This window comes from Zootoca vivipara, chromosome 2, assembly GCF_965207765.1.
Source record: "Zootoca vivipara chromosome 2, rZooViv2.hap1.1, whole genome shotgun sequence".
Taxonomy (NCBI): Eukaryota; Metazoa; Chordata; class Lepidosauria; order Squamata; family Lacertidae; genus Zootoca; species Zootoca vivipara.
In genome coordinates, this window is record NC_142584.1 from 49,672,235 (window position 1) to 50,221,715 (window position 549,481).

A 549,481-nucleotide genomic window follows, 5' to 3' on the forward strand; every position below is an offset into this window, starting at 1 on the left:
GCTGGATTACTTGAATATGAGCTGCAGGTCCTCAGATGGCTCTGAGGTTGATGATTTGATGCAGGGGTAGTTAGAGCCAGGCATGCCAACTTGAATAAAACATTTGGGGGCCACGTAAGCCCTGTCCCACATATTCGATCACAAGATGCGGCACACACAAACCATTTGTGTCCCATCAACAATGCCCATCAACTCGGGGGGGGGGCCCTCAAATATTTTATGAGGGTGGGCAAAGGGACCACAGTCCCTAGGAGTTGGCTCCTATGGTTAGAACCAAACAGAGTTCTTATTTACTTGTGCAGTGAGCAGTTATCTTTCAGAGATTCTAGGATTCCTAGCAGATCTTCTGACCCTGAGAGGGGTGGGTCTCTCCTGGCTTTTCATCAGGTCCACCACCACACCTGCAACACTTAGGGAAAGAAGAATGAGTCTACTTCTAATCTGTGTCACTGTCTCCAGATTCACAAGTAAATTATATCCCTTTTCTGCAGTAATCTGCATTTCTTAAAAAAAAAAAACACCTGTATGAAAATGCAAATTTAAATATGTAGTTAAGTATGTAATTTTTTGGTCTGAAGTTACTGTCTGTATTCAGCTTGTGTTAGCAAAATACTTTATACCTGCTTATTATTTGTGTATTTTTAAATTATTTCCCTGTAGTATGAGGGCTAACAGCAGGACAACAAAAATGGATTTAATGAGCCCTTATGGTCGCTAAGAGACTTCTGCTTTGAGTCTGTAAAGATAAATACTCACCATCTATTATACAATGGCTTGGAGGCCTTAATGTCCTTGCTATGTTTGAATGTACTTTATAGAAACATACTTAGAAGAATGAGCTAGGTATTGTTTGGATACCTATTAAGATATTTGAATGGTGTATATCGATCTGTGTTTGTAAACTGGGATGGATGCGTTGATGTTTATTGTAGTGTGAACAGGAGCTGACAATATTGTTTTTGTTCTGTTGTGTTCCCCATACTTTGTGTGTCTATGTTTCTTTTGTTTTTTTCTTTAATAAATTTACAATTTAAAAGATCAATAACAAGTATGTATTTTTGAACATACAGTCATATCTCGGAAGTAGAATGGAATCTGTTCCGGAAGTTCATTCAACTTCCAAAATGTTTGGAAACCAAGGTGCAGCTTCCGATTGGCTGCAGGAAGCTCCTGCAGCCAATCAGAAGCCCCGTCGGACGTTTGGGTTCCAAAGAACATTTGCAAACTGGAACACTCACTTCCGGGTTTGTGGCGTTTGGGAGCCAAATTGTTCGACTCCCAAGGCGTTCGGCTTCCAAGGTATGGCTGTATTTAACTCAAAATATGCACCTGTAAGGTTGCAAGCCATCTGTCTCATTCAGTGCACTACTGGGCTCTCATCAGCAGCACAGAATGGACCCACTATAAGCCATGGGAGGAAAATATACTACACCAGCCTGTCAAGGTACTGGGAAGGCCTGGAATCTTTCAGAGTTGCATGTGGCATCTTCATTATACAGTCATACCTCGTGTTACGTTTGCTTCATGTTGTGGCTTTTCAGGTTATTAACGTGTTAAACCTGGAAGGGTTTACTTCCAGGTTCACCATGCACACACGTGCAGAAGTGCTCTATCGTGCTTTGTGCACATGCAGTAGTGGTGCTCTACTTACGGACTTTTCAGGGTGTGAACGGCACCCCGAAACGGATTGCGTTCGTAAGTAGAGGTACCACTGTACAGCTTTCCATGAATGCTGAAGACACACCTGTTCACCCTGGCTTTTGACACTTGAGATGTATATTGTAAGTGCCTACCTTATTTTTGTAAGTAGCTTTAAACTGTTTTTACATTGTGTTTTAATACAAGTTAATCACAATTTGCATGCGTTCAACTTGTGTGCATTCAGCTTTACGCACCTGGCAAAAAGATTTGTTAACATTAAAAGGGGGGTGGGAGTCCAGCTTGGGCAAGCCTACCCATCATTGCACCCATTGTGTTTTGACTACTGTATTCATGCTTTTGGCTTTACACACTACCCCCAGAATGTAACTCTCGTGTAAGTTGAGAGTGACCTGTATTAATGTGCCTTGATTGTTGTAACCTACCCTTAGGGTGAAGAATGGGTAATAAATTGTAATAATAAGAATAACTGTAGTAAATAATAGGCAGGCAGGCCATTGGCTTGATCTAGCAGAGTTCTTCTTAAGCTCTCCAACTCAGAAACATAACCTTTCATTCCATTAAGAATCTAAACCAGGCCACATTCATTTTCAGGACATCTGTTGGATATCCATGTGAAGACTTTCCAAAAGCTGGTTGGAAAACAACTCCAGGGATTGGCCTTTAATGGCTAAATTTGTAGATATGTTCAGAAAGAAATATCTGAATCTCACCAACAGTGTTGGAATAGTTATCTTGTTTCCACCTATTTGATTTATTTCACGTCACTGAGGTGCTTTGTTATAAGCCAGATGGATGGAGACAGAATTATACTCTGAGAGCTCTGAAAAATGCTGTGTAATAAAAGGAATGGCTGTGCTTGAAAGTTTAAGTTCATTGTTAATGCTGCCTCAGAAAGAATAATGCTATATTTGCTCTGAGCTTCTGAACAACAAATCTCATTTTGGATGCCCTGGGATGTGGAATGTGTGGGGTTTTTTTATGTATGGTAACAGAAAGTTTCAATTTTTCTGCTTGGCTTCCCTGGAAACATTAAAGGCTTGAACTTTGTGCAAAGAACCCAAGAGATCCTCCCCATTGTTGCTTTTGATTCTGTCCTGCCCATTCTGTTTATTAAATCAGTGCATTCCAAACATTTATCTTTGAGACACACTTTCCATAATTCTTAGCTTTGCTTCTCCATAACACCTGAATCAGCGGAGGCTGTGAAAACTCTGGACCAGTGTCTGAATACAGTGGTGGACTGGACGAGGCCAGATAAACTGTGCTTGAATGCTGGGGAGATGGGGGCTCTTTGAGTGGGTGGTTCCCCTGTTCTGGAAACTAGCTTCATTAGCTATGAACCCCAAAATCTGGGATCCCCTCAAAACTGGTGCCAAAGTTCTGTAATTATTTCGAAGCACTTTGTAGCAAACCCCACATTTTCTAGCACCCCACAGATTAATTGATTCATCAAACTCGGGGTCCTAGTTAACAAACAAAAACCCAACGTTGTCTGATCCCCTTGAAACAGGTGTGGAAGTTTTGTACAGTAATCATTTTATAGCATTTTGTAGCGAAACCCCCACAATTTGTAGCATCCCACAAATGGAGCAATATAAAATATTTATTTGCTAAAAATTATTTTTTTAAAAAAAATTTCCTTCACAAAATGTGAATTTTGATCACTAAAACTGTATTTTTTTAATCAGCTTTAAACATTTCAAACGTATGTGGGGTGCTACAAAATGCGGGGTTTTCACTAGAAAGCACTACAAAATGATTACAAAACTTTGGCACCGGTTTTGAGGAGATCGGACAATGTTGGGTTTTGAGGTGACCCTGTGACTCTCAGGTTTGAGTGTCTATTGCTCCGTTTGTGAGGTGCTACAAATCCTGGGTTTTTTGTTACAAAATGCTACAAAATGATTAAAATTTTTCGCACCGGTTTTGAAGGGATCAGACAAAGAGGTTTTCACTACAAAATGTTACAAAATGTTTACAAAAGTTGGCACCAGTTGGAAACTGGCATGTTACCTGTTCTCTCCCAAAAGGATACTCCTGGGTGCATCTTTGCCCAAGTGTCCTCTTGTGCCTTTTATGGGTCTTTAGTGAAATTCATTCTGACTTGTTTGCAGGGAGGTTATATAACAAAGAGCATATGGCACATCCTAATTTGCTTGTGCAGTGCTTATACATGCTCCCATTAATCATTTGTTCATTCCACACTTTCCAATGCATTTCGCCATCACTTTCCTAACCGCAAAAATCCCATTTTAAAAAACTAAAGTGGAATTGTTGCATTAGGCCTTCAATCCATTTTAACCTAAATTTCCTGTATGCACATGAACACCTCTTGTAGAATACTGAGAATATTCAAGCGGAATGAAGGATTTGCTGCAATCCTGAGGTGGCCAGGATCTAAGATATATAAATAAGCTCTGTAAATTATTTATTTTTAACAGTTTTCCTGAAAATGTTCATATTGAAAAAATAACCATGCAATAACCATCCTCCTCCACGCCCCTCTCGTACTGTTTCTGTGTTAAGGCACTTAATAATGCCCCTGCGTTGTTGGGAATGAATTAGAGAGATTTAATTGATTTTAAAACTGGTGCTGGCAGGGAGAAGAATGGATGAAGCAACATGGTTACTGCTAAGTGCAGCATAAATGGTTTGTTTGTTTTTTGCCACGAGTGCATGTCAAAAAATCCTTCCCCACCTTCTCTCGCAGTGGCTGTTTAAATCATCTGTGTGCTTGGGACACTTGCCTTTCAAAGCCCTGAGATAATAAAAACCCTCTATCATGCTCCATCGCCAGGCCAAATTATCCAATGTCCTATAGTTATATTTAGCTATCTCTGGTGTTGCAGAACAAAGGGCAGACAAACATGTAGTTTTTTAAAATCTGGCACCGCTCTGCAAAAAGCACATGATGCATCTTTTATATTTAGCTCCTTTGGTTGTTTGAAGTGCAGACGGGCAGTCCCCTTTCAATGTGACATTTAAAACAGCCCTAGGAAAATGGAAAAGGAGGATATTCCCTGCCCCCTGCCCCTGAAAGCCAAATGATACAGCTGGAAAATATGCATCGGCTTACTTGAGCTGACACATATCAGAAAAGGGGTCTGAAACTGGTTACACAGAAGAATGTAGAGGCTACAACTCTTTCAGAAAAGGCAAAATGAAGTATTTTTCAGTTCATACACCCACAAAGTCTTGCTCATGAGCAAGAAGCAGATTGCAAGACTTGTTCTGACATCCTCCAGTTAAAGGGGCGGCTTTACTCCAACAAAAATATCACTCTACCTTTCTCCCTCCTAGGAGTGCCAGCTTGGTCCTGCGACTGTGGGTGCCTGAGGCCGTGGGTGCCATGCAGCATACATGGCCCTGGCACTGAAATTTTTGGGTGCCCAGCCCCTTCATGGGGAATTCTGTGGGTGTTTTGGCACCCAAAGTCCCAGGGAATTAGTACTTATGCTCCCTCTCTTCCCTCTTCTTCTCTGTTAATTGTGGTAACTCTATTTATAACTTTGAAGTGTGATCTTTAGAGCTGTGCACCAGATTCGGCAGAGGCCCTAGGCCTGAACTGCATTAAACTGACTTGGAGGAATATGGCTGTCAGTTGGGTGAGGTTGAAGTAGCCCTGGATCCTAGTGGGCTGTGTGGCCCAGAGTGATCCAGGAATGTCAGGCGGTGTGCTAGGAAAAAGGGCCTACCCAGCAGCTGAGTCTTCATGGAGGGGGGTGGTTGACTCCCCCCCCCCGATCTCTTCTTTAGCCTTGCCCTCAAATTGTTTTGAGGACAAATCTCAGGCAGGTGGTCCTCAGGGCAGCCCAGATCAGAGTGGCCTGATCAGTGGACCACAGAATGGATGGGGAGTGGACGATCATTTGACTGATCAGCAACGTGACTGTGGTTCATTTGAATCCTTGACCTCAAATCTGACCAGCTGGAGGGTTGGGCAGTGTACAATAGAAAACTGAGCTTAATTGAGCTTTGAAGAGGTGCCTGATATTGAGTCAAACTAATAGGAGCTCTAGTGTTGTCCTCTTAGCCCTGATAGGCAGCAGCACTCCTGCATCAGACATCATTTGACACTCCTACTACCTGAGAGCCTTTTAACTACTATGAGATCCTCATGCATGCTAAGCAAGTGTTCTGGGCCAAATACACATTCTACTTACTGTGTAGCCAGTAGCAGCCAGTGGAGCATCAAGGATGGGGCTTGTTGCTGACCTGACCCCCAACACCAACCTGCCAACTCATGCTACTGTACCTTCACTAGGCCAACTTCCTCATTGCCTCCCTCTCTCTATTATAGTAGGCAGCCGCAAGGTACTGCGTTGGGAAGCCAAGCCAGCAACACAGCCCTGCCGCCCGCTACCCTATGCAGCATGTTGCTGTTTTCCATTTCTGTTCACTATTGGCCTGACCAAGCAGAGCTTTTCTTGTGCCCCTTTGGAGCTTGTTGTGTTGATAGGGTGGCAATATGTTCCGTACATTGCACAGGACTGCCCTCATATTTGAAGGTGTCCTCTATTTGAAAGGCTGTCCAAGCACAGTCCTCCAACTGAAGGGTTCATAGAATTGTAGAGTTGGAAGGGAACACGAGGGCCATCTAGTCCAACCCCCTGCAATGCAGGAATCTTTTTGCCCAATGTGGGGCTCAAACCCATGACCCTGAGATTAAGAGTCTTGTGCCCTGTCGAATCCAAGGCTGGTTTACAGATAAACAACCATCCGAAGGGTAAGCACGGGATTGGTCACCAAAACTTTGCTCCTGGACAGTAGACAGAACAGGCGCAAAGTTCACCTGGTCATAATCTTCCCCACTATGGTGAGATGTGGCTTAATTTACATTGATGTTGGCAATCTTGAGTGGCCAGCCTGCCTGTTAGGTTCACATATAAACTTGCCCCTTGACTCAACAATATCATGTAAGCAACTGGATTGTGTCAATGAATTGTGCTGGCTAATCAAGGAGTGCCCTCCAGATGTTCTCCTCTTGTGCCATGCCAGATTAGCTGCTCTGTACTGTATATGTGTATTGGGACCCAGGTGGCGCTGTGGGCTAAAACCACTGAGCCTAGGGCTTGCTGATCAGAAGGTCGGCGGTTCGAATCCCTGTGACGGGGTGAGCTCCCGTTGCTTGGTCCCAGCTCCTGCCAACCTAGCAGTTCGAAAGCACATCAAAATGCAAGTAGATAAATAGGAACCGCTATAGCGGGAAGGTAAACGGTGTTTCCATGTGCTGCTCTGGTTTGCCAGAAGCGGCTTTGTCATGCTGGCCACATGACCTGGAAGCTATACGCCGGCTCCCTCAGCCAATAATGTGAGATGAGTGCGCAACCCCAGAGTCGGTCACGACTGGACCTAATGGTCAGGGGTCCCTTTACCTTTACCTTTACTGTATATGTGTAGGTTGAACTGGGTCTCTCTGGAAATCCCTGGTGCCTTGAACAAGAGAGAGAGACGGGACGAGTGGAAGATGTGGGGGAAGCTGGTAGCATGTTTTTCGAGAGCTAATGCCTGGTTTTCTTTGACTCTTTTGTGCGCTATCTGTAATTGCCTGCTGTACAGACAGCAACGCTTGGCATCTCAGGGATCTGCTGTAGAAATACCATCTAGCGGCAGAGAGCTTCGCTCATGCGCTCTAGGAAGGCTATAGAGCCCCTCAGGAATTACGACCTCCTGTCCAGCTAGGTGTATGTAACTCTATATTATTTATACACTCACACATACTTACACATAACCTAGAATGAGTTTGCTTCAAGGGCTCATGGTTCACAGAGAAGTGCAATCTCCTGAGGATTTTTTTCTCCCTTTTCTTTCATTAAATATTCTTTGTCCAGAACCATTGGCAAACCTCGTAAATCGCCTGGCAGTTAAGCACCCCAGCTAAAAAAAGAAGGTGCAGTTGATGATGAAGCAATGATTTATAGGACACGGGGAAGCAGGTTCAAACAGGCAACAAACCAATCAATCGCTAGGAAATACTTACAGCCTTATCAGCTCTCAGAAGGAAAAATACCTACACTTGAAAGGCTTAGAAATCAATGCCTTTGGGTGCATTTTTCCTGTTAGAAACTTTAGTCTTTCCTTCCTAGGCCTGAGCATACAATGTCGCATATACAGTGGTACCTCGGGTTACAGATGCTTCAGGTTACAGACACTTCAGGTTACAGACTCCGCTAACCCAGAAATAGTAACTCTGGTTAAGAACTTTGCTTCAGGATGAGAACAGAAATCATGCGGCAGCGACACAGCAGCAGCAGTAGGCCCCCATTAGCTAAAGTGGTACCTCAGGTTAAGAACAGTTTCAGGTTAAAAACGAACCTCCAGAATGAATTAAGTTCTTAACCCAAGGTACCACTGTATACACACATATTTTTTTTCTTTTTATGCCACTTTTCCACAGTTCAAACCATGCTCAAGGCAGCTTACAACTTAAAAAGAATACATAATTACAACATGAAAAAACCACATGACTACAACATAACAAAAGTAGCCCTAAACAATCACAAAAACATTAAAAATACACAAACGGAACAGTGGGTTGCAATTTGTACATGGGTATTATTCTATTTATCCTGTCTGTGGGGCTTTTAAAGGGGGGTGCCTACCCCTGGCATGCACCCCTGTCGCTCAAATAGCCCGGTAACGGTCGTCCTTTAGGCAGACGATCCGCTCCACACCACCATTTCCCTCCGCAGGCAAACCAGAAGCCCCTATCTATCATCGTTGCTGCTGTAGTTGTTGTTGTTTAGTCGTTTAATCGTGTCCGACTCTTCATGACCCCATGGACCAGAGCACGCCAGGCACTCCTGTCTGCCACTGCTTCCCGCAGTCATCTCTCTCTCTCTCTCTCTCTCTCTCCCCCTCCCTCTCTCTCTCTCTCTCTCTCTCTCTCTCTCTCTCTCTCTCTATTGATGCAGCTCTGAACTGGGAATGGAGGAAACTATCACACATAGATGTCCATGAGGTTATTACATGGCCATAGGACTATGAACTGTTCAGCTGGAAGCTCAGGGAGTTGTTCATGATGATCCCACCTTTCACCTGAATCTCTGTTATGGAAACTGGCATGTGTGGCGAGAGATTTGAGCCAGCCTGTTTGCTATGCAGTTTTAGGCACAGATTTGCAATGATTTGGGGGTCTTCTGTAAAACAGAGAAAGGTTAAAACCCTGACATCTTCCTCGCACTTGAGGCAAAATGGTAAGTTGCCCAGTTTAGCTCAGAAGTTGTCTATATTTGGATGTGTGTGCATTTGGACTATGTTAATTAGCACCACCTGCAGAAATAATGTTGCAACCTAACGAGAGGTTGAGACTTTACATCTGATGTCAGTACCTTCCCCCCCCCCCGCCCACCGGAACACCTATCCTGAGCTTGTCACAGAAGCTTCCGCCAGGGAGGGTTGCACCTAACGTGCAAAACTGTTAAGAGGCTTCTAAAAACCATTCCACTGAATATGAGCTCCCAAATTATTCGAGATCCACCATGAATAAAGCAAGAGGCAGGCCAAAATTGCCACTGTGCAGTGCTGAGCTCTGCCTGCACAAAGGTCTTTGAGAGATTGGAAGTGTAGCCTATGCAAATACTTCCTGAATTCCCAGTTCTGCAATATAGCACTAAGAGGACGTGCACCTAAGGCGAAGAAGCACAGAAATGAGAGGTGGGATAATTCTACTTTGTCACGATGGGAGGACATGCTACTGTTGAGTGCATCCTCCAGAGAAATCACAAGAAGGAAGGACTTCCTTGCCTACTCGGCAAGCAAGCCCTACTCAGTGGGGCTACTGAAGGTAAGTAGGGATAGGAAGGCATAATTAATTCCTTTCAGGACAAGAATCACGTTGTTAGCACTGAGAGACTGTTGGATTCTCCCTCCTCCACCTCCCTCTTTCCCTCCTAGAACTAAAATTTATATCCTTGAAGAGCAGGAAAACATTTTTCGGAAGGAGAATAGGAAGCAGAGAAAAAGAGCTAAATATCAAATATGTCTCCATTGCCCCCTTGTGGAATATCTTATAAATAGCAGCCTCATAATGGGAACACATGGAGTTCGGTTTGAAAGCTCATCATGCATGCCAAATTGAAAGGATTTCATGAAAATGCTAGCCAACTAGCCACCTGTGGATCTACAGTCAGGATGACCAGTTCACTTTCCCTATGATTCTTCCATCCTTTGTCCCACGCCACTTGGTTGCCCTCCTCCAATGTCTGCTACTGACAAACAAAGCAAGATGCTTGTCTGTGGATGGCATGACCTGAGCCAAAATATCTGGCAATTTCCATTGCCCTCTGGGTGCACAGCCTCCATCCCCCAGAAAGTCCAGCAATGGCTAATGGGCAGGGGGAGAGGAATAAACAGGAAAAGATCAGGGGTATGCTGGGCTATCACCACAGTTCACAGTAGACAGGACTCGGGAGGCATCTAAGGACACAAACACCCCAGTAGTCTCACTTGGAGATTAATAGGGGCAGGGTAGGAAAATTGCTGTGTTAGGTGTTTTATATATATGAGACAGTCCTCTTTGAATTCTATGGATTCTTTGGCTATGGGTAGGCTAGAGGGATTTTGATCAGTGTTGAGCATTTGCAAGCCAGCAGCTGCATGGAGAAGGTTGAATGCTGAGAGTCGGTGTTGTGTACCCTGGTAGCTGATTCCCTGGGGTCTCAGGCAGAGATATTTCTACATCCTGATCCCTGGGATCTTTTTAATCGGCAACATCAGGAATTAAATCTGGGACTTCCTCATTACAGAGCACATGCTCTTCTACAGTGCTACGGCCCCTTCCCACATTCCCCACCCCCTTTTCTTTTTAAATATCACATATTTCACCTCTGAATCTTTCCTGGCTCTGAAAATTCTGTCCCAAGGCTGAGTCCTGAAAAGCGCTAGATATCAGTGAAAAGGTGAATCAGAATCTGCCAATGTAATTATTTTAACATGGTAGGCATTTCTTTTCCCCAAAGGCACAGTCCAATCTTTATTGAAATTACATTTGCATATTTTGTATTCTCCCCTTCCCTGACGAAAGATCTTTTCTTTTTTTTCTTTTTTTGTGATATAATGCTTTTCCTCCTCTGGGTTTTCAAAAGACCAACAATACTGGTGCACATTCAACGAGGGTGACCCCCAAATACCTGGCATCTGCTTCTTCTTTGTGATAAAAACAGAGAGGCGCTTGCTCATTTCGCAGATAGGATATCTTTTCTTTTAGGCGCAGGATGTCAGAGAAAAGGATGAGCTCTGGGGATTACAATGCAGGTTTTTTTCCCCCTGAGGGGGATAATAGAATGCTCTTCCCATTGCATATGCTTCCTGACGATCCCCACATAAATTTAACAATAGCGTCCTCTGGTGGAGTTAAGATGAGTCTCCCAATCAGTCATAATCATTGCATGTTTTTCTTCATGAAAGCTGTCGGAATTTAACTGAAGAGAAGTAAGTAGGGATTGGAGGAGGGCTTAGATTCTGAAGTGGACTCATGATCAGTTCATGGTTCGCTTCAGATTCCACAGTCCTGCAGAACTCTTTTTAAGGTGTCTGAGGGCTGTAGAACTGACTCTGTCTGGTAGCATTCTGCCCACCCCCTGCCCCCACCTTGTAAGGAGCTCCAAAACAGGTCATCCAGCCACCCAAAGCTAGGAGTGGCGAGGGCTCCCGAATACGGCACAGCAAGTCTTCCTGGGGTGGGCGGGTCTTGGTGACATTGCATCACTGAGAGGGAATTGTACTAAAAAAAATGCCTGCCCCATGTAAAAGGGGGAGGGCAGGTGACCTCAAAAGTGGTACTAGCTCAAAAAGGAAAAATATGCCCCCTTACTTTATACTAATGGTTTTGCAATCTACTTCTCTCTCGTGAAGGCATGGCCCTTTGTAGCAGTGATGTAGCTTTGGTTTGAGTTTTCTGCTCTAGTGGAAATACAGCCTTTATATTGGTTCATAGTTAATGAGTGCGTATCACTGAACAAGGAAATTCTGTATAGTAATTGTATCTTTGCATACAGGACCAACGTTGCATCAGTCAACAACATACAGCTCAAATGGGCCCAAATTGTTTTGACTAATCTGACCAAAGTACAAATAACTGCATTGTGGCTGGTTGCTGGTTGCCATCAACTAAGTGTCTCCCTATCAAATTGGCCAAACCAACCATAGCCTCCAACAAGTTGTGTGATAGGTAGACAAATCCTATCAGAGAAAAACAAAGAGATGCCTCCACTGGTTTTATCTGCATTTCAGCATTCACTCTTGCTCCTGAGCCCTGGAAAGCCTACCTTGGCTCAAAAGGCTGGATTTCATTGGAATCACTCATTTTGTCTGCGGTGACAGTTTGGGAGCTATGCTGTTGGCCATAAAGGCATTTCTACGAGAGCAGAGCTTACTCACAACAATGTACCTGTGCAGGCCACTGTCATGTTTTTACCTCCCAGGGCCTTCTCTCTGCTTGACGGGGGCCGTGTGAAATGCTCCCCTGGTCTCAACACACCAATGCCAACATGGGTGTGTGGTTCATGCATCTGCATGCAGACCTGTGAACAATTGCACCAGTAAATGCCATCGTTTCCCATCAGGATATATTGTCCAGGTCCTGCACCAGCTCACTTGTGGCAACAGAAGATTGCAACTCAAGGACATGCACAGGGAGAAAAGGCCTCTTATAGATGTAAGGGAGATCATCTTACTGTCGCTACAATGTAGGACAATTGTACAGCATATGATTTAGATGCAGGGAAACCCATGTTCAATCTGTGGCTTCTCCAGTTACAAGGATCTCTGGTAGGAGGACTAGCAGAGGCCCCTAACTAATATCTTGTAGTCCATAGCATCTGGAGAGCACTACGCTGGCTGCCCTTGAGCAGCCAAGAGCTAGATTAGATAAACCAATGGTCTGATTCAGTATTGAGCAGCCAAGAGCTAGATTAGATAAACCAATGGTCTGATTCAGTATAAGACAGCTTCACGTGCTAATCATTAACTGTGAGGATATCTGGTTGTTTTAGATGGTTTTAGTATGTTTTTATATTAGTTTAAATGGTATCAATTTACTACTGATGGGTTTGCCACCTTGAGTGTCTTTGGGAAGAAGGGTGGGCTATGCATTCAATTACATCCACCCATATCTAGCTCACATAATGATCTGCTCACATGTTTATTAATGTTTTTAAAAAGATTGATCAGAACTGACCATAGGGCAAAATGAAATGTCACTGAATTTGACTTCATTACAAGTATATCTTTGATTCCACCCAAGCTGCGGTTTTGCAGCCACCCACTTTGCAAGTGCCAATCATGAGATTTGACTGGCACCTCGTTCAGATTGGACCAGCACCTTCTAATAAATTCTACAGCATATCGCTTTGGCCCATCTCCCAGACAGCTGAGGATGGAAATTATGTGAGCACCAAATAGGTACCTGTTAGGATTCAAGGACAGGCCAGAATTAAATTTCTAGACATGTAGCACTGACCACTGCAAATGCTATTTGGAACTGACAGCTCCATCTGCTTGTGTAGGCATCTCATGTGGCCCCCATCCCTCACCCCTCATGTTCATTCACTCATTGTTGCTTTCACACAATGGAACAGTCCAAAGAAAAGCTGGGAAGGCAGGTGATTCTATCTATATCTATCTATCTATCATCTATCTATCTATCTATCTATCTATCTATCTATCTATCTATCTACCATCTAAGATTACTTCAGAGCCGACACCAGCTAAGACAGAGCTACTGTAACTAATATTTAGTATCTATTGAGTCATTTATTTATATCATACCGCACCTTTTCCCCTGGTAGGTGGCTTACATATAAAAACAAGAATTGCTAAAAACATAGAAAAAAACAATAACTAAAAAGCAATGAAACATTGATAGAATGCAAACTATCTATATATCTGTTTAAATCATGCCAATATTTCCTTATGTGCATAAAGTCTTCATATTAATTATCTTGCAACAGTCCTATAAGGCAGGAATAATTACCTGTGGCTCTTCAGATGTTGGATTTCCATCAGCTCCAGATAGCATAGCCCATTATCAAGGATGATGGGAGTTAGGCTCCATCTGCACTATATAAAACATCATCATGCATGGGTATGGTTGTTCATTAAGGGTGCTGAGAATTTTTATGAGACCCTCATTCCCCTCACAGAGCTACAGTTCCCAGAGTTCCCTAGAAAAATAGCTTGACTGTTAAACTCTGGGTTTAAAGTAGCATGATGATGCTTTAAACATGTAGTGAAGATGTGGCCTTGGAATGCCAACCACATCTGGAGGGCCACAGGTTCCCCATCTCTGCTGTAAGGTAAGCCAACACAGCATTTTTCAGCCCTGAATTTATTCACGACCACCATTGCCTTTTGCTCTGGATCAATCCAAGACCTGGTGTAAGTTTCCTTTCCCCCTCTCTGACTCCTCAGCAGATTTCATTTGCTATCACCCCCCAGTAGTACAAGCGGTATCTTGCCATAGCTGTTAAATCTCCTGCTGTAGCCTCATCTGCATAACAAAGAGTGTTGTAGTGCCTCGGAAGCTAATAAATTGATTACGGCATCAGTGCATAGCTGCCAAGTTCTCCCTTCTTTTAAGGGAAATTCCCTTATGCTGAATAGGCTTCCTCGCGAGAAAAGGGAAAACTTGGCATCTATGCATCAGTGACCAGAGTTTACTTCATTGAAATGTTAGAGGGAAAGGACCCACAGTTCCCTGGGTGCTTGGTCGAAGCACAGCTGAATTTCTGCTTCTGAGATGAGAGGCAGGCAGTTGCTAGGCAACCTTTTGATCAGCAGCATGGAATGCTAGCATCTGCTTGACATTCCCGGGTTTTGTAAGGATGTTAACAGGTACATAAGGAGGCAGCAGGTGAGAGGATGGGCATGAGATCCTAGATATTAGGCTGCTGAAGCAGCCGCCAGGGCAAAGTTTTAAGGTGGACTTTAGTGGCCAAGGGAGCCAGCTGTTTTACACAGGGCCCAGTTCTCAGCATTTTGTCTCTGATATACACCACATTCCTTCCTTCCCCCGCCCTGTTCTTCCAGTCTTAGTATATTGTTTTACCTTTCTGTCAGAGAAATTTATGGAGGGACGGACACCAAGAGAAGCATCATAACACATCTGTTTGGGTACACTTGGGAAAGAAGGCAATAAGTCTGCTGTGGTGATCAGCTAGAAGGAGAGGGGTTGAGAAGAGGGTGACCCCCCACACATTGAAAAGAATGCATTTTCACATCAACATGTGGAGAGGTTTTTTGTTTAAGTCCTCATGAAAATTCATCAGCATTGAATGTGAATTTCTCCCAATATACACATTTTATATGTAATTTCACCAGTATACATTTCTGCAAAAATAATTTCCCCTAATATAATGTATTTTTGCATGCCCCTCACTAATATTTATGCACACCTTATACATCCAGTTTTATGCACATTACTTGGCTGGAGAATTACAAAATTCAGAAATGTGTGAATTTCAAAGGATGGGTGTGTTTTAGTTCACATTTTGCATCAGAAAGTGTGGATTAGATAGGCTTGCCCTTAAATATGAACTGAATCAAATTTCAAACGCTAAGGTAATGTGGACGAACAAATGACCCTTGTAGGTTAATCAAAATCTTCTTGCTGTTAATATCGCAAATCTTTGGGGCCAGACAGGAAGAAGAAAACATAAAGTGAATGCCAAAGTACATTCTTCTACAACTAAGTAGAATAACTTATAGCTAAAATTCTTTAAAGAAAATTCATAGGGACAAATTTTCATGTACCTGAATGTCAGCAAGAAAGCAAGCCAAAAGCAATTCATATATTGTGTCCTTAAATCTAGCTTCTCAATTGCAAATTCTTCTATCATCTACTGACCCTCTGTCTCCATTTTCAGTTAGCAAAAGGGAAGATGCTCAAACTTTCAGTATACTATGGATTTGCCAAGTCATTCATGACTATAAACAGAAGACAGGAAATCTTCCCACTTTCACCCCTTTTATAGGTGATCAGTTTCAACATCAAAGACCAAAGTTATGAAAGTGTCCATCATTTCACAAGCACAGCAGTTGCGGAAAATGCATCCAGGTTTGGGAGAATTGCTTGTACCTCATTAACTATGTGGCGCTACTTGAAGAATGTTAAAAAGATATGGCATTTCCTATCTTATAATCCATTATTCATCAAAGAGCCATGTAGTGAAAATGGAAGTACAAAACATCTGTTTTCAAGTAGACCTTTTTTGGGAGCTCTAATTCTTCCAAAGAAATCCACAAGCCAAATCTCATAAATAGTCAAACAACTGATGTTAGAAGAGACGAACACACTTTCCTCATTAATCTTTTGGTATTTGGGGTCATGTGTCACCATTTGAATTTTCAGGCTTGAACAATGTCATACAGTAGCAATTCCAAACAGGCTGGGCAGAACCTATACACGGTTTACCAAGAGCATTCTGCATGCCAGCAGCGAATAATGGGGGGATACAGCTTACGTGTATAACTTCCAGATCACTGGAGGGCTAAGTGATACTTCCCAAACAAAAGCTATGGGAATCTGAAACCTCAGATTGCATCTTTGGTGAGCTCCTGGATTCAGCTCTCAGCCTAGATGCCCAGGGAATCAGCTGTGCCCATTCCTGGAGATGTCTGACCTGGCCACATTAATAGATGCCTCAGTTGCCACCTGTTTGGATTACTGCTACATGCTCTGTTTTTGGAAAGTGTTCAGAAACTTCAGCAGGTCCAAAATGCAGCAGAGCTGGTTACAGGAACATCAGGATGGCCTTTCTGACAGTAGCAGCAGTTCCACAGTGGAACAGTCTCCCTTGGGAAGTTATGGGCTCTCCTTCATTGGAGGTTTTCAAGCAGAGGTTGAGTGGCCCTCTGTCTTTTTTTAAAAAAATGATTTTTTTAAAATTAATTTTCAGTTTAAACATATATACATTGTTATTATCCACATTACTTCTTTTGGCTCTTTAGAGCCTGTCAACTTCCTTTCCTCCCACCTATTGGCTTTCAAAAGTAACCTTTACATCACAGCATTATAGATATATTCCATTTCTAATATAACTCATTACAAAATACCTCAACATTTAAATAAATATAGAAAGATAAAAAATTTCTCATTACAGGTCTTCGGGTAACCCTGCTAGTGTTGTTAATTGGTTACAATGCTCTTTCAAATATTGTATAAATTTACTCCAGTACTTAATATATATATATATATATATATAATATTATTTTATTAACATATAAAACGCATACATTTACATTTACACAATACATATACACAACACACTACCTTATTTTCATAGCATAAAATATACCTACATTACTCTATATTATATACCTACCTATATTATACCACCCTATACTCTACATCAGGCATCCCCAAACTGCGGCCCTCCAGATGTTTTGGCCTACAACTCCCATGATCCCTAGCTAACAGGACCAGTGGTCAGGGATGATGGGGATTGTAGTCCAAAACATCTGGAGGACCGAAGTTTGGGGATGTCTGCTCTACATATCAACATACCTACACACCTACCCCACACGGACACCCACCAAGTGACTTGACTTCCAGCCGTTCTTGCTACGCTACTTTATTTTTCCAATTAGCTTAAATGCATTTCGCTATTTCTTTAATCTCTTCTTCTATCTTTATTTTACTCTGCCTTCACTCTAATACTTTTGTGGATTCACTCAATATCTGTCAAAAGTTCTACTTTTTCCACATAGATTTTGATGTATTCCTTAAAGATAGCCCACTCCTTATTCACTTTTTGTACCGTATCTCCTCTTATCCTCCCTGTTAATTTGGCAATATGGAAGTATACCGTCATTTTAGATAGCCAGTCAGTTTTAGTTGGGACGCTGCTGCTTTTCCAATTTTTGGCAATTAATAACCTTGCCACCACAGTTGCATACATAAATATTGGTCTGACCGTTCTTTTTATTTTATACAATGATTTCCTTATAATATGGTCCATAAAACTCTTGTGGACTCTCACCTTTTAATCTACAGTGGAACCTCAGGTTGCGTACATATTCCATGATGGAGGCACGTCCACAACCTGCAACGTTCGTATCCTGCAGCGCTGCATCTACGCACACGCATGACACAATTTGGTGCTTCTGTGCATGCACAAGTGGTGAAACACAGAAGTAACCCTTTCCAGTACTTTCGGGTTTCCCGCGGTACACAACCTGAAAACGCGTAACCTGAAGCATCTGTAACCCGAGGTACCACTGTATTAGGTATGCATGCCATCCAAATCGAGTATCTACTGCCTCCAGATCTAACACATCAGTATTCTTTAACGTAATCCATTCCCTTAACCAGGTCAGACCTGCTGCAGCATGGTAATTCCAGGTCAGGTAGGTCAAATCTGCCTCTCTTTCGCCAATCAATAAGTAATTTATATTTTATTCTAGGTTTCCCCCCATTCCATACAAACCTGGATAGATCTCTTTTCCACTTCTTAAAACAATCCATGCCACCTAGAATCGACATGGTTCGGATTAGAAATATCATTCTAGGCAATAGAATGAGTGGCTGGGGAAACCCAGCCAGATAGGCGGGGTATAAATAATACATTAGGGACCCAGGTGGCGCTGTGGGTTAAACCACTGAGCCTAGGGCTTGCTGATCAGAAGGTCTGTGGTTTGAATCCCTGCAACGGGGTGAGCTCCCGTTGCTTGGTCCCAGCTCCTGCCCACCTAGCAGTTCGAAAGCACATCAAAGTGCAAGTAGATAAATAAGGACCGCTCCGGCAGGAAGGTAAACGGCGTTTCCGTGCACTGCTCTGGTTCGCCAGAAGCAGCTTTGTCATGCTGGCCACATGACCCGGAAGCTGTCTGCGGACAAACGCTGGCTCCCTTGGCCTATAGAGTGAAATGAGTGCCGCAACTACAGAGAGAGACACAACTGGACCTGATGGTCAGGGGCCCCTTTACCTTTACCTTTAAATAATACATTATTATTATTATTATTATTATTATTATTATTATTATTATTATTATTTCCTCTTTACTGTTGGGATACGGCCCCAAAACGATAGATAGCCTATTTCAAGTTTCTAAATTTCTCCTTATCTCCTTCCATACTTTAACGTAGTTTTCTTGAAATAGGTCTATATTTTTTGTTGTCATCCATATGCCGAGATATTTCATCTTTTTTAAAAATCTCCAACCCTGAGATTTTTTTGTAGCTTACTTTTATCTTGATTCCCCATATTTTTTAACTAATAGATTCATTTTTTAAAATAGTTTATCTTAAAGCCAGCTAGGTGTTCTAATTCATTTATACACTCTATTGCTCTTGGGATACATTCTATCGGATTTTCATTAATGATGATCAAGTCGTCCGCAAAGGCTCTTACTTTATACTTCCCCCCCCCATCACAATCCCTTTTATATTCTCATCTTTTGGAATACTTGATCTCGCTGGTTTCGTAGTTTTCCCATCAGCTTCTCCAATTCCACAAAGTCCATCATTTTCATCTGCCACTCTTCTTTCGGAGTGGCCCTCTGTCATGGATGCTTTCGTTGAGATTCCTGCATTGCAGAAGGTTGGACTAGGTGACCCTCCGGTCATAGAACTCTACAATTCTATGATTCCTTGTTAGAATAGCTCGACTAGCTATGTTCATAACAAGTACAAAATACTTAATGCAGTAATATTTTTAATTACCTCATAGGAAAAGCTTGAGGGAATAGATAAGTTTTTAAGCATGGACCTAAAGGTCAGTATTGTATGTACCTGATGTTAATTGAAAATGCCTTTCAAAGTACAAGCACATCTCCACTAATGGCCCTGTTCTTAGTGGACATAAGCCAAACCTTGGGAGGAGACAATTAATAAAAGCTTCTCTTCCGTGGATCAAAGCGACAAGGCAGATAATGTTATTCAAGGTAAGGCAACCCCTGGTCCCACATTATTCAGATCTTTCTGTGGAGAGAGAGAGAGAGAGAGAGAGAGAGAGAGAGAAAGAGAGAGCTTTCCATGGTATTATATGATGTTTATGTTGTCATTTAGTCATTTAGTCGTGTCCGACTCTTCATGACCCCATGGACCAGAGCACGCCAGGCACTCCTGTCTTCCACTGCCTCCCGCAGTTTGGTCAAATTCATGCTAGTAGCTTCGAGAGCACTGTCCAACCATCTCATCCTCTGTCGTCCCCTTCTCCTTGTGCCCTCAATCTTTCCTAACATTGATTGATGTTTATACTGCTCTTCAAACATACAGGGTGGTCTATAGATGTTGTATGAGGCTGGATAATAATACAGTATTAAAATTCCAAAACTACATGAGAAGAAAAACCCTGATTTGAGAAACACTACAAAATTCATAATTTCCTTTCGTTGTTTTTTTTTTAAACCACTTTCCTCAGTAGAGGGCGTCTCAGTCTGCAGCAATGAACTTCATAGATGTCGACTGTTATGTCTGCCCTGGCACTGTCTGTCATCATTTCAAATTCAAACATTTCAGATCAGGTTTCATTGCTTCAGATATTAGTATCTCAGCAGGGGAAGAAATGGTGATACTTAGGGAGCTCTGTGTATACAATAAGAGCATGTGAAGCATTCAGAATGAGAACGAAAACCTGCCAATTTCTTTTGATGATCTCAAAAGCTGGAGTTGGGGCATGTATTGGGCAGGGGGGCGATTGTCAGCAATATCCATTTGGAAACATCGAGAAAGGGATGAAGGCAGTCTTCCTCCCTCTCATAATGAAGTCAGGGACTGAGAGTGACAGGACTGGAACTAAAGTGGGGAACCAACAGGAGAGAGGTATATTAACATGCTTGGGGGAACCAGGAGGTTAGAAGACTGAGGGCTGTAGAAGTAAAAAACAAAAAATCTAGTAGGGAAATAAACCACAAAATAATGTATATTCAGTAGGCATGGAATGTGGAACTGGAAAAATAGCAAGCAAAGAGAGATCCATAAGTCAGCGGGGCAAGAGCCAAAGTGGGTTTGCAGCCTTGCAAGTTGGCATCTTTATTTATTTCACAAGATTCGTATACTTCAGTGGTTTACAAAAAGGATGAAACAATACAATTATCAGTAAAAAATAGTTTAAAACAACTTCAGTGGTTAAAATGATTAAAATCAACAATAAGCAAAAAATCAGGTTAAAACAACTGCCAACATGTGTTTTAATCTGGTTTTAGCTTGTTTAGGCATTTTACATACTGCCTCATGTTTATTTTTGTTATGAATTTATTAACCCCCTTCCCCAGAAGTCTCAAGGGAAACTCCCTCCCTACGGAGGCTAGACTGGCTGCCCTCCTTATTGTCCTTCCACTGGCAGGAGAAGACCATTTTATTCCAGTGGGCTTTTGGGAACTGTTTAATTTGAGGGGCGGGGGGCTTTTAACAGTGCTGTGCTGTTTTTATTAGATTTGTTTGCTAGATTTTATAGATTTGTTTTTATATTGTTTTAAACTATGGCATTGTATATGTTTTAGCATAATAATAATAATAATAATAATAATAATAATAATAATAAATTATTTATACCCCACCCATCTGGCTGGGTTTCCCCAGCCACTCTGGGCGGCTTCCAACAGAATATTAAAATACAATAATCTATTAAACATTAAACAGCTTTCTGTGTTACATCCATGTTCGTTTCCACTTTTGTGGCTGCCTTGAGTCCTGGTTCTGGGATATAAAGCTGGGAAACCAAGAAATAAAATAATTGACCATTAACTACAGTGGTACCTCGCTTTGCGAACGCAATCCATTCCACAGAGGCGTTCGCTCGCCGAGGCATTCGCTTGCCGAAGGCACGTTTCTGCGTGTGCACGAAGCACCGATAGAGCGCTTCTGCGCATGCGCGAGCTGGGCAGATCGTGTCTGCGCATCCGATGCCGCGGAACCCAGATGTAAACACTTTATTGTCCGCCGCGTTCATAAATGGAGGTTTACATAAATGGAGGTAGTCGTAAACCGAGGTTCCACTGTATTCTATTATTCTATTCTATTCTATTCTTATGCAATATAAATGCATCATGCCATCCAAGGTAGTCATAGTTTCAGGCCCTGATCAGACCCACACCTGCTTAGCTTCAAGAAGCGGGTTGGCCTCATATGCCTTCAAACCATTCCCTGCTGCCCCATAGCATGGACTTGTGATGGTGCTGGACTGTGTGAATGTGTGAGAGAGTTTGTTTTGTGAACATTTGTGAAGCTGTCCTTTTCTCTTTCTAAACCAGGCATCCCCAAACTGCGGCCCTCCAGATGTTTTGGGCTACAACTCCCATGATCCCTAACTAACAGGACCAGTGGTCTGGGAAGATGGGAATTGTAGTCCAAAACATCTGGAGGGCCAAAGTTTGGGGATGCCTGTTCTAAACTAACAGGATAGTGCTTCAACCCTTTTTCCAACCAACTCTTTTTGGCCAAGCGAACACTTATAACCAGTCAGCACTGTTTGTTCTTGCCTACAATATGATCTTGCTTAGCAGGAACGACTTCACAGAAGCATGGTAATCAAACAATGGTTGCAGCATTTCATGTTTGAAATCAATTGCAACATGAAATTATGAGTTCTCTGCTCAAATAGAACATCACAGCACATTCCAGTGCTTTTCGGTGGCGTGTGTTCCCACATTTAGCTGTGGGCTGCAAGTAAACAGGTGATAAGAAATGAAGTGGTGTGTTAACTATAATTGCAAGTGTGAAGCAGTCTTGAGAAGTCAGATGAGGTTCCCATAAAGCAGGTGCGAGGAACCTTTGGCCCTCCAGATGTTGAACTACAACTCTCATCAGCCCTAGCACGCATGGTTAATGGGCAAGGGTGATGGGAGTTGTAATTCAGCAACATTTCTGCCATTTCTAGATGGCATGTCTCACAGCTGTATACAGCACAGATATGTTGTGAACATATAGATGGGAAGCAGTAATTAAGACGTCTTAACACATTGTAAAACTGGGCTGGGGCAACCCTGAAACAAAACAGTGTGATGATGCTGTGAAATCTGTATTCTCAAGGCAAGGTGGTTATAGAGCAGGTGGTAAGCAACTTTCCCTGGCTTTGGGAAGAGAATGATAACCATAAAGTCATTATCTGGTTTCCATCTCTTATGTTCCCTGACATCACAAACCATGAAACTTACCCTTGGGTGTCTTCAAGTTGCACCAGTATTGTGCTGGCTTTGCAACACATGAAAATAATGTACATTGAATTTCAATGTTTGTTTTATTTATAATTACATCTGTATATTGCTAATTAGAAAAGAATTCAAAGTGGTTTAGAACACACACACACACACACACACACACACACACACACACTGACACACATAAAATAAATGCTATGTAAAAATAATTTAAACTCATAGATCAGTTAACTATTACGCAAAGTTATTTCTTAATTGCCTGCATATTTATGTTCCCATGTTATATTGAGAATCTAATGTTCTTTGGGAGTTTTAAAACTTGGAAGAGCAACTCTGTTTCATTTACTGTCAAATTATAGTTCACTTTCTCCCTGCCCACACATTTTCACATCTATATTTGTGGTTTCCACTCAGATCAAAGGAACTGATGCATGCTCAGTACTAAAGAACATCAGGCCAATTACTCATGTACCTTGTAAAGTGTTGTGTTCCCAAGCCTCCACCCTAAAATGTCAAAGCAACATTGTTTTCTTTATTAACTATGCATTATAAAAAAAACCCCTTTAATTCACTAGAGCCTTACCTCTGAGTAAACATGATTAGGTTCTGTTCTAAGCCTTGTAAAATGTTCAGGCTAACCCAAAACAGGTATGTGTGTCTAGGTTGGAGAGGAGTGCTTTTGGCTATTTTTCTCTCTGTGTGCAGAAAGTTCTCCCGTCTTCAGCGATTTGGGGAGGCAAGCAAACATGCCAAGCTCAGGATTAAATATGAGCTTCGAGGGTTTGCAAAGCTCACCTCAAAGGAGAGTTTTACAAGCCCCCAAGTTATTCAACTCAGATTAAAATGCAAGCTAGAAAATAATGTCTGACTTTCCTTCCCCCTCCCCAATGCCCAACCCATCCCCATCACAAACACCAGCAAACAGGCACAAACAGGTAATCTTTCAAAGGTCTTTCTTAAAACAATTTGGATCTTTCGAGGGTGCTTCCAGACTATCACTGTTTCAGGCGGGTTTCAGTTACATACTGGAAAATGCAGGTAGCCAAATTCAAGATAATATGCTGTTCTTGAGCTTAAGCCCTCTTCCCCTTCCCAGAATAGGACCTTTTATAGTAATATTTGTGACAGAAAGATGCACTGGAAAGTGTGGGGAAACAATTGCTTGAAGTAACATCATCTAACCTCCCTGCCAACAAATGTGAATCAATGCTCAATAAATTGTTGTTATTGTTTAGTCGTTTAGTTGTGTCCAACTCTTCGTGACCCCATGGACCAGAGCATGCCAGGCACTCCTGTCTTCCACTGCCTCCCGCAGTTTGGTCAGACTCATGTTGGTAGCTTTGAGCACTGTCCAACCATCTCGTCTTCTGTCGTCCCCTTCTCCTTGTGCCCTCAATCTTTCTGCAAACATTACACAAACAAATCAGGATGATAGCTCAGTAGACAGGTTATCTGGAAGCAACCTTAGAGTCTCTGTTTCTCAGGCAAATATGGAGAACATTCAAATGAGTTAAACTAAATGAGTGTCATATTTACTAACAATTCCAATATTTGGTAGAATCAAACACTTGTAAGTTTGTTTATATATCTCACATTATAGAAATCTTTGCTTTCGATGCCCAACTTAGGCAATCCCTCCAGTTATAACATAAAGCATATGTGCTGAGTCAAGAATTATCCTAGTGCTGTGCTTGGAAATTACATATTTTTCAGGGGCAAAAGGAGGTTATCTTCTGCATCAAAATTTATGGATTAAGTTCTAATCCAAGGTGAACACTGTTGATATGGCAACAACTGCCAATTTGAGGTATGTTAAATAAATCCCAACCTGCAAAATAACCCATGGGTGTGTGTCCATTCATGGATCAATCTGTCATTTTCAGGGATGAGGTGGACCAAGGATGAGATGGATCATCATTTGGATGGGGTATTGTGATTGCAGGAGTGTCTTACATAGAGGGAAATCCATACTTCAGTGCAGCATAGTTCAGTGGACTAGGAGCCACAAGATAGATGACCAATGTGAGATGTGACTATGAAGATCACTTGGGCAGGAGACTTCTTACAATTCCCCATTTCTCATAGAAACAGGTAATATTGTGGAGTGTGGAGAAAAGAAGAACTAGAGAGGGTTCTGTCTAAGGAAAGGGCTTTGAAGAAGAGACCTGAAAATTAATATAGTATATATGGTAAACTGGGAGAGATTGTTTGTTTTGAACATGTTAACATTCACAATTTTATATCCAACGGTGCATATATACAGATTGTAAATATGTGAAATATGTTTCCACCCTAGGGCTAAAATAGCAAACTGGCAGTGCGGAATTAATGTTTAAATGTTGATTAATCTCTCTTTCTTTCTCACATGATACCCACACCAGCAGCAACATTTATGTTATTTAGGAAAAATAAATAATAATAAATGAAATAAAATAGATGTATGCCACAATTTCATAAGAAAATATCAAAGCAGTTTACAACAGATATATATTTCTAGATAGACAGATCTGCAATAAAAACCACATAAATATTTAAAATTGCAGCTCATCAGCTAACTGCTACAGAAAAGGTTGTTTTATTATTTAGGATGTCCTGAGTTTGGCAAAAGACTGGCAATTGTGTGCCTGTGGTCTTGTAGCATACAAAGCATTGTATCTAACTTTGTGGTCAAGTTCCACTTCACAAATCCTGTTGGAGAACAGAGGAGTCAGGTATAGTTTCCATATGCTTAGTATAACACTTTTTTGTTTAAAGCTGAGATGGGTAACAATGTTTGAATGAGGAACTTCCTGCCTCACAGCTCGTGCTCTTAACCACTGTGGTACACCAGCATCTTCTTATCAGATCCCTCACCCTTCAACCGCTACCTGGCAGTCCACAGGGCAACTGCAAAGTATGTAAATGAACACAGCCGCATGCCTTATACCAAGTCAGACCTTGGGTTTATCTAGCGCTGTATAATCTACACCAGGGGTTGGTAAATCTACACCAGGGGTCGGCTGGATCACTCCCACAGAGATCATCTGTGGGCTGGACTGGTGCAGAGTGATGCCGGAAATTGTTTCTGCGCATGCCCAGACGCTGAAAATCACGCCTGTGCAGAAGAGATTTTCAGCGTCTGGACATGCGCAGATGTGGTTTCTGGTATCTGCGTGTACACAGACATGATTTCTGGCACCGCTTGGTGAGTCCCCGCAACGCACTGTGCCCATTTAGCATAGCCCACAGGGGACTCGCCGAGTGGGCCAGTAAAACAGTCTTCGTGGGCCACATCTGGCCCATGGGCTGCACGTTGCCGACCCCTGATCTACACTGACTGGAGTCTTTCTTTCCCAGCTTTAACCAGAGATGCCGAGAGCTGAACTTGGGACCTTCTGACTGCAAAGCAGGTGATCTACCACTAAGCCATGGTCTTTCCCCAGTGATTCAAGAATCAAGCCAATTCTCCTTCCCTAGCCTCGATTTCTCAGCCAGCTGGACTCAGGTGTTTGCTGTTATGGCTGCTGAAAAAAGAAAATCTACGCAGGAACTGGGGAAGGAGATAATGAGTGCTGGACTATGCAGGGAGCTGATATCATTCAGGGCAATTTTTTCAATGAGGTTTTTTTTTCCTTATGAAAAGTCAAATCATAAGGGAGCTCAAGAAGAAAAAACTTTCCAAGTTGCAACCCTTTCGAATTTACAGGCACCAGAAAGGTTTATTCATATTTGAGAGAGGAAGAAAGTTCTTTAAAACGTGGGTCCCCAAAAAAGCATCTGAGGAGAAGGGAGGGGATGCTACCACCAGCACTTCCATGTGTGGCGACATGAAACCTCCTCAACTCAGCCTCAGGAGCTCCTACTGAGAAGCAAGAGCATTGTCTTAGTTGCCTTCCTCCCTACAAAATACACCAATGTAAACCTCTTTGGGGTTTCTTCTTTTCTTTTTAGACTGCAATTCTATCCACTCACCTGGGAGCATGTCCCATTGAACTGACTGGGGGCTTACTTCTGAACAGACGTGCATGGGATTGCAGTTAAAAACACCTTTTTATTGACACCCCAGCAATGCTCTTGACTCGAAATAGATGTGCCTGAGAATCCCTCCATCAAAAGGGGGACATCTCCAGAGTGTTTATTCCCCTGTCTAGCTCAAAAGGGCCCCCACCGTCATCTGCCTGTGCTTTATATATCTACTGCTCTGATGCGTAGGGAAGGGTGGGAGAGGATTGGGGTGGGGGCTGTGGGTTCTTTCGTTTATGTGAGTCTCACAGCCATAGGGGGTATTTAACTTTCTGCCCTGGTTGCTGTAATTCTCTCTCCAGTGGATATACAGTTCAGATCAGGTTCCTATTGCTGTGATGACAGGCATTCAGCAGGCACTATAATTGCAGAGTTAAAACAGCTCATTTTCTTACTGGCAAGCTGTAGTTAAAGAGGTGCTAGGAGGCAGCCTGGCTGTCTGCATAGAAACTGATCAAAGCACTGAAAGGCATCTGGGTTGCCTCTGTTTTCTTTCACCACTCTCCCCCCTCCCCTTTTGCTTAAAAAGGGGGGGATGGGGAAGGGAGGGGGGAGGAAGAAAAATTGGTTTTAAAAGTAATTTAAGAAGATGAATACCTATCCCTTTCCTGGGGCTAAAAGGTGGCCACTTATTAGAGATATTAAACCTACGCAGAGTGGGCTTTCTTGCGCCTTAGACATTTTCTAATAAGAGAATTTGGGCTGGTGCGCTAGGCTACCTAGACGTCTATTTCCATTAAGTCCTGCTGTGCAAAATTTCCAAGCTATTGGATTGGACTTTTCACACTTGAACTTATTTCCTGGAGGAGATGAAATTTTCCCCACCTCTTTACTGATCTGAAGCTGTCCCGCCTGACTTTCCCTCACTGCCCCCTCCCCATCGACAGTATCTGAGCCCTCCTGTGAAAAATGACGGTGATACCTCTTCATATTGAGTGACTAGATGGACCACAGCTCCTGTTTTGCTGTCTTAAATCTTTGCATGATCCCCTGCCCCACCTCTTCGAATTCCTTTTTCTACAGAAAGGAATGCTTGGAGATCCGTTCTAGGTATTCATATATTTGGGGAAAAGATACACATGCTTAAAGACGTGGGGCCCAGGGGACACGCCCTAAGATGAGTTGTCATTTAGCCTTCTCGTGTCTTCGCTAGACTTGGAGAACCTCATTTTCAAAGGGAGGTGTGAGAGCTACAGAATGGTGCATGAACTGTAGGTAGGAACTACTTACTCATTTACACTGGAAGTTAGGGGAGTGATAACCAGGACAAGGGCTTTTTTGTTGTTGTGGCAGCTGGCCTGAAGCATGTCCTCTGAAGAGATGCTCACCTGGCATCTACTTTGTCATTTTTGCATAGCTAGGGAATCTCACTCTTGAGGGCTCCATGTTGACCTCCGAGATTCTCTATGTGGGCCTAATGATTCTCCTTAAACTATGACCCTCAGCAGCCCTGATCTGTGCCTGGGAACATGTTTGCCTGGTTGATAGGTGTCCTTGAACAGTCATAAGGGATCTTCCTTGCCTTCATGGGTTGCCATGGACTGGTTGGATGCAGAGGAAGGGTGGTAGGAAATGGAAGTTGGGGCACCACCTCTCTCGGTATACTCTGTGGCAGGGCAGGAGAATTTATCTGACAGTTTCTTGGCAGTGGCACTTCCCACCAGCCTCATGATGTCTTCCTTCTCCTCTCCCCAAAGTCTCCCCCTGGCCACTGTTGCAAACAGCAGCAAGTGCACCAGCAAGCACCATTTTGCATGGTCGGCAATGATCCAGACCTAGCAATATTTGGTGGTGTGGTGGAGGCAACTGCCACAAAACCATGGCAAAGACTTTTTTGCAAAATTGTCAGCCATGCCCCCACCACCCCTATTGGCTGGCTGGCAATGACGTGGCCAGGATGCCCCCAGGAGGCCCCTGAGGGGAGGGGGCCGTTTCCAGCCATTGCCGAGCCACCTGCGCTTGTGCTTCTGCCTCGCCCGCTCCTTTACTGGCAGCGGTGACTAAAACGAGGCAGCAGCAGCGAAGCTGCCTCCGTCGAGAGAAACCTGGACCTGGGCCTGTGCTGCCCCACAATGCTCCACGGCACCTCATTTGCATACATGTGCTCGCTGTGAATTGAAGTAGTGTGGGCTCAAGTTAGTCCAGGTCCAGGTCCAGGTTTCCCTGACGGAGGCAGCTTTGCTGCCGCCGTTTCGCTTCAGCCCAGCAGGCTGAGGCGGAGCACAGCTTGCAGCGTCCCTTCCTGTCATGCTGTGCTCTCCCTTTTTTGCTTGGGGGGGGGGGGCAGCTGCCCCCCTGCCCAGTGCTGGGTACGCCCATGGTGGGGCAGGGGGATAATGCAAGCATTGTAAAATATATCCGTGAAAGTAGATTCTCTGTTGTGCTGGTTTAGATCATGGGTAGCCAAAATGTTGCCCCTCCTACATTGTTGGACACAAGATCCTATAATCCCATTGATCATGCTAGCTGGGGCTAATGAGAACTGCATGAAAGTGTATTGCTCATGATTCTTACATTGTTGTTCAATATATGCTGGAGAGTTGCTCAACGGCAAAGCTTGGAAAACGTTGTCCCATTTGATTTCCCTTGCCCTGTCTGCATATTGACCATGGAAAGGCCCTCTGTTCTCTCTCTTCCTTTCTCTCTTTCTGTGGTGATGTTGTCACCTTTTTGGAAGCAAAAAGAAAGAGGGGGTGCTACCGGTATTTCTTTTAAAGGAGATCAGACTGTTGTTACCTTGCTCCCAGGAGCCTACACATGGTTGGCTACAAATTGAGACTGAAAGGGGTCCTATGCTTTGACTTTGTCTCCTCTGCTCCTTTGTTTCTTATTAGCATAATTTATTAATATATTGGAGCCTTGCACGGGAATGCACGGTATCGGTTCTGAGTGTTCCCCGAGGCTGTTCTGTGAAACTTCCCCCCACTGTTTTAATGACACATTGAATAAAGAAACTGGCTTCAGATATCATTTAAATTATAGCTTTCCACTCGGTCTCTGAATGCTCATTTCCTTTAAACAAGGTTAATTTCCTTCAATAACGAAAATCCCTCAATTTCAGGTTACTGTTCATTAGGGCCTCTCATTCATATGCAGCAAAGTGCCACAAACCCATATTTAAAAGGGGGAGAGGGTGAAAAAGATTTCAAATGAGCCCCCTCCCCCTTAGAGAAGTGTGTGATCTTTGTTTTCTTTCTTTCTGGAAATCACATGCTGCCAAGTTTAATAAAATATTTCAAGCATAACCATTCTGGGGAGTTTTTTTCCCCCCATCCCAGGGCAGACTACTGTTGTAATGCCTTCCTATGAATCCGCCCTAAACTCTTTGCTATGAGCAAGAACTAACAGGTGTTAGATGAAGATGAGCTGCATAAGTATAGCTTATCGCCAGGGCTCTGGCAACCTCTTGCTTGTAATTAATAGTTGAGGGCCGATCAGAATTGGGTACTTTGAATCCAGGCAGAGTCCAGCAGGGTAGAAAAACAGGTGTCAGTGTTTGCAGACTGAAATTTGCGGACCACTTTTCTGATTATAATGATTGACAGCCTGAAGAGTATATGCACCTTCTGAATTTGTTTGCAGTAAATCTTTGCTGTTGTTGATGCTAACCCTCCCCATTTATATCTGGCTGTTCATTCTTGTCTGATAATTAACATTCAAAAGAACTGGGAAAGACAACTAGGTCCCAACTGCACTTCATGGGCAAGCGTGCAGGGAAAGCAATTGTGTTTTATTTTATTCATCATTTTAATAGGAACATAGGAAATGAATCAGAACAGTGGTCCATCTCGCTATGTATTGTCTATGGCTCTGACTGGTAGGAGCAACTCAAGATTTCAGGTGCAGAGAGACCTTTCTCAGTCCTACCTAGAGATGCCACTGATGAAGCTGTGACCTCCTGGCATGCAAAGGAGATGCTGAGATATAAAAAGGGTACAAGAGGGATACAGAATAAAATCAGTTAGCTGGTTGGTATCCGTCTGTCTCGGGAAACAATGGAAGAGTGCGGCTTCGAGGGTGAAGTCAAACTGTTGGGGAGTTTCAGGGCTTGCTGTGGATGTAGAGACCAATTCAGGAGAGACATGCTTTGTTGCAGCTGGGGCAGATGAAGGCATCCGGTTGTGCTGATGCAGGTGTACCATTGCGTTTCTTATTTCTGCACTCCTCCCAGTGGTCATTCCCCCTCTGGTCACTACTGTAGAGAGAGGGAAATACTTTGGTGATGCTTTTCTATGTGTATCTCATTCTGCATCACCTTTAGCATCCGCACTGCATTTCCCAGAAACAATTCAAAGGATGCTGATTAGTGTAACAGGTCCCCAGCTTATCCCAGGGAGCTGCAGCACAAGAGTCCAGTCTGTATCTTTGAACCACAAATATTTAAAATACAGAGATAACTTTTTAGCATTATGAGCTGAACGTCGAAAGCAGTAGTAAATCTGTGGTTTTTAATATTTGCCCTCTTGCTTTCGAGTCTTTTAGATAGAATGCCATCATTCTTTCAACTTGGCCTCCATAATCAGGAGCACTAGAAAAGGATGTGAAAAATGAGAAGCAAGATTTTTAAAGGGAATTTAAAGAGAGTGTATGTGGGCAGAAAAAGCTGCCTTCTCCCAGGCTATTCAATAGAGTTGGGCAATAAAGAGCTCATGTACCCTAAAATCAGCCAGTTCCCTTCCCCAACCCACAGAGATTTATGGTAGGATTAGTCCTATACATCTTTTGCTCACCCAGATGAGTCAAATTAAATGTTTTGGGGGCTTTTTGTTCTTTTCATAGTTCCTCATAAACCATCCTTTGAACAGTTTATAATTTCCCCAGCTCTTGTTCTAATTTGTCTGCATCCCTCTGGTAGCAGGTTTCTAGGTGTGGCTCTAATATATCCGTAGATGCGGAAACTGAAGTAAATCTGTTTGAAGAGACAATTAAATTGTACTCTCAAAGGGGGCAGACACATCCTCTGTTGTCACTAACAAACACCACTCTCTTCATTTCTCCAAACAAAACACATTCAATATTCCATGTCAGTTTACTGTAACACATTTGACATGAATGCTACATCTGCAACAGGGTTATTTCTGTGCTTTAAAGTGTTGTTGTTTTTTAGCCGTGCTATGCACTTCTTGATAAAATCCTAACAGAGGCAGTTAACTTGTTTAAACCTATGCTTGCCTATAAATATAAAAATGTGAAACGATCAGCAAAATACATTGCAGCATATACAAACGTACCTTGGATCCTGAATGCCTTGCATTCAGGATCAAACGTTTTGGCTCCCAAACACCACAAACCCAGAAGTGAGTGTTCCGGTTTGCAAAGCCAACCAGAAACTGTGCCTTGGTTTCCAAACGTTTCGGAAGTCGAACAGAGTCCAGGATAGATTCCGTTCGACTTCCGAGGTACAACAGTATATTTAAAATATGTCTGTTGTAGATCAGCATAGAGACATGAACCTGTAAGTTGGGGTACAACTAATAACATCAATTGTTTTCATCAGACTATCAGAACATGTCTCACAGTGGCCAACCAGATGCCTGTGGGAAACCCACAAACAAGATTCGAGCCCCAGAGCACACTCCCCTTTTGTGGTTTCCAGAAGCTTGCATTCAGAAGCATTGTTGCCTCCAACTGTAGAGGCAGAGCACAGCCAGTCATGGCTAGTAGCCATCGACAGCCCTCTCCTCCATGAATTTGTCTACCAGTGTGGTCACATTCCACCAGTGGGCTGTCTGCGAAGATTATCCTGCATTATCACTGAATTTAAGGTTCTTACAGATTGGGTGGGCCACCAACGTGAATCTGACCAAACTGCAGGAGGCAGTGGAAGACAGGAGGAGTGCCTGGCGTGCTCTGGTCCATGGGGTCACGAAGAGTCAGACACGACTGAACGACTAAACAACAACAGTTTTTCAGGTGGGTTGCCCAGAAATTGCATGGGCCATAAACAACCATGCTAGCCACATGAGCCGGAAGCTGTACGCTGGCTCCCTCGGCCTGTAAAGCGAGATGAGCGCCGCAACCCCAGAGTCGTTTGCGACTGGACTTAACTGTCAGGGGTCCTTTATCTTTTTTTAAGGTTATGCAAATCTACACCACTTTTAGTGCTCTTTTTTGGTGATGCATTCCCTTTTGGGGGTGGGGGGCAATGCATAAGTGGCCCCTCTATCAGTGAACCTTCCCATGCTGCCTGCAGCAACTCTTTTCACCAAATCCTTTTTGCTTCCTTCTTTGCTTCCTTTGCCTCACCTGCCCTAGTCTTTCCTCTGTTGCCTCTCCCAAAATGTGGTTTGTAATCTCCTGGGGACAAGAGTCCATGCTGTAGCTTGTGAAGCTGAGCCTGCACAATGCATATACTGTACAGAATGTTAAAAAAAAAGTTATCTGAGTAAAAATGTCTGTCTCTCTCTCCTCTCAGCCCCACCACACCATCCCTTTAACTCTGGTATATAGACAGCCTGCCTGCAAGATCTCTAAGGCCTTGATAATTGCTCCCACACAATAGTTTAAGAGTCTCACCATTTACATGGAGCAAACGTTTTTCCAAAGGGTCAAAGTGCAAGGAGATCTTGTAAGCAGATTAAGAAACTGGTAGAAAGGCCAAAGGCACCCTAAGACTTTACATTCCCAAAGTGTTGTGTTAAGTGGTAGCCCAAGGATGTACTTAACTCTGGAGGTCAAATGAACTTGCAGCATTTCAACCATAATCAGTCTGGAAATACAGTTGTTTACAAAGTACATTAAAGGGGCATCCAAATAACAAAATGCCATTTCTTCAAATACGTCTAGCCCATACCAGACCGCTGCTGAAACAAAAGAAATATTCTGTTTTCACTTACTTTAACTCTTAATGTAAGTTCATGCCTAAATTGGATACATGTTCTACATTTCTTTGAAAATTTTGAGACTTTATTTTCAGTAATTCTATTGCATCAGCAGCACTGGAGGACTGCAAGCCTAATCTCCCATTTAAGGACCCCTGACCATTAGGTCCAGTCGTGACCAACTCTGGGGTTGCAGTGCTCATCTCGCGTTATTGGCCGAGGGAGCCGGCGTACAGCTTCCAGGTCATGTGGCCAGCATGACAAAGCCGCTTCTGGCGAACCAGAGCAGCACACGGAAACGCCGTTTACCTTCCCGCTGTAGCAGTACCTATTTATCTACTTGCACTTGATGTGCTTTCAAACTGCTAGGTTGGCAGGAGCTAGGACCGAGCAACGGGAGCTCACCCCATCGCGGGGATTTGAACTGCTGACCTTCTGAATGGCAAGCCCTAGGCTCTGTGGTTTAACCCACAGTGCCACCCATGTCCCAAGTTAAATCTACCACTTCCCTGGGAGTAAATTCAATAGGACTTACTTCTGAGTAGAAATAGTTAGAATTGTGCTGTTAGTCTTGTAATATCTAATTGTCCAGTATGAGATTCAGGTAGGTAGCCGTGTTCGTCTGACACAGTCGATACACACACACACATGCCTATTATCTCAAATGGTTGGTCTTTAGTACTATCCTTGTTCATTGAATCTATATTGAATCTATAAAACAGAGGGCAGCCAATATAGTACTTCCATTGCATGGCAACTGGCCATGATGGCTACGCTCTGCTTCCATGATCAGTGGCATAAATGTTTTTGAGTACCAGTTGCTGGAAACTGCAGACGGGGAGAGTGGTCTTCTGCTTAGGTCTTGCTCAGGGGCATACCTAGGGGGTTGGTTAAGATATGGTTCCCATATTTCAAAAAGTAAATACCAGGACACCCTGGAAGTTGTCAAGCATTCTTTAAGAAGACCCCAAAATTATTCAGCGTTCCCCACCTCCGTCAGTTCCTCCACACGCTCCCTGGGCTGCTCCTCCATTGTTCTGAGAGGGCAGGAAGGCAGGACGGCAGGCAGGCAGACTGCCTGCCTGACGAAGGAGAAGGAGAGATGGAGCAGAGCAGCCCCGACCCATGGTCGCAGAGTAAGTAACTGGTGAAGTGAGAAAGGCGATGAAAAGCAAGCTTTTTGAGTTTCTAGTCCATGGACTCTTCCAGCTTTGGTGGTGCTTATACCTTGCCAGGGATGCAAAGGACAGGGCTACTGATCTATCTCCTTGCCAAGGGCGCAAGGGAGCGTAGGTATTCCTCTGGTCCTGCTTGTGGGTTTTCCACAGGCATCTGGTTGGTTCCTGTAAGAACAAGATGCTGGACCAGATGGGCTGCTGGCCTGATCCAGTAGGCTCTTCTTGTGTTCTTATGTTGCTGGACTACAAGGCCCATCACCCCTAACCTTTGACCATTCTAGCTGGCACTGATGAGTGCTGTAGTCCGAAACCATCTGGAGGGCACCAAATTGGCTTTCCTTGCTATAAAAAGTTTACTTAATGTATTTTGGAACATCTCCAAACACACATACACTCCCATGGCACTGAATTTGATTAAATGCCACACATTCTTGCTCTTTGCCTACATCGAACATAGAATGTAAGCATTTGCTCGACCCTTTGTATTACAAGCATGATAGTGATGATGAAAAAGAAATTGGCAGAGCTCCCCTTTCCCTTACAACCCTTACCAACCATCTCAGCAGAGCTTAGTCCTCTAGTTTTACATAAAATAAAGAATAGAGACATCTGGTGGCTGAGCTGCATAATAGCAAATAACTAACCAGCCATCCCAATTGTTGGCATCTCTCTGGCAGGGTCAACAGAAGCAGAGACGAAGAATCAATGAGATGGTATTATCTTCCCTCTGAAAATAGAGAAAGAAGTAGCTCATACTTAAAGCAAGGAAACTTTCAATAAGAAGAAGCGATTCACTGAAATAAAATGATGGAAAATTCCACAGAGACTAGGAGCTGGGAGGGGGGCTGTGGTGGTGGTGGTGTGTATTTGGCCATTGCTTCTTCCTATCATCTACCATTGCAAAGCTTGCTGTGCTGGCCCAAAATCTAGTCAGCTTTACAAGTAGATTAATGCCTTTCCTCCATTGTGTTGCATGGGCATCCTTCCAGCTCTACAGTGTGAGAACCAGAAAGACGTCAACACTTTTGGCCATGGAGAGAGCTAATTAAGCAGTTATTCCTGCTCTTTGTCTAAACCAAACTGAGCATGTAAGTGCTTTCACTCCACCTTTTGTACTATGAACATTGAGGTTTTTTTGTCTGAAGAAGCAGTCTATGGAGCCTGAAAGCTCACATAATGTCCTTAAACTACTGGTTGGTCCAAGCATCCCATTGATTCTATGCCTGGCTTGTTTGTCTTTGGCAGGAGGCAAATTGCTACTTACACAAAGTGTCCTTATTATTTACATAGCACCATCAATGTCCATGATACTTCACAGAGTACAAGAAGACACACTATCCTTTTTTTGGAGTTTAGGGCTTTTTTTTTACACTATTGTCCAAGGAGAGGCAAGGGCATAAGAAAGAGTTATGCTCTCTACTTCATTCTTCTTCCAAGAAAATAGCCACCCTTGAATCTGTTTTATTAGCAGGCAATTTTTATAAATCATCCAAAGTGTTACAACAATGTTTGGGGGATTTGCAACAGCAAATTTTGTATGTATTATGCCATATGAAAGCAAAATGACAAAAATATAATGGGTTTGGCACATGACATATTCATTTTTCTTTTAAAAACTCCTTTTCACAATTGAGTATTGGGTGTCTCTATGTCACAGAACCAGTTTTTTTTCTTCCAAATTTTAGATTGTATTTTTATTGCTTCTTTTGTTTCTTTTATTGCATTTTATTGCATTATAACTTGAATTTTATGGAATGCAAATTGTAATGCAATACAATAAAATAAAAGAAACAATTAAAATACAATTAAAAACCATATAGCAGCTTACAATTCCCACAATGGGCAATAAATAAATGAATCATTACATGGTCTGCCAAGACCATCAGGAATTTTCAAGGGATCAGGGGTTGGGGGGTTGGGAACCACTGATTTAGAGAAATGTTCACTAAAATGTTGATGAATTTTCATGAGGACTTTAAAATAAGAAAATAAACATGCTGATGTGGAATGGAAATGTGATAAACTGAACCTAACAATGGGGAAATGAGGGAATCTGAAATTGACAGGTTCACACATTCCTAATTAATTTCCCCTTTTGTCAAAACACCCAAGCATAATCTTGTCAAAGTCAAGGACTTCTATTAGCACTTGCCTTTTAAAATCAGTGAGAATTAATTCCAACTTATTGAACCTTTTAATGCTACATTAAGGAACTTCCTCTTGGCTGCACATTCATGGCACCCGAATCTGTGTCTGGAGATGGCTGCCTTGTTCTTCCCAATGGCCTTTGTGACCTAAGCACAAATATTGGATGTTGTTAAGTTGCTTCCCCAAGCTGAAAATAGATGCCAGAGAGACATTCAGTAACGTCTGAGCAAGAAGCACTTTTCATTTTGCAGACACCTTCTTATTTTTACATGTTGCGCGATAGGTTTCTGAGAAGGCACACAGACTTGTGAGCTGCGCGCTCTGCGTCCTTTAAGGAGGGCCAAGTGAGCTGGCCAGTTAAACGTGAAGTGATGACTGCCGTCTTGACTTTGCAAAGTCCCCTTTGGTCTGTTTTTAGAAGGCTATTAAAGATAAGATATTAGCGAGTTGATTTCAAACGATGCTGGCTTCAGAGGGATAATGCAACCGTGAAAGGGCAAGAAGGGAAACATCTTCCTCAGATAGACAATCTTCTTCATAGCTGTTGTAGCCCAAGCCAGTGTTTCTCAACCTTTTTTGGGCCAAGGCACACTTGTTCCATGAAAAAAATCAAGAGGCACACCACCATTAAAAAAGTTAAAAAATTTAACTCTGTGCTGCCCTATATTGACTATATAATTATGACTGTAAGAAACACTTGCCAATTGCTGTGTTGGTTGCAATCTCCTGTAATAAGGCTTCACAAGCCGCTGATTTCTCTGCCAGCACAATCCTTTGCTCAGCAAGTTTCAGGTTGAGCTCATCCAGCCAGCTTCTTTAAGTTTGTCTAAAACCACCCTCCCGTGGTGGTGGCTGTTGAGAGCTGCGCTCGCCCCACGTCGTGACCCGGCCGGCTTCCTTTCCGGCGGGTTAGCGTCGGTTATTGGCGGCCGCCAGGCATGTGACAATGTCAATCGCCCTTCTCGTCGCCGCACGTCGCGGCACACCAGCCAGCGTCTCGCGGCACACTAGTGTGCCGTGGAACAGCGGTTGAGAAATGCTGGCCCAAGCTATGAGCTCAGAACTTCCAGCAGCATTAGAGTCATGCAGGAGTGACTTATTGTCTTATAAAACAATCATAACAGGCATTAATAATGTTGGTGGCCTACCAGTGATGTTCTAATTACTGGCAATTCTATGCAACATTAATGGACAACCTTCATTTGCATGGGCCAAGCTAAGACATTGCAGACATTCCCCGAAAGTTTCACTACAAGTCTCTTTGGCTTAGCCGGCATTGCTGCAACAGCTGCTTGTGGTTGACGGCAGCAGTGTATCCTCCACCCTCACTCCTCGTTGTGTTCATGACCTCTAGGAACCTGCTAGTTTACAGCAAATCATTCACAACTCCCCCCGAAAAATAATTTGATCAAGTCAGGCACAAGCTAGCATCGTGAAGAGAGCTTGTCTGCAGACACCTTTGGGGGCTGCCTCTTCGACTTCCTGAGCATTAGAATCCTTCATTTCAGATTCCAAGCATGTCGCTGTCTCTGGGTGACTGCCATGACCTCATTTACAAATGTGTGCAGCTACATTGATTCCACTCCAGGAAACGGGGACTCATTTGCTGGGTCCATCTAGCGATATAAGAGCAGTGGTTGGCTCCGCAATATGAAAAAAACACACACACCTCATCAGATATGTTCAGCTTCGGCAAAGGTTTGTTTTTCTTTTCAAATATTCTAAGCAGCACTTTTTGTTGTTGTTAACGCTACTACATAATAATATGTGGAGTGTAACGTTGTTGTAATTATAGCTGCTGATAATTCTATTTCTTTGTTCTGTTGACTTTGAGGGAATACAGTGATTAAAAAAACAACAACACATGGCTTGAGCTCAATTGTGTTGTGGATTGTGTGAATTAGGGCCAGGTTCTTTGGCAGTGAACTGTCAACTTTTGTGGGAAGGTAACATATCGACACCTGCAGGGCTGGCCTATGATATTTTTGCTGCCTGGAAATATGGAGCCTGCTTCCGTTCTGTGCACAAGACAAGACCCATAAGGACTGTGAGGGAACTCTCACTTCAGCATCCTACATTGTGCCCAAGGAAAGTGCACAAGCTGATGCTAAGGCAGGCCATACAGAGCTCTGTCCAACAACTTTCCGCCAGTCCTCACCTCCTGGCATCTGCCACTTGGTGGGTTGCCTTGGGAAGGACTTTTGAAACAATTTGCTCCTGTTTTCTTTCTGGGTTGTGATCTGGACACAGAACACTTTGCAGCTATTTATGACAAAGCATACTTCCCTTTTTATCAGAAAAGATGTTCTTGAGCTTCCTAATGATCCAGCAATATTCTTTTTGCTGGTCATTCATCCCCCCTTGTGTTGGCTATTCACATCAACCTCACCTTGAGTTTGCACTCAACTTTTGATACAATAAGTGAATGGTAGACCTTGGATAAATTCTGCTGCAACAACTGTAGGTTCACCCACTTTTACTTTGGGCAAAGGTAAATTTGGATACAGCAGAGCACACCAAATATGGAAATTGTTAACGGCAAAGTTGTTGTGACTTGATTTCATTCATAGCTTGCAATTTGCGTTCTGTTACATTCTAACATATCCCCACCCTTTCTCTCCCTTTGTTTATCTATGCGCGTAACATTCCTTTAGGGGTTGAATTTGGATAGAAAAACATCCACTTGGGATGGATGCCTAATTTATCATGTTTCTTTTCTTCTGTGTTTTATGAGACACTTGAAACATAGCTGGCTTTGGATGGCGGTGGCGGCGGCGGCAGCAAAATGCCCTATACCCTCTTTACACTAGGTAATTTCAGGGCATTGACACTCTGTGATGGGTGTGTGCAAAGCAAACTGAGAACACCACGAAAATGGAAAAGATGTTCTTGGCATCTGCTTTCTAAACAGAGCTTAGATTTATTTGAACTGCCTTTGATGTTTTAATTACAATATTGATTCATTCTCAGAGTAGTAGGTCTAGTTTATCTTGCTCATAATTCATGTACATTGTTTTCCCTGTTCTTTGGCACCCCCAATCTAGACTATACTTAGGTAAATGTCCTTTTTGGACAAAATCAAGCAAGGTGAACAGGGCATGATACTTCCTTGAAGCAGAAGGCATAGCATATTATTATGAAGGGGCCTGTGTGACTGGGGATGCCTCCAGACATCTCCCCAAACGGAATATGCACCAAATTCTGGGGTTCCAGTTAGAGAGGATTTGCTCCCCGGGTCTGAACATGTACTCAGATCTTGTGGGTGGGTAAATATGCAGTCCCCGTTCAGAGGCTCCACTGGGCCTTTTAACAAATGTGTGAGTACAGGGAAAGCACTGTATTCGTGTAGTGTCATGATATCACCATGTCCCTCTGGAGCAGGGATGCAAAAAGAGTGCAACGAGGTCATAAACAGAAAAGCTGGAAGTCTATGGATTTGCCTATTGCACCACGGAATATACATTTCCTACTTATCAATAAGATGTCTGCAAACCTAACATGAAGGCTGGCATCATTAACCTTGCCATGTGGGAAACCTTGCAGATGAGCACAATGCCTGGAGACAGACAGTCAGGTATCTACAGCAGTGACCAGAGGAGGAATGACCACTGGGAGGAGAGAAGAAATTCCATGGTGCACAGTGCAATTTTTCTAGAAAAAGAGGTGCTGGAACTCACCATGACCACCTCCCTTGTTCTCTTACAATAGAAATAGCGCCTGCCTGAGAGGTGCCAGAACTGAGTTCCAGCGAGTTCCAGCTTGAAAAAAAGTCCTGATGGTGCACCTGTAGCAGCAAAACCAGGTGCCTTCATCTGCCCCACCTGAAATAAAACATGTCTCTCCCATATTGGTCTCTACAGCCTCAGCAGGTGCTGTAAGTCTCCAATGGTTTGACTTCACCCCCGATGGCTAATTCTTCCATCGTCTCCCGAGGCAGATGAGTGTCAACATGTGGCATTTAAGAAAAATATGAATCAATAATCTAGGTTTGAATTGGAGCTAAATCTCATTCAGAAAGTGCCAGATTTTGTCACTTTTAGCAACACACAAGTCATTATTAGTTGCTACATTACTTTTCACTTGGAGTTTTCATTATTAAGAAGCATTCATAGTATATCAATGTGATTATTTCATGATCCTAAAAAGTAACATCAGTTGATTTCTGACTTATCCCTTTGTTTACGTTGCAAGTCAACTTGGTGGGACACCATTCATACTGGTTATTCACACTTAAATGTGTTCCACAATGTTCTGCAAATTTCAGTGTTCTCTCTCTCTGTAGATGTGCTTGACAATATACAATATTATGTGCATTTCTGTTTTAGAGCACTTTTTTCTTTTTTCTAAAACCAAACAAGAGAAGGAAAGTGGAGTGCCACATCTTTGTATTTTTGTACTGTAACACTTTATGGCTCACATTTTTGATTTTTTGTTTTCTTTCTTTTTGGGTTGTTGGGGGTTTTTTTGCAACTTTTTTTGTTAATAAATAAAAAAGTATTTTGGCTAAAAGCAATTAAACTAAGAAGGAAAGATTGATCATAGCATGGTCATGCTCATCGCATCAGTCCATTCTCATTCACATTTCTTGGAATGGCCCACTTGGGTTACCATTGTTAAATTTAAGATTATTTTGTGCTCTCGGTTAGTTTCACATGCCTCATCACAAATGCCAGCTTTAAATTCTGCGTGGGTGAACTTGTCACCTTTTGACTTGGAAGTGATCTTAGCTGTTCCCCAAAAAACTGCAAATAATTGTTTTCTAAGCCCATATGATCTTAACAAACCACCTACCTCAGCCCGCTTCCCTCTCAAAACAATTAACCCACCTGGGAAGTGGTGGCAGTTTATATACCTCAACAAGAGTAGAAATAGGGCAGTGTGTGTGTATTTATTTCCCATGTAAAGGCAAATTTTCGTATTTTGCACTTTCCAAAACATCACAAGAACCAAAGCAAAGCTATCTTTCAAAATCCACACTTATCTGAATTTTGTAGTTCTCTAGCCACGCAATGTGTGCAAAACAAACAAACAAACAAACAAACGCATATATTAGTGAAAATGCATACATATTAGAACAAATTCACACCTAAAATGCTGGTGAGTTTTCACAAGGACTTCTTTAAGAATCATCAAACTTTTGTGGAAACATGGACAACTAAAATAAAGGTACAGTGGTGCCTCGCTAGACGAATTTAATTCGATCCACGGGTCTTTTCTTATAATGAAAAATTCGTCTAGCGAATCCCATAGGAATGCATTGAATTTTTTTTGAATTTTTTTTTGCCCATAGGAACACATTCATTGAATTTCAATGCATTCCTATGGGAAACCGCGATTCGCTAGATGAATTTTTCATAAAACGAATTCGTCTAGCGAGGCAACCTCCGCTCGAAAAATCCTTTCGTTAAGCGGAAATTTCGTTAAGCAGGGCATTCGTTAAGTGAGGCACCACTGTAGAAACAATGAGAAACTGAAACTTACAGAATCACCCATCTCCAAGCAAGCAGGAACAAGGACAATCTCCTCTCTCTTTCTTCCCCTTCCCTTACCTCTCGGATGTGCTTCTTACAAGTGCCAGGAGGAAAAGTCCTGCTTCACACTTGGGAGATGTATTCGCAGCCACTGTACATTTGTACATGTGGGCTTAGTTTGTATTTCAGTCTGTGGTATTATGTCACTGCACTTCTCACTTTCTCTGAAAGCCAACAAGTAACATTTGAAGACACTGCTGCTCTTAGTTACAAGTTACAACATCATACTCCGGAAATATGCTAAGGCTGCATTCACTCAAATAAAGTATCAACAAACAGGAGAATTCGTTAAATGAGGCCAGCTTCCTATCTTCCCATTATTTAAATGCATTTCACCTTAAAAAACCTCAGAGAACTGACACACAAAGCAAACACACCCAGATATTTTAACATCTGGAACTCTTGAGTAATTTTTTCCAAGACTTATTCTTTAGACAAGGTTTTGGCATAATCCTTTATGATTCACACAGATAGTGACCTGGAGGCCCTTGTGGTATTGTCCTCATTCTGCCAAGTCTGTTAAGGGGATACAGAGACAACTTGCGGCATTATGGAATTGAATTACACGGCCGTTGTTTTTGTAGGATCCAATGGATCGCTTGCTCTCGGGCTGCTTTCTCAACGTACTGTGAAAGCATGACTTTCCAAAACAAAAGCTGTTCCCATCCTGCCGCCTTCACTGTTGGACGGGGAGAGAAGGCCTGAGCCAACACAGTAGTGTTTGATTCGAGGAGAAACAGGATGTTAAAGCAGAGCTAAGCCTAATACTGTGTTCAGAAGAAAAGGTAGATATGCCGAAACTGTAGAAATTTCCCTGGGAAAATTCATTCTCAGATGGGCAAAGGCAGCTTATTTATTCAAGGAAGCCGATTTTGGACTCCAAAGCCACAGCTTTATTATTATTATTATTATTATTATTATTATTATTATTATTATGACCTCAGGGACATTGTTTGACTCCATTACCATCAAGCTTATCTGGAGACACTCTTTTCTCCCAGGAGATCTATTGAGGAGGCGAAGGAATGCATCCAGGGGAATTGTTGCAAATATCGCCTGGGAGATTATCAAATAACCTTGCTGAATAACCTTCCTTTGGTACCTCAGAGCATTGGAGGCGGCTGTGGAAATGTTCACTGTGAAGATGAATTGACAAAGAAACATCTACAAAGACTGAGACTGAGTACTTGGGGCCAGTTTTCCAACCAGGCAAGTTTAGGAAGAAGGAGCTGCAAGCAATTCCTGGATATCTTTCTGAGGAGAAAATAAGGAAGTGTGTGGAGATTTTTCTTCCTCCTTTGCAGGTAACTTGTTCATTTCCACCTTAATGCCAAATGTTATTATTATTATTACAACTCTATCCTACCTTTCCTCCAAGGAGCTCAACGTACCATACATGGTTTTCTGCCTCCTCATTTTATCCTCACAATAATTCTGTGAGGTTTGCTAGGCTGAGGGGAAAGTTCTGGCTCAAGGTCACCCATTGAGTGTCATAGCTGAGTGGAGATTAGAACCCTGGTCTCCCAGGTCCTAGTCCAACACTCTAACCACTACACTGAACAGGCTCTTATTCTACATCCAGCAGAAATTGGCCTACGTTGAGTCAGTCCATGGGTCTGTTGGTCTCAGTATGTAGGTGCTCCGGCTGACAAGGCATCAGGAAGTCATAGCTGCTAGTCTTACTACCCGAGACTCTTTTAAACTGAAAATAAAAATTAAACCCAGGACCTTCTGCATGCAACACGTTTGTTCCCCCACTGAGCTATAGCCCCTCCCCTTACTCCCAACCATCAGCTCCCCCTTATCACAGCAGAAGGATTTGAACCGATGCCCTCGAGGGCACATCACGCAAGCATGACTCTGAAAACACCGAGGCACAATATCTTGCCATTTATTAAACATGCGGGAGGGAGAAGCAGTTTTGGAACAAATGAGTACATCCATATTTCATCCCCAAAGATTCTTACGCTTTCAAAATTAGGATTTGTTTTAAAAACGTCCTCCAGATGATTCTCCTCCACCAAGAACGTTGTAAAAATAAACTTTTTAGATATATAAATTGTTGCCACATTTCAGGGAAGCGGGTGACTCTGTTTCACACACACACACCCAGCCGGGTGTTTTGACCTTTTTTCATTTGAACAGCAGCAGCAGCTTGCTCCCCCCCCAAGCCCCACCACCACCACCCCGCGGATAGCAAAGCCCTTTGAAAAATATTAGGAGTGTTCAAACAAAAAACAAAAAACCCGGTATGAAATATGGAATAGCGGAGGTCAAATGCAACTTAAGGGTTATTTTTTATTAGACACTTGGAGCCCTCTGTACTGTAAAGAGGGTTACATTTATCTGAATAAAATAACATAGAAAAGAGCAGACGTCGTATTTGGTATGTGCAGCCCTTTGGATCTGCTCAAAGAATGTGTCTGGATTGCAACCCTTCTCAATTACTTCAAGTTTGCCTCGTTCACAGCAGGCGCTAGAAAGCTGCTCATTGATCCCCAGGGCTTGCCGTTTCAAAGCTGCTGATGAAGGGACAGCAGGTAGCTGCCTGGCTTTTGCCGTTTTCTAGGGGCGTCAGGAGGGCAGAGTGATCGCTGACTGCTTGATGAAGAACCAGCCCCCCTGAGGCTGCTGAAGAGCAGCAAAGCAGACCAGGTTAATTAATGGAAGAGCAACAGGCACACTTTGTGAAGTCGCTTTGACCAGCTTAGTTAGGCAGAAGGCAAGGAATGCATGTATTAAACACCTACCTTGCTGATTGAATAGGTGCTTCCTTGCTTTGCAGCATGCGCTATAAAAGTATATGAAATATGTTATTTGGTTTAATAAAAAAAAGCACATCAACGTAGGCACCATCTACGAAGCAGCTCTGTGACTTGTAAAGTTATAATAATACTTAACATGTGTATAGTGCAGGCATCCCCAAACTTCGGCCCTCCAGATGTTTTGGACTACAATTCCCATCATCCCTGACCACTGGTCCTGTTAGCTAGGGATCATGGGAGTTGTAGGCCAAAACATCTGGAGGGCCGCAGTTTGGGGATGCCTGGTATAGTGCTTTCAAGTGTCCAAAGGGCTTCCCCTGCATTATTTACCTGTAATCCTTACAATAACATACCCTGGGATGTCCCAGAAAAACCGAGGCATCCCATTTTTTCCTATGCGAGCATGGAAGCCATTTGGGTGCTGTGGTATCGCATACCCTCCAACATTTCTCAAATGAAAATACGGATGTCACATTCCATGATGATTATTTTACTGTTTATACCCCACACATCTTACTGGGTTGTCCCAGCGTTTCTGGGCAGCTTTCAACATACCCTGTTTCTCCGAAAATAAGATGTAGTCATAAAATAAGCCATAGCAGGATTTTTAAGCATTCAAGGAATATAAGCCATACCCCCAAAATAAGACATGGTGATAGGCGCAGCAGAAATGCCAGCCACGGCAGGAGGAGGCGGAAAAAATAAGACATCCCCTGAAAATAAGCCATAGTGTGTTTTTGGAGGAAAAATAAATATAAGACGGTGTCTTATTTTCGGAGAAACACGGTATATAAAAACATAATAAAACATTAAACAATTTTTAATAACTTCCTTATGCAGGATTGTTTTCAGATGGCTCAGGAGTTGGATAACTCCATAACCGCCAGTGAAAATGAGGGACATCCTACCATACCCCGCAACATTTCTCTAATGAAAATAGGGATGTCCTAAGGAAAAGCGGGACATTCCAGGATCAAATAAGAAACCGGGATGGCTTCTCTAAAGCAGGGACGTCCCTGGAAAACAGGGAGACTTGGAGAGTCTGATATTGTGTAATTCTGCACTGAGATCTCACCCCGAAAAGCACTTTTTCTGGAGCTGCGATCTCACATGGATCCCCAAATTGTGCATTTGGGGGCACTATGAGAGCATGGCCCAGAAAAAAATATCTCTTTTAGGGTCTGTGATCTCACGCAGGTCACATGACTCACACAAGAGCACAGACAGGAAGACGCACATCCCAGTTTTAGGACTCAACATGTTGGAGCAATGCTATGAAGTAAGTTAGTATTGCTGTTCCCCATATTGCAGATGGGGAGACGGGCTGAGAGAGAATGGCTTTCTGATGGCCTCCTTGAGAGTGCATGGCAGAGGCAAGATTTACCCTAGGGGCTTCCTGATTCATAGATGGTGATGATGGTGATGATGATGATGATTTTACACCCCACCCCTCCCTATACAAAGCCCAGACATAAGAAAACCCAGCATAGCAAAGTGAAATTAAAGCCATTTTTTGCAATAAAATAGCAGTAGCATATGACAATCAATGATGCACTTAGATAAATAGGGTCACTCCTGTTAGACTCTGGAGGCCTGTGAAAACAAATTAGTATTAAGCTGATGCCTGAAGAAATATAAAATGGAGTACATCGAGATCTGCATTGGGAGTTGCATAAACATGGTGCCACCACTGAGAAATCCCTGCCCTCTTAGCCACTGCACTTTATTTCCAGATCTCAGTTTCACCACTACTCATGCTTGTGAATTGGATACACCCAAAGCCGCTGCCTCACTTTAATGTTAAAGGAACTGATTGACGAGGTTTGGAGCTGGGCTGACTAGATTGCCATAGAAGCTAATGTATCAAAACAGCTCTGAGTGACTTTGCCAAAAATTGCATTTTGCATTATGCCAGTGTAATTCTAAAATGAAAATTTAGAGTTGGATTGGATTGGATTGGATACAGACTGGGCGGAATTCAGGATAGCACTATGGCAAGTTTTTTCCACTTGCCAGATGGAGCTCCTCCCCCCCAGCACACTGTTCTGGGGGTTCTCTCATGCCCCCCCTCCCCAAGGCAATTTCAGATCCCACAAGCAGAGGAGGCGAGGAAAACCCTTTTGCACTAGCAGAAGTCCATGCACAGAAGTCCACCAGAGAGACTCCTGCCCTAAGACTGCAATCGTATACCTGGGGAAATAGACCTAGAAAAGACCTCACTGGAGTCAATACAACTTATTCTGTGCTCTAAGTCAGTTGCTCATGAATCCCATTGAAAAGTCAGTCATCACTTAAGCCCCCATGGAGTTCAATGGGAACTAGATGCAACTAGATCCAACTCCTAGGCCTTAGGTCCTAACTTTCCTTCTGCAAATGGAATCAAATCAAATTCAAGGATATAGCAGGGGTGTTTCTCCCTCCCCTTTCCCCTAGCAGCCCCTTTTAACCATCAAAAGCCTAGTCCTGGGGGTTGGGCGATCCTTGAGAATGGTGTGGGGAGTTGGGAAAAATTATGCCCCCTCCTTTTTTGACCAGAGGATCAACTTATGAACCAGGCCTGGATCACCCTAAAGGTAGTTATTACTACTGAAATGTTTAACAAAATGCCATTGAAGTCTCTGCAGTTAGGGAGACATGATGCTTTCATGTTTCTTTTATTGTGAACAGTAAAAATAATTAAGCAATAATAAGCATCAAGATACCCAGTAAAAGAGAGAGAGAGAGAGAGAGAGAGAGAGAGAGAGAGAGAGAGAAGAAAAGTTTCTGGGGGGAAAGAAACAAATATTAATGTTTGCGGTCAATTCCCAACAAATGCCCTCTTCAAAGTGAACCAATTGCATTTTTAACTGAAATATATGACAGATAGCTGCGGCACTAATGTTTTTCACTGTTAATAAGGTCGATATGGAACAGAGCTCCTTTAGAATATATATGGCAAAATGGAAATGCATGCTTTGATGACTGCTATAAAGCAGGCCAAAGATATGTCATGTCCAATTAATGTCAATAAGGAACATCTGTATTTAGGCACCCAAGTTACTTAATGCAAACATTTCATAATTATATACTATAGCACACATGGAGCATTATGAGATGTGGTGTCCCAGTGTGAAAAATATTCACATTTTTCAGATCAGTCAGCAGTCTTGGTCTGGCTTTGGCTCAGCTTGCCGTCTCCCCATAAGAGTATTTCTTTATAATATTGAATTAAGTACAATCCACATTTTTTCTCTTATCTGTGAAATCTTGTGGTTGCAGCTTGACTGTTTTCATAAAATGAAAGGTCCATGTGCACAGAACGTTGGGAAGGTTTTCCACCCCACCCCTTTCTTTTTAGTGAGACACATCTGTTTCTCTCCCCACCCCCACCCCAAGCTAGGAAGCAACGGCTGAAGCATGAAGAATGCAATCTGCAAGACTCAAAACTTGCACTGTTGTGGGTTTTGTTTTTTTACTCTATGGAACAATGTGATTGTATATAGAAGAACATTGTGTGCCCGGTCCAGTCCCTCCCCTGCATATGCCACTCTTGTGATTGTAGCTATTTGCACACGAATGGGTTGTAGGTGGCGAAAGGAAGTTGGTGGTAAAAATAGATCTTCATGCATAATGGCAGCATCAATGCATGTATATAAGCTATATATATATATATATATATATGAAGGGTCCATCAGAGATTTAACACAGCAGGCAGAACATTCATGCCATGGCAGGTGCAAAGATTTTCAGCGGAGCCAAATCACACGTTCTGCTACCGGTACCACCAGGAGTAAAGTATAGAAGAATCAAGGGTGTACATGCATGTGTGAAATAGTTCTCAAAGGTATCCTATCCTATCTGTCATCATTTGCTCTATTCTTATTGCTCAGCCTGTTAGTGCTAATGTAATCAAAATGGTGCCATAATGTAGCCATAGTGGCACGATAATGTAGTCAAAATGGCACCTTAAGAAATATCAGCAGGCTTGGGGGAAAACCCTAATTTTTGCCCAGACATGACACATGAGGTGGGGTACTGCTGAAGCACCACTCCTCCAGATGTGGTGGTGCTGCTGCTTGCTCAGACCAGGATGGGGTAGGGCGAAGGAAGGCAGCTGACTGCTCTGGATTTGCTGCAGATTTTTTTTTTTAAAAAAACAACCCTAAAGGCAGTGGGAACCTCAAAAACTTCCCAAAGGGTTCTAACCATGCTCGGTGCCCATGGAATACTGACTGTAGGTAGGGTTGCCAGGTCTGCTTCCAAAAAATAGCGGACAAGCCTGGGGGGTTAAATTATATTATATTATATATTTTCTTATTTGCTGCTGCTCCTGCGCGTCAGGAACAGGAAGAGGCGTCTTTTTCTTTCGCACCTCTCCCTTTTGTTCTCCCCACGAGTCAGGAACAGGCGGGGCAGAACTCCAGCAAGAGGCGCCTCCCCCCCCACTCCATTTTTTAAATGTCTTGTGAAACAATTGAGTATGATTAATTATTTTTTCAGAAAATCGAGTTCAATGGATATTCGATCTTTGTCTCATTCTTACTTATGAAAAAAAGACAAAATGTGATTCTCCTATCCTTATTCTCTTAGACTGTACAGCTTTAGATTACGTACCATTTCATCATAAAGCTTTTGAATAAGAAAAATGCCCACTATTTTGTGGGGAAAAATAGTGAACGTAATGTGAAAAACGTGGACTGTCTGCTCAAATAGTGGACACCTGGCAACCTTAAGCAGGGATGAGAGTGATTGGAATCCTGAACAACACTTGAAGCTGCAACGTTTTGTTGCAGGTGCCACATATTCTGTTCTGTACCAGGAGGGACCATAGCTCAGTGGCAGAGCATGCCAACAACAGACATCTGGGAGAAAATAAGATGGGACATATTGAGAGCAAATGAAACCACAAGATACAAACAGTTTGGTGAGACAAGGATACAACCAACAAGAGATTTTTCGATGAGGCGAGACGAAGGCCATTCCTTTTGCAATGGAATCAATATAAACATAAATGAAGCTGTAACTACTGGTCCTGGTATGATTAATTGTCTATATTTTAAGCATGATATAATTAATTGTAAATCTTTGCTTTTCTATACTTAAGAATTACACGTGTGTGGGATGTGAAAACTGACATCAAAGAAATAAATAGAGAATAGCCTTGCGCTGCACAATTAAGACCCCTCCTATCTCACTCTTTGGCTGCGTTTAACTTAAGACGAGTGATTGTTCTCTACATGAGAACACTTAGCTAGAAGAACACATGGTTAGTCTTCTTTGGGAGGACTTTGTTTCAATCCCTATTTGAGCTGCATGTGAAGAAGGGCAAAAAATTAATAATGTTCACCTCCTTTCAATGGCAACGGTTGGCGCCGCTTGGGAGGAGACAGTCAGCCCCAATATGTATGGCACATTTCTCCCACCGCTTCTTTTGCCAGCAGCCAGTTTGAGGAGGCACTCTGCAGCAGCATGCAGATTGGAAAGCTCACCATCTTTTGAAAGTTTTCAAGAGAAGGGGTGTATTGCACTGCAGCAAGCCGCTTTGAAGGGGGCATTCACAATTTGATGCACAACATGACCCCTCCCTTAACAAGCACTTTGCCAATATGTGCTGGCAGCCGAAGGCGGCAGGGGGAACAGATTGAAATCTCACTGTGAAAAGTGTTGGACTTCCCCCACCAAAGGGAGCACTATTCTTTTTTTTGGGGGGGGGGGACATAACCCTATTCTTATTTGCTTTGAACAACAGCCCTTAAAAAAAGAGAGTTCTCTGTTCAGTGACAGATCCTTGAGAGGCATGGGTTTACTTTAATTACTAACCTTCCTTTTGTCTGGGATCTCACTTGTTTGATGACTTTGAGGTGTGTTTGTCAAATGTTTAATGAACTTCTTGTGGGGCGCAATCACCCTCCACTTATCTATGGTGGTTGATTCAGTGCTTTGAAGTAATATCCAAGAGATCCTGTTGGAATTTGTCTTATATAGGAAATGGGTTTTGACACCTACATTGTTAACTGCATTTTAGCTCCTGAGAAATTTTATTTTATTTCACACCTAGCCATTGAAATGGGGTCAGAATTGGCACATGAAGGCAAACATTTTTAGGTCATCTACCATTCCCAAGCTCTATGGTGAGGAATAGCCAAATGAAGCTTGGAGGAGGAAGTTCATGTCTTTTGGCTGTCTTTGCTGAGGCAGACATTTGGTTTCAAGATGTTGACTTGGGATTCACAGGTCAGAGATGATTTTTGGTGTGAATCTTGAAGCTACACATAACTTTTGCTAACAGATAACTGTTGAAATAATGAATTGATCTGCACATTTTTAGTTGTTCTCCATTCTGAAATGCCATGTAAATATGTGTGTGGATTTCAAAAATTATTTTTTCTCTGAAATACTGCTTGCCAGAAGAGTGTTCTTTAAATGGATGTTAGTTTGCCCCACATCTCCAAGTTTTCATGTACACCATCCAGGTGCGGTTTATTTCAGGTCTGGCTTCTTTCTTGGTGAAATCGAAAGTGATGGCAACTCCACTGGAAGTTGAAAGCGATTGTGAGAAACTCTTCATACTAGTTTTGGAGTTGACTTTGTAGCCCAACACATCCACTTGCTGAATCTGAACAGGAGGGTATACATTGCCAATATTGCTACCCCAGTTTATTACAGACCTTGCCCATTTACACTTGACCAGTGCTAAATTTACGTATAAGCTAAACAAGCTATAGCTTAGGGCCCCACTCTCTTGGCGGCCCCAAAAAAACTTAAAGGAAAAAAATAGGATGTACATTTCCAAAATATAAGATAAAAAACAAATTACTTTGATAAAATACATATTTTGTTATGTTCAAATGGCTTTAGATACCTATTAGGTCCATAAATTACCATATAGCATATATGCAGCATGAAAAACAGCAACAATTTGTTGTTGGCAAAGGATAGCTGGACATATAAAGGGCATCATTACCTTCAGTAGCTTAGGGCCTCATCAAACCTAAATCCAGCCCTGCACTTGACAACATATCATCTGAACACAGAAATGCTGTGAATGAGGCCCATCACATGGATCTCTCCCAACTAGTTGTCACTCGTGCAGAAAGAAGTTTTTGAACATTAGCTGTTTAGAGCTTTTAAGCTACAGCAGAAAGGATACGGCAAGCAAAACAGAGCACATTTAAACTTTGAAAATGCTTTTGGAGTCCTGAGTTGTTGAGGAGGGAGGAAAGAAGGAAGAAAACCACAGGCAATTTATGTCTCTAATTATATTTATATCCAGAAAGAATAAGTTATCAAGACAAAATCAGAGAAAAATCAGATAATTATGCATTTTTTCTTTTATAATGAAGTATCACACTTTAACAGCCTTTTTGGCTTCAACATCATCTCTAAATAGAAGAGGCAGTAATTTTAACAGTTAATTTTAACAGTTAATTTTGCATCAGCCATATTTCCTTGTTTGCTGAGCAGACATTCTGGTGCAATGCAATGAAAGAACTACACGTACATTGCCTTGGCTTCCTTGAAAGCAAAATATAAGTGTAGATATAGATATAGATATAGATATAGATATAGATATAGATATAGATATAGATATAGATACTGCACTAGCAGTGTGGTTACAAATGTTTCATTCTGAAATGGTAGGAAGCATTAGGTCAGACAGCTGAGCTGAATAGCCAGTTGAAGTTTTGTGCACACTTTGTTGAGAATAAGCTCCATTGAATTCAGTGCGATTTCCTTTTGAGTAAACTAGCACAGGGTTGCATTGCATATCAGTCAAATGAATCAAATGTCCTATTACCAATAAACAAGGAAGAAAAAGAGGAAGAGAAGGATAGGTATTCTTAAAGAGGCTGAATTAGAATCCAAACTTTGAACAATTTCGTAAAATTTATGTGTACAGTATGTGTTAAGGTCCAAGGTCCACTGCTACCAGCAGTAAAATGCAAAATAACCAAAGCTTAAGAACAAGACAGGCAAAACAAACAAATAAAACCAACAACCATTTAACCGACAGCAACATAGCTACAATAGCTATAAAAAGACAAAAGGTCTGTCTGAATAAAAAATAAATTTGCTTTCTGGCAGAAGATCATTGGAAATACGGAAAGCCAGACCTCTCTCAGAGAAGAGTTCCCGAGACCTAGGTCAGTCACTGAGCAGGACCTAAGTACTTACTAAATGTGATAGTGAGACAGAAAGAAGGGTCTCGATCATGATCATTTTTTATTAAAATGGGACCTCTGTTACTATAGCAAAAAAGGAAGCAGGTCCACCCCTGCTTGTGTACACCAAGATATGCACCTATTTAGTCCATTTATTATACCCTGTTGTTCTTCCATCATGGAGCCCAGGGCAACATCCATGAGGTTTCTGAGGCTGTCTTCCATCTAGCACCAACTAGGCCCAGACCTGCTTAGCTTCTGCAGGGTGTCGGCATCATGTCATATGTCCTCAGACCAAGTTTACCCCAAACAATGTAATAGTGAATGTGGAAGAGAAGAGAAGAGAAGAGAAGAGAAAGAAGAGAAGAGAAGAAGCGCTCAGGATGTCTGTGCATTTGAGTCATGAGCAAGGGGGAAATGCATAAGTAATACCTAATAAATCTGCTCTCGAGTCTTATTAACGACTAATGGGTTTTCTGTCTCTTCTACAACCACCTCCCATGAAACGCTTTGAACATTTAAAACTACAGAATTTGTTTGATTCCCACCCACCCACTGTTCCTTCCACCACTCCAATAAAACTCTGGAAATTAAACTTCAGTGTATGTGTAAGTTCTAATTATAACATGACAGAAGAACATTGCACATTAAGCCTGGCTTGCTTCCAGGGAATAGAGCTGTATTTTTCAAACGATTAAAAAGTCCCTTATTGTACAGTCATTTCCACCCCCACCCCACATCTTTGAGTGCCAGCATGATTTCATAAATATTGCAAGCGGGGGATTTCTACGAGGAAATGGTAGATAAGTAGATCTGGGCTGATGTCAAGAAAAGTTGTGTTGTCAACAGACACATTTTGAAAAATGCAGCTACTGATAAAGATCATTAGCACACCAACCCTGCGCACACTTACATGATAAGAATAAGTCATATTGAACTTAATGGGAATTAACTTCGAGTAGACATGCAAAGGCAGTAGAGGTCACCGGTTACTTCAAACAATAAAGGGAGTTATTAAACAAACAAACAAAAACAGCAACCGTTCCCTTGATATATAAAATTAGTACATTGAAATAATCACAGCTGATACAAGGGAAAAAGGATGCATGATACAATAGTACTGAAAAATAAATGAAATGAGTTAAACCCAACCAACTTTGGGTTGGGTTTAACCCAAATATTTTCAAATTAGAATGCACTTGACACACCTGACTGCCTTGGGTAAAATTTAGTGTTCAGTTGGGGAAATATTGTTAAATAATAATAAACATATTCTTTCCAAAACCTATACATTGCTTTTAGAATATGGCTCCAAAATGGAGCAAGTAAACTATAAAAGGGTTTGATGGGCTCAAGGCATAGTAGATAACATTCCCATGCCAGCTGGGAGAGTTTGTGCGACAATGGATTGCGTCTAACTTCGTTTTACTCAAAGTAGACCCACTGAAATGAATAAACCTAAGTTAATAATGTTTATTAAGGTCAATAAGTCTGATCTGGGTAGGACTACCATTGGCTACAACCCAATGTACACAACTTTTCTTTGAATATGATTGTTATACTACATTTTTACCCCTTCTCATATATTGTGGGATTGCCCACTGTCTAAAACGTTTTGGGGGAGAAATTAGAAGAGTATTGGTGAAGATCTTGAGGTCTTATATTCATTCCACTACAGCTACTATTCTTCTTTCTGACACATAAATGGAAAAAGCCAACAAAACGACAGAATGTCTCTATAGGAAGCAATTGACTGGTTTAGATCAATACTGGTGTCGTAAAAGCACCTTTTTGAGGCACATGATGCTGGCATGTCCTGTGGTGTCATCTTTCAGGCAATAAATTATTGTTCATATTAAACTTTGTTTAGACAAATCCTTGATATGTGCTGATGTCCATGCACTCATAAATTATATTCCTGTGGTGTGATGACTAATGGATGGAAGGCAAACGTGGTCTTTGCAAGCTCTTGTGATGGGTAACAGACTCCTATTACAAGGTTGGAAGGATACCCACCCACCAACCACTACTCTGGTTTGAAGATCTCATTGTCATTTCTGTTTATAGTTGTCAATCTCAAATAGATACCTATTTGAATTTATGGTCTGCCTCTATTAATCTATATATATTCAAATTAGGACTGATGAAATATTTTTATTTCCAATGCCTGCTGGCAATAGTTTTTTTCTTTTCTTTTTAGTTATATTTACAAATAATTCCTTTTAAGAAATAACAGAGAATTAACATCCTATATGGTCACAGATGCTAGGGTTCTTCATGTAAAATGCTGGAGGCTTCCATAATACCACCTGGAAGGGAATGACTAGGAAAAAATGTGGAATCATGGCACACTCATAGCAAAATGGGTAAAACATATATGCAAAGATGGGAGGAAGAGAAAAAATAGAATATGTTTTGAAGATACTGGACACCTTTGATTACCTTCTGAGATATTGTTTCCTTGCAAATGTATTAATTTTTTTTCAGTGCTGTGTAGTCAATCTTCTTACTTTTTTGTACTGATATCTTTTTAACAAATCTTAATTGTTTCGATCAATCACTGTTGGGGATTTCTTCTTCCTTTTAATCTTTTCCTTCTCCCGAGCCACAGCTCCTTATTTTTGATAGATGATAGATCAATCGATCGATCGATCGATCTATAGATAGACAGACAGACATTGGTGATGTGTTTTCTCTCCCCCCCCCCCTAAGTTTTCTATGTTGAGAAAGTACAGTATTTTGTAATGTGGGGAAACATTTAAAAAATTACCTTTCTCAACTTCAGGTTGAAACGGTCAAATCCCAAAAGAAGCCTTTGACATGATTTTGCTGAACATGTAGAACAGAAAACACTGTATGTAGTGGAACAGAAAACAAAGATGCTGGTGGAACGTAGGGGAACAAAGAGAGAATGAGACAGAATCTTATGCCAAGACAAGGGAGACAACACATGCAGGGCTATCATCAAGAGTCAGCAGGATGGGGCATCTGTTGAGGGCCCCAACCTCAGAAAGGGCCCCAATGACAAGACTCCCCTTGCACTGTTGAATCACAAAGGGTCTGAAACGATAAAAATATTTTTTTAGGGGGTGGGGGAGAACAAGACGGGGAAAAAAAACTTTTGAGACTTCCTACATGGAGTTGGAGAACCCTATATACCGAACCCCTACTGGGAGAGGCTTCTCAGCAGAAGAACAATAGTTGTTGTTCTATGTCCTTGTGAGACTGATTTAATGACACATACTAGCTCCCAAGGGGGTGTTGCTAATCAGAATTAATTAAAATGTCCTGGGGAAATTCTTACCAGCATGAAAGCTAGAACTGGGGGGGAGAAAGGGATCTTCCAAATGTGTCAAAGCTTTCCCATCAACATGTGAGCTGCTGACATATTAATTCACTTCTACAAGCACCCGTTTTAAGATTTCTTGCCAGTACTGTTGCTTTTTTAAAAAGTCAAAACACCAGATGCTTTTAAACGTATCTCTCTGGAGATCTACCCTCCCTTCAGATTCATTCATCAGATTCTATAAAAAGGAGACAAATGCTTGTTTTATGTTTCCAAGATGACACAACATCAAAGGACTTGCATATTAAAAACTTTAATTACAGATGATTGGTTGATTTTTATATGTTATATATATATAAAAATCCCTTCTGAATTTGATTAAACATGAATTGCTACTATATTCCTTGGGATACAGTCTGTAGCAATCAGTGCAGCCCTGAATATCAAATTATTACTTTTGGCATTCAAGGTTAACACTTTTCTCACTTATATAATTACAATGTACAACTTCAAATTGCTAGTTTCAAGACCAGTAGCCCCATAACTGCTCTGAAATTATGCCTCACGTCAATAACTTTAGCACCAACTCTTTTTTATTTCAGCAGTTGTAGTGGTCGTGGATGGAACATACATTTTGGAATAATAACAACAACAACAACAACAACACCTTTGCTTTATGGAGGATACAGCTATCATTGGCTGCTAGTGAGGATGGCTATAGGATCAGAAGCACTGCCAGGATCAGAGGCATCCTACCTCTGAACACAAGTTGCTGGAGAACAGGGCTATTGCGCTCATGTCCTATTTGTGGGTTTCCTGAAGGTGTCTGGTTAACCACTGTAGGAAGAAGAATGATGACCCAGATAGACCTTTGGTGCCTTTCAGCAGGGTCCTTCTTATGTTCTCTTGTTTTTAATTAAAAAAATCCTTCAGTAGCACCTTAAAGACCAACTAAGTTTTTATTTTGGTATGAGCTTTCGTGTGCATACACACTTCTTCAGATACACTTGAAACAGAAGTCAGACCCTTATGTATATACAGAGGGTGGGGGGTGGGGGTGGGAATGGGTGATGGGCTGATGGGAGTGGTAAACCTGTAGATGGCTGTTAACGACTGTTGGTGACTGCAATTGATGACTACAACATCCAACATACCATCTCAGGACTATTTAATTGCTCATCTTCTAACATTGTGTATGCCATCAAATGCCAACAGTGCCCTTCAGCTCTCTATATTGGACAAACAGGCCAAACCCTACGCCAAAGGATAAATGGACATAAATCTGACATCAGGAACCACAAGACAGAGAAACCAGTAGGAGAACACTTCAATCTCCCAGGACATTCTATACAAGATCTCAAAGCAGCTGTTTTATTACAGAAAAAAATTCAGGAACAGACTGGAAAGAGAAGTTTCTGAATTGGAACTCATTACCAAGCTTAAAACCATGGAGCTTAAAACCATGGAGACATTGGATTCTTATCTCATTATGCATGATCAAGCTTTCTTTAGCGCCTCGCCTCAGCCATTGCTTTTCCCCCGCAGGACCAATTGCAGTCATCAACAGTCATTAACAGCCACCTACAGGTTTACCACTCCCATCAGCCCATCACCCATTCCCACCCACCACCCACCCTCTGTATATACATACGGGTCTGACTCTTCTGTTTCAAGTGTATCTGAAGAAATGTGCATGCACACGAAAGCTCATACCAAAATAAAAACTTAGTTGGTCTTTAAGGTGCTACTGAAGGAATTTTTTTATTTTGCTTTGACTCAGAACAACACAGCTACCTATCTTGTTTTTAATATTATGCTCCATAGATTGCAACCTACTTGGCATTCTGCAGAATCAATGAAGCTATCCTCAAGGTTCATATAGACAGGCATTAGGTTGGACCTGGATGCAGTACTGGTTGGTCAATCAAAACCCTATATCGTATGGAAACAAGTAGAGTGAACAGGAGCATACAGTTTGAGATATAGCTTATGTTGTCCTTCAAGGAGAACTTTACTGGATAATCAAGAACACCTGATCCACCTACTGGGGAAAGAGAACATGAAAGAGAACAACTGTAGAATAGCTATTGGTGTCAATTTCCTAGCTGTGGCATGGCCAGATAAAAGAGGGGAAAGAAAATAAGATTTAACAGGAAAAGAAAAGGGAAGGAAGGGGGAGACAACAGAAAGGGGGGAAGCCAGGACATTTGGAGAAATGAAAGAACAAGAAGAAAGAGGTGGCTTGGGGGAATAAAGGAGGACTAGGGGGTGCCCCCAATTATTTGGAGGACTAAATTATCTTTCTTCCTTGACCTATAGTGGGGTACTGAGACTCTCTTTCCCCACAAATCCCCTCCAACCTCAAAACAAAGGAAATTTTAACATGATCAGCATACTGTGAGAGGACTATGGCACATCTGTGCAATATTTTATTTGTTTTATAGTGGTGTGTAATGGCTGCATACCTACACAAACTATTTAAATGGAGTTCAATATGAGTCAATAAATGCCTTTGACTAGTCAAGTAGTCCAATAATATACTATTAATCTGTGTTATGAGTATTTGAAAGGAACCAGTATTCATCTTCATTTTCTATTTATTTTGATCTTTCCTCATGTATTTCTTGTTCTTTTTAAGGAACTACCTAACTCCTTTTTATATCCCATGTGCACAAAAACTTATTACACTGCACAGTCTTTTGACACTGTGCAAAATGTGTGCGCTGTGCATGTTCCAATGAATTTTAATGACAGTGGCTCTCTGGGATCCCCTGCAGTGGTCTTTCACATCACCTGCTACCTAATCCTTTAACTGGAGAGGCAAGGGATTGAGCATGCCATCTTCTGCAATGCAGAGCATGTGGTCTACCACTGAGTTATGGCTTCTCCTCAACCCTTCTCTTTGTCGGAGGAATCCAGACTATAAGTAGGATACTGTTGGCCAGAGTGGTTGTCCTGTGCTACTCAGATGCAACACCACAGACTGTCATTATGGTCTTGTACACATTATATTAGAATGAGTTGTGCATCTCATTCTGAGCTATTGGCACACAAGTATGAATCATGTCACCGTATCATCTGAATGAAGAAACGTTTTAAGGCTCGGAAAAATCCACCTAATTCTTCCCATCTTGATTTTGGCTGAAACCATAGGCAGAAAAGCCATCCTATTAAATGCCAAGATCTTCTTGTGATGTTTCCAACCATAGATGGAACAAGAAAATTGTTGACTATTCCACAAAAGAGTCTGTTCTCAGCCTGATAAATGTTTGGTAAAGCATTTCAAATGGGGGAAAAAACCCTTTTGATGTTGATCCATTACAGCCTCATATCAAATGTTAAAGCTGTCCTGGAGCTTCATTCTGTTTCCTGATTCTTCCTTCTGAACCTTAGAAGCAGAAGTAGTCCAGCCAGAAAACAATTATGAAAAATAACTTGCTTTGAACTTGCCAGTGATGAGGTCTGACTAATTTTAACCACATATGATGATAATTATTACCTAGAGCATTTAGCACTGAACTCAGGAATTACTGATGTTTATACAAAGAAGACAAGTTCAGAGTACCAATTTGATTTGGGGGCTTAACATGAAAGTGTAATTAGTAGCTAGCTGTTCAATACATGATTTCTGCTCCCTTTCAATCCTCAACAATGTTTGGGAGGATAATTAATCTGCAGGATCCAGTCCTCGGATACAGCAGCAGTTTGGGGTTCAATGCTTTGCTACGATGTATGTAGGATGGCTGATGATTGTGCAAGAAATCAGATAACTCTGGTAACTTAGAGCACAATCTAATGCAAGTTTACTTTGTGTTTTAGGTGCTGGAATGAAATTTCATCTTTGAGCCACTTACCTTGGAATAACACCCATTGAAATGGGTAGGACTTATTTCTCGATAGACATAGGATTGCACTATTAAAGTGAAGTCACTTCCACAGTCTCTCTCTCTCTCTCTCTCTCTCTCTCTCTCTCTCTCTCTCTCTCTCTCTCTCTCTCTCTCTCTCTCTCTCTCTCTCTCTCTCTCTCTCTCCCTCCTATATATTGTGTGGACTGTGCATTATAGAAGCAACATAGCCCTTTTTAGTTATGTGACTATTGCTTCCATACAACTGAATAGCAAACTGTGTTTAAATAGAACAGGGCATCTTCCACTTGTTGCTGGACTATAATTCCTGATAGAAGTTGTAGACTTCTAGCAGCAAATGGAGGACACCATGTTGGCTGCTCCTGAAATTTGCCTTTAAAACTCTCATTCAGAGGCCCTTCGGTTATCTAAGCAAGCATTCTGCTTTGGAGGAACCTCTAGTACAGGCATCCCCAAACTGCGGCCCTCCAGGTGTTTTGGCCTACAACTCCCATGATCCCTAGCTAACAGGACCAGTGGTCAGGGATGATGGGAATTGTAGTTCAAAACATCTGGAGGGCTGAAGTTTGGGGGTGCCTGCTCTAGTACATGGGTAGGCAAAATAAAGCCCAGGGGCCAGATCTGGCCCAATTGCCTTCTAAATCCGGCCCACAGACAGTTCAGGGATCAGCATGTTTTTACATGAATATAATGTGTGCATTTATTTAAAATGCATCTCTGGGTTGTTTGTGGGGCATAGGAATTCATTCTTTTTTTCCATTCAAAATATAATCCGGCCCCCCCACAAGGTCTGAGGGACAGTGAATCGGCCCATTGCTGAAAAAGTTGGCTGAGCCCTGCTCTAGAATAATAACAGCATCCTATGACATAAATTAAGGTGTGGGTGGCGCTGTGTCTAAACCACAGACCTAGAGCTTGTTGATCAGAAGGTTGGCGGTTCGAATCCCCACAACGGGGTGAGCTCCTGTTGTTCGGTCCCTGCTCCTGCCGACCTAGCCGTTTGAAAGCACGTCAAAGTGCAAGTAGATAAATAGGTAGATAAATTTGATAATAATGTCTGTTTTCCTTTTTCTAATTTTTTTTTTAAAAAAAGAGATGTTTTCTTATTTTTTTGCACAATGCCCAGCTGTGCTGCAGTGATCAAGTACACCAGCAGGCCTTTAGATTTAACGCTGACACTATTACATTCAAACATATTCAGAAAGAGCAGTTGAGGAGTACAATCCACCCAACATGTCAAGATTGTTGACATTTCCCTTGTCACTGCAGACCTGTGTCCCCTTACTCTCACAATTTAGCCAGCAGTTCTGGAATCCTCCTGCAATCATGTGGGGCAACTGTACTGTGATTCTGAACTGCTACTGTATAGTTTTTCCAGAGGTATGCTGAAGTTGGTTTCCGTGGCATGGAATCCCAGATTTCACCCCACTTAATGTTCACCTAAAACGATCCCCTTCTGCATTCAAAAACATCCAGTGTCCCCCGCAAAACATTGATTAACTTGCCATATACATTGCACACGATATCCCTATGATTGCATTCAAAATTTAGGATTAATTGTTTCCAAACTGTCAAAGGATGAGTGGTCTGAAGCTGAGGGTTGTTAAAGTGCAATACATGAAACAATTGCTGCTCTTGCAACCGTACTCCAATTTTTGTAATACCCTTAGCTTTTATGACAGTTTACATATCAACATTTCATAAATATTTGTGCATATTAACACAGAGACCAAACAGTTCCATTAACCAGAACATCTTTGAAATTAATAATTTATAATTGCTATTATACAGTGGAATGTTAACTATGATATAGTGCTCCCCATAAAGTTGTTGTTCTACAAAAGACTTTTTTACAGAAGACATTTTCACACTCTTGATGAAGGCCAGCTAGTTGTTTATCACTGTCAAACCACCGGTAACGATAATCTAAGCACTGAAAATCCTGGTGCATCTTAATTACATATTTTATTTTTTTTGGTAGATTTGGCTTCTACATTATGTATCACTCGTTTATTTCCCATATTTTGTTAGATGTGTACATTGTTTAATGTTTATATTTATGTAGGTAAGGTTCTGATATGGTTTACCTTGCCTCATTGATGGTTGCACATCAAGTTCAACTAATATAATTTATATGTTGTTGATTGCTTTCTGGGCATGTGCCTGTTTTGCCTGTTGCACACATAATATCATAGATCATTCCAAAATCATAATCACAGTGTTTTGGCTATTCAGGGCCATTAAAATACATGTAGTACTGCTCATTAGCAATATATGGTTATTGGGCATTATATTTATGCATTTATAGTATAACGTGTCGTATAATAACATAAACCGTGGGGTTTAATCCAGAGAAAATTAGGTGTGCTGAAGTCTCATGGAAATAACTGGAATTAAACTGCATAGTTAAAATGTTTTCATGCCGTTGATTTCAACAGAATTTCAGCATGGCTAACTTTCATTAGATTGCAGCCACAGTCTTTGCCTTGAGGCACAAATGATCTAATTTCCAGAAATGACACAATAAATAAAGGCATGCTTCATGCACTGGAGATGCAGGGAGACGTAGAAAAAAGCCAAGAGCAGCCTGATCACAACAGCAACCTTTCTATGTAAGAAACATTCAAATGAAGTTTATTCTTGGCTGTTTCTTGCAATGTTGAGCGATCTTATTGCGATGCAATCCACCTGGCTGTGCTGTTGGCTTGGAAGCCTCAACTTGCCTGCTTCTCAGGCAAAGAAGAAGTGACTAATGCTTTTGCAATCTCCTGTGATTCAGCACATTCACAACATCCTGGCAGTTAATGTGAACCCCCCCCCCTCCCCGGCTTTAAGTAGCCCAAATGGATGTTGTGAATTGAGAGGTGATGAACAGATTATGGCCATATTCTCCTGCTGATCATAATAGTAAAAGTTGAGGACACTGAGCAAGAAGTATAGGCAGGTGTTCCCTAAATCTGTGCCACCCATCCCACCCCCAGAAAGAGCAGCACATCAGAGCAGATCTCCCCACACCACATTGCTCATATCAAGGAAGGCGCCTTAGCAGTAGTTGCTTGCTTAACTGTATGTTTATGTTTGACAAACAATCAATTATAGCTAAGCTGCAATTCAACATTTTCCATGACATTCACGATGTATGAGTAAAAGAAAAGCCGTGCTAGATCAGAACAAAGGTTCATCTGAGGAGGGTCCTGTTTCCCACAATGGCCAAGCAGATGTCTCTGAGATGCCCACAAGCAGGGCACAAAGTCTCCAGCCATTGGTTCTGGTCACTCTCCAGCAAATCATATTCACATACAAGCTGCCTCTGAATCTGAGGGTTTCATGCAGCCGTCATGACATGAGGTTCAACCCACTGGATAGATTCCAATCCTTATTTTAATTTGTTTGAAGGGTGGCAACATGGGAGGGGGGGATATTTGGGTCACTTTTTCAGAGAGGGTTGGGATTCAGGAATGCTGGAAGCTGCATTTTAACAATAACTGGAGCACCGCAGATTTCCCATCATTGCGCTAAGTCATCACATAGCATCAAAACCGGGTTTGGGAAGGAAAGGGAATGGCAGCCTCATTTAGGAAAAATTCACACAAATGCTGGTGAATTTTCACGAGGACGTTAAAAAATGCAAACTGATGAGGAAATCTGAAGAACTGAACTTCATATAGGAAAAAAATAGAAACTGGGAGAAACCAAGCATACAGTTGTACCTTGGAAGTTGAACGGAATCCATTCTGGAAGTCCTTTCGACTTCCAAAACGTTCAGAAGCACAATTGGACGTTCGGCTTCCAAAAATAGTTTGCAAACTGGAACACTCACTTTTGGGTCTGTGGCGTTCGGGAGCCAAAACATTCAAGAACTAAGCTGTTCGAAAAACAAGGCACAACGGTATTAATCAGGATTCAATCTCAATTTATTGTCCCTCATTCAAGGAGGCCGGCAAATACTTTCAAATAGGGGTGGGGAATAGGAATTAGATACTGCCACATCCACAAATGAATCATCACAGTCCTGAATCAATTGATTAGACCAAAGTATTTCCTGATTTTGGGGGTTGTGGCAGTGAGACAGCTCCACTGAACCCAAGTCAATTCAATTGAAGCCTTTGGGTATTTTACCTTATTTCCTTTCTTCACCTATTCATTTTTAAGCTGTGTAGGCCGTCACACCTCATGACCTCACATGCAGGTTTTTCACAATGTGCCCATGTGATACACCCATGCTGGTGAGCTCTGTTCACACAATCCTTTTTGACATGACAAAATGTACTGTGCCCACAGTGTGCGTTGAATTAGCAATGAGTCATTCGCCTGGCCATGTCATCACGAGGAGAGCTTGTGAATCGCCACCCCACAGTGAGAATGCTGAAAGTGCTTCAGAGTGAGGGCATGCTGACCCACAATCTATATTTGCATCAGACCTGGCTCCTGCTGAGTTTGCAAGATTTACTGTAGCACAAAGGACCAAGGAGTAGGTGAGGGAGAGGTGAGGTATCCAAAACAAGGTAAAGCACTTTACCTACACACACACACACACACACACCCTTCTCAAAAGTGATGCTGCTGTTTAAGCTTAAAGATAATAATTGTTGGGGGGGGGTTAACAAAAATTGTTTGCATTGCACTATGAGTGGGGGTTGTTGGTGTTTTCTTATCTTACTAAGTCTAGTTTATTCTTCAGCAGAGCAGCTTGTACAATTCTGAAGGGTGAAAAAATATATGCTGTGGACCATGCGAATGAATTCTGAATTGAACAGTGAATTGAACCGAAATTGAATTAGTTCCTTTTGGGTGGCAGAAATCTGGAACTGGAACCAATTCCATTTTTGGAGGGTGTGAACAGGAATGAATTACTTTTTAAAAAAATAACTTTTCAAGTACTACTTAGGACACATGTGTATGTACTGATATTTCATAATGACTTGCAACCAAACCAAGGAGTCCAGTCCTTGAAAGTCACAGCTAGATTGAGAGCAAGTACCAGCTGACAAGGACTCATATGACTGGCTTGTTCTCATGGCTGTGAGCCTTGAAATGGTACAAAAATACTGTGAAATGAACCCACATAAAAGAAGCTCGCAGACTGCTCTCATAATGTGCAAAGCAGGGATGGGGAATCTGTGGCTCTCCAGATTGCTTTGGACTCCCAACACCCATTGGTCTCAGCCAGCATAGCCAATAGTCAGAGATTATGGGAGCTGTAGTGTGACGTTTGGAGGGCCACAGGATCCCCATCCCTGGTGTAAAGAATACCTGTGCATAGGGAGCCCCCATGGGAGAAATTTAATACAAGCATACGGGCATATGATTGTGTCAGTCCTCTCAGCCAAACTCAGAACATTTTAATACATGAAGCTTAAATCACTTCTGAGCATCTTCAATGCTATTATGTGGACGCCTAATTCCCGTTATTGAGGAAAAGAGGATATTTGTATGCTAATGGGCACCCTGGCCAATGGTTGCAAACCACTTGAGGCAACAGCAACTTTAAGCTTCTTTGGACTCTGAAATCCTTTTGCAGATCTTCAATATTCCAGACTCTGAGGTTATCACCAACAATGTGAAAAGTGCCACAGGAACGTTAATGACTCTGTTGGGCCAGGAGCCCTGTTTTACATCTCATTTGGAAAATTGCATTCTAAAATTCCAAGGGATAAACAAATATATGTGGTAAAAGTAAATGAGATGTTTGCATCCCCCCCCCTGGTTTTTATGGTCTCTAGATTTATTTATCCATGCGATTTGTTACCTTGAAAATGTTCAATCTCAAACGTCATACTTGCTGTTTAAAAAAGTCACGGGGAGAGAATACTTTTCCACAGACGAGTATGAAGTTAGCAACCATAATATGAGGGCGGAGGGAACTCAAAGGGGTTCTTGCTAAGAGTCTTGTAGTGCTTTATGACAACTATGACTAGAACATTGAAGTAGGGATTAGAGGAGTCTGATGGGCTGACTCTACACTTATGATTTTAGCAGCTATGCAATAACTGCTTCCATCCCCCAGCAGGCTACAGAGCAGCTATGAGAAATCACAGGATCACTGTGAGCAACACAGTCTCCACACAGAAGGAAAAATGAGAAATATGATACCCTGTTTCTGCTCTTGGAAAGTTTGGAGGACGACTCTTTTTTCCATTTGGTTGTCTGCAGACATACGCCCATCCCCCTTCTGGAATCATAGGAATGTGCCTTACACCAGTCCAGGCTATTTGTCTATCTAGTATTGTCTGTTTGACTGGTCTTGGCTCTTTGGAGTCCCAGGAAAACATCTCTCATAGCATTTGCTACCTGATCCTGTTAACTGAAGATTGTCAGGGATTGAACCTGAGAACTCCTACATACAAATGTGTGCTCTACCATTGAACCTCCCCTTTTCTGGGGACTCCACCTTCCAGGAGGTCATCACTGTGGGCTTCCAAAGCTTCTGGGGGGATCATTAATGTTATATGCCACATATGGGTAGACATCTTGTGCATCAAAATGGCTTAAGAACATAACCAGACCATTGGTCCACCTAGCTCAAAATGGTTTGCCATGACTGGCAGCAGTTCATCAGGATTTCAGACATGGGAAATTCCTAGCCAGACTTCCGGAAATGATGGAGACTGAGCCTGGGACATTCTGTAGCAAAGCAAATGCTCTACCATTGACCTACGGACTTACCCCCAAAGGACAGGATGATGGGATGAAATAGTAGAATACTGCTTGTGTGATGTAGCCTATAATGCCAGAGAAGCCTTTCATACATTAAGTGGAGCCTGTCATGTTTCAGCAAGCCCAGGGTTTAGTCTGGTTTTATTCCTCTATGGCTGGAGTCCCAAATCTCCTACTAATATTGTTTTAAGTGCATCCTTAAGGGCAGGGGCTCAGGGCGGCTAACATCAATAAAGTTACAATAAAACGTAAAAGAAAGAAAAACAATTGATTAAAATGCAGATTAAAACACAATTTAGATTTTTATTTTTATTTTTTTTAAAAAAATGCAGCCTCATTTTAAAATGGCCCAAATCAAAACCCAAAGGCCAGGCGGAACAGCTCCGTCTTGCAGGCCCTGCGGAAGGATGTCAAATCCCGCAGGGCCCTAGTCTCCTGTGAGAGAGCGTTCCAACAAGTCGGGGCCAATACTGAAAAGGCCCTGGCCCTAGCTGAGGCCAATCTAGCCACCTTATGGCTTGGGATGTCCAAAATATTGTTATTTGTGGACCTTAAGGTCCTCTGCGGGGCATACCAGGAGAGGCGGTCCCGTAGGTACGAGGGTCCCAAGCCGCATAGGGCTTTAAAGGCCAAAACCAGCACCTTAAATCTGATCCTGTACTCCACTGGGAGCCAGTGCAGCTGGTAAAGCACTGGATGAATGTTAGCATTTCCAACTATGTATTTTCCTCATATGACAAATGTGGAGTTAGGGAAAGCATTTGTGAGTCGAGGACCCGCCCCCAGCTTGAGGAAATCAAGACACAAGGACACAATGTATTTATGTTAATGGGCGAAAAAGGCCACAACTTTATTGGTTACAACAGCACGTGAGTGGTATTGGCTTAGGCAATGGATCAAACAAGCTATACATGACTCCACCCCGCTCGGCGGGGAGTCATTCAAGGGTTAACAACCAGAAGGTGGAGCCTGTTGATGCAAATACAACTGAAAGCTCCCCTGATGCTACCGAGGTCGTGACATGGCCCTCGCCACCAGCAGGGCGTTGGACAGGATCCACGACCGCCGGATTCCTTTAACGGAATGCCCAAAAGATGGAGGGGTAGGCGATGGCCCAAACTTTGCCTTCCGATACACCACACATACCGCGGCTGCTTAAGTGCAGCTAACCCCCCCCCCCGAGCCAGCCCTATTGGCTGGCTGCAGGGGGCGTGCGACGCGGCAGCTGGAACAGCTAAGGCAAGGGGCTGGAACGCCCCCTTGCTGGCACGGGAGCCGGCTTCCGCTCACAACTCCTCAGGAAGGAGGAGAGGGTTTGCAAGAAAGAATCAATGGGTGGAAGATAGATGATGAACCTATTGATTCTCTGCAAATATTACCCCCTCAGTCATTTTTGCTAGAAGTAAGCAAAGTTCAGTGGGAAATACGGAGCAGCCAAGATTCTCCCCTTTAGCTTCAGGTTCCTATTGTATCTGCAGTGCTGTGTCACTGAGGGACTAATGCCAGATACTGAGCAGAGGTTGATTTTGGGCATTACGACTAGTTCCACCGCACTGGGTGCCGAGCCTAGAAGGCACAGCAGGACATAGCAACTATGAAGCAGTGAATTGAGCAGAGCAGAGAGTGAGAGGTGGGGGCACCAATTTTTGGCCTCACAACAAGGTGTCGCTGACATTTGAAAGACCAAAGTCTGCCTCTACACTGAGGGAGGAAAGATCCTTCCCATCTCACTTCTTCCAGACCAAGTAAGTGGGTGGGAATGAGAGAAGGAAAGAAGGTTTGGTTTTGGAGGGCGACTGGAGGTTGAGACAATGGAAGATTTAAACATATCTCTGTTCTATGTTAAAATCTAAGCTAGAGAAGAATTGGAAGGGGTCATAATGCTCACTGTGTATTTGAGGGCAACACTACAAGTACCCAGAATAAGTCTCTCCAAGCTATGAAATATGAGTCTCCATGATTACTTCCTTCTCTCTGCCACAATTCACATTTTGTTTCCTTTGCATTGAAATGAATGGTGTGGAATAACATACAGTAATGATTTGCTTTACTTACTTACTTACTTACTTACTTACTTACTTACTTACTTACTTACTTACATGTTATACCTCCCTTTATCCAAGGATCACAGAGCAGATTACAGTATAAAAACACAAAATAAATAACCTAATAATAAACAAAACAATAATTCCCCAGAGCAGACAATTGAGACAACTAATGTAGTTTTTCTTGGAAGCTGAACTGCAATGGAAATGAAACTGCATGCATTAGATAAGGGGTGGAACAAGAATCAATGCATTTTTACATCCCTAGCCATAGCATTCAGTTTGTAGCTTGGGAAACATGGTCAAAGAAGTAATGCAGAACTGAAAAGAAGATGCTTGATCTGGCTTGAGTATCTTTTGATTACAAATGGGAGGAGATATTTTGCCCAAGATTTACAGCTGGAGTTCCAGCATAGAGGACTGCATTGTAGCAGAATATTACATTATTTTGAGGGTCTTTCACAGGAACGGTAAACCTTTGCTGATATGGTTACCCTCATCATATCATTATTGATTCCATCTTAGGTCTCAACTGTGATGTGAAGATGCTTGTTTATTCATATTATTCATATTTATTCTTTAACTATGTATTCATTCTGCCCATCTCCCCATTTTAAAAGCATCTACCATAAGTGCATAAGTTTCAGGTTGTAGAGTTCACAGCAATTGCTGGCTTCTGTTTGCAATTGTGTCACTCATTGTTATGTGATCTTTGATAAGAGACTCTCTCTTTTTGTACCTCAGTCTATCCAGTCTGTGAAATGGAGATGTAAGCTTCTGCCCCCCACCTTTTCTTCCTCCCGCCAATCATTTTTATGAGAGACTCAATGTATGATTTAATACATGGCAATAGCAAAGTATTTATAATGCTAATTAAGTCACGCCTAGCATTGCACTCTCTCGCTGGAGCCAGAAACTCAACAGCACATGGTGTTTGCACAGTATTTCATCTGTTTAACTAATTACCTGTAGAAGACACCATAGAATCAACTGATCTCTTCAATGACCAATGTGTAAATGGAGTGCATATAAGTGCACAATTCATCTTATGCTCCTAATCATAAATTGTTATGAGTTCGTGGGGAGGAGGGGTAGGCTGTATGCTGAGACCCTTCTAATTCTTAGAATAGCCAAGCTATCGTCCTGGTGAGATAACGGGTCATTAAGGAAACAAAGGTAGTAGCTTTGTGCCAGAAGACAAAGGGGTCCCTCCCTCGGTTGTCTGGTAGTTAAAAAGACAAAAGTGAGAGTTGAGATAGCTGGAAGCAAAGCTGCATGCTGGGAAGCCAGAGAGAGAGCCATGCCTTATTTCTGTTTAACTCCAAGTCTGCTGTTATGGGGAAAGCAAAACCCTCTTGGGGTGTTAATGCTGCAAGCCTCTCCGTTGAAGGTTCAGGTTGTATATATGTGTAAATAAACCATAAAGAAGCCACAGCCTCCACTTTCCCTCATTCCAAAGGAAACACAAACCCTAGGCAAGCGCCTGGAAACCCTAGAATCCTTCACCGCTCAGAGATTGGGGTGGCATGCAACAATATAACACATGCTCGCACTCTGAGATATAATACATGATGCCTGCATTCTTCCTAGAAATACAAGGAAGTATTTGTGCAAGCTAACTAGATTCCTCGAAAAATGCCAGATACATAGTTTCCCACCATTCTTCTACTCTGGTTCTCCCCACCCCCTTTGTCCCTTATTAATTTGTGCAGCAGCTAATTATGATCCCTGCAGGCTAAATAACTGTGCAGTTAAAGATATACTAGATGAGTGGGTATGGTACTGCAATAAGAGAGGCTTTTTTCTGTTTGCTTATTACATGTATTGTTTTAGGTAATTAACATCCACTTTGTAGTGGCAACAGAGACGCCTTGCTGTCTGTACAGCTTCTTGGCTCGCAGCCTTTAAAATGCTGCTGGTACACTCCTTGCAAAACCATGTTATATAATTCCCCAGGTTGAAAGGAATTGTGCCCATCGAGGTTCAACTGGAGTGTGTGCGCGCTGGCATGTTTACATGTGTTTATATGTACACACGCATAGACCCACACATTTTAGAATATTTTTACTTCAAGTTTACACCATGTTCCTAGAGTCCTGCAGGCTATGTATGGTATTCAAGCACATTCCCTGCTACCACACCTACCTGCAGAGCAAACGTTGTGAATCCCAGGCAGGTGCCACAGACCACACACAAAACAGAGGGCAATGTTGTCATTAAGAAGCCCTGCTTCTTATCAGAGAACTTTAGAAGCACAGGATCCCAGTAGAACTCTTAGTCCAACTCCCCATATCTGAATGTGGGATATATTATATTTACCATATTACCATATCCTAGTACCTTTGCTGAAGTTCATGACATGGCTAAGGGCATGGTCCTTAGTGAGTTCTGAGACGTGCCTTAACTGTGAACAACCTCTGAGCTCTTCTCCAGCTTAAATTTTAATTAAACCCTATGGTATGTAGGAGAGACGGAGATCTTCCTGTCCCCATTTTCTCCTTCTTTTTCTTATCTCAGATTCCCAACAGCACCTGGAATATTATGAGGGTAGCATTCTGGGTTCCTGTAGCTCATGGTTCCTAAAATTGGTATGGACATCAAAGGCAAGAGAAGAATACATTTGCTAGAACTCCTGGATTCTGGGATGTTACAATAACAGTATTTCAGACAAGAGAAAGAGAAGCCATGATATCCCAGTGTCAAGCGTGGAGTATAGTATCCTCTCCTCCCCCAGTAGCCTCTGAGGCAAGAAGAACAAACAGTTTGTATTGTATGGCTCCCCCCCCCCCCGGCATCTGGTTGCAAGACAAAAAAATCCATGTCTCCACACATAGGAGACGTTGGCTACTCTGAGTCCCGCCTCTTCCATCGCCCACAACATGGTGGAAACCTACAGGAAGTCACAGGAGTCACATCCTTCCGCATACTCTGTTCTTGAATGCAGAGGGACCGGTGAGCCCTTGGACTAGGAGGGTCACCCAGACCCTCCAGGGAGGTCTCTGCTGTCTGCTGTCTAACTTCTCCCTCCTCCTCCTCCACTACCTCATAATTAAGCATTTCCTCATTCAGCTCTACACCATCCCTGTCTCCCTCTCCTCCTGAAACTGCTGAAGATGGAGGAGGGGAAACTTCCCACGTCCCCTCCTCTTCTGAGAGGAGCCGATCACACTGAGGGCACATTTCCTATTCCTCCTGTTCAGTGCAGGAGGCCACACCCAGTGGCCTCAGCAGATGGAAGATCATGGAGAAAGAAGGGTAGAGAGATCCCTCTTCCACCACCGTCATCAGTGTCCAGTATGGGAGTTGGGATCATAGGAGGGTAGCCTGGGAGTTCAAAGGAAGGCAGCAAGTGTGGGTGAATTTAGAACACTTCCCCAGCCTCCTTTACTTTCTTTTTCAATTGCCCGTCTCATTCCAAATGAGGGAAGTCCACAAAGCACTACTAAGGAAGTCCTCACTAGTTGCCACCATACTGGATACCAGTATTTGTTGGGTAAGGTTCTCAAATGTGTAGTGTACATCTGCAGGATACACACAGAGCCCATGCATGACAATGTCATGCCTTCTTTCTTTAATGACTACGTCCTATACTTCTAATTTGTCATCCGTACATGGGCGTACCCAGGATCAAAACTAGGGGGGGCAAGGGGAGGGGCCAAGGCACGGAAGGGGAGGGGCCACAAAGTGGGCGGGAACGGCGAACTCGCGCTCCGCCGGGCTGTGCCCCTCCCTAGAAGCAGGGCTGGTGGGCGGAGGCGGAGCCCAGCCCAGTGGAGCGTGAGTTCAGCGTTCCCGCCCGCCGCGCCGCGCTCTCTGGTTCCCCGCCGCGCTTGGCCTTGCCAGAGGGCGCGACGGGGAGCTGGAGGGAGGGCGCAGCACGGCGGGCGGGAACGGCGAACTCGCGCTCCGCCAGGCTATGCCCCTCCCTAGAAGCAGGGCTGGTGGGCGGGGGCGGAGCCCAGCCCAGCGGAGCGCGAGTTCAGCGTTCCCGCCCGCCGCGCCGCACTCTCTGGTTCCCCGCCACGCTTGGCCTTGCCAGAGGGCGCAACGGGGAGCTGGAGGGAGGGCGCAGCGCGGCGGGCGGGAACGGCGAACTTGCGCTCCGCCGGGCTGTGCCCCTCCCTAGAAGCAGGGCTGCTGGGCGGAGGCGGAGCCCAGCCCAGCGGAGCGCGAGTTCGAGGTTCCCGCCCACCGCGCCGCACTCCCTGGTTCCCCGCCGCGCTTGGCCTTGCCTGAGAGCGCGCCGGGGAGCTGGAGGGAGGGTGCGGCGCGGCGCGGCGGGAATGGCGAACTCGCGCTCCGCCGGGCTGTGCTCCACCTCTGCCCACCAGCCCTGCTTCTAGAGTAGGGCAGCTGCCCTAACTTGCCCCGTGGTGGGTACGCCCTTGCATCCGTATAGGGGTGTGTATGAAGGAGATTGCTAATTAAGCCACAAGAACACAGACGTTTCCTTCTTTTAGCCCAATGCAACAACCTTGTTCAGATAATTTACAAAAGCAGGAATTGGGAGCATAGGAACCTTGCCATGTGGATGAGAGATCCAAAAAACTGAAGCATGTTGAACTGGGTGCAAATTAGAACATTTGGCACCAGTTTCCACTTTAGTTTGGCCTTGAGAAATAAGCTCGTGCCTAGCTCTTGACACTGCATTCCTATAACTCTTTCTTTAATTGGACCCATCAATTTGCCACCTCAGCCTACATGAGAAATGAAGGAGGAAATGAATGTCCCCTTCGCTGCTAGTATTAGATCAGGAACTCATCTGCTATCTGAGAGTAAATGCAGTTGTAAATCATCTTGCAGTGTCTTTGGTTTGCCGCCAGCATAAATCTAAACATAAGAAAACTGAACAAAAGCAATGCAAGTATGATAGAAACATAAAGCAGGGAATAGAGACCACGTGCCTATGTCCAAATTCTCCCATGATCCCATATAGAAAAACCGGGACAACCATCTTCTTGGGCTCTGCACAAGTCATATGACGCATGCAAGATCGCGGGCATCTTTTGCCCTTTCAAAGCTAAGATTATTGTGTTTCGAAGCCTCATTTGGGTCAATTTGGTTCCCATCCATGATTTCAATGTCTCTTATCACCTTGGTCAAAACTTTGCATCTCAAATGAATATCCACATCAAGTTTGGTTTGGGTTTTTCTTAAAATGGCCACCACCACCAGGGCTGGATTTAAGTTTGATGAGGCCCTAAGCTACTGAAGGTAATGGGGCCCTTTATATGTCCAGCTGTCCTTTGTCAACAACAAATTGTCACTCTTTTTTGTGCTGAATATATGCTCTATGCAGGGCCCATTACTTACATCACAGGACCCTGCACAACACAAAACACTGTTGCTGTATGTAGGTTTTATTTTATTTGTTTTTATATCTTATATTTTGGAAATGTACATCCAGGTGTTTTTTTTTTCCTTTGCTTTTTTTGCGGGGGGCCTATAGCTTGTTTAGGTTATACGTAAATCCGGCACTACCGCAACACACTGGTCAATCCTGTGTAAACTGGCCATTAGGAATAATGTCCTCATTGTATCTTTTTCTAACCAGTACTGATCCTACCATTTGTCAGACTATCTCAGGCAGCAGATTGCAGGGGGTTGGACTAGATGACCCTCATGGTCCCTTCCAACCCTACAATTATATAATCCTATGATTCTTCCACACTCCCAGTACCATTAAAAGGCAGCAAGTTGCCAATTATTTGGAGCATCATTATATTTGATTTTATGTCACCATGGGGAATGCCATTTCACGTCTGGGCACCCAAACATCTCGGTCTGTCTCCGAATTTAACAGAGGTATTCCCTGTTTTCAGCAAATATTTCCTGCTTCAGCATACCACAGCTCAATGGATGGAGCATCTCTTTCATTCCTTCTCCCTGTGCCACTCCACAGAACTTCATAAAATACAAATATATCCTCATTGCCCCTTGTTTCTGCAATGGAATGTTGGCAGTCTTCACAAAGGCTGAGTAATTTGACTGCGAGGTTTTTTAAAACTGGAAATGGCAGATCCGAGGGTGAGAAGCAGTACAGAAGGGTCACATCAGCACAGCATTGCTCTGACAAAACCATAGCAAAAAGCTTTGTGCTGAAGATGGGGTGTAGTAATTGCTCCAGAAAGTGTGGCAGAAACTTCTTGTACATTCTAGGAATGGCACTAGCCAAGGAAAGCCACAAAATGATACAGGTTTTTCAGCTTTTAAGAACTATGAGAAGATTAAAGCACCCGACAACTTTACGGAACTAAAAGTTGTATTGGATTTGGAACATGGTCATTTCAAAGAATGCTGAATAGTCTCAATGGCAACCTTATAAAAGGATCAGACATGTGTTCAGTGGGCTGGCGGACCCTTGTAATCTATTGCTGTTGTAGAAACTGCACAATCATCACAGACCATGCAATATGCACACTTGCAAATCAGTCAGGCATGATAATAATAATAATAATAATAATAATAATAATAATAATAATAATAATTTATTTATACCCCACCCACTCTGGGCAGCTCCCAATCAAATATTAAAAACACAATACAGCATTAAACAATAAAAAAAACTTCCCTAAACAGGGCTGCCTGTAGGATAGTTGCTTATTTCTTTGACATCTGGTGGGAGGGCGTTCCACAGGGCGTTCCACTACCAAGAAGGCCCTCTGCCTGGTTCCCTGTAACCTCACTTCTCGCAGTGAGGGAACCGCCAGAAGGCCCTCGGCGCTGGATCTCAGTGTCTGGGCTGAACGATGGGGGTGAAGACGCTCCTTCAGGTATACAGGATCGAGGCCGCCTTTGTTTTCCTTCCTTCCTTCCTTCCTTCCTTCCTTCCTTCCTTCCTTCCTTCCTTCCTTCCTTCCTTCCTTCCTTCCTTCTGCCTGCTTCATCTCACTAACAACACATCTGATAAAGTACGGAAAGTGTTCGGATGACAGCATGTGAAGCTGTCAAGTGGACGTATCCAAAAACCAGGACAACACGGAACAGAAAGGTGAAAGATTAGTAGCAGAGAGGATATCTGGGCCTCAGATTTGTGGGGCCAGGTTTGCTCAACTTGTGACCGATCAATCTGAGCAGCCCCCACCCTCACTCACTAGGTATGTAAGGTAAAGGGGAGGCAGGTGGCGTTGTGGTCTAAACCACTGAGCCTCTTGGGCTTGCCGATCAGAAGGTCATTCGTTCAAATCTGTGTGGCGGGATGAGCTCTCCTTGCTCTGCTCTAGCTCCTGCCAACCTATCTCGAAAGCATACCAGTGCAAGTCATGGTGTCCCATTGCACCAGAAGTGGTTTAGTCGTGCTGGCTACATGACCCAGAAAGCTGGCTGTGGACAAATGCTGGCTCCCTTGGCTGCAACCACATAGTTGCCTTTGACTGGACTGTCCAGGGGGGATTTACCCAGTGGCAGAGCTTCAAGCTCCGGCACAGGGGGGCGGAGAGCAGGCGAGGCGGGGCTGGCGTGTGTCCTGGGGGCATGGCGCGTCGCCTGCGGGGGCGTGCTGCCCAGCATCGGGGGGGGGGGGCAGCCGCAATGGCACCCCACTGAGATCGTGCTGCTGGGAGCGGTGAGCTCCCCCCGCACTCCTCTTCCTCCGCCAGTGCATTTACCTTTACCTTAATGGCTACATTTGCACTGTAAACCATGGTTTAGCGCTATGTGCATGAGCAGAAGGGAGCTGCCACAAACTTTAGACTCAGGCACTCCCTTCCCTTCTCCTCTTCTCCTTCTCTGCAGCCAATGATACTTCAGCAAAATGAAGTTTCACTTTCTAAACCTGGCTTGTTATTCCATACCAACCAGAGACATGCAGTAATGGTTAATTTCTAAACAGGCCATCTTCAAACCATAAGTTGTGAAGTTGGCTTATCTAAACTAACCAGAATTTGTTTTAAACTACACATTCTGGTTCAAATGCAAAACTAGAAGCCAGGTTTGGTGGAAAGTGAATCTAAACTCTGCCAAGGTCCTTTTCTAAGTGGTAGGGAAGGAATAGGGGAAAGGCGGAAAACCTTTCCTTGGGCTCACTCCATCTTGTGCATGTGGTGCTCATTCACGATTTAGCATTACATGTGGTCCATAGGAACCTGCTTTTTCTGTCTACCTGGAACTCTTTAAATAAGGGGGTTGCGAAGCACCAGGCAGGGCAAAAACTTGGTTGTAAGTTGATTTGGGTTGCATTGGGCAAGATAAAGTGACTAACAAATTTAATCAATCAATCAATTAATTCTTAAAATAATAATTGATGAACTGCTGTTGGTTTGCAAGGTCACAACCCGAGATGGGCAGTGAACATATTTGACAAGTTAGACTGGGTTGTAACACCAAATGGCTTTAAAACAGAGTGTTGTAAGCTTTCAAGTCGGATATTGATCAGTATAAACTTTTATTTGTGGCAAGGTAACCTTTTTAAAAAATCATTTCTTTATTAAGCATGCCCCCTTCTGTCCTTTAAGAACTCAGCATGATCTCCCACCCAGACAACATAATTCTATTTACCTCTACTCAGACGCATCTGTCCCTTTCAGTTTCTATCAGTTTCTCATTCCCATTGGAATTTCTGTTTGCCACATTTCTGAATCAGTTTTTTTAAATAAAAAAAATATTCATGGAAAATCATAATATTATATTAATATATCCTCTAATAAAACACATTTAAAAATAGATTGCTTTCATTAAAATATACATTTTTATGCATTGGCTGGAGATTATTGTTTTGGGCAGTGTGAATTAGGTAAGCTGCATTAAAACCGAACAATTTCTCCCCTACCCATGCTCAGAAAGCAATCCCATTTACTTACTCTCAAATCGTAGGACTACAGCCAAAAAATACCCAGCATGGCTCTTGACTTCGTGCCTGATTGGCCAATGCTTTTATGATTTCCTCACATTTACAAGCCTCAAATTGATGAACAAATTATAGTAAAAATCATCCTCATCTGTTTTCATGCTTTTAGGCCAAAATAACAATGTAAAGCATTCAGTAAAATGGGGAAAAAAGACTTTCATTTACTTTCACTAGCTTTCAACTTTCAATTCGTTTCATGTGTTTCCATTTCTTTTCTTCTTCTTTTTAATCCTACAGAGTATTTATTTTCAGGACTACAATGGATAGACTAAATTTATTTCCTTGATGAAAATTATTGTCAGGATTTAGAAAACCTTTCACTCCGTTTATGAACCTCCTTGTGGCTTTGGCCCGTTTCCTGGAAGCACTGCAATGAGAACCATGCACCACCTAGGAGAGGGTGGTGGGTATGATTTAAAACATCTTTCCAGGGGGGGAAAGAGTAACAGAATGAGGAACAGGAACCTTTGGCCAGCCACATTGCTGCTGCTGCTGCTTACGGGGAATTAGAGGCGGTGGGGAGATGGGCATGGTGCAAACACACCCCCAGGAGTGTTTGATTGGTTCTGTCCGCGTGTTTGCACTGTGCTGGCCTACCGCTTTATCCCTCCACCACTGCAAGCAGCAGTGAGGCAAAGGGGTGGTTATCTGCTACTATCACATGCATCAAAAGATGGAAAAGCAGAAGCATAACTGTGTTTCTTCCTCTTCTTCTGACTAGTGGCAGGAGTACATGACTTCCAAACCAGGGGTGGGAATGTGCTGGACACAGAGTAAACAGAAGCATGGACACAACTAAAGCTAAAGTGGAGTCCGGAGAAGTATAGCTGAAGTGTTTTTTTTCCAATAGTCCAAAAAACACTTCCTTTTCCTTTTTGCTGATGGGGTCTTTTAATTTCGCCCTTGCTCACAACTAAACCTTCTTCTTTACTGGTCAATGACAGGTCACAGCATAAACACCCACAGGAACAGGTTTTCCATTGTCTTAGGGAGTGACGTGATTCCAATTCTTATCAGGGCACAGGGAGTCTCATGAAGGTCACTTGGAGCCGCTAACAAGTCTTGTATCTTCTTCATCCTGGTACATGATCTCAGCTTGACTAAAGTCTTGCCAAGCTTTCTGTTTCTTACGTTCCGGCAAGGTCTAGACAGACAGAGACGTTTCTACCCTTAAAGCAACAGGGAATGGCTCTTCCTTTTCCTTTTCAGTGGTAGATGGCACTAGTAGCAGGTGTTTTCTCCTGTTCTACCTCACCAGACCCCTCAGGTGTAATAAATTAAAGTTGAGGTGGCTTCAGCTTAGCAGTCACTTCCACAGATGACAGCTTTCATATTAAAGGTATAGAAAAGGTGGAGCCGAAAGCAGTTTGCTGGGTCGGGTGGAGCCACTAAAATCTGTTCACAGCAGGTGCATGACTGTAGCCTACTGGGGCAAGGCAGTGGGGAGCTTGATGTGCAATTGCACCGGGCAAGATTCACCTAGTGAGTTCTGTCAGTGGAAGCCTTGCGGAAGGACTTCCATTTTTAAAATGGAGCTTCCCCCTCTCCTCCCTCCATGCACCTTCAAGGTACTGGCTCCAAGTGGGTGGGTGAGGAAACTCCCCAGAAGACTGTGCAAGGGGGAGGAGAGAAGGGATTGCAACAGCTGAAATGCTTGCGCTGACAGAAAGATTGCCTTTGTGTGACTTTGAATTCCTCCCAGTGAATGAGGATCCTTCCTGCTGGTGCGTCTGCACCGTGCTGACCTCCCCGATGCCTCCACCCTTCCAATAAGAAACAGGGATCCACCTGCCAGAAAGCTAGCATTAGCAGTTCTGCCCCACCTGGCGAGTATCTTCTGGTTGAAGCCAAAACGGGGCTTGCTTTTTGTGAACAATTTTGCCCCCTGCAAACATCAATCACCTTTGGACAATGCCTTAGATTGGTGAGGTCTAATGAACATTAATGCCCTGGGATATCCCGCAGAAAGGCAATGTTATGAAGGATGCTCTGTTTTCTCTAACTGTGGCACTGGCATCTTTTGAGTCTTCTATCAAACACCCATAAACTTTCCGGCTTGGAATAGTTGTAATCCAGGAAAAATCCCCACAATTTAAGATTTAGCTCTGGCAGAACCTAATTTTAGATAAAGGGGTTGGGGAGGGAGGACCCTGATAAAACACTGTATGGATGGCAAGCATTCAACACCCTTCTGAAAGCATCTTACAACACAGTCTATTAAGAACAGAAAGAGTCTGCTGAACAAGAATACCTTTTATCTCCCCTTTGTGGGCCAAAGACAGCTGCCAAACACAAATTAATGTGTAATTATTTTTCTTCCCTGAATCATTTTCTTTCATGTGCCATAACATGCAGGCTAAATAGCACCACACCTTTGACTTTAATTGTGGTAATCTGATCTGTCAACCACAAGAAAGCATTTTCTAATGCTTTCTTTAAAATGGACTTTCAAGTCAAAGCAACAACAGGGACTACGATTGTTCCCACCTTTTCGTTTTTGTCCGGGTTGGAATGAGAATGTTGAAAACACAACCAAATCTTGGCCCACACAGCAAACAGCAGTGCCTTAAAAGATACAAATGGCTATGTGTTTGACAGGTGACTTAAGGTGATGATAGGAATCCTTTTTTCCCTATGTTTGGTGACTAATTATTTGCCTGGTAAATGTAAGACTACCTGGCTTTGCGTTAATACTATAATGGGAAACAGACTGTATTATTTATCTACTTCAATTGTTTAAACATTTGGAAGAAAATACATAAAGAGGAGCAGGTGGCTTGATCACTTTGGATCTTTTGCATGATAGAGATTGCCAAAACAAATAGGATTGCTCTTGATGGGGCTTTGCTGGTGATTATCTTAGAGATTGGGAGTTTATTTACTAATGTGAATGTGATCAAAAGGCTAGGATCAAGATACATATTGATTTTATGAGATTATTTTAATTAAATATTAAAATTGCCCTTGTTCAGTCAGGAATGAAGATTTATTGCTGTGATAAATCAATTTCATGGGAAAGGCAGGATCCATCAGGAGTTTCATCTGCATAATCCATTAGTAAAACTCAGGCTGCATTCTCTGACAGCAGTTTATTCTGTCTTCTCAACATTTCCCTACCTGTTAATTGTTGTGCTTGATGTCATCTTCCACATGATGCAGAAGTCACTTCTGGAAATTTAGTGGAATCTAGCAGAAATTTAGCATCTGTTTCAGTGCATTTTTAATTTAATATTATTTTATTTATAGTTATTTTCAACCCCAATAACTTTTGTATAGCAATTTCTCCCAGGCAGTATCATGGTAAACAGTTCTTCCCTGCTGTTTAAAATTTAGTGCAGTATCAGTCAAAAAGCCAGAGTTCCATAAGGCAAAAGGCACTGCAGTGTAAAAGGAACAGTTGAAACCAGTACAGAAGCACTAGCATCATAAGCAGCAAAGGTAATGCAATAAAACCTCCATTTGAATGCAGCCTTTAACACTTTTCCAGTTCTCATTTCAGCGGGTTTAAACATAGGAGATACCCCTTTAAATATATAGAGCAGAAGGGGCCATAGCTAGTTTGTTACGATTGCCATTTATTGGAACATAATACTAAGGGTGTAATCCAAATGTTTGCCAGGTGGCAGGGCTTCTGTTTGGGGCTTACCTTACCATTGAAATGTGGTCAAGAGTGGAGCATCTGTTTCCTTCCAGTAAATGTTTCTCCTGAATTTTGTAGACTCCCTGACTACTCATGCTTCCTCATCAGAAAAGGGGAAAAAAAACAACCCATTGGAGGAGTTTGCTTCAGTCAGTCAGTCAGTTATTTATTTATTTATAAAAGTATTTATATAACACCCTCTCATAAACTATCAGGGTGGTGTACAGCAGTGTAAAAACATTTCTTTAAAAATTAAAAGCTGTACAGAACAATCATTAAAATGACTGGCTACTGAAGAACAAATTAAACCACCACGTACACCTGTCAGCAGGGCCATCTCAAGCATGTCGGGCACCCTGGCGCGGCTGGTGGGCGGGCGCAGGGCGCAGCACGGTGCCCCCCTGCCGGGCCGGTGCGCTGGCGCCCCGCACCACCCAGCCTACACCTAGAGCCGGCCCTGCCTGTCAGTGGGATGCGGGTGGCACTGTGGGTTAAACCACAGAGCCTAGGGCTTGCCGATCAGAAGGTCGGCGGTTTGAATCCCCACGACGGGGTGAGCTCCCGTTGCTCGGTCCCTGCTCCTGCCAACCTAGCAGTTCGAAAGCATGACCTGGAAGCTGTACGCCGCTCCCTCGGCCAATAACGTGAGATGAGTGCCGCAACCCCAGAGTCGGTCACGACTGGACCTAATGGTCAGGGGTCCCTTTACCTTTACACCTGTCAGTGGGGGGGGGGAAATATTCAAGAGATGCATGGAAGTCAAAAGCAGGGTTGCCTGACGAATCTTTGCTGAAAGAATGCTCCACAGTATGAGACTGGCAATGCTAAATGTCTGCCTTTCTGAAACACATGAATCTCTTTAACTTGGGGGAAGGTGGTGTCTTACTCTGGGCTTCAATTGAAGAGTTGGCATCCTGGAAGACTGCAGAGTGAAAAGCACTGCGGAGATTATTTTCAGAATGAAAGGATGGGCCCTCTTACAGTCTTATCCCCTGCACCCACCCATGAGAATTTATCTGAATTTTCCTTTCCTTTCGCAACTTTTGAACGCAGTTTCTTGCCTTGTGAACTGATGCAGAGCAGGGGTAGTGGTGTTAGACTTTTCGGCACAGCACTCTGCCGAGGTTTAGCTCGTGAATTCCTCCACCACCCTGCTTGGCGCTGCAGGCACGGATTCAGTTTTAGTCATCTGCGATAATTAATTGTTAATGAATCCATTGACATATGCAGATTACTTGCATCATTTGCCCCCAGCGCTTCTTTACATAGTTCCTAGAAATATTGCGTTCCTGACTCTAATCAGCCGAATGAACCAGATTGGATTACTGCAATGCATTAGATGCAGGCTACTTGGAAATCGCAGTCCAGGCTGCTAAGTGGGACAGGCTTCTGGGAATGCATTTCTCTAGTGTTGAAACAGCATCGCTGGCTGCCACTTCGCTTTGAAGTGCTGGTGTCTGCAGCCCTCAAGAGATTGTCTTTCCCCACATGTGCTTACTTATGCACTGCAATCTTTCTCTAGGTGTCCTCACTTTCTGAGGCAGAGGCAGGCTGGGAGAGGACGTTTTCTCTCTTTGAAACACCCTCCCAGGGATGCACCCTTGTCTTGTCTTTGGGGCACCAGAAAAAGCTCTGCTCAGGCTGCAATCACATGCCCTTACCTGCAAGTAAGCACCAATGAGTTCAATGGGTCTTCTGAGTCATGCATAGGATTGTGCTGTTAATTTCCCAGGCCTTAAAAAAAGAAAAAGCACTCCACAAAATTGGGTTTTATTCTCTTCCTGTATGGATGCTTTTGCTCCTGTTGTTTTGATTAGGTCATTGTTTTCACAATAGTGTCATTTTATTGTTTTTATTGTTTTCTATCTTTCGTCAATCACCCAGTGAACACCCTGCCAAAGGGAGCAGTGAAAACAATGCATTATGAAATCCACTCAGGTCAGACAGTTGTATCAAAATAAATTCTACTCAGAGTAGACCCACTGGAAATGAAGAGACCTAAGTTATTCACACCCATAAATTTTTAATTGGCTGAGTATGACAAATGTTGGATACAACCCAGAGATTTCACCATCTAACTTGACAGTATTACGATTTTGTTGATAGTGGTATGTGAGCTTCTGGAGTCAATAAACACTCCTTTACGAGGGAATGGGCACAGCTCAGTGCTAGAATATATGCTTTGTGTGCAGAAAGAATCAAGCTCAAGTCCTGACATCTCCAGGTAGGACTGGGGATGTCCCCTGCCTGAAAACCTGGAGAGTTACCATCAATCATTGTAGACCATACAACTAAGTGGACCAATGATCTGACTCATCATAAAGGCAGTTTCCTATGCACTTTGACCAACCACAAACAAAAACATACATATCAGAGAAATGTTCCTCTCTCCTTTAGACATCACCTCTAGAGACTAGTCATGATCAGATTTCTGAAGTTTAAACTTTGCTTTAAAGTTTTATTTTTCAATTACGGTAGGTTTTCAGGCCAATTCTCAGCCTGCTTACTGCTTCTGTTTTTATTTATAATCTGATATAAACATTTTGCTCTAGGATCACTCTTGCACATCAGATTTTGAATATATAGCTCACTAAAGGTCAAAGGATGTCAATCCAACCAGTTCCTGGTTCAAAGGGGAAAGAGGCATCACTGCTTCTGTCAATAGTAGTGCTCTGGGTATTGTCATTTATTAAACTGACAAACCAGATGAAATGCACTCATCATCATCCATGCGAACTATATTTGTGGCTTGATCTGGCTCATATGGTTTAAAGTCTCCCCCTTGTTTTTCCAATGAATAAAACTGGAGGTTTTTTGAGGGGTGGAGTGTCAGGAATAAGTATGATATAGTAATACAACACATATGAATGATCATGCTATATCAGTCCATTTAGTCCAACATTCAATGCTGTTGGTCCCCACCCCACCGCAGCATTTCAGAGGTATACTTGCTTCTGGAAATTGAGGTTCCATTTAGCTTTCATGATTAATGGCTACTGATAGACCCAGCCTCCAAAAATTTGTAGAAATTTCATCTAAAGCCAGTTCCCCATCAGATGACCATCAGCACATCTCATGGCAATGAGGATTCCATAAGTTCATTAGATAACTAGGTGAAGTTATTAGGACTGGGCAGTGTATGGCTGAGCCTGCCATTCTTTGAATAAAGGCTTTACTGTTCCCACTGTCTGGACCATGCTAGAAGCATCGTTAATAAAAGCAGCCTTGGTATTTTAATATTTTTACACTTATCCAGATCACATTTCCAAATGTGTTGTAAGCAAAGACATGGGAGAGCTTTATATCACCATATCTGAAGGCAAATAATCAGGTGTTGTTAGACTCCCAGTCAAGGGGTGAAGAGACTTAATGTCCAGCAACAGCTGGAGGGCCACAGCTTCACCACCTCTGGTTTAGCACAATCTATTTTCAGACAGAGATCCCTTTCTAAATCAGGTTCTCCCTGCAAGAGAGGGCACGCGTTGCGGTGGGGCCCGATAATCAGGCCTAGGTGTTGGGGCAGGGACAATTGGAGCAGCCACAACACCCTGTTGGTGGTCCCTCTGACAGGTAGCAATTGGGCTAAGGGCATGTCAGTCAAAGGTCAGAGGGACCACTAATTAGTTGCTGCACGTAACCCTAGAGATCTTCTTTTCGGGTCACAGTGCACCAGAACACCCGCCCACTTCTCCCTAATTTAGGGCTTGCGCTTGACCTTGCTATGCCATCGTGTGTCGATTGTTTTGGAGCAAGGGCACGGTAGGAATTTTCCCACTTGGCTGATTGCCTGTTGCCACTTGAGCACTACCTGCCACGTAGCAAATCATCACAACTCATAAGGTTGGCGGATAGGCTCTGGTTCATGCTGATAGGGGTGGCAGGATTCCTAACCAACCCTATCCACGGGTATTCCTGTAAAATGAATCCTAGAACTCATTGGTTGGTCTTCCCCAAGTGGGGTTGTGCCCTGATCCAGAGTTTAGGGCACATTTGGGGGAACCAGGGCCGGGCGCTAGTCATGGCTCCTGTCCCAGGTGTTGACCTGGCTGACTCATGGTGCCGCCCAGAGTCAGTGCTACCCTAGGTAGCTTTGGGAACCAGAGCCTATGCAACCACTCATTTGATTTGTATTCAATAAAGCTGTGGCCTAAATTCTGCCAAAAACCAAACCTAAAATTTGAGCCCTGTCTGAATTTATTTCTAGGCCGGGTTAAAGGGTCTCCACACACAAAAATGTTTACAAGGTGCAGATTATCTGTCATCTGCTCCACCCTTTCCACGCTGCCCTGGGCAAGCTGCCCCCAACCTCTAACATTGCCTGCTAGATCTCTACTCAGCACTGCTCTTGATTCATCACTGCACTTGAGCTGCAGCTTGCCTCTCTGCAGCTTCACTCAGCCCATAAGAGCCCCACCTTGTCCCACAGACTTTGACCAGGCAAGATGAGCTGTTTGGTATGCTATGGTGCATCCCAGTACATTGAAATTCTTTCTTACTTATTTAGTTATGAAAGTGTTTATATACTGCCATGTCATAAAACATGAAGGTGGTGTGCAATGATAAAACATGAAACACCATTAAGAACAGTACAAAACAATAATTAAAGTGATTGGCTCATCCAGAATGTTTGATACAGCTTCCTAGGCCTGTCACCATAAAAAGTCTTCAAGAGACACCTGAAAGTCAAAAGCGAAGGTGCCTGCCAAATCTTTGCCGGAAGAGTCTCCCATGGCAAGGGACCAGTGACACTAAATGCCCAGTTTCTAGTTGAGGCTAGTCAGGCCTCTGTGATATGGGGGCAACTAACTGCAGTGGGTGGTGCTGTGGGTTAAACCACAGAGCCTAGGGCTTGCCGATCAGAAGGTCGGCGGTTCGAATCCCCGCGACGGGGTGAGCTCCCGTTGCTCGGTCCCTGCTCCTGCCAACCTAGCAGTTCGAAAGCACGTCAGAGTGCAAGTAGATAAATAGGTACCGCTACAGCGGGAAGGTAAACGGCGTTTCCGTGCGCTGCTCTGGTTCGCCAGAAGCAGCTTTGTCATGCTGGCCACATGACCTGGAAGCTGTACGCCAGCTCCCTCGGCCAATAACGCGAGATGTGCGCCGCAACCCCAGAGTCGGGCACGACTGGACCTAATGGTCAGGGGTCCCTTTACCTTTAACTGCAGTCATCTGGATGATCTCTGTAGATCCTGCTCACCTCGTTTTAAGTAGGAAACCTCAGTGAGGAAACCACTTTGGTAGAAGCATTTTAAATGAAAACTAAGTGAAACTAAGCAGCACACAGCAGAGTTGGGGGAGGGGATAATAGAGAAACAGATCAGGCTTACCTACAGACAAAAGAGAATTGACAGGTCCAGGCAGTAGCAAATGTCTTCATCCTGTTCCACTCCCCAAAACATTCCAAAGATGATGTCACACAATCATGTTTTTCTTTTCACATGGAGATTGCAAGTGTGATACGATAGCCCAAAGGCAACAATGCTTTTTGAGAAAGATCTGGAAGTTAAACGGATTTGCAAATTGAACATAAGACAACAGCGTGGCGCTGTATGTACCACATATAACCAACATCATTTATTTTAGACTACCTGATGTGGAGTGTGGTTTCCATGACTCTGAAAGCAATGGTGCCACTCTGCTGAGCACTACAAAAAACAACAACTGTAGCCTACCTCAATTTGGCCTCCACAATTGATTCTAGATGGCAAAACCAGTGAGATGGTGCAAAGCACGTGGGTGCAGGGCCGTCTCTAGGCCCGGGTCTGGTGGCATGGGGCACCAGCTCCCTTGTGTGCTGAGGTATAAGCCTATGAAAAGGTGTTTGGGCAGCAAGTTGGAAGATGAGGATGCACCTCCTGTGAAAAGCAACTCTTTGCAAAACAAGACCATGATAGTGTTGGAAACAAAAGTTATCCTCCAACAAAGGTGTGTATTGTTTTCCTTGTGGTGAGGCAATCATAATCGTACCATGCAACTTGGAGGTTTGCATTTATTTTTCAGAGAAATACTCCACACAGCACAAAGATGAATGCATGAAGAGATGAATGTGATTGTCTGAATGATCATACTGGCAGTTATGGAATACACCTACAGCACATTTCTGTTCAATAAATGTGAGGGGTGTATTATTGACGTGGGGGGGACGGGACAGGGTTTGCATTCTTGTGTGCATTGTGTGATGAATAAATACTTATGCCAAAAATCCGATTACGTAAACCCTTTCATAACTATTGTGAAGGATGTAATAATAAACCAGTCCGATCTGTAACTCACACCTTTCAGTATTATTGGGGAGTGTAGATATGGAGCAAAATCCATCAGAATAACATATGATGGAGTAAGAGACAGTTGAAATAAAAACGGATACTCATTGGCAGCACCCTTTCTTGGTAATTCTCACAGGCCCGAGCAGCTGCAGGAAAAGCTGCTTTCTTCTTCTTATTTTAAGTACTGCGCCATGCAGTTTATGTGAGATATAGGGTAGTGCCAATAAGCATTTTTCAAAAACCAGCTCAGAAACTTGTTTGAGGCTGTGCACATCTCGTTGAAGTTGCATAATCTGGGGACCATCATGGAAATGGCCTTATCTCTCATGCCCATGAAAAGAATCAGCCTTCCAGGAGGGTCTAAAGGCAAGTCCTCTGAAGCAGATATTAATGCCAGGGGAAAGTTCAGGTGCATGTACGCTGACCTTCAGATAACCTGATCCCAACCTGTTTAAGGTTCTGAAGGTCCAGTCCAGAACTGGGTCTGGAAATGCACTGTGAACCAGTGCAGACCTGATGTCACGTGTTCTGACCCCAGGCAACATCTGGGCGGCCACATTCTGCACCAGTTAAAGCTTCTAATCTTCAAAGGCAAGCCAATATATAGTGCATTATATCAGCAGGGCTGGGTGGGATAATTAAGGTTCTCCTCCCATGCATTGATTGGAACGTGATTGGGCTGTGTTGAATATTCTTCTTTTTCAATTTTCTGGCCTACACTGGCAATTTGGGTGGAGTAGGAATTGCTCCTGGGAAATATTTAGACATTGAATACCAAATGTTCACCTTTTCCAAATCCTGCTCAGTGCCCCCCCCCCAGCTATTCCTTCTATGACATCATTCTCTCTTGGACTACAGTTTATGATGATGGATTATGATTCCCCCTCCCATCCAGCTTAGACACATGAGCAATCTATGAAGCTAGATATTATCATTAGCTAACCAGGCTGGCTTGATCTTACCTAAACACTAAACTCCCCTTGATCCTGTTCATGGGCGTACCCAGGATCAAAACTAGGGGGGGGCATGCCAGCCACGCCCCCCACCCCCAGCCACCCGATTGGCTGGCTGGCAATGACGTGGCCGTGATCCCCCCAGGAGGCGTGGTCAATGTCCACGCCCCCCAGAGGGGAGGGGGCCGTTTCCAGCAGTTGCCGAGGTGGCACACGGAGCCACCAGCGCTTGCGCTTCTGCCTCGCCCACTCCTTTACTGGCAGTGGTGACTAAAACGAGGCAGCAGCAGTGAAGCTGCCTCTGTCGAGGGAAACCTGGACCTGGACCAGGGCTAACTTCAGCCCACACTCCTTCAAGTCACAGCGAGCACAGCACAGAAAGTGCTGCCCCACAATGCTCCGCGGCACCTCATTTGCATACATGCAAATGAAGTGTCGCAGAGCATTGGGGGGCTGCACTTTCCCTCGATGGAGGCAGCTTCGCCGCCGCTGCTGCCATTTCACTTCAGCCGAGCAGGCCGAGGCGGAGCACAGCTGGCAGCATCCCTGCCTGCCATGCCGTGCTTTCCAGCTGCCCGCCGTGCCTGGCCCTGGACCATGGCGGCTGGTATAGTTAAGACGGCTGTGCCCGCTGCGGGAAGATCATGTACCCAACTGAGAAGGTGAACTGCCTTGACAACAGCGCGCGCCGCGAGCTGTTTTATACTATTTTTCCCCCTTTTTTGCTTATGGGGGGCAGCTGCCCCCCCTGCCCCGTGCTGCCCATGATCCTGTTCTCAAATAACCTATTTGATTGTATGCAATATGTCACTTTATGTTGAAGGAGGACTTCTGTTTAATGCAGATGTCAGGTATATATCTTTTTACAACAGGCTTATAATAAAGTTTTCTGAGAACGGACTGGGGGCAGGGTAGGTGGTTAAAGAAAGACTCGCAGTCACTTATTCCATCACACATTCCCACCCAGTCAAAGATCCTAAAGTGAATTTGAGGGCACCATGACACAACAAATCAAATTTGGCCTGTGTTACCAAGGGGACGGGAAAACAATTGACAGTGAAGTAATTTAAACAAACAAATTTGTGAACAATGGCACCTGGTCTGTACTGTTGCAAATATTGATGAAATAAGTGTCAGTGGCTTCATTTGAGCCCCCTCAATTAAAATATCTCTGCTATGTTGATTACTAATAGGGATATGAGCACATGTATTTCATGAGTAATTCAATTATGAGAATGAGTGCTCTGAATTAATGGATCTTAAATGGGGGCTTTCCCATGAATTCCTTTCAGAAACAATACGTAGCCCAAATCCAAAGCCCCTGGGGTGCAAAATCCCACTTCTGCCTGGAAAAGGAATTGTGTAACACATCTGAGGTTTGTTTGATCCCATATAGTTTCAGAGTTCCAGATTTGGCTTTTTTCCACCTGTACGTTTTAGATCTCTTTGTCAACACTGGTTTGTGCCACTATTGTGGAGCAGGCATTAAATTGTGTTTAAAATTAGGCATAAATCTTTCCGATTCTTGTCATTACTCCCATAAAGAAACACAAGAATTAGCATACCAAGGCATAGTGTGACTGTGTGTGTGTGTGTGTGTTAGGTACATTCTCTCTCACTCTCCCTCCTCTGTTTTATAGCAGAGAGAGAGAATTACATTTTGCCTTGGGCCAGACTGATTGGTAAGACTTTCAGACACTTTAAGTAGGCGCCACAAATTGTGTAAGCTCTGACCTGCTGGCTCACAGCCTAGTTCACATGACAGAGCTATCTTATGGCTTTGCCAAGTCGAAGCAATGTAAAAAGGTGCCAAGGAACTGAAAGGAATGTAGAAGATAACCTAGAGATTTTTGAAAGAAGCAAATGTGTCCTGGGATCATCTTTTTTTCATCATCTTCTTTTTCTTCCCACCCACCCCCCTCATGTTTTTGATGAGGTTCATTGGTCCAAGACTGGGCTTAGCACAAACTAAGTGCTCATCAATATGATAGGGACAAGCCAAGAGATGAGAGAGCAAAGGTGGAAGAGATGGCAAAGAGACACACACTCAATGCCGGATTTATGTATAGGCTAAGTAGGCTGAAGCCTAGGGCCTCTAAATCTAGGGGGCCTCACCAGCCCGCCCACTCCCCAGCAGGCAACCTCCCCTCTCCCAAAATTGAAAACCCATGCGAAGGCAGGGCAACTCGGACGTCTAAATCTAGGGGGCCTCACCAACCTGCTCCCTCCCCAGTGCCACAGTCTCCCCTCTCCCAAAATTGCAAACCCAAGACTTCATGCAAGAGCAGGGCAACTCAGGCCCAGCAACTATGAGACTCAGGGCTAGCCAGTGGGGCCCAATTTGAAGCAGTGGGGCGCAACTTGAATTATTATTTTTTTGTAGGGCCCCAGTTCACAGCCAAAGTCTGCAAAATCTTATAGATATAAATAAAACCCATCTAGATTGCCCTAGTGTGGGGACCCCCTTAGGAGTGGCCCACGGGGCCCAATTTGGCCAAATTGCTCCAGTTGCCTTAAGGTCAGCCCTGATGAGACTGCAGGGGTTGGACTGACAAGCCCTGCACCTTCTAGGTCTCTGGTGTCACTATTAAGAGCACAGACTCAAGGACTTGTTATGGAAATAAAGGGGGGCACTTATTGGAAATCAGTTTTGTCACCTCTCACTCCCCCCTAACCCTGGGACAATGAGCCCAGCCACCTTTTATTCACAGTCGCATAAGCACTACACTACAACATGGCCATAAACCTGTACGTTCAACCACTGAAATACACACCCAATATGTAGCAATGGAGATTTATGTTACTGCTTCATGAATGAACACTGTGTTTTATGAATGGACTCTGTATTTTGTGAATTACCTAAGAGCCACCAATAGGGAGTTCTAGAATCTGACAGCTAACCAATTGGGTACTACCAAACAGCAACTCCTATTGCTAAAAGCAGGTAACCAGCAGGGAACACTTCAGCTCAGCCTTTGCACTGTTGACTGAACACCCCCTGCTGTGCAGATAATGGAGAAAGCTTGTAAATTGTATCCCTTCTGGCATCCTGCCCATCTATTACACTGGTGTAAACCCTGGTGCACCAGAACCCAAAATCGCAGCAAATAAAATCCACTCATATGTCAGCGACTGATTAGACTTGTCAACCAGTTCTTCCAAAGTCTTCCTAAATTATAAAGCTCCAAAATACAGGCCAAAAGAGAATAGGTCTGGGAAGAGTGAGGCAGCCAATGGGCACCACCAGTGAATAGGCCCTGCTCCATGTACCTCCTGCCTCTCATTTGATAGGGTGCCCACTTGTCCTCCCTCTTGACATGAAATGCTCTCTATTGGAGTCTCCAGGTCCAATACAAAGACCATAAGAAGGGATAGCAGGGACCTTGAAGTTCCCAACAGCTGTTAATCAAGCAAGCAAGCACACAGGTCACCTTTTTTTACAGTCAGGACGCCTATGTCCTGGCCAGGCCTGCACCCAATCTTGCTTTTGTCCAATCATATTTGTTCCCAGTAACCCAAATTATATTATCAACATATACAGTACAAGCAGAAAAGTTGTTTTCCTTCATTTGCAAGAAATTGTACAAAACAAAGTGGCACTAATAAAGAAAAGTTCCAGAGTGGCAACAGAAAGCAAACTAAAAATGCTTTTGCAGTTCATCAAAACTATCCAGCAATATCAAGTTATAGGAAAACTGGTGCTATTAACAGTAATCTTTCTAGTTGGTTAATTGGATCGGCAACTTCCATGCACATGATGTGTGATGCTAATTATTTCCCCAAAGAGTTAAATGATAACTAATCAGAGGCAGCCACAGTTGCAAATGGCAACAAAATATCTGTGAAAGGAAGAGGAGCAAGTTTGTTCAAGTGTGTTGCAGGTAGAAATACTGTTTGTAGTGAAGTGAGAGCAGTAGTTTACTTGCTCGAATTAACAAATAAGAAAGTCTTGATCATTTAAATTCTAGATTAAAATTGATTACTTAATTGAGAAGGGGATTGTAAGAAAAACACTGGGACCTAATGTGAGTAGTAGAGTGCCTGGTATCTGATGGGCAATCTTCTCCTTTATTTCCACACTGTGGCTGCAGACCAAATCACCTGTTAGGAGAGTTATGAGATTCAGGTGAGGGTCAGATGCCTTGTCAATCCCATCATGCCTTCCCCTGGCCAGACCTTTGCCCTGGCCAGGCCTCCTTTGTGGGGTATTTTAAGAATAACATTACAACTTCATTTTCCTAAAAAATAATGCTTATTCCACAAAAGGTTTACATCACCATCCTTGGCTTCACTCAATTTTGTTTATAACACTATTCCATTTTCTTATAGTTGTGAGGGTGGGGGGTGGGGAGGGGCCTCACAAGTGAAGTAGCCTAGGACCTCTCTTCATCTAAATCTGGCCCTGCACACGCTAGTTGTTTAGAAGTTTGCCACTTGTTGAAATGGGCATCTATAGCTTCTGATCATGCAGGTTCTTGCCTTCTTAGAGATTATGCAGTTTAAACTCAATGCATTCAATAAATACATACCATGCTTTACCTTGTATAATACACCCCCATGTATAAGACGCCCCCTATTTGGGGGGACTCGAATTTAAGAAAATGGGGGGAGATGGCTCAGAGTTGTTGAGCTTTTTTGAGGGGGGATTCCACAGGGTTGTTGAGCTTTATTGGGGCGGGGATTGCCAAAAATTGCTCATCCACACCAGCCCTTGACGCAGCAACCAATAACACGCCAAATAGCCGCTGACAGCCAAGGCAACAACCAATCAAACATCCACCCTATGCACTATCTATGTATAATACGACCCCCACTTTTTAGCATAATTTTTAAAGAAAAATCCTAGTCTTATACATGGAAAAGTGTGGTAAGTAGGGAATAGAATCATACCCACTCGATGCACACGCACCCCAGCAACAATGTATTCTCCTACACATTCAGCTTCAGTGTGAGTGGGGCATATGCACAGCATTATGCACAAAAGGCGCTTTCACATTATCAGAAACCCTGATAGGCCAGGCTTCCCGCATGTGTCAGTGACACAGCCAGCATGCTGTGTCAGGCCACAGTACTCCTTGTGAACTGAGTGTTTCTCCTAGTATAGATACCCCAGAATCATGCTCAATATGCAAGAATTCCATGTAGACGTGCAGATAAGTCCATGTGGAAAGTGTTCCCTCAAGGTAGAAGGTTTCAAGACTACTGATATAGGAACCAAAATGCCAATAACAGGTTCTGAGCAGCTGTTGTCTAATCAGAGGGTGTGTGTATGTGTGTATTCCCTTGACTCAGGGCAAACACATATCTTCAGAGACACTTGGGTCTCTATTGTGATAATACATGTGTTTTTGTGTTGTCTGCCTTCTCCCTGTGCATGGAGTGGGTAAAGTGAAAGATCACATAGGCAAGTTGTGTCCTTTGTGATGTCAATTTGTTGGCCAGTAGAATGTCACCAGTGATGAATTAGGCTCCATTTCTTGCTGCTGTTGACCTAGCAGTCCACAACTGCAGAAATGCAAACATTTAACTTTTCAAAAGCCCAGATTCGATATATCACTTTGTATGAAAACTAGATTAGAGTCCTCAAGCATGACTTCAGGCACTGTTGAATTTTGATTCTATACAAGGGATAAAAGATGTCTTTTTGGCCTGGACCATTTTGGTTTTGCAAAGTGTAAGCAATTTGCTCTTTTGGTGTTCTGCATCCTGCAGGCCAGCTTCTATTTCTGTTTTCGTTTTACTATTTATTTATTGCTGAAGCAGCATTCAGAGCTGGAAAATGCTTGGAGGCTTGAACCTTTCTCTCTCCACCTGCTTTTCTACTTCAGCTTAATAGCTGAAATAGAAATGACAAAGAGCTCCATAGGTCACATTTAGGGTTGCCAGACTCAATAGAGGACAGGACTTCTGTGCCTTTAATTGCCCTGCTCTCTTTTGAGTCTGGAAACCTTAAAGAGAAACCAGCAAACCCTTTGCTTGGAAATTAAACAAAGGGTCTGCTGGTTTCTCTTTAAGGTTTCCAGACTCAAAAGAGAGCAGGGCAATTAAAGGCACAGAAGTCCTGTCCTCTATTGAGTCTGGCAACCCTAGTCACATTTGCACCACCCAATCATGGCACATTTAAAGCACATGGTTTGTGCCAAAATATATTGGGTACTGTAGCTGGTTAAGGGGGCTGGGAATTGTAGCTCTATGAGGGGTAAACAATAGTTCCCAAGATTCTTCAGGGCGAGTTGTGTGCTTTATGGTGTGGAGGCGACCACTGTTTGAGCCTACACCTTCATTTGCCCACTTTCCACCTACATTTTCTCCCACATTTTAGAAATTCCATAGCCAGGGATCACAGCATTTTCAAGTCTGTTCCTTTGTCCATTTTGACTGAGCAGGCCTACCTCAATCTTCTCAGTGCTCTTCAAGTCGCCCTCCTTCACCAACATTCTCCATCCTCCTCTTGTTTTGTTGTTTCTCTGGGACTTTCCATTCCTCCCAGTCTCATTCCCTGGGTGGTTCTGCTCTTTGCTAGGTAACTTGTCAAGCAATCAGCTTAGCATTCAGTTGCCACCAGAATATAAAAGGCAGCAACGCTATTAAGGATCAGGGTACCAGGGAGGCAGCAGATTTATTTGCTGAGTGATTTATTAATGAATAATTTTATACTAATGTTCTGACATAGACTGAGGTCATACTATTCACAAGTGGTTCAGACTCAACTTGAAAAGGAGCTTTGCCCTAATTACATTTGTATAGACACACACACACACTCACTCACTCTACAATTTATGTGTACTGGGATCTCTGCCATACATTTCACTTGACCTTTTCAACCACAAGCGCCTGGTTTCTTTGCTGTCTTTGCAAGTTTATATTAATTTAACTTCTTTCCGAGCTCAGATGAAAATCTCTCTGGGTACAATACAAAATCCTTCTTAAAAGCACACGCATGCACAGCAACAATCCTCTTACAGAACTTCCAATGTGGTCACGTCTGGAGCTCTTAGCTGAGATGAGAGAAATCTCATTTGTGGCAGTATTATGCAGCTTCCGCTGCCAGGGTTGGGTCAATCCTGAGGTGAAGGATGTCATGGCACTTTCCCAATTTCATGTATGGAAGCCCAGTGAAATGGCAGTTGAATTGAACTTCAAGACTAGCGACCAGATTCTCTCATCCACTGCACCTGAGGGTTCTGCTCTTATCATTTCAATTCTCTCCTGGTTCTGGTAGACAGTGGTGCAGGACAGGGTGGAGAAGCACCCAACCCTTCACTTGCCTGACCTGCCTCTTCTTCCTCTCCTTCCGACTCATCCTGTGCTCCACCCTTCAGCTCCAAAGCTTCCCCTGCTTTTGACTCTTCCCACTTGGTTGGTACAGGTCCCCACAAATCACTGCCCCTCTCTCCCAAGTCAAATTCCAGGTCCTCAGCATCCTTCCAGCCCTTGACATTTAGTATGTTGATGGAATTGTTTTATTGTGTTTTAATTACGTGCAGCTTTAAGCTTTATAATCAGTTTTCTTCTGGTACCAGATGTTACTCTAGTCCTGCTTTCTTACGATTCTGGACATGGGTACTCATGTCAACACAATATAGTTATACTGTGTATGTGTATACTTATCATAGCTGCCAAGTTATCCCTTTTTAAAAGGGATTTTCCCTTATGCTGAATAGGCTTCCTCGCGAGAAAAGGGAAAACTTGGCAGCTATGATACTTATGCCCAGATGCCATATCATAAGGAAATATGATGACCGAGATTGGGAAACTTAAGGTCACTTTTTTTGTAAATACATTTTATTGGTTTCACAATTTCAACGTCAACAATTATTTTCCATCAAGTAAAATTAAAGATACAAACTATCCAACATAAAAAATAAAACGTGAAATAAAAGTAAAGAGAAGCAAAGTAAGAGAAAGAAGAGAAGAAAGAGAAAGAAAAAGAAAAAAAGAAAAGATTTTTTTGGAGGTTCTCTTTAACCTCCTGAGTTCCCTCCATTTCCTTTTCCTGGTTAGTTGTATATATATATTTTCTGCATAATTTACTCAAACTTCTTTTTCTTATCCTTATTGTTTTATCCTAATTGCATGTAATCAAAATTTGCTATTTCAATTCAAATTTCCTTCCATAGATTTTATCTCAATTTAACTACTTGTAAAAGTTTAGTCAAAGCTTGCTAGTGTTTCTACTTGTTTACAATATTTTTCTACATATACAATAAATGCTTCCCATTCTTTTTAAATTTCTCAATGTCATTGTCTCTGAGCTTTTCCATACGTTTTGCCATTTCTCCATAGTCCGTCATTTTCAGTTGCCCTTCTTCGATTGTTGGTATCTTGTCTTCCTTCCACCTTTGAGCTAGTAGGGTCTGGTCTGCTGTTGTTGCATACATAAACAGCTTCTTCTTTTCCTTCGGGATTTGGCTTCCTGCAATAATAATAATAATAATAATAATAATAATAATAATAATAATAATAATAATTTATTATTTATACCCCGCCCATCTGGCCGGGTTTCCCCAGCCACTCTGGGCGGCTTCCAACAGAAACATTAAAATACACAGATCCAAGAACAGATCCTCACAAACACACCAGCGGAACCTCGGCCAGGAACTTTCTATCTTCTACCCAAAATACACAAACCAGGAAACCCAGGACGCCCCATCATCTCAGGTATTGGCACCATTACAGTGGGTGTTTCCGGCTATATGGACTCTGTTCTGAAACCATATGCTATCAGTGCTCCCAGCTACGTACGTGACACCACAGATTTTCTGAGGAAAATACAATATTTGAACAATCTTCCTAACAATACTATACTAGCCACTATGGATGTGGAATCTCTATATACCAACATCCCACACAATGATGGTTTACAAGCCATAAGGAACACCATTTCAGATAAAACCACAGCGGACTTTGCTACCAAACTCTGCCACTTTGTCCTTACCCACAACCACTTCAAATTTGGTGATGACCTGTTCCTCCAGATCAGCGGCACAGCCATGGGCACCCGCATGGCCCCACAGTATGCCAACATCTTCATGGCAGATTTAGAACAACGTTTCCTTAACTCCTACCCACTCAAACCTCTCCTGTACCTGCGATACATTGACGATATTTTTATTATCTGGACACATGGACAACAGACCCTGGAAACCTTCCACCAGACATTCAATGACTTTCACCCCACCATCAACCTAACAATGAACCAATCTATGCAAGAAATACATTTTTTGGACACTACTATAAAAATACAGGATGGACGTATAGACACCACCTTATACAGAAAACCAACTGACCGACAAACATATCTACATGCTTCTAGCTACCATCCCAAACATACCAAACAATCCATCGTATACAGCCAGGCCTTACGTTACAACCGCATCTGTTCCAACTCTACAGACAGAGAATCTCACCTAAGAGATCTACAGCAAACCTTTTTAGAACTAAAATATCCACCTGATGAAGTTAAACAACAGATCAACAGAGCCAGACAGATACCTAGAGAGAACCTGCTGCAAGACAGACCCAAAAAAGAAAATAACAGAACACCACTAGTCATCACATACAGCTCCCAAGCTAAAACAGTACAACGCATCATCAGAGATCTACAGCCTCTCCTGGACAATGACCGCTCCCTTTCTCAAGCTCTGGGAGGAAGACCTTTCATTGCCTACAGACAGCCACCCAATCTTAAACAACTCCTCACCCACAATAATACAACCACCAGACTTAACATGGACACTGGTACCAGAGCCTGCAATAAACCCAGATGCCAACTTTGCTGCCACATACACCCGGACAACACCATCACTGGCCCCAACAACATCCAACATACCATCTCAGGACTATTTAATTGCTCATCCTCTAACATTGTGTATGCCATCAAATGCCAACAGTGCCCTTCAGCTCTCTATATTGGACAAACAGGCCAAACCCTACGCCAAAGGATAAATGGACATAAATCTGACATCAGGAACCAGAAGACAGAAAAACCAGTAGGAGAACACTTCAATCTCCCAGGACATTCTATACAAGATCTCAAAGTAGCTGTCTTACTACAAAAGAATTTCAGAAATAGACTGGAAAGAGAAGTTGCTGAATTGCAACTTATCACCAAGCTCAAAACCATGGAGGGACCTGGTTTGAACAGAGATATCGGGTTCTTATCTCATTATACATGATAAGCGATCTTCAGCCATCTCAACCCTTGCTTTTTCATGCAAAACCATTTGCAGTCGTTTGCGGTCATCAACAGCTATCAGTCAGTCAATCACCCATTTCCACCACCCTTCTGAGTGATCCCCCCTCCCCATCCCCACCCCTCCCCACCCCTTCTCTACATAAGTGCCTGGAAACTTCCATTTCACTGTATCTGAAGAAGTGTGCATGCACACGAAAGCTCATACCAAAATAAAAACTTAGTTGGTCTTTAAGGTGCTACTGAAGGAATTTTTTTATTTTATTAAAATACACTAATTTGTTAAACATTAAAAGCCTCCCTAAACTATTCCTAGTAGAAACGCTTCAGGGTTTTTTTAAATGAAGCTCATTTTAAACATTTTCTTCAGTTCATTATATATCATTTCCCAGTCATTTTAAACCATTTTACACTCCCACCACATATGATAAAGAGTACCCTCTTTTTCATTATATTTCCAACACTTATTAGAACGTCTTCTATACATTTTTGCCAGTTTTACTGGTGTTGTGTACCAACGGTACATCATTTTCATGTAGTTCTCTTTCAGTGTTGTACATGCAGTAAATTTCAAATCCACCTTCCAAAGTTTTTCCCAGTCAGTCATCTGAATATTATGTCCCGGATCTCTCGCCACACATTTGACTTCTTCATCTTTTGTTTCCCATTCTAGCAAAAAACTATACATTTTCTTCAATAGTTTGGCATTGTCATCTACAATTTCTCTTTGAAATCTAGTTACAGGTAGGTAGCCGTGTTGGTCTGAGTCAAAGCAAAATAAAAAATTCCTTCAGTAGCACCTTAAAGACCAACTAAGTTTATATTTTGGTATGAGCTTTCGTGTGCATGCACACTTCTTCAGATCTAGATATTGTATAGCTAAATCCCATTCTTCTATCTTCTTTAAAGATCTCATTTACTTGAAAATATTGTAATCACTCACTTTAAAACAGGCCAAACAGTAAGGGCAGGAACACGATTTTAGGTTTCAGTAGGAGATGTGGCAAAGATGTTTCAGGGAGGAAATGAATTGTAGGGGCAGAAGGTTTGCTCCTAGACATATGCGTGATTATTAATTTGGAAAAGAAACAGTCCTTTTTTGTTATGTTAAAATTACCCCACCACCACCACCATTACATCCACTAATAGGATGCCCAAGGCTAATAAACAACCAAATATAAGAACAGGACAATTAAAAATAAATGTAAACAGTTTCCAGACAAACCAAATATTCAATAATTGCCTATGCTCTGTGCATGCCAGAATGAGCCCATTTTTACTTGGTATTTGAATGCCAGCTGTTTCCCCACTTCTGGAGAGGTTCAGTACATACAAACCTGACAGCAAATAAGCTCTACAGATGCTTAGCAGAGAGCCCCAATGGAGCTGTAGCTCAGATGGAGAGCTGGACGTGCCGCCCCTTCCTGGCTTTCAGGCCCTGATTCAGTGAAGGCAGGTGCCTACAAGAGTTTTTCCCTCCTTCCGAGTAGGGATAGATGAATCAGTGAATTTCCAGTCCATGTCCATTTTGCAAGTCTATTCATAAACCTGTTCCATCTCATCTCTACATCAATCTGCTTTAAAGAATGAAATCCATTTAAAGCTGAGTCCATTTTAAGAGCATTGTTGTGGTTAATAATAATAATAATAATAATAATTTATTATTTATACCCCGCCCATCTGGCCGGGTTCCCCCAGCCACTCTGGGCGGCTTCCAAAAAAACAGAAATTCTAAAATACAGAAATCCATCAAACATTAAAATACAGCAATCCATCAAACATTAAAAGCTTCCCTAAACAGGGCTGCCTTGAGATGCCTTCTAAAGGTCTGGTAATTGTTGTTCTCTTTGACCTCTAGTGGGAGGGCATTCCACAGGGTGGGTGCCACTACCGAGAAGGCCCTCTGCCTGGTTCCCTGTAACTTGGCTTCTCGTAGTGAGGGAACCGCCAGAAGGCCCTCGGAGCTGGACCTCAGTGTCCGGGCAGAATGATGGAGGGTGGAGACGCTCCTTCAGGTATACCGGACCGAGGCCGTTTAGGGCTTTAAAGGTCAACACCAACACTTTGAATTGTGCTCGGAAACGTACTGGGAGCCAATGTAGGTCTTTCAGGACCGGTGTTATGTGGTCTCGGCGGCCGCTCCCAGTCACCAGTCTAGCTGCCGCATTCTGCATTAGTTGTAGTTTCCGGGTCACCTTCAAAGGTAGCCCCACGTAGAGCGCATTGCAGTAGTCCAAGCGAGAGATAACTAGAGCATGCACCACTCTGGAGAGACAGTCAGCGGGCAGGTAGGGACTCAGCCTGCGTACCAGATGGAGCTGATAAACAGCTGCCCTGGACACGGAGTTGACCTGTGCCTCCATGGACAGCTGTGAGTCTAAAATGACTCCCAGGCTGCGCACCTGGTCTTTCAGGGGCACAGTTACCCCATTCAGGACCAGGGAGTCCTCCACACCCGCCCGCCTCCTGTCCCCCACAAACAGTACTTCTGTCTTGTCAGGATTCAATCTCAATCTGTTAGCCGCCATCCATCCTCCAACCGCCTCCAAGCACTCACACAGGACCTTCACCGCCTTCACTGGTTCTGATTTAAAAGAGAGGTAGAGCTGGGTATCATCAGCATACTGATGGACACCCAGCCCAAACCCCCTGATGATCTCTCCCAGCGGCTGCATATAGATGTTAAAAAGCATGGGGGAGAGGACAGAACCCTGAGGCACCCCACAAGTGAGAGCTCAGAGGTCTGAACACTCATCCCCCACTCATGATAGCTAATAATGCAAGTATTCGTGCTGAATAAGTGGTCTGAAGCACATTGCAGGAGTCGCTTCAGTCAAAATTCAGAGAAGTGTGACTTTCAAAGGACAGGTGTTTTTTGGTTGTCATATTATTTCAAAAAGTGCAAATTTGATACAGCTGGCTTTAAAAGGTGAAGGGGCCCCTGACCATCAGGTCCAGTCGTGTGACTCTGGGGTTGCGGCGCTCATCTCGCTCTATAGGCCGAGGGAGCTGGTGTTTGTCCGCAGACAGCTCCCCGTGGCCAGCATGACAAAGCTGCTTCTGGCGAACCAGAGCAGTGCACGGAAATGCCGGAGCGGTCCCTATTTATCTACTTGCACTTTGATGTGCTTTCGAACTGCTAGGTGGGCAGGAGCTGGGACCGAGCAATGGGAGCTCACCCTGTTGCAGGGATTCAAACCGCTGACCTTCTGATCAGCAAGCCCAAGACTCTGTGGTTTAACCCACAGCGCCACCTGGGTCCCAGCTGGCTTTACATGTGAACTGAATCAAATTTCTCCCCCATCATACTATATACTGCACAACGGAATGAAATGGCAGTCAAGGCAACAAATGCAAACAATGTTTATTAAGAAGCTAAATTTGAAATTTCCCAACACATTTCAGACATTTGGTGTTTTTCCCCAAAGGAAATTCCTCAATGTACAAATTGAATTCAGCCAAAAAGTTTGTTCCAGAGGAAGTGGACAATGGGATTCCTAGATGTGGAGAGAGCTGGTTCACTGCACTCAAGAAACCTGAATGGAAATTTCCAGATAAACAACATCACTTATTGAGTAGACGTGTAATTGGGTATTTACTCCAGGAACAACAGGGGAGGAGAGAGAGGAGAGAGAGACAGAGACAGAGAGATTAAGAACACTGATATTTGAGCCCACTGAGAAATTTGGCAGCTAGGTTCTTTAGCAATCTGTACTGCATGCTGTGCTTTTGCCACCTCTTCATTCTACAAGACTAACAGACTGCTTCTAATCTTGTTTATTCCAACTGTGCAGTCCAATCCTATGCACATTTGCTCAAGAGTAAGTCATCTGAATGCAATAGGGCTTATGCTTGAGCAAGCAATTGGCGAGTGCCTTAGTAATCTTATACCTGCTTATTAGAAGCCTTGTTGTGCTCCATGGAGCTCACTCCCAACCAGGGGCTCATCTACTATGAAACTAATGAAGCTTAAACTTCAAGGCCCCTAATCCCAGAGGGGCCCCAAAAGCAACTTTAGTCCAGCTAGGTTCTTTATCAATCTGTCCTGCATGCTGTGCTTTTGACACCTCTTCATTCTACAAGACTAACAGCCTGCTTCTAAACTTGTTTATTCCAGCTGTAGTTTATCCCAACTTTAGTTCACATTGCTTAAAACAATTGGGTCTAGTCTAATTTGAGTCACATTGATTTGAGTCAAATTGATCGTTTTGTTGTTGTACAAGGTGAGTCCTTTAAAAGAGGCCCCATGGATACAGAGTACACATGTTCCATGGGGCCTCTTTTAAAAGACTCACCCTGTATATCTTTCAAGAACCTCAAAGTTTGAAAGTCAGTAGCACAGATGTTGTAAAGGTGTGGTGATCGGTAGTGGAACACCCCAACTGAAAAAGATAACAGTGGTTACCCAGACCTTGTTGCTGATTTTGGAAGGGGGGCCCCATGACAGTTCAAGCTTCAGGGCCCCAAAATGCAGGTCCGCCACTGCTCCCAACGGGCATAGGATTGCACCCTTGGAGACAGAAACATGCAATTTCCTTTGAACGCATTGGGCACAGCTGGGATAGGGAACCGTTTTCAGCCATAGCTTCTGAGCAGCCCTGTGATGACTGGGTCCAGAGGCCAAAGTGGGTGGAGCCATGAATTTAACATTTATCTTTCTACAGTTCCTACACAGCCCTCTGTATCCTCCATTCAGGCAACCAAGAGATATGATCAGATTTCAATGGCACATTACGGCCATGCAAAAATATAGAGGATGTGAGGCAAGGCTGGTGAAGTTGTGTGACCTCAGGAGAGTCCTAGTGGTCAGATAGAGAGGACTGGAGGGCCTCATTTACACCCTGGGCTGTTGATTCCCCACCCCTAAAGTCTAGGATTGCAGCCTCAATGATCCAACAGTTGAAAATGAGATTTTGTTTATTTGTTTGTTTCTCACCCTTCTGGAGTTACACTTTTTCAAACTACCTCTATGACCATGAGGGCAAGAAGGCCACTTTTGTTTTCTTACAGTGCAATGGTACACATATCTTCTCAGATGTATAAGATCCACTGGCTTCTGTGGGACTTACTCCCAGATAAATATGTGCATTGTTCCAACTTTATATGGAAATTTAAGATTCCCAGGATTGCATTATGCGTTCCTGGACCACAATGACATAAAGTTTGTCTAAAATAGGAGCTCATGCAGGTTTCTGTTGCTATTGAGCAGCATGCCTAATTTCTTCCACGTCATGACTCTTTTTTAACAATTCCAGGTAATGATAATTTCCCTACTTATGTGCTTAAACAGAAATCCTTGGATTGTGCAACTGATCTTCTCAGGAATTGCATGCCTGATACAACAGGTCTTATTTGAGGTTTTTCTCGAAGGATTACATAGTAACATGGCAAAACATCAGCGGTCTTGAGGACGGTGAAGATGATTATTATTTGGTGAGTTGCCACAACTATATTTGGTACTGTACAGGGAGAAAGCACATGTCCCCAGAACCATCATAGACACATGACCTTGAACCAGATTTTGTTTCTCCAGACTCTGAGAGCAGAGTCAGCCTTTGGCAGTTGCACAATCAGGCATGCATGGTATATAATGTGCTTCAGAAAACAGCCTAAAAGTATTACAAGGCAGTGATTTTTTTTAATTGTTAAATATATTATTTGTTAAACAATATATTACAATATTGATTGGGCCTTCTGCACTTTGAACATCTTTATGTTCAGAATAGGGCTGATGTTATGAGGAGTGAATTGAAGGCACTCTCCCGGGAACTCCATCTTGGAGTGGTTCCCAAACATTTGATTCTGAGTCTGCTGGAGGACTGCCACAGGCCGTTATTGTAAAACAAACTTCTCTTGCTAAGCAAAATCTAGGCAAAATGGACCTGTGACCTTCTGAGAGGTCCATGAGACCTGAGCTGATGTAAAACTAGAAACTGGATTCAGAGAAAGTTTCACATCCAGAATTTGCACAGTGGGAGTGATTAGCAGTTCATTGCTTTCAGTTGCCATGTCAATGAACAATAACCTATTTATGAATTCATTTTTTTCCAACATTTATATCTTACTTTGTAATCTCTTTGGGGCCTTCAAGACAGCTCATGAAACAAAATTAAAATGAATCACGATATCTTAAACAAAACACCCTAATATACCATGCATCATTGCTTAGAGAGAAACAGCTACAATCAAATGCAGCCGCCACACACACCTCAAATAACTTTTTAGTTATAAAAAGAAGAAGTAGTGATCAGTTGCCTAAAGCTAGAGAGGAATCCACCTTTTGAAGAAAAGAATTCTCAGTGGGAACACTCAGCCCTGTAGCCAGGGTGAGACAAATGGCTGCACTACCCCTCTTACAACTGTGTCATGCACCCATTTTTTTGGGGGGGGGGTTGTCTTTTTAATTTGTGACATGATGGACAATGACAGCCTCCATTTAAAGTAGAACAGAAGCAATTAATAGGAGTCTCTGAAAAATTCAGTGAATACGTCAGGGCAAATGCACTGCAAAAAACACCTCATTTTCTATCAGCTTAGTACATACGTAACTGTCAACCGTCACTAGTCTTCACAAAGTTTGTTAAGCTTCACCATATATATGTTCAGTTTTCTATAATTATTTGTGAACATACTCTTCCCCCTATGAGTGTGTATGTACAATGATAGCATTCTCAAAACATAATTTGTCAAGTAAAACACATGCTGCAGTTATAGTATACCATTTTACACTGAAACAGCGATCATATGAATATTTTATTGGGGGCCCACTTTTCACCATAGACGTTAGTTACTGAAGCTACAAGTTGAACTCTGGCTACCAAATCAGGATAGGTTACACTTTTACTACTCCTTTTTATAGTCCTGCATGGTGATAGGGTAGGAGGGATGCTATGGATCTTGTTGCCAATCCAAAAACTCAAACTCTTTTCCTAATTCTATACCAACTTTCTTAGGATCAATTTTAAAAAATATTATTTTTACTCCTTCAATTATAGACAATGTCTGCTTACACAAACATTGTATTGTGTCAATGCAAAACCCAGGGTCTTCCAGCTGTTTTTATTTTTCAAAGTCATTTTTGACATCACAAAAGCTGCTGTAGCTATGATTCACAAACCTTTGGCTCAAAAGTATATTGCTTACATGAGAAGAAGACTTCCAAGAGTGAACAAAGCAGCAAACAGTAAAAATGGAATAACCCCTCAAGACTGTTTCCCACATATCCTAATGCCATCTATTCTGTAAACCGCCCTGAGAAATCATCATCATCATCAACAACAACAACATTCGTCAACAGGTTTACCACTCCTATCAGCCAATCACCCATTCCCACCACCCTTCTGAGTAATAGTCCTCCCCACCCTCTGACTATACATAAGGGTCTGGTGACTTCTGTTTCAGTGTATCTGAAGAAGTGTGCATGCACACAAAAGCTCATACCTATGACAAACTTAGTTGGTCTCTAAGGTGCTATCAGAAGGAATTTGTTTCTTTGTTTGTTTTGATCATCATTATCATCATCTTTACTCAGACACAGATCTTTGAACACAAAATAGTGCTGACTTACATTAGCTGAATAGTACACACACACACTCAGAACACCAATTTTTTCAGCAAAATACGTGGAAATAGCTGCTTGAGGACAGAGTGGTTTAAAAACATGGGAGCTATTCCCAGAAGATACAAGCAATGCGAATTTTGTACTTAGAAATCTTGCTTTGGTAGAAAGTGGTTTGCAGCGGTTAGAAGGCAGAGTATGTTCCATGCTCATGGCCATTGCCGTCCATGTGCTATTAACCTCAAGTATGGATCGCTGCGATGCACTTGATGTGGGGCTGGCCTTGATCACTGCACCACCTCATCAGGAGGTCTGTTCTGTACAATTTAAGAATAGGGCTTTAAGCATGGCAGCATCTACCCTTAGGAACTCTTGTTACATATCAGACTGGTGCCACGTCTACTATCTTTTTGGCACCTATTGAAGATCTTTATTTTCCAACAAGGCTTCAAGGTGAAGATTGTTATTTCAGTTGGTATCTATATTGAAGTTGAAATAGATTTTGTATATGATGTAGTAGCAGCAGCATTTTTTATGTTTGGTCATAAATCATAACAAAATCATTCAGAGCTGAGCCATGAATTTGGATCTTAATTTCCAGGCTGCCAACACAAATAGAGAAACACAATTTTCCCTAATTGTCTCCTATTTTTTCTAACAACAAAAAGCATGCAAATAAACTTGGTTTGACACTCGGTGGGCCTTTAGAGAATGCTATATATACAGTTTGGGACCAGGGACTAAAATATAATCTCACCCCAGATATACCCAATTGTTTGTTTGTTTTTAATATATTTATTGATTTTACAAAATGAAACATACAACACACAAAAAAACACATAAGGTATACATTAACACATACAAACACTACATTAAACAAAAATCAAAAACATTCTTCTATCAAAAAATTATATCTTTGTCGACTTCCTCCAATCCCTCCCCTATCTTGATTCCATTCTTCTTAATAATTATCTAAACAAATTATATCACTTATTAACTTATAACTGATTAAATTATAATCACTTATAATTATCTCAAAATACAATTCTATTCTTATTAAATCTTAAAACTCAATACAATAACAACACTTAACTAAATCTTAATATATAATAATAACTCAACTAATACTCTTCCACAACCTCTTTATACTTCCAAATCTTTTAATAAAAACTACTAATCTTACAATTCTTTTCTAAATAAACTTTAAATTTCTTCCAAACTTCTTCCACTGATTCTTCCCCCTGGTCCCGGAGTCTCCCAGTCAGCTCGGACAGTTCCATAAATTCTATTAGCTTCATCTGCCAATCGTCCACCATAGATACATCTTCAGTTTTCCAATTATTTGCTAATACTATTCTTGCTGCTGTTGTGGCATACAGAAAAAACGTAGTATCTTTCTTAGGTAATTCCTCTCTAATTATCCCAAGTAAAAAAGGTTCTGGTTTCTTAACAAATGTGTTTTTCAACACTTTCTTCAATTCATTATAAATCTTATCCCAGAAGCTCTTTACTTGGGGGCAAGTCCACCACATATGGTAAAAGGTTCCTTCCACCTTCTTACATTTCCAACATTTATTATCTTGTTTATGATCAGATATACCCAATTGATCCCTGCTCTCTGCAGGAGAGGTCATCCTTCAGATCTCATCTCATCACAAGGAAGTCTATTCTGTACAATGTAGAAATTGGCCTTTTGGTGTGCCTACACAAGGAAATCAATCTGTAATTGACTGTGAACACTCAGTTGAAACTGAAATAACCCACTACCTATGGAACTCCCTTTCATTACATATCTAGCAGGTGTCATCTTTATTTCCTTTTTGGTTCTTGTTGCATACTTTTTCTTTTTAAACACACCTTTGTGTGGAGAGCTTTATCCCAGTCTTTTATCTGTATTAGTGTAGACATTGTATTTAAATATGTTTTGTTGTTAATGATTTTTATGGTTAAATCACTTTGTCATGTTTCATGGGGAGTGATTTATAAATGAAATGAAACAAACAAAGGAGATATATCCCTGCCCCAAGCAGCTTACAAACAGGACCTTAGGGTGCCATTTTGTGGGGGGAAAGCCACATAATTAGCATCACTAGGCCGGTAGTTCTAGGTCTTTAAAATTTACAGGAGTTCCATGGAATAAAATTCATAGAAAACTTTTTGGAATGTTTAAAGGAGATCTTAGTTAGCTTGGAACTTAAGTAGCTTCTTCTTCATTTATCATTAACCGCAAAGAGCCCAAGCAAATACAACTACAATCCAGAAACAAAAGAGCATAAAAAGACAAAACAATCTGGTGAAGCCGGAGGGCAACATGGTTTAAGATACCGGTGACATCTCAAGCATATGATGAGACATCTCAAAGAGCAGTGTATTTCAACAACAAAGTGCTTGCTGTTTATTGTACATTTGACCTGCCTGGCCAGAAGTAATTCATATTGACAGACTTAAATCTTTTGTTTTGATAATTCACTTGCCTAAAATGACAGAAGAAGCAAAAAAGGTTCCTCGCCTCCTTTCTTTGGCCAAGGGCCCACATCAGCTAATAAAAATATTGCTAATTGCTGAGGCAGTGCTTACAAGTCAAAGCTTTTAGAATATATATTTTGATAGTGGATGATATTTCAGATCATTTGCTGAGGACTAGGAGGAGAAGGCAATTTGGCATGTTGTACAGGAAGAAATGCCTGCTTGACAAAGCATCGTATTAATGAGGTAAACGACTACTTCAGCACAGTGGGAGAGATCAGGATGTAAATATCAGGGCGTAACCCTGCAGAGGAAAATCCTCTAAAGACTTGTTGAAAGATGTGGTATCAAATGAATTGCTTGCTTCTTAGAAACTGCTTTGATATTTATTGGTTCAAATTGCTCCAGTGACTCACCCCTTGCATAAGCTTTCATGGCCCATTTTAATCTTGACATTTCGGGAAGCCAGTCTGATGCAGGATAATGACTAGGTTTTCAAAGGATCAAAATGAAAAAGGAGAAGCTGGGCTGTAATAATTATAGTCTGGCAACATATAGTTTCACATAATCTGAGTTGAGTAAAGTGATAATATAATAATGAGCAGAGCTATAATACCAAGAAAGATTACAGAAAATGGAGCTCTCACTTTGGCTAAATTGGGCAAAATTGTATTTTGATATGTGTGTCTGTCTATGTTGAAAGCAAAGTAAATATTGCTTGCCTTGTTTGTGTGTATGTTTTGAAAGCTAGGTCATCATCTTATTATACTAAGAAGTTGGTCCATACAAGGAAGTTCTACAGGTTTGTGTGATCTGAAGTCTCCTTGCTTAGGATGGCAGCCAAGGAAGGCTAACCACCTGACACTCCTTTTCTATGTATGAAGATGCAGAGAGAGAATTGTGCCACCATAGCTACAGCCTGAAGTGGGATAAACCCATTGTGTTGTATTGTCTGCCAGGAGCAGTCCTGTATCTGGTACCTCCATTGTACACATCTCAAGGTCCACATTTTCACCTAGACCAACCTCAGTCCAAAGTGCTCTGGAGGCAGCCAATTTAGCTCAGGGTCCAAGGCCAAGACTACTTCAGAAAAAGACAGTTCTCGTTCTACCCATCCATATTCAGCATTGGGATTTGTTTTGTTTTAAAGCTATAACTTTTTCATCTTGACAAAAATAGGTGAAATTTGCAGGCATAGTAGTCCCTCTGAAGTGTATATAACTGGCCAAAAAATAAGGCAAATAGGCTAAGGTGTTTTTGTTTGTTTGTTTTTTGGTCCCATGCACCTTTAAAGGTTTATTTACTTAATATTTTATATTAAAAACAAAATAAAACAGGAAATGTCTATAACTTGGAGGAAGTTGAGAAGGAGCAGTCTTCACTTTAACTTTGGGAAATGTAGGATTGCCTTCGAATAAACAAATATCCTCCTGGTTATTATGGAAGGAGGAATAAGAAAACCCCAACACTTCCCAGAGTTCATGTCTTCAGAAGCAACTTGGAATACAGGAGTATGTATATTAGAACCAGGTTTCAGCTTTAGCCTTAACTGCTGCTTCCCCTTGCCCCCCTCAGAATTGGTTAAGAATGAGTGAAAAAAAGCGTGACGGAAAATGGCAAAATTGTGAGTTGGTGTTGAGCACTGTAGGCCAAGGTGAAACTCAGAGGGGAGAGGTTTGGCTCAGCTTCTAATGTCTAGTGGATTACATCCTTACTGAAAAAGCAAACGACGAGTCTATGGCAGCATTTCTTCCTCGTTTAGATCCAACACTTCACCAGATTGAGCCAGGAAGCTTAGTTTATTTCTGACACAGTTCAAAACCTTCCTGAGGCAAGATCTTCTCCCTCAGTCAGTCAAAGATGTCTGGCCAAACCATTAGTGGCCCCACTTATCAAGACTGAGACAGACAGTTTGGCTCCCACAGATGTCAGAATCTGGATTTTATATATATATTCAAGCATGGAGACCATTTACTCTACTGCTTTTGGGACCTATTTCAAACCTGGGTTGCCCCCCTTCCCCCAGAATAAACTGAGTATGTGCATGGCAACCTGATGAATTGGTGAACTGGCCCTTATGCCAACAAATCCCCAATGTACACATCATGATTTGCCTGAGAAAATTGACATAGGTTCATTTAGCTAGTGCTAGTGACACATGCTAGTGGTGGCTGATCTACACTGCCAGTTTATCATGATAGACCCAAATCTGAGCATCTATCATTAGGCAGTGATCTTCAAACCCTCACCATCGAAAAGTCTCCCATATCGAAGAACGTTCTGTGAAGTAAACGGCATAGCTTTCATAGTTCAAAAATGTAGCCCAGGAAGCCAAAAATTACCGTAAGGCTATCTCAGATAGCGATCTATCTAGAGAAACAGCAAATATCTCTTTGCATAAAACCACAAGTGTGGATGTGGCCAAAATTAAACCGAGGGTGCTGGCTTTAAGTACTCACTGGAGACACCAGTAATAATGTTTTATTGGGTGCACCCTCCACATCATAATGGACTTTGATGAAATAATGAAGTACTTGTGGTGCCTGTGAAGCTAAGCAGGCAGCGTTGCCAGCGACAGACCTCCCATGAATAAAATCGCCTTGGTAGCAACACTCTGCTTAGAGAGTCAGCAAACCAGAAATGCTGGCAACCAACCCACTTCCTATGTGACTTACCCCCGCCCCTCACACTTCTATTTCTTGAGCCTTGAAAACAACCATCATTTGTCTTTTTCAGTCTGTGGTTAATAGATATGTCTAGAGGATTTCATTTTTTAAAAAAAGAAAAATTGACTGAGTTTGCTGAGCACAGCAACCAAAATGAGTGACAAATCTGTATCTGGCACTGGTACCAAGTAAAGGCTCAGTCTAACCAAATGAACTTAGAAATCCCATTGATGTAAGTGGGAGACACAGAGTTAAGCTCCTGCTTTAACCCTGCCACTGCAACTAGCAGGTCTAGAAAGTTCAATTTTGGTGGATAACAGGGGGAAATATTTCACACAGAATTATGAATTAAGAAGTTTGAACAGACCAGTGGTTGTTAACATAAATGAAAATTAAGTGAAGGATCAACATCGGAATGGTTTGTTGACTAATTAAGAAATGCAATTTGGTATTACTGTAGATTATGAGTGCACCGCGAAATTCAGAACATGGGAAGCCACCCAAACATATATAATATGGAATTTATATTTGGCTTTTTATTGTAAAGTAGTACCTCAGTTTACAAACACAATTGGTTCCGGAAGTCTGTACTTAACCTGAAGCGTACTTAACCTGAAGCGAACTTTCCCACTGAAAGTAATGGAAAGTGGATTAATCTGTTCCAGACGGGTCTGCGGAGTACACAACCTGAAGCGTACTTAACCCGAGGTATGAGTGTAATTGGTTCCGGAAGTCCGTACTTAACCTGAAGCGTACTTAACCTGAAGCGAACTTTCTTATTGAAAGTAATGGAAAGTGTATTAATCCGTTCCAGACAGTTCCACGGAGTACTTAAACTGAAAATACTCAAACTGAGGCGTACTTAAACCAAGGTATGACTGTATTGTAATTTGGAATGTTTTAATGTGGTTCTTATTGGATCATTAAAATGGAAAACTTAATAAATATTATAATAAAAAAGAAAGTTCATTTTTGGTAGGACAGCTTTTTCCTATGCATGTGTCTGAGGAAACAAAGGAGCGTAAGCACTCAACCAAAAATACTCTCACTTAAGTTTCCATTTCACCATCCAATTTGGGGGGCATTTTACACATTACATTTTTAGGTAATCCCTGCTGAGTTTATATATGGTTGCAAACCTAAGTTTGCTTCTGTGTAATGTGTGAAAAGGGCTAGACTGTGAGAGTACAAAAAGAGGAAGTCATTATAGTTGGTATATTCACTCTGTTCTTTACATACATTTTTGTTCACACTTTAGAACATGGTATAAACATCTGCTAATTGAACTAATTAGATTCCTTTCTCTCCCAGTTGTCCCAAGAGCTAATTGGTGCAGTTTATGTCATTTGTACTGACATCAAATAAATAAAACACACTATGGCGATTAAAAGAGCTCTGCTTCCAACAAATAAGGGATGAAATAAAAATTATGAGTAAGCCTGATTCACAAATCTGACAACACCCTTTAGATTTTGGAGTGGCAGAGGTCCAAATGCTAATCCTGATGAATTAATAAATGCTTGTGGATTGTGAGATGAATCCTGAATGAGATGCACTTTCTAGTAACAGATCTAATTAAGATGAAATCCATAATTGTGGCAACTGCCATGAAGTCAAATTGTTACAAGACATCTTTTCTGTTTAGCAGCCAAATTCTTAAAAGAACTGCATGGCATCTTGTTAAATAAAATCCAAGCCTTGCTGTGGAACTATGGCCAGTGAAGACCATAGTTCCATAGCATTTCTCAGGCAAACAGCTTTGTGTGTTCAGAGCCAGAGACCTCCCCCCTAAATAAAAACACATTTGACTCAAATTTTAGTTTGGTTTTTGGCAGAATTTATTGATTACAGAAAGTGAGTGGTTGCATAGGCTCTGGTTCGACGAGCTCCCTGCACTCTTGCAGGTAGTGCTGACCCAGAGCTCTATCGTAGGTCAGCCAAGGGTGAACACCTGAGGTAGGTAGAAAGCCCAGGGACAGCCTCTGTTCACTCCTCAGATGCTCCCCTGGACTCAGGCACGGGCACAACCCCCTTGGGGGTTGACCAAGCCAAGTTGAGTCCCTGGATTCCTTTAAAGAGATGACGAGACCGTTCTCCCATCCCTATCACCTGAACCAGTGCCTATCCGCAACCTTACAACATGTGGCAATTTGCTATGCAGCAGGCGAAACCCAAATGGCAAGAACCAATCAGCCAAGTGGGGGAAATTCCTGCCATGCCCCTGTCCCAATGACAGACGACACACGACGGCATAGCAAGGTCAATTGCAAAATGCCCTAAATATAGGGAGAGGTGGGCGGGTGTTCCGATGCAAAAGAGGAAGCTCTGAGTCACATGCATAGGTATATATAGGTCACTTGATCCATTTAGACAGTACCCCATTGGCCAGATTAAACCCAGCAATGAGGGACCTACCAATCAGGTGTTGTTGCTGTCCAATATACCCACCGACAGCACGAGGGTCGGTCTCCAGGTCTCACCGCAACATGTGCCCTCTTTTAGGGAGGACACACTTTATGAACAGGTGTCCGCAAGTAGTTTCCCCTAGACATCCATGCTTCTTATTTGTGTTGCCTGACTGATCACATTAAATCAAATCTGCTTCAGGAGATTTTTTTATTTTTTTATTGGGGGGGGGTGTTATGCACCTCTTGCAAATACATTCTTATACATACTGTTATTGAGCTGAGAAGCAAAGAGGTAAGTAGTAAGCTCTCTAGCTGTTCCTTACCAAGCTTGTTAACAAGGAACAGCTCTCTAATGTTTCTTTTACCTGGAAAAGGTTAAGACACACTCTGCCATCTTAATCTACCTACACAGAAGAACAAAAGCAGACAAATAAGAGGCCCAATTATCTCTCCTGGAGATCTGAGCCTACTCCATACTGTAGTTCTTGTGCCTGCTTAATTAGCCAATACCATTGCACCTAGTGAAGAGTGAGAAGCCAAGCACAGATAAGAATATTGCCTCACGCTTTTTGCTATGTTGTTACATCACCCATGCAGCTATTATCATCAATTAACAGAATGTTTAAGCTGCAATGGATGTTTAAGCTGCAAGGTTAGACAAGGAATGAAACTGGGTGGAGTTAAGAGAGATTGATGCCAGGTCTCTAAAAAACAGAGCAGAAGAATCACTTCCTGAAACATGAAAAAAAAAGAGAGAAAATGGGAGTGATCCATGTCCTCTTGAACTTTGTGTAAATTTCTCATATATTAAAATCTTTATAAATTGTACAATACATCCATAGGCAACAGTCACTCTATACTTGACTGTTGTTGTTTTTTACATCTGGGCTCAGTTTGAAAACATTTGTGGATCCTAATATACTATTGTACTGCACCTTGTGTATAGTTAACTTTTTCTTTTCTTTCTTTTGCCACAGTGACATTTAAAATAGAATCAATCCTGTCTGAGTGCCCAAGAAAAAGCATTGAGAGGTTGACTCTAAAATGTCCACAGACACAAGTTTTCCTCCACACTGTTATTTATCGAATTCTCTTATCGAATTTCTACCCACTTTTCTCTAGATGCATAGGCATCAAGTCCTATGGGCTGAGGTATCTTCACTCCACTCTAAATTGTTTAACAGGGAGCTCACACATACCCTGTATTGAAGGTGGAAAGGAGGCCAAGCGCTGAACGTAGCAGTGCCCGCACCACCCTGCTGCCCGTGCCACTGCCTCCACTTCCTCCTCTTCCCATCACTGCTGCAGGGCTCTTGGCAGAAGTGGCTGCGGTGATGACAGCTTGGGCACTTCCACAAGCAGCCAGCCCTCCTGCAGCCAGGCAGCCCTGCTACAGCACTGCCTTGCCACTGCCGTCTATCCCGCCACTACCACTGACTGGCTGCTGTGGGTGACGAAGCAGTGGCTCCCACTCCAGTTGTGCCAGCCTCAGCCAGGCCACAACCTGGCTGGCAAGAATCTCACCTGGTCTGCCACCAGGCTTGATTGGCTGGGCTGGGCGCTTGGCCTCCTCCTGGTTTTACATGCACCTGTGGTGTGCAGTGTGTGATGTCACAGGTGTGACCTGGCACTGAGCCCCCTCAATGTTGGGCCCAAGGCTGTGCCTCTGTCTAGATGTCATTCTTCAACCTATCATTCTTTCTGCTGCCTGAACAGTAGCCTTCCTCATCCAGGGATAGGGAACCTCCCGCAAAACCTCTCTACCCACCCAGCTTTCGAGACTCTCCCTAGGCTGCATTTCCTCCTCAGCTACTCCCTCGCCAACCATACTTTGCTTCCTCCTTGAGTGTTTTTGCAGGGCTGGAATGTTTCCTTTAACTCTGATAATAACTCTTACTTACCTGGGTGGAGGATAGAGAGGGGTATGTATGAATAGAAACTATCCTACTGTGCAAAGGCTAAATTTACATTTGTTTCCCCCCCCCCCCACTTTTGCCTTTGGCTCTACCCACCATTAGCATGTGCCCACTGGAAGATTGGCCAGACAGGAATGTGGCCCTCCATCAAAAAATAGATTCCCTACCCCTGCCCTAATCCCTCTCAGGTCTGAGGAACCTTGTGCATCCTTTTTTGTTTCCAGGGAGTGTGATATCAAACGCCACAACCATCCTAAGATAGTTCATTCCACTGCTCAGTTCCTAGGAATTTGCCTTTAACTTCTTGTTTCTTGTCCCTTTCTCTATATGGCATGGGAGAGTTATTCTCCACCTTCTATATGCCAACCTTCTAAGTCTTGAGCTGGGGCCTCCACTGGCCAGACTTTGCTACATCACTTCCTGTACCATGTGGGAATTCAACAAGCCAGCTAGACCAGGCTCCGTAGGACAAGGGCATCCCCTAGGCTGCAGTACCAGCCTGAGTTCTGTCCGCAGACACCAATAATTGAATGTGGTCAGTTGACCTTGCAGCCCAGTCAAGAGACACCAGGCCCTTTGAAGCCCTTCCTGCTGTGCTGATGTTCTGAGCCACTTGCCCCATCTAGAAACACAAAGTGGCACTTGCCTCATCTTGCACCTACCCTACTTCTCCTCATCCTGGGAATTCTCAGAAATCTCCAAATCAGTGGAGTTTTGAAAGTTTCGGTCCAACCTCTTGATTCAAAATAGTGTCCAGTTGTGTCCAAACATAGATGAAAACTTTCTCTTATGAACCATCATTCAAAATTTGGTTAAAAGATTTTGACTGATGGATGGCAGCTGACAGATTGAGGTTGAATCCTGACAAGACAGAAGTACTGTTTGTGGGGGACAGGAGGCGGGCAGGTGTGGAGGACTCCCTGGTCCTGAATGGGGTAACTGTGCCCCTGAAGGACCAGGTGCGCAGCCTGGGAGTCATTTTGGACTCACAGTTGTCCATGGAGGCTCAGGTCAATTCTGTGTCCATGGCAGCTGTCTATCAGCTCCATCTGGTACGCAAGCTGAGACCCTACCTCCACGTGGACTGTCTTGCCAGAGTGGTGCATACTCTAGTTATCTCTCGCTTGGACTACTGCAATGCAGTCTATGTGGGGCTACCTTTGAAGGTGACCCGGAAACTACAACTAATCCAGAAAGCGGCAGCTAGACTGGTGACTGGGAGCAGCCGCCGAGACCATATAACACTGGTCTTGAAAGACCTACATTGGCTCCCAGTACATTTCCGAGCACAATTCAAAGTGTTGGTGCTGACCTTTAAAGCCCTAAACGGCCTCGGTCCAATTTCAGCTGCCTGTAGTGCAGATAGTTGGGAAACAAACAGCGCTGTAGTAGAGCAGAGATAGGCAAGGACAGAGCACCACCACTTATTTCACAGCATCTTCTGATGTACTGTAAGCCAAATGCATAAGTTTTTCTCATAGAGAAAAACATCCAATAATCTAAGCAGTGGGAAAGGTAGGTTATATTATTTTGAGACAAAAAAGAAGAAAGTCACTGACTCACAGTTCTATTAGATTCTAGTTCTATTTAGAAAAAATACCTCACAAATTTATTTTAAGTAGGCTCCTCCCTTCATATGGATTTGAGAGACCCCAGTATAATATAACTTTAAAGGCGCTGACCTTTAAAGCCCTAAACGGCCTCCGTCCTGTATACCTGAAGGAGCGTCTCCACCCCCATCGTTCAGCCCGGACTCTGAGATCCAGCGCTGAGGGCCTTCTGGCAGTTCCCTCACTGCGAGAAGCAAAGCTACAGGGAACCAGGCAGAGGGCCTTCTTGGTAGTGGCACCCGCCCTGTGGAACGCCCTCCCATCAGATGTCAAAGAGAAAAACAACTACCAGACTTTTAGAAGACATCTGAAGGCAGCCCTGTTTAAGGAAGCTTTTAATATTTAATAAATTATTTTAATATTCTGTTGGAAGCCGCCCAGAGTGGCTGGGGAAACCCAGACAGATGGGTGGGGTATAAATAATTATTATTATTATTATTATTATTATTATTATTATTATTATTATTATTATTATTCCCAAGAGCAAGTTTTCATCTACGTTTGGACACAATTGGACACAATTTTGATCAAGAGGGTAGACGGAAACTTTCAAAACTGCACTGAATCTAACCTGATTTCAAAACTCCACTGATTTGGAGATTTCTGAGAATTCCCAAGCAATGTCGTGTATGAAGCTGTCAGTAGTTATATAACCCCATTAATCTCCTTTTCACTGGAATAAACATACTCATCCTTTCAGCCTCTTGACATATGTCTTGCATTCTGAAACCATGATCATGTTGGCTCCTCTCTTGGGCTTCCTCCCCAATCAAGCCACAATTTTCTTATCCTGTGGTCCACTAAAACCAAATACAGTCTCCAGCAGAGTAGTGTACATAGCAATTTTCGCTAAATAAACATTTTGAGTGGAATGTTCAGAAGCTTAAAGAAAGGAAATCAGGCCTATTCCAAAGAGGTTGCATTGATCACCACTGAGAGCCTGGGACGTGTACTAAAAATGGCATGCCCAAATATAAACAACACCCTTGCCAAAAGATCAGCGTTGGGCAATAAAACGATTCCAGAAGCCCATAGCCATCACAAAAGCTGTCAAATTTGCACCCTGTCCCACTTCAAACGAAAAAATGACACAGACATGGAAACACCAGGAGCTTTCGCTCTCCTACTTTTAACAACATGTGGTGTGTGGCTGACTGAATCATATGGTGTGTGTTCTTTTGGTTTCTTAAAACAAATTTTTGCTTAACCTCTGCTGTGACCCGGTGAGTAAACACAGCACCAAGATATGCTCAATTTCTATTTCTTTCAAAAACCAGAATGTTTGCTTATGTGGTGACCAGTGGAGGAGAAATGCCTGCTCTGATTAACCCCACAATGAATATTTGCCGCTTCTTGTTTTCCGACATAATTTTCTCTGTGCCTCCTAATTGCAAATGTTCTTGTTTGTGTCGGATACCTAATGCTGATGTATGTCTTTGTTGATTCACGTGTTATACAGTTGATCTCCTCCAGTTAATTAAAGGTCTAGACACAACGTCTGTGAACCTACCTTTAGATATTTGCCCTCGCCATCCCAATACCCTGGGAGTCCAGACAGCAGAATGAATACAAATCCACATGTGCCCAGGACCAGCTCGCTCCCCCACTCCTTCTTGAAATTACTGTGGTTGGAATTTGTGAAACAAGATCAGCTGTCAGGGAAAGGGAAAAGATTATTCGTCTGATGAGGGTTTTCCCCCTCTCTTAAGTCTTCCTTCTTTCTCTTTGCTGCTGAGGTTACAGCCCAAGGGAGCAACATCTAATCATAATGATCAGATGGCGGCAGCAGAAACTAATCTTGACACCTGTAGAGCTCAAGGATGGCACCGAAAAGGGAATGGGAATTGAAAGAAGAAAATGGCTGTTTCATATGGTCATCCTGCTGCATAAACAGCAGCTTACAGAATGGGGGAATGTGATAACAGTGACAGGAAACTACAAAATATACGTCTTCACACAGCATGGACATTTCTCCTGCAAGAGACTGTGGTGGGCGCCAGCTTGGGTGGATTTAAAAGATGAGACAAATGCATGCAGGAAAAACTATCAGGGGCTACTAACCCAGATGGATATGTTCTGTCTCCACTGTCAGAGACAGCATGCTTCTAAATACCAGTTGCTGGAAACTGAGTGCTGTTGTACTCAGATCATACTTGCAGGCTTCCCATGGGCACCTATATAAAAACACGTATTTGAAAAAGTACTTATTCTAATACGTTTTTCATCTCAATATTTCTAAGTGTATTTCATCCTAAAGCACATTTTTATGTACAGGCTGACATTCCATCCCTGGACCAATAAGCCCCTCCTAACCAATAGCACCTTGTTGACCTTCATCTAGCCCATCACTGACTTGAGACACTACAAGAAGGCATCTGAGGATTCTGAAATGGTGCAACAGCCTCTTGGCATTCTATAATAGTGGATGTGGAACTATGAGTAGGAGGAGTATTTTGCCTGGTCCTCATGAATATATTCTCTATACTGTAGAGTCATAGCCACAATGTGACAGCTCCTCACTATTGGGCAGCACAGAAGTGCAGCAAATAAGGATCTCAAGAGGCATATCTGTATATAGATCTTCCTATTTTCCTGGAGCATACTGTAGTGTGTGCAACTCAACATGGAAAGCTGTAGTTACAGGTAGGTAGCCATATTGGTCTGCCCTAGTCGAAACAAAATAAAAAAAATCCATACCAATGATAAACTTAGTTGGTCTCTAAGGTGCTGATGGAAAGCTGTATGAGAGATGTGGAAAGGGCCAATATGACAATATGTTTCCCATTCCTAAACCTCCTGTTTTTGGTAGGCCATATTTAGACCACAGTTCTTTGCAACTGCCAAGTAAAGAGATGAGGAATAAAGTCAAGCTGCGAAACGGGGGCCATGTGGCTAGTAGCATTCCTGCAAAACCCTCCATGTGAGGAATGAGCAAAGTCACATGAGAATATCATACTGGAGGGGGGGATTGTGCGTAAATGGCTGCATTTAATATAACATATATATATAATAGATTTGATATATAATAATTTAATATAAGAGACATAGTTCATATGTTCAGAATAAGAGTGGAAGGACACAGGAAATTATTAATGGCCTTCTAGTGGTATTACACTGATGGGAGCACTCAAAAAACATTGTTATTTTAGACACAAGGGGTAAGATCTATTTGTACCCATCTTCCATTTATGCAACAAGGCTCCACTGCCCTGCAGCCCATTGCGATGGGGCGAGCTCCTGTTGCTCGGTCCCAGCTCCTGCCCACCTAGCAGTTTGAAAGCATGTCAAGTGCAAGTAGGTAAATAGGTACCGCTCCGGCGGGAAGGTAAACAGTGTTTCCGTGGGCTGCTCTGGTTCGCCAGAAGTGGCTTAGTCATGCTGGCCACATGACCCAGAAGCTGACTGCGGACAAACACTGGCTCTCTCGCCAGTAAAGCGAGATGAGCTCCGCAACCCCAGAGTCGTCAAAGACTGGACCTAATGGTCAGGGGTACCTTTACCTTTACAGGTATACTGTCTTGCCAAAGTTAAGGATTTTAAGCCCAACTGATTTCAATGACACCAAATCAAGCAGAAGTTTGGTAAAGCAAGCCTAAACAAAAGTATTCCAAAAGAGCATAGTTCCACTTACTGGCAAGTAAATGTGTTTAGAATTGTAGCCTGAGTGGTCCCAATAGACATCAATGGGATTTGAAGTGCCCAGAAGGTAAAGAAAGGTAGCCAAAATATACATTCTAAAAGTATTATTACTGTCAAGCTAATCTCAGCTATCTGATATTATGCCCTAATGTTTTTTTGGATACTGGGAGTTAATGATGCTGGTAGGGAGCATAATATAATTTGGATGTCTTTCTAGGATTGCAGGCAAACCAAAACAAACCACTCCGGGTTACACAATCAGCAGTGTTCCTCTCAACAGTTATTAACACTGAACATTAATGGAGATGAAGAGCTAGCCTTTCATATTTTTTGAGCATGAATGTACACATGCAGCAATTGTTGGTTTCCTTTTGCTTAATGGGTGTTATGTTCAGTGCCTCAAGCAAATGTGAAGTATGGCAAAATATTTTATGCCCTACTGTACATATTTTGGTGCTCACCGATGCTCACTGCAGTGTTTGCAGAGTTTAACATCTATGTTGCAAAGTACCATTAGCCAAAGCAGCTATGCGGTACCACTGGAGGCAAAGCTGCTAAGAGGTGATTTGGAACAGAGAAATGGTATGTGGGGAAGCTTTTAAACAGCTCTTCCCTTTATTGCTTCTTCATTTCCAGTTCCCCGATCCCAAAGTGGTTTCCCCCCCCCTGTTTGCTTATTTTAAAAGGCAGTTTATTTTGCTTATTTTCATTAGTGTACAGTAGCTACATGCATTTATTTGAAGCATGTAGTATGGCCCTAACAGGTACAGTTAGAGCCATTTCAGTGGTCTGCACTGTGTGTGACTAATATCACTGATAAGTGAATTCTAATAAATGGAGGAATCAAGGGGAAATTCCTTGCTGAATCATGGTTTCAGGGTCAGGTTTCATAACAGCATTTCCTACTACCCACTTATATCGTTTGATTATTAATTATTAATATAATCAATATTGCTAGTATTGTTAATAATAATTAATAATAACAATTATTTAATTTTATATACTACCCTTTATCAGACGATCCCAGGAAGGTGTACAACTTTAAAAACACATTGAAGAACATCAATGATAAAAAGCATAATAAAAACATAAGTGGGCATCTAATGTTACATTGGAAGTCCAAACAAAATGGAACACAACAAGATATTCTTCAGAAAATCCAGGTTTCTGAAGGAAGCGGGATTAGTGCTTTCTGTTTTCATGTTGTTTTCCTAATGTTCCAAAATAGAAATACCTACAAACAGAACCATACTGTATCAAACACCCAGTCTCCCAATCAAATGGCTGTGTATTTGTGGGGAGCATTTTGAAACCATCCCAAATTCTATTTAAAGCCAAGCAAGTAAACAAGGTCGCAGGCTCTCCATTTAAATGAAAGCCAAAACCAGCCCCATTAGCAGAAAAGGCTGCCTCATCAAGCCTAGCTGAGGTCAGTTAACTGACGATTTTGCTCTGTTTACACAATCATTGCATCATAGACCGCTGTATTAACGATTTCAGGGCCCCTCTTAAACACAGGAGGATAAACAAATGATATAATGGTGTGGGGGCAAATAGACTTACGGTAACAGAATAAACAGTCCTACAGCACTAAAGTGACTCATCCCGATTGTTAGACAGCGTGTTACACACAAATGAGCTGAACGGAATATGCAATCAAGAACATGCCATGGGAAACTCATGCCAGACACTATAAGCCTAACTCGGCTTTTAAAATATTATTGTCTCATTTATGGAATTTCAGCATGGCTACACTGGAAGGTGTCGACTGTGGTCCTTACATTCACCAACGGAAATACAGAGCAAGTACTTTCCCCCAAATACCTCGGGAACTAGTGCCATTGACCATATGAACTGTTTGCAACCCTAAAGCTCTACAGCCTCAACCGATTCCTTTTTATACACACATTTGGATCCCTCCTGTTACCTTTCTTCACAAATCCCACTGCAGCTGAGAATCCTCATGCCGTTAACTAAGGGAGAGGCTGCGTATCAGTGGAAGAACCCATACATATATTGCTCTTCCTTTCCATCTCCAGCATCCCCAGGTCAGGGTGGGAAAGTTTCCCTGCCTGAAACCTTGGACAGCCACTTACAACACTGAGCTAGATGGAGTGATAGTCTTGGCATAAACCAGCTTCCTATATTCCTGCCATTACATAAATTCCTACAATTCCCTCACAGGCTGTCTTGCTTATTAAGGCTGATATAGATACAGCAGCGACGGTGCGCTGCTGTGGTGCAGAGGGCAAATGACTCAGAAAGGAATGGCATTGTTTTACTAGGCATTGTTTGGACCTTTCAGCGGTGGGTGGAACCTGCTGGTTCCATTTCATAATTAATTCATTTAAAATTAATTACCAGGCAGATTAGCAATTAATTCAGACATCAGCATGGAGTCAGAGCCTAGAGGCCCCCAAGCATGCCTCAGTCTCTTGGCATCCTGAGAGAGGCAGTTCCCGCATGCCCAGGGCCGTCTTAAGCATGTCGGGTGCCCTGGCCCCGTGGTGTGGAGATCGCTCCGGCGCCCCACCCCACCCTGTTTCTTGCCGCAGCTGGTGAGTGGGAGCTGCGCACAGTGCGGCGCCCCCCTGGCAGCCCGGCGCCCTGGCGCACCGCGCCACCCAGCTTTCCCCTAGAGCCGGCCCTGCGCGTGCCATGGCTCTGTTAGTGCAGCCACATTTCCTACTTTGCAAAGGACTGTCCTCTACTGAGGAAAGTACTCCTCTCTTTGAAGGCTTGCAGACCCTCCAAGTATCCCTATTTTTCAGGGACATCCCTGATTTAGAGAAGCTGTCCCAGTTTCTGATTTGATCCTGGAACGTCCCACTTTTCCTTAGGATGTCCCTATATTCATTGGGGAAATGTTGGAGGGTATGGTAGGATGTCCCTATTTTTACTGGAGAAATGTTGGGAGTTATGGAGCTATCCAACCCCTGAGCCATCTGAAGGCAACCCTGTATAGGGAAGTTTTTTAATGTTTAATTACATGTTTATATGTGCCCAGAGTGGCTGGGGCAACCTAATAAGATGTGTGGGGTATAAATAGTAAAATTATCATTATGGAATGGGTTCTCCCTATTTTCACCGGGGAAATGTTAGAGGATTTGGGCTTGTCCAGTTCAAATCTGGAATAATGACAAACACCCAGAAGAAGGGGAAGCAGAGACTTTGAAGTTATTCCAACTGGTAGTTCTCACCTGAACAACAGGCACACATATGGTCACAGTCTTCCCCAATATGCTGAGAAGCGTTGTATTTCTATTTAAAGCATAGTAATTATTTCTAAGCTTGCATCTATGTCTATAAATTAATATATGCAGATTTTCTGCAAACCTGTGCCCTCTTTTATGTGTTTTCTCCTGCTCTGGAGGAGCAGCCACAGTCAAGTAAGTGAGGTGTATATGTGTAAGCATCTTCTTCAGCTTTTGGATTGCAATCTGAGCTGTAGAAGTTTTATTTTAGGGATGGTTTGCTTTGGAATACTGATCAGCTTTACCCCAGGTTCATATTCCGCACTGGGATATTATCGTGTTTGGCGACATCATTACTTATCATAAGCTGGACCAATAATCTTACCTGATTTTACCATAATCAAGGCATCACCACCAGAGAGAGAGAGAGAGAGAGAGAGAGAGACAGTATATAATCCCTATATTATTCACCAGATGGAATGAAGGAATCAGAAACTCCTGCTAAGACTTTAAGTGGTCCCCCCCCCCCAAAAAAAAATTACTATGCTCAAACTCCTTCCCCCTCCCCCTCCCCCCCGTTGGGTTTTTTCTTTCTTTTTTCTTGTCTAGCATGTATCAAAGCTGAGTTGTGTCCTAGACTATTTGCCTGTGGCAAAGGACAAGAGAATACACACTGCAAAGATACATGATCTTTTCAGTTTACAAGTTTGTACTGTGCAATGGTATGATGATTGCTCAGTAGCTTTCCATGGTGATGTGCTGAGCTGTCAATGCATAGCTCTAGTCAGTAGAAAAAAGATAAGTGTTTTGTCCAGTTAGCTTCAACAATTTAGGTGGGTTTTGTCTCTGGTTTACTGGCCCCAACAACATCCAACATACCATCTCAGGACTATTTAATTGCTCATCTTCTAACATTGTGTATGCCATCAAATGCCAACAGTGCCCTTCAGCTCTCTATATTGGACAAACAGGCCAAACCCTACGCCAAAGGATAAATGGACATAAATCTGACATCAGGAACCACAAGACAGAGAAACCAGTAGGAGAACACTTCAATCTCCCAGGACATTCTATACAAGATCTCAAAGCAGCTGTTTTATTACAGAGAAATTTCAAGAACAGACTGGAAAGAGAAGTTTCTGAATTGGAACTCATTACCAAGCTTAAAACCATGGAGCCACTTGGGATGAATAAAGACATCGGATTCTTATCTCATTATGCATGATCAAGCTTTCTTTAGTGCCTCAGCCCTTGCTTTCCCCCCCCCCCAGGACTAATTGCAGTCATCAGCAGTCGTTAACAGCCATCTACAGGTTTACCACTCCCATCAGCCCATCACCCATTCCCACCCACCCCCACCACCCTCTGTATATATATAAGGGTCTGACACTTCTGTTTCAAGTGTATCTGAAGAAGTGTGCATGCACACGAAAGCTCATGCCAAAATAAAAACTTAGTTGGTCTTTAAGGTGCTACTGAAGGATTTTTTTTATTTTGCTTCGACTCAGACCAACACGGCTACCTACCTGTAACTAGAGCAACTCAAGTTACTAGACCTGGAAGGAGACTTACAAGAGGAGGAAGGAGGCTTAAATGTCAGAGATCATCCGTTCTCCTACCTGGCTTGTTCAACTTTCACCACCATAGACTCCTGCTACTTATGGTACTAGCATGTTAGCCACAGTGCTCAGGCACATCTTTTTAAAACTTAGAAGAAAAATGTGTTAATTTTATTGTTTATTTTATTTATTACATTTATATACCACCTTTTCTTCCAAGGAGCTCCAAGTGGTGTACATGATTCTCCTCCTTCCCAGCTCATCCTCACAACAACCCTGAGAGGTAGGTTGGGTAAGAGATAGTAACTGGCCCAAGGTGGGTGGAGTGGTTATTCGAACCCAGGCCATAGTCCAACACTCTAACGAGGCAGCAGTTAATAGGGTGCACAGTGTTACAATAATAGGGTGCACAGTGTTACAATAATAAGTTAATAGGGTGCACAGTGTTACAATAATTAATTCAGTGCACAATGCCAAGGATCATAATGTGCAACAGATGGAAAAGTACTGGAGCAGAATTAGCTTATACACAGCAGCTTATAAATACAGGTAGGTAGCTGTGTTGGTCTGCCGTAGTCAAACAAAATAACCTGGCAGCAGAACCCTGTGTTGTGGGTGGGTGCAATTGGATAGCCACGACACCCAATTGGTAGGTCCCTTGATGCTGGGTTGATTCAGACTAACGGGACGCTAGCTAAACGGATCAAGGGACCTATATATGCCCATGCACGTGACTCAGAGCTTCCTCTTTTGGTCAGTGCATAGGAACACCCGCCCACCTCTCCCTACTTTTAGGGCTTGCACGCTTGACCTTACTATGCTGTCATGTATCTCTGTCGTCGGGACGGGGGCACAGCAGGAATTTTCCCCACTTGGCTGATTGGCTGGTGCCACTTGGGTTTCACCTGCCGCGTAGCAAATCGTCACAACTTGTAAGGTTGCGGATAGGCTCTGGTTCAGATGATAGGGATGGGGGAAGGGTATTCCATTAAAGGAATCCAGGGACTCAATGGTTTGAGTCCAGGGGGACATCAGGGTGGTGGACATAGCATGTCCCCTGCTTTCCGCCTTTCCAGGTGTTCACCCTAGGCTGACCTAGGCTGGTGCCCTGGGTACAATGGTACAGAGAGCTAGTCAAGCCATAGCCTATGCAACCACTCACACGGGGTAATCAATAAAGTTGTGGCCTAAATTCTGCCAAAAACCAAACCAAACCAAAATGTGAGTCTTGTCTGAATTTATTTCTTGGGGGAGGTTTAAAGGTGTAAACACGCAAGAGGAAAAAGTGTCTCTAGGCAACTAACCTACTTTTTTTTTTTTTTGCCGTGTTCACTTTCAAAGGTCTGCCTCCCTGACTTTTTTTAAAAAAATACATTACTTTCAAAAGTGAGCTGTCAGCTTTAGCATTGTCTCCTTGCTTTGTTGAAAACAGCCATTTAGCATGTAGCAGATAAGTTTCAAAATGCCATCTTTGCTGGAAGGCAGAGTTTAATTTCTTCATTCCTCCCTACAGGGGGGTCAGGAATCCTACCCCTGCCTTCTCATAAAGTTCTTTGTGACACAGGAAGGCCTACTTATTATACAGGAATGCTGAAAGCATTTCTCTTCCCACCCCTCTCCCTTTGATTTTTATTGCTTTAGCTTCTGGGTCCTTTGTGCCTCGTAATTATACATTTTGCTTCACATCTTTGCTTTCCATAATGACTAATGTAAAATATGTGTACCAGGAAAGGGAAGCTTATAACTGAGAGATTAATAATTAGCAATTAGCGTTAATTAAGGTAATTATTTCAATAATAAGACATCGAAAAACAGCCACGCAGTAAACAAATCTGTAGAATGTGTTGTTGGATTGCTGATGAGAACAGGGAAGAAGGGGAGCAGCAATCATCAGGAGATTAAAGGGAAATGCCAAAGACATTTTAAAGAATTATTTTTGAGCCTTGGGGCACGATGGACACATCCAACCGGTTTTGCCTCTTGCAGAGAATCTTTAGCCCGTGCCACCGCTTACAACACAGAGAAGAGAGGAGGTTCGACTGAGAAACTTGATAATGCTCATTAAAAACTCCCATTGCAATGCAATTGGCAGCATCTCCAATGGTGCTGGGGAAAAGCCAGGAGGGCAGGGATACTTTTGAGGAGGCAGCAGTGAAATGTCTATCATCGTTTATAGTGCCAACACATCTTTCTTTTAACCACCTTGTCCAAATGAGTGCCTCTCACACTGCTGCAGTAATGATGCTGTCCGCCAAAGAGAGACAATTGTGGTCACATCAAATCAGTTAGAGCACACCAGTGCTCTTCTGTCCTGAATCACTTGGTCCAGTTGATGCTACAAGAAGAGATGTCTCCAGTCTTTTCTGCCCGACATGTCTCCCATGGAAACTGTTTTCTGCAGGGAGAATAATTTGGCTGATTTCTAAAAGTGCCTGTTAAATTTAAGCAAGATGTAATGGCGCTGTGGGTTAAACCACTGAGCCTAGGGCTTGCTGATCAGAAGGTCGGCGGTTCGAATCCCTGTGACGGGGTGAGCTCCCGTTGCTTGGTCCCAGCTCCTGCCAACCTAGCAGTTCGAAAGCATGTCAAAATGCAAGTAGATAAATAGGAACCGCTACAGCGGGAAGGTAAACGGCGTTTCCATGTGCTGCTCTGGTTTGCCAGAAGCGGCTTTGTCATGCTGGCCACATGACCTGGAAGCTATACGCTGGCTCCCTCGGCCAATAATGCGAGATGAGCGCGCAACCCCAGAGTCGGTCACGACTGGACCTAATGGTCAGGGGTCCCTTTACCTTTACCTTTAATGGCTCAGCTACTGATGACTCCCTGGAAAATACACCCACACCACTCTCCCAATTTTCAGGCCACCTGGCATGAGGAGGTGGGAGCCTTCTTATAGGATCTCATGGGCATGTTGTTGTTATTTGTCTCTCTCTACATCACCCAAACATATCCAGAAAATGATTAGGGAACATGAAGGTAAAGGTAGGCCTATGCAAGGGAAAGTGAGGGAAGTTCTCCTTTTCTTTCTCTGAAGGCATAACGACATTAAAAATGTAACCCTGTTCAATGGTGTGATGAAACCTGCCTGCTGAGTATTAATTATGACTGAATAGCACAGGCCACACCTTCCTGGCTATCAAGCCTGATGGAATCCTAAGGGTTAGTAGGAGAAACCATTAAAGTGATTTAAACAGAAGGCCTTCCAGCTAATGGTTGTGAAATGCAGGTTGCTCTCAGATGACCCATCTCCGGAGCATGCACCCTGATCTGTTGGCACAAATTCTGTGGGAAGGTTAGACAATGTTGGTTGTTTACTGAGCATTCATTCTCATTGGTTGGCAGGGGAAGGTTATACGGTGTTGCATCAAAAAATTGTCATCTCACAGCTTCTGGTGCATTTCCCCATCAATTTTCTTATCGCAAAATGTCCCATTGGGGGGTGGGGTGGGTTTGTTGTGCAAGAGCAACAAACCAGCTTTAATTATACAAGCTGAATTTGCTGGTATGTGATCAAATCCCACTCCAAAACAGCAACAGTTTGGAAGTGCCTTCAAAAATGCTTCTGGTGGACTTACATAGCTGCCAAGTTCTCCCTTTTTTTAAGGGAAATTCCCTTATGCTGAATAGGCTTCCTCGTAAGAAAAGGGAAAACTTGGCAGCTATGTGGACTTATCAAAGAGCACCACTGGGCCATTCTACCCTGTTTTGGTTAAATATATGCATTTGGACCTACAGTGGCCATGGTTTGGCGAGGTCTCAGTACCGAGAAAGCTGGCGATATAATGTTGGGGGAAGCAGAGTCAGCGGTAAACCCCACACCACCTTTGATGAATTTTAAAGCAGAAATAGGGAGGGACGCGGGTGGCGCTGTAGGTTAAACCTCAGAGCCTAGAGCTTGCCGATCAGAAGGTCAGCGGTTCGAATGCCCACAATGGGGTGAGCTCCCGTTGTTTGGTCACAGCTCCTGCCAACCTAGCAGTTCGAAAGCATGTCAAAGTGCAAGTAGATAAATAGGTACCGCTCTGGCGGGAAGGTAAACAGCGTTTCCATGCACTGCTCTGGTTCACCAGAAGCAGCTTAGTTGTGCTGGCCACATGACCTGGAAGCTGTACGCCGGCTCCCTCAGCCAGTAAAGTGAGATGAGCACCGCAACCTCAGAGTCGTCTGCGACGGGACAGAAATAAGCAACTTTTAAACCTAGGAGATACCCCCCCCCCAAGTGGCAAGTCTTTAGGATGACACGAGGGATTCCAGTGGTGGGCACTGCAAACATGAGCAGGGCCAGAGCTGGTGCCCCACACATGCATACAGTATCTCTACCCGACACTTACAGACCTCCACGCACAACATGCAGCACATACTTATAATACATACATACATACATACATACATACATACATACATACCGTACATACATCCCAGCTCCTGCACACAAACACCTAAACAAATGTGCATGCAGAGAGAGTCTCACTCCTCTCACCCACCCACAGCAAACAGGATTGGAAAAAAACACATTTCAAAATGTGATTTCTTTATTATGATGTTTAGTAGTTGCCAACTATAGAAATGTCTCAAAACAACTTACAATTATAAATAAAATTTACGGTTTGTGGCAGTAAGGTTTTCAAGTGTAATTCACAGATTCCGTTGCGGTGCACCTCAGAAATATCTGTAATTTAGTGCTGCATTTTATCTTTTGATTTTTTTAAAATTGATAATGGAAATCAAGGCTGCTTCAACTGGGGCCAGATTATTAAACATGCTAACAAGGCACTGACCCCAGGCTTGTGATTTTCTTAATATAACACTGGTACAGTTTCTTGATCCTGCCCCTCCAAAATCAGATCTGATTCAGCTTCTGTTGGCATTGATTCATAGAATTATAGAGTTGGAAGGGACCCTGAGGATCATCTAGTCAAACCCAAATATGCAGCCGTCTTGTATGGGGATCGAACCTGCAACCTTGGCGCTATCAGCACCATGCTCTTACTAGGTCAAGGGGCACTTCTCAGTGGCCTGATCTTGGGCCTGTGTTTTCTATTTACAGTGGTGCCTCAACTTACGAATTGATACCTAATTATATATATGACCTGGTATCTCCTTTTTATCGCAGAGTATTTATGTTGGCCCGCCTAAATGCTTTTCCATCCTCTGTGTTATCCGGAAGACTCAAAGGCATCCCCTACTGGAATAGATTATGCCCTTGTGGCCAGAACGAGGTAGACTCTATGGCTCACATGATTCTGGACTGTCCCCTTTCTATTTTTTTTTATTTTGGCCCCCTCTTATCCTTTATGAGACCTGGAACCCTTCCCAACAAGGAAACAGTGGTCCAGCTCTTGCTGAGGGATGACTTCCCCGAAATTACCAGAATTATGGCCCACTACTTGTCCAGAATTTATGTAATTAAAATCAATACATCTAGCCTTCAACAATGATAGCTGAGGGTCCCTTGTATGCCTCTTCCGCCTCCTGCTCACCATTATTTCTGTACAATGTAGAGTTACTATTTATACTAATGACCTATATGTTTTATATGTTTTGTCTTTGTTTTTATATTTTATATATATGCCTATAAAGGTGTTGAATTGAACTTACGAATTTAATCCGTTCCAAAGGCACCTTTGTAGGTCGAAAAATTCGTAAATTGAAAAGCGATTTCCCATAGGAATGCATTGGAATCGAAGAAACCCTATCTAAAACCGCCGCGGTTTCCGTTCGGATGTCGAGAAATTCGTAAGCGTGCGGCCATTTGCCCCATTCATAAGTCAAAAAATTCATTTGTCGAGTCGTTCGTAAGTCGAGGTACCACTGTATTTGTTTGTGTGTTTGTTTATTGCATTTATGTCCTATTGCATTTATATCTCCAAGCTCAAGGTGTTGTACCTTGGTTCTTCCCCTCCTCATTTACTCGGCCCAACAACCCTGTAAATTAGCCTGAGATGCAGTGACTGACCCAAGGTCACCCACTGAACTTCATGACCAAGTTGGGATTTGAACCCTCATCTCCAGGTCCTAGTTCAACACTCCAGGTTCTACTCCACAGAGCCTCTCCCTATAACTAAACTGGTACTGGTGTAGCAGGGGGGGAGTTTGTGAGCCACTGAGACTCCCGGCAATTTTCAAATGGTTATTATAATTATTATTTTAAAAAAAGGTTTGAGAGCTTAAACCAGATTGGATTAAGGTCTAATCTTGATGTACCCCTGTCTTTCCGGACATCAGCATCTATTTCTCCACATGTTCCTATTTATCCATTGTATCTCCACAAAGTGCTCAAACTGCTGTACAACAAATAAAATCACCGATAAACAATCTCTCAGCTCTGCATTTGCTACCTCTCCCCGCCAAAAAAAGAGTTTTGTTTCAACGGCCTTTGAAAATGTCTTAATGCCATGCCTAAAAGATTTCTCCAAGTAGCATTTTAAAGTCCTTGCTCCGCCGAGATCTTCTGAGCATTGTGCCGCTGGAGCTTAGGTTAAGTAAAAGACGGCTCGAGATAGAGATCAGACACATGATTCCCAAATAAGGTCAAGTTTAAAATTATAGTAGGAAAACTCCAAACACTGAAACCGAGCTAATCCTAGGTAATGGAGCTGCATGCTGATTGGTAAATGCTCATGAAAGTTTTAGATAAAGGAAAGCTGTTTGTAATTAGAAAAGGTTAAAGCCAGAAGTAAATTTTTATGGCTTCTCCCCCCCCCTTTTCCTCTCCCAGTCCACTTTGATGGCTTTTAGAAAATAATGATAATAAAAGCTCCACTGTGTTTTCTGTCTAACAGAGATAATTCACTGCATATATAACTTCCTAGTGTGACATAAGAAATTAAAACGTTTTCATTTAGAAGCAAACTGGTTCAGTTCCCTTCCAAAGTGTGCCAAGAAAAGAGGGAGGGGAATTTCTCCCAATTATCTTGGCAACGAGAGGCAGGGCAGCTTGCCAGAGATTTACAACCAAACATTTGCAAGATGTTCACACAGAAAATTACGTGCTGAATGTTGACACACTTCCTTTTGTCAGTGTTATTGTAACCCAGCCCTTTCCAATCAGCATTTGGGTATATTATGATGATACGTTTTGAGTCATAATCTTGTCAAGCGCCCCTGGGTTTTGTAGAAAGCGGCTTCCTTCACTTTGCCAGCTGGAATCTCTCTGCCAGAGTTGATGCCCCGATGCTGGATTTTGGGGGACGGTGGTGGTGGTGGAGGAGGAGGTGGGTGGGGAGTGGGTGATAAACTCTTGTGCTGCCAGCAGGCCACTAGGGGTCATTATAAGACACAGCCGTCTTTCCATTGAGGTTCCTCAGTAGTTTGGTTCAAGGAGCATATCCCTGCATTCCCTACTGTCTGAAACTGGAATGCTCCAAAGCAATTTGCTCTCGAAAAGTTTTCTGCAAACAGTGATGCAGTGTGTAGCTGCAGTTCAAAAAGGCCTGGAATGAGTCACAAAGGAACTGAACATAAAACAGCATTTATCATGGTGCCATGCTGTAAATCCATGATGTGGCCACATTTGGAACACTAAGTACAGTTCAGGTTGCCTCTTCTTAAGCTAGATTTCAAGGAGCCTCAAAGGGAGGGCACAGAAAGGGGCAAGCAAAATGAGGAGGAGGCCTGCTCAGGCAGTCGTCCCCAACCTGGTGCCCTCCAGATATTTTGGACTACACCTCCCATCACCCCTGACCGTTGGCCATGCTGGCAGGGGTCCAGTAGGAGTTGCAGTTCAAAATCTCTGGAAAGTACCAGGTTGGGGAAGTCTGGGCCAAAGCATTTGGGACGTCTTCCTTTTGAAAAACAGACTAGCTAGTGACCCTAGGAGTGGGACACATCAAAGAGGTATATGACATTATCTTTTTTTTTGAAATATATATATTTATTTATTATTATAATAACAAAACATAGATAAACAACTAACATATCATATCCAAACAACAAAAAACGACAAAAATAAAAACATAAAAATACATCGCTCAATCTTATATTCCGTATCTTTATCAACTTCCTCCTTTCCCTCCCTTCTAGATTTCTATATATTACTTACTTAGCACTTTCTAAATCTTAATACCATTCTATTTCTTAATTATCTAATCTAAATATTACTCTTATTCCCTTTTCATTCAAAAATTTCCAAAACCTCATAATATAATTTTAATCTTAAGAGTATAATAACATCCTCAGTCGTGTGGAAAGAAAGTGGGGTCAACCAGCTAATTGGGAGCAAACAGGAGATAGCAAATGCATAGAGGAGAGCAGGATTTGTGCAGAAAAGCCAATGGGCATGTATGGAGAACAGGGACCTGCATGATTCCACTCCCCACATCAAGGCATGCATTGTTACCTCCCATTTGGTTGCAAGGACAGGGTGAGAGGGTCACAGAAATAGCTGGTAGCATTAAAGCAAAGGGCGTAAGCTGTGCCATGTGCCCAGGCGTGAGCACTGACCATTCAATAATGTAGTGTGGCCATAAATGACATTCACATTTGGGTGTTTATTCTGTTGTTTATTATTATTCAGTGGGTTTCTGATGTGCAGGGGAATGCCTGCCATGGGTGGGCTATAGGCAAGTTGTGGGGGATCTCCCACCCTAAGAGAATGGGTTGTAATAACATCGACATGAGAAAAGCACAATGTGTAAATGGTGGTTGTATGCCTGATTGAACTGGGGGAACATTCCTAAAAGCCATCATTAAAGTGCTTGAAAATGCATGTGTAGTTCCAGCCTTAGACTTCCCTTAGGGACTGCGAAGGCTGGTCCTTCAGTGCAAGTGGGGCACTGCCCCACCAACCTCTGTGTGCCCTTACCCAGCCCCCACCTGCCTGTCTTCCTGCTTGCAACCCATCTTAAAGTGGACTTTGTAGCACTTTGTAAAAGAGAGGAAGATGGGGATAAACCTAAAATCCATAGGCGCTGTCTGCCATTGGCTCCAGCTCCAGCTACCCTTGGGCTCAGTAGCTACCAGCCACCACTGCTTAGAGAGGAGCCTTTCCAAACCCTTAAATCTCACACATGAACAACCATGGGGCCCACATGTGCCCTTCGCTAAGGTGAGTGCTCAAATCACCATCTCCACCACAATTTTTTTTTCTACCTTCATATGTGGGAAATTGTGCTCTTCTCAGCCTCTCATCCCTGCAGCTTCCTGCCCATGTAAATCATGCTACCCCATGATTTACATTATATAGATGAAAGATACATTTATCCCAGGAGAATAATTTATTTGTCATGTCTGTTTTGTCCTGCCCATTTTCCCACCCTCGTTTTGTTTGCTTCATTCTACCCAGATCACTCCTCCTCCTTTTGATTTGACTTATCAGTCCAAGCTGACTTTTGTCATCAATCCAGGCTGGCTTTTGAAGAGCCCCTCATTTATAGTTCTGAGCAAACTTGTGCAGGGGAGTTTTGGTAATTTGGTAATCCCCAGTCCTCTCTGCAGTCATGGGTTATATCAGGTTGTGGGGCACTTCAGGTCTGGGATCGTGAGACTTTCCCCAACTAATGCCTCCCCTCTCCCCAGCCACATCTTCCTTGAGTGTTTTTGCCAGGCTGGAATGTGTCCTTAGACTTTGATAAGGCCTCTTGCTTGTCTGGATGGAGGATCGAGGGCTATGTGCACAGAAACTAAGCTACTGTGCAAAGGTAGACTTTGCATTAACTTCCTCTGACCAGTGTGGTGTAGTGGTTCAGAACGGTAGTCTCGTAATCTGGGGAACCGGGTTCGCTTCCCTGCTCCTCCACATGCAGCTGCTGGGTGACCTTGGGCTAGTCACACTTCTTTGAAGTCTCTCAGCCCCACTCACCTCACAGAGTGTTTGTTGTGGGGGAGGAAGGTAAAGGAGAATGTTAGCCACTTTGAGACTCCTTTGGGTAGTGATAAAGCGGGATATCAAATCCAAACTCTTCTTCTTCTTCTTCTTCTTCTTCTTCTTCTTCTTCTTCTTCTTCTTCTTCTTCTTCTTCTTCTTCTTCTTCTTCTTTTGCCTCTGGTCTTGCCCACCAGTGACATGTGGCCACTGAAAGGTTGCCTGGGAGGGATTGTGGCGCAGCCTCACATTTTATACCTTTGAGTTTCCACATCAGAAATGTTATGCTTATACTGAGTCAGACTATTGGACTGCCTAGTCCAGACATGGCCAAACTTGGCCCTCCAGATGTTTTGGGACTACAACTCCCATCATCCCTAGCTAACAGGACCAGTGGTCAGGGATGATGGGAACTGTAGTCCCAAAACATCTGGAGGGCCAAGTTTGGCCATGCCTGGCTAGTCCACAGAGCAATGCAATAGATTCGGATCTGAAACCAATGGGGTGCTTTGTAGTTGGAATGGAGGTGGAGACAAAGTGTTTAGAAAACAAAGCTTCGTTGCTTAACAAAATTTCATTTGCATTTTATTTTATTTTTAACCTTGCCTCTGCTGAACTTTGAAAGCAACTTCCAGCCAATGGCAGGAAGGGTGACTGAGAGCAAGCCAGTATTGTCACTGACAGGTTTATCTGTCCATGGACTGAGGTCCAGCATTGCCTGCACACTGCACATATCTCTGTAGAAATTTGCACTGATCTGGCCAAAAGGCTCCTTTACATTCCTTGCTGAGTTTCATGCCAATACTTAGCTTAACAAACCAGATGACAGCAGGGTAGCAGAAACATTGAAATGTTCCTGTTTTAAAAGGGATTGGCATACAAACCTCTGAACCTATTTGTCTGAACAGGATACCATCCCTGCACATTTCATCCAATATTGTGTTTTGTTTTTGTTTTAAGTGGAGACGTTATAGACACATTGTGATTTCCCCATTGAAATCAACAGGAAACGCGAGTGAGCCTTTGTTTATGAAATGAAGCAACCCTCTGAAGTGGGAACAAAACAAAGCAGCATGTGGCTATGAAGCAATAAAATGAAGTGGGTTCTCCAACCAAGCAACAAAAACAAACTGATTCATTCATTCATTCATTCATTCATTTTGCACAGTTCTGCTAGCCCAGTGCTGTTGAATGTAACTGACAGTGACCTTTCCGAATTTCTCAGCCAGAACTCTTCCCCCAGTCCAGCCAGCTGAGATAATTTTGAATGGAGCTGCCAGAAACAGAACCTGGGATCTTCTGCATGTAAAGTGTGTGCCCTGCAACTGAGCCTATCTCCCTCCTTGTTTTCAGTACAGGAATCCAGTCTCTACTAAGTCACCATTTGTTGCAAGTAGTCATCCAAGCGTGTACAGTATGTGTTGCAACAGGAAGAGTAAAAAATGATTTCAGCATGCAACAATTGATGGATTGATGTCTCCTTTGGATTTCCATCTTCAGAGTACCAGATAAACACTCCCTTGAACGGATACAGTGATCATTCGGAGAAAGATCTTGAAAATTCTTGTCAAAAGGTTATGAGGTTAGTCCCCCTGACCATCACTCACATGACAGCTCCCATGGAAATCAATGGCACTATTCATGAGTAAGGATGTGTTTACAGGACTGCGCTGGATGCTCAAGAGGCAGCCTGGGGCCATGCACAGAATATATCAGAGTATATCAGAACTACACGTCTTCCTTGACTCCAGCAGCAGCTCAAATGCAAATCTTTGCTGGTTATAGGCAGTTTTCACTCTAACGCATTAAGAGTCAAAGGAAGTCCTTTAGTCCTTAGATTCCTGTTATTGCCATTGAAGAGGAGGCCTCTGGCATGTAACTAGATATCTAGTGGGTTGTGTGTGTTTTTTTTAAGTCCTGCTGATCTTTGACTTTAAACTTCTGGACAGTATTAGTTTACATTTGATTTAAAAACATGTGTGGCATTCTTGGCCTGATTGAGTTACATGGAAAGAACACCAATAAACTTCCTGTTGAAACTAATAAAGGAAATTGTTCCTTCCTTATCAATCTATAAATTATCAATGGGGCTGAGGGGGTTAGAGGGATTTGAAAATGGAAGCATCTGTTTGATAGAAAATAAATTTTGAATGGTGGAAATATCATAACGGAAAATAAATAACAGCAGGAGACCCCCAAACTCAACTGAAGGCAATATTGCACAGTTAAAATCTATCCCATTGCAATAAGAACATATGAAGAGCTCTGCAGGATCAAACCAAAGGCCCACCTAGTTCCATATCTTGTTTTCTACAGTGACCAAACATATGCCTCTGAAAAGCCCACAAGGGGAGCAGTAGCCTTTTCCTGCTTTTGTGACACAGCCACCGGTATTTAGAGCGACGTTGCCTTTGGTCCTGAAAGTAGCACACAACAGCATAACAATCTCCTGACTCATAGCCACCCTCCATGAATTTTACTAATCCTCTCTTAGATCCATTTCAGGATCTTCAACAGCACTGAAGTATCTTAGACTTGTGAACGGGGAAAGGAGGGGAAGTTATTCTCTAGCTTGGATTACAATCCAAGCCAGTAAATAACTACCAGGTGGTGGTAGCTGAATTGGGAATATTGGTGTACTTTGCAAGCACAGCCCATTTATCTTCGAAACTGGATCGATACAAAATTTGCTATTACCAGGACCGAGCCCTTAGTCACAGTCATCTATGGCAAGTCTTTTGGAATGCCTTCCCCAGCCTGGTGCGCTGAGATGTTTTTAACTAGAGCTTGAATCTGGCATTTTATACCTGCAACACGAATGGGTGACTAGTGCTTGAACCTGTTGCATGTACAGATTAATTTATCTTCCCTTTAGTACAAATTACCAGTATTCCTGTGATGAAGGCGGCTTGGCATATTTACAACAGAGTCTCTGTGCCTTTAGCAGCCACATAAGCTAGAAGTCAGCAGCTCAAGTTTTTTTTCCCCTATCATTGCATCAGCCAGAAAAGTTTCACCGGCTGATTTCTGCCTATTATGCAAAAAGCACCTTGTCCTCAAAAAGACACCCATCTTGTGAGCTGTTTTACAAAATCCACAAACCAGTCTTCCTTTCCAGGGCATTCCAGATTCAGTAGGTGGGTTGCAATCTTCAAGACCACCTTCTACACCTTCAGTGGTACTGATGCATCCAAGAAGGTTGCTGTTCTAAACCACCCACATAGTTTCTCCATCAAGGAGGCCTCTAACTGGAGATGGTGGTTAGAGCATTGGAGAGAGCTGGGTTCAAACCTCCACTCAGTCATGAAGCTCATAGGTGACCTTGTGCCAGTCCTTGTTTCACAGCCCAATCTACCTCGCAGGACAGTTGTGAGAATAAAATGTCAGTGAGCCTGGTATACCTTCCCAAGCTCCTTCATGAAAGGCATAATAATAAGTTTGCCCTTGTGTAGAGTGGGGCTGATGGAAACCCATGAATAGCACAGGAGGTAAAGCAGAAAAAAGGTTTCCCACTAGTGTATCAGTAAAGATAAATAGATGTCCTCCAAATTCCAGTCTGGCAACCCAAGTATAAAAGCTGGGCCCTCCTGACAAACTAATTACCGTATTGGCTCGAATATAAGCCACACCCGCAAATAAGCCACACCTTTAAAATTTTGGCGCTTGGGGGTGGCTTGGGAGCTGTGGATGGGATGGGTGCCATTGCCCTGCACTCTCGGGCTGCACTCTGGGGGGGTGGGGAGCCATGTCACTTTGCCGGTGGCGTAAGGTCGTGAATATAAGCCGCACTTTGACTTTTCACAATCAGAATTGGGGAGGGGGAGTGTGGCTTATATTCGGGCCAATACGGTAATGTGATCAACCAACCATGTAAAAACATGCCTGGAGAAAAATAAATCAGCCCAAGCTGTGGACATGCAATCCACGTTTTAATTCCTGGCCACCGTGGCTAGGGTCCTGTTCATTACCCAGAGTCGTTTTAACTTCAAAACAAAGAGAGCCTTTCCCTTGCGCTGATTCAGCAAAGCATCCTTTTTAGTCCACCGTGCATGCCCTTGTCCAAAATTAAGCAGCAGCCAAACTGTTTTCCTACATGGTGGCCTAACTGTGGTATTCCCCTAGCTGATGAACTGCGTGCTGATCCGTACGTTTCTGCAGCAGGTTTGGAGTCGGGAACATTGTTTGTTATTCCACTCCCTGTTCCAAACCCGAGAAAACATTGTTTATAGGAAACTTCAAAAGACTCTGTCTTAGATATCAGGCCCATATTGCATGCACCTTTGCCAAGTCAAATTAGGTTATTTTACTTGATATTAAGTTTGACAAGCAAAGAGACTGTGAAAACCAGAATTCCAGCAGGGTGTGCCTCCTGTAATTCAGTAATTTTTTTAGTGTTACAATTCTCAACAGTAGCTCTTTTCTCCACTCTTAGATTATATTACTGTCTATATTTATCTTGTCTTGAAATGTGCCTCCTTGCATCCTAGCCTGCGTCTAAGATCAAGATTCTTCTGTAATGGAGATAAAGCAAGCAGACTTTGTTTTGGCTAGCAAACTTGTGCTGCCACTTGTACATGTCTCTGTGGCTTTGTTTTATATTTACCAGGGTAAATTAGGAATCGATTGTGCTGGTCGTGGAGTACCATGCACATGGCAGGCTTTGTTTTCACCTGCAAAACACCTAGAAACATTATACATCCTGTTCTCAGGGGGAACATTTCACATCCAGTTCTCCACAAGTAAACAAACAGTAACCAGCCACTGATCAAAAAGGATAATTGTAAGGAGATAGATGGTAGATAGATAGATGATAGATAGATAGATAGATAGATAGATAGATGATAGATAGATAGATAGATAGATAGATTAGATAGATAATTTATTTTTTTATACCCCGCCCATCTGGCTGGGTTTCCCCAGCCACTCTGGGCAGCTTCCAACAGAAAAACAACAGAAAAATGAAATAAAATAATCTATTAAACATTAAAAGCCTCCCTAAACAGGGCTGCCTTCAGATAGATAGATAGATGATAGATAGATGATAGATAGATAGATAGATAGATAGATAGATAGATAGATAGATAGACAGACACTGTAGGTAGGTAGGTAGGTACCTAGAGCAGCGTACATGCTGTGCATCCAGGGGTGGGGGCGAGCATCCCAGGGGGCAGCGCAGCGATGTCACCCCCCCCCCTCAGTGATGACACCTGGGGCGGCCCACACCTGCCACACACCCCTTCCGCCGCCACTGGCCACAGCTGCAGCCTTGAGGAAGACAATCACTCCCCTTTCCATGATGCAGAGCAGGAGGCAAGGAATCCAGCTAAAAGGGAACCAGGCACCTGTGGCTACTTGCTTGGGAGCAGGTCCAAAGGAATTTGCCTCCTCAGTTCCACCCTCCCAAAGCAGGGGAGGAAAACCTCAACAAGGAATCTCCATTTCTTTCCCTGCAAGCAGGGCCATCTTAAGCGTAGCTGGCGCCCTGGGGCCATGGTGCAAACTATCCCTCTGCCCCCCCCGTTTCCGAGCGCGTGACGACTGTCTGGCGGGCACAGCCCACAGCGCGGCTTTCACAGGCGCCACAGCGCGGCGCCCCCCCCCCCTGGCAGCCTGGCAGCCTGGTGCCCTGTGCCACCCAGCCTTGCCTTACGGCCAGCCTTGACTGGAAGAAGAAGAAGAATCGTTTGGGGGGGTTGATTTTGTTTGTTTGTTTGTTGTGAGTGTCAGGAATTTTACTTTCTGAAATATGGCTAGCCTAGAAATGCCAAGGGCTGAAGCTCAAACTTTCTGCATTTTATTTACTTACCCCTTACAAACTTAGTTACTTACTGAATTATGTGGCTGCCCTATAAAATAAAGTCCCAGCACAGCTCACAAATCAAGTACAGTGGAACCTCGTTTTACGACTACCTCCGTTTATGAAAACCTCCGTTTACGAACGCCGCGGACCCGGAAGTGTTCACATCCGGGTTCCGCAGCATCAGATGTGCAGACATGATCTGCGCAGCTCGTGCATGGGCAGAAGCGCTCTATCGGTGCTCCGCGCATGCACAGAAGCATGCCTTCGGTGAGCAAATACCTCGGTGAGTGGCCTCTGCGGAACGGATTGCGTTCGCAAACCGAGATACCACTGTACAATGAAGATACAAACTAAAAGTGAATAAAACTATTAAAAAGTTTTAAAATACAAATTCAACACAAGATATAGTAAAACTAAGGATCCATATGCAATGTTATGGGCTTACAAATATTTCTGCCTGTTTGATCCTCAGAGTTTGATCCTCAATTATCTAGAATACAAGGAAAAGCATGGGAAAATCTTCAATGAAGAATCTAGGAGGAAGAGATCAAGAATGGCCTGAAAGTCTCATGTGGCTCCTCAGCCTGATTTCTGTGGGATATCCAGCCTCATATAACCAACATGCTTAACTCTAATTAATGCATGAAGGAGTTAAGATCATAGAGTAAACTGCCCTGCTGGGCTTAGCAAAGTCACTCCCCCATACTTTGGGATGAAGAGACCAAACACTTTAGTCTCTCACTTCCACCAAATATGGAGGTCTAAGCAGAATTAAGAAATTTATCTTTGTGTTTCTATACAAATAATTTAGAAACATTTACTATTTTGGAACCTAAGTTATTATGCCTCTGTTTTTTTGATGTTGTTTGGGAAAGCACATGAATCTGACCTTTGAAGAGTTTGTGAGTAAACCATTACTTTGGAAGCAACTTAGAAGGGTATATTTTAAAGGTCTAACAGCCTATTTTTCCACACTTTTCCTTGCTGCATATTTTGTGATTTAAATCTTTGCAGGGTTCTCTGACTTACCCCAAACCTGGACCTAGGCATCCAGAGAAATCTCATTTTTATATTATCCCATAACTATTTCCCCATTTACCAAGTAAACCAACAATTTCATGTGGGTGGGGGAACCTAGAGGGAGAAAAGAAAGGAAAGGCAGGGGGCGACAGAGAAGAGTGGGAGAAGCCCTTTGGAAAGGATCAGTTCAGACCTCTGGCAAGACCTCTGTCCTTCCCCAGACCAGTGGCAGACTTTGAGCACTGAGATCTTTCAGTGGTGCCCTGTGCGATGCTAAAATTCAGCACCCCTGCGTCTCGCACTCTGTTCTGCAGCATTGTTGTTGTGCCCTCTGCAATGCAGTGCCCAGTGTGGCCAACCCAATTGCACTACCCTAAAACCGCCTCTGCCCCTACTGCCAGTTGAGCAGGGAAGAAGAATAAGGTAAAGGAAGGGGTGATAGAAAGAGAGAGCCAAAAAAGGAGGAGCTCCAACTCCATCCATTGCAAGCATGTGACCCCTGACAGGTTACCCCCAAGGGAATGTGTCCCTTGGCAGAGAAAAGATTCCGCGTTCAGCACCCTGTATACAGTGGTACCTCAGGTTACAAACGCATCAGGTTACAAACTCCGCTAACCCAGAAATAGTACCTCAGGTTAAGAACTTTGCTTCAGGATGAGAACGGAAATTGTGCTCCGGCGCCACGGCGGCAACAGGAGGCCCCCATTAGCTAAAGTGGTGCTTCAGGTTAAAAACGCTTTCAGGCAGGGCCGGCTCTATGGGCAGGCTGGGTGGCGCAGGGCGTCACGGTGCCGGCCCGCCGGGGGGGCACCACGCAGCCCGCCTGCCTGCCCGCCGGCCGCTCCGCCGTGCAGCAAGCCCGCCCGCCCTCCTGCCCACCACGCAGCAGCGCCCTTGGCGACCGTGCTGCGCGCTGAGCCCAGCCGCCCGCCCGCCCGTCGCGCTGGAAAACGGGGCGGCGGGGGCGGCGGAGGGATCCATCGCACCACGGCGCCAAAGGTGCTTAAGACGGCCCTGCTTTCAGGTTAAGAAGGGACCCCGGAACGAATTAAGTTCTTAACCAGAGGTACCACAGTACTTTATTCAGCCATGTCCAGGATCATCAAAGTGAATGGTCCAATAATAATAATAAAAAGATTCATGGCACTGGTTGTATTCTGCTTATGTCAACTCACAACCAGTTCTTTCTATATGAGAGCAATAATTTAGGACCAGAATTGGTTAATGGCAGACGGCCAGCAGTGTGCTCACACATGTGCATTTACACATGGTAATTGAAGAATGGAGGGTTGACGCACTGAGACATGTGTGTGTGTGTGTGTGTGTGTGTGTGTGTGTCCATCACGCACATTGAACCATTATACCAGCGTGTGTAAATTTTAACTGTCGCCCTCGCATACAACTTAATCAAGCCCCATGAAAGATCTGAAAGTGTAACTTTATTGGTTTCTTAGCAAAGGCTGCATGCTTTGCATCCTGGGGATAATCCCGCAGGGTTGGGATTCATGAATGAGGTCTCGACAGGAAGAGGTGATTACGCCGGGGGATGTGAGAATTCACCACAATGAATATTTACAAGCTATAAATCCAGCTGTTAATTTCAGGTTATCAAAACCAATCAGCGTATCCGAGTTCCCAAACAACATCTGATCACCATCATCATGCTGGCAATCGGGTGCTGACAAACATATACAGCGGAGCTGAATTTACTTAAGGATATGGCACTGGTTTCCTTCACTAAACACTGAAATGTGACCTCAATTACCAAGTCAGCTCTTACTCAATGTTAGAACATGAGGAAGAGGGAAAGTAGTACTGCTTTAGGAGGGGGAGAGCAGAAAACTTGAACATGCAATGTACAAAGCAGAGGGGGCGGTGTTCCTTTGGAGTTGGAGGAAATTTGAATGACTCTTTTTTAATTTAAAAAACACAACAACAACAACAACAACAACAACAACAACAACAACAACAACAACTGAAATATAGAGATATGCTGATTAATTGCAGGCAGATCTCTTCTATAATACAAAAGCACAGCTAAGCTGGTTCATACTTGCTTATTTGCAGTGCAAGCCCAAAGCATTTTTCTGCCCAAAGAGTGCCCCTCCTCCTCCACGGCTAGTGATTGGGCGGGGGGCGGGATACATGAACAAATACCCAAAATGAAAAACAGTTATCCTTCTAAGTGCATGCTTTTCCACATTTTGCAAGGCAGATGTGCACACAAGTGTGTGCATTTGTGAAAATAGCATGTGTATTTTATTTAGAGGGGGGGTTCCTGCTGGCATAAAAAACACAATAATGCAGAAATGTGGGGAATGAAACTACGACTGCACAAACAAGAAAGGGGGAAAAGCTACAATTTTATCTATTCCTAGCAGTGGCCCAAACATCCAAGAGTCTTGGTGGGCAGGAATGGGGGAGATGGCTCCAACTAGGTTTGCCCAATTGTTTCTGAAAAGTGCAAATAGTGGGCATTTGGAATAGCTCAACAGCAATGCTATTCCACAGAACAGGGGCAGCCATACTAAAAGGCCTGCTCTGAGGTACTGTGGAAAGGGCTTCTGAGATCTTTGGACATTGCAGGAGGAGCTTCCCACAGATCACAGGGATCTACACAAGAAGTCTTTGCATTAGCGGGACAACTTTGTATACTTATGGGGCAGTAGTGAACTTAGTTTTGCTCAGAGTCAATTGATTTCAAAAGTTCTTCTCTATAGCTTTTACTCCAAAAAAAAACTTAGTTGGCTACTGCCAGTTTTAAATTATTTCATAGCTTTATTTATTATTATTTTTTGGTAGCGATACTTTTCATGAATTAGTAATTTGCATTTTTCATTATGCATCCCCTTTTCCCCTGCTCTTTGTTTTTGAAGTAGTTATGCTTTCAGTAACTTAAACATCAAACGGGATTATGCACTGCACTATAGAGTTCTCACTCTGTTAAAGTGACAACCTGATTATGATGAAGATTACACAATTTGCTACAACAGCAGTTTCTTCTGCCAGAAATCCCACTCTATCCCTGCAGACCAGCCTGCCCTGCGTGGTGAGGCACTCCTTGATTATCCTTGCTCCTTTTCAACAGCTATGACAAGAAGGTAGAGCATTGTGGGGACATTGCACAGTAAGATGCTTCGCCACCATTTTGACAGCCTAGCTCTTTGCCTTGGTCCCTATTCAGAGGAATGCTTGGTAGATGTCACTCTGAAACACTTATTTTCACTTGGTTGCTCAGGGTGCTTATATATTGCTTTTCAGGTGGACATCACACGTGGATTTAATAACATTGTTACGTAAAGTTGTTAATTATGCTACAGGGGAAAGAAAGGCATTTTGAAAGCCTGCTTTGTTTCATTCCCTGCCCCACACCTCCCTCAGGGCAAGATGGTTCTTCAGAAGACCCCATGGTAGCCATTGTGTGTGCAGGGGCTGCCACTAGAAGCTGGGTGGGGAATATATCACAAGCTGTATCTGTTGTTTTTCCTTCCCTCCCTCAGGACAAGAAGACCCTGTGGTACCAGTTGCATATGGTGGGGCCACCCAGTGCCGGATTTACATACAGTGGTACCTTGGTTTATGAACACAATTGGTTCCGGAAGTCTGTTCATAAACTGAAGCGTTCATAAACTGAAGCGAACTTTCCCATTGAAAGTAATGGAAAGTGGATTAATCTGTTCCAGACGGGTCCGCGGAGTACTCAACCTGAAGCGTACTTAACCCGAAGCATGGGTGTAATTGGTTCCAGAAGTCTGTTCATAAACTGAAACATTCATAAACTGAAACGAACTTTCCCATTGAAAGTAATGTAAAGTGAATTAATCTGTTCCAGATGGGTCCATGGCGTTCGTAAACCAAAAATTCGTAAACTGAGGTGTTCGTAAACCGAGGTTCCACTGTATAAGCTAAACAAGCTATAGCTTAGGGCCCCACTCTCTTGCCCCCCCCCAATATACTTCTTCATAATTGTATTTCACGATTAATATACTTCTTAATTGCATTTCAGTTCAACAATTACTTTGATAAAATACATATTTTGTTATGTGCAAATGGCTTTAGATACCTATTAGGTCCACAAATTACCATTTAGCACAGGCTTCCTCAACCTCGGCCCTCCAGAAGTTTTGAGACTACAATTCCGATCATCCCTGACCATTGGTCCTGCAAGCTAAGAATCATGGGAGTTGTAGGCCAAAAACATCTGGAGGGCTGAGTTTGAGGAAGCCTGATTTAGCATATATTCAACACAAAAAACAGCGACAATTTGTTGTTGACAAAGGACAGCTGGACATAAAGGGCCCCACTACCTTCAGTAGCTCAGGGCCTCATCAAACCTAAATCCGACCCTGGGGCCACCACTGGAAAATGGATGGTGGAAGTTCACAAGCCCTATCTTCTTCTTCTCCTCCTCCTCCTCCTTCCCTCCCCTCACAAGACTCTTCCCCCACCGCCACCCTTTAAAAGCCCCTGCTTTGTACATCTCTCCCGGCTTCCCAGAGAAATTTCACATCTACGCAATGTGTTCAGCTGCCATTTTAGCTCACTGCTTCATTAATATCAGCTTTGCTCCCAGAGCACTGCTAATTGTTTTCTTAGCCATGGCAAGGAAATTACAGCCGCTGCCTGAAGTTCGGAGCCTGAGAATAACGTCATAAACCTTTGCAGAATCAGATTTGCAGATTCTCTTCTTTCGCTGGCTTCATCGTATCAAGGAGGAGGAGACCTGTCAGGGGTTTCGCCAGAAGCCCTTGCCATCTGCACCACCTAGTCTGTCTCCATGCAGGTTTGCTGAGGTTTCTCTTGTGGCAGTTCCACCTCGGGAGAGGAGGCTGTCAGGGTAAGGATCTATGAAGTCAGACCGCCAGGGGGAACATGGACAAATGATCCAAACAACTATATAAATAAGGAGCTGCGTAAAAGTTTCTTCTGAGAATCTGAAAGACTATTGCCTGTAATTAGTTAATCAGCGTAATTGTTTCTAATTAGACTTTAGAGGCACATCAGAGACTTGACTAGCTCTCCAGAAGGGAGGGGGGAGGGAGCGGAAAAGCTTCCACTCCCATGTTAATGACAATCATAACCCTCCAAGCTGTCAGGGAGGCTTCTCGTCTAATTGGAACCATTCTTACTGGAATGGGAAGCGAGATTATTTGCGAAAAAAGACACCCTCAGCATGTAATTTTCTATGTAACAAATCTAGAAAGATGGGTGCCCTTTGATCTTGATTCTTCTGTTATTGCTGTTCACACTGGGAAGGGTGATTTAATGAAACAATCTCAAGGTAATTTACCGCCTTTGAAGTACTGAAAATGTGCTGCCAACCCAATTTCTGGTTTTGTGGAGGCTGCAGCAGCAGTCGCTCAAGGTTGCTTAACAGAGCACCAGAACTGGAACATCAAGACATCAAAGGTTAAGGTGGCATGTGATTAATATCCCAAAGTATTCATTTGTTTCTGCCTCAGAGCCAATCTGACTAGTTATTGTCACTGGCTAATTTACACTTTGTGAGTAGTAGTTGCTGTTATTACTTACGTCGGCCAAGAAGGAAGATTATAAGTGTATTTTCATGAAGTGGGCAGTATTTGTGAATTGAGACATCGGGATCGACAGTCAAGGGTGGTCTCAGAACATAATAATAATAATAACAACAGAACATAATAATAATAACAACAACAACAACAATGATAAAAACAACTAATACTTAAATGTGTACAGTGCTTTCAGGTTCTCAAGCACTTTCCATGCATTATGTAGTTTTAATCCTTACAACAGCCCTGTAAAATAAATTGATAATTGCAGATGGGGAGGCTGAGGCTGAGAGATAGTTGCCAGTTTTGTAGTTCAGAACAAGGCAGATATGCTGCTCTGCCCCACCAAACCAGGTGCTGCTGCTGTAGGGTGCTTAAGAAATATTTAAACACCCCACAATGATAAGGCAAGTTGGAGTCACCAACTTCTAAATAAATGCTCGAGTGCCTTGGGAAGCAGGCAGAAAAACTAATGCCTCTTTAGCAGTGGAAGAAAACTTTGAGGACAGTGTAACAAAGGCTGCTAGTTCTTTACTAATGCTGGTGGTCAACAAAAGAGGTTTAAAGACTGTCTCAAGACAAATCTTTTTTAAAAAATGTAGTATAAACACTGACAACTGGGAAACACTGGCCTGCGAGCGCTCCAGTTGGAGAACAGCCTTTACCAAAGGTGTCGTGGACTTTGAAGACGCTCCAACACAGGACGCAAGGGAGAAACGTGCTAAGAGGAAGGCATGCTTGGCAAATCCACACCGTGATCAACTCCCGCCCGGAAACCAATGTCCCCACTGTGGAAGGATGTGTGGATCCAGAACTGGCCTCCACAGTCACTTATGGACCCAATGTTAAAACCATGTTTATGGGAGACAATCTTACTCGGATACGAGTGATAGAAGAAGAAGAAGAAGAAGAAGAAGAAGAAGAAGAAGAAGAAGAAGAAGAAGAAGAAGAAGAAGAAGAAGACACATTGGAATTAAGGTGAGAGCCATGTATTTAATGATTATTTACTGTCTGCATACGTGTAACCTTGCTATCTAAAGCTGCACCCATATACTCTTACTCTTTTAATTTCCGTGTAATAAACCAATCTGTTTCTACTTCCTTGTGTGGCAAGTTCTTTATTAGGCAAAATGGTTAAAGATAGACACATATTTTTAACAGACACATGTCCTGATTCCACGTAAAAGGTTCCATTCCTCTTAGCAATGTATGTTGGATCTAAACATGGTGGACACATATGTGGATTCAGACATAAACCTCGTAAAAAAAAAAATTGGCACAGCAATACATAAAACTGGCCTGTGAAGAAACTGACTGTGGTAAAGATGTGACATTAATATGGTAAACATGCCATCTTTGCGGCTACATTATGGTGTTGGATGACCCTATCTTCCAAAAGATTCCTAAAATGACAACACTGGGATTAATGGCTTCCCATTTCCCTGGCCTTTTCATGGACTTTTCAGGAGTCCAAAACCAGGAACAGAGTAAGAAGAAAGTAAACAGAGAAGATCCCTCATGCAGTTAACAGTGGAAACTATAAACACTCACCTACCTATAGCACAGTCCCGCTGAAAGCTACTGAGCAGTAGGCATGTTTGCCATCCTCTAAACTTTGTACCAAACCAGGGTTATCCACAGCAAGAGCATTTAAAAATGGTCATTGTCTCTAAGGGAACTGCACCATTGCTCTTCCCTCGTACCTTACTAGGATCCCATAGGGAGCCAAGATCCGTGCGTGAAGTTTCAGTTTCCTAACTGTAATCATTCATGTTTAATCCTCTGTTTAAGATACTGATGGCAACATACTAAGCTTTGCAGTGTCGTGAAGCAGAGGAAAGCTTTTGCCGCAGTGGGACGATGTTGGCTTTTTTGGTGGAATACAGTATTGGGTTGTATCCAAAGTAGTGCTATGTTACTCGTTCCATCAGCACAGGGATTTTTGCTTGTGTAATGGAACTCCTCCCCCTGTGGATCCCCTAAATATGTTCTAGGGGTTACCCGAAACCTCTGGAGCTGATTGGGGGAGGTTGTCCATTGCTGTGAAGAGAGGATAAATTTCTATTTGTACAAGCATAAATCCTTGCAGTAATGGAACAAGGGCATTGAATAGAACCCAGAAAGTTTGCTCCAGTAAGACGCATCCGTGGATTCTTTTTGTACACTGTGTTGTTTATGTATGGTAGCAAAAAGAAATAGCCAGCTATAGCTTCCTTGTCCAAAAACATATGAAGTGGTTCAGGCAGATGAGATATCTGCAAATTGTACTTCATGTAAGAGGGGGAATGTCACATAGGATCTTCACACTGGCTAGGGTTAGAAATCATTCCCCCTTACATTCCCTTAGAGTGGAGAAGCATCATTTGGCTAAAGCCCTACAATGGGATCAATATCATCCATGGTCTCTCTGGTTTCCAGTGTCACTTGGAATGATGACATAGAGAAAGATGCTGTACTAGCACAGCTTATTATCCCAGCCTCGATGCACACTAGCATTCAAGAGCAAGAGACAACTTAATTTTAGAGATTTAGTTTCACCTGTTCTTAATTAGCCAGATAGAGTCACTTGCCTGATATTGAGCACCTTTCAAGCCCTGAAATATTTTATGTCAGGAGACATAGCCATATGCTAAATCTACTTGTGCATTCCTAAGTAAACAGTTTTGGCTCCATCTATAGCTGTGCTGACACTGGTGGCATGAAAGAAGACACATGTGGGTGTAGCTGGTGCCATGGAGTTTAAATAGATTGGCAAGCCAATCTATACAGCAAAATGATTACAGAGAACAACCAACCTTTTGCCATATAAACTTACTGCTTTTAACCTCATGCTCATGCCATGCAGCATAGTTTAGGAAAGTGCAGGTTATACATTCTTTTCAAAGCCATTGAGCAGACGTAATATTTTAATTTTCTTTCCATTAGTTCTTCTGCTAAATATTTTTGTTCTTGCTCTTGTGCTTTACCTAGCAGTTTCTGGGTAAATGGAGAAGCCTAGAAACTTTTAAAGTTTATCGTCTTCATCATTAGGATCACAATCAACTGTTAACAGGAACAAATTATGCAGAAGGGAGGGGAATTTTGAAGAAGTTCTCCTTGCTATAATTAATTTCCTTGCAAAAATTTTAATTGATATGATCCCAGTTCCATTATTTCTCAACACCCCCCATTGTGGATGCTGTTGAATGTAGGGACTTGTGAATAAATAGGGTGCGGTTGAACTGGAAGAGAGGGCAGCAGAGAAGTGGGACTCAATGACTGCACACTGCTAATGTACACCTATCCCTATGACTCTAGACCCCACCTGTAATAGTCTGCAACTGCAGCTGATTCTCTCCCCTTACCTTTTGTTTCCTCCTTTGTTTGCAAGAAACAAAGTCGAACCATGGCAAGTCTTCAGCCCTTTTCACATGCTTGTTGGCTTCCACATAATCATCTGCACTGGGATCACTAAAAAGACTGTGACCTCCAGGGCCATAGCTGCCAAGTACCCCGTTTTCCCCGGGAAACCTCCGTTTTTACTTACCTTTTCCCGGTGGTCTCCCGTATCACTTCGTCTCCTGTTTTTCTCCGTTATTTTCTCCTGCCGGCGGCCATTTTTTTCTGATTTGCCCTTCTATGGGCACCAAAAATGGCCACCACTGGCTTCAAAAGTCGCATCTACGCATGTCTGGAAGTGCATAGACGTGACTTCCGGTGTCGGCGGCGGCCATTTTGGTGCCCATAGATGGGTGGAGCGACACCGGAAGTTGCGTCAACGCACGTCCGGTCATGCGTAGAAGCGACTTTTGAAGCCTGCGGAGGCCATTTTTGGTGCCCATAGAAAGGCAAAGCGACACCGGAAGTTACGTCGACGCAACTTCCGGTGTCACGCGGCTGCCGGTCCCGGATTCTGCAGTCCGGGACTTGGAAGGTAAGTCCAGGGCAGGCACGTGACTTGGTCAGGATCGTATTGGGGTAATGGCTGTATGAACTGGGCCTCCCCAACACACCAAACAGAAGTGGTGGCTTGTACAGCAGATACTTCCAGTTTGCACTATGGCCTCTGCATTATGGCCTGACTGGGCCACAGGTCTGCCAATGGCCCCGCACATTACAATGCCAATTACATGGAGGTCAAAAAGTGTCGGAAGCAGGCTGTGCACATTTAGAGATCTTAGTCAGTGGAAGAGGAAGAGGATGTATGATACATACCACTGAGTGACTTTCCCAAAATGTTTCTGGGTACAATTTGGGCTTGTTCTTAGGGTAGCTTGTTCATCCAACATCAGTTAATTTTTCTGTTTTGCAAAAAGAAAAGAAAGAAATATCATTAAGTACTAAGATAGGCCATTTACCATATATTCCTGCGTATAAGATGACTGGGCGTATGAGACGACCCCCAATTTTTCCAGTTAAAATATAGAGTTTGGGATATACTCTTCTGTAGATTTCTGCATAGAACAATGCAGGCAAGAACGAGCCGTCTCAGGAACAGTTTCTTCTCTAGAGCGATTTTGGCCTTAAATGGAAAGCCTGGACTTTGAAGTCATCTTATTTTACTTGTTATTTTGTATTATATTTACTGTTTTTAATTAGGTTTTTATAATTTTGGATTATGCGGAATGCTTTATCGGAGTGGATGTAGCAACCGAGTAATTTCGTTGTTCCCGCAAGGGGACAATGACAATAAAGATATCTTATCTTATCTTATAATAAATATGACCCGACGTATAAGACAACCCCCGACTTTTGAGAAGGTTTTCCTGGGTTAAAAAGTAGTCTTATACACAGGAATATACAGTGTTTGAAAAGTCTGTGGGAATTCTCTTGATGGGGGGAAAAATAGAATAAAATAGTCAACTTCTCTAGTCTGAGGCTACCATATTGCCTGCTGCTTCCCAGCTGTGCAAAATAAGATTATTGCATAGAACGCAACACATGATGACACAGGAGATAAGTGGGGGAAAGAGAACATTGCAACAAACGGTACAACAAGCATTGCGACAGGCGTTTGTGGGAATGTGTGCGGACTGCTCACCCAGTGAAAGAGAATCCCCCCACCCCCGTTGCTCAAAAGCAGGGAGAACATTTAATCACTGTCCATCTTAACTAGGGCAGTTTTCTTCACAGTTTCAGAGAACTGCAGACAGTGGCAAAATGTTATCTGGGGTCCATAGCCATGGGCATAGAGCAAAGAAAGTGAATTTGACGACCTGGCTACATCTGGAGTTTATCAGCTCTTTTCCTGGTTAGTATTACAGTAAACAATTATCTGTAGATCAGGAGACAGCAAAGACTTTAAAGACCCAAATTACAGAGAAAGACAGAGAGAAGGAGAACAGAGGAGATAAAAAGGAGCCTATGCATCTTATCGTGCTAATGAAATCAACCTGACAGGCATGCCAGGCTGCAAGGGTATTACAGTGTCTGACATTAAATGAGCAGTTACACCGCTGGCTCCTAAGTCAAACAGCAAATAGACACAAAAAAGATGAAAAATGCCCTGCCGTGTCACTGCAAGTGATTTATACGGGACAGCGAGACAGCTGGTCAATTTTAAAACCTCCTCAACAGAGTTGTCAGGATAATGGCAAAGCTAAAAATTGTTGATGAGCAGTGGAAGGCTCAACGCTGCAATGCTCAGTGACTCAGTGAGCCCTAAGCACCAGGAAATGGCAGCAAGGGACAAGCAGCTGCTCAGTGCATGCAAGTTCTAATGCAAGGGTCGGCAAACTAAGGCCTGGGGGCTGGATCAGGCCCAATTGCCTTCAGGATCCGGCCCACAGACTGTCCGTGGATCGGTGTGGGGGTTCTGTTTGTCTGGGCTGCACCATTTTTCCCCAGCGCCATTCCATTCCCCCCCCCCAGCCCACAATGGCGCCTCTTCCCTCCCTCCTCCGGGCTTCTCCCTGCCCTGCCTAGAGGAGTAGAGGAGGGAGGGGGCTGGGCTGAGCTGGCTGAGCACCATTTTAAGCAGCCCCTCTCCAGAGCCAGCATTTCGTGCTGCTCATCTTCCCTCCACTGTCACCGTCGCTGTGGTGCAGAAAGGGCAAAAGGCACAAAATCTGTGAAAATGGCACGAAAAGAAGAACAGTGGTGGAGTACTAGTCTTGTCATTGTTTCCACATCATCTTCTAGTGATGAGGAAGACTGAGAGCCACTATTCATGCCAGTGCTGCTGATTTTTTAAAGAGTTTTCAAGGGTTTCCAGAGGTTTGGAGGGTGTTTACAGGCTTTTCAGATGCTGTTCCCCACTATATGCAATTTCACATATATGCACATTACCTGGGAATGTAACCCCTGTAGAAGTAGGGAGTCATCTGTTTATTAAGTGCAGGTACCTGGGGTGGAATCTGGGGCATTTAGCCTGCAAAGCATGTTCTCTGCTGATGAGCTGATGGTGGTTGTTCCTGATGAACTCTGCCCTAGTCTTTCTTCCCAAAAAGTAACATTTTGAAGTGTCTTTTGATATCTCCGTACGCCGCCTTGAGACTCATTGTGGGAGGCTGTATGGAAATGAGTTTAATGAAACAAATTCCATGCCTTGCCCCCAAAAGGGAGATTAGAAAATGCCCTGTAAATTATATCCCCCAGTTTCTGCTCCATTCAAGTCACTGACAAAAATGTGAGCTTTGTTTTAGGTGTGAAAAGGAAATATCTACGGTTTTTCAAACAACAAATTATCCTTACCTGACAGGAGTTTAATGAACAAAAGATCTGAGAGAAGGGAAAGGGACTTAATCCCACCAATTTTCAGTCCTAAACTGCAAATGTAAACACATTGTGCAATGCTGGTTTAATGTGCCTCACGCCATTTGCTCTTCCCTCTCAGAATAAAATGTTGCCACTTGAAAAACTATTAGAGAGATCAAGATAAGATCCTGCTGTGGCATAAACAGGATCAGAGTGACAGATTATGCTTCGAGCCTGTGGAGCAACGGAAAAATACAGACAAATGTTTCTTAAAGTGCTCCAGGTGTAATGGGTGACTAGGATTCTTAGTCAATATGCTGGGCCAAACAGGCTTCAAGATCTTAAAAGAATCTAGACCTCAAGGGTTGCCTCTAAGAATCTTGTTATCTTCAGGACAGTTGAGAGATCACTTTCCAATCTTGTAAGGCGCCGAGTGCTTCGGTTCTCTTTCAACAAGTAGAGATTTTAGCACTTCCCAATACTGAAATATAAATACTAACTCTGAAAAGTGTCTCCTGTGCTCCAAAGTTCCACCAAAAGAAATGCATAATATTGAGCACAAGAAGAATCAACAATACATGTCCACCTAATATACCGTATTTCTCCATGTATAAGACTAGATGATGTCCAAAATTGGGGGGCGTCTTATACACAGGGACCATTCCCCCCATTTTCTTAAATCTGAGTCCCCAAAAATAGGGTGTGTCTTATACATGCGGGTGTCTTATAGACGGAAAAAAACGGTATTTCTCTTCTTCTTTTGCTTCTCATAGCATGCAAGAACCTAAATACTGTGGTTAATCACTCTGTACACGCTCAAATATACCTATCATTCTTCACATCACACTCCAGAAGCATTAATGCACACTTTCCAAGGCTCAGCCATGATGAAAGCCACCACAAATTAAGCCGTGTTCTGCTCCAACATGAATCTGAATATGAAAGCGAAATGCATCGCACAAATGTCGTGTTGGGATATCACATCATTGGATGTGTGTAAGTAAAAGGGGGAGGGGGAACGAGAGCAGCTGAGGCAGGGAGGTGATTTTTGAGGAGTAAACAAGTCAGAGGGGAAAGGGTTAAGCATCCATGTTTCCCACCAATACCACTGATCTTCTATTTCTTTTCCTTCTCTTTTAAACCAAAGTTCACTACAAACATGGTGTATTTATGTGTATCTACCACATGTGTTTAGCACCTAGTTTTTTCCTCCAGCTGAACAAGAACATAGAGCCAGGGCCATTGATTTCTTTTGGCCTTCCAGAGCCAGAATTAACTAGTTTTGTTTTTCTGTCTCTCTCTGTGTGTCTCCTGGAATTATAATTTTTTCTACCTCTCTTCGGCCTACCTCAAAAATATGTTAAGTGTCAATTACAGGCTTACAGCATTTATTAGTCAGGTATGTTGTTACAGTGTCCCCATGCCTGCAGAGAAACAGATAGGAAGTGGGGGGGGGGAGGAAACTTAAGACCTTTTGAAATATTGCTGATCTTTGATTCCATCATAAGTGAGCCTGGAAGGCAAAATTGCATCTGTGTTTTCTCTTTCATTGTCACCAGCGTGGATTGTTTTTTGGCAGCCGCAAAGTGTGGGGAGTTCATCGGAGAAGGACTTGGGAGTGGTAGGACATGGTTCTCCCAGTGGCAGCTGTTGGACTTTTGGGGTGATGGCAATGCTAGTGGAGGAGATGAAAAACCAGACAGCTGGACTGGTGACTGGGAGTGGCCGACAAGACCATATAACACTTGTTCTAAAAAAACCTACATTGGCTCCCAGTACATTTCCAAGCACAATTCAAAGTGCTGGTGCTGACCTTTAAAGCCCTAAATGGCCTCAGCCCAGTATACCTGAAGGAGCATCTACACCCCCATCGTTCAGCCCAGACACTGAGGTCCAGTGCTGAGGGCCTTCTGGTGGCTCCCTCACTGTGAGATGTGAGCTTACAGGGAACCAGGCAGAGGGCCTTCTTGGTAGTGGTGCCCACCCTGTGGAATGCCCTCCCATCAGATGTCAAGGAAATAAACATCTGACTTTAGAAGACATCTGAAGGCAACCCTGTTTGGGGAAGTTTTTTAAGTTTGATGTTGTATCGTGTTTTTAATATTCTGTTGGGAACTGTCCAGAGTGGCTGGGAAAACCCAGTCAGATGGGCGAGGTATAAATAATGAATTGTTGTTGTTGTTGTTGTTGTATCTGACAAACCACACCTCTGTAGGTCTTCCTGCCCCCCAAAGGGCAATCTTTACTTCTTCAGACAATTCAAGTGGTCCCCAGAAACCTAATGCTAAACTAATGCACCAGAAAATTGCATGTGATGATGGTGTCACAATCTTACCCACGCATGGCATGCTAATGGCACTGTGGAGGTGTAGGCATCAAGCAGGACAGGTCAGGGGAGGCCCAGGCCTGGGGAACAATGCAGCCCTTCAAGCTTCTCCAGCCCTTGCAGTTTTCCCCAGGAGACATGCCCTTACCAGCCACATAGCCCCAGGCCATGCCCCCTGCTTTGTCTCCTGGTTGGCTGATGTTGTGGACTGGCTGGGTGCAGAGAAGTGATGGGAGGCACCAGTCATAGAACCTCCTAGGGAAGCCTCAGGCTGGGGGACTGGTGGTGGGACAACAATGACTGGTCAGAGGGAGAAGCAGCAGAATGGTAGGAGGAGGTGTCAGAAGCAGAAGTGGTGACAGGGTTTAGTGAACAGGAAAAGGCTGTGGCAGAGCAGAGTTCAGAATCTGAGGCAGAAGCCAAAGCCAGGGAGTCTCCCCCTTTTGCTGTGAGTAGCTCTCCTCCCCTCTGGTCTCCTAGAACACACAGAGAAATGAAACGAGCAGAGTAGAGGATGGTTGTGATGCAGTCTGAGACTGCGTGGGAAAGACTCTGGAGAGGAGGAGCACTGGGAAGTGGGCACTGGGAAGACAGAACCTTCAGTCCTCGCAACTGCTTTATTGGGGCAAGACCTCCTAGAAAGAGTTGCTGAGAGTACTGGGCAGGAGCTGTGGTTTGTTTACTTGAATAAAGACACTTCACTGGCCTTGGTCAATTTCCTGTTTGTTGCTGACCCACCCCTGACTCCAGCCCGGACACCTGGGTGGAGGATAGAGATGAATGTGGCAGTATGTGTGGAAATTTGCCTACAAAGGTAAAATTTTACATCATGCCAGTGTAACACAATGGTTAGAGTGTTGAACTATGACCTGGGAGAACACCACCTTGAGCTCCTTGGACTATAAACGGAATGAATGAATGAATGATATTGTCCTGCCTACTTTTGCTCCTCCTATTCCTCACTGAGCATGTGGCCCTGACAAGGTTGCTCAGAATGGAATGGCTGCTAAAGGTTCCCCATCCCTGGAATAGATGTTCAAAGCTTTTGAACACGAATTTCACAGACAATTGCCCAAGGTTCATTTGGCGAACAATAAAGAAACATTCGCCATAAACTGAAGCCTGAGATGAATGAGATTAGAACGAGTAATCTCCTAAACGGTGGGTGGGGAACTTTTTTGCTGTTGTTGAAGGCCGCATACTTGTGGTGGTCAAAGTCAGCGCCAATGATGGGTGGGGCCAGAGACGAAACTGTTATGGATTAACTAATCAAGAATGAAGGCCACCCAGCTTCAGTTTTCACCATGGTTACTTCAGAGTCAAGTTTTTAAAATGGAATTCTGGGCTGCAATTCACTCCTGAAGAGAGGAGCATTATGTGTGTGTGTCATTCTTCAGAATGACACAAAACCAGAAAACTACACAAGCAAATCACACTAAGAAGTGTGTGCTAGAAATTTACTGTTTGCTTCTCTGCACCTCCTGGCTAGGCATATTTTAAAAAATAATAAAATAAAACAGGTGCAAGCACAGCTATCTGTGTACATACCCGGTTGGTACTTAATCGGCATACGGAAATAGAACCAACAAATGAGAAGGTGGAATAAACACAAAAGGGAATGCCTACTGGCTTGAATAGGGATGGGGATGGATTAGTAGCAGATAATGCTCAAATGCAGACAAGTCCAGTGTCTCACTCACCAATTCTAATTTGGTGTTGCATCAAAGCAAGTGTTAGCCCACATATTCCAGTGCCTTTTCTCATCACTCATTACAAAAAGTTTGATGATGATAATGATAATAATAATAATAATAATAATAATAATAATAATAATAATAATTTATTATTTATACCCCGCCCATCTGGCTGGGTTTCCCCAGCCACTCATTCTATTGCCTAGAATGATATTTCTATTACAAACCATGCCGATTCTAGGAGGCATGGATTGTTTTAAGAAGTGGGAAACAGATCTAGCCAGGTTTGTGTGAAATGGGGGGAAAACCTAGAATAAAATATAAATTACTTATTGATCGGAGAAAGAGAGGCAGATCTATGAGTTTAAATTTTTACATAGCACCACCTCCAGACACCTCCAGGCACTCACACAGGACCTTCACCGCCTTCACTGGTTCTGATTTGAAAGAGAGGTAGAGCTGGGTATCATCCGCATACTGATGAACACCCAGCCCAAACCCCCTGATGATCTCTCCCAGCGGCTTCATATAGATGTTAAAGAGCATGGGGGAGAGGACCGAGCCCTGAGGCACCCCACAAGTGAGAGCCCAGGGGTCCGAACACTCATCCCCCCCCACCACTTTCTGAACGCGGCCCAGGAGGAAGGAGCAGAAACACTGTATGACAGTGCCCCCAGCTCTTTTAGGGAAGTGGATTTGTTGCACAAGACCGCCCAATCCACTATAATTGCTCAACCTGAATTTGCCTGGAATCAGTTGTGTTTGCCATGGGTATCTTAGAACTACAAAGAAGCCCCTTCTCCTCCTCCTCCTTCTCCTCCTCCTCTTTCTTTCCCCATTACCCCTAAGTGTTGCAAGTGACTTACATGATAAATATTAAAATATTAAATATTAAAAAGTGATCATACTATTCATCCCTCCAAATATATATTTCCTACTGTGACATTATCACAAGGGAGCACCACAAACCAGCAAGCAACAAAAGACCATCCAGTGAGCAGGCGAGAGACAGACACCAACATTCACATGTTTGGGTGCACAACAGAGTATTGGCTTGGAACCAAAAATATGTCAGACTTGGAGCCAGGCACACCTCCCTGGGGTGAACATTTAAAAGACAGGGAGCCATTTAGCTCTTTCCCTCCCCTCCTTCAGAAAAGATTATCAAAATTGTGGTGTTTGGGCATGCTTTTGATGTTGTCTGGTTCTCCCACAGTATGTTAATGGTATTGTTCTTATCCATGTTAAGAGTGTTCATTTGGGGGGGTTTTTTTCATTGAAGTGCTCTTACGATGCTTGTGAGCCACTTTAGGAAAAGGCATGGGGGTTGAAAGCAGCATATAAATACTGACATAAATAAATTTATACCCCACAGACTGCAGGTGTCAAAGGCTTTCCCTTTGAAAAATGAAGGGGAATTTTCAAATAGGTGATGAGTACAACATTTTTTTAAAAAAAACCATTGTAATCTGACTTGTTGCTTCTTTATAGGGCATGTAAATAAACAATAGCTGCTTAAAAAAGATATCTAATAATGTGTACACTGCAGTTTGTGAAGCCACTCATCAAAAAAAATTCAGAAAATCATGACTATTTCCCCCCACCTCAATGTTTCTGTCTCACTGTCTGCCTTTTTAATGGTTTAAAAATGACTCCACCTTTGATTTTTCTCCCCTACAGCCATTGTTAGTGCATTTTTCTCCAGATTTCCCAGGCGGAAATGTCATCTTGTGATACACCTCAGGGTTGCAGGTGTCAGTTCTTGCTGCTTGATGTGGAGCATCCCTTGGAGAAATATCACTGCAGGAGGTGGGGGTGCCAAGACTTGCATACTGGCATCCTTAGCAATCATTGTTAAACTGCCAGCAGTTTGAAGGTACCGTGTAACATTGAAAATCATCTGCAGTGTGGTTGTAATCCTCTAAAACAGGGATGGGGAATACCTGTATCCCTGATTAGATGTTGTTAGATCCCATCTCCCAGCAACTCCACAGCCAGTGGTCAGGAATTATGGGAGTTATAGTCCAAAAATACCTGGAGAACCTCAGGTTAATTACCTGTGGTCTATTTAGCAATGTCTTCCATTAAAAACATTTAAAGACCTACTTACCTTGTTTTTATTTATTTATTTATTTATTTATTTATTTATTTATACCCCGCCAATCTGGCTGGGTTTCCCCCACCACTCTGGGAGGCTTCCAACAAATACCAAAATACATTAAAATATCACAGATTAAAAGCTTCCCTAAACAGGGCTGCCTTTAGGTGTTTTCTAAATGTCAGGTAGTTGTTTATCTCCTTGACCTCCGATGGGAGGGTGTGACAAATTAAAGCACTTTTGAAATGTTTATTTCTGTCCGGCTGGCAAAGAGTTAACCCACCTTCAGCCTGACTGGCATAGAACTCTGATGGGGGCGGGACTGTGCCCGGTTTTAAAAAAAAGAGGGAGAGTCGGTTTGGTCAGTTAGGAGGGAGAGGGAGGAAGGTGTGGTGTGGTGTTATGTGGTGGCTTATATGAAGACAGTTAAGAGGCTAGGAAAACTTAAAGTTAAATGTTTGACTGAGTTTATTTTGTACAACTGGAACAAAGCTAATTAATAAATGACACGTTAAAGAATCACTTATGTTTTTAACACAATAAAACTTCATCTCTGTTTTTGCCAACAAGAGGTCCGTCTGTATTTTTCCAGCGAGGTACCAGGACTCACAGCCGTGGTGACTCAAGAGAGGGCAAAACTCACCTCAGGCAGGGAGGTGGTGGTTTGTGTCCTGAAGTTACACGGAGGAGACTTAGAAGGGTAACCTGAGGTGCCAAGAAGTTGCCAGAGTGCATAGGGCAAACTTCTACGGTGGGGGAATCCAACTGAGGGAGACCCTTTACTGGAGGCAAGAGGTTATTCCTGGGGGACAGCCTAGAGTTTCTTAAGGTACCAGGTCACGCAGGCTGGAAGGCTCTCCTTACTTAGAAACCCATTAGTAAAAGGGGTTTATTTTTGAGGCGGCAGGACCAGAGGGTGGGTGTTTTCCCCTCTGGATTCCTGTGTCGCAGTGGTAGTAAGGTAGAGTGGGACCCGGGTCGTCACATTTTTGGTGGCAGCGTCGTGATCGAAATTCAAAGCTCACGCGCCTAGTTTGGTTTGAGTCTGTCAGGATTTTCCTGTGAGGAAAATGACTCACGTAAGAAAACCCAGAGAGGCAAAAGGAGATGAAAGAACGGAAGGAGCTGAGGGAAGCCCAGGTTCTGAGGTAGAACTGATGAAACTACGAATTGAGATGGCCCGAATTGAAGCTGAGAGGGAAAAGATAGCAGCTGAAAGTGAGAGGGAAAAAGCCAGAATTGAAAGTGAGAGAGAAAAAGCCAGAATTGAAGCTGAGAGGGAAAAGATAGCATCTGAGGAGAGAATGCAGTCAGAAAAGTTGAGGGTACAATTAGAACAGGACAGAATGAAGCTTGAAGAGATACGTTTGCGATCAGAATTAACTAGTAGCCCAGTTAATAATGATAGTATCGCAATTAATTTAAAAAGATTCCCCAAATTTGGAAAAGACGATAATGTCGAATCGTTTCTATTTACCTTCGAACGCGTTTGTGTGGAATTTCAAATACCTGAGGAGAACTGGATGCTTTATTTAAGACCTCAAATTTGTGGGATACTAAGTGAAATTTATGCTGACCTGAGGGAAGAAGAGCTGTCAAGTTACCAAGTATTTAAGCAAAGGGTCAGGGTTCGATGTGGACTCACGGCTGAACAAAGCAGAAAGGCTTTTCGTGAGGCAAAAAAGGAACATAAAGAGACTTATGCCCAACTAGCTAGCCGCTTAGATAAATTACTTGACAGATGGATTCAAGGGAGTGGAGTGAAGGACTTTGATGAGTTAAAACAATTAATTTGTTTAGAACAATTTTTTAAGCAAATCCCTAGCAATTTACGTTGGTTCTTGAGGGATAAAAAACTGAAAACTGTGGCACAGGTTGCTGAGGTCTTAGACGAACTACAAGGAGATTTCAATGAAATAGCATTCCCAAAACACTCACAGAAGGGTAATCCATGGAGAAACAGAGAAAATAAAGACAGGCAAGAAAATTTTCCTGTCAGGGAATCAGTTTCTGACAAGACAGGGTCTAAGAAAATCACTTGTTTTTTCTGTAATCGTGAGGGCCATGTACGTGCCAGGTGCCCCCTGCTGGTTAAGTCGCAAACTACACCTACTGCAGCTAAACAAGTAAAACTGGTAATGCAGTCACAGGAAAATAGCTCGCCTCAGACAGAAGGCTCAGAGAAATCAGACAGTCCAGCTGAGACTACTTCCAAGGTCTTGCAGGTCTGGAGGGCTGAGCAGGAGAGCAACCAAGATTACATGGAGCCAATTGAATTAAATGGTCAGTCTTGTTTTGGTTTGAGGGACACAGGAGCAGAAGTCTCACTTGTTAAATCCCAATTTGTTCCAAAGGAACAGTACCTCAAGGGTCAGTCCTATAGTTTAAAAGGCATATGGGGCCCACATTTTGAAGTACCATTAGCTGAAGTTGATATTACCTACAAAGGATTTTGTGGCAAGTGGAGAGTAGGAATCCTAAATGAATTGGAGGTGCCCTTTTTAATAGGGAATGACCTAGCTAGTCAGAAGCACCGTATTCAAGTGATAACTAGGTCACAGTCTCAAGTCACTGAGAGTAATCCTCCTGCAGTTATAGAGACACCCATAGAACCTGGTGAGGATGAAGGGCTGATTAGCGTGCCAGTGGTCCAGGAGCACGGTGCCCAATTCTTGAGTGATCAAAAAGAGGATGAAACTATAAAAGAGCTGTGGGATAAAGCACAAAGTCCTACTGCAGAAGTAACTGTGGAGAACCCCTGCTTATTTACCACCATTGAGGGAAGACTGTATAGAATTTCTAGGAGGAGGAAAACTGCTGCTGTTTGGGAAAGGAAGAAACAGTTAGTGTTGCCAAGAGCTTACCGGTTGCAAGTGCTACAAATGGCACACGACGCACCCTCAGCAGCGCATCTAGGCATTAGAAAGACTAGTGATAGAATCCAAGCAAGATTTTACTGGCCTGGGATGGGCAAAGACGTCAAAGAGTATTGCAAGTCCTGTGTGATCTGCCAAAAAGCAGGCAAAAGAGCGGACAAAACGCGAGGCTTGTTACAGTCTATTCCCGTAATTACTGAGCCCTTTTCCAGAGTAGGAGTGGACATCCTCGGGCCTATCTCCAGAGTTACTAAAAGGGGGAATAAGTTTATTTTATGCCTAGTGGATTATGCTACGCGCTATCCAGAAGCAATACCTCTAAAGGACATTGACTCAAAGACTGTAGCAAAAGCCCTCATGTCGGTGTTCTTAAGGCTGGGATTCCCCAAGGAAATTATAACAGATTTAGGGACATCCTTCACGTCCAAGACCATGGAAGAGCTTTTAACCCTTTGTGGGATTAAGCATGTTAAAACTACGGCTTACCATCCGCAGTCGAATGGCTTGACGGAGAAATTTAATTCGACCCTGAGCCGGATGCTAAAGACCTATTCCATCAATCATCCTAACGACTGGGATGAGAGGCTGCAACACTTCCTATTCGGTTATCGCGAAGTGCCGCAGGAGAGCACAGGGTTCAGTCCTTTTGAACTCCTATTTGGACGACAGCCACGAGGACCCCTAGACTTGATGAAAGCAGCGTGGTCGGGGGAGGAGCAGATCGACAGCCCTGATGTTGTGACGTATCTACAGGAGCTGCAGAGCGACCTTCAAGAGCTACGGGAGCAAGCTGCTCACAACTTGCAACAGGCACAGCGTCGACAGAAGCAGTGGTATGATGCACACGCAAGAGACAGAACTTTCCAGCCTGGTGACAGTGTGCTCGTGTTAAGAACAAGACGTCGAAAGAAGTTGGAGATGTCGTGGGACGGTCCCTTCAAAGTGGTCGAGAGGATATCAGCGGTGAACTATTTGGTAGAGTTAGATGGGGAAGGGAACCGATGTAAAAACTTTCATGTAAATTTACTTAAGCCTTATTTTGACAGAAATAAGTTGGTGTTACAAGTAAAGGGGAAGATGACCCAAGGAATTCATTTAACTGGGTGGGGAGAGCTGAGGAATGGCACAACTCTAGCAGAGGTGTCATTCGATGAAAGTCTGACCCCAGAGAAAAAGGAGCAGTTAAAATTAGTCCTTGCTCAGTTTGCTCAGATCTTCTCAAACATCCCAGGGAGGACCAACCTAGCAACTCATAAAATAGATACAGGGGAAGCAAGACCCATAGCTACCCCTCCTTACAGAGTGACGGGGGAGCACGCCGACTTGGTCTCTTCAGAGATCAGGGAGATGCTTGCACTGGGATTGATTGAGCCCTCTTACAGCCCCTGGTCATCGCCCCTGCTCTTGGTCAGGAAGCCAGACAATACCTTTCGTCCCTGTGTAGACTTCAGAAAGTTGAACCAGGTGACCGTGCCGGACGTTTACCCCATGCCACGGGTGGACGACTTGGTTGAGACCATAGGAAAAGCGAATTATATATCTACACTTGACTTAACAAAAGGGTACTGGCAAGTGGAAATGGATCCCTTAGACAAGCCCAAAACCGCTTTCATCACTAGAGATGGGTTGTTTGAATTTAAAGTGTTGCCTTTTGGGTTAAAGAACGCGGCAGCCACGTTCCAGCGACTCATCGATAGGATGCTAAGGGGTCTGAAAACGTTCGCCCTTGCGTACATTGACGACATAGCGGTATTTAGCCCATCGTGGAGAGATCACTTACAACACCTAAGTGTGGTCTTCCAGAGGATAAAAGCGGCAGGTTTAACAGTAAAAGCGGCTAAGTGTCAGATGGGGAAAAGACAGGTAAAATACTTAGGCCATGTTCTCGGAGGGGGAGTGATCAGGCCAGATACTAACAAAGTGGAAGCCATCAGAAGCTGGCCGGCTCCCAAAACTAAGAAGCAGGTGCGTGCCTTTATAGGAGCTATAGGTTATTATAGGCGTTTTATCCCCCAGTTCAGCACTCACGCGGCTGTGTTGAGTGACTGTACGAAGAAAAGCCGCCCGGACAAGATTATCTGGACATCACAGTGTCAACAAGCTTTTGAACTTTTAAAGGCTGCTCTGATGACAGAGCCCATTTTAAAAGCACCTGATTTCTTTTGCCCTTTTAATTTAATGACGGACGCTTCAGGTGTTGGTTTAGGTGCAGTGCTGGCACAGGAGGGAGAAGGAGGGTTTTTACACCCAGTATTATATATCAGCCGGAAGCTATTGGAGAGGGAAAAGCACCTCTCCACCATAGAACTCGAATGCCTAGCGATTTTGTGGTCCGTAGGTAAACTGAAGCCTTACCTGTGGGACCGAAAGTTTACCTTATATACCGATCACTCACCGCTGAAATGGCTAAACCAAATGAAGGGTAACAACAGCAAGTTAATCAGGTGGAGCATGCAGTTACAGGATTACACATTTGATGTCAAGCACATAAGTGGGAAGGAAAACATCATAGCGGACGCCTTATCCAGGTATTTTTGAGAGGTATAGGATGGTGCAAATTATTATATGAAACGGTGATAACCCTAGCAGAACATTTGTGCTTAGGCGTTATAATCTAACACATGTCAAACATGGTTTATTTGTGTACAAGTTTATGAGATGTTAATTTAGTTGACTTTGTAATATGAGTGTTATAGAATGCATTGAAGGATTTATAACCCCAAGCCCATTGCTTTGGCATTGCTCTAGTTAGTTAAGAGCAAGCCGACGCAATGTCTTTGTGGTGGGGGAGATATGTGACAAATTAAAGCACTTTTGAAATGTTTATTTCTGTCCGGCTGGCAAAGAGTTAACCCACCTTCAGCCTGACTGGCATAGAACTCTGATGGGGGCGGGACTGTGCCCGGTTTTAAAAAAAAGAGGGAGAGTCGGTTTGGTCAGTTAGGAGGGAGAGGGAGGAAGGTGTGGTGTGGTGTTATGTGGTGGCTTATATGAAGACAGTTAAGAGGCTAGGAAAACTTAAAGTTAAATGTTTGACTGAGTTTATTTTGTACAACTGGAACAAAGCTAATTAATAAATGACACGTTAAAGAATCACTTATGTTTTTAACACAATAAAACTTCATCTCTGTTTTTGCCAACAAGAGGTCCGTCTGTATTTTTCCAGCGAGGTACCAGGACTCACAGCCGTGGTGACTCAAGAGAGGGCAAAACTCACCTCAGGCAGGGAGGTGGTGGTTTGTGTCCTGAAGTTACACGGAGGAGACTTAGAAGGGTAACCTGAGGTGCCAAGAAGTTGCCAGAGTGCATAGGGCAAACTTCTACGGTGGGGGAATCCAACTGAGGGAGACCCTTTACTGGAGGCAAGAGGTTATTCCTGGGGGACAGCCTAGAGTTTCTTAAGGTACCAGGTCACGCAGGCTGGAAGGCTCTCCTTACTTAGAAACCCATTAGTAAAAGGGGTTTATTTTTGAGGCGGCAGGACCAGAGGGTGGGTGTTTTCCCCTCTGGATTCCTGTGTCGCAGTGGTAGTAAGGTAGAGTGGGACCCGGGTCGTCACAGAGGGCGTTCCACAGGGCGGGCGCCACTACCAAAAAGGCCCTCTGCCTGGTTCCCTGTAGCTTTGCTTCTCGCAGTGAGGGAACCGCCAGAAGGCCCTCAGCGCTGGATCTCAGTGTCCGGGCTGAATGATGGGGGTGGAGACCGAGGCCGTTTAGGGCTTTAAAGGTCAGCACCTTTAAAGTTATATTATACTGGGGTCTCTCAAATCCATATGAAGGGAGGAGCCTACTTAAAATAAATTTGTGAGGTATTTTTTCTAAATAGAACTAGAATCTAATAGAACTGTGAGTCAGTGACTTTCTTCTTTTTTGTCTCAAAATAATATAACCTACCTTTCCCACTGCTTAGATTATTGGATGTTTTTCTCTATGAGAAAAACTTGTGCATTTGGCTTACAGTACATCAGAAGATGCTGTGAAATAAGTGGCGGTGCTCTGTCCTTGCCTATCTCTGCTCTACTACAGTGCTGTTTGTTTCCCAACTCTCTGCACTACAGGCAGCTGAAATTTCAAGGCACTGGAGGAATGCGCTACACGCAACATGAGGCGGGATGTTGTCAACACAAGCTTCTCCCACTCCATACCAAACCACTTTTTTATATTTACTGGCACTACATTCCAGTTCAGGAGCTCCTAAGGCAGTTACCTCCATACTCAGGCATCCCTAATAGCCCATCAATTGATAAAATCTCTTGACCCAGCCCATATTTTATGAGCTATTAGAGCTGTGAAGGTTAATTGCTCTTGTAAATGTGCTGTTGGCTCACAACACAGTATCCTGTTCATCCAGGGACACACTGAAGCATTATTTAAACCAGGTGTCCTCTGCCCTCCACCATTGTAACTCCAACTCAGGTGAGAGTCCTTTGAAATTGTGGCTTGGGAGCTAATATATAGCATTACAATTCCCATGGGGGGGGGGTTTCCCCCTCTTGAAAACTTTTCTTTGGCTTATCTTTCCAGATTCATAACTTTCCCCTTAACATCCAATGTCATTGGGAAGAACGCCTCTGCAAGTCATAGAAACATAGAATTGTAGGGTTGGAAGGAACGCTTGATGACCTGTTGTAGATCATCAAGTGTTGCAACAGTTCTGCCAGAAGTAGCATTCATTTCAGTAGGACTCACTGGAAACACTCCCAGGGAATGTGCTCTTCGTCTACAATGCTGAAGTCTGGAAGCATGAATCTAGTACAGGGCTGGGCAAGCTTTTTTTCCCCTTTCTACCTTGAATCAAGAGCTACATTACCTCAAGGGGTACTGATAGGGGTCACATGCCAGCAGGGAGCAGAGCCAGTTTTTGGCAAAGCCATAGATTGGCCAAAGTGGATTAACTAATCCAAAATAAAAAGCATTCTACTTCACTTTTCATCATGGCTACCTCAGATTAAGATACCCAGGCCTAGGCAGGTCTATTTAGAAGTAAGCACTAGAAGGTTTGATGCAGTTGCTCTCAAATAAGGAAGCATAGGATTATGTTGTTGTTATTCTGCAGATCCAGAAAACCAGCCAAAGTTGTTCTTTTTTCAGATTATACACACATAAAAAAAGCACATACACAGAGACATGCACATCTGTGTCAAAAGATGCTGGGAGAGAAACCTTTTCCCCAATCCACTAAAACAGGAAAAAGGAAACAGGGAGGGGGGTAGGTGGGACTCTGATAAAAGGAGGGAATGTGACAGCTTCAGGAGGTGCTTGGGACTATATGTAGGTCCCAAGTTATCCACCTATGATCTACAATTCCACAGCAAAACAAAAACCCAGTGAGTGCGTTCCACTGTTGAGTTCCATCATTTGGGAATCCACATTATATCCTGTTTGTGTTCATGTGTGGGTTTGCAGAATCCAAATCATTTCATAAACCAAAATGGCTAAGATTCTTTAAACTCCCATTATTTTTCCATCTAACCATTTCCAGACAAGTTGCTGCCAATCCAATTTTTGATTACACAAAGGGATGGAATAGCACCAGCCCACTGTCGTGGCTTAAGAAAACCTCAGCTGGCTCTGAGTTCATCTTTCCTAATATGTCTGTGATTTGTGTTCCGACAGCAATTAGCATGCACATCTCTTTGCTTCCAGCCGATGAGTCAACTTCACAGATCAGGACGGAAAGGAAAAAACCCAAAGAGAATAAAATACTTCCATAAAAGTCAGCAACAATTATTTTGCAATGACTAAAAGTTACCACAGATGTGGTAATCCTAACACTTCCTTAGGCGCATTGTAAAAAGTGACCTTTATATAGCAAGTGAACTGGGATGTTTTCAGACACAGAGAAGGAACGATGAACAAAGCAGTGTTCAGCCAGCAAAGGTTTTTCTCTTTTAAACTTACAATGACATCATCTGTTTACATTAGGCGAGGAAAGAGACTTTACATGCACTGAGGATATAGCCTTAATATTTCAGTATAATAATAACAACTTTGTTTTTCATAGCACATGCATATATTAATCCTTTGCTCGGTTTAAATCTGATTTTCTTCTGTATGTCAAACCCTTCTCAGTCAAGAGCCCAGGAGACAGTAGCGAAACTCTTAACAATAGGACAGTGATCTTTGAAGTCAGAGACAATGACTTCCAAGTACCGTACTTCTGAAAGGTACTCCAGCTTTCTGAATTTTCAGGGACCTTGAGGATTGCAGGTAGCTGGGAAAAATCAGGTGTGAATAGGAAAGGAGGGAGAAATAGATTCAGTTAACATTTAAAGGTGACCCTGCATAATTCTGAAATAATACAAGAGCTAAAACACAACCTTCCTTCTAAATTCTCACTTCTCCTGATTTTTCAGTGCCGCTTCCAGTCAAGTGATGTACGGTAAACAAAAAAGCATGCACTAGGGTAAAGTGTGCATTAAATTGCACACATTGGTGAAAATAACATACCAAGAGGCATTATATTAGGGGGAAGTGCTTTGTAAGAATGTCTGTTCAGCAAAATTGCTCACAAAGAGGTACATTGGGAGAAATTCACTCTAAAATGCTGGCGGATTTTCATGGGAAGATTTTAATTTTTTTAATGAGAACTAATATGGAACTGTGGAGATCTGAACTTAAGATGAAGAAAATGAGAAACTAAAAGGAAACAAAATTCCCAGATCTGACCATCCCTAGCTTACAGGATAGCTCAGTTGTTGTAACATGAGACTCATACTCTCAGGGTTATGGGTTTGAGCCCAATATTGGGTGAAAGATTCCTGCATTGCAAGGGTTGGTCTAGATGACCCTCATGGTCCCTTCCAACTCTACAATTCTGTGATTCTATTATTTCTTTCCAGATCTCTTTCTCACTAGCCACTTTAATAGGCTGCTGGTACCAAGGGGCTTAAGTGAATGTAGTTCAACTAGCTGATGTGCAATAACTTTTTTATTTTGCATGAGTAAGATAAATATTGAAATCACAAATGAGATCATAGCTCAGTGGCAGGACTTTTGCCCACCTGCCAGAGATCCTGGAGAGCTGCTATAGGTCTACTCTGCAGACAGTGTACGCAGAGAGAAGATGTCCATTTGCGGGTTGAATCCAAACCATACCTGGAGACAGACTTCCAGTGAACCTATGCGAATTTCAACAGGTGGGTGAGATTGCCACCTTTCAAAGTTGGCAGGGGGGTGGAATTTGGGATCCATCCTGCCAGCTAGCCCATTCTGTTTCCACACCTCTGCAGTCAACCATGCTGGGCTTCACAAGCAAATAAGCTGACCTCGGCACCTTCTTGTGTTTCTGTGCAGATGCAGTAATAACTGCTGAACGGCGAAGTCCTCAAAGATAAAAATAAACATGCCCTTCGCAAGCTGCATATTTAAATACTAGAGTTATGCATGGAGAGATAATTAATTCACTTATGCCTTTGCTCCCTTTTCTTTTCTTTTTAATTGAAACGACAGGCATATGTCATATTTTGATCCTCAATGCTGGTACAGAGGGTTTTAATGCCCTTGCTTGGTGCCAGCCAGACTCCCCGTGCGTCTTAATTCAGAGATCAATGTGAGTGTTGTGTAAATGGCCACAGGGTGCCGATGCCAAGGGCCTCCACCCCTGCTGCTGATTCAAATAACAGATACCACATGACATGGTTGCACGTTCCTATGCCGCGTGTGAGTGAAACTGTAAGAGCAACAGCCTCAGATTCCCGCTTCCAATCCCTGGCAAAGATTACCTTCTTTAATTTCCTGTAAACAAACACACGTGGAACCAGCCCTTGTGAAAAAGGAAGCAAATATTCCAAAATAGCTTACACAACATTAAAGCGACTAGACATTGTAGCCATCTCTGTGGTCTTTTTTGGCGCCTACTGAAGGCATTCTTCCTCCAAGCAGCCTTTTAAGTTGGAGATCTTTTCCAGTCTGTTTCTGTATTGGACTGTTTTTTGTTTTTTAAGAGGTCTTAAATTATTTTTTGGCTTGTGCGTTTGCTGCCCTGGGCTCCTTTGGGTGAAAGGGCAGGATATAAATGCAATACGTAATGAGCTCAAATCCCAGGTACATGTGAGGAAAGGGTTTCCATCCCTAATTGTGTTTCTCTGCCTCTTAAGGCATCATGAGGACTTTGGGGTGGTTGGTTGGTTGGGTTTTTTAGTGTTGCTGATTGTATTATTATCAAGTTTCCTAAGATTGCGCAGAAAACAATAAACAGAACCTTCCGCACCCACCCTGCCATTCTTAACAATGATAGTTGTGGTTAACAACCCTCTCATTCCCTTTTTACTCATGGTTGTTTGGGTTTAAAAGGTAAAAGGAAAGGACCCCTGACAGTTAAGTCCAGTCACAGATGACCCTGGGGTTGCGGCGCTCATCTTGCTTTACAGGCCGAGGGAACCGGCGTTTGTCCGCAAACAGTTTTTCCAGGTCATGTGGCGAGCATGGCTAAGCCGCTTCTGGCGCAACGGAACACCGAAACCAGAACTTACACAGCATCAAATCAGAAGGCACTATTTCGAGAGGCAATCGGTTCAAATTTATAAACCCTATTCTGAAATTTTAGCAATGGACTGATGGGCTGTGTGCAGTAGCCCAGGCGCCCTCAGAGGCGGTTTTAGGGTGGCGCAACCAGTACAGACACACTGGGCACTGCCCTGAAGGGGGCACCAAAATAATGCTGTGCATGAGAGGCAGGGGGTGCCGAATTTTAGTGTTGCACAGGGCGCCGCTGAAATTTGAAAGCCCAAACTCCACCATTGAGGCTCTCCATCTTCAGCCGTCCCTCAATGAGTGGGAAGGTCTGAAGGAAGATTGCAAATACTGAATAAGTTTTAAGAGGATTGGACAAATTCGTGGAGAATAAAGCTATCAATAGCTACTATCCTATCTCCACTGCTGTAGAATGCCTTTGAGTCCCAATTGCTGGCAGTTACAACTTGGGAAGAGTGGTGTTGCACTCAGGTTATTACTGCAGGCTTCCTATAGGATCTGATTGGCCAGGGTGAGCGGGACTGGGCTCTGACCTGATCTAGTAGTGGTCTTCTTATGTTCTTAACCATTATAAGATACTAGCCCAGTTCACGGAAAGTGGCACTTAAGTCCCATGAAAAAGAATGGGACAGATTATTCAGAATTAACTTAATGCTGCAATCTTTTGTTCATGTGGGGGCATAAGTCCCATTGAATTTATTGGGACTTATTTCTTAGCAGACATAGAATGAGTTGTTCAGTCCGACTCATTGATTTCAATTGGACTTAAACGCATTACACTTCTGGAGCCAGGCCCCTGGGCTCTTGTGCAAGGCTACATGCAGTACCAGGCTTGAACTCCCAAGTGGTGTTGCAAGGGAACAGAAGGAGAGCATGTGGGGTTAGGGCAGAAGAGCATGTTCAGAAGAAGCAAGGCATGCTGGGAAAGCAATGTCTTCTTTTCCTGGATCAGAGGCGTGGAATGTGTCTAGAAAGAGCTGGTCAGGGAGAGGAGCTAAGAAGAGAGACTGGGGAATGGCAGGCTCTAGTATTGGTGTGGCTGAGTGTGCTTTGGAATAAATAATGTCTCTGCTTTGGCAGTTTACTGTCTCCAACCCCAACTGGCCCTGCAGACATGTTGAGATCTGACCAGCATTCCTTGAGAAAGGAACATCCCTTTGGCAGTATGTAATAAACACATTGAAAGAGCATCTCATGAGCTGACTCAAAATGAGTAAGGCTAATTGTTTTAAGGCCCTGCTTTGAACCTCGCCACTGCGCTGTACTGATTGTTGGTAGCACCTAGAGCTTTCCATTAACCTAGCTAATTGGGTTTAACTCAGTGCCTGCATTGTCTTTGAATGGGAGAGAAGGTAAATAAACTTTGGATCATGGGGCTGTCTAGAATTGCATGCTTGTCCTGGACTTGGCACAATGGAACATGGATCTTTGTTGCTATTCAGGCACAAACACAATAGGCATCCCAAACAACCCAAACAAAACAAGGCCCCAAGAGCAATGCCTGCCCTAGTTTCTGCTGGGGAGGGGGGTATGGTAGAAGCAGGACCTTTCAAGGAGATCCATGACGTTCTGAGAGCCAAAACAATACAGTTGTTTTCCTTCTTGCGCCCATGCTAGAAGCACTTTTCGCTGCAGTTATTCAATAAAACAAGGACATTTGGATTCAAGCTCCAGTCTGCCCACTTTCAACAGCAAGGGAGAAATCCAGGTTTCCCAAGTGGGATTCAACCACTTCATTTGGGTGCCTTTTCCTTTGCAAATTTAACTATACAAATTAACCATATTCCCTCTTTCATGAGCCAGAGAGAGTTCTTTACTTCTTTGGACCTATTTCAATGCTTCATTGCTTAATGCACTAAATCAATTAATTGCCTAGCCATAGCTAAAAAGAAGCATTTTACCGCACATTGCTACTTTCGTCACTCATAATGGCACCTGGTGTCAGATGCGTCTATGAATGACGTAGCTTGAAGTGGCAAATTGGCTTGTTTTTAAAGGATTAAAATTCCAACTACCTTGTTATAAGTTAAGGTGAGAATTCTTGAAATTTACTCCCCAACATGCACATACAAACACACACACACACACACACACACAATTGCTGGGCTGAATTATTCAGCCTGTGGTAGTATTGATGCGTCTGTCTATGTTCAAGTTACACCTTCTTTTGTACAGTTCTCATTTATTCCAGTGGGCTCACAATCCAATAACCTTCTTGCCAGATTGTATCCTTGCTCATTTTATAGTGTGAATGCTAGAAATTGTGCCACTGCGTATTTTAAGTCTTGTATTTGTGGCTCTGTGCATTTCTTAAAATCATCTAGAGCAGGCATCCCCAAACTTCGGCCCTCCAGATGTTTTGGACTACAATTCCCATCTTCCCCGACCACTGGTCCTGTTAGCTAGGGATCATGGGAATTGTAGGCCAAAACATCTGGAGGGCCGCAGTTTGGGGATGCCTGATCTAGAGGCTCCTGTGCTAGCAACACACAAAGCCAATACTGTAAAATAATAATAATATAAATCTCTCAAGGTGCAGGGCAAATTTGATCATATATGCACATGGTTCTGGATCAATGGAATTCAGCATGAGTTTCTTTGAGAGGATCTAAAGCAGCATTAACACAAATTGTACTGAGCAGTTTGGTGTGAAGTCCTGAGGTCTTTTTCTTCATTTCACATTCCCAGGCTGTGTGCCAGGTGTGTCGTCATTTGCTGCAATGTTTTAACTCTGAATTTCCTTCTCACTGTTAACCCATTTCTCAGCGCAATATGAGGAAACACTGGGTGAGCGAGAAAGTAGAATGCCATTGTCATGTTGTTGCAAAGGTGTAGATCTAAACTTTGCTGGATTACAACTCCCATCATCCCTCGCCTTTGGCCATGCTGATGGGAGATGGAGTCCAACAACCTCTGGAGGGCCACAAGGTGCCTCACCGCTGCTACAAAAGATTACAACCATGATGCGGGTGGTTCTTGATGCTATGCGTGTGTGCCTTTAAACTGTTGGTTGTTTAACACTGATTGCTAAGGATGCCCACTCAAAAAATGCATGGATTCCTGGACTGGATTTCAAACCTCCTGCTTCTAAATTCCACCACCATCACTACTGCACACACATTAGTGAGAATAGTGTTCTTGGGTCTATCAATTGAGCAGCTATGCTGGACTTTTAAAAACCTGGCTGGACAGTCAAGCCATCTACAGAATAGTCAAAGCAAAATAGGTAGGAACTAATTATAACCACAGCATAATCATAGACTAACTAGTTGTCACATTATTATAAAACGCAGTTGGAAAACAGGTCACTAGTGCCTAATGGCCATTATAACTTCATTATCCTACACTATAATTTCTGGTTTCAGAATAGGTATGACAAAACAACACTGTGTTATATTACCACAAAGCATCTCTTTTTTCTGCTTCCTCAATTATTTTTCTTTAAGTACACTTTTTTAAATGAGACAGCACAAATTGGAGTTTGCATGCCTAATTTGATCATCTCAAAAATACAACTAAATTCCATTCACTGTAAGTTTTTAGTTTATTGTTGACTGTGGCGACAGGTGTGGAACTGCTGTGCCCTAGCCTGTCCCTTTAAGATTACCCTGTAACATGAACAGCTTTGTGAGCTTTACCTAAAAAGTGGTATATAAATATTTTTAATGAATTAATAATGGATTGATAAAAATGGACTAATGTAGACATCAGGGATACCACAAAGTTCCCCCTGAACCAAACAGCCAAGGGAAGAATTGGCTTCCAGATTGCTAGATGCAAAGGCATATAAGCAAGCCCCTCCAGATGTTGTCAGACTCTATTAGCCTGAGTCAGCATGGCCATGGGAGTTATAGTCCAGCAACAATTGGTGATCCTTAGGTTTCCCCACCCCTGGAATATAGCTTCCTAGGCTGAGGAAATTGGTCATTCCTGCTCTGAGCACAGAATCAAAATTATATACATTCATGTTCATCTTCCTGCTGTCTCGGGGCAATTATAAAGCAGAGTGGTTGTTTGGTCAACAAGGATCCTCAAGATCTGTTCAGTGCCTGACCAAAGCTCATTAAATACATCATGCATGCTTATTATAATTGTTACTACTGCTATTACTACAATAGCTGCTACTACTACAACTATTGAAAATTTCCATATTACCAAAAGTATAGTAGGTACCCAATAAAATGCTGATGATATTCCAAATTATCATTAGTAGCAACAACGGTAGTAAACATAATATATGACTTCTAGGCTGCAATCTAGTTTTCCCCATGTCTAAAGGAAGTAAATAACACTTGTGTGCAGGATTGCAGCCTGTCGCCAAACTTCACAGGCACATGTGCATAAGAAAGGGTTACTTCATTCTTTTCAGTGCCAGAGAAAGCTCTGTACACCCATCTCCTTGTGTGCATGGAGCTCTCACAGATACAGAAGTCTCAGATACTATTCAGAGGAGTAAGCACAAGCATAAACACTTTGAATTGGTCCCAATGTTAACTGTTGTGAATTGGGGGGATTATATGCACTCAACCCACTGGCTCCATCAGCGCTTTAGTGTCACATGTAGAGTGCATTACAATAGTCTAATCTGGACCTTACCAGAACACGGATGACTATCCTTTTCACAAATGATCATAGTTGGTGCATCAGCTGAAGCTGGGCATAGGCACTCCTAGTCACCAAGGCTGCTTTGGCCTCCATGGACAACAATGTTTTGAGGAGCACCCTGTTCTTTCAAGGGGAGTGTGATCCCATACAGAACAGGCAGTTCTGCCAGCTGCCTGATATGGGAACTGCCCATCCACCCACAACACCTCCATCTTGTTTGGATTCTGCTTCAATCTGTTGACCCACATCCAACCCTTTACTGCCTCACATCACTGATTTGGGACCTACACTACCTTTCCTAGTAGGGATTGTACAAAGAGATAAGTGTTCAGTTTTATTAGCATATTGATTGTGTCTTGCCCCAAATCCCTTGTTGACTTTCCCAATAGCTTTACATAGATGTTAAACAACATGGGTGACAAGATCAAACGCTGAGAAACCACTGCAGGATACTTCCCACGGGGGATGAACAATGGCAACTGAGCACTGTTCTCTGGAATTTCTCCTAGAGATAGGAGCAGAACTACTGCAGTGTAGGCCCCCCAATTCCCAGAGCCCATAAAAAAGCAATGATCAAATAGGATCAAAAGCCATCTAGTGGTCAAGTAAAATCAACAAAATTGTACTCTCCCTGTACCTCTCCCAACCAGAGCAATCAAGACAGTTGCAGTCCCAAAGCCAGGCCTGAAGCTGGGTTGAAATGGGTCTGAAAGATTAGTTACATCCATACATACTTGGAGCTGCCCCGCCATCAACTTCTCAACCACTTTGCTCCCCCCATCCCGGAATATTAGCAACTACCCTCCATTGTGGTGTAATGTTTGTGGGAGAAACTCAGGTTCACTGCTCAGCCATAAACCTCACTGGCTGACCCTGACTACTTCTACCCTCAGCCATTATCTCCCAGCATAAGTGAACTTCACAGGGTTGTTGTGTGGATAGAAGTGGTACATGGGGCATGCCCATCACTTTAAAGTTATTGGAGGAAAGGTGGGATACAAATGTAATGAAATCAAGGAAAAAATATCAATGAACCCACCTTCAAAGTCATCTTTAGTCTGTCTTCAGTCCAGTTATTTAATGGTGATTTGGCAGATAAACTATACAATACAATATGGAATAGAAATGCTTCATATACACCAGTACCTATAATTAAGAATATCTAATTCTCTGTGTTATGTGGAAATGGAGCTTTTTAATAACCCAGGGGTAGCCTTTCAGGAGGTTTCAAGTACACTTATTTCCATCTTTAACTTTAAGCATATGAGCCACTTCACTGACATTTCTTCCTATATATACTTAAACACAAACACATGATTTAGGGGACTTTGTTGTACAAGGTAATGTGTTTCCATTCAGCTCAGCAGCAGACAGAACAGCCATGAGAAAGAATGAGGAAAAAATGTATGTAGAAATGCACTGTATAATAAGAAAAACTTTCCAGCCGTGAGGATAGTTGTAAGGAAACAATAGCCCAGGGAAATCTGTTAAGTCTTCCACTAGAAGGTTTTAATAAGAGAACAATGTCCAATGATGGTATAGAAATCATCATTCCAGTTCTTATTCAGCCAATCCTTTCCTACAAAGGCTAGCATGGAGGACATCCTGGAAGAATTGCTGGTGACGTGATTAGACATATGGAATGAAAGGAGAGGTCAAGATCACTGATGTAACAGTGGAACTGAAACCATTAAGATGAAATCATCAGCCATGGGAAGCAAATCTTCTGAGATGAAAGCTGCAGCTAACTCCAATTTAGCATCCCCTCCCCAACCCCACTCACCTAATATTTAATCTTCAGTTATGGGCATCTCTTATGCCTCAGGGAAAGTGGCTCTCCCTGATCTCAACAGTTTCTATGGAACATGGATAGATGACCTTAGCTGCCCTAAACCAAGACAGACCATTTATCCATCTCATCCAGGACTGTTTACTCAAGGGACTCCAGAGCCCATCACTGCAACCAGCCTGGCTGATGGTCAGGGTAATGGGAGCTATAGTCCAATAGCATCTGACAAACCCCCTGTTGGCTACCCCTGGACTGCTCTAATTTGTAGCAGTTCTTCAAAGATTTAGGCCTTATATGCCACCTGAGTTCCTTTTTAACTAGCAATGCCAGGGAATGAATTTGGAACATCTTACGTGCAACTTACTCCACCAGTTCATCCATGCATCAGATTAAAACTGCAACGGCAATTACATATATTTATGAAATATCCTATGTAATTGAATGGACTAATTTGTAATTTAATCATCTTGGGTTTTAGTGGATCCATTTGTGAGGACAGTTTTTAATCTGGGTGGGAATTAGAGACATCTTTTTTTCAATAATGCTTTGGTTCTAATGTGTTTCTATACTGGGTCGCTTCCAGATGACCTGTTTAATTCATTTAATTCATTCTGATTTATTTGCAAGGCGGATATCCGATGCTGCATCAATCAACTGTTATTTCATGCTTTCCTTAGAGCAAAAGGTACAACTTGGGGGAAGCAGTGTGTTAGTTGCACAAGAGTGCAAAAATACACCTTAACTGCACAACCTGAATTTGCCATTATGTGATTTAACCCCATGTATGAAATAGCAAAAAACCAAGATCATGGCCACTGGTCCCGTTACCTCCTGGCAAATAGAAGGGGAAGAAATGGAGGCAGTGAGAGATTTTACTTTCTTGGGTTCCATGATCACTGCAGATGGTGACAGCAGCTATGAAATTAAAGGAGCCTGCTTCTTGGGAGAAAAGCAATGACAAACCTAGACAGCATCTTAAAAAGCAGAGACATCACCTTGCCAACAAAGGTCCGTATAGTTAAAGCTATGGTTTTCCCAGTAGTGATGTATGGAAGTGAGAGCTGGACCATAAAGAAGGCTGATCGCTGAAAAATTGATGCCTTTGAATTATGGTGCTGGAGGAGACTCTTGAGAGTCCCATGGACTGCAAGAAGATCAAACCTATCCATTCTGAAGGAAATCAGCCCTGAGTGCTCACTGGAAGGACAGATCCTGAAGCTGAGGCTCCAATACTTTGGCCACCTCATGAGAAGAGAAGACTCCCTGGAAAAGACCCTGATGCTGGGAAAGATTGAGGGCATAAGGAGAAGGGGATGACAGAGGACAAGATGGTTGGACAGTGAATTATCGAAGCTACGAACATGAGTTTGACCAAACTGTGGGAGGCAGTGGAAGACAGGAGTGCCTGGCGTGCTCTAGTCCATGGGGTCACGAAGAGTCGGACACAACTAAATGACTAAACAACAACAACATGAAATAGCATCAGTATGCAAGAGCCTGTAGACAGCTTTTCCTTCTAATAATTTAAAAGCAGATTTTATTTGTAGTTTTAGTTTTTGTTTCCCATACATCTTTTCAGTATTGTAGAAATGAAACCCTGTCCTGCAGTTTTTTGTAATATGCAGATTAATTTACATTAACTAATGAACTAATAGGGGAAAGAATTCAAATGTCCTAAAATAAAAATTAAAAAACCTTATCAGATGACATCTCTTGATACAATATTGTTGCAATATAATATTGTACTGCTGGATAAATGTTTTCAACTGCTGTGGTAAGCTCCGTGCAGCCTTAAAACATTAAAATGATAACCTCATCTAGATTTGCTTTTCTATTCATCTATAGAATTTCTCAATTATGTCTGACTAATTTTGCACAAAGTCATTATTTGGAGCAATTTGTCTCTAAGTATGAGAGGCAACACCTTCACCTTTCCTGGAAGGTGGGTGGGGGAAAATGTCATAATCTGCTCTGCTTCAGCATGAGTTATTAAGCGGTCACAGGAGTTCAAAAGAAGGGGGGGGAATGAGCAGGTAAGTCATTACATGCAACAACAACAAAAAACTTCTATACTATCAAAATATAAATTAATTACAGATAAGATCAGACGTAGGTTTCTTTTTTCCTTTTTCTTTAATGTTCACTTTTTCCCAGAGACAGTAATGACAACATACAGGACGTGGGAGGGGGGGAGATGTATAGAGAAAAAAAATGTTTTATTAATGTTGGCTCCAGAATACTAGAGAAGTGTTGGCTGTGAAAGCATCAAAAGGCTCAGAAAAAGGCTCTGGGACATACATAAATGGTTTTATTTTATTAGACAGAGGGTGCTAATTCATCCATAGCCTCACTCAGATGGAATGATTCCCAGAGCTTTAATAACATTATCTCCATTCAGAAATTACCCCTTCCATCAGTCCAATCAGTAGGTATGACAGCAACTGTGCCACAGAATCCTGTCGAATTAATTCACTTTGGGGTTGCAGGACCTTAACCAGGCTTCCGTCAGTGAACCTTTAAAGCCATGACCATGACTACAGCAAACAGGTGACTCATCTTTCTTGAGCAAAACAGGACTCCAACCACTATCTCATCCACTTTCTTCTCTGTCCTATGCAGTGCTAATATCCCTCCAACAACAACAACAAAAATCAAAATAATAGTCCTCTGTACTTAAGACTAATCAGAGCGGGCGCCATCCAACTTGCAAAGGTAGCAATTTTCCTTCATTAAAGCCAAATAAGGAGAGAGAACTTCAGTATTCCTTAGGGCAAATTACAAGGTGTTAATAATAACAATATAATGGCAGCAATTTTCTAGCTTTGCCCAAACCTATAATCTACCTTGAGTGCCTTGTAGGATTGTCTCTGAGTTTACATAAAGCCAAGTATTAGCCCCCCAAAATTTTTAATTTTTTACATCATGTCTCTCTTCGGTGTTTGCAATGATGCGGTAATTGTTCTTTCCCCCAATGAGAAACCTCTTAGTCAGCAAGTTGCGACATGATCACTCCAGAAAGCCCTGTTTTCTTGCTGGTTGAAGTGAATACTGTGTGCTGGAAACAGATTAAACATCTACCTCAGTGAACCCGGCAAACTGTGAGCGCAAAAGGCTGGGGTGGAATTTCTCCTACCACTCCTACCTGCAGAATGAATTAGCTTAAGTGATTACCACAGAACTTGAGACAAAAAAACAAATGTGCCAATTATCCTTGTATCCATCTCCTAATTGCTTGTTGAAATCCTACTAGGACACCATGATCGAATGCCACATGTTGCTAGAACAATGATTTATTAACTGTGCTTTTTTATCCTCAGTGCAGTCAAGTGCATTGACACACTAAGGCTGCAATCCTATACACACTCAACAGGGCTTGCTGCTGAGTAGGCATGTCTGGATTGCACCGCAAGGGATATATGAGATGAGGAGCAGAGTGCCGAATAAATATAATATTGGCTGTAGTGTTTTTTTTCCAGCTTTGTGATTAAACTGGAGGGTGACTAGGCATTAAATTAGCCAGAAATTAGATTCTACAACTCAGCCATAAAGCTTTACCAGTTTATTTATATATGTGGGTTATTTCATTAATTTCTGTCCTGCTCCTCAACCCTGAATGATTCCTAGAATAAAAGGGAAAAGTTTAAAAGGCATAAAACTGCAAATAATTAAGGTTGCACAAGGAAACTGCTATATTCTTCGGATTTCCTTATCCTGCTGAAACCCCATTCTGCCATCCCACATCATTTGAGGGAGGACACAGAGGTTGTAGCGCAGGAAAGGAGTCAGGCAAGCACCACTGTACAAGCAAAATTCTGTTCACACTTCACCAGATCCATTATTCAGAAGAACAGTCAAATTAGATATGGAAACCAGACGCAGATAAAATTAAAACTGCTTGATAATATGGCACAAATGTTGCATAATTAACTAGAGTCAAAGCAAGAAAGTGTCCAGTATTTTAAGAGCAAATGATTCTCTGGCATCAAAACAGCAAAGAGAAGGATGGTTCTACTGTTTGGCAGAGCAGGGCAGCAGATGCTGGGGGCAGCAGTGGTAGCCAGCTGTCCATTCCTCAAGATCCCCCTGGCTGTATCTTTCTGTTGAAGAACAGCTGTGTGCCATGTGACTTGTCCTGCAACTCCATAAATGGCAGGTGTAGTAGAGGATACCACCTTTTCATTATCAGCATTAAAATAAGTCAGGTCATCTCCTGTACATGGAGCTGCCACTCTGGTCAGCTGTTGCACATGGAATGATCAAGGTGCCACGCTTGTTGATTATAATATGTGAACATCCCAAGTGTACAACCCATGTGCCAGTGTACACAAATAGTTGAGCTGCACATTCCTATAATACTTCACATGGAACATTCAACAAGCAACATGCAAAGGGTGTGCATGCAACAGCTGAGCTGTACAAATGAACAAGTGTACACTCTTTCAAACAAAGGTAAAAAGGTAAAGGACCCCTGGATGGTTAAGCACAGTCAAACATGACTATGGGGTGCGGTGCTCATCTTGCTTCAGGCCGAGGGAGCAGGCGTTTGTCCAGAATATCCTAGGCCAATCTTGGCTGAATATCCAGTGGAGAACCCCATTCTGGAATCATTTTCCAATACTTGAATTGCATCAAGTGATGTACGGCAAACTGATTTCACTCAGAAATATTTTGCTTCTCTTCATTTACTCCTCTTTCCTCTGAGCAACTAACTACTGACAGTGCAGCATAAGTGGCTAAATTAGCTGCACCTAAAAGTGCACTTTTTTAAATAGTATGACAAATGCATTTGGCAGGAAGGAAGATTTATCACCCCCTTTCCTACCGCCTGTAATAAGAGAGGTTGCAAAAATATTGCTGCGTAGTTATATGAAGTTTGCAACACATAGTTAAGGGGGTAAATAATCCTTTGGATGGGTGAGTCATGTGATGTGAACCATAATGTGGGATTAATGCCCAGTCTGTTTTTGTGTTGTTAAATTCTGCTACCAAGTAGCATGCCTGATGTCGTGCCCTAAGTCACCTTTGGGCTGCATGATGGAAGCAATAGGCAGATGGTGTTATATGCTTCAAAAACACCAATATCTTCCCCCATCAACTCCACTGAGGGTCAAACTGGGTGAGGGAGGATGGAATGGGGAGGGATGCCATCTTGCCTTATGCCTCAGCCAGAAAATAAAATTGGGTTGGCTTGGGTTGGCTTTGAACTTAGATGATAAAGCTTTGTTACCATTCTTATTTAAGATAATAGTAATAATAGTAAAGCTATGGTTTTCCCAGTAGTGATGCATGGAAGTGAGAGCTGGACCATAAAGAAGGCTGATTGCCGAAGAATTGATGCTTTTGAATTATGGTGCTGGGGGAGACTCCAATACTGAGCCTCCAATACTTTGGCCACCTCATGAGAAGAGAAGATTCCCTGGAAAAGACCCTGATGCTGGGAAAGATGGAGGGCACCAGGAGAAGGGGACGACAGAGGACGAGATGGTTGGACAGTGTTCTCGAAGCTACCAACATGAGTCTGACCAAACTGCGGGAGGCAGTGAAAGACAGGAGAGCCTGGCGGGCTATGGTCCATGGGGTCATGAAGAGTCGGACACGACTAAATGACTAAACAACAACAAATAATAATAATAATGATAATAATAATAATAATAATAATAATTGCCCACCCTTCCCCGTAAGGTAGCACATCAGTTTAAACCAATGTTTTTTTTAAAAAACAAAGTAAAACCAGCTAAAACAATTTACAATCAACAAAATAGGATGGGTCCTAAAAACATATATCTCCGATGTGTCTCTCAGACTAGCCTGCTCATATGAGGTGGACCAGGTTAAAGTTTCACCTTGCCCCATTCGGAGGGTCATGAGCAGGCTATGAAGGCAATACCCTCTTCTCTGCTGTTGCTTCCCTTCAACTGATACTCAGCTTCATCTGAACAGAGAGGTTCCATGTAGCCATCCTGGTAGCAGACCCAGCCTCCATGAATTAGTCCTTCATTCCTTAACTGCCTTAACTGTTCTCTTTCTCCCACCCCAAGCACTTCCAATTTCTTTTAATAGGCATGGAGATTGTGGAAATCAACCAGCTTTTAAAATCCGCACTTGCTGGCAAAATTGTGTGGGTGCCATACTATACAACACCCAGCCCCTTTCTCATCGAGGTGACCAAGGGCATAGTTGATTGTTCAAGAGAAAATCCCAGTTTCTGTGCCTGGTTCTAATTAAAAGAGGAAAAACAAGGGGGAAACCTGTCTTCATGGTACACTCAGCCTACCTAATCCACCCTGTTGATTTTCACAGGCATGAGCTTTCAACATTGCATTAATAAACTATTTTCATAGATTTATGTTCCATAACCCTCCTCGCCCCAGAGATTTTTTAGGATGTGAGCTCTGAGTGTCACATCAAGGAAAGATGGGCATCTAGCTCTAGCCTGGACATCAGTTTATTTATGAGGGAGGAGGCCATGAGTTCAACCCTTGTATTCATAACAAGGCTAAGCAAACAGTTCCGATCATGTTCTAAGCCATTCTAAATAGACTGAAGAGCTGGTCGCCTAATTCTCAGCCATTACCAGAGTTCATGTTTGGGTTGTGATTTGACTCTATTCCCCAATGTCGTCTTACCCCCCTGCTTTTCAGGAGCTTGTTTTCAGGGATTTATGAAATGTGAGATGACAAAATGTTGCGCTAATGTTGCAGTGATTGGGCCTCACCTCAACTCTGCCCAAAAGGTTGGTTATGTGAAGGAAAGGATATTGATACGCTTTCCAAAGCCAGCCTTGCTTATTTCCCCCAGGAAAGGCAGCGGGTGGGGGAAACACACTGTGCATTGCTGAAGGTTTGTCAGTGGAGGGTAAAATGGGACATTAATCTGAATTGATAAACTTGCTAGTCTGTTTGAGGGAAAACAAAGCAGATTAAAACCATCTGCAAGGGGATGGATGAGATTGGCTGCCTGTTGAGGGTTTTTCTTTTTTTAATCAAGGAAAAGAAGAAAAGATCTAGCACACAGGAACTGTATCTGTGCTCATTCTTACCCCTTGATAAAGAATAGATCAAAGATTGTTAGCAAATAGTTCACAACTGAAACTGAGTGGGAGCAGTTTCAAGATAGACAGAATGGCAAAATCAGGCTGATTTACTCTGATTTACAGGCTCACCCTCAACATACTAAAGACTGTAATCAGTGAGTTTCTTTATTTATAACTGCATTTATTTCAGAATAAAATTTCATGTTTTAAAAAAGAGGTAAACTTCACAATAAGTATAATCAACTTGTGGAATTCATTGCCACAAAATGATGATAATCTTTTTTTAAAAAAAAGCAAAAGTATTAAACAGCATCATGAGAAAAACTCAATGAAGCCTATGGTCTACCTCCTAAATGGCTATTTTCTACCTCTACTGTCAGAGGAAATATTTCTCTGAATTCCAGTTGCTGGAAACTGCAGGAAGGGAGAGTGCTATTGTACACAGGTGCTGCTTGTGGGTTTCCCAAAGGCATCTGTTTAGTCCAGCATCCTGTTCTCACAGTGGCGAGATGGGTTATTGGTGTGATCATAGAATTGTAGAGCTGGCAAGGACCCCAGGGGTTATTTAGTTCAATCCCTTGCAGTGCAGAATCAAAGCAGGATCTTATGTGAATATGAGCTTGAATATTAGAGATATGTACAGCTTTCCTGATGTAATCGGTAACCCTAATTTGTAAATACAGATTTAATTTGATTTGGACTTGACCCAAACCAGATCTGAAACCAGATCACAACCTGGAAAATACTGATCCTTCAAAAGCCCATTGACTTGTACTTCAAAACCAAAAGGACCATTCTTGTTTCACATAAAGACATGTAATTTGGAGACACGTTAGCCCCTTCAGAGGGGATTATCCATGCCAAATTTCAGATGGGTAGGGTAGCTCCAGGGGTTTACATGCTAGCCAGCATTAATATTTTTTAAAATAATAATAATAATAAACACCCCCATTAAATGACTGTGTGTGTTTAGTCATGCCCATTCTCAAACAAAGAGCGTACCAGTTTGCCCACCACACCTCAAAATGGATATTGTGCAGCTGGAAAATATGCAGGAAGGGGTTAGCAAAATGATCAGGAGCCTGAAGAAACACCCCTATGACGGAAGACATCACTCATTATCTGTTAGTCTGCCCCTTATATAAAGACCCAATAGATCTTTATATCTCTTGGGTGGTAGGTCCTCTCTTTACTTCTGCTGAAACAGGTACAGTACACAGGTGTGGGAACATGTAGGTCATAGAAGTTCCACTGGAGCTTCTCATAGAATGATACCCAACTTGCAGCACAATCCTAACCATGTCTACTCAGAGGTAAGTCTGAATTACTTCCATGGGGTCTTCCTTCATGTTTGCCTAGTAAGCTTCCCAGAGGCATCTGGCTGGCCCTTGTTCAGGAGAGGAAAATACTTGATGGGCCTTTGGTAATCCATGAAGATTCTTCTTAGGTTCTAAAGCAGAGGTGATGGAAGCACGGGTGTTATTGGGCTCCAATTCCCATCAGCCCCAAGTAGTCAGGGATGATGAGATTTGTAGTTTAGCAACATCTGGAGGCCTAATTTAGTTCAAGTGAATCAAGCAGAAAAAAGGACTATTATGGGCAAACTTTATGGATGATGAAGGGATGACTATACCTGATACTTACTACTGCTGTTCTTCCACCACGGCCTTCCCCCCTTATGGTTTGTATCATGCAGACTTCTTAAACCAGCTTGTTTTCAGGTCATTAATATATTATAATACTTCTTGCTAATAACAATGTTTCTTGTTTTCAGAGCACTAGCTCTAAAGTTAACTGTCCTATACTGACTTAAAGGTAAAGGTAAAGGTAAAGGGACCCCTGATCATTAGGTCCAGTCGTGACCGACTCTGGGGTTGCGGCGCTCATCTCGCATTATTGGCCGAGGGAGCAGGCGTACAGCTTCCAGGTCATGTGGCCAGCATGACAAAGCCACTTCTGGCAAACCAGAGCAGCGCACAGAAACGCCGCTTACCTTCCCACTGTAGCGGTTCCTATTTATCTACTTGCATTTTGACATGCTTTTGAACTGCTAGGTTGGCAAGAGCTGGGACCAAGCAACGGGAGCTCACCCCGTCACAGGGATTCGAACCGCCAAGCTTCTGATCAGCAAGCCCTAGGCTCAGTGGTTTAACCACAGCGCCACCTGGGTTAGTTTCACATTATTTTTTCAGAAAGGCCTCTGCTACGTCCATTTAGAGATTGGGGAGACATGATGCTGAACATAAAAACCCCAAACTCATCACATAGTGTTCAGTTAGCTACTATTTAACTCAATTTGCAATCCTGTGTAAACTTTCAAAGGAGCATGACTCAATGAGGACTTCCTTTCGAGTAAAATATGCATAGGATCGCACTGCAAATTGCAATTGACCATTTGCACTACCCATCTTCCAATCAGTAGAATAGGAAGAGCAGCTTAAAGAGTTGCTCAGTCTGAGCATGAGGGAGGTAAGGAAGGGGAAAGTGCAATTCATACTTCAAAGAAGAAGACATTACCCAATCTGTGAATGCGGTAAATAAAACTGAATCAATTGCTGTGTAGGTTGTAAAAATATAGTCGTCTAGAGACTAAATGAATACTCGCAGAGACTCGGTGAAATAAAAATGTTATCTCTCTCTAAGCTATAATCTGTGATTAGAACATTTAATCAATTAGTATTGCTGTTGTCAAAACTTGCTCCAAACAAAGGATGAGAGCATCTGCCTGAGGGGAAATCTTAATGGCTAGCCGGCTCTTCTGAGCCATGTGCTAAGGTGGGGAGCTCATCCCTGCAAGAAACGTCATGTTTTACTACAGCACAGTGCAGAGTTCAGTGTCAGGAGGGGAGGAAGAGGCCCCTTATCTGCTCCTAGTCATCTCTGCAGCACTAATAGAATGTCAACTAATCCCCCGAGAGGGAAAAAATAGTTTCACGCCCAGAGCAAAGAAGAGTCAATTTTCACTTCAGACTCTCTCCCTGTCCTCTGCTTTTCAAAGTGGGGGATTCATAAGCCTTTTTTGAAAGTGGGAGGCTGTTTTAAAACTGCAGTAGGGACAGTGCTTCAAACTGTTGACTCAATGGGACTAGGGACATGCAACTGTCTCTCCAATTGTGGCCTCCTCCTCCTCCTCCTCTTCTTTTTCTTCTTCGGCTGACTTACCAGATTGGCATTCTCTGGCATAATCAAATTTATGAGATGTTGGGTAATATGTCTATTTCCCATGATTACAGCAAATAGCTGGGCTGCTCTGAGACATGGGAAGGCGGTGAACCTATGTGAAATGATGTCCTAATATGAGAATGGAGTATTGGCCTGATCATCTTTATCTGATCACTGATCATGTGAGCAAATGCATATGGTCAGGAAGGCTTTTATGCGGTAACATCCATAATAGCAATTAGAATGAGCTGTTTTGTTTCTTAATAATGATCTTCAGTTGACCTTACATCCAAAAGTAAAAAAACAAAACTTTTAAGTATTTTTTTTCCAAGGTGAAATGATTAGGCAGTAAGAAAAATACACTCAGAGGAAACTTTGAAATAGTTTCTCAAAAATATTTCGATAAATGACTTTGGGCAGTTTTTGTTTTTCTCCAAAGTGAAATTAGTTAAATTTGTTGAACTAGTTGTAGTTCTTTTCCATTCTCTATGAACTATTTACAAGCTCTGGAAAACCTTTCACCCAGTATTGCCAAAAACAAAAATGACCAGGTTATACAAAATTATACAAAATATTTTGTATAATTATCCAACTACTGATCTTGTTTCAAGACGAGTGCCACGTCAGCAAAAAGTAATCCTTCTTTATTGCTTCAGAGAAATTGCCACCTGCATGAGGTCCCTGTAAGCCACCAGCCTATAAAAGTCATAGAGATCAGTTCAGCTCTGAACCAGTAACATTTAATAATAATGATAAAGAAAGAATGTGGTCACTTCCTGTATTGTTACAGGTGAAGCCAACTGTAAGTGAAACCACCTCCCTGCTTCCCATTTACCTGTCTGGCTCTGCCAACAGGGTGGTCTTTCTAGAAACCTCTCTCCCAAATCTACAGAGAGCATCCAAGGAACCAGGGACCCTGGGGGATATAACTGTAATGGAAGAGGGGGGCAGAGAGCCTGCTTACGTCCATCCTTGTACAACTACCTTGTAAGGTAGGCCTGTCTCTTTTATGTTCCCTCTTACCACAGATGGTAAGTGCTTTCTAGGGCTCTAAGGCTTCAATGGGGACTCTGAGAGAGCATCTAGTTTACTTGTCCCCATCCTGGAGTGAAAGAACTTGCTTTTCTCAGCCAAGATCCCACTGGGCTTACAAGGGGAACACAGCCAGCACCCAGGTACTTCTCTCTCCCAGAGATCAGAGTAACCTGCTTTTCTTGGTCAATTCCCATCCTATACTCTATAGCATGAAGTGACTTGAGCTTATACGGTTGGGGACTGTTACAATAACCCTGTGAATTTGGCAACAATGCATGCAAGACACAACCACCAAACTATGCATCTATTATTAGCAATTAAAAAAGAGCCAGGAGAAGCAAAAAATGAACGAAACAGAATACTGTACTGGTATTGAAAGGAGTTATTTAGCTAAAGTTTGTCTACCCTGGTCTCCTTACTTGCAAATAGACTTCTGGTCTCCTCTAGCAGGTTGTCAGGTGGTCAATGGCTGCATGGCCACAGTCCATTTTGAAAGGTTCAGTACACATGTTCCGCTTAAGTGACAGCTGGCCATTTCCAGTCAATCCCAGCCAGCTCAGATCTAGTTTGCCAGGTAGCTAGTACAATTCCTTTTCAGGAATTGGGGGAGGGGGATGGTAGACACCTCCTAGGGACAGAGGAAGGGGGTGGAAATTACCCCCGGGGTTCTTTATTTAGTTTATTAATTAGTCTGAGTTCTTGCTAGATGGGGAATTTGTCACTGGAAGAGCATAATAGGATGGGTGGAAGTAGGAGATGAAACTTGGCTAACAGGAGTTTCTCCAGTGCACCCAATGCAGCTGGATGGACATCAGGAGCCCTGAAAACTATATATCCCAAGGCTCCCAGCACAGGATACATTGCTTCTCTGGCAAAGGTCTTTCCCAGCAGCACTTATTACCTATGATACTTTTACTGAAGATGCTGGAGGTGGAGCATTTATAGAAGGAAAACATGTACTCTGCTACTCAACTGTGCCTCCCTCATGTGAGCCTTTGTTCCAGATAGCTAACAGCCTGTAGAGATCATAAAGTTCTATACACTTCTTCTTTTCCCCCAACGTACAGAGGGTACATTAACTGACCACAAAGAGGCTCATGTAAGAATTGTGCTCCAGGTCTTACCGAACAAAGATCTTTTCTTTGTATCCCGCTGATAACATTTTATAACCCTTAACATTCTATTGTCAAGAGCTGTTGATGTGCTTCAGCTAAAGTGTTGTCATGGCTCTGATCCCCTCATGTGAATATAATTGCTTGCACTACTGCCTGACTAACCTTTCCTGTTTGTTCACTTCTGTCTGCACGAAACCTCTGAAAAAGGCAGGAAACCTCAAAGATGCTTTGCAGTTGGGAAAGAGTTCAATAAAACGTGTCACCTTTTTGGTCCCATGCCAATGGGGCAAATTTCACTATAGGGTTAATTGACCTCCCTTGCAATCGTAATTATTGAATTCAACTTGATTTGCAAGTACCTCACCGACTTTGAAAAGGCAACATTCACAGTTTTGGAGTGTGTTGCCTCACATCCTTTTGCATTTCCAGGAACAATCAAAGGGTGCTTGCATTGCTTTCTTCGTTGGCTGCTGGAGAAAATGGTCTCACAAATGAAAGCCTTATACAATTATGTTTGATTGGGAAAGGCGTTTGTGGGAGATGAAGAAGTTTGATGAAACAGGCTACAAACAACATCAGCAGTCCATGTGGTGAAATGTTCCAGGGAGAATGTACACTGACTCAGAGATATCCTGAGATGAGAGAAACAACTGGGGACAACGTATTTGTTTAGCAAAATGTTAGGTATATCTGGACAAAGCTGCCCAGCATTAGATGTAAGTTGCATAGTCAGTTGCAGTGTGATAGAATTGGACAGGGTATGCCAATTTCTTTCCAGTTCCATTGGTTTCCCCTTTTATTCAAGGTACTCACTATAGTATTTAAGTCCTAAATCAGGAGAGCAAACCTCCAGCTCATGGGGCCAATGTTGGCCTGACAGGGGTTTGGCCCATTAGGGCATTTTCTCCCAACCATGCCCACATGCCCCACACTTGATGTCATATGTGATGGTAGGTAGAGACATGCCTGGAAACTTAACCATGCAGCTAATCCCTGCTGGTCACCATTGCCAGCCCTATGCTTAAAGGTAAAGGGACCCCTGACCATTAGGTCCAGTCGTGACCGACTCTGGGGTTGCGGCGCTCATCTCGCATTATTGGCCAAGGGAGCCGGCGTACAGCTTCCAGGTCATGTGGCCAGCATGACAAAGCCACTTCTGGCGAACCAGAGCAGCACACGGAAATGACATTTACCTTCCCACTGTAGCGGTACCTATTTATCTACTTGCACTTTGATGTGCTTTCAAACTGCTAGGTGGGCAGGAGCTGGGACCGAGCAACAGGAGCTCACCCCATCGCAGGGATTTGAACCGCCGACCTTCTGATTGGCAAGCCCTAGGCTCTGTGGTTTAACCCACAGCACCACCCGCGTCCAGCCCTATGCTTAGAACTTCCCAAATGTTAAACAAAGAGCTAGCAAAGCCCCTTGGGCTGCAACCAGCTGTCAGTCACCTGGGAAGCACTGTACAAAGTCACCTGTCAATCACTGGGCATAACAATAGCAACCAGAGATTGACAGGTAGGTTGTTCCATGCACCTGTCAAGGTTAGCCCAAAGTTTGGGGGTGCAGACAGATACTCACCTGGCTTTCCAGGACAAAACCGTTCCCCACACCTGTCTTAAATTATCTAGATCTATTCTATCACAGCAATCACTCATGTGAAAATCTTGTGGCAGCCACTTCCTTCGTTTAACTATGTGCTGTGTGGAGATGCTTAACTTTGACTGTCCTGAATCTTCCACCATTCAGCTTCACTCAGTGACCAAGGTTCCAGTGTTACAAGAGAGAGAGAAAACTGTCCACACCTTTGAGATGGGGACCTTGAAGAACTATCAGAGGCAAGTTGAGCTGATCCCTCATGTGCACCATGGAGCCTGCAATTGCTCTCTTTCTCTCACACAGAAGAAATGCCCTGGGAAGGGGGGGATTTGAGGAGCAGGAAAACCCCAGGCACAAAGCAGTACATGAGGGTGGGGGTGGGTAGGGAGCATGCAGTAGGTTGGGCCTAAATGTTTTCCAGAAGATATGCCTCTTCCATCACATGCGAGTTCTACTGCAGCAACAAATTAATGAGATAACTTTGCCAGTCCTGCCGGTGAATTGTGCAATTTGTTATTTCGGTATTTAAGTGAGTTGTAACATAGTATATGCTAGGTGGCATTGAATTCCTAATTACTTTAATATTGAAATTTAATTATTTCCAGGTCATTAAACACACTGATGAGATCATGAATTCTAAATTATCTGGTGCAAATTGTGAAGTTGAACCATACAAATTATAAGCTATGACTCCAGGAATGAAGGAGCATGAATCAGAAAAGCATGCATAACTAAGTTAGAGCTTACTTAAAAAATAAACAAGTGAAACCTTTCTATGAAGGAGAAATCTTTGGGAGCATATTTTAGCACAAAAGTGGCCCACCACATTTTTCCAGTTGTCCTGAGAATTCAGAATTGCATTCCAATTCTACTAGACAATGATTATTATTTTTTTGCCCATTTGAATTTCAGTTTCTTTACTTCTTTTGCGTCTCATTTAAATCCATACAACCATAATCCACTTACTTCTGACAGTTCCATCAAATTTAATAAGAAAGCTCATGTGAATTAAATGGTGCAGGCTTATTAATCTAGCTCTAAAACATGACTACTCCTGAAATAAAGGCAGGTGCTCATCCCTAGAAGAAAAACCTGATGAAAGCTTCCTGCGTTCCTGGGAACATCCTACAGTCAAAGCAGATACCCTTTTCCCCACAGATCCCTCCATACCATTTGCATAGCATAGATGTTTGCTTGTGATCAGCCCAAAGGTCCAGTTTAAAGGCTTCAAAGCAGTGAAAGAGGATAGAGCCTCTGGGCTTCCCGTCCTATTTCTCCATAGAGGCCACTCTGCCTACCCTCTTCTCCTTTCTGCTGCAGGGGAAATGAACCTGAGAAAAGAGGCTTGGCAAAGTGACTGGTGGAGGATACTGGCAGAAGATGTCCTGCATGTGTTCTCTCTGCTTCAGAACTTTGGCATGACTTTGGCTGTTGTTGTTTTTTTGCAAAGGTTCAACTGCCTCTCGATATATCACCACCAAACTTGGCATGAGGGTTTCCAAGGTGGGGCAGCGGTCTTCATTGCCATTTGAACACCATGAGCCATTTTGAATCAAAATGGTGGACCATAATGTCACTTCAGCAAGACTTTGCCCACTTTTTGACATCGTTTTGGCTGCCTCATGAAAGATTGTCACCAAATTTGGCACAAGGGTTCCTGAAGTGGGGGGTCTACTGTTAGGAGTTGTCCTACACATGAGTAGGACCCTGGCAGAGACACATGCCCGATTGGCATGTTCTCTCCCTCTTGATCGATCATTTGGGAGCTTCAAAAGCTTTCTTCTTCCCAAACATCACAGCGACTGATGCCAAGAAATATCAGCACACTCGGGGATCTGAAGAGTGTTTGTAGTTTGCATAACAGACCTCATCAACTCAGCATTTGGCTAATCTACTTTATTTACATATAAACACACACAGAGCACTGCAACATGGCTCGCTCGCTCTCTACATCAGACAGCAAAGAGAAAGACATGGAGAATTACTATTCAACATCTACATGAACATTTAGGTGCCAGTTGCTATTTTGAATCAACATGGCAGATCAAAATGTGACTTTAGTATGAATGTACCCATTTTTTCCAATAGGTTTGGGCGCCTCTTGAGAGATCATTGTCAAATTTGGCACAAGTGTTCCTGAGGTGAGGACAGCAGTCTTCATTACTATTTGGGTGACAGGTGCTATTTCGAATCAATATGGTGGACCAAAGCATGACTTCATCCAATTTTTGGTGTGAGGTGTCCAAACTCACATACTGCACTATCCATTTAAAATCACAGGTTTGGATTTCTAAAAATACCCAGGCAGCACCATACACACAAACCCTAGTACTAAGCCTGTGTGTGCATTGAAATTATTATTATTATTATTATTATTATTATTATTATTATTATTATTATTATTTACTAGTCATGAAGCCCGTTAAATTAACGGGTGCTGGAACAGACTTGTTGCTCTAGTAACCTCGGGGACACACGCAGAGCTGACATCGCTCGCCCGCCGCCACTTGTAGTGGCCGCTGCTGCTTAGAAGTACGTCTACACGAGAAGTAAACGGCCTCGCGAGTTTGCCTGCATGGAGACAGATTCTCTCGCGAGAGCTGCTCCAAACGCCGAGAGGCTGAGCTCTTTTACACGCCGGCCAACACGCTCCGTCTCTGCGCTCCAAGTCCCAACTTGAGACCGTGGGGCACATGCGCAGTAGCGCAATCCCACGGACACAGCAACTGGACACAGAGACACGGACTTTATTATAGAGGATACCCAGCCCATCTGGCTGGGCTTCCCCTGCCACTCTGGGCGGCTTCCAACAAACATTAAAATACATCAAATATCACAGATTAAAAACTGCCTTTAGGTATTTTCTAAATGTCAGGTAGTTGTTTATCTCTCTGACCTCTGATGGGAGGGTGTTCCATAGGGCGGGTGCCACTACCGAGAAGGCCCTCTGCCTGGTTCCCTGTAGCTTTGCTTCTCGCAGCATAGAAACACTCCAGTCTTTAAAAATTCTAGCCCGACATATTCTGTAGCTATACCAGGGGGATCTTTCTGCCTGAACTCACTGGCACCTCTCAGGTAGGTGCTGTTGACATTATAAAAGAACAAGGGATATGTTCATGGTAAGTTCCAGCACCTCTTTTTCTAGAAAAAGAGCACTGGAACATGTCAGGCTAGAGCTTTTTAAGAGTGGAGTGTTTTAAGGCTGGAAAAGTTTTTGCTTGACTCCATTGATGAATGTTGTTGGCCATTAACTGCACACACAGGCTTAGAACATTTGCTTTCCATTTTAGGATAAAGACGGGAAAGAGGAAGGAAAATGAGAAGGAACAGGGAAAAGAAAGAGCGGCGGCGGGGGGGGGGAGGAAAACAAATAAATGAGAAGCTCTCCGGGAAATGTAGGCGTTTGGACATGATGGCCCTTTGGCAACTTCCAAATGCTTTTTTTCCCCACAAGGTGAAAACCAATTACCTCAATGTTGATACTTACTATGCCAAGATTTAGCCTGGAGGAGATTTTTGCTGCTGAGTTATAAACTTCAGCAACTATGGATTATAATGGATAAGAAGACTGAAAGATGTTTCACTGTAGCAGTTCTGACAGGACTACTATTATTGCCTTGGCATACTCATTAAATAAAAGGCATGCAAACACAACAGTACACTGCCGTACACAAGCCGCATTGTTGGTTGTTAAGATCTATAAAGGCAGCTTTGTTGCTCTTTTCCTTCCTGATATTTGGCTTATGGTGGGTTTACCCTGATGTACCCAGAAGGGAAGATTGTTCACCAAAATCCAGGCCAGCCACGGAGATAACAGGTGGTCTGTTTACTAAAATAGCTATCCTGGGTTACAAAACGATGAACTCAATTCAACCTCTGCTTTCTTTATACATTCAAATGATGAATCAGAGGCTGTTAGTGACATGAGTCAGCAGTTATGCGATGAGGGAGACCTGTGTTCAAATCTCTCCTAGTTCAGCCATACTTTCTTTCAATAAAAATTAGTCACTTTCCTAGCCCAATTAGGATGCTCAAAGCAATGTGCAAAGATGAAGTCATGTGATAACAATACAACTGAATTGTGGACGAAAACAACCTGGTGAAATAAAACCAAGAAAGTGAGGAGCCATTTTTCAGCTAAATGAGGCAAAATGGCTGACAACTTGGCAATGTACTGTGGGTGCTTTCAAATATAAATATTAAGAAGTCCAATTGCAGATTACAGGCATTGGGGCAAGGGGCCAAGCTTGGCTGGAAGTTCCAGAGTGATGGTACTGCAACTGAAAAATCCCACAGAATCAGGGAATAATTTATTTTCAAGAGACATATCAGAATTTTCTGTGCTTCTCTCCTATTAGTCCCCATTTAGCTCTGAAAACATAACTGCAAGATATTACTATTGTTTATCTAGGATTCAAAGCAGTGGATTCAATTTATGATAAAGAAGATTTTGACTAAACAATAGGAAGAGCTTTATGGTGATGAGAGCTGTCTGACAGTGAAATGGGCTACCTTGTAAGGTGGTGGACTCTCCTTCATTGAAATTTTAAACCAGAGGTTGCATGGACATCTGCCACTGATTCTTTAGCTGTGATTCCTGCATTTCAAGGGATTGGGCATGTTAGTTATCCAAATGTTGTTTATAACTTATAAACAATGAAGAATGGGTCTGTGTACTAGCAAGCTTGCCAGAGGCACAAACCCCTTTGCTTTGTTTTGTGTTTTTTTAAAGGGGGGTTAATAACCCATGTTAATAATATTGTGGCCCTTATTATGTTGTATAAGAAGCAAAAACATGAAGTGCTATTTCAAAAAGAGCACTCTTGCCTTTTCCACTTAGCATTCTTCTCTCTTTGGTGATCACTCGTAGCCGAGTAAGATTGTCTTCCATAAACACGGTTTTAACAATGGGTCTGTGGAGGCCAGTTCTAGATCCACACGTCCTTCCACAGTAGGGACATTAGTTTCCGGGCGGGAGTTGATCACAGTGTGGATTTGCCAAAAGCGTGCCTTCCTTTTAGCACATTTCTCCCTTGCGTCCTGAGATCCAGTGTCTTCAAAGCCCATGACACATTTGGTAAAGGCTGTTCTCCAACTGGAGCACTTGCAGACCAGTGTTTCCCAGTTGTCGGTAAGCTTGACTTAGTCTATGAGTCTTTGCCCTTCCTTCCCCACCCACCCACCCCCCCAAAAAATCTGAAATGTTGCCCCTGGCTATCAGTGGTCTGCAATATTAGGCAGATGGTGAGGGTATGAATATGAGCTTGAGTGAAGCAGGAAATTTCACTGGATAACGTAATAGCGCAATCTTATGTACATCTATTCAGAAGTAAGTCCCACTGAGTTCAGCAAGACTAATCTCAGGCAAATGGGGTTAAGGAGTGTAGCCTAAATTAGCTAAATCCTAAAAGAGTGGGGAACTTCCAAAGCAATAATTAGTTCAGAATCTCAGCCAGCCTCTATTCTCAGCATGCTTTGAAATCCTTCTTGATGCCTCAAAGAAGAGACTGGTGTGATTTACTTTTCCTCCAGCAAATGTTGCAATAGGATTGTTGCTTAAAATTAGCTTAGGATAGAAAACAAATGTCTTTCATCTTTAATTATGGAACTGTTCCTTTGACTCTACATGTTTTGATCAATACTCCCAACTCTCTCTTTGTATGTAAGTACCCATAATTACAAACAATCTGTCACTCTTAGAACCCACACACTGCAACACCCAATGGATGGTGTTTTCAAATGTGCTTATGCTGTTTATTTTAAAGTTATGTTAAAGGGTATGTGCCTAATTGCTTCTTGGAACAACAAGTTTATTTTGTGGTTTAAGGGTGTTCAGCAAGGCATCAGGCTGCACTTTGGGGAGTTACTAGGGGTTTTTCTTTGGCAAGGGGAGGCTGTGAGAAACTACCAAGCACACATTCTCTGTGAAATGTTTAAAGAAAGAGATCACTGTTTGATGAAGAAAGAAAAGACTAGCACGTTGACTTTTAGCTAAAATAAATTTGCTCACAAGAGTGGTCTGTGAGGTCTGATATTGAATATTCACTAAGTGTTCTCTGTATTTAATAGCTGATATGCTGATACATGCATTAGACTAGTACAGTGATGGCAAACCTATGACACGTGTGTCAGACGTGACACGCAGAGCCCTCACTGCTGGCACGCGCCCCATCGACCCATTCACGCTGTTGTTGCTCCCCCCCCCATTTGTTCTCCCGCTCCTCCTACAGCTTGTCTCCGCTAGAGCTTGTCTCCACTACAGCTTGTCTACACTGTTAAAACTCAGATCCTTTGTTGTTGTTGTTGTTGCTGGTAGCCAGAGATTGGTTTTGTAACCCTTTCTGTGCTGTTTTTTTCTGGCGCTTTGGCAGACTATGATTGGGTGTAACAGCGTTCGTTTTTTAACCCGTTCTGTGCTGGGTTTTTCACGCTTTGGCAGACTATGTTGGTGCTGAATGTTAGTTCCAGCGAAGATATTATTCGTCATTTATTTCTGTTCTCCCCCCCAAAAAAGCACAGTAGTTTTGGGGCACCCCCCCCAAAAAAAGCAAAACAACTTTTGCACACACACCCCAAAAAACCCTCCAAAACTTTGGTCAGCAGCTCCCCCCCAAAAAGCTCAACAACTCTGGGCACTTTGTGATAAATAAGGGGGTTTTGGGTTGGTTTGGTTTAGTTTGGTTAAATAATTAGTTTTTGGTTTATTAAATACAGCTGTGGTGCTGTGAGTTAAACCACTGAGCCTAGGGCCTGCTGATCAGAAGGTCAGCAGTTCGAACCCCTGTGACGGGGTGAGCTCCCGTTGCTCGGTCCCAGCTCCTGCCAACCTATCAGTTCGAAAGCACGTCAAAATGCAAGTAGATAAATAGGAACCGCTACAGCGGGAAGGTAAACGGTGTTTCCGTGTGCTGCTCTGGTTCGCCAGAAGTGGCTTTGTCATGCTGGCCACATGACCTGGAAGCTGTACGCCGGCTCCCTCGGCCAATAATGCGAGATGAGCGCGCAACCCTAGAGTCGGTCATGACTGGACCTAATGGTCAGGGGTCCCTTTACCTATATATTACAATTATACATTTTTGTTATTTAAACTATAAATATCGCGAAATTATGGTTTTTGTCTGAAGTGACACACCACCCAAGTTATGCTCGGTTTTTTGGCGAATTTTGACACAGCAAGTTCAAAAGGTTGCCCATCACTGGACTAGTATATATTGCTGTTGATATTATTTGTAAGATGGCATGCAACAGCTTTTAGTAGGGGTGTGCATCGGTTCTGTGTGATGACTGAATAAGGGTGATTTGGGAGTCTGAGTGTTGTTGCAATCAGGCTCTGCTTTTGAGGATCTCCAGACATCTGATTGGCCAATGTGAGAAAAGGATGCTGAACTAGATGGTCCTTTGGCCTGATCCAATGAGGTCCTTCTTAGGTTCTTATGTCCCCCCACCCCACTCCACCCCAAGTCAAAGTGTGATACAAATAAATCCTGCTGAGTCAGAACTTGGCTGTTCAAAGCCAACAGTTATCCTGTTATTTCTGTACCTTTCTGTGTAGCTGTACGTTTACCTATAACTCTCTAGTTCCATGGGCTTTATATGAAATGACGCTGTCCAAAATGTTGCCTGTTAGGCACTGAAGAGTTCTGGGTTGTTGTTGGGTCTTTGTTGTCACAGACTAACCAGATGCAGAGAGGAGTGGTGGGAGTCATCAGCTGGGGAACCCCCAAGGAAACCCGCAGGAGAAGAAAGCTCAGAGCCAGGGGACTAGTGGTGGGATGGTGAGTGTCAGAGGGAGAATACTGGGAGGAGGCAGAACCAGAAATTGAAAAGGCAACAGGGTTTAGTGAGCAGGATGAAGCTGGGGCAGAAAGGAGTCCAGAACTAACTTTGGCCTATTAATTTGAATGGGTCTGCTCTGAGTAAAAATGACTTGAATGCAAGCTTAAAAGTACTTTGCAGTCCTGCAATAAAATATGTAGCTTGAATATGATACACACACAAAAACCCTAGATTTTATACTATGTTTTTCTTCTTGTTTTACTTACCTACTTAAATAAAATCAATGGAACAGAATATTTCTTAGATTAGGCTGGATCACGCATGTTGCCCATTATTTCCTGTGAGAATGTTTGAGAGAAGCCTTCGCAAGTTAGGCAGATGTCCAGAATGTAATCCGTTCTAGAATTCTGATGTTAAGTGATCTTGCCCAGAACAAAGTAGCTGTTCAATTTACAGATACACAACTGTTTTCTTTTCTATTTCCCCAGTAACCATGATAAACAGATTGAATGTCCCAAATTATTTAGACAGAAAATTGTTTCTAAGTGGAATGTTATTGGCATGTCCCAAAAGAAATCACACTGCTCTTGTATTCACTGAACATAATGACTCCTTTTAAAATTATTCTTCAATAATGACTTTTAGCGTTCAGTTGGAAACTGCCTCCAGAGTTCCTTCCCAATCTTCTTAATTATTAGATTACTCATGTCCTCATGTCGGTGGTCAAGTTGTCCTCTTCTGTATCTGAAGGATGAGTTAAAGGTCCCTCAAAGAAGCATAGATAGATAGATGATAGAGATAGATAGATAGATAGATAGATAGATAGATAGATAGATAGATAGATAGATAGATATGGATCGATAAGCAGATGGGCCTTACTTATATGGAAGTTCTCCCATGCATCAGAGTGCTCTTGTGTAATTTCCATTCATATCAATGGAACTTCCATATAGGTCATGCATCTCTCTTGGGGGATTTGATTGCACAAATGGCACTGGAACTCATTCTACGAGGCAAAGCAGAGCAGAGTCATATCCTTGTTGCAGAGGCATACAGAGGGAGAAGGGGGTATGGTACCCATCTAAACTTGAGAGCTGGCTTGGCACCCAAGCTCATGGGTGGACAAATAGTTCAAACTAATTTTGGTAGCACAGGCAGGCATCTAAGGTGTCTCCACCCTGGATTTAATTGGAGCAGAAGCTTAGCCTGATTATATTCACATTCATTATAAACTCATTTTGAGTTCCAGCATAAGCACACCTTGGTTAGATAAATTTATGGAGGAAAGTCATCTGGTATTTGTCATGTTAACCAAGCCAGACCTCCAAGTCCAGAGGCAGTGTAGTACCTCTGACTATCAGATGCTGTGCCCAACAACAGGCAAGATCATCCCATTTGTGTGAACTTGGGCTAGCTACTGCTGATCTAGATGGATGTTTGATCTGAGCCAACAATATAATTTCTTATTACAACCAGATCCTAGACATGCCTTCTTGAACTTGCGTCCCACAGCGTTCAGTGATACTTTCACTGCAATCCTATGAATGAATCTCATTAAGCTCAATGGGATTTCTGGGTGGATATATATAGGATTGTGCTGCTGTGCTGCAATTATTTGGGGGGATAGCTCCATTGAGCACTCTGGGACATACTTATGAGCAAGCAAGCAAAGGACTCCCAACTATGCCTAGGCTTGTCAGATGGCAGATTGACAGCTCTGAGCATCAGACCAGGAGATGTCAGTGCTCTTTTTGAAAAGGATTCCTCTTTCCTTGACTTCCAGTTCTGAAGACAAGGCAACCTCTTCCCAAACATATAGCTACCCCTCCCCAATCCAATTGGTCGTATTTATTAATTTTATTTCAAAATCCAGAAAGGGCTTCTAACTCCCAGAGTTCATTAAATGAAGGCTGCAATCTTATACTGTATACATATTGGGGGGGGGGGAGAACCCATTGAACTCAGTGAGACTTACTTTGAGTAAACATCTAGAGGTTTGCACTACATCAGTTTGGGTACTCAGGGAGCTCCAGCCAACCACCCTGCCAACCTTCTCTGGTCCGCTCAGACTCGCCTATACTTGAGTTCAACCAGGTTTCTTCCCGCAGAATTGCTACTTCCCTTCCTTGTAAGCGCGTAAAAAGTGGCAACCTTAAGGGGAATCAACTGGCTTATTTTTAGCCTCAGCAAACATTTTGGCGCAAGATCTCCTTTCGTGAAGGTTTAAGAATGCATGATAGTCCATGAAAGCATTTTATTATAAAATCCCAGCACCACAGAAACAGCCACCCGTCGAGGAGAGCGCCGTCTAGGGATTCAAGCTCCGCGCAGGAAACCAATAACAATTAACTTGTGAGGGGCAACGCGGTCCTAAACCACAAGACGCCTCACTTCCTGAATTGAATGGAAGAATTTGGGAGCTTGGCTGTTTCCAGAGGTCACAATGCCAAGTTTGCATTGACTATAAACGGAGAGATGCGGGGATCCACCACTGCCAGAGATTTCGGGTGGGTGACATCGGCGTCGGTTTGACATGTAGGTGGTTTTGTGACTCAGCCCTTCCTTCCAAGCTGAATCTTTGCTCAGATTCTCTTTCTTGCCAAGTTCAGAGGCAGTGTGTCCTCGGATGCCAGCTCCAGGGAAGCGACAGCTGGGTCTTTGGGCCTATCGCTGCGATCAAGCTTTGGTTTTCCTCGGGAGGATCTGGCTTTGGGAAAACTAGCTGGATCCAAGCAGGAAGTCTGCGCCTGTTGGTTTTCTTCCTGACCCAAAGTCATTTAGAGTCCTATCAGAAACAAACGCGTAGCTCTACTTCCAGGGAATGCGACCAGAATCGCACGTTGAGGCAGAAGCGAAAGGGCAGAATTCGTCTTGTTTTTAATAAGATTACCCAAAGGTTCTACTCTTAGCTAAACTGCAGAGAGCTGAATACGGTTTTATAAATTTGACAATATATTGCATTTTTGTTTTGTTTGTTTTGTAGCCAAGGGCACATGACTGTTTCTACAAGCCCAGTAGGCTTGGCTAGAGTCCACTCGTTCAACCTGCTACATTTCATGTATCCCAAAACGCCAGTTTGTTGCTTGTCGGTTTCTAAGAATTAGATGGTGACTTTTAGCCATAGGGCATAACAAACCTCCACACAAACAACGTGAGGTAGCTTTAAGTCCGAGTATTTGCTTAATGGTGTGTTTCCTGTACCTCTCACCCACTTGCAGCCTGATCTAGTGCCAAAGTAGGCGGGAGCAATCCCACCCCGTGAGCTTTCTTTATTACTATTATTACTATTCCTATTACTCCATCCTTTGTCCCACAATCTCAGAACCCACGCAGCTCGTTCGAACTGGTTGATGTGGTTGCAGATCGGGCAGGCGAGGCAGCCAGAGGCGCTCAGATATGGCCTGCCTTTCCCGTCATTGAGTCCCATCAGTCCGCCCATGGGGCCATTGTTGCCACTGATGGGATGGGATGGCAAAGATTGTATTACAGATTGACTTCTAATAAATGGGACACACACACACACACACACACACACACACACACACACACACACACACGTAAATCAACCCTAAGGCTGAACGTGTTATTGCGTGCGAATAAGTGTTTTTTAAAAAATTCACGCGCGCAAAAGGAGAAGTCTCACAGTCGTGGATTCTTCCTGGAATATTTTGTCTCGCAGGGTCTGGATGGTCACTTATTCGGGATGCTAGAGTAGCGGGTTTCCTGCATCCGGAAGTAGGATGGACGAAATGCTCTTTCCAACTTCAACTCCAGGTTTTACTCCTAGACACACGTTCCCCTGGAACAGGTCTCTTACACCAGTGGAGGTTATGCCACAATCTGCCACTGGTTTCCTTTCTGGGTGTGTGCTTACTTCTCTAAATGCTACCTAAATGCATAGGGTTGCAGCGCTGCCCCAGTGAGAAAGTCCACGGCCTTGACTTTCTTCCGCCTTCTTAACTTTGGTTGCCTTTGAAAGGGGCTCAAGACTCAATGAAACCAATTCTCCTCCTAATTTGGACCTCTTCTAAGAAACAGAGACTAAGCCGCATTGGACTCAGCGGGATTCAAACGCACGAACGACCATTAGCCAATAAGCAGAGTAAACTTTTCCTTGAAGGATATGAAATCTAGAACCCTAAACATAGATACTTGGAAGCAAGTTTCTCTGAAATCCATATCCCAGTAAATTTGTTGAGCCTGGAGAGGATGGGGGAGAGCCTTCACGTTAAGGACAACAAATATAGTGTCTTCTTGCGCCATCCTCTTTCTAGAAATCCTCTTATTAGGGGCATTCAATTTTGCCATTCGTTGTTGGATATATATTACAGTATATGGGGGTAGGGGTGTCAACTAAAGGTTATGAAAAGCAAGAGCCTGGGGCCATCTCTGACACTCCAGGGCAATAGCTCAGTAGCAGATCATCTGCTTTGCCCACAGAAGGTCCCAGGTGTCTCCAGGTAGGTCTGGAAATGTCCTCTGTCTGACTACAACCCTCAGGAGCCGCTACCAGCCAGTGTCGATACTGCGAACCTAGATGGGCCAATGGTCTATTCCCATGACAGTTTTAGTAAAAAGCTTAAGTACGCTATGACCAATAAAGTAGCAATTGACCACGTTAAAAAACAATCTTACTGTCTCTGCTATATAGTAAGTTAACACTTGCAATGGAAGAAAAATCATTGGTCTTGATTAAGCCCTAAAAACGAATGAATCCCTCGAAAAAGCGGGGTGCCGCCGATACTACAGTGCCCAGGCATATATGGAAGAGTCTTTTGAAGTTCAAAGTAGGCTATACAGCACTGTACAACTGTTTGTGAACCAAATGACGAAATCCTCAGGCCACTGGTCGAATTGGGGAGCTGGTTGGGGGGGGTGAGCCAGCCTCCTTCGTTTTGGATGTGAGTTTCTGTTTTTAGGATCACGATACTGTTACCACTGTGGGAGGGGGGCTCAGGGGCTCTCAGCGCTAAGCCGGGCTCGGAGCTTGTGGTTTTCATTAAGCGGTCCCTCGCCCCCCCCCTCCCAATAATCTGAGCCCTGCCTAAAACCGGAATTCAACTTCAAGGCCATTTCGTCCCGGCACCCCCTACCTTGACCAAGAGCTCCCGCTTAGTTCAGAAAGGTTCAAAGCCCTACGAGGAAACTGGAGAGCGCGGGCGCAGGATGCCAGCAGCGTTTGGGAGAGGAGAAATGGGTCCAGAAATGGGTCCATGGCCAGCGATGGGTAAACTAAGGCAAGCCACGCCACTCCGACCAGGAAGCTCGCTTGAAATGACAATGAATTCAGCTGGGAAATCTTCTGAAAACAAAATTAATTGTGCGAACGTTAGGTAGAACTGCAAAGAAACGATTTAGACTGGGGACCAGATCTGATTCTTTTATTTACAGTCCTAAGGCTGAAGCCCCCCCGAGGCACATTTCTCTAGGAATCAGATCCACAGCCATCAGAGGGTCTGTCTGCACTGCGAACGCTTAATGTGGAGCTTTGATAATAAAGTCCTTGGAAATGATCAGGTTTTTTTTCCTAAACTGCGGGATTAGGATCCAGGACAAACTCCGCAAGAGTGCTGTGAAAAAAACCAAAGGGGTTACTCTAGACTAGAGCAAACGAATAGAGAGTAGTAGCCGGAGTACTGAAGCGGTGTCCCCCAGGTTTGGGACACAGGAATATTTACTCCGAGTGCGGGCATTTCAAACCTTATGAATAGAACTATAACACACTAAAGGTTTGAGCAATAAAAGAATTAAAATACTCTCTTTTTTAAAAAAAATCGATGATCTTGTGTTCATTCGCGTTTAGCTTTTATTTCTTAATGGCCTTCATACTCCTGTTTACAACAGGCAGGGATTTGTGGAGCGGTTATTTTAATAGTAGGATGTGTTTAATGATATAAGCCCCAAAAATGCGGTATAGCGAGCTGGAAGGGAAATGAACAGAACGCAGAAAAGGTGGGGGTTGAGGCTTTTGCACGTTTTACCTGCATTCCGCTCCCCCTCACGCAATTGACTTGGCGCTTTAAAGAAAACGAAACGAGGAGGATCGTGAGACAGGGGATCGTGAGTCGGGAAAGAACGGGAATCTCGAGAAAGTCTCTAAAAGTTTAAAACGCGTTTTTTAAAAAGAGGCCACTGGCAGACAGACTCTCTAACCCTACTCGGTTCAGTCACTGTTTTTTGTAAATAAAACGATTACGTCGTTCGTTGATTCCACCAACCTTCATTCGTAGAAACCAGCGCATTCTAACCTATGTCACAGCAGGTGCAAAAATTGCTTTCATAAAAACTCGATTGCGTCGAGTGAAGGGGAGGGAGAGAGAATTTTCGGTGTGTCACGAATGTGGAAGAAGAGGAGGAGTTGTTGTTTTCCCCAAAACCAATCTTTGTAGTACAAAAAGTAGCGTTCTGGGGGAGAACTGAAGTCAATTGGTGGAGGGACCCAAAGGAGGAAACTGTCCCTTTGCCATCGCTTACCGGAACTGCGAAGTTCTCTTTTATTTCCTCCGGCCCCCACTCCCAAACTAGGCTTGAAATGGATCCGCCTTAGCCGTAGGCTGCGTGTATGTGCTGCTTTTTCATTTTTGTTTTGGCTCTGAGGAAGAGCTTTGTGTCACCTGAAAGCTTTGTTCCCACTGTTCTGAGACCAGGTGGTAGCATTTTTTGCTGAGAGTCATCGTCTTGTTCGGTGGCGCTAGTGCAAGCCGGCAACTGCACGGTGGCTGCAAGCAAGCCATTCCTCCAGGAGAAACACGCTTTGGGCTTCGCTCACATCACTTCCATAAGGATTATCACAAGATGCCTCTAACAATAACATACAAATACGTACTACAGCAGTAATATGAACCCTTTCGCTTTCTTTTACACCCAAGATCTCGAACGCATAATAATAACATTAATAAGAACAACGGCTTACAAAAGCGAGGCTTTGAAACCACCAAGCTGCCTCGCTCGGAATGATCACTCTGAAAGCCCCACTTTTGGCTTTCTAGAACAGAGACTGAAACATAATTGAGATGGATGAGGGGCAATTTCTGGACCAACTTCTGACACCTACATGTTTACTCAGAAGCTTATTTGGTGGGAATTCCTTTCAAGTTCAGGTGCAAACGGAAGCCGCCCAAATTCTTCAATGTCTTGGGGTGTGTGCGAGGGGGCGGGGCGGGGCGGGGGGGCACTAGATCCACCGTCCTCCGGAGGCTTCCTCCTGACTTCCAACAAGCAACGCGTTGCAGATCGGCGCGTCCGTTTAAATCTTTGCTGACAAGTGCCAGGATCCGCCCAGCGTTTTCCTGCGCAGCTTTTGCGGTGGTGGGCAACTTTTACAGCCCCCATCTTCAACAGAAGTGGAAACCCTCTGAGTTCAAGGAGACAAGGCATTGCGATCCTCGCTATAGAAGAGTCTTCGCTTCCTGCCCCCCCCCTCCCTGCCCTGGAAACAGATCTCCCAATTGTATACAATTGCATGCAATTGTAAAGAAAGAAAATCCTTGTTCGGAGACAATTTGCATTGAGGTGGAGGAATGGCTCTAATTCCATAACGAGTATGTAACCAATATTGTTGCCCGTTGACAGCCACGAACGGGAATCTGGATTGTTGTTGTCAGAGGAGACAGAGGCGAATGAAAGCACCCCAGGTTGGCCGCCTTGCCTTACCAGAGGGGCGCCGCCAAGGGAGGGAGGGCAGGAGGTGTTTCGGATCACACGTCCTTCCTGTCCTTCAGAAGCCCCTCTCGGTCTGGGGCTCCATCCTCTGCGACTTTCGTCACAAACAAGCCAATGAGCAGATGCGCGTCGAATGCACAAAGCAGCGGTGGGCAACGTGGTGCCCTCCATACCTTTTGTACAGCAACTCTCAATATCCCCGGCTATTGCCTACGCTGGCTGGGAGCTACTGGGAGTTGTTGCCCACACCATCCCTGACCCATAGCAGGAGGGAAGGAAAGAAGAAGGACATGGTTGACAACTTAGCTGTAGCTTCTGTGAAGAATATAATGTGACCAGAACAGAATATTTCCCATTCTTTTTTTCCTTTTAACTTTTGTTGAATGAGCACATCCATTTCCAATAGTACATAACCAGAAAGCAAAAGACGACTTTCCAGTAATCATTTCAGCATAAGACATACATAAGACTGATACAGTATAATAATGTCCACCCAAAGCGTAATGTCCATACTACGTGTGAGAGCGGAAGGAAAGTAGAAATAATAATAATAATAATAATAATAATAATAATAATAATATTTATAGATAATAATAATATAATATAGATGGGTAGGATGGTAAATTTATTATTATTATTATTATTATTTACTATCCCGCCCATCTATATATGATCAATACCAAATAAAACAAAATTTAGGAGCCACCTGCCAGCCACGGGTCTGTTTCTTTCCATAAGTCAAAAAATGCCCACCACACAAACGTTTACAAAAAATGCAGTGTCTTTTTCAAGTGAGGCTCCAATCCTTCCTAGACAGCACTTATTGCACTCATTGGGATTTATTTCGGATGCTCTATGATTAGGCTCCTGCTCTTAACCTCTAAGTTGTCCTTTAAAGGTTAGAGTTCAAACCTGGCCGAGGGATTTTCCCACCACCCTTACTGAAAACATTTATACACACAGAGAGAAATAGATGAATGGCTTGGATTGACAAAGAACTGAAAATCGGGTTCCCCCTCTGCTGCAATCGTGTACACACACAGAGGGAGAAAAGCGACAAGCCAGGGTTCGGGAGCTTATTTCAACACACATCACTATCTGCCTTTAATATTTCCTAGTTCAGAAGCAGGAGAGGGGGCAGGACCCTTGTCTTCCTCAAAAGCAACGTCACGCCGCCTTGAGAAGGCAGCGGGCGCAGCACAGCGATCCTTGGCACGGTCCCCACCTGCTGGGCTGGGCCCGGTTTCCCTCCCCGCTGCCCAGATGCTGACAGCTCGAAACTTAGAACTGTATAGACATAACAAGAACCAAGGGAGGCAAAAGAGGAAAGGGGGGAGGGGTAGAGAAAAAGCCGGGCTTTGAAGCCGCGCGCAGAGACAGAAGCGCTTGTAAAGCAGGAGCTCTCATCCCTAGAAGGCTGTGATGTTTTCCATTCCTTTTCTTTCCCGCCCCCCCCTCCAATGTCTGAAGATAAATGCTCCAGATATTACCTATAATTAAGGCTCTTTTCCACCGGCTCCGGCTCCTGCATTGTTGTTAGAAACGCGGGGAGGCGCGAGTGGGGGGCGGGGAGAGAAACTGACTTCTTAGGAAACTGACTAATGATCCCATTGACTCTGTGAAGATGGAGGCTCAGTCAATTTCATTCCTTTAGTTTGCAATGAGATTGGCATCTTGGAAAACGCGGGGGGGGGCGACGGTGTGGAACGACTTAAAAAAAAACCTCACTGCTTCTGCTGAAACTGCTGTTGCTTTACTTACAACAGCTTTTTTAGCGCTTCCAAAACAGTTCCCTTTAGTACCCAAACAAAGGGTACTACTCGGAAAGGGGCAAGTATGGGGCGCTGCTGTCCCAAGAACATAGGCCATTCGTCTGATCCAGCGGAGCTACCTAGCTCAACATCCTGTGGCCAGTGAGCCCACAGCAAGCTGGACATGAGAGAAAGAGCACTCCGGGACCCCTATTCCCAGCAGCTGGTCTTCAGGAGCTTGGGCTGCTTCTGGTCCCCCTGTAGATCCGGCCTATTATGAAATTTACAGTATTTCATAAAATTTATATACCGCTTGATTGCAGAAAAAGCCTCAAGGTAGCCCAATCCTCCTTGGAATTGTTTGATTTCATTTTAAAGCACTTGATTTAGTGCCCCCTTCCAATCTCCTGGTGGCGAATTCCACAATATAATTATGGGCTGCAAAAAGAAACACTTCCTTTTCTCTGTCCCGAATCTTCCCACATTTAGCTTCATCGCATGACCCCTCAATCTAGTATCATTCCATGCTTTGGGAACAAAATATAGCCGCCTGTATCAAGTTGCCATAATGTTTCTAAGGTCTTTCTTACTGAATATTGGCGGGGGACGGTGATTTCACAACCTTTGAAATTTAGGGGTACAGTGCAGCGCGCGCACACACACACAGAGAGAGATTTATTCTACCCTGGGTGATGTTATTATGAGAGATGTGTCATGCATCATTGTATACACCTTTGTCGTGGCCCTCCCAACTTCTCGCCTCCCCACTCTAAAATTTAAAAGGCTCAAATGTTAAAACCATTCCTAATACGTGACTTGCTGCAGCCCCCCTCGATCATGTTGCTTATCCTTTTCTGTTCTTTCAGTAGCGCTAAAATCGCCCTCCCTTTTGAGTTGCGGCAACCAGCACACGATATTCCAAGTGAGACAGCACCCAGCCCGTGTTTCGAATCACACGTGATTAAACAAACATACATACATACACATACATACATACATACATACATCTCCGTCCAGCTGCCTCCTTCTGCGCGCTGACTGGTGCGTACGTCGCAGAACGCGAACCTATAGATCTTTAATGGGTCTTTAATACGCAAGAGTACTTGGGAACGGATCTGGCTGCAGGTATACAGTACTTGTGGATCCCAAAGGCCTGAATTCATATTCGTATGTTGGTAACTCTTTGACCTGTATTGATTATGCTATTCTGAGGTATGAGGAGGTTCATAACGCATGTTCTCCATTTCAGAACATGCGTTATGTACCTCCCCATTCCTCAGAACAGAAATGTTCTGAAAGGCTCTCAGTTAACCTTGAACCCACCAAGTCTTTATGTTTGGCTAAGAAGAAATCGCACACACGAAATAGGAAATGGTCCTCAAAGAGGGGAAAGGTTGGTTGATTCAGTGGAAAGCGGGGAGGGGCGATCCAAAGCCCACTGGATTTCAGCGGAGCATCCCAGCAACGCGTTTAGCGTAGGGGTGGATCGCACCTCGAGAAAACCGGCACCTTCTATTCCCATGTAAAGCGTTTAGGTCTTCGAAACAGACGCATCTCCTGATAGGTCCAGTGGCTGCAGAAAAGAGGGCAATGCTTTTCAAAACCAGCGGTGTTGCGGGTTTTGAGTGGAAGGGATATAGTTCTACTAGGGAGTTTTTTATTGATTTTTTTTAAAGGACCATTACTCCTGCTTAGTCGGGTTCTTTCCCCACTGCAATCCGTAGTCCTTACCCCTAAACGACATATCCATACCACTCCAGCCTTTGATCATTCTGACGCCCCTTTCCCCCATTTACATCAGATTCAGGCCCAGGAGCTCTTCGGAAGCCTCAGAGGCAGCCGGTCGGCCGCATGCGCCTCAGCACAGGGCGTGAGCATTCCTTCCTTATTAAAGATCTTTCCTAACAACAATAGAATAATTATGATCCTCAAGAGAGCAGCGCTCTCCCTCTTCCCGGCCTCGCGATGTCAATCCAGATAGAGTCATCGCAGAGTGGTTGCGCCTACAGATGCGCGCGCTCTCTCTCTCTTCCTCTCTTCCTCCTCCTCCTCCTCTTTCTTCTGTGGGACAAGAGGAAGGTAAAAGTTAAATGGGCTGGTTGGTTGCTGCTGCTACCCTGGGGTGGGGGTAAGGACGGGGGTTGCGGGGCGGGGCTGCCTGGGACGGGCCGCCGCTTCTGCTCTCTCTGGAGCCGGTCAAACTGCACAGCCACTTCCCCCAGGAGTTTCTCTTTCATCTCCCCGCTGCTGGCGCCTGCAAACAGCCTCAGTTTGTCTGCAGCGTCTCTCCCGCCCTCCTCTCGCTCTCGCTCTCTCCCTCTCCCCCTTCGTCCTCGCCCCTCCTGGCTTCCCAGCCGCAGAGACTCCGGAGCAGGGCGCATATTTCCCAGCTGGTGTCATGGAGCAGAGAAGGGGCCGTCCGGGTGAGCCCCTCACCCACCCATTCCCCGTGTGCCCGTGAGATATTGAAGGCAGATTGGCTCTCGCAGTGGCTTCTCTGAAGGATCGTCGCATCACTGAACGGTCCTGTGGTGATCTTGAGATCCTTTCCTGCCCTTTGTTAAAGGGTCTTCGCACTGTGCACTCTAATAATATTAAAACGAGAGTCAATTATTGCCATCGGAATGGGGATACAGAATACGTCCCCTTCCATTGGGGTAGGGAAACTTTGCGCTTGATCCTTTCGCACAGGCCGATCCAGAGGTTAATACTGTAAATAATAATAATAATAATAATAATAATAATAATAATAATAATAATAATATACTGCCCTTCATCAAAAGATCTCAGGGTGGTTAGCATAATAAAATACAAGAGAAAAACACAAGTAAATAATTAAAACAAAACAAGAAAACAAAAGTCCCCATCCCACAAAACATTTAAAAGGCTGTAGAATATTAATCAGCCAAAGGCCTGGTTGAAAAGGTATGTTTCCCCCTAGAGCCTAAGTACCGGTGTATATATAATGAAAGGCCAGACGAAACTCTCAGGTGAGAGCATTCCACAAAGTGGAGCCATTGCAGTAAAGGCCCCTTCTTGTGTTGCCACTCTGGGAATTCAGGTGGAGGAGGCTCACAAATAAGGGCCTCAAGTGCTGATTGCAGAGTCGGGGGTGGTTTCTATGGGGAGGGTGAGCCCTTGAGGTGCTGAGCCGGTCCTGAGCTGTTTAAAGCTTTATAGGTCAAAACCAACTCTTTAAATTGGGCCCAGGAAGCAGTCCTACAGATTCAGGACCTCCGTCACTATCATTTCCTACTGGGTCTTTCTCTTTCTTTCTTTCTTTCTTTCTTTCATTCTTTCTTTCTTTCTAGATTGGTTAGAGTACAAAAACCGGCAGGGCAGCAGTGGATTTTTCTGAATTGTTGAGGGGATAAGTAACTTGCAGTGTAGCTGCTGAAAAGTTTTCATTGAAAAACAACAACAAAATCTGTGGGGTCCAGTTTAATAGCCTGGGTTCTTTATGGTTATGAATATTCGAGGGGATTTTTTCGATCTCAGATGCGCAGATCTTTCTTATCTCTGGAAGGCCATCGACTGATGTTCAGAGATCCTGGTCTGCTGCCCCTTGGCAATATTGCCGGTCTCTTGAAAGGCTCCTTCGCTACCCAGCCACTACTAAGTCATACTCCTTCCCTAAATTCTAAATAAAATAAAATCAGGATATCCAGGCTGTTGTTGTCATTTTTCGTTCTCTGATACCTTTCCTGTGCTTTCAATCCAGTTTAAAGACTACGTTTAAATCCAGGAGCAACCTAGGTCCAGTTTCCAGACATTGTTCCATGTGGGAAAGTGGCAGAGCGCCCTTAGAAAAGTCAGGGAGAACAAGCCAAGACCTTTTGCCTATTCGTGTTTCCTTCTAAGTAAGACCTATCGAGGTCAAGCAGGCCTGTCTACGCTTGCAGCCTGCAACTTTTAATCCTAAAGCACAAAAGCCACCGGCTATTTTCAGGTTTGCACTCTTGACAAACAAACACAGGATTGATCCCTGGAATTAGTGGCCACAGAGATCTGTAATGCTTTTGGAGTTGCAGGAAACACACCCTAAGGGGAAAAGGAAACCCTCTTCCAAGGAAAAGGATGCATTTTCGTTTAACCAGATTCCAACAGCCCGATCTCTCAAGGCTTTGGGCTTAAAACCCGTTGAACTGTGAGAGGCTGGGACTCAAGCAAGTTCCATTGGAAAGTATTCCCACGAGTCCTCCCTGCAGTCCTAGCTAGACACACGATCTTGGTGGAAATGCTCATTGCACTCACTGGGCCCTGCGTGGATCAGACCGTTCAGGCGACTCTGCAGAGACAGGTGACACTTCTCTCCGCTCGATTGTATTGGCTTTCCTCTCACTAATATCTCTCTCTCCCCATGGGGCATATACAAGCCACCGAAAGACTTCATTTTAAGAAATGGGTTAGGGTAGAGAGTATTAAACAACTCAGAATCAAATGTTTAGGTTCAATAAGACTGGGAGATGGGAGCAAGCTAAATAGGAGGGGAGAGAGAGAGAGAAAGAGAGAAAGAGAGAAAGAGAGAAAGAAAGAAAGAAAGAGAGAAAGAAAGAAAGAAAGAAAGAAAGAAAGAAAGAAAGAAAGAAAGAAAGAAAGAAAGAAAGAAACGGCTGCATAGAGCTGAAAAGGGGATTCACGTGCCCGTCTGAAGCCGTCTGCAGCCAGCGTGCCCAGTTCTGTAAACCAGGTCACCGTGCCCTAACCCCAAGTCTGCCTCTATTCTTCCCGGGTAGAAACGTTGCATTTATTCGGTGTAATTATCTGTAGCCCTTCGGCCGATCGGCCTTTGCGCTTCATTGTTCCCTGTTTATATGCATTGTTTCCTGATTTTCATCAATTCTCATTTACCTGTCATTAAGGGGAGGAGAATCCGGGGGTACCGAACACAAGAGCAAAGGCAGGCGTTTTAACAAGTTGACCAGACAATGAGTCGTTTTCCACCTCTCTCTCCCCGCCCCCTTCACTTTTTGCACATTTTGCAACTTGACAGACTAAAGGTGGACCTGAATACAGCGGGAAGAAGAAGAAGAAGACGACGACGACGACAGTATGCAGCATCTTCCCAAATAATTAAAGTTCTGCCGTTTACATGGAGGAATACGAATAATGGTGCCTTTGTGGGTCCCATTACCTACCTATCTTAAAATAGGCTTTAAGTCAATGGCATTTGAGAGATTTTGTGTGTGTGCAGGAGAGAGATGCAGAGCTGGATGGGCACTAAAAAAAATAAAAAGTAAACATGCAAACGCCAGAATGGGAGGAAAAGAGGATTCAAAAGTCGCTGACCTAGACTTGCAAACGCGAAAATAAATTCCATTCGAACTAAATATAAAGGGCAGGCGTGCAGAGGTTCCGAATTCCAGGTTGCATATGAGGGGATGTTTCTATTGACGTACACGTTTACTTCGAATTAAGTACCACTGCGTTCAGTGGGATGCGCGCCAAAATAAGAGCACGTAAGATTACGATATTTCACGCGTTTCTTCCTAACCCTGGAAGTCGATGTGCCTTTGCGTGTACGGCCCTTCAAGAATTCGAAAGGGGCAGCCCAGAACCTTGCAAATCAATGGCTGCAACAGTGGAAAGCGGACTGCACCCCAAACAACGTTCCTTTCGCCATTAGAAGCGACTCTGCGGTGAGTGGAGGTGGCAGGGATAGATTAGATTTTCAAAACAGCGCGGCTCCTACCCCCAGCAGATGCACGTACACAATCACTTAAAACCTTCCGGCAGTCCTCGACAGGAGAGCCCCTTTCATGAAGGCGGAAGCAATAATCCTTGGTATCTGGCTGAAGGTACCTAACTACATAGCTGCCAAGTTTTCCCTTTTCTCACGAGGAAGCCTATTCAGCATAAGGGAATTTCCCTTAAAAAAAGGGAAAACTTGGCAGTTATGTAACTATAATTTTTAAGATGAAATATTAACGATTACGCCGGGAAAATAATGAAAGCTAAAAGCAGATTTTAGAGAAGATGATGTACAGCATCCTCCTGTCCCAATGGAAGTGATGGACTGATGGACACAAAGTGGTGGGGTAGGCAAGAAAAGTTTCCCCGTTCCCGTCCCCCCACCATCCAGTTCACCCTGCACTTCCAAGCATGGAAAAAGAAACATTTAAGAACAATATTAGAACAAACTTTTCCTAGCATCAGCGATGCAGAAACAAACGAGAATAAAGTCAGAGGTTTTTATGTTAAGCCTATCAAGGGTTAATAGTTGTGTATTTTTCACAGTTTCTCCTCCCTGGAGGTGAAGAATACGGGAAGACTTCAGCCTTACATTCGTTTTACGCACACCACACCCGCACCCGCACCCCCCGCAAATCCTAAACAAACCACTCGAACTCGAAAAGAAATGTTATTGCAAGTAAATAGGATTTATTGTTGTTGTAAATATTGCAGAAGATGAGGGAGGAGAATTAGAGAATAGAGATTCCTCCTCAACGCTACCTGGGTCTCTCGATCGCCCGAGCAGCCGAGCTGTAATCCTGCCTGTCTGACACTTTTGTTCCCATACACACACACCCCTCCACGTTTTAATAACCAACAATAGCTACCAACGGATAATTAAGCTACCATCATTACGACATTAAATTAATTACGAAGCAAAAAAAATGATTTGCTTTTCTCGGGCTGGCAATTGAAATGTCACTTTAAAATTAACACAACTCGTTGTCTTAAATGGGATGAAGTCGAAAAGTGGGACGAGGACATACGCGGGCATCCTGGAGGCTGTTTGATGCGCTCGCCGATGAAGGAGTGCAGAGTCAGGCTCCCTGCTTATGAAAGATGCATCTGTTTGTCATCAAGGGTTAGGCGCCTGCAATTTACATTACTAACTTAATCATTGGCGGCGGGGGGAGGACTTATCGGTCCCTCTCCAATGCATTTAATTTGTTCTCTTATAATAGACTACTTACAGCTGCAGGGAGAGGTTAGTAAGCAGTAAAGGAGTCCTCCCTTACTGCTAATACGATCCATCCAAAGGACTGTCTAGAGATGTTGTGGAGAGGAGTTTATTGCAGCGGATTAAATCCCAAATGGTCTGCCTTCAGATGCTCCTGCCCCACCCCTTCCCCTCCGGTTCACTCAGCTGGTCTGGACTATCCGTTTACCTCGTTCAAGGGACTGGTCGTAGAGATCTGAAAGGCCCTGTCTGAAAAATAATGCTGGGGCTCCAACTCCCAAGAATTAAAAGTCCATCTGTCCCGTTCTGAATTTGGAAGAGCGCCTTCCCTGCGCCCGTGTTTATTCTCCAGCATGATTTGCAATGTTCTGGAGGGGCGCTTGAAAATGAGGCCGCTTCCCTTAGCGATAAAGGCGCGCACAGAACCTTGACCACTACGTCCATTTCACCCACCCAGCCGCCCCTCTGTAACCTGGAAGTGAAACGTGCCATCGCTTCGCTGCCACCCTTCCTGGGGTCCCTACAAGACAACCCCGCCCCCCGATGCCCCTTCTTGGGAGGAAGAGCTTGTTGATGGTGATGATGGGCTCCCTTAGGCTACTATGGGATGTGGGCGATCGCTGCCTGAACGCGCCACGCTGGCGCCCATGGAACAGGCAAGATGGCCCGCGGGGGGCATTCATTCGTATTTTATTTCGGAAGAATCCGAGTATTACATAAGAAGTCGATGACCTTCGCAGGGCCTCGGTGCGCGCTTGAGCGTTGGGTTGCCAGGGCTCACCGGCCAGGACTCTCGCTGGCCGGCAGATTTCGCTCTCGGGAAGGCAGGAGTTTTCCAGAGAGCGAGCGAGCAGGATGGGGGTGGGATCTGCCCTCTCCGAGCTTCCTCTTCGTATCATCGGCCCTAATTACTCCGCTGACTTTCCTGTTTTGGCAAAGTTACAGCGCTGGAAAGCTCCCTAATCACACAGCTCCGCTCGCTGCCCGTGTCATTAACTTCTAATTTATTTAAAAGGAAGGCAGAGTGCGGGGGAGGGGAGGGAAAAAAAACACTCCTCCGCTCCGACCCGTCCGGAGCCAATGGCGTGAGTCAGAGCGTGACGTCACGGCCGGGAGGCGTCTCCCATTGGCCGAGCTGCGCTTAGTCAACTTCCCAGAGGAGGAAACGGCCAGAAGTCTCCCAAAAAAGGGGAGGAAAAAAAAGTTGCTCGGCTGATTCGGGGCTGCGGCTAGCCGAGCTAGTGCGTCCGGGAGCGAGCGCGAGAGATCGAGGGGTCGGGAGACCGAGGAGGAGGAGAAGCAACAGCAGCAGCAGCCGAAGGGAACACCGGCTGGCAGCAGCAGCAGCAGCTCTCGAGGCGGGGATCGTCGCGAAGCTGCGCCGCGATGTCTTCTCCGTCGAAGGCGAAGGAGGTGTTCTCGTCCGACGAGGAGGGCCCCGCTGCCGTGCCCGAGGAGCGACGCCCCGTCAAGGTGTCCAGCTTGCCTTTCAGCGTCGAGGCGCTCATGTCCGACAAGAAGCCCCCTCGCGAGGCGGGCGGCGGAGGCAGCGGCCTCGACGGGGCGGGCTTGGGCACTTCCAGGAACCTGCTCTTGCCGGGTCACGGCGCCAGGGAAGCGGCCAGCCCCGGGGGGCTTACAAAAACCTTCGAGACGTCGTCGGTTAAATCCGAGAACTCCGAGGACGGCTCGTCGTGGATCCCTGAGGCCGGCAGATACTCGCCTCCCCCAAGTGAGTCGTCTTGTCTCCCTCGCCAGGGAAGTCTGGGTCGGGAGGGTTGCGAGGAAAAACATCCCTCGGGAGGTGTGGGATGGAGGGGGGGATAGAGGGGAGGAAATAGTTAGCAGGACTCTTTCTCCGGCCGTCGAGGCACCAGCCGCTTCGCCGCAATCTGAGCTCACGCCAGAGCCGAACTTTTGGGGCAGCAGCAGCAGGAGGGGAGCGACGCGCTGCGCCGGATCCCTCAACATAGTCTCTCGGGAAGGCTCTTTTGCAGGGCGAAGCAGAAAGCACGATTCCAGTGAACAGGGGGGGGGAGCCCTTTCGACCCCATAGCCAGCTTTTGCGGCCAAAGCCTTCATTTGGTTTGCACGTACGGTAGTAAGGAACAGAAGAATGACCAAAGAATTCCGCGCGCTCCCGCCGCTTCCTTAGATTGGACCCGTCCGGAACTGTCCAAAAAAACAAAAACAAAAAACCTCCGGCGGTCCAGACGCCTCGAGAGCCGGCCGGCTGTTCAAGCGCCAGGGACCCTCTCTCCTCGCCGCATTAGTCATGCCTTCTTCCAGCTGCCGTTGGCAAGAGGGAGATGGTCTTGCGCTGCCGCGTCTAAGTTGTTTTCTCCCATCCCCCAGGATGATGGATCGCAGTAGAATCTCTCCTTTCTGTCGCGACGCTTTTCAGTGACTCTCGCCTAGTTCAATAATTTTAATTTTTGCAGTAGTCCCCGTCCCCCCCCCCCCGCGTCTTCTCGGTAGGCAGAAACCTGGCAAGGCTGAGAATCGCCGGTGGTTTCTTACAATCGCCCTCGGTTGCCTTTCCTGGTGCACCTGCAGCAGCGGGAGCAGGCAGCCTCCGGCTCCTCTGCGCACCTCGGGCTTTCTCTCTTTACTCTTAACTGCGCGCCTCTCTCAATGAGGCCCATGTAGGGCCTCCAAACATTGACCAGGGACAGAATAAATGGGGAAGACAGAACCGGGAAAGATCAGCCGCCTTGTTTCTTCCTCACTAGTCGAGAATTGCCAGCTCCAGTGAACCTGGACGGCAGTTTCCAGGCTGTGAGGAAATGCGCTACGTGACAGCATTGCCCATCGCTTTGGCTTTCAAAGGTCTCTTTGCTTAAGAAGGTTTCTGCAAACCACACTAGGTTCCTGAGCACTAGTTTTCTGGGACAGTTTCCCAATGTTCTGAAACCTGTTTTATTATTAATAATATTTTATTTATGATTTTCACCATTAAAACAGTTGATAACCCAAACACCATTAAAACAGTTGATAATAACCAAATACTTTCCCCCACCCTTTCCATGGTTCACTTATATTCTAATTATCCCTATATTTTAATTTTCTCAGTTTTATATCTCAATAATGGTTACTGCTGAATTTACTCTGCTACTGTTATCTTTTTAATATGCTTACAGTGATTTCCCAAATACAGTCAATAAAACATTTCCAAACTCCCTTAAATATTTTTTTCATATTGATCTCTTATTCTGTTTTTCAGTCTTGCCATTAATGTTCTGAAATCTGTTTGGAGTCTGAAAAGTGTGGCTTCCTCCCTCACCCCCAACCATGGCTTTTCTTAATGCCTTTGATCCATCTTTATTTCATTTTCTACAATTTTCTCTTTACGTTCATTACAGAGTTCTTGATACTGTTATACAAGTGCATGCACACATCTGTCCTTATCGCAACCCACCTCTGCTTCATCTCATTCTTTGGATATTGGGGTGGTAGTGTTGATAATGGAAGGTACTGTGTTTCTTTTAATGCTAAATCGGTAACTGTGACGACAGTAATGCCTATATTTCCCCCCCCCCCCCCCGAAGCTGTTCCTCTCTCGGAAAACATTTTGAATGCAATAGAAAAATAGTAAATCGATACTCTGGTTTTAAGTCTGCTTAATTCCACTAATAGAAATACGAACAAAGAACCTGATGGTACCTTAAATGTCTGTTGTGGCATTTGCTTTCATAGGCCAGAGTTCATTTCATCCACCACAAAGTGGGATCTGTCCCACGAAAAACTTGTACCAGAACAAATGTGTTGAAAGCTTCCACTGCACACTTTCTTTAAATGCAGTTTACTTCTAGCTAAGCTGAATCCGAGTACAATTTGCTATATCCCCCCCCCCCATAGTGGCAAGGAAGAGTTGTTCTCATCACCTCTGTTTCTATATCAATCCCCCCCCCAAAGGCAATCAAGGCCTAGCTTTCTCTTTTCTGCATCCCCTTGCCTTGTTACTTCATCCTGCACACCTTTGCTCAGAGGTCATTCTCATTGAGTTCAGTAAGACTTAACTCCCAAGTAAGCTGGCATAGGATTACACACTGACCACGACCACCCCAAGGCCAGAAAACTGCTGTTCATTCTAAATCTGAATAGTATCATTATTGATAGTACAAGCCTAACCGTGTCCACTCTTAATTCAGCAGGACTTGCTACTACGGTATGGCGTTTATCCCCAGTTAAGTAGCATTAGGATTGCAGCCACAGACTTCTTACCAGTTTCCCTAAGCAATCAGAAACGGTTTGTAATTCTAAATACAAATAGCTGGCAGAGGCTGAAGGGTTTTGGGTTTGTTTTAACAAAACAAAGCATATTTAAGTATCGACTGGAATTTCAGTGTATTTGTTTATAGCTTTCCACAGAATTATTTCACGTCTGTGGCGCTTTGCCTGCCTTTGGGTTTCAGGACATGAAGCCAACTTGGGTTAAGAGAACACTCATCAAAAGAATCCAACTCCCATCTTAAGACAATTTCACTTGAAAGTTATAGTTCATCTGATTTCAATGGAACTTTCAATGGAATGCGTTTCTGACTGAAGGAAAGTTGAGGGGGTGAAAAAAATCCCAGAGGAGCTTTCTGAATAGTGGAACTGCCATTCTTCAGAGTCTATAAAAAATTACTAAATTGCTCTAGATAGTGTCTCGGGTCCGGTTGACTCCAAAACTTGTTTATTTTCCACATGAAAAAACCAGGAGTATATAGTGAGAGTATATCTTCCCTGGATAATAAAATGAAATGAAAGTCACTTCAAGAAAATAGTAAAAGGAGAGGATATAGAAATGGTGGGTTTTTAAAAATGCACAAGTAAGATATTATAGTAGAAAATATGATATATTTCAGTATAAATGTATGCTGACTGTAAAGTTAACATTTTAGATTCTCAAATCTTTAAAACTGTTGCACCACATGACAAGGAAGAGTGGGGGAATTAATCAGAAATAAAGGGGAAATGGATTAAAGTTTTCTAGGTGTACAGACAGTATGAATAGTTAGGAGATCATTTTTTTATATTACATAGATTTTAGTATAGGCATCTCCGCCTTGACACAGCAGCTGTAAAACTGTATTTTGAAAGTTCCTGTTAAGAGTACCCATTATCTGAAAAAGTATTTTTCCAAATATCAGATTGAAAAGCCGCGCTTTCCCTATTACCACTTAAAACAAATGGCATTTAATCTGCTCTTCTTCACATCTGGATACAAGCCTTAACAAAACCTCCTTTATTAAAGCTGCAATCCTATGTACTGTACACTAATTTTGGGATACACTTCCATGAAACTCCATGCTCCTGTATAACTGAATAATTCTCCTGGGAGACACTGAAACTTGTTCTCATGGCGCCTTAAAGAGATTATGCGGTTTTCAAAAAAGCAATTCCTGAACTTTAGGAGAGCGTATTGTTTTCCTGAGCAATATCTAGTCGTCCCTATAGAAATAAGCCTTCTAATTAAGATCTTTGTTAAGCTACAAATATGTATGACAGTTATTAGCAAATCAACATGTGCTTTAATTAGTGAGGGCTTGGGAAAGACTGAACACTTCTCTTAATATGTTCCAGTAACAACCCACTTGTTGCATTATGTAAACAATGAATTTCATTCCTAAATGCCATGCTACAAATCACTTATCTTTGGGTATATGGGTAAAACTTAATTTACAGCACGATCCTAATATAAGCACAGGATAAAGCTGTGAGTGTAGTTACTCTCGCCACCCATTCTCTGCATGCATACACACACTTAGAAATCAACCCCATTGATTTAAATGGGGCTTCCTGACACATAAATGCATATCCAAGCTCAACTTTACTGTATTTTTCACCCCTTTAAAATTGCCTCCTTTAAAAAGACCAAAAAAAGAAAAATCAGAAGCAAAATCATCACTTCCAAATCATCACTATGACTATAGTGCCATTTGTTCTGAAATGTGCCAGCTATTTAAACAATCTTAGGTTTAATTCTATTGTAGACAACGTTTGCCTCTTAAACCAATATTTCCCACAAAACTATTCTGAAATTCTGAGGCTGTGATCCTAAACAAGCTTATTAAAGAGTAAGTCCCATTGGAAAGTGCTTAGTGAACAGACATAGAATTATACTGTAAATTTTCAAGTGGTCTCTTTAAGATTGTGATGTTTATCACAAATACTTGCAAGTCCCAATAACAATATATGCTGATTTCATGTCGAATACAGTCTTAGGATCCTGATGCTGGCAATTCCTATTTATGCCCTTTCCCTTGCTTTTCTCATAGAGTTGCTGAGCCCTGAAAGTCCTGCTACCAAAATGTAAATTATGCTTTAAAAAGAGTCGGGACTATTACTATGTAAATTACAGGCTTTGGGTTGTAATGGAACAAGATATGAAACAAATTCCACTGCTTGTATTAGCTACAGATGTTTGCGCATATATATATTAGCATATGTCATAAAAAGTACATGTTGAATCAGTGTGTCGGCTTCCTTTTACATTTTTGTTGCTGGCTTAGAATACAGAGATCTAAAATGGTGGTGGTAGGGAGAGCAGTCAAGACTTTGCTCCCAGATCACAAGTCTACCATTGATTTCAATGAAAGGCTTGGCAATTAGCACAGTCACAGTGGGGGGGGGGAATCCTTGTCGGACTCCCGTGTCCTCAGGCAAACTTTCTGATAAAATATGTAATTCATGCTGGATAAATCATAACAACTAGTGGCTGGGGTGCATTTATTTCTATCCTTTATGAAACTTTAAAAATCAAAAAACCCACAGCCAACTACTAACTCGTTCCTTTAGTAACATGTTCCACTTCCCACTTCAGTAAGGGCCCCTAGAAGTTCTCCAGATCTTACTAAGATGAGCCCATTGGGGGCATGTTATGCACCTGATTTTCTGACCAGAGGTTTTCAGATGCCCTAGACTTTTTGTAGGACTCTTCACTAGGATACCATACATATTTCACAAAAGAAGGATGACCAGCTGTTTTTGACAACAGTCTGTTTCAGTAAGATGGTGGCTTTGTAGTAGATTTTTGGTTGAAGCTCTCCATGAGGTTCTGCAAAGGCCTGGACAGTGATATGGGGATGCAGGTGGGCTGTAATATTACATCCCATAGCATTCGGGAACACTGGATCCAACATTGTTGCCATGTTGACAGTTGTTAAGGATATGAGACTTGTCAGTGTGCCTTCACAGTCCTCCATCTGCTCACCTTAAATCTCTGTATCTCTTACAGCAGAGGCGAGCTTATCAGATCTCCTTTGTTTTTCACTAGATCTGCCAGCCAGAACCAAGTGCTAAGGACATACAGTTAGAATTAAAGAACAATTAAAGAACAGTCTGGGCTCAGGGATTTGTTTTTAGTACAAGAACAGTGCTTGCAGTCCTTTCACGTAAAAGTCTACTCCTCATTAGTTTTCTTATTTCCGCAGATGGGGGAAAGTGGCTGTTGCTATTACTAAAAAATTGGTCTTTGGGAACCCTTAACCATCTATTGGAAATTGTCCAGAGATCTCCCAGTAGATCCTGATCTACATTTTGCCCACCCTTGCCTTACAGAAACAAATACCCATTAGATTCCTACTGGTGCAAGGAGTGGAGAAAAACAAAGCATGCAATAACCCTTTTAAAATACAGTGGTACCTCTGGTTAAGAACTTAATTCGTTCTGGAGGTCCGTTCTTAACCTGAAACTGTTCTTAACCTGAGGTACCACTTTAACTAATGGGGCCTCCCGCTGCCGCCACACGATTTCTGTTCTCACCCTGAAGCAAAGTTCTTAACCCGAGGTACTATTTCTGGGTTAGCGGAGTCTGTAACCTGAAACATCTGCCACTGTACGTTTAAAACTTGCTTGGTGGATTCTAAGATCCTCACTGAGTGAGGGGAAATTGTATGTTTTAAGCATACAATTTAAAACGTAAGATCTGAATGTAACAAATGCATATATTGTACATGCAGACTCCTCAGGCACCTGCAACCAAGAGTGGCTCCCTGTCAAGTGTATGCCTGGTAGCAGACCCCAATCTGCTGCTAGGTGATGTGCAAAATAGCTAGGATAGTTTCCAAACAGGCTACTACTGTTTTGGGGGGGATCCCTGCGCACTGTCTTGAATACATTAGCTGAGCTTTTGAAGGTTTCAAGCAGGGAAGGCAAAAAGAATCCCCTCCCCCCAAAAAGCAAAACCTGAACTAGGATATATTGTCGAAATAAAATAAAAAAAATCCTTCCAGTAGCACCTTAGAGACCAATCAAGTTTGTCATTGGTATGAGCTTTTGTGTGCATGCACGCTTCTTCAGATATCTCATATTGCATGCACACGAAAGCTCCTACCAATGACAAACTTAGTTGGTCTCTAAGGTGCTACTGGAAGGAATATTTTTATTTTGTTTCAACTACGGCACACCAGCACGGCTCCCTACCTGTAACTAGGATATATTGTGTAGATGATTTAAAGCATATAAAGAAACGTAATAGATTGATCATTGCTTTGATCCTGCATCATATTTTTAAAATAGGGGGCACATTAGTTTCACAGAATGTGTCTGCTACAGCCAGATTGCAAACATCCACATTATATGCAGAAATATAGGCTATGCGTTTTAAAGTTTGACGTATCATTCCCACCTTCCATTTTTAAAAAGGGGTCCTTCTTGGTGTGTCAGAATTTCTTATGTTCTGCTTTCTTTCATATTATGCCCTCGCATGAACACAATCTCATGCGTTCTTCTTAAACCAACTGCCTTATCTTAGTGTTTTGATGTCCGGTGGGTGGGCGGTACAATTGGGCCTGGTTGCCTCTGTGCAGCCAGTAATGGACTATTCTGCTTGTTACCATCATCATTATCATCATCATTTTTTAAAACTATTAGCATGCGGCCTTTGCCCCACATACCTAAGAGTCAGAGCCATTGATTTAACAGGACTCGCCTCTCAGTAGACATGGCTAGGATTGTACTGCTATTATCATTTATACCCCATCCATATGCTGAAAAGGAGCGAAGAAGCTGCTTTTGCAACATTTGGCAGTGATCATCCATTCCCCCCCCCCCAGCTTTGGTAACTGATCTTTGTTTTCCTTTCCAGGACACCTGAGTCCCACAGCCTGTACGCTAAGGAAGCACAAGACCAACCGGAAGCCCCGGACACCTTTCACCACCTCCCAACTGTTGGCTTTGGAGCGCAAATTCCGCCAAAAGCAATACCTCTCCATTGCTGAAAGGGCTGAATTTTCAAGCTCGCTGAACCTCACAGAGACCCAGGTCAAAATCTGGTTCCAAAACCGGAGGGCCAAGGCAAAGAGACTGCAGGAAGCAGAGCTGGAGAAGTTGAAAATGGCAGCCAAACCCATGTTGCCATCTGGCTTTAGCCTTCCTTTCCCCATCAACTCCCCTATCCAGGCGGCCTCCCTCTATGGAGCATCTTATCCCTTTCACAGACCTGTGCTTCCCATCCCACCTGTAGGACTCTATGCTACTCCCGTCGGATATAGCATGTACCATTTATCGTAAGAAGATCAGAAAGCAAAGCAGCGGCGTAATCAGAGACTTTCTGGTGGATCTTGCCCAGTTCAAGAGTGCAGTACAAAAGCCAATTACTGGTTATTTTTCTGCATGTTTGTATGTGCCTTATCAAGTTTATAGGAGTTTGAAACAAAAAGCAGAGCCTGTATTCTGCAGGCTGGGGAACCAGCCAGGTGTGATCTCAACACTCAGAATCTGATCCTGAAAGAGAGGGGTTGGGTTGTTGTTTTTTAAACATACATGCTTAAAGTAATATAGTTTGTTTATATACTGCACATGGGGGTGGGGTGGGAAAGAAATCAATACTTAAATCATGCATTTTCACAGCATTTATGTTTCCCCGCAATGTTTGCAGTGGGGTGTCAAACCACGTTTTGTTTTTCAAAATAGGAGCAGTTCATTCTTTAAGGTGAGAGAGCTGCAGCTTGATCCTATGCATGTTTACTCAGAAGTAAGTCCCACTCTGTTCAGCGGCGCTTACTCCGCATTTAAATGTGGCTGTAGGTACGTTCCCATGTGTTGTTTGACTTGGTGGGGGAAATTTACGGTGGATATATACGTGGATTTTATTTCTAAGATCAACTTTGGAAATAAAATCAGACTTTCAAGTAGAGGCCAGGAGTTAGTTTCTGCATTTCTGGTTGGGTTCTATGTTGCAGTCTAGGCCTTCAATGGATGTGTAAGCAGTTGGAGTATCTTGAATGCAGAATGCTGGACCATCTGGCAAGGCAGTTATCCCATTTTTGGAATATAGTCCTTTTAAACTGCAGTCTTCAAATATTTCACCTAGAGTAGTTCCGTTGGAATGAATGGGATTGATCCAGATAAAAGGGACCTACTATGCAAAGGATTAATGCCAATGATAATTTTATTCATCCTTATAAGCAAGAATAAACTGCAAACTAAGACATCAAATAAGGGGTTTGTATGTATGCAGAGGCCAAGAAGGCAGGCTGAGAGCTTGAGGAGAGTTCTGTCCTGATCCTGTTCTCCCCTGGTTTGCTTCAGAATTGCCACTTACAGTCAAGTACTTGACTTTTGGAACGATATCAGGAAGGGACACAAAATAGAGGTATGAAGAAAAGACGTGTTGCTTTTCAGAAGTGTGTGTATGTGTGTGTGAGAGCGTGTGTGTGTACATGTCTGCATTCATGTGCAGAGAGACTATCAAAACCGTGTTGCAAAGTTGTTTTGTTTTATTGCAATATTCTGTGTTTTAACCATTATTAGCTTATAGAAATGAATTTGTGCTTAAATGTTTCTTGAAACACCCATAGATCCAGACAAACAAACAAGCCTATGGGAACTACATAGTGCCACTGACGCTAAATACAGGACCCACCTTCCCATGCTTTTAATATTTTTTTTTCAGGCTGGAAGAGTTCTGTTTAGTGTACTTGGTACTATAATAACCCATTTTTATTATTCTAATTATTTTATTATTACTATTGCTAAACTTCATGATAAAGTGTCCATAGAGGATGCAGACTGTTGAAGACAGGACTTCTCAAAGATGTATTTTTGGCATGTTTATAAAAGAAAAAGAAAAAGGGCCACATGATTTGTTTTGGAGTTTTGTTTTATTTTCGCCCCACTACAAGCTGTGTTGTGAATCCATTAGCTCAGTTCTACCCTTTCACCCCCAGCATATTAAAATCCCTTTGAAAGGGATGCCTTGTACAATTTTATATATTTTATTGAAGATTTATTATTTCTTATCTCTTTTATTTAGAATTAAATTAAAAAACCTTGTTTAATTGTGTGTGGGTTTGTCCATGCTTGGAGTTATTTATTTTAAAACACACGATGCCAAAGAAACTGTTATCATTTGTGCCTCCTTTTTCGGTTCTTCAGAAATTTCAACCTGAACAAAGGCCAAATCCGCAAACAAATTTGTGTTGCTGTAATTCAAATAAAACAGGCAAATCTTATGGACCCTCTCTTCATTTAGGCTGCAGTCCTGTACTCACTGGGAGGAAGAACCCATTGGACCCGATGGGGCTTACTTCTAAGTAGACATGTGTGGAGTTGTAATGTTCCATTACTGAATACAGACGATCAATACTGGGGTTTTGGCTTTTTCATTTATACCTGGCTTTGGTAAAGTTACTCATTGTTTACACCACTTAGTAAGTAGCAGTTCTCCGGATAGAGTAAGATAATTTTTTGAGTCCCTTCAAAGTGGTGACAGAGCTGGCCTTGCTTTGATAGGACTTGGTCTCAAGTAAGTGTGTACATGATTGCTGCTATCTTTCTCGGGTCAAAGTGAAGGACCAGGTCGTTTGAGAAAAGTATAGGAAGAGAATGTCGAGGACTATATTATTAAGGAACAAAATCACTTTTAGAATGCACAGGTACCAACTGTGCTGAACAAAGGCAAAAGCTAGCCCAGGCCGTCCATCAGAACTTGCACTGGGTATCTGACCTCTGCCAGCTTGAAATTGACTTGGTAGCTGAGGAATTGTGGAAAGGAGGTAATGTCAAGCTACTACTTGCCCAAGATAGAGAACAACTCGATCCAGAAAGCCCAGATGTGTTGATGCTTTTATATACCCAAGTTGTTTGTGACTGTTGCCGGAAATCCTTCTCCTTGATTAGAGAGTGTGTTTTTGCATTCCCAACTGGTGACTAGCTGAGCTGAGGAAATTTATTACTCTTTCTTCACAGGATGAGAGACAAATTGAATTAACTGGTTTATATAGTCTGCCTTATTTTAGCTTTCTGAGGTAAAGATGAATTTTATAGGTCCTCTTGTTCCAAATACTGTATCCCTCATTACTGCTATGAAGCGGTGGAATTTTTTTTTACAAAGGAGCATTTATTTGTTCTATAGCAGTCCGAACTTTTGAGAATGAAGGAAAGCTCTGCTTTTAAAAGGGAGAAACAGAAACAGAGGCGTCTTGGATTTTAGAACAACAATCCCCATGGAAAGGCTGGGATTGTTTTATTTTGTTTTAAAAAGAAGCTTTAAAAAGAGACCAGATCAGCATTTATCGGAATCAATGTCTGGAGAATCTTGACGCTACAGAGGGATTGACTAGGCATCCCTTCTGAGTCTTGATTTTCCATAATAATATGTGTCACTTATACTGCATTTTTAGACAGGCCTCCGTAAGTTCTACTAAGTGCACTGAGACTTAACATCACAATCCTAACCATGTCTGTTCAGAGTAAGTCTTATTGAATTCCCTGTGGCTTACTCCCAGGTAAATGCGGCCTCAGATGCACGGGAATGTAGTCCTAGACTGTTCAAAGCACTTCACACACATTCACTGAGGCTACAGTCTTAAGCCCACTTAACTGGAAGCAGGCCTAGTGGAATTCCATTCCATTTGCTTCTGAGTAGACACGCTCAGGATTGTGCTGTTATTTTTATTTATGTTTTTGCAATAGCCCTGTAAGGTCGGTTAGTATGCCCATACGGCAAGTGGAGAACTCAGGCTGAGACGAAGTGATCTGCTTAAGGCCAGGAACAGAGCAATCTTATACTGAGAAGTAAACCACATAGATGCTCACCGGGTTGTTCATAGGATTACAGCTTGACTGAGTTCATGACAGAGACAAGATATGAACCTGGTTCAAGCTCCCATGGTGCTTCCAGATGGGAGCTTAATTTGCAAATGGGTCATTGGCCACAACAACAAGAAGAAACTGGAGTTTTCCCTAGGAAGGGTGAATGTGAATTAAATGGAGGGGGGTAAAGGCTGGCATTTTGATGCCAACGATGTTGTCTAGATGCCACAGAAATTTAGGTGCATGAGCACCAATCCTATAGTAAATCATTTGGAAGCATCCTTGGGGTCCAGAGTTGCAAGCCAGAGCAGTCGGGTTCATGGGGATGCAATGATGAATCTTCACCTGTAGCATTTTTTGCCTGCCCTGCAGCTGTTCGTCGCAGGAGTCTTGATGTGAAGAGACAGGGGAAATGTGTTGATCAGGGGGAACGCGTAACCAAACAAAAAGCGCTGTTTTCCCAGGTCAAAGTATGAAATCTGAAAGAAACCGGATTAAAGTACTCGAATCGATGTCTCTTTATCTCTTCACCGCCACCCCCTACTTTACCAGCCTCCTCCGCAGACCTTTCTAATTATCGTTTATAGCTGTGGTATTTAAAAACAACAACACAGAGGAGGGGGTTTTCTGTTTAAAAGAAGGCTTTGCCTTAATTTAGCCGAGAAGAGAGAGAGAGAGACGGGAGCCTCCAATGATCCTAGATGCCCTTAAAAATAACTGAGCCAGGGGAGGGTTATAAAGCAAAAAGAAAGCAGGAGTCCTTGGGTATAAATCAGCGGTGTCAGGGATTACTAGGAAATCTCCGCGCTGGAAATTCTTTGAGCAAGGGAGCTTTAAGGGTGTTAGGAACGATCGTGCAAGGGGCTCCAGGATTTATTGCAGAAGGCCAGGGTGTTGAGGGGGAGTTACCCCTAAGCCCCCCCCCCAAACATTAAGTAGGACTCTTTTTGCAGAGACAATTCCCGGCTGCTTCTTCCAAGCGGAATTTCACCCGGCGCCTAGTTAATTAACCTGGTCCAATCGAAAGGCTGGGTAAATTGAGTATTAGGTTTTATGGGAGGGAGGGGTCTTTAAAGACACGAGCGCGCGCGCACGAGATTTCATCGCAGCTCTAATGGGAGCGCTCCCGAGGCTCGCGCGCGCGCGTTTAAATTGAGTAAAATGAAACAATCACATGCAGCGATCTCGGGGAGCAGCGCTGCATTATTATCCCCAAATTCCACCCCTCCACAAAAAAACCACCTCCGCAAGAACCTGAGAAAGCGGCTCTTTAATAGGGGTTATTTGAATGCAAAGTTGAATTGTTCCCGAAGTACTTTCTGACACAAAACAGATGCCACTGGAGAGCGAGAGAAAGGAATGAGGCTGAAAAGGGTTTTGCTCGTTGGCATCAGATTTAGGCAGGGGATCTTAAAAAAAAAATCCGGTAGAAAGCAGACAATAATTGGAGCAATAAATATTCGGCATTTAATTTTTTGTGGGGGGAGGGGAAGAGAGCCACGGCGTGAAAATTGGTTCTGAGCTTTCCAAATTCCAACCTGATGAGCGGAGTCTGGCCGCGCCGCCGATGGAAGAAATGCGACCCCCCCCTAGCCAACTTCCCGCCCCCGGGATCCCGAATTCCCCCGCGACGGAGCTGTTGACACAAATAGTTAGGAATGGGCTTTTGGGCACGGCTGAGCCAGTGGCCATCAGACGCGGCGGAGTCTGCATTTCATGTTGTCACATTTCCTTGTCAAACCCCGGGGTTTCCTGCCTTTTATGGAGGGCGAAGGCGAGCGACTACTGGGGCTCTATTAAATCAAGGCGTAGCCTCAATCCGGAGTTTGCTCAGAGAGAGAGCTGGGGGGGGGGAGAGACGGGGGGCGCTGTTCTTGGCAGGCTGGATTCGCGTTGACGCACGCGGCGGACACCCCCAGACCGAAAAGGGACAGCTCTCCGATCCTGAGCTTGTTGCTGGCTCCAAAGCAAGGCCTTCTGAGCATAGCTGCCAAGTTTTCCCTTTTCTCGCGAGGAAGCCTATTCAGCATAAGGGAAAATCCCTTTAAAAAAGGGATAACTTGGCAGCTATGCTTCTGAGCTCAGCAGGCCACCTTTCCACCGCCTTGTACTCACAGGATTGCAGCCCAAGCGCTTAGTCCATTGCGCTAACCTCGGTAGAACGCGCAGCCCGATCCTATGCATCTTAATATTCAAGGACTTTCAGCGGGAGTGCGCTGAAAGTTAAGTGGGCGTGGGATTGCATGTTTGAGGTCGGAGGTGCCATCTCGGAGGGCTCTAAAAAGGGTGGGAAGTAGAGAAGGAATATTACTGGCTACAACTCGTGATGGCTGTGTACTGTCGGAGGCAGTATACTGGGGATCACAAGTGGAAGAGAGGCTTTTGAGCTCAGCTCCTGCTTGCGGCCTTCCCACAGGCATCTGGTTGACTACTGTGAGAACAGGATGTTGGACTAGGTGGGCCACTGGCCTGATCCAACACGGCTCTTATTATGTTCTTACAGTGTGTATTGCTAAGAAGAAAGCAAGCCGCAAGCACAGACGTGTTGAAATCTGCCAGAATGCAGGCCTCTAGTCTCGGGGGTGCCCCTTTATCCCTCTCCCCATCACACATTCAAATGAAGTAAGTTTCGATAACAGCAGCAGATCTTTACCAAATTTCATTCCAGGTCCTCCTAAGCATCTGGAGAATGGAGGAGATAAGACGCGGTGGGTTGCGTAACCCTCACACTGCAACATGTCTTGTAGTTGACTTCATAGCGACAGCGGCGAAGATCTGACTTTTCGATTGCAATCCTATACCTCCTTCCGACCTGGGAGCAAATCTTATTGAAGTCAAGGCGGCCTGGGCCTAAGAAGACACATACCGGTAGAAGATGGCACTGTCCCGGCCATGGAGAGAGCAGGGGAGGATGACCAGGAGATTGAGAAACAAAAATAAAAGGACCTCCCCTTCCCCACCGTGTCTTCTGTTTTAAGCCTCATTTTGAATAGCTGGCTTATTTGGACCACAAAACAATATACACTTAATCAGAGATCTAGTTACAGGTAGGTAGCCGTGTTGGTCTGACGTACCGGTAGTCGAAACAAAATAAAAAATTCCTTCCAGCAGCACCTTAGTTGGTGCTGCTGGAAGGAATTTTTTAATTTTGTTTCGACTTAATCAGAGAGTTAGCCCCATTGAACTCAGTGGGGCTTACTTCTAAGGGGAGCATGCATAGGAACGCGCTATTAATGGTTCTGGGCCGGATCCTCTTTATATATGTATATATAACCCACCCATCTCCTTTTGGACAATTTCTGGTGTGCCCTGTGATTTCCATTTGCCTAGCCACGTAAAATCAAATTCTGTTCAAGGATCTATCACACGCCGCTGAGGATGGCTGCGTACTGGGGCAGCTTCCGTTATTCAGTTCAGTTCGCCCCCTGACTCGCGTGGTGGGAGAATTTGTGCCCACATTCCGAATATGAGCTGGGGGTCGCATCCTAATACGGCGATCCTAAAGGCAAAGGCACTTATTTTCATTTAAACGCTTCCTTTAAGTCCTTGTTCATTGACTTCAGCAAGGATAACCTAGGGTTTGAAGGCTGCAGATGCGCAGCCCGATCCTGTCCTATGCATGTGGGAATTAAGGCTAGAATCCTAAACACACTTCCTAGGCAGTAAGCCTCAGTGAGATTTACTTCTGAGTAAATATGCTTAGGCTAGTGCAGCCCGTTTCATTGACGGCTTACTCCCAGCTGTGTGTGCTTAGGATCGCAACCCAACCCTGGCATTTCCCCTGGTGCTTCCTCCGGTCAATCCCATCCGAATTCTGGAATTCAGGATTATTTCGGAGCAAGCAAAAGGACCTTTTCAAGCCGGCCAGGTGTTCCTGCGGGAATCGGATAATATCCTCCATCCCTGTCTTTGAGGAAACGCCACCCTCCTCACCCGTCGACGGCAAAGCAGGCCTCGCGTAGCTCCGTTTGTTCCGGCAACCTCGGCTCCTGCAGAGTTCCAGGGCCTCCGCAAAAGGAGGACCTCGCTATTTGTCCACCTCCGGGGGAGGTTCCCGCTTGCCAACAACTACGAGGACCACAGAGGGGAACTGGAACCGAAGTTTGCTAATATTAAGGATTGTATTGAGAGCGAAACACACCAGCAGCATCATGGCCGTGTTGAGCCTAGGGAAGAAAATAGAAGTCAATGTCGTTACAGGTTAGAGCTGTGATGTTTATAAAACGCCGTGTACACACAGGATAAGGTGTGTCTGTAAACAGGGGTGTGGGTAGTGCGAATGTAGCAACAGAAAAACAAAGAGTGGGTGAAATAGATTCAATGCACACTGTGCTCGTGTATAAAAAGTGGTTAGTACACAATACATACGAGTTTAGGTATATCCAAGAACGGGCTCCTATGTGCCCTTCGAAGTAAATCCTAGTGGAATCGTGCACATGAATGTAAGCACTGCTATCGTTTTCTTTCTCTCTCTCTTACACACACACACACACACACACGCACACAGACTGCGCGTATCTGTCTCTCCGCCCCCTTCTCCAAAGGAGGAATTTCCCAACTGGTGAAAGAATCTCAGAAACACTTAAAAAGTGTAGATCTCCCGAGGTCACAAAAGCAAGCAACACCATCAAACCACATAATGGTTGACTCGGGAGTCGGGCATCTCACCGGAGCACCATTGTCGCACAGAGAACTTTAGACTGCTGTCCGACCTGAACACAGGAACTGGGGAGTCAGCGCCTTTGAACTCGGAGGGAGTTGGCTTCCTTCCAGATGGCATGGACGTAGCCAGGATTTTGTTAGGGGGTAGGCTTTTGTTAGGGGGGGCATAACCTCAGATTTGTATTGATTTTTTTAATTGATGGGGGGCAGCAGCCCCCCTTGGCTAAGCCCATGGATGGAGGCTTAGTATTGCAAACGGATCATCTATATATCTCGCAAACAGGGAGCTGGCCACAGGTGCCTTTTTGAAAACTTGATTGGATTTTTCATGGAAAAATCCCGCTTTTGACGCCGAGTCCGACAATGATGTGTGTGGATGCTCTAAAAACAACCACCACCCCTGGCACACGTGATCCCACCATCCACACGGGTCTGGAAGCAGCATGGGACTCTCAGTTCTCGCTGTTACTGCGCAGCCTCCGAGCTAGCTCTCAGCCAAGCGAAGCCCTTCGAAATCCCATTGATTTCGTTCAATGAGCCTAGCTAGGCAATTTTGCTGGGAAGTACAGGTCTAATGTGCAAAACATACGCACGAGTTTGATAATTTCTCAATGGGAAAAGGGTTTGAGGAAGAATATAAGTATAGTCATTTGACAATTTAAAGGATAGTCCACAATCCGGGGGGATTTATCTTCCCCAAACATACACACACCCCACTTCAGAGAGCAGGTAGAGCAAAAGATCGGCGCTGCTTTAAAATGAGATGTCTTGTTTGCTGCAGGTTTATAGACGATCACACGAGCGCAGCTTGTAAATGTGTGACAGAAAAGAAAGATGAAACTGACAAGCGAACTGGAAGGGAGGAGACGCCGTGCCCAAAACGACGCGGATGCAATTGCCCATTGAGTTCAGCGGGCATTTCTTCCAGCTAAATCTGTTTACGCACGGGCTGCGATTCCACTGCGATCCTCAATCTATATTCTCGGAAGTAAATCTACCGCGTTTTATTCCCAGGACGACTGCGACAACAGCCCCAAGAGGGGAAGCGAGTGGGTGTGGAGGAAAGCAATCGAAGATGCTTCCCAAACCCCTTCAGCTCCGTCTGCCTTTCGTTCCGAAATGCAAACGTCCCTGCCAGCCGGATCTAACGCACTTTGGTTGTGGGAAACAAGCCCCTCTGCTCTCAATGGGGCTGGCACCCAGACGAAGGGGCTTATACAGGATCGCAGCCTGATTAGTATTTGTTTTGGCTCCGACGTGCGGCGCGGCCACCGTCGGGGAAAGGTGCGCTTCTGTTTCTCCTACTTGAACGCCAAGTTCCCAGGTCCCCAGTCCCCACCTCAAAGATAAGGAGGAGGGAGGAATTGCGCCCCTGGCGGGCGGGGGGTGCCTGACTTCTTTGGTGTTTTTCCCAGCCAGCTGGAAAGGGATGCAGCCCCATATTTCCATCAAATCAGTTTCGCTCTTTAACAGCGCAAGGAAATCCCCTTCCTGCTGCTTTAAATGGAAATCTCGGTCTATAAAGCTGCAAGTTTTCTAGAAGTCTGATTTTCCGATTCCACGAGGATTGCTATCTTTTTAGCCCTCTTCGAGAACCAGAGTCTCGAACGTGTGGACGTGTATACACGCAACCACCGAAATAGGTTTTTATATAAAGCTATTCAGGGAAATTAAACCCTCTGACAGCGGAAAGCAACTTTTCTTGGCAGTAATGACGCTCCCCCCCTCTTTTAAAAATGGTTGTGTGTTTCGAATAAGCAAGAAACTCGTAAAGGGGAGGGAACCGCGTTCCTCGAGAAAATATGCGCTGCCCATTTCTTTTCTTTCTTTATTAAACTGATTGTGCCAGCATTTCAGCCCTAAGTTTGTTTTAAATAAGAATATTTCCCCAGACGTCTAATGGATTGCTTTAGAAAAGAGCGCGCGCGCGCGCGAGAGAGAGAGATGGAGAGTTATTTGCTTTTTAATGACTTTGAATAGCCAATTCTGGGCTATCAAGGTGCTGTGTTAAATAACAAACCTGAGTACCCTGGAAACAGCAACAGGAGCAAAGGGGGGAGGGATGGAAACCCCAGATCAGAATGAAAAATAAGCAGCCAGGATAATCTCCCATCGGCGAGCCAAAAAAATGCAATAAAGCTAATTTAAGACTGTCAAAACTTCAAAGCTGAGAAAAGGAGCTGCTAAAATAATGTCTCTTGATAAGGAAATAATAAACACACTCGCGCGCGCGCCCATACACACACACACAAAATGTCTACTCAATAAACTCCCCTGGATCTCGGGGTCTGGGCTATATTTTATTTGGTGATGAAAGCACTTTGATGTCAGTGTATTCCAAACAATTATTATTATAATTTGAAACAACCTGGTGTTTTCCATTACTAACGGCTTACGCTTTGAAGTTACACCTCATAATTTCTTAAATTAAATAAATCATTTTAAGTTTGCACTGGGAGCCTTTTAATAGCAGAGAAAGGAATATCATTATCTTATTGAGAGGCAATTGCCGCGGCTCCAGTTTGGCTGTAGCTGGGGGCAAAGTGGTTCTCTCGAACAGACAGACTTTATTAGCCTCCCATAACTCTTGAAAGAACATTTTTATATTTTCTTTGATTCGGCCCCCTTCCTCCCCCAACCCCAAACCCGACTCTTGTTTTCAAGCTGTCCCAACCTTTAATTACTGCCTAATATGAAAAGCATTATTTTTTAATGCTGTGTAATTTACCAGAGGCAAGAGGCCAAGCTAACAATTGTTTATAGGGCTTGTTGTTGTTTCACACACAGGGGCAAATAATGCGGCTCCGAACCCTGCTTTTCATGGGTGGTTGCACTAATTAAGACAGTGGAGGAGACTCCCGGGAGGGGCGGGCGGCTTCACATGGAAGCCGACAGGAGCGGAAGGCTTTGGAGAAGGCCGGCTCCTGCCGACGCCCTCCGCGCCGGCTGCTCTCCTGGTGTTTTGATCCTTCTTTGAAAGAAAGGGAGCTCGCTGCTTCTCCCCAGGCCTAAAAGAACTCAGATCCGAGCGGAACGGAAACCAGAGACGCGCCAGGCCGTGGATCTTCAGGCTCGCTTACCCTAGAGGAGAGCCCTCTTCCAAATCGATCCACTCACCCCTCTCTGGGATTTGCAACCTCTAGGCTTGATTATTGCAGACAGGACTTTCGCATCGCAGTCCATCTTTTTATCTTCAAAGGGAGCCAAATTCGCACGTTCAGCTGCAGAGAAAGCATCCCGTGTCATACACGCACGTGTGAATGCGCTTGGGGCCCGTCTGGGTGTTTAAGGCCCCCTCACCCTTAAAGAGGAAAGCTGTAGCTCAATGGTGGCGCATCTGCCTTGTGCGCAGAAGCAGGTCTCAAGTTCAGCGCCCTCTGTCCGTCCTAGAATTGTAGAGTTGGAAGGGATCACAAAGGACATATAGTCCAACCCCCTACCATGCAAGAATTTTTTGCCCAACGTGGGGCTCAAACTCACAACCCTGAGGTTAAGAGTGAGGAAAGATGGTGCCTGACTCAGTGTAGAAAATGCTGGGCTAGATGAGCCAACAGGGTAGGTCAGGGATGGCTAACCTGCTGCAGCCCTCCAGAGGTCCTAAAGAGGACTTTCTACAGCATATGAATCGATCTGGCTAACCTGACACACACACACACACACACAAATCTCACTACAGCCAACCAAAGACAACCAACCATACCCTAGGCCACCCCAGCCTCTCTCACCACCAAGGAAGGAAATACAACAAGCCAACAGTAAGAGAACCCATACAAGTGACGCTGACACCCCCCCCCCCCAAGTAGAAGAATAGAAGCATTGCCACGCTATCCCACCCCACTCACCATTCCCCTTCCCCTCTTCCCCTCTCTTTTCTTCCTAACCTAACACTGTATGCAACACTGCCTCACAGTAAATGAAACTGATCTGTAGAAACCGCAACTTGAAAAAACAGACAATGCACGTATTTTTTTAAACTAAGAAATCTTTAAAATGATAGACAGACAGACAGGGCCCTGATATGGTTGCAGTGAGCGGGATGGGATGGGGTCAGAGGTGCCTCCTGCTGCTGTTTAAGACCAAGGTACTTCTAGTTTAGCATCCTATTCCCAGTGGAGGACAGCCACTGGCAGGTAGATGGGCCTGAGATTGCGTTCTCCTACTGGTTGTCCTTAAGAGACAGCTTTTATTCAGGTGCGATTTTTATTAAAGGCACTTATCTACCGCTCAATCATTAGCATTGGGAAACGGTGGAAGCTGGAAATGGCCGGGCCATGGGACCTCCACTCACAGAAGGCAGAAGACCTGCGATGAAAGCTTTGGAGGACACCGAATGGCCGAGATCTGAATTAATCTCCGGTTGAGAAATATGGCCATTCCAACAACATGCGTATTTGCCTTCCCAAAACGTTCAGGGGCGAATTCTTTCTTCTCTCTTCATCCTTATCTCCCAGGCAGCTGCTGCATTCCAGCAGCAGCTCTGGTTTGACTTCTCTAGCAGTTTATGAAACTTTTTTGGGGGTTCGAAGTTAAATTTCTTTATGGAGGCCGGATGTTGCGTAGCCTTTCTTTCGAGGGGCTATCCTTAACTCTTAAGACTGGCTTAAGTGACAGAATGAGGAGCCCACCCCCTCCCAAGTCCACGCAAATAAGCAGCGGGCTGAAAGCATTTGCTGAAAGCATCTGAAATTAACCGCCATTGAGCATATATATATATTTTTAAAAACTCTTTCTCTGGGTTGCAAGGGTAACTGGTTATTGAGTACTTTTAAAAAGCAAGGAAATGAGTGAGAGGCTGGCCCTGAAGTTTATCCAAGGCCTCGTGTGCTAAGCGAGTTAATTTAAGAATCCCCGCATCCTTTTTAGATGTGCAAGGGTGTTTGAGAGGTCATCTGCTGCAACCCGCAGCTACAGCATCCTCTGAGATCCAGCCATCCTGCTTCTGTCTCCATGCCTGCATAGCCGTCTTTTTCCTCGGAAGCCTCCCATGGGTGAGAACCCCTCGCCTTTGCTAAACTACTTTTGGCACTCAGGACTCGCTGCTTAGCTTTCCTCCTCGAAATGGCAGGTCTCCAGTTTAAAACCAGTAGCGATTACCCTTTACCTCTCTCCTCTTCCAGATATTCTGTTGAATAACTGGAGGACAAATATCAGCCCCGCACCCCATCCATATGATCCTGCCCCGTTTTGCTTAAATCAAAGCGCAGGGCGCACAGAACCTATATTTGGGAGGTCTGCTTTAATTTAATTTTTTTTAAGAGTTATTGGCGCCAGTAAGCATAGGCAGGGCCCCAGATATGAAACATTTGTGACCCACCGAGCCTTCACAGAAAGACTGGCGGAAGCCTAAAGGAAATCGAAGTGGACCCTATAAAGGTGACAAGAAAACATGTAGACAGAGACTAACGCAGCACAATACAGTCCTACTCAGAAGCAAGGCCCACCGAGTTCAACGCAGTTTCCTCTCCGGTAAGTGGGTACGGAATTGCATCCTAAATCAATTTACAAAGACAGTATGGTGGGGGCTTAGAATGTTAGATTAGACAAAATCGTCACTCAGCCATGAAGTTTACAGGATGGTCATCGGCCAGTAACCCACTCTTAGCCTAGCCTGCATCACAGGATTGTTGTGAAGATAAAAGGAGAGCGGATCGTGGGAGAGATAATGGCGCATGTAGCTTTGAGCACTTTGGACTAAGTTAAAATTGAATTAAATAAGTGAAGCACAACAGCTGCCTCTTCCCACCCAAAGGCAGGACACGCACACCGCGCGCGTAAATGTGGATGGTGCGCCCTGGCCGGTTCTTGGCCCATGAGAGAGTTGATTTCCTTAAACCAGCGGGGAAAGGAGCTAACGAGGGAACAAACACTCCTAACAAACAGTCGACAGCTTTATGGGCCCCGTTTCGTTCCCAGGGGGATGTGTATGAAGAGCCTTCCTGAGTCTGGGCTGCCCATCCTTGATGCGCGCCTCGCTCAGTTTCTCTTTGAAATTACAGACAAGCCTTTGGATTTTTCTATTTTATTCATAGGAGCCAGGAGTCACCTAGGGGTTTGTTTTATGGGCGGCTCTCTCTGTCTCTCCCTCCCTCGTCCCCTTTCGTTCAGCTCCTTTAAAAGTCTAATCTGCCCCCACTCTCCCTCGCTATTTTTCACGCCGGACTCCTCTGCATTTCTCGGCTAAGCCCTTTTCCTTTTTGATGTAGCGAGTCAATTGAGGAATGCCGGTCTCGGTTATCAATCACCCAGCTGGGGCTTAAAGGGCTCCGGCTAATCAGATTTAATTGCTCATGTAGCGCCACTCCTGCCCTGGGCCACGACCGACTTGCTCAATTAAACCCCAAATACCTCCAATCAATAAATAAGGGACGACAACACGTTTAACGGATTTATCCAGCCAAGGAACTGAACTGGAAACGGATTACAAGCAAGAAGGGGCCTCTCATAATTAAACATACCCCTTCTTCCCGAGGGAGGAATGAGAAGAGAGAGAGAGAGAAAACCCTGCCTATGGGAGAAGTTAATATGCACCTGCTTTCTCAAAAGGCATTTATTATTATTGTTGTTGTTGGGATTGTGGCAACCCCTCTGCCATTAAAAGAAGAAGAAGAAAAAGGAAGTAGCAGAGGCCAGGTTCAAATGGGGGACAACAGGAGGGAGGGAGGACTACCTTTTGGAAACATAGGACGCTGCAGTATATTGTGTCAGAGTTCTTGGCCCAGCCAAATCAGCGTTGTCTACACTGACTGGCAGGAGATGATGACACAGATTGAGCCTGTGACCTTCTGGATACAAGCACATGATCTATATACCTTATTTGCTACAATCTCACACGTCTCTCTGTGTCTCGTGTTTAGGTAAAGGGGCCCCTGACCATCAGGTCCAGTCGTGTCTGACTCTGGGGTTGCGGCGCTCATCTCGCTCTATAGGCCGAGGGAGCCGGCGTTTATCCGCAGACGGCTTTCGGGTCATGTGGCCAGCATGACAAAGCTGCTTCTGGCGAACCAGAGCAGCACACAGAAACGCCGTTTCTGTCTGGGTCTCGTTTCTGACTGGGTCTCGTGTTTATGTAAAGGTAAAGGGACCCCTGACCATTAGGTCCAGTCGTGACCGACTCTGGGGTTGCACGCTCATCTCGCATTATTGGAGGAGGGGGACGGTGTATAGCTTCCAGGTCATGTGGCCAGCATGACAAAGCCGCTTCTGGCAAACCAGAGCAGCACATGGAAATGCCGTTTACCTTCCCGCTGTAGCGGTTCCTATTTATCTACTTGCATTTTGACATGCTTTCGAACTGCTAGGTTGGCAGGAGCTGGGACCAAGCAATGGGAGCTCATCCCGTCACAGGGATTCAAACCACCGACTTCTGATCAGCAAGCCCTAGGCTCAGTGGTTTAACCCACACACACCCAAAAGCATCCCCTCCATTCAGATGAGAGCCAGCGTGGTGTAGGAGGACAACTCTGATCCTAAGCTTCCGCTGCCCTGGAATACATCTTTGGGAGAAGGAATCTGATAAATAATAACAAGAAGAAAAAGTGAAAGAGTGGAGTCCCTAAGACGGTTGGGTGGCACCTTATACACCTCCTTCCAGCGACTCCTGCAGCCAAGCTGGTGCCAAACATACTGCTCTGCTTTCCTTTAGACCATGTCAACAAGGCCGGGTTGGGGGGGGCCTTGTCATCTGGCCAGCTCAGGACCTGGGCATCTGGGCAGCTCAGGACCTCCATACACACTGCCCTGGGGAGGTCACTTCAGCGCTGCTAGGGCAGTGGTTTGACTTCACTCAGGGAGGTGCACTCCATCGACAGACAGGTGTCAGCAACAACAGTGTGGTGTGGTGGTTAGAGTGTCAGACTAGGACTTGGGAGACATGAAGCCCACTGGATGACCTTGGGCCAGTCACCGCGTCTCAGTCTAACATGCCTCACTAGGTTGTTGTGTGAATTAGGGGAGAACCATATGTGCCACCTTGAGCTCCTTAGATAAAAAGGTGGAATATAAATGCAACCAAATTGCTGGCATCCATCTGTCTCAGGATACAGTGGAAGAGAGTGGGTAAACCCCAAACCATTAGAGAGTTATAGCACCTGCCATGTATCTAGAGACCAATAAAGGAGAGACATGTTTTATTGCAGGTGAGGCAGATGAAGACAGCCAGTTTTGCTGCTACAGGTGCACCATGGCGTTTCTTCTCCCTTGCACTCCTCCCAGTGGTCATTCCTCTTCTGGTCACTGCTGTGGACACACAACCAGCCTGTCTCCAAGCACCGCAATTGTTTGCAACAGTTTCCCATATGGCCGGGTTAATGTTGCCAGCCTTCATGTCACGTTTGCAGACATCTTTGTAACACCGAGTTGGTTTGCCAACAGGCCTGGTACCTGAAACCAGCTCTCTGTCACCCACGGCTTTGGGGATCCTGCCATCTTCTATTCTGTGTACATGACGAAGCCAGCATTGCCGAGACAGATGTGTGAACATGCTGGGTTCGGGAGAGCACATCTTTATTTGGGAGTCTGTCCTGTCATGTGATGTCCCCAATCTTCCTGACACAGCACATATGGAAGGCACTGAGGTGTCACTCCTGGTGGGTATAAAGTTGCCCATGACCCACTTCCAAAAAGCAGGGCTCTCGACCTACAAGCCTGCTAGGCCTTCATCTTGGTATCACTGTGAATTCTTTCAATTGTCCTTGTGTCTTGCAAATATGAAAGCAATCAGCAACATACAAGCGAGTGGGTGGGGATGTGGTGAAGCCAGGGAGGAAGTCACCTCTGCTCTCATTGTTCTCCTTCCATTTTGTTCAGAAGACTTTCTGGGCAACTAAAATATGCCCCCTGCTACCCTTCCATTCAACCTAGCAGTTCGAAAGCACGTCAAAGTGCAAGTAGATAAATCCGTACCGCTACAGTGGGAAGGTAAACGGCGTTTCCGTGTGCTGCTCTGGTTCGCCAGAAGTGGCTTTGGCATGCTGGCCACATGACCTGGAAGCTGTATGCCAGCTCCCTCAGCCAATAATGCGAGATGAGTGCCACAATCCCAGAGTTGGTCATGACTGGACCTAATGGTCAGGGGTCCCTTTACCTGTATCCTTCCATTGCCATATTTTGCCCCCAAACACCCTCCAAACCTTTATCTCTGCTCAGGATGGGTCACTGGAGATTTTGATTCATAATGCACCTTCTGGAAGGGCTTGAGACATCTTTTAAATAAATGGGTTCCCTTGCCAGTGGCGGATTTAGGGGAGCACGACTGGTTTGCCCGCATGTATACTGCAGCAGTGATGAATAATGGAAGGCAAGAGGTGGAGGGGCGGTGGCACTGAATTTTGGCATTGCACAAGGCACCACTGAAATGGTAAAGCCCAAAGTCCAGCATTGCCCTTGCAATCATGAGCCCTGCTGCAATTACTGTAGCAATCCAACCTTGAGCTTACTTCAGTTATAGTAGTCTTTCCTAAGAATAAATGCCACAAGGCATTGTCTAAATTCCAAGAAGGTGTGCATGCAATCATTCCTCAGTACATCTTGAGATCCACATGTCTATCTGATGGATTGATTGATTGACTGATTGATACACTGGCATTAACCAGTAACTCCTTGGCTAGTACACACTGATTGGAATTATTTTCTGAGAGAGAGTGCACACGGGAACTTCAGAGGCAGGAAAGTTCTAAACATTAGAGTACTCCTCCCTGTATTCCTGCCCATCCCTCAAAAGGTACCGCAATTGGAGTATGTTTCTCAATCCCCTTTCAAACAGCACCTTCCCACATAAGCTGCATGTGATCCAATTTAAATTTATTAACAATTACTGCTAATTATAAGTATTCATGCATGAACAATCAGTTCCTTCCTTTCCGTGCTTGTCAATATGCTGGATTGGTAGACCATATAAACACTTTATGTGTTGGTATCACGAACACCCTTAGGCTATTGTGCAATTCCCCACAGAGAACAGATTGCAAACTGCTTGCCCCATAACAATTCTGGGTTAGGCTTCTGCAGATAATTGAGACACCATCAAGGCTCTTGTAGAGCCCTTAACCTTAGGGATTGCTGTATTTCTATGGATGTTGCTTTCCTATATCTAGATCTCATGGAAAGTGTTTCCATGTTTCCCCAGAAGTACCCTAGAGGGGCAGTGCTGGTGCCTGACTACTTTGCACCCCAGACAAAGCTAACTACTTGCAACTCCACCTTCCGCCATTGCTAACTTCAATTTTCAAGAGCAGATGTACTGTAGAAAAAGTGACAAGCACCAATCTTGAAACTGCTCAATTTCTTTTAAATTGCAGGAATAAGTAATGCAACAATATTTGGTTATCTTTCTCAAATACAAAAAAAGAAAAGAAAAAGGTTTCAGCACACAAATCATTTTGAATAATCTTGTGAATGGTGATGTAAAAATGTAAGTCATTTTAAAAGTTTCAATTCCAGACACATCAGAATCTCAAGTTTTTTCCTTGGCAAGTTTTGCCACCGATTCATGCAGATCAAGTCCTGATGCTTGGGGATGTTCAATTGATATAGTTACCAAGCCAACCTATTTTGCAACAAAGCAGTTTTTTGCAAGTCCAAGCTTTAGGAAACTGAGTTCAAAATGTAACATAAAAAGTAAATTACCAGAAATTTGAAAGAGATAACAAAAAATAATTTGTATAAAACTGTGCCCTTCAAAGGTTAGTACTGCACACCTCTGAGGTCCATGCCCTGGGCAGTTGCCTAGGTGGCCGAATGATAGCACTGGCCATGCTTGGGGGGACGGACTTCTGGAGGCAGGTGCCCTTGGTGGTGTGGAGTGCCTCCTATCAGCTTTGGTTGGCAGCCCATTTGTGATCCTATATTGACAGGGCTAACCTAGCTTCAGTTGATTATGCTAGGTTAGATCACTGCAATGCATTATACATGGGGCTGCTTTTGAAGACCATTTGGAAACCACAGCTATTGCAGAATTCAGTGGCGGGATTATTGACCAAGACCACAAAGTTGGAACATATTTTACTGATTCTGACCCAGCTAAACTGATTACCAGTTATTTTCTGGACTTAATTAAAAGTGCTGGTTTTAACTTTAAAGCTGTTGGTAACACAGCTTGTGGTAACACAGAGGCAGGCTTTTCAGCTGGTGGCACCAGTGTTGTGGAATGCCCTCTCTGCTGAAATAAGAGATTCTCTATCAGCATTGACAATTTGCCAGCTCCTGAAGACACATTGCTTAGGCAAGCATTCCCCTGAACTTGAACTTCTGATCATATTGTTTTAACTACAGTATTTTTACCAGTTTCAATTGCCCTGCTTTTTAACTGGTTTGTTTTATTGTATATTTTAATAAACGATGTTTTGATGCTCTGATAATTAAGGATTGATGTTATACTTGCAAATTGCTTAGAAGCCATTTCGACATATAAGCAGTATTAAAATTTATAAACCAACAACACCAACAGATGTTTCAAGGCAGCAATACATCAAGGACTGCCTCCCCCCCCCCACGAACCACCTCAGACCCTGCAGTCTTCATCAGAGGCCTTTCTCTGTGTGCCCCACCTGAGGGGTTTGCATGCTGAAATGGTTAGAGACCCGTGTTTCTAATAGTATTTCCTAAAGCTTTTTGTTGTTGCTAGGGTTATAAGTAACCAGAAGTCTGGAATCCTTGCCCAGGGTTGGCCCAAGACGTTTTGGCACCCGAGGTTAACCACAAAACGATGCCTTCCCACCGGGGAAGAAGGTGTGAGTGAAGATCTATGTCGGGTACGGTGAGGTGGGGGGAATCAAATCAGTGGGAATCAAGTGGGAATCAAAAGCCATTGAGAAAGGGAAAGGGGCCCGCTCTGAATCCTGCTGGACAGGCCTCCAGAGGGAAGCCCCTGCCATTTCATCCCTAGGGAGAGGCCTCTTGAAGATGGCATTGCACAGTGGCCTCTTGTGAAAAGCAGGCGCTGTTTATGGTCTTCCCACCTCTAGGGGCAGGAGGACACCAGCAGCGCCTCCTATTCATCAAGAGGACACTTTAGAGGCACCATGCAGGGTGGGGAGCTACTGATGAGGTGCCCCAATCATCACGGGCAATGCATTCCTTGCAGGCCAGATCTGCTGCCCCTGTGGATCCTGCCACCCAAGGCAGTCACCTCACCTTGCCTTGTCCTTGCCAGTCTTCTGTCAACCATCCAACAATTTATCTTCTGCTAAGCTCTGGAGAAAAGGGTAGGAAAGAATCCACTGTGGAAGTGCAGGTAGCGTTCCAGAAAGGTTACTTAGTCCAGCACACATCTGTCAGAAATGAGATCCTTCCATCAGGATCTACTATTGTTGAAGGTGTTTTCCCCACCCTCTCCAGGTAGCTCACATTTTGAGTTACTTATATTGCCCAGAATGTGCCTACAGGGGCACTAGATCCAGGCTCACCGGTCTTCACTGTTCACAACGAATATATCACTCCCCCCCACTTTATAAAAAAAAACCCTTAAAAAACTAGTCTTTCCACCACATGTTCTTTGGTTTCTCTTCTGTTTAAGTCATCATAAGAAATGACTGATCGAATCACACCTAACTTGCCGAAAGCACCTGCGACATGCAGAGATCCTCTGGAAAACGGCTTTACATTGACAGATGAGTAAGATTTCTCTCCTGACCCATTTGAATTTTTCCCAACGCAACCGCAACACAGCCGCGGCAAAGTTCTGCTTGCTGTCAATATCGGCAACAGCTGTGCTCTCCCGAGCATCATTGCCTTCTTCATTTTGCAAAAATGCTTCCTCAGCAACTCTGCTGTCAGAGTTTTGGAACCTCCTTGAGGGCTCAGTTTTCCATGTGTTGGACACGGAGGAGAAAAGTATGAAAATCAAAAATTTTTGTGGGGCATGACCTATAACATAAAGGATATTCATTGCTGGTAATTTTGCTAGGAAGCCATAATATACCATCATAGTATGTGATAGACTGGTGATTTATGGCTGGTTTAGAGTTGAACTAAACTCTGCCTGAAATAGATAATAGGGTCAGTGATGGCTGCATAAATAGAAAAAAATGCCACATTTAAAGCACACACCCCTCTGCCTGAATCATGGGAATGGTAGGAATGGTAGTTTATGTGTGTACTTCAAATGCATTTTAAATATATTATGTATACACAGTCCAAATGCAATTTTGTTGTTTCTCCTTGGAACAGGAAAACTCACCTATCTGGATTAGAAATCACATTCTTAAGCTGTTACTATTGTTCTGTTTAGACCATTCCATCCTATAAAGCTTATTTTTTCAAAATAATGCTGCTACCATCACCACTGACATAAATAAATTAAAGACCGCTGATCTGAATCTGCATTGGTTTAGTTTGCTAAATATTAACTAATATTGTCGACACTTAACTCGCCATCCCCACCCCGGCTGCTAAATTAAGTGAATTAGATCGCATGGGAATAAGAATGACTGAAAATAATTGGATTTACTCTACTGTATTTATGAGTAGTCCTGTATAGGATTGCACTGTAAATTCTGGACTGCCAGGAAACTCTCCTTCCACCATCAAAACGAACTTTCTTCCTTCAACTCCTTCCCCACTGCCCCATTGCCCCCAGGTGCAGCTTTTAAATAAAGTAAAATCTAAAGCGAATGAGTAATTCATCATTGTAGATGAAATGTTTACAGCTTATTTACTACTATTTCATCACCTCTGATACTATGCCTGTTGTTAGTTTGGGAGTCAATATTTTCCTTTGGGCTCAACCACATGTTTGAATCATTGCTGATGTAATTAAATATTTGCACAGGTTCTGCTCTTTTCCTGCATTGTATTACGGATCAGAGCTCTCTTCTGGTAGTTGCTAGGTGACGTTCTTTAACCACCTCCTGCTTCTTACCGCAAAGTCAAACCTCCTTCAGCATGGACTATCAGTATATGGGTGGTGCTCCATTATTGGTGAGCAAAGTCTGTGAGCTGGTCCAGGCAAAAGGATAGTTGAGGAGATCCATGCTAGATCTTTCCCATCCTTGGGCCACAGGGAAGACAGAACTTGCTTTGATGTGGCACACACTGGAGGCAAACCATCTAAGAGTCTCCCTCATCCTGTTCTTCCCAGTGCCTTTTAAATTGACTTATTAAGGCTAGTTATACATATCAGAGTAAGGACTCCACATGAGCCCAAGAGGGGTCTTGGATGCAAGCACACACCTGTTAAAAAAGCACACATTTCAGTGCATGTAGCCTTGTTACCTGGCGTCTCCCCAGTACCTGCTGCCATTTTCCTAAAGAGGGCCCATGGCAAGCTAATTCAGGGGTTGCTACTGCAGATACCAGTTTGTCCACCATACCACCTATGGCATCTTCAAACGGTCTCAGTAAATATCCCCTCAAAAATCCACAATGCACGAGAGACTGCTTGTTCTTCCTACTAGTTCCTGTTTGCCGTGGCTCAGCCACTACCACATGACCCCGTGGCAGCCACAACTGTGTGATGACACAGTCAAGGCAGCCATTTTGTGAATGGCACCCACAGAACTTTCCTCAAGATTAAAAATGTGCTCACTGGCCCCCCAAAAGGTCGAGCTCGTTCAACAGGTATTTTAACACCTTGGGCAAGCTTATCATTCGCTTAATGTCAAACCCTGTGAGTCATCTTGCTGCAGGCTAGAAAAAGGCCATGTGGCAGAAGAAAAACGTTTACCTAAATCTGTGTTATGAGGCAGGAGGCAAGCAAGGCCACAGTGTTGGGACGTGGGAGGCTGAAGATGTACATCAGGTCCATAGCTGTCAACCCTCCCCTTTTGTTGTTGTTGCAGGAAACTCCCTTATTCCAAGCCACAGCTGTCAACCTTCCCTTTTTTTGCTGGAAATTCCCTTATTCCAGCACCGTTTCCCACTGCTATCCTGGATTGTTAGATATACCATAGATCAGGGGTCAGCAACCTTTTTCAGCTGTGGGCCGGTCCACCATCCCTCAGGCCAAGTGGTGGGCCGAACTTTTTTTGGGGGGGGGGATGAACAAATTCCTATGCCCCACAAACACCCCAGAGATGCATTTTAAATAAAAGGACACATTCTACTCATGTAAAAACACGCCGATTCCTGGACTGTCCATGGGCCGGATTGAAAAGGCGATTGGGCCGCATCCGGCCCACGGGCCTTAGGTTGCCTACCCCTGCCGTAGACTGTCCCCGGGACAGGTGAGGCTGCTGATTCCTTATTTTCAAATCCAAAAGTTGACAGCTATGAATTCAGGTCTTTTCCTACCCTGCCTCCCTATACCAGCCCCATGGCAGGAAGCATGCATACAATGTACCTTTGGGTGACATGCACTTACATGCCTTTTCATCTTTGTGGCTTCTCCCTCTAAATCTTTCATGCCTGGGTGTGGATTGGAAGGCAAGCCACTGGGATGGAGAAGTTCCAGCCAAGTAACAAGAGCAGCAGAATGGCTCCCTCCTAAGGAAACAGAAGGGAAGCTAGTTGGGAAATCATTTTATTTCCTTTCAAATAATTTTATAGTATTGCTAGATTTGTTTGTTGTTTTTTTTTTTAAAAGCATTTGGAAAGAAGTGCCCTCCCCCCCCCCAAAAAATCCCTTTTGTAGTTGTAGACATATCAAGGCAGGTGTGAGGAACCCTTTTCCGTCTGAGGGCCCTATTCTGCTCTGGGCAACTTTCCAGAGGCCACATGCCCATGGTGGAGCAAAATGTGTGGAGCAATGGAAAGGAACATGATACCCTAGTATCTACACATATACATCCTCCTCTCTATGCTCGGTCCAAGAAAGCAAGAGGCATCACCACAGTTCAATGACACATTCAGGTCAGGCAGAATCATTCAAAGAGAGTGCAAAGCAGGGCCAGTAGAGGATGGGCCCGAGGTTAGTAATTTTTGTATTAAGGGCAGGCTTTACTGGAAATAACTGATATATGAAACTTCTTTGTATCAGTCATAATACTGTGTTTTGTTTTTTAATGCTAAAATGGCGTAGTGGTTAGAGCAGGGGCAGGCAACCTAAGGCCCATGGGCCAGATGCAGCCTAATCGCCTTCTCAATCCGCCCCATGGATTAGCGTGTTTTTACATGAGTAGAATGTGCCTTTTTATTTAAAATGCATCTGTGGGTTATTTGCGGGGCCTGCCTGGTGTTTTTGCATGAGTAGAATGTCTGCTTTTATTTAAAATTCATCTTATCTTATTTGCGGGGCATAGGAATTTGTTCATTCCCCCCCCCCCAATATAGTCCAGCCCACCACATGGCCCGAGGGACGGTGGACCGGCCCACGGCTGAAAAAGGTTGCTGACCCAGAGGTTAGCGTGTACCAGAGACAGTGTACCAGAGAGATCAGGCCCATCCTACCCACAGAGGCTAGTGGCGCAGTGAACCACAGCACCGGGCGGTGGAGGGCGCCAGGGAAGTGGGGCGGAGGGACCTATGCACCACGATGCTCGATTTGGTTAAGACGGGCCTGAGAGAGATCCAGGTTCAAATCCCTGCTCAGCCATGAAGCCCAGTGAGAGATCTTTGGCCAGCCACTGTCTTTCTTTCTAAGTTGGCTTTTTGGGGTGCTGGTATACAATGGGGAGAACTATATACACTGGCCTGAGCTGCTTGGGAGAAAGACAGGATTAAAAGGAGCAAAATGAAAGGAGTTTTTTTAAAAAAAAAATCCAGGAAGATTCCACAAGGTTTTGAGAAGCAGTCAACATCACTAATTTATTTATTTTATCAGATGGAACTTCTGAACTTCCTGAAGACAGTTGTCATCAACATGTTGGACATGACCTCTTTTATGCTTGGAAGCTTCTGCCAAGCCCAGGAGAGAAACTGCTGCTACATTTTTCTTTCTTTCTTTCTCGAGGTGATGATGGTGGTTTAAAATGTCCATGAGTCATTGCAATAATAGCTGTTATTTTAAAAGAGTGCACAGGAAGAAGGAGGAGGAATATCTGATGTTTTCATCTTTAGTACCTGCCTGACGTTGAAGGCTGTCACAGAGACAGTTTGAGGTTAAGAGCTTCACAGATAACATTAATTTGGAGCAGTGGCAGCCTTAATGCTTTCTCAATTGTAGGAAAGTGGTTTTTTTTCTTTAACTGCAATTAGAAGCCAGAACGATCTGGGTTTTTCTAATCTTCTAGATTGCACTGCCAACAGCTCAGGTGAAATGTTTCTACTCATCTATACATTTGTTCTAGGGTGAAATGGTAGGACAGGCATAGGCAACCTTGGCTCTCCAGATGTTTTGGAACTACAGCTCCCATGATCCCTAGCTAACAGGGCCAGTGGTCAGGGAACATGGGAGTTGTAGTTCCAAAACATCTGGAGAGCCAAGGTTGCCTATGCCTGCAGTAGGACCTAACATTTCAGAACACCCTCGTAGCTATACCATAGCACACTCAGGAGCTAACCAGGAAGGAGTGTGGTGTTTCAGACTGCATGTAGTGATTATCCAGGAAGATCAATATTTCTGGTTTTACAGACGGTGTGGATATTGTTATAAACAATTTAAAGGGCCTGGGTATTATCTATGCACGTCAGAGGCACAAATCCACTCGTGAGCAAGGGTGGAGAAGGAAACCACACAAGTCAGGAATAATATGCTGCACAAAGATGGAAACGTTTAACAGAATCATAGAATTGTAGAGTCGGAAGGGACCCCAAGGGTTATCTAGTTCAACCCCTGCAAAGAATCCCTGACAGGTGGCCATCCGACCTCTGCTTTAAAACCTTCAGTACAGGAGAGTCCACCACATTCCATTCCACTGAGTTGGTCGACTAGTGATGGCCAATTTAGAGTGCATTAGGATAGATATCCATAACTGAGAATCATCTGGAAAAGTTGCTGATTGTGGCACATTGAGAAGTGATTTTGCAGAAGCGCCTTTGTAATGGGGAGATGTGCAAGGCGAACATGGTGCATTTTTTTTTTGCCATAGCCCCCGCCCCTCCTTCATTTCACTGTGGCTTGTAGTGGAGAACTTCCCAGTAGCTTGTGCCCTAAATATGTGAGTGTTTTGCCCATATATAATGTGGAGGATCAGATCATGACAATGGAGGATTACACTTGGTAGTTCTGAAAAGCTCAACCATTCTGAACAAGAGGTACTCCATTGTGGGACCTCACTATGCAATGCCTAGGGCTTACTGGCCTCCTGCCTTGGGAGGTCCACCTCCTGCTGATGTGAAGGTGATATCACATTGGCTAACGGCATCCGATAACTGAAAAGTGCTATAGCTTCCCTACTTCCTGACATTCTGTGCCCTTAACTTAGAAGTATTTTGCTAGTGTCAATGGCTCCTCTTACTTCAGCATAGTTATTATGGATGGTATACCACTGGTTATAATTGAGTTCAAGTGCTTCCACTTGGTAAACACTCCAGCATAGCAATTACTGGTAGTCTACCATCATTCATATCTACAGTGGTATTTGGTCATGTATCTGTGGCTCAAAAGAAAATTGCGCGCTCTGTGCTTCCTTAAACCACATTCCAGTTGTGGGAATGCTGAACTTTCTCTCACACTTTGGTCATGGAGAATATATTAATAATCCTTTCAAAATGTCACGATGCGTTACTGCTTCTGAGCACTTACCCAGCCTCTCCCTCATGCCTTTCTCAACATAATAACACTCTTGCAACATGGGGCTTAAACCTACACAGCACAATTTGCTCTCTGTTCTCTGGTGGACATCTACCAGGGACGGTGCTGCCGAGCCTTTTAGGAACGCAAGGAGCTGTGTTATGTGAAATCAGAACATTAGTCAGTCTAGCTCAGTCTGGATAAACCCAGCCTCCACTGCCTGTCAGGCACTGTGAGGATTTTAGACAGAGGTTCTTTCCCAGCTCTCTCTCTGGCTACTGGGGATGGAAACTGAGGCCTGTCTGCTTCATGTAAACTATGTGCTCTCTACCTATTGTGACACACTCACTCTCTCTTCACTGGAACAGACATCTCCAACTTGGTACCTGCTATCAAGGCCTCAAGGCTGGAGGGTGGGCACAGAAGTGGCACTTCAAATCTGGCTTCTTCACCCACTCAGAACCGTGAGCTGGGGTCAGAGCCCATCCAAGGTATTTTGCTGCCTCTGGCGAAGGACAAGATGGAGCTGCCATTCTATTGTCAAAAATCAGCTAAGGGTGGGTGGGTGGTTGAATCTCATGACACCAGAGGCAATGAGTCCTCCACAGGTTAGGGGACACAGCTCTGCCCATATCCCACCTTTCAGCATTTGCCACCTAAGATGGCTGCTTCACCAGTCCAGGGTAGTGGGAGTGGTATGAGTGGAAATCCCTCAGCTCAGGAAAGTGTAGCCTAGGCATCCCCAAACTGTGGCCCTCCAGATGTTTTGGCCTCCAACTCCCATGATCCCTAGCTAACAGGACCAGTGGTCGGGGAAGATGGGAATTGTAGTCCAAAACATCTGGAGGGCCAAAGTTTGGGGATGCCTGTTAAGCCTATGAAGGTCGACTCTTAGGGGCCCACACCAAACATTTGATGCATTAAAAAAACCACCCTGATTCAGTGCCTCTATTTAACAAGGATCGGTGTTAGTGAGAAAGATCTTTAGCAGTTGCCAGTTACCATTGTAACCCATTCCAGATCCTTTTAAAAAAGAATAATCAATAAAAGAAAAGTTGCTGCTCATTTGAAACTGCAAAGCCCAGTGTCTCATCTCTTCGTTGCCAGCGTCTGGTTGCGAACTCCTCCACCACCATCAAGCCGTACTTGTGAACAGTTACACCCACTGCAGTTACTTTGGCAAATTATTTACGCTAATTATTGCCAGGAACAATACCCACAGCTCAGTCTTCTTCAAGCTGACTCAGAAATAAGTATCACTTTGTTCTATGGAGCTTACTTGAAGCAGGCATAGGATTGTAGCCCTAGTCCCCTGGCTTTATGACTGCAATTTGCAATGCAAAACACAATTAAAGGTACAGCCAAGGTTCAGTACAAAGGAAGGAGCAGCTCACTCTTAGAGAACTGACGGCACTAATGGCTGCCTGCTGAGAGAGCCAGCTGCTGGAGAGAGGAGGGCCATTGTCTATTGAAAGAGGAACTGGCTGGCCAGCCGAATCAACTTTTCTCCCTCTCCATCTTAAGACTATTACAGCTGCAGACCTTGCGGCTTTAAAACTTTGCCAGCATTCCCTTCCTGCTCCCTGAAGGAGTTTGATGAATTCAAAAGCTTGCTCACTATCTTGTGACACCAATTTGTGGTCCTGATGTGAAAAGATGGACAAACACAGCTATCTGTGCTTTTGGAAAACAACAAACATTTATGTCCAGGAGAGGAGTACTAAAACTGGAGGAAGATGGGTTGTTTTTTTCTTACCCCCTTTAGTGCTTTTGGTGGGTTGTACCCAAACACTACCCAATTCGACTCTGCTTAGTGCATCAGCTAAAATTAATCTTCAGCTCTGCTACTTTGTTTCTTGGTTACTTAGGTCTTCTGCCTCACAAGGAAAATGTCTGTTTGGATCTGAAGTTGGATCCAAGCAACAGTTAGACCAGGGGTTCCCAAACTAAGGCCCGGGGGCCGGATGCGGCCCTCGTGAGCCAATTGTGTGGCCCAGGCCAACCCCCGCTGCCCGCTCTTACCGGCACACCGCAGTGCAGTTGTCCATCTATAGGTCGGTGCGGCACCAGAAATGATGCCTGTGCATGCACAGAAGCCATTTTCAGCAGCACCCCGCACCAGAAAAAGCGAGTGCACACGCGTATGGGAGCATGTTCCCCTGCCCTCTGGCCCGCTGCATGATTGGGGACCCCTGAGTTTGGGGACCCCTGAGTTAGACCATTCTTTAAAAACTGGGGGTCTACCATGAATGTTTCTTTGTCTCAATGGCCTTTGTGCTACCTGAATCTTGTTAGCTCCCAATAGCTCCTCCAGGATTACAACTTAAATGGCTATGCAGGTTGAACATCATGCTAGCCTTTTCTCCACCTTTTGCTTGATATGCCAGCCTGATATACTGGTCTCGGTCCAGCATACCTGAAGGAGCGTCTCCATCATTCTGCCCGGACACTGAGGTCCAGCACCGAGGGCCTTCTGGCGGTTCCCTCATTGCGAGAAGCCAAGTTGCAGGGAACTAGACAGAGGGCCTTCTCGGTAGTGGTGCCCGCCCTGTGGAACGCCCTCCCATCAGATGTCAAAGAGAAAAACAACTACCAGACTTTTAGAAGACATCTGAAGGCAGCCCTGTTTAGGGAGGCTTTTAATGTTTAATAGATCACTGTGTTTTATTTTTCTGTTGGAAGCCGCCCAGAGTGGCTGGGGAAACCCAGACAGATGGGCGGGGTATAAATAATAAATTATTATTATTATTATGGAAGGGTTCTGAAGGGTTCAGAAAGCTTCTTCACTATTTTGTGACATTTTGCACATGTTGTTAAATAAAGGTATTGCTCTGCAATAGATTCCCACCACCACCAGTGTCTGACCAAAACTGATGTTTAAAAAGCGTGCTGTCAGGAGCAGTATAAAGCACAGCGCAGTTCCTTGCATCATGGTAATCTACATACAAAGATCTTCTATGGCAACAGTCTCCTCCCCCGTTTTCATAGGAAGCTGATACAAGTTACTCCATTGGTTCACCTAGCTCAGTATGCCCAATGACATTCCCTGGAGCAGCTCCCCAGGGTTTCACAAAAAGGTACAGTGGTACCTCGGGTTAAGAACTTAATTCGTTCTGGAGGTCCGTTCTTAACCTGAAACTGTTCTTAACTTGAGGTACCACTTTAGGTACCACGCTACCGCCACGCTGCCACCGCTCAATTTCTGTTCTCATCCTGAAGCAAAGTTCTTAACCCGAGGTACTATTTCTGGGTAAACAGAGTCTGTAACCTGAAGCGTCTGTAACCCGAGGTACCACTGTATTTCCCAGGCTTACCAGGAAATGCTAGAAAGTGGACCTGGGACCTTTCAAATGCAGGACATGTGGTCTATACACTGCTACGCCCTGCTTTAGGTTTCTTAAACTTTGGGGCAGACTCTGAGATCTGGCAAGCCCTAGTGGCAACCCGCACAAATAAAAGATGTTAATTCATCTGCTTCTTTTCCTCTTCCAGTCTGGGCAAGTACAGTTTGTTTTGTTTCCTTCAAGAACATACACATTACATAAATGGTACCATTTTTCAAATGTCTTTCCATCAGTGGGCTGCAGGGGATGGGAAGTTGTTTAATATGTTTCAGTATAAAACCAAAGAACCTTTTATTGAGCCACTTTGCCCCCTAGCAGTTAGGCATATTAGGGTCACAAGATAAGCAGCAGCGTTTCCCAGATATAATCCATTTACTTTGTACTTTGCGTCTAATGGGCAGTTTGGGGGACAAGCATTCTCCAGCATGTATTTAAAGGGATCCATTTGAAAGATAAGTAAATTGCAGCCCGCTCATTAAACCCAGCACTTCATGCCACACTGCAAACATATATTTAACTAAGAAAGAAACACTACTATGGGCTTTCTGTTTTCTTCTTCCCTCTGAGATCTTGAAATGTTGTGATTCATCATCATTTCCAAAAGTACCTGAAAATTACAGGGCAAGCAAGATTGCAAAATGCTACAAGGATCAGGGAACTCAGTGCATTTATAAGCAGAGAAAGCATTTTCTATTCAGCTCTCTATGCTTGCCTCTGGATTGATCTGAGCACTGTCTGAACAATGGTGTTATTTGATCACGATACCTTTGAGTGGCAAATACAGTGCCTTCCACATTTCAGGGTGCACAGCCCCCTAGTGGAACTAGGGGGCACTACAAACGATTAAGTAAAGGCACCATACTTAAGCTGCAATTTAAGTACACCCCATTGAACTCAGTGGCACTTATTTCTGAGTAGAACTAGACTGCAGTGTCACAGTCCACTCCTATACAAGTCTGCTCAGAAGTAAGTCACATTGAGTTCAAGGAAGTGCCAGTCAGGTGGGGTGGAGTCACTCTTCTGAGACCAGCATTGCTACTGCTTACCTGAAGGAGGCAGGGCAAAGGCAAGGTTGGGGCTATTTGAATACACCAGCTGGAGTGCCAGATTTGCTTTGCTGGTGCATCCACAAAGCTTTAACCTCATCACCATTACCCTATCCCACCCTAGTTCATTTGAGTAAGCTGCAGGAGTGCTTCCATATCTAATGGATAGCTCAGTTGGTAAAGCATGAGGGTTGTGGGTTTGAGAGTCCCATGTTGGGTGAAAGATTCTTCCATTGCAGGGGGTTGGACTAAATGACCATTGTGGTCCCTTCCAACTCTACGATTCTAGGATTCTATGGCTGTGCCCCACCACACCAGCCACTACTGGAATGCACCTCATTTAATAATGCAGCCTACATCAAATAGACTCCTCAGAGACAGCTAAACTTTGATTTAAACAGCTGCTTTTCAAAAAGCTGAATTTCCATGTGGGAACAGAGAGCTACAACCACAGAGGATAATTTCACCACCGACATGGCCGAGTATTTGAATTGGTCTGTGGAAGAAATCTTGTAGATATATGGAGGGTAATATTAAGCATAAATGGTTTGACCAACAGGGGTGAACCAAAATGGGGCTTAAAAAGTTGTCCTTCTCTCATGAAATACCCAATTCCTTGGCATTTAGGGGAGCTTGGAAACAAGGTTAGAATGTTCATTAATTCAGAATGAGGGTGGAGAGCGTTGTCAAACTTGGTTTGAATACCCATCATGTACATAGATGTGTTAGGAAGCCTATTAGGAGTAAGACCTATGCTACTTGCCTTCACTTTTATTTGTCATTGAATTATTATCACATTACAAAAAATCTGACTGAATGGCATGACCTCATCCCATTTTTACATGATTTCCAATTGCGTTGGATCACATCAACAATATGTTTATGTTCTGTTTTGCATTTTTAAAACAATGGTCCTGACCCTGCATACCAACTACGGTAGAGAAGCAGCTATAAACAGGCAGTGAGTATCACATGAAAAAGTTAAGGAAAGGTGGTTTCATGCATTTTTTCACACATACTCCCAAATCCCCCTTCTCATTCTCAACATGTTTGTGGGCAAATATTTGGCAGAGCCCTGTAATTGAGCAATACGGTCCTCATGTAAAGCAGACTAGCAATATTTTTATTCTCACACACTGAGCCCCCTCTATACTATTGTTACCTAATGGGAGAACAGCGAACACGTTTGAGTGGATTTGAAAGAAACTCAGTATGAAGATTAAGAAAGATCCACTCTCCGCACAGACAGATTCATCGATTACATATATTACAACAGAGCAGTCTTTGCAAACGGTCTTTATACTACAGCATACTTAGCGTAATTGTTATTTCAACCATTGTTCTAACAATGAAGACAGCCACACTGGTTCATCACAGCAGGCTACAGTGACATTTAGGAAGCCGATTCCTATGATGAAAGAACAGAAGATGAAGACACTAACTCTTATTGTTTGATGCTTATGAAGAGAAAACCACAGTGAAAGCATCAACGACGCCTGCACTGGAGGCCTAGTACTTTATTGACAGTATTTAAAGGCTCGTCATCCTCTGGACATATTTATTTTGCTTTGCTTAGTAATCCAAATGACCTGACTAATTGCCCTAGCTCTTAAGAGGCTGACAATAGCTCGCTTCTTAGATCACAGTGAAAGGCAAAGGATTGTACACATGGAATGTAAAGACACCTATAGAACACAAAGGAATTCATCTGTGAATCTGTGCTGACTCCTGAGTCCTGGTGTTATAGGAGAGGAAACCAATGTATCAGGATCCACTGTTCCCACTACCTTCCTAATTTTACACACTTCTAATCAGTGGTGGATGAACCCTCTCCGTCACCCAGGGCGGTACGCCGAGGGGCGGGGCGAACCGCCTGGCAGCCCGATCGAACTGAGCATGCCTGGCAGCCTGTATGGATGCTGTGTGAGCGGCGCCCATACTGACTGTGTGCGTGCCCTTCGTCGCTTCATAGCTGGGGGGAGGCAGTGGCCCATCTTGTCACCCCCAGGGTAGCACCCGGGGCATACTGCCCCATCCGCCCCCTTCGTACGCCACTGCTTCTAATATGTCCTTCCGTTGTGGATTGCTACTTCTACCTCTACTCTCTTCTAAATTGGGCCTGCAATTCTGAACATATCTTTTGGGCACTCAGCTCCACTGAATAGCTTATTGCTGAGTAAAGATTGATCGGCTTGCATTGTAAAGAGACAATTTAGTTTCTCTCCATAAGCTCCTGTTGCAATTTAGTTCAGAACTTGATTAAAAGTAAGTGTTTTACATCTACCGCTAAACTGAGATCACGATGATGATTTTACAAAATGCCACTGTTGTATCTTGGAAGCCAAGGAACCCTTCATGCAACATCTAATCTATAACTCATGCTATACTTCAGAAATTATGGGATATTAACAAACCTGTTTCCTTATTGCACAGCATCAAGTAAGAGTATTACTCCCATTCCTACAGCAATCCTGTACACATCTATGCAGAAGTCCCCGTGAGTTAAAAGAAACTTATTCCCAGATACAGGATTGCCATCTTTCGCCGAACTCGGAATTAATAAAGGAAGGGTTCAAAAGAAATTAACGTTGCACTCAGAACTATCAGATGTTAAGCCATCTGGTCTCATGCAATGAGTTGCGTCGGGCACTGAGGAGTTGGGGTGTGTGAGGGAGGAGAAGCTAGCCACAGATTTTCATCAGCGAGCTGTTAAATTAGTCCTTTTGCTTCACAGGGCTTGTTTTATTCAATCTGCCTTTATTAAGAACACAGGTTTGATTCTGTGAGGAACAAATTCTTCTAAGTTCTTAAAAGGAAAATGGTTGTAAGCATGCTTTTATTAGGCTGCATTACTGGATAACCAATACAACATGTTACCATTATGAATCATCTGATTTAGAGTGACACGAAAGGAACTTGGAGGAGTGGGGCGGGGGGAGGCTCCCAGCCAAAACACTGGCAGGCCACAGCTCAGCAGGCCAGATTTGATCGGCGCTTGCTGAGTTTTCAGCTGTGCTCAGTAGCAACCGTGTCTACGGCTTATCGTTATTTAGAGTACACTTCCCAGACATGTAATAGTGTTGAGGAAATCAGGGCCAGGCTGAAGACTTGTCTACATTACAAATGTAAACCAGTTTCAAACCTGTTTATCCCTCATGACTCTAGCCTAACTGAGGAACTGGGGTCTGTAGTTCTACAAAGGAACAAAGGACTTCTGACAGAATTCTCACAATCCACCAAAATGTACAATTCACACAGATATATATGAGAGACCATGACAGTTAAACTGATTTCAAACTAATGCTATGGTGTGGATAATATGCTCTCCAAGACACAGAGTGCTGCAAAGACAATCCCTCTGCGGTGAAAGAAATAACCAGGAAAACTAAAATTATCTTGGCTTGACCCTCATTAGGGAGCCTTGTGTATTAGACCTTGCCAAATAGATAGAGGCAACACTGTTTTGCCCTAATACAGTTTTTGCTATCCATAGCACACAGACCTGCTTTTTAAATTGTCCTTTTGTAGAGTGACATGAAATTAATGGATTCACCATTCATTGACCAATTGCATATATGTCTCAACGTTGCTCTAAAGAGCTCAAGGCAGCACACACAGCTCTCCCCTTTTGTATCTTCACAACAGCCCTGTGAGGTAGATTAGTTTTAGAGATAGTGATTGTCCAAAGTTCAAGGCTGAATGTGGATTGAACTTGGATCTCCTCAGTCCTAGTAAGGCACTCTTTACAACTACACACACGGCTTCTCACCAGTTTTACTGTTAGTCATACAAATGTATTTCTTGGGTGATTCCTGACAAGGTATTTACTCTGGGACAACCATTCTTTATTCACTCATCCCCCCCCCCCCCACTCTGGGCATCCCCGTTATGTCATCAACATACTGTCTATCCTGTGTTTCCCATCATATTGCTTCCATTTGTTTTTGAAGCTCAGGAAGGAGGATGACTAAGAACACTCTCTAATTAAAGAACTAATTAAAGAGCCTGCCCACTTTGGCCCTCGCCATACAGATAGCATATGAGATTGAAGTGAATGCCAAGCATTTTATTAGATACAATGTGGAACCACAGCAACAATGTTGCTTGGAGCTCTTTGTTCAAAGAGCTACATCTTAGGAGGAAGGCTAAAGAGTTGCGGTTTAGATACACCCATTATATATGTGCATGAATACATACATCACCAAAGTTGCCTTTTTAAGCAACAGCTTGAGCTAGCTGTTTATTGTTGGAATATACTGAGGAGAAACTGAAAGGACCTGGAAAAAAAGGATAAAGGCGGGATCTAGCCCATAACAATGAGATACTTTGTTTTTTAAAACGAGGTTCTAAATTTAACCAGTGGGAGAGGTTGACACCTTTCTTTGAGTTTTAATGCACGCAATGCTGGAGATGCTAGCTACTGAGCACCTGAGGTAGCTGCACTTGTCGGTTTAGATTTTAAATACCCACCCAGTTTGTTTGAAAGTCAAAAGAGTTCACTGAAAACGCAACAGCTGGGTCACTGGACAACTTCAGAGTCCATCATTCTGTTCACATACTTCAGCATTAATTGATAAAGGCACCTAAAGACAATTGCTAGGGGAGTAGGTAAAAAAGGTAAAGGATCCTTAGACGGTTAAGTCCAGTCAAAGGCGTCTATGGGGTTGTGGCGCTCATCTCACGTCAGGCCAAGGGAGCTGGCATTTGTCCACAGACAGCTTTCTGGGTCATGTGGCCAGCATGACTAAAGCACTTATGGCGCAATGAAACACCATGACGGAAACCAGAGTGCACAGAAATGCCGTTTACCTTCCTGCCCCAGTGGTACCTATTTATCTACTTGCACTGGCATGCTTCCAAACTGCTAGGTTGGCAGGAGCTGGGACAGAGCAACAGGAGCTCACCCCGTTGTGGGGATTCAAACTGCCAACCTTCTGATCGGCAAGCCCAAGAGGCTCAGTGGTTTAGAGTCTAAACTTTAGACCACAGCGCCACCCATGTCCCTGTTAGGTTTCTATTCCTCTCACTGTGCAGGTCACATGACTGTGTTATGCATTCCAGCAAAGATTGTTGGAATCTTTCCTGTCCCCGGCTGTGGATCTTTCCTGTCCCCGGCTAACCGACAGTCCCTATACTAGGCGAGTAAGCCTCACTGGACACACTGGGACTTCACTTACTTCTAAATAATCATATATAGGATTGCCCTGAGAGGCCATTTATGAAGTTGCTTTGTTAAGGGAAGAACAACTGTGATTCATTTATAGAAAAAGGCAGCCTTGTCTGACGGATAGCCAACAATTACCCCAGACCCTCTTTCCTTCCCTCCGTCTTCGTTCCGACCTCCACCAGAGTCCCAACTCCCACCAACTCATTGTCACAAACACAATAACAGTAATTATCCTATAATTGAGCACTACAGTCACACTCTAGCCAAAGACGTCAGTGCGGGAAGGAAACTGGTAATGTTCACAGTGATTATTTATTTCCCCATTGTCTCATACATGGGTGGTATCTGTTGGGAAACCGGCCTTTCATCAACCCACTTCATCTCTCCCTCCAGCCCTCTGGATCGGAATCCACCTAGGCAAGGCTTGTCTGCCACTGGTGCTCCTGGCTAGACATCAGAAGAGAAAGGGGCAAAAGATTTGTTAATGTGTGGAAAAAACCCTGCCAGGTTCTCAAAAGTATTTTAATAGATTTCTTGTAATTGTGCTTCACTAAGGCTTTGTAGAGAGAAATTCAAAGCATTGTTTTCTAGCCTAAGGCTTCCATACGGTATCATGATATGAAGATGTTCTTAAAAAGACATTTTGCTATCAGGGAGGTTAGGGTGGTGGTGGTGGTGGAAGAAGCAAATGTTCATTAATAACATATAGTCTACTTTCAAGGTGTCATTTCAATACGAAAGGAGCAGTGATGCATTTAGGTGATTTTAGACTCTGGGCCGGATCCATCTTAGGGACTCCATCAGCAGAAGTGCTGTGCAATGGCTTCCACTTGCGTAACAGGGCATTCCCCCTTCTCCTCCCATCATGGACCCTCCCCACCCCCAATGGGCTGTGTGGGAGTCGGGAGAACCCCCAGAACAGTGCATGGGGTGATGGGGGATAGTTCCATTTGACAAACTGGGGGGGCAATTGAAATAACTGGAGCGTTGGCGGAGCAATCTTAAGTGGTGGTGGTGGGGAATGGCATGATAGACCTACCAATGTATCCCATGCCCTGTCAGCTTGCTCCAGCCAGGAACATCATCTGTGGTGCTTTTTGGTGGAGCAGAAAAGGTTCCTAGTCATGGGAGCAGCAGAGGCTCACAGAGATAGGCAGACAGGCCCCTCTGCCATATCCTAACCAGGGGGTTAGGATTGCTTTCTCAGATAGCACTATAGAAGCATCATTATTAAGGCAGTTTAATATGTGAGATATAAAGCTCCCTCACACAAAAGGAACATTATGACATTGCAGTTGATGAGGCTCACAGTCTCCATCTCTCAGCCAATGCACAAATGTGTTTCTGTCGTTGGCCATGTAGCTGCATTTTCCACTGTCCACTGCAGAAAGAAAGTCCAGGCAAGAACAGTTGTGTGTCTATCTATCTATCTATCTATCTATCTATCTATCTATCTATCATCTATCATCTATCTATCTATCATCTATCTATCTCTATCTATCACCTCAAAGCTTCTTATGCCATCCGCTGAACTTAATAGCAAAAATAATACTTATAAGAATACACTGCTATAACAATGAGCTACAGTATGAAACATCTCCTGGATTCACTTTTCCTTGCGTTATTGATAAGCATCAGTCAGAAGGAGGGTCTATAGGTTAAATCTATATTGCTTTGAATTTCCCTTCTATGGCCAAGATCAGACGCCATCAACACATCTTGAACTGATTTAAGGCCCTGGGGTGTTACTTAGTGCCATTCAAAACACAGCAAGCCATTTTCCATGCGCCGAGGCCACTAGGGCTCGTTAGAATGGCATTTTTAATAAAAGTGGAGTGTAGCTACAACAGTTTGCAGCCCTGCTCTCCAGATCAACCGCTATGTACGTCATTCCCCTCTGCCCCCATTCACATACCCTCCAGACTTTTGACTATAAGGACAAATTCATATTAGGTATAATTCTACTGAAACCAATACCATTCTAACCAACATACATTAGAGTTAAAGTCATTTGACGTTACCGTAAAAATGTGTGTATGTGTGCGTGTTTATTTTTATTTTTTGAAGGTTCCATGGCACGAAAGAAATCCAATTAATAAAGAGATGAAAAAGAACATATCTGGTTGAGGATCCCTTTAGAACAATATTTTGATCCTGGAAACAATGAAAAGGAGTTAACTATAGCATTATCTATCTACTGCTAGGAATGGATTAAAATTAGAATGACAACATTCAAAATAGTGGACTAATGCGGAACGAAATGACCAATGGAAGATTATTCTGCAGGAGAATTATTATGGCTGTGACTCTGGCCTATGAGATTCATTTCATTTCATTTTAACCGACGTGGAAAGTTTCAGGGTTGAAGAAAAATATCTGTCAAATTTTTGTGAGTGTGCTATCAAACCCACATAAAGCTTTGTTGTGGTACAGTAAGCATATCTGAGTTCCATGATATATCAAATGAAGAGTCAGGCAAGACAGGATATTGTCTCCAATAGTGGCTCATCAGATGATTCAGCAAAGTTCATAAAAGTGTCAAATGATGGTATCCATTTCCTTCTCCCCTTTCTTTGTTCCCAGTCTCACTAGAGAGAGATACCATCTCTGACACTGACAACTTCAGTTTTGACTATTATACCTATAAGCATTTTATATGTATTTTAGTAACCAGTAATATTTCTCTGTGTATTTAAAAAACACTCATAAAATCATTTAGTCTTTTACTATTATTAAATCTGCTAGTCGTCAAGTGACCACCGCCACCACTGCTTATTGCAGTTAATAAGCAATAATTAATTATGACCCCATTCAGGAGTCATTCTTTTTGTATGCTTTGACGAAGACGAAAGTATAAATATTCTTTTGTCATTCTCTGAACATACCATTTTAGAGCTCTGTTTTCTTTTAACCATTTTTTCCTCAGCTAAAAGTTCCTTAACATTTAGAAATTATTCCTAAAGAATATGGTCTATTTCTCTCGACCATTTTAGATGTCTTTTCTTTTTGGTTCCTCCTCTAGACATTCTTGGAAGAGGGCAACCAGAACACACACACACACACACACACAGAATTAGATATGCACCCATACACCCACCCTGGATCGCAATCATTGCCAAGAGTGCTTTTGTCTGTTACATACAGTATTTGATTACTGCCACATGGGGTGGCTTTGAAAAAGTGTCTGGAAGTTCCTGCTACTTCAGAACACTGTGGTATAGGTTTAAAATCCAAAATGCTAGTTATTACCTCTATAGCTTGAAATGGCTTAGGACCAGAATACACAAAGGACCACCCACACCTGCCTGCTCATTAAAATATATTTCAAGTTCCACTCATGTTTGAGTTGTTCTGGGGTGATGCATGTAGGAGAGACCCTTCTCTGGTTTTGTCTAGGTTTTGGAACACCCAAGCTAGGGAGGTATGCCTTGCCTGTTCTATGATTAGCCTGTTCTATGATTAGCCAAGCTAATAATGATCCTTCTAGCGCTTAAGAGAATGGTTGGTTAACATGTTTATTTGCTGTGCCCCTGCTTGTTTTGTTTTTTGTTTTGTTAATAAACAGATTATTTTCTTACATTTTATCATTTTAATATTTGTTGTAAGCTTCCTAGAGCAGAGGTTCCCAAACCAGCTAGTCTATGGTGTGTCTGTGGATTGTGGCTTAAGATGGGAGATGGCAAATCCATCATATTAAATATTCACATTGGAGTTCCTTTTTACTGTATTTTTATTAATCCTTTTATTTCTTATACTGCATTTTACTGTCTTGTGATTTAATTTCTTTGGAATTCAAATCATAATACAATATATAAATAATAATAGCAGCAATAACAATAGCAGAGCACCTAGCACAGCATATTACAATTGTTATAACTGGCAAAAGAATCATGAAGTGGGTGGTGCGAGGAAGCCTTTTTGGGAACCGCTAGCCTAGAGCATTTTAAAATAGTAAACGAACTGTGAAAAAGACTCAACGAATTGAAAGTGGAGACGCTATAGGTACTTTCCCTTGTTTATTTGTTTGCTTGGTAATAAATTTTTTTTTTAAATAAAAATTGGTTTTTTATATATATGAAAGAAAGTTGGAATATCTAGATCTAGCATTCTTTGTCTAATTTCAAATGACATCTGCAGGTGAACAGTTCAGACCTGTGGCAAGTAGCCTGCTAAGCATCTCAGAAGGGGCTAGGAGAGAGAGAGAGAGAGAGAAAGAGAGAGAGAGAGAGAGATTGTTGCCCCAGCCATATTTTGTTCTGGCCCCACCCCACCCCTTGTTGGCTCATGGGCTTTGACAGATTAACCTAGAGAAATGTAGCCCTCAGAAAAAAATAATAATATATGCTGCCCTAGCTCTTTTTTTTGGGGGGGGGAGATGATCACTGATATTAGCTTTGACAAATGACTGAAGGGTAAAAAATGGGGAAGGGCACATTCCCTACCTTAGATCTGGCTCGGTCCCTTGTAAAGCATGTTGAGATGCGATATGAACTCCACAGTACTGTTCTGTTGTGGTGTATTTCCCAAAGGTCCTTGTTTCCCCCTCAGAAAGGAGCCATGAGGTATAAGCCTTTTATACGTGATGTATATGTAAGAGATGCCTACACTTTCTTTCATCTTCTTGAAGTCATTTATCGCTGCCGGCTCTTTTTGGCAGGGTTCCCATTCATCTCTCTATGACACCTTGCGCATGTTGAGTTTTACTGTAGTATAAATATGCACTCGTTTATATTGTGTGCACCCTTGGTTCTCATTTCCCTTCCATCAGCAGCCTTCCTGGTTCCCTCCCAAAAGTCAGGTTAACTTCCTCGGTGAGGTGTGGTGTGGTGCGCCAGGACTAGGCCAGGGATAGGCTAACAGCCAGTGCTTTTAGCTCCCACATTACACTGTCGCCATATGATGTCGTTTAAATATCAGGCCAACGAGGTGAATAAAACCTACAAAAGTTTATGGTGTGTAAATTACAGCTGCACCTTTCCCCTTTGCCTCTGCCTGTGGGCTCCAGGGAGTTATAAGTGAAAACAGGCCTCTGGGGGGCTATTTGAATATTCACTGGATAAAGTACTATGGCTTTCTCACGGGACTGTTCCACCTCAGTTTTCATGTGGGGAGCCACTACTCTGGAGGAGCCACCATGTCAAAATTTGCCAGAGCACCCAACCTTAGTAACACATATCTGGTGTTTCTAGTAGCAATTGTTTTGGTGCTTCTCTGGGGTGGGGTGGTTGGGGAAATATGGCTCACTTAAATATAAATATCACTTTTAAGAATGCACAATTCTGAGTAATGAAGCAAGGCATTTTCAAACGTAGAAAGAAAAATATAACTGTGTTTTATCATTTGTTGTTGTTGTTTAGTCGTTTAGTCGTGTCCGACTCTTCGTGACCCCATGGACCATAGCACGCCAGGCACTCCTGTCTTGCACTGCCTCCCACAGTTTGGTCAAACTCATGTTTGTAGCTTCGAGAACACTGTCCAACCATCTCGTCCCCTGTCGTCCCCTTCTCCTTGTGCCCTCCATCTTTCCCAACATCAGGGTCTTTTCCAGGGAGTCTTCTCTTCTCATGAGGTGGCCAAAGTATTGGAGCCTCAGCTTCAGGATCTGTCCCTCCAGTGAGCACTCAGGGCTGATTTCCTTAAGAATGGATAGGTTTGATCTTCTTTCAGTCCATGGGACTGTTTTATCATTGGTTATCATAAAATTATAGAGCTAGAGGGAGCCTTGAAGGACAGCCTAGTTGACCTCCTGCTTGATGCAGGAAATCAACTGCTAGAGCATCTTCAATAGATGGTCACACTCAGTGCTTGAAGACCTCCACAAAGGAGAGCACCCAAACATCCCCTGCAGATAAACGGTTCCATGGTTGAATCCTACCAACAAGAAGTTTCTCCTAACACTCAAACCAAAATTTCCTCTCCTGTAATTTAAGTCGTCTGGGGCAACGGAGAACCAGTTTTTGCTTTCTTCTGTGTGACAGCCTTTGAGGTGTCAGTGCTTGCTTCAGAAAGCAAATGTGAAAAATAAAACCATTTGTTGTATAAATAGCATTAGGAACAAAGAAGAGATGCTGGGTGGTTTGAAGCAAAATGTAGGCATTACCTTGTCAAGGAGGACAGAACTGGAAAACCGTTGATTTGCTGGAAAAGTAGTGTCAGATAGCAATCTAGTTATTTATTTCCTTGCTACCTTCAAATGTAGCTACCTTCAAATTTACTAACCTTAAAATAGCATTTTCTTAAAGGTCAGCACATAGTTTAGCTACCAAGAAAGCTGCTTGGGTAAATGATAGCGCAGGAGAGTCTCGGGTAGCAACCCTATTGTGCTCACAGCCATTGTGTGGAGTGTGAGATCAGAAGACAACATGTTCCCGAGAATAGTAGGCAGGTGAACCAAGACATTTTGTCAGGTTGTTAAGACATACTGCATTTTTAAACTCAATGCTCAAAACAAAATAATGGAATAACCATAATAGGTTGGCACCAATATCACAGGGTTTGCCGATAGTGAATGCAGCCCACAGAGGATAATGATCCAGTCTGCAGAATATGAGGGAAGAAAAGTTTGGCTTCAATTTTCAACTCCCTCACTAGGGAGAAATCCCCAGTGAGCACAGAGTGCCATTTCTAAGTAAGCATGCGCACAATTGTGTGCTTTGTGTAGTATTTCAGCTGCTGTTCTTAAATATTATCTGCTTTAGAAGAAATCTGGGATATACTAGCAATTATAAACAAAGGCTTGGATTTATATATTAGGAATATTTAGTTCCTCTCATAAAAGGATATGATGGGGTATTTTATCATAAGGTTTAACTTGTACTTGTCCACGTCATTTTGTTATATTATACAAACTGCCTGATCAGCAACCAGTTTTACTGCAAAGTCAATTTTAATAATAAAGGGAGGGTAGAAGACCAAGCCACCTTCACCCCACCCCACCCCACCCCCACTCCTGCCTAAATATGTTGTTGATGGTAAATTTTATGGACTGGCAGCTATGGGGTCAAATGCTATCCTTTAAGAAGCTGAATTTAGGCCAGGGGGTTCCCAGTGGCTAACCTATCTGTACTGTGCATAGTTCTGATAATCACATCTTTAAAAGGATACTCAAGAATTGGAAAAGGTGCAGGAAGGGGCAACTAAAATGATCATGGCTCTGGAGCAACTCCCTTACGAAGAAATGTTTGGGGCATTTCAGTTTGAAACACAAAAACCTGCTTACACCAGGTCAGCCCAATTGGTCAATGTAGCTCATTCTTGTTCATCGGGGTTTAAGATAGGGGATATTCCTAGCCCCACTGTAAAATGTCATGGATTGAACCAGGGACCTCTTCATTCAAAGCAAATGAGTGGGGTGGGGTGTGGGGAGAAATATCAGTACTGTACATTTATGCACTGCATAATCCGACGAATCTGATGGTGGGCAAGTCAGGACTGATGGAAGAATTTGCTGTAAACTACAGAATTTGCTCCAGCAAGAGCAATGTTAGTGATGGCCACCAAACTGTGTGGTTATAAAAGGGGATTACCCCAATCCAAGAAGCAGAAGCAGAGGAGGAGGAGGAGGAGGAGTTTGGATTTGATATCCCACTTTATCACTACCCTAAGGAGTCTCAAAGCGGCTAACATTCTCCTTTCCCTTCCTCCCCCACAACAAACACTCTGTGAGGTGAGTGAGGCTGAGAGACTTCAGAGAAGTGTGACTAGCCCAAGGGCACCCAGAAGCTGCATGTGGAGGAGCGGAGACACGAAACCGGTTCACCAGATTACGAGTCCACTGTTCTTATCCACTACACCACGCTGGTGGTGGATAAGAATAAGGCTATCAATGATTGCTAGCCATGATAGCTATGTATCAGAAGTGGGATGCCTCTGTATAGTAATTGTTGGGGAACACAACTGGGGAAAGTGCTGCCGTGCTCATGTCCTGCTTGTGGGCACCCCACAGTCATCCGACTGGTCCCTGTGTCAACACAATGGCAGACTAGATGGGCCTTTTGCCTGATTCAACAGGGCTGTTCTTCTGTTCACTATATTAGACAATATAAAGTGACTCTAAGTAAAAGACTGCATTCTTACTCACACTTACTTTGGAGTAAGCCCTCTTATATCCAGCTGCACAGACTTCCAATGGAATATGCGTAAGATTGTGCCACATCTTCTATAAGCATTAAGAACATTTTTCCAAGTATCCATTGCCTGTTATTTTTAGAAATTAGAGCACCCGGGTTCCTAGAGAACAGTTTCAATCTGGCTTTTCACGAAATCCATGCTAACAACATCCATGCTCTCTCTTGTGGCCGCAATACAGAACTGCATCATTCTTTCCAGTGATGAAAACTCCTTTATGTAGTATATATTTTTAATTTTTAAATTCCAAAAGGTAAAAAAATACAGAAACAAAGAGAATGCTACTTCATACACCAAAGCCTCAAATTTCACTCAAACAGGATACCCCAGGATGCTGAACAGTAATTTAAAAAATTCAAATCCAAGCACAAAACCCTTCAGAAAATATGTGATTTACATTAATGGGAGCGCTTCCTTCCTTTCTCATTAGAGACTGCAAATTTATCCATGCCTATGTAAATGTTCTGAAAGTTCAGGCTTTTATTATTAATTGTTTCACATATTTCACCTAAGTGTATTTGATGTACATTATATCACAGGCTGTAGTCCTATGACACTTACACTTGTACAATGTGGAACTTACTTCTGAGTCTACTTCTGAGTAGACAACAAGACTGCGCTGTTAATATTTGAGGGAAAAGTGTTTCTGAGCTGTCAGGCAAAATATTGGAGAGGTGACACTTAGAAACAAGATGCTCAGTTAAGAGAGTTCCTGCTTTCTCTGTGTTTCTGAAATCTGGTGCAGATGTATATAGCTAGATGACTTGTTAGGTCAAATATTGCCAGCTAAACTAGGATCCTCACTGCAGGAGATTTCAACTTGGGCCACTTTTTCCATAGTCTTATATTTTAACTATGGGTGGTTGTGCACTAACTGCAATATTCAGCTTTGACCCTGATTTGATGCTTCATGAAACAATCTACCTAGGTCCGAGGTGCCTCATAAGCTGCCCAGTTTGTTTAGGTGTCTATCCAAGTCTACTTTCTTTCTTTCTTCCTCCTCCACCCAGCTCACTACTGGGAAATATAATTTTTCCCCCTTTTGGCAGAAGTGGGTGAAATTTGTAGACATACATACCCCACCCTGCCCCTTGGATAAAGCCTGTCAAATTAGAAATAAATAGGTCCAAAGGCTGTGATGTGGAGTGCTTTTAAAATTTGATTTTTTTTAAAAAAAGAAAATGTCTATAGCTTTTTTATTTGGCAGCACAATCCACTGATATATGCAGATAAAGTTGTCACTTTTGGGGAGCATGGATCTTGCCAGATTTTAGAAGGGCAGCTGCAGTGGTTTTCTTCTGAGGGCAGCCATGACAGTTTTGAGTGGATGAAAAAGGAACCACTTAACTTATTCTAGTGTGCAAAGTTAGTACCACTGCATGCACTTTAATATCCTTCTTTGTGAAAATGTTCAAATGCGTTCATCACCATAGATTAAAAAAGAACCATGTATTTGACCCCATATCTTTGAAATAAAAAGTCCCCACCCCACAATTTGCATTCCCACCCCAGCCTAATAGGTTATTTAGTTATCATTAATGTGATCCTATTCAGAAAATGAGAATATACAAACATATAAGGAAGCAGGGTGTTCTGGGAGGAAGTTTATAGGGAATTAAAAAAAATAGTGAAATACTCATTAAAAAAAAAACCGGAAATCTTCCTACTAGGCATGCTAGGGGAAGATATCAAACCACAGGATAGATGTCTGATAAGTTATGCCACAGCGGCAGCAAGATTATTAATAGCAAAAGAATGGAAATCTCAAAAGGTATCAACCAAGGAGGAATGGCAAATTAAAGTAATGAATTATTGTAACTTGGCCAAAAGATATGAGGAAGTAAAGGGAATAAAGAAAGAAGATAGCGCGAAAAACTGGAAACTATTCATGGATTATATTAAGTGCCAGGCGGAAAAACCAAATCTATTACAGAATTGTTAAACGCTCAAATGAAAATATGGCAGAGAGAGAGAAAAAAGAGAAGAGAAAGAAACAAGACATAAAAGGAAGAAATAAGGAAATAGCATTGAAAGAATGTATAAAAAACGGTAGAAGCGTAGTAAAATAAAGGGTATGTTGTAGGAAAAGAAACCAAAAGGTGCAGATACAAACAAGAAGGAAAATTGATAAGACAGTTTAGTGAAGGTTGAGAAGAAGGGGAAGGGGTGGGGGGATGGGGGGAAATCAATTGATGTATTTTAGATGTCGATTAACTGAATGGATACATATGTGTATTTTGTTGTTTTTTGTTTTTATTTGTTGACTTTATTTTGTTTCATTTGTTTGTTTTTGTTTTTGTTTTTGTTGTTGTTGTTGTTTTGCTCTTTTTCATCTTATTTTTTTTGTAATCTTGTAGACTTTGTGTAACGATTTGTAATAACCAATAAAGTTTTTTTTAATTAAAAAAAAAAGGAAGCAGACAAAAAAAAGGAGATTCAGCTTATTGTTGCTACAGTCACGAAATCACTGCTTGGGGCGGGAACCCAGGTAAATTATGTTCTGTGCTTCTCCCCACTTGACTTGTCAAAGCTGTACGTATCTATACCACAGGGCGTATCTGCACTACAAATAAATGTACATCTGTTTTGTCAAGGCTGGCTCCAGGTTTGCCATCTGATGGCACTCCTCAGCAGATGTACCAGCAGTAGTGGCACTGTAATCCTACCATTTTAAATTTCCCATACACAGAATAACACTGTAGAAAACTTAAAGTGGTGAGTGGCTGAAGAGGAAGAGGTGGGATTCAGCACTGGTAGCTCATTGCCAGTTGCCCTAAGATGTCAGGTACTGCTGCTGGTTGGCTGGTTAAGGTGGCCAGGTGTCCTACTTTACAGAGGATAGTCATCTATTTGAAGGACTTAGCTACCTGAAGGTCCAAAAAAGTATTATTATTATTATTATTTTTGGCTTTTAGGTCTATCTAGTCTAGAAATGCCACACTTCCGTATGCTTATTGCCATACAGTAATCACATCTTGGTTCATATTAGATGGAAATATTAAATGGCAAATGCAATTTCCATAAGAAGTGAGTTATTAATTTAATAAGAGCTGAAAATTAAAGATGCCGTTTTATAATGTTACCCAAGTTGAAGCCGTAGTTGGTAATAATTCTGAATGTTTTTGTCTTCTGCAAGTATTTTTAGACTATTACAAATTACGTGACAATAAATTCTGGTTGTCGTTTTATCCCCCTGGAGCAGAGCTATGTTTTGGATGTTTTAAGCACTGCGTTCACATATAAGTTTATGCTGAACAATATTTGGCTGATATGTAAGCAACAGCTCCTCTAGTTTATTTGAATTGCAGCTGAGTATTTCTTAGGGAGATAAAATTCAAAGTTAATGGCAACTTTATGTTAACATCCTTCATATTGGCAAGGGACACAATAAAGCAAAAGAAAATGATTATGTGTTTTAAGAACATAAGAAAAGTCCTGATGGATCAGGCCAAAGACCTGTCTAGTCCAGCAAATTGACCATCTGGTCACAGTGACTAATCAAATTCCACTGAAGCGCACAATCAGAACCTGAATACAACTCTCTCCCTCCCTGTCCTAGCAAATGTCATTCAAAGGTGTACTGAGTCCAACAGTGGAGGTAGAATATAGTCATTGTGACTAGTAGTCACTAATAGCTTTCTCCTCCATGAATTTGTCAAATCTTCTTTTCAAACCATCCAAGTTGGGAGCAAATCCCACAGTTTAACTATACAGTGGATGCTCAGGTTGTGAACGTGATCCGTGCGGGAGGCATGTGTGTGTGTGTGCATGCGTGGGTCGCGACTCAGTGCTTCTGCGCATGCGCGAGTGCTGAAACCCGGAAGTAACCCGTTCGGGTACTTCCGGGTTCAGTGCGGGACGCAAGCTGAAAGGACGCAACCTGAAGCGCCTGTAACCCGAGGTATGACTGTATACTACGTGAGGAATTACTTCCTTTTTCTCTGTCCTGAATCTGAATCTTTCCTTTGTCAATCGTGAATGTTTTGCCTCTTTGTGACACAAATAACCACAGTGGAATCTATAGTCAACCTTGCACATGTTACTGGATCTAGCTCTATGTATTTTTTAAAAATTGCCTGACGTTAGTGCATTCTCATTCTTTTAATTTCTTCAAGGAAGCTGTTATTAACATGAAACTACCACCACACCTGGATGTGTGCTACATATTCACAATATGTCACAATGACAATGTTCACAGCTCTCTTTTCCTACCTAAATGGAACTTTGCCATGCTTTCAGGCTCTTCTCCTCCTATACAGAATTCTGGCTCCTCCACTGCCCTCATCCAAACAGAATGCTGTTTCATGAATTTTGAAGGGAGAAAGAAAGGTCATAAGCATCAAACAGTGTTTTTCATAATGGCAAATAAACAGTTTTAATTTAAAGCTTATTGAAACCAAGTCTGGTGAGACTGTTCATCAAGTTTCTCACTTAATTATCATTCTTGGGTAATGTTTCTATGCCTTTGCTTGCCACTTTGGAATCATCTCTCTTTCTCCATAGAAAGATGAGACTAAAATGTTGGAAGTAAATAATATTGGATCACTGACTATAGTCACAGTGTAAATAATTCATTTTCTCCAGTTGACTTATTATTCAGTCTATTTCATTAATATTGTCAATACAGTTCTCTTTTCTTCTTCGTTCCAGCTTTGGTATTGGATATTGTTGTATATATAGACTTCTCTTTTTTAAATTGAAACATATATATATAATGATGGAACAAAAACAAGGGAAAAACAATTTAGAGCACTTAGAAGAGAATAATAGTGTTTTTAGCTCATACCTTAGCGATAGTACAACAAAGTACTGTTTGCTGATTTAACCCACATTCAGAACCACTTCAAAGGCTTCCCCTTTATTGAATGTTTTATAGTGCTTTGAGCAAGATGTAAATGTCATGATCAAAACACTATAAATCACTTACTTTAGCTGCTTCTGTGCTTCTAAGATTCCACAGAAAAACGAATAGTGAATTTGTGACCAAACACTGAATCTCAGCTGAGCTGAGCTTCAGTGATGATAGTCTTTAATCACTTTTGCGTTCTCCCAAAGCTAGTGTAAGAGTGGTGCTCCTTCTGACAAACTCAGTAGTCTTCCGTCCATTCTACTGAAAAATGCTAAAACAGCTTTGATGCATGCAATGGTTTATGCTGATCCAACAAGAATCTCCAATTACCACGAGATGGGTTATGAGAATGAATGTGAAATCCAGCTTGTGGCCATACTTAACCTGCTTCCTCTGTGTTAACAGAGCATCATTCTGAGATCCAGTGCTGAGGGCCTTTTGGCGGTTCCCTCACTGCAAGAAGCAAAGTTACAGGGAACCAGGCAGAGGGCCTTCTCAGTAGTGTCGCCCGCCCTGTGGAATGCCCTCCCATCAGTTGTCAAAGCAGGGCAGTCTCGAGCAGGTCAGGTGCCCTGGCGCTGAGGGGCGGAGATCGCTCCGGCGCCCCGCCCTCGCAGCGCGCAGCATGGCTTCTGTGCGGCTTTGCTGCACAGCGCCCTGCCTACCAGCCCGGCACCCTGGTGCCCTGCGCCACCGGGACTCTACCTAGAGCCGGCCCTGTGTCAAAGAAATAAAAAACTCTCTGACTTTTAGAAGACATCTGAAGGCAGCCCCTGTTTAGGGAGGCTTTTAATGTTTAATAGATCACTGTGTTTTATTTTTCTGTTGGAAGCCGCCCAGAGTGGCTGGGGTTCACCCAGCCAGATGGGCGGGGTATAAATAATAAATTATTATTATTATTATTATTATTATTATGAAAGGGTTCTGAAGGGTTCAGAAAGCTTCTTCACTATTTTGTGACATTTTGCACATGTTGTTAAATAAAGCTTTTAATATTTGATGAATTACAGTATTTTAATATTTTGCTGGAAGCCGCCCAGAGTGGCTGGGGAAACCCAGACAGATGGGTGGGGTATAAATAATAAAGTGGTTGTTGTTGTTGTTTGCTAGCATGCAGAAAAATGTGCAGAACGTCAATGGGATTTTTTCAATTTGTCGATAAACTGTGTTTGGCTTTATACTGAGCAGTGTGTAACAATCCTGGTCAAAAGCTGCAGCTTGATCATGCGTGTCAGCCTGGCAACTAATCCAGCAACAAAAGTGGTGCGCATTGTTGTTGTTGTTCAGTCATTTAGTCGTATCCGACTCTTCGTGACCCCATGGACCAGAGCATGCCAGGCACTCCTGTCTTCCACTGCCTCCCACAGTTTGGTCAAACTCATGTTCGTAGCTTCGAGAACACTGTCCAACCATCTCATCCTCTGTCGTCCCCTTCTCCTTGTGCCCTCCATCTTTCCCAACATCAGGGTCTTTTCCAAGGAGTCTTCTCTTCTCATGAGGTGGCCAAAGTATTGGAGCCTCAGCTTCAGGATCTGTCCTTCCAGTGAGCACTCAGGGCTGATTTCCTTAAGAATGGATAGGTTTGATCTTCTTGCAGTCCATGGGACTCTCAAGAGTCTCCTCCAGCACCATCATTCATTACTAAATGTGCATTACTAAATGCCATCTCACCCACTGATTAGCATTATCTGTGCTAGTTACAGGAATGGATATGTATTTGTGATATTCATGTTATTTACTGTTTTTATGCATTTTTATGTTATTGTTATATAATTGTCTAACATATGCATTTTGTGTCTGCCCTTGCGACAAAGTTTCAATTTTAAAAGGCGGGTCCTACATTTATTTTTTTAAATAATTTAAACAGCTATGCAAATTACTTATAACTTCAAAGGCCATTCCAAACACTGGCGTCAGCTGCAGAGAGTGTTTTTTTGTTATGATTGGCCATGATAGTAATACAGCCTTGTAAATCTCCCTTGTAATCCTGTCTGCTGCACTCTGAATTTCAAGCAGCTCTTAATAAAGATAAGGCTGCATGACTTCACACTTAATGTAGAGCTTGGATAGGTCAGTGGATAGAAATTGGCAATACAGTAGAGCTTTCCTGGATCTCCCTGATCCACTAAACCTGTGATTCTAAACATGCTGCCTGCTTTTCTGGAATTATTCCATCAGTTTCGGACGTTCAGGCTGTGAGCACAGTTACATATGTAGCCAAATGGGTGATCACAAGGTGGAGGAAGCAGTGGGCTTGAGGGGAACCCCAAGGACTGCAGAAGTACAAAAAAACCTCACCACTCTAGAAACCAACCCTAACTTCAGGAAACCCTGAAACAGTGTGATAAGGATGGAATGTACTCAATGGTCATAGCATGCCAACTGACTGCTATGGGGGGGGGGGGGAGATGATAAGAAAAAAAAACCTCTAGGAGGGAAAGGAAATGGATTGGGGTAGCTAGAATCCTCCACAGTGCACCTAGTCCACCGCAATTCTGAATGCCATTCTGGACGCAGGTGTGCCTAATAGTATCTTGATGCTGATCATAATGTATCTATTTGCCAGCTGTGCCACTTGTTAGCTAAGACATGTTAGGCCCTGTTCACACATCATTGGAGACCTCGCGATTACGTTGGGAGCATGTGGGACACTGTTATTGTCATGGCTTGTCTATGCATTCAAGAACCCGTGTCACAGATGCTGAATATGTGACCACTATATGTTCCCTGGTGGTGGCAGTTCTTTGTCCAGGTAGTATACTGTACTGGGAAAAGTGTGGTGGCTAGCCCCATATTCAGCACCCTCATGGTCTTTTAAACTGTGTTGTGGGGGTGTTGTTTGTTACTATGGTATGCATTTTTGTGTTTTTATATTGTAAACTGTCTTGTGATCCTTGGATGAAGAGCAGAATAGAAATGTAATAAATAGTAATAATAGTAATAGTAATAGTAACAACAACAACAACAACAACAACAATGCTAGTAAGTTGAATTTCTAAGTTGAATTTTTTAGAATGAAAATGTGTGATTATGTTAGGTTTCAACAATTCTATCACATGATTGAAACCAATCTTTTCCCAACCTGGTGCTATCCAGATGTTTTGAACTTCAGCTCCTATTATTCCCAACCAGCATGACCAATGCATAGGGAAGATGGGAGTTGTAGTCCAAACCATAAAGAGGGGGACACAAGGCTGTGGAAGGCTTACTATGCTATTTATATAGCTCTCCTAGCATATTGAGTCTGGAACAATATAAAGAACTATGGTTTTGTTTTGTTTTTTTAAAGAATTCTTTTATTCCACTTGTAGTCTAGCACCCTAACCATGAAACAATGCTGGCTCTCAAATTTCATTGATGGTGATGATGATCCAGGTTTGCTCTATTCAACCAAAGAAAGAAACTTTTAGTACAGTTTGACTCCATAACTGTGCCTGGGAGACAGGAACGTGGTGGAGCTCATTATAATTTATAACTTGAAAAACATATGTCTTCCATGTTAGTACCTTGGCAACCCCCAGAATCTGAACCAATAAAATTCTGGGCAATATGTTTTGTGTGTGTGTGTGCACATGTACACACACACCCTTTTGAGGTTAATCTGAATTTGTTTTCTGCATATGGATTGCATGCTCATCTTGCATCTTGAACTTACCCAGAGTTAAGTGTATCATCATGGGTGATTAAATACACATAAATTCTCAATTAAATATGCGGCCAACAGTGGCTCTTCCACAAGCAGATCATTCTGAATGCTTAAGACCAGATTTGTAAGAGATTTCTGCTTCCACTTAGTTTTATAGTCAACAACCAGCTGCTCAAAATAGCTCTGCATATTGGGTGCTGAGCTTGTGGTGTAATAACCTGGCACAGAGCACACTGACTAAAGCAATCCCGCTGCAAATGAGAGAGAAAATGTGATCAAGTGTGTCTACATCATACAGTAGGGGGGTGGCTGGGTTACTCACAGGGAATGATGTGGATGTGGTAGAGCTGAAGCTTTATAATTACTGAGTTCTTTTCAAGTTGGAGGAACAGGGAGCTGCTCCACTTTCTGAGTGCAGTGCCCATCCCCTTTCCTGCATATTATTATCCCTTGAGTCTGCTGGACATTTGGGAAAGCAGGCTTAGCCATTTAGCACACCCATGATAACTCAGAGTCAAAGTTTAATGAGAATATGGAAGACAGGTAAAAGTAAATGGAAAGGGACATCTATCTATCTATCATCTATCTATCTATCTATCTATCATCTATCTATCTATCTATCTATCTATCTATCTATCTATCTATCTATCTATCATCTATCTAACATTAAATCAAAACATTCCAAAAATCACAACAAGAGGGAAAATTCGTAAGTGAACCATATGTCCTCATTACACACTTGGAAAAGAATATAATCACAAAAGCCAAACATATAGGATTGATCGCAACAGCAGCCTTTTTTAAAAACTTGGGGAGGGTCAATGTCATGATATCAAAATAAAGGAAATCTGGAGTATTGAGATAAAATTCAGAATAACATACATCTCCAAAAAGAAAAGTAAACAGAAGGTGGTCTAGGGCCTTCTGATGAGGAATTATTGAAAGAAAGGAAAGGAAGCCAGTTATAAATGCCAAGGTTTTATGACATCAAAACGAATGCAACTCAGCAGAGGAGCAGCCACCCAAAAGGACTACAAGTCCTCGCTGTCTCAGCTGGGATCAATGCTCATTGTAGCATGTTCCTGAACAGGGCTGGATTTAGAGGCCCCAAGCTACTGAAGGTAATGGGGTCCTTTATATGTCCAGCTATCCTTTGTCAACAACAAATTGTTGCTGTTTTTTGTGTTGAATATATGCTATATGGTAATTTATGGATCTAATAGGTATCTAAAGCCATTTGCACATAACAAAATATGTATTTTATCAAAATAATTGTGGAACTGAAATACAATTAGAGGAAGTATATTAAAAGTGAATTTTGTTTTGGGGGGGGCAAGAGAGTGGGGCCCTAAGCTATAGCTTGTTTAGCTTATATGTAAATCCAGCACTGCGCCTGAAGATTAATTGTAAGGTGGCAGGGCTCCCTGCACTGGTTGTGACTTCCTTGCAGATTGAAAGCCACTCCATGTTGACTACATTGCAATAATCTACTTTTGCAGTTACAAAGTCCTATAGGAAATATATAGGACTCAAAATTGGAACGGTGACTGGAAATGCCTTCTGTGAAGTGTCCCTTCTTGTTTTCAGAAGTCGAACGGCTTCCACTGAGTCTCTCTACCCTCCCCCCCCCAAAAAAATTCCTCATTGGCTTTGCCAACTGCCCTTTGCGGCTCGGTTTTTGAACATTTTGGAAGTCGAACAGTCTTCTGGAACGGTTTACGTTCGAAAACCGAGGTACCACTATAGTATCAATATAGTCTACTTGGATCCTGTTCACTGAAGTAGATGCATCATCAAGTGATGACTGTTATTATAAATCAAGTGCCATGGACACAAAGAAATTCCATTATCTTCACATACTTCACCTGCAAGGAGGCATTTATTCTACCCAGAGAAATGTAAAACAGGGATTGGAGAGGGGAAAGTGTCCATCAGCCCTCCAAGGTTTCAGTTCTCAAGCCATTTAGCCTCAAAGAATTCTACAGATGCCATTTCTTTAGAATAATTTATTGGGAGGTTTCAAAAATTTAGGAACCCATGTTTCACCAAGTGAAAATGATGGGATATAAAGAATGGCTAAAATGTGTTGGTGCACTTCTGCCATCTGTTGGCAGAATGAAATCAGATTTCATAAAGCTACAGATCTACTGTTGCAGCAGATCTAATAAATAGGAATTGTTCCATTGCTTTTCATTTTCGTCATGATGTGGAAACCAACTCATCATACAGTGATGGGGGATTCTGTTTGCCTATTTATTCCCATCTTTCTTCCTCCATATTCTCTCCCTGAAGATAAGTTAACATCAGGTCAGTTGTATGTTCTGCTGTGCATCACTAACCACCAAATGCCAACGATAGTATTTTCCTTGTTGGGAGTGGGTGGAAGTGGGCTTAATGGGAAATATTAATGGTAGGTTTATATAAAGTTTGTAGCTGGATCACTCATGATCACTGCGTACCACTAATGCAGGGGTGGGAATTTTTCGACCCTCTAGACCAGGTATCCCCAAACTGCGGCCCTCCAGATGTTTTGTCCTACAACTCCCATGATCTCTAGTTAACAGGACCAGTGGTCAGGGAAGATGGGAATTGTAGTCCAAAACATCTGGAGGGCCGAAGTTTGGGGATGCCTGCTCTAGACATTGCCGGACTTCAATCCCCATCAGCCACATACATCTTGGTCCATGGTCAGGGACAAGCAACATCTGGAGGGCAAAAGATTTGCCACCAATGCCTATGTTTATTTAACTTCTAATTGTAACACCTGAAAAAGGCTCCTATTGATAATGAAGTTTGCGGCAGCTTAAAAGCATAAACCTTCTCCCAGAGAAAGAGGGATACCAAAATTTACTGAAGTATGTTGCAAAGACAATTGCTGATTGGATGGGAGAGGAGCAGGCCTACGTGGAAGATGCTATAGAGATGCTACTCAGCTTTGCCCTGAATCTGCGCTGTTGAATTACAGAAAGGGGGGGGCATATAAAACCTCTTCTGGGAGCAGGTTATGCTTTCAAGCTGCCTTCTCCAGGGTGTGTGTGTGTGTGTGTGTGTGTGTGTGTGTGTGTGTGTGTGTGTAATAACAGTAATCATCATAATCAACCAGTCATTTGCCCCCTCCCCCCGGGTTTGCCTTTTGTTCTTTCAAATGTTAAAAGTAGGGCACTTACTGTAACAACTTCATGGTGAGTACTGGCACCTTTTTTTCTATATAAAAAAACACTACCACTACTACTAAATCAGCTGAACATACCTAGCAAGAAGATGTAAAAGTTGCTTTGAGAGCAATAGACTCTTTGGGTCTGCAAGAAATACCTTTCAAAATGACGGATAATGCTCATTTTCCCTACAAAATAGCCGCCTGTCTGGAAGCAGCCTCACTTAGCATGTTCTTCGCTCGAGCAGCATTGTGCCGACATAAATGCTGTGGCTTTCTTTCAAAAGGGCTTTGAATGCGAGCAGGTAAATGGAAGGACTCGTCAGGTAAAATGAGAGAATAATCTGGGATTACTGAAATGAACCTCATAACTATGGAGCCTCTGGGAAATAAAGAGCCAAACATTACATCTGTTAGCTCCTTAAACTACCCTATAAATAGTTTGAGTAATTAGGGGCTTAGGTTCCATGAAAACAATGAAAAATATGTCATAATTACCCTTTCATATTTTCCTTTTTTTCATTGGGGGGAAAATGATCCTAGTAATTTGGTGCAAAAGAGGGTCGGACACATTACACATTGTTATCCCCTTGGCTCTGCTGTTGTGAGCATAAAAGAAAGTCTGGAGGTGAACCTCAATTCAGCAAGGGCTGCTTTCTCCGTCTTAAAGCTTTGGAGCAATTAGCGTGCATTTCACGGTCATTTCTGTCAAATAAAATACTGTAGCTTGGTGAAATGGCACTCATTTTGGAGCAGTTTGAAGGCTTCAAAGCACTTGCCATTTTCTAATTCCCCGTTTCCAAGCATGGGTTGTTGTTGTTTTGTTTGCTTTTTTGCTTTAAACATGAGTGGCTTGCTGTTATCTGGGATATTATCAACAGATTTTCTCTTTCCTCAGACCACTGGGTACCTTCATCCGATATACTAGCATTCCCCAACCTGGTGCCCATCAGATGCTTGTGACTAAAACTGCCACCAGCCCCATGCCAATGGTCAAGGATAATGGAGCTGTAGTCCAAAACATTTACATAAAGGGCACCAGGTTGGAGGAAGGCTCTTATATCTGGTACTGCACCTTGCAGAATATCATAAAGTGGTGAGGCCAAAACAGGTATTTTCATTGCCCCTGTACTGTGCAATGCCCTTACCTTAGCCATAATTAAAGCAGCAAGTACCAGTTGCTTCAGCTCTCTCAAAAGTACATGTTTTTGCCCAGATTTTCCTCAGTGTGGATTCTTATCAACCCACATCTTTCTACAGTGGGTCAAGTTCCCCACATGTGGAAATAACTAGCTTTTGAGGTCCTGCATCTCCAACAGCTTGGAGAAGATGTCTCTGTGTGTGCGACATAAGGAAATACAGTAGGTGTTAGGTACTGTCTAAAAATAATTTTAAGACTTGTTTCCATAGCTAATGCCAACATTGAACTAATACATTTAATATTCCAGATTATTATTTTTTTGGCCAAGTTATCTTCCTCGATAACTAAAAATCCTCTTCTCAGTATTCTTTTAACCCCTGAAAGAAACCCATATTAACTGCAACCAGTTGATGGCAAATCACTGGTATCATTTCTTCAGATAGTGCCATATTTTCAAATGCAATCAAGTTTCTGGTGGCTTCCAGTTTTGCCTGCTACTAAATGAAGTGATTTGTTTTCAGGAAATCTAGTTGTGTTCTACAGGACCCAATGAGTTCTGAAGTGACCTTTCTCCCTTTGCCTCTCTATATGCATAAAAATCCCAAGCCCATACAATGCCCTCTCTTCCCAGTCCTTGAAATATTTAATCTGTTTCAGTTATTAAACTGAGGATGAAATGGGATAGGAGTCAGGGGCGGGGGGCTGTACAGTAGCCCAAACTTTCTTTTGTGAATGTTGTGATTGCTAGAATAAAGACCTAACCAGTTGTTCTCTTAATAGTGCTTAGATTTACCATTACAAGATTATGGAAATATGAAAATGCCACTTTAGAATATTCGTATAATAGGCTCTGGTTTTCAGCTCTATCTGAAAAGCTAACCAAGAAGGCATATAAAGGTATTCATCTTGGCTGTGAGTCCTGGAGTCCTTTTTTTTACCTGGCCTGGGAGGGTGAGGCCCTGACTGACTCCAGCTACAAAACCTGAGGCTGCTGAAGAGACTGGAGACTATCTTGGCTGCCTCTTAGTGCAGATCTAGGTCATTGAGCCTGAGCTTCCACAGCCCCTGCCTGCCATGAACCACCATTGCTGCTGGTAGCAACAGCAGCAGCTATGTTCTGTGCTTATGGTGATATTTTATTCTCTTGCTAATTGTGATGTTTTAAATTTGCATTTTATATTTGACTTGCTTTAGTAATGTTTGGTTTTGAAATGTTTAAAATAATTTGTTTTTTAAACTCTGTTGCTTTAAATATACATTCCGTAGTTTACCTTTGTAATGTTTTATTTTGAAATCCTAATATTTTAGTTTCTTGCTAAATCGTGTCCTCCCTAAAAGAGGGCATGTGTTGCGGTGAGACCTGGAGACTGACCTCCTGGTTGTGGATGGGTCTATTGGATAGCCACAATGCCCGATTAGTGGGTCCCTCGTTGCTGGGTGTAATTTGGCAAATGGGGTGCAGTCTAAACAGTTTGAGGGACCTATTTAATCCCTTGCACATGACCCAGAGATTCTCTTTTGGCTCATGCAAACCGAACACCCGCCCACCTCTCCCTATATTTAGGGTATTTTGCCATTGACCTTGCTATGCCCCCGTGTGTCGTCTGTCTTTCGGACAGGGGCATGGCAGGAATTCTTCCCACTTGGCTGATTGGCTGTCGCCATTTGGGTTTCGTCTGCTGTATAGCAAATCGTCACAACTTGTAAGGTTGCAGATAGGCACTGGTTCATGTGATAGGGATGGGAGAACGGTCTCGCCATCCCTATGTGAAGGGTATTCTGTTAAAGGAATCCCGGGACTCAACTTGGCTTGGTCAACCCCTGGGTCAGCACTACCTGCAACGGTGTAGGGAGCTAGTCGAACCAGAGTCTATGCAACCACTCACTTTCTGTAATCAATAAAGTTGTGGCCTAAATTCTGCCAAAAACCAAAACTAAAATTTGAGTCAAGTGTGTCTTTATTCAGGGGGGAGGTCTCTGGGTCTGAACACGCAATTATGCTGCTTTGAATGTATACTTTATATTTGACTATCTTCTGTAATGTCTTATTCTGGATTGTTTTATTTGATGTTTTAATATAGGTTGTAAACTTCTTTGAGATTTTTCTTAAAAATATAAACACATATAGAAATGAGAAACAACAACAACAAAAGATAAGTTTTATTTGACTTAGTATGAGTGCATTAAATTTATTAATGAAGCGGAACCAGTAATTCCAGCTAAGCGTGCAGGTATACAGATCCCTTTATAACTGCAGTAAACTTTCCACATCTCAAGAATTTCCAGCTGTATTCGTTAACCCCTGTTAAAAAGATTGAAAATTCCAATGATCAATATTGTTTCCTTTGCTTAGGAAGACAGTATCTGTGCTGAATATTTTATAATGCCAATCCACTTTTATAAACCCCAATCAAAAACAATACATTTAAAAGCCCTCTGTGCATCTGTTCCAGTGAACAGACAAATCTGGGTCTAACACTCTGCCACTATCTAACTCCAAAAGTAATGGTGTAGCTTGAACTAACCCAGACTTCCAGACCTCTACATCTGACTGGGACTCTCCCCAGGCCAGACTACCTCCCCAGCCACACCTCATCTCCCCAGGCCACACCCCTTACCTGCCTTGCTTTCCATACCTGGCTGGAATGTGGCCTTGAAACTTTGATGTTGCTTCTTGGTTGCTTGGATGGAGGACTGGGGACGGACGCATAGCTGCCAAGTTTTCCCTTTTCTCGCGAGGAATCCTATTCAGCATGAGGGAAAATCCCTTAAAAAAAGGGATAACTTGGCAGCTATGGACGGACGGACGACAAGTCTGCAGAAATTAGCCCACAAAGGTAACATTTACATTTATTGCTCTACCCAACTTTTGTCGCTGGCCCTGGCTATCACTGGTATGTAGCTCCCAGAATATGGCTCAGAAGGGAATGCAGTCCGCAAGCTGGAAAAGTTTCCTCAACCCTTGTTGAAATAATGCATCTCTGTTAAAGGCGTGGCCCTTAACAGATGCAGTTTCCTGGCATTTTGGAGCTGGAGTAAACATGGAAATCCCTTAACACCACATGCTAAACCATTTTTTTTTAATTGATCATGCGAAAGGCTGGACTAGATGAATCCCAAGCAGGAATTAAGATTTCCGGAAGAAATATCAACAACCTCAGATATGCAGATGACACAACCTTGATGGCAGAAAGTGAGGAGGAATTAAAGAACCTTTTAATGAGGGTGAAAGAGGAGAGCGCAAAATATGGTCTGAAGCTCAACATCAAAAAAACCAAGATCATGGCCACTGGTCCCATCACCTCCTGGCAAATAGAAGGGGAAGAAATGGAGGCAGTGAGAGATTTTACTTTCTTGGGCTCCTTGATCACTGCAGATGGTGACAGCAGTCACGAAATTAAAAGACGCCTGCTTCTTGGGAGAAAAGCAATGACAAACCTAGACAGCATCTTAAAAAGCAGAGACATCACCTTGCCGACAAAGGTCCGTATAGTTAAAGCTATGGTTTTCCCAGTAGTGATGTATGGAAGTGAGAGCTGGACCATAAAGAAGGCTGATCGCCAAAGAATTGATGCTTTTGAATTATGGTGCTGGAGGAGACTCTTGAGAGTCCCATGGACTGCTAGAAGATCAAACCTATCCATTCTTAAGGAAATCAGCCCTGAGTGCTCCCTGGAAGGACAGATCGTGAAGCTGAGGCTCCAATACTTTGGCCACCTCATGAGAAGAGAAGAATCCTTGGAAAAGACCCTGATGTTGGGAAAGATTGAGGGCACTAGGAGAAGGGGACGACAGAGGACAAGATGGTTGGACAGTGTTCTCGAAGCTACGAACATGAGTTTGACCAAACTGCGGGAGGCAGTGCAGGACAGGAGTGCCTGGCGTGCTGTGGTCCATGGGGTCACGAAGAGTCGGACACGACTAAACAACAACAACAACAAAATGTATGTCTTCTGTTTCTTCCTGCCAATTTAGCAGAAAGGAACATAAAGCTAAGCAAAGCTAGTACTTCATTACAGTGGGAAACAAAAGTATTCCAACAGGAGAGGAGCCCTACATTGTTTTGAGAGCAAAATAAAAAAATGGCCGCTAGAGGGCCTTAAAGTTGCAAAATTGCAATATTCTACAAAATAAACGAGGCTTTAGCTCATGATTTTAGAGAGTTGGTATTGGGACAATTAAAATGCCCAATCTGCTGTATATAGACTGGTATGTTTTTGACTTCACAAAACTAGGAGCAAAGCAAGAAATGTTTTTAGAGATTCATTTATGTACCTCAACTCCTAATTAGCTTTTAAAAACTTTGATACCCCAAATTCTTTTTTTAATACATGGAGTGTTTGTTTTAGCCCTGTAGAAGGCAGCACATTTGAACTAGACTGCAGCTGAAATTTTGTTCTCAATTCCCGATGAAAATTCAAGGCAATTGAACTGAATGGAACTCTCTATATATTGGGTGATGGGAGTTGTAGTGCAAAAACAGCTGGAGACCCCGAGAAACCCTGTTTCTTAGTTTGAGAAACCCTGCCTTAGAATTTAGCTTCTGAGCTATAAGTACTTACAGACTTCGGCTCCTAGCACACAGGGACCTTACTGCATCCTTATTAGCTTGAACTGTTTTGTTTAAATTATTAAATGTTAGCCTCTCCATGCAGACTGCTTAATTTACACTGATACTTTGTCAGCTGGAGCCAAGATGCTCTGTCCACTGGGGCGCCCTGTAGCTTGTGGAGTGGCAAGTGGGGCTCTAAGTCTTTGTTCTCCCCATGGTTTCAGTTCAGATTGGGAACCCCGAGCCAATGACGGCAGAAGCTACCCCCCCCAATGCAAGCAGATGGTGTGGTAGGGGCACAGATTCTGATAGGGACCCTAATGTGGGCAGAGGGTTAAAACCCAGCCACGACACTGATCTGGCTACCTCTGCCCTCCCCCTCCACTATTTGTTAAATAAAAACCAGCAACATAAGGCCAAAGTAGTGTAATAATTGTCATGTCTAACTTTGTCCTGAGCCCTCAAAACCCTTTCCAGTGGGAACCCGGATCTGTCTCATAAAACACTTCAGTAGTTCATGAACACCCCTCTATCATACTGACCAGCAGCATCAGGAGACTCTTCAGCTGATACACACTCGGCAGAGATGGACATTTTGTTGGTAGCTGTGATGAGTGAACTTGACTGCTAATAATGGTACACAGCTGTTTCTATGACTGTGGCTTCACCTCTTTCAGATAGACACCGATGTCACCAACCCAGGGAAGGGGCTTTCCTCACCCAAGTGTGCAGTTGCAACCAAGATCTGACTGCATTAATGCCCCATCACAGTTATTAATTTTGGAGATAGTGTAGCAGCAATTGGTTCTGCAGCAGGCAGGGAAAGCAGGAGGAGATTGAAATTTGTGTGTGATGAATGGCAAACTTCACGGAGAAATGGAAATGTAAGGGAGATGGTAAATAAAAATAAGAAGATGCATGGTGGAATGATGTTAGGAGTAAAGTATGATATAACAAGGACAAATAATTGTTCTTCATTTTTAAAAAAATCAATCACTTCCTTGCTCTGTGAAACCTAGTTTATGTAGCCAGCTACCAAAGTTTATGCATTAGAACCTCTTCATGGATGTCATGGTGATGTTCTCTGTTCTGGTTGTATTAAAAATCATACACAAAGAACTTTTCACAAGGCAATGTGATTTATGAAAGCAGCCTGACAATGTAACTTTTACCAGCACAATTAGCAAATTGCTCTCCGTACATGAACAAATTTGCACTGAATATGCTTGGAAGATATGGAGGAGGAATAAAAATTGGATATTAACATGAAAATGAAGCAATTTAATTAGCAAAGAGATGGGGAAGAAGGGAAAGTCCCATTTCCCCCCCCCCCCATGCTCTGAGCAAAACAGGTGCCTTAGTAAAAAAGATTGCTAATGAAGCATGATTCTTCCAAGGCAATTTGCATAGCATTAGCCTTGCAGATTTTGCTCATCCTCTTAACCTACAGGAGGTCGAAGAGTTCGCGCTCACTTTGGAAAATTGATAGTAGCTTTTAGGCACCAAAATATCTCGGTTATATATGAGAGTCTTGCTTTCTTTTCTTTTCTTGTTTCTGCAGGATGGGTGGAAGTGGTTTTTTAAAAATGAACTGTGACCAACTTCTTCTGACCTCCTGAAACTAATTAGAAATATTTCACTAACTACTCATCATCTGCATTCCCCAATTGAAAGTTAGCTGCATTTTTAAAGAAAACAAAACACAAAAACCCCACACATTTCCTTTATGGTTTTCTGCATTCACACAAACATCAGATATATATGTCCTCTTTCAGGAGTTCACTGCAGAACATGCAGAGGCTCCTAATGGTTGGGGGCTCCCATCTCCATGTTGAAAATATTTTGTGAGATGAACTTGTACCCGTCAGACTTAGCCCATTGTGGGACAACCTGGGAGTGTGGCTGGTGCATGGAATGTCATCCAGGCTGCAGAGCGATCCTCGTGCCTTCCTGCAGACACCTTCTTACGTTCTGCAGTGAATGCCTGAAGTGGGCTGTAAAACTGGGGAAACCAAATCTAGGTTTCAATTGTTAGCAGGTGGGATATATAAAATGTAAATGGACATAAAATGAGAGCCCCTGCCCACACTTAAACTGGCTGAAGGAGGCACCCTTTCTCTCCAGGGTACTCTTTCAAAGGAAAACCAGGGATCTTCAATGGGGAATTTTTGGGTCCAAACCAGAGGAGACCTGGCCCTTCTGGTGGCTGAAATGCAGCCACAGGGGGCTATGCATTTGATCAGAGCAGGGACAATGAGGATTAATTCTTTCTCTGCAGACCATTTTTGCAATCTAAACTGACCACCTCCAACTGCTTGCGCAGTTACCGGGGGACCTGAGGGGGGGCCTAAGATATTGGGAGAAAAGGAGCTTGCTTAGAGGTACATTCATTTTCAAAATGGAGTGTGGTAAAAGAAGTTAAGTGCACACGTCCCCTGCTGCTGCTCAAATCAAATTCATAACTCCCTACAATTGCATTACCGTTAAACAAAAAAGATGAGAGGAAACCACTTGTGTCTCTCTAGCATTTAACCTAGTTTGTCCTGTAAGAACTGCACCAAACAACAAGACTATTACAGAATAAGCACATGTGTATTCCTTACAATTCTACATTGGCCATGTTCCTGCCATGATGCTTCTCACTATCCCAGGTATCTCCACACCTTGATATCAAGCATAGATAACATGAGACTGCTATGCTAACTCTGTCAATGCCTCCAACTCAGGCGAGATGGAATAGCTGGGCTCTGGCATACACACACACACACACACACACACACACACACACAATAGCAAAAACCTTTTGAAAAAAGATGTAAGAACAAAGGTTTGTATTCAATGTAGTGCTTAGTAATTGGTTCCTTACACAATGGAACTTTCCTTCCTCTCCTTATCCCACAGGCCCCCTAGTAATGTGTTCTGATGAGTGAGGCGGTGAGGGGGAAGGAGAAGAAGCCCCATTGCACTAGCAGAAATCTTGTGCTGACAGGATGGTTTAGTTGAATACTGCTCAAAATAGATTATTTTTATTGGGGCTTAAAAACACACACAAATGTTGCATTATTTGGGGAATTGTTGGAATGGTGTCCACTGCCCTAGGATTCTGTGGATAGAAGGAAGTTCTAAAACGGGCATCCCCAAACTGTGGCCCTCCAGATGTTTTGGCCTACAACTCCCATGATCCCAAGCTAACAGGACCAGTGGTCGGGGAAGATGGGAATTGTAGTCCAAAACATCTGGAGGGCCGAAGTTTGGGGATGCCTGTTCTAAAAGCACAATGAAGTAAATAATATTTGATTGAACGATAGAATAGAATAATTTATTGGCCATGTATCAACCATACTTGGAATTTTGCTTCGACTTCATTGCAATGTAAAGAAAAACATACCTCATACAAACCCTATTCCCCTCACAATACAACAGCACAGCGAAAACCCCCATACCACCAACTGGCCTTCCTTTCGCCCACAACTACTGATTCAACAATTTGATGGCAGAAGGAAAAAAGCTATTCCTGTGCCTAGACATTTTTGTATATAGATATGTAACCAAGGAGTATGGGTGTCGTCCTCAACAAGTCTTCCTGTAACTGTGTGGAATTGTTTCAGACATATTATTGAATATGGAGTAAAAAAATCTTGATCCAAGAACCACCCCTGACAGCTAGGAAAATATTGGTGAGGATATTAATCAAGTGTGTCTTCCTACAAATTGGTGTGAGGGAATATTTTTAACAAGAAGACAGCAGAGATATAATTTCCCAAGACATTTATTGCACCTGCTGTTTGTTAATTTGCTCTGACTGATGGGGGTAAGATTAAAAAAGCCAAATCCCTTCCACCCTACAAGGCATTATCTGTATAGATTCTCACAATATTAATCTGAGATGAATATTTTGTATGCGAGGTCCCTATAGTGAGAAAAAAGAATTGCAATAAACAGCCTTCTGCGTTCACAAGTTCTCATATTTGACTCATAATAAACATTACCTAAAACTGAATAGGAAGTTTGCCATCTCTTGTCCAGCCCCTGTAAGTTAGGACTGCCACATGTCCGGAATTTCCCAGACATAGCCGGGATTCATCCATCGGAAATGGCATTCAGGCAGAATTTTTGAAAAGCGGCAAAAACCCAGGCATATGGCAGCCCACGTCAGAAGCCTTGATTTTTTGGCAACCTTTTTTGTGTGCAAAAAAAGCTCATAACTTTGGCTAAAAAAGCTCAACAACTTTTGTGTCCAGATTTTCACTTTTTAAAATATGGCAACCCTAAATTCTCCTCCTCCTGCTATCAAAAAGACTATGCTGGTGTTTATATCTCCATGTTTTGTGTTTGTGACCAATAGGACCAAACAGTCCTCATAGGTTGCCCTGCATAATACTTGCATTAGTGTTGCACTGAAATCTACTTCTCAAAAGTTTTCTTCCTATGTCAAAGTTGCTTCCATTATTCTGCCTTATTCTCAGCTGGTCAGTGTGAGACTTCAGGGCCCCCCAGCACAGTGCCACCAATAGTGTGGCCCCAATTGATAGGCTGAGGCATTGACTTTTGGGGAAATCAAGATCCTGGCCAGCCGCTGCAAACATGAGCCAAGCTTGGTTCCTGTTCAATAGTGGCAATGCCCAATGTTAACACAGTCACATGGAGGCCCAGCAAGGAATGTTTTAAGGCAGCGCAGCAAGGTTAGGCAAGCGAGGGGCCCTTCTGAGCCACCGTGCCCCTTATCCAGAACCTAAATTGGCCAACTGCTAGTACCAAGCCTGATTGATATGGCAATTGAGAATATCTTTCAAATTTCCCTAGGTGTGATGTAACTGAGGGTGGCATGTGTGTTCTCCTTCCAGTAGATATTTCTTCTGCACTCTGCAACATCACATAGCCAGGGATGATGGAAGTTGTTGGCCAACAACATTTGTAGGTCTAATGGTTCCCCTTCCCACAGTATCCCAGAGTGCCTGATTCATTTCAGGTGAAATAAAGTCAACAACAGGGGCATTTTGACAGCTGATATGGCTGCCTTGGTAGGTGTGATATAAATGGACAAGTTAAATTCTCCTGCCTGTGCCGTCCATATTAAGCAACAAGCCCCAGTGTCTATTTCTAGTAAGCAAGGCCCCATAATGCTCATGATGATAGAAACTGTTTGGTTCTTCTGATTTGTCTACCATCAATAGTTATCACAGCTCTTTCAACAGAAGTGTAGCATGCAATCTGCACCCAGCTCCCTCAACAAGACAACTTCTGTCCTCTTCAGTCTATTCCTCTATACTTGTGGGATTAGAGATAAAGAATAATCATATTTTACAATTAACCTTGTCATACATGATCTAAAGAAGGAAGAAAATTGCCAGTGATTATCTTCATTGAAGTTATGCTGACCTAATTGTCTTAGATGCAAACGGTGCTCTGCTTTATGAATTCTAAAACATTGGGTTTTTAAAAAATAAAAAAAATAAAAATCAGAGTACTTAAAATGCACAACATTTAAATTTCTAAGCTTCTAAGTGTTTTTCTGTCTCCACTCATGAAATGAATCTCGGAGACAGAGAGAGATGAGTGTGGGATGAGAATGGGCCAGAGGCATTCTGGGAAAACTGTAGAGAAGGGGCTAAGCAATGAAACCAGAAGTCAAGCAGGCCGATCCACTCAGTGAAAACCACTTTAAATGGCTCTCTGTGGTAGGCAGCTTGCCCTCTTCATATAGAAGTCATTTGTGTATTCAATGAGGGGTTTCTCTATAGCAGAAACCTTAAAATAAAAATTGACATAGGGTAGCTAGTTGGTTTTTGTGACTCTTGTGGAAACTCACAGCAAAAACCCTGACATGCTTCATGTGACATGGCAATCCAGACATTATTATTATTTAATTAAAAAACTGCAGACAAGTGTTTCTAAGATTAACCATTAATGCCAGGATATGAAGGGAAAGGATTTTCAAATGGAAACTTATGTCTCCAGCTTAAGGGAAATGCCTGGATCAAGACATGCAACTGACAGGTCTCGTTTGCAATCAAGGGAATTACTTTACCAGTGTAAATCCCACTGCTTTGGAGGAGAGAGGGAGGTTGCAGAAGCAAAAGAACACTTGTATCCCCTAAGTTTAAAAAAATATGCCAGGATAGGGAGGGGAAAGGGAGGCAGGAGAGCTGTGGTGGGACATTTATCATACCTGAAAATTTAATCCACTTCTGCCAAAAAAGTTATCAATGATTCTCTTTTTTGGGGGGAGGACCAGATTTTAAAGGTGCCCAACACACATCCTTTGGCCCTATTTTAATGATGATGATGATGATAAATTAAATTAATGATAAATTAATAAATAATAATTGTACCCCACCCACCTGGCTGGGTGTCCCCCAGCAGAACACTAAAAACAGAATAAAACTTCAAACATTAAAAACTTCCCTAAACTTTTCTGTGATTTGGCCAGTTATTCACTCCAAAGTGGCTAATATGCCTAGAAATCTCACCCAACTCTGTTGAAAGGAAAATAAAATATAGTGTGTTCTAACTTCCACACAATAGGGGAATGGGGGCACATGAAGCTTGCGTACACACAGTGAAGAGAACTGGAAGTAGAGGGCCTTAGACACTTTGACTATTATGTTTCAAAATATAAGTTTTCATTACTAGAATACCAGTGGGCAAATATATATTCCATACCATCACTTTTTTTTTTAGTCAGTTATGAGAACTTTGATTCGGACACTTGCAAAATCCAGAAGATCTTTGCATCTGCAAGCCCCATCGGACATAAGCAGATAAAATGTGTGAGTATGTATTGTAGTTCAGCCCTGCTTTTGACTGAGGTCATTAACAAGGACTCTGTGCAAATGTTAATTAGCCAGTTAACCAGTGATTTGAAATGATGAACCCTTGTAAAATGCTGTTATTGACCCTTTTCTGGGAAATGGGGCTGGAAAGGTCAGTAGTGGATAGTCCATTTGTTCTGGCATGTCAGCGCTCACATTGTAGGAAGAAGTTACCAACATTTCTCTAAATAATTATCATGAAAGGGGGAGGGGGAGAGAACAAACATTATTAATGGGCCGAAACTTATTTACATTTGTGGTGGTGCCACTTAATGCAATTTATATAATAAAGTAAGCTGCTCCTTAATGTGAAGACAGATAATTTATTAACACTTGGAGCTCACAAAGCCATGAGTATAATGAAATCAAATAATCTCATTTCGTTTTCTCCTCCTCCCACCCCTTAAGCACTTCATGCTAATGAAATGTAATAATCAATAAAGATGAAACGCCGCCACCACCATCTAAAATGACAACATCAAGACTTTGCTACTGCTGATGTCAATGACAGTGTCCCTTCATGAAAGCTAAAAAGCTGGTGGATGAAAACACAAGCAAATTAATAAGTTTAAAACCACCAATTAGGGTGTGTGCTCATCTTAGTACAGCTAGTTGAAGGGCTTACAGTCATCAACATTTCACTAAAGATCTGTGGTGCAGTTTCCACGAGGATTTCAGTTCCTTGTATTTATGGGCAGGGCCGGTGCGTCCATTTAGGCGAAGTAGGCAGCTGCCTAGAGCGCGTAAATGGAGGGGGCACTAGGCAGCCTGCCCAGCAAAAACCCCGTGCCACCGCTGCCCTCCCACAGCGCGCGCTCGTCCTCCTCCCGCCTATGGAGGGGACGCTCCTGAGCTCCTCAGCGGTTGCAGCGAGCAAGCGGTGGCGACGGCAGCAGCCATAGCTGAAGCTTTCAGCTATGGGCGCTGCCGCTGCTCGCTCACTGCAGCCGCTGAGGAGCTCACAGCGTCCCCTCCATAGGCGGGAGGGCGCTGAGCTCTTCTTTTGGCTTGCGCTCCTCCTGCCTATGGAGGGGACACAGGGGCGTCAGCAATGCGTCTTGACGCATGTGCCGGGGCGCCAAAAGGTGTTTTGCCTAGGGCGCAAAAAGCCCTAGCACCGGCCCTGTTTATGGGATGGGAAAGGGAGAAGCAAAAGGAAACTTGCAGTCATCTACATTTGGACTGATCAAGTGAGCAAATGGCTTTGCCACTCTTGATTTCCCCCACCCAATGTACATGCATAGGGCCTCTTCTATATCCAGTGACCTGCTTTGAAGAACTGTTTGCTTAGTGAATCAGACCACGTTCCATGTTGCTCAGAATCCTCTTTGCAACAGAGATGGGTCAGATGCTTCTGGGGGCTCAAGGGTTAAGTTTGCAAGACAGTAGCATGGTTGGTGTCTTAGTTTGCAGGTGTGCTGAATTTGTCTGTGACTTGCAGTGGTGGGTAAACAGTGATTTAAAGTGGAGAAAGAGTAGGAAGGCGTGCTGAATCTTTCCTCTGTTTGTACTCTCCTCCACTAAGGATGGGTGAATCTGGTTTAGTTCTCTCAGTTTCTTATTTTTCCAATCTTAAGTTCAGTTCACCAAACACCCACGTCAGTTCCTGATATTTTTTATTTTTAAAAAGTCATCGTGAAAATTCACCTGCATTTTAATACAAATTGCTCCAAGTATACACATGTTTGAATGCAATTTTGTTCCTTATACACATTTTTGCAGCACAGTTTTCCCTAACAGAACACATTTTTCTATGTTATTTTCACTGATAGAAACCTTTTTGTGGCCTCCCCCGGAATATTTTTGTACACATTATTTGCCTGGAGAACTGCATTGCAAAATTCAGAGAAGTGTGCATTTTGAAGGGTGGTTGTATTTCAGTTCTCGCCACACCAAATAAGTTTTGATTGTTAAGCATGATAGAAAAAGTTTTTTGAAATAAGTCTCCTCCTCACTCTGCTGACTATTGTTTCTTCTGATGAGAGAGAGAGAGAGAGGAAAGAAAGAAAGAAAGAAAGAAAGAAAGAAAGAAAGAAAGAAAGAAAGAAAGAAAGAACCATCTGCTTAAATTCCTACCTCCTTCACCTGCTTTGTGCTACGAAGGATTCCCCTAAGGTGCAAATTTTGTTTTTGTTCTTTGAAAGCCTGAAGTGAAATCAGGATAACTTAGTCTCATGATTGACTTTGGAAAACTGGTCATATGGGATCAGAATGAACTAAAGAGGAAAGACAACAGATGCTTTCCCAAAGTGCTCAAAGAGACATCTGTGTTTACTTCCCAACTGGATTCCCTGTGCCTCACATATACACAAACAGTGTCCCAAAAGAGTCCTATAATTAAGCTACTGAAAATTAATATGTGCAATTAAACCAGTCAGCCAACTCTCTCCTCTATTTTTTTTTTAAATCAAAGTTTAACAAGATTTCCCTATCATCAGTCTTCTGTCTTATTTGTTGGAAGATTCAGGACAGAGAAAAGAAAGTACTTCGTCGCACAGCACATAGTTCAACCATGGAACTCACTTCCATAGGAGGTAGCAATGGCCACCAAACTGAATGTCTTTAAAAGACAATTAGATAAATTAATGAAGGACAAGGCCAGAGCAGTATGCCCTAACTTGGGAGTTAAAGAAAAGTTATTTCCCAAGGGGCCATGTTGTCCACTCTTTGTGCATCAAGACCCTGGAGCACCCCCAAGAATAATAAAAACACATTGACACAGAATTTTAGTTTAAAGGTTAATGGGCAAATTTAGGCCACAACTTTATTGATTACAGCAAATGTGAGTGGTATTGGCTTAGGCATTGGCAATAACTATATCTGACTCCTGCCCACCTTGCAGGAAGTCTTAGAAGGGTAAACCACAAAAAGAGGGAGCTCTGTTGATGGCGACCAACTGAAACTCACCCGGGGGTCCCTGCTGGGTCCTGGCATGGCCCTAGGCTCCCAAGCAGACTTCGGATGAAATCCAGACCCGCGGATTCCTTTACCGGAATACCCTTGTACCTGGAGGGGCAGGTGATGGCCGCCCCTTCACTCCCCCACCTCTCACTAAGCCCATGCCTAACCGCCAAACCTTACAAAGTTGTGGCGGTTGCTAAGAGGTAGGCGAAAACCAAGAGGTCAGTGCCAATCTGCCAAATGGAAAAATTCCTACCTGGCCCCTGTTCCAAAACAGGCGATCAACCAAAGTCCAGAGCAAGGCCAAAGCAAACACCTAAAACACTAGGGTGGGAGGGCGGGTGTTTGGCGGCATGAATCCAGGTAAAAGCCCCAGCAATGCACCACCACCTTTTAAATGCCCCCACAATCACACACCCCCGATTGGCCAATAGGCAGTGGTGTGATCATGGGGCAATCGCGTGGGTCGGGCTCATCCCCCCATGCCCTCCAAGGATGGGGGGGGTGCCGTGGGCCCACGCACAATGTGGACCCTCGATTAGGAGGATCTGATTTGTGGGATTTTTCCTAGGGCAGATCACTCAACCTTAACCAGCTTCCTGCCCACCTGCTTTCCTGGCCTCCTTAACCCTATCTCCTTGCCGCCTCCTCATGTTTGCTATTTTCTTTCTGCTCATTGTTCTGGATGGAATCCTTAAACTCCACCCCTATGCTCTGTCCTGGTACACAGAGAGCTCTCTTCCAAGATGCTATTCAAGGCCCAGAGGTTTTATTTTATTTTAAGATTTGGAATGCATAGATAAAAAAGGGAGGACCAGTGTTGTATACATTTGAGAATCAAGAGCCCCTTTATGAGGTACACAGGATCAGCCATAAATATGTACCCAAATATGCCTAGAGTGGCAAAAAAGTGGGGTAGATATTGGAATGAATGAAAGTGACGCAACTCATCTTTTTTCCAGGGCCCAGCTTGCCTGAAACCTGGTGATTGCCTGCAGAGTCTCCTTCCTTGCAAGATTTATAGTTTCTTCTGAAATGTAATATTTGTTGTTGTTATTATTTGAAAATGCAGGTATAAAAATTTGCTTAAGTCAAGGGATAACAACATTTAAATAAAGTCTCATCTCACTCTCCACATTATGAAGCTTCTTGTTTGCTCCTTTGCTACATGCCACGGATGAGTACCTGTTCTTTAAAACATAGCGGAGAACATAACACTTCTGTCTTCTCAATAAAGCCATTTCTCAGTTTTGTTGCTCTTTACCTGAAAGCTTCTGAATGCAATGCAAATGGGGAGTTAATGAGTTGTGAATAAAGCACATGTTTGTATGTTTGGTGCTGCAAGCCGCATATTTCTTTGTGTAGCTCTGATGCAATCCTTGCTGAGGTCTATTCAGAAGCCCCACTAAGCACAGTTGAGCTTACTCCCAGACAAGCAAGGACAGGATAGCATCAGCATTACTGGGCCAGACCAATTCTCGATTTAGCTTTGTATCATGTGTGCATGCTGCAAGATACGAGTACAGTATTCACATCCAGGAATGCTCAGAGGATACCCCTGTCTCAGTCAGGCAGCCTTAATGTTTAGGAAATGTACAGCTTTGGTTAATATTCACTGATGAACTTTTAGATGAATTTGGTATTGTTTGGACTCCTATGCAATTGTTTAAGACCTGCAGCTCACAGTTCTCTGCCATTTTCTGGAACAGGGATGCTAAAAGGATGAGAAGTTCCCGGGGATCACGAGCAATAGAGTGAATAATAGAATCATAGAGATGGAAGGGGCCACAAGGCTCATGTAGTCCAACACCCTGCAATGCAGGACTCTTTTGCCCTATGTGGGGCTTGAACCCACAACCCTGCAATTAAGAGTCTTGTGCTCTACCAACTGAGCTATCTCGGTGTGAAACATGCCTCTGAGCACCAGATGTTGGGAAATGCAAGTGGCGAGAGTGCAGTTGCTCTCATGTCTTGCATGCAGACTTCCCAGAGGCATCTGGTTGGCGACAATGAGAGTAGGATGATGGACTCAATGTGTCTTGGGCCCGATTCAGCGGGGCTCTTCTTAAGTTTCTGATTTTGAAAGGAAGCAGGAATAGGCATGCTCTGGATCAGGGCCCTGTGACGACTTTTTCTTCCAAATAAAAGTGGCTACTTTTTAAGAACATTTATAAAAACATATTTTACAAATATAACAAAAAAGGAGAAAGGGAGAAAGATCACCAGCTCATATTAACAATAAAAATAACCCATCAATCCTGACTTAAACTTGGATATTAATAGAAGCACTCCATACGTCCAAATAGATATTCAAATGAGACTGGCAATTAGAAGCCATACACTGAGTAGGGAATTGTGGGTGTTTTATCATTTTACCCTTCTTGTGTAAGTCTCTTTGCAAGCTTGCAAGTTCCACTTTTCTTGTCCATCACCTTATCTCCACACCACAGGACGAAGTATATTGACGAAGCACACACATGGATAACACAATGCATAATTTGGCCCCAAGGAACCTTTTGTTGAATTGAATTCTGCTATTGGAGGCCAGTGAGATAACTCCTGACTTCTCCTGGGCTTTTTGAAGTTTGTGGAGCCTTTTATCTGCCTGGTGTGAAGAAATACAATGAGGATTTGGAGGCAGATGAGGGCAAAATGTAAATGCAACCTTTCATCTAACCATCTCCATTTTCAAATAGAATAAATTCATCTTACCCTTAAAGCAAAGAAGCAGAATGGGCTGACATGACTTGCCTTCTTGGTGCTCTCTCCTTCAGACAGTCTTGAACAGTTCCCTGGCAGCTCTACATGGAGTGATCATTCAAGCTTTTGTGAAAAGGAAAGAGCTTTTCCCCGAAGAGCCCTTGCTGAGACACTCTTGACTGATTTGTCAAGGTAAGAAAAATTCAAAAGAAAATCAATAATTGTTTGGATTGTTTGATAAGTGTTGCTGCAGAATCACCCTGATTTGTATGAATGCACAGCAAAGCTCAAACCATGAAAACTCAAGCAGGAAAACATTTTCATTGAGGATCAAATGAATTCTCATTGAACAAAGCCCTTGAAGTTTACACACCTGGTCTGCACTTTAAGATTCCTCATTGCCTCAATGAATGCTCTGTCATTTATCTTTGTTGCCCAAAGTCTTAACAGATACTTGATTCTGAAGTGGAGAAGTGAATGGGAATCTACGCTAAAGAAATTTAAAGGTTGCTGCGGTCTCAAAAGAACTGGATTCCCTGTTGAATTGTAGAGGAACAAAATGGCAGGAAGCAGGGCTGCACACTGGATCCTGAACTCAAATCAGGCCAATTTAGGTCAACCTGGGTTTTGACTGGATCATGTTGAGGCAGCCTCAGATGACCCTGGGTCAGATCAGGTCCAACTGGAAGCATCCAGGACTGTCAAAAGAGGGGGGAGGTTTGGAGGAAAGAAGATGGGGGAGAAGGAGATGGACAAGCAGCCTTCTTGCATCTCCTCCTTCCTCTCTTCCTGTTGTTGTTGTTTAGTCGTGTCCGACTCTTCGTGACCCCATGGACCAGAGCATGCCAGGCACTCCTGTCTTGCATTGCCTCCTGCAGTTTGGTCAAACTCATGTTCGTAGCTTCGAGAACACTGTCCAACCATCTTGTCCTCTGACGTCCCCTTCTCCTAGTGCCCTCAATCTTTCCCAACATCAGGGTCTTTTCCAAGGATTCTTCTCTTCTCATGAGGTGGCCAAAGTATTGGAGCCTCAGCTTCATGATCTGTCCTTCCAGTGAGCGCTCAGGGCTGATTTCCTTCAGAATGGATAGGTTTGATCTTCTTGCAGTCCATGGGACTCTCAAGAGTCTCCTCCAGCACCATAATTCAAAAGCATCAATTCTTCGGCGATCAGCCTTCTTTATGGTCCAGCTCTCACTTCCATACATCACTACTGGGAAAACCATAGCTTTAACTATACGGACCTTTGTAGGCAAGGTGATGTCTCTGCTTTTTAAGATGCTGTCTAGGTTTGTCATTGCTTTTCTCCCAAGAAGCAGGCGTCTTTTAATTTCGTGACTGCTGTCACCATCTGCAGTGATCACAAGTTTCCTGACCACAAGTTTAATCAGGGCCTGTCCTTCTCCCCTCCACCTCCTGTCCGCTTGATTGTGCGAGGCCCTTGAATCAGTTTGGGGTCTGGATTTGGGTCAGATTGGGGCTGCTCCAAAGTGAATTGGTTGGGGGTGGGGACTGTACAAAGCCCTAGGAGGAAGTCAGAACCATAGGTGCCATCTCGTGCCGAAGATTGTGGGTGCCTGCAACAAAGGGCTTCAACTTTGCCCATTGACTTTGTGGGGGCCAAGCCCCCACAAATAGATATCATTGTGGGTGCCAAAGCACCCATGGCCCCCTGGAGTTGGCTCCAGTGGTCAGAACCATGTATGCCACCTTGAGATTTTTTGGAGGAAATAAATGTGTTAAACAAACAAACAAGTTACCTCGCCCACCAGTTGTTCATGTGAGGAACCTTAACATGGCTCCTATCTCCCATAGTTCATGTCTTCTTCTTTTTAGTAATTATTTTTAGTCTCAAGGAAGCAAGTTCATAGAAATAATATTTATACTTTTCACCGTAGTATCTAAAACTGTGTGATGTTTCAATCCTGTGCTCACGAAGATGTACAAATCTTGTAGACCTGCTTTCAAAGCCCCGTGACATCCAGGCAGCATATCAGGGATGGGGAAACCTCATGCCCAGGGACTATATGTGGCCCTCCAGGCCTTTCTGTTTGGCCCTCAATTATCTTTCTAGGGAAGCTTTTTAATACTGGATGAATCATTGTATTTTAATATTCTGCTGGAAGCTGCCCAAAGTGGCTGGGGAATGAATAATATTTATTTATTTACCCACCCACCCTCTGTCTAAGGGACACTCCTCACCACCTTGCTTTGCACCCTCCTTGAGTGCTTCTGGCTGGTCTGCATTGTTGAACCCTGAAAATGCTTGTTGCTTGCCAGGATGGAACATCAAGAAGCATGTAAAAATGAGCCTATGGCAAAAAGATAAAATTCATATTCATTGCCCTTGGCCCTGCCTACCACTGGCATAAGCCCCACTGAGGGCTTCCAGAAGGGAATGTGACCCTTGGGTTGAAACATGCTCCCCACCTATGCACTAAATTCACTTCCAGTATTGAGTTCTGCACCTGGATCTTTGCAATGTGAGTACAAGGGTGTCCCATCAGCAGCCCAGCACAAACTCCTTTTCTTTGACTATTCTGCATCACTTGGAAAAGCTTGTTATATATAGTATCCCGTGTTGTGAATTGCAATTACCTTCCTCCCTCAATTTGTATTGTCTTCCTTAAATGCCTGGGATATTTCCCATGAACTGGGGGGTAACCAACATTTGCTTTTACCTCTTCTGTTCATCTTACATTAATGATGGTGTCCTTTGAATTGTTGATTTTATTGTTGATTTAAGTAGACTGGCACCAGCAGAGATCTGGTGGTGTTTAAAAGAAATACTTTGCCAAAAGTGAACACTACCAACGACCCCCTGTGTCAACAAGTCTGCATGGGGATGCAGGTCCCTGGTGTGGAGTTTGTGTGTGTGCATCTTTAATTACATCAATAAAAGCAAAGCTTTTTAAATATATATATACATATATTATAGTGCTGCCACATGTGATTTAGCTGTGAAATAGATGCAGGCTAGACCTCTGTTTCTTTGAGCAATCAAATCAAATCAATGCAGCAATATTTTCACTTCATGACTTTGAATTGAACCACTTGCATGAATGGGCCTGATTTGTGTTTCCAATGGGAACACATATAGTTAAGCTAGGTAGCTTCAGGACTTTTTTTTCAGCCAGAACTCACCAGAACTCAGTTCTGGCAACTCTGATGGGTGCCCCTTTGCCATTATAGAGAACAAGGGAGGCATTCATGGTGAGTTCTGGCACCTCTTTTTCTAGAATAGCAGCACTGGGTAGCATGTTTATCCTCCAAGGAGCTCAGGATTCTGTCAATGGGTTTTAGACATTACATTCTCCCAACAATCCTGTGAGGTGGGTTGGCCTGAGAGAGTAGACATTCTGGAATGTTGTTTGATTACTGAAAGTTTTTATTTATATTAATCTTAATTGAAAATCTGACCCTCTTGTATATTCTTTGTCTCCCCCAATTGCCCTGATGCGTTTTATGGTGTATTTTGTAAATTGTCTTGTGATTTTGTAATGGTTTTGTCTGGTTCTGTTATGGTCTTGTTTTGTTTTGTTTTGTTTATATGGGCTTAAAGCCATAATATCTACCCTATCTATCTATCTATCTATCTATCTATCTATCTATCTATCTATCATCTCTATCTGAGAGAGAGTGACTGACCTCAGAAAACTTTACTGGGATTTGAACCCAGTTTCCCCTTGTCTAAGTCCAGCTTTCTGCGCACTGGGAACAATACCTTTCTAGGAATAATTCCTATAGAAAAAGAATATGAATTTTTTTTTTTTGCACACATTGTTCCAGTTGCTTCAGACCACAAGGGTCACACAGGAATCTTTTGCCCAACGTGGGACTTGAACCCACAATCCTAAGATTAAGAGCCTCATTTTCTACTGACTTGTGAAAGACATGCTCTCTTCTGCTTTGTGGTCCACAAACTGTGAAAATAATAGTGATTTGTACTTGTACGCTAGACAATCAAGCCTTAATCAAGGGCACTTGTGCTGTAATGGTTCTTTTTTTTTACAGGGGTGATCCTGTAAGACAACAATATGCATGCAATTGCTATGCACAGCTTTCTTCCCGTTTCACCTTTATCAACTGCAAATACACTGAATCGTTCAGTTTTTCCTTAAAGTATTTGTTCTATAGCAAATGCAGGCAACTCTGTGTCTTTAATAATTCTACTCTAAATTCCCCCTACCCTGAAGCAGTTTGAGGAAATCACATTTTCTTCCACTAGGTGGTGAGGTTGTAAAGCTAAGCTACTTAAAGCTAAGTAATCCATTCCGAAACAGCTAATGGTGTAAGCCGGAAAAGAGCATCATAAAATTGATTTTTGAAGCAATGAATGCCTCAAGTATTGCTGATAGTATTTGGATACTGCATACTTTGGGGGGGGGGGAGCCCATTCACCATAACTGATCCATGTTGTTTGTTTCACTGAATGAATGTGGGCAGGGCGCAAATAGTCTGAAAGAAGTTACCCAGAAAAAAAAAAAGTTTGGTTGAGGTGACGCGGAATCTCAATAAAACCCCAAAATTGAGGCTGCACCGTTAAAGTTGATTTCGTGCCCTTCCTCCCCCCTTTTCCTTTCTGAGAGAAAGGAAATCAATAAGAGGCGGGGAATGCACTGGAAAGTGTGAGATAGCACTTGCTTGACACAACATTGTACACAACCTCCCCACAAGCAAATTGGATTGAATTTCCAATAAACAGCTGAGATAGTGCACCTTCCTCACAAATGTGGTGCAAAATATCTCACAGTCATGAGTTTCCAACTGCAAAATCTTTCTGAGACACCTTTGCTTGTCACCTTCTCTGTTCTCCTCTAAGCACCAGGTGCAGCCCATTCTGTCCTTCCACCATTATAATGTAGGAGTGGGAATCTCTGCCATCTAGAAGCTTCAGGTCTATCACTCCCTGACCATTAGCTATTCTGACTGGGAGTGACTGGAGCTGAGTCCAGCAGCATTTGCAGAGACATAGTTCCTCTACCATTGTTTGTAATGCCTTTTATTTGATCACCTTTAGTTGCCTTTCTGATATTTTGATCCAAATTTTCCTTTGATTGCGAGCTCTGTCTCCCCCCCCTGAAGTTTTATTTTATATTAATGTTTGTGATTTTATATTTTGCAATATTTTAGTTGCTTTTGTAAGTCATCTAGAGAGGGTTGTTCTGAAAAAGAGGTTAGATTCTGTCTGTATGGTTTGTGTTTGTACTTTCCTCTTTGGCACTTTCCTGCTTGGTATGTTCCAGTCATGACCGACTCTGGGGTTGTGGCGCTCATCTCGCTTTACTGACTGAGGGAGCCGGTGTACAGCTTCCAGGTCATGTGGCCCGTATGACTAAGCCGCTACTGGCGAACCAGAGCAGCTCACGGAAACGCCGTTTACCTTCCCGTTGGAGCGGTACCTATTTATCTACTTGCACTTTGATGTGCTTTCAAACTGCTAGGTTGGCAGGAGCTGGGACCAAGCAACGGAAGCTCACCCCGTCGCGGGGATTCAAACCACTGACCTTCTGATCAGCAAGCCCTAGGCTCTGTGGTTTAACCCACAGTGCCACCCGCGTGTGGGGAGTACGTGTGCTGTTGTCTTAATACTAAGTCAGACCACCGGTCCACCCCACTTAATCCTGTCTGCATCAGGAGTGGATGGAAGGAATGGTAGATCCATACAAAGGCAGAATCCCCAAATTTAATCCACAGTTCAATCTACAGTTTCACAAACCAAACAGTCAATTCCACATTGCTCCTTTAAGTCCTAAGAGACCTGTTATAAGAATTTTGAGGTCATATATATATATATATATAATAATTGTTCATAAAACATGTACATGAATGTACAGAAACATGTCTGAAGCAGCACAGGAAAACAGGCCTGACTGACACCATTTTGACTCTCTCTGACCAGGTGTTCCTCTGCAAGGAAGAAGTGGGGTGGGGGGAACCTTCTCATTGTCTCAGGAATTAAAGTGATAATCCCTGGCATCCTGATACCTGACTGCCAGACAAAAGGGTGTGATTAACTTGGCTGGGAAACAGGGAAATGTAAATATCTCTCAATTTTGTTGATTAGGTTTTGGGGGCAGGGGGCAGGGTCCAGGATGCTCAGATTACTGCCACCAGACCTCCCCTTTCATGATGTACCTATGATGAATCTAGGGAGGGGGGGTCTTGGGCTACACCCCTTCTGTGACATATGGATGATGCTTCTGGGGGGTGGGCTGAAACCAATTTCAAATCTCTTTTTAAGGGCAAGACATCTTTGTTTGGGGGCCTTCCTTGTTCTCCTGTGTGAGAGGAAGGACCCTGTTGCAACAGCGAAAATAAAAGTGCCTTGCTTCGTACGTCCTGGTTTGGTCTCTGTTATTTGGTGGGCAGGAGACGCTTAAATTCGTCTGCTTGCCTGGATCCTCGGGCTCTCCCTGGGTCAAGATCCATTTCTCTGGGTTCATAGGAACCAGTCTAAATTTTACATCAGTTCCAAACCACTGTTTGTCTGGGAACTCAGAATTCCAGTGCACTCACAAGGTTTAATAAGGTTTAAGATGGCCCCACAAACAAACCTCCAATAACAAAGCCGTTATTTCCTAGACCCACCTGGAAATATCAGGGATTGAAACTGGGAGCTTCTGCATATGAAACATGGGCTGCACAATCACTGATGTAATAGCTTCTACCAATCCCCTGGGGGGCCACCATTTTGGGGTTTATCTCAGGCACCATAATAAAATAATAATAATAATAATAATAATAATAATAATAATAATAATAATAATACAGTCCATCAAACATTAAAAGCTTCTCTAAACAGGACTGCCTTCAGATGTCTTCTAAAAGTGCCACCCGCACTCTTTGACATCTGGTGGGAGAGCGTTCCACAGGGCGGGCGAGAAGGCCCTCTGCCTGGTTCCCTGCAACTTAGCTTCTCGCAACGAGGGAACTGCCAGAAGGCCCTCGGCGCTGGATCTCAGTGTACGGGTAGAACGATGGGGGTGGAGACGCTCCTTCAGGTATACTGGACCAAGGCCGTTTAGGGCTTTGAAGGTCAGCACCAACACTTTGAATTGTGCTCGGAAACGTACTGGGAGCCAATGTAGGTCTTTCAAGACTGTTGTTATTGTTAGGTTTTTCCTTTAAGACTGATGTGGTCAATGGTGCTACACAGAGATGTGTGTTTGTAACCTTGTTCTGAATGATAGCACACCTGTGAGCTTTTGCTAATTTGAATATTTGAAGGTAGAGTTTGCTTACTGTAATGTGATTGGGTAATTGACTATTTTGAATTCTGTATTTAAGCAAATGGTTCATGGGTGTGGTTGTGGTGATGTATTGTGAAATGAGAGGAAAGGAGTAGAGGAGTGTGTTGTATATAATTGTAAATAAAAGCAAGCAAAGATACTGAAGACGACTTTGTTATTTCGTCAATCCTGCCGCTGTTGCCACTCAGTTGGTGCGTATTTTGCCCAACATCCGGTTATGGGCCCAGGAACTGCGCATGGGTGTTTTGAACTGCTTGCTAAGAGGGCTGTGAAGCTGAGCTATCTGCCGGTCGAAAAGGAGCTGGAAGTATATCCAGGATGGATGACGGCGAAAAGATGGTGCTTACCTTTCCTCAACTAACTGATGGTAATTATAGTCTTTGGTCCTTTAGAATGAGAGGATTACTCGAATGTAAGGACCTGTTTAACTACGCCACAGACACCCCTCCTCAGCCACTTACCCCTGAATGGATACGGGGGGATAACAAAGCCAAAGCTTTTATAAACATGGCAGTGTCCGACCAGCAAGTTGTATATATCAGAGATAAAACGTCGGCTAAAGAAATGTGGGAGAGTTTGGCTGCGGTCCATTTGAGAAAAGAGTCTGCGTCAGCCTTGGCGTTTTACCGCCAGCTTTATCAGGCAAAGCTGCAACCTGGCGATGACTTGGCAGCTCACCTGAGACATTTACAGGAAATCAGGTTGGAGCTTTTGAGAAGAGACGTTGTGGTTCCTGTTAATCAATTTTGTTTTATAATCCTCTGCTCATTAAACAAAGAGTATGACGCAGTCGCAAGCCAGCTCGCTTTGGTCCCTCCTGACCAGCTGAGTATTGAAGGCGTGACTGCAAAACTGATGGCGGAGCTGGACAGGCGAGATGCCTCTGTTATGCCGGTTCCCAAAGAGCAGAATGTGCATTCAAATGACAATAGGGATGTTGTAGCTTTAAGAGCCAACAAGAAATGTTTTGCCTGTGGACTTTTGGGACATTTTGCTTCGGAATGCAGAGCAAAGAGTAAAAAGACTTCCTCTAGGTCGCAAAAGGGACGCACAGCCACTCAGGCGTGGAAGCCTTCACAGCGACCGCAGCGAGGTAGTCGACCCGAGCCACAAGCATTCTTTGCAGAACCACAGGCTTGTGAAGTTAAAAGAGGTAACTGGGACTTTTTCATCATCGATAGTGGCGCATCGCAGCATTTGAGCAGCAATCGCAGTCTCTTCATAACTTACACACCAGAGACTGGAAATGTGCATTTAGCGAATGGAATAGTTTTGCCCTCACTTGGAAAGGGTACTATAAAACTGCATAGTTTGAATATTACTATATCAGATGTTGTTTATTGCCCTGAACTGTGTGGGAACTTATTATCAGTTTATCAGTTTGCACGTCAAGGTGTTAGAGCTAAATTTACTGAAAAAATGTGCCGGTTTTATCGGGCCAATAAGCAGGTTCTCTATGCAAAACAGACTCATGGGCTTTACAGGCTTAAGTTTCACTCCTCTTCAGGAGGAAGCAATAGCTGTTGTGGTGTAGCCAATAGGAGCAGGCAGGGGTTGGCAAATTGCCAGCCACATAAAAACTGCCTACATGAAGCTCACCGCAAACTTTGCCATAAAAACTTTGCAGATGTTTTGAAAACACGGGATATAGTGCATGGTCTAGAGATTAAACCGTGTAAATTTTACATGAACTGTCTGTCATGCTGCAAACATAAAATTAAGGTGGCACGAAAGGGCAAAAGCACTATGAGAGAAGTAGCGGAGCCTTTTGAAAGGGTTCACTGTGATTTAGTAGGACCATTGCCAGAATCACTTGGAGGGTCCCGATTCTGGCTAACACTTGTGGACCAGAAAACCAGATATGTTTGGACATATGCAATCTCTAAGAAGTCTCAAGCACTAGAAATGTATAAAAAGTTTTGCAACTGGGTTAAGACTCATTTTGGTAAAAATATACAAAATCTGTACTCTGATCTTGGAGGTGAATTTATGTCGCAGGATTTTGAAGAGTTCCTAAATGCGCAGGGGACAGTACACCAAGTGTCCTCACCCAGGAGTCCCTGGCAGAATGGGATTGCTGAGGTTGTTAACAAAAACCTACAATCTGGGATAAAAACAATGCTCCATGACGCTCAACTTCCTGATAGCTTCTGGGCTGAATGTTTGAGCTGTTACACGCATACAAAGAATCGATCCTATCATTCTGCATTAACAGTAACACCTTATGAAATGCTTTTTGGAAAGCGTCCCAATCTAAAGTATTTGTGTGTTTGGGGCAGTGATGTTATGATGCATTACCCAGCTAAAGGGAAGCTGCAGGAAAGAGGTGTCCCAGGTAAATTTATGGGATATCAACAAGGGAATTATCGCATTTATTTACCAGACACAAAAAAGTTTCACCTTACCCGTAGCATTATACCATCAGTACACTGGGATGGTGTAGCTGAGTTTCAAGATAGTGATGGTCTTAAAGAAATATCCCCAAAGAGTACAGCTGATGCTAACGAGCAGCCAGTTGATACCGATCCTGACAGTAATCAGTCAGAGATTGGAGAATGTGAGTTTAAAGGGGAACAAGAGGCAATGGACAACTCAGACCATACTTTAAGTCCAAAGCCCTCTACTAGCCATATTTCTGAAGTTTTGGAAGGAAATATAAAAGCTGACAGTGAAAGTTTACCAGAGCTTAGACGCTCCAGTAGAATAACTAGACCGCCGCAGCGTTACATCAATGAACAACAGCTACAAAGGCAAAAACGACAGGAGCAGTTGTTTAAACGTAGAAATATTGCTACTGTTGATGAGGAAATAGAAGAGGAAGTTGCAAACAATGTATATTGTAACCAAGTTAATTTTGAACCAAAAAGTTTTAAAGAAATACAAACCATGCCAAAGTCACAAGCTCAACAATGGATGAAAGCGATAGACTCTGAGCTTGCATCTCTAAATCAAAATAACACCTGGACTTTTGTGAAGCAAACACCTGATATGCGAGTCATAGACTCAAGATGGGTGTTCAAAGTAAAACTTAATGATAAAAATGAAGTAATGAGATATAAAGCTAGGTTAGTAGCAAGGGGTTATCAACAATTGGAAGACATTGATTATGAGAATGTGTTTTCTCCGAGTGTGAAGTTTGAAAGTATAAAGTTGATGATGCTAGACGCTGTTAAAAATGGGTGCGAATTGTACCATTGTGACATTTCCACAGCTTATCTTAATGCTGATTTGCATGAAAACATATACATGAAAGTTCCGGATGGTGTAGATGCTGCACCTGGGGTAGTTTGTAAATTAAACAAATCTCTGTATGGCCTACATCAAAGTGGCAGGAATTGGCATGAAACTTTAAAACAAACCTTGATCGAATTTGGGTTTGTGCAGGGGAAAGCTGATAATTGCATTTTTACCAAACAATGTGGTAATTCTGTTGTCAAATTGGCCGTTTATGTTGATGATTTATTATTTTCATGTAAACATTTAAAGGAATACCAGTTGTTTATTTCTCAACTTTGTAAACGTTTTGATGTAAAAGATTTGGGGAAAGTTAAGAATTACCTGTCCATGCAAATAGACAGGGCTGCAGATGGTTCTTTTGCTGTACATCAAACTGCAAAAATTAAAGATTTAATAGAAGTGCTAAATTTGGAGAACGCAAAAGGAAAAGAAACCCCATTAACATGTGGATTTACTTTTACTAAAGAGGATGCACCTTTTCATGACAAAACACTTTACAGGTCGATATTAGGAAAGCTGAACTTTATTCAGCGCGTGTCCAGACCAGACATATCTTTCAGTTTTAATTTTCTTTCCACATTTGTGGAGAATCCAACCAAGCAGTGTTTTCGAGCGTTAAAAAGAGTGGTGCTTTATCTTAAACACACGCTGCATTACAGGTTACATTTTAAGGCGCATAATGATACAGGGTTCGATATTTTTTGTGACGCATCTCATGCATCTGAACATTTCAAATATAAAGGTGTGTCCGGTTTTGTTTACAGATACAATGAATGTCCATTTGAATGGAGAACACGCAGGCAGCGCATAATTTGTATGTCAACCACAGAAAGTGAACTTTGTGCATGTTCTGAAGCCATTAGAGACATTGAATGGTTTTTGCAGTTGTTTGCAGACCTAAAAATAAAAGTAAAATTACCAATACCAGTGCACATTGATTCCCAAAGTGGAATAGCCATTTTGACATCAGAAGGCAATACCCAACGTACCAGAACGTTACGGTTACGCTTGGAGTTTGAAAAACAAATGATTAATGAAAAAATTATTACTTTTGAATATGTAGCTGGACTAGAGCAAATAGCAGATATTTTCACAAAAGCTTTGCCAACAGCTACGCATCTTAAACATACACAGAAGATGCTGAATGTTACTGCTACGCATCATTGACCAGCAGGGGGTTGTTAGGTTTTTCCTTTAAGACTGATGTGGTCAATGGTGCTACACAGAGATGTGTGTTTGTAACCTTGTTCTGAATGATAGCACACCTGTGAGCTTTTGCTAATTTGAATATTTGAAGGTAGAGTTTGCTTACTGTAATGTGATTGGGTAATTGACTATTTTGAATTCTGTATTTAAGCAAATGGTTCATGGGTGTGGTTGTGGTGATGTATTGTGAAATGAGAGGAAAGGAGTAGAGGAGTGTGTTGTATATAATTGTAAATAAAAGCAAGCAAAGATACTGAAGACGACTTTGTTATTTCGTCAACCCTGCCGCTGTTGCCACTCAGTTGGTGCGTATTTTGCCCAACAGTTATGTGGTCTCGGTGGCTGCTGCCAGTCACCAGTCTAGCTGCCACATTCTGGATTAGCTGTAGTTTCCGGGTCACCTTCAAAAGTAGCCCCACGTAGAGCGCATTGCAGTAGTCCAAGCGAGAGATAACCAGAGCATGCACCACTCTGGCGAGACAGTCCTAATATATTGGGATGTCCCTTCTGGAAGCTTATGAAGAGGCCACAATGTCGTCGCCCTTCATTTGACTGTCTCCAGTATCCCCACTGCAAGAGTTATAAACAAAGCCCTGATGTATTGCATATATTCATTCATAATGTGGTAAGGAAATTGCAGTGTTTTCTGGTTAAATCCTTTACTAGGCTCTTTCAACAGTGATCCTTTTATTGTGGAAGTGGTTTGAACGTCTTTGTGTTAAATCCAAATCTCCCCACCTCCTTCTTTGAAAGTACTTAATTAAATGTACATTGGTCGTGACTCCTGAGCTATAATTAAGATAAAGCAAAGTTTTTGAAGGGCGATGAAGCAATAAAATTAGGCCTCAGGAGAGTTTTGACTCACAGAAGCAGCATAAAATTTACCAAGATTGGAGTTTACGCTTGCTATGGCTTGCAAACATGCACATAGAATTTATGGGTTCCCTGTGTTCCTCCTGGCCTGGATTTCAAATGTATAATGAAATGCCCAAATCCCCAATATTTGGACGCTTTTGCAGTTTTTTTAAAAAAATATATATTTTTATCGAGATGTTTCAACATAAGATACAATAAAAAGCAAACTAACCTAAAGAAGAGAGATAAGAAACAAACCAAGAGAAAAATAAAAAAGGAAGACGAAAGAAAGAAAGAAAGAAAGAAAGAAAGAAAACTATATGTATATAACACATATCCAACCAAAGACAACCAACCATACCCTAAGCCACCCCCAACCTCTCTCACCACCAAGGAAATACAAGTGAATAGTAAGAGAACCCACACAAGTGATGCTGACACAAAACTCCACATGTACACTAAGTAGAAGAATAGAGGCAAAACCACCCCACCCACTATTCCCCCTCCCCCCTTCCTCCTAGGGTTGCCAGGCTCAATAGTGCACTTCTGTGCCTTTAATTGCCCTACTCTCTCTTGAGTCTGGAAACCTTAAAGAGAAACCAACAGACCCTTTGCTTGGAAATTAAACCAAGGGTCTGCTGGTTTCTCTTTCAGGTTTCCAGACTCAAAAGAGAGCAAGGCAATTAAAGGCACACAAATCCTGTCCACTATTGAGTCTGGCAACCCTACTTCCTCCCCTTTTCTCCCCAACCTTATACTGTATGCAACACTAATGTTTCACAACAAATGAAACTGATCTGTAGAAAACATAACTTGAAAAAAGACACAATGCACATACTGTATTTTTGTAAACTTAAGAAATCTTTCATACACACACACACACACCCAAGCCCTCTATCACAATTATATCTTACTAGTGTCTTCAGCCCATTAAATAAACGGGCGCTAGAACGCATGCCGGCTCCTCGATCCGGTGCTCCACGCAGCGCTGATCAGTGCTGACCTGGCAGGCCGCCAGATCAAGGAAGCGGCCTGCCGGGTCGGCACCCAGCAGCGCTGCACGAAGCACCGGGGGACTGGCGGCGGGGAAGGCAGGCAGGCAGGCAGGCGCTTGCTCTCTTGCCTGCCTGCATTCCCCACCGCCTGTCACACGAAGATCGGCGGGCGCTGCTTGCCGGGGTTTGTCAACCCCGGCAAACAGCGCCCGCCGATCTTTGGCTGTCCCCCGATGCGCTACGGCTCAGGGAAGCAGGCAGGGAGACGCAACAGCCCGCAGCTTCCCGGGCTGTTGCGTCTTCCTGCCTGCTTCCCCAAACCAAAGCGCGCGGGGGACAGAGCCGAATTGCGGCGCGTGGGGGGGGGCTTTTCGCCGTTTGCCTTCCCCGAGCTAAGGGGGAGGCAAACGGCAAAAAGCCCCCGCCACGCCGCAATTTGGCTCCGGGACTGGCTTGGCGGTGGCGTGAAGAAGGGGCCAAGCCAGTCCGCAGCGGGGGCTTTTCGTCGTTTGCCTTCCCGGAGCGAAGGGGGAGGCAAACGGCAAAAAGCCCCCGCCGCACCGCACTTCGGCTCGGGGACTGGCTTGGCGGCGGCGGGAAAAAGGGGAGGAATTCCTCCCCTTCTTCCCGCTGCTGCCAAGCCAAAGCCGGCTTCCCTCGGCGCCCGCTGCAGCTTCGGCTTAATCGGGGAAGGCAAGCAGGCGGGCTGTCTGCCTGCTTGCGTTCGCCGAGGAAGCGCCGTCCCATGCCGGCGGTGGGCGGCAAGGCTGCCGGGGGGAGAGCTTCTTTCCCCCGCCGCCTCACCGCGAACCTCCAGCATGAGACTGGGCTTTGGAGCGGCGGTTGGCGGAGCGGCGGTTGGCCGTTGTCTCTCCGTCCAATCCCTGTGTCCCCAGGACACATGCGCATTAGCGCGAAAACGGGACACAGGGACTGGACGCAGGGACAACTTGGACTTTATTATATAGGATTCCTTATTCCACACTCAGAAGAGTGAACCTTCCCATTCTCACCTGGAACCTTCCCCCTCTTCCCTCAGCCTCACACTCTGAGGAAGCCTTTCTGGCCTTTTTTTCTCACGCAAGTCCCTTCATCTTCTGTCCATCACCCATCTATCCTTTGTACAATGGATAGACGATATGACAACTCTAACAACGTATGATCGCTTTCAGATGAAGACTGTTTATGGACAAATATAATGATATTTGGAACATATTTATAGAAACCATAGTGACTCCTAAATTGATGTATACCTGAGGAAAAAAACAATCTCATCTACTTGCATGTATACTACGGTATATAGTTTTGTAACCTCAATTGCATTTTATTATCATTTCATTGTTGTTTTCCTCTGCTTTCTTTTGTTTCTATGTGTTTTTTCTTTTGTTTTTTCTTCACTGTAAAGTTTCAATAAAATATAAATGAATAAAAAATTAAGGGCCTTCTAGATTTTATGCCAAGAAGGTCATGTACTGAGAAATGGGAGTAGGCAACAATTGCGGCTTGGCACAATTCCCTGGGGCTGGGAAAGTGGTCCCCTTACTGTTGCAGCTGAGCATCTACCCATGAGCAGATCTGCTTATTAGAAGATTTTAGTCTGCTGACAAGCAGCCACGTCAGGGTATGCAAGTGGAGGTTCTTGATCGTGGTCAGTTTCCACAATATAAAAGATCCATAGCTACTCCTTGCTATCTAAACTACTATGACTGCATAGAATCTGCATAGTGTGAACCAGACCATGCATGGCCATAGTAGGTCTGAAAAGTTTAAACAATCACAGATAGAACTTCTTGGTGACACTAGCTAATCTGGTTTATCTTCAGCCACATATTGTTCCTTTACCTAGCCCCTCATTTTCCAAATTGGAATTTTGCTCTTGGAGGCCATAGCAGTAGGAATAGAACAAATGACCTTTCCCAACATTGACTACATTTGACTTTTTCCTTGAAAAAGCCTAGGTGTACACAAGTACCATTTCGCCCTTTCGCTTGAGTTTTGTTAAATATGGCAAAAAACTGCATGGAGAACGTAGCACTGAAGAACCACTCTTAATGAGAAGCCTTGTTGCCTCTCTTCTCAGAATCTTGTGCTTATCTGAAATAACATCTTAATTAACAATTTTGCACACAGGTTGCTGTTTTGAACTGATTCTCGGTGTATAAGAACATACAAAGGCTCTTTGATCATCGGGTGTTCTACAGGAGAGATAAAGGTTGCAATAAAATTGTTCAAGTTGTTTGTAGTTCCCAGAAACCAGTCCAACGTTTTGTATTTTATCCTCTCATCTGGATTCTCCAGACAAGTGGTAGACTGACTTGCCATTTGTAGAAATCATACATCAAGTGTTTCATGAAGATAAATAGAATCCTGGGATGTATGGAGTAGAAATGGATGGATCATTCTGTTTCTGGTACTGTGGCAGTTTCACATGCAGTCATTCATAAGTCTATTCCATCCTGTTTCTGTATTAATACACATCTGTGCATCTAAACATAGCTGTTTAGAAATCAATACAAAACTCTCATATAACATACATAAATGGAAAATGCCTAGAGGGCTTAGATTTTGCACAGAGCATTGCCTGTTGAGCAATACAATAGAGGACCTAGTAAAGAATATCAATAGCTGCCAGAAATAGCGAGCAGTATGAGCATCGTCATGAGCTACACTAAAATAACACAATACAAGGAATTGTTTACCTCTTTGGACACTGCTCTACAAAAAGGAACTATCCAAACAGCATCAACATTGAGACCAGGGGAAACAAGCTTAGTATTTAACATGCTTCAAAATGCCAGCTACAATTCAATAAGGAACACAATCTCAAAAATGTTTCTAGCCTTACTTTTATGTTGTTGCTGTTGTTTGGTCATTTAGTCGTGTCCGACTCTTCGTGACCCCATGGGCCAGAGCATGCCAGGCACTCCTGTTTTCCACTGCCTCCCGCACTTTGGTCAGACTCATGTTGGTGGCTTCGAGAACACTGTCCAACCATCTCGTCCTCTGTTGTCCCCTTCTCCTTGTGCCCTCAATCTTTCCCAACATCAGGGTCTTTTCCAGGAAGTCTTCTCTTCTCATGAGGTGGCCAAAGTATTGGAGCCTCAGCTTCAGGATCTGTCCTTCCAGTGAGCACTCAGGGCTGATTTCCTTCAGAATGGATAGGTTTGATCTTCTTGCAGTCCACGGGACTCTCAAGAGTCTCCTCCAGCACCATAATTCAAAAGCACCAATTCTTCGGCGATCAGCCTTCTTTATGGTCCAGCTCTCACTTCCATACATCGCTACTGGGAAAACCATAGCTTTAACTATACGGACCTTTGTAGGCAAGGTGATGTCTCTGCTTTATAAGATGCTGTCTAGGTTTGTCATTGCTTTTCTCCCAAGAAGCAGGCGTCTTTTAATTTCGGGACTGCTGTCACCATCTGCAGTGATCATGGAACCCAAGAATGTAAAATCTCTCACTGCCTCCATTTCTTCCCCTTCTATTTGCCAAGAGGTGATGGGACCAGTGGCCATGATATTAGTTTTTTTATGTTGAGCTTCAGACCATATTTTGCACTCTCCTCTTTCACCCTCATTAAAAGGTTCTTTAATTCCTCCTCACTTTCTGCCATCAAGGTTGTATCATCAGCATATCTGAGGTTGTTGATATTTCTTCCAGCAATCTTAACTCCGGCTTGGGATTCATCCAGTCCAGCCTTTCGCATGATGAATTCTGCATATAAGTTAAATAAGCAGGGAGACAATATACAGCCTTGTCATACTCCTTTCCCAATTTTGAACCAATCAGTTATTCCATGTTCATTTCTAACTGTAGCTTCTTGTCCCACACAAAGATTTCTCAGGAGACAGATGAGATGATCAGGGATCAGACACTCCCATTTCTTTAAGAACTTCCATAGTTTGCTGTGGTCGACACAGTCAAATGCTTTTGTGTAGTCAATGAAGCAGAAGTAGATGTTTTACTGGAACTCTCTAGCTTTCTCCATAATCCAGCGCATGTTTGCAATTTGGTCTCTGCCTTGTCATAGCGAAGGGGCTTGGATAACTCAGAGCAGCTATGAGCTATGCCATGCAGGGCCACCCAAGATGGACAGGTCATAGTAGAGAGTTTTCACTAAACGTGATCCACCTGGAGCAGGAACTGGCAACTCACTCCAGTACCCTGCCAAGAAAATCCATGAAGGATTTCTTAACTTTTATGTGAAGTAGACAGAATTTGGGTTGAATGTTGAAGTTCTGTTTCTTGCATAGCTGGAATCAACATTTCTGGTAGATGTTATAAATCATAGAATCATAGAATCATAGAGTTGGAAGAGACCACAAGGGCCATCCAGTCCAACCCCCTGCCCAGCAGGATACACCATCAAAGCATTCTTGACATATGCCTGTCAAGCCTCTGCTTAAAGACCTCCAAAGAAGGAGACTCCGCCACACTTCTTGGTAGCAAATTCCACTGCCAAACAGCTCTTACTGTCAGGAAGTTCTTCCTAAAGTTTAGGTGGAATCTTCTTTCTTGTAGTTTGAATTCATTGCTCCGTGTCCGCTTCTCTGGAGCAGCAGAAAACAATCTTTCTCCCTCCTCTATATGACATCCTTTTATATATTTGAACATGGCTATCATATCACCCCTTAACCTTCTCTTCTCCAGGCTAAACATACCCAGTTCCCTAAGCCGTTCCTCATAAGGCATCATTTCTAGGCCTTTGACCATTTTGGTTGCCCTCTTCTGGACACGTTCCAGCTTGTCCGTATCCTTCTTGAACTGTGGTGCCCAGAACTGGACACAGTACTCCAGGTGAGGTCTGGCCAGAGCAGAATACAGTGGTACTAATACTTCCCTTGATCTAGATGCTATACTCCTATTGATGAAGCCCAGAATTGCATTGGCTTTTTTAGCTGCTGCATCACACTGTTGACTCATGTCAAGTTTGTGGTCTACCAAGACTCCTAGATCCTTTTCACATGTACTGCTCTCAAGCCAGGTGTCACCCATCCTGTATTTGTGCCTTTCATTTTTTTTTTGCCCAAGTGTAGTACTTTACATTTCTCCTTGTTAAAATTCATCTTGTTTGCTTTGTCTAATCTGTTAAGGTCATTTTGAAGTGTGATCCTGTCCTCTGGGGTATTAGCCACCCCTCCCAATTTGGTGTCATCTGCTTTTGATACTGTACTGTGCTTTTGATAAATTTGATTAAGCATCATGCTTCTGTGACTAAACATTCAATATGCTCACTGCATGTTCCTGCAGTGGAGCTGACAACAAAGAAATAATGGCAAGGCCACCGGAGTAATTTCAACTTCAAATCATTTCACAGAAATCCATTGTTCAGGAAGATAGCATTGAATATGCAATTTTCTAGTAAAGTTTTACTTGGCTAGGCTAGTGACTATAGAGGGATGCTTTCCATATTATAAAATTAGAGAGTGCACAGTGTGTATACTGTGTTGGATCCAGACTGTCCCTTCTGTGAATGGAGAGGCTCTTACACTTTACAGAAGGGAACTGCATCTACACTGATTCTCCCTTCTCTCTGCAGTCACCAGTGTCACCTTTGGATCAAAAGTACCTTGTGTACCCTTCTTGTGGAGACCCAGGATAAAACTGTTTTTCCTTGGCACAACATTATATGATATTTGTTATATTATAACATATTTATTGTTAGCCACTCTAAGTTGTCCTTGAGATGTACTTTTTATTTTTTTAAATACTTTTTTATTAAAGATGTTCTTTGTTTACAAAAGTACAGGCATTGTCTCAGGTTTTAATGTCTTTCCCATATATCAGTTACATATGATGTGACACATTGGTGTTGTATACAGAATAAGGTTGGGGAAGAGGCGAGGGGAAGCGGGGATGGGAAAAGTGGCAAACTTATATTCTTATACTTAGTGTATTATGTGGGGTTTTTATGTCAGCCTCATTTGAGTAGGTTCCCTTTCTGTTTGTTAATTATACAGTGGTACCTCTACTTACGAATTTAATGCGTTCCGAACACACATTTGTAAGTCGAAAAAAATTGTAAGTCGAATCCCATAGGAATGCATTGGGAGAAAATATTCGTAAGTTGAAGCAACCCTATCTAAAAATTCGTAAGTAGAAAAAATCCCATCTAAACCTCATCCAAGATGGCGGACGGAGCTCCATTTGTAAGTAGAAAAATTCGTAAGTAGAGCTATTTGTAAGTAGAGGTACCACTGTATTTTCTTGGTCGTGAGATAGATTGTGGGGCAGGGCATGGTTGGTTGTGTTTAGTTGGCTGCAGTGGAATTTGTTTGCATGTGTGAGGGGGGAATTGTTGGGTTCAAGATGTATCTTTTAACATAAGTACCTTGCAGGTACTTACTCTGTGTCCTGTAGCTGCAAAAAACCCACAAAACCAACACAAAAGCTCTGCAAGCCTCAAAGACAGGTATGTCTCGATATTTAGAACAAAAATGGCTTCATGCAGAAGGCTTTTTTTCCCCTAACACCAATGCTCAAGAAATTATTGGGCAGCCCAGGTAGTCTTCAACCTACTTCCTCTGAGAGGACTTTCTTTGAAGTCTGTGGGGCTACTTTGGTAGGCAGATCAAGGATTGCAATGTAATTGTTGTGGTGTTTGATAAATTTACATGGCAACACTATGCATATCTGCCAGGGGTGTCATCTTGCCCTCAGGATTGTGGGTGCCTGCCACCGCAACGTGGATGTGTGATGTCACACGCACATGCCTGCATCATGTAGTGCATGTGGTGTCTCATGCACTATGAGCAGGTGTGTGTGTGAGAGAGAGAGACATTTGCACACCCGTGTTACGGTGGGTGGCGGCTCCTCTTCCTCCTCCTCTCCACCACCAAGCAAGGCACCCTTTTCTGCAGAGAGGGGCTCGGACTCAGACTCTGCCTCCTCTCCTGAGACTCAGACTCTGCCTCCTCTCCCCCCCAAAAAAGGGTGCTTCACTGGCTGGCTGTTTAGGGCTGAGCTGAACTGCTTCTCTCTGCCCAAGCACCCCCAGCCCCCTGGAGATATCTACTCAGCTGTAAGTCCTACGAAATTCAGTGGAGCCCTGACTTTGGAAAGATGAAGAGCCTGGAATAATATCATCATCAGCTCAACCAGCTTGATTGCCCAGTTGGCCCTAGCAAATTTATTCTGGACAACTGACAGGGAGGACATTTGATTTAAGAACGGACAAAGAGCTGCAGTCAGCAGATAAATCACAACTTGCAAGACTATCCAATTAATCATAGGCCTTTAATTTACCAATGCTGGCTTCCAGCTGAAAGTACAGTGCGTGCTTAGTGTGGTGTTCAGAGCTTCCCCATACAGGGTTCAAAGATCAAATTCATGGTTATCATTCCCTTTGATATGTATCTTTGGAGGAAATTTTCCCACCTGTTGAAAAGAAAGAAAACTCTCCTTTGGATGACTAAGAAGCAGAGACTCACAAAATACTGGGCTGAAAATGCTGGATAGAACTTTGCCAACTGGACATTGGAGGCCATTTTTGCTGATTCCGCCTTCTCCCTGCAGTTGCCTATGTAACTCAAATATCTCCTCCAGGGGGTTGAGGGATTCTTTGGAGCAGTATGGGAAATGATGCTGGAGACCTGATTAGGAAAGGGAAATGAGTGAAAATTCCTCCTCCCTCTACTGGGAGTCTCTTCACTGTGCTGGAATCAAACAGAAGGTGCCCTTCTGATTGCAGAACATTAGGTCTGGATCCAAGAAATAACAAAGCAATTAAAGCCACACCAAAATAAAAAAGACAAGCAGTTGAATTCTGTGGATGTTAACTCAGAAGGACGTCCCATTGTGTCTTATGTCCCTATTCAAAGAGTGCCTTAGCTCTGGTCTACACTGTTAGGTTTTTTCTTTAAGACTGATGTGGTCAATGGTGCTACACAGAGATGTGTGTTTGTAACCTTGTTCTGAATGATAGCACACCTGTGAGCTTTTGCTAATTTGAATAATTGAAGGTAGAGTTTGCTTACTGTAATGTGATTGGGTAATTGACTATTTTGAATTCTGTATTTAAGCAAATGGTTCATGGGTGTGGTGGTTGTGGTGATGTATTGTGAAATGAGAGGAAAGGAGTAGAGGAGTGTGGTGTATATAGCTGTAAATAAAAGCAAGCAAAGATACTGAAGATGACTGTTATTTCATCGACCCTGCCGCTGTTGCTACTCGGTTGGTGCGTATTTTGCCCAACATACACAAGCAACAGACTTAAGGTAGCAGGTGAGTACCAACTTGGTACAAGGTCTGTACCCAAGAGTTTGGGTGTGTGTCACATTTTTGAATGAACCCTTGCATTAAAAAATAATAATCAAACTCCCCTACAAGTAAATAATCAGCACACCAAATAACAAGCAGGCTAAGTAGATCCTTTCTCCCTGATGTAATAGTTTTCTCTCGGCAAGGGAGTGCAAATAATAATAATAATAATAATAATAATAAGGTCACATAATAGTGGTTACCCCTCCTCTTGCCATTTTGCTCCTTCATTCATGTGGAGATCAGGCTAGAAATGAAGGATGAACTGTCCTCAGTTTATCTCTGCCCAGGCTTTTTCTGTTAGTTTCTCACCTTCACAGCACTAAGCACATTACTTTTTGTAGGGAAACTTAAAATACCAAAAGCTTAGCAAGCATGATGAGCAAAACAACTACCTATACTGAGTCAGAAAGGTGAAAGCATCTCATAGGTTCTGGTTGTGAGGCTTATATTGAGTACTCTTACTAGGAAGTCAATGCCAATGAAAATAAACTTAGGTTCAGGTAAATATGTCTTTCATTGGGAAACTCTTCTACCAGGGAGGAAGTTTAAGTTTTATGCATCACACCCATAGTGATTTCAAAGGGGGAGATGATAGAAAGTGTTTAAGGCTAGATAGCTAGAATGACTCTCAGGAATTAATAATAAAATTATGAATAAACATACATACATTCTGACCGTTTAAAGAAGAGATGCATTAGCTGTTCCTTTTTGTTGCAGCTGTTGTTATCTGAGCCTTTTCTGTTCATTCAGGCAACACATTAAGGTTTCTTTAAATGACAGTAAGAGGGATGAAAATGTGTTATTTTTCCTCAAGTGAATGTTGATGTCCTTGGTGAATAAAAAGCTTCCAAATGCTGAAGCATAAGGAAACGTTTCATAATCATGACGCATATATATTATTAACATTTGATGCATATAGCTGATGAAGTGTAACTTAATTAATTGGTACACTAATCATGCTTCCAGAAGATGCTAGAAGCCTCCATTTCCAAGATGGGTAATGACATTGTTGTAGTGGGTATAATGGTGGAATGGAGGGAACCAGTGGGACGTGGTTATCCCTGGATATAAACTCTATAGGAAGGAGAGGGAAGAATGTACTGGAAGTGGTGTCTTTCTCTACGTCAAAGAGCATCAAGTCCAACAAGTCAGAAATCCCAAAAGGCCATAGAATAATTAAGATATCTTAAGGCAACCATGTTGCACCATTTTCAAAAGCATTTCTTTTGTGGGGAGAATGCAGAAATCCAAATTCTAGATCAAATCCCATTTGTAATTTTTATACCGGGGTCTGTAATACAAAAGTACCACGGGCATATAAGTAAGAGAACTGTGTGAGGCTGCAGTTCTCATTGAATATTTCTTTGCATTAGCTCCAATACTAAAGAGACAAGCATTTTTACTGTTTATGGCTTGCTTCTTCGGGATTTAGAATGGCTGAAAACAACACTTCAAAGAAAATTGCACCAGCGCACACAGTTGCTATGCTTAATTGGTACATTTGGATGTCACTCTACACAATTTTGCCATTCTTCATATAGCTCTCTCTGTCTCTGTCTCTGTCCCTCTGAGAAATCTCACTGATACATAATTTTCTTATATAAAATAACAATACATTTTAACCTATGATTCTGAATGATTAAACAGTTGGGGTCTTAAATAATAGTGAAATTAAAGATATTTCTCCTCCACTTGGTGTTACACAGAGGCACAGAATATAGTACATCACAACTCCCATTAGCGTAATTTTGTCGTTAAGAGTTACTGCAGGAAGACTAAGGGCTTACAAATCAAGTGCAGAAATGAATTCTTCATTAAACCTTTCACAGCCATGATTATATATAGATAGTTTTTCCTCACACAGTCAGATTAAGGTTGTTGTTGCTAAGTGCATACTTTATGTTAGTGTGGTATTTATGACTCTCATATTATCTCTTCTGTTTCTATTATCATTCTTAATGTGAATGTTACCAAACTGAAAATCTGTGTTGAGTGGAATAATAATAATAATATATTATTATTATTATTATTATTATTATTATTACCGGTATTATTATTATTATTATTATTTATACCCCGCCCATCTGGCCCCGCCCATCCCCCAGCCACTCTGGGCGGCTTCCAACAAAATATTAAAATACAGAAATCCATCAAACATTAAAAGCTTCCCTAAACAGGGCTGCCTTGAGATGCCTTCTAAAGGTCTGGTAATTGTTATTCTCTTTGACCTCTGGTGGGAGGGCATTCCACAGGGTGGGCGCCACTACCGAGAAAGCCCTCTGCCTGGTTCCCTGTAACTTGGCTTCTCGTAGCGAGGGAACTGCCAGAAGGCCCTCGGCGCTGGATCTCAGTGTCCGGGCAGAATGATGGGGGAGGAGACGCTTCTTCAGGTATACTGGACCGAGGCCGTTTAGGGCTTTAAAGGTCAGCACCAACACTTTGAATTGTGCTCGGAAACGTACTGGGAGCCAATGTAGGTCTTTCAGGACTGGTGTTATGTGGTCTCGGCGGCCGCTCCCAGTCACCAGTTTAGCTGCCGCATTCTGGGTTAGTTGTAGTTTCCGGGTCACCTTCAAAGGTAGCCCCACGTAGAGCGCATTGCAGCAGTCCAAGCGAGAGATAACTAGAGCATGCACCACTCTGGCGAGACAGTCCGCGGGCAGGTAGGGTCTCAGCTTGCGTACCAGATGGAGCTGATAAGACAGCTGCCCTGGGCACAGAATTGACCTGCACCTCCATGGACAGCTGTGAGTCCAAAATGACTCCCAGGCTGCACACCTGGTCCTTCAGGGGCACAGTTACCCCATTCAGGACCAGGGAGTCCTCCACGCCTGCCCGCCTCCTATCCCCCAAGAACAGTACTTCTGTCTTGTCGGGATTCAACCTCAATCTGTTAGCCGCCATCCATCCTCCAAGCACTCACATTTGCAAGACAAACTTTCGTAAAATACAAAGATGCTCCATGGCTCTTATGCACTAGAAATGTGCAGTTTTAAAACTATGAGGCCTATAGCATTTTATATGTGATAAAGGCCTGTCACAAAAGCCCTCACAATCCAGTATGTCCTCAGTGTGATGTCCCGAAGGACTCGACGTGAATAAAGAGCTTCAGAGAAAGGGTTGAAGCTTCCTAGTGGCAATATCCACAATACTAATGGCATGTGCCACAAATACTGTGAAAGATTGCTACCAGGGACCTGAAGTAATGCTTCTGAAGCTTGATAAAATACATTAGACGGATAAAAGCCCCACCTTTGTCTTCTATTTTACAAGTCTACAAAAGAAGACAAAAGCCAGTCTTTTCTAAGGAGACCTAGCTATGATTCACATAGCTGATTCATACAGTACACCACTTCACACAACGCTTCCTAATTCCACACCCCAGCTTCTCTTTCGTAAGGATTGAGGGATAATTCAGTTTGGCTACTTGATTCATGCACCCCAAAACAATACAGGAACTGAAATGGCTATCCCTGGAAAATTGCGCTTCTCCGAATTTTGCACTGCTATTCTCTAGTCAAAAATGTGTACCAAAGATGTGTATATTAAGGGAAGGGGGACATTAAAATGTGCATATTAGCTAAAATAACACAAAAATGCATTCTATTATATTTCTAAGTTGCTTGCATATGAGGAAAAATGTGAACTAAAATGCCAATGAATTTTTATGAGAACTTTGGTTTTTTGGTGTGTGTGTGTGTGTGTGTGTGTGTGTGTGTGTGTGTTTTAAAGCAAACTGATGTCCAAATGTGGAGGACTGAATTTTAGATTGGAAAAGCATAATTGACAGGGAAAAGGAGAAACTGAAAGAGAGAGCCCCAGGGGTGAGAGATTTGGGTGATTGTAAAGATGCAGAAATGGTTCATGAAAAGCTTTCCAAAAGAAATGGATCTGGTGCATGGACTTGAAGAGGGGAGTATTAGGCATAGGAAGGAACAAGTCACAGCATGGGGACAGAATTGTAACAAAAAAAATCCAGTGATTGACAGCAGCTGAAATAAGACAAGAAAACAGATAAATTCCAGGACAGCAAGATTTTTAAAAGTAAACACTATAAGGGTGATATTTATGTAGAACATGCAATGACTTTAAGTGGAGAGGTGCTGTGATTAGGAGAGGATTATGTGGAATTTCGCTCAGGCATTCTGAATTAATTGAGGAATCTCTGAGGAATCTTTGTTGATTTGTTAAATTATTATGTTTTCTTCCAAGCCATTTTTTAAAAGAGGAAACGAAGATAGATGTCAGTAGCCAGGGCATTTACAACAGCTCAGACGTTGAAATAGTTTTTCACACTGCCAAGGGATTATTTCTTAATTATGTTTCTAAACAGGCCTAGGATTTTCCAGATTCCCCTCTCCCCTCTCAGCAATTCAGAGGAACTTCCCTCATATTGAGTTAAACACTGGTTCACGCTGTACACTGACAATGTAGCATTGTCCACACCAGGTGTGGAGAACCTTTGGTCCTCAAGATTTCACTGAACTACAACTCCCATCAGCCCAACCACCAAAGCAAAAAGGTGCAAAATGCAGGATTGTACCCACTAGGATTGAGTTGTGTCAGGTTGGTACAATATTTATACCAACGGGGAGAGCTCCCGCTGCTCGTTCCCTGCTCCTGCCAACCTAGCAGTTCGAAAGCACATCAAAGTGCAAGTAGATAAATAGGTACCACTCTGGTGGGAAGGTAAACGGCGTTTCCGTGCGCTGCTCTGGTTCACCGGAAGCGGCTTAGTCATGCTGGCCACATGACCTGGAAGCTGTATGCTGGCTCCCTCTGCCAATAATGCAAGGTGAGCCCCACAACCCCAGAGTCATCTGTGACTGGATCTAATGGTCAGGGGTCCCTTTATCTTTACTAACCAAGTGCTAGTGAAGAAGAAGAAGAAATTCTATTTGTAATTCGTATTAACTTTTTTTAATGGGGATGGGACAACTACTAAGTAGCATGATGTCATGGACTGGTTGAATGCAGAAGAATGGTGAGAGGAATCTCCAAGGGAAGAAGGCTCAGAGCCAGAGGGTTGATGGTGGGATGATGATGAGTAGTCAGAGAGGGACACGAAGGGTGGAGGGGATGTGTTGGAAAATGAAGGGGTAACAGTGTTTAGTGAGAGGGAGAGTCTGTGACAGAGAGCAGTTCAGACTCGGAGGTAGAACCTGAAGCAGGAAAGGAGGGAGGTCAAGAGGCAGGGTTACGTCTGGCTGGTGAAGAGGCACAGTTATCTCCCTCTCCTGCTGTGACAAGTGCCCCCCCCCCACTTAGAACCAGAACCAGGAGAGGCACAAAGAGAGTGGAGAAGTTCCCTTCACACAGGCACACTTGCAGATTGCTAGGGCAGGCATCCCCAACCTTCGGCCCTCCACATGTTTTGGACTACAATACCCATCATCCCTGACTGCTGGGCCTGTTAGCTAGGGATCATGGGAGTTGTAGGCCAAAACATCTGGAGGGCCACAGGTTGGGGATGCCTGTGCTGGGGGGAAACCATGAAGAGGAGGGGACTTAGGCAGCTGTGGAGAGGTAAGGACCTTTGGTCGCCACAACTGCAAGGCCTGCCAGAGAAATGTTGCTGTGCCCATCAGGCCTGACACTCCTATGCCAAACCTGGTTTTGCTAATAAGGAGCTAACTCCAGCTTGCTCAGTTTGGATTCCTGCTGTCTCGCTCCTGTCACATAGTGGCACTGGGAGAATTATTACAATCTTTAGTGCTTCACTAATAACCTGCAAGGGCATTGTCTGCTTGTTCGTGGGCAATGAAATTAAATAACTTACATAGACAGAGGACATCAGAGAATATCCTTCATGGATTACACTTAGTTTTATTGTTTCAGCACAGCATGATTAATGCAGAAGGGAGAACCACAACAAAGGGAGAAAGTTACACTGCAGTGAAGCACTGCCAGTAATACAAAGGAAGGTTTAGAACTATATATGAGATTTAGTACTACGTGAAATGTGACTGAACTATTGTGGATGCCATCTGCAGGAGAAAATGCTTAGTTCAGGGTGCTTCAAGGAGAAGGTGATGGTGAATATAAGGTATTTGTTCTGTGAGCCTCCCTGAGAAATTCAATCAATATATAGTTTACTTGATGCCCACGAACTGTTTGGCATATACAGGGAGTGTGTGGCTTCCTAGATGTTTTTGGACTCCAGATCACATTAGCCCTAACCAGAGATGATGGACGCAACAGTCCAGCAACATCTGGAGGGTCACAATTTCACCATCCCTCCCACACAGGGACTGCGGGGACTTCCATGGCCTCTTATTAGAATTTAAAAAGAGTAGCAGGTGCAACATGGGTGTGCAGCAGTGGTAGTGCTAGGCGAGTGGTAACATATACTTCATCCCCAAAAGCAAATCCTCTCTCTGGTTCTTCCTGCACAACTCCCTATGCTGGTACTTTGGTGTCTGCATTCTTGAAGTTTCATTTATGATCAGAGCACTCAGAATTTTGTTTGCTAGCATTTATTGGAATGTCACTGTCCATTTCCCATACAGGTTTCATAAAGCCATTCTTTGCATACATCAGTTCAATATATGCAATGTGGGACAAAAGTACAAAATGGACGCCCATTCCCTTTTCTCACAGAATTTCTGCAAGGATAAAAATGATGTCGATGAAAGCCTACTGGATCGATAGTGGTTTAGGAGATAAAGCTGGATTTTGAAAAGGAAGGGCTGGTTAAACTCCTACATAAGGTACAGACTCGCCAGGTGACCTTTTAAAGTCACTGTCTCAAGCAGAGGACCATATCATCACACTGCAAACAGAAAACATTAGGCTAAAGATGAAAACCGCAAAGCCCTTTGTATAAAGAACTGACTAAATCATGATAATGGTGACCAGGGGTCATGTTCAGCTAAGTCATACTCAGAGTAAACCCGTTAAAATTAATGGACTATTCATTGCTAACATCTGCTGATTTCAATGGGTCTACTCTGACTTAGTCAGATAAAATCACCATAATGTTGGCTAGTGTTAAGCCGCTTAAAATATTTACTACAGAGCACAGAGTAAAAGAGAACTGGCTGGAATTAATATGTATTGTCTCAGGAGGAAATTAATATTCTGACCTTTTTGTTTGTTTGTAAACATTTTTGTCCCCAACAGTTTAATCATGTTGACCTTTCCCCTCTGAGGCCACTTAAGGCTTTGTGGGAGGGGAGGGAGAAGCTATGCACAGGTCAGCTGTAATGCACCCAAGTAGAGCACAAAGCCATAAGTACTGGGAGTTGCCCTATGGGGAATTGCAGTTCGCATACACTTATGATTCCTTTGGGGGGGGCACACTTCTGCCCAGAGGCACAACCAGAAGGCAGTTGGAAGAGGAAAACAAATGTTTCTGCCATAAAACAGAGTTATAGTAAGTATGTTCTGCTTGGGCTTCATTGGAAACCCATTTTCTGTTGGAAAATGGTTAGGTGGGGTCCATATCTAGAACACACCTAGAATGAAACAAGAAGCAGGTGATTCTGTTAACTTCTGCAAGTCATCTGTGAAATCTGTTCTCTTGCTATTAAATAAAGCACAATATGTTGGCCTGTTCAAAAATAACTGTTTCCAGGGCTAAAGCATTTGCATTTATTTTGCTAATATATCCTCTCCAGATAGACTCACAGCAGGTTTCATCTTAAAGAGAAAAAAGAAGTTTTTATTTGAAGGTCTCAATGATAAAGCAGTCGATTAATTTCAAAGCTATAATGCACAAAAATACAATATTGAATAAACAGTTCAAATAAATCATTATTTATCTCTGGCTGTTAAATGCTTGCCTTTTAAAAAAACAAAAACTCTTAATTTGATATGAATGGGAGCCATTAACCCTTAATTATGTTGTATGTATTCCTATCATTTCAGGAAATGAAAGCTTAAATACAGTATTCTATTTGTACCTCAGGAGACTGGCTAGGAATAACTTTTGCCTCTGTGAACAGTAAGGACAATCAAATGTAATTGCCCTGTAAATGTTCTCAGTAGAAATGGCCCGCCATATGGGAAATTAGCAGAATTAGTTAACGAAGATAATTTTTGCTTTTACTGTGCGTGACTGTAATGAGGATATATGCTGACAGCTTTGTCAATTTCCACTGCAGTGGACATTATGCAATCTGCTTTAGTTCATGGGTTGGTGTAATACTCATTCTTCTGTTTTTTTAAAAAGATTTTTTTTTAAAAAAAAAAAAAGCAAAACTGCTAATTGCTTTTAAGAGCTGATTGTTGGTAGATATCTTTGACACCTACATTCCTTCTTGACTTGGCCCTTTTTAACAAAATGGTACATCATAAGACCTGTAGCCTAAAGGTTAGCAGTCATAGAGGCTGTCACAATTATATAATAAGATAGGGCTGTCATACTTTTGGATTTCCCGGACATTATAGGGATTTCAAAGGCAGAATTGACGTCTGGGGAATTTCCAAAAGGCGGCGCTTTATCCTGGATCTTATTCAGGATCTTATTCAATTGAAAAATTGCTCAACAACTTCCAGGGTGTTCTAGTTTTCACTTTTTGAAATATGACAACCCTAAACAAGAGCTGGATCTATTGCTAATGATGTCTCTACAAAACTGAACTGAATTCTTAGAGACAGAAATCTATGTACAACATGAACAGCCAATTAGAAATAGACGTATGTATTTATGTATTTAGTATACTGCCCTAAACCTGCAGGTCTCAGGGTGATTGCAACATAAAATCCCGATGTAAAAATACAACATAAAAATAAAAAGAACCCAGTGAACCTCCCTCCCCAACACATTTTAAAAGGGCTTTGCATGTCAGTCAGCCAAAGGGCTGGTTAAAGAGGAATGTGTAATGAAGGCAGCAGCGGAACCTCCCTGGGGAGAGCATTCCACAAATGGCAGCAAAAGTTTCAAGGAAGTAGCAGCTTCTCAGAGCCATTTGAACTGTACCTATAAGGTGAAGGAGTCTGTTGTCCTCCAGTTGTTGCTGTACTCCCAACTCCCATCAGCCAGCATGGCCAATGGTCAGGGATGAACGGAATTGTAGCTGAGAAAAATCTTGAGGGCAACAGATTCCCCACTCCTGCTAAAGGTTCATGTTACTCTGAAAATTGGCATCCTATGAATGGTCGGCTGGCAATTTCTGTAAGATATCCTAGAAGTGGACAGTAGTATCTGACTCCCTTGTTCTGTTAGCGTAATAATTTCTGCTTGCGCAACGGGATTCCCTCCCCTCTTCTGCCCTGTGCATGCCCCATGCCCTCTCCAAATGAACATTAGGATACGCCATACTTCCTCATTGGAATGCACATTCAGATGCACTTTTCATTGAAAGCCATGCAGTGGATGTATAACATCTGTACTCAGATGCACATTGGGTCCCACAATATATTTATTCATTATTTTGTTTATTAAATTTATACCGCCCTTCATCCGAAGATCTCAGGGTGGTTCAAAGCATAAAAATGAAAGAGAAAAACACAAAATGCATAATAGACTTCTCCCACAACTGATACACAGGCATATGTTTGCAGATATATCAGGACAGCTGTGATCAGTTCATCAAAGTACCATGGAGACAGTAACAGCCTAAATAATCCTTTAATATATATCTCTCTGACCTCTCTCTGATCTCTGTCATACAAATGCTTATTATTCACACACTCATTTCCCCAAGCTTATAGAGTTCCTGCATTGTTAAATGGGGGAAATAGGCCTTTTTAAATCTCAGTGACAAGAATATGTTTGAGGGGTACTGGAGCAGACTTCAAATATTTAAGAGATATTTGAGGAAGAAGTAGAGTGCTCACAATGACCCATAGAATACCACAGCAATAGTCAAGATTCAAGATGGGTGGATTTCAATTAAAATTCAGGGAAGCTTCCAGAAAACATCCCCTGCCCTCCCAGTAGCCCACTTTCCCTAAGGAAAGTATGGAAATAATTGTACTGGCTATTTCAACAACAGTCTGAGCAAGCACCTCAAAGTCTAATGGATATACTGCTTCTAGGCAGGACATTGAGCAAGGCAGTTGTTCTTTCAATCATTCTGCAATAACTGTATAATACATTAAGGAAAGGGAACATCAGAGAACTAGCCTCAGCCAGACAAAATCCTCCTGTTCTCCTAAATGTCTCCAAGCAATCTGCTTTGCAGCCCTATGTGTCTGAAATGCGTCCCCAAAACACCAAGTTGTTGCCACCTCTCAGAATCTGCCTCTTTCAGAAAGTGCAAATTAGGCAGGTTCACCTATACATGAAAAAGGAGTCACATTTCTCCTCCCTGTACAATGTCAGTGCATCCAAGCATATTCATTTCCCATTACCTATGTTTCATCCTCCTCACCCTTAGTTGAACTACAGTAGCACCTCGGCTTGTGGGTGGCACTGTGGTCTAAACCACTGAGCCTCTTGGGCTTGCTGATCGGGAGGGTCGGCAGTTCGAATCCCCGAGACGGGGTGAGCTCCCGTTGCTCTGTCCCAGCTCCTGTCAACCTAGCAGTTCGAAAGCACGCCAAAAAGTGCAAGTAGATAAATAGGTACCGCTCCGGTGGGAAGGTAAATGGCGTTTCCGTGCGCTGCTCTGGCTTCAGTGTTCCGTTGTGCCAGAAGTGTCATGCTGGCCACATGACCTGGAAAAACTGTTTGCAGAGCGGACAAACGCTAACTCCCTCGGCCTATAAAGCGAGATGAATGCCGCAACCCCAGAGTCGTTTGCGACTGGACTCAACTGTCAGAGGTCCTTTACCTTTACCTTTTTGGCACCTCAGCTTACTTTACCCTTGGGTAACATAAACTTCATGTTGCGAAAGCGGCAAACCTGGAAGTGTTTCGCCATGCGCGCATGCACAGAAGCGGTCTGCTGCCACGTGCGCCTGCGCAGAAGTGGTCACTCCAGTTGCGGAAACCTCAGGATCCAACTGGAACTCTGGAACAGATCCTGTCTGCAACTGGCGGTATCACTGTATAAGGTCTTTGGGGTCAAGGCCCTGTGTTTTATATAGCTTTCTTCTGTAAACTTCTCCATATGTCAAGAAATTGCAGGAAGACTATCTCTTTAAGTCATCTAAGGCTTATTTACCCAAATATTTTATTATTAAGGCTTATTTACACAAATATTTTGTTCTGGTCTGCATTTGTGTCTGTAGTATTGTAGGTTTCTAAAAGCAGGTGTTAGTCCAAAGTGAATTGGCAGAACAGTTTGAATGGGAAGCTTGCAAACTCCCTTCTGCCACTCAGACCTCCAGTCATTGTTCATTCTTTTCGCAGCAGAAAATTGCTGTTATTTTCTCTTACATTCTTTCCCCAAATTGGCCAAGTCACCATCTCCAGAAATGTCAGTTTGCAGAGGATAAAGAAGAGAAAGTCTAAGGCAGAAGGCCCATAATTGGGCATTGGGCCTGTTAGACAGCATGATGCTCAAAACATGCACAGGCTGGCACTCCTCTTGTGGGAGTGGAGGGCAAGGGCACAGTGTATCTGAAACCAGAAGGATGCAGTAGTCAATGAGCGATGGGGTGAGAACTGGCTTAAGAGCCCGGCCCTGCCCTGTGCTGCCCCATTCATTTGTCAGACCAGAAACCATTGCAACCCAACAACCATTGGCTATTACAGAAGGGGGTTAGCCAATCATCATTTTGCAGCTGAATAGAAATTGATTAAAAAAATAACCCAATTTGTATTATTTTCATAATATGCTGTCCCTTATTTTATAGAAATTGTTTGTCTTACACCTCACAATTGGCGTTAATAGAGCACCTTTAATTGTCTGCCTTATGCTGTAGTGGTCTAGTGAAGACATTGGATAATTCTGCCTGATTTTTTTTATTTGTTAATTGGAAGATTCAGTGAGTTGAATAGATTCTATGCTAGTGAGCACTCCAAGGCATCTTTATGGTGAAGGAACACTTACCTAACCAGCCCTTCATGGCTGACAGGTTAGAGAGGTAATGGAAGGGGAGCTACCCTCAGTTCTGTGGCTGCCCAGCAAAGGGGCACTCAAATGGCTTCCGGCTTCTTAGCATATCCTTCAGCACATCTTTTCTGCTTGAAAAAGCTTTGACTAAGGCTCCATTGCATGTATGGGGAAGTAGCAGTTTTAGAATCACGAATGGAAAAATAAGATACATTAATTTCCCAACTTAGCGAGAATATGGGATTTATACTGATCATTGTTCAATAGTAGTGCAATGAGATTCAGGATTAAACACAAGCTTCAAAATCTGAATGGGAAATGATCTTTTTTGATGCAAAGGCTTGTTAGATGAATGCAGCATTTTATCTTACGCCAGAAAGAAGAGAAAATAAAATGCCACAACTCTTCCTCAGATTGAATACTTCCAAATTCTGTGCAATCTCTTAACAAAATAGCTTAAAAGTGAAAATCAACAAATATAAGACAGGACAGAATTTGAAAAGGTAATATGGAATTACAAAGGATGTCTTTCAAAATTTTCTGTATTATTATTATTGAAATATGAAATGGAACTAGAAGAAAAGTCATTTATATGATAAAATGGGTGCAAAACATGAGAGAAAATACTTCTATTGAGACAAGAGAAAATCTGGAAAGATTCGAACTGGCCCAAGACATTTTATTGCCTGAGGTGAGGGACAAGATGGAACCCCCCCTTCCAACTCCATGTTCAGAAGCTGACTGGACTTGCAGTTGAAATTGACTTGAACCCTGGCATTCCCTTTCACCACAACTGAGAGTAGCAGGCTAAACTATGGGGTGGTGGCCTGGCTGTGTGGAACATACAGCTCCAACATCTTGCCGCTGTTTCCCGCTCCCTAGCACTCGCTGTCTGAGGCAGCTCCCTCACACTTCCTAATGGTAGGGCCAGCCCTGACAAACATCATAAATTATCATTAACTCTGGCAATTAAAAAAGAAAAAACGACGTTACAATGTTTTGACAACATAAGACATAACTCTAGTTATAAGCAGAATAAATGGAAAGTATCAAAAATGCTGGAAATGCCAAAAGCAAATAGGGGACTTCATATTTTGTGGGATGGTGTGTGTGGGGGGGGGAAGATCCATATACAAAATACATGCAAGTACATAGGAACATAGGAAGCTGCCTTAGACAGAGTCAGACCATTGCTCTTTCTAGCTCATCACAGTTTACATTGACTAGCAGATGCTCTTAGGGACAGCAGGCAGGAGACTTTGCCAGCTCTACCTTGATATGCTGCAGATTGAACCGGGGGCCCTGTATCACTGTGGTATCTCTTCACTGGAAATGTACAATAAAGGAAGGAATTTAATCCACACACACAAAAGTGAGCCAGGCAAGATCAAGCACAGGCCAGTCAGCAGATTTGTTTGGTTCCTATAGCTAGCTAGAGCAGACTCACCCATGGCAGGTAGACATCAGAAGAGCTTTGTTCCCACTTCTCGCATAAAGTTTAGGGACCTGCACAGCTGGATTTGTTAGCCAATTGTTAACATGTTTTCTGTTCGTTGCAGATTTTTGAAAGTAATAATATTGTTGCCCATTTATTCCGCAAAACACCTTGCACCATCATTCCTGTTAGGAGACTAATCCTGTTGCAAAACAGGACCAAGAAGCAGAATTGGCCTTGCAGGAAATACTGGATGCCAAGATTAAAGGCCTTTGATGCAGTTCTGAAGAGAAAGAAATTAATCTCCTCCCTCCTGATTTTACCTATCTCTGCCTCAGAAAAACATTGGAATTTAATTATAAATGCTGTCTCCCACTTCATGAAACTGAATGCTTGAACATATGGTGCAGGTGTTACTTTGTTTCACCTAAAATAAAGTTTCTTGAATTCCTGTCAGCCTGGCTTCTGATGTAGTTTTTGAAACTGTTCTTGAAACATTAGCCATTTTCTAGATAAGTGGATGCATAACCAATTTATCCCAGTTCAACCAGGGTTCAAGGTGTCAGGATATCACTCCAGATATAAAATAAAATACTTAGTCACATATACATTGTGAGTGAAAAGTTCTCCATGCAATCTAGAACCACAGAATGCTTACCAGGGCATAACTTTTATTTGCACAACAAGATAGAGGTTAATATGCATTTCCCGACTAGTAATAATATAAACCATGGGTAAAATTGCAAACTGATCTTTTTTTACCTGAAGCCAAGGTGAACCTTAAGACTGTCATCTCTTTTTATGGGGGGAGGCGGTTGTGATAATTTGTACCCACTGAATAGAACCAGACCTACAGATGTTTATCTGGCCCAATTGCTACATCCACAAACGAGTGTGACAGCCACTTTTGCCTGTTCTGTTTGCACAGCAGCATTGTTAATCTTTACTTAAGATACATTTACTATTTAATAATACCCTTTGATTATGAGTTAATGTAACTGCTATTTAAGAAATAATGCATGCTAACGCCTTTCTACACAATTTGATGCCTCTCTGATTCCATAATTGCCAGTTTCCAAGGATATTATGCCACAAAACCTGAAGAAATAATTGCTTGTTTCATTGCAGACAATACATTTCAGAGATGCATAGAGCTTAACTGGCAGATTTGTAACAGTGTTGTAAAGGCAAAACGAAAAGAAATGCTAAATGTGAAGTAAGACTGGGCTACGTAAACGTGCATAGCAACAGCAGCCAAACCTGTTGCAAGGGTAAGATTTATTTTATGCAAATGCTGTTTAGAAAGTTTCATGCCTCAAGAAAGGCTGTTTCACATCATCAGTGAGTGCCAACATGGAGGACAACAAAAATGCAAAACCGGTTTCTGAAAAATAGGGTACATTGGAATATGCAACCACTCAACTATAATTATTCTTATTTGTTGTTTACTATAGAGGCACTGAAATTTAGATGAACAACAGCAGGGTTTGTGTAGGCTTGTTTTCTTAAGTTCACAACTGCAAAATGAATGAGTACTTTCAAGTATTCGTTTCTAAATACTCTTTTGATGACTGGATACCATAGGCAAAAGCTTGTGTTTAAATCATTTTGAAATCCATGCAACTAACAGGACAATTCATGCCTATACCTGCCTATTCAGAAATAACTCCTGCACCCTCGCACCACATATAGGTGAGATGCACATGTAAAAAAATAAATGAATAAAAAATAAGTTAACTTAAGGAAAGTTTCCTGTTCCCATCTCCCCTGATGCTACATACCCTTAAACATCAGGGGTTCACCTGCTGGCACCTGTTGGTTCACCAGGGGGCAAAGGGGTCCACCCTCGGTGATCACACCCCTTAAAGTTAAACATCACCCTTCCTTGTCTGAACTTCAGTTCCTCTACAAGGATGTTAATTCTCACCTGGTGCTGCAGTCCAAAGGAACCAACTCCCAGGGGCTGAGGTCCCTTTGGTCCCCTCAATAAAATATTTGAGGGGGCTGCTCCCAAGTTGTGTGCACTGTGTATTATGATCAGTTATGTGGGGTGGGGCTTATATGCCCCCCCATATCATATTCAAGTTGGCATTCCTGCTGCAGCCATTGTCTGCTTGGCTTGCATTGTTGAAGAGGCTGTCACAGATACAATACCACAAATGAAGCTTCACATCATGTCAAAATGCAGGGCATTTGACAGAAGACAGAACACACAATTTAGCTGTCTGTCCTCTAGTGCAGAATAAACACATTTGGAGTATCAAGGGGGTGAACATGTAAAAGAACCAGGCATACATTTATCAAGGTTGTATAATTCAAACATTTGCTTAAAACTTTCTATCTTCATTGGAGAAATCATTTTGGTTCCTAATGATAAGAGGGGCAACATGCCAAGCATCTCAGACCCAGATGGGGACTTGGTGGTGGTGACACCATTGGGGGCTGCCGGTTGGTGCTTGTCTCCATCTTTATTGACTTTCAGGATGAATTTGGAAACATTTGGTGGCTGAAAAGTATTGCTCTTTCTTGGCAACCCTGAAAAACATTGCTCTTTGGAAACATTTGGTGGCTGAAAAACATTGCTCTTGGCAACCCTGAAATCACTGGAAGGAATAATGCTTTTTAACTGTAACTGCTTTTAGATGCTTTTAACTTCAGTTGTTTTTTTATAATGTTTTAGTTAAAGTATTGTAGAGTCTTTTTTGCTTTGTTTTTGCTTTGTGGTTTTTTTTGGATCTGTTTTCTGCCCTGGGCTGGGTGGGATATAAATTCCAGTAAGAAAATAAATAAGATTATGCCTTTCATCTGCTAATGTTAAAGTACTTTTACTGACATGGTAAATTTGACCTTTTATTAAAAGTGGACACAAGCATCTGAACGTTGCGTGATATAAAGTCACAGTATACATTCACGTGGACCATAGCTGCCAAGTTATCCCTTTTTTAAAGGGATTTTCCCTTATGCTGAATAGGCTTCCTCGCGAGAAAAGGGAAAACTTGGCAGCTATGACGTGGACTATAAAATAGCTACCCATGGAGATATTTCAGTCAATGTTTTAACTATGGTAATGGACTAACGAAACAACACGAAGTTCTGCTAGTAATTGCATTCCAAATGAAAGAGACGTGAGTTAATGTCCCCAAGTGCCAGAACTACTTGTTCCCATTTGTAATTGGTGTGTCAAAGGCCCATAGGAGGAGGTGATGTACTGTATATATCATTGTCTACCTTGACTTATTAATAAGGTCTCTCAGTGGTCTGACTGAAGATTGACTCATGATCAGAATAAATTCTCAGATGCCAATTGGGCAAGTTCAAACAAGTCATGGGTATTGTAATTCAAGTCTGAGTATAGACTACTGGGCTAATTTAAAACGGCAAGCTGGGAATCTTCTTAATTAAAAAAACAACAACCTTTGACATTTTAATCCAGACATACACATGCGACATATACAGACAATAAATCATGCCTTTTAAGAGAATTGTAGTCGCAAATGTGCAACTTTTGATGAGAAATGAGCCTCACTTCCACCATTATAGATGGTGACATTGAGGATGTGTGAACTTGAAAGAAACTCCTTTGGAGAATGGATTTAAAATAAAAAAACAAACCCCAAACCCTTCCATATATGTGTGTGAGTGCCTGTCACTCTGTATGTAATATGTTTGTTTGTGTGATACAGAATGAATCAATCTGATTATCAGGTGCTTTAGAGAATTAACACAATAAAAGGCCATTTTAATAACCTGAGCAGCAGGTCTGGCTTTATCAGAAAGCACTGGTTAAGAGAAACAGGCCCTGCAGGAGACTGTTGGGAATGGTTCCTATGGGGCTCTGTAGATGTTGTTGGACTCTGACTCCCATCAGCTGCATCCAACATGTCCAGCAGTCTGGGATATTGAGAGGCGAACTCCAACAACATCTGGAAGTCCACAGCTTCCCAATCTCTACACTAAAGGAAAGCTTTCCTTCTCTTAACTTTGTCTTCTACTTCTGCTCATCCCTTTCTTGTATAATTCCTGTCCCTAATTGATGCTTTTGCATCTCTCGTTAGCCTTTTATATACATTCTGCTATTAGAAACATTCTCCACTTTGTTCAAATAGAAATATTCATGATTATATATGAATAAAGTTGCAATCCTATACCCACTTACCTTTGAGTTTGAACAAAAAAATAAAAAATTCCTCTCAGTAGCACCTTAGAGACCAACTAAGTTTGTCATAGGTATGAGCTTTCGTGTGCATGCACACTTTTTTAGTTGCATCTGAAGAAGTGTGCATGCACACGAAAGCTTATACCAATGACAAACTTAGTTGGTCTCTAAGGTGCTACTGGAAGGAATTTTTTTATTTTTTGTTTTGACTACATCAGACCAACACGACTACCTACCTGTAACTTCGAGTATGAGTCACTGAATTCAATGGGACTTACTTCTAAAAGGATATTTAAAGGTTTGCTGTGTGGCTGAAATCCTAATCCCACGTCATGAGAGAAAGTCTCATGAACTCAACATGAACTCATGAACTTCTGAGTAAACATTAATTAGCTTGCCCTAACAGTATCTTGTAACAATGTTTTACATTTTACTCCTTATACTGGAAGGACCTTGTCTTCTAAAACCTTCCAGTTTGCATACAGCATCCACATGTCCTTGGTTAAATATTGCCTCTTAGAATTCAAATCCTTTGCAATTACTTGAATAACGTCCCTTACATTGATGATTTCTCATCTATAGGGGTGGAGAACCTATGGACCACCCAAATATTTTTGGGACTCTAGCACCCATCAAACCTGACCATTACTTATGCTGGCTGGAGCTGATGGGAACTGAAGGGTTACAGGACCCCTCTCCCTGGCTGACATGTAAGGGCTTCCATGCACAACCCTTCCAAGGATGGGAACCACATACTCAAAAGCTGATGACAAGAGCAGAAATAGTCATCTGTGCCCATTCAGTTGAGGACACCACTGCAAACGAAAGCTTGCATTCATATGATAATGTATTCCATGAGTCACAGCCTTACTGGAGTTCCTCTAAGCCAGGGGTTCCCAACAAAATTTTCTCGAGGACCCCTCATCGAGCCGCTATTGTGACAAGGACCCCCATTAATTGACTTACTTGCTTGAACATCAAATGCATTATCTTCCTCTTCATCTGTAGGCCTTTGTCGTTTTAACAAACCACTTTTTAACCAACGGTCCATTTTTAACTACGCGAACTGTAGCTTCCGCGAAAAACAACGCTTTGTTTACAAACACTACTGTTTTCCAAAGAGGCAGCGCGCTTCAGGGAGGAGGGAGGGGAATGGAGAAGACAGGGTACCTGCGCAGTAGCGCACAAATGAAGCCGACGTGCGCAAAGCATCTTGGGGAGGTGAGCGTTAGTAGAATGTGCGCGCTGCCTCTTTGCAAAACAGTAGTGTTTGTAAAGCGCCACCTAACGGCATACAGCAGAACTACTGCCTCTATCTAATTCTAGTTTTGCGCTAGACTCTGCTCATGCAAGAAGCGGCCAAAACAAAAAATCTGTTATCATACGAAATATATTTAATATATTTTTTATTCTAATAGCATCTTGCGGACCCCTCTGGCATAGCTTGCGGACCCCTGGGGGTCCACGGACCACCTGTTGGGAACCACTGCTCTAAGCTCAAGGTTGCCATTTATCTTTCACCCAAAGATCACAGGGCAGTTCACAACATAAAAATACAAAGCGAGAAAACAAAATACATAGTAAAACAAGTTTGTGCATACAGGAAGTGTACTGAAAGGATTTTGAAAGTGTCTATAAAAAGAGTAGATAGTCTTCGGGATGTGACAGATTGTTACTTCTTTTCAATTCAGTAGTCTATTCTTCCAGATATGCTCTTGTTCATAAAATATACATTATAAGAGAAACCAGTCTGTAAAGAATGGTAACTTGCCTGTACTTTTCACAAAACTGGCTTGGTAATGACAGTGTCATTGCATTAGCAGCACTCGTAATTGCCACCTTCATCACAAGGGAAATAATGTAATTCTAAGTCTGTTCACTCCAGCCGGCTAATACAAGTCTCACCTTTTTTCTTCTTCTATAGATGCTATGGTAACCAAAAAATATTCTACCCAGCCATTTGTTCTTCGTAAAGAAAAGCTGCTGATTAATATTTAGGTTACAAATAGCTCGATTGAAATGTCCTTTTGCAACACTTTCAAGTTTTCATTACTGGCACCTGCTGTAATTGCATACATTGTGACTTCTGATAGAAGGGTATGCTTTTATAGCTATCAGCTTTAAAATGGAGCACAAAAAGACATTTCCTATAGTTTCCCTGAGGAATTGTGTGCTTTAAAGCCTCATTCTTCAACACAGATTTACCCCTGCTTCTCCCCTCCTACTTAGAAGAAATTCTGGTCCCTACTAAATTCAAAGCATTTTTTTATTTCATTTGCTAGAACTCACGGCCAAAACAAAGGCTCAAAGTAGGTGACAATGAAATACACACATTCCAAGATCCAATTGACTCCAGAGGTCTCCGCTTCTTTTATAGGAGAATTTTGTATCTGTGTTCTGGTAATAGCAATATTTTTTATGGGGCCAGTTATGGAATGGATCTAGCACTGTCACTGAGGTGAAGAGCTACCATCCAACACATTTATTAAAAAGAGAAGGCTTTAAAAACTAGAAATCTACCAGAATTTTTCACACAGCCACCATGAGGAACATCCCTGCAATTCCCTTGGCTTTTTGATATACTGTACTGTATTCATTGACATAGGGAAAGGGATAATTCTAAGGTATTTGTTTGGGTGAGCTCAAAAATGTATGAGGCATGAGTCGCCTTCCCTTCAACACAAAATATTTACCACATTTATATAATATAATCATTCTTCATTTGGAATTTTCTGAAATTGGGTTGGGCCATTCCTTTCACAAAGCTGACTTTCAGTGCCAGATGTCATATGTATAGTACAAATTGTCTTGATTATATGATTAGTAGAAATGCTTACGTTTTATGATGCTGCAAAAGCCAACGGCTTTAACTATATTACCATCTTCACGGCTGATTTTTTTCATTGCATCTTATGTACATGACTCTAATGTATTAACAATTTTATTTTTAAAAAATGTTCAAAGGCTATTATAATTGTTTACATGTTGAAAGTGGCTGGTGTCTCATTGCCAGTCTTCACAGTGACACAGAAAGCAACAAGCAAGGGTGGCACTGTCTTTTATACAAGAGCAAGATCTCGGAAGCTTGTCAAACTCATAGCAATGGGACATGCAATCCAGTGGGTCGTTTATGGCAGTAGGAAAAGGGAAGAGATCTGCTGGCCCAGACAGGAGATAGTTGTTGGCATTTGTCTGTCTCCCAAGACAGACAAAAAAACTTTATTGGGAGGGGAGGAGAGCTGGTCTCCTAGGAGTTGGCACTTATGCCTCTAGCCAGTGCTCCCCCCCCAAAAAAAATGTTTAGGGATACTCTCATTTTGACTCAAATAAATCACCATTTTATAGTTCAAATCGGGAAAAATAAATATAGTAAATGGACAAAAGTACAAAGGTTCACAAAATCTTTAGGGGTATGCGTACCCCTGTATACCCCCAGAAGAAGAGCAAGGCCTCTAGCCCAGTACTGTTTGACACCTTGGCACATGATGGTTGCGTGGCGAGAAGCAGCTGGGGGCAGGAAACAAAGAGACCGAGCCCCGGCCATGCGCTCACTTAAGATAGTGAGCCACGCCCCCCTGGAGCATCCGGATTGGACGCGCCGGGAAGCACCATGCCCGGGGCACAGCCTATGGCTGGGGAGATGGCAGCCATCCCCCCCGACATGTGAAGGGCTCGTGGGTGCCCACAACCTCCCCTCCTGCTATGCCGGAAGGGACTCTCTCAAACATCTCAGGCAGAAACCTTCCTGACTCTGCCTCCTGAGATCCTTTTAACGAATTAAAACTAGGACTTCGCTGCATGCAATACATGTACGGTACCCTGGCCCTGAGCTACAGTACCTCCCCATATTGTGCATTAATTATTTCCTCCTCCCCAAGTCATCAAAAAAGCCCAAACATGGAAAAAGTTATATTCAATTTCACTGCAAGTGCTTTTTTTCTTAGAAAACCTTTGACAAACAGCCTTGAAATAATGGGATGTTTCAAGCTCTTTTCAGAAAAATAATAATGAAATGTGGTGTCAGCTGATAAGAGCAAGCAAGCAAGAGGGAAAATCAATATATGTTTTATAACAGTATTCAAAGGCCCTAAGGTGAAACTCTCCACGACATTTCATTATACATCAGTATGAAGAAGCCATTTAAGATGCAATAACATCTCCCCTTTGAACCCTTCCCATAATGCTTCAAGGACATGACTGACACTAAATGATGGCATCACAAAAGAAGGGATCAGAATGTGAAGAGTGTGCTTGTAACAATATGAAAGAACACTTAAATGTCATATATTTATTTAAACTGAGATGGATACAGAGATGCTGAATAATGGACAGGGGCGCTGGATAAAAGCTCTTAGCTTTGGAATAATGTTTCCTATTGGTTTTCTTCAGTAGAATTCCACTTAAGTGGAGTAGGGAGAAGTATGGTAAATGGGGCGCTGCCCAAACAATCTCAATTGGCCTTCAGACAGCCCTCAGCTTTCCTACTTACAGTCCAGCAGGTGGAACTACCTGCAGTTTCCTCCCCCTTAGTCTCAGTGTTGCTATTATAGAACTCAGAAGGAAGGAGTTCTATAATAAGTTGGCTCTGCTTGTTGTTGCCTCTGGCTCCACCTACTCATGGTCTTCCTTCCTTCCATCGCACCAGTATAAATGGTCACCAGTGACTACTGAGCATGCTCAGTGCTGTTCTTGCTGAGTGCCCAATGCCCACAGCACAAACAGAGGCACATTTGTAAGCTTGACACCACATTCATTGACATCAAGCAAGCTGTTCTAGGTGTGTAGGTTGCTCCCATTGCTTGCTTCAGAGTATTAGCTCTATTGAGGAGCACCAAGGACCATTTGCTTATACCACCCATAACCTCTTGATTTATGACCATCATTCGGGGGGATCACGGCTGATCCTACTATTGGACAAAGTAAGGCAGCTGCCTCAGGTAACAGATGCTGAGGAGTGGGGAGAACAGAGCTGTGCAGGCCATTCAGCCTGCCCAGAATCCCCTAAGCTAGCCTGCTTCCCTCAAGTGCAGTGGAGGACATTGCCCCATTGATCAGCCAGTGTTGAAGTCAGATTCAGCTGCTAGTCTGGTCGACTTCTGTAAATGGCCACTATCTTGTCCTTAGTCTAAGTCCTGGCCCTGGTCCTGAAAAAGATTGCTTGAAAGCCATCTGAATTAATGTTCAACTGCTGTTTTTGTCATCTATGCCAAGATCCAGGAAAGTTAAGTGTATACACAGGAGGGAACCTTGAGCACATTGTTTGCTGAGTAGAGACAAGTGATGTGAATGTTTGGGTTGCCATGCGTTCTCTTTTTCCAGGACACATCCTCTTTTTCAAGGGTAAAATTTCTGTCCGGTGTGTGTGTGTGTGTGTGTGTGTGTGTGTGTGTGTGTGTGTTTTAATTTGCCAAAATGTCTCTGGCTATACTTTCTGGATGTGATATAGACATAACTTGGTGGTTGAAGACTTGCTTCCCTCTTCTCTTCTCCCGCCTCCCTCAGCAATATATCACAGCTTCTATAGACTACATATAGGAGGGGTATTTAAAATGAGAATTGTCATAGCGTCCTCTTTTTTGCTCTTCAAAATATGGCAACAGTACAAAGTGTTAGTGGGATGAGTCCGGCATATTGTGAGCCAGGATATACCTTGGCAAGAGGGGGGAAAGGATGCTCAACTCTTAAGACTTTTTTTTAAAAAAATTGTGATGTTATGTTTTTGCATTGGGGTAATGTTTTTAATATTGTTATACACAAGAGATTGCCTTGGTATTAAGCAGTATATAAATATATGAAAGAAAGCAGCAAAAGGAGAAGCAAGGTTTCTATGCCTAGAGATTCTGCTTGGAGTGACAGCACCACAGAAGGGTCTATAATCACATGTTCACTGGCACAGGCTCCTTTTTGTTACATAAATGCTTTTGCCACTGTCCATCTGTATGTGACTGAAAATACCAGAGAATATAATCTTGCATTGACAATGTGAATGTCAAAGATTCTTATCATTCTAATATTCCTATTTGTTACTCCCTGGAACTCGGTGCTTTGAAAAGCTGAAAAACCATAGCAGAAGAGACAGAAGTGAGTGTTCCAATCATTGCACCCAAAATAGTTTTTAAAGCCATATCTATTTTTGCTGGAGCAACTTGTTCTTGACCTCGAAGTCTGTCTAAGTGTGGCAACAGATTGTGTAGCAGACTGAGCGATAGAACGGCCTTTCAACTTTTGTGATTAGGGATGAGGGAAGCATTTTAAAGGTTTGCTGTATAAGATGAAAGTAACCTATGGGTCCCCCCCCATATGCACACCATGCTGAATTTTCCTCAGGAATCATGTCTCAGTAAGTTTTTTCCAGCTTCTATACATTTACCAATGCAAGAGACCTACACAAGTCACAGATCAAGATATGAACCTAAACTCTGTCTGACTCCACAAACATACTCCAAATGGTGAGCTATTTAAAGATCACTTCTTTCATTCATTAAAGCATATTTTGATTGTCTCATATCATTCTGTGGCTCTTTCTCATGATGCCACTATGCTAGTCTAGACAAGTGACAGCAATATAGTCTATTATTGCTGCTTTTTAATTTTGGATTGGTGAATGTTGGGAGATGGGACCCAATTATGGACACTGTGTCAAAGGTCTACTGAAGTTTGCCACTAGTCCTGCAACCCCTGTTCCTTATCTCTTGCACTTCCTTGGAAAATAATAATAATAATAATAATAATAATAATAATAATAATAATAATACATGGATTATCAAGTGGATAACCTTCACAGATGGGTTTAAGATCTATAGAACACAGAAAAAGGCACTCTTAGTTCCCACCCCATGGAGTTGGTCCAGGAGTATATCATGGACAATGATAACAAAAGCCATAAGGAGAAAGAGAAGCAGGAGCAAAGTTGTAGTCCCCCTGGTTCCACTCTCAGTCAGGATTATCTATTAGGGGTTACTAAAGCCAGTGCAGTCCCATAGCATGGCCTGACCCCAGATTGAAATGGGTCTAGATAATGTTGTGCAAAGACGTAATGCAAAAACAAGGGTAGTTGTGTGCTTTTTCCTGTTATTCTCTGTCTGCCTTCCTTCTTTAAGCTACTTTAGTTGTAACATGTCATTATCTCCATGATACTTGCATTTTTCTTTCACTGGCTTTTTCATGCATTCTCATAGTTTCTGCTCATTGAACACATCTAGTTGCATTTGCTGTAGGAGAGACACAAATTTCAGAATGCATACTCAGATAGAGCTCGTAGGGAGGAAGTTCCTTGCCCAACACAGACAAGCCTCTGAAAGAGCTGTTTCGCCATATATTTGGTGAAAAGTGCCAATTTGATTCACTGCCCATATAGCAACTTTAATGGAAATAAGTATGTTAGTATCAAAAATGGGCATTAATTCCTGTCTCAATCCTGTTAAATATCATCAGCTACTCTGTTATATCGATGCACCAAGTTCAACCATGTATATACAGTCAAAAAATAAGCTGCTTCAGGGGAACACAGGATTTACAGAAGTGCATCCGATTCAGATGAATCCCAAAACGCAAACTGAAGCAGGCTGTTTCCCACAGATTTGGGATTTCTTTGAACTTCTGAAAATCTAGTGGAATACTGCAAAAATTTAGCACTCATCTCTGTGTTAATTGCTTCCAGAAAAGATCTATTTGCAACCTCTTTAACCTGGAAAATTGTGGGAGTTTTGCCCTGTAATTTCCCCATGGTTTTCATGGATCATGCCATTAGCCATTCATGCAACAAAATTTGGAGCGGTATTCTGGCATACAGTTCTTTCCCACTATTTGCATGGATGAATCATGAAGTGCAATATTAGACGTTTCTTGCCATTTGGCTTTTAAACACTAATTTTAGCTATTATTATTAAGCTGGATAATTAAGATGCTAATCTGTAATATATATACCTTGAAAACAAATAGGATAGCAGAATAATAATGTGCAACATCTGCTGTGCTTTGTCTCATGGTAAGTAGCTCAGTAGATAAATCTTGGTACTGAGATGCTACCAGTATTTGGGAATGTTCTTAGTATACAACCAGCAGGATGCGAAACAGCTGTCCCAATTGTTCTAAACACATTCAGGCAGCACACTCATTCAAGCTATGCTCTCAACTCTCCAGTCATTCAACACTTGAAGAAGTTAAATCTGTTATTGCCACTTATACATACACTCATAGCTAAAATTATTGCAGTGCTATTATATGATCTTCACTTCCGGATACAGCTTTTGAATAGAGAAAACACTCACGCCTTTTTTCCTTAGCTGTCCATTGTAGAAATGTCCCAATCTTTCTCAGACACAATTTTTACTGAGATGTCTTCCTTTTTTCATGTCTTGGTCTGGTGTTTGCATTCTCAAGGCAAACCAGAGCTGTTCAAAAGATTCACAGGCAAACAGATCTGTTCAAGGGACAATTCTGGTTGTTTTCTGCTGCTCCAGAGAAGCGGACACGGAGCAATGTAGTTCAAACTACAAGAAAGAAGATTCCACCTAAACATTAGGAAGAACTTCCTGACAGTAAGAGCTGTTCGACAGTGGAATTTGCTGCCAAGAAGTATGGTGGAGTCTCCTTCTTTGGAGGTCTTTAAGCAGAGGCTTGACAGGCATATGTCAAGAATGCTTTGATGGTGTTTCCTGCTTGGCAGGGGGTTGGACTGGATGGCCCTTGTGGTCTCTTCCAACTCTATGATTCTATGATTCTAATTCTGCTCTTTTCCAGGTGTAACACGTGTGCTAATGGTTTGCACATAGTGGGAATTTCACCCCTATTATCAGAGCCATATCTGAAATTCAAAAACCTAGAGATCCTAATGGTTGGCATCCATCTGTCTTGGGACACACTGGAGGAGTGCACCTTTGCAGGTTAGGACAGGCTGTTGGAAGATTGCAGCATCTGCTGTGGCTGTAGAGATTGGTGTGGGAGACATGTTTGTTGCAGCTAGGGCAGATGAAGAAATCCAGTTGTGCAGATGCACCATGGCATTTCTTCTCTCTGCGCTCCTCCCAGTGGTCATTTCTTCTCTAGTCACTGACATAGACACACAACTTGACTGCCTGTCCCCAGGTACTGCTGTTGTCTGCAAGGGATTCCCACATGGCAGGGTTAGTGTTGCCAGCCTTCATGTGCTCTCCCAAGCCCACATTTACAGCGTGTTCACACTCCTGTCTCAGTGACATCTATGTTGTCTTGGTCAAATCCACAGAATGGAAGATGGCAAGATCCCAAAGGACCTGCTCTATGGGGAGCTGGCTTCTGGCACCAGGCAGACCAACTCTGCATTACAAAGATGTCTACAAAGTTCATAATATTATGCAAATTAATAGAATTATGCCTTATGAACTGGCCTTTGTCATTTACGTTCTTGTCACTTCCAGATTAGATTAGTGCAATGCACTTTCTATGGGGCTGTATTTTAAAGGGCAGATTATCTTAATCTGGAAACTGCTTTTTCTATCTCCAAGGATTTGTACTGATTCATTTTGGGGAAGGAATGATCTTCCGCCTCACTGCGTTGTTATTCCACCACATCCAATTCTGTTGGCATGTTGGGACCCAGAGAGGAAACGTCTGTATTAATATTTGGAGTGTGGGAATGTATCTTTATCCATGGAATTTCTAATCATTTTTACCCCTCCCAAGTGAAAACACAATCTGAGTTTGCAGCTTGCTTGTTTTATTTCTAAAACATAGCAATCAAAGGAAAAATAATCAATTGGGCTAATAATGGACATCTCCCCCTTGGGCTTTTCCATTATTTTGTAACAGATTTATCCCAGGGCTTGTATGAGACTGTGACAACATCAAAAAAATATTTTCTAAAGAAAGAAATGGCACAAGAGAGGCAGACACTGAAAGGCAAAACTCCCAAGGGCAAAGGGCTAAATGAGCCTAGCCAGTAACAAGAATATATATTTTCCTATAATAGGACAGTTGATGTTCTTCTTGTTTCCCATGATAAAAGTTCTTCATACCGTTTGAGAATGTATAAGATCACAAAGCTCCCTTCAAGGACAAACCCAGGTATTTACTTAGCACAAAATGGGGCACAAAAATTAGGCCAACCATTGTGTATTTGCCGCAAAATTTGCTCAGACTGTCAGATTTACATTTTCTGTTGGTTGGTTTGCAGCACTGTTTACTCCTGTCATAGCTATTACAAAACTCAGGGCTTAGCTACACATTAAAGCAATAAATGCCTACTTCCAGTCCACTTCTCCCACATTTCCCCAGGATCTTTTTAGCTTAACAAGATGCAGGGATGGCCTCTTCCCATTCAGTGTTCTCCTCCTAACGCTGCACTATGTTGATAACCTGCTGTAACATTGGGGAACAGTTGTGCACAGCATGCGAAATGTTTGGGTCAACTAAATTTTACCAGGGAGATGCATGCTGGGAATGGCCATATGCTCCTTATACTAGCTAGTTAGTCACACTCATTTTGCAAGCTTTCCATGTTTCACCACAATATATGTGCTCAGACCCATGTGGCACATGGGTCATATGTCGTCTGTCTAAGCCTTTCCTTTGGCCCTCCAGGGTTGCCCAGCCTCTCCCACTGCCCAGCCTCTCCCACTGATTTCACCCTATCTAGTGCTCCTGTCCACCCAGCAAACAGCTGTTTGATGGGTTGCAGGTAGAATTTGCATGAAAGGAGGGTATATGGGGATGACTCCTCCCCCATCACAATTGTGCTTCCTTCAACCTAAGCGGAGTGTGGTTGCCAGCATGAATTAGCTGGGGAGTGCAGGGAGGCACATGATGAGATCCCATCATGCACCCTCTCCCCTCCCTCAGGTGATTGACACTAGGACAAACCAAGCAAACACAAGTAAGTTAGCATCTCCTCTGCAACAGCCCCAGTTTAGCATCTTTTAAGAATTTGAGTCAGGGACACTTTTGGACATATGCAGAGAATAGATGCACCTACAGAATAATCAGATGAGACCTGGAACGTTGTAGTGTTGGGTGGGACAAAGTGCCACTCAGCCTACTATAAGTGCCGATAAGTGCCTGTTGGTCATATTTGCAAATTAAGGAAATAAAATGTTTTCTGTTTATAGAAACATAGGCTTAACAAATTGGTTAAAAGAGGAGTGCATTTGGGAGGAAATTGGAAAAGGATATAGTCAAGATAATGTTATGTTAATGAAGCCCACAAGGGGACTTATTTTGGTCTAATAGAATGGCAGAAAGAGGTGATTTAGGAATCCCCACTGTTCAAAAATGAGATAAAATACAGGATTATTCAATGCAAGAAAAAGGCTCAAATATCAGATTTGGCAGCTTTAATCTGATAACAACCCTCTAATTTATCATCTTTATGCAGCTCTGCCAGCTGTGATGAGTTCTCTTAAACCTTCAATAAAAGTAAAAATATGCCAGAAGAATTTGTCCTAAAAAGAGTTATCAAAAGAAAAGAAGATAAAGCCCCCTGTTCCGCCCCCCAAAATCTGTGATGTCATTTCAGTAGCAAGCCCTTCTTGCCCTGCTATGTTTACTGCATTTATTGTATCATCAGGCCTGGGTTCCACAACGATCTCTGGGCCCTTGGTACCCTATCACCCAAGCTTATTTGCCCTTGCTCCCCTTACCTTGAGAAGCTATGAAGGAGGAAGTAATATGGTGAGGAAGGGCCAAAGGCTTGGTTGTAAAGCACCTGCTTTGCATTCAGAGGGTCCCAGGTTCAATCCCTAGCATCCCCAGGAGAGCTGCGACACACCCCATCTGAAATCCTGAAGAGCTACTATACACTAGTCCGACTGGAAAATATAGCTACAACATGTCCATATACAAATATGCTGACTGATGTTTTAGAAGCATGAACTGCATGGGACATCGATGGGAGATGAACAGCTTGATCCTGTACTATTGCTGGCGTGTTTGCACTGCACCAACCTCCCTATCACCTCTGCATCTCACTCACACACTAAACAACAGCAGCTCACCTGCCAAGAAATTAGCACAGCAGCTCTTCCCCACCAGAGAAGTAGCTTCTGAAAGATGCTCCCTGCATCAGAAGTTTATCCTCCTGCTCAGGGGGTGATAGGGATGATGATAGAGGAAGGTGTAGCTCTCCTAACACGATGCTACCCTCTTGGGGGATTATCAAGCTTGAAGAGGGCTACAAAAAACCAATTTCTAGAACCCCAAACTCTAATCTTGTGGTGAGTTTCAGTCCTTTTTATTGTTTCATGTTACAGAACAGAGATATGCCTACCATAATGGCCACCAAGGGCAGGTGTTGCTCAGTTTTGCATTTCCTTGCATTTTGCATTATAACAATGCAATACTATGCATGTCTACTCAGAGGTAAGGCCATTACATGGGCTTTCCTGGGTAAGTGAGTATAGAGCTACAGCCTAATCCCCCCAATTATAGAAGTCACTAATTGGCAATGGAGATCTTGGCCTTGGAGAGACTTTATAAAAATAAAATCATTTTTGTGGTGTTAATTGATAATGGAAATAAGCATGAACTAGTGTATTAAAAAATCTCTGCATGATGAGCAATTAACTCAAATTACTCAAGCAATTACCTAGAGACAGATTATTCTATAACTCTAAAGTCTTTTATTGTGGTGATAGCTATCTCCCTACAAAAATTAAGCAAAATTTATTTTATCATGATCTTCTAACTATTTTAAATAACAAGAAAATGTTGGACATTTTGCCTGAGGGAAACTTTTGCAACTTTAGAAAGCACACCTGCCTAGCTAAACCTTAAACTAATCATGGAAGTATTTTCATGCAGAAGTTTAAGCATCACCCTATGATGTACAAAAAATTGGGGCAATCTCTTGAGATCACCATTTTGGGAGTGCTTTGTATTCCGCCCAAGGCCTGAAACTGCCAAAGTTGTGACAATTGCTATGGGGAAGGCAAAACCTGTGGAGCAGGGAAAAATTCCTTCCTGGTCCTTTAACAGCAACTATCATAAGACCGTAGCAATGCCGGCTGACCTGGAAGGAAAAGGTTAACCTGTAATCAAGCATTGAACACAGGGAGGGTCGGGTGGGTGAAGCTCCAGAGCCGACAGCATGCTTTGCCGTTGGCTCCACCCCCTAATGAACACGAGCAGACCAGAATGAAGCCTGCTCACTGTTGTTCTGCTCGGCTGGCCCCGCCTCCACCAATGCCGCCAATTGGATCATTTGAATTGAGGTTTGGCGGGAACCTCCAACGGCTGCGGCATCAGAGAGGCGGGCCTGCACAACCAGCTGGTAAGTCCCATGAGGCTTAGGGTGCTGCGCACGGTCCCGCAAAAGGCGCCCACAGTCTGAGGTGAATGAATGAATGAGCATTCATTGTCCCATCAGACCCCATTTGGGCATTTGAACAGACTCTCCATCCACCTAGATGAAGGATCAAACCTAATGCCTTATCCGTCATCAAGTTGTTACAATTGTTATGAGGTAGGTAAAACCCTGTTGTCTTTGTCCATGCAGTTTTCTTGGCAGGGATACTGGAGTGGCTTGCCAGTTCCTTCTCCAGGTGGAACACGTTTAGTCAAAACTCTCCACTATGACCTGTCCATCTTGGGTGGCCCTGCATGGCATAGCTCATAGCTTCTCTGAGTTATTCAAACCCCTTTGCCACGACAAGGCATTGATCCATGAAGGCGCAGGTGGTGACAGCAGTCACGAAATTAAAAGACGCCTGCTTCTTGGGAGAAAAGCAATGACAAACCTAGACAGCATCTTAAAAAGCAGCGACATCACCTTGCCGACAAAGGTCCGTATAGTTAAAGCTATGGTTTTCCCAGTAGTGATGTATGGAAGTGAGAGCTGGACCATAAAGAAGGCTGATTGCCGAAGAATTGATGCTTTTGAATTATGGTGCTGGAGGAGACTTTTGAGAGTCCCATGGACTGCAAGAAGATCAAACCTATCAATTCTGAAGAAAATCAACCCTGAGTGCTCACTAGAAGGACAGATCCTGAAGCTCCAATACTTTGGCCACCTCATGAGAAGAGAAGACTCCCTGGAAAAGACCCTGATGTTGGGAAAGACGGAGGGCACTAGGAGAAGGGGATGACAGAGGATGAGATGGTTGGACAGTGTTCTCGAAGCTACGAACATGAGTTTGAGCAAACTGCGGGAGGCAGTGGAAGACAGGAGTGCCTGGCGTGCTATGGTCCATGGGGTCACGAAGAGTCGGACACGACTAAACAACAACAACAACAAAGCTAAAACCCCCAGACAGGCCCAAAATATGGTGACCAAAGGCTTCCATTGCAAGGTCTAATGCACGGCATGCCCACCTACCTTTGTGCAGTCCCAAACCTAAAGCATGGGTTGGGTTGGTGGGGAATCTAGCATCAACTGAGGCTGAGGCCTGGACACAGCTGGCTTTTATAACCCGCTTCCCAAACCACGCCCCCAAGCTTTCCCACAATTGGCTGCAACTGCCCTAGCAGGCAGGATTGCCAGAAGAGGAGGAAGTGATGCCTTCCCCCAGCTGTGCCAAGGCTGGAAGACCATCCCACTGCTGCAGCCACACCGGACCTTGACAGCTGCTCCTCTCCAGCTGGCTGTAAGCTATTATGCAGAAATCCAGATACATCTTCCCATGGCGATGTGATAACTATGTGTAACTCCCTGCACCACCAATTGTTTCTATGTAAATAAAATGAGGAGAAAGTGTGGTTGGCTTCCCTTTTGATCTCTGCTTCAGGGTGTGATGATTTAAAGCTTTAGCTTGCAGTGAGAGAATCTGCAGATGCCTCCAAGTACTTGATGTGCCCTTTGTCTCTGGCCTTCTTTGTACCTGGCACTTCTTATTACCTCGTTTCCCTTTAGTTCCCGTGCAGAGTAGGCCCTGTTAACTTGCATTAACAACATCACACCCTTTGATCCAATGCAATGTGAAAATGTGCTTTCAGTGCTTCCAAACACATTCTGCAGCATGTTCAACACACGCGCAATTAAGATGCCGAGAAGTATTGAATGCTGGACAGCAACGCTAATAATAGGGACAACCACCGCGATGCAAATATTGAAAGCATTCTTGTGTCTTGATGGCTGAATGTGCTCCACACAAAAGCGGGAGCAGCTAAGTAGAAACTTGATGAGCAGTACCAGGCGTAGCTATTTTTAGAGCTAGGCATGTTAATGTTTCTATTTGTTGCAGAGCCCCAAGGAGTTCTTCAGCACTCTTGCTTTTATGGTATTTCTGCTACCAGGGAAACGTGTGTGTGTGTGTGTGTGTGTGTGTGTGTGTGTGTGCTGTACAACTGCAATTTTTTCCCATCTTGACTTAAAGATGCAAAAATTCAGTTCCAATGTAGATATTCCAAAATCTCGGTTCCAAAATAGATATAGAAATAGATGGATAAAGTATTTTGTTAATTCTGTTTGTTTTCTTGGCAATGAATGACGCCTTCCTTTAGCAGTATTTGTCCAAATGCCCTTTTGTGGTGGGGGAGGGGAAAATACTATCTATCCATCTTTCCACCCATCTATCTATCTACCTATCTATCTACCTATCTATCTACAGTATCTATCATCTATCTATCATCTGTCTACCTACCTATCTACAGTATCTGTCATCTATCTACCATCTATCTATCTACCTACTTACCTACCTACCTAAAGGTATCTATCTATCATCTATCATTTTGAAAATACAGGCAACTAAAAAAACCCCACAACTTTAAAGTATAGCAAGCTCATGAAAATAATAAAGAAACAAACTGATTACAACCCTTAGTATATTATCATTACAGAACAACTAGGTCACTATATACTATCTCCAAAATGCCCCATATTTTGCCACTTTCCATTGTCTAGTAGGATACACTGAAGAAACAGGCTCTAGGCAAGGTGGCCTGGATCACCTAGGAAGCTATCCAGCAGGATACAGGCTGCAGTAACTGGGCCTTCAGACTGATGGAACAAAAACCATCCTTATGGAGATGTTACACCTGTAACTATTGGACAGTAAGTTTTTTCTAGTTGATCTTCATGGAACTCAGCAGATCCCTGGTCAAGAGCGTATGTCACCCACAGCCGCTGATTTTTGTTATAACTTTGTTATATAACTTTGGGAAGTCTCCAACATTCTTTTTGAAACGCAACAACATAATTATGATTATTTTATCATTTTCATAATTGTGAGTAATTATTTTTTCATCCGTATGAAATGAGAAATATGAAATGAGAAATCATTATGGTTATTATTTTCATGTTAATTAGTTATTGGGAATTGATTAAGAAATCCCCACCCCATCCCAATTTTATTCACTGCTTCTCTTTCCAGACATGACCAGGATCCCAAAGACCCCTCTTCCCTTAGTGGTGCCTATAATAGAAAGAGTCACAATTCTGTGATGTGATGGTTATGCAAAGTGACGAGTGGCTGGGAGATTGAAGCATCTGTCTTTCTTGGTCTCTTCCCGCAAGAGGCAGCAGTGAACAGACGTGACATGATCAGAACAGAAGTCTGGACTAAATCTTTCACAGTCTGTTAGGGGAGGCAGAGATGGCTGCCGGAGAATGTTTCTCAGCAAGATGCCATACTACTATAGTATTTCTTCAAAAGGGGGCGGGAGAAATCCATACATTCATTTTTTAAAAATATAAAAGAAAAGAGTCATTTTTTCTTCTCTTACAATAAACGTGTGGGGAAAAATAATATCTATTTCCATCTCCCCTTTTTATTCCATCTTTTGGGACCTGATTTAGATTTTGACTTTTAAAACATGTATATATATTTACCTCAAGACCTGCTAGTAAAATACTATTATGGGCTTTGCTATCAGAGTTCAGTATTGTAAATCGACCTGTGATCTTCAGATGAAGGGCAGTATAGAAATAATAATAATAATAATAATAATAATAATAATATTCTGAATAGGAAATACCACATAGAGAAGGGGAAAGGGACATAGTTTGCATCAGCGGTGCAATCTGGATATATGTTTCAAAATAAACCACAGTGGCTGCAATTTGAGGGAGAGACACAAAGAAAAAGATTTGAGTTGGTAGGGGGATCTGCAAGTTAGCAGAACTGGGAGATACAGTGGTGTGTCTCTCTGAAGATCTAATCGATTTAGCTATCTGTTGGAATGTTCAAGCTGTGTGCCTCTTCCACCAGTGCTCAACACACACACACACACACACACACACACACACAAAACACCACAAAATATTACAAAATTCCAATAAGCCTGCAGTAACCTCAGAACCTGGGGTAAGCATTGCTCTCTAGAAAACTGCTTATACTTTTTGTAACTAGAAAAAAATGCTAGTAATTTGCTAGAATTGGTTCACTCTGAACCTCAGGGGGCAAAATATGTAATTCTGAATGCTTTATTAAACTAGAAAAATGCAGGCTATGCACAGTACATTTCCTAGCTTCTCTTCCCCCGGCCCTCCTGCACCCCCTGTATCCACATTTTGTAGCTTCTGGGTATGTTTAGAGACATTGCTGAATCACAATTTTTTTAAAAAAAAATCTCCCAAGGCAATCCAAGAAGGCATAGTGTATTTTCTTTTAAAAAGCCAATTATTGGATTTCCTTGCACACTCACATATAATGTTTTCTACAGCTATCTTCCGCTTACTTCAGTAAGCACAATCATGGAAAACCTCACTGCTGTTAGCCTGAAAAGCAACAATTTATGCCTGTGTATTCACAGCATGTATAAGAAAATATAGAGCAATATTGGGTGTGCAGGTGGCATCTGTTTCTCTGCCCCCATCCTATTTTCACCAAGAGAGGGATTCTTATTGCCAAGGTGAATCTCTCACTCCAAACTCCACCTCCAAGTTGGCATCTGAAAACACAGTGTACACCTCCACCCTGGCATTCACAGGCACTGCCCCTCTCCAAGGTCAGGCACAATGTCTCTCTCACTCAAACATCTCAGTAGCAAGTGGGTGGAGTGGGTGCCTAAACTCCACAGAATCAACACATCATGAACATTTGAGAATGCAATTGAGTGAGGCAGAGATCTCAAGTTCCCTGAATACTCTTTGCTACCCTAAGAGAATTCGCAAACAACTACAGAGTCTAGCGGAGTTTGAGTCAAAGATATTTAACCCACTTATACACAGTATCATTAAAATAAGCAATGTCTTCACTGTATTCATGCCTTAGGGTGCTTTCAGACTGTTCCTGCTTTCCAGAAGGGATTCAGGTGCTTACCAGAACTGTTCCTGCGATTAAAGTTGATTAAGATCTCTGTTGCCCTAATGCAGGGATGCCCAACAGGTCGATCGCGATCTACTGGTAGATCCCCGGGAGGTTTTGGTGGATCGCGGTCGAATGCTGGATCCATTTCCTTAGTGTTGGTAAAATAGAATCCGGCTCTGCCCCCTCACCCCGCCCTCCATTGTTGCACGATCTGCAGAATGGAAGACAGAGTTTACTCAGTGAGGCTGTTTGTTTCCCCAGCGATTTGTTGCTGAGCCCCTCCAACCTCCCCCCCCAAAAGCTCAACAACTTTGGGAATTGGCCACCCCTGCCCTAGTGCATCAAAAGGCCTTTTTTGGTTAGGAAAGTGATGGAGAACTGCACTGAAAAGAGTGAGATGAACAAGCAATTAATGGGAAGATGTATGAACACCCCACAAGCAAATCAGGATGGATGTACATTGTTATATAACCTCCCTGCAAATAAATCTGAACAAATGTTAAATGAAGATTGGCATGGTCTGTCCTCCGCATAAGCTTTGTGAAAGCAAATCAGGATGGACACTCAATCAACAAATCACCTGGAGAAGACCTGAGTGTTTTCTGGATCAAGTTCAAGAAATCATTGAGCATATGTTTTTAACTTTGAGCCCATGGCTACGTTCCATTTTTGGTATATAAGCCAGAAAGTTTATAGCAGCAAACTTCATAGTTATTGAGACAGTTCTTAAATCTCAGGCCTGGTCAATCTTGCTAGGTACGTACAAAAGCCACACATATTTGTGTGCATATAGGTTTATAGCATTTACTGGGGGGGGGGGTTAAGCATCAGGAGAGCTGTTTTTAGTGCACCTGAGAAGAGGAGCCCAATTTATTTATGTTGATGTCACTTAGCAGAGAGGTTAGCATCATTCATGTAACTGTAAGCATTATAATTTTGGAGGTAAGGGTACACCTGCATAAAGAGCTGAATTTGTGCTTTTTAAAAACAACTATATGAAGCCACTTGAAACACTCAGCAGGTGGGTTAGGGGGAATGATACCTACCGTGTTTCTCATATTATAAGACATGTCTTATATTTATTTTTTCCTCAAAAAAACACACTATGGCTTATTTTCAAGGGATGTCTTATTTTTTTCCTCCTCCTCCTGCCGCGGCCAGCATTGCTGCTGCGCCTATCACTATGTCTTATTTTTGGGGTATGGCTTATATTCCTTGAATGCTTAAAAATCCTGCTATGGCTTATTTTATGGGTATGTCTTAAAATATGAGAAACAGGGTACCTCTATTTCTCCTTGTCATCTGAACCAGAGGAGGCCATGCAGGTGCACAATCAGTGCTCAGAGACAACAATGGGAGCTCCCAACCATCTCCTGAGCCAGTTTTGGGAGGTGCAAGGGACATGCAGGGGAAAGAGGGGGAGAGAATTAGCACAACCATAAGCCTTTGGGTGGGGTTTCCTCTGATGGGGTTTGTTAGGTGACTCCCACCCTCTGTAACTGTTTTTTGGGGTTCAGTGAGCTGAAGAAGGAATCATAGTGTGAGAGCACTATGAGTGAAGTACCACTCATGGGGAGTTTGGGTTCAGCCCACTGAATATATATTGATTTTGAGCATCTGAAAGGGGCTATTATGCAACTGCACAGTTCAGGTCATTGTTTCAGTAACTGGTTTTCCCAAAGTTGTGTGTGTTCCTTATTAACTGTTGTAAAACAGTTCTGCCTAATTTCCCTTTCAGTATGGATTACTCTACTAAAGCGATTCTGTTAACACAAAGTCTCACGTGCTCTTAATTCCAAAGTCCTCTCTGAGGAACAATAAAATGACAACAATAAAAGGCACTCGGTGATGTGTGTTCCTTATGAGCTGTTTTATGGGATTGGTCGTCAGCAATGCATTAATAAAGGACGCTGATGTTTTGTGGGGAGCACTGAAATGTGATCTACTTAGTAGCAGCTTGTGCTTATGACTTTCTGAGATTTTTATGCTTTGTCCTAGCATTAAAAAAGCATATTCGCAAAACTGGAATACTGATTCCTTAAATTTTTGTGTGCTTCTCCTATTGATTCACCATCTGAAATCATAACTCCCCATTGCCTATAAGGCAACAGAGAAACATTTCCCCCCACTACTGCTTTTAAATGAGCCTCAGACAGGCACACATTTCTGCACATGGTGTGAATTATTGTGTGATACCTACCCTCATATATGCGTTAAAGCATCAATCAGTGCAGCTTGTTAAATGATGGTGGTAGTATAATGAGGACTTCAAACTCAGCTGAACTCCCAATGCTGAAAAAATATGTCAAGTGCATTATTCATGTTGGTTTGACATATGAAAGCTGAAAAGCTGTTCGTTAGACTGAAGGGGGGCATAGCTGTCAAGTTCTCCCTTTTTTTAAGGGAAATTCCCTTGCGAGAAAAGGGAAAACTTGACAGCTATTGGGGGGGGGCGATCTGGGATTTTCTTAAATTATGCTTGGGGAACTAGCATATTGCACTTTCCAGCTTCCCAGTTGAGACTAGTCTTTACCGAGTATAACTTTTCTCAGGATTTTTGTAGATGAGATAAATTCAGATATTGTCATAGATCAGAGGAGCAGTTCAGTGGTGATGACTATGCAGACCAGAGACCGTGATGGTATGTGCAGATTCTTGAGAAAGACCTATGTGCTTTTTACATTTTTTGTGAGGAGGTGGACACACTGTGCTCAGTGCACAAACCTTCCAATTATGAATGTGCAAGAGAGAATGGCAAGCCAAGACAACATGCCAGCATCCTCAGATTCACTTATGAAGCTATCTTTCACCAAGTCATGAGTTCTACTCCCAGCCTCTCCTTGACTTAGTCTGTGGTTGGGCAATTGTCCACTATTTGGACAATTGCTTCTACTAGGGCAAGTAAAGTGAAGACTGAAGAGTAGCATTTTGAGAAGACTTCTATGAAGAGTATTATTTATTTATTTATTTATTCCCCGCCCATCTGGCTGGGCCTCCCCCACCACTCTGGACGGCTTCCAACAACTACCAAAATACATTAAAATATCACAGATTAAAAACTTCCCTTGACCTCTGATGGGAGGGTGTTCCACAGGGCGGGCGCCACTACCGAGAAGGCTCTCTGCCTGGTTCCCTGTAGCTTTGCTTCTCGCAGTGAGGGAACCGGCAGAAGGCCCTCGGCGCTGGATCGCAGTGTCCGGGCTGAACAATGGGGGTGGAGACGCTCCTTCAGGTATATAGGACCAAGGCCATTTAGGGCTTTAAAGGTCAGCACCAACACTTTGAATTGTGCTCGGAAACGTACTGGAAGCCAATGTTATGTGGTCTCGGCGGCTGCTCACAGTCACCAGTCTAGCTGCCGCATTCTGGATTAATTGCAGTTTCCGGGTTACCTTCAAAGGTAGCCCACGTAGAGCGCATTGCAGTTGTCCAAGTGGGAGATAACTAGAGCATGCACCACTCTGGTGAGACAGTCTGTGGGCAGGTAGGGTCTCAGCCTGCGTACCAGATGGAGCTGGTAGACAGCCGTCTTGGACACAGAATTAACTTGTGCCTCCATGGACAGCTGTGAGTCCAAAATGACTCCCAGGCTGCACACCTGGTCCTTCAAGGGCACAGTTATCCCATTCAGGACCAGGGAGTCCCCCACCCCTCCCACCCCCTGTCCCCCCAAAACAGTACTTCTGTCTTGTCAGGATTCAACCTCAATCTGTTAGCCGCCATTCAGCCTCCAACTGCCTCCAGGCACTCACACAGGACCTTCACTGCCTTCACTGGTTCTGATTTGAAAGAGAGATAGAGTTGGGTATCATCCGCATACTGATGAACACCCAGCCCAAACCCCTTGATGATCTCTCCCAGCGGCTTCATATAGATGTTAAAAAACATGGGGGAGAGGACGGAACCCTGAGGCACCTCACAAGTGAGGGCCCAGGTGTCTGAACACTCATCATCCCCCACCACCACTTTCTGAACAGGGCCCAGGAGGAAGGAGTGGAACCACTGTATGACAGTCCTCCCAGCTCCCAACCCCTCTAGACGGTCCAGAAGGATGTTATGGTCGATTGTATCAAAGGCCGCTGAGAGATCCAACAGAACTAGGAAACAGCTCTCACCTTTGTCCCTAGCCCGCCAAAGATCATCAACCAGCGCAACCAAGGCAGTTTCAGTCCCATGATGAGGCCTGAATCCCGATTGGGAGGGATCCAAATGGTCCGCATCCTCCAGGCGTGCTTGGAGTTGTTCAGCAACCACTCGCTCAATCACCTTGCCCATGAATGGTAGATTTGAGACTGGGCGATAGTTGGCCATATTTGCCGGGTCTAAAGATGGTTTTTTTAAGAAGTGGTTTAATGACCGCCTCTTTCAGCGGGTCTGGGAAGACTCCCTCATAGAGGGAAGCATTTACCACCCCATGAAGCCCATCGCCCAGCCCTTCCCGGCTCGCTTTTATTAGCCAGGATGGGCAAGGGTCAAGGAGACAGGTGGTTGGTTTCACTCGTCCAAGAAGCCTGTCCACATCCTTGGAGGTAACAGAGTAAATAAGCTGAAATCTTCCTTTCAGCGAGTCAAGAAAAGGATAGCTTTAAAAAAATGTTGAGGCATCTAGGTGCCAGAATTTATTAATTTTAGAGGAAAATGTTGTCCCTCAAAGCAGCTAACATTTCACTTGCAAGCAATTAAAGCAATTGGTTTAAGCAATATAAACAGTATTGAAAAGTAGGCAGTTAAAATAGTACACCAAGGGTGGTCAGGGATAATTACTCTGCAGCCTACAGCCAGGTTAAATGCATGCTGGAAAAAAAATCATTCAGCAAACACTGGAATGGCACTGGATGAAGGCCAAACAAACCTCACATTGCAGGGAGTTTCATAACCTGAATACTTCAGTGGAGAAAGGCCTTTTCACACATTGTTCACTTCACATGGAGGTGAACAAAAAGAAGAAGAAGGGGGGAAAGCCCTCCCTGGTGAATCTCAATGAGGAGACAGGATCAAATGAAAAAATACTATCCTCAGGTCTTATAGATTGAATTGCATGCTGGATTAGTTAGGTGTAATCAGTTAAAAGAGCATTATGGCATACTGTTGCCCTACCACAACGAATCCACTTTTAAAAAGAAACAGGTATTTGTTTTCTGGTTAAGAAAGTGAGATGGAAATGCATTGAAAAGTGTGGAGTGAACAAATGATTAGCAAGAAGATAAATTAACACCCTGCAAGGAAATCAGTATGAAGTGCCCTTGTCATATAACTGTCCTGTAAACAAATCAGAATGAATGCACAGTAAATCTTAGGGTTGTGGGGGAGAATGATTCATTTCACATTTAAAGGAGAACGTACCAATTTCACACTTTACAAAGATGTGAACCAAAATGCAGCCATCCTTCAAAATTCACATTTACCCAAATTTTGCAGTACATTTCTCCAACCAAGTAACGCATACAAATATGCATGTACTCAGTAGAAGCATCTATAAAAACACACATATTAGTGAATATAACATTTAAAAATGCATTATTTTAGGGAGATTTGCTTTGTAAAACTGTGGACAAAATCGCATAAAAATGTGTATATTAAGAGAAAATTGCATTAAAATGCTGGTGAATTTTCATGAGGACCTTTTTTAAAAATGCAAACTGGTGTGGAAATGTTGAGAACTGAACTTAAGCCAGGATAAAATGAGAAACTGAAATTGACAGATTCATCTATATAAGCTTTGTGCCAGCAAATCAGGTGGAATCCTCAACAGAGGTGTTGACTGGAAGAGCCCAAGGTCAGGGCAAATGCGAGAGATTTTTAATCTGCAAAGTGCTTCACAAACTGGTCACAGTGGGCTGTTGAGGGATCCCCCATCTCACTTCAAAGGTCAAAAGACAAATAAGAAAAAATAAAGCACTGGCCAAATTCCAAGGACGTCAGCTATCATGTTGATTCTTGCTGAAATATAACTGTCACTGAATTTTAAGTAGTCACAAACAAGTACAAAATGGGTAAATATTTCAGGATATGTGAATAAAATGAGTTGTGTGGGGTGTCACCTCCTTCTGTAATGAGGCAGAAAAAGTAAAGAGGTTGAGGCTAAAGAGTGTTAAAGTTTAAGGCCAACTAAAACAGTATGAGGCGTCCATAAGAAAAAGATAGTTTGTTGCAGCAGAACCCTCTTAATTGACAGCACTCTGTCAGAAACAAGATATGTAATACCCATTAAATGAGCTTCCCCGGTTGTTTTCTGTGTATATATTTGTAGTGGGAGTTCATGGTGCTTATGTGGGAGTGATGAGTGGCCAGTGTGCAAACTTTACAAAATGTCCCATAATGGTGCATTCGAGCCACTGTTAGCCAAAAGAAAATATTCATGATTATAAGGGAAAGTGAAAGAGCAACATGGTGGGGGAATGATGTGCAAGAACTCCCACCTGAGCTATGGACTGCTTGGCAGAAGTCAATCTGAAGCTGCTTTATGGTCTCCACTGAGCAGGTCATTAAAGCTCAGGCAAGCGGAACAATTTATCTGCATTTTAGCAACACTGCAAGCCAATGCCCCACAGCCATTTTCTGTCCATAGTTTCCCATTATGCAGGCAGGCCATGTTGTCAACAGTACACTATTTCGATGGATCTCATTTGACATGCTGCAAAGCAGCTGAGAGCAGGAGAAAGGGATGCATTTAAAATGCTGAGATATGATGATGCTGCAGCACGCCTACCACTCATGTAACAAGTTGTGGCATGTGCTGTCTTGTCCTTTTCAGCACACTTGGTGGCATTTGCCTATGTTTTACTCAGAGTAGACCCTTTATTGTCAATGAACATATGAGCCCTTTAACACCTGGAATAGGGCTTCTACCATTATCAGTGAAGCCCATGCTTAAAAGGGTCTGGACACTTACAAATAAAGAGTGCTCTTAGCACAGTAGTACCATGGCAGCAGATTTACAGTCACCTCCATGCCTCTTGATGGGCAGCATGCTGATTCCCATGTGTATTGCATAAAGGCAGAGAAAAATCCATTTATCTTTGGTACATCATTGAATAATCACAGCAGGCATTAAGAATAACACGAATATATCAGCTTGGCACATTAGCCTAATAGCACGATCCCCTGGAACTGATTTCAGGAGAATTTGGCAGGGATATAATTATTTTGATTACCCTTAATGTTCTGGAGCATTCAAGAAATGTTCAAGTTGAAAGTTGAGGATAAAGCACTGAAAGAAGACTGTGTTGATTGCAAGAACTGAATATTAGGAGAAGGCACATGAAGTATTTTCTTTCTATCCCCCACCCCCCACCCAAATGCACACTTTAGCACTCATTCGAATGATTCGAGTTGCACTTCTGATTTTCACTGAAAAAATACATCAGACGATTAAGGTCCATTGGGTTGGGTCCAAAGTTGTCATTCCGCACATTTGTTTCGCAAACTGTCCCTTGAAATAGAAAACCTCCCTTCGATCCAATGCCATATCTTCCAAACAATCCCCACGCATGGGACACCCACTGGTGTAATCAGAACAATGCTCTCCAAACAGACACTTTCCAAAGGGCAGGCAGCTACGCCCACATTCCTCCAATTTACCACAGGAACTGTGAAGCACAGGAAGTTTATGGCAAGCAGCAACACAATCCAAAATAAATGCACTGAATTTGCAGTGATTCCGAGAGTTGGGGGAGATCATACCCTCCTCCCACTTTTAATGTTCAGGATGGGATCGTTTCTGTCTTTTCTCCAATGAGACGCATGGCAAATGGGTCATCACAGTAGTATGCCAAAATAATCAGATGGATGGTGGGTGGAGAGGCATGTTGGTAGAAATCTCTCTGACTTTTGATTAGCTAGACTTTAGGCTACCATACGAAGGTAAGTGTCCAGGGGTGTTACGTCCCGTTGTGCCACTTCAGGTGAAATAGGAATGTGCTGCTCTCCCTCACTGCCACACACACCTTGCCACCCCACTGCCCATGTTAAGCCTCTCTTACCTGCATCCGTGAAATGCTGACAGTAGTGCCAGCTTCCAGCAAGATCTCGTACACTCCATGAGATCTTGTGGGGTCTCACCAGAAACACTGCCACTTCCCAGCTGGTGGGCTTGCGCCACTTGAGGTGGGTGAGGCATTTGTGGACTGGGCTTGTAAGTCTTACATCCATTGCTGCACCCTCCTTTGCCTCTGACCCTATCTTTCACTGACATGTGCGTCGTCGTCCCCCCAAGGTTCACCATAAGCGAATGTGACGCTCAGACAGAAAAAGGTTCTCCACTCCTAAATTACGGTTTTGTAGAAAATAAAGCATTCAGATGCCAATCCTCGGTGTTTCATATTTTGTATTATCTAGCCATGTGACTTCATCACTACTTTAGTATATAACTTTAATCTTCCACTAGCAGTTTTGTAGATCAACCTTCCTTTTTTGTGGCAATGGAAATAGCCATTGTAAGATGGCTTTTGGAAAGGGCTGGGCATTTACCATGGAGGATATGAACCAGCAATAGTAGCCAAACAGAACCTCTATTTGCAGAAAGGGAGAAGACATCTGAATACTAGATGACAAAGACAAACAACAGGGAATGCCTTTGACCTTAAAACTCTGCTTGGAACTTCTTGAATTATTGCTCACCCTTCCTCATAAGTTCCTGAGGTGGATTACAACAATTTAAAACACAAAGCAGAACTACATAGATCCTCTAGTTGGATCAAATGGATCTTCTGCCCCTTTAGGTGAATCTGATGGATCTTCTGATCCAGGTATGCCATGCATATTTTTTTTATTTTCCCTATTTTACCTTGTTGAATCATCAGTGCTGTGCAGAAAAGTTAGAAGCATTAATTTTATTGAGCACAATGTAAATGAGAGAAATTAACTTGAAAAGATGTGGAGAGAAACGGGGTGTTTTTCTAAAAGCTGCAAGAAGTTGGCTCTATTGAAACACCTAATGATTCACACTGTAGTCGCTTTGATTTGAAAAGCTCAAAGTGAAAGAGATTTTAAATATGGTTCTTTTAGAGAAGCAATTACTTGTGATTTAATCAGCTATGCTTTTTTTACTGGGGGGAAAGGGGAGAAGCAGCAGCAGCAGAAGAAGAAGCTATTTTATGTAGGAGAGCAAAAATGACTCATAAAATGAGCCTTCACCATAGAAAGAGAGGTGGGGGGAAGAGAGGGCTTGCATTACCATCAAAGTGGTGAGCATGATTCAAAGAAATTTGCAATCAGAGTTGACAGTGAGTGCAAGCCAGAGAGAGCCACTCGAGTTCATTCGGCAGCCGACAGCCATCGGAGTCTTGCACTTCATTATGCTCTATTGCTAAGGAAGATCGCTCTGCAGGAGGTGGGGATATGGTGACTTGTGGAGCAAGCAGACACAGGCCCTGATCTCAGTCTCTTTAGAGCTAATTATTTGGCCTTCTGTTCTGCGAAAATTGCATAACGGGATTCTGATTGCTCCACTATCAAAACAGCTCTTTCAGCTCAGGGATATTAGTTGTGGGCAGGCAGTGCCCTGAAAGGCTTTGGTGGCTCTTCTGGAGTCCATCCACACTGAACGTCAGATTCCAAAACCTGAACTGCCACCATGCCATATCAGGAGACATGCCTTGCTTTTGTACAATGGCTGTGTAAGGCACCTGGGGATTCCAGCCAGGAGCTTGGTCAACTGGGCTCTGATGCCTCACATCCGAGAGGACTAAGGCAGCTCTCAAGCTGTTCCTGAGAAGCAAAGAGACTGGGAAGGAAAGAAAGGCATGAATTCAGAAAAGTCCTCAAGTCTATTGCAGTCAAAGCTCATTTCAGGAATACAACTGCAATTTAAAAGGCAAACACAGATCCTTCTGAGATATTTCAGTGAGAGGATGCATGTACAGCAGGGTTCTGAATTTCAGCCAGAATCTTGGATAACAGTTCCTGGAGGTCTCATGTCACAGTGCTGGAGCACATCCTTTCCTTACATAAGGTTCTCAGCTCATCTCCCAGCATCTCCAGTTAAAGGATCTCAGGTATCAGGTCTAGGAAAGACACAGCAGGGCTACTGCTAGCCAGACCAGACAATAGACCAACCAGCAGTTTGACTCAATAGAAAGTGATTTCACTTTCAAAGGGATTGGAGGAAGATCCTTCAATAATAATTTTTTAATTAATAATTATAGCTACATCATATATATATACACATATATGTGATATATCTATCTATCTATCTATCTATCTATCTATCTATCTATCTATCTATCTATCTATCTAATCTATCATCTGTCTGTCTGTCTGTCTGTCTGTCTGTCTGTCTGTCTGTCTGTCTGTCTGTCTGTCTGTCTGTCTATCTAATCTATCTAGCTGCCTGGCTGGCTGTGCTTGTGCATTTTCTGACTCACTTTCTGGCTGACTGTGCTTGTGAACTTTCTGACTCACTTTCTCTGGGAACAATTCTGATTGATTTCTCAGTATCCTAAACACACACACACGGCCTTCAAAGGTCCCATCCTCAGATATTTTCACTGACCAGCATACAACACATATACGTCAGTAGCTGCAGCCTCAATGTTTAGTAGGTGGCTGACTCGGTGATTGCATCGTGTATTGCCAATTGCCGATTCAATTAAAAGAAGGAAGAGAATATATGGTTCCATCAGGACTGATTTCAAGGTGAGTTGGGAATAGATGGCACAAAACAGAAAGAGCAGACTGTGTCACCTGTATCCATAAATCCCTGATGCACAGGCTTCCATTTATTTCTTTGTTTAGGTTATACCCCATTTTCAAAGGAGTCTCATGACAGCTCACATCAGGTTGTAATAATGCAACACTCCACATAATGCTCTTTTGGGGAGGGGGGAAGGTACACACTCACAATGAAGATGCTACAGTAAGTAACAGTAAGCTTTTTTCAGGGGTACTCAAGTTTATGAGGTACCAGCATCCTTTTTTCTCAAATGTTAAAAGTACAGTACATGTAAGTACTTTTAACATTTGAGAAAAAAGGATGCTGGTACCTCATAAACTTGAGTACCCCTGAAAAAAGCACTGCTGCTCAAGCATGACAGTTCACACAACTCAGTGGCACTTGGTCCTATGCCTAATGGAGAGTTCCAAAGAAACAAACAGTTCAAGTTATTTCAGAAGGGAAGCAAACACCTTGAAACTGATTGTTTTCTGGCTGGTGGACGAACCCCAACAGGTCTTCCCCTTGCCACAAACTTCATCTGGGTATGAGCTGGGGCTGCCGCCTGTCCTGTATAATACAGGATTGTCCAGTATTTCAGTGTAAAATACAGTGGTTGCTGACCTGGTTGCTGACCTTGAGCCAGACATCTTGGAGAGTGAAGTCAAATGGGCCTTAGAAAGCACTGCTAATAACAAGGCCAGTGGAAGTGATGATATTCCAGCTGAACTATTTAAAATTTTAAAAGATGATGCTGTTAAGGTGCTACACCCAATATGCCAGCAAGTTTGGAAAACTCAGCAATGGCCAGAGGATTGGAGAAGATCAGTCTACATCCCAATTCCAAAGAAGGGCAGTGCCAAAGAATGCTCCAACTACCGCACAATTGCGCTCATTTCACACGCTAGCAAGGTTATGCTTAAAATTCTACAAGGCAGGCTTAGGCAGTATGTGGACCGAGAACTCCCAGAAGTGCAAGCTGGATTTCGAAAGGGCAGAGGAACCAGAGACCAAATAGCAAACATGCGCTGGATTATGGAGAAAGCTAGAGAGTTCCAGAAAAACGTCTACTTCTGCTTCATTGACTATGCAAAAGCCTTTGACTGTGTCGACCACAGCAAACTATGGCAAGTTCTTAAAGAAATGGGAGTGCCTGATCACCTCATCTGTCTCCTGAGAAATCTCTATGTGGGACAAGAAGCTACAGTTAGAACTGGATATGGAACAACTGAGTGGTTCAAAATTGGGAAAGGAGTACGACAAGGTTGTATATTGTCTCCCTGCTTATTTAACTTATATGCAGAATTCATCATGCGAAAGGCTGGACTAGATGAATCCCAAGCCGGAATTAAGATTGCCGGAAGAAATATCAACAACCTCAGATATGCAGATGACACAACCTTGATGGCAGAAAGCGAGGAGGAATTAAAGAACCTTTTAATGAGGGTGAAAGAGGAGAGCGCAAATTATGGTCTGAAGCTCAACATCAAAAAAACCAAGATCATGGCCACTGGTCCCATCACCTCCTGGCAAATAGAAGGGGAAGAAATGGAGGCAGTGAGAGATTTTACCTTCTTGGGCTCCTTGATCACTGCAGATGGTGACAGCAGTCACGAAATTAAAAGACGCCTGCTTCTTGGGAGAAAAGCAATGACAAACCTAGACAGCATCTTAAAAAGCAGAGACATCACCTTGCCGACAAAGGTCCGTATAGTTAAAGCTATGGTTTTCCCAGTAGTGATGTATGGAAGTGAGAGCTGGACCATAAAGAAGGCTGATCGCCGAAGAATTGATGCTTTTGAATTATGGTGCTGGAGGAGACTCTTGAGAGTCCCATGGACTGCAAGAAGATCAAACCTATCCATTCTTAAGGAAATCAGCCCTGAGTGCTCCCTGGAAGGACAGATCATGAAGCTGAGGCTCCAATACTTTGGCCACCTCATGAGAAGAGAAGAATCCTTGGAAAAGACCCTGATGTTGGGAAAGATTGAGGGCACTAGGAGAAGGGGACGACAGAGGACAAGATGGTTGGACAGTGTTCTCGAAGCTACGAACATGAGTTTGACCAAATTGCGGGAGGCAGTGCAAGACAGGAGTGCCTGGCGTGCTATGGTCCATGGGGTCACGAAGAGTCGGACACGACTAAACGACTAAACAACAACAAAAATAAAGCCTTTATTGAGACGTCATCATCATTTTATTTGTATGCCGCCTTTCCATAGTTGAAACTATGCTCAAGGTGGCTGACAACATGACAAGATTTACATAATTACCAACATAACAAAAGTCATAAACAATAAATAAAACACATCAAAACACATCAAAAAGTACACAACCCAATGGAAACAATTTCCACATAAATCATAAGAACTGAAACTAAAGATACAACAATAACAACAGACAGTTTTGTCCTGTATTTCAGATCTTCTCTCTCTCAGCCTCTTTCTCTCAGTCTCTCTCTCTCTCTCCCTGCCTCATTAGGGATCATTCCCAAATGCACATGTTTGAAAGGATGTGTGGAAGGTCATGTATTTAAGCTCTGGGTAGCCAAGCACCAACAGATTTACAAAGTCATGTACCGTGTTTCTCACATTTTAAGACACCGTCTTATATTTATTTTTCCTCCAAAAAACACAGCACGGCTTATTTTCAGGGGGTGTCTTATTTTTTTGTTAAGCTTTTTAAATTTTTACTGGTATTAAGATTTCAGAGAGTTTTGCTGGGTCGGGGCTCAGTGCGGCGCATGCTGCTGACCTTGCCGGCTCCTGCTTGTATTTCATTTTTCGTAAATAATTGTTATTCATTTTCATTTATAGACATTCCAATTAACAATAAATCGAATCGAATCTTACCACATTAAAACACAAATAATAAAACCAATTATACAATCCAAATTAAATAATTTCAGGGGACTTCCCATGTTCTAAATGTCAGGGGAAAGTCTCTTTCAGTTGTTCCTGAGTTCAACTCTCTTGATTTCCCCCCCAGTATCATAAGTCCGATCTTAACCCATTGTTTCATGCAGTCCTGGTATGTGACTCTCTCTCGTGTCCAAAGAAACCCATATTTCTATTCTCACACAGAAGGCAGTTTCTTCTGTTATTGTTATTCTTCAATTGATTTTATTTTTTTATTTTATTTTTGCGTAATCCTTTCCGTGGCCCCCTCTTGCATTTTCTACTTTATCTTCCAGTCTCTGGGCTCTGTTCCAGCTTTTCTCAATGCACGCCAACTCTCCTTCTTTTGATAAGATTTATGGCGCAGCAATCTTTCAGTCTTTTGGTCTTTTAATGAGTCTTTTAATGAATTAGTATTCCACAAATAAATAAACTTCCATAGAAAAGCAATGCCATGGGATATATTTCACTAATTGTTTGGTGAATGTTTAGTTTAGCTCATCTAAGATCCACTCCCACTTCCCCGGGCCCTAGGGAGTGGAGCCAAATCAAAATTTTACCTTCGCTTTCACATTACACCATATATTGAAAAGAAAAAGAAAAGTCCGTGCAAACAAATGCAGTTTATTTCTGTGAAATATTCCCCAAATCTGTCCAAATGTCCCAAGCCCCCCCCCATTGGGGAGAGGTCGTTTCTTTCTCTACTACAGTCGTACCTCGGGTTGCGAACACCTCGGGTTACGAACAACCCGGGTTACGAACTGCGCAAACCTGGAAGTATTTTCGGCGCACGCATGCGCAGAAGCGCTGCGCGCATTTGTGCATGCGCAAAGCGCGGAAATAGCAAAAATAGCACTTTGCGCATGCGCAAAACGCCGTTTTCGGGTTACGAACTTTTCGGGTTACGAACTGCGATCCAGAACGGATCGCATTCGTAACCCAAGGTACCACTGTATACCATAACCACCTTTTTTCTCAGCACGAGCCTCCTTCATATCTGATTTTATGATGCCAGTTCTAATTGGCTACGCTTCCCAGCACCAAATTACTTTTCACAGTTCCTCCTACATTCCACTTAGATGTTCAACTCTTTCTTTGTGAGGTTCGGAAAATCAAGATTAGCAAATGTAGAAAAAAAGATAGCTGCTCACCTCCCAATGAAACACCACAATGAAAGTCCTTTTCAAATCAAAGCTCTGGCATCCAGTGACTGATTTAATTAGCAGTTATTTTTTAATCTCCTTCTTTCCAGAACTGGCCTGTTTCTTAGTCCTAATTTTAATGATTTTTAGGAAACAGGGATCTCCCGCTCATGGCGATGACTCTGGTGAGTTGCCAATTCATGCAGTGCTCGCACCCAGTGTCCCTATCCCCACTTTCTGTAGTGAGCGGCAGTTATCGCATGAACTGCGGGTGATGGCCAGTCCCCCCCCTACCGTGGGGGGCGGGGTTGGCAGGGATAATTACCCCCATATCATCCCTGAAAACCTGCACGATTGGGACCTGGTGTTCTGGGAAAGCAGCCAGCTGCCATGGCAGGAAACCGGAAGCCCTTCTTAATTATATTTCAGTTCAACAATTACTTTGATAAAATACATATTTTGTTATGTGCAAATGGCTTTAGATGCCAATTAGGTCCATAAATTACCATATAGCATATATTCAATACAAAAAACAGTGACAATTTGTTGTTGACAAAGGACAGCCGAACATAAAGGCCCCATTACTTTCAGTAGCTTAGGGCCTCATCAAACCTAAATCCGGCCCTGAAGATACTGCAGAGATATTGAATATTTCTTCTTGGCAACTAAGATCACAGCTGTGGGTCAGACTCCGCTGTGAAGAAAAGCAAGAAATATATAAAGAAATCCCAATTATTCTGCTAAGAGCAGGCATCCCCAAACTGCGGCCCTCCAGATGTTTTGGCCTACAACTCCCATGATCCCTAGCTAACAGGACCAGTGGTCGGGGAAGATGGGAATTGTAGTCCAAAACATCTGGAGGGCCGAAGTTTGGGGATGCCTGGCTAAGAGTGTGTTCCTTTTTTTTCTCAAGAAGGAGGTTTTCCCCACAGGAAATAAGTCCTTACAGAAAAAATTCATATCCATCTGATTTGTTACTCTAAAACCTTCCTAGCCTTTGGCTTTTTGCTGCTACACAGGAAGCTGCTATATCAAGTTAAATTTGCAATCTTTCTAAATAGAGCCCAATCTTTTCCAGTGAATGCCAAATGCAGACTCATTAGATCACATCCCAAATATTGCAATACCCCAAGATGAAATTGTATGCTGTCCTCAAAACAAATCTAATCTCACAAATCTTACAGCACAGACATTTGAAAATGAGTCAAAGTCCCTCTCTTAGAAGATATATTTTAAGATTTCTTTGGAAGGGAGATCTGTCAAAGTAAATATGGCAAAAGCCTTCCAAAGGGAATGGACAAGAAAGGACAAAGTACAATGGGATGAAAAGAACCAAATGCTGCAATAATTGCTTGTGTCTGAACAAAAATTGTGCTGCCTTACCTTGGAATTTAAATTGGAATTTAAAGGTTCAATAGCAAAGCTATGGACTTCTGCTTGAGAGAAATGTATCATTAACAGTACAATCCTTTGCATGTCTACTCAGCTGTAAGCCCCATTGAGTTTAGTGCTCCTTACTCCTGGGTAAATGGATATTGGTTTGCAGCCTAAGCAGCTGCAAGTATACAAAAAAGTGTTTATCAGCTAGGATAGTATGTTCTTGGAAAACACACACCCACACACACAGTTGGTTTTTTAAAAATTATTATTCCACTCTTCTTCCAAAGAGTTCAGAATAGTACGTATATACTAGGGCTGTGCATGGAGTCCCTGATCCAAACTGTGACCCAGATTTGTAGAATCCAGACTGGACCTGATTCGGTCAGGACAAATGTGGACTCAGTAGCAACCAGATCTCCAGAAATCCAGTTGACTTGCATAGCAAAACCAAAATGGTCATCACTTTCTTAATATTTCACATTGAGGCATGCAATTTGGGGTGGGGGTGGCAATGGTAGACCCTAAAGGGGAGACGCCAAAGAATTGATGCTTTTGAATTATGGTGCTGGAGGAGACTCTTGAGAGTCCCATGGACTGCAAGAAGATCAAACCTACCCATTCTTAAGGAAATCAGCCCTGAGTGCTCGCTGGAAGGACAGATCGTGAAGCTGAGGCTCCAATACTTTGGCCACCTCATGAGAAGAGAAGACTCCCTGGAAAAGACCCTGATGTTGGGAAAGATTGAGGGCACTAGGAGAAGGGGACGACAGAGGACGAGATGGTTGGACAGTGTTCTCGAAGCTACGAATATGAGTTTGACCAAACTGCGGGAGGCAGTGCAAGACAGGAGTGCCTGGCGTGCTCTGGTCCATGGGGTCACCAAGAGTCGAACACAACTAAACGACTAAACAACAACAACAAAAGGGGAGACCAACCCTGCCAGACTTTAGATAGACTTTTAAGCTAGCTACATTGAAATCTTAAAATGTTTTAAAATGAAAACAGACACATTTTTGTTTTGTTTTTTTTCATATAGGAGACTATATCTTGAAATGTGCAAGTCGCTACAGAAGGGATTTACTGTGCCAAACTTTGGATGTATAACTCCAGGAGTTTACATGCTAGCCCCTTGAAAAGCTGGTTAGGTTAGCTTATCCTTAGGCTAAGAGCTCCAGAGTGAAGCTTGGATTTAAACAATAGCCAAGGTAGCGGCACCTTTCCTGCCTCCAAATGTTAAAAGTGTGACACTTACTGTAACAAGTTTATGGTGAGTACTGGCACCTTCTTTCAAAGGGACTTCTTGGTAAACAGGTATCCTGTAAAACACTTGTATTTCAAGGATAAATTGCACAGTTGTGTTTTCACGTTTCAGCCTTTAGCATTCAAATGGCTACACTATTGTGTAGTTGCAAATATTATCAAACCTTCTTTCCAGCTCTACCAATTTTGAGTTCATAGAATCACAGAATTGTAGAGTTGGAAGGGATCCCGAGGGTTATCTAGTCCAACCCCCTGCAATGCAGGAATATCGGCATCTACGACAGATGACCATCCAACTTCTGCTTAAAAACATCCAGTGAAGGAGAGACCATCACCTTCCAAGGGAGTCGGTTCCATTGTCTCACAGCTTTTGCTGTCGGAAAGTTCTTCCTGATGTTTAGTCGGAATCTCCTCTTTTTTGTAGCTTGAAGCCATTGGTTTGAGTCCTACCCTCCAGAGCAGGAGAGAAACAACTAATTTGACATCAGAGTAATCCTGTGGAAACAGCAAGGCCATTCAGAAATGAATAGGTAGTGGTTTCTGATGAGCGTAGTTTTGAGAGCATATCAGAGACCAAATATTGGTTAACCCTGCAGCCAATTCATGAAGGTTGTGCCTCTGTCAGAGTAGCTTTTGTCAAGAAATAATGAGATGCCGTCAAGAAAGCCTCGCTTGGTACATAATGGAAAACAGCCAGCACAGAGCTGAAGACTGCTGCAACAAAGATGCTATTCAAAGTCACTCTATAAATACCTGTATGGTGGAGAGGTTCCCTTCCCTCTGCATTTAAAACACACACACACATTCCCAACAAAACAAAACAAAATCACCCCGCTAAGCTTGTTTCAGTGGGATAGTGGCTCCTGGCTATTTCAACCATTTTACTGCATTTCATTTAATGATATTAAAAGGCCACCATCCCACATCATTATGATTGCAATACGTTCTAAGGGACTCATTAGAAGACAATAGAATACACACACATGAACACCCCTAATTTGCATCCACACGTATTTTAACTCCACTCCTTTTTTTATCTATTTTACAAGCTTAAAAAATTCCTTCAGTAGCACCTTAAAGACCAACTAAGTTTTTATTTTGGTATGAGCTTTCGTGTACATGCACACTTCTTCAGATACACTGAAACAGAAGTAACCAGACCCTTATGTATATTAAGAGGGGGGGTGATGGGAATGGGTGATGGGCTGATAGGAGTGGTAAACCTGTTGATGACTGTTAACGACTGTTAATGACTGCAATTGGTCTTGCGGGAAAAAGCAAGGTCTGAGGTGCTAAAGAGAGCTTGATCATGCATAATGAGATAAGAATCCTATGTCTCTGTTCATGCCAGGTGTCTCCATGGTTTTAAGCCTGGTGATGAGTTGCAATTCAGCAACTTCTCTTTCCAGTCTGTTTCTGAAATTTTTCTGTAATAAAACAGCTGCTTTGAGATCTTGTATAGAAAGTCCTGGGAGATTGAAGTGTTCTCCTACTGGTTTCTCTGTCTTGTGATTCCTGATGTCAGATTTATGTCCATTTATCCTTTGGCATAGGGTTTGGCCTGTTTGTCGAATAGAGAGCTGAAGGGCTGAATTTGTAAAACTAGATCACTAATGACTTGCTGATGCTAGCACAGCTTTGCCCATTCACACCAGCTGTTAAACCATCCCTGAAAAGTCTCAGGTGCATTGTCATTGTTCATTAACTAAAGCACATTAATGAATGTGTCACTATTGCTTCTCGCTACTTAAAACTACTAATGGGATTTGTAAATATGTGATACAACCCAGTAACTAGTGTTGATGTTGTAAAGCCCTTCATGAAAATGTTCCTTCCAAGGTCTCCTTTTGTCAAGGCTCGGCACTCCATTTCCTGGTAACATGAGTAATATTTTACTTTTGTGCTTCCGCTTTGATATCAGTGCTGTTGTTCAGCGGTACTTAATCCAACTGAATAATGAAATTACAGTCCTGGCTATCAAAGGATGAAAAACTCAAACTCAGGTATTTTGTGGCAAAATCTTTAATGCTTAAATCAGTATCAGGTATCAGGTATTAAGATATTAGTGCTGCCCTCAATTACTGCATAATAAATGCCCCTTTGGAAATCTTATCAGAAGTAGGTGGAAAACAATGTTTCAATGAGGGTGGCCACTTCTACCCCTCCAAAAAAGAGGACAATAAAAGAGACAGATTTGCATATGCTAATTGATGCAATTTTTGAAAATACTTACTAAAATTTAAAAAGAAATGCAATGTGGAAAAGACTGTGACTGGGCGACTTGTGTGCATGCTCAAGCTGCTATCCAGGTGCTGCCCCAGGTGGGCAATTTTATAGCCCAGGTAGGCTGGACTATAATTGTCCAGGTGGTCAATTCCTCTCCCTTCTTAGGGTTTTTTTTTAAAAAAAATCTCTAAACCATACTTGAATATCTTTAAACTATTTTTGGATAGAGGATGGCTTTAAATATATGTCTGTTCCTTGCACAGAACAAACAAGCTTCCATTTCAATTATTGGGGGGAGAGAGGTCCGGGGGAATCTACACATTCCAACCTCCAATTCCCTCCCAGTTGTAGACAAACTGGCCTGCCTATACTGTTCTTAAAACAATAGTTGAAATGGCCATCACAAAACCCTGTCATTTGAGCAACAGCAGATCTGCAGAGAGAGAGAGAAACCCTATTTTGTTCGTCACAGTAACAAATATTTTAGTGATTAACCAAATCCTAAAAGGGATTGAGCTTCCACTGGCACTGTTTGATGCTTTTCTGTCTATCTATCTTTCTATGCATACATATACATGCAGTTATTTTGTTTCTGTGTACCTAAGTCATCTGTTAAATCAGTCTTCCCCCAATGTATGATCTTAGTCCACAGAAATAAATCAGTTCTCTGCGTGACTGTTTGATGTTAAAAAATTATGCAAAATAGGACTTTTGGGAAGTAATTGAAGCTAAAAACTTGTGATCTCCTTAATATATGCTTTTCTTTCTTTTTCCTGCCTGGAAATAATTTCGAATGTGATGCGACTCATTTTAATTTATTTGAGTGAGTAACTGCAGCACCAGGGCAGAATGTGAAGTTAGTGGCATTTCTATTAACAAAAAGCAATTAACTTCTTTTCTTTCTAAAGGAATTCGTTCTCCTATAATTCCTTGCTATATTTAATTAAATGGTTGTATATTTGAGCTCTTTTCAAATTTGCCTTCATGTCTATTTAAATGCGGTTTAATTCATTCCTATTTCATTTTTTGTCCAACATGTTAACTTTCTGACAGTCTTTGGATCCATTAAAATGGATTGTGAAAAATACATTTCTGTACCCGGCAGAGATTTCAGGGAGCTGCAAAGTAGCAGAAAATTGGAGGGGAAGAGAACTTTAAAGATCTGAAACTTTGAATTTGCAAGGCATTGACTCTTTGGAACTCTGGAGTTCTTTCATTTGGTTACCACTTTTTATGCCTGCCCTTTGCTCCGTGCTTCTAGAATTGCATGTAGAAGTGTGAAATGCAGAGAGAGAGAAAATGTGTATGGTGGGTGAGAATCAGAGGAAGGGGATTCTGCCCTTGTTTAAGATCATTTGTAAGAGTCACTGGGATGCTTCCGCAAGAACAGAGCTGTTTGTTCTTTGTACATGGAAGGGCAGAGGAATCACCATTCTGTGCCAAGATGGCCCAAATTATGCACCAACAGAGCTAAATTTGCAAATGTTCTTTTGTGAGTAATGAGGTGAGCGAAGCGATACGCACTCGCAGTGGGTTGCTATTTTTATTTACTTTCTTTAGAAACATTTCCAAGCCACTTAATATTTTAAAATCTCTAAGTGGTATACAAACATGCAACATAAAAACAAAAAAGGCAGCACAGTACTATAAGTTAATTACAGGGATTCGGTAAACAACCACCTTGTTAATGTTAATACTAGACATTAAAGTTCAATCTGTAATGTTCGCACAGCATATACTAAGGGGCTTAATTATGACTTTAGATAAATTGCAGGGAGCCTTAAGCAGCAAGAATGTGGGTCAGTTTCTCCTCCTGCACACTGAAATTCTATCTTCTGCACAGCTATTAACGGTGCTGGAGTCTTGTCTTCTTTTACATCTGGCTATCCTAGAAAAGCATAATTTATTGCAGCAGGATGGTGTTGCTCTTAGGAAACAACTTTCAAGTTCAAGGAGACAATAAGACATGGCTTTTCATGTTGCAGATTTGATATTGCTCAGGACTGCAATACCTCAAGGACTGCCTCTTTCCATACGAACCTATCTGAACCCTGAGATCATCTTCTGAGGCCCTCCTTCGTGTGCCCCCTCCTTGAGTGGTCCAGAGGGTGGCAACATGAGAATGGGCCTTCTCTGCAGTGGCTCTCCATCTGTGGAATGCTCTCCCCAGGGAAATTCACCTGGCGCCTTCATTATACACCTTTAGGTGCTAGGCAAATATGTTCCTTTTTAACCAGGCCTTTGGTTGACCTGATTTACATCCTTTGCCCTTTTAAAATGTGGGTTTCTGGGGGGGGGCTATTGGGTTGTTGTTGTTTTTTATTATGTATTTTGTTTTATATCTTGATTTTATTTTGTGAACCGCCTTGAGACCCCCCAGGTATAGGGCGGTATATAAATTCAATTAATAATAATAATAATAATAGTTCTGAAAGGTAAAACAACAACCCCAACAACTGAAATGTGAGGAGCATTTTATGTACACACAGCTTCCCTGTCTCTCCTAAAGAATCCACAGGATATGGTTCATTTCCATGAGCATTCTTTGGGTAAAAGGATGGCTCCCCCATCATGGAATTTAGATAAAATTTAGATAAACTTGCAAAGTTCCACTGGTGGAACTTCTACCCAACAAGAAGCCTCGCTCTACTCCACCTTACTGGGGCTGTAGGACAGAGCCTCTCACACAGGTAGACAATGGAAGAGTGGGTAATTGCTGCAACTGTCTCCCCATCCACTTTGTAATATGATCTCATTAGCTTTAATTTCCCATCATCTATTAAATGAATGCACGTCCCTAGTAATGCCATATTTTAGAACTACGAAGGAGAAGGAACAGACTAAGTTTCCGAGGAAGCACACATGAAATCATCTTGTTAAAGGTTGAATGAGGTTGCTAACAAAAGTGAGATTGATGGAAGAATTATACACCATTAATTTGGTAACTGCACTGCAAAGAGAAATTAAGTGCCAATCGTTTTCAGAGGGTTTTTCTGCCGTGGATCCTCCATGCACTTCAGTGAGGCATTCTAAACCAGGCATAGGCAACCTTGACTCTCCAGATGTTTTGGAACTACAACTCCCATGATCCCAAGCTAACAGGGCCAGTGGTCAGGGATCATGGGAGTTGTAGTTCCAAAACATCTGGAGCGCCAAGGTTACCTATGCCTGTTCTAAACTGTTACAAACATTTTGAGTAACGATTTACTAACAAGAATGAAACATTGTCTAAAACATTGTCAACGTCACAATTTCCAAGCAGAATCAAGATCCAACCACCGCAAAGAAGCTCCACAATGTCACAGTCATCCTTTCTGTTTACAGTTGAGTTCTGATAAAGTACAACGAACAGAAAATATAGACGCATGGATCAGATGTTCAGAGTATGCAGGCAGAGGTATTCACCGGCACACACAAATTTGCAGTCCCTCATGCTACAATAAACAGGTCCACTGGAGGGTAGGAGCCGAACCAATGGCTTCAAGTTACAATAAAGGAGTTCCAACAGTGGACTCCCTCAGGAGGTGGTGGACTCTCATTCCCTGGAGGTTTTTAAGCATAGGTGGGCTGGCCATCTAGCTTCCAACTCTACAATTCTATGATTCTAACCTCCAAGAGGATGTTTTCAGGAGCTATGGGGACTGAGATGTGAAAGAAAAGAGTGGGATAGTCCCTTTGGGTGAAATAATAATAATAATAATAATAATAATAATAATAATAATAATAATAGTAGTTTTATACCCCACCCATCTGGCTGGGTTTCTGGGCAGCTCCCAACAAAATATTAAAAACACGATAAAAGCAACCTCACACTACTTTTGGATTCAAGTCACTGATTTGGTTGTTCTTCGTTCACTTCCACAGTTGCAGAGGTTCAATTAATACTGCTCCTGGAGTGATTCATCAAACTGAAATGAAGGTGTTTGTTTCTACTAGAGCAGTTTGTTAGCAGAGCTGTAATAAGGGCCCTGTCACTGTTTTCATGTTCAGGTTTACTGTGAATGTTAGAAATGCATTGGTTGTCAACAATCATGTTGAAGTACTGACAATCTCAGACTTATTCTAATTATATGGATATATTCACCAGGGCATCCTTCACATCCCAGATGAATTTTGCAAGTGATCATGTTTCACAGCTTCACTGTATATTATATTTTCATCTCAGTACAGCAGGGGGACTGAATATTGACAGTCGCTGATCTGAGGGCCGTATGCCACCTGTGGGTGTGGCCAATCTATGCATGTACACACACACACACACACACACACACACACACACACACAGCATGTGCACAGCACTTTCTACTTCTCTCACACACTTGCAGTCATACATTCATACATAAACTCTCTCACACAAAAGCACAGCACTTGGGTGGGGTGGGTGTTTGAAAATGCTGCGTTTTACTTTGCAGAGAAGGATCTGGGCAAACTATAAGGCAGCATTTGAAAACCAGCCCACTCTCCAGCTCTGGGGGTGGGGAGAAATGCTGTCGTTTATTATTAAGGAGCACCCAGGTTTTATATTGTCCTCCAGCCTTGATGCTGTGGTGCTTAATGCTAAGATCAGAGGTAAAAGGTAAGAGAAAATCCATTTGTCCACTCCTTAAGCAGCATTCCCCCACCACCACAGTGCTGGAATGAGGCCGTGGAGAAATGCTGCCTTTTACTCTAAAACAGTAGGCAGAGAGCTTGGCTCCAATCTCAGAGCTTTAGAGGGGATCTCTAAAGTGCAGATAGAGGGGTTTTAGAAGGGCTGTGCACAAGCCCGCAACCTGATCCATGCCTGTCTGAGGAACACTCAAATGGACCCAAATCTAGCCCCAAATCAATTACGGATGGGACTAATATTCATTTAGGAGTTTAAACATACAGGGGAGGGGAGAGAGAAGGAGACACTGCATCTCTTTCCCTGCCCTTGATTGCAGAGAACAGGATGATTCAATCCTGTGGGGTGCTGCCACGGAATGGTTTTGTGAAGGAGCAATCTGCAGCCAGCAGGACTAAATCCTCCATTCACCAGCTGATGTTGGAAGATTAAATCCTGCAGGGCGCTGTTTTGTGAAGGAGTATCCTGTTGTGGTCTACAGCCTTCCCACCTGATACTCTTACCACCTGACAGCCCCCTGGATCACTCCAGGAGGCCCAACCTGACCTGAGGCAATCTGGAGCTGTCTTGACCTGACTTGGCCAAAGCCCAGATTCCCTGCTGAATCATGCCGAATTGGTTCAAGATGTGACCAAATCCAGTGCACAGCTTTAGATTTGATCAAGAAGACAACTTTAATCAAGAAGACCACATCCCAATCAAGAGATAAAGCTGCGAAGAAGAAAACCAGACTCCCTTGGGTTGATTTCGAGATGCCTGGTTATGAATCTGATTGAAACATATCTTAATTGGGGTAACAGAATTCCCTCCAACCTTTGTTTCTTTTGGAAGAGGGGTACTGAATTGTAAATTATTATTATTATTATTATTATTATTATTATTATTATTATTATTATTTATACCCCGCCCATCTGGCTGGGCTTCCCCTGCCACTCTGGGTGGCTTCCAACAAGCATTAAAATACATCAAATATCACAGATTAAAAACTTCCCTGAACAAGGCTGCCTTTAGGTATTTTCTAAATGTCAGGTAGTTGTTTATCTCTCTGACCTCTGATGGGAGGGTGTTCCACAGGGCGGGTGCCACTACCGAGAAGGCCCTTTGCCTGGTTCCCTGTAGCTTTGCTTCTCGCAGTGAGGGAACCAGCAGAAGGCCCTCAGCGCTGGACCTCAGTGTCCGGGCAGAATGATGGGGGTGGAGACGCTCCTTCGGGAATACTGGACTGAGGCCATTTAGGGCTTTAAAGGTCAGCACCAACACTTTGAATTGTGCTCGGAAACGTACTGGGAGCCAATGTAGGCACATACTGTAATGGCTCTAGACACAAACTGGGGACAAGCATTTCACAAAGCATTCATCATTCATTTCCCACCACAACAGACTACTGATTTTTTAAAAGATGGAATATCACTTTGAAATTTTAATTATGGTGGACCAGAGTTTACCACAGAAAAGCATTGCCTAGAAAGCTGGCCTCTGGCTAGCTCTTCGTTTGACCTAAGAAAACCCTTTCTTTAAAAATAAATAAATCCTAAACACCACACTTCATCCAAAGAAATCATATTGGAGCTGCTTCTCTTAAATTCCATCAGTCTCCTTGCAAAGGAGACGGAGGCTTCCATTCGCGTAACTCAAACCTTCACCTAAATGTTATAGTTAGAACAGGCACTTATGCAAAAGAGTCACTGACCACCCGGAAACCAAACATATTGCTGAAAATAGCCCCCTGTCCTTGCTAGCAAAGCAAGCGACCCAGGGCAAATCTGTTCCAAAGATCCCTGCTTATCAGAGCAGAAAGAAAACCGGTGGTGGCTTTGAGCAACCGCTGACTGATTTAATCAGGATGATTTGTACTACAGTGGGAGCAGAACGGGGCTACAAAGCTGAGTGCAAATACAGGATTAAAATTGCATCTTCAGCTCACTTGTTTGTTGATCTCTCGATCTCGCTCTCTCGGCTAGTTTGTAGCTTGTCGCTTTCTAGATCACAAAACACTGTCAAAATGTGCAGGGATCATTTTAAGGGCCCTATCTCTGAGAACTGTGCCCCCACATTATGTTTAACTATCCAATTGCACGACCTCTGGATTGACAACAAGGGCTGCACCCCTTTAGAATGCATGTGGGGAAACGGCGTGACTGAATTCCTCTAAGGAAGCATGTCAAGTGATTAGACAGGCTGGAATGCTTATTTCTGGCAGGTTGCTTTTACAATTCCCCCACCTATACTCTGAAATGGTTAAGTCTCTAGAGGGATGTATCCTAGGATCAGCGAGAGGTTGACCCCATTAGGTTACTGGGGCACAGACCTCCAAACCCGTAATGAACCCCTGCCGGCGATGCCTTTGGAGACTAGATTGCATTCAAAAATATTTACCCCACATTTCAGATGGGAGAACAGCCAAAACTACTACAAAAGTGGGGCAACATCCTCACCCCAGAACATTTGAGGTATGAAAAATTAAATGATTTGGCAGGAAGCTGCAGGACATGCACCAACTGGAAATGAAGCGAGATGTCCGCCTTTCAAACAGTATTGAAAGTGGGATTGCATGTATAACTGCATATAATATCATCATGAGCACATCATCAAAGCCTCATAAAAAGGATGTCTGGAGGGGTCCTTACTTCCTGAAACATCACAGAAGGACGTGGGATTCAGCCCTGGTAAGGAACTGCATATGGCATTATTACGAATACAGTTTTCACTTGTGGCAAATGGGATCTGACTTGGCTTCAGGCAATTATGCTACACAAGCTCCTTGCTTTCCGTACATCACATTTCCACACATAATGCAATAAACTGTCAGGACCATCCATTCCATTCAGCTGCTTTATATCCTTCAGTACAGCAGTCAGGAGAAATAACATTTGGCTCAAACTTTGACTCAAATATAGGCTGTCATAAAATCAGACGTGAGTACGAAATGGAAAAGTTATCACAATAATACGGTGATAATGGACAGGGATATCGGTTCACATTCAGGTTTGTGTGACGATATCATCTCAGGTCTCTGGGTGAGATCCAGTGTCACCCCCATGGATGCAAGGAAACATCGCTTCCTTCTCCCCTCCCTCTGCCTGCAGCTACCTGCACCCTCCAGAGGGGTTCCAGGGTGAGGACAGAAAGGGTGTGTGTGTCCTATTTTCACAAGAAGAAATCCATTGTACAAGGGTGCCACCACAGTAGGATATCAATCAACAAAAAACAAACAAATATATATCCCCCCCAAAGGTATTAATCCTTATTCTTAGCTCTGCACTGAATGCATTCTTAATGCTGGACATTTTCATGTTTCCCATAGATTCTCAAGAAGTCTACTCATTTCAGATAGTAAGCTTAGCAGTCATTGAATAAGATGAGAGGTCCTCTTGTGAACCAGGAATTGGTTAAGCAGCAGGAAGCAGAGAGACAGAATAAATGGTTATCTGGGTATAGAAAGTGGAGTCCCTCAGAAACTGGTGTTGAGACTTGTGCTTTTCAATTTCTTCATAAATATTATACAGTTAGGGATGAGCGGTGAGGTGGCAAAGTTTGCTGATGATACTAAATTGATCAGGGTCATTAAAACAAACAAACAAAAAGATTGTGAAGAGCTCCTAAAGGACCTCTCTAGACCAAGTTCGCTTCAGTTTATGAACAGACTTCCGGAACCAATTGTGTTCATAAACCGAGGTACCACTGTATGTACAATTGAAACAGTAACCCAAGGAAGACACTGGCTTAATGAATAAGTGTCTAAATCAAACTGGTTCGAAAATCAGATTTTAAGCACTGAAATGAGGTGGAAAAGTTTCTGGAGATTACAAGTCAGTCTCAGTTGGGTTTAAATTTTCTCTGCTTGTGGGTTGCTTTTGCCCTAGTAACTGTCTTCTGTGACTGAGATTTAAGCAAAGTTTCCTGAACTCTAAATTTGAAACGGCACACTTAAAAGCAAGTGGGTGGGTGACTGTGGGGGAGGAAGAGCAGAGAGACAAAGAAAGAGATTGAGTGAGAGAAAAAACTCCTGGGAATCTGTTCAGGGAAAGGTTCTCAGGTTTTTTAGAAGTCAATAAGCTATTTTATGTTAATATCGGTTCTAAATCAGAAGCTTGCTTCAGAAAAATTAAGGACCCCTGTCTCCCCATTCACTACACTATTATGACTGCAATTCTTTTGCTTTTTGATGGGTACTACATAATTGCAGAAAGGTAACTGCAGAATTTTCCTGACATGGCAGCTTTTATAGCAGGGGTGGCTAACCTGTGGTCCTCTAGGTAGTGTGGGTCCCATCTTCCCTGACTATTGGCAATGCTGGCTGGGACTGATGGCAGCCAATGCCCAGCAATATCTGCATGGTCACTGGTCAACCACCCCTGCTTTAAAATTTGGGGGCAAATAAGGCTATGCAGATGTTCACTTTTACTCTAGATCTAGTGTGTTCCCATACCTGGTTTTTTTAAATCGGTGCATACATGATATTAGCCATGATCCACAGGTATCCATAGTTTCTTCTGAAATGTTGAATTTTGATGCAGTTCCCTGAAGCCAGCTTCACACTGACATGAGAACTGTTGGCTTACTCAATGTGCCATGAATACCAGGTATGTACAATTGAAACAGTAACCCAAGGAAGACACTGGCTTAATGAATAAGTGTCTAAATCAAACTGGTTCGAAAATCAGATTTTAAGCACTGAAATGAGGTGGAAAAGTTTCTGGAGATTACAAGTCAGTCTCAGTTGGGTTTAAATTTTCTCTGCTTGTGGGTTGCTTTTGCCCTAGTAACTGTCTTCTGTGACTGAGATTTAAGCAAAGTTTCCTGAACTCTAAATTTGAAACGGCACACTTAAAAGCAAGTGGGTGGGTGGGTGACTGTGGGGGAGGAAGAGCAGAGAGACAAAGAAAGAGAGTGAGTGAGAGAAAAAACTCCTGGGAATCTGTTCAGGGAAAGGTTCTCGGGTTTTTTGGAAGTCAATAAGCTATTTTATGTTAATATCGGTTCTAATTGCTAGGCAATAAACAGCACCCACAGGCAGAATAAATGTCAGGACCAAACCTATTTGGGAACCCACCTGAAACAATGTCAGTCAGTGGCATTATAATGAATGCATCAAAACCTTCTAATGGCACCGTAATAAAATATAGATATAGATATACCCATCCTATTAAGTGCCCCCGACAACAGTCTGGGGGACATTAAAAAGGAAGTGAAAAGTCAAAAATGTATTTGATTTTTGTTGTTTGCAATTTTGAATCAGGTTGCTGATATCTGAATGTGGAGCAGCCCACTTTCTGTTCTTCTGAAATCTCTAGTACTGTGCTGAAACTTGCCCTGCATTTCCCCACCCACCTAGCAAAAGCACCTCCCATTTTTCTGCTTCTTTCTCAAGGCACTTTGCGATTTCATTAGAATGTTGGAGGGTCTGAGGTTGAACTTACTTTACCACGGTGGTATGTGTGTGTTTTCTTCCCATTAAACATTTCTTCAGCACTCTGGAAATCTGAGCTGCAGGTGTCTTGGGGTTTGCAAGAAACTTGGGCACCCAGGAATACGGCAGTGGAGACCACCAGAGAGATGATCCGTAGGATGAAATAAAGGACATTAACAAATGTCACTTGTCCGCTTTGCAAGTAAGGCAAGCTGTCCTGACAGACTTTCTGGGAGTTGGTAAATGCAAGTATGGAAGGGTCCCCTGGATCCACATGCAAATGAGTGTTTTGTACCTTGGAGTAGGGTGAGCAAGATGTTTTGTCTATTGAGGGCTCAATTCCCTTAAGGGTAATTCTGTTCAGAGCTGCATGTCAGTGGTGGTAGGTCTATTCAGAAGTCAACACTACTGAATCAAGTAAGGTTGCTCTCAACGATGCCTTGAAGGAGTCCAAGCTTCAGGGGAGGAGTTACTTCATGACATCCAGGCCAAAACCAATACAGCCCTTGTTCCAGAAAGCATGTGAAAATTGGGCTTTCTTTCCCAACCAGAATATTATATAATTTATTTTTATCAAATAAAATACTGCCAAGAGTAGATTTCTGTCTGAAATACCTGTGAGCACTGTTCTCTCTCCATTTGATTCTGGCTGGTGGATCATTGTGGTGGGGGAGGTCAAATAAAAATCAAGTAGATCCTACAAGACTGAAGTTTGCCCATCCCTGCCCTAGAGTACATATGTGAACATATTACAACTGAAACAGAAATTCTACATACAGGTAGGTAGCCGTGTTGGTCTAACGTAGTCGAAACAAATAATAATAATAAAAATGCTTCCAGTAGCACCTTAGAGACCAACTAAGTTTGTCATAGGTATGAGCTTTTGTGTGCATGCACACTTCTTCAGATACACTGAAACAGAAGTCACCAGACCCTTACCGTATGTATAGTCAGAAGGTGGGGAGGGGTATTACTCAGAAGGGTGGTGGGAATGGGTGATTGGCTGATAGGAGTGGTAAACCTGTTGACGAGTGTTAGTGACTGTTAACGACTGCAATTGTTCTTGCAGGAAAAAACAAGGGGTGAGATGGCATGAGAAAGCTTTATCATGTATAATGAGATAAGAATCCAATGTCCTTATTCACACCAGGTCTCTCCATGGTTTCCTGCAGGAGATCACAACAGAGAAGCAGCTGGTTCTTCATCATGCTCAACAGGCCATGTCACAGTAACATAGCAAACCTGTATGTAGGTTGTCCTGCTTCAAGCTGCATGTCAAGCGTTCACATGATTAACCCTATTCCGGCTTTCCAGTTTTCATGAATAGAGAAGCTGCAGACCTCAAATTTGTGACTCTAAATCATGTACAAATGATTCTGCATTGTGGGTGGGGGAAGTGCATCTTGTGGTCCTCGTCTCTTTTTACAATCCTTTGCCAAATTAAAATCCTCTCCAACTGTCGCCAATTACAATGGTATTTCTAGATCTTCTCTTCACTACTCCAAATGAACATTTTCATGAACAAGGGATTAATTTTCTTAAAAGAAGACCAATTTAAACTTTTCAAAGAATATAGACCAATTTAGAGACTAGATTCATTTTAAGAACATTAATCCCCCCCCAGAGGGGTACTTTAAAGGCTTGCAGTCTCTTAGCATCTGCAGACATTTGAATAAGGCTTGCAAGCAAAAGTTACTTTTAAAAGCATCTGCATATTTTGTTGGGCACTGGCACCAATATATTTTAACCAAATACAATGTCACTGCTGGAAATTATAAATAGTTGTCCTTTCCTCCCCAGTTCTATAATTTTGCCTTGTTCCAGTTAATATTTATTTAAGCGAATTCTTCCTAAGTGATTTCATTTATTCCAGTGAAGGCCAAGTCAAGGCAGGGGAGGAATTTTGGGCTTGTCCAAGGCAACACAGGATCTGTCCAAGCTATCCTGATTCAATGGGGGGGGGGAAGGGCTGAAGTACCGTATTACAACTTAACAACTTAATGGTGGGGGTGGGGGCGGGACGACACTGAAGACATTGTGTCAGCACAAAGTGAAACTGATGTGTTTCTAACAGGCAGAAATTAAGCAAGCAGAGCGGCAGGGGAACTTCCCCAATAATTTAATTTCCATTTTGGTGGTGGTGGCGGCAAATCAAGTTGATGTTAACAGCACAGGAGTGTTAGAAATGTTGACTACAAAGCTTGATTTTAGGATTTAGTAGGTTCTCCAATACAGGCCATCTCTGTTGCCCGAAAGGAACAGAAAAAACCACAAGCAGCTGGGGGAAAAGAAAGAGGATGTCCCGTGTGTTACAGAGCAATTGCTTGGCATACTGTACTATCACTATTATTATTATTATTATTATTATTATTATTATTATTATTATTATTATCCTGCCTTTCCCCCTGCTGGGACTCAAGGCAGATTACAGATTACAGATAAAAAAAAAGGTAAAGGACCCCTGACAGTTAAGTCCAGTCGCAGATGACTCTGGGGTTGCGGTGCTCTTCTCGCTTTATTGGCCGAGGGAGCCAGCGTACAGCTTCTGGGTCATGTGGCCAGCATGACTAAGCCACTTCTGGTGAACCAGAGCAGCGCACGGAAACGCTGTTTTCCTTCCCGCCAGAGCAGTACCTATTTATCTACTTGCACTTTTTGGCATGCTTTCAAACTGCTAAATTTGCAGGAGGTGGGACCGAGCAACGGGAGCTCACCCTGCCATGGGGATTCGAACCACCGACCTTCTGATCGGCAAGCCCAAGAGCCTTAGTGGTTTAGAACACAGCGCCACCAGTGCCCCTACAGATAAAAATAAGAACTGCTAAAATCATAGAATTCCGTATGCAGTTTTGACAAATGTACACTTTTTTTGAAAGCAATTCCTCCTAATACAATGCATTTTTACACGTTATCTTCACTACCGTGTTCATTTTTATGTACATTTCCCTGTAATCTATGCATCTTTGTAAACACTGGTTGGTTGGAGAGGCGAATCACAAATTTCGGAATGGTGTGGATTTTGGAGGACGGCTGTGCTTTGGTTTTCATATTGTTTCAGAAAGTGCTTCACTGAAGCAGCTTGTCCCGAATGCAGTAAAAGATCCTCAGGGAGTGAACTTAAAGAGCTGTAAGAGGAAAGGAGGGTATGAAACTGTCATGCTGCAAAATTAATCCCTTCAATTAAAAACACTTTTTAAAGATGCTGTACCCAATATAATCTTGAGAAGCAAGAATCCATTATGCAGCAGAAGAGTCCTGATGCATTCGGAGCTCAGCTTCCCTTGACAGGAGACCACCTACACATGCTGCTTCAATCTACATTATAGAACCCTGGAATCACGATGGAAACAACTAGATCCCTTTTTCTTTACTGAGATGAAAGAATAACATTTGGATTAAAAGGCAGCAAAAAATGAAAAGAATAAAGCTTTCCGAGAAGGCTTCTGCATGGAAAAATTCAGCGGGAGAAGCCCTGCCACATAAAACAGGGCAGTGCTGGAGAGTAATATCTTGACACTTATTAGCAGGGGAAGGGACACTTGAACACAGAGGGCACTCAAAATACATCAGTATGGGCCGTGATTTCTTGGTGATTATTTGTTTTGGCTATAAGGCTGAGTGGGGTTGCAAATTCCAGAGCTTGGTGCAACTTTTGTACCTTTAAGAGTTGTAGAACTGTGAGCAGTGCTTTTTTCCTTAAAAAAATGTTTAGGGGTACTCTCGTTTTTCTACTCATATTGAAATACAGCTGCTCAATGAGGCCAAACTTGGATTCACAGCACTGGCTGTGAGTATTTCGACAACTGCAGTTACAGGAGATGCTGCACATGGAGTAATTTTCCCATCGATGTAACTCTGAAATCTCCAGCTTGGTATTTCCACCCAGCAGCATTAAGAGTAGATGTGGAAGACTCAGGACCAGATACAGTGGTACCCCTGCTTACGAATAGCTCTACTTACGAATGTTTCTACTTACGAATGGAGATCTCTCTGCCATCTTGGATGCGGTTTAGATTTTTTTCTACTTACGAATTTTTAGATAGGGTTGCTTCGACTTACAATTTTTTTCTCCCAATGCATTCCTATGGGATTCGACTTACAATTTTTTTCGACTTACGAATGTGCGTTCGGAATGCATTAAATTCGTAAGTAGAGGTACCACTGTAAATATTTATTGGCTTTGAAAGATTCACTTGAGGTTAGTTTATGTATTTAGCTCAAGTAGGATTGTTGTCTTTTTTTTAAAAAAAAAGGAATATGCCATTTAAAAGAAAAAGGGCCTGAGTATTAAATAATAATAATGTATATATCTTTTGTTCTTATAAAATGACTCTCTTATGAGTGGTCAGATTCCAAACAAGATAAAAATAAGAATAATGTTAATGACAAGATTTTTCACACAATACCAAAGGCAGCTAAAAAAAAGGCTATAATATAGCATAACACAAACACAAAAAGCAGTCCAGACAATAAGTGCAAAGCCTATGCAATACAATACATATTAAATGTATACTATAGACAATAGTGGCTATTAGGCCACTAACAGTGCAGTCTGTGTCTCATTTACCTCAGTGGGACTTACGCCCAGGTAACTGTGTATAGCAGGCATGGCCAAACTTGGCCCTCCAGCTGTTTTGGGACTACAATTCCCATCATCCCTGACCACTGGTCCTGTTAGCTAGGGATGATGGGAGTTATAGTCCCAAAACAGCTGGAGGGCCAAGTTTGGCATGCCTGGTGTATAGGATTGTGGCCGAGGTTGTCATAGCTTTAAATGCTTTCCCAAAAAGGAAAGGCTGTACCATCCACCGTAGGATGAGGTCTGCCATTATAAACACGACAACTGCCTGAACAAGAGGACTGTATAAAGAAAGATGAAGCATTTGTTCCTTCAGAATTGCAGACACATCACTGCTGAGTTCATCCAAATGTTCACAGGATGTGGAAAAGATATTGGCTGCTTTTGAATTTTCAAAACAAAATGGCTAATCTATGACAAAGGAATAATTAGTCGTAATTTATCTTACTGTCAATTAGAGCCGGCCTTGCCAGCAGGGTGACATGACCTGCTCTAGACAACACCATGAGGATGAAGACAGGAAGGAATTAGTGTCTGAATGGCGCAGCAAGACTTTTTAAAGTGTTGGGTGTAGCAGAGGAGAAAACACGATTCAGACTCCAATGCATGTACCAAAATGTCTCAGGCCTTCCCTGTTGCCACTAAAACAAAATTGGCTTGCCATCTTTTATTTACTTTTTTATTTTAGCATGACTTTTCTGCTTTTAAGAGCCGGGCAATGGGTAAAATTTCAGCAGTGAAACTTTTTCTAGAATGGAAAGAGAATGGAGGAAGAGCTGCGCTTCTTTAACTTATACCTGTCACACCACTTAAAAGGCACAGGAGCCCTAGATATACCGGGCTGAATCTGGGTGAATATGGATGGATCTGCCAGTTCAGATCACTCATTTTCCCAATCATAAATTCAATCATCCACATTTCTGCAGCTATTAATCCTCACGGAAATTCATCATAATTTTACTGTGAATTTATCTTAAAGAACGCATGTTTGCATGCAATTCCTCCAATATGCACATTTTTTTGTAATTTCCCCCAATTCATTTTTGTATGCCATTTTCACTAATATGTGCCTAACATGTTTGTATACAATACAAAACTGCATTACAAAGTTAAGAGAAGTGTAAATTTCAATGGAGAGCTTCTTTCAGTTCATATATTGTTCAAGAAAGTACAAATTTGATAGGTTCGCCTTAAAAGTGGACTTAATCAAATTTCCCCACAATCCCTAAACCTGAGACCTTCTCAATGCAAAGTGGGTGCTCTATCATGGAGCTAAAGCCCTTTGGGTTATAAGGGGCTATAAAATCAGTGTTGCAACAAAAAGTGCCATGAAGTGCTCCTAGTCAGCGTTCCAGCCATCCACACCTTCCTTCAGAATACTCCAGCACAACCACCACCATTTTCCATTCCCACACATACACCCCAACAGCCAGTATTTTGTGACTACTGAGCATTTAGTAGCCAGTGGTCTGTTTTGGGATTGTTACCATAGTTTTTGTTTCCCTGTCACCACAGGGTTTATCCCCTGAAAATATTTTTGGCTCCCCCAAATCTGCAAATATGTCTTCTTCTTGTTTGTGTGGATGATGCTATTTTTGCTACATAATCATAGGCACATGGAGAATCTCTTTTACTAGTATGCAGGTTATTAGTATATTTTGCCAACAGACCTTTGGGGAGTGGGTGGGATCTGCTGGCAAAGTCCAGAATATTTTGGAATCACTGGCTTAGCAGGCCTGAATGCACTTCCCATATTTTGGGAATACAAAGAAGAATGTGGCTTGGGGGTGGGGGTGGAGCTTGTTCCATACTTAGCACATACTTAACAACAAAGACTACCAGTAATGTGTTCACTCTCCAGCTAAATCCATCTTCTGGACAAGATACTTCATAAATAGGATTTAATTTGCAGTTAAAGGGTGTCCACAGGTAACAATTATTTGCTTTCTTCAAAACAATTTCACTGTCAGATTGATTGCCAATGAAATCTGTATCATAATATGAATACTTTTTTATTATCTGAGTATGTTTTGCATCCTATTAATGTGGAAGGAGAAGAGATTGTAAAAAGGCAATTCAGTTTAAAGTAGTATAGAATAAAATTGTAAACATGATCATTCAAAAATAATGACAATAGCAACACTTTCATTTAATGTAGCAATGAGAGAGCGTTTTGTGGTGATGGGGAGACCCTTCTAAAGGACAAGGGAAGTGCTTTCCTGAAATACGTTGAGCATCATCTGCTCTGACTTTGATTGAACAATTACATATATCCAGCACAGGGGCTAGAAGAAAATGTGTGGGAATGCAGATAGGAAGAGAAAACACATGCCAAGCTGAGAACTGTAATACTGCAATTGATCAGCACACAGCACTATATGTGTAGAAAACAGTATGTGAGCGGGTTTTAAAAGCAGTGACAATTATGTGCCTCCAGAAGTCATCTAATAGAGTATTGCATTGAGAGCAACAGTGTATACTTCATGTTACAAATGTGTACAAATTAGCAACCGAAAAAGCTCACTGGAACAGTCATTTGCCATTTAAAGGCAATTCTAGCAGGAGTTACAAAGACAAAGACTTTTGGGTGGTTCATTATACTTTGGCATTTTTATGTTTCTACTTATAAAACTTATTGTTTTTTTAGCTCATCCTTCCTGCAAATGCTGAGTACACTTGAGAGGCCAGAAGTATTTTGCAGAGAGCATCTTTTTATTATTTGTTAACAAAAAGTGTTTCTTAAACTACCAGAGGGAAAAAGGCGAACTTTTATAAGTTATGGGGTAGGGATGGTAAATTGGTGGTTTCCCAGGTGTTATTAGACTATAGCACCCATCACCTCTGGCTATTGGCCATACTGCTGTGGTTGTGATCCAGTAATATCTGTAGGGAGACAGGGTCCCTTTCCTCGTTTTATAGGAACACCAGGAGATGCCTCAGACCACATCAGACTTTTTGTCTATTTAGACCAGTATTGCCTACTCTGACTAGCAACAACTTTCAAAGGTCTGATCACCTACTACCTCATTGTTTTGGTTGAGGATGCCAGGGATCGAGTGCTTCTTCATATAGTGTGTTTTCCAAGCTCTATCACTGAACTGTAGTGCCTCCCTGAGGTGCCATGTCTGAAATTGTATCAGCATTCCATATTTGGAAAGAATTCCTTTCCACTCATGTTACTGCTACCTTCAGATCTTCGTCTGAGACAGTGTCCTGTCCCCAGCATGCCTATCTGCCAGCCTGTCCACACACACACACACACACACACACACACACACCCATAGACCAGGTTCTAGGCATCCAGAGAAACCTCTTTTCAAAACCTTCCTATTGGAGCTAGTATCACAGAATCATATATGATCCAACCCAAGCTTTGCCACAAATTTATGAATAAATCCAGCTGGCTTTGGGAATGTGTTCTTTTAGTCCCTTAATTCAGGTTCTTATATAAAAGGCTTTTCTGCTCCTGATTTTATATTCAAACTTTGCCACAGACAGAGAGATTTGGTCACTATTCATTTTTTAAGCCATGTCCTTATTTCTATTGAGAGGAAACACTTATCTTAGGCTGGATGAATCACAGCACTCCGGAGTACAACAGGGCTGCCATGTGTAAATCAGGCACAAGGCCAGATTAAGGTGGTTGGGGGTCGTAGTGGAATTCCCAGTGCTTTGCCCATTTGAAGGGAGAGGAGAGCTGACCACTTCTGGGACTTCTCTGCAATATGAAACCTCTGCCCTGACTTCACGGGAATCTTATCTTGGTTGGTGCCCTTCACATTTTTAATTCATAACTCTCCTTCTCGGAGAACTAAAGACTTAATTAGAAAAAACAAATAGCTCAGACTCTGTGGCCTCTTCTAGGAAAGCATAGTCCATCACTGATCAGGAGTAAGAATGAATAGATACTACACAACCTTCCAAGTAACCCACATCAGAGGAAGTTTTTCCTTGAGTTCCTGCCCACATTAATGGCAGGTTAGGTATTGCTAAGGAGAAAGGTAAATAAGTTGGAAGTGAAATTGTTTCTGCCTTTCCAGTGAATAAATTGAATTCTAAGTGATCGTTTCCATTCTCTCTCTCCTTCCCAGTCAGGGGATGCTCTCCTTTTGTATTAGCATACAGAAATTCTTAACTCTGCTACATTCACCAGGGCTTAATCGACAGCAATCAGGCTGTGGAGGAGGAGTAAATCTTTGCAGTTTCCATCTTCTGCCTTTGCACATGCTGCTACGAGGTCCGTGTCTGCTCTTAGACAGATGGCAGTGTCACATCTCATCCAGCTCAAGGACCATCACTTGCCTAAATAGGATTCTTGCCTCTATTTTAAATTGTTTATTCGTATTTCTTACCATACCTCATTGAAACAATGTCATTTGACTTGACTACTTGTAGACACATGGACAGTGAATCAGGAAACAGAGGCAATCTGGGTTTTGGTTTGCTTTTTTAAAAAAGCTGGATATGCTTATCTAGAATCTACATGAGATCATCTAAGTCAGTTTATGTTGTATCCTACTTAGTTGGCATCTATCTGTCTTGAGAGACAATGAAGTGCGCCTCCGGGGTTGAAGTCAAATCACTATGTTAGCAGCTCCAAAGTAGCCTTCCAAGGGGAGTGTGTATGGAGGTCCTGGGCTGCCCAGATGACAAGACCGCCCTCTTAGCCTCACCGATGTGGTTCAAAGGAAAGCAGCTTGGCTGCAGGAGTTGCCAGAAAGAGGCAAGTGTCTTAGGGATTCCATTCCGGATTTGTGTAGGGTTTACACTAGCCTTGTCTTCTCCTGAAGATATCCTGCAAGGCAGTGGAGATTTAGGATCAGAGTTTTTTTCCTTTTCCTAGTGCACCAATATCTAAGGAGGATAAAGCTCTAGGCAGGTTCAGTAGGAACTTTAGCCAAAATCTTTTAAATGAAATGCTGTCACAGCAGGAAATATGGTATCATTCAAACTCTTAATTCACATTAACACTTCACAAAAAGAATCTGCTCCCAATATAAACAATCTAAAGAAAGGTTTGATGTGAGATTGATGGCAAAGACTATAGTAAAGAAAGGGACATACTGGGAAATATAAGTACAACACTTTTTTTCTTCAAAGTCACTGCCAGTCAGGGAGAACTGATATATAATTTAGCTCTTAGTGCTTGTTATTCTAGGCTACATGCAATTGCTCGAGCCTTTTTATGGAACACATTATTTTTTAAAAAATAAAGCTCCACTTCCGATTTGGTAAAAAGCTGTCGTTAAGTGGTGGAGCTTCATATGCAAACGATCTCAGGTTCAATCCCCTATGACAAAGTGGGGATGCCCAAGAGATTCTCCCACACCCACAACATTACTCAACAACCCTGGAGTGTTGCCAGTGGGTCTTAGTCTCTGGTAGTTGCTGCTACCACACTCCCCACCTACTCCTGCAGCCCCAGATGGGAGGGAACCTGGGATGCACTGAAGCAATTACATTTTAAAAGGCTCCGAGTCCTTGCTCCAGCACTCCCCAGTTCAGACAACACCTTTGTGCTTTACTTGGAGTGTAGAGGCAGTCCACATTCTTGAGTCTCTCTCAGACCTCAGAAGAATGTGCTGGTTAAAGGTAAAGGTAAAGGGACCCCTGACCATTAGGTCCAGTCGTGACCGACTCTGGGGTTGCGGCGCTCATCTCGCATTATTGGCCGAGGGAGCCGGCATACAGCTTCCAGGTCATGTGGCCAGCATGACTAAGCCGCTTCTGGTTACTTACAACTAAACTCCTAGTATCCCCAATGCCAAGTATCTAGGCATGTTGCCCTTTTAAAAGCATGAGGTTGGCATAACATACTCTCTTCAGAAGTCAAACTATGCAAATTTGTTAGGAATAAAAGCAGGCAGGAGGTCAAAGCAGAATGCAAAATAAACCCAAGCACTGTGGCTCTACGGTTGAACTAAAAGTCTATTCATTAAACTCGTTCAAGTTTATTCACAGAGTAGCTGCAAGCCTGGTCAGCTTCATAGATGAGCCTGTCTTCAAACTCTGGTGCTGGGAAGAGAACTGGACCCCCTGACATTTGAAGGTGAACAAGCTACAGGAAGCAGCTCAGCTTTTTACATGCTCTTTTCTTCCCTCATGGGAAGGGTGATCCCTGGCACTTCCTTGTCAGGTGCTGCTCATTTCTCAGATAGGCCCCTTAAATACCCCTTTTGCACATGGAGAGGACTGGCAGGAGATGCCCAACAGCCTCATTTGGAGAATATCCATTCACCTGGGGCTCCGTAGAGAGGGAGTCTGCCACACAGTGAGGCCATGACTGGTCTGAGGGGGCCATCTTCTTCCCACAGGGCCAGGGAGGGGATGGTCACCTGGTGCCACCCACCCCAGCTGTGCTGCACCTTCCAAGTATGGGCAGGTATCACCCGCAAAGCCAATCAGGGGTAAGGGTATGGGGGCTGTGCCTAGCCTCCCCCTGGTGTGTTTAAGAGGGCAACCAGGTGTGGGCCACCCTCTTTGCTAACCATCATGGGATTCTCCACCCATCCAGTCTGTTGGGGCCCACCCAGTGGGGGAGCAGGTGAGTTGCATATGGACTTTACTATGGTTTACTCAGTCACCATTTTCGGGGCCAGGGAAGAATTTTCTCCTGCAAGCAAATTGATTGGCTTGCAGGTTTTTGCTTAACCCAGGCACCCCCAAACTGCAGCCCTCCAGATGTTTTGGCCTACAACTCCCATGATCCCTAGCTAACAGGACCAGTGGTCAGGGAAGATGGGAATTGTAGTCCAAAACATCTGGAGAGCCGAAGTTTGGGGATGCCTGGCCTAACCCATAGCAGCCATCACAGATTAGGTTGCAGATTAGTCCCACCCTGTCAGAGGGATCCAGGGTGACTCTGTTTGTGAGTCCACAGGGGGTCAATACACCTCTCCCAATGACGGCCTGTGTGGGCTTATGACATCCAATCCAAGCCAGGGGCGACTCCCCAACACAAAACTGACCCCACCAGGTTCCTATCAGGCAGTAGGTGGGTTGCTTAATGCTGGATATATGCCCAGTGCCTTGGGCAAACCTACTGTTTCCTGTAATTTTCCCTAGACGCGGATTTCACTAAATATTCCCCAGTGGACAAAACACACATGATGCATCCTAGTTTTTACCAAATTCTGTTTTATATCGCATGTTTTTATATCCAATGTTTTGTAAGTGTTCTGTATAATAGCGGTAGGTTACCGCTATTATTATTATTATTATTATTATTATTATTATTATTTTATTATCATTATCATTATTAATGTTTTATGTGTTATGTGCTATGGCCAACCAGCTAATGCAATAAAATTTTGATTTGATTTGTAAGTGGGATAGCAGATGTCGAATCTGAATATTTCTGGGCTTTCTGGGTAATCAGTAACTTTGTGGCTTGATTCAACCCAATACTGGTCTCCTGTGTCCATTCTTTCAGCCCTCCCTGCACCAGCCGTGGACATCATATGCCTGTCAAGGCAAATGGTGAGCAGCTCAGGCCCTTTCTTCACATCCCCAATAGGACAGGGAAAGTGACAAACTTGTCTTAAGCCCTGGACAGCTACTGTTGTATTGTCAATGTAGATAAATCTAAGCTGACTCTATCAAAACCCACTTCTTGTGCCTTTTTTAATTTCAAATGTTGATTTAGTGAAATAATCCATTTTCCATTTGATGCACTAATTGTTTTTCCAATTAACTTTTGGAGCAGGCATTAACCACACACCGCTCAAACCCAGTGGCTTTTCTATTTAGCATGGCTTAGCATGCTGTTCATGTTAATTTAGCCGATGATGAGTTCTTGTATTTATCTAGACCAGATTGCCTGGTGAGTAGTTTTGCCAGGTTGCAACTCAGAGAACAAGAATTTGCCTTTCAACACCAGTCAAAGAGAAGGCACCTCTGGCAGCTCCCACCCATTCTTCTTCCAGTTGTTCTGGCTATCTTTTCTTCTACAGTGAGATAAACACAGGGGGCACCTGTGGCTTCTTCTCCAGGTAGAAACTGGGCAGGCTGAATGGTAACTAGCTTGACTTTCATTCATTTATTCTACCCGAGGTGCACTTTTCATTCTGCAATGTACATATAAGTAGATCAGTAACCTACAAGGACATTGTCACAAATGTACAATGTCTCCAAATTCAAGCCAGTCACCAGTTATCATTTTCCTTCTGGAAACAAAAATAAAATGCCTTTGGCATAAAATGCCTCAGAAATGCATTGAATTCTGCCAATGTTGGAGGACAGGGGTAGGTAAAACACCCCATTATTTTTTCATAGACAAATGGTCAGGGAAATGTGAAGAAAATGTCAGTAGGTTGGCACAAACCATGTAACTTTGTTCAGAGACCATTCTCTAACCAAGGACAGTTTTCTTGAGGTGGCTTTTCTTAGGGGGTTAGAAAAACACTCCCCCAAAATATTAACATTGGTTCTCAGGTGCAATGATCTTTTCCCCAAAATAGTTTACAATATCAATATCAATAAGCTTTATTTGCATAGCTGACAGCCATAGCAACAGAATACACGCAATATACAATTAAAAACAACATGGATAAAAGGAACAGTCATATGACTATGATTATCGTTTAAAAGATAGCCCTTAGTCTCATTGCACCCTCGATGAATCTGGCAACTTGTGTTGTTCTCAGGTCATTTTGATCTGATAGAAGAAAGAACAATGTGGCTTCAATTGAGCGGCCTGGGATAGTTATGAGTAGTGGTGTAATGAGATCGAGCCGCAAAAATAGTTTACAACATTTTTACTTTAAAATATTTTTTATTGTTTGTAATTGGAAAAAAGCACAGCTTATTAAAGGAACAGAAATTGTGCTGCTAATATACCATGGGAAATATTTACTGCACAGGCAAATTCTACCTCCTCTGAATATTTTCTGGCTCTTGGTGTTTAATCAAGCACACTTCCTCTGCCAACAGACACAAATATTATCTGGAGCCTGCACATTCTAACCTCCTCCCTCCAATACACTGGAAATCTCAAAACCATTAGTGTGATTTATTTCCCGAACATTAGGCAAAATGTGATTTGTAAAATGAGATCTGCTTCAAAATAGTTTGCAGTTCATAATGTTTGAAAAACTAAATTTTATATAGGAAGAGGGACAGAGGAAGTAATATTTATACCAGAAATTGGAAACCTGTCGCCCTCCAGATGTTGGTAGACTACATTTCCCACCATCTCTGATCACTGGCCAGTAATAATGCCTACTAGTGACATTCCATGGAAATGTGACATTCTTCTGGGAGATAGCAAAGGGAAGATGGCTAAGTGGAAGGGGGCAGAAGACTTATGGATTTCTTGCTACCACTGAATCTCCTGTTGTTGTTCTTACACTTTGATGAGTGTGCCTCCTCGTATGCTGCTGACACATTTGCACTGTCCAGCAAAAATAGTGACACTCCCTGAAGACATATATTCTTCATGCAACTGTTTCTGGGGATTGTTAGGGCACACACTGTTTAAATGAGCTTCAGAATTGCTTCTAAAAGCTTTAAAGCTCACTGAGTAAAACCTTTCCCTTTCCTCCAGGTAAAATTACAGCATTCTAGGTAGAGCATTCTAGGTTAAGTATTCCAGGTTGAAAATAAGGATATCGTGAATTAGCTTTCAACTAAAGAACAATAATGGAATATGGCAGGCCTGCCAATAAAAGAGTTAGAAGGAAGTTAAGAAAACAGCTTCTTTTTTTGCATCAAAAAGTGCACTCCTAGGCATCTCTGCTTGGAAGAAAGTCCCACTGCATTCAATCACAGTCCAGTGATCCATAGCTGAATGTCAAAGGGATGTCTAGCTTTTCAAATTCTTAAAATAAGCTTCTTAAGAGTGCAATCCTTGCTTTCTCAGAAGTAAGTCTCATTAAGTTCAGCTGGACTTAACTACCAGATAAATGTGTATAGTATTGCAGCCTTAGCCGACAAAATACTTTAATCGTAATTACTGTTCATCTGTTGATCCCAAGCATGTGAAAGAAACACCAGAAATAGTTGCATAAAGGATAAAGAGCATATGGTGCTTGAAATGAAAGTGTAGTGTCTAAAAACCTGTTATCAAAAAGGTTTCACAATAGAGGGACACCTTAACATATGTATGAATAAGTTCTTGGCTACAGTACAAGACTAATGTGTTTCATAGGCTGCTATTTGGGGTCAGGATTCAATCACATAGTGGTAAATTCAGGATGCACAATAATTTACTTTTATTTATTAATTTTTTGCAGCAAAGAAGGTGACAGGAGATTGAAGTAGAAAGGGTGGAATAGTACTTGCTTTGACACAACATCATGTAGCCTCCTCAAAAACAAATCAGAGTGAGTGATCGTTAAACAGCCAGTGCTTAAAATCAGAATCAATGTCCAATAAACAGGTCCCCTGGCAGATGACAAACCTAAACAATCTCACTTGGGAGTAAGCTCCATTGACATCAATATGACTTGCTTCTGAGTCGACATGCAAAGGACTGCAGTGCGAGGAGCCAAGTTCCAATGAGAAATTTTATTATCTTATAAGTTCCACTGTCCTTCTTTACCAGGGAGAGTATCTATTTTGTAATCCTTATCCCTGGTCAATCATTCGCCCTGGTTTTGCCTTTCAAGGGGGAAGCCTTATTACATTTTGTGTGTTTCTCTGGCGTCCCTCTTGAAAACCAATTTTTGAATGTGAACCTGCCACTTCACACAAGGCATCCACTGAGGTTTGTTTTAAGCTGTTGAGGACACAACTGTGATCTAGCACAGGAATCCCTCTTTGCCACAAGTGAAAGCCAGTTACTGACAAATTGTCAGAAACCAAAAGTTTCAGCCAAGCCTCCATTTTGGATTTCTTGTTGCACCTTGGGTGCTTTTGTGATCAGACTGTTTCTGCATGTAGTTGAAATAATTTTGCATAGTGGTGAAGACTATTTCCTCTAAATGAAAAGGAACACCTCTCTGCAGCAGTGTTCCTGACCTCAGCTCTTTTTTTCATTCTTGTATTTGTTTCTTGAATGGATATCAGCCTGATCTTCAAAGTGTTTTTGCTTAAACTACCTATGTTCCTTGATTGAAGCACCTGCTGTTAAGTCTTGGGAAGATTAGTGTATATAGTGCTTCTAATGTTGTGTTTTTCACGCACAGCATGACAGAACAAACTCCCGCTCTCAACTCAGATCTGCTGTGCAGCAGCAAAATTAGATCGTTTTAAAGATGGGGATTATAAAACCTACAGAGAGAAGGGGAAAGAAAATATTTCAGTTTACTAGAAGATATCCTCATGGTGTTTAATCACATAAGAGCACAATTCTCAGGGTAGCTACATTTTGCTATTTTCACATAATAGTTTAATGCATCCTTTAATAAAAAACCAGCACAAACTGTCAAAGGTAGAATATATCTTCTGTACCAATGTGGAAGCAATTTATTATTATTATTATGCAGAAGTATGCAGAATTTATCATATCGCAACATACAGTATGCAAGCCGAGCCTAAGATGAATGGAACTGAGATGATGGAATAATACTATTTGGAGAGTGATATGCTACAGAGCCCTAAATCATTATCCAGCAAGCTCTTACATTGTGTAACTCATAACTGCCTGCTGCTTTGTGCCATTCCCCTGTGAACTGTTATCACAGAACTGTCATTTATAAGGATTTCGTGCACAAAAAACTGTTTAAAAATAAAAGATCACAGCCTGCATAAACGAGCTCATGTAAAAAAACCACAAAAACAATCCTGTAGGGTAAAACAGTATTTTTTACTGAGCAGCTTCCAACAGTAGCTGTTGCTCTTTGATATGAAATGCAATAAACAAATAAGACAGAGGCCAAAAGGAGGGAAGAGGTGAGGAAGGAGACAAATCAATTGGAGAGGACATGCATAAACAAAATGGGCATAGCTAGAAATACAGCTAAAATGGAAATACTTCCCATTTTCTTCTTGCACTGCTTGAGTTGAGCAGGATCTCACTAATAAAACAGAAGAGGTTGGGATTTTTATTAACAAATGAGCTCTTCTCACAAAGGATTTTGTTTGTTTGTTTACTGAATGAATCTGTCAGGATTGCCAGAATCAGAACACCTGGTGAATGATCAGGGCCGGCTCTAAGGCAAGGCCGGGCCGCCAGGGGGCGCTGCGCTGCTGTGCAAGCATAGCTGCCAAGTTATCCCTTTTTTATTTTTTTTTAACATACTTTTTATTAATTTTACAAAATACAAAAAAACAAAAAAACGGTACATACTTAAACCCCTTTTCCACCTCCTTCCTACCCACCCACATGGGTCCTCCCCTGCCACAGAAGTATCCCATGTTTGTGAACAGTCAGAAATGGTCCATTTTATGCTTGGATTTCTGTCCTCCTCCCCCTCCCCTGACCCCAAAGCCCCCCCCTGCCACCAGGGAGCTCCAGCAAACCAGGGCAGTACGCAGGAGGACATCCATCCAACCATCTATTGTTATACCAAAAAAAGAGAAAAATAGAAATAGGAAAAAAAGGGGGAAAAGAAAGGGCGAAGAAAAAAAAGAAAAAGAAAAAAACAATACAAAACAGAAAATTTTTTCTTGCATTCATAGTTGAAAAACCATATTTTATGGGCTTCCCCTCCCCCCTTCCCCGGTTTCCATCCCTTTTTTATCATCTGCAACAGTTTCTTACTTTATAAAAATACACCTTTGTATCTTATACAACTTATAAATCAATTGTTAACATTTTCATCTAATATTCAAATCACTGAAAATTCAAACTCCCATTTTCTCTTCCCGTGCCTAATTTTTTTTTTTTCTCCCTCTATAAGCCTCCATATTTTCACATTTTCCAAAATCCATTCACTTTTAAAACTATAACTATTCTCAATTTAACCTTACATCCCCGATTACCGGCTCCACCCCCCCCAATCCAGCAAATTCCAAAATCAGCAGACCAGTTATAAACCTGTTAATCCATCCTTATAATCACAACATCACTTTCCCTTCACCCCACCCCCTGTTTACAGTCTCTTGCCATCCAGGTCACCATACAGGACCCCTGAATTTCTTCTCTTCTCTGCATATTTTTTCCTTCTTCCCTGTGGGCGTTCTGGAGTTCCAATAATACCAATCGTGCCCCCCTCAAAGGCAGGGCACTCCATCCAACTTTTTGTAGAGTAGAGTCATCATTTTTTTCATGGTGTGTTTCATTTTGTGTTGAATCATCACAGTCCTCATCTTCATCTTTTCCTTCCCCATCATTGTCATTCTCACATTGCTCTTTTTCAGTGTCATAAGCTTCATCTCCTAGAAAATCATATTCCGCCATCACCTCCTGAAATTTCTGCTGTAACTCCTGTCGTCGTGTCTCCTCTTGACATAACTCTATTCTTGTTTCCCACATTAAGGTCAAAACAGACCGCTGGAACTCAGGGGAACACTTTTTTGTTGACATATTTCAGTCCTGCCAAGGTCAAAACTTATCACGTGGGGTGGAATATGATCACAGTTTATTTTCTCGACTCCATTTTAACAAGCTGGCTGCATTCTTCAAGTCTTGTTAACAATAAAGTTCGAACTCACATTTCACAAGCACTTAAGCCAAAAAAGAAATTCCACAAAGTCCAGAAATACAAAGTAAAGTAAAAATTGACTTATAAATCCTGATCAACTCACTGAATTGCCTAGGCTGCCGGCTCCCGAGGGAAAGAAAGGTTTTTCTTAGGCTTTACCTCATTGCTGCAGGGCAGTCATAAACCACAGTCTCTCTCCCCTTTTCACCCTGCATCAAAGGGGATATTCTCTTTGATGCCTTTGAGGGATCCTTTTGAATTACAAATCTTCTGTTTATGGCTTCGGGTTTCTATTTACTGTCTCTTTGTTGCCGTGGGGGGGGGGTGGCTTCCTCTTTTCTCCCCTCTCTCCCAGACCAAATTGTTTTATAATCCAAATCGTGAGGTTACTTACAGTCTTTTCCAATCGTTTTATTTTCGGAAGAATCCAGCGCTCTCCGCCTTCGGCTTGAAGCTTCTCCCTGCTAGAATAACGTTGCCGCTCAAAATGGCCCCCGCGACTTCTACCCTCCTCGCTCCGGAGCTCTTATTAGAGCTAACCGAAGAGTTGGGGAGTCCGGATTGGGTCTGTGCCGAGCAAATTGCCCTCGGGACGCCCTTCCCGAGGTTCTAAGGGGCGCAGCGTTGCTCTCGCTGCCCTCCCCACTCCTAGCAGAGACGGGCCGTCTCGGAGACGAGACGAAACCCCGCCGATCGACGCTGGCGCTGAACCCGGAAGCCTCAAGTTATCCCTTTTTTTAAAGGGATTTTCCCTTATGCTGAATAGGCTTCCTCGCGAGAAAAGGGAAAACTTGGCAGCTATGTGTGCAAGCAGCAGCTACGCTGCGCTCTGCGCCCGCCAGAAAGCCGTGCTGGGAAACGGGGGGGGGGGGATCTTCACACCACGGCTGGGAAACGGGGGGGGGGATCTTCACACCACGGCGCCAGGGCGCCAGATACGCTTAAGATGGCCCTGTGAATGATGGAGTAATCCAGGGCCATCCCGGGGCATTTTGCTGCCTGAGGCAAAGGACAATATGGCGCATGTGAACACACATGCCCTGATTCCACATACAGAAGCTGACCAGACTGGCATTTGACAGGCATCAACAATGGCAACAAGGCAGCATCCTCCATTGCTCCTGAGGGCAGCAGCCTAGCTCATGGGTTGCATAAGCTGATGGGTGTGCCATATTCAACTCTGCCCTCCAACACTGCTCCGCCACTAACCGCCTTCCAGCATCTGCTGCCTATGTCAGGCACCTCAGTCTGTCAAATGGGATGGTCAATCCTGAAATTCCCACTCCGAGAGGTACTATGATCATTTTGCAATGATATTTGGCCCGGGTGGGTCAGTCTGGAGGAACTGTAGCCCAGTGAGGTACAATTTGTGTGGTTCTTGGCGGGGGAATGGTAAAACTGCTGCTGACCACAGTGGTGTCACCAGAAGGAACACAGCAGTGGAGCTGAACAGTTTCTATGGCTGGGGTTTTGGGGAGCTAAGGTCCATGCAAACTGAAGGTCTAGGAGCTGAAGGTCCAGGCACAACACTGCAGTGCTTTGTAGCACAATGTTGCTTTGGACAAGGCTGACTTGACCAAGATTCTACAAAATATGGAGCCAGCAATTAATTAGGTTGCAGACCTAAATCTGCTAGATACATAGAGGCTAACTTCTAGGGGCCGAGGGGGTTTCGGCCCCCCAATAAAAAATTTGAGGGGGCTGGGCCCCCCAATGTTGATGGGCAATGCCATTCAAATGGTACGTGTGCGCTGTGTCATGTGATCAATTATGTGGGGCGGGGCTTACCTGCCCCCCCAAACTTTTACTCAAGTTGGCATCCATGATCAGATAGCCATTTGCAAGTCATCTAACAGCAAAGGCAGGGGAGATAATCTTTGGTAGTATGGTGCCCTTTGTGAGCCGAACGTTTGGTGCTTCCAAATTGATTTTCTCAATTATGGATCTTCTCAGTTTTGGGCCCCCACAGCTCGGCACCCTGAGTGGGTGGACCACCCACCCACCCTTAAATCTGGCACTGGCAAAGGCCAACTGTGTAAAAAGGATGTAACCTGCTTCACAGGACTGATGTGAAGAGAATAAGCTGTGGATGGGATACATTTGGCATATTAGCAGCACTTTGGGAGTTGTAATCATAAAGCTTCTACACAGTGGAAAGTTTCTTTTGCAAATGGAATTTCAAAAGCTCTGATGACATTTTCCATGCACCATCAATGTGTTATCCACATAGGCAGTTAGAATCAGGCAATGATGCTTTCATAGTCAGGGAAACAGCAGACCTCTAGGGGGACCTGCTTGTCTTCAAACAGCCAGAGATAGCGGAGAAGATCTGTGCTAGAACAGAACACCTCTTCATGAAAGATTTATTCTGACATACTTTTTATTTAAAGCAAGACAGATGCCTGGCTTGATTCTGCAATGGAATTAAGACCAAGAAACCTTACGTTGTTGTTATTTTAAAGGGGAATTTATTAGCCATTTGCCAGTAAGTGATCACAAGACACTTCTCATTGGTTTCACCTATGAGTCCTGGTTAACTGACAAGGATGTAAAACAAGAGTTCAGAGTAATCTTGAAAGGAAATTAGACGTGTAATATTCAATGTGATGGATCAAAGACAAACGGTGCTGTAGCTATTTTTGTGTTCCAGTTAACTTCACTAATTAAATCCTTCCTGAGCAAATAGCTGAATGGTGTTGACAGACTTGCAATTAACTGGTTAGCCTGGAGTTATTCTCTGAAACCTCCTTCAGAGATCACCTGGGAGGAGTCTCTGTTGCCAGCCATATATCACACAGACAGGGGGAGGAGGGTAATACATGTTATCATCCATTTGCTCTAAGTTCCTCCCAGTACGTTTCTGAGCACAATTCAAAGTGTTGGTGCTGACCTTTAAAGCCCTAAATGGCCTCGGCCCAGTATACCTGAAGGAGCGCCTCCACCCCATCGTTCAGCCCGGACACTGAGATCCAGCTCCAAGGGCCTTCTGGCAGTTCCCTCACTGCGAGAAGTGAGGTTACAGGAAACCAGGCAGAGGGCCTTCTCGGTAGTGGCACCTGCCCTGCGGAACACCCTCCCATCAGATGTCAGGGAAATAAACAACTATCTGACTTTTAGAAGGCAGCCCTGTTTAGGGAAGTTTTTAATGACTGATGTTTTATCGTGTTTTTAATATTCTGGTGGGAGCCGCCAAGAGTGGCTGGGGAAATCCAGCCCGATAAGTGGGAGTATAAATTATTATTATTATTATTATTATTATTATTAGAGCACATGGCAGAGCACATGTTTTGTATACAAATGGTTTCAGGTTCAGTCCCCAGCATCACCAGTAATTTTAGCTAGATGAACCAATGGCCTATCTCATTGTACAACAGCTTCCCATATTTGTTCTTTCTCTGTAATGAAGTAGGGAATAGCATATTAGCATATTACTCACTTCATATATAATATATATAAATTGATTGTAATGCTTCCTTTAATGCAAAAGGAAGCAGGCTGGCAATTTTAAATAGTGCTCTGCTGAAATCTGTCCTCCAATTTGTCAAAAGTGTTATTTCCCTGCAATAGTCAGGGATGATAGGAGTTGTAGCCTAACACCAACAGGGGACCGAAGTTGAAGAACACTGGCATAGTTCAATATATTCTTCAGGCATGAAAAATCTCTTCCAGTTTTCCAGCTGCTTTATCATTCCAGCTGCTTTATCATTCATATCATTATATCGCAAACTTATAAAAGTCATATAAAATAAAATTTAAATTAAAAAAATGACTCTGCAATAGCCTTTCAAATAAAGACATCAAGGGCATTGTGAGCATTGCCCAAAATAATTAGCAGGCCAACAAGCAAATGCTACTGTTGTTTTGGAACATATTACAAACTGCTTATCTTCCTCAACATGTGGTCTAAGGGAGAGGCACTGAGCCATCCTCACTGTTACTTCAGTGTTGAAATTCTATTGCATTTTTCTGTATTTATAGATCATATCCCCAGGTGTCTGGTTTTTCACTTGCAAAATTTATTATTTCTCTCCCTGAGTCCTGGCACTTACTGTACAGTTATAACTGTGAAACAGACATCAGGATTAAATCTGGGAAGAGGCAGTGAGTTGTGCTCCCCACCCCCATACACCCAATACTATGGAAAGCAAAAGGAGGGGAACCCAGAAAAATATGATTTTTCTTATTCCTTTTCCTTGAGCCAGAAAGAAGAACTGTCACCTTCTCCCTCCCCCCCCATTTCCTTCTTTCTTTTCTCTGCCTCAGTGCCTTGAAAGATAAAAAGAAGTGTTATGCTTTAAGTGTGATTATTTATATTTATATTTAGGACCGATTCACACATATTGGTGAATTATGAGCATTGTCCCTCAGTAGAGCAATAGGAGCTATCAGGTGAGGAAGGCTAGCATCACATGGAGCTGCTGTTTGTGTAATCTGTCACCTCCAAATGATTGCTGTTATCTTAATATGGGTCTTCAGAACTCCTGAGATGATGGGAGTGTCACCCTCTGGTGCGAATTATGTACATGGAAGGTACTTGTGAGGGGACTTTGGTCTTTCATCTGACTGGAATGTGGGTTGGTTCTAAGCTTCACTTGACCAAAAAAAACACCCACAGTTATTAAAATGATTCGCAAAACCAAAATATTGCAGCAAAGAAGAATTTCCAATATCCTCCCTCTTTATTATGCTCGGAGTTGTCCCATGGTGAGCGTTCAACAGACATTCTGCCATGAAGTGTTGGATAGGAGCAGCTTAACTGGACCAGAATGACTGCAGATGCTCCAGTCATTAACAAAGGCTTGTAATTACATTTCTTGTAATTAGGGATTCAGAGCAGTTCCGCGTCTTCCAGCAAGATGAAGCCCAGTTTTTCATGGAGGTAGCTGAACTGTTTACTTCAGGAATCAAAAACACACAACTGTTGCTTGGAACATCTAACCACAGTCAGATATCTTAATGGTAACAAGGGCTCTTCTTCCCACGCTGCCCCTGGGAGACAGATGGCACCTCCTACAAATATTCATGTGCCACTCGTGATGGTACTGTTTGCTGTACAGAAATTGCAATTATAGAAATTACAAGCAAGTGTGTCAAGAAGGCTCATCTCGCATTACTGGCCGAGGGAGCCGGCGTATAGCTTCCAGGTCATGTGGCCAGCATGACAAAGCCATTTCTGGACTGGACCTAATGATCAGGGGTGTCAAGAAGGCATGGGCAGGGTCGAAGAAGGTGGCTTATCCTCACCCCCCCACACACTTTCATCAAGCTTGGTGTGAAGGAGAAACAGTGGAAGCATTTAGGGAGACACAAGTGAAACAGGGAAAGAGACAGCGGACACACTTGGCACTCTGGAAATGGCTTTGAGGGGCTGCTTCTCTCCACAGATCTGATACAGGGCAGTGAGCTCTGCAGTTAGTGAGTTTAAACTGTCTCCACCTCTATTCAACTTGGAAACGAACTCCGATGTTACAAACCACCAGCAGCACCTGGTGGCCTCCTTTCAAAAGAAACCAAACCCAGGTGCTGTGCACAACCCCTGGGACGTTTCACGAAGTGGTATAACGACAATGGGACAAACTGCTAGAGCGTGGAGAGAGAGAAAGTTAATTATTTGTTGTTGTTATTTATTAAATTTGCAGATTGCCCTTCATCCGAAGATCCCATGGCTGTTCACAGCAAACACACACACGAAACACAAACAATAAGAATATAAAATACATAATATAACAAAAACAAAAACACATTAAACATGCATTGGCCGTTTCCCCTCAGCTTCCACCTGCGTCTTCCTCACATAACATCCACATGTTTCAGCTTTCTGTGATGATGATGATGATGATTCTTTTATTCTTTTGTAATTTTATTCTTCATGTTTTCAAGACTGCATATGAAAAGTACAGGTAGGGTGAACCTACAGAATTTTTTTTTAAAAAAATTAATTTTATTGGATTTTGTCAAGAAATACAGAAAAAAGAAAAAAAGATACAAAACCAGTTTAACCACTCTTCTTCCCCCAAATTCTTCACATTTCAAAAACAATTAAAAATAAGAAAAACAGAAAAAGAAAAAGCAACAATAAAAAATAAAAATAAAAATACAATAACTCCATTCTATAACTTCTAAACTAGACCTACAGAATTAAGTTGTATATTAATAACTGATATAAGAAAAATAAAATTAACTAATTAACTTATGCATAGCGCACAACGAAATTTCTCCCCTGCCCTTATATTTACATATTACAGCCACTGAGGCAGAAGCTGTTATTAAGATTGCAGACAGGCTTATTCCTTCCTTGCATAGCCACAGACACACACCCTGAAGATCACCTGCCCGTCTACAAGTCTTAGTAAAGGTGTTGTATCCAATGCTGTTCGAGTGGGGTTCTACTCGCACAACGGGACTTCCATTTCCTCTCTTCCCCCTGTGTAGCCTCAAAATCTGCTCTAGAGAGTCCTCCAACCCACCAGGGTTGATTTTGAGGACACATTTTGAGGTGGATGACTACAGGGGACAGGAGAGGATGTTCCATTGTGATGTGGAAGTGGAGTTGCAATGTTGAATCCGGACAGCCCATTCCCATTTCTGCCAGCAGGAACTTCTAAACTAAGTGAGGCAGGATTTTTCAGGATATATCTTCCCTTTCTGCTTGCTGCGATTTGGATAGCAATTGCCAGACACAGAGCTGCAATTACCTTAAGAAAAACAAGAGGCATAGCTCTAAGCCTTCCTCTCTCCCTCATCGATGCAGCTCTGCATTCCCAGTTGTACCATAGCTGCCAAGTTTTCCCTTTTCTCGCGAGGAAGCCTATTCAGCATAAGGGAAAATCCCTTAAAAAAAGGGATAACTTGGCAGCTATGAGTTGTACCTTGTAGACAATTGAACAGGATATAGCACAGCATATGCTGGTTAAAAAGGCAGGTTGGGTTTTAAACAAAACAAAACATAAAAGTTGTTTATGTGTTCTTATCTTTCCATGAGTTATTTAAATATTGGGATGGCTTACCAAATCAGTCAGTAGGTCAAATAAGTTTAAAGAATGTATTCAGACAAAAAGGAACTGGAATATCCCCAACTCCACATCCTAGTTTGACTGTGCAGAGAAGGCTGCAGAGTCTTGCACTTGCCCTTCTCCATTAGAAAAGCAATCTTTCAAAAATATATCAGATCCCATTAATATTCAAGATTCTTGATAACAAATGGAATCTGCTTGGGTCTAAATATATTCTGCTTCAGTGCAGTACAGTATTCTATTTCATCTGCTTGCATTTTTTAACCAAAGAGCAGAACTTATCAACCATTTACAAACAAGATAATCAGGGGGGGGGGAACTGGGGCTACTTTATTGAGTCTCATAACATATGTGTGCTCTGGTTTTCCCTTGGTCTTTAGAAAATGCCAGCTTTATTGTTCAAAAAACATTTTTTTCTCATTGTGTTGAAATTACTTTGCATACATAGTTATTTTTATTATTTGTTTTATTATTTCATTTAGATCCCACTTTTATTCCATGAAACTCAAGGTGGAGTACATAATTCATTTCTCTCTCCATTCTATCCTAAAACAAAAAAAAAGAACCCTGTAAGGTAGGTCAGGTGGAAAGACACTGACTGGTCCAAGTTCACCCAGAAAACTTCATGGCTGAGTGGGGATTTGAACCCTGGTTTCCCAGGTCCTAGTCCAATACTCTAAGCACTGCATCCCACTTACTTTTTTTTTTTAAAAAAAAGACTAAAAGTAAGATTCAGACTATAATGCTTCTGACTACAAAATCAGCTGATTTGGTGAAGCAGCTATGGATTAAATGGCTATTAGTGACTCACATCTAATTCATTTTTCTGTCTTTTTTGATTTTGCAATAAATTTAGACTAAAGTTATGTAATGAAATACATGGTAGCATTATCATAGCCATGGCTCCAATGTGTAGGAGGCTAAGAAACTAACTGCAGTGATACAGGTCATGTTTCTTAACCTGCATATCCATTTCAGTTAGTCTGTTCCTGAGTCTAGCATGGATATGACTCAATTATATTAATCAGCCGTGGCATGGCCTCCCAAAATGACCACTGAGTTTGATTTGACTGACATTCTGTCTAATAGCATTGCCCAACCAAAACAGCTAAGAGTGTTACAGATAAAGATGGGAACAAGCACATTCAGAGAGTTTTATATGAAAAAAAGGGACCTGGAGAAACTAGTATTTTTACTCCCACAATTCTTCAAACTGAACTTTGCAGCATTTGCTTGTACCAAGCATTATCTTTCACTAACATTTTCATATATAAAAGCTGCTAATAAAATACTGTGTTGTATAAGCAACACAGAAAATTCAGAATGCTTCATGTTTCTCAGAGATTATCTGTGAGATAATTATGTGATAAATGGGTTGGTACTCTGTCTTGGGAGACAATGGAGGAGTGAGCATTTGGGGATGAAGTCAAATTATTGGAAGGTTGCAGTGCCTGCTGTGACTGTAGAAACCGATGCAGGAGAGAGATGTTTTGTTGCAGCTGGGAAAGATGAAGGCATACAGTTGGGCTGCTGCAGATGCACTGTGGAGTTTCTTCTCTATGCATTCCTCCCAGTGGTTATTCGTCCTATGGTCATTGCTATGGATATAAGAATTTAGGTAAAGGTATAAGGACCCTTGACCATTAGGTCCAGTCGTGACCTACTCTGGGGTTGCGGTGCTCATCTCGCATTATTGGCCGAGGGAGCCGGCGTATAGCTTCCAGGTCATGTGGCCAGCATGACAAAGCCACTTCTGGCGAACCAGATCAACGCACAGAAATGCCATTTACCTTCCCACCGGAGCGGTACCTATTTATCCACTTGCACTTTGACGTGCTTTCAAACTGCTAGGTTGGCAGGAGTTGGGACCGAGCAACAGGAGCTCACCCCGTTGCGGGGATTCGAACCGCCGACCTTCTGATCAGCAAGCCCTAGGCTCTGTGGTTTAACCCACAGTGCCACCTGCGTCCCTGAGTATAAGACTTTACTCAGGGTAAATAATGTACAAGTGCATTCTTATATTAATTTTCAGTGAAAAACCTCCCTTCTTAGAGAGATTTGTCTGCTGTATTCTTTTTGTTGCCATTTCTGTTCTCCCAGTCCTTTAGGGTTGGGAGATCTCTGTCTTTCCCAAAGTGACCAAAACTCGGAAATGAGCCAAATGGAAGGGGACCTAGACAGTCCATATTACCTGGGGAGTACCTGGAGCCATGTTTGGATCATTGTGGCTGAAAATGACAGATTAAAAATGAGCTTGCGGTACCTCAATTCATAAAGATCAAGTGAGGGTATTTATTAGCAGCTGTCTCATTTATTGCCGCTTCCAACCTTGCTGGAACTCGACTGTCTCCCAAAGCGACAGTGATTATATAAAACAAACAGGCCGGCAGTTTCTTCTGGCCTTTCGGAATGATTCAAACCGTGGGCTGAGTAGACAATTTGTTTTCAATTACTGACTCCCAATGAGACAGACAGAAGCAAGTATTCTGCCTGCGTCATTGGGACTCAGTAATTGAAAGCACCCCATAAAATCTGACTAGATGAGGGCCAGGTTGCCTCTCCTGTGCGCTATGAAGCAAAGGTGGTGTCAAGACCATTGCAATGATAGGCACATGATAGGAGGAGTGGGATTTTCTCTCGAAAAGGAAAGTAGGCCTCCACTGATAATACGAGGAAACCAACACACTCATTAATTTGTGGCTCCTTGTGGTCCATCATTTAGAGTTAAGCTTCCAGGCCAAGAGGCAAACCAGATAAGCATGTGGACGTTGAGGCATTCTTGAACCTCTTGTAGTCTTCTTTGTGGTGTGGTGTGGTGTGGGTGGGTGTAGAGAAAACAATTTTAAGGTTCCTTTTCTAAATGTTTCTACTACTGACAACACAAGTGAAATACAGAAACCCCAATAAAATACTACCTAGGTAGGAAGGGTCTATCATTTGAAAATAAGTAGGCATGCTATACACAGCCAGAGCCTACTTCCAAATCTCACCCCCTGCCTGGTGCTTATGCAGCGCACATCACCTAAGAAACTATCTGTGCTACCCACTCTTACAGCACCCTGTTACCCAAGGTGAAACAGATACCAACCTCGGTTGAACTACTACCTTCCATCTAATTAGAAATCAGCATTGGCAAGACTGGTTGGAGCCAAGAGGAGGTGTCTCCATTCCCTGCACAGTCGTACCTTGGTTGACGAACACCTTGCGACTCAAACGTTTCGGCTCCCGAACACTCCAAACCCTGAAGTGAGTGTTCCAGTTTGTGAAAGTTATTTGGAACCCAAATGTCTGTTCCATGGCTTCCGACCGAGTGCAGGAAGCTCCTGTAGCCAATCAGAAGCTGCACCTTGGTTTTTGAACGTTTTCAGAAGTAGAACGGACTTCCAGAACGGATTCCATTTGAGAACCAAGGTAGGACTGTAGTAGATCTTCTTTTTTTATATAATCATTGTCCTTTTTTCAAGTACTAAAGTATTTCAAGGCAACAAAAAGCTGGTGCAATATTTGTCACTGCAGGGAATGAATGAGGGAAGGGTATCAATTTGCAAACATGCTGGGTTTACAGATATGCTCCTGATTTTGCTTGAATACATTCAGTTCAAAAATGTGCATACTTTCAGAGGTGTATGCTGATTTGGCTACACCCTTAAAATATCTGCTACCCTTTTAGGCAGTAGTTAGGTGTGTGTTATTGTTGCAGTTTTGTTTAAAATGACAAAATGAACAGAGCAAGTCCAACTAATGTGCACATGGGAAATCTTAGCAGCCTCAGAAGCATGCAGGGAGGTGGGAAGATGGGGAAAGAAATGGACAGCGTGAGTTTAGACTCTCTTTCTCCCACACTCATGGTCCCAAGAAAGATCATGTCTCCAAAGCCGTTGTTTGCATTTCAAGGGATGCCCTTGTCCCCCCCCCCCAAATGTGGAAATAACAACAACCTGTGCAAATTGTGGCATGTGAAGATCCTACAAACATCTATTTTATACACACACTTTTGTGAATAGACTGCTGTGACTGACAGTGGGTTCACAAAGAAGCCCTTTGCAGACCTTAGCTGCTACCACACCCAACCCATGTACACTTATAGACATCATGGCAATAGGCACTGTCCCCCTGATCTACATGCATTCATTGAATGATGGACCGCTTTCACACAGCTGTAGACATGGTAAAAAGCTATGATGATGCAATCGGGGGCCCCCACAAAGCCTACTATGGCAATGCCATATGAAAAGGGTACACCAAAAGAAATGTGTGTGCAGTTTTAGGAAATGATGCCATTTATGGGTGTAAATTTAAAGAATTCGAATGGCAAAGTGGATTCGCTTGATCTTCACCTTCCAGATTAATGTGCCTATTAGACCTGGTGCCTAGCATCTCTAAAATAATAATAATGCTGGTCACATCCTTCTTCCCCACAAAATTGGCACGTCACCTGTCTAACCCTTTCTGTCTGACTTATTGCAGAGATGTGGTATGGATTTTCACTATATTCATTTGGGCTTTAGATGCTGAGCAAAATAAATATCACTTGTAAATGACATTCAGGGTTCTTCTGACTTTGACATCTTCATGAACACCAGCCAGACCCACTGGCCCTCAGTTGCTAAGGATGGCTGTTCGGAGCTTACAACTTTGAATACTTCTGACAGTCAGCTTGGATTCAGCTGACAACTATTGGTTGCCCTTTGGCAATTTCCCTTATTCTTTACCTACAACATGCTAATAATAGCTCCCGTAGTGTGGAACAATGAGTAAAACTACCCTGAAGTTGATGGAAACTGTCTATCTAGTTCTTCATGGGCAGCTTGATACAACTGCAGATTTTCTGATCCTCAAAGGCTTATTGTCTGATTCAGGCTACAGGAATATGCAAGCCTGCTGGTCAGAAATTCCAGCTGAACAGCCTCCTGCATAGGATTGTACAGCACAGGTGCAAGAACACAAGAAGACCCTACTAGATCATGCTAGTGACCCATCTAGTTCAGCATCCTGTTCTCACAGTGGCCAATCAGATGCCTATGGGAAGCCCGCAAGCAGGCTTCTGTAGTTTCCAGCAACTTGTATTCAGAAGCATACTGCCTATGACAGTTGCTGGTGCTCTGAGGTGCCTAGCTATAAGGGAGCAGTGCTCCTGAACACACACAAAACCATCTGTGGAGAGCCTATAGGGATCCTGAGGTCACCAGGGCTCTTCAGTAATCATCCCATATCTCTGCTTCAGATAGAAAACACTTCGGACAGCTGTCAGTGGACCTTTTTTTAAAAAACCCTGAAATATTTGTGCGCTCATGCTAAGAAAGATTCCAAACCCTTGGGTAGCATAAACACAGCCTGGAGTATTAATTTATTTAGAAAAAAAATACATAAACTCACTAATCAAAAAACAAATCCACAAATCTTGAAGCAGTGTGCATACAACCAGGGCTATTTTTCCTAGAAGAAGAGGTGCCGGAATTCACCATGAACACCTCCCTTGTTCTCTTATACAGTGGTACCTTGGTTGTTGAACTTAATTTGTTCCAGGAGTCCATTCAACTCCCGGAATGGTTCAAAAACCAAGGCACAGCTTCTGACTGGCTGCTGGAGCTTCCTGCACTCAATCGGAAACAATGGATGTTTGGCTTCCAGAAAATGTTTGCAAACTAGAACACTCACTTCTAGGCTTGTGGTGTTCAGGAGCCGATTTGTTCGGGAGCTAAACCATTTGACAACGAAAGGTACCACTGTAATGGCAATGGTGTCGACCTCAGAAGTAGGTTCCAGAGAGTTCTGGCTGAAAAAAGGCCCTGCATACAACAATATAAAGCAATTAATAAGGCACAGATCATCAGCAAATATTATTTTAATATTGTTGAAATTATTAAAATAAATTTTTGGCAGCCATCTCAAACAGCATAGTGAGAGTGCCTCTCAAAAGTTAATAGGCAGAGAGCTCCACAACATAGGTGCTGCAACATGAAAAGATCAAATCATAACACAATGTAGGAGGGTGAAAATAGCAAGCTTTTTAAAAAATTAAGATCAGACTACTAGATTGCATAAAATAAAATAAAAATGGGAAGGGCCAGAAAAATCTCAAATGAAAGAAAAAGGCATTGCTAAATTCGAACAAGCTTTAAATTCTACTTGGCATCTTGGTGTTTTTGTGCCTTGAGGCACTTTTTAATAAAAGAAATACAGTTTCCAAAAATCTTAGGCCAGTTCTCTTAGAATACCAGTGAGGAAAGAGGTTGAGTGTTATTTCAATATGTCTGAGTTCCCACCTCTACAAGGAAAAGAACTGAATTCACTGGGTTATGTCACTCCCCAGAAAAAGGGGACTTGAACATTTCCACCATGAAGTAAAATAAAACCCGTGAAGAATACTTCTGGCAGTCACAGGAAGACCAGCTATGGTTTTGTGATTTTCCTTTTCAATGCACTTTCTTATCTTTCGGCTCTTTGATTCCAAAACAAGCCTAGGGGCGGGGGAGGGGGAAGCACCACCATCAATCAAAATGTTGGGACGGTCATTAAAAAGTTCACAGCTTTCTGACACCTTCAGCATTTCAATGTGCTCCTTATCTTGGCTGCCACTGAGGGAAACACCATTTTCATATTCAATTAGAGTTCAACAAAGAATTAAGTCATTTAACAGCAGCAAGATGTCTGAACTCATCAGGGAGCTTAAATCAAGTTCGTGTGAAAGAGGTGATTACTGATAAATCTTCATTTATTCCTAGGATTTTATTACACAGCTAACACAAAGACACATCTTTATTTCAAAGCTTGTATCCTTACATACCCTTTGTCAAAACTCCCTTTGGCTACCAAGCAGAATTCTTTTAAGTGCATATCTAACCCTTTCTGTACTAGACTGCATTAGCCTTGTTTCACAGAAGACATAGAATGGTATTCAACTACGGTAAGTTTTATTCTGAATAGACCCACTGGAATTAATGAACAAGACGAAGTTTGGTTCATTAATGTTAATAAATCCACTCATTAAGTTTTATACCACCCATAATTTCTCAATATAGTGGCAATTTTTCAGCCTCCTAAACAATTAGGATTAGGACTATCAACCCATTAAAGTATTTTTGGTCTACCTTGTTAAACAGCTAAAGGATAACGCAGAGCTGGGAAAGGTTCAGAAAATGGCAACTAAAATTATCAAGGGGCTGGAGCAACTTTTTAAGGCAAGTAAGGAGACATCTTAAGGGGATGTGGGTGGCACTGTGGGTTAAACCACAAAGCCTAGGGCTTGCCGATCAGAAGGTCGGAGGTTCGAATCCCCGCGATGGGGTGAGTTCCCATTGCTTGGTCCCAGCTCCTGCCAACCTAGCTGTTCGAAAGCACATCAAAGTACAAGTAGATAAATAGGTACCACTACAGCGGGAAGGTAAACGGCGTTTCCGTGTGCTGCTCTGGTTCGCCAAAAGCAGCTTTGCCATGCTGGCCACACGACCTGGAAGCTGTATGCCGGCTCCCTCGGCCAATAATGGGCGCCGCAACCCCAGAGTCGGTCACGACTGGACCTAATACTGGTAGTCAGGGGTCCCTTTACCTTTACCTTTAAGGAGACACCTTAAATTTAGTTCTCCACATCTCTGCAGCAATTTGCTATTTCTTTCTCATGAAAATTTTCAGTGTTTTTTAAAAATAATTATTGTTAATATTATTATCAATTAAATTTGCATACCACCCTTCATTTGAAGATCACAGGGTGGTTCACAACAGAAAAATACAAAATGAGAACACAAAACACATAATAAAACAGAAACAAAACAAAACAATAACCTCCTCTCACAAACATATTCAAAGGCCATAGAATGTTAACCAGCTAAAGGCCTGGTTATAGAGAAATGTTTTTGTCTAGTGCCTAAAGATATGCAATGAAGGTGTCAGGCGAGCCTCCCTGGGGAGAGCATTCCCAAACAGGCAGCCAGCACAGAAAAGGACTATTCACGTGTTGCCACCCTCTGGACCTCTCATGGAGGAGTCACACAAAGAAGGGCCTCAGATGATGATTGCAGGGTCCAGGTCAGTTCATATGAGGAGAGGCAGTGCTTGAAGTATAGCAGTCCTGAGTCATTTAAGGTCAAAACCAGCACTTTGAATTGAGCCCGGAGACTAACTGGCAGCCGGTGCAATCGGGCCAGGAGCAGTGTAATATGTTCAAACCATCTTGCTCTGGTAGGCAACCTGACTGCCAAATTCTGCACCTGTTGAAGTTTCCAAACCATCTTCAGAGGCAACCTTAGGCATAATGCATTGCAGTAATCTAACCTAGAGGTTACCAGAGCCCAGACAAGAGAAGTAAGACTATCTCCTATCCAGTTAGGGACGTAGCTGAGCCACCAGCCAAAGCTGGTGGAAGGCACTCTGTGCCACTGAGGCAATCTGAGCTGTATTGGATTTGAATTGCTTTTATCTATGGGTAGTGGTTGTTGTTTTAGACCGTGTGCGGTTTTTAAAATTATTTTTATTTTTGCATTTGTTTTAACTCTTTTAATATATGTAATTGTATATGTTTTTATTGTATTTAAAGTTACCTTGGGATGCTTCATGGGAAATGATTCATAAATGAAATAAATAAATCCTAATAATGATGATGATGTTCTTAACTGAATTGATTTCCATTTAGTTCAATTGTCCTCTTGCCCCAATATGAGTGTGCACCACTAATCAAAGGTTGAGGCCAGTAGGCATCCCTTCCTAATGATTCATAGCATTCACATGAAATCCTCATGTTTAGCCATGCCTGGAGCTTCTGATGCTGCAACTTTAAAATTCTCTACCTGCTCCCAAAGCCACTAAACCATTGCCCCATATTTTAACAACAGGACGGTCAGTCTCTGTTAGTGGCTCCATTAAAATGCAATTCCTCTAAGAAAGTACAGCAGGTTGCGCTTCCATTTTGTGGAGCAGAGCGAGTGGCATCCACGAGGCAACGACTCATGCACAACAATTCTCACGCCTGGCTTTCTTCGGCATCCATCAACCTATATTTAGCCTCTTTAGCAATGCAGTTGGCTCAGAAGGGAGCTCAGCTGCAAGGATCTGTGCACTGGCAAGTCTCGCAGCATCCTTTACCTAATGAACTCGCAAGACTGCGAAGCATGGCTGCTCCCAGCAGCTCTGGGGGCCCTTTAAGGCTTACTCACCAGGGTGACTTCACAATGACAGGAATTAAACTTATTTGCATCTACATGGGACAAAATAAATTCTAACAACCCATTGCATTTTTTCCTCCAGGAGCTGTATAGCAAATGGCAGCTTCAGAAATATTTTACAGTGCAAGTCCACGGACATGGGCTGAAGTGTTTTTCTGCCCTCCTTTCTCTTGCCCGACTCTCTCTCTCTCTCTCTCTCTCTCTCTCTCTCTCTCTCTCACACACACACACACACACACACATTCTCTTTCAGATCACTGCCTTTCCAGCTTCAGGCTAAACATCCGTTGCTATTTTCTCCCTCTCCTGATTTTCAAAGATCACCTCAAGTGAAACCTGGGAAGGCATTTTAAGCACAAGAGCATTTACCTGCACTATTTATAAAAAACCTTGTGCATTAAGCCCTGCTATGTGACTAGCACACAAAAATAAGAATAGCGCAGCTGCCAGTTCTACATTTCGCCCACCCTTTGCTTTATAGCAAATGGACCTTGCTTAGTCATGCTTGGGTCACAGATGGGGAGCGAGAGCTGTCTGTCCTCATCTTTCTGGAGGCAGGAGAAATCCACCCTAACATAAATATGTGCTAGCAAATATGATGCTGACAAATGTCATAGCAAAAACAATTAACGCTGCATTGGCGCAATGCAGTTGGGAAAGGCAGATGCAGTGGTCATAATATAAAGCACGGCGAAGGAGCATAAAAGTCAGAGGTAAAAACACCCAACACAGCAATGCAAAAGATATGTGCAGCACAGTATTAGAAACACCAAAATCTGCAATCCACAATGGGCACAAAGTTGGTCAAGGGTCCATCAACACAGGTAAGAAATCTTGTAATATTCTGAATAAATATTGATGGAAGTCTGCTCCGTTAATCCATATCAGGTCATCTGTATTCATGGAAAAATAATGTAACAGGAAAGAAACTCAACCACCCTCATTTATAAATCAAGTACAACATCCTGTTGATCTTTCTCTGGGACCTATGAGTTGTTTTCAGTCCCACCAAAAGCAACTTTCCAAGTTGTGTGCGGCTCCCTCCTGCTTCACCTCGGAGACTGCTTTGGCACTGCATACCAGGCGCTTCTTCACTTCAGATCTCTTTGAAGGGCAGGGCTCACCTTGTACCCAGAATCCAAAGTAAGATACAGAAAACTAACATACTAAGAGACACATAATAACATTTCAGGTATACAGATGATTGAAAGAACATAAAAGGCGCAGAACAAATATGGCTGGAAGCACAATTTCACGCATGGTGGGTGGAGGGTGGGATGGTGGGTGGTAGAAAAAATGTAAACTATACACACATATATATCTTTTTTATAATTCTTTATTTTTCTCCTTCTAGTTACCCTTTTATCTTATTTTTTTCCATCTATGTTCTTCTTTCACTTGTTTATGCTTCTTAATTGTAGTTTGCTTCTGTTGGACATTAATTTGTTTGAGTTCACCTTTATTTATTTACAATATGTTAAATGTATATGATTTACCATTTTATATGATTTTTTGATTTATAATTGCTTATAATTTATAATTGTTTTCTTAATTCTTTCTTTTTCCTTCCTCTGTTTGTGTTGATATAATTTGTAATGATTTGAAATGCAAATAAAATTTAAAAATAATAATGTAAAAACAACAACAAAAAGTAACATACAGAAAACCAAAGGTTCAGTTATCCCATAGGCTTCCATTGGGAAGCCACAACAGCCATATCTTTTCAGTTTTCTCACATAGGTACATGAAAACTACAGTTTAGTAGCCCCCCCCCCCAAAAAAAAATTCAGTCTGTCTTCCTCCTTCCTACATTGCTCCTTCTGCTGCCCAGGCTCACCTTTCTTCCAGCAGTGACAGCAGCAGATCCCCAGGCTGTCCCACTGCTTTCGGTCACTTTTCTTCTCCACTTGCTGCTTCTCCTGCAACAGGCCACTTCCAAGCCAGGAACAAGTTAGAAGGAGGCAACAGTCAGCTGGAGTCAGTTCAAAGCCAGAAACTCTTTCTCTGAGAGGCAACAATTGCTGCAGTTCAGCACATGGGGCAGTGGTCAGCAGTTCCTAACACCGGTTTTTGCTCCTGGATTCCTGGCTGAGAGCTGTGTCCTAGAAGAACTTTTATAGAGTTTCAGCCTCTGCCCACAACAGGTGGGTGCTTTCCGTTGCAGCTACTTTATCCACTGCTTGGTCTTTCAAGTCACATATTCTCGTACGCACACTTGAGTGGCGTTCCTGCTTCATATGAAGCCGTTTAAAACGGAAAAGGGTAGCTGACAATCCATCTACTCTGCACCCTAAGGAAGGTTCCCAAGTGCCTGGAGCACAGGTAAAGAGTAGTCTCAAATAAGCAAGTAACTAAAATAAAATAAACTCCCCTCGCTGCTGTTCTGATTCATTTTGCCTTGGGCGATCTTTTATTCTTCACATTATACCAACATGTCGGCAATGGGCATTTAAATAATTTCAGTGATAACATCCTATTTCATATGTACTGGCTGTTATGATGCTTCATGTTGACTTCTGCTGGAAGGGGTTATTAATACATGAATACATTAATACTGGCCTTACCTAGAAGCAATGCCCAGCATCTTCCACTTTTCTGCCACCCATCTCCATCTCAGTGCATTATCTACCAAGATGCTGGCAAAGCTTTCTCACCTCAGGCCTGATTACATACTCTGAGAAACCCCAAGTTCTTTTCCAGTTTGGATTAAAATCTGATCTAGGAGAGAAATGCTGGCTTCCCTGCCTCCTGCTCAACCAGTTCCCCACACTCATTCCTTCCACACATCAAGTCCCCCCCCCCAATCCCCATGCCCTCTTCTCTTTAAACTGGGGGTCAAAAGCAAGATAACGAAGGGGCTGCATCACAGTTGGTAGGGGGCTCTTGCCCCAAGGGTTCATGTTGAGGAGTTGACCTTGGCCCTTCCAACAGCTGTTTTCAGAGGTGTAGCTTGGATCAGTAGACACTGATGTCTGTCACCATCCCTAGAAATGCTTTCTGTAACCATGAGAATCTCCTCTCTTGTTTGGGTGAAGCTGTTCTTTGGAAATGGGCAGAGAACTCTGAACCACTTAATTTTCCTTTTTTTGGGGGGGGGGGGTGTCTGCAACAACCCAAGCCAAGCCACAAGTGGCTTGCCCAAATTCCCTTATGAACAATAAGGAACTCCTGTTTGGAGTGGAAGGGAGGTGATTGAGATAATACACTTTAAATGTTGTTCACCCTCATTAAGAGCCAGGAATAAATCAATGGTGAAATGATCACAGCCTTTTGGGCAAGAATGAAGCACGCTCTGGCAAAGTTTGCCACATCTGAGGACTCATCACATGGTAGTGTTCTTTGATAAACATGGTCAAAACAATGGTCTGGCTGCTGCTAATATTCACAAGGGAGGAATTTGGTCCAGTGCATTTTTAAATTGCCTGCACTCTGTGCCAAAAAGCAATAATATCATCCCATTTAGCGAAGAAAAATTAATTAATTAGGGCCACCAGCACATAAATATGTTGTCACAAAACATCTGTGCTCCCCTTGCAGCTAGATGTGAGTGGATGGGCAGGAGGGGGAATAATAGACTCATTAAGGTTAAGCCTCTTTGCAGAGTCCCTGAGAGCTCTTGCCGGTGTTTATCATCTGCAGGTTCTTTCTGCTTAAAGTGTCAGCTGAGCAAATAGTAAAACAGCAAACAGCTTAAAAAATGCTGATAAAATGGCTGGGATTCATACACTGCCCTCATTTGCGAGAAAAGGAGGGAGAAGACACGTTAAAAGAGTTGGGTACACCAGTGTGGTGTAGTGGTTAAGAGCAGTAGACTCGTAATCTGGGGAACCGGGTTTGCATCTCCGCTGCTCCACATGCAGCTGGCTGGGCGACCTTGGGCCAGTCACACTTCTCTGAAGTCTCTCAGCCTCACTCACCTCACAGGGTGTCTGTTGTGGGGGAGGAAGGGAAATGAGAATGTTAGCCGCTTTGAGACTCCTTAGGGTAATGATAAAGTGGGATATCAAATCCAAACTCCTACTCCTCCTCTTCTCTTTTGAGGAAATGCAACCATTAATTGGACCACAACCTCTCCTTGTGCAGCTACAGGTATAAGCTGCATCTTCCACATCAATCTGTATGGTAAGTAGCTGCAGCAGTTGCTTATTGCCATTCTCCCTTTAGCGGAGGGGCATTTGGACAAACGTCCTTATGTGTTCATCAAAACATGCTCAGGCTAGCTCCACCATCACCCTCCATCATGGCTGTATATGTTGATCACACCCCTCATCCACCAACACTTGTGTATTCGCTCAATATAAGAGGGGTGTGTGCATAAAGCTCCACCACTGGAGGGGGAACATCCTGGGCCCCCTCACATGGTGGAACACTGTGTGAGTACTTCAGTAAATATATAGGGCCCTTTCTCCCACTTGTGGGCATGGCCTGTGCACACATTGGCAGGAGTGGAGCTGATGAGCATGACTCCACCACCACCACCTCCCTGTAAGGAGCATTTCCAGCCCTTTTTTACCTAGACTATGCGTTCATAACAAGGAAGACCATTCTATAGCAGGTCTTGGTGCTGTTCACTATTGGATAGCTGTATAGTTGAGTGACCAATGGATGGTTCCTCCTGAAATCCTCAGTTTTTTAGCACATAGCTACTTGGGGTTCGTAACTGTGGCTCAGAAGCAGCTTGCACATGGTGAATGAAGAAGGTCCCAGTTTCAATGGCTGACATCTCCAGTTAAAAGAACCATGTAGCAGATGGTGGGGCAGACCTTCTACCGGAGAGTCGCTACCAATCAGAGCAGCCAATTCTGGACCAGATTGAGGAATACAGTGGTACCTCTGGTTATGAACTTAATTCATTCCAGAGGTCCATTCTTAACCTGAAACTGTTCTTAACCTGAGACACCACTTTAGCTAATGGGGCCTCCTGCTGCCGCTGTGCCGCCACCGTGTGATTTCTGTTCTCATCCTGAGGTAAAGTTCTTAACCCGAGGTACAACTTCCGAGTTAGTGGAGTCTGTAACCCAAAGTGTTTGTAACCTGAGGTGTTTGTAACCCTAAGTACCACTGTAATCTGATGCATAGGAGCCAACTGCTAGGGACCGAAGTCCCTTCAGACACCACCCCTCAAATAATATATTTGAGTAGGCTGGGGCCCCCAAAGTTGATGGGCATTGCCATTCAAATGGGGTGTGTGTTGCATCTTGTGATCAATTATGTGATCATAATTTGTTTAAGTTGGGACCCCTGGTCTGATCTGATCAAAGGCAGCATCTTCTTTTACATTAAAGGCACAGAAGCACTGGCTGAAAGCAGGTACCAACCCTAGACCCAAAGCACTCTGTAAGTCAAAGTCAATACTTGTGTTAAAGAAGGAATTGCCTTTGCCACATTATTCATGGCTTTGAACTATCATCTCCTTTTTTCTTTTTCCTGTATTAAGATATGGGGCTGTCAGTCACCACAACTGAATTCAATTATTGTTTTATAAGTCATGAAAAGTACAAAATGAAAAATTAGCATTTACACTCAAAGCATGATTCATAGGCTTTGCTGTAATAAAAAGATTATGACTTCATTATATATTATCTAATAAATAAGTCAAGAGTTAAACAACAGGCAGACTTTAATTAATTTATTCGCACTAAGGCATTATTTAACTTAATAAGATTTTGTTCCCTTCCCACAGCCAAGCATCAGTGTGAAATGACTTGGTGTAAAATGCCATTTCAAGTGTGTTTCATTGCTACAGAAATGATTTGCTCTCAACAGAGATCCTTTGATTAATGGCAGTCACAAGCCCAAAACAAAAGAGGAGGAGAATGAACCTAGAATTGGCTCCAAAGACACCTAATTTTGTGTTTTATTGAAGGAAATTATTAGAAGTTGTTCTAACACAGGAGGAGCCAGTGTTGTCGTCCCCCCCCCATGTTGTTGTATTACAATCCCACCATTCCTGGACATTGGAAATGCAGGTAAGAATGGATGGGAGCTGGAGTTCAACAACATTTGGAAAGTACTGTATTAGCTACCCCCATTCTAACAGAACAAGAACTGAATATCAGTGGAAATACTGAAGTCTGGAGGTGACCGCAGTAGAAAGTAGAGGAATATAATGTATAGCTGCTTCGTCTTCACTATTGGCATTGTGTGTCACAACTGCACAATAAGCAAGTAATGAGTAAGGAGAAAACCAACAACCAGATGGAATAGAGGCCCATCTAGATTTCAACACTGTGAAATAAAGGAATGTCCAAACCAGTAGGAGCTACATGCAAAAGAGCTAAAGAAAATCACTTTTATTCTTTTAAAATGGGATAAAATTCAAATTATAAAGCGCTGCCTCTGGAGAGCAGCAGCATAGAAATAAACATAGACATTTAAATTCAGACCTATATAGATATAGATATTGTGCCACTTCTCCTTTGGCACATCTGTGAGGAGAACAAAGGTTTCCCACTGTCTGCTTTCAATGAGCTGCGGGTTATTGTTACAGCTGAACCCTAAAGTGTGGCTAATATTAATTACGGGTTGTCAAAACTAACCAACTTCATAAACTACGGTGTGAAGTTGCCTTATTTCAGTAAACCATAATCAAGACTAGCCATCAGAAGTGGCTGGCTGGGTTGGCAGAGCCACTATGCTAGCTTCCCAGCAGGTAGGTTGCTGTTGCTTAGTGGGAAATGTGATGAGGCGGGAGTCTGTTGCTGTGCAAACATACCAGCAGGAATGTCAGATTGGTTCTGCCAGTGCCTTTTCACACACTGACCTCTTCACTCTCCCTCCTGGAAAGCAACAGTACCCCACCTGCTGGGAAGCTAACAAAGCAGGTCCACCATATCCAGAAAACCACTTCCATTAACCACAGTTAGCCTGTGTTCAGATGGAAAATTAAACTGTGATGATTTAAAAATGAGTGTGGAAGCTTCCATTCTCCAGGCATTGCTGGAGGAGGAGTGGGAAACTGGCAAGTCTAAGACTCAGGTGTGTAATGATAAGCTATCATTAAGTCTGAATTCAACCTATTTGTGCAACTTTTCCAGGGCTTTTCCTATGGATGCTGCATAACAAATCTTGGTGTGGATAGACCCCCAGGGATCATATTCAACTGCGTTTTACTAATACAATTGAAATAAGTAACATCGACTAAGCTAAGGCCATTCATTTCAAGAGGTCAACTCTGAATTAAACTTAATTGACTACCATGTTTATCCATGTAGCTAGTGCTGCATAGTAATATCAGTGCTTCAGCAAAGGGTTTTGAGCTGCTACTGCTGAATATTAGTATGCTGTATTTTGGTTTAAAAAACCAAATCTGGAAAAAATATAGATTTTATTCACTATTTGTAGTTTCTTGATGTCTACATATCAGAAAGCTTTACATTAATATTTAATCTGTCATGAAATAATTATTACTCCATGACCCTGTTCTCAGCAAATGGTAAAACAAAAACAAACAAAAAACCCACCCCACATTATTTATTAAAGCTATTCACAAATACACATTCTTCTCAAAGGCTGAAGAAAAACAAAAGTCAAATTCAGGATTGTGATGTGTGTCTCATAGCTCTTTTGTCCTAAAGATGTCACTCTGGGTTCCGGTTTCCGCCTGCAGGAATGGCGGACCTGTTTTCCATCTCTCTGACCTTCGTAAGGAATTTGGCGGTTGCTAGGGGAGTAAATGGCAACCGCCTACCCTCTCCGGGGGTTACGGAGAGGGGCCGCTGGCCCGCGATGCCCCCAGACCCACTCCGACTGTTTTTGGAGTGGGGGGAGCTTGGGCTGAGCACTTACAAGGGCCAGGACTCCCGGACGCTAATCTGCATGGCGGGGATTTCCATGGTTAAAGAAGATAATTAGGCTTAAATCTATGGACATACTTCAGAAGGAGGGGAAGAAGCGCTGTTTACTGCTGAGAAATTTATGCTGCCGAGGGAGAGGAGTTAAAGATTGTACTGCATCTGGAAGAAGGATTGATGGGGACGGAGCGATAAGGGAAGTGAGTTTTTATTTATTTTTTCTTCATATTGTTGCCTCGTACCTTCCCGGACGCGATGTCCTGGCTTGTTTGGAGTGAAAGAGAAGCAAAAGACTGTGTGAGTTGAACTTTATAACTGTTGTTACTGAGCATATTTTTTAAAGATGTGGAGTTGCCGATGAGAAAAGCCCCCCCCTAGTCGGACGGAAGGAGTTCTGGACGCGTTCGGAGGATTTATGAGCTGTGACGCACTTTAAATTGGAGCAGCGACCTGAAGCTAAGTTCAGCTATAGGGCAAGGAGATCCATTAATTTACCAAGAGTCTATGGTTTGATGTTTGGGTCTCCTGCCTGGAAAAGCTGTAAATTCTATAATGATCGTAAATCTTCATGGCTATGAGAGAAAACGAAAGCGATTTGAGCTTTTTAAGATGGCGCTACTTCGAACTGCTTCGACGCAACAGGGAGCTCCATTAAGAAGATTTATGGGGAGGCTGGACTGATTAACTCACACAGGAGAAAGAACATCTGTGAAACTTTGTTTGATATTTATCTCAGCAGCTGGGAAACAATCGTGAAAGTGGAAAACATCTATGTGACTGTAAGGGGAAGATCTGGATTATTATGAACTTGGAGGACGATTTGAACTTTAGAAAAAAGACGGCAGTGGACAGTTGCGAGAAATTCCCAATTTCTTGAAGCATGGGAACCCAAATAAAAAATTCTTTAGATGATTTGGCATAACATTCGGTTTGATTGATATATATATATGTATAATTTGAAATATTTAATGTGATATAATTGGTTTTAATTAAAATTAATAAAAATATTTTTTTAAAAAAAATAAAATAAAGATGTCACTCTGACTTAGTTTCAAGTAAATAGACTTCCAGTGTTCCCCCCCCTCCTTTTTATTGTTCATCCCCTGGAACTAGGAATTAAGTTTGCAGTTCCAAGCCTCCTTGCTCACTGTGGTGTTTGCCCAATTGCACTTAAGCATGGGGCTTAATTTGCAAGCAAGTATGCATACCTGCTGCTTTTGGCTAGGAGTTTCACTTCACATCTGAAACAGTTCACAACTTGTGCACAATTAAAAGGACAGGCGGAAGCTAGATAAGGAAGAGATATTTCTAAAAGAAAATGTATCAGCCTGGTTCAGACACTGAGCAGTGTCCAGTGACGGTGTCCTTCTTCACTGAAGAGCAGATTTGCCTCCTATACTGGTGCTCCTTTCGTTGCGCCAAGCATTATCCTAACTTACTGAACAAATTGCACAGTCTTCTGCTCTAGCTTATAATTTCCCAAGCCCTTTTATTATAGTTGCCACTTTCTGTTTGTCTGAGCTAGGAATGGGGGAGAAATTTGATTTCGTTTGCATGCAAATCTGATCCTACCTAATTCACACTTTTTAAATCAATACATGAGCCAAAACATGACTGAGCTTGAAATTCGCACTTCTCAGAATTTTGCAGTGCAGTTCTCCAGCCAAGCAATGTGTACAAAAATGCACATGCAATGGTAAAGTGTCCATAACCATGCATCTATTAGTGAAACAAACATACAAAAATGCATTTCTTTAAGGGAAATTGCTTTGCAAAAATGTGTATATTTGGCAGAATTGCATACCAACATATATATTAGAAGAAATTCAGACTAAAATGCTGATTAATTTTCATGAGGACTAATAATAATAATAAAGATCACAAATATGGAGAATTGAATTTAAGGCTGGGGGGGGATGAGAATTTGAAATTGACATATCCCTATCTCTTTTGTAGATTGGAGGGTGTTTTCTGACAGTTTATGTAGCAGCCTTGCACTGTTATCTGCTGTTAACACTGTCGGTCAGAGGTGTGGTTGGGATTGGTTTGAATTGCCTAGCAAAAATTCCCCATACCTCTCAATCAATTTAGGCTGCCCCCAGCCCAAGACCTCCTCCCAAGACTAATCCAGCTCTCAGCTGCGTACAGAAGCATCACGCTCCATTAACTTGCATGCAAACTGTTGCATTTTCAAATGTTCAAAGAATGGAGGAGGGTCTCTCATCCTTCCCCAGAGTGTGTGCAAAGTAAAGATGTTTTCAGCATAGCAGCAGTCTCTTGCCAGTGTCTTTTTCTGCCAAGGTGCATAAACAGATTCCCGGGAGTGGGTAGCAGCCATCAGGATCTTGAGAGAGTGGCAATGAAAAAAGATATGCCCCCTTTGGTCGGGGGCAGGGGGAAGAGTCTTTCTAATCCCTAAGATATCAACATTTGACCCCAAATTTAACTCATGGGAATGTTCAGCTCAGCCTTAAAATATGCACGAGTTTGAGACTTAGTATTCTCCAGAAGGCAATCCTTAGAATTGTGTTTTCCCTCCGAAGGATCCATAAGTGCAAGAAAAAAAGGAAAATAGCAGCAGCTTCAGATAATGGCACTCATCAAAGTGTTTCATTTGTTTCCCTTTGAAAACATCTTCAAGACTCCTGACTCTTAACTGTCAAATGAAGCACTTCAGGATGACAAGGAAAGTTCTGTGAGCAACTGAATCCACATTTATTCCCACCCCATGGAAATTCATAATGGCACTAGTGGCGTAGGCTCAATCTTTGGTCTCTCTCCATAACATGGAATTCCCTTGAGCTGTCCTATGTGAGCCAGTGATGCCGTATCTTAAATTGCTATTCTGTGCATATTTCTCTGGCTTGGTCCTAAAATATCCCTGTCTTTCTACATCTTTCTGCATGGTCAGTGAATACAAACTCTCCTTTTGTGCTACTGGAGGAAACATAGATGCACCAATGTATTTCTCAATGTGTGCCATACTTGGCTATCTGTGCAGAATTGGGCCAACACCTTCTTGAGACAAGAGGTTGGATCATTACTTTTAAATACTGGTTAAAAATCCATTTTAATACCGATCCAGATAGCTTGATATCCTATCTTCTGAAAGACAACTATAGCTGTATATGGTTCTCTAATATTTCTAACAAACTCAGACAACTAGGCTTCTCAGTGGATTCCCTCTTGACATATGAGGACTCATATATCTTTACTCTTATTAAGCAGAGACTGCTTGATATTGAACTCCAGAAACTTCATCCTGCCCAACCTCTAGTATGCTCGCCTGCCTTCTTGGGGCTGCCGCCACACCAAGGATTGATACCTAATTATATATATGACCTGGTATCTCCTTTTTATCGCAGAGTATTTATGTTGGCCCGCCTAAATGCTTTTCCATCCTCTGTGCTATCCGGAAGACTCAAAGGCATCCCCTACTGGAATAGATTATGCCCTTGTGGCCAGAAAGAGGGAGACTCTATGGCTCAAATGATTCTGGACTGTCCCCTTTCTAATTTTTTTGATTTTGGCCCCCTCTTATCCTTTATGAGACCTGGAACCCTTCCCAACAAGGAAACAGTGGTCCAGCTCTTGCTGAGGGATGACTTCCCCGAAATTACCAGAATTATGGCCCACTACTTGTCCAGAATGGTATGGTGGCCCACTACTTGTCCAGAATGGTATGGCCCACTACTTGTCCAGAATGGTATGGTGTATGGTGCTGGAGGAGACTCTTGAGAGTCCCATGGACTGCAAGAAGATCAAACCTATCCATTCTTAAGGAAATCAGCCCTGAGTGCTCCCTGGAAGGACAGATCGTGAAGCTGAGGCTCCAATACTTTGGCCACCTCATGAGAAGAGAAGAATCCTTGGAAAAGACCCTGATGTTGGGAAAGATTGAGGGCACTAGGAGAAGGGGACGACAGAGGACAAGATGGTTGGACAGTGTTCTCGAAGCTACGAACATGAGTTTGACCAAACTGCGGGAGGCAGTGCAAGACAGGAGTGCCTGGCGTGCTATGGTCCATGGGGTCACGAAGAGTCGGACACGACTAAACGACTAAACAACAACAACAACAACAACTTGTCCAGAATTTATGTAATTAAAATCAATACATCTAGCCTTCAACAATGATAGCTGAGGATCCCTTGTATGCCTCTTCCGCCTCCTGCTCACCATTATTTCTGTACAATGTAGAGTTACTATTTATACTAATGACCTATATGTTTTATATGTTTTGTCTTTTTTTTCATATTTTATATATATGCCAATAAAGGTGTCGAATCGAATCGAATCGTATTCCTCAACATTCACTTTCATTTTTTCCATGTATTCACAAGTCACAAAAACCACTCTATCTTTTGTCTTCCTTTTCCTCCCCCCCAATTTTTTTGTTAAAATGATGAAATGACAGTGATGTATCACGCGATCTGACTTCCAACAATATCTCCCTTTGTTCAATTGACTTTCAGAAAGCAATTAAAGTACTCAAGATACTTGAACATTACAAGGGCTTTTTAAACAATGGCCCCCTGATTTAAAAGGGATTTCGATCATGTACGGCTTATTTGGCAATGTTTCATCCCAAGTTTTATTTAAATCATCATGAGACAAAAGTTAGGGAGCTTTATATAGCAACTGGGGACATTCTGAGGGGGGTGATTCACTCACCTCAGTATCATTTTGCATTTTTACACTGCCCAATAGCCAAAGCTCTCTGGGTGGGTAAGAAAATATTTATTACAAATACTGCTATTATGTCACTTTTTAAAAGGGGGTGAATGTTAAGAGGAAACTGGTGAGTAAAGTCTGCATCTAGTCCACTGCATCTAGTGATACTATGCTACACTGCACAGGAATCCGTTAAAGCCACAATTTTCAGGAAGAAGCTTCTAATTAAAGTTGCAGGGAACCTTTGTTGAACAAGGCTTACTTCAGAGTAAACAGAAGGACTTGTGAACACATGGAAAAAATGAAAGTGAATGTTAGGCATGGGGGCAGGTATTACTGGATCATATAGCATTGTATTATGTGATGTGTTGAGTCACCATTTTAATTCTGCTATTAGTACCGAACAGCAATGCCCCAGCAGCATTTAAAAGTCCTACTTCAATATATCCAGTTGCTCTGCTGGAAAATTAAATCCCTTGCTTCTCCCTAGCTACTCTACAGTGATGATTTTATTTTTATGATGAGGCAAAATGCATTTGTTAGACTGAAGGCAAGTATATAAATCAAAGCGATACATTATTAAAGAAAATAAGGGTCGTTGGGGCTACAGAATGAATCATAAAACAGGACATACATTTTATTCATACTTCCTAAGGGATGATTAGGTGGGTGGAGTTGTTACAGCATTCACTTTGAAAGGCAAAAAGAGCAGTGGACACTTGGGAGCAAGAAATAGTATTACAGAAGCTCATCTGGGTATATTTAAAAGATGTCATGCCCTGAAAGCCTCTGAAGCAGCTAGGCTGGTTTCAAAACGGAGCTGAACCCTTGAGATGAGGACAGTGGATATTTGTTCACATGAATCCCAGGGAAAAAAATCATTTGGGGGAAGCTGTAAAGTGCCTTAGTGAGCTATGTTAAAGGTCCCAATGGTCTCCTCACTTATCCGAGAGTAAGCCTCATGGAACACAATGGGACTTACTTCTGAGGAGACATAATTAGGATTACACTGTAAAAGCCATGGCCAGCAAACACACAGAATGGTTCCTATACTGCAAAAAGACACTGTCCTCAGATCAGTGATTTTTTTTTGGGGGGGGGGTCATTTTTATACAATGCAACCACTGAGACACCAATATGGGGAAGGGGGAGGTGGTTAACCATTTCCATTCAACCTGTTCTCCCACTGATAATCACACACACATCCTGAAAGCTGCTTTCACCCTCCTTGTACTCATAGCATCCCCCGAGGGATGGGTGGTTTTCAGGGGAGAAACAGAACAGAAACTGTTCCACACTTTCAGCCTTAGCAGCTATGCCCCACTCCAAATGACATGTATTGTGAGGTCCTTTGCCAATTTCTTCCATCTATTTTCATTTCTGCCTTGTCATTTTTGCAATTTCCCATTCCCAGTCTGCTCAGATCCTAGCCAAACTCCTGTCCTGCAGCTCAGCTTTTTCTGATGGAAATTTCTATTAAAGGCAAACAAGCATTTGCTTCATCTTATCGCCTTTCCCCAATTATCAAACATGTGCAGCAGAGCATTTGATACATGGGCTCCATTGAAGTTACTGGAAAGTTTGAGGGTGGTGGGAGCTTTAAGATTTCAAATATTGCCCTTGCTCTGGTTCATTTCCTTTGCCTTCAACCACCCACCCTTTCTTCACTTCCCCTTGAAGGGATGAAATGGGAGCAGATTGTGAATGATCAATATGTTATCCATCCTGATCTGCACTCAGGCACCGCTTGGTGAATAACTTAAAGAGCAAACATATATGCAAGACTCATAACTAATTTGTCATTCACCCCTTCAAACAAAATTCAAAATTATTGTGAAACTGCTCCCTGCAAAAAAATGAACTGGGTGCTAAAGTTCAAGTGACGTTTGAATCACGTCTGCTTTCATGTGCGGAATCAGAGGCCATGAAATCCATGGTTTTCTGCACCATCACTTCCCCTGAGATCTGCATCAAATAGCAATAGAGTAAAAAGTCAGAATGTGAGGACTATTTTTAGGCCACTGCCGCAAGCATGTGCAGCCTGTGTATTAATAGCAAAAACATGCACTGTTGACTGGCTTACTAAGCCCTATTTTTATGGATGAAACTCAGAAGCCTGTGAAAGTCCACAGTTCACCTTGGGAGCGTTATAGTCCATATGTTAGATGCTTCTTTTGACTATCCAGAACTTTTGACAGACAACATAGAGGGCCACCAGCTAGTGCCACCAAGGGCATAGAGTTATTGCTCATTACCTTCCTGTTGGTTCTCAGCTGTGTTAACCTCACATTTTCTGCTAATCTCCTGGTGCCTGACCCTACAAGCTCAGGCAATCAATCCACAATTGGGAAATCATTCTTTTAGGGTTGTTATTATTATTATTTTATTACATTTATTTCTTGCATTTCTTCCAAGAGGTTCATGACATGGTTCCCCCCCCCCCAATTTTATCCTCACAACAGCCCTGTGAAGTATACTAGGCTGAAAGGTAGTGACTGGCCCAAGTTCACCCATGAGCCTCATGGGAAAGTAGGAATCTTGGTTCTTATTACATCATGTTTCCAAAACGGAAATAAAATCCATACACGCAACACTGAAATCCTTGGAGGTAAAGTGGAATACAAATACAACTGGTTTTGAACATAAGCAGAATTCCCCACACAAAATAATTTCCAACACCTTGTATATCTCAAGTTCATTACTTATTTATTGCTTTTATCGATCCAATTTCTAAACCAACATTCATTGATGCCATTGAATTAGAATTCAAACAACTGTTTCAAACCAACTTAAAATCACATCATCAGAACAGCAGGCAATATTCACCAACACCCTACTGACCATTTTCAAACCAATTTCCTCCTTTCCCCTCCCTATGAATCACTAGGGCTGCGTACACACTGTGCATTTAAAGTACATTCAAAGCATATTCCCTGCCCCCCCTCAATAATTCAGGGCACTGTAGTTTGTTATGGGTTGCTGGGAATTGTAACTCTGGGATGGCTGGGTGGGTGGATTGATACCCATCAGCTTGCATAACTCTTGCCCTTGTATAACTCAGCAGGGTGGGGGGAGGATAGGGACAAAATGAGAATTAGTTCACCCTGTCTGTCATTGGCTCAGGCTCCACTTACTGTATGGGCTCCCTGCATTTGGTCCCAACCAGCCTCAATAGGCACCAACCACAGGGCAAAAGTATTTCTGCACTGCAGCTGAGGACAAAAAGGGAAAGCAGAAGGCATTTGTGAGAAAGTGGAAGAACTGAACCTATAGCCCAGGGACAGCCAACCAAGCACCAGCGTGATAAGGGTTGAGGTATATGGTAGCTCACAGGCATTTCAAACATAAATGGAGACACTCTTTGGCATATGTGCATTAGGGGAAGCAGAGAGACCTTGCCTTTTTAAAATCTCCCTTTTCACAGCCACATGACAGGGGTGCCCCAAAGGACAGGATTCCACCCCACCCCCGAGTACTACAATTGAGGAAATCAAGGAAGAATAATTGATACTGGGGAAGGGTAGATATTAATATCTGTATCCCAAACCATTTTTACACCATCCTCAGTTCCTCCCCCATCAAATTTAGATTTTATACTCCTCAGGGCAGAGGCCTGTCTTCTTGTTGCTTTGTAAAGGATCAAGCATGCCAAAAGGACTATGTGAATATGATCAATAGGTACTACAGGAATGAAATCAGTTTCATTGCCAGCTCCTTGTAGAGCTACTCGTGTTTTTAAAGTTTGGAATGGCTAGGAACATTCTTTTACTTTTCTGTGCCCTCATTGCCTGGAGGTGCAAGCCAAAAGGAAGATGTAGTCAGCTGCTATATATAGAACTATAGTCTTCTAAGGGACTGGCTGTCAAAGAGCTGTGGGCGTCTGTCTTCTCCCTCTATTTCTGTCTGTGTCTGTCGACTGAAGACTGCATCAGGCATGTTTACTTGCTCCAGATTGCTCAGCATGACGTCAAGCTTCTGCATGAGTGCTAAAAGAAGATTTTGTAGATTAACCAAAGTTCCTTCCAACCTGGAAAACAATGAAGATGGCCCTGCTGCCATAATACTGGCCCCCTCCGCCCTGCTACCACCCACGCACTCTACCACTTCCTGGGTGCTGCCTGCTACATGGAAAGAAAGAGCAATAATGGTGTTCATGTTTTCTACTATACAGAGGGCAGTTCTTTCTCTGAAGGCACCTTTTATGTCAACCCCAGAGCTGTATTCCCTTACCCCTAGGCAGTGACATCATCAAAGTTTGCTGGGTTATGGAGACTGTGCTGCAGTACTGAATGGAGCAGTCACAATCACTGACCACCACAACCCTCATTCCTGGAAATTTACCAGATGTGAACACCTGGCAGGGAGAACTCCAAGGAACACCATGGCAAGGACCAAGGTCCGACTCTGCTGCACCTGCTTGCCATAGAATTCAGGGTGTTCGTAGCCAATGGGAAATTAGTTCCTTTTGTTCCCTGCGTCACTAGCTATTGCACTGAGCATGCCACAACAGAACAGAAACTGTATCTACCAATGCTCCTTCTTAACATCTTGACCAGTGAAGGAGCATTATATACTTCCCATACTTGTTATACTTTCTGTGAGTCTATACCATCAAAAAAGAAAGAACTCAAATTTATTAAGGCTGTTAAAGCTCTGCCATCTTTTTCTATGCTAGAGTTCACAAGCTGGTCATGTTGCATGATTTTCAGCCTCTACAATAATTCTTTTTAGATGATTGAATGTGTTGGTAGGATTCCCTTGTCCCCTCTGGCATATTCTCCTGGTGCCTCCCACATTCGCTGAAACAAACAAAATAAGCTTACAAGGGGCTGCCACTGAGGTGATCTAGGGGAAAAACAAACGAATCAAGATTCCTGACAAGATTTGAAATTTATCTGTCTCCCTGGAGAGACCAGGAATAGAAATGGTGTGTGTGTGTGTGTGTGTGTGTGTGTGTGTGTGTGTGTGTGTGTGTGTTATACCATGGTGAGAGGAAGTGGAATTCAAAAGGGAGGCAATTTTCAGTGATAATTTGTTAGTGAGTACTGATGGCTTGCATATTTTTATAAAGCTTTTGGTTGTTCAGATGGCTCTCATCTACACTACAGCTACCAGTAGAATGCATAAAATAGCACCTAGCAACTAAGGGCTCCTCCACATGACTTATTTTTTTTAGCAGTCATCCAAATTTGCTTGCACAAATATTTAAACAGAGGTTAGATAATGTTCAGTCTTCATCAAGCATTCATTATTATTTGTTTGTGGGGAGGTTGTAAGATAATGAGCATTCATCCTGTATTCATCTTGATTTGCTTATGGGGTGTTTACACATATTCCCATTCACCCCACATTTTCAATGCATTTTCCTGACACATTCCTAAAAGCAACGTGTGTGTGTGTGTGTGTGTGTAGGATTTGTTTGGCTACTGGTTGGACACTGTGAAAACAGGATGCTGAAAAAGATGGGCCTTTGGCTAAATCCACCAGGGCTCTTCTTTGTTCTTTTTCTACTAGGGGAACACAGAGCATTTGTCTACTTTAATTGTGCAAACTTAAATTTCCTGGTATGCACTTGAATCTTCCCTGCAAAATACTGACAGTCTGGTGGCACCTTTAGTAAACGGGCAAGCTCATATGGGAAAAGGCAGTTCTTTAGGCATGCTGGTCCTAAGCTACATAGAGGCTTTGGAGATTATAACTGCCCTGAAGCAGCAGTCCAAATAAGGGGGTGGGAGGCTGGCTCAGGACTGTAGTTACATGTTGGAATGGGGTCAGAACCTTGGACAGCAACCAGAGTGCTGGATTTGGGACCGCAGGAATCTTGTAGCTGGAAAAATAAAAAGAACAAGTTGTCTTGCTGCAATTATAAGAGATTTAGAGTCTTGCCTGAGGGTGTTTCACCTTCAGGGTGCCAGTTAAATAATTCATGTCCTTCTACATGGTGGGGTTTTGGACTGTGTGGACTTGGTCTGAAAAAGCTCTGGAGGGGTCCCTTGATCTCAGATTCCATAGGCAAAGATGCTTCCTCAGGGTTCAAGATGAAGAATGTAGTCTACTTGGAGTGGTCCAGAAAATGGGGCCATCTCCTCATCAGAGCTACTACTGCTTACTACTGCCTTGGAAGTGAAGAATTTAGGGATTGAAAATATGACAATAACTGGCACATTGAGTTTTGCCTAGAAGTGAATCAAAAGCCTATGCAACTGTTGAAATAAGGGTATCATATGCTCCCAAGAATTGCCTCCAAGCAACACCATAGTAGCCACATTCTGGTTGATTGGTTATAACACCAGAAAGAGTAGATAGCCCCCAACCAACTAAAGCATTCCCACTGTAGATGTCCAGGAAACATTTTTTAATGGCACTGGTGGTCACAAGAATTACAGGGATAAGGTATCAACTTTGAGAGGGGTAGCTATGTTGGACCACTGCTGTAAAAACAACGGGATATGGCTGTAAATTGATGGTGCCACAGTGATATAAGTGATATAAGGAAAAGGTTGAGCTGAGTTTTTTTCTTGTATTTTAGAAGGTTTATCTCTCTGTTTTTGTGAATCCTTTGTCCTCCTAACCATGAAGTGTCTACCACAGACATCCCCAACCTGCGGCCCTCCAGATGTTTTGGCCTACAACTCCCATGATTCCTAGCTAACAGGACCAGCGGTCAGGGATGATGGGAATTGTAGTCCAAAACATCTGGAGGGCTGAAGGGTGGGGGTGCCTGGTCTACCATGTATGCATGCCTCTGCTTGAGCATGTGTGTCCATCAAGTACTTATAATGAGTTTCCAAATATTCAGATCATGAATAACTATAGAGATAAGTTGCTAAAATTTCAGTGCTCATTTCCAGATAAACATTGCAGAAGAGAAGAAGTTTAAGAACTTTATTACCCAAAACAAACTGGGCAAGACTAGCTGTCAACAATTAAATTTGGACTCCGGCAGCTACTAGTAATGTAATTTAACTCCATTTTAAAAAAAGAGATTCATACTTTTTCCTGCAAGTGTCTTAACTGGAAAATTTACAACATCATATATATATATTCAAAGTTGGCTAGATGGAAGGCCAAATGTAATCAAGCACTTGGCTCCAGTCTTCTTGCAAAACTCTCCAGAATGTGAATCTTCGGCAGCCAGATTGTTACTTTCAGAAATGTCAAATAAGACTGACAATTTTCTGAATGGATGCTTTCATATGTAACAAAGAATCTTTTCTGCAGAAAATAATACCAGGAGACGGTTATAATGAAGTGCCCAGTGCTGTTATGGAAGAATCAATACAAGTAGAAGGGTTATCAAGCATGTATTGTGAAGAGGCTTTGCTGATGTCTAGGAGCAGATGATTTACTAAAGGGCCATAACCAAATAAGAGGGAAATTGGTTACAAATAAAATAACCAAATAAAAGCATTAACCCTTGTTGTTTGGTTTCCTGATTGCAGACGTGTTGTAGGTGCTAAGGGTCTTCTTAAGAAAATGTGTTGTCCTAATGTGTCTTGAGGAAGTTATTGTGAGATCCCTTTTAAAGAGGTCATCAACTGATTTTAATAACCACTGGCCAAATTTACCACAAGGTCTTTGAAACTGCCGTCCTATATACCAGCCTTTCCCAAACTGGTGTCCTCCAAATGTTTTTGACGACATAGAAAGTAGTCAGATATTAGAGTTGAAGTCTAAGCCTCAGGAGGAAATCAAGTTGATATACACACTTATCTGGAACCCCCACTGAACTCAGAGGCAATAGAGTAATGCCACTGCCCTCAGAAGTTCAGAAGATGGCAGCTCAGGAGAGAGCATTCTCTGTGATAGCCTCAAAATTGAGAAAGTTTATCATCAAAGAGATGTGTCTGAAATCTTCATTATGTAGTTTTCATAGCATGATGAAGATGTGCTTCTTTACTATGACCTTTGATCTATCATCTATCTATCTGTTGTTGTTGTTTAGTCGTTTAGTCATGTCCGACTCTTCGTGACCACATGGACCACAGCACGCCAGGCACTCCTGTCTTCCACTGCCTCCCACAGTTTGGTCAGACTCATGTTTGTAGCTTCGAGAACACTGTCCAACCATCTCATCCTCTGTCGTCCCCTTCTCCTTGTGCCCTCCATCTTTACCAACATCGGGGTCTTTTCCAGGGAGTCTTCTCTTCTCATGAGGTGGCCAAAGTATTGGAGCCTCAGCTTCAGGATCTGTCCTTCCAGTGAGCACTCAGGGCTGATTTCCTTCGGAATGGATAGGTTTGATCTTCTTGCAGTCCATAGGACTCTCAAGAGTCTCCTCCAGCACCATAATTCAAAAGCATCAATACTTCAGCCTTCTTTATGGTCCAGCTCTCACTTCCATACATCACTACTGGGAAAACCATAGCTTAAACTATATGGACCTTTGTCGGTAAGGTGGTATCTCTGCTTTTTAAGATGCTGTCTAGGTTTGTCATTGCTTTTCTCTCAAGAAGCAGGCGTCTTTTAATTTTGTGACTGCTGTCACCATCTGCAGTGATCATGGAACCCAAGAAAGTAAAATCTCTCACTGCCTCCATTTCTTCCCCTTTTATTTGCCAGGAGGTGATGGGACCAGTGGCCATGATCTTAGTTTTGTTTTATGTTGAGCTTCAGACCATATTTTGCGCTCTCCTCTTTCACTCTCATTAAAAGGTTCTTTAATTCCTCCTCACTTTCTGCCATCAAGGTTGTGTCATCAGCATATCTGAGCTTGTTGATATTTCTTCCGGCAATCTTAATTCCGGCTTGGGATTCATCCAGTCCAGCCTTTCACATGATGAATTATGCATATAAGTTAAATATCTATCTATCTATCTATCTATCTATCTATCTATCTATCTATCTATCTATCTATTTTCTATCCAGGCTATTCTTTTGACTTTATTGTAGTTTTAAATTGCTGCAACCTGCTTTGGAACTTTGTGGTGAATGAAATGTAAGACATCGAAAATGATAATCATCACTTTTTGAGCAGACATTCTCTGAGCAGACATTCATAGGATTCCCCTGTGAGCCTGTAGTAGCAACCACAGAGGGTATTGGATATAGTTAATTATTCAGATGCAATTTGATTTTCAGCCTTGTCTTGGTTGCCTGATAAGATTATCTGTGCTAGGGGACGGAGAGGAAGAGTGGGACTCTGCAAATTCTTCTCAATCTGTCAGTTTGATTTATCAACCACAATCTCCTTCTGGGCTGCCTGGCAAGGATGAGATTGGAAGGCAAAGCCTTCCTGATAACTCTTTCACAAATCGTCTGCTTGGAGGCTATTGTTCTACCCCATGGCCTTTGGATTATATGATAAGGATTATAGTAATAATTATAGAAATAACCAAGAAGGTTAATGGTTTTAATAGTCCATTTACAAGAAAAAGAAATATACAAATATTTCCCCTGCGCCCAAAACATTTCCTTTTTGGGCTGATGGAGAATTTCTGCAGTAGCAAATAATCAAAGCAGATATTTTAACTGTCAACAGGAGAGCTCACGAAATCCCACAAAATCCTCAGACTAAGCCATGCGTAGATGATATGTGTAGAGACTGAAAATATATGTCGGGAAGAGCAGAGGGAGATAATGAAAGAGGGCCTGGTAATCTGACTCTTGCATGTCTTATCATTTTTGGCTTTCTACCACTGCCCTCACTTACTTTTATTTATTTATTTTGCCCTGCCACATCACTTTATTCTCATACCTTACTTCAGAAGCTTCAGTACAACTGCCCCTGTGGATGCCTCCATCCTGGGTACATCTACATAATATCCAATATGAACAAAGTGGGCCATTGTTGCAGTACCCAATGTATAGGCAAGGCACTATATTCCAAAAAGCCAATGACAGTTGATTATGGTCAGAAGTGTATCTTTCTTGATTTATGAAGGCTGCAAACCTATAACTTTCTACCTGGGAGTAATCCCCACTGAATTCAGTTGAACTTACTTCTCAGTAGCTATGCATAGGATTGTGCTGTAAGACTGGCTTCCTGGCCACTATTACCCTATCTCTTGGAGCTATGGATAGCAGTGAGTTGACTGAAGGCGTTTCCAACTTCTGTGAAAGTAAGTGGGCTCAAACATTGAGTAATATCTACACAGTGGCCTTGTCTGGTACGGAGGGTGTATCACTGCTGATTTTCTTCATTTGGAGAAAGCAAGGAAATACTACGAAGGGATTTATTAATTCAATAAAATTCCCTGGGTTGCATTCAAAATTACATGAATTATCACATCCTTCTCTTCACATTTTTGTATTAGGTGAGTGTTTAAGCCCAAGGTAGGCAATTTGGCAGCCTCCAGATTGCTGGACTACAACTCCCTTCAGCCCCAGCCAGCATGGCCAAGGGTGGAGGAAATCATAGTGGAGGGCGCCATGCTGGCTACTTCCAATTTAAGTCATGGCACACAAATATCTAGACAGTTAGACTTATTCCTCTTACCCCCTCATTCTAACCTACGTGAGATATTCTGAGGATGTTGAGAAATTCCCGAAACTTCATAGACTCATGCAAAATGTGTAGGTGCATGTAATTATAAATGTAAAGCTGTCCAGTTTTAAAATCATGCTTAGCAGATGTTTTATTCTCTACAACATCTCCAGCTGCGTTCCGATACGTAGTATCTGTAACAGCCCGAAGGCATTAGACATGAAAGTAATGTAGTTAGCATCTTCTGTCAGTTGATTGATGAAAGGCACTTTTAACAGCGCCTGCCATTTTTACAGAAAATTAAACTGTGCTTAAATTATCCCGAAAAGCCTCTTACATAAAATATATGTGGAAGGCTTCAGCAAAGGAACGATACAAGAACTGAACTGACTTGATGTAGTTTTCCAAGATTGGCCACACTGAGTCATGATGGAATAATATCATCCACTTGCTCTGATTCCCAGAATTCACCCTGCTATTGTATGGGAGATTGATTAGGCAACCTGTTTACTTGGCATTCATCCTTGTGATTGTTTGACTGTGCCCAATCTTTAAAGAGCAAAAGCTCTGATTTGTTTATAGGGCGGTTTCATATGTTGATGAGTGTTCATCCAGCATTCATTCTGATTTGCTTATCAGGAGCTTATACTTCTTCCTGCTAAACATTACAATGCATTGCCCCATCACTTTCCAAACTGTATAAAGTCCATTTTAACAAGAAAAGTGGATTTGTTGTGCTACGGTGACAGAGCACTTTAAATCCACATCAACTGTGCAAACCTAAAGTTCCAGTATGCATTTGAAAGCCTCCCACAAAATACCAGCAGCCTGGAGCCACCCCATGTTCCTTTTTAACTAGGACTAAAAAGAGGAGGCATAGATTCTAGCACAACATTAAATCATTCAAAGTGGAGTGGGCACAAAGTTTCACATTTTCAAATTGAATTTCAGAATTGGGTGTCAAGAATCTGACCCCATCATTTCAAATACGTGTAGATTGGACTGACTAAGTGGTCTCTGAGTCAAGCCATTACTGTGAACTATGTCACAGCAATTTTCCTGCACAGAAGCACCCTGTGTTTTGCCTGCCCACGAGAGACAGCCATCCCAGTGGCCAGGGATTCACTTCTAGAGTCTAGCTCTAAATCAGTGGCATGGGGCTCTCTGCCATCATGATAATATCATGAGAAAAACTGAGAAAAACATAGGGACAGATTCAATTAGTGTCTTCTGCTAGTGGAAGCCTATGCATTGACTTCCACTAGTACAATGGACATCTTCCCCCCTCCCCTTTGTGCCACACACGCGCCCCTAAATCAGCTGGGGGGTTCAGAGGAACCCCCAGAACAGTGCACAGGGGAAAGAGAGGGGACATTCTATCAGGCAAGTATAAATGTTTGTGATGATGACATGTTTGGAAAAGTGTGACATTGAATTCCTGCTACAGCATCATATATAGGGGGAGCTGCATATGGGGTGGTGTTCAACTAAGTTTTACACAGAGTAAAATTTAATGGGCATAACTTAGTCATGTTCATTAATTTTAATTCTATTGCAAATTAAAGCTGAATACCATCCATAGTTTCTTCCTATTTACACAATAACTATTTTGTACCTTCTTGTATTTGGCACATTCATTCAGAAGGCGTCTTGTGTCTTGTATTAAACTAATGCAAACCATGTTGTTCACTGTCCTTTTTGGACAGCAAATTGTGCTTTCAATATCAACCTCAACTTCATTATTACTATTCCCATTTGGTGAGGATCTGACATAGAATTACACATTTTACTTGTCACCTTCCACCCTGCTAATGAAATATTTCTGTGTACCTTCAAAAATGTCATACTTATTTTTTTCTAGTGAACTGCTGAAGTCTGTACATTAGCCAAAGAGAAATGATGTAGAGGTGGTAAGGTCCAGTAGCAATGTAACATTTATATTTTAAACTGTTACATTGCTACTGGACCTTACCACCTCTACATCATTTCTCTTTGGCTACATCATTTCTCTTTATTCACTTTTAGCTGCTTTCTTCTTTGTCTGATGCACTAATTCCTTTTTTTAAAAAAATAATAACTGGCATTTTTCACACTGAAAAACTTGGCAGGCTTGGATTGAAGCTAGCTGATGGCCACAAAGGACCATTTTTGCAAGAATCATGGAATCATATTCCAGTTAAGTCAACAGGAAGGAACAAATATATCTGTATTTATTTATTTTTTAAAAAAGCACTTATACAAGCAAGCTGACTGGCTAAGCCAAAAATTGTGAAGAGATGTACAGATACTCCTGATCTCCATGAACTGCTGCATCTTGCTAGAAATATGAAGATGCCAGGATTGAAGCTGGGACCTGCTGCATTCAAAGCAGCAATGGTGCTTCCCCCAACAAAGGCAGGCAGTGAAGCAGAGCTGGGAGATGAGCAAATAATGATGTGATAACCCCACATAGTGCATTTTTCTCCACTACATGTTATTCGGGAGACACAACTGATGACTCCAAGGCATTTCCTTGTAACATGTCCCATGCGACTTATGATGGGATTCATACTATAATGGATCAACTTGATATTTGTGTATGTGAGTGCATGCGTGTGTGACATTGGATACATTATGGGTTGGGACCAGACTTGCCCTTCCAAGTAGGAAAGGTTGAAAAGATTCCTTCCATTCACAGCAGCAAGCCTGATCCAACAGACCAATTTTGCCAATGTCCCTTCCTGTTGCAGACCCTTCTGCACCTCACAGACTTCTGTGGGCCCCCAACTCTCTGAAGCAGCCTTTCAGGAGGTAAAAATAACCTTCCTTCCCTTCTGCCTGGAGGGGCATCCCATAATTGTAACTCCACTCACAGCTCACCTGCTTTCCTCCTTATATAAAACTCTATTGATTATAATAGGTTTTCAAATAACAAAAGTTATCCATTGAATAGCATTGTTAAGTATCAACCACTATCAGGAATCATACTAAAAAGCAAGTATTGGATATATCAATCAATCAGATTTTATTAGACCGTCAGTCAGAAATAAACATTTATCCATACGAAAATTAAAACATCTCAAGGAATGGGCAGATCAAAAGGATATGTTCAGTTGACTCAACCACTCTCAGGGCACAATGACATAATCTCTGGGTATATGGGAAGTATTGGATATAAAAATTTCAACAGGTATCTGATGTTAAAATTCACTAGACAGGCTTGTAAGGAAGGTATATTTGCTTGCCCTGAAGTTAAAATATATACTTAAATATATTTGAAGCCTATAGAAGATTTTGGAAAGTTTTCCTTCACTGAAACATGCTTTTCAGCAGCTGTTTGAAGTGGGGAAAACAGTTTGCTCAATTACTTTTATATTCATGAACTTCCTCAGTTTAATACATGGGAAGCTGACCTGACAGGCAATTTTTTATTTGCTTTTCAGATGGCTGAGCCTGCTTCTGAAAAGCAGAAGCACTGATCTAAATTTCAAACATTCAGCAATCAATTCTGATTTTAGTTTACTTTAGGCAAAGTAATTGCAGTAGCTCTCACTGCAATTTGAGCATAGGCTTCTGTGGGTCTTCCGTCACCACACATTCCTTCATACAGTTCCAATTGATCGGGATATATAATGGGTCAGATGACAGCATCTGTACTGTCTTTACATAAGCTGAAGTTGTGATGTAATCAAAGCAACAATTGCCACCCTTTTATTAGATAGTGCAGGCATCCCCAAACTTCGGCCCTCCAGATGTTTTGAACTACAATTCCCATCTTCCCTGACCACTGGTCCTGCTAGCTAGGGATCATGGGAGTTGTAGGCCAAAACATCTGGAGGGCCGCAGTTTGGGGATGCCTGAGCTAGTGCATAAACAATATTGGGACAATTTAAAAAAACACAACACCAGGATCAACAGGTGCTCACCAGTTTGCAGAATGACTAATCTATTGTTGTAAGGCCAGGACAGTAGTTGTTTTGAAATGGTTGAAAATGAACATCAGGTACAGAAGTCTGGATTACAATGATCTACTCCAGGGTCAGTCAATATGGGACCCTCCATATGCCAGTGGGCTCCAACTCTTTTCACCCTTCACAATTGGTCATCCTGGCTGGGGCTGATAGAAGTTGTATTCCAAAACATCTGGAAGGCATAGCTGCCAAGTTATCCCTTTTTTTAAGGGAAATTCCATTATGCTGAATGGGCTTCCTCGCGAGAAAAGGGAAAACTTGGCAGCTATGCTGGAAGGCATCATGTTGGCTGCCCCAGATCTGTTTATGTATTTTAATTTATTTAATGTATTTCTATCCTGCCTTTCTCCCAAGTTGGAATTCAAGGGGGCTTACAACATTTAAATAAATTTAAAAATAGGGAGTAAAGGCACCAGGGAAGCCTCTGTAGGTAGAGCATTCTGCAAGCAGGGAGCCACCACAGAAAAGACCCGTTCTCATGTGCCACCCTCTGGACCTCTTGTGGAGGAAGCACAAGAAGAAGGGCCTCAGATGATGATCTCAGGGTCTAGGTTGCTTCATATATATGGCAAAATTGCTTGCAAAAATTTGTCTATAGTGCATAGAATAATGTGTTTATTAGGAGAAATTCACACCAAAATGCTGAAGAAGTATTAATGAAGATTTTTTATTTAAAAAAAACTGCAAATGACTGCAGAATTGTGGAGAACTGATTGGAAAAATGAAAACTGGCAGAACCTGAAATTGACAGATTAACCCATACGTAACTCTGAGTGTTCTTTGCCCAAGCAGAGTTTCACTTATGGGATCTCTGGATCCAACACATCATTTCTAATTGTGCTATGGCGGCTTCAGAGCAGATTAATTTACTATAGAATTTTGAGTGCAGTCCTGCTGAGCAAGTCAACATACATTGTACCAAAGTCTGTTGGTTGTTGCAGTATGCAATCAGTCGTTCACTGTATAAAAAGGTGACATCACATGTTATCACCTCCACACCTTAGCATCTTCTCCATTTCATTGGGCTGCCTATGAGAGATATCTACAAGTCCCTGCATGTCTAGTGATTATGCACTGGAGTTTTTTTCTCAACTGCAAAGCAATATCCATAAAATCTTACTCAAATGTGTATTCTCTATGTCTTTATAATAGGGGTTGCTGGGTAGTTATTTTCATTCTGCAAAACTTTTCTAAGAGTTGCTGTTATCCTTGAAGAAAAACCTGACTGCTGAAAAACATCAAGAGGAGGCATCCTACTGGTGATCTATTTCCAAGGAGACTTTTAAAATAAATCTGATGCGGCTTTTAAAAATAATAATAATCCATAATACTAATGGTTAGCCGTCTTCTCATTAGCTTAAGTGTCTGCTTTGGAAGGAGGTACAATTTGTTTGATGACACATGCATATTTATGAGACAGATTGCAATGAATATTTCAAAATGGGATACCACCTGATATGCTCATTATACTAAATGAAGGAATAACTTTACCTCTCATTTTCACAAAAGGTTGGGTACTGAGGGAGAAACATGACATTACAAGGGTGTTTGGCTTGCATGCACATTCCTGCCCCATCCAAACTTTGAGTGTTTGCATAATCAGACAAATACCTGAATAAACATTTGTTCTCTCTATGTTCCATTCCATTGAGTTCTTGCAGAGGCTGGGAGGTTTGCAGGAGGGCTCTTTCCTTAGGGTTTTTCCTCCTAAAGTCCTTTTTTGTATTTCTACAAACCTCAAAACTCCTCTAAGTCTACTGATACCACTCTCCTATGTGTGGGTACTGTTCTGATTCTGGACTAAGCTTTGCCACAGCCTCTCACTAAACCTTGTTACCTCTTCTGCTTCCAACACCACCTTCTCCCAGTCGGCTCCTCCTTCTTCTTCCTATGACCACTCATTGTTGTCCCACCACAAATTCCCTAGTTCTGAGCCTCCTTCCACTGGAGGTTCCCCAGCTGGTGCCTCCTACCACTCCTTGGCATCCAGTCAGTCCATGACATTGAATATATGAATGTTCTAGGTGTTAGCAAATAAAGGAATGCAGGTGGCGCTGTGCTAAACCACCAAACCTCTTGGGCTTGCTGATTATAAGGTCGGCAGTTCGAGTCCATGCAATGGGGTGAACTCCCGTTGCTTTGTCCCAGCTCCTGCTGACCTAGCATTTCAAAAGCATACCAGTGTGAGTAGATAAATAGGTACCGCTGCGGTGGGAAGGTAAACAGCATTTCCATGCGTTCTGGCTTCTGTTGCGATCCTCCATGCGCCAGTAGCAGTTTAGTCATGCTGGCCACATGACCCGGAACCATAACTGACTGCAGACAAACACCGGCTCACTCAGCCTAAAAAAAGATGGGTGCCACACCCCATACTCAAATTCGACTGGACAACTGTCCAGAAGTCCTTTAACTTTACCTACCTTTAGCAATAAAGGATTAGACATTTTTTGTTAAAGTTTCGTGTATAATTGATTGTATTTCATGTAGAAACAGCAGTCTCATTTTCAAGGCTACGTCCAAAAATGTATGGGGGGGTAGGTGTTTTTGTTTTTGTTTTTTTGTTTGTTTTTTAGAAATAAGGTTCAGATCCAGTGCCGGATTTACGTATAAGCTAAACAAGCTATAGCTTAGGGCCCCACTCTGTTGGGGGATCCCCAAAAATTAAAGGAAATAAAACCTGGATGTACATTTCCAAAATATAAGACAAAAATAAAATAAAATAAAACCTACATACAGCAACAGTGTTTTGTGTTGTGTCGGCTCCTATGATTTAAGTAATGGGCCCCGCCTGCTATATAAAGGGCCCCATTACCTTCAATAGCTTAGGGCCTCATCAAACCTAAATCCAGCCCTGTTCAAATCTTGTTTGTAAAGAAGGAATGTACGTAATTATGTAGCTTTTGTCAGTTTGACAGGCCCAGAAGGAAGGAAAAAACAGCAATGCTCATAAACCCGCCAACAAATAAAAAGGAGTTGACTCAAATAAAAAAATTCATTTGATTGTATAAAATAACATGGTCAAACATTATAGACATAACTGTACAACGCTGGCCAAAAGCTTAATTTAGGATAAGAGAGCAACAAAAATTAGAATTAGATAATCAGATCTTACAAGAAATGATCATAAGCAACCTATTTGCTTCCTGAAGAGTACAAGAGTCTCTTATTTTTTAGTAACTGAAATTATTAAGCAATTCACTGCCTCCCCTTCAAAGTTATTATCATTGGGCAGAATTCTGAATATGTGCACCGCCTGTATAAACTTGGCAAATAAATGCACCCTGTTATTAGAATCCATGTTCATTGTGCAAGTACAGTTTCAAATGCATAGTGAATGCTATAAAGGTAAATGATAATAAATGATGGTGGCAGATATATAAAAACAGATATATTGAATATGTAAGGTGTTTTTTGTTTTAAAAAAACTCTTATTAACATCAGTTTAACAATACAATCAGTAGATCATAATAAATGCCATAATAAATTATTACAGCGTCATTTATAAATTCTGCAACAGATTTGGAAGCATACGATTGTATTCTCCAGGGTATTTTTCATATTTACATCCTTATGCTATAATCCCACACTCTTTCTCACTTACGCCTTTGCTTGATGTTCTTTATAATACAGGATGAAGAGAGGTCTACTTTTGAATTTGCTGCTGACTTAGTAGGTTATGCAATTCTGGCTTCACGTGGTCGTTTCCCCCCACCATCCATGATGCAGCCCATCACTTGACTGGCCTGCAGTCTGGTACACCTGGAGTCCTGCTTGGTGCTGAAGGAAGCAGATAAATGGGCTGAGGGAGCAGCAGCCAGAAGCCTCAATTGCTTGGTATTCTGATTAAGCAGCGGCGGGGGGGGGGGGCATGTTGCAGCAGTTAGAGTGTTGGACAAGGACTGGGGAGATCCAGGTTCAAATCTCCTTTCAGCCATAATCCTCACTGGGTGACTTTGGAACAGCCACTGTACCTCAGCCTAACCAAACATGTAGGGTTCCTGTCAGCCTAAAATGTGAGCCATGGGGGGTCATGGAGAACCACTTTCAATGCTGAGAACTCGTTAAAGGACACAGGATATAAATATTGTAAAAAACAAACAAAAACAAATAAATATTCAAGGTTTAAATAAAGTCTATGACACCTTCCATTCTGACAAGGATCCATCTCAAAGTGGAGGCTGTATTGCTTCTGAGTGTCAGTCGCTGGAGACCACAGGATGAGAGGGTGCTCTTATGTTTGAATCCTGCTTGAATCCCACAGGAATCTGGTTGGCAACTGTGACAACAGAATGCTGGACTAGGTGGACCACTGGCCTGATCCAGCAGGCTCTTCTTAAGTTCTTAAGGTAGTATATACATTGTAAATGATTTTAGGAAGCTGCCTTATACCGAGTAAGACCATTGGACCCACTTAGCTGTAACACTGTCTAAACTGATTGGCAGTAGTTCTCCATGATTTCAGATAGGAGTCTTTCTCTACTTGGAAACACTGGGAGTTCAACTTCCCTTGAAATGATCAATGTGCTTTCTGTCTGGTGGTACTCAGCAGTATGGAACACTGGCACTCCCCCCCCCCCCCAGCGATGTAACATTCCCATCTCTTTATGGGAAAACTTAGTGGGGCCTTCTATTGAGTAATGATGTTTGTAGCCGTACATCAGCATCAGCAGATCCAATATGAAAGAAAGGCAATGCTTCAGGCAAGCATTTTGATTTTCTTTTCTCCACTGGACAATAATGAACGTAGGCCCAGAAGGGCTGAGATTTCTTTCATGTCTGTATTGAGTTCTACTAGCATTATGGCTTTTGATGTAATGTGGGTACATTTCATGTGCGCTGCAATGGGAAGAAAAGAGCATCTGTGTGCTCTGACATCACAGAAAATACTGTCCGGGGGGGAGGGGGGTTGGCAGAAAAGTCCAGGAAATAAAATAAAAAGAGAGAGGTTAACCTCGTTCCCAAATTGCTGGCTGAAGGACAATTTTAGAGTTCACATGGAGTGCCCAGCATTTTTCAGACACAATGTCTTGCTTAAGGGTAACTGTAAATATCAATAAATACAGGATCAATATGGGAACAACTCCAGGCAATAAAAGACATGTGTAAAACTCATAAAAACTAAATCTGCAAGGTACAAAGTGACTAAAACAAGGAACTGGTATCTCATAACACTACACTGCATCACAGGGTTTGGACTAGATGGCCTTTGGGGTTCCTCCCAACTCTACAATTCTGTGATTCTGTGGTGAGAGTGACTGACTGTTTCTCTGCCTAGAAAGAGTTACTATAGAGCAGTGCTAACTCCTCATTCATTTTGCACTGTCTGCCCCATACCAATTTCATTTCTGATTGATTGGGCAGAAGGCCTATCTCTTTGAACGCTTCATTTGGTGTCTATTTCCCCTGCCTTAATAGCTCTTGTATGTATTGTTTGGGGGCTAGTTTAGCAATAACTCTCATATTTCCCAAAGGCTGTCAGAAAAATATACCCTAGAGTTGCCATATTTTAAAAAGTAAAATTCCTGACATCCGCAAAGGAAGACCCCAAAGAGCTTTTTTAGGACCCCCCCCCCCAAAAAAAGAGTGATTTAAAGCTTTTAGAGCTGTTTCTGCTGCTTTTTCCATCGCGTTGCCACACACCCGGGTTTTCCCTGACATTTGGCCAATTCAGCAAAATTCCCCCAATGCCATTTTTACACCTGGAAACCAGGACGTGTCAGGAATTTCCCTGACATATGGCAAGCCTAGGTTCTTCTGACTGTGGATTTAACTGCTTGCTGATGACCTCATTTGGTTCCTGTTGACCACAAATGTGTGATGGTTACAATTGCCCCTCTCTCTCACCCTTTCATTCACCCCCTGAATTGGAGCCTTATTGCCACTAAAAGGCAAAGTACCTTCAAAGTGCTGGTCCGTAACCTGAAGAAAAGCCCCGCCCCCCCTCAACCCATTCCTGTCCTGAGGAATAGAGCCACAATTTACAGCCTCGGTCCCATTTTAGGGCATCTTTTTTGGAATGAGATTTGACACTGCACAAGAAAACATAGGATCATTCTGGTGATGGTGGTGGTGGTTTTGTTTTTTTAACCAAAACATGTCAAATAAAACAGTGCACATACACCATACACACATGGACACATGAAGCTAAATAAAATTTGGGGGAAATGGCCTAAATATCTTCCCTCCAAACAAGGAATATATAAATGTTATAAATTATTATTATTTTATCTATATCTCTGTATCACGACAGTTTGTTCCCCTTGTGTCAGCTGTAGTGAACAAGGGTTATTCATGGTTATATATCCAAAGGGGAAATCCAGGATGTTGAGATTAGTCAAGTTCTCTCTCCTAATTAGTGGCAATTATGGGAATTCAGCCATTCTTTACAAGAAAGCTGTTAGATTTAAAATTAACTCAGAGCTGTAAAGAGGCCACTTGAAACCTTTAACTACAGTCCCTAAACATAGAAACATAGAATTTTATGGTTCAGAAGGAAACTTGGCAGCCATGCAGCCCAACTCCTTGTTTTGTGTAGGCACCTTGCAACTCCTGCAATCCTAGGAGATAGGTATCCAATCTCTGCTTAAATCAGGGTTAGGCAACCTAAGGCCTGTGGGCCGGATGCGACCCAATCGTCTTCTCAATCAGGCCCACAGACGGTCAGGGAATCAGCGTGTTTTTACATGAGTAGAATGTGTGCTTTTATTTAAAATGCACCTCTGGGTTATTTGTGGGGCCTGCCTGGGTTTTTTTACATGAGTAGAATGTGTCCTTTTATTTAAAATGCATCTCTGGGTTATTTGTGGGGCCTGCCTGGTGTTTTTACATGAGTAGAATGTGTGGTTTTATTTAAAATGCATCTCTGGGTTATTTGTGGGGCATAGGAATTCATTCATTCCCCCCCCCCTTCCAAAATATAGTCCGGCCCACCACATGGTCTGAGAGACGGTGGACCGACCCACGGCTGAAAAGGGTTGCTGACCCCTGGCTTAAATATATCCAGTGAATGTGGTGAAAGTCTGTTCCAGGGCAGGTTGGAAATGTAAAGAAGCTGTGGAGTCCATAACCAAAGGCCACAGTACAAACAGAAACGATAACATCCCAGTGGTTTTGATTTTCCCATCCTGGCCAATTATAAATCCATTTGCCGTTGTGAGCAAGTGAGGCAGAAATAGGCACATCCCAATCCATTAAGGGAGAGGCAAGGATAGAAGCACTTTCTGTGTATTCATGGAATGATTTAGTGGACTGGAATGAGTTACCAGATGCAAGAGTCACTTTTGCTCTTCCTTTTGTGTGTGTGTGTGTGTGTGTGTGTGTGTGTGAGAGAGAGAGAGAGAGAGAGAGAGAGAGAGAGAGAGAGAGAGAGAGAGAGAGAGAGAGAGAGAGAGAGAGGCATACAGACAAATGGGAGGGTCATTTTATAATTTATCTTTTCTCAGTCCTTCGGGACAAGATACACCTAGATGCCCATCTACATTCTTGAGAATGTAGCATCAGATGTGACCCCATTTTGCACTCCTTGGCGTGGTTCTCTGACACACACTATACATCTATTTGTCACATGCCTGCTTATTTTTAAGTGTACATTGAAAAATATATTGGGTACCTATCCACTCAGACCTTTAGGCTGCAATCTTATGCAAACTTGCCTGGGGGTACATGACCCATTAGATTTAATGGTGCCCACATCTGAGTAGACATTTATAGGATTACTGTACACTGTTGGTGCAAGAAGAGGGTCTTAAGCAAGAGGGATGGGTTATTTGCCCAGATAAAACCTTTTGTAACTGTAAAGTTCATTCCCACGGCATCAGTTCAGCGGACAAAGGAGAAGCTGAAGTCCTTTGATTCAGCAATGTTCACTTTAAGTGCTCGGCTGAAAATATCAGAGGCATAGGAGAGAACCCAAGATAACCACAAAAAGAACAATTTGGATGGTTACAAAAGCATTGAGCCAGTGTTTTGTTTTCCCTCAGGGGCAAATAAAATAAAATAAATTTCCCCATCAAGCATTTCCTGTGGCTGCTCTTTCCAGCTTCTGAAACGACGGCCAGAACCAGGACAATTGCATAATCTATCAAAGAGAAATATAGATAGGGTGACAGCTTGCCCTGCAGTAAGGACCAGGGCAGAAGCTTGAGAGTAATCCCCAGTTTTATTTCCAGGCACATGAAGGCAAAAGCACAGCAACCCTTTAAAATGTGTTTGGTGATGGGGAGAGGGGTTATTAAGGTTTTTCTCTTGTTTTTTATTATGTATTTTGTGTTTTTCTCTTATATTTTTATGCTGTGAACTGCCCTGAGATCTATGGATAAAGGGCGTTATACAAATTTAATTAATTAATTATAAACCTCTAAAAGCTTGGCTCACTAGAGTAGAAAAAGACTTCAAGACAGGGTCTGTTCAAGCACTTCTTTAAAAAGGGGGGAAAAGAAAACCTTTTGACGGAAGTCGCTTGTTCTGGAATCTAGACATGGCATTACATGAAGTCCTTATCTGTCTCAAACTAAAATGTATCCATCATTCAGCAGAGTTCTATCTTTCCAATGGCTTTTCTGAAGCTGTGTTTGGAATGGTGAAACAGAGAAAGTAATCGGAACTTTGGAGATTGTTACTGCTGCTTTTTACTTAAATTCAGTGTGATGAAAGATTAACAGCGCTATGCTCCTTGTTGATTTATACCATGTTTATAGGCTGCCTGTATCAGCAAGAGTTATCAGGGCAGCTCACCACAAGACATAAAATCATTTAAAAATCACTACATGATAAAAAGAAAATATTTTTATAAAGAAAAAATAAAAACAAGTCAAAGAGGGTTTAAAAAAATAGCCTGAAGTTGTTGTTTCCCCCCAATCATTTAACCGATAAATAATTTTAGACAAATGTTCCCACTCCCTCCAAAAATTGAAACAATGGAAATTAGAGCACAGATCTGAAAAAACCTGTATGTGCTACTTTAAATGTATAGATGCAAATGTAGTACTAATTGCTCTAATTAAAATAGAAATACAAAAAAACCTTAGCCATCTTTTTATTACAACAGCCCATCAATCTAAGTTTACATGCTGGACCTCATTCTTTGTTCCGTGTTGGCATCACAACCATCTTCACAAAATTGGGGAGACTAATTCTTAAGCACTGGAAATAGTTGTGACAGCAAATAGACTTCCCAGGCACCAATGAAGTAAATGGTGTATTTGCTCTTTTTCTTGCAATAGGCATAGTAGAGGCAGCTCATATCCCTAAGAGAAGGGCAATTCATTAAAGACCCAGAAGAGTACTGGAAAGTCATATGACTTGAAGAAGTAAAAATGGCAAAGCCCCAAGCCTCTGTCTCACAGTCTGCTTCTCTCTCAGCTTATTGTTGTTTAGTCGTTTTTGAGAACACTGTCCAACCATCTCATCCTCTGTTGTCCCCTTCTCCTTGTGCCCTCCATCTTTCCCAACATCAGGGTCTTTTCCAAGGATTCTTCTCTTCTCATGAGGTGGCCAAAGTATTGGAGCCTCAGCTTCACGATCTGTCCTTCCAGGGAGCACTCAGGGCTGATTTCCTTAAGAATGGATAGGTTTGATAGTTATACAGTACTGGAGGATAGCATACCTGAGTCTCTGCCTCTTTTACCTCAAACACCTGCTAAGCTGAATGATGCTTTAGTCACAGTAAAATTGTGGCCCACTGTCAACAAAGTCACTTACCTTCTGTTTACTTGTCTTCTCCCAATTTCTACTGTGGGAACAAAGGAGGAAAATGTTGAATTGCAAGCTGTGCTTATGATGAATGCTTCAGATTGTAGTGAAATCTGTGCTCCAAATAAGAGCAGACAGCCCCAATATACAGTGACTACATGGATCTGTTCTTTGGCTGTCATATTGCTATTACCATTTCTGAGGCCAGAGCCAGGGGCGGGGTAGCCTTTGGTCTAGATTGACTGTGAAGAAAACCATGGCATGTAGATTTCTAGTTGACAAACACCCCCCTCACTCCTAAATGAGATTTCAACCTTTTTGTGTGTTTATAGACAGAATTAAACAAAAGAGGTTAGGCAGAAATGGTCGATGCCACTGTCCCCACAAGACAGTTTTGCGATGGGCATATAGTCATTACTGTCCTTTCCTGCCCAGCTTGTGACATTTTGGCCAGTCCTTTAATGAGTCCTGTAATTGAGATTCTTAGTCAAAGGCTGGCAGAAGGTTTCTTGGAATCAATAAAAGGACAGAAGTATAATTATGTATCGTAGATAAACCATCTGTCGGCTTTCCCATTGTGCTTATTGTAATGAGGGAAAGTTAAAGGGCCGAGATCCCACCATATTTCTCAAGAGTGTGGGAAATAAATTAGATCTGTGGTATCCATTTAATTAGGAGCTTCATTATTTGGCATACTACTGTCTGAAAAAGAACCAGTGATTATTGCTAATATGTTATTGCTCTTAATGAGAATGTCTAGACTAATTTTCTCATATATGTAAGATTGTCGTCGTTCCCCCAGTGTGCCAGTGTGGTGTAGTGGTTAAGCGCGGTGGACTCGTAATCTGGTGAACCGGGTTCGCGTCTCCGCTCCTCCACATGCAGCTGCTGGGTGACCTTGGGCTAGTCACACTACTCTGAAGTCTCTCAGCCCCACTCACCTCACAGAGTGTTTGTTGTGGGGGAAGAAGGGAAAGGAGAATGTTAGCCGCTTTGAGACTCCTTCGGGTAGTGATAAAGCGGGATATCAAATCCAAACTTCTTCCCCCACCTGCCACCGGCCGCTGTGTTAGGGTGAGACTTTGGTTTATACCCTGTTTCCCCGAAAATAAGACATACCCATAAAATAAGCCGTAGCAGGATTTCTATGCATTTCTGCAATATAAGCCATACCCCACCCCCCCAAAAAGACATGGACGCGGCGACTCCAGGCAACCGCTCGCTGCCCTCAGCCATGCCGCACCATGTGGAGCCCTTCCCACTGGAATAAGACACACACACCCCGAAAATAAGCCATAGTGTGTTTTCTTGAGGAAAAATAAATATAAGACAGTGTCTTATTTTTGGGAAAACACGGTAGGTAAAGGTAAAGGACCCCTGGATGGTTAAGTCCACTCGAATTCGACTATGGGGTTCCCTAAAGCCTGCTGATACATTCCTCTTGTGTGTAGATGGTGCTTATCCTCTGATTATCTAAAGTATATAAAACAATGATGTGTATACTGATGATTGTACACAATGAGAAGGCGTTGAAGTTTTCTCTAGAGACTGAAATGTTAACGGAATAATATACCCGAATGAATAATAGAACATCTTTCTTACGTAAGGTTTCCACATCACAAAGCCAAGTTGGATCTATGGGTCATATCTCAGTGGTAGGGCATCTGTTTTGCATGAAACAGAGCCCAAATTCAATTCTTGGCATATCCAGGTAGGTCTGAGAAATACACTTGACTGAAACTTTGGAGAGCAGCTGCCAATCAGTCAGCAGTTTTTTTTTTTAAAAAAAATATTTTTATTAATTTTCCAATTAAAACCAATTATATCACATTCAATATTTCAAATTATACACATATATATATCAATCAAACCGAATGTTATGCCAAATCATCTAAATAATTTATTTTTGGGTTCCCATGCTTCAAGAAATTGGGAATTCCTCGCAACTGTCCACTGCCGTCTTATTTCTAAAGTTCAAATCGTCCTCCAAGCTCATAATATTCCAAATCTTCCCCTTACAGTCACCTAGATGTTTTCCACTTTCATCCAATTGTTCCAGCTGCTGAGATAAATGTCAAACGAAGTTTCACAGATGTTCTTTCTCCTGTGTGAGTTAATCAGTCCAGCCTCCCCATAAATCTTCTTAGTGGAGCTCCCTGTTGCGACGGAGTAGCAGCGCCATCTTAAAAGGCTCAAATCACTTTCATTTTCTCTCATAGCCATGAAAATTTACGATTTATTTATCTTTATAGAATTTACAGCTTTTTCAGGCAGGAGACCCAAACATCCAACCATGAACTCTTGGTAAATTAATGGATCTCCTTGCCCTATAGCTGAACTTAGCTTCAGGTCGCTGCTCCAATTTAAAGTGCGTCACAGCTCATAAATCCTCCGAACGCGTCCAGGACTCCTTCCGTCTGACTAGGGGGGGGCTTTTCTCATCGGCAACTTCACATCTTTAAGAAATATGCTCAGTAACAACAGCTATAGAGTTCAACTCACACAGTCTTTTGCTTCTCTTTCACTCCAAACAAGCCAGGACATCGCGTCCGGGAAGATACGAGGCAACAATATGAAGAAAAAATAAAAACTTGCTTCCCTTATCGCTCCGTCCCCAATCAGTCAGCAGTTAATAGTGCAATATGTATGGGTGCCATTGTGCCTTCCATCATTTTCTATGACACCTGTAAAAGATCTGAGTTAATATATCCCCTCAAAAATTCACAACATCCAAGGGAATGTTTGCTGTACTCGCTCATTTCATGTTTGTACTGATTCAACCTCTCCTGCATTAAATATGCCCCTGAAACACAACCAGATTACATTAGATGTCAGGATTTAATACTCACCCTCTCTTCCCCATGAACAGAGGCAATGTGCAAATAGCTTCTGTTTGTGAGTGAGTGTGATGGTGGCTGAAGTAGGTTCCTTTTTTCATTGATGTGGAGGCAACGAGGGGCACGCCCATACCTTTTTGTGCTTCTGTCTCTTTTTCTGCTCTTTTAAATATGGCAGCCATGTTGTGTTATCCCCAAACCCCACAGCAGCCATTTTGTGTCTGGCACTTACAGCACTTCCTCAAAATTCCAAATGTGCACACTGACCCAATAAGGTTGGCAACAGGCGGTACTAAGATAGATGGGCCATTGGTCTGACTCAGTATAAGGCAGCTATGTTCCTATGTGATAAAATGTCCCCCTATTTAATGGGGGAAATCTTACACTTCAAGCAAGTGAATGAATGACAAATTAATTTAACATTCCAATGGTTTAATATTATCATATAGTCAGTGCCTCATACATTCCCCCAAGGGAAGAATTAGACAAATCAAGGAAAGCAAATAGGAAGCCTAAGGTTTCATTTATTTACATTTGAAAATATAATATAGTTCATTGCCAAGAAGAGAAGTCTGTTGATTCAGCCGTAACATCACAGAAAGCTAATTTATTAAATAGTCTTGCTATACTCAGGTTGCCATTGATCTAAACCAAAGCAAATATACAGATGTGTGACAGAGTAGCCATTATTTAAACCTATTATCTCAAAACTCATTACAGAATTCATTGTGTGGCTTATACACAATCACATTTCATTGGAATCCTGTGTGAATAATATTTTTTTCTTTACTTAAAACTTTTGTAAGACAGAGACATTTTTAATGTCTCCCTGCACTATCCATATAAATGCTATGCAACTTAACGCAAGAAATACAAGTCATCTGCATGAACACACATTCAGATCTGCTCTATCATGTGTGTAAAAAAAAAAAATCTGCTCCATGGGAAGGCTGGATCCAGCACTGGGACAATGCACGCTTCATTTCATACACAACTTCTTTGGACAAAAGTCTATGTACCACATTCTCTTGCACAAATGCAAAAGTTTGCTTATAATCTTCTGCCACCCTTTGTATTCTCTCATTTGAGCAATCAGTCTTTAAATTTATGTGTGAAAAGTAGACTAAAAACAACTCCCATTTGCATCTTTGTAACTTCAACAAAGTGTTTCAAGCTTTGTCCCACTGAATCTGTCCAGCTCAGTGTCATGTGCTTTGCTGACAGTGGTTAGTGAAACATCTACTTTTCAGACATCTAAAACAATTTTCTAGCAGTCATAGTCATAATCATTTTATTTATATGCTGCAGTTTCCGCAGATACATCTATGCTCAAGGTGGTTCACATAAAAAAACAGTCTATGTGCAGTAGTACACGCCTCAATACCGCAGTAAAGTGTTATGCAAAACTGAATGTAATTTAAATATATTTCATCAGTTATTCTGTATCATTGAAAAACAGGCTTCTCTCATTGAATCGTTGAATTTTGCATCATTCTGCATCACTGAAAAAACAAAGGGTTTTGTGACATCTTAACAACCAACAGATTTTTATATTTTTTTGCATCAGGTTTCTTGGACCAGAGTTCACTTCCCCAGAGGCATTAAGTGTTATCATGAGTTGGCAAGTAATACACATAAATGCCAACTGATAATTACATTCCATGCATCTGGTGAAGTGGATTCTCACCCATGAAAGATTATGCCAAAATAAATTTGTTATGCCACAAGACTAAGAGAGAAGCTTACTGGATCAGCTCAAGGGCTCATCTAGCCCAGCACCTGTTCTTATGGGAAGCCCAAAAGCAGAATCCAAGTGCAATAGTATTGTCCCCACCTGTGATTCCCAGCAAGTGGTGTTCAGGGACATACTGCCTTCAAAACTAGAATTAGAACCTAGCCATTGTGGCTAGTAGCTGCCAACTGTCTTATGATAGCCAACAAAAACTGTGTTGTTTTTCTTGTAGCAGATCCATGTGAATGATGGAATTTCCATCATTAGTCTTAGCAGCAGGGAATGTTTCAAGTCTTGGCTTTATGTATTTATTGATCTGCAATAAATCATGCTAACTCCTTAGAATTTGAAAAGTTTTGTAACGACTTTTTGATGAGGTTAAATAGCTGTGTGAGATCCTGTTTTGATTTTGCATTCATTATTTGCATTAACAGCTTGCAGATAACCATAGCTGCCAAGTTATCCCTTTTTTAAAGGGATTTTCCCTTATGCTGAATAGGCTTCCTCGCGAGAAAAGGGAAAACTTGGCAGCTATGCAGATAACATGTTCATAAATGTATCCAGTCAGCCAGTGTTACTTATATTACATACTCAGTGAAGTAACTGTGAGAATCTTTCATAACAAGAGACCACTGTCAGTAGGGGTGTTGAGTGGATTTCGATGACTCTTTTATCCTGAAACGAAGTACAGAGTTTTGGGGAGGATTCTGGGATTGTCTGAGGTAAAGCAGGATCTGAAAGGCACCCCAAACCAAAGTGGGCCCGGGGCCCCCACCCCAAACAAATTGTTTCATTCTACCTCAGCAATTTGGGCATTAAAGCAAACAAGTGTCTGCTAAAAGCAGAAGTAATATCTCTAAACTATATTACTATATAAGGAAAATGTCAGGGTGGGGTGAGGGAGGAATGGCGTGCTCCATTGTGATTGACAAGCTTGTAATCCAATCCCAGTGTGAGGCATAGCTGCCACGTTTTCCCCTTTCTCGCGAGGAAGCCTATTCAGCATAAGGGAAAATCCCTTAAAATAAGGGATAACTTGGCAGCTATGGTGTGAGGGAGAGTTATTGAAGTAAACAATAGCTTTCCTCTTAGGTGCTTTTTTGGTTTTCCCCACAGCAATGTTATTAAAATAGTTTTGTGGAAATACTTTTGCTTGCCCTTGGAGTCCCTTCCTACCCTTTCATTTCAAATCCTTACTGGGTTTTTTAAAAAATAATAATTATTGATACATTTTGATTTAACTTTGCTGTTATTTGCATTTATCAATCTTCTTTTCCCTGGGTTTCTTTTTTAAAAACTGATACACAACTAAACAATTTAGGTGCATCTGCTCAATTAACATTCTTGGTTTGGGAGAGCATTAGTGGCTCGTTTCCTTTGTTTCGTTCCTGCTGTACCTTTATACTTCATATTATTCTCTCCCCCCCCCCCAAATAAATAAATAAAGCTATGGGTGGTTTCTTTATGGGAGAAAAATCCAGTTTTAAAGGTGCCCAGCTCACAAAGAATGCTGTGCCTTTTGGAATGAGACTCTTAGTCCCAGGGTCATGGTTTCAAGCCCCATGTATGGGCAGATGACCCTCATGGCCCCTTCCAACTCTACAATTCTATTATTCTATTATTTGTTTGTAATTCAGCAGGCATTATCCACTGGGGGGGGGGGAGCGCCTCTACACCTGCCTCAATGGGGAAAGTTATAGCCTTTTTTATTTCCCCTTTACTGTATAATGAGGTGAATAAAGCTTAATTTTTTTCTGAAGCAAATTTGGTACAGGACCCTGAGCCGAAACCTTGGCAGCTTCCCAAGTGTTTCAGACTGAAGTGGGCTGTCCAAATTGGGGCCCAAACCAAATTGTGCGGTCCCCGAACTGAGAGTTCCCCCATTGTACATAATTTCTGGATTCAAACTTTGACGGTGATATTTCGCCATTAATCATATTCTCGTCACATTCAAACTTCTCCCCTTGACTCATGTCAGTGCTACAAAGGTTAAATGAAATCTTGTGTAGCAGATGACTGCTCTGGTGGGAAATGATTGCTCGTGAGGTTTCCCTGACTTTGCACAACAATCGAAACACTAGCTGTGATTCAGCTGTGAAATCTAGGATCCAGGGCACATGTTCCCATAGAAATATGAGAATAAAACAGCACTTGTGAAGGGATGGTTTTGAGGATTCCCAAATGATATTTCCTCATATTTTCAATACTATCTTCAGTTTAAATTTTGTCCACTCCATGATTCCACACTGCAGCATAACTGCATAGCTATTAGTGTCAAAGCAGGTTCCATGACTGATTCATGCAATCTGTAAGCAAAGCATATTTGTTTGATCTAATTCACGCTAATTCAGTGACAGTTTCTTACTTTGGGGAAATATAAAAATGTCTTGATAGGGAACGTGAAATGCCAGGATCCTTTGCTTACGCCATTATATTCTCTAGGTCTGCCTGTTCACACGCAAGGCTTTGTTTTCCACCAGTGGGATGAGCACAACAAGGCTTTTGGTTTCAGACGGATGGCTGTGTTTTGATGGGTGGGTCACACCCTGTACATGCATTCTCCAGATGCATGAGATCAGTTTTTCTGGATTCCTCTATTTGCTCACTCGTGGAAATGTTCCCTTCTTACCTGTTTGTTAATTGACAAACTAATGGCCAAAGCCTCAGCGGTTTTTCTACACAGTTCTTCTGCCTTTTTGCACATTCCAGCAGTGCTACAGCTGCAGAGACCCATGTGCAGAAAAAACTTACACTATGTGTCTCTGGGAGACTTGTCCCCACCAGCTTCCAGTGCTGAGCCCCACTGTGCCAAAGCCCCAGAGCAAAGCTTAGCAGGCTTCGCTTGAGCCCAGATGATTGCTAACAACAAGAACTCGGTGCTGTCATCAGAAGCAGATGGTTCCTTTCCAGCCTGGAGTCAGGAAGCTTTGCTGGATGCATTACTTTACTGACTGACAACCTGCCGATCTCTCCACTTCAACAGCCAGGAGAGAACCACCGCCACTAACAGTGTACACACATTCCAGTTCGCTCTTCCCTTTCTATAACTTTCCCCAAAGAGCAAATAGTCAAAATCAGTGGCTGGAGATGATGTAGCATCAAGAGAAGAGTATTTGAAAAGGAGAGCAAAGGGCAACGAGAACATTAAATTCAAAAAGGTCAGAAGAACTAATCAATGGGTTGCACCCAATCGTGTGCTTCTGGTGAATGGAAGTCTCTTTCATCCAGCAGAAAACATGAATAGAAAGGGGGGAGGGAGGTGATTTTACTTGATTTCCTCTTCCGGCTGTTGGCTTCTGTGCCTCCCCCAAATCTGTTCCAGAGGGTTGGTGATCCTCCAGAAAAACTATGGAAGCTGCCACACAGAGGAGCAGTAGAAATAAAGAACTGTTTGGAACTTCCCCCTTCCTCATGCGTTCAGTTCACAGAAGCTTCCCCTGGGTCCAAGAGCCCTCCAGGTCCACAGGACAACATTGGATGCAATCCAATATTTGCAGGGTTCGAATTTACATTCTGTCACCTATGCGACTGTAAGCAAGCAAGCTGGAATTGTTGGCCACACATTTTCCCAGGAGTTCCCAAGCATCATTTTTTGTGTCTTATTTCTGCTGAGCATTGGACCCTTCCCCTCATGGATGGATATAAAAGTTGCAAAGGTACTTCCACAACAGACCGAAAGTAAATTGTTTGAGGGCAGGGAGAGTTCCAAGGGTTAAAGTCATACATGTCTCAAGTGTGTGTGTGATGAGAGAGAGAAGGAAGGAGAGTTTTTAAATGCAGCTGCCTTGGCGTAATAATTCATTAAAACCAGTGAAAGGGAACACAGAAGGAAACCTCCAGCATTCCCTGTTCTATTGGTTTATTCAACATGTTTAAACCAAACAGATTTCTAAGAAAAACTGCCTTTTCTGTTGCTCCTGAGAAGGACAGTTCAAACACTGGTACTCAGGACTTGCAGCAATTGTCACTGGGTGTTCAAATATTTAAATCCAAGTCCATTTTCAAACTCATTAAAAAATCTAGCACAAAGGAAACCTTTTTGACTGAATAAATGATGGAATGGAAGACATTCCCAGAATGTCACCTTGTCTCCTTTGCCTTTTACATTACCATAGAGACTATTTGGTAATGTGTGTCTTTATTTTCCATATGTGCTCCTTCCAGTCTTTAGATATCTTGCATGCAAGAATATAGAACATTTTGATGTTCAGTTCATGAACCAGAAAGCCTTTGATATTGGGAGAGCTGTTTCATTCAACCCAGTCAGTGTTTTTCATCTCAACCTTTAGCCCTGTGGTCACTACTACAGCATGAGGTAAATCAGCACAAAACTTTTGAATAATAAAGACCTTTGCTTATTTTGTTTAACACTCTAAGGAGTGCTTTTTCTGGGTTGATGCAGGGGTACACATACCTCTAAACATTTTGTGAATCTTTGTGCTTTTGTCCATTTGCTGTATTTATTTTTCTCGATTTGAACTATAAAATGGTGATTTTCTTGAGTCAAAATGAGAGTACCCCTAAACATTTTTAAGAGAAAAAAAGCACTGACTCTAAGTACTCTTGGCACAATGTCAGCCATGTAAAATGGAATACAACTCCCAGTGTCCTGGTATCAACCAGGTAAGAAAAAGGAAATAAAAGTTACCCCTTCACTTTCCCAATTTCAGTAGGAAGCTGATTCTCCTAAAATAATGTCTAGTTGTGTGTGTGGGAAGGGGGGAAAATATCCCTCAACCCCATCTGTAGAGCTATGTTCCATAATTTTCTAGGTCACTAACAGTCTCCTGATGGGAATTGCTTGGCCTTCAGTTTGTGTTGATGATCACACACCTTGTTAAGATAATGAGTTCAAGAGTACAAGACTTGCACTACGTGGGAGCTTTAAAAATAATTGCTTCTATCTCTATGATGCTTGAAGTTGTTGAATTTTTCTACCTTCAGCAGATACAACAGCTTGAAATAAAAACACTCAGCAGATTCAGAAATGTAGCTGACTTTAATGGGTGAAACTTTCAAAAGTCTTTTGAAATGACCCAGTCTTATGACCCAGTCTTATGATGAGGTTCATCAGGATCTGAACTCCAGCTAAAGGAGCAGCTCATCCTCTTGTGTCAACCCTGGGACCCCAAACAATAACAGCCATCAAGCTTATATATCATTCTATTGAAAGGTGGTTTTAAGAGTGATACAGTGGTACCCAAAGTGGCTGTAATGACAGTGATTTATGCAGAAATGACAAGGAGCTGTTGCAACAACAAAAAAAGAGCCACAACATCTTTCTGATGTTTTTTTTAAAGAATAAAAAAAATAAAAACTGGGTTATGACTTGGATCACCCATCATTTCAAGCCCTCACATCATGTTTCAAACAAGATTATTTCAGATGCCATTAAGTGTATGCTAAAGGTCACTACAAAATATTCATATTCTGGCCTTTTTAAATGTTAAGATGTAAGGGAATGTTCCATTGTCTTTGTATTTGGATTTCATGCAGATTCATCAGAAATTGTCATGATGGGCATGTCTGGGTGAGAAAAGTAGGGGGAATGACATGAAAGGGCCAAGAGAATTGTTCTTTCTCTGTCTAGCCAAGAAATTGACCATTATATTTTTGCCTTAAGCTTTTCATCAGCTGGACTTAAGTTTTTGTTCTTGGTCAGGCTTTCCATTCCTCCACTGCTTGCGTTCACAAGTGATTGTTCTTTGCTTAACAACCTAGATGCTCATTCTTTTCTTTACAGCTGCAATCTGTCAAGATGTGGGAGTAAACAACATGCTCAAATGTGCAATTCTACCCCCTCACCCACCTTCCCAATAATACCCCTGTACCAATAATACATCAATAATTTATTGTTTCCCCTTTGAGGAGGGGGATTCTTCAGAAGAGCTATGTTTATTGATACTGGGGTGTTTTTAGCAAGAAGACACTGCAAGTGTTAAGTTCTTCTAATTTCTGCCAGATCTTGGGAGTTTGTCACACAAGACCCTCCTCCACCCGCCCCAAATGCTCCTCTATATTCTAATCAGAAAACCAAGTATCAGAGGTTTTGAGTGAACTCTTCCTTGGTAATATAATAGTGTGTTTAGCGACTTTTGGAATTATGAGATGCTTTAATGATACAATGTTCAAGAATCTAAAAGACAATGCATTTTGACATTCATTATTCAAGGCCCACCGTTTGCACACAGTACAGGCAGGGCCTCTTTCCTTCCAGATGGCATCTTGCCTGCTTCACTCTGATTTCCATCTGGAGGAACTGGGAGCATCTGCCTCCAGACCTTAAAGCCAATATCGCTCCATTTATCAGTCAGTAGCATGAGGCTGGCTTAGCTTACTTAGTGGAAGTGAGCCATGGCTTTCCTAGGGGCACTGTGTTCTCTAATAGATTGGGATTTCACAGGTCCCTCCCAAGCCAAAGCCATTGCTGCGGCTTCTTTCAGGTCAGGAACTCAAAGCAAATCGCTGAATTTGGTTTGTCTAATTCCATACTGAGCAAAGTCAGATGGAATGAACAGGTAAGAGTGTGAAAACAAACAAGCAAACTGAGATGGTGGCGACACTGAGGAAGAGCTTCCAGGTAATTCTCATATTCCCACTCTTTGAGCTTGAATTAAACAAGGCTAGTCAGTTGGCATAGAGGGACCCAGGTGGCGGTTAAACCACTGAGCCTAGGGCTTGCTGATCAGAAGGTCGGCGGTTCGAATCGCTGTGACGGGGTGAGCTCCCGTTGCTTGGTCCCAGCTCCTGCCAACCTAGCACTTCGAAAGCACGTCCAAATGCAAGTAGATAAATAGGAACCGCTACAGCGGGAAGGTAAACTGCGTTTCCATGTGCTGCTCTGGTTTGCCAGAAGCAGCTTTGTCATGCTGGCCACATGACCAGGAAGCTATACGCCGGCTCCCTCGGCCAATAATGCGAGATGAGCGCGCAACCCCAGAGTTGACTGGACCTAATGGGCAGGGGTCCCTTTACCTTTACCTAGTCAGTTGGCATACTTACTTTAGGCTCCCTGTTGGTAGAAGGTAACCTCCCCAACATGTGACAGGCACATGGACCAGGTTGTGAAGGCCCCACCCCCCACCAGCCTGCAATTGTAACTGCATGAGGGAAAATGGCTCAATAGGGTTTACAGTTTCCTGACAACAATCTAGGTCACGTTAGATAGACACCTGCCACTTGATACTGTGATAACATCAAGCAATGTATTTCCTTCACGTTTATTATACAGATTGAATGTCATTAAGCTTGTTAGGGCTTGAACAGGGAACCTGTTCAAGGGTGGCCAGCCATCAAACTGTTGGTTTTTTGGTTAAATAATACAACAGATATGGTAGAATAAAAAGGAGAATTCCCCGGATGCCTAGATCTAGGCAAGTACTCTTTGTGGGGAGAGCTCCAGCAGAGATATAAAATCACAAAACATGCAGCAAAGTGAAATGTGGAAATTTCGATCCCCGCTGAACTGTGATTCAGGTTAACTTTATTGGACTGAATTCCCAAGCACACTAAGTCAGGAGGATTCCAGTTCATCTAACTTTCTGTGTGAACATGCATTATATTATTGGTATTGGTACTGGTACTGGTACTGGTACTGGTACTGGTACTGGTGTTGGTGTTGGTGTTGGTGTTGGTGTTGGTATATTTATACCCCACCCATCTGGCTGGGTTTCCCCAGCCACTCTGGGCGGCTTCCAACAGAACACTAAAAACAGAATAAAACGTCAAACATTAAAAACTTCCCAGAAACATAGGATTGGGAGCTTGCGGGTAGAAGGCTGGAAAGTAGCTTTCTTCAGACAGATACACACACACTTTTATTTTTAAGCTTCCTATTAAATTATCAACCAGTGGTGATATCGTTCCCATTTGCTCCCTCTTCCATAAACTGCAGTTAGGTGTGTCAAGACCAGGCATCCCCAAACTTCGGCCCTCCAGATGTTTTGGACTACAATTCCCATCTTCCCCGACCACTGGTCCTGTTAGCTAGGGATCATGGGAGTTGTAGGCCAAAACATCTGGAGGGCCGCAGTTTGGGGATGCCTGGTCAAGACTCTTTGGCCTAGGATGAAGAAATCTTCTGGCTCTAATGGAGGTGCAGCTAGAGGAAATCTTTCTGTCTTTATGTGTGGGCACAGCATCTGCTAAAACATTCTGGCTGTGTTCAGTGCAAGCATAAACCATAACTAATTAAGTGTTAAATCCACCATCCGCAGATGGCATTGGGTTTACTGAATCCTTGTATAAGACTTCCTACTGGTAGCAGGATGCATGCCAAATTCTGCCAAACATTTCATTAAAAAAATTCCCAAGTGTTTCAACGACATTTTGAAGATGTTTTCTTGTTTGAATAGCTGCCTCTCATGGTAGCATATGTTTTTGAACAAAATCGTGAATCCCTCATCTGCTTTGTTTTGTTAATAATAGAATCATAGAATTGTTGAGTTGGAAGCGTTCCTGCGGGTCATCTATTCCAACAACCTTGCAATGCAGGAATCTCAGCTGAAGCATCCATAACAGATGGCCATCCAACTTCTGCTTAAAAAGCTCCAAGGAAGGAGAACCCCCGTCTTCAAGGGAGCCCATTCCATAGCTGCCAAGTTATCCCTTTGTTAAAGGGATTTTCCCTTATGCTGAATAGGCTTCCTCGCGAGAAAAGAGGAAACTTGGCAGCTATGGCCCATTCTACTCTTGAACAGCTGTTACTGTCTGAAAGTTATACCTGATATTTAGTCAGAATCTCCTTTCTTGCAACTTGAAGCCATTGGTTCAGGTCCTGCCCTCCAGAGCAGGAGAAAACAGTGTACTTTTCCCTTTCATTGTATGCAGCTGGGGGGGTAGAGGAACAGTTAAGGCTGCAATCTCCACTTACCTGGAAATAAACCCCACTGAATTCAAAGGGACTTACTTCTGAGTAGTTATGACTGGAATTGTGCTGCTAACCCAGAAGACTTGCTCATAAGTCATTATGTACACAGTTGTCACCGACCAAACGATTCCGTTGCGCAGGACGTCCTGGGGCCCTTTAAAGGTCCATTCTAAAGTCAAACTCAACTTATCCCTTCCATAGTGTAGGCCAGCGTTTCTCAACCGCTGTTCCGCGGCACACTAGTGTGCCGCGAGACGCTGGCTGGTGTGCCGCGACGTGCGGCGACGAGAAGGGCGATTTTGCAGCTGCAAACTCCACCTCCCTGGGCGTCCTATTTCTTCGCCCCTTCTAGTTTCCACAGACCAATCAGCTTTCATTATTTCCATTTTCCCCATGCCTCACGTGACAGGATCATCCCAGAATCCTTTAGCCAAGATGGCAGCCCCCAGCAGCTAATAGTGCTGCACGTGTGTCTCTTTTTTGGAAAATCGAGCGGACTTCAAGTAGCTACTTTTAAAATATTCAATCTCCATCATTCAAAAGGTAGTTTGTTGCTAATTCACGGAGGCATGAAGACCAAATCGTCCTCTCACAAGTCCGAGAACACGCACAGGGTAAGATACGGGACGGCGGGGTCGGGTGGGGTGGATCAGAAACCCGGATCTTTTAAGAACTCGGCAGCGCTGACCCGCCGGAAAGCAATATTTGGCAAGTGTTTCTTACAGTCATAATTATAATATAGGGCGGCACAGAGTTACTTTTTTTAATGGTGGTGTGCCTCGTGATTTTTTTCACGGAACAAGTGTGCCGTGGCCCAAAAAAGGTTGAGAAACACTGGTGTAGGCTAAGGGAAGGAAGACTTCACCTGCTACGTTTCTGCATAATAGGACATAATAAGAACACAGTTGATTTACAAACACAACTGGTTGTCCTAATAAAGCTACCCTATTATTGGTTCTTTAACCCCTTTCCTTAATTATAATTATTTGTTATTAATATTGCATTGGATGCAGTGATGCCTTTCTAAGGGTCTTCGTTCTTGAGAGATCTCCACCCACATCTGGAAGAGGAAACCAATCTGCTCTGGGGTTGCTTCCCCCCCACCCATTCATTCAAGTCTTCACTGGATACAATATATTATTATTATTATTATTATTATTATTATTATTATTATTATTATTATTTACTACTACTACTATTAGGGTTGTAGCCACATTGGATAATCTGTCCATGCACTTGCTGCATTCACAAGTTCTTTTGTCTTGGAGGCTGATGTACCCAGCATAACTTTTGCAACAGGTATGAAGATATTTTTACTTCTTGACACTTCCTTTATTTTTAGGGCATTATTTTGTCATCACAAATAATGACACATCTCCTGTGAAGCAAAGTAATTCTGTTTTCCTCTCCCCCCTCCCCCGCCAGCCTTTTTCTTAATTACTCCAGCTACTGAATTCTGATGACTTGTAAAAACTAAGGGCCGGATCAAGGCTTGGTCAGAGTAATTAAGTTTCACTGATTTCAGGAAGTCTATTCTAAACATAACTAAGACTGAATCCAACCCTATATGAACAGTGGTGAGGGAAATAAGGAAATAATAAAGTGTCCTACTGCAAAGGTTCTGAAAAGTCTATGACTACACTTTGACTGGATCCCACTTGGAATAATATGTGTCAAAATGCTTCAAAGCATGATTGATACCAGTAGTGCATGATTTATACCAGGAGTGGGACTAATAATATGACATCAGGCACTGTGTGTGTACTTTTCCCTTTCATTGTATGCAGCTGGGGGTGGTAGGGGAACAGTTAAGGCTGCAATTTTAATACCACTTACCTGGAAATTACCACTGAATTCAAAGGGCAAGGGCGTGTGTGCGTGTGTGTGTATATAGAACATGGATATAGATAATGGATCAACACAGCTGCCTGAATTATTGGAGTTTATTGCCTGAATTATTGGAATTATTGGAGACTTCTTAGAGACATGGCAATGGACTCTCCTTGTAGGTGTGACTATGAGAGTTGTCACACCGAGCTCCTGCACTTCAGAATTTAACTCTTTACACTAGTGGTGATCATTTGTTATCACACAAATGGAACCTATTTGTATGCAAAAACTGCTTTCTTGTATTTTATATTATGCAAAGCCCTGATATTACCAGGCATGCACCTTCACTGTATTCATTTTGAGGCCTGAAACATTTTTGTTCAAATAGATAGCTAAAATGCTGGTGTGTTTTTCGTTTATTGCTGGTTTCAATTTTCTGAAAGTTTTGATTGTTTTTACTAATAAATGTTGTTGTTTTATTCTTTTTGTAAACTGCGTTGAGGCTTTTTACAATAAAGCGGTATATAAATTGTTTGAAATAAATAAATATGATTTACTCTCTTTGTGTGTATTAAATTGAGGAAATTATAATGCTGCTATTCCTTGGCTTTAATAATGGAACTAAGTTTCAATCTGACTAAAAGTTCTGATGGATTCAAATCTAGCATCCTCTCGGCAATGCTTCGAAAATAGACTTTCACTTGCATCGCCAGTGCTGAATTTGTTGCCTTTTAAAAGAACTTCCACGGCACCTTCAGCTGAAGTGGATAATGAATCGGCCTATTCCTCCCACTCCTTCTAAATAATGTACAAATGTTTGCACTGAAGAATTAAAAACCTGGTGGTGCTAACAGAGATGGTTTATTACCTTCCACTTAGCCCTGGATTTTACAGTTTTGTATTTCAGCTGTGAAATTACAATCCCTAAAGACATAATATTATGAAAATCCCTGTGCTCACCAGACAAAAGGCAATGAAGCTGGCCTTGCAATGTAAGGTAAGCAGCCACAAAAGAGCTCACACGAAACACTGTCAGGACTATTTCCACCCACTGCTATATACAACACACACACAGAGAGAGAGAGAGAGAGAGAGAGAGAGAGAGAGAGAGAGAGAGAGATTTCTATTCCATAGGAAATAAATGAGAAAATGCACCATGAGAATACAAGAGAAAAGGAGGCGGTGTGAGTATGGATGAAAAATATCCCATACCACTGGCCACAGTTAATTAGGAGGAACACAAAGCCTGCCTGCCTGCCTTTAGTTAGTTAGTTAGTTAGTTTTACAATGCTTTATAGGACAGTGTCCTCTCAAGAAGGGATTCTGTTTCCAGCCGGTGTAAATTTTGCATGTATTCATTCAGAAATCTATTCCATCCTGGATCCACGTTAATCCAATACCGAGAAGGCAGAGGGCCTTCTCGGTAGTGGCACCCACCCTGTAGAATACCCTCCCACCAGAGGTCAAAGAGAACAACAATTACCAGATCTTTAGAAGGCATCTTAAGGCAGCCCTGTTTAGGGAAGCTTTTAATGTTTGATGGATTTCTGTATTTTAATATTTTGTTGGAAGCCGCCCAGAGTGGCTGGGGGAACCTGGCCAGATGGGCGGGGTATAAATAATAAATTATTATTATTATTACAGTATTAATCTGCTATTTTTAAAGGCTTCAGTGAGGAGGTAGGCTCCCTAAGTATGTGGGAGGGGGGCAAAGGTAGTGTCTTATTCAAGGACCCTCAAAAATCTGGAGCCAGCACTGTCCGTCTTAACACACACAGCCTGCCTACGATGGAGTGATTGCAAATGGAACCTGCAACAAAATGTTGCAGTGTGGAATGTTCCAGCTTGCCAGCCACATCCTCTTCCAGGATACGGCTTTCTATTCCCTCCCCTCTCATTTTTTTCCCATATGTTTTTATTCAACTGGCAGTCAGGATTCTGTGACAACTGAGTGTGCTTAGTCCTCAATGGGTTATTTGGGGCTGTTGTGCTTCTGCAAACTTTGGGGTGTCTCCAAGCATGTTCAAGGATCAGCACACAGAGAACATCCACCAAGTCAACCAGCCTGTGCATTTTTATTGTATTAATTTTATCTAAGCTGAAGCCTCTCTGTCTGTGAAAGTGCCTCTGCCCCCTAAACTTTTGTGGCTGTTTCACTCCATAGTCCCAATTGCCCTGCCTCTGTGTTTTTTAAAACTTCCTGCCTGAATTTAGTTCAGTCTGCTTTTCTGAGCTCGTTCAATTTATATAGAGAATTCAAGATTGTGGTTTGTTTGTTTTTAGAAAGAGAACTTCCCCAATCCTTCCTTGCAGTCTAGTGAATGCTCAAGGAAATATATATTTTATGTTCAAAGAGAGGCATCAAAGTGGCAAAGTTGTTGGCGCACTCAGCTAGCGAACAAGCCTAAGGGACTGGAAAAAAGACTGAATGTGCTGAAACGAAGGTGGGTGAATGTGGACACATATTATCAGAGTTTAACAGAACATCAAAGCTTCTCAGGCATTAAATGGTTGTTAGCAGCTTGTAAGTGGGGGAACTGGAAAGGCTTAAAAGTATATTCAACCAGAAAGAGGTAACTAAAGTGCTAACACTTGAACAGAACCTAAATTTCTGCTTCAAAATATTTCTGTTTAGCCAAAGCTCCGAAACTTCAGCTTTGGACAATTTTTGCAGCAAGCAAGCTGCATTCCAAAATATATTTTGCAAAGTTATTGAGGAGAGGAGGGGGGTATAGTCCATTTGTTCACAGTCTGCCACTGAGGTTAAGCAAGGTGGCAGAACCATATAGATGCTGTATCACCTTGTCCCAATTCATACACACTCCACAATCCAAAACCATGACCCTCATGTTTTCCAAGAGCCAAGTTGGGCACTGTATCCAAAGAGTAGGGACAGAATTCAACAAATGAGTCTCATCAGGGGAAGCCTTGCGCAAGGAATTCTGTTTGTGCAATGGGGCTTTCCACCCTCTATTCCCACCGTGACCCCAAAATTACCCCTGGGCATGGGGGGGGGCAGTCCGAAGAACCCGCAGAACAGCATACAAGGAGAAGAGAGGGGGAATAAGTTCATCTGACAAACCAAAACACTTTCCCAGACAAAAGGACCTCTTACCTGCTGATGGCAAGTGGCTATTGCGGCCTTGCGCAACCGCTGTCTGAGCCCGGGATGAACTTCCAGACCTGCACAACCATTGGGACACAACACTCCATCCTGCTCTGGCCATGTAGGTTGCTGGGAGACCTGTATTCAAACAGGCCTATCACAATCAAGCTGCATTTGTACAGACCTATCACAGGCAAGCTGCATTTGAACAAACCTATCACAGGCATGCAGGGGCTGGGCAGGTCTTTGTGGTGGACCTGAGTGAAGACTTCAGCTCCTGGTCTTCACTGGGCCTATAAAGATGCCTCGATGGGACTTGCCGGCTCTGTCAAAGCTGAATTCCCCACCCTCCCATCCAATGTAGCATATGGCCCTGCCCGAAGGTGGGCAGGTGGGCAGGCAGATTCTGTGCAAGACCTTGCTATGGAAATATTCAGTTGCCATATTTGGGGCCAGTGAAGAATTTGACTGAAGGCAAATTGAGAGTTTTGCCTACCTCATAGCAATTGTCACAACTTTTTGGCAGATAATGCATTGGATTCAGTCCTTAGTCTAGGCAGGGGGCAGGGTTGGGAGCCCACCCTGGGAGCCCACCCACCCCTTGCTTCAGGGAATCGGGGATATTCCATTAAAGGAGTCCAGGGGAGGTGCTTTCCAGATGCCTAACTGAGAGTCAGTAGGCCATAGCAACCCCTAAAATGGCAGTCTGGGAGGGGTAAGTCCTATCTGGGAGGGGTAAGTCCTATCTGGGAGATCTCAAAAAAGTTGGAGGGCTTCGGGTTCGGATACAGGCTGGGGGCTTTCCTCCCTGGCTTCTCCTCCCAATATCCTGCCCCTGAAAGAGCACCATGCTTACTAGCAGAGGACGCAATTTTGTGAGATGTTGGCTGCTCCTCCTGCTCAGGGGGCTTCTCTGCATTGTGGGGCCACAATTTGGAGCCACGGGACAGATTGGAGGTTCTGTGCACATTCCCTAGTGCTCCACAGGCATGAGGTCCGTGCTCCAAGGCACAGTCGGCACATGGAACACAAGTAGGTGGGAGGATCATCCCACTTCCCTTCCACATGCCCAGCCTACACAGTTGGAATGCCATCTGTCTCTGTCTGCCACAACCAACCACAGTGTTGTGCCCATCTCCAAAAGGGCTGGATGAGAAACACTGGCTCTTTTCTCCTGTTCCTAGTGGAACAGAAGATCCAATTCGGTAGTGCTAGGCTCTGATTGAATTATTCTGCTTACCTTAGCATCATTAAGGCTCGCTTTTAATTTACTTCAAATATATACTGCTACTCTGTCTAATAATGACTAAAATCAAAACCAGGTGAGAGTTCACCAGACCATGGACAACAGAGGCCAGGCTATCCCAATTGAGGGATGGCTGTAACTGGTGAATCAGCCACAGAAACCATTTGAGACTCTGGTGAGAAGTTGGAATCCAGGAGCACTGCCAGACAATGAACCTGCTCCTTCAGGTGGAGTGTAGATGATATGGCTGCTAGCTGGTGGAATCCAGCAGGGGTTTCATGGGAGGTCAGTAAGATGTTCCTCCTTCTAGTCCTCCCGCTATCTCTGCCTGCCCCTACTATGTGGTATCCACACACACCGTACATTGCTGGAGTAACACAAGGTCCACTGTAGTTCTCACGTATGGATTTGAAAAGTCTTGGCCAAATGTGTGAGCTCAAGCCAGACTCACCACATCATTTACCCAGAAAGATTTCTCTCTTTCTCTCTTTGAGAGTTTCTCTCTTTGTGCTTGCCTGTTTGCACTGATGCACATTTCACAGGGAGACAATAGAGCGTAAAAAAAGGAGAGAGATTGATGAAGAGCAATTAACACCTCCAAATGCACACGATTCCTTTGTGAGACCTTTGTTATTTGTGATCAAAAATATGTCACTGAGCTTTACAATGAATGCATCGAGCTCTTTCAGGCATCGCTAAAGCGAATTTTAATCACAGTCACCAGAAACACAAAAGCATCACCAAGTATTTAAGGACAGGATTTGGGCAACAGATAATTAATTGGATGGCATTTGGCTTTAATCAAGATTCCCTACAATAACTTATTTGTATTCTTGCATCCTGATGCCATGACAAAAGCCTGAAGCATTTCAAAAGCATTTACTTGAGGGGAGGGGGTTGAAGAGAGCTTTGGTGCTGTTCTAATTGTATGAAATTAAGTTTATGTCCCTTAAGCAAAGATACTGCTAATTTCTGACACTAATTGTCAAGTATGACTAAAGAATGGCAAATTTTCAAGGGAAATCTGAAATTGAACAAATTGCAGCCGTTCCATTGGTGCAGATGTTGAATCTTCATTCAAGAAAAGAATGGCTTCGATTTGATCAATCTATTTTAGAATCATTATTCATTTCTGCTCTAAGCAGAGTAATCCCAACATGTACATCTCTCTAACACAGACCAGGATCAGATGCTGTGGGGTCTGACACACCCAGCCCATGTCCATTTTGCCACCATTTTTAGTCATTAGCTTTCAGTGCCAGCAGTGCTGTGCAATGGTGCTGTGTCAAGACGACTATTTTAAATGGTGCTTGCTCATTTCTGTTCTTATTCAGGATATTTGATCCTGCTCTTCCTCCAAGGAGCTCAGGGTGACATACATGCCTCCCCACATTGCATCCTCATGACCTTTTGTGGTAGGTTGATCCATTATTATTAAAGTTTTTATTATACTTTCCCCTTCCAATCTCCCCTCCTTTTGCTGTCTTTGTTACATTGCATTTTCCATCCTTTACTTTCAGCTGCCTCCCCTGAATGGGTGAGGTTCCTGTGTAGCAGCAGAAGGTGCCAGAGGCAGCTTCTAGACTGGAGAAGCTAAGCGAGGCGTTTCTGTAAAGGAGGTATTTCTGACAGAAGTTGCTGAATTGCAACTCATTACCAAGCTTAAAACCATGGAGAGACCTGGTCTGAATAAGGACACTGGATTCTTATCTCATTATACATGATAAAGCTTTCTTTAGCACCTCAGCCCTTGCTTTTTCCTGCGAGACCAATTGCAGTCGTTAAGTCGTTAACAGTCATCAACAGGTTTACTACTACTATCAGCCATTCCCACCACCCTTCTGAGTAATACCCCTCCCCACCCTCTGACTATACATAAGGGTCTGGTGACTTCTGTTTCAGTGTATCTGAAGAAGTGTGCATGCACACAAAAGCTCATACCTAGTATGACAAACTTAGTTGGTCTCTAAGCTGCTACTGGAATGATTTTTTTATTTTGTTTTGACTGCATCAGACCAACACAGCTACCTACCTGTAACTAGTATTTCTGACAGTTTGTCTGAGTCTTCTTCAGTGGCCAGATCTCCAGCCCTTAACCCACTGGAACTATCCCCAGAATCCAACATCTCTTGGGGTCTGAATCTGCTAACACCACCTCATGCAGACCCCTCCCCAATATCCTCCTGCTCTAACTCCCCAAAGCACTCCCATTCCTTCTCAGGGCCTGACCATGACACCTACACAGGACTTATGACACCTACTTACCTTAGTAATGTTGAGGTTTGCTTCTCTGCTTTCTTTTGTTTTGTGCTGTGTGTTTTCTTTATATATTCTTAAGTTACATGTACTTCATCTTGCCTGCCCCTGAGTGGTACACCCTTTTTAACCACCCCCAAATAAATTCAGACAAGACTCAAATTTTTGGTTTGGTTTTTGGCAGAATTTAGGTCACAACTTTATTGATTACAATCAAGTGAATGGTTGCATAGGCTCTGGTTCAACTAGCTCCCTGCACCCTTGCAGGCAGCGACAACCCAGGGCACACCGTAAGTCAGCCTTGGGTGAACACCCAGCAAAGTGGAAGGCAGTGTCCAACCAGTTCACCAGCCAGATGCTCCCCTGGACCAACCAAAGAGTCCCAGGATTCCTTTAACAGAATACCCATCGCATAGGGATGGCCAGACTGCTCTGCCACCCCTATCACCTGAACCAGAGCCTATCCGCAACCTTACAAGTTGTTACAATTTGCTATATGGCAGGCGAAACCCAAATGGTACCAGCCAGTCAGCCAAGTAGGGAAAATTGCTGCCGTGCCCCTGTCCCAACGACAGACGACAGACGATGGCATAGCAAGGTCATGCGTGCAAGCCCTAAATATAGGGAGAGGCGGGTGGGTGTTCCAATGCACTGGCCCAAAAGAGGAAGCTCAGGGACATGTGCATGGGCTTAAATAGAGGTCCCTTGATAGACTTTAGCTGGCATCCCATTGGCCTAATTGCACCCAGCATCGAGGGACCTCCAATAGGCTGTTGTGGCCATCCAAACATTCCCACCCACAACAGAGGGTTTGGTTGCCAGGTCACATCGCAACATGTGCCCTCTTGTTAGGGAGGACCCAATATCTCTGATGATGATTCACCCTTAAGAAACTCTGAATATGATTCCCCCAATCTCCCTCTACTGGGCAATCCCAAGACAGATCAAATTGTCTTGCGATACACCTACAACCAACCATACTAATAACTGTTCATCTTGAAAAAGTAATTTCACCTCTTCAAGAATTTGCATGTGAGATTTAATTTACTAAGTGCCATTAGGTCTACTGTCAGGTGTACAACCCCACAACTTCAGTTGTGCTCTGATTGATTGATTTGATGGGGCTATTTCATTATTAGATGGAATGGCTTTGTATCTGTGAAGTAACAAATTAAACAATTACTAAAATCTTGTTGCTTTTGTAGCCACTGGTTGAAATGAAGGCCTGGGACAAATTGTATTGATGGATTTGGCAATAACTTTTAATGATGGAGCACCTCTAGCAGCAATTAATTAACAAACACAGCAACAGCTGTTTTCATACTAGGCGAGCAGGTAAGCACTTATTTTCCTCACTTTCAGAAAGAAGATTCAAGACACCTTATTATGTGGGGGAAAGGTTATGCATATTAAAATATAACCAATTAGATGATCTGCCAATTAGCAAACAAATAAGTGTGGGCAGGGGGGTCCATGCTTTTATATGAGGAAATCGTCCCTCACCCATTGGCATGTAAAATATCAGGTTACGTGCTCTGCAGACATGGATAGAAAGAAACTGTTCCTCCTTGCGTATATGAATGCCAACCTGTGTACTTGCACCCCACTGTCCAACATTCACTGTGGCCCTAAGAGAACATCTAAGAGACCCCCTACAAGCCACCAGCTCTTGGTGATAACAGTGCCCCTCATCCCCATAACGCTTCAGGGTGGCATAAAAGTTAGATCTTAACTTTTCTTACCTGTCTACACTGAATGCCAAACATTCAAATAATACCGACACAAGATGCTCTACAGTGTGAAGTAAGTAGAAATTAGATGTCCCAAGTACCAAATGCTGGTAGCCAATGCCCACATTACAGTGCAACATTTGGTCCCCAGATGTTATTGAACTACAACTCTCATCACCCGTGACCACTGGCCATTCAGGCTAGGAATGATGGGAGTTGTAGTCCAACAACATCTGGGGACCCACGGTTGAGAAAGGCTGCTATAGAGGGAGGGGTGCTGCTGCAAAGGAACACTAAGGGAAAAGAGGGGGTGGGGCAACCTTAAATAGGAAGGTCCACAGACCTGCATGGCCCTAGATAAACCCAGAGACCAATTCAATTCTCCTTTTCCCCAAGAGGGAGGCAAACCCACCCTCACCAAAAGGCAGGAATGCCATTTTGATGATATGCATGTTTCATACATTCAGTTCAGTGCATGTGTACCCAGCTGTTTTGAAGCAAGACATAGCAGATAGTAAATGCCTTGGAAAAAGCAGTTCATGCACAAGTTGCCCTTGCTTGTATATGCTTTGTGGGTAGTTTATCTGATGAAGAACTGGTGAATTGCCTCCTGAGGTAAACAGCATGGTTCCAGGAGCTGTAGTTTGTTAAGAATGCTAAGCGTTGTTAGGAGACCCCTGTTTCCCTCACAGACCTACAGTTCTCAGAGTGAAGGGGGATAGTCCATTAAGCCACTCAGCAAATTACAGGTCAGTGAGGGGAATAGTGGTGTCCTAACAACTCTCAACAGGACCCAGGTGGCGCTGTGGTTAAACCACTGAGCCTAGGGCTTGCTGATCAGAAGGTCGGTGGTTCGAATCCCTGTGATGGGGTGAGCTCCCGTTGCTTGGTCCCAGCTCCTGCCAACCTAGCAGTTCGAAAGCACATCAAAATGCAAGTAGATAAATAGGAACCGCTACAGCGGGAAGGTAAACGGCATTTCCATGTGCTGCTCTGGTTTGCCAGAAGCGGCTTTGTCATGCTGGCCACATGACCTGGAAGCTATACACCGGCTCCCTCGGCCAATAATGCGAGATGAGCGCGCAACCCCAGAGTCGGACACGACTGGACCTAATGGTCAGGGGTCCCTTTACCTTTTTAACAACTCTCAACACCCTTAACAAACAACAGTTCCCACAATTCTTTGGGGGAAGCCACGGCTTCTTAAAATGGTATCAAAGTGCTTTAAATGTTTGCTGTGAATGTGCCCAAAACTGTGTGGGAAATGAGATGCACAAGTAACTCGTGCTTCCTCCTTTTGTACTTTTTCTGAAGCAGAACTATACACATATCTCCATGGTGTGGTGCAAGAACTACCACCTTTGACATTTCCTTAAATCAAGAGAGTCACTTTGGCTTTCACTTCCCCCTGCAAATCATAACAGTCACAGCAATTTCATAGGTCCACTCACAACTGTTCTAAATGTGTGGGAGGGGAAAATCAACCCTTGTTTTTTCATCTCTGTATTTTCTACAGTGATTTCTGTAATTGTCATATGAAATGAATGGTTGCTACATCAATATTATGGCAAATAACTTTGCACCGCTTGTCCTGACTAGAATAATGCAGCAATGCAATAGTAAATTCATGCACCTGGTGATTTCAGTGGAACAAAAATAAGTGTGTCTGTTGTAGAATAAATTATATGTACACAAGCAAAACTAGAAAATATAAAGCTCAGTTATAGTTATGCATGGCTAATAAACAGTGAACTATGTTGCTTTTCAAATATTTATATATATAATAAGACCAAATAAAAGTTTATACCCACCCTAAATGCACAAGGTGGTGATTAAGTTCCATTGAAATGTGGCTTTGTATGAAAAAATAAATTACACGAAGGGTTTTTGCTTTGCTTTCTTTCTTTTTTTCTTACAGTCTCCATCTGTAACAATAAAAACAACATATGCAAACAGAATACATTTTCCCCAGTATAGTTTTACATTTTGAAAGTGAGATTTTTCACATCTGAGAGATACTGCATCCACAGCCTTGAGCACCAAAAGGCACCATTTAAATACCTGAAGAAAGAGTCTGGGGAAAAGCAGAAAACAAATTACTGTCATGCTGTTGTTTGATTTCTCTGCCTTTTGTCTTTTATCTCTTGCAAAGGAGGGGGGAACTCTAGGGGGCTTTCTGAAATAAATGTGTGCTTGACACATACAGTCATACCTCGGGTTAAGTACGCTTCAGGTTGAGTACTTTCAAGTTAAGTACTCCGCAGACCCGTCTGGAACGGATTAATCCACTTTCCATTACTTTCAATGGGAAAGTTCGCTTCAGGTTAAGTACGTTTCAGGTTAAGTACGGACTTCCAGAACCAATTAGTACTTAACCTGAGGCACCACTGTATTTGCTACTCAAAGACTCTCCATCTGTCTTCCCAAACAGTTGTGATGGGGGCAGGAGCAGACATTCAGTGGAAGGCAGAGGCGTAGTGTGGGGGGGTCTGTGGGGGCCATGGCCCTGGGCACAATTTTGAGAGGGGGTGCAAATAGGTGCCCCCAAAGGAGGCTCATTTATCAGAGCCTGGCTCCGCTCCAGAAGGAGCTGCAGTTTGGCTGCGGCGCTGGTGCAGCTCTGCCCCGCCCCCCCAGTTCAGGCCTGACCTGGGGAAGGAGAACAGACAAGTGGGCAACAGCGCTGCCGTCCACCCTCCTCGGCCGTGGCACACCTTGTGCCCAGTGGCAGCAGCTGTTTTGACCCGGCAGTGGAGAGTATCTTACCTCAGGCACAGTGAGGTGCATCCAGCCACAACAGCTTTGCCTACGCTGCAGGTTCAGGCCAGACCCAATAGCGGAGAGCACGGGGCAGCAGCCCCCTCTCCTACCCTGAAGTGTGGTGCACAGGAGATTGCCCTCCATGCCCCATGCCCTTCCAGGGTAGCGCGAGCATATGCTCTGCCGCAGGAGGAAGGGCCATAGCTCAGTGGTATCTCCACATACCACTGGCCTTACTGTTGGTCGTGTAATAATAATAATAATAATTTTATTACTTGTACCCTGTCCATCTGACTGGGTTGCCCCAGCCACTCTGGGTATGAAAACACAATAAAACATTAAACATTAAATGCTTCCCTATACAAGGTTGCCTTCAGATGTCTTCTAAAGGTTGCATAGTTACTTATCTCCTTGACATCTGGTAGGAAGGCGTACCACAGGGCGGGGGCCACTACCGAGAAGGACCTCTGCGGACAACAATGAGCTGGATTGTTCCAGATTGGCAATGCTGCTTCCTATATATATTGAATTCCCCTATCCCTGATACGGTACAGTTTGTAGGTGGGAAAAGGTGGTTCTGGATAAGGGCCAATAAACTGAGTTTAAACCCTGTCAAGGAGATTGGCATTCAAGAGAAAGAGCATTTCCCGGCCCATGATTCGCTGCTGTTGTTTGCTGGCTCCGTGTATAGGGCAATGTGTTATCCAGTTGAGATTCAGGGAAAGGAATAGATGGAGATTATTTTCTTTAACTCCTCAAAAAAAGATGTGAGGAGACAGCCAGAAAGGCAAGTCCCACATGGCACAGTGAGCTGGTGGTGCTACAGGTAGGACGTCATACTCCTGAGAGAGGAAAGGGACATTCAGGACATTGGGCTGGCAATTCTGTATTATCTCTAGAATACATAACACCAAAATTATGCCAAAGTCCCCACCTCCTAACAGGACTGTCTGATTAGGCCATGCAAATCAGAAAGTCTGGCATGTCAAGCAATAACCTCCTCCAAAGAGCAGGATTCAAATGCAGCAGTGACTCTTAGCCATTGGTGAGTAAGAGCTGAAATGTTCCCATGAAAGTGAAGCCAAGGATGGGGCGAGAGAGAGAGAGGAGAGAGAGAGTGAAGAATGAGTCAGAATTGCAATTGCGTGGGCATGTCAATATTTATAGCAAAGCTCTGCGGGTTTCTAGTGACTCTAAAGAAGCACTCCATGCAGTTGTGTTGGGTAATAAAAACCCAGTAAATTTGTCTGACAACAGTGGAGACCTGTTGATATCAGCTCTTTATAAAGGATTCCTGCTAAGCCGAACTGGCTGGCTATAATACATGTGTATTCCTGTCTTTAGAGTCAGCATCATTGAGTAGTTTTCCTGCTCTTCCTGCCCTCCTCCCTCCCATGTGAAGCTAGATGTATGAAAGAGAGATTCATTAGCTCTCCCACAACTGGGCAGCCCTGAATTCTTTTATGTGCAAAGGAGTATGGGTCTAGATGGATGGCTTTGGCAGAGGAGTCCTACACCTCTGGAGTCATCCAGGCTGCAAGGAACTTACCTAAGTTCATGTAAGACAGAACTGGGCATGCTGTGGATGTGTTAGTGGGCAGTAGCATATAGAAACAGTGGGGCAGCAGTTTTGCCTGACCTCCAGTCCTTCACATTGCTGCTGCTGACCAGAAGGCAGAGGAGGAGGAGGAGGCCATGAGGCTGGTACAATACAAAGCCAGTGACAAAGCCAATCAATGACAGTGTATTTGTACTGCAACTACCTCACCACCACCTTGCCCTTGCCCTTCTGCCTCCTGGTAAGCCACAGTGACATGACCAACAGGTCAGATGAGGGCCACTGCATCAGCACACCATCAGCTTCTGTTGGAGGGTGAGCGCTGCATCTGGGGAGTCAGGATGTGCCTTGACAAGAGAAAGGGTGAAGAGGAAAGGAATAGCTCCTATTCAGGTGGCTGTGGGCAGGAGACAGTTTATGGTGGCATAGAATCGGAAAGCTGGAAGGGACCCCAAGCGACCCCCTTCAATGAATTATAGTATCTCAACACAAGGTTCCCCATCCAATTTGGAACCATACAGGACCCTGCTTAGGTTTGCAAATGTTCTAGCAATTTTATTGCCGCACCACTAGGAGAACAGTGGGGAGCATATGATTGAAGGAGGGGAGTTGCAGGTATCTGAGGATCATATATTTTTTCAAATTGTGCTGCGTTTTTACTTTCTTGGGATTGTGATGTTTCATCTGGCATTCTAGTCTTTCATTTTTCATTGCACTTGTTCTCTTTTTGTAAGCTGCTTAGAGACTGCCTTTGTATTAAGTAACATACACATATTAAATTACCATTGTGTTTTCTCTAAATATGTTGAAAAGCTTTCCAATGACTGAATCCAGATCCCCACATGTTTTATCTGGTAGCAGCAGTAAAATGGGACCAATACAAAACTATTCTGTAAGCATATTTATTTACTCAAACAGCTATAACTACTCTAATTCCAATACTAAGAGAGGGTGGGTAAAAAAAACCCTTAGAAGATTAAAGGTTTGCAGGCACTATAAAAAGATAGACTAGAATAGATAGAAGCAGAAGAACAATGCAGAATTTTGTTCACTCTGTATTTTTAAGTGAATTTATCAGATTTGCACCTCCCAGACTAATTCACACATTACAATATAATTATCCTTTGGATTTCACTTCTCCAGATTTTGTGATACACTTTATGTATCAAAAAAGAGGAGCAAAATGTGTTTAAAAGAGCGTATTTTAGGATAAAATGTTTAGATGCCTGTACATGAAGAGAAAATACATATTTTGTTATAAAATATGTATTTAAATACAAACTTTTTTGATATACAGTATATATATAAAGTCACTGGCAAAAGCTAGCACAAAAGAAAACACACTTCATTATGAGCACATGTGAAATTGACGCAGGTAGGAGTGTTCCATCTATGCATCCCTAAAGAATGGCTCTACTTTTTGTGCCTCTTCCGGCCCTTTGTATTTCTGTTCTACCTCTGATCCCAGCAGACAAAAAAGCTGATACATTGTCCCATAACTAATGTGCTGGGGACTAGGCATGCTTCCAGTGTCCAGAGGTGAACTCTCTAGATCTTTTTAAACTGAGAATATCAACACAGCAAATAATTTATTCTCTTCCAACGACTTAACCTTTCCCTTCCTATCCTGCCAAAACAAAGCACTAATTATATGCAATGTGTCCTGGTACTGTTGTTTCCTAAATGTCTGATAATTCTGCTTATGACTTCTCGCAGACATTTAATCAGCCATGGTGGTTTAACTTTCAAAGGACATCACCATCACTCGATTATTTGTTTTAGACTTTATGGGGTTTTCAGCAGGAAATTGTCCTCGGGCATGCTGACAGGTTCATGCGGCCAACGGATGAGAGTCAGTTTGGGAAGTATTGACTGGTGATTATATTTATATTCTGAGAGGGATAGATGAGGGTTATTTTGTGCCTGTCATATGTTCTGGAAACATTTATGGCGATGCAATAATGAGCTGGTAATTGGGAGAGGGAGAATAGAATGAAAACAAAAACAAAACAAACTTTGCATTTCTGATTTGACCCAAAGGACTTTTGTTTTATAGCATGGTTATTAACCACAGCTACTAAAGCACTTTCAGTAAATTTGAAGCAATTTACATGGTGTGACCTTTTTGCAGGTAAATGTTGCATTGTGATATAAATGGGAAGGTCATATGGACCTATAAAGTTAAAAGCTGAAATCCTCAAAGCATTTAGTTTCCATAGACCTGCAAACATACTCTTCTTTCTTTTCAGATCGTATAAATCTTTCGCCTTTTACAATGACTCTATACTTTGAGGTCCCAGTGATTGCATTTGCACATGGGGGGCTTCCCCCCCTTACCTTGTTAGTGATAAGAAAATCGCTCCCTTTACAGAGTTCGTGGCCTCTTTTCTAATTACAAGCAGGTACATTTGTGAAATTGCTCAGCAGTAATAGCATGCAAATGTACATATCTTTTGCCTGCATGTCTCTTAAATCCCACTGCAATCTCCAAAATCAACTAAGTCATAATTCCCTGTGCCAAGTCTGAACAAGGACAATGCAGTCTTTCTTTGCAATTGTCTCAAAGGTACCAATTCCCTTGAAGTTCTTCTAGAGAGACTGTAAAACTTTTTACTTTGGGCAAACACTTGCAGTCCCTTTATATGTTAATGGTTTAAGACCCACTAAATGTATATGGATCTATGCGTGCCATTGATGCCCACATCTATTCTAAGACATATACACTACAGTATATGCAGTAGGAGCTATGATAAGCATATGTACAGTGCAAAATAATAATAATCTGGAATGGAAAAGAGGCGTTTAGCCAGTTCAAAAGCGCATATTCTTGAGTGTCAAAAACCATTAATGCTTTCCAAAAATGGCAGGAGGGGAGCAAACCGTTTGAGATGCTGGATCTCTCCATCTGCCTGCAACTAGGGTGGAATAGAAAGCCATTCAATTTTCACTTTAATGCAGGGTTTCCTCTTTCGCAATTTCCAAACCAGTGCAAAAGACAGCTACCCTTTGAAATTTGTACTCTGCCGGATTTTATGATGCAGCTTTTAAGTGAAAACAAACAAACACACACAAACACACACACACACACACACTAAATATTAGGGAGAGGTGCTCACAGAAATGCATATATTTGGGGAATGTTCTTAGGCCACCTTTCACTCAAATATGAGTATTCTAGGAGAAATGTGTATGTGTAGAAATTTTCATGCTGGCTTCTTTTTCAAATGCAAACTGGAAATGGAGCAAACTGAACTTTAGAATGGAAAAATAAGGAACTGGGAGTAACCTAAATGCTTTGATTCACCCATCCCTCCTTTCAGCCACTGCTATCTTGCAGATGCTGTCTCTGGCTGGCCAGAAAAGGAACTGTGCCACCTGCTTGGAGAGGGGGAGGAATTGAATAGCCTACATCCAGCTTCCCTTCCCTTCAACTTCAGCAGACAGAACAGCAGTGATCAGCCAACAAATTAGAATGACATTAGGGAGCCAACAAACTGAAGTTCAGTCCAGATAAGACTGAGGTGGTTCCCTAGACCAGATGGATGGGAGGCTCTTGATGGGGTTACACTCCCTCTGAAGGAGCAGGTACGTAGCTTGAGGGTACTGCTGGATCATTTACTGTGGCTTGAGATTCGGGTGACCTCAGTGGCATGGCTGGTTTTCTGATCACTATATTTTTAAGCAAGCCATACTAGGGTTTGGATCTCTTAGCAGAAATGAAAGGAAAATGAATAAGAAGCACATTGATCACAGAATAATTATGTCACTTAAATTAGAAGCAATCTTCTCGGAGTGGTTTAACAGTCAATCAATCTTCCCAGGGATCTCTGGGAAGTGTAGCTCAATGCTTGCTCTCTCCAGGGCTTAAAAAGACAGTGAACTATTCCCACAAATATGAGCACATGGGTTCCTTGGACCTTTGCCCATCTAACTCAACCTCTGCTGTTTTTCAGAAAACTCAAACTCCCCCTCAAGTTCCTTTCCATATTGCCGTCTCCAAAATGTATTGTTCAGTGAACCACACAAGCAGGGGTCTTACTATAATGAATGATGAGAATTTCCATTGAAAACAATACGGCTTTATCTAAAGGCCTGTTAGAAATAATGGGAGCTGTGAATAACAATTTATTCCATTGGAATAAATGCAACCTGAACATTCAATGTGATGAAAAATGGATGAAGTTTAAACTGCCTACTTAAAGAACCTTTTTAATCTTCCCAGATAGGAAGTGAATAGAAAACATGTGGAAATGGTACTCATACTCAAGCTTTTCGTAGAATCATAGAATTGTAGAGTTGGAAGGGACACCAAGGGTCATCTAGTCCAACCCCCTACAATGCAGGAATCTCAACAAAAGCATTCGTGACAGATGGCTGTCCAGCCTCTGCTTAAAAAACCTTGAGTGAAACAAAGTCCACAACTTCCTGAGGGAGACCATTCCACTGTCAAACAGTTCTTACTGCTATACAGTATGCTCTTCCTGATGTTTAATCAGAATCTCATTTTGCATTGTCCTTGGTACTAGACGGGATTGGGGTGTGTGAGGTGGAGAAATGACCCTGTCATAATACAACATGATACCATAACAGTAAATTAGTGTACAGCCACTGCTGCTTCCTACCCCATTCCAGAAATCCTCATGCTTGCTGTAGGAAGTCCCCTATGTACTGCGGGTCATGATTGCAGAGATTATCACAATAGCAATTATCTCTAATAGCAGGCTTGCCATATTTCGAAAAGTAAAATTCCTGACACTTGCAAAGTTGTTTCCACTGCTTTTTCCATCGCGTTGCCATACATCCGGGGTTTTTCCTGACATTTTGCCGATTTGGCAAAATTCCCCCAGACACCATTTTTTATACCCCAAAACCCGGACTTGTCAGGAATTTTCCTGATGTATTGCAAGCCTTTCTAATAACAATAGGGAGCACCCACCAGCGCAAGGGGAAATGTGCAAGCTGGCCCCACTACACTCATGCTCTCTCACACAGCATACACACACACATTCACTGCACACATCCAGACCACAGCCACTCATTCCCTCCCTCCCTCCCTCCCTCCCTCCCTCTCTCTCACACACACATATCACATGCTTCTCTCCCTCTCACATGCTTACATGCGTACCTGCCCCCCCCAATACATAGATCAAATGTACATCTCTCCCCAGGTGTACCGTATGTTTCTCAATCACAGTATTCTTGAGCAGCACAGACATTCAGAAAAGGCACACCAATCCTGTGAAAAACACTACTTTTTAGTGATTGGAATGTGGCTTTGAGAGGCTTTATTTCATAGGAGGAATGGCAGAGAGAAGGCACTGGGACAGTGGTGAGGTTGGGGCCTTGCTGTTTCACTGCTGAGAGCACCACAGCTCTGATATCAACTCCAACCTGCCCCAGCCCTGTCCAGGTAAGCGGCAGCGGTGTGGTTTTTGGAAGATGACTCTGTGGCTCCAGCCTACCACATGTGCCACTTCTGCTACGAAGGTCAAACAATGGACTTGAGGAAGTTTAGGCTTGCCTTAATCAGGTGTTGCAAATCTTGATGTTTTCATATTGTCTGGGGTTAACAGAAACAAAGGGTTAGATCTATTTACAGTCTGATCCATAGGAAACAGAGGTAATCCACTCCAGAATCAAAGTACAGTCATACCTCGGGTTACAGCCGGTTCAGGTTGCATCTTTTCGGGTTGCGCTCTGCGCCGAACCCAGAAGTACCGGAATGGGTTACTTCCGGGTTTCGGCTCGCAGGCATGCGCAAATGCACTAAAACGCACCTTGCGCATGCGCAGAAGCGCTGAATTGTGGCCCACGCGTGCGCAAATGCGGGTTGCGAACGCTGCGGGTTGTGAACGTTTGCAACCCGAGTGTCGACAGTAATGAAAGGTAGCTTATAAATCTCAGAAATGGTCTTTTAAATGTCTTTTATTGCTTCCCATAGCTTAATTATAAAGTCATACATTTTACCCTCCCGTTTCTCCCTCAGGACTTATGCTTCTTTGGCAGAACAACACTTGTTCAATTTATGAGTCATTATGTAGGTCTGAGATGAATGTTCTTCAATGAATATTTTCAGTAGGGGGGGAAACCCAGACACACATTTGAGTAACTGGAAAGTTTTCAGAATCCTCCCAAATGTTTTGCTTGATGTAAACAGCTTCTGCTTCAGTATCCTACTTATTATTAATAGTATTGTTATTACCAAATAGGCTTCTAAGAAGTTAAATGGCCCCTTAGATAGCCAATGAAGGCAAACTAAGCTCATTTTGAGTGAATATTCTTACTTATTTAAGAAGCATGTCCTTACTTTTCATTAGCTTCATTTACCTCCAGTGACATCGCCACATAACCAAATCTGCTTAACTACATGACAGTAGCATGTTACTGGTCAGAAGAACAAAGAGCAATTTGAAGGGGGGGGGGAGAGAGCTGCTGAAACTATAGCCAGCTAGGGCTTCAAATAGGCTTGCTGTGGAATGACATCTAGAGTCATTCCATGGTCTGCCTGCAGGAGTGTGGCAGGGCGCAGTCAGCCTGAACAAATGCCAGGGGTACTGAGGAAATTTGTCCATTCCAGCCCTGGATTACTAATTTTAGAACTGTTACTTCTTGCAAACACTTGTAACAAGCAAATATGTAAATGACCTGCTTGTGATCTTATCTACTGCAGATGTCAGCTGGAGGAGGAGGAGGAGGAGGAGGAGGAGGAGGAGTTTGGATTTGAAAACCCGCTTTATCACTACCCTAAGGAGTCTCAAAGCGGCTAACAATCTCCTTTCCCTTCCTCCCCCACAACAAACACTCTTTGAGGTGGGTGAGGCTAAGAGACTTCAGAGAAGTGTCCACTGCTCTTAACCACTACACCACACTGGCTCTGGAACCAATGGTTTGTCCTTTGAGCTACATAATAGCACACCTTTCCTTCTGTATGAAAGAAGCTGAATGGGACCCCAATTTGGACTGCAGCATGGAGGAAGGATGAGGTCTAACACTACCCCCCCCTTGCTGTAGGACCCTGATCTAAACTGCTTCCGCGGAACACTTTTAGCCATGGGGGGGAGGGGCAAGTGTGAAGGTGTTAAGTTTGCTTAACTCTCTTCCTCTGTCTACTGCAAATGTTAGAGAGATAAGAGCGAGAGAGAAAATATATGAGGGAAATTGCATGGTCAACATTATATGCATTCATATGCCTTGATGCCTTCTCCCGTATGCTTTGTCATTCAAATGTTTCATTCTTTTGCAAGTTGCAACCACTGCTCTTCATGTCCAATATCACTTTTTTCTATCTTGGTCAGGGAAAGAATTGTTGTTGTTGTTGTTGTTGTTGTTGTTTTATTGTTTATACTCCACCCACCTGGCTGGGTTTCCCCAGCCACTTCCAGTACACATAAATACATAATAAAACATGAGACATTAAAAACTTCCTGATACAGGGCTGCCTTCAGATGTCTTCTAAAAGTTGTGTAGTTCTTTATCTCCTTGACATCTGATGGGAGGTTCGTTTCACAGAGAGGATGCCACTGCTGAGGAGGCCCTCTGCCTAGTTCCCTGTAACTTCACTTCTTGCAGTGTGAGAAGAGAAGTTAAATTCCATGTCAAAATGACGTCTAGCATTTTAATCCCTTTTTTTTTGTTTTTATTTTCCACATTCATTTCTGTATGTTGTTTTTCAGGCAAAAGCCCAAACACCCTTGGCCCTAGCATGACGTCTGAACTTGATTAAAAGTTGGGTGCAGTTTGCAAAACAGGTAGGGTGTTTATTTGTGAGAGGAGGGGAGCAATGTTTTGTATTTGGCCCATCATTCTCTCACAGTTGAGACTATTTATATAGGGAGCTTAATATTTCCCAAGTGCTTCTCTGAAATGACATTCAGTTTGGTCTTCTGAATAATTCTCAAGCAAATGTATACATAGTTCTGAAAATATATTTCCTCAGCCATGTTCGTAAACAAGGGTAGAGTTTGTAAGAGAAAAAAAGGAGTTCAGTTCTCACATAACCTGCTGCGCTGTGAGTCTGTGAAACTTAGGAGCAGAGTCCATTAGTCCTAGAATACAAGCCAAAGTGCACATTCCTTTTATGAGTTTGTCACCAAAACTCCCCTCTCCCCACTGCTCTGAAAGTAGCTGCTTTGAACTCATTGTGAACTTTGAACACAGTACTGAAAATACACACAGCTTAAATATTCCCACAATAAATTAATGTGTAGGATATACGCACACTTGGCTGGAACTAGGGATGAGAGAATCTGTCCATTTCGATTCTCTTGGTTTCTCATTTTTCCATTCTTAAATTCAGTTCTCCACATTTTGCAGCAATATGCCATTTTTTAATTTTAAAAAAATCCTTAGGAAGATGGATCAGTGTTTTAGGGTGAATTTCTCCTAATCAACATTTTTGTGAGTGCTGTACACATTTTTGCAAGCAATGTCCTCTAATATAATGAATGTTTATATTCTATTTTCTGTCATATCTTCATTTTTACAGACACTTGCCCCTAACATACATTTTCATAAGCACAGTTTGGTGGGAGAGCTGCATTGCAAAATTCAGATACATACGAATTCTGAAGGATGGCTGTGTTTCGGTTCACATCTTGTTTCAGAGTGTGTGAATTTGATAGATTCAGCTTAAATACGCACTGAATCAAATTTCTCCTCCATCCCTAGTTGCAAGCAAGTCTAACTGTCTTTTCATTAGGACATAGTTCTAGACAAGCGTGCATAGGACTGAAGCTAAACTCACTTAAGCCTATTTATGTTGGAAGGGTGGTGTACAAATTTAATGATTGATTGATTGATTGATTGATAATAGTCTGACCATCTTTATGGATGTGAATGCATGAAAGGGGGAACAGAACCATATCCGCTTGCCCTTTCTAGGGAGGGATAAATTTACATTTTCCTCTGCTTCTCATTTTTTCCACTCTTAAATTCAGTTCTCCACATTTCCACATCACTTTCTGGTTTATAAATTAATTGATTTTAATTAGGAAAAATTCATCAGCATTTTATTGCAGATTTCTCCTTTACTTCTCTTTGAAAATGGATGTTGCTTCTTGTTGGTGTTACACCTGGAGTCTCTAGTTAGTACTCCGTCTTTGAAAGCTACAAGCTTACTGAAGAAGCCAACTGTGGCGAAACAAGGTACATAACCTAGGAAACTTGTCTTCACCTGTGGATATTCCCATTTCACCTGTGGATATTCCCATGCCACGCCTGATCTTCATTTGGACACATTGTTGCCACCTACCTAAACGTTGGTGAACACCTCATTCTGTGGAACTCAAGTATTTACATCTATTTTGCAAGTACTTTTGAATTGATTTTTCTCTATATGGATACCCTATATGAACTATGACATATGAACTATTACTTATGACTGTGGGCATTGCATTTATGTTGGACTAAGTCCCTTTCTGATACTTTGCAACATGTGGTTGTGCTATTTATGTTATTTCACATCGTCTTTATAAATTCTTGAATGACTTGTTATAGCAGCCGGTTATGCCTGTTTATATAACTGCTTCTTGTTGTTTTGCATACATAGCAATCCCATATTCACTCAACTTCAGCACTGGATTGCAAGCGCCTCTGCCTTCTGGGAGCATTAGGGAGAGAATTCTCATTAAGATTCTGTAAGTCTGGGATCCTGTGGTCCCTAAGAAGGTGTCTCGGGGCCACCCAATACTCTGGGTTCTTTTGAGGCTTTCTCTCCTCTGCTGACAGCGTTCTGATGGCAGAGTGGGCAAACAGAAGGCATTCTGTAAGGATATTAAGGGAGAATGGGTGGGGAGAAAATGTTAACTTTGGAGATGGCATATTTCTCCCTCCCCTTCCCCAATGGGAAGGGGGAGATCATGGTTGGGCATCTAATTGAGTGGGGACCCATGGTTGGGCATCTAATTGAGTGGGGCTCCACTTTCAAGGAGCCTGGTGGGCCTTTGAATTTGGTGGTTTGTCTTTCCTTTGGCTCTGCCTCCACTCTGCCCTTGGTTAAAATGGGAGCAACTTAACTCTCAAAGCTAAGATGCCTTTTCTTTGAAAAATGTCAGCAATGCCATCATGCCCCCAGCATGCCTCATTAGAGCTCACGGGATATAATCACAACATGTGGTTTCATTTCTTTCTGGTTGAACAGAGTGGGCTGTCACAGGGCATAGAAAACCCTTTTTCTTCCCACCAGTATTTAATTCTCTTGCAATAAATACCAGCCCCCCCTTTATTATTATTAAATGAAATACTCAGTGACTTAGTGTTCTCTTTCACTCTACCCCACACCGCCTCCTTGGAATTACCAGCGCCTTCCATTTTAATGGAAAGGACTGTTATTTTGCCTTTGCCTCAGTAACTGCAGATCACATATGCTTTTGATTAAATGGAATTCCTTAATTCCAAAAATATATTTCTCCGTATTCTCACTCTGCTGAACATTGAAAGCTTTGGGGTCCCCCGTGGATGTCCTCTGGTTTCATTTATCTGTGCAGCTGAGGGAATGCAATGTGCTGGTTTCTGTGGGCTACGTTTCCTTCAGGACGGAAAGGGGGGGGCTGTCAATGTCAGCACAGATCAGGTATAACCCTCCCCACTGCAGAGTTCATCAGCTTATGTCAAACGGGGTGCTTCCAAACAACCTGTTTACTTTTTTCAAAATAAGATTTTATTAAAGCTTTTCATATTGCAATAAGATTAAAGAAACTCATCTAAATAAAAACAAAACTGGAGAAAGAAAAAGAAGGAAAACCAAAAAAAGAAAAGAGGGGGAAGAGAAGAAGAGAAGAAAAATAAAAAGGACTTCGGATTTTCCACCTGTCAGTTACATAAAATAAATTATTTGAAATATTCACTCTAGAATGACACCCAGCAGATCTACTTTCTGTGTTAGACAATATTTTCCCAGTCTTCTGACCCAAATAGTTTAATTCGTTCAGACAACCTATTTATTGAAAATTCATCCTGATTTGTTTGTAGGGTAGTTACATAATGGTGCATCAAGAAACTGTTACTCCACACAGTTTTCAGGGCATATTCCCTTCACAAAAATTCATATATTTGGAGAAAGCACACTGTCTCCCAAACAACTGTAATTGTGCAACCTGAATTATCTGCTATGTGATTGAATCCAGCTCAGAAATAACAGCAATCTGGGAGCACCCACTGTCTCAATCTGGTTAAAGTGTGTGCTTCTCCTCAACTGATTTCTTTCCCCGCTTCTTGACATTACCTGTATTTCAAGTTTCTTGACATCCCTGGCACTTTCCCTGCAGTACCTATAAAATGGCTTGTTCCAACCCTTCAGGATGTTGCTGAACTACAGTTCAGCCTCAGCCAACATGGCTAAGAGCTACTAACAGTACACCCATTGAATAATGGAGATGATTATCAGGCCTACATATTTCAACAAGTCTAGTCTGAGTAGAACTTAGCTGAATACAACCCATCATCATAAAAATTCATCTGCATTTTAGTGCAAAGTTCTCCTAACATACATATATTTGTATGCACTTTTGCCTAGTGGAGTGGTACCTCGGGTTAAGAACTTACTTCGTTCTGGAGGTCCGTTCTTAACCTGAAACTGTTCTTAACCTGAGGTGCCACTTTAGCTAATGGGGCTTCCTGCTGCTGCCACGCCGCCAAAGCACGATTTCTGTTCTCATCCTGAAGCAAAGTTCTTAACCCGGGGTACTATTTCTGGGTTAGCGGAATCTGTAACCTGAAGCGCCTGTAACCTGAAGCGCCTGTAACCCAAGATACCACTGTATACACATCTTTGCAAAGCAGATGAGGTTGAGGGCAGGGGGTTGACATGCCCAGTGCAACAACAGTTAAGCCCACCTTCTTCATTTTGCCAGACTGTCCTCCTTTGGTGCAAGAGAAGTACTCCGGAAAAAGCAGGTGGCACACAGGACTGCAGCTCTGCTTGGCAGTGAGTGCCAGCTTCACCTTTCTTTCTGCCTTTGTTTTTAAGGGGGGAAAGAGGCTCTGTTGCCTGCCACCAAGTGGGGAGGCACTCACCAGGCATGAGAGAAAGGGAACCCTTCCTCCTTCTTTTTCTAGACAGCTGAGAGACCTTGCCTGCTTTCTGGAAGCAAAATTACATCATGGAGGTAGTGCTGGAAGCAGGGGATTGCAAGAGGATTTAGGCTAGACCAGGAGACAGTGTAGAGGCCGATGAAAAGGGCCCTGTAGCCTAGGATGGAGGATCTCCTTCTAAGTGGATTAGAAGGGGGGGGTTGATAACCTTCAGCATTCACTCTTTTCCAACCTTCAGTGGGGGGGGGGAATCACATACAAGTCATGAGGTGGCTACCCACACTCTCACATGTGCTCTCGCTCTCAGGGCTGTCTTAAGCTTATCTGGAGCCCTGGCGCCATGGTGCAATTACCCCCCCGGCGCCACCCCCACCCCCCGTTTCTCAGTGTGGCGGGTGCAGCGTGGCTGCCACGGGCGCTGCAGTACGGTGCCCCCCCTGGCGGACCGGCGCCCTGGCGCCTTGCGCCACCCAGCCTTGCCTTAGGGCCGGCCCTGCTCACTGTCTCACTCACACACAAGACACACAATGCCCCCTCTGAATATCTGTGCAGATCAACTGAGGAGGGGGCTTCCAGCTCATGATGGGAAGGGAGCTGATGGCAGGAGAGGAGATTATTTGCATCCCCAATAGGGGGCTGGGCTGCATGAAGATGCTCAAACCTCTCTAGTGCCCTTGCCCCAACACCACGTCTGCGTTCTTTTAGCTACTCTCAAAATCAGTGGGGTCTGATTTGGGGGGGGGGGTCAGATCATGTCCCTGAGATTTCTGGGTTAGAAGATCACACAAGTGTACTCATTGGCACATTATCAAGGGGGCCTAAGTGATATTTTCCATGAGTGGATGGGTCTCTTTTGTGTGGTATGTGTGTGTCCCATTTCCATTTTGTAGTCATGGGAGCAGGAGAAACCACCTCTCAACTGGTTAACGGAGAATTAATGAAAGCAGTGGGGAGGATAAATCTGGCAGTGCTGTTGCCAATGTAAGCCTTCAAACGGTCTCCCTAATGTAACCTTCCCTTGCTCTGTCCTCCAAATAAACACTCAGTCCAGCTCATTTCGGTCAAGATGTTTTCTCCAAGTTTATTCTCAATTCCAGAGGGTTCTTTAAAAAACAAATCACTACATTTTATTGCGACAAGTCTCAGATTCAAAGTCTCAGGCTCAAAGAAAATAAATAAATTTCTCACTCAAAACAAGAGAGTGTGGATTTTCCAAAATATACCCCCACACACAGACACACACAGGAAGTCTGGCTGTGGTGATACCAGGAAATAGAACAAACTGAAGACTTGAGTACAAAACCAATAAGTTTGTTCTTCTGTCTCTTGGCTGTTGATTGAGGAACAGAGATACAGATCACATCTGATGCTTAGGACTTTTTCCAATCATCATTCATACATGTATCACCTACACACCCACACATTTTCCCCAGTGGCTTTTAATATATGAGAAATAACAGCTATTATATAACACATCATGTTCTCTTTGAAATTCATTGCACTCTTTTTTTCTTACCAAAAGAACACCCTTCAAATAATTTTGATACTGCAGAAGAATTTTAAAATAGATCTGACTACAGTATCTTAATGTTAACAGGTACTTTTCTATGCAGAGTGGGTGATAGAGAGATTGTGACTAATACACACCCAGAAAAATAACAAGGCCCTTATGCCATATTTTGGTTAGAAGAAACCTTCTCACAGTAAAAAATGGTCCAGAAGCAAAGGTGTGGTGTATACAACAGAATCCCTGATAACTGCGCCTTGCTTCTTTATTCACCCCCACTCAGGACATAGCTAGGCTGCTAAAAGAAAAAGCCATTTATATGTGTTGTATGTGTGTTATCACGTCGTGCCACCAGATGGCAATGTGGAGTCCCGTTTTTCTCTACCTGTTTTCCCTGTTTAAATTTACAACGCTTTAAACTGAAACGCTTCTTTGATGTGTCTAGATCCAGCCTCAGTGTGTTTCCCATAAGGTCTTGGCCTGGCATCATTTTAATTCTGACAGTTAACTGCTCTGGGATTTAGGAGCCTGTGGTTTAAAACATAAATAAATAATCCCAACAGAGAATTTGCTCAAGACTCCAAGAGAAAGATGCACCTGTTTTTATTTCTCTCTGTTTCTCATTTTTCCAATCTTAAATTCAGTTCAGTTCTGCATCAGTTTCGGTTTGCTTTTTTTTAATAAGTACTCACAAATATGCATCAGGAATTTATTGCATATCTTCTCTACATCTTTGTATACACATTTTGCAAGCAATTTCCCCTAATGCAATACAGTTATTTTCAGAAATAGATACATTGCTCAGCTCAATCTTGCTCACAAGCATTTTAGCACACAGTAACATAAGAAGAGGCCTCCTGGATCAGGCCAAAGACCCATCTAGTTCAGCATCCTGGCATTACAGATGCCTATGGAAGGATACAGGACTTGAGTGAAGCTTGGCCTTCCCCAAAACATGTGCTCAGAAGCATACTGCCTCAAGCAGCAGAAACAGAACTTAGCCATTGCAGCTCGCGGCCATGGATAGCCCTATCCACCATGAATCTCTTTAATCCTCTTTTAAAGCCATCTAAATTGGTGGCCTTCACTATCTCCTGTGGGAGCAGAGCTCCTATCACATATTGCAATTAAACAAACTGCTAGAGAACAGTTTGGAGACATTCTGTGACAATTGCTTCAATTGCTAAAGCTTCCGCCTGTTGTCTGAAGATGGTATGCTCGCTCCATGAACCATGCCAACATGCTGGGAAAGCACACTTGGCATATTTGTGACTGTGACAATAAACAAATATGTCCCTTGCAACTGACACATTTGTAGTTTGTTCTTTGCTATTTATACCTCAGGAGAAAACCTTTCTCCTGGTAAATTTCATCTTCTTATACAGAGCTTTCTCTGCAAAGAGAATCATTTTAAAGTTCAGAAACCCAGTTTAAGCTGGCGTGAAATCTCTTGTAAAATCACCTCTCCGCTTGCATGAAAAACTAAATGTCCTAAGAGGTTGGGACTGCCATGGAGCAATGTGAAACAGTTGCTTCAGGCAGCAGATTCAAGGAGTGACTATTTTCCCCCTGTCTCTAGCCTCTTGTTTCTTTGTTTAAAATGAGCTAATTCTGCAACTAGAGAAGACATCCCATTGTGAATTTTTTTGCACCAAGGGGTGAAAATGTCTTCTTGCTATTGCATTATCGCCTGCAGTGGCTGCAACCGATGCACTCTTTCTGGGAAGTAAGCCCCAGTGAATACAATAAACCCGTACAATACTGCACTGTTCATTGTTGCATTGGTGATTAATAGTGATATTTCTTCCCTGATAAGGAATAATAATAATAATAATAATAATACACCATAAAATGTTGCCTTGTCCCTTCTATACCCAACAAATCAATGCATTCTGCAGGAGAGGGCAACCTGCAGATACCATTTTACCAGGAGGGACCATTCCACACAATCTCACAACTTGGCCTTTACTGTGGTGCCCCCCCCCCCATGGACCGCCCTCTCATTACATATCAAGCAGGTGCTATCTTCACAGTCTTTTCACTGTCTGTTTAAAACTTTGCCGACAAGCTTTCTAAATAGCATGTTTTTTTTATTCCTGTGGTTTCTGCATATATTTGAAATTGTTTTAATTCTTCTTTTACATGCAGTTGTTTTGTATACAGTTTTTACTGTGAAATCACTCTGAGATGCTTCATCGGAAGCAACTCATAAATGAATGAATGAAAATAATATGAATCCTAGTAATAGCGGCACAGATGAATTGAGTCGTTCTGGAACCCCCATTTCTCATAACTGTTTCCTACCTATATAGCTGCATGCCTACGTAAATGTTACACTTCATCGCATAGCTGCCAAGTTTTCCCTTTTCTCACGCGGAAGCCTATTCAGCATAAGGGAATTTCCCTTTAAAAAAGGGATAACTTGGCAGCTATGCTTCATCGTCAGATGCCAGTGAAAATATGCAGGGTAAGTTAACTACAATGTTATCACTGCCTCGCCATGCGGGGACCATTTCCCCCCCAATGGCATCCCAATGGCAAATGTCTGTGTTAGCATCACTTTGATTTATGTGAACATCTAATTATCTCAGCATTGCCGATGTTCTCCATCCTTCCCCCATCCTTCATTCAGATACATGAGGTTGATTGCACACTCTGCAGTAATCAAAATACTTTTGAACTAAGCCGGCTTAGAATTCTAAACAGTACATTTTGCTGTTAGCTTCAGGCTCGTCTCCCTTGTTCAGGGCTCCACACAGTAGCCTCGTATTGATTTTTCTGCATCTTTTGTTGGGAGCATAGCAGAATTTGCCATTTCCAGCCCTAAGTAAGCTTCTTCAAGAAATCAATAGACCTGAAAGAAATAGGTGAGAGGAGTGCACCTTGGGCACTACGGCAACCTAAATAATAGATTGATGACTTGAAAAGTGTTAAAAGGCTTACAAAATGAGAAAGGAGTCAAGAAACAGAAATCTGAACATAGAGTCAAAAAGATGATTGGCATGAAGTGGGTTAGCATTCAAAATACAATTGGAACCCATTTGGCATTCAGAATGGCAAAGGATGAACTAAAGGAAATTAAGTGCCTTGCTCACAGAGCACCTTTTGAGCCCATACAAGGGACTGTGTAAAGTTTCATATTGTGATAAGGAACACTTGGACTATCCACATGAAAACAGCAGGTACAGATGTAAAGGAATAATATTGCTCTTACCGTTTGATACCACTTTCTTGGAACGCCTAAATCCAAAACATTTGTGGTACCTCAGATTCCCTGACTTAAGCATGCCATCGGTAAATATGATCCCTATATGGTTGTCCCATCAATATCCAATTCTGCTGCTCCAATACAACAAAGTTCAAAGTAACTAGGAACCGTGTAACACAGGACAGCCTCTTTGGAAGCTGCACAATTACAAAAACAGTGACTGCAGTATAGCATCCTCATAAGAACATAAGACCCCACTGGATCAAGCCAGTGACCCATTTAGTCCAGTATCCTGCTCTCAGAGTGGCCTAAGGGAAGACCACAAGTATGACCTGAGCACAAGAACACTCTCCCCTGCTGTGGCTTCTAGCAAATGGCATTCAAAAGCATTACTGCCTCTGACCTTGTAGGCAGAGCACATCCATCAAGGATTGTAGCCCACTGAGAGCCTAATCCTGCATGAATTTGGTGCCCGTCACGGGATGGTTTTGTATCAGTTGATTATCTTTATTCTGTTGCTGACTTTGGAGGAAGGTGCTGGGTATCAATTTAATTAATTAATGCCCTTGAATTCTAGTAAGGGGGTCACCATTATCATCCCGCTCTTATAAGCTGCGCAGACCCTCACAGTGATTTGCTTTCAAACCAGTGCATGACCAACCATTGACTGAAAATGATCTTATTAATGCACGGCGCAGCTAATGTTAAGCCAACTTGCGGTTTTCTGCTGGTGCAGATGCCCCCTTGAGGATCAGATGTTCAGACAGAGTGAGCTGGCACTACGTCAGCAAAATCAGCTGAGGGTCTGGCTCTGAGTTGCTCAACCAAGGGCTGGTGGGGAAAATTAAACTTCATGCACCATTGACTCTGCGCCTTTAGCGATATTTCATGGTAGGGCTTCTACTTCTTTGGATCGTTTATTTTGCTGCTTGAGTCTGCAGTACTAAAGGCAGCCCATTCCTTCTTATTAAAAGAGCAATCTATCTGAAGAAGGTAAAAAGCAGAGCAGCTTCATTATTATTTAATTGGGAGAGCAAAGGTTAACTAACAGTGGGAGATTCTTTGTTTCTGCTTTGTGACCTGAGCAGCTATACATATATATAATGGGAGATCTGGTGCGTGGGACGTCCTCCTAGTTAAGATTAAGTAGCAAATGCTGGAATCCAGAACGGTGCCTCTGCTGAGCCTTAGAACTAATGAAATATTGGAAATATTCCCTTTTGACTTCCTAAATCATCTATTAGGCTAATACTACATTATTACCATTTCATGAGGTGACATTCCAACCATCTGCTGGCTGTCAGTTCTACTGTATCTGCAGCCCCACACCTTCCTAGCAAAAAAAAAGCAGCCTACTTGCCACTCCAAGCAGCATTCAGTTTCTCTGTCTCTCGTTACCTGTTTTCATGGTTCTAAACGGAGGAGAGTCACAGACAGGCCAGCTCCAGGTTAGTCAAGGGATGGGCAAATCGGCCACTTTAAGTTCTCCAAGTTTCCTAATTTCCCCCAATCTAAAATAAAACTATCCACATTTCTGCAACAATTCACAATCCTCCTAAAAAATTTGCCAGTGTTTTTGTGTTATTTTCCCCAATATACATTTTTGTATGCCGTTTTGACTAATATAAACATTTTTTTGCAAGCAGTTTTCCCTAAAACAATGTCTTTTTAGAAATACATTTTTTATGGAAATGTGCATTTTGTGCACACTTTGTCCTACTATATTGCACTTTGTACACATTACTAAATAAATAAATAAGCTCACCATTTCTGTTGGGTGGCGTTGCAGCCAGGCATCTGGGCCCCTGCAGTGATCCGTCTGGGGGGGTGGAGATTGACACCCCCCTCGTGCCATCCCAGCCGCATCACTGGCGCAGGGCGGGATCCCACCCAAGGGTGGCCCCACTGACCAATCAGCGTCAGTAGGGGGTGTGGCCGCATGAAATTTAAACTGTGACGCAGCCAGGGGGACCTCCTCTCTCTCGCCCTTCACTGGATCTAGGTTGACCTTTAAATGCAAACTGAATCACATTTCTCCCTCCCTTTCATGACCTTGGTGGGCATGTGTGACTTGGGGCAGGGCAGGTGTTTGTTTGTTTTTAGCCAACCTCACTACAGTAGAAGCATCAAAGTAGGAGGGGCATTGCAGTAGAATCATTGTTTAAAATGTTGGCTGTAGCCAGCCTCCACCTGGATTCCTGAATGAGGCGAAGGGGGAACAGCATCTGCCTGGAATGGAGAAGAGTGCCAGGCCCTGCCATCTGTAGCAACAATTTTGGGTTGGCAAGATGCCTGATCGTGCCAAATTCTGAAGCCATAGCAGCAGGCTGCCTATGGGTATGTTGTTGGCACTGAACATTGCAAACAGTGGGTTGCCTCCAGGTAAATCTTCCACAGAGTAGACCCATGGGAATGAATGGGCCCAAATTAGTCATGACCATTGCTTTCAATGGGTCTGCTCTGAATAGGGCTAACACTGGCTACAACTTAGTGAATCGCATTAGGAGGCTTGTTAGTGTAAGTGAAAAGGAAGAACATGATGTTTAGATGGCTGATCTTACAAAATGCAGGGGTGAGGAACCTTTGCAGCCTAAGGGCCACATTCCCTTCTGGGCCACCTTCCAGGGGACACATGCCCATGGTGAGGTGGAAAATTAATTAATGTAAATTTTTGCCATTGAAGCGTAAGCTAGTTTCTACACACACTCTCCTTTCTGTTCTCAATCCAAGCAAGCAGGAGTTCAAAGGCACATTCCACCCAAGTAAATATACTCAAGCTCAATGAGGGGTGTGTCCTGGCAAGAGAGGGTGTAGCCAGAGTGCAATCCCAAGGGCCAGATAGAGGGCCACACATGGCACCCAGTCCTGAGGTTCCCCAGTCCTGCTACCGCAGCTACAGAGTGTGTGAGGGAGCTATAGGAATCTCTTTAGAACAGGGGAGAGGAAAGTCCTGCCCTGGTACCTATGAAAGGTAACCCATTGCAGGGGGGAATAAACTGCTGTGGTTGATATTAAATGTTGGACTTCTCAGACTGGAATTGTGTGATCTCCTGGACCCAGAAGACTGGATTACTCTTCTCTGGAGACAAAGCAAGCAATGCAGTTTTGCCATCAACAATCCAGGATGAAGGACAAGGTAAATAGGCTTCATTTCTTTTATGAGAAGGGACCTTCCCTATATCTGAATGTCATCCAAGAGCTGGAGAAGTTGAGGCCAACATTATCACCAACAGTGGATCTGAGAATTATGTGGGTGGGAATGGTGACACACAGAATGAGGTTGTAAGTAGGATTAATTGTCACCTATCCCCTTTGTTGACAACTTTATGGTGACAGCTAAATACTCATTTGTCCTTTGGGGCCTTTGGGAGATAAGACCCCTGGAGGCCAACAATAAATATTTTCTTTGTGCTACTCTAGATCTATAGTTGTGAAGTATTTGGTTCGAAGATTTCAAAAAAAATACTCAGTGCTATGTTGCATTTTATTTGATAGCTTTTGAAAAATACCCTGGCATCATATGCGATGAAGGGTGGGACAAAAATGAAATGAAATGAATGAATGAAGAGTCAAAACTCTCATCCAGTGAATGATTTCCCAGCCTTTCTTTTACAAAGTCACTGAATGGAGAATAAAAACCAGTAACTCCAGAGTCCTATCAAAGACCACTGTAAATCACATTGACTGATTAATTGGCTCCCTGTGAGATCCATAGTTCAAAGATGCCACATGATTTCAGTTTCCTAAATTTTAGCTCCTTGCAGTAGATTGAATTTATATTCTCACATCATTCCTAGCACTTGGTAGCTTTATAGGGAAGAACAATGCACATTTTGTTAAGAATACCCAACAATCTAGAGCAGATGTGGACTACTTGATCTCACCTCAAGGAGAATTTTGACATGAACTGGTAGGGAGGGCTGGCTTGGCAGTGTCATTTGTTCCAGTGAAGCTAACAGTGAGGAAGGGGTGCAATACTCTTTATAACTATTCAGAACTCTCATTAGGTTCAATGGAAAGTGGGTGTAGGACTGCAGCCTAATTTTAGCAATGCAATGAGTTGTCCTGATACAAGTATTGGATGCTTCACTGAAGCTTAGCCACTGTCATGGGAGGATAAAAATGTCACAGTTCAGTGAAAATGGCTGCGATAGTGGAAGCAAAGATCTAAGGAATACCTTTGAGGCCAAAACTCTGCATTGTCAAGGACTCTGGGATCTGAACCAGCCACCGCATGACCTGAGGTTGTAGCTTCATCTAGTGAGCTACATAAGACTGTGCTCAGGGTTGTGTGCCACTTCTGGTAAAGAATGGAATAACTCATTTATTTTATTCAATTTATGAGTCACCTAAGAAAGAATATAGAATACAGTGCTACCTCTGGTTAAGAACTTAATTCGTTCCGGAGGTTCGTTCTTAACCAGAAACTGTTCTTAACCTGAAGCACCACTTTAGCCAATGGGGCCTCCTGCTGCCACCACGCCAACGGAGCACGATTTCTGTTCTCATCCTGAAGCAAAATTCTTAACCTGAGGTACTACCCTGTTTCCCCTATTTTAAGACGTAGTCATAAAATAAGCCATAGCAGGATTTTTAAGCATTCAAGGAATATAAGCCATACCCCGAAAATAAGACATAGTGATAGGTGCAGCAGCAATGCCGGCCGCGGCAGGAGGAGGAGGAAAAAAATAAGACATCCCTTGAAAATAAGCCATAGTTTTGTTTTGTTTTAAGGAAAAATAAATATAAGACAGTGTCTTATTTTTGGAGAAACACAGTGTTTCTGGGTTAGCAGAGTTTGTAACCTGAAGCGTTTGTAACCCGAAGTACCACTGTAGGTTGTACATCAACATCAGCCAACTCCAGTCTTCCTCCAGTTTCAATTTGGTTTGGGGGTTTATTGGTTGGTGGGTGGGTGGGGTTTTTTTCCTCCTTTACTTTGTTTCTCTTTCCACACTATGTTAACTTGAATGGAAATACTTCTGCAGACTCTTTGCATGTCTAGCTAGTGCCTGCTGGAGGGACATATCCTGTTCACAATGTAAAGCCATCAATTCTATTCATTACTGGAACGTGAGGACTAGAAGGCTGAGAAGCTGTGGCCTGAGCCAATTAACAGAGAGTTAGAAAGTCAGTGTTGTTCATTTTCAGGCTTCAGATAGAAACCACTAGAGATGAGAGCCCTTTAAAAGCATTTGCCTTAAAACAAGCCATAAGTGCTTTAGAAGCTTTCCTCAAGGTAAATGCATCTTGCTGCTGCTTCTGTTCTCTGTATAACACAATTTTCTTTCTCATGAGGACTCTTTAGGGGTGAGGTCTGGAATTGTTCAAAGGGCGTAGTTTAGTGTTGATATGTTTGCATTGTGTGGTATTGCTAGTGAATAGTGACACATCTCAATCCCAGGTCTGGCTTCCATTAGCTCTGGGTCTTGAGAGGGTAAGAAGAAGTGGGTTTTCCCTGTCTGCCTTTCAAGACTTCATGAAGCTGATCACAGGCAATTAACACAAAGCTTTCTTAGATTCTGCCCCTTGATAGTGGCTTTCACCTAAGGACAGAATGCCATCTGCTTTAAGCAGTGTTAGACATGTGCAGAGGGCAGTAGCAGTCGGGGGATAAGGCAGTGTGGGGTTGCACTCCTTACCTGGCTTCCCAACCCCAGGCAGGCTGAGGAGAGAAGGTCAGGTGCAGGTGTAGTGGCGGAACCAAGCCAGTGCCTCCTGCCACCAAGTTTGCACTGTGCCAACCACCCTCTCCCTTATGGTAACAAAAAGCAACCTTAGTGTTGAGAAGTCAGTTAAGCAGCACAGCCCCCACGGACCACTACTGGCAGAAGGTGAGTTCTTTGATGCCCACATCAATTGATATACATTAAGAAAAACCGCAATGATTTAATCCACAATCTTCTAGTTCCAACAGTGTTCACCATACCTCCTGGCCACAGGTTTTGGAGAAGCAAAGGGAAGAGTGGTAGAGCAGGTCCATTAGATGCAAATGGTCCCTGGTTCAGTTCTTGTACCCCTTATATGCCAAAATGACTTCTAAGTGCGCATAACAATAAAATCAATTATAAAATTCATACGTAATTAAAACACACAATAATATTTTCCCCAGAGCATTAAAGCATCCTTAATTAAAATGTACAATAAAACAAGGCAGCTGAAAAACATGAGAAAGCAGTTAAAAATAGTTGAAACAGTAAGAGGAGAAGTTCAAGTTTGGAGAATTGCTTGCTTAAACAGGTGTATCTCCAGGAGCCAACAGAATGCCAATACTGGTGAGATTTAGCTTCAGTTTGTTGACCCTCATCCACTCCACCATTGCATCCAGGCACCAGTTCATTTTATGCACAGCCTCCCCGACTCAGAGCTAATAGAAAAGTAGAACTTAGAGTCATCAGCAGACTGTGTCCCAAACCTCCTGATGATTTCTCCCCATAGCTTCATATAAATGTTGAATAGTACTGGAGCTACCGGTAAATAGCATGTAGGGCCAGGAAAACAATCCTGTCTGAAACCCAGGAGAGTCACTGCTAGTCAGTGTCAGCGGTTCTGCAGAGAGGGGAGGGAATACTGACTTGGTAGAAGGCAGCTTTCTTTGCATTCAATAACTAGTAAATAGTAAACCATTTCCAAGATCCTGTCCTTGGTTATAATCTTCATAAACACTTTGTGACTGAGCATCTTCTGTAGTTTCACATACACACAGGACCTGGAACTTTGGTAGTACTGTATAGATTCATGCTTTCTTGGGCTTCTCCAAAGGAGCAAAATGTGTAAGCAACTGAATTTGTTGCTACAGGTCATTACCCGCCTGTGCTTTCATTGCAAAATTTCTTATCTGCAAAATCTTGCCTTGTTTGAGAACATTGCATCTTTTTTACATAATTTATTTGGGGGGTGGGGCGTAGATGGTATTTTTGCAAACATAGAATCTTCTTTATGCTTTTTTTAAAAAAAACCACATATGGTGAAATAGATGCTCCTGTGACATAAGCCATTCACTCCAACTTCCTACCATTGAATGGCTTCTCACAAGAGCAAGAGAAATCCTGTGACCACAATTGATAAAGAGGCCAATCAATAACATCAGTCAGCTTTCTTGGACTTGCAATTTATAAGACTTCTCTTTTAAAAGCCCAGGTGGACTCGGCTTACCCTATCATTTTTTCCATCTTCCATCTGTTCTTACAGATATAAAAAGTATTTTATGATATCCATCCAGGCATGCAGAGCCTTTATACTGCCTTTAACTGCAGTACTGAACAAAGAAGATGGAGGTGCTTCAGGTAACTCAGCGTGCTAGACACAGAAAGTCGAACAGAGTCCTGCAGCATTCTTCCATTCCCCTAATCCACTTTTTTACAGCACTGAAAAAGAAGCACTAAGCATCAATGGTCTTTTTAAATACACCCCTCCAAGCCATAGCCGTCCTCACAGGGAACTTCCATATCACAATTTGTTTTGGATTTGGTGTTACATATGTATACAGGTTTTGCACTTCACATCACACTGATGGCCCATGACAGTAGAAACTTCCATGCAACAGTTTCCAATGGATTTGAGCTTGTATTTTGAGCTCGTCCTCATCAAAATACCGTTCCATATTCCCCCCCCCCATTTAATTCCTATTTACCAATTTTTCTCCATGTTACTTGACAGATTTTGAAAAGGGTGAATCCTGAATTAAATGGTAAAATATTATGTGATACCATTTTGAGGAGGACAATGTCATGTTGGAAACTTCGCAAAACTTGCCTGCAGGAGTAGTATAGTTCCAAGTCCAAAACAAACTGTTGTGTCGGAGCATCTTCCACTGACCTATCATCGTGGTTTCGTGCCACCTGAAACTGTCACCATCCCTCATAAAAATCTTCCTCTGCCAATTTTTTCCCAGGTTGCTTAATACATGATGAGCGCAGATCATCATTGTGGTCCATTGGGGGGGGGGCAACTTTAAATACCACAATTGGGTAATTCCTGTAGCAGCCCGTGGGGCAGTGGGTCTGCATTGCTCTCCTGCTTCCAACAACACATATCATAGCTGCTTACAGGGAGGAAGAGGTGGAAGGGACAAGACAGCTCAGAGTTTGGCAGGTGTGGGCTTGGGGCAGAAGCAATCAGGTGTTCTTGCAGCTGCACCCACACTGTGCTGAGCTTCCTGCTGTCTTGCCTCTCTCCCTCCCAGCATGTAGCAGCTGCATGCAGTGTTAAGAAGCTGGGAGAGTAAGGCGGGTCCACCCAGTTGCAACTAGACAATACTTTTATTGGGACCAAGTAAAATGTCACAAAATAGTGGAGGTCTCCATAACTCCTCCGCAGGCAAGCAGGGAGTGGGAAAATGAAGATAAATAAGGGGGGGGTACAAAAATTAGTCTGGATGCTGTAGCCACAAGATCAACTTTTACCCTCAATTCCAAGATGGGTATTGCAAACTGAATAAGGCTCAAATTATGCACCTGGGATTCCAGCATAAAGAAGCAATTATTGTTCCAATTTTGAAAGCAAAGCCTCATTGTTACTCAGATCTGCCCTATGCCTTAAGTGAAACATAGGTCCCTGGTTAGGCAGACAGCAAAAACTTTTATATATTTACTTATTTCATAAGATTTATACACTGCTTGATTGTAAAAAATCAAAATCAAAAAACCCTCAAAGCGGTTTACAAAAAAACCACACACCATAACATCAGGAAAAAATAACAATACATTAAAACGTACAAGAGTTAAAATACTAAAAAAGATTAAAATTCACACCAGCCTTTCTAAGCATCTGGGTAGGACCAACTGTTGTTGTTTTTAATTTTAAAAAGCTGTATTTTTGTATTTTACATAATTTCTAGCTTTTACTATATTTCATGTGGGGTTTTTAAAAAAATAAAAATAAAATGGGAGAATAGCCATGACGTCTTTTTTGTCCCAGCACCCCTGGGTGCATCCTGCAATCTGTCTTGCACCTAGCGAGGCTAATCCAATTATGTCTGCACAACTTCCTCTGTGTTCCATTTTTAAGACTGTTTATATAAACAACAAAGCTTCAAGCAAACGACACCTTGCCCAGCTTTTTCTTCCCCACTCCGTTCCCTTGTTTATTTCCAGAGAACTCAAAAGCTTCCTCAGGATTGGGATGTTTCAGTTCGTTCTAATAAAGACATTATCATACCATGACTTTGAGGGGTGTGGTTTTTTTTAGTAAAAGCTGGCTCTCGGGCAGCAGAATTGAACATTTAAGGACACAAGCCTTTACGGAAGGTCAATTCCATTCATACACTAACTGGGGGGGGGGGGAGCGAGAGAGAGAGATTGCCGGCTGGCCCCACTCCAACTTTCCAAACCCCACTAGTCTTTCCCCCTTGATGCCCATTCATTTGGTGATGTGACTGAAAACAGAAGCCTGCACACAGTCTGTACACAAAGAGGCTCCCCTTTTTGGCCATTTTGCAGCTGTCAGGACAGAAACATTACACTCTTGCTTCATGGGCAAGAGCAACCGCAGTGGTCTTTTTTCCCCTCCACAGGTGGAGGCAACCTTCTGAATACGGCTATATCATACATATCTTTTTCTATTTGAATGAATGGGTTTCATTTACCTTAGTGAAAAGAAAAATGCACCAGGTATTATTTGCGCAGTTTAGCTTATCATATTCCCAGCTGGGTTTATGATTCACAGACAGAGCCGTTAATCTCTAATCCTCATCTCTAACCTGGTTGCTCTGATTGGAGAATCACGATGTGCAGCCAACTCCTAAGCAGGGAGGTCGAGCAGAGTTAAATGCCATATTTCTTTCATCAGCTCCTGCGGAAGATTTGTCTATATAAGAGTAGGTTTCTTGTTTAAAAAAAAATCGATCAAAATAATGGCTGCTCTTTCCTTTTTCTATTTCACTTTTTGAGAGGGCTTGAGTGGCACCTCTGGGACAAGCTATAAACCTGCTCGTTTGTCCCTTCCTATGGAAGAGCATTTGTATTGCAGGGATGCCCTCTACTTGGCCACAGAACAGCATCCCAATAATAGTGGTGTGTCAAAATATGGCCAACCCACAATTAGGATGAGCAGTGTTATTTTACAAACATTGCCAATGGAAATGCACATTCAGAACTGTAGAGAAAGTAATGCAGAGTAACAGAATATCATCCAGGTGAGGAGGTAACCCATCTGCTATGCATTACATTTAACTGGATGTTCATTTACTGTGTATTTGGATGTGACAGAGGGCCACAGGTAGTTTCAGTTCTGCTGGGCAGCACTAGGAGGAAATGAGGTTGCCTCTTTAACACCACTCATTCAGAATATGGAAAATGGAAGTGGTTTTGTCTGTCCAAAATGATGCTGCCGCATTTCAATGTGGTTTGTATTGTCATGTGATTCCCAATTAGCTGCTAGGATAACCTTGTGAACGAGAAGCAGATACGGTAGGGAGAAGAATTTCTCTGTTTCTTTGAATACTAGAACCTAGGGTCATCTGATGAGATGGAAAGTTGGAAACTCAGGACAGACAGAAAGATGTACTTCTCCACGTGGTGCATGGCTAAAATATGGAATTGGCCACCACGGTGATTTGTCACCAACATGGATGGCTTTAAAAGGGGGGATTAGACAAAGGACAAGGCCATCAATGGCTACTAGTCATGATTTCTGTGTACCAACTTCAATATAAGCACCAGTTGCTGAAGAAGAAGAAGAGAAGAAGAAGAGTTTGGATTTGATATCCCGCTTTATCACTACCCGAAGGAGTCTCAAAGTGGCTAACATTCTCCTTGTCCTTCCTCCCCCACAACAAACACTCTGTGAGGTGAGTGGGGCTGAGAGACTTCAGAGAAGTGTGACTGGCCCAAGGTCACCCAGCAGCTGCATGTGGAGGAGCGGAGACGCGAACCCGGTTTCCCAGATTACGAGTCTACCGCTCTTAACCACTACACCACACTGGCTCCACACAGGTGGAGTGAGTGCTTTTGCACTCATGTCCTGCTTGAAGGCTTCTCATAGACATCTGGTTGGCCACTGTGAGTATGGAGTGCCTTTAGTGTGATTCAGCAAGGCTCTTCTTAAGTTCTTAAGACCTTTTGGGTTAAATACAATTGTGTCAAAGCATCAGAAAATCAGGCAACCAACAGCTGCAAATAGGGACAAAGGCGAATAAAAGAGCACTACCATAAAATGGCTGCTTTTTCATTGAAATACAAACCTCATGAAAATGCAGCTATAGTTTCAGTTAAAGTGGCAACCTCATAGAAACTTGCCAGTGACATTCCTACTTAAACATCTATGGATTCCAAAAAGATACTCCAGAATGCAACCTGCATGGAAAAATGTAAACTGAAACAGATTCATGTTTTATCTGTCAGCTACTCAAGAGACCACCCAAAATTTGGCCATGCTACGAAAAAAGAAACCCTGATGGTTACAAAGAAAATGCAAAGACCCTTAAAATAAATGCACAAGTTATTTTCTGAACTGAAATATAATGATGTAAAATCACCACTAGCTTATGATGTCACATTTCAATTCCATCACAAGTGAACCCATATTCACCCTATCGTTTGTGCCGACAGCATGCCGTCCTGAAAAAACTCCCATACAGTGTGTGTGTGTGTGTGTGTGCCCTGTATGTTGCTCTCTTTTTGTTCATTTGTTTGTTTTATTACTATTTGTTGTTCTCCCCCCCCCCCCCGGCCTGCTGTGCATTGCTCCAAAACTGGAACAAGAGTTCCACAGCCCCACTGGCAGAGTACATCATTAAAAATATATAGTCTGTGTATTTAAACCAGGGGAAAGGATGGCTTCTGGCAATATTAGTGGCCTGATTTCAGTTCTCTAAATGAATAAAAGCAGCCATGAGAAAAACTTATGTGCTCCTTTGTCAGCATCAGGACAGGGGAGTCCAGTTAAGCAGCACCTTTGCACAGGGATCTAATTCTCTCCTACATATCCAGCATTTTTTTTTCAGCTCTTGCCCTGTGTCTTCACATTCCTGTGTCAGGGCCTTTCCCTTTGCAAAGTCACGAAGGGACCTTTGCAGTCTAAGATGGCCACTTACACAACAGCATGAATTTTGCATACACTGATCCCTATGTATAGAAGCACATTTTTTAATGATTATAATTTAAATAGAAGTTATTGTAATTATTAATTATTAAATCCCTAGGCTGCCCTTTATCCGAGGATCACAGTCAGAAATGCTGTATATTTTTCTATGGTGGGGAAGATTGCGTGTGCCTGTTATCACGATGCAAACTGTTGATGGGCCCTGGCGCTCCCTTCCTAGGCTTCTTTCTTTCTCTCTAAACTCTTGGACCAGACAGCCTTTCAAGTACAGGATGCCTCAAAATAGGGATCATGTCCACTCTGAAATAGTAGGACACATGGACACCCTACTTTGGAATTTCTGCAGCATGGCTCCCTCTTGGGCTAATGTCAGAAAAGCCCTTGAGAGGATCCTGCACTATAGCTTCTTCCCAGAAAAGCATTGCCCTTGTTTCTAAGGGGGTCAATACTGAATGGGGCTTGGGAAGGAGCCTTCGGTCATTTTTTTGCCACATATTTTTTAGAGTGAGAATCCCTCTAAAAAGTAAGCACTCAATTCTCACAAAAGTTCAAGAACATGTTGTATTTCTGCAGTAGGGAGATGTTTGCCTTCCAGCTCTACCTTCTTAGTTCATCCCACCCACCCCCCTTCCTTGTTCAGTTAAAGCAGGTGAAAAATCAGCTTTTAAAAGGATGGCTTTACTCTTCCTAACAGTTTCAAGTTAAACAGCTCTTCGTTCCCTTATCAGGAACCACCACAAGGTCATTCTGGCAGCTGTTGTTAAGGATTTTGTCTGGCTTTTTCCTCCCTGCATTTCCATTCCACGGAGGGGGGTGAAAAGAGAGAGAGATAGTTTCATCTATGGAATTTGTGATTGTTTTACAGCCATCAAAAACACTGGATCACTTAGTAAAAAACAAAACAAAAAACAAAACTGATCTGATTTGACATCCAGAGTAAAGAGGCTTATTAATCCTGACCATTTTAAACAATGGTTAGGGAAAATCATAGTCTAGCCTCATTACATTACATTTAAGCATGCTAAATATGCCCTCCAGTTTCCCTATAGCGAGGCTTAAACAAAGTACATCATATTTGACTCTTAGGATGTCGTGTTTCATTTGTTTTTTAATCTAGGAAAATCACTGAGAACTGCACTACATATATTAAGTAACCTCTTCAGTTTATGTACCAAACTTTAATTTGTGGGCTGTAATTCACAAGGATTTCTCCCTGGTTTAAATGAAGACCTGAATAAACAGACAATGCATCATGATGATTTTTAAGAGTCATTTTTAGAAGAAAAAAAAGCAGAGCTGGGGTTTATGTGGAATAATTGCACCATGAATATGTTATTGGTGCTTTAATAAGTGCATATTCGGATCAAGCAATAAATTTATTTTATAGCGTCAAGGAAGGCAACATTAGGTGATAAAATTCATTATATGTTAAGAGAGAGGTTGAGAGGAAATAGCAAGGTATGCAGAATCGTGAGATTGGATAAGAACTGAGCAAATTGTGTCTAAATCATACGTTTACCCTCAGGACATGTCTAAGGACATAGGATGCAGTCACTTTGTTTAAGTTAAGAAGGGTTATGGTCTGGATGAATGACCACCTGGAAACCTCATGTATGCTGAAACATTAGAACAGCACTGCTGGGTCATGGTTCTCACAATGACTGCTCCCAACATCAAATGGGGGGTGCCTTTTGCATGATCATTTGCAGCCCCCCCGGATCCTAAAGCAGCTCCTGATAGTATGGGCTGGCTTCGCCCTCCCCAGGCTGGATACCTGGAGATCTCCGCCTACCTCAGCCCATCGCCCAATCCTGCCTCGGGAGGCGTTGCCAGGGGATCGGTCAGGTAGGGGGAGGGACCACCCTGCCCACACTACAGAAGGTGAATCTTACCTGCGAAGCTTCAGTTGGCTAACCAAAAGCCTATGGGAAGCCTAATCTTAGGACTTGAATGAACCATGGCTCACCCCACGTGGGATTCACAGCAACTGGTACCGGTACTGAGAAACATTCTTCCTCCAACAACGGAAGGAGAACATGGAAGATAATATGCTATTTATATCTATCTCTAATAAATAATCTAAGGAGTAGTCACAGCCTTTTTTCAAGTGAATCTTCCACTTCCTATCTCACGAAGAAATTGTTCCAATCTCCAATTCATTACCTTCTCACTTTTTAGCCACAAGATTAGAGAAGGGTCCAAAAGCAAATTATAGTTATTAACTTGTTTTCTTACATTTATATCCCATCGCTCTTTTGTCATGGAACCCAAGGTGCAGTTGCATGTTGTTCCCAAGGGATTTCACTCATCCAAGCCCTGCCCATATCCAAACCTACTCAGTTTCAGCAAAGTGGTGGGCAATTGGGCAATTTCGGTTTTTCTCAGGTTTTTTCATCACATTACAAAGAAGTGCAGAGAACAGGAAACACAAACTGCTCCATTTTCTTGTTTTCTGCACATTCAAGTAACCTTTGAAGTTGCTATTGCTTCCATGAACTCTGATGCACAAGAATCGCAAAAAAAATCAACCAAAGAAGAGCATAACAATCAAAATAATAATAAATATACAACAGCTATAATAATTAGCAATCTATCATTATCATTCATTCATTCATTCATTCATTCCACATAGATGTCCTCAAAGTGGCTCACAGTTAAGGCACAGCAATAGAAGATTGCTAATTGCATGAGTGGCACCTTGCCTAGCTTAGCCCCAACTATTGCCCTCAAACTATCGGCTATTGACCTTGTGTGTTATCTTTCCTTTACAAAAGCTGACCCTGTTTCTGGAAAAAAATTGAACCAAAACACTGCATTTGACTCCAGTCACATATATTCACATGATGAAGGCTGAATCCAAGGTTTGTTGTCATTCTTCCGCTTCCACTTGGAATCGCCTACGCTTAACACAGCTTCACCTGTCACAAGTGACGTCAAAGCTGGTTACTCACAGGCTGCTGTGCAGAATCAAAGAATGGCCAAGAGCCTTCTGGTCTTCGTGGGAGGGGTGAAAGTTTGGCCATGGCCTGCAAAATAGCATATCACAGCCAAGAAGCATTTCCTTCTCTGCCTTTTGGGGATGCAATAGCGCTGCCAGTCATAAAATTAACACTAACCATCCACAAAGTGACCCTTGTTAGTTTTATCACCGTAGGTTATAGTGGTACCTCGAATTACAAAGGCGATCCATTCTGCAGCGCTCTTCCGGAGTCGAATCCTTCGTAAATCGAAGCGTCCATTTTGCGCATGCGCAAAGCGTGATTTTGCACTGCGCAGGCGCAGAACACGCACATGGCGAAAATACTTCCAGGTTTGCCAACTTCGGAATACGAAACCTTCGGAAGTTGAGGCATGCGCAAAGCGCGATTTTGCAGTGCGCGGGGGCAGAACGCGCGTGGGGCGAAAATACTTCCGGGTTTGCCGACTTCAGAAGTTGAAACCTTCGGAAGTCAAGGCATTCGTAAGTCGAGGTACCACTGTACATGTTAATGAAGCAAAATACATTTCACTTTTTTCAAAAAAGAGCATAAACCAATTAGGCTCAACACAGCATACGCAGAAGCCCTAGCAACACATTGTGAATAAGGTCAGAAAAATATTCAGCGGTGGATTGTACCAGCCTAACTTGCTGGATGACTCTTGGCATCCATTCCTGCTTCTGAGATTCAACTTTCTGTTTCTTCATTAGCCCAAACAAGGAACAAAAACCACCCCTTAAAATGAAGCGGTGGGAGAAATAAAGATTTTAGGTTTGGTTGGAAAGTCAGCATTTAAAGATTCGAGGCAATCAGGCCAAGGAAGGTTCCCTCAAAACTCAGTTATGAGGCTGAAAAGTAAGCCAGGAAGGAGAAGAGAGAAAACCAAGTGCAGTTGAACCCTTTTTATTCTGTTTAAGCCAAGATTCCTTCACTCCCTGCCAGAAGTTTCATTTTTCTCCATTTCTCATTTTTACATTCAAATCTCCACATTTTGCAGCAATCTTCATTTTTAAAAGAAAAATCCTCTTGAAAATTTATGGGCATTTTTGTGCGACTTTCTCCTAACAAACACATTTTTCTATGCAGCTTTGACTAATGTACTCGTTCCTACAAGCAATTTTTCCTAATATAATGTATTTCTGTGTGTAATATTTTCATTTTTATGCACTCTTCCCCCAAATATATGCAATTTTGTAAGCATTGTTTGGCTGAAGAAAATAGCTGCGAATTTTGAATGGTGGTGGCGTTTTGGAAAATGCCAAGTTGACATCTTCAGCTTTAAATGTGTACTGAAGCGAATTTCTCCTCCTACTCCCTACTAAGCTCTGCCATTGTTCCCCCCATCCCCAACATCCAGCACGATAGGAAATAAAGTAGAACTTAAGAAGAGCTTGCTAGATCAGGCCAACGATGTAGTCCAGCATCTTGTTCTCACAGTAGCCAACCAGAAGCCTATGGGAAGCCCCAAAGCAAGGCTTGAGCATTCTCCCCCCATGAGAACTGGCATTCAGAGGCATACTATCTCTAACAATTGAGGTAAAACATAGCCATCACAATTATATTTCTTCATTTCTTTATTCATTTAATTTCTATCCTGCTATTCATTGCACAGCGGTGGTGGGTCACCTAATAAAATCAATGCACGCTATACATATCTATCATATCACACGAAGGAAACTAAATTCCCTACAAAGTACCTAATTGTTTCTGCAGCAACATAACCAGTACTGGTTGCCCCTGCTCACAATCCCTCCCCACCAAAAGCCTGAGTAATGAGTTGAGTTTTCACTGGCACCTAAAACAGAGTAAAGAAGGTGCCAGTCACACTTGAGCTGGTGGGGGGGGGGAGAGAATTCCAAGACCAGGGTGCCACCACTGAGAAGGCCCTCTCTGAGGTAAGTGAGCAACATGCTTTACCTGGAGATGGTATAACAAGAAATACCTTGCCAGCCGGTTTTAAAGCCCAGGCAGGATGGCACAGATATAAGTGTTCCTTCAGATAATTGAATCTCAAGTCATTTAGTGACTTATATGTCAAGGTGGACACTTTGAATTGGGCTTTGTAGACTCTCTGGAATTGGTGTCATGAGGTTCCTGCTGACTAAACCATTCCAATTTCTGGCAGCCATGTTCTGGACCTGCTGCAGTTACTGAACTGCAAATACTTGTCAAGGGCAGACTCATAAGGAGTGCTTGACAGTAATCTATTCTAGCCTATTGCTTGTTCGTTTTATTCATCAATTCCATTCATGAATCGCTTCCCATAAAATATTTCACGATAAAAACATCGGCAATAAAAACAGTTCCGTATACAGTATACAAACGATGAAAAAAAATCCCAGGTACTATAGGCAAACATTTTGAAATCCAATACAGAATGAAATAAAGGTCTTCAAGTGGTGCCCAAAAGATTAGGGACATAAGACCGAGCCCTGCTGAATCAGACCAATGGTCCATCATCCTGTTCTCACAGTGGCTAACCAGATGCCTGTGGGCAGCCTGCCAGCAGAATTTGAGTGCAAAGCACTCTCCTCAATGGTATGCAGAAGTATACTGCTTCTGAGAGTGGAGGTAGAGCATGGCAAAGGTGCCATTGATAGCTTTCTCCTCCTTGAGCATGTAACCAGATTCTTTCCCTTCATTGAGCTGGCCAAGAACTCTAAAAGCCAGTCAGGAAATCCCACTGCAGTGTTATTATTTCCACAATGTAATGTCAGATACTGTGCCAGACAGGTATCCTATTGTACGGTCAAAAATTACCGACTGCAGCAGGGCCGTGCCTGAACAAACTTGGTGCACTATGTTAGAGAGAAACCTCTTCTTCATGCAGGTATTTGGTATGAAATCTGGACAGAGCCTGTGTGATCTAAACTCTCTATTTGTAGGCCCCATCTGATCAGGAACTGTGGAAAGCTGCCACACATCTGATCAGGAACTGTGGAAAGCCGCCTGTGCACAAACAGGTCATACACGCATGAGCTCTGTTCACAAGTTAATCTCAAAACACATAGGGAAAGGACCACAAATAGGGTCCAGCCCAAGATATTTTGCTGCCTGAGGCAGAATACCAAATCCCCATCCAAAGCTGGCCAAGTAAACTGGCTCCTGAGGCAGAAAATCCCACAAGTGCATACCACCTCTGATACCGTATTTAATAGCCATCTAGCTAGTATTGCCTATAGTTAGGAGTAACAGGGAAAGGATATTATTCACATTGTACACCGAAGTAAACTTGGGCTTGCTGCTCAATAGGGGGGTGCAGGTAATCATGCTCTTGAAGAATCCCATACAGTACTGGCCAATCGGATGCCTGAGGAGCGAGCAGGGCTCACTCAGGACCAGCCCTACCATTAGGCAAAATCTACTGCCTAATTTTGGGTGTCATTAAAGGGTAGCAAATGGTTGTTGATTTAATCTGTTATTACTGTATTTTAACTGTCAGGAAAAGGCACTAAAGACATAAGAACAGGCATCCCCAAACTTCAACCCTCCAGATGTTTTGGACTACAATTCCCATCTTCCCCAACCACTGGTCCTGTTAGCTAGGGATCATGGGAGTTGTAGGCCAAAACATCTGGAGGGCCGCAGTTTGGGGATGCCTGCATAAGAACGTAACAAAAACAACTAGATCAGATGAAAAGTCTATATCAAGTCCATCATTCTTTCCCAGCAACAGCCAACAAGATGGCTATGAGAAGTCCACATACAGTGGTACCTTGGGTTAAGAACTTAATTCGTTCTGGAGGTCCGTTCTTAACCTGAAACTGTTCTTAACCTGAGGTACCACTTTAGCTAATGGGGCCTCCTGCTGCCGCCGCGCCACCACCACATGATTTCTGTTCTCATCCTGAAGCAAAGTTCTTAACCTGAGGTACTCCTCCTGGGTTAGGGGAGTCTGTAACCTGAAGCGTCTGTAACCTGAAGTGTCTGTAACCCGAGGCACCACTGTAAACAGCACTCTCCTACCTATGATCCCCAGTGACTGGCATTCGGAAGCACACTGTCTATGATATGGAGTGTAATACATAGCCATCCTAACCAGTAGCCATGGCCATGTCTAACCCCCCTTAAAAGCCACCTTCAGCTAGTGGTCACATTCACATGTTGTGACGACGACAATATTTTTGCAGGTTTCAACTAGTTGTCCCACTAACATCAAAACAATGTTTCAAAGCACTCAAATATTCCTCAATAGCACTGATACTTCGGTGGATCACAGGTTAGCAGAAGAACACAGCACTTCTCAGTCCAACTCCAACAAAAGAAGACTCTCAGTGGGAGGTCAGATTTGTCCATTGCTTGAGACACCTAAACTATACAATCAATCGCATATTCAGGATGCCCTCTGCAATTATGAATCTCGGAATTACAAGACTGAAAGATGAAATTCAGTGTCCATTTAATTGGCATTGCCAATCAGGTTCTGAAAAATTGAAGCCATTCTTGGTTATTCTTCACCTCTGAGATATTACAGACCAGAATCCACAAAATGGGAAAAGTTTCCAAGCAAAGAGATGAAGCAGTGGCTGAAGTATAAACACCGGTGATGGCATAAAAGTGTGGACATCTTAAATGACCACCTTAAAGTTTGTTTGTTTTTTGTCCTTACTCTTTTGCTTATAGATATAATTGCAATAATAAATAACTGCGGGAGAAGAAACCACAAACAGCTCTTTCTGCCATACCCATAGGGTTTCTTCTTATTTAGAACCTGGGAAATTGCCTTATACCAGGTCGGATCATTGGTCCATGCACCTTAGTATTGTCCATACTGACTGACAGAAGCTCTCCAAACTTTCAGGTAGGGGTCTCTCCCAGCCCTACCTGGAGAAGCTGGGGACTGACCTTGGGAACTTGTGCATACAAAGTAGATCCTCTGCCACTTTTCTCACACCAATTCAAGGAGGATAGAAATCAATCTGAATTCAAGTTTCCACGGGCACCAAACAAATAAACATTTTAATTGGATATGTTCCAATCTGATGCCATCAGTTAAATGTCTCAATAGTTGTTGCAGCAAGAGGTTACAAAGGCAAAAAAGGAGGAAAGAGATTGTTATTCTTATTAAAAACACTATGATAAATAAAACACAATGATTTATCTAATAAACATAATGTAAATTGCTTTATTTGACCTTATGTTCACAAAATAATTTTTATTATATGTATGAAAGCAGCTTACAGGCAATAAGAATTATGAAAACATTCACAATACTTAAATAACACAGACCTGATTCAGGGTGTATATTTTCATTAGGCTTCTAATTGATCTCTCCCAGTCCTCTTTTGCTGACTACACTTCTGGATGAATGCTATAATAAGGAGTAGGTTTCTGAAAAAGTTTGGGGTTTTGCTAACATTCTTACCCTTCCCCTCTCAAAAGGAACCCCCTAGATTACTCTCTTGGAATGTGTTTGTATATCAATGCTGGTGTCTGTTGGTGGGATTGGCATAATCATTGTTTTTAGTTTATATCTTTAAGGGAATGCCGCAGGAATTTTGGTTTCTACATAGGTAGTCAAAAAGAAATATTGGGCAACTTGTGGGATAGTGGGGGACTTTGCTTCTCCATTCACTGTGTCGGCATCCAGAATAGGAACGAGGCACTATTTTCTACATGAGGGAAGCCAACCAAGACAGCTAAAATTTGTATCACAGTATCTCACTTCCAACATTCTGAATGGGTACAGTAGCAAATCGTGCAGCTTCAGAAGACATCAATATCTATTCATCTCTTCTTCATTTTTATTACCAGTTTCATAAGAGCAAAGGAAACCTCAACAGGCCAGCCCAGGGTGAGGGTGGGATGTCTCTAGGACAGCATCCTTTTTCCCACGGTGGCCAAACAGATGCTTCCAAGAAGTCCATGTGCAAGGCCCAAGGGCAAGAGCCCTCCCTTGCGGTTTTTCAACAGCATCTGGTATTTAGAGGTATACTGCCTCTGAAAATGGAGGCTCTAGCTGTCATGGATAATAGCTATTGATAGATCTATTCTCCATTTCACTGGTTATATGGGAGAGGGAGTTCTCCCCACCCCCCCAAGAAACAATAGTCAAAATTTGACATTAAAAAGAAGTCCGAGGGGTGGTTTATCTTACAAAATGACAAATACCCACTGTTGGTTAACTAAGATGGTTTCCTTCTTAGCTCAATTCATCTTATAAGTTGTATTCATATATAAGGTGTACTATATACAGTTTCACATGCTGACGTTCAAGCAAAGTCAACATAACAGGAAATTCCAAAATAAATTTATGGCAATTTGTTTAGTTTCTTAGAAGGGCACAACTTTTGCATCTTGCCATTCAGTCAACTCTGGTCCTATATTTTTGGTACAGAAAGCCCCACAAGAACACTGCTTCATCATCACATAACTTTGTCGATTCTTCAGCTTCTCCTGTGTTTTGAACAACTACGTTACATAGTTATCCAGGCAAAGCTCACTTTCAAAATTGTTCCTTTGTTTGTTTGTTTGTTTGTTTGTTTGTTTGTTTTATAAAGTGCTGACTAGTAAACTGGTCAAAAATGCAGTGAATGAGAACCCAGAAATATCCCATTATTTAGACATATATAAAATAAGATAAATAAAGCTAGATTTCTTAACATATGAAAAAATAGCCATTTAAATAATAAATAAATAAAGCCAGTATTGACACATTGTCTTCCTACTATTAAAAATATTCCACTCTTGTTATAAGGCTCTATTGATGTTCAGAAATCATTTATAAAGGCATCCACCTAACCTGGCAAAAGTCACCAAACTTTACTTGCAACCTATGAACACTCAAAGACAACTATGCAAGTCAAACAGGAACCTCATACTTAGCTTAATACATTTTGTTCATAAATAAAATCCATTAGCCTCCCCCCCAGTTCTGTTTCTGCCAACATTTAACAAGCTGATTTTCCATTTCCTTCGCAGCTGAGCAGTATCTACAATTTAGATCTGTTTCAAATTCAGGGTGAACAACATAGAACAATCTCTAAATACAATGTTATGCAGCTTGGAATTCTTTGTTTTAAATTGGATGCTTCTGTCAAACAGCAGCTAACTGAGCTCTGGGCTTTTGTGTGATGGCTTTAAGAAACTCTCCCGATAGCACACTTTCTTACAAAAGAAAAAGAGAGAGAGAAACACCTTACAAATCTTCCTTCTGCATTTCGATGGGCTGCTAGCTCTTTCACACCTCAGGTTTTATGCTGACCGTTTTGTGTGATGGGGTTGATCTTTTCCAAAGAAACGTCAGCTTCAAAATCCAAGACACCTGATAGGGCTGGAGAAATTTTCTCCAGCGTTTTAGACAGTTCCTCCTCCTCTTCCTTTTTTGCCATGTCGTCTTCTTCTGGGCATATAACAGCATGGGGGATCAGATAGACTAAATTGCACTCTTTGGGGCTGGACCCTCTGGGCTCAAGCTGACTGGAAAAGGCTATGCCCCCATTGTTGTTAATACTAACCGTCTCTATCGCATTGATGGAAGCGGGGCAGAGTCTGTAGCATCCCAAGAGAGTGGAGAATGCCTTGCGGAAGTCTGCGTTGAAGGCATAGATGATGGGGTTCAGTGAAGAGTTGGCCCATCCGAACCAAACAAAGACGTCAAAAGTGGCAGAACTAATACAAAACGGTTCTGCTCCCTTGGATTGCATGGTGGGCTCACAGAAGGGCACCATGCAGTTCAGTATGAAAAAGGGTAACCAGCAGCACACAAACACCCCCATGATCACCGACAAAGTCTTCAAGACTTTCGTTTCTCTCTTGAAGGACATTTTGAAGGAACTTTCTGGCTGCTGGCAATCCATGCTGCTCCCATTGCCGGAGGGGGTTTGGCAGTTTTTGGCGTGCACGGCTGCTCTTTCCAAGGCGGAAATGCGCCTGATTTGCTTCTGAGCAATCCTGTATATCCTCGTATAGGTGACTATCATGATGGCCACTGGGATGTAGAAGCTGATGAGGGAGGAAGAGATGGCGTACATCCTGTTTAAGCTGGAGTCACAGTTGTCCATGGCTACCCCTTGGAAACTGGAGTTCAGGTCTGAGAAGCTGGTGGATTTAGCCTTGTGCCAGTTCAGCTGCACTGGGATGAAGGAGATCAGCACGGACAAAGTCCATGCCACACTGATCATAATGAAGGCTGCCCTCGGGGTCATTTTCCTCTCGTACCTAAATGGGCTGGAGATGGCCCAGTATCTGTCCACACTGATGACACACAGGTTTAAGATGGAGGCTGTGGAACACATGATATCAAATGCCACCCAAATATTACAGAAGGACCCAAAAGGCCAGAATCCAGCTATCTCCGCCACGGCTTTCCAAGGCATGACCAAGACGGCTACTAACAAGTCTGAGACTGCCAGGGAGATCACAAAGAAGTTGGTCACCTTGGACCTCAGATGGCGGAACCTGATGACCGCAGCACAGACCAGTGTGTTCCCTAGGAGCGTGGAAAGAATCAGCAAGGAAAGGAAGCAGCCGGTGAGGATCCGAAAGCAGGAATCCCTTTTCACAAGCCTCCCTTCCCCGTCCATAGTGGTGTTGTTCCAAATCATGTTTCCTCCCAAGGCAATATCATATCATGGGGGCTTGCGATGACATCAGCTCATGTCCTTGCAGAGCTTGCAAAAAAGAGACACCAGGTGTCCATTAATTACTCACCACCAGGCAGACCCCCACTAAGGATTGTGCTAAAGTCTCTTCACTCTCGGGAGGGATCCCATCATCCTTAGGAATCTCATTAAGAAACATCAGGCGTTCTGTGGCAAGTATCTGAAACTGACTGTCACAGTCATGGTTTTGCCCCTCCAGTAATCCTTCCTGAATTTCAGCCTAAAATGGAATACTCTTAAGCAGAACAGGCCAGTACAAAAATTCTCAGAGTCCTGTACAAATAAACTCAGCATCCCAGGGGCACAATCACTCTCCAGGCTACATGGATTCTCCCTTAAATAGGCTATTGATTCAGTTTGCCCAGTGTCCATTTAACTAGCCCTTCAGCTCTATCGAAGCAGAACACATTAGGTGCTTTTGTTTCCGATTTAATTTTCCATCCCTTCCATTGGCGGGACATTTTTATATACATACTCTTTCAGACTTTGTCCCTTTCTGCTACCAAAATTAAAAATGTCAGTTCTGTCTTTACAAGTAGATTCAGAAATCAGCTCCTCATACTGTTCCACATTGTTTTTAAGATTCACAGTCCTAGAGGCAAAGAAAATAAATTTACATTTTAAGACATTCAATATCTAAGAGATCACAATTTATTTGTCTGTTTTTTTATGTTAAAAAAGTAGAAATTTTCCAAGTCCTACCTTTTTGACTGCTGATGCTCTAGTGTTGCCCAGGGAAGAACATTTTCCTTTCTACTTTATTGAGAATTTGAATTGCATAGCAAAGCAAAAAAGACAACAATCGCAGCTGCCGGGCTGCATTGCATCAGGTGTAATCTTCTGACGGCATGTAGGGTAGGCAGGTATGTGGACCTGCAGGTGTGCATTTTATTATTATTAGCAAAATCCACCAGCCCTAACTTTCAAGATCTCTCCTTCTAAATTAGTCTTCGGAGGATGTGGACGAGCTCCTTCCTTTTCAGCACTCCCTTGCGATTCATGTGTAAACTCTGTGCATCAAGTCAGTCCCCGTCTGGGTGCTCATCACCCAAGTCACGTTTTGTACATCCCGTCGAAGTGGCCCATCAGGATGAAATCATCCCAAGCAAAGGCACAATATTTCCAATTATCTGGCAAAGATCTGGGAGAAGTTCAGCTTGTCTTGTAGCCGTCATTGGACGAAGGGAGGGAGGGAAGGAGTAGGGAAAAGACCTGATTGCAGATCCCTTTGGCCCTTGATGTAGTTTCCCATCCACCGACTATTATGTGCAATTGGAGTTTGATAAGAAGCTTAGGTCCTTCACTGCTGAGCGACTTTCTCTTGTTTCTCTGAGGAGCATGCACCTTCTCCCTACAGCTCAAGATTGTGCCATCCCAGAGATCAGATCATAGGCAGTCCCTCTCCCTTAAAAAATATATCCAGGAACAGCAACTTCCTCAGGGCTGTCTGTTCTCCACCTCTGGGTTTACACCTCTGATCCCAGGTTCTCTTTCTTCAGCATGCTGAGCCAGGGACCCTGACGGCACACGGTCCTTCTTGCCCAGAGTGGCAGGCAGCAACATTGCCATGCAAGAAAAGGTCTGTATATTCGAGGTCTCTTTCCTAAATCACAGAGGAGGGAAAGCCAAGCATGAGGCAGAGAAACTGACAAGCAGGAGCCCCTCAGATTGCCTGCCCTTAAAATTCAAACAGCATCCCCTGTAGAGAGCATGGAGGGAAACACAAAACTCTTTTCCCACACTCTCCAGGCAGGCACAACAGGAAGCACTGGGAGATTAATTACCCAAATGTTCAGATTTTGAACATGCTCTATTAATTTAAACTCTCCAATACTACACTGCTCTCAGGAGCACTATCTCACAATCGTCCCAAAAGTCAAGGAGCACTGATTTATCCTGACAGTAAACGGACATAGGTGACAAATTAAATTGTTTTGGAACAGTCCATGAAAGACCACACCAAGTGAGCCCCCGAGACCTAAGACCCGGGAGATGCCTGATTAGCAATGCCATTTGCCATTCGTATACCCTTTCATATGTGACTGTGCATAGCCACACATGTCTATGAATATTGAAAGATAATCTAAAACATACCAAGCACAAAAGAATGTAGGCATTTCAGTTCTCCTAAGTCACCCTTTGTATTTAAAACCAGACCGCTATAGAAAGAACAAGCAAACACCACAAATGAACTCTGCCGCCTTGCCACAAACCCCAGCTCCCACAAACGGAAACACACACATAATCCAAGCTGACACCAAGATCTAAGACTCCTCTGGCATGGACCTACCGACATAGAGAAGTCATTTATACCACCGTGTCGTGGCTGTTGCAGAGTGTAGTGGCTGTTGCTCCCAGCTGAAAGATCAACGCTCACCTCATCTTTTTCCTGCTGGTTTATTTCTGGTCCTGCTTTCTCCCCCCCCCCCCTTTAACTATACATCACCACTTTCTCTTTGCAGTTCATTGTGTTCACTAACTTCCCATGTCGCAGACTTCTGCGTGGGCCTGGCTCCCTCTTATGGCAGAAAAGAGAAGCACTTCCCCCTATTAACAGATGCCATTATTTGCTTTGTGTCCCTTGTGTGTGACTGTGTATTTGTGCAAGGCGGGGGTGTTAAGAGTCAGGGGGAACACAACTATTGTCTGACTCCTCCGTAGTATATAGCACATACAAATCCTAAAGCAGACCTGCAGCTAAATAGAAAAGGTGTCTTTCTCAACGTAACTTCAGGCCTAATCATTCATTGCGTCAAAGACCAAAAGGAGTAGCCTGGTATAGATTTGCCAGTTTCAACCACTTTTCCCCATTATTATTATTATTATTATTAAAAAAACCTAATTAATCATACAGCCAGGAGGCAAGGAGAAGAAGGAGACATTGCCCTGCCTTGCCCTGCATCCCTTACCAAGAGCAGGAGGGATTAATTTTGCAGCTGCTCCTTTGCAAGCATGTTCCCTAAGAAGCTGTTTGCAAACAATTGCTCTGCACCAGGCAGGAAAGAAAGTCAGGGTCCATTCCATGGGGTTTCCTTGCTTTCCTTCTTGCCTGATGCCTTAGCCCCTGGGCATAGGTGCTGACTCCTAGGGGCCAAGTCAGTTTGGGGGGGCTATTTTTTAGCCCCCCTCAATGTTCAGAGGGCATTTGGCTCTGTCCCTGGCTCCTAGACATCACATCAGGCCCCCTCAAACAACTAAAGAAGATGGTGTCTCTGGCCCTGGGCCATCCAACCTGGCAAAGAAGGCAGATATCTCATTTAAATCCCTTACTGGTTGTCTATAGACCAGTTTGGGAAAGACTTGGGAGACTCGGGAGTTTGACAATTGGCCCTAATAGGGAAATGGACCAAATAAATATGACTAGCTAACAGAGAGGCACCAAGGCTCATTTACAACTGCTTGGTACATGAACAAGAAAAGCAATCCTGAACTCTCACAGACAACCAGGCTGTTTTGGCCTTCCCCAGACAGTCACGGGGAGAGGCTGGGAATTGACATGGTACTCCAATGTTTCTTTGAATTTTGTTGACTTATTTTTGTAACATGTTAAGAAAATATTTTTAAAAAATAGATACATAAATGGCTAGATAAACTGATAGATATTAAAAATCCATTTTTGGTGCCAATAGGCATATCTATTGTGGGACCCAGGTGGCGCTGTGGGTTAAACCACTGAGCCTCTAGAGCCTGCTGATCAGAAGGTCGGCGGTTCGAATCCCTGTGACGGGGTGAGCTCCCGTTGCTTGGTCCCAGCTCCTGCCAACCTAGCAGTTCGAAAGCACGTCAAAATGCAAGTAGATAAATAGGAACCGCTACAGCGGGAAGGTAAACGGCGTTTCCATGTGCTGCTCTGGTTTGCCAGAAGCGGCTTTGTCATGCTGGCCACATGACCTGGAAGCTGTACGCCGGCTCCCTCGGCCAATAATGTGAGATGAGCGCGCAACCCCAGAGTCGGTCACGACTGGACCTAGTGGTCAGGGGTCCCTTTACCTTTACATTTTAGTCATATCTAAGCTTTAAAGAAACCTCAAAATGTTGAGCGTTTTTTTTCTTTCCAAACGCTCCAGCATGAAGAAAGAACCTGTTTGCCCTTTTGTTTAATCTGCAAAGCTCTAAAGAAAGTGATGGATATGAAGAGTCTGACAACATAATGAAAGGCTTTTCAAACGTTGAGATTTTGTGAAAGCGAGATTTGTGATCAGCTCATTAGGATAATCTGTTTTCATTGTTTGAAAGAAAGCCTTGACACCCCACTGTGGTCAAGGTAGTTCAGAGAAATGTGATTGAAGAGTTTGTTAAAAGCTGAAATGGCAGTACAGTACACTCACTCTGATACAAGCACGTGGATTGCACATGCTGATGTGCTTTTGTTGGAGGGAGTTGTTGTGGATTTAAATCACACTGCTTTAGGACTTCCGGGTCTGCTGTGGGCAATGGCACACGGCGGAGATTGCTCATGCTGAGTGACTCGCTTACTGTGAGGAGACAGGAAGGTAGCGAGGGCAACACGCCTTCTCTTTTAAAAAAAGGCCAAAGGTTTTTAGTTTGGGTTTTGGAGTGTCCAGCAGTGTTGGTAGATGTTCTCCTGGAGTTCCTGAAGCTCCGGAGGGAGCTGAGGAAGGCTCTGAGATTGAGCGCAGACACACGGCATGATCGAGACCCCACAGCAAGAAACCTTGAGATCCGTCATTAAAGCGTCGACCTCTCTAAAATAAAAAGATTTGGGACCAATCTGGATAAGGTAAAGGAACTTAAAATCTAGAGATTCGTATATTAAAGTAAAGAAGGTAGAAATTCTACCACGAACATTATCTGACCACAACTCTATATTAGTGGAATTAAGAACAGGGAACAGTTTCCCAATGAGATGGAGACTAAATGAAAATTTATTAAATGATCAAGAAATATTAGGAAAAGGGGCAAAGAAAAATTAAAGGATTACTTTAAAATTAAGGTAAACCAAGAGGCAGATTTAAAGGTGGTTTGGGACGTGAGTAAAGCGGTAATGCGGGGTTTCTTTATACAACAAAGCACGTACCAAAAAAAGATAAGAGAGATGAAAAAACAACAATTTTTACAAGAAATAAAAAGAAAATAAAAATAATTAATAATTTTCCCACAAAAAGAGAGAGAATATTGCAAACACAATATTCAATGATAATACAACAGGAAATAGAATGGAAAATTAAATATTTAAAACAGAAACAATTTGAACAGGCTAATAAGCCAGGGAAACTACTAGCTTGGCAAATAACAAGAGAGAGAAACCTGTATTAATAAAATAAATATAGAAGGAAGAGTAGTTTTTATACAGAACTTTATTGAGCTAAACAGGGTAACTTAGAAGAAACAAGTAAATAATTAGAAGACAGTGAAATACCTAAGATATCAAAAGATAAAATGACATCTTTGAATGGACCAGTGACAATGATGGAATTACAACAAGTACAGACAAAATTGGGGAAGGCACTGGGACTTGATGGACTTTCAGCAATATACCCTGTTTCTCATATTTTAAGACATACCCATAAAATAAGCCATAGCAGGATTTTTAAGCATTCAAGGAATATAAGCCATACCCCGAAAAAAAGACATAGTGATAGGCGCAGCAGCAATGCCGGCCGCGGCAGGAGGAGGAGGAAAAAAATAAGACATCCCTTGAAAATAAGCCATAGTGTGGTTTTTTGAGGAAAAAATAAGTATAAGACATGTCTTATAATATGAGAAACACGGTATTATAAAAAGCTACAGGATTACTTTATACAACCTTTAAAGGAAATTATGAATATGACCTTAAATACAGGGGAGCTGCCAGAATCCTGGAAGTGTGCTTATATAACTTTGATCCCTAAGCAAGATAGAGATCCAGAGCTGGTTAAAAACTATTGACCTATATCTTTGTTGAATAATGATTATAAACTTTTTGCAGATATATTAGCCAACAGGTTGTAAGCTGTATTTAAAAAGGTAATCCATCAAGATTCTTGCCAGGAAGACAAATGAAAGATAATATGAGAAATATAATTGATATAATAGAATATTTAGCAGTGAGAAATGAAAAACAAGCAGCCTTAATGTTTTTAGATGCAGAAAAAGCATTTGATAATGTCTCCTGGGACTTTATATGTTTAAAGTTTTGGAATATATGAGCTGTGGAGACACTTTTATAAAAGGAGTTAAGGCAATTTATATAGAATCTCAGCAAAATCGATAGTAAATAACATACTGACTGAGTATTGTAAGATTACTGAAGGTACTAGACAAGGTTGTCTGCTGTCACCTTTATTGTTTATATTAGTTTTTGAAGTTTTGGTGCAAAGAATAAGATGTAATTAAGAAATTAAAAGAAAAAGGGTGGGACAGAGACAATCCAAATTAAAAGCATTTGCAGATGACGTGGTCATATCTGTAGAAGAACAAATAGAGTCAATTCTGAAAGCATTAGAAGAGATTTTAAAAATGGAGAAATAGCAGGGCTTACAATTTATAAAGATAAAACCAAGCTCCTGGTAAAGAACATGAATGATGAGAGTAAAAATAAATTACAAAATATATCAGGTCTAAAGATTGAAAAGAAGGTTAAGTATTTAGGTGTATGGTTAACAGCAAAGAATGTAAATCTATATAGATAATTATTTGAAAACCTGGGGAAATAACAAAAGAAATTTGCAAATAGGAGGTAGAATTAAACATTTGTTGCTGGGTAGTGACGACTATAAATATGAATGTATTACCAAGAATGTTAATTTTGTTTCAATCAGTACCGACAATTGGCAAGACAGATTGCTTCAGCAAATGGCGATATTTCTAAATATATCTGGCAAGGGAAAAAACTGAGAATAAAATATAAAATACCAATAGACACGAAAGAGAGAGGAGGTTTCTCCCTACCAGATATGAGATTATATTATGAAGCATCTTGTCTGTGCTGGTTGAAGGAATGGTTGCTGTTGAAGAATTTGCACACAGTATTTTAGATTTGGAAGCTCACAATAATATTTTTGGTAGGCATGCTTATTTGTGGTATGAAAAGGTGAAAGTACAAAAAGGTTTTACAAACCACTTAATTGTGAAAAAATGGTATAGCATATGGGATAAATATTAAAAAAAATACTGGAAACTAAAACACCACTTTGGCTTTCACCATTGGAAGCCACAGCAATTAAGAAGAAAAATATTGTGGAAAGTTGAGCAACTTTTAGAAATTTACTAACAGAGGAGAGTGGATAATTTAAATTAAAAGAGTTTACGAATTTACCAAGAATGTTAACAACATGGTTACAATATCATCATTTGAAGGAAATATTTTTAAAGGGTATGAAGTGGGGGTTTGAGGAACAACTATCACAATTAAATTATAATGTTAAAGTGATGTCTAAAATGTACAAAATGTTATTGGAATGGGAGACAAAGGATGAACAAGTGAAATCTTCAGTGATACATTGGGAAATAGATATTGGAATGGAAGCAAGGGAACGATTATTGAATACAGATATAAAATTTACAGCATGTTATGGTTTAAAGACTCCTTGGAAAAGACCCTGATGTTGGGAAAGATTGAGGGCACAAGAAGAAGGGGACGACAGAGGATGAGATGGTTGGACAGTGTTCTCGAAGCTACGAACATGAGTTTGACCAAACTGCGGGAGGCAGTGCAAGACAGGAGTGCCTGGCGTGCTACGGTCCATGGGGTCACGAAGAGTCGGACACGACTAAACGACTAAACAAAAATGGTTTAAAAGAAAATTATATGAAAATGCTATATAGGTAGTACCTAACACAATGTATAAATCAAAGTCGCTTAAGTGTTGGAAATTTAAAGAGAAAGAAGGCACCTTTTTCACATGTGGTGGTCTTGTAATAAGGTTAAAGCTTACTGGGAAATGATATATAATGAACCGAAAAAGATGTTTAAGATAACATTCGTAAAAAAAAAAACAGAAGCTTTTCTCTTGGGAATTATAGGATTGGAACTGCCCAAACGGTATAGAAATTTATTCATGTATGTGACTACAACTGCAATAATGTTATTTGCCCAAAAGTGGAAGGAAGAAGAGGTCCAGATGAGAGAAGAATGGTTACAGAAACTAATGAAGTATGCAGAAATGGTGAAACTTACTGGAAGAGTAAGAAATTTTCAGAAAGGATGGACATAAATGTAAGGAACCGCAGAAAGGAGGGGAAGGGAGTTGAAAATTGAAAATATTAAAACTTGGTTAGATAATTGTTAAAATTTTAAAAGATGATGCTGTTAAGGTGCTACACCCAATATGCCAGCAAGTTTGGAAAACTCAGCAATGGCCAGAGGATTGGAGAAGATCAGTCTACATCCCAATTCCAAAGAAGGGCAGTGCCAAAGAATGCTCCAACTACCGCACAATTGCGCTCATTTCACACGCTAGCAAGGTTATGCTTAAAATTCTACAAGGCAGGCTTAGGCAGTATGTGGACCGAGAACTCCCAGAAGTGCAAGCTGGATTTCGAAAGGGCAGAGGAACCAGAGACCAAATAGCAAACATGCGCTGGATTATGGAGAAAGCTAGAGAGTTCCAGAAAAACATCTACTTCTGCTTCATCGACTACGCAAAAGCCTTTGACTGTGTCGACCACAGCAAACTATGGCAAGTTCTTAAAGAAATGGGAGTGCCTGATCACCTCATCTGTCTCCTGAGAAATCTCTATGTGGGACAAGAAGCTACAGTTAGAACTGGATATGGAACAACTGATTGGTTCAAAATTGGGAAAGGAGTACGACAAGGTTGTATATTGTCTCCCTGCTTATTTAACTTATATGCAGAATTCATCATGCGAAAGGCTGGACTAGATGAATCCCAAGCCGGAATTAAGATTGCCGGAAGAAATATCAACAACCTCAGATATGCAGATGACACAACCTTGATGGCAGAAAGCGAGGAGGAATTAAAGAACCTTTTAATGAGGGTGAAAGAGGAGAGCGCAAAATATGGTCTGAAGCTCAACATCAAAAAAACCAAGATCATGGCCACTGGTCCCATCACCTCCTGGCAAATAGAAGGGGAAGAAATGGAGGCAGTGAGAGATTTTACTTTCTTGGGCTCCTTGATCACTGCAGATGGTGACAGCAGTCACGAAATTAAAAGACGCCTGCTTCTTGGGAGAAAAGCAATGACAAACCTAGACAGCATCTTAAAAAGCAGAGACATCACCTTGCCAACAAAGGTCCGTATAGTTAAAGCTATGGTTTTCCCAGTAGTGATGTATGGAAGTGAGAGCTGGACCATAAAGAAGGCTGATCGCCGAAGAATTGATGCTTTTGAATTATGGTGCTGGAGGAGACTCTTGAGAGTCCCATGGACTGCAAGAAGATCAAACCTATCCATTCTTAAGGAAATCAGCCCTGAGTGCTCCCTGGAAGGACAGATCGTGAAGCTGAGGCTCCAATACTTTGGCCACCTCATGAGAAGAGAGGAATCTTTGGAAAAGACCCTGATGTTGGGAAAGATGGAGGGCACTAGGAGAAGGGGACGACAGAGGAAAAGATGGTTGGACAGTGTTCTCGAAGCTACGAACATGAGTTTGACCAAACTGCGGGAGGCAGTGCAAGACAGGAGTGCCTGGCGTGCTATGGTCCATGGGGTCACGAAGAGTCGGACACGACTAAACGACTAAACAACAACAAGATAATTGTTGTAATGTATATAAATGAAAATTATATTTAAAAAATTAAAATAAATAAAACGCACGGCTTTAGTTCCCAGCTTTCTTTCTGTGAATGATTCCTATCATGAAATGTCCTCCTCTACCTTCCTGATCATCCTACAACCCCTGAAAAATCTGCTTCTGGAGGTTAAGATACCTATGGGAATAATGTTAATTATGGTGCAGGAACTGCAGGTTGAAGGAGGAATTTGCAGAACTGCACTTCCTTTTAACAAAGGAGCAGCTTGAGTCCCAAGCTATTCATTAATAATAATAATCCTTATCTACAAAAGCATCTTTCAGGATTCTTGAATGTTCCAAAATAAGAAAGTCTTCATTTCCTTTCTTCCTTGTGATGCAAATTATTTATAACCCTGATGTATACATTATTAAAGGCCAGTAAAATGGTTATTTAGGCGACAATTCTATGCATACCTACTTGGAATAAAGTCTCATTGAGCTCAGTGGGAGTTATTTCTGAGTAAACCTGTGCAAGTTTTGCACTGTTAAAAATAAATCTCCTGTGTTGGCATAACAAACTGTTCTCCAGTAAAGCTTGTAAATGAAGACTTAAGAAATCTCAGGCAGGGTGTTGGAGGGAGGGTTAACTGTCATGAAAGAACAAATAGACTCACTGAGCTGTCAGGCAGAATCAAAGGTTAATTTCCTGGGGTTTAGCATTTGTAGAGCTGCTTTTATGCCACCTATAATTTTTCTTAATGTCAGTTACGACAGATAATGCTTAGCTAACCTTGAGCAGCTAACAGTAATGCACGTTACAGTCTGTTGGTTTTTTTTTTCCAAACAAACACACACACACCAAGAGGAGGGGAGAGGGGGAATTGTACCACTGCAAGTTTCCCTTCCCACCGCTTATTATTATCCCGTCCTCTAAACATTATTCATTTCATCCTTGAAGGAAAAGATGTGGAGCAAGGAAGTGAGAAAACATAATTATTTGCCACCAGGAGAGCCTTTATGTGCTACTTAGTGGGATTTGTTAAAACACACACACACACACACACACACACACACACACACACACACACACACACACACACAGATTATATTAATACTCAACCATTTTGCCTTATCTGTTTAAACGGCTTCCATTTTTTTTTTAAGAACAGCCTTCCTCAACCTTGAGCTGTCCAGATGTTCTAGATTACAGCTCCCATCCTCCCTGCCTATGGGCCATGCTGGTTGGGACTGATGGATGGGAGTTGTAATTCAACATCTGGAGGGCACCCAGTTGAAGAAGTCTGTTCTACAATAAAGGCAGCAGCAATTAATCTGGGAAGCATTGATTTGTTTAAAGAGAGTGCTTGAATAAAAATGGTAACATGTTCCTCCTAGTATAGTGTTTAATACAAAAGGACAGATGAAACAGGCTGAAGGGCCCACCAATGACAAGTGGTCAGTTTGGAACTTCTTCATTTAAGGGTCCTGTTTCCTTCACAAACTGGATGGTGATAAAAGCTGCAGATGAAGCAAGAACATCAGTTGCAAAAATGTGTAGGCAACTGCCTTCCATGCTTCTTATCTGGACTCTCATTTATTGGAGGTTTTAAACAGAGGTTGGATGGTCATCTGCCATGGATGCTTCAGTTGAGATTCCTGCATTGCAGGGGGTTGGACTAGATGACTCTTAGGGGTCCCTTCCAACTCTATGGTCCTTAGGTCACATCACTGCCCTATCCCCATGTGTCTAGTATAAGTCATGCCACCTCCTGGCCAGGTGTAGGGGGGGAGAGAAGCAGGAGATGGGCTGAATCCCAAAGTACAGACCTCCTTTTTCCAGCTGGGACATTGGTCATGGAATTATTACAAACACTGGATTTTGCATTGCAATATTGCAGGATTTTAACAGCCACCCTACAACGGGTGCAGCTTTCAAATTGTAAGCTTGAATTATTCTTTTGAAAGTATTTACAACAGAACAAGCCCATTGAGATAAATCTGGATTTAAAATGAGGTCTTTTGAAAGTTTCCATTTAAATCTGAGGCATCCCATTAGCACTGCATGTCAAGATGACAGCACTGTGGCCGACTGCTGGGGGACAGGATTGTGCAACACAATCACAGGCTGTTTCTTTTCCATTTTGACTATGGAGCCACTTGCCTGTCAGCAGCCAATATATGGCTGTACATATGCTTCATTCACGACAGCTCAGAACGACTGGAAAACATCTGTAAAACTTATGTAAACCTCTCAACAGGTTTTAAATTCTAGCATTTAATACATTGTGAGCCCTATGTTGTTAATAAAACACTGCAACTCGTTTGCCGGTCTAAAGAACCAATGTGATTTAGAACTGATTTGTCCCATGTGAGTAATAAAATGAAAGCTGTTAAAATCCCATTGTTAATATTTAAGTGACTTCAGAGCAGGGGAATCATGTCAGACTGATGGAACCCTGGAAATCATTTAGCCACAGCTTTAGACTCAACTTTCCTGTTGATGTGCCCCAATGTGCTAGTTCAAGGATCAATTATTTTTCAGTGATGTTATATCAAACATTTCCTTTGGCAAACAAAGACTAACCTTGATCTGCATTTAGGCAGGAATAGCCAGATGCACAAATATAAGATGGGGCACATCTGGCTTGCCAGAAGTACATGTGAAAAGGATCTATGGGTCTTAGTAGACCACAAACTTAACATGAGTTGCAGCAGCAAAAAAGCTAATGCTATTCTAGGTTGCATCAACAGAAGGACTGCATAATGTCCAGATCAAAGACAGTAATAGTACTGATATATTTTGCCTTGGTCAGTCCACACCTAGAGTACTATGTTCAGTTCTGGGCACCACAATTTAAGAAGGACAAGCTGGAACGTGTGCGGAGGAGTGTGACCAAGATGATCAAGGGTCTGGAAATCAAGCCTTATGAGGAACAGTTGAGGAAGCTGGGTATGTTTAGCATGAAAAAGAGGAGACTGAAAGGAGATACAGTATGTTAGCCAATCCAGTATATAAACAGCTGCCATGGAAAATGGAGCAAGCTTGTTTTCTCCTGCTTCGGAGGGTAGGATCTGAACCAATGGCTTCAAGTTACAAGAAATGAGATTCTAACAAAACTTCAGGAAGAACTTTATGACAGTAAGAGCTGTTCAATAGTGGAGCACACTCCCTCAAAGGTGGTGGACTCTGCTTCCTTGGAGGCTGGACAAACATCCCTCTTCATGTCTAAACATGTCCACTCTAGGAATGTTGTATTTGACTGCTCTGTGTTTCACACCCCACAAGAAGATCCTTGAGAGCTCAGGGATCCATGACAAGTATTAGTCCTAGAAAACAAAAACCAACAGAACCCACTTGGCCAGCTTTCAAAATGCTTCATCAGACTGCATCCTTAGTTACAGGGTGTTGTTGTTGTTTAGTCTTTTAGTCGTGTCCGACTCTTCGTGACCCCATGGACCATAGCACGCCAGACACTCCTGTCTTCAACTGCCTCCCGCAGTTTGGTCAGACTCGTGTTCGTAGCTTCGAGAACACTGTCCAACCATCTCATCCTCTGTCGTCCCCTTCTCCTTGTGCCCTCCATCTTTCCCAACATCAGGGTCTTTTCCAGGGGGTCTTCTCATCTCATGAGGTGGCCAAAGTACCTCAGGGTACCTTCCCACAAAGAGTACCACTTCAATAGGAAGGCCAGCCTGACCCTAGCCATTGGCTTAGCTGCCAAGTATCCCGTTTTTTGCAGGAAACCCCCGGATTTTAATCCATTTCCAGCTGTTCTCCCAAATGGAGAAAAATCCCGGAAATCCCCCAGATTTCCTACCTGCCAGGGAGCTCCATTTTGGGTGCCGCTCTGCCCATGTGTGGGCACCGGAAATTGGGCAGAGCGGCACCAGAAGTCACTTCTATGCATGCCCAGTGGCCATCTTGGTGGTGGCTGCATGGTGGCGGGCATGCGTAGAAGCGACTTCCGGTGCCGCTCTGCCCGATTTCCGGTGCCCACACATGTGTGGAGCGGCCCCAGAAGTTGCTTCTACGCAACTTCCAGTGCCGCGCCGCTGCTGATCCCACATTTTTCAGTGGGAGATTGGCAGGTATGGCCATTTGCAAAGAAAGAGCAGCTCAAGATAGATTTCTTTCTTTCTTTCGAGATCAGAGAAGCAAGGCGTTTCCATTGTCAGTTGTCTTGTTACTGCAGAAGCAAGAAAAAGGTCCCCCTGGCCCCTAAAACCATTCAGAAGACCCAAACCAATTGGGAAATGCAATCCTAACAAGAACACCAGGAAAATATTATCAATCTGGCCCCAGCTGAATGCAGATGCCTTTTAACAACTCTCCTTTTTGTTCCGAGATTGTCAAAACCAATCTTCCCCGTCCGCCATTTTCTATCACTCTTTGAGTCTCATCCTTTTCTTTGCAAGCCTGGGGACCAGGGGCTGTGTCTGTTTGTGGCTTATGTACAGCACTGACATAACGCAGGCACTCTGGGAGAAAGAATTCACAATAATGTTATTAATATTCTTACAAGCAGATCATTCAAAGGCTTTCATTTCATTTTCAGCTCATCAGAGTGACACTGATGAGCATTCAGTGGTAAATGCATGAATCCAAATGACGTGCTCAGTATAACAGGCCAGGTCCTTTAAACAAGAGTGAGAGGGGAAGGACATTAAAAAACGCTGGCTCCAGCAGGTTAATTGGGACAAATGAGGTGAAATAATAAAGGCAAGGGCATGGAAGGACAACTATTTGGAAACATAATTCATGTACCAGCCATGGGGTAGAAATGGATAGAATATAAATGTATAAGTCATTGTGTCAGAAACAAAACTGATTAGAGTCCTTGCATGTTTTGATTTGTAATTTTCTGTATACAACATGGAATGACCCAGAAAGCAGCCATCTCAACCCTATTCAGGGGGATCACATTCAGTGCTTCCACTACACACTCGATTAGCAATAAGCATAGAACCTAAATACATACAGGTGTGTGAGTGAATGCATGGAGGCTCTCTACTGGGGTGGAAAACCTGCGCTCCTTGAGATGGACTACAACTCCCACCATCCCTGAGCATCGACCCCATACTGGGTGGGGCTGGGGCTGATGGGAGTCGCAGTCCAACCGCATATGGAGGGCTACAGATCCTCCATTCTTGCTGTATTCTGTCATTAATCTGAATATGTATAGACTAGGAGTATGGCTCAGCAAACAAGCCTGGCCTTATGTTTCTGTAAATGGAACAAGAGTGGTCACTATCTGGGCCTTCACTTTACACAGCAAAATGTCTCAGACCCTGCATCTTAACTCAAACCCTGCATCTTAACTCCTGGCTCAGGAGTTCAGCTAATTTACAAGTCACATTAGACTGGGATTACAAGAAGAACTTTTATATGCCTGTTGTCTTTGTCCAAGCAGAGACATCACCTTGCCGACAAAGGTCCGTATAGTTAAAGCTATGGTTTTCCCAGGAGTGATGTATGGAAGTGAGAGCTGGACCATGAAGAAGGCTGATTGCCGAAGAATTGATGCTTTTGAATTGTGGTGCTGGAGGAGACTCTTGAGAGTCCCATGGACTGCAAGAAGATCAAACCTATCCATTCTGAAGGAAACCAGCCCCGAGTGCTCACTGGAAGTATAGATCCTGAAGCTGAGGCTCCAATACTTTGGCCACCTCATGAGAAGAGAAGACTCCCTGGAAAAGACCCTGATGTTGGGAAAGATTGAGGGCACAAGGAGAAGGGGATGACAGAGGACAAGATGGTTGGACAGAGTTCTCGAAGCTACAAACATGAGTCTGATCAAACTGTGGGAGGTAGTGGAAGACAGGAGTGCCTGGCATGCTCTGGTCCATGGGGTCACGAAGAGTGGGACACGACTAAACGACAGAAGAAGAAGAAGAAGAAGAAGAAGAAGAAGAAGAAGAAGAAGAAGAAGAAGAAGAAGAAGAAGAAGAAGAAGAGGAAGAAGAGGAAGAAGAAGAAGAACTGACATTTCCTCTGGGTTTTTTTTCTGTGTGTGTGTGTGTGAGAGAGATAGGTTGGGCTGAGACATTGACTGGCAGCAAGCTTCATGGCCAAGTTGGGATCTGACAGCTTCATCTCCCAAGTCCTAGTCCAACACTCTAACCACTACACTACACTAGTGATGTTGACATCCATCTGTTTCATGAGAAGTAAGTGATGCAAGTTTACTGAATAATACATGGTGCTAGCTCCTATGTAGCCTACAAATAAATAGGTAGCGGGGTCTATAGTCCAAGGCTTATCTAAGGCTGCAATCCTAAACTACACAAAATTAAATTTAAAATGTCAGAGGTGGGGGGGAGGGAGAGGGAGAGAGAGAAAACCAAGTTCCAGGAGATCCCTGACTTGGATGACTACAGCTGCAAGTCTTGACAAGGTGATTCTTAGGTTGCTCACAGTAGAATCAATGCTGGCTCTACTCAGTCCCACTGAGGTTAATAAACACAACTAACTCAGATTCATTACTTTAAATGGGTCTGCTTTGTGTAGAACTTAATTGGATTCAACCAACACAATGCATTTAAGGTTAAGGTTGAATCAACTCCTTTATAGGTCTGAAATATGAAGTTTCCTTTAAAAAAATCCAGAAACTTGAAAATGATCAGAAATAAATACTATAATGATTTAAACTACAGTGGAACCTCGGGTTGCGAACGTGATCCATGCAGGAGGCAACCTGCAGTACTGCATCTGGGCGTGATGTGATTCGGTGCTTCTGCGCATGCGCAAAGCGTGATTTAGCTCATCTGCGCGAGCGCCGAAACCATTCCAGTACTTCCGGGTTTGGCACGTCCGTAACCCGAAAACGCGCAACCTGCAGCGATCGCAACCCGAGGTATGACTGTACACTTAAAACGGAGTGAGATTAACAAAATGGAGCAATACCCGAATTCCATCCTATCAATTTGGATTTGTAATACTGTAATAACAGATTTGCTCAGTTACATGATTTCTCCCTTGCATATTTAAACTCTTTCAGCCTGTTGGAGTGCACACTGCAATCATAAACATATGCAAGGAACTAAGCCCCACTCAAAGCAGTGAAATTTAATTCCATGCCAGCATGCTTAGAATTAAACTGTTAATCTTAGCGAAGGACCAGAACCCATGAAAATTCCAAACAATTTTGCTTATGTGGGAACTGGAAGTTTCTATTTTTCCACTGTGGTTCTTGCCCAAGAGAGAACATGGATAGCAAATTCTAGAGGTCATTTACTGCTCTGTTTGCAAACCATTCCAGTAACAGCCTGGCTAGTCAGCTTTCTATTACTTCTCTTAAAAGCAAGATTGATCTATTATGCCACCAGTATCTACCATCCATCATGCTTTTATATTATTATATCAGAAAGGAATTGTTTGATTGAGTTGTACAAAGACGAAAGTTCCTCCTAGTCTCTAAATTCTAAAGTAGAGCTATTCTTAAATGTTATAGAAAGGGTTTTATTAGGAAGCAAGGAGCTAACTTTGTATCAACTGAAGCAATAATCCATTTATTCAACAGAATGTGATTTGCCATAAAGGAGATGGCCTATTTGGGGGCATAAGAGAGATCTTTTTTTATTTTGGAATGTTTCATTAAGTATTTAATGGAATTTTGTGTTGACATGGCTTTGCAATCATTGTCACTGCTGTGATTGTGTACGCCATTGTCATCATTCATTAGCAATACAACATGCAGCTTGACTTGATTCAGTGCCTTGTGTGCGATACTAAGTATAAAGTCTGTTAAAGTCTAATATATCAACAGTGAATTATCCTGAGTAGGGTGCCCTACTGAGTGATTGTTCTGATTTTTGTTAAGTGCTGTAAGTGCAGAACCAGAATAAAGCACAATGATTTTGATGAGACTGGGAACAAAAGGAATCTTTCTTGCCTTTCTTTGCTGAGGGAATGTCACAGAACACTCTCTCTCTCTCTCTCTCTCTCCCCCCAAAAAATTGGATTTTTTTTTTATCTCTTACATTAACGAAATATAAAAGATAAAATTAAAATAAAAGCCATTGCTACCAGCAGTTTGTTTTCTGGATGTGATTTCTCTGCGGCTTTGAACAGTCCCAGGGCTAGATGACATCAATCTCAATGAGGTCCTAATGAAATCCAGCTAGTCACAATGTGTTTTGATAGCCTTGACACTCTTCCCTCTCTCAGTTGCTGTATGAATTATTTGTTGTTTCTGAGCAAATCTTATGAGCATCCCTCTGTGAGACACACAGCTTCCCAGAGCTGGAAATATTTTGTGGGTCTCTTTCATCACAGAGTTATTCACATCTGACTCATAAGACACCAGGGAAAGCATTTTCTGATATCACAGAATTGTCTTGTGTTGCTTGCTCTGGAACTCTTAATGGCAAACAGATTCATTCAGGGTGTGCGTGCATTGCTACCTTAAGAGCACAGTGAAGTTGTTTTTTACAATCTATTTCACAGCCCGCCTGCCCGCCTCCCCTCCCCCGCCAGCTGGTTACATCAACATGGCTTCATTAGTGTCAGATTCATTTCTGTTTATGCACATGCCATGGGGCATTGACTGGGTGATGATATATTTGCAATGGTGTTCACACCTTGGCTAAAGACAAATTAGGAACAGTTTGCGGACTTCAGACGGTGTGAAGCTGGTTTGAGAAACACATCAAATGGTAGAATCTTATTAAAAAGCAGATGATACATATGCATTTTGGATAAGGTTGTGTAAACGTGGATTAAAGACCCAGCATTAGAGACACAGTGAGTGCAAACAGGACTGTGAACACATCCTCATAATCTGGAATAGTAAATTTGACCATTTATACTTGTAGCCAGTAAAAGGTAGTTGTGAAAGTACGTATCTCAATGATTTGTAGCAGCTTCCCCAGGGTTTCCACTTCCCTATTGTTTTAACAATAGCAACAATATAAAGGGTTTCTAGTACCACCCTGACAAGCCTTCTAAATTAAATTGATAAAATTAAGGAAGTTTGGGAGAAAACCAGTAATGGAGTTCTCTGTGAAAGAGCAATGGGCTTAGTTCTGGTACTGAGAACATATTATCTCAGAGGTGCCAGGTTCCACGCTGCCCTCCAAGTCCCCATAAGTCATTAATTTGCAACTACCGGTAGTTCTGGTTAGTTGACTTAGAGCTCTAGTAAAAAGGAAAATAGAACTCACATGCGTAAAGTATGAATTTTGAAGGATAGCTGTGTTTTGGTCTGCATATTGTTTCGAGATCAAGTTTGATGGATCCACCTTTAAACGTGAACTGAATCAGATTTCTCCTCCATCACTAGTTATTATTTGTGTTCTTTTACCAGTATTGGGAGCCATTGCCCACGCCTATGAATTGCTATGTGCATGTTTTAAAACCAACTTATTTTTTTGCTACTTGTTTGGTGTCTGCTGAGACATTAGCAGGAAGGTTTCAGAAAGTAAGTTATGGGCTGCATCCAATGCACAGTGGGAATTCCTCTCCTCCCCTGCCTCTCTTACCCGTGAAAGTTTCTGCCATTATAAATTTGTTGGAGTCTTTAAGGTGTCATGGGACTCTTTATTGCTTTTGCTGAAGCAAACCAACCCACCCACCCCTCCCTGGAAACTGTAGCAATTTGCAGTTTTCCTTGAGCTTTCTCAAAGACCTTAGTCATTCCCCTAAGGAGTTGAAGACTTATCTTCACTTGCAGTTCCTCAAAGCCATTTTGAAATGTGTCTGTGCTGCTGGGCTAACTCACTGACAATCTCTATGTGTATTTTAAAATCTCGTCCTAGAGTGACAATGAGTGAACAGCCCACAGGGCAAAATCAGCTTGTCTTTGAAATTTTCCATAAGCAAATTCAGGGGTGAGCATTCAGGCGGTAGTAGGCAGTAGCTGCAGATTGTCCATTTCTTAGCAATGAACCCCCTGAGAATTTCTTTTAGGTGAATTCTCTCAATTTCCCTATCATTTTCATCACTGGGGCTGTAGTCATATGGCTCCTTAGTTTACCTAGAAGTTAGCCTCATGGAACACAGTGACATAATAGAATCATAGTGTTGGAAGGGATCTGCCCGTAACAAGGCAGGGAACCCTCAGCTACCTGATATGTGACCATCCTGCTTCTGATTAAAAACCTCTAACATAGGGCAGACCACCACTTTTTGAGGCAGTGTGTTCCATAATCAAGTACCTCATACTGTCAGGAAGTACTTCCTAAGTCTAAATCCTTTTCCTTGTAAATTGATTCAGATCCTAACCAATGGTCTGACATAGTACATAGTACATAAGGCAGGATTTGTGATATGCGCTTCAGTAACCGTTTTTCAGCACGCCTTCCTCTTTTTATTAGTTTCCTGCATCTACTACATATTTTGGAAAGCTGTTTAATATGCATTTGGACCCCTCAGAACAGATCGTAAGCAAATTTGTTTTGTTTTTGTAAGTCACTTTGGGTTCACCTTTCTGAAAAAAGCAACTAAATAAGTAAATAAACAGAATAATAATTTTGCATTCTGGTTCCTGAAATCAAGGAGCAAGGATTCATCTATTTCATGAAATCAAGGAGCAAGAATCTATGTTTGGGTACAGTACAACTGAACTCCATTTTGAATCAAGATGGTGGATCAAACCTTTCAAAACTACACTGATCTTTACCACTGATTCCAAAACGGCACTGATTTTTTGGTCTTAGAATTCCCAAACAACAGCAGGTACAAGGCTGCTAGTGTTTTATGCAATTTGTGCAAAATATTCAATTTATAATATATACATACCCATTTACTATTCATCTTTTTCTTGTTATCTATATTACATATCTAAGATAAATAATAGCTCCATAAAAGTAGAAATATAGAATTCAGCACTGTATATTTTGCAACATGAACCAAAACAGAATCAGTTCAAATGCTGAATGGGAACTAAACTTATATTGCCCTGAACATCCAAACTGCTAAACTCAAAGTGGAATTGAGCTACAATATTTAGCAATGTTATTCACTGGGGGGAAATCCATTAGAGCATTTTGCCACTTCTAATCTTTCATGACTGCAAACAAAGGAAATGAACTATCCCCAAAGTTTATTACCAGAAAACTCAACCAATTCCCTAGTAACATTCTATGTATGGTACAGGCTTTCAATAGAAGCAAAATCCTTTTCATCTGTCATGTTGAGTTGCTGTGAAAACCTAGTCCTGTAGTGCCACTTACAGGATAGTTCTAGTAACTGTGAACAAACCATTTGTGATATGCTGCCGTTCACTGCAACTATTTCTTTGTGAAACATTCAGTAAGCTAACTTGCAAGTTGTGACAGCTCATTGGATTTCATCCCAAATTAGTGTATTTAAGCAATCTTATTTCTTAAGGTGTTCAGGCAATCGCTGGGTTGGTTCTCCACGGCAAATGATTCTCATTGTAGATCCTTGTTTCTCCACTCTGTCCACTGATTTGGACAGCTCAGAATGAGCTGCTCCTTTTCTGTAAAGAACAAAGCCCTTCCTAAGGGTAGGTGCAGGCAAACAAGGTCTGTGGGTTTAGATTTGCTTTATTAATATTGCTGTTGGGTTAGACTTGTATGCACTCAATTACTATGTATGAAAACATGTGCATGGTCACATTACCCTCTTTAATGGGATACGCATACGGAGAAGAATCCTTGAACCTGTAGAACCCTCTGGTCCTGAAAGCAGCAGCAGCAGCAGCAGCTGTAAATCCATCTCCCAGCTTTTGCCTCATCCCATGCTCCTAGTAAGCAAGGTGAACGTCCCTGTCCACTCTAACTTGTAGCAACACCTCACTTTTTATTGCCAGAAAAATAAACAAGGAAATTGCTGCTGTTTAATTATATTTATTTGATGTTTGAGATTGGAAAAAAACCTGTTGAACAGATTATATACTGGCTCTTGAGGTGGTTTAGAGGTGCAAAGGAATAGGCCAGTAGGGGACAGCATGGTGGAGTGCAGCCACTCACCTGACCTCCAGTCAGTTGTGTGGTTGCTGCTTACTGGGAGGTAACAGGGCAAGGAATCAGCGAGATTGGTGTGCAGCAAACAGTGGAGCCAATTTGGCACTCCAGTTAGGGTGTGTGTACCATGCCAATCTCCCCACCAACCTCACCCTCCTGGTAAGCAGCAGCGCCACAACTCACTGTCAGGTGGGCAGTGGCCTTTCACCATGCCACCCACTTCTGGACTCAGGGTACAACATTTCATATTTAGGATGTTTAATCTAGGCGGCTATGAGTGGCAGGGAGACCTACTGGGGCAATTAAGATGAGGTTCACGCAGGCAGCAAGGCAGTCTTAGTTAGCCCTTATTTAAACAAGGAGATGGAAGTAAGCAAATAATGGGAAAGGAGATTGCTCAGTCTATGGCTGATCGCGTGGGTGGCTATGTCAGAGACGGTGCGCTTCTGAGTACCAGTTGCTATGAATCACAGGTGAGGAGAATGGTGCCAGCTCTGCCTGTGGGCTTCCAATAGGCATCTGGTTGGTCTCTGTGAAATCAAGATGTTGTGCCTTTGGCCTGTGCCAGGTGGGCTCGTCTTATGTTCTTAATGGAGTTTTCTGATAGTTTATTTGAAATGCCAGGGCTTATATGCATGAGTCAGTCCATCTTGAAAAAATGGATGTTAGCTACGATGGCCAGGGAGGCCGTGCTTCTAAAGAGACAAACGGCAGGCCTGCATCACAGAGTTGTTATTCAGCGTCTCCTTACTCAGAAACCCCTGAAATGTGGCCTTTCACACACGTATCAAATCACAGGCCTGGACTGGTAAGTGAATGTGTTATGTGCCTTATACCGTAACACTTAAAAGCAAATTCCATTGCAATCGTCAGTGTAATTCCAGTAGACAGAGGGTGCTTAGGTCAGCAACACTGGTTTTCTGATTTACTATAAATTTGGCAGAGTTAAGCAGCATTTAAACCAAAACCTTCAAGCTCAGGTTTAGCTTTAACAGGGTCACCTTTTCAACTAGCTACAAAAGAGATGAGCTTATGCAAGACTGTGACATACTCATTTTTGTCCTGACTTTCCCTTCGTAGCTTTCATCGTGCTACAGTATCTCCAGGCTACTTAATGCTCTCAGCAAAGAAACCAATAATCCCAATGTTGCTAAGAAGCTATTCATTCCGTTGGCCTCACATAGGATTGTAAAAATCAGCTCAATAATTCTTATGTATCCCCTGTGAACAGAATGCACTCTGATTTATTTTTTTTAAGTGTAAAACGTTGCAAATGACTA

The 549,481-nt window shown here is 42.8% G+C and overlaps 2 protein-coding genes and 8 long non-coding RNA genes across 16 annotated transcripts; 4 read left to right on the forward strand and 6 right to left on the reverse strand.

The window, feature by feature from the left end:
* Nucleotides 1–30,455: 30,455 nt before the first annotated feature.
* LOC148686849 (uncharacterized) lies at nucleotides 30,456–95,528 on the reverse strand. 7 transcript variants are annotated; one of them, XR_015948115.1, is made up of 7 exons: nucleotides 95,298–95,528; nucleotides 87,014–87,182; nucleotides 83,348–83,420; nucleotides 81,693–81,782; nucleotides 81,164–81,232; nucleotides 35,407–35,489; nucleotides 30,456–30,958 (listed from the first exon to the last, which is right to left on the reverse strand). It is a non-coding gene; the product is annotated as an uncharacterized LOC148686849 (long non-coding RNA). The 7 variants fall into 7 exon arrangements; XR_015948114.1 differs by having other exon boundaries at nucleotides 81,698–81,782; nucleotides 95,298–95,527; XR_015948117.1 differs by lacking the exon at nucleotides 83,348–83,420 and having other exon boundaries at nucleotides 81,698–81,782; nucleotides 95,298–95,524.
* LOC148686850 (uncharacterized) lies at nucleotides 42,814–62,065 on the forward strand. The gene is made up of 3 exons (XR_015948121.1): nucleotides 42,814–43,745; nucleotides 49,979–50,220; nucleotides 60,453–62,065. It is a non-coding gene; the product is annotated as an uncharacterized LOC148686850 (long non-coding RNA).
* Nucleotides 68,765–137,412, forward strand: LOC148686851 (uncharacterized). Its single transcript, XR_015948123.1, has 3 exons — nucleotides 68,765–68,901; nucleotides 104,391–104,533; nucleotides 137,275–137,412. It is a non-coding gene; the product is annotated as an uncharacterized LOC148686851 (long non-coding RNA).
* Nucleotides 96,669–217,931, reverse strand: LOC148686852 (uncharacterized). Its single transcript, XR_015948119.1, has 3 exons — nucleotides 216,863–217,931; nucleotides 152,464–152,549; nucleotides 96,669–97,321 (listed from the first exon to the last, which is right to left on the reverse strand). It is a non-coding gene; the product is annotated as an uncharacterized LOC148686852 (long non-coding RNA).
* On the reverse strand, nucleotides 114,549–121,484 carry LOC148686853 (uncharacterized). Its single transcript, XR_015948122.1, has 4 exons — nucleotides 121,356–121,484; nucleotides 119,786–119,898; nucleotides 119,235–119,376; nucleotides 114,549–114,930 (listed from the first exon to the last, which is right to left on the reverse strand). It is a non-coding gene; the product is annotated as an uncharacterized LOC148686853 (long non-coding RNA).
* LOC148686854 (uncharacterized) lies at nucleotides 205,880–209,671 on the reverse strand. Its single transcript, XR_015948124.1, has 2 exons — nucleotides 206,745–209,671; nucleotides 205,880–206,096 (listed from the first exon to the last, which is right to left on the reverse strand). It is a non-coding gene; the product is annotated as an uncharacterized LOC148686854 (long non-coding RNA).
* A 144-nt stretch (nucleotides 217,932–218,075) lies between the features above and the next one.
* MSX2 (msh homeobox 2) lies at nucleotides 218,076–228,121 on the forward strand. Its single transcript, XM_035105315.3, has 2 exons — nucleotides 218,076–218,581; nucleotides 225,923–228,121. The coding sequence occupies exons 1-2, from the start codon at nucleotides 218,236–218,238 to the stop codon at nucleotides 226,345–226,347; spliced, it is 771 nt and encodes a 256-aa protein (XP_034961206.1). The 5' UTR covers nucleotides 218,076–218,235; the 3' UTR covers nucleotides 226,348–228,121.
* Nucleotides 228,122–231,944: 3,823 nt separating this feature from the next.
* On the reverse strand, nucleotides 231,945–268,639 carry LOC148686855 (uncharacterized). Its single transcript, XR_015948111.1, has 4 exons — nucleotides 267,078–268,639; nucleotides 233,806–234,038; nucleotides 232,526–232,722; nucleotides 231,945–232,149 (listed from the first exon to the last, which is right to left on the reverse strand). It is a non-coding gene; the product is annotated as an uncharacterized LOC148686855 (long non-coding RNA).
* Nucleotides 233,936–236,385, forward strand: LOC148686856 (uncharacterized). Its single transcript, XR_015948120.1, has 2 exons — nucleotides 233,936–234,072; nucleotides 235,316–236,385. It is a non-coding gene; the product is annotated as an uncharacterized LOC148686856 (long non-coding RNA).
* Nucleotides 268,640–523,136: 254,497 nt separating the features above from the next.
* On the reverse strand, nucleotides 523,137–529,060 carry DRD1 (dopamine receptor D1). The gene is made up of 3 exons (XM_035108011.3): nucleotides 528,925–529,060; nucleotides 527,337–528,237; nucleotides 523,137–527,226 (listed from the first exon to the last, which is right to left on the reverse strand). Exon 3 carries the CDS (start codon nucleotides 526,575–526,577, stop codon nucleotides 525,219–525,221), a length of 1,359 nt encoding a protein of 452 aa, XP_034963902.2. The 5' UTR covers nucleotides 526,578–527,226; nucleotides 527,337–528,237; nucleotides 528,925–529,060; the 3' UTR covers nucleotides 523,137–525,218.
* Nucleotides 529,061–549,481: the final 20,421 nt, after the last annotated feature.

What these genes read in the sequence shown, in the direction of transcription:
- MSX2 (XM_035105315.3), top strand. Translation starts at nt 218,236, where the DNA reads ATGTCTTCTCCGTCGAAGGCGAAGGAGGTGTTCTCGTCCGACGAGGAG. An exon ending in CAGATACTCGCCTCCCCCAA is followed by an intron (nt 218,582 to 225,922) that starts GTGAGTCGTCTT and finishes TTTCCTTTCCAG; the next exon opens with GACACCTGAGTCCCACAGCC.
- DRD1 (XM_035108011.3), bottom strand. Translation starts at nt 526,577, where the DNA reads ATGATTTGGAACAACACCACTATGGACGGGGAAGGGAGGCTTGTGAAA.